We start from the raw sequence: 567,458 nt of genomic DNA on the forward strand, positions 1-567,458 counted from the left end.
AGCGGCCCTCGCAATGCTTCGTTTTAATTAGACAGTCGGATTTGCTCCCGCCGTTTACCCGCTCTTTTTTTAATTTCTTCACGTTGACATTCAGAGCACTGGGCAGAAATCACATTGCGTCAGCACCGACCAGTGGCCCTCGCAATGCTTCGTTTTAATTAGGCAGTCGGATTTCCTCCCGCCGTTTCCCCGCACTTTTTTGAATTTCTTCACATTGACATTCAGAGCACTGGGCAGAAATCACATTGCTTCAGCACCGACCAGGCCCTCGCAATGCTTCGTTTTAATTAGACAGTCGGAGTTACTCCCGCCGTATACCCGCTTTTTTTTAGTTTCTTCACATTGACATTCAGAGCTCTGGGCACAAATGACATTGCGTCAGCACCGACCAGCGGCCCTCGCAATGCTTCGTTTTAATTAGACAGTCGGATTTACTCCCGCCGTTTACCCGCACTTTTTTGAATTTTTTCACGTTGACATTTAGAGCACTGGGCAGAAATCACATTGCGTCAGCACCGACCAGTGGCCCTCGAAATGCTTCGTTTTAATTAGACAGTCGGATTTACTCCCGCCGTTTACCCGCGTTTTTTTTTAGTTTCTTCACATTGACATTCAGAGCTCTGGGAAGAAATCACATTGCGTCAGCACCGACCAGTGGCCCTCGCAATGCTTCGTTTTAATTAGACAGTCGGATTTACTCCCGCCGTTTACGCGCGCTTTTTTGAATTTCTTCACGTTGACATTCAGAGCACTGGGCAGAAATCACATTGCGTCAGCACCGACCAGTGGCCCTCGAAATGCTTCGTTTTAATTAGACAGTCGGATTTACTCCCGCCGTTTACCCGCGTTTTTTTTTAGTTTCTTCACATTGACATTCAGAGCTCTGGGAACAAATCACATTGCGTCAGCACCGACCAGTGGCCCTCGCAATGCTTGTTTTTTATTAGACAGTCGGATTTACTCCCGCCGTTTACCCGCTCTTTTTTTAATTTCTTCACATTGACATTCAGAGCACTGGATGAAATCTTAATGCGTCAGGACCGACCAGCGGCCCTCGCAATGCTTCGTTTCAATTAGACAGTCGGATTTACTCCCTCCGTTTACCCGCGCTTTTTTTAATTTCTTCACGTTGACATTCAGAGCACTGGGCAGAAATCACATTGCGTCAGCACCGACCAGCGGCCCTCGAAATGCTTCGTTTTAATTAGTCGGATTTCCTCCCGCCGTTTACTCGCGCTTTTTTGAATTTCTTGACATTGACATTCAGAGCACTGGATGAAATCTTAATGCGTCAGGACCGACCAGTGGCCCTCGCAATGCTTCGTTTCAATTAGACAGTCGGATTTACTCCCGCCGTTTACCCGCGCTTTTTTTTAATTTCTTCACGTTGACATTCAGAGCACTGGGCAGAAATCACATTGCGTCAGCACGGACAGCAATGCTTCGTTTCAATTAGACAGTAGGATTTACTCCCGCCGTTTACCCGCGCTTTTTTTAATTTCTTCACGTTGACATTCAGAGCCCTGGGCAGAAATCACATTGCGTCAGCACCGACCAGCGGCCCTCGAAATGCTTCGTTTTAATTAGTCGGATTTCCTCCCGCCGTTTACTCGCGCTTTTTTGAATTTCTTGACATTGACATTCAGAGCACTGGATGAAATCTTAATGCGTCAGGACCGACCAGTGGCCCTCGCAATGCTTCGTTTTAATTAGACAGTAGGATTTACTCCCGCCGTTTACCCGCGCTTTTTTTAATTTGTTCACGATGACATTCAGAGCACTGGGCAGAAATCACACTGTGTCAGCACCGACCAGCGGCCCTCGAAATGCTTCGTTTTCATTAGAGAGTCGGATTTACTCCCGCCGTTTACCCGCTCTTTTTTGAATTTCTTCGGGTTGACATTCAGAGCACTGGGCAGAAATCACATTGCGTCAGCACCGACCAGCGGCCCTCGCAATGCTTCGTTTGAATTAGACAGTCGGATTTACTCCCGCCGTTTACCTGCGCTTTTTTTAATTTCTTCACGTTGACATTCAGAGCACTGGGCAGAAATCACATTGCGTCAGCACCGACCAGCGGCCCTCAAAATGCTTCGTTTTAATTAGTCGGATTTCCTCCCGCCGTTTACTCGCGCTTTTTTAATTTCTTCACATTGACATTCAGAGCACTGGGCGGAAATCACATTGCGTCAGCACCGACCAGCGGCCCTCGCAATGCTTCGTTTGAATTAGACAGTCGGATTTACTCCCGCCGTTTACCCGCGCTTTTTTTAATTTCTTCACGTTGACATTCAGAGCACTGGGCAGAAATCACATTGCGTCAGCACCGACCAGCGGCCCTCGAAATGCTTCGTTTTAATTAGTCGGATTTCCTCCCGCCGTTTACTCACGCTTTTTTGAATTTCTTGACATTGACATTCAGAGCACTGGATGAAATCTTAATGCGTCAGGACCGACCAGTGGCCCTCGCAATGCTTCGTTTTAATTAGACAGTCGGATTTACTCCCGCCGTTTACCCGCATTTTTTTTAGTTTCTTCACATTGACATTCAGAGCGCTGGGCAGAATTCACATTGCGTCAGCACCGACCAGCGGCCCTCGCAATGCTTCGTTTTAATTAGACAGTCGGATTTACTCCCGCCGTTTACCCGCGCTTTTTTGAATTTCTTCACGTTGACATTCAGAGCACTGGGCAGAAATCACATTGCGTCAGCACTGACCAGTGGCCCTCGCAATGCTTGTTTTTTATTAGACAGTCGGATTTACTCCCGCCGTTTACCCGCGCATTTTTTTAATTTCTTCACGTTGACGTTCAGAGCACTGGGCAGAAATCACATTGTTTCAGCACCGACCAGAGGCCCTCGCAATGCTTTGTTTTAATTAGACAGTCGGATTTACTCCCGCCGTTTACCCGCGTTTTTTTTAGTTTCTTCACATTGACATTCAGAGCTCTGGGCAGAAATCACATTGCGTCAGCACCGACCAGCGGCCCTCGCAATGCTTCGTTTCAATTAGACAGTCGGATTTACTCCCGCTGTTTACCCAAACTTTTTTGAATTTCTTCACGTTGACATTCAGAGCACTGGGCAGAAATCACATTGCTTCAGCACCGACCAGAGCCCTCGCAATGCTTCGTTTTAATTAGACAGTCGCATTTCCTCCCGCCGTTCCCGTACTTTTTTGAATTTCTTCACGTTGACATTCAGAGCACTGGGCAGAAATCACATTGTTTCAGCACCGACCAGCGGCCCTCGCAATGCTTTGTTTTAATTAGACAGTCGGATTTACTCCCGCCGTTTACCCGCTTTTTTTTAGTTTCTTCACATTGACATTCAGAGCTCTGGGCAGAAATCACATTGCGTCAGCACCGACCAGCGGCCCTCGCAATGCTTCGTTTTAATTAGACAGTCGGATTTACTCCCGCCGTTTTCCCGCGCTTTTTTGAATTTCTTCACGTTGACATTTAGAGCACTGGGCAGAAATCACATTGCGTCAGCACCGACCAGTGGCCCTCGCAATGCTTGTTTTTTATTAGACAGTCGGATTTACTCCCGCCGTTTACCCGCACTTTTTTTAATTTCTTCACGTTGACGTTCAGAGCACTGGGCAGAAATCACATTGCGTCAGCACCGACCAGCGGCCCTCGAAATGCTTCGTTTTAATTAGACAGTCGGATTTACTCCCGCCGTTTACCCACTCTTTTTTTAATTTCTTCACGTTGACATTCAGAGCACTGGGCAGAAATCACATTGCGTCAGCACCGACCAGCGGGCCTCGCAATGCTTCGTTTTAATAAGACAGTCGGATTTCCTCCCGCCGTTCCCGTACTTTTTTGAATTTCTTCACGTTGACATTCAGAGCACTGTGCAGAAATCACATTGTTTCAGCACCGACCAGCGGCCCTCGCAATGCTTCGTTTTAATTAGACAGTCGGATTTACTCCCGCCGTTTACCCGCGCTTTTTTGAATTTCTTCACGTTGACATTCAGAGCACTGGGCAGAAATCACATTGCGTCAGCACCGACCAGTGGCCCTCGCAATGCTTGTTTTTTATTAGACAGTCGGATTTACTCCCGCCGTTTACCCTCGCTTTTTTTAATTTCTTCACGTTGACGTTCAGAGCACTGGGCAGAAATCACATTGTTTCAGCACCGACCAGCAGCCCTCGCAATGCTTTGTTTTAATTAGACAGTCGGATTTACTCCCGCCGTTTACGCGCGTTTTTTTTAGTTTCTTCACATTGACATTCAGAGCTCTGGGCAGAAATCACATTGCGTCAGCACCGACCAGCGGCCCTCGCAATGCTTCGTTTTTGTTAGACAGTCGGATTTACTCCCGCCGTTTACCCGCACTTTTTTGAATTTCTTCACGTTGACATTCAGAGCACTGGGCAGAAATCACATTGCGTCAGCACCGACCAGTGGCCCTCGCAATGCTTGTTTGTTATTAGACAGTCGGATTTACTCCCGCCGTTCACCCGCTCTTTTTTTAATTTCTTCACATTGACATTCAGAGCACTGGGCAGAAATCACATTGCGTCAGCACCGACCAGCGGCCCTCGCAATGCTTCGTTTCAATTAGACAGTCGGATTTACTCCCGCCGTTTACCCGCGCTTTTTTTAATTTCTTCACGTTGACATTCAGAGCACTGGGCAGAAATCACATTGCGTCAGCACCGACCAGCGGCCCTCGAAATGCTTCGATTAAATTAGTCGGATTTCCTCCCGCCATTTACTCGCGCTTTTTTGAATATCTTGACATTGACATTCAGAGCACTAGATGAAATCTTAATGCGCCAGGACCGACCAGTGGCCCTCGCAATGCTTCGTTTCAATTAGACAGTAGGATTTACTCCCGCCGTTTACCCGCGCTTTTTTTTAATTTCTTCACGTTGACATTCAGAGCACTGGGCAGAAATCACATTGCGTCAGCACCGACCAGCGGCCCTCGAAATGCTTCGTTTTAAATAGACAGTCGGATTTACTCCCGCCGTTTACCCGCCTTTTTTTAATTTCTTCACGTTGACATTCAGAGCACTGGGCAGAAATCACATTGCTTCAGCACCGACCAGAGCCCTCGCAATGCTTTGTTTTAATTAGACAGTCGCATTTCCTCCCGCCATTCCCGTACTTTTTTGAATTTCTTCACGTTGACATTCAGAGCACTGGGCAGAAATCACATTGTTTCAGCACCGACCAGCGGCCCTCGCAATGCTTTGTTTTAATTAGACAGTCGGATTTACTCCCGCCCTTTACCCGCGTTTTTTTTTAGTTTCTTCACATTGACATTCAGAGCTCTGGGCAGAAATCACATTGCGTCAGCACCGACCAGCGGCCCTCGCAATGCTTCGTTTTAATTAGACAGTCGTGTTTACTCCCGCCGTTTACCCGCGCTTTTTTGAATTTCTTCACGTTGACATTCAGAGCACTGGGCAGAAATCACATTGCGTCAGCACCGACCAGTGGCTCTCGCAATGCTTGTTTTTTATTAGACAGTCGGATTTACTCCCGCCGTTTACCCGCACTTTTTTTAATTTCTTCACGTTGACGTTCAGAGCCCTGGGCAGAAATCACATTGCGTCAATACCGACCAGCGGCCCTCGAAATGCTTCGTTTTAATTAGACAGTCGGATTTGCTCCCGCCGTTTACCCGCTCTTTTTTTAATTTCTTCACGTTGACATTCAGAGCACTGGGCAGAAATCACATTGCGTCAGCACCGACCAGTGGCCCTCGCAATGCTTCTTTTTAATTAGGCAGTCGGATTTCCTCCCGCCGTTTACCCACACTTTTTTGAATTTCTTCACGTTGACATTCAGAGCACTGGCAGAAATCAGATTGCTTCAGCACCGACCAGAGCCCTCGCAATGCTTCGTTTTAATTAGACAGTCGGATTTACTCCCGCCGTATACCCGCTTTTTTTTAGTTTCTTCACATTGACATTCAGAGCTCTGGGCAGAAATGACATTGCGTCAGCACCGACCAGCGGCCCTCGCAATGCTTCGTTTTAATTAGACAGTCGGATTTACTCCCGCCGTTTACCCGCTCTTTTTTTGAATTTCTTGACATTGACATTCAGAGCACTGGATGAAATCTTAATGCGTCAGGACCGACCAGCGGCCCTCGCAATGCTTCGTTTCAATTAGACAGTCGGATTTACTCCCTCCGTTTACCCGCGCTTTTTTTAATTTCTTCACGTTGACATTCAGAGCACTGGGCAGAAATCACATTGCGTCAGCACCGACCAGCGGCCCTCGAAATGCTTTGTTTTAATTAGTCGGATTTCCTCCCGCCGTTTACTCGCGCTTTTTTGAATTGCTTGACATTGACATTCAGAGCACTGGATGAAATCTTAATGCGTCAGGACCGACCAGTGGCCCTCGCAATGCATCGTTTCAATTAGACAGTCGGATTTACTCCCGCCGTTTACCCGCGCTTTTTTTAATTTCTTCACGTGGACATTCAGAGCACTGGGCAGAAATCACATCTCGTCAGCACCGACCAGTGGCCCTCGCAATGCTTCGTTTTAATTAGGCAGTCGGATTTCCTCCCGCCGTTTACCCGCCCTTTTTTGAATTTCTTCACGTTGACATTCAGAGCACTGGGCAGAAATCACATTGCTTCAGCACCGACCAGAGCCCTCGCAATGCTTCGTTTTAATTAGACAGTCGGATTTACTCCCGCCGTTTACCCGCTTTTTTTTAGTTTCTTCACATTGACATTCAGAGCACTGGGCAGAAATCACATTGCGTCAGCACCGACCAGTGGCCCTCGCAATGCTTGTTTTTTATTAGACAGTCGGATTTACTCCCGCCGTTTACCCGCGATTTTTTTAATTTCTTCACGTTGACATTCAGAGCACTGGGCAGAAATCACATTGCGTCAGCACCGACCAGTGGCCCTCGCAATGCTTCGTTTTAATTAGGCAGTCGGATTTCCTCCCGCCGTTTACCCGCACTTTTTGAATTTCTTCACGTTGACATTCAGAGCACTGGGCAGAAATCATATTACTTCAGCACCGACCAGAGCCCTCGCAATGCTTCGTTTTAATTAGACAGTCGGATTTACTCCCGCCGTTTACCTGCTTTTTTTTAGTTTCTTCACATTGACATTCAGAGCTCTGGGCAAAAATCACATTGCGTCAGCACCGACCAGCGGCCCTCGCAATGCTTCGTTTAAATTAGACAGTCGGATTTACTCCCGCCGTTTACCCGCGCTTTTTTGAATTTCTTCACGTTGACATTCAGAGCACTGGGCAGAAATCACATTGCGTCAGCACCGACCAGTGGCTCTCGAAATGCTTCGTTTTAATTAGACAGTCGGATTTACTCCCGCCGTTTACCCGCGTTTTTTTTTAGTTTCTTCACATTGACATTCAGAGCTCTGGGCAGAAATCACATTGCGTCAGCACCGACCAGCGGCCCTCGCAATGCTTCGTTTTAATTAGACAGTCGGATTTACTCCCGCCGTTTACCCGCGCTTTTTTGAATTTCTTCATGTTGACATTCAGAGCACTGGGCAGAAATCACATTGCGTCAGCACCGACCAGTGGCCCTCGCAATGCTTGTTTTTTATTAGACAGTCGGATTTACTCCCGCCGTTTACCGGCTCTTTTTTTAATTTCTTCACATTGACATTCAGAGCACTGGATGAAATCTTAATGCGTCAGGACCGACCAGCGGCCCTCGCAATGCTTCGTTTCAATTAGACAATCGGATTTACTCCCTCCGTTTACCCGCGCTTTTTTTAATTTCTTCACGTTGACATTCAGAGCACTGGGCAGAAATCACATTGCGTCAGTACCGACCAGCGGCCCTCGAAATGCTTCGTTTTAATTAGTCGGATTTCCTCCCGCCGTTTACTCGCGCTTTTTTGAATTTCTTGACATTGACATTCAGAGCACTGGATGAAATCTTAATGCGTCAGGACCGACCAGTGGCCCTCGCAATGCTTCGTTTCAATTAGACAGTACGTATTACTCCCGCCGTTTACCCGCGCTTTTTTTAATTTCTTCACGTTGACATTCAGAGCACTGGGCAGAAATCACATTGCGTCAGCACCGACCAGCGGCCCTCGAAATGCTTCGTTTTAATTAGACAGTCGGATTTACTCCCGCCGTTTACCCGCTCTTTTTTTAATTTCTTCACGTTGACATTCAGAGCACTGGGCAGAAATCACATTGCGTCAGCACCGACCAGCGGCCGTCGCAATGCTTCGTTTTAATTAGGCAGTCGGATTTCCTCCCGCCGTTTACCCGCACTTTTTTGAATTTGTTCACGTTGACATTCAGAGCACTGGACAGAAATCACATTGCGTCAGCACCGACCAGCGGCCCTCGCAATGTTTCGTTTTAATAGACAGTCAGATTTACTCCTGCCGTTTACCCGCTCTTTTTTTAACTTCTTCACGTTGACATTCAGAGCAGTGGGCAGAAATCACATTGCGTCAGCACCGACCAGCGGCCCTCGCAATGCTTCGTTTTAATAGACAGTCAGATTTACTCCCGCCGTTTACCCGCTCTTTGTTTAATTTCTTCACATTGACATTCAGAGCACTGGGCAGAAATCACATTGCGTCAGCACCGACCAGCGGCCCTCGCAATGCTTCGTTTGAATTAGACAGTCGGATTTACTCCCGCCGTTTACCCGCGCTTTTTTTAATTTCTTCACGTTGACATTCAGAGCACTGGGCAGAAATCACATTGCTTCAGCACCGACCAGAGCCGTTGCAATGCTTCGTTTTAATTAGACAGTCGGATTTCCTCCCGCCGTTCCCGTACTTTTTTTGAATTTCTTCACGTTAACATTCAGAGCACTGGGCAGAAATCACATTGTTTCAGCACCGACCAGCGGCCCTCGCAATGCTTTGTTTTAATTAGACAGTCGGATTTACTCCCGCCGTTTACCCGCTTTTTTTTAGTTTCTTCACATTGACATTCAGAGCACTGGGCAGAAATCACATTGCGTCAGCACCGACCAGTGGTCCTCGCAATGCTTGTTTTTTATTAGACAGTCGGATTTACTCCCGCCGTTTACCCGCGCTTTTTTTAATTTCTTCATGTTGACGTTCAGAGCACTGGGCAGAAATCACATTGTTTCAGTACCGACCAGCGGCCCTCGCAATGCTTTGTTTTAATTAGACAGTCGGATTTACTCCCGCCGTTTACCCGCGTTTTTTTTTAGTTTCTTCACATTGACATTCAGAGCTCTGGGCAGAAATCACATTGCGTCAGCACCGACCAGCGGCCCTCTCAATGCTTCGTTTTAATTAGACAGTCAGATTTACACTAGCCGTTTACCCGCGCTTTTTTTAATTTCTTCACGTTGACATTCAGAGCACTGGGCAGAAATCACATTGCGTCAGCACCGACCAGTGGCCCTCGCAATGCTTGTTTTTTATTAGACAGTCGGATTTACTCCCGCCGTTTACCCGCTCTTTTTTTAATTTCTTTACATTGACATTCAGAGCACTGGATGAAATCTTAATGCGTCAGGACCGACCAGCGGCCCTCGGAATGCTTCGTTTCAATTAGACAGTCGGATTTACTCCCTCCGTTTACCCGCGCTTTTTTTAATTTCTTCACGTTGACATTCAGAGCACTGGGCAGAAATCACATTGCGTCAGCACTGACCAGCGGCCCTCAAAATGCTTCGTTCTAATTAGTCGGATTTCCTCCCGCCGTTTACTCGCGCTTTTTTAATTTCTTCACATTGACATTCAGAGCACTGGGCGGAAATCACATTGCGTCAGAACCGACCAGCGGCCCTCGCAATGCTTCGTTTGAATTAGACAGTCGGATTTACTCCCGCCGTTTACCCGCGCTTTTTTTAATTTCTTCACGTTGACATTCAGAGCACTGGGCAGAAATCACATTGCGTCAGCACCGACCAGCGGCCCTTGAAATGCTTCGTTTTAATTAGTCGGATTTCCTCCCGCCGTTTACTCGCGCTTTTTTGAATTTCTTGACATTGACATTCAGAGCACTGGATGAAATCTTAATGCGTCAGGACCGACCAGTGGCCCTCGCAATGCTTCGTTTTAATTAGACAGTCGGATTTACTCCCGCCGTTTACCCGCGTTTTTTTTAGTTTCTTCAAATTGACATTCAGAGCGCTGGGCAGAATTCACATTGCGTCAGCACCGACCAGCGGCCCTCGCAATGCTTCGTTTTAATTAGACAGTCGGATTTACTCCCGCCGTTTACCCGCGCTTTTTTGAATTTCTTCACGTTGACATTCAGAGCACTGGGCAGAAATCACATTGCGTCAGCACTGACCAGTGGCCCTCGCAATGCTTGTTTTTTATTAGACAGTCGGATTTACTCCCGCCGTTTACCCGCGCATTTTTTTAATTTCTTCACGTTGACGTTCAGAGCACTGGGCAGAAATCACAATGTTTCAGCACCGACCAGAGGCCCTCGCAATGCTTTGTTTTAATTAAACAGTCGGATTTACTCCCGCCGTTTACCCGCGTTTTTTTTAGTTTCTTCACATTGACATTCAGAAATCACATTGCGTCAGCACCGACCAGCGGCCCTCGCAATGCATCGTTTTAGTTAGACAGTCGGATTTACTCCCGCCGTTTACCCGTGCTTTTTTGAATTTCTTCACGTTGACATTCAGAGCACTGGGCAGAAATCACATTGCGTCAGCACCGACCAGCGGCCCTCGCAATGCTTCGTTTCAATTAGACAGTCGGATTTACTCCCGCTGTTTACCCAAACTTTTTTGAATTTCTTCACGTTGACATTCAGAGCACTGGGCAGAAATCACATTGCTTCAGCACCGACCAGAGCCCTCGCAATGCTTCGTTTTAATTAGACAGTCGCATTTCCTCCCGCCGTTCCCGTACTTTTTTGAATTTCTTCACGTTGACATTCAGAGCACTGGGCAGAAATCACATTGTTTCAGCACCGACCAGCGGCCCTCGCAATGCTTTGTTTTAATTAGACAGTCGGATTTACTCCCGCCGTTTACCCGCGTTTTTTTTTAGTTTCTTCACATTGACATTCAGAGCTCTGGGCAGAAATCACATTGCGTCAGCACCGACCAGCGGCCCTCGCAATGCTTCGTTTTAATTAGACAGTCGGATTTACTCCCGCCGTTTACCCACTCTTTTTTTAATTTCTTCACGTTGACATTCAGAGCACTGGGCAGAAATCACATTGCGTCAGCACCGACCAGCGGGCCTCGCAATGCTTCGTTTTAATAAGACAGTCGGATTTCCTCCCGCCGTTCCCGTACTTTTTTGAATGTCTTCACGTTGACATTCAGAGCACTGGGCAGAAATCACATTGCGTCAGCACCGACCAGTGGCCCTCGCAATGCTTGTTTTTTATTAGACAGTCGGATTTACTCCCGCCGTTTACCCTCGCTTTTTTTAATTTCTTCACGTTGACGTTCAGAGCACTGGGCAGAAATCACATTGTTTCAGCACCGACCAGCAGCCCTCGCAATGCTTTGTTTTAATTAGACAGTCGGATTTACTCCCGCCGTTTACGCGCGTTTTTTTTAGTTTCTTCACATTGACATTCAGAGCTCTGGGCAGAAATCACAATGCGTCAGCACCGACCAGCGGCCCTCACAATGCTTCGTTTTTGTTAGACAGTCGGATTTACTCCCGCCGTTTACCCGCGCTTTTTTGAATTTCTTCACGTTGACATTCAGAGCACTGGGCAGAAATCACATTGCGTCAGCACCGACCAGTGGCCCTCGGAATGCTTGTTTGTTATTAGACAGTCGGATTTACTCCCGCCGTTTACCCGCTCTTTTTTTAATTTCTTCACATTGACATTCAGAGCACTGGGCAGAAATCACATTGCGTCAGCACCGACCAGCGGCCCTCGCAATGCTTCGTTTCAATTAGACAGTCGGATTTACTCCCGCCGTTTACCCGCGCTTTTTTTAATTTGTTCACGTTGACATTCAGAGCACTGGGCAGAAATCACATTGCGTCAGCACCGACCAGCGGCCCTCGAAAATGCTTCGATTTAATTAGTCGGATTTCCTCCCGCCATTTACTCGCGCTTTTTTGAATATCTTGACATTGACATTCAGAGCACTAGATGAAATCTTAATGCGCCAGGACCGACCAGTGGCCCTCGCAATGCTTCGTTTCAATTAGACAGTAGGATTTCCTCCCGCCGTTTACCCGCGCTTTTTTTAATTTCTTCACGTTGACATTCAGAGCACTGGGCAGAAATCACATTGCGTCAGCACCGACCAGCGGCCCTCGAAATGCTTCGTTTTAAATAGACAGTCGGATTTACTCCCGCCGTTTACCCGCTCTTTTTTTAATTTCTTCACGTTGACATTCAGAGCACTGGGCAGAAATCACATTGCGTCAGCACCGACCAGCGGCCCTCGCAATGCTTCGTTTTAATTAGGCAGTCGGATTTCCTCCCGCTGTTTACCCGCACTTTTTTGAATTTCTTCACGTTGACATTCAGAGCACTGGGCAGAAATCACATTGCTTCAGCACCGACCAGAGCCCTCGCAATGCTTCGTTTTAATTAGACAGTCGCATTTCCTCCCGCCGTTCCCGTACTTTTTTGAATTTCTTCACGTTGACATTCAGAGCACTGGGCAGAAATCACATTGTTTCAGCACCGACCAGCGGCCCTCGCAATGCTTTGTTTTAATTAGACAGTCGGACTTACTCCCGCCGTTTACCCGCGTTTTTTTTTAGTTTCTTCACATTGACAGTCAGAGCTCTGGGCAGAAATCACATTGCGTCAGCACCGACCAGCGGCCCTCGCAATGCTTCGTTTTAATTAGACAGTCGTGTTTACTCCCGCCGTTTACCCGCGCTTTTTTGAATTTCTTCACGTTGACATTCAGAGCACTGGGCAGAAATCACATTGCGTCAGCACCGACCAGTGGCTCTCGCAATGCTTGTTTTTTATTAGACAGTCGGATTTACTCCCGCCGTTTACCCGCGCTTTTTTTAATTTCTTCACGTTGACGTTCAGAGCACTGGGCAGAAATCACATTGCGTCAATACCGACCAGCGGCCCTCGAAATGCTTCGTTTTAATTAGACAGTCGGATTTGCTCCCGCCGTTTACCCGCTCTTTTTTTAATTTCTTCACGTTGACATTCAGAGCACTGGGCAGAAATCACATTGCGTCAGCACCGACCAGTGGCCCTCGCAATGCTTCGTTTTAATTAGGCAGTCGGATTTCCTCCCGCCGTTTACCCACACTTTTTTGAATTTCTTCACGTTGACATTCAGAGCACTGGGCAGAAATCACATTGCTTCAGCACCGACCAGAGCCCTCGCAATGCTTCGTTTTAATTAGACAGTCGGATTTACTCCCGCCGTATACCCGCTTTTTTTTAGTTTCTTCACATTGACATTCAGAGCTCTGGGCAGAAATGACATTGCGTCAGCACCGACCAGCGGCCCTCGCAATGCTTCGTTTTAATTAGACAGTCGGATTTACTCCCGCCGTTTACCCGCTCTTTTTTGAATTTCTTGACATTGACATTCAGAGCACTGGATGAAATCTTAATGCGTCAGGACCGACCAGCGGCCCTCGCAATGCTTCGTTTCAATTAGACAGTCGGATTTACTCCCTCCGTTTACCCGCGCTTTTTTTAATTTCTTCACGTTGACATTCAGAGCACTGGGCAGAAATCACATTGCGTCAGCACCGACCAGCGGCCCTCGAAATGCTTTGTTTTAATTAGTCGGATTTCCTCCCGCCGTTTACTCGCGCTTTTTTGAATTGCTTGACATTGACATTCAGAGCACTGGATGAAATCTTAATGCGTCAGGACCGACCAGTGGCCCTAGCAATGCTTCGTTTCAATTAGACAGTCGGATTTACTCCCGCCGTTTACCCGCGCTTTTTTTAATTTCTTCACGTGGACATTCAGAGCACTGGGCAGAAATCACATTGCGTCAGCACCGACCAGTGGCCCTCGCAATGCTTCGTTTTAATTAGGCAGTCGGATTTCCTCCCGCCGTTTACCCGCCCTTTTTTGAATTTCTTCACGTTGACATTCAGAGCACTGGGCAGAAATCACATTGCTTCAGCACCGACCAGAGCCCTCGCAATGCTTCGTTTTAATTAGACAGACGGATTTACTCCCACCGTTTACCCGCTTTTTTTTAGTTTCTTCACATTGACATTCAGAGCACTGGGCAGAAATCACATTGCGTCAGCACCGACCAGTGGCCCTCGCAATGCTTGTTTTTTATTAGACAGTCGGATTTACTCCCGCCGTTTACCCGCAATTTTTTTAATTTCTTCACGTTGACATTCAGAGCACTGGGCAGAAATCACATTGCGTCAGCACCGACCAGTGGCCCTCGCAATGCTTCGTTTTAATTAGGCAGTCGGATTTCCTCCCGCCGTTTACCCGCACTTTTTTGAATTTCTTCACGTTGACATTCAGAGCACTGGGCAGAAATCACATTGCTTCAGCACCGACCAGAGCCCTCGCAATGCTTCGTTTTAATTAGACAGTCGGATTTACTCCCGCCGTTTACCCGCTTTTTTTTAGTTTCTTCACATTGACATTCAGAGCTCTGGGCAAAAATCACATTGCGTCAGCACCGACCAGCGGCCCTCGCAATGCTTCGTTTTAATTAGACAGTCGGATTTACTCCCGCCGTTTACCCGCGCTTTTTTTAATTTCTTCACGTTGACATTCAGAGCACTGGGCAGAAATCACATTGCGTCAGCACCGACCAGTGGCCCTCGAAATGCTTCGTTTTAATTAGACAGTCGGATTTACTCCCGCCGTTTACCCGCGTTTTTTTTTAGTTTCTTCACATTGACATTCAGAGCTCTGGGCAGAAATCACATTGCGTCAGCACCGACCAGCGGCCCTCGCAATGCTTCGTTTTAATTAGACAGTCGGATTTACTCCCGCCGTTTACCCGCGCTTTTTTGAATTTCTTCATATTGACATTCAGAGCACTGCGCAGAAATCACATTGCGTCAGCACCGACCAGTGGCCCTCGCAATGCTTGTTTTTTATTAGACAGTCGGATTTACTCCCGCCGTTTACCGGCTCTTTTTTTAATTTCTTCACATTGACATTCAGAGCACTGGATGAAATCTTAATGCGTCAGGACCGACCAGCGGCCCTCGCAATGCTTCGTTTCAATTAGACAGTCGGATTTACTCCCTCCGTTTACCCGCGCTTTTTTTAATTTCTTCACGTTGACATTCAGAGCACTGGGCAGAAATCACATTGCGTCAGCACCGACCAGCGGCCCTCGAAATGCTTCGTTTTAATTAGTCGGATTTCCTCCCACCGTTTACTCGCGCTTTTTTGAATTTCTTGACATTGACATTCAGAGCACTGGATGAAATCTTAATGCGTCAGGACCGACCAGTGGCCCTCGCAATGCTTCGTTTCAATTAGACAGTACGTATTACTCCCGCCGTTTACCCCCGCTTTTTTTAATTTCTTCACGTTGACATTCAGAGCACTGGGCAGAAATCACATTGCGTCAGCACCGACCAGCGGCCCTCGAAATGCTTCGTTTTAATTAGACAGTCGGATTTACTCCCGCCGTTTACCCGCTCTTTTTTTAATTTCTTCACGTTGACATTCAGAGCACTGGGCAGAAATCACATTGCGTCAGCACCGACCAGCGGCCGTCGCAATGCTTCGTTTTAATTAGGCAGTCGGATTTCCTCCCGCCGTTTACCCGCACTTTTTTGAATTTCTTCACGTTGACATTCAGAGCACTGGGCAGAAATCACATTGCGTCAGCACCGACCAGCGGCCCTCGCAATGCTTCGTTTTAATAGACAGTCAGATTTACTCCCGCCGTTTACCCGCTCTTTTTTTAACTTCTTCACGTTGACATTCAGAGCACTGGGCAGAAATCACATTGCGTCAGCACCGACCAGCGGCCCTCGCAATGCTTCGTTTTAATAGACAGTCAGATTTACTCCCGCCGTTTACCCGCTCTTTGTTTAATTTCTTCACATTGACATTCAGAGCACTGGGCAGAAATCACATTGCGTCAGCACCGACCAGCGGCCCTCGCAATGCTTCGTTTGAATTAGACAGTCGGATTTACTCCCGCCGTTTACCCGCGCTTTTTTTAATTTCTTCACGTTGACATTCAGAGCACTGGGCAGAAATCACATTGCTTCAGCACCGACCAGAGCCGTTGCAATGCTTCGTTTTAATTAGACAGTCGGATTTCCTCCCGCCGTTCCCGTACTTTTTTTGAATTTCTTCACGTTAACATTCAGAGCACTGGGCAGAAATCACATTGTTTCAGCACCGACCAGCGGCCCTCGCAATGCTTTCTTTTAATTAGACAGTCGGATTTACTCCCGCCGTTTACCCGCTTTTTTTTAGTTTCTTCACATTGACATTCAGAGCACTGGGCAGAAATCACATTGCGTCAGCACCGACCAGTGGTCCTCGCAATGCTTGTTTTTTATTAGACAGTCCGATTTACTCCCGCCGTTTACCCGCGCTTTTTTTAATTTCTTCATGTTGACGTTCAGAGCACTGGGCAGAAATCACATTGTTTCAGAACCGACCAGCGGCCCTCGCAATGCTTTGTTTTAATTAGACAGTCGGATTTACTCCCGCCGTTTACCCGCGTTTTTTTTTAGTTTCTTCACATTGACATTCAGAGCTCTGGGCAGAAATCACATTGCGTCAGCACCGACCAGCGGCCCTCGCAATGCTTCGTTTTAATTAGACAGTCGGATTTACACTAGCCGTTTACCCGCGCTTTTTTTAATTTCTTCACGTTGACATTCAGAGCACTGGGCAGAAATCACATTGCGTCAGCACCGACCAGTGGCCCTCGCAATGCTTGTTTTTTATTAGACAGTCGGATTTACTCCCGCCGTTTACCCGCTCTTTTTTTAATTTCTTTACATTGACATTCAGAGCACTGGATGAAATCTTAATGCGTCAGGACCGACCAGCGGCCCTCGGAATGCTTCGTTTCAATTAGACAGTCGGATTTACTCCCTCCGTTTACCCGCGCTTTTTTTAATTTCTTCACGTTGACATTCAGAGCACTGGGCAGAAATCGCATTGCGTCAGCACTGACCAGCGGCCCTCGAAATGCTTCGTTTTAATTAGTCGGATTTCCACCCGCCGTTTACTCGCGCTTTTTTGAATTTCTTGACATTGACATTCAGAGCACTGGATGAAATCTTAATGCGTCAGGACCGACCAGTGGCCCTCGCAATGCTTCGTTTCAATTAGACAGTACGATTTACTCCCGCCGTTTACCCGCGCTTTTTTTAATTTCTTCACGTTGACATTCAGAGCTCTGGGCAGAAATCACATTGCGTCAGCACCGACCAGCGGCCCTCGCAATGCTTCGTTTTAATTAGACAGTCGGATTTACTCCCGCCGTTTACCCGCGCTTTTTTGAATTTCTTCACGTTGACATTCAGAGCACTGGGAGAAATCACATTGCGTCAGCACCGACCAGTGGCCCTCGCAATGCTTGTTTTTTATTAGACAGTCGGATTTACTCCCGCCGTTTACCGGCTCTTTTTTTAATTTCTTCACATTGACATTCAGAGCACTGGATGAAATCTTAATGCGTCAGGACCGACAAGCGGCCCTCGCAATGCTTCGTTTCAATTAGACAGTCGGATTTACTCCCTCCGTTTACCCGCGCTTTTTTTAATTTCTTCACGTTGACGTTCAGAGCACTGGGCAGAAATCACATTGCGTCAGCACCGAACAGCGGCCCTCGAAATGCTTCGTTTTAATTAGTCGGATTTCCTCGCGCCGTTTACTCGCGCTTTTTTGAATTTCTTGACATTGACATTCAGAGCACTGGATGAAATCTTAATGCGTCAGGACCGACCAGTGGCCCTCGCAATGCTTCGTTTCAATTAGACAGTACGATTTACTCCCGCCGTTTACCCGCGCTTTTTTTAATTTCTTCACGTTGACATTCACAGCACTGGGCAGAAATCACATTGCGTCAGCACCGACCAGCGGCCCTCGAAATGCTTCGTTTTAATTAGACAGTCGGATTTCCTCCCGCCGTTTACCCGCACTTTTTTTAATTTCTTCACATTGACATTCAGAGCACTAGGCAGAAATCACATTGCGTCAGCACCGACCAGCGGCCCTCGCAATGCTTCGTTTGAATTAGACAGTCGGATTTACTCCCGCCGTTTACCCGCGCTTTTTTTAATTTCTTCACGTTGACATTCAGAGCACTGGGCAGAAATCACATTGCTTCAGCACCGACCAGAGCCCTCGCAATGCTTCGTTTTAATTAGACAGTCGGATTTCCTCCCGCCTTTCCCGTACTTTTTTGAATTTCTTCACGTTAACATTCAGAGCACTGGGCAGAAATCACATTGTTTCAGCACCGACCAGCGGCCCTCGCAATGCTTTGTTTTAATTAGACAGTCGGATTTCCTCCCGCCGTTTACCCGCACTTTTTTTAATTTCTTCACATTGACATTAAGAGCACTGGGCAGAAATCACATTGCGTCAGCACCGACCAGCGGCCCTCGCAATGCTTCGTTTGAATTAGACAGTCGGATTTACTCCCGCCGTTTACCCGCGCTTTTTTTAGTTTCTTCACATTGACATTCAGAGCACTGGGCAGAAATCACATTGCGTCAGCACCGACCAGTGGCCCTCGCAATGCTTATTTTTTATTAGACAGTCCGATTTACTCCCGCCGTTTACCCGCGCTTTTTTTAATTTCTTCATTTTGACGTTCAGAGCACTGGGCAGAAATCACATTGTTTCAGCACCGACCAGCAGCCCTCGCAATGCTTTGTTTTAATTAGACAGTCGGATTTTCTCCCGCCGTTTACCCGCATTTTTTTTTTAGTTTCTTCACATTGACATTCAGAGCTCTGGGCAGAAATCACATTGCGTCAGCACCGACCAGCGGCCCTCGCAATGCTTCGTTTTAATTAGACAGTCGGATTTACACTAGCCGTTTACCCGCGCTTTTTTTAATTTCTTCACGTTGACATTCAGAGCACTGGGCAGAAATCACATTGCGTCAGCACCGACCAGTGGCCCTCGCAATGCTTGTTTTTTATTAGACAGTCGGATTTACTCCCGCCGTTTACCCGCTCTTTTGTTAATTTCTTCACATTGATATTCAGAGCACTGGATGAAATCTTAATGCGTCAGGACCGACCAGCGGCCCTCGGAATGCTTCGTTTCAATTAGACAGTCGGATTTACTCCCTCCGTTTACCCACGCTTTTTTTAATTTCTTCACGTTGACATTCAGAGCACTGGGCAGAAATCACATTGCGTCAGCACCGACCAGCGGCCCTCAAAATGCTTCGTTTTAATTAGTCGGATTTCCTCCCGCCGTTTACTCGCGCTTTTTTGAATTTCTTGACATTGACATTCAGAGCACTGGATGAAATCTTAATGCGTCAGGACCGACCAGTGGCCCTCGCAATGCTTCGTTTCAATTAAACAGTACGATTTACTCCCGCCGTTTACCCGCCCTTTTTTTAATTTCTTCACGTTGACATTCAGAGCACTGGGCAGAAATCACATTGCGTCAGCACCGACCAGCGGCCCTCGAAATGCTTCGTTTTAATTATACAGTCGGATTTACTCCCGCCGTTTACCCGCTCTTTTTTAAATTTCTTCACGTTGACATTCAGAGCACTGGGCAGAAATCACATTGCGTCAGAACCGACCAGCGGCCCTCGCAATGCTTCGTTTTAATAGACAGTCAGATTTACTCCCGCCGTTTACGCGCTCTTTTTTTAATTTCTTCACATTGACATTCAGAGCACTGGGCAGAACTCACATTGCGTCAGCACCGACCAGCGGCCCTCGCAATGCTTCGTTTGAATTAGACAGTCGGATTTACTCCCGCCGTTTACCCGCGCTTTTTTTAATTTCTTCACGTTGACATTCAGAGCACTGGGCAGAAATCACATTGCGTCAGCACCGACCAGCGGCCCTCGAAATGCTTCGTTTTAATTAGTCGGATTTCCTCCCGCCGTTACTCGCGCTTTTTTGAATTTCTTGACATTGACATTCAGAGCACTGGATGAAATCTTAATGCGTCAGGACCGACCAGCGGCCCTCGCAATGCTTCGTTTCAATTAGACAGTCGGATTTACTCCCTCCGTTTACCCGCGCTTTTTTTAGTTTCTTCACGTTGACATTCAGAGCACTGGGCAGAAATCACATTGCGTCAGCACCGACCAGCGGCCCTCGAAATGCTTCGTTTTAATTAGTCGGATTTCCTCCCGCCGTTTACTCGCGCTTTTTTGAATTTCTTGACATTGACATTCAGAGCACTGGATGAAATCTTAATGCGTCAGGACCGACCAGTGGCCCTCGCAATGCTTCGTTTCAATTAGACAGTACGATTTACTCCCGCCGTTTACCCGCGCTTTTTTTAATTTCTTCACGTTGACATTCAGAGCACTGGGCAGAAATCACATTGCGTCAGCACCGACCAGCGGCCCTCGAAATGCTTCGTTTTAATTAGACAGTCGGATTTACTCCCGCCGTTTACCCGCACTTTTTTGAATTTCTTCACGTTGACATTCAGAGCACTGGGCAGAAATCACATTGCGTCAGCACCGACCAGCGGCCCTCGCAATGCTTCGTTTTAATAGACCGTCAGATTTACTCCCGCCGTTTACCTGCTCTTTTTTTAATTTCTTCACGTTGACATTCAGAGCACTGGGCAGAAATCACATTGCGTCAGCACCGACCAGCGGCCCTCGCAATGCTTCGTTTGAATTAGACAGTCGGATTTACTCCCGCCGTTTACCCGCGCTTTTTTTAATTTCTTCACGTTGACATTCAGAGCACTGGGCAGAAATCACATTGCTTCAGCACCGACCAGAGCCCTCGCAATGCTTCGTTTTAATTAGACAGTCGGATTTCCTCCCGCCGTTCCCGTACTTTTTTTAATTTCTTCACGTTAACATTCAGAGCACTGGGCAGAAATCACATTGTTTCAGCACCGACCAGCGGCCCTCGCAATGCTTTGTTTTAATTAGACAGTCGGATTTACTCCCGCCGTTTACCCGCTTTTTTTTAGTTTCTTCACATTGACATTCAGAGCACTGGGCAGAAATCACATTGCGTCAGCACCGACCAGTGGCCCTCGCAATGCTTGTTTTTTATTAGACAGTCGGATTTACTCCCGCCGTTTACCCGCGCTTTTTTTAATTTCTTCATGTTGACGTTCAGAGCACTGGGCAGAAATCACATTGTTTCAGCACCGACCAGCGGCCCTCGCAATGCTTTGTTTTAATTAGACAGTCGGATTTACTCCCGCCGTTTACCCGCACTTTTTTTAATTTCTTCACGTTGACATTCAGAGCACTGGGCAGAAATCACATTGCGTCAGCACCGACCAGCGGCCCTCGCAATGCTTCGTTTTAATAGACAGTCAGATTTACTCCCGCCGTTTACCCGCTCTTTTTTTAACTTCTTCACGTTGACATTCAGAGCACTGGGCAGAAATCACATTGCGTCAGAACCGACCAGCGGCCCTCGCAATGCTTCGTTTTAATAGACAGTCAGATTTACTCCCGCCGTTTAACCGCTCTTTTTTTAATTTCTTCACATTGACATTCAGAGCACTGGGCAGAAATCACATTGCGTCAGCACCGACCAGCGGCCCTCGCAATGCTTCGTTTGAATTAGACAGTCGGATTTACTCCCGCCGTTTACCCGCGCTTTTTTTAATTTCTTCACGTTGACATTCAGAGCATTGGGCAGAAATCACATTGCTTCAGCACCGACCAGAGCCCTCGCAATGCTTCGTTTTAATTAGACAGTCGGATTTCCTCCCGCCGTTCCCGTACTTTTTTTAATTTCTTCACGTTAACATTCCGAGCACTGGGCAGAAATCACATTGTTTCAGCACCGACCAGCGGCCCTCGCAATGCTTTGTTTTAATTAGACAGTCGGATTTACTCCCGCCGTTTACCCGCTTTTTTTTAGTTTCTTCACATTGACATTCAGAGCACTGGGCAGAAATCACATTGCGTCAGCACCGACCAGTGGCCCTCGCAATGCTTGTTTTTTATTAGACAGTCGGATTTACTCCCGCCGTTTATCCGCGCTTTTTTTAATTTCTTCATGTTGACGTTCAGAGCACTGGGCAGAAATCACATTGTTTCAGCACCGACCAGCGGCCCTCGCAATGCTTTGTTTTAATTAGACAGTCGGATTTACTCCCGCCGTTTACCCGCGTTTTTTTTTAGTTTCTTCACATTGACATTCAGAGCTCTGGGCAGAAATCACATTGCGTCAGCACCGACCAGCGGCCCTCGCAATGCTTCGTTTTAATTAAACAGTCGGATTTACACTAGCCGTTTACCCGCGCTTTTTTTAATTTCTTCACGTTGACATTCAGAGCACTGGGCAGAAATCACATTGCGTCAGCACCGACCAGTGGCCCTCGCAATGCTTGTTTTTTATTAGACAGTCGGATTTACTCCCGCCGTTTACCCGCTCTTTTATTAATTTCTTTACATTGACATTCAGAGCACTGGATGAAATCTAATGCGTCAGGACCGACCAGCGGCCCTCGAAATGCTTCGTTTTAATTAGTCGGATTTCCTCCCGCCGTTTACTCGCGCTTTTTTGAATTTCTTGACATTGACATTCAGAGCACTGGATGAAATCTTAATGCGTCAGGACCGACCAGTGGCCCTCGCAATGCTTCGTTTCAATTAGACAGTACGATTTACTCCCGCCGTTTACCCGCGCTTTTTTTAATTTCTTCACGTTGACATTCAGAGCACTGGGCAGAAATCAGATTGCGTCAGCACCGACCAGTGGCCCTCGCAATGCTTCGTTTTAATTAGGCAGTCGGATTTCCTCCCGCCGTTTACCCGCACTTTTTTGAATTTCTTCACGTTGACATTCAGAGCACTGGGCAGAAATCACATTGCTTCAGCACCGACCAGAGCCCTCGCAATGCTTCGTTTTAATTAGACAGTCGGATTTACTCCCGCCGTTTACCCGCTTTTTTTTAGTTTCTTCACATTGACATTCAGAGCACTGGGCAGAAATAACATTGCGTCAGCACCGACTAGTGGCCCTCGCAATGCTTGTTTTTTATTATACAGTCGGATTTACTCCCGCCGTTTACCCGCGCTTTTTTTAATTTCTTCACGTTGACATTCAGAGCACTGGGCAGAAATCACATTGCGTCAGCACCGACCAGTGGCCCTCGCAATGCTTCGTTTTAATAGACAGTCAGATTTACTCCCGCCGTTTACCCGCTCTTTTTTTAACTTCTTCACGTTGACATTCAGAGCACTGGGCAGAAATCACATTGCGTCAGCACCGACCAGCGGCCCTCGCAATGCTTCGTTTTAATAGACAGTCAGATTTACTCCCGCCGTTTAACCGCTCTTTTTTTAATTTCTTCACATAGACATTCAGAGCACTGGGCAGAAATCACATTGCGTCAGCACCGACCAGCGGCCCTCGCAATGCTTCGTTTGAATTAGACAGTCGGATTTACTCCCGCCGTTTACCCGCGCTTTTTTTAATTTCTTCACGTTGACATTCAGAGCACTGGGCAGAAATCACATTGCTTCAGCACCGACCAGAGCCCTCGCAATGCTTCGTTTTAATTAGACAGTCGGATTTCCTCCCGCCGTTCCCGTACTTTTTTGAATTTCTTCACGTTAACATTCAGAGCACTGGGCAGAAATCACATTGTTTCAGCACCGACCAGCGGCCCTCGCAATGCTTTGTTTTAATTAGACAGTCGGATTTACTCCCGCCGTTTACCCGCTTTTTTTTAGTTTCTTCACATTGACATTCAGAGCACTGGGCAGAAATCACATTGCGTCAGCACCGACCAGTGGCCCTCGCAATGCTTGTTTTTTATTAGACAGTCGGATTTACTCCCGCCGTTTATCCGCGCTTTTTTTAATTTCTTCATGTTGACGTTCAGAGCACTGGGCAGAAATCACATTGTTTCAGCACCGACCAGCGGCCCTCGCAATGCTTTGTTTTAATTAGACAGTCGGATTTACTCCCGCCGTTTACCCGCGTTTTTTTTTAGTTTCTTCACATTGACATTCAGAGCTCTGGGCAGAAATCACATTGCGTCAGCACCGACCAGCGGCCCTCGCAATGCTTCGTTTTAATTAAACAGTCGGATTTACACTAGCCGTTTACCCGCGCTTTTTTTAATTTCTTCACGTTGACATTCAGAGCACTGGGCAGAAATCACATTGCTTCAGCACCGACCAGAGCCCTCGCAATGCTTCGTTTTAATTAGACAGTCGGATTTACTCCCGCCGTTTACCCGCTTTTTTTTAGTTTCTTCACATTGACATTCAGAGCTCTGGGCAGAAATCACATTGCGTCAGCACCGACCAGCGGCCCTCGCAATGCTTCGTTTTAATCAGACAGTCGGATTTACTCCCGCCGTTTACCCGCGCTTTTTTGAATTTCTTCACGTTGACATTCAGAGCACAGGGCAGAAATCACATTGCGTCAGCACCGACCAGTGGCCCTCGAAATGCTTCGTTTTAATTAGACAGTCGGATTTACTCCCGCCGTTTACCCGCGTTTTTCTTTAGTTTCTTCACATTGACGTTCAGAGCTCTGGGCAGAAATCACATTGCGTCAGCACCGACCAGCGGCCCTCGCAATGCTTCGTTTTAATTAGACAGTCGGATTTACTCCCGCCGTTTACCCGCGCTTTTTTGAATTTCTTCACGTTGACATTCAGAGCACTGGGAGAAATCACATTGCGTCAGCACCGACCAGTGGCCCTCGCAATGCTTGTTTTTTATTAGACAGTCGGATTTACTCCCGCCGTTTACCGGCTCTTTTTTTTAATTTCTTCACATTGACATTCAGAGCACTGGATGAAATCTTAATGCGTCAGGACCGACCAGCGGCCCTCGCAATGCTTCGTTTCAATTAGACAGTCGGATTTACTCCCTCTGTTTACCCGCGCTTTTTTTAATTTCTTCACGTTGACGTTCAGAGCACTGGGCAGAAATCACATTGCGTCAGCACCGACCAGCGGCCCTCGAAATGCTTCGTTTTAATTAGTTGGATTTCCTCCCGCCGTTTACTCGCGCTTTTTTGAATTTCTTGACATTGACATTCAGAGCACTGGATGAAATCTTAATGCGTCAGGACCGACCAGTGGCCCTCGCAATGCTTCGTTTCAATTAGACAGTCGGATTTACTCCCGCCGTTTACCCGCGCTTTTTTTAATTTCTTCACGTTGACGTTCAGAGCACTGGGCAGAAATCACATTGCGTCAGCACCGACCAGCGGCCCTCGCAATGCTTCGTTTGAATTAGACAGTCGGATTTACTCCCGCCGTTTACCCGCGCTTTTTTTAATTTCTTCACGTTGACATTCAGAGCACTGGGCAGAAATCACATTGCTTCAGCACCGACCAGAGCCCTCGCAATGCTTCGTTTTAATTAGACAGTCGGATTTCCTCCCGCCGTTCCCGTACTTTTTTGAATTTCTTCACGTTAACATTCAGAGCACTGGGCAGAAATCACATTGTTTCAGCACCGACCAGCGGCCCTCGCAATGCTTTGTTTTAATTAGACAGTCGGATTTACTCCCGCCGTTTACCCGCTTTTTTTTAGTTTCTTCACATTGACATTCAGAGCACTGGGCAGAAATCACATTGCGTCAGCACTGACCAGTGGCCCTCGCAATGCTTGTTTTTTATTAGACAGTCGGATTTACTCCCGCCGTTTATCCGCGCTTTTTTTAATTTCTTCATGTTGACGTTCAGAGCACTGGGCAGAAATCACATTGTTTCAGCACCGACCAGCGGCCCTCGCAATGCTTTGTTTTAATTAGACAGTCGGATTTACTCCCGCCGTTTACCCGCGTTTTTTTTTAGTTTCTTCACATTGACATTCAGAGCTCTGGGCAGAAATCACATTGCGTCAGCACCGACCAGCGGCCCTCGCAATGCTTCGTTTTAATTAAACAGTCGGATTTACACTAGCCGTTTACCCGCGCTTTTTTTAATTTCTTCACGTTGACATTCAGAGCACTGGGCAGAAATCACATTGCTTCAGCACCGACCAGAGCCCTCGCAATGTTTCGTTTTAATTAGACAGTCGGATTTACTCCCGCCGTTTACCCGCTTTTTTTTAGTTTCTTCACATTGACATTCAGAGCTCTGGGCAGAAATCACATTGCGTCAGCACCGACCAGCGGCCCTCGCAATGCTTCGTTTTAATCAGACAGTCGGATTTACTCCCGCCGTTTACCCGCGCTTTTTTGAATTTCTTCACGTTGACATTCAGAGCACAGGGCAGAAATCACATTGCGTCAGCACCGACCAGTGGCCCTCGAAATGCTTCGTTTTAATTAGACAGTCGGATTTACTCCCGCCGTTTACCCGCGTTTTTCTTTAGTTTCTTCACATTGACGTTCAGAGCTCTGGGCAGAAATCACATTGCGTCAGCACCGACCAGCGGCCCTCGCAATGCTTCGTTTTAATTAGACAGTCGGATTTACTCCCGCCGTTTACCCGCGCTTTTTTGAATTTCTTCACGTTGACATTCAGAGCACTGGGAGAAATCACATTGCGTCAGCACCGACCAGTGGCCCTCGCAATGCTTGTTTTTTATTAGACAGTCGGATTTACTCCCGCCGTTTACCGGCTCTTTTTTTTAATTTCTTCACATTGACATTCAGAGCACTGGATGAAATCTTAATGCGTCAGGACCGACCAGCGGCCCTCGCAATGCTTCGTTTCAATTAGACAGCCGGATTTACTCCCTCCGTTTACCCGCGCTTTTTTTAATTTCTTCACGTTGACGTTCAGAGCACTGGGCAGAAATCACATTGCGTCAGCACCGACCAGCGGCCCTCGAAATGCTTCGTTTTAATTAGTTGGATTTCCTCCCGCCGTTTACTCGCGCTTTTTTGAATTTCTTGACATTGACATTCAGAGCACTGGATGAAATCTTAATGCGTCAGGACCGACCAGTGGCCCTCGCAATGCTTCGTTTCAATTAGACAGTACGATTTACTCCCGCCGTTTACCCGCGCTTTTTTTAATTTCTTCACGTTGACATTCAGAGCACTGGGCAGAAATCACATTGCGTCAGCACCGACCAGCGGCCCTCTAAATGCTTCGTTTTAATTAGACAGTCGGATTTACTCCCGCCGTTTACCCGCTCTGTTTTTAATTTCTTCACGTTGACATTCAGAGCACTGGGCAGAAATCACATTGCGTCAGCACCGACCAGCGGCCCTCGCAATGCTTCGTTTTAATTAGGCAGTCGGATTTCCTCCCGCCGTTTACCCGCACTTTTTTTAATTTCTTCACATTGACATTCAGAGCACTGGGCAGAAATCACATTGCGTCAGCACCGACCAGCGGCCCTCGCAATGCTTCGTTTGAATTAGACAGTCGGATTTACTCCCGCCGTTTACCCGCGCTTTTTTTAATTTCTTCACGTTGACATTCAGAGCACTGGGCAGAAATCACATTGCTTCAGCACCGACCAGAGCCCTCGCAATGCTTCGTTTTAATTAGACAGTCGGATTTCCTCCCGCCGTTCCCGTACTTTTTTGAATTTCTTCACGTTAACATTCAGAGCACTGGGCAGAAATCACATTGTTTCAGCACCGACCAGCGGCCCTCGCAATGCTTTGTTTTAATTAGACAGTCGGATTTACTCCCGCCGTTTTCCCGCTTTTTTTTATTTTCTTCACATTGACATTCAGAGCACTGGGCAGAAATCACATTGCGTCAGCACCGACCAGTGGCCCTCGCAATGCTTATTTTTTATTAGACAGTCCGATTTACTCCCGCCGTTTACCCGCGCTTTTTTTAATTTCTTCATGTTGACGTTCAGAGCACTGGGCAGAAATCACATTGTTTCAGCACCGACCAGCGGCCCTCGCAATGCTTTGTTTTAATTAGACAGTCGGATTTTCTCCCGCCGTTTACCCGCGTTTTTTTTTAGTTTCTTCACATTGACATTCAGAGCTCTGGGCAGAAATCACATTGCGTCAGCACCGACCAGCGGCCTTCGCAATGCTTCGTTTTAATTAGACAGTCGGATTTACACTAGCCGTTTACCCGCGCTTTTTTTAAGTTTTTCACGTTGACATTCAGAGCACTGGGCTGAAATCACATTGCGTCAGCACCGACCAGTGGCCCTCGCAATGCTTGTTTTTTATTAGACAGTCGGATTTACTCCCGCCGTTTACCCGCTCTAGTTTTAGTTTCTTCACATTGACATTCAGAGCACTGGATGAAATCTTAATGCGTCAGGACCGACCAGCGGCCCTCGGAATGCTTCGTTTCAATTAGACAGTCGGATTTACTCCCTCCGTTTACCCACGCTTTTTTTAATTTCTTCACGTTGACATTCAGAGCACTGGGCAGAAATCACATTGCGTCAGCACCGACCAGCGGCCCTCGAAATGCTTCGTTTTAATTAGTCGGATTTCCTCCCGCCGTTTACTCGCGCTTTTTTGAATTATTTGACATTGACATTCAGAGCACTGGATGAAATCTTAATGCGTCAGGACCGACCAGTGGCCCTCGCAATGCTTCGTTTCAATTAGACAGTACGATTTACTCCCGCCATTTACCCGCGCTTTTTTTAATTTCTTCACGTTGACATTCAGAGCACTGGGCAGAAATCACATTGCGTCAGCACCGACCAGTGGCCCTCGAAATGCTTCGTTTTAATTATACAGTCGGATTTACTCCCGCCGTTTACCCGCTCTTTTTTAAATTTCTTCACGTTGACATTCAGAGCACTGGGCAGAAATCACATTGCGTCAGCACCGACCAGCGGCCCTCGCAATGCTTCGTTTTAATTAGGCAGTCGGATTTCCTCCCGCCGTTTACCCGCACTTTTTTTAATTTCTTCACATTGACATTCAGAGCACTGGGCAGAAATCACATTGCGTCAGCACCGACCAGCGGCCCTCGCAATGCTTCGTTTGAATTAGACAGTCGGATTTACTCCCGCCGTTTACCCGCGCTTTTTTTAATTTCTTCACGTTGACATTCAGAGCACTGGGCAGAAATCACATTGCTTCAGCACCGACCAGAGCCCTCGCAATGCTTCGTTTTAATTAGACAGTCGGATTTCCTCCCGCCGTTCCCGTACTTTTTTGAATTTCTTCACGTTAACATTCAGAGCACTGGGCAGAAATCACATTGTTTCAGCACCGACCAGCGGCCCTCGCCATGCTTTGTTTTAATTAGACAGTCGGATTTACTCCCGCCGTTTTCCCGCTTTTTTTTATTTTCTTCACATTGACATTCAGAGCACTGGGCAGAAATCACATTGCGTCAGCACCGACCAGTGGCCCTCGCAATGCTTATTTTTTATTAGACAGTCCGATTTACTCCCGCCGTTTACCCGCGCTTTTTTTAATTTCTTCATGTTGACGTTCAGAGCACTGGGCAGAAATCACATTGTTTCAGCACCGACCAGCGGCCCTCGCAATGCTTTGTTTTAATTAGACAGTCGGATTTTCTCCCGCCGTTTACCCGCGTTTTTTTTAGTTTCTTCACATTGACATTCAGAGCTCTGGGCAGAAATCACATTGCGTCAGCACCGACCAGCGGCCTTCGCAATGCTTCGTTTTAATTAGACAGTCGGATTTACACTAGCCGTTTTCCCGCGCTTTTTTTAAGTTCTTCACGTTGACATTCAGAGCACTGGGCTGAAATCACATTGCGTCAGCACCGACCAGTGGCCCTCGCAATGCTTGTTTTTTATTAGACAGTCGGATTTACTCCCGCCGTTTACCCGCTCTAGTTTTAGTTTCTTCACATTGACATTCAGAGCACTGGATGAAATCTTAATGCGTCAGGACCGACCAGCGGCCCTCGGAATGCTTCGTTTCAATTAGACAGTCGGATTTACTCCCTCCGTTTACCCACGCTTTTTTTAATTTCTTCACGTTGACATTCAGAGCACTGGGCAGAAATCACATTGCGTCAGCACCGACCAGCGGCCCTCGAAATGCTTCGTTTTAATTAGTCGGATTTCCTCCCGCCGTTTACTCGCGCTTTTTTGAATTATTTGACATTGACATTCAGAGCACTGGATGAAATCTTAATGCGTCAGGACCGACCAGTGGCCCTCGCAATGCTTCGTTTCAATTAGACAGTACGATTTACTCCCGCCATTTACCCGCGCTTTTTTTAATTTCTTCACGTTGACATTCAGAGCACTGGGCAGAAATCACATTGCGTCAGCACCGACCAGTGGCCCTCGAAATGCTTCGTTTTAATTATACAGTCGGATTTACTCCCGCCGTTTACCCGCTCTTTTTTAAATTTCTTCACGTTGACATTCAGAGCACTGGGCAGAAATCACATTGCGTCAGCACCGACCAGCGGCCCTCGCAATGCTTCGTTTTAATAGACAGTCAGATTTACTCCCGCCGTTTACCCGCTCTTTTTTTAATTTCTTCACGTTGACATTCAGAGCACTGGGCAGAAATCACTTTGCGTCAGCACCGACCAGCGGCCCTCGAAATGCTTCGTTTTAATTAGTCGGATTTCCTCCCGCCGTTTACTCGCGCTTTTTTGAATTTCTTGACATTGACATTCAGAGCACTGGATGAAATCTTAATGCCTCAGGACCGACCAGCGGCCCTCGCAATGCTTCGTTTCAATTAGACAGTCGGATTTACTCCCTCCGTTTACCCGCGCTTTTTTTAATTTCTTCACGTTGACATTCAGAGCACTTGGCAGAAATCACATTGCGTCAGCACCGACCAGCGGCCCTCGAAATGCTTCGTTTTAATTAGTCGGATTTCCTCCCGCCGTTTACTCGCGCTTTTTTGAATTTCTTGACATTGACATTCAGAGCACTGGATGAAATCTTAATGCGTCAGGACCGACCAGCGGCCCTCGCAATGCTTCGTTTCAATTAGACAGTCGGATTTACTCCCTCCATTTACCCGCGTTTTTCTTTAGTTTCTTCACATTGACGTTCAGAGCTCTGGGCAGAAATCACATTGCGTCAGCACCGACCAACGGCCCTCGCAATGCTTCGTTTTAATTAGACAGTCGGATTTACTCCCGCCGTTTACCCGCGCTTTTTTGAATTTCTTCACGTTGACATTCAGAGCACTGGGAGAAATCACATTGCGTCAGCACCAAACAGTGGCCCTCGCAATGCTTATTTTTTATTAGACAGTCGGATTTACTCGCGCCGTTTACCGGCTCTTTTTTTTAATTTCTTCACATTGACATTCAGAGCACTGGATGAAATCTTAATGCGTCAGGACCGACCAGCGGCCCTCGCAATGCTTCGTTTCAATTAGACAGTCGGATTTACTCCCTCCGTTTACCCGCGCTTTTTTTAATTTCTTCACGTTGACGTTCAGAGCACTGGGCAGAAATCACATTGCGTCAGCACCGACCAACGGCCCTCGAAATGCTTCGTTTTAATTAGTCGGATTTCCTCCCGCCGTTTACTCGCGCTTTTTTGAATTTCTTGACATTGACATTCAGAGCACTGGATGAAATCTTAATGCGTCAGGACCGACCAGTGGCCCTCGCAATGCTTCGTTTCAATTAGACAGTACGATTTACTCCCGCCGTTTACCCGCGCTTTTTTTAATTTCTTTACGTTGACATTCAGAGCACTGGGCAGAAATCACATTGCGTCAGCACCGACCAGCGGCCCTCTAAATGCTTCGTTTTAATTAGACAGTCGGATTTACTCCCGCCGTTTACCCGCTCTTTTTTTAATTTCTTCACGTTGACATTCAGAGCACTGGGCAGAAATCACATTGCGTCAGCACCGACCAGCGGCCCTCGCAATGCTTCGTTTTAATTAGGCAGTCGGATTTCCTCCCGCCGTTTACCCGCACTTTTTTTAATTTCTTCACATTGACATTCAGAGCACTGGGCAGAAATCACATTGCGTCAGCACCGACCAGCGGCCCTCGCAATGCTTCGTTTGAATTAGACAGTCGGATTTACTCCCGCCGTTTACCCGCGCTTTCTTTAATTTCTTCACGTTGACATTCAGAGCACTGGGCAGAAATCACATTGCTTCAGCACCGACCAGAGCCCTCGCAATGCTTCATTTTAATTAGACAGTCGGATTTCCTCCCGCCGTTCCCGTACTTTTTTGAATTTCTTCACGTTAACATTCAGAGCACTGGGCAGAAATCACATTGTTTCAGCACCGACCAGCGGCCCTCGCAATGCTTTGTTTTAATTAGACAGTCGGATTTACTCCCGCCGTTTTCCCGCTTTTTTTTATTTTCTTCACATTGACATTCAGAGCACTGGGCAGAAATCACATTGCGTCAGCACCGACCAGTGGCCCTCGCAATGCTTATTTTTTATTAGACAGTCCGATTTACTCCCGCCGTTTACCCGCGCTTTTTTTAATTTCTTCATGTTGACGTTCAGAGCACTGGGCAGAAATCACATTGTTTCAGCACCGACCAGCGGCCCTCGCAATGCTTTCTTTTAATTAGACAGTCGGATTTCCTCCCGCCGTTTACCCGCGTTTTTTTTTAGTTTCTTCACATTGACATTCAGAGCTCTGGGCAGAAATCACATTGCGTCAGCACCGACCAGCGGCCCTCGCAATGCTTCGTTTTAATTAGACAGTCGGATTTACTCCCGCCGTTTACCCGCTCTTTTTTTAGTTTCTTCACATTGACATTCAGCGCACTGGATGAAATCTTAATGCGTCAGGACCGAACAGCGGCCCTCGGAATGCTTCGTTTCAATTAGACAGTCGGATTTACTCCCTCCGTTTACCCACGCTTTTTTTAATTTCTTCACGTTGACATTCAGAGCACTGGGCAGAAATCACATTGCGTCAGCACCGACCAGCGGCCCTCGCAATGCTTCGTTTTAATAGACAGTCAGATTTACTCCCGCCGTTTACCCGCTCTTTTTTTAATTTCTTCACATTGACATTCAGAGCACTGGGCAGAACTCACATTGCGTCAGCACCGACCAGCGGCCCTCGCAATGCTTCGTTTGAATTACAGTCGGATTTACTCCCGCCGTTTACCCGCGCTTTTTTTAATTTCTTCACGTTGACATTCAGAGCACTGGGCAGAAATCACATTGCGTCAGCACCGACCAGCGGCCCTCGAAATGCTTCGTTTTAATTAGTCGGATTTCCTCCCGCCGTTTACTCGCGCTTTTTTGAATTTCTTGACATTGACATTCACAGCACTGGATGAAATCTTAATGCGTCAGGACCGACCAGCGGCCCTCGCAATGCTTCGCTTCAATTAGACAGTCGGATTTCCTCCCTCCGTTTACCCGCGCTTTTTTTAATTTCTTCACGTTGACATTCAGAGCACTTGGCAGAAATCACATTGCGTCAGCACCGACCAGCGGCCCTCGAAATGCTTCGTTTTAATTAGTCGGATTTCCTCCCGCCGTTTACTCGCGCTTTTTTGAATTTCTTGACATTGACATTCAGAGCACTGGATGAAATCTTAATGCGGCAGGACCGACCAGTGGCCCTCGTAATGCTTCGTTTCAATTAGACAGTACGATTTACTCCCGCCGTTTACCCGCGCTTTTTTTAATTTCTTCACGTTGACATTCAGAGCACTGGGCAGAAATCACATTGCGTCAGCACCGACCAGCGGCCCTCGAAATGCTTCGTTTTAATTAGACAGTCGGATTTACTCCCGCCGTTTACCCGCTCTTTTTTTAATTTCTTCACGTTGACATTCAGAGCACTGGGCAGAAATCACATTGCGTCAGCACCGACCAGCGGCCCTCGCAATGCTTCGTTTTAATTAGGCAGTCGGATTTCCTCCCGCCGTTTACCCGCACTTTTTTGAATTTCTTCACATTGACATTCAGAGCACTGGATGAAATCTTAATGCGTCAGGACCGACCAGCGGCCCTCGGAATGCTTCGTTTCAATTAGACAGTCGGATTTACTCCCTCCGTTTACCCGCGCTTTTTTTTAATTTCTTCACGTTGACATTCAGAGCACTGGGCAGAAATCACATTGCGTCAGCACCGACCAGCGGCCCTCGAAATGCTTCGTTTTAATTAGTCGGATTTCCTCCCGCCGTTTACTCGCGCTTTTTTGAATTTCTTGACATTGACATTCAGAGCACTGGATGAAATCTTAATGCGTCAGGACCGACCAGTGGCCCTCGCAATTCCTGGTTTCAATTAGACAGTACGATTTACTCCCGCCGTTTACCCGCGCTTTTTTTAATGTCTTCACGTTGACATTCAGAGCACTGGGCAGAAATCACATTGCGTCAGCACCGACCAGCGGCCCTGGAAATGCTTCGTTTTAATTATACACTCGGATTTACTCCCGCCGTTTACCCGCTCTTTTTTTAATTTCTTCACGTTGACATTCAGAGCACTGGGCAGAAATCACATTGCGTCAGCACCGACCAGCGGCCCTCGCAATGCTTCGTTTTAATAGACAGTCAGATTTACTCCCGCCGTTTACCCGCGCTTTTTTTAATTTCTTCACGTTGACATTCAGAGCACTGGGCAGAAATCACATTGCGTCAGCACCGACCAGCGGCCCTCGCAATGCTTCGTTTTAATAGACAGTCAGATTTACTCCCGCCGTTTACCAGCTCTTTTTTTAATTTCTTCACATTGACATTCAGAGCACTGGGCAGAAATCACATTGTTTCAGCACCGACCAGCGGCCCTCGCAATGCTTTGTTTTAATTAGACAGTCGGATTTACTCCCGCCGTTTACCCGCGTTTTTTTTAGTTTCTTCACATTGACATTCAGAGCTCTGGGCAGAAATCACATTGCGTCAGCACCGACCAGCGGCCCTCGCAATGCTTCGTTTTAATTAGACAGTCGGATTTACTCCCGCCGTTTACCCGCGCTTTTTTGAATTTCTTCACGTTGATATTCAGAGCACTGGCAGAAATCACATTGCGTCAGCACCGACCAGTGGCCCTCGCAATGCTTGTTTTTTATTAGACAGTCGGATTTACTCCCGCCGTTTACCCGCGCTTTTTTTAATTTCTTCACGTTGACGTTCAGAGCACTGGGCAGAAATCACATTGCGTCAGCACCGACCAGCGGCCCTCGCAATGCTTTGTTTTAATTAGACAGTCGGATTTACTCCCGCCGTTTACCCGCAGTTTTATAAAATGTCCTTTTTTTTATTTGGGCTATCGTCTTGTTTCCGTTTTTTTCTTTTTTTTGCCTCCGGCTCTGTTGTCGTTTGATGTTGTACAATGTTCTTTGCTGCAAGCTTTTAAAAGACACCTCTGTTTATTTTTCTTCTAGTATATTACGTGATTCAAGATTCCGTTTCTGTAGTGGACACTTTTTATGTACCTCCGACAACAATGCCCTCTGAGCGAATGAAGTAAGCTGAATAAATAAATATTGATAGGGAGAATGTTTCGCCCTAATATCAATAGCCTAGAATAGTCTTCATTGAGCTACATTGTTCTCGATATAATTCGACGGTTAGAGCAACGCTCGCGCCAAAAGATTCAATTTTGTTTTCCTCACTTTTTTTGTCGAACTACGGAAACTCCCTTCGTTTTCTAAAATGCGGAAGCTGTTTACGTTTTCTTATGGACACTCCTTACGTTTTCTCAAATACGAAAGCAGCTTACGTTTTTTCACGTTGGCTTTGTCCGTAACGATAGGGAATTTTTTTAAGTGTACAAAGGCAGAAAGCGGGAGTCAAAACAAGCCGCAAGCGTCTGTGTTGGCGCACTACCGGCGAACCCCGACGGAATGAGAACCGCTTTTAAATTCTCAAGCGGACGGTGTGCCTGTACACTGCGGATTCCCAGGCCCCATCCACCCGGCTGCCAGCCAAGCCTGTTTCAAAGCAACATGCGCCGTTTCGAATATCAACGGCGCTCCCCGCTGGCGCATTCAGCAGCGCTCCTTCATTTCACCGGTCGTGTGGCGATCACAGCCATCTCATATTGTCTACTGCCGCCCAGCGCCAGTCCAGCGCGAAATAAGCACTCTTCACGACAGCCGTGTCCGTAGTCGTTGCCCGCGCGTAACCCTGGTTCGAACATAACGAGGGCAGAGCTACACACGCTTTACGGATAATTAACGGTGGCTGGAGGCGAACGACTCGATCGGCCAGCTAACCACTCGCAGTAAGTTCATTTCACGGGCGGTTATGTTCGAACCGCGTGCGCTTTACCGATAGCAATATTTCAGATATTTCAGATACTTTCTCCTACTCTTCCGAGCGCGGAGAACGGGAGATGGGAAGCTCGGGTGGCTTGCTTAACCAGCTGCAGTGTATCTTTTCTTTTTCCGATTCTGATGAACATACTTCAGCGTCTCCCTGCCAATTACGCTGCTTGCGGAAGCTTGGGCGCATACTTTCGTAATGCGCACCGCTTCCTTTTGGAAAAGATACTGAATGCATGAATAGTGAGGCAATAGTGAGGCAAGTAGCCTGGCTCGCAGTGTATGAAAGTGGAAGTGTGCATTTGTTAGATACGCTGAGCACAGGGAAAGCTTTTAGTTACTTTTATTTCGCGCGCTCAACCACTTCGGAAGTGTTTGTTTCAGAAAAAAACATCTATAGACGCTCCTCCAATCAGCTCTCGCCGTTCTCCCCTTTTGTGACGTCACGAACCGTAGTACCCAAATGCGTATGGGGCATCGTCCTCTGTTTTCACGTTTCCAGCATTTTCTGCTTTATTAAACAGCTGCTAGTTGCGAGAATGGCGTATTTTTTTAGTGTCCATTTAAGCAACAGCATTATTATTATTATTATTTACAGGTACCTTACAGGCCCTTGGTTAGGGCATTGAGTAAGGGGGGCTAACAAAGACATGTACAACAAGTAAATGGGCGAAAGGTGCCAAAAATTAAGCGCGAAACATGAGTAACAAAGAAACAAGAACTAAGCATGCATAAATTGGCATCCTACATCATCACCGAACAACTAAAAAGATGCAGTTCATGGCACACAGCTGTTAGGGAAGTGTACAATATGTGTAACGTAAATTGGCAGAGATTGTGGTATAATATACAGGGAAAGTCATGACAGCGCTTGCAGGAAGTGTGAACAGTTCGTTCAGATAGGTCTAAACAAACAAAAAAATAAAGCACAAAAAATGAGAGGCCAATTCGCTTCACAAAACATAGTTTCACAACACTATAAATGCCATATACATACAAGAACCAAGCAGTGAACATAAAATTATCACCCGAAATGTAAGATTAATTTGTTGCGGAAGGAAACTGGGTTAGTGTCAGATACTAAGTTGTCAGGAAGATCATTCCACGACGTGATGGCTCGAGGCAATGCGGATGCGTTAAAAGAGTTCGTTTTACCGTACATGCGCGAGAAACTAAGCTGGTTGTGTAATCTAGTTGATAAATAGCAGGCTTGTTCAATTGGCAGTCTGGTCATTTTAGTGCTATTGACGTATATATGAAAGAGGCATAAAAGAGAAATGTTGCGGCGAGTGGATAATACTTGAAGTGAATAATCCATTTTAAGTTGTGTTACGCTGCAGAAGAAATTTTAATTACGAGAAATGAATCGGACTGCCCTATTTTGAACTGCCTCGATCATGTTGGTTAAGTAATTTTGGTGGGGGGACCAGATTGGTGAGGCAAATTCGAGTTGAGGAGGAACAAAAGTTTCGTAAGCTAGTTTTCGAACGTTAGCTGGGGAGGAATGTTGGTTACGGCGTAGGTATCCCAGTGATCTCGAGGCGTTTGCACAGATATTAGTGATGTGAGAGGACCATGAAAGATTTTGTGTGAAGTGTACGCCCAAATATTTGTATGTGGAAACATGCGAGAGCAGTTCGTTATTTATACGGTATGAAAAAATGGAGGGGTCGTGCTTACGACTAGATGCACTGAGTGCACAGAGAGAAACAGTAGCACAAAGTGCTTCTGTTTCTCCTGGGCCAGGGCGATTAACACCCTTGCTTTGGTCTATCACTTCGCTGACCTTCAGTGCTTGTGAAGCATAGATCGTATATGAAGCTATTCAGTTCCAAAACTCTCCCTGGGAGTCGAAGTAACGGTATCGCGTCGTATATCTTAAGATCCGAACGTAGACGTCATCAGCAACCTTTCTATTATTATCATAGCTGCGCTGCTATAGCTTTGTACATGACCAATTCATTATGTTCCCAGCCGTTACGCAGCCCGTGGCCGGGTCAGCGTCCTGTGCGGAAAGGGCGACAGGCCTAGCTGTCCGGCGTCCCCCTCCCCGGCTAGTGTTGCCTCCAAAATGAAAGGGGGGCTCGATGGGCAGCGCCGCAAGGGAAACAAATTACTGCGGAATGCGTTAAAATTTTGGCCTGAGTTAATTGCGTGCCGCTAGTCCAAATGTTCTGGGAGATCAAGCGGCTGTGTTAAATGATGCCCCGCTGCGTTTTTTTTCTCAGTGACGTTGCGACACGTAGCGCTAAACGCTGCCCGCCTTTCGGATAGCACTGCAGGGGCCTAGCTGTGCAACATCGCTCACACGGGCGCCTTCCCCGCTTGCAGATGGCTGAGCCACTCTCCCCCGCCGAGGTTGCTTCGTTGCTCCTCAAGGCTTCCTCCCTGCTGGCCGTTCTGCTGCTTGGCGGGCCGCTCGCGTCGCCCAACAATTACCCGCCCGTTGCCAGCGGCCCGTACTGGACGCTCCTGGATGTCACCCACACGGTGAGGACGCGCATTGGACGCCACTTCTAAAACTGTCATGGGAGGCAATTGTTCGAACAAGGGTTTCCCCTGGGCCAAAGTACGCATAAAATTCCTTCGGTGAAAGCTATAATTAGGCGTGCATGCTTGTACGTTAGCAGCGGAGAATTTAGAAGCAAAACTTACATGTTGGTACTAATTAGATCTGCATCGGCTGCATAACAGCTGGAAAACTTGTATCCCGTCGTGTCACAAGCACTGTCTCGCCTAGCTGTTATACACGAAGGGGAAGGGCAATTCCAACAGAAAAGTTTCACTTACCCTAGACAGTCACACCGCGATCCTGTAAGTGGATACTTTTTGGGGGACTTTTGGGGCTGGCGAGTGGGCTCTAGTTATTTATTCATTTATTTATTTATTCACGTCACCTGACAGGTTCCCACAGGGACATTGAGTAAAGGGGCAAGAAAAGCAAGAAGGCAAAACATAAATTGAACGGAAGCAACATGGTATGAAACAATACAATGTGGTAATACAGAAGAGGTTACATGGACGATGTAACTAACAGAAGATGTAACATGTAAGAAGCGTACTGTAGTTAGAATAGTGGCGTCTGATACAAAGGCGTGGAAATGCGACAGGTACACAAGTAAATGGTTCAAAAAGCCAGCGGAAAGCGAGTCCGGACCAAGACGGCATCACCGGCGAACTGCGCGAAAAGCTCGCCAACGTTCCAGAGGCTGTGCCGGGAGGAGTGTCCTTAGAGGATTTCCTGAGTGTTGACGACGATGTTGCCGTCACTGTGAGCCCCTCGAGCGCGCACACTGTCGCCGATGTCATGACAGCTGGTGCTGCTGAAAGCACTGAACAGACTGAGGATGTCACAACGTAAAGCTGTCTGACGCTTTGTGTAGCGCTTTTGCCAGCCGATGTTGTCCGCCAATATTGCTTCGATATTGAAGGACACGGACTTGACCTGGGGAAAACGACGCCTGGTGTAGGCTATACGGTGCTAGCTGGTGCCGCCAAAACGAAAATGAAAACCAAAATCACCCCTTTCTTGCGAAGTAGGCAGTTAAGGCGGAAAGTAGCTTTATTGCATGCAAGAAATGGATTGCTTTGTCTAAGGCAATGTCATATGTTATCTGTTCGTTTCGGTATGTTGGAACAACAGGGGGGGGGGGGGGGGGGTCCCACGTATTACGAACCTGTAACAAAAAAATTCTTTATAGACGGGTTCGCCTATATCGAATTATTAGATATATCTAACTAATCTCGGTGCATATTACGTTTTGCCTATTTTCGTAATTTGTTACTATTTTTCTTATTTTTTAGTTTTTCAGAATTTCCTCTGGCCAACTATCTCCATTTACGTTATTTTAACGATTGAATTTGCAACTTTGTCGAAATCTGCAATATTGCAGAAATGCAGGGCGTTATACGGTACGCCATTTTCCATAATTATGTTTATGTTTTTAGTTCTTCAAAAGTTCGTTCGAATAATTATATTTATTTAAGATACTATAACGATTACGTTTAGAACTTTCGCGACATCTCTATTATTGTGGAAAGTCAGGGCATTACGGAGTTCGACATTTTCCGCAATTTTTTTTAATATTTTTCTTATTAGTTCCTCAGAAATTCGTTCGACCAATTAACTCCATTTACGCTATTAGAACGATTACGCGTGGAACTTTCAAGAAATCTGCATTATTGTGGAAACGTTACGCGTCATCCGTTTTGCCATTTTTTTTGTCATTTTTAAACATTTTTCTCATTTTGGAATTTATCAAAATTTTGTCCGAACAATCATCTTCATTTACGTTATTCTAACGATTACATTTGGAACTTTCGCGAAATGCAGGGCGCTACATGGTTCGCCAATTTCCATTATTATTTTATATTTCTCTTATTTCTTTACTTGTTCAAAATTTCGTTGTACCAATTATCTCCATTTGCGCTACTATAACGATTACAGGTGGAACTTTCGCGATATGTACATTATTGTGGAAATGCAGGGCTTTGCACGTTTCGCCATTTACCGTAGTTCTTTTATTGCTCTTATTTTTTAGTTTTTCAAACTTTTGTGTGACCAGTTATCTCCATTTACGCTATTATAGTGTGCACAGGTGGAACTTCTGCGATATCTGCATTTGTGAAAATGCAGTCCTAGCAGTGGTTGTACTCGGCAAAGAATGCTACGCATTAATAAAACTCGGCTCCAATCCACGCTGTGAAGGGGACTGGAAAGAAAAGCTTTAATCGACACCCACAACAATTGCCCATTGCGACGTCACTTGAATTCACACACGTGGCTCTACAAAGAGCGAAACCAGAGATTCCGCCAGCTGTTACCTGGAATTCTCGGGGTCGGCATCCCGTACGCCGCAGCGTTGGCCCCTGCAGGGCTAGAGCGGCGGGCGCTGTCACTCCAGCCCATCCGCATGTCAGCAGACAGAAAACTGAGTGGAGCGCCTTTCGACGGGTCAGATAGCGGAACCTATAGCCATCCTGATGTGCTAGCTCGGGGCTACACCACCGCGCGACACAAGCGCAGACACCGAAACAATTTGGCATGTGAGCTTAGTTATTCCGATTTATACCGATTGCCACTAGTTAGTTTAGCAAGTTTGAGAATTGTGAGGAAGCTGAGGGAACTCCTATAATCGCTATTTATCATAACCAGTTGCTCGTTTCACCTTTTGCAATACCTCTTAAAACACAACCGAATTGGCAGCGTTTCTCCAGCGGCCAGATGCCTGTACGAGGTCGCTACATTTTATTTTGCCGCCATGCAAACCAATCCTTAGCGTATCTTTGCCGTACGACCACTCAATTCCGTCGGGTCCGGGTTAGCCAGGAGGTGCTGTCGAACAAGTTAATCAAGCCGTGCGAAGGAAGCGAGCAATGGACGCGAAGCTGCGCCAGAACAGGCCCAAAACAACCGTCGCTAAAGCAGGCGACGCAGGCGGCGGACTGGTCCCCGCCGGCGCGCGCCAGCGCGTAGGGAACGCTATGTAGTAGCGCGCGCTCGCTGCGCCATCTGCACTGAGCTCCGTGAGTGAAAACCGCCCTCGCCCTCTTCAGCCACGTTAGGAGTTTCTTGTTCTGCACGCCGCCAAAGAACGGTTGGCTGGAAGAGGTAGAAAGGTTTGCTTTAAAAGGGGGCCAAGAAAGCAAAAAGTAACTACTGATGTTCCCTGAGGAACACCACAAGTTACATGGCAACGGGGGAAAGAAAAGAAATGGGGTTGATGACGCTTTCATTGGAATTGTTAAAACGCGTAAGTGAAATGAGCTTTCACAGGATCGGTTGAATGTTTATTTTGCCTCGATATGAACTTGCACATCGCTATTCATATTTCATCAGTATGACACCGTCACGTGCATAAACATTACACACTGGATTGCACCCGCCGGAGCCCTGCGTAAACCCGAATGAAACCTCACGCGCTCGCAAACCATGCGAACAAAACCAAACGGGTTGCCAGCGGATCGTTTGATGAATTCACGGTCCTCTGAGCGAAGGAGTATGATTTGCGGGGCTGTCTTGTGGGTGTGCTGGGCGAGCGACCACCTGCTGGTGCGTCGCTTTGGCTCATGTGTAACCACTGCGTTCCTGCTGCGTGGAGTGTACGGCAGGCAGTTGCGTTGTGATGAGCTCAGCTGGCGCCAACTGTCGGCGCTCATTAGCATCGTGATGCACTACTTCTCTTTACCTCTCTCAGACTGCAGCACCCTCTAAATGGAGTAGGTTATAGGAAGGATATATGGCACCTGCACGTCCGCTCATAGCGCAGTTAGTAAAGCAACCGGTACCTCCCGTTGCGCCGACGAAGATGGCTCGAATCCTGGCGCAGCCGTGTAAATAGAACTTTTTCTCGCGATGTCATTTCCGTGACGGATATGACGTTTTTACGTCAATCAGATCTTGGTGGATACCGGCATAACGCACCTTCGTGATAAAAAATCTGGTTGATACCTCTTTCATAGGTATCGGTAAAACACGGTATGCAGGCGTAAGTTCGTAGGGCTGCGAACTCACGCCTGTATAAACTTACGAACGCGCCTTATATCGCTCCCTATAACATTCTCCATTCAGATGGTGGTGCTGTCTAGGAGGGGTGAAGCGAAGTAGTGTTCAAGGAAAAACGAGCGCTACAAGCGAGGACAGAAAAAGCGAAGAACGACGAGACAGACGAGCGCATCTGTCTCGTCGTTCTTCGCTTTTTCTGTCCTCGTTTGTAGCGCTCGTTTTTCCTTAAGCAATGAACCAACTAGCCTAACAGCATATTTTAGGGAAGTAGTGTGTCGTGACGCTAACAAGCGCCGATAGTTGGTGCCTGGATAAGGCAGCGTATAGCACCGTACCATTGGAACATGTTCGGAAATAAAAATTGGCCGCGTATCTGCTTCTTTTGTTCCAAATGCCGTCAAAAGACGATAATCTTTATCGGCTTTTGCGAAGTAATAGCCTCCCTTCGCTTTCCCGCTCACCTCTCATGTTGTTCCTCTTGCGTCGCGCTCCTCCCAATGTAAAGACGCCAAAGGTTTGCTTAAATCATTTTAAATTTCCCGCGTTCCACTGCTCCAAACCGGGTGTCTCGATGCGAACGCTGCCGTACGGCGAAGACGCGCGTTAATCGAGGCGGCCTTCTTCAACGTTTATAGAACCGTGTTTCCCTACTCCACGTGCGTTGCAAGCAAGCAAGCAGAACGTGGAACCTATCTAGTGGAACCTTGCGTAACTGTTGCCGGTTGATTTCTTAAAATGGCGCCAGAAGCCATAGTGGCGCGGGCGACAGCAGGCGACGGCGGAGTGAATTCTTTTTCTGCAGTTGATGAAGTACTTAATTTCACAAAAGTCAAGCATGTTTGATTTTGTTGTAAAGGAACACTGCAAATATCACTTCTGTATTGATTTGTTCTCTCATATTTGCGTAATGTCTTGTTGTTCTTCAACAATGTTGACAAGTATGAACATCACACCGGACATAGACGGGTAGATTTAGCTGTGACTATATAAGACTATTGCGCAGGCATTGCTTTGCTTTGGCCGGGTGGCTGAATCGAGTCACAGACAGACAGACGGACAGACAGACATACAGACAGACCAAAATTTCTGGGTTTAAGTAGCCCAAGAAAGACTATTGTCTTTAAAAAAAATCGTTTCCCAGTTGGCAGAGCATTTCCGACTTACGTTGCGGCAAGAATGATCGTGGGCTCGAATGCTGGCGCCGCCGAGTCAATGGGGCTTTTTCTGCCGGCGGCATTTCCGGAACGGATATGACGTCGGTGAGGTCTTGCTGTGCCCCGGCATTAAATACTTTCGTGTGTAATTGATTAACGACTGTAAATTGTTGACTGAGAGAAAAGAAGTCATGGATCCAAGTTAAAGATAGTGAATCTAGATTAAAGGCTGATAATTTTGGTGGGCTACATTTTCAAAGCTTTTTGGGAAATCGAGGAAAATGCAGTCAGCGTGCTGACTGGCGTCTATGCTGAAGTGTGAATCGGTAGTAAATTCCAGTAAGTGTGCGTCACAAAAAAAGTATTTCCTGAATCCGGACTGCTTCGGGGAGAATGAACTATTAGATTCTACATGACTGAAAACATGAGACGCAGTGATATGTTAAAGCGTCTTGAAACAAATACATACGGGGGCCATGGCTATTGGGCGATAATTATCGGGCGAGTGCTTGTTTCCGCTTTAAAACACGGGGGGCACTCTAGAAATCTGCCGGTCTATAATTCTAGAACTCTACAAATCTCGAAATTTGCCAATCTTCCGGTAGCTTCCCTGACTCTAAGTACTGCTTAAATTAAAAGCATATTATCTAACTAGAAATTAATGAGGTGTTTTGCAGTATTTTGGAATTGATGTTATCTATACTGGTGGATGTAAAGGCCATAAGGTTAGCAATGAGCCGTGAAATGCCAACAACCGTAATGGTAGTTGTTTCCGTACAGTGCCAGCCCAGTTCATGTACAAATGGTACGTTGTAATGGTCCTTCCGGGTAATCACGAAAAGGAACACAAGCTGTCCGTCACTGGGGCTTAACTAGCTTCGTGTAGTGAAATGCGATTAGAGTCATGGTCAGGCGCCAAACCTTCTTAGGAGAGGGCAGGTCACTGGAGTAATGCTTTCTTTACCATTGCATATTGCAGTGGCGTAAGTATTGATGAATGATGTGTATTTTATAAACGGCGCATGATTAGCACAGCGTTTTGTTGCCCTATACAAGCGCTTTCTTTCTGTTTCGAAGACTACGCCGTGATCGATTAAACCAGGGGTTCGTCGTGTCGCATGTGATCGTTATCAACGGAACGTAGAGATCGATCAAACTAGCCATATATTTTCTATAGAGTACGCAGGTTTCTTCGATCGGGCGGTCAGTAAATTTCGGCAGAAGTTCCTCACGAAAAAAATATTCTAGATGTGAATTTTTTTAGCAGTAATGAAAGTCGAGCTAGTTGGTACGGTTCAATTACGGTAGCGCTGTTAGAAGAATGAATTTATTTCGCAGAATTTTGCCCTGAGGAAGTCATGAATTCTTTTTGTAACAGAACCGGCATGGGCTAGAGGAATGTGAAGTGATGATAGTTGGAGTTATTTGCGACCACTGAAGCCATCTAGGCAAGATATTGTTTCAACTGTTTCGGCTTTAGAGGTGAAGATCTGATCAAGTATATTTGATTCTCGTGTGGGCTCGTTAACAACCTGGAACAAATTGAAGTCCAAAGTAAGGTTAAGGAAATCAGTTGAGTTGTGACATGATGAAGACAACGAGAGCCAGTCTATATGAGGAAAGTTAAAATCACCTAGACATAATCCGAAGGAAAGCTGCAATGCCACTTCAAGACTCTGATGGAGGTTGTCCGGAGAGTGGCTACCAGACGCCGGGGGGCGGTAGCACCAATCAGCACACTTTTCGTTGAAGTCGTGCATGCTGCCCAGACTATCTCAAGAGACCACCTACCCGTCGTGCCACACCATCTCGGCGATGGATTTTGTAGTTGTTGCAGACAGGAAAAATTTGATTATCGCCAGGGTGGAGCCAAGCTTCAGTCAGGAACACAACATCCGCGTCCTATCTCCTAACGAGGAATAAAGGTATCCGCGTTCTGGCGATAAGCTATGTTAGTAAGAGTTACCGAGAGTCGTGATGCTAATGTAGCGGGGAAGGGTAGGGCGCAATCCTGCCCACACTTCTCTTTTGGCTATCTTTTCAATTCCATGACAGAATCGGTTCTACAGTCATAGATTGTGATATTTGCAGGGTAAAATAGGTAGGCAGTTACTTGACCGTCTAATACCAAAACCGGCGACGAGAGACACCAATCAGCCTTTGTCTTCTCGTTTCGCCCAGCCAGCAAGCTATCTCCCACCCCGCGAATGCGCGCTGTATCGCGCCAGCCGCGGCGGGAAGTGGCTCGAGGGAAAAAAGGAAGCGACAAGCGTTTTCGCTAATGGACATTTATTGCTGGATAATAGTGGTGGACATTAATGTTAGAGGGTTTACGCTATCGCCCTTCGAAGTGAAAATCTTAGCATACGCCGATGATGTCGCTTTATTTTGTACTGACAAGGCCAGCGTGGAGAATGCTCTTGCCATTACACAAGAATTTTGTGAGCTTTCATGTTTAGCCCTGAATTTAGAGAAAAGCTGCGGATTTTGGTAGAGAGAATGGGGAACCACACCTTATTGTTCCGCCGGAATCAATTGCAATAGTGACCTAACGTATTTAGGAGTACCCCTCCCGCAGTTTCGGAATACTGACTTGCATTGGTCACAGCAGGCAGTGAAGGTACAGCGCCAAGTGAATGACTGGCGGGGACGGCAGCGGGCCATCTTTTCCCGTGCTCGAGCGTGTAACACGTTTCTTGTGACCCGACTTCCTTATGTTCTGCAGGTGTTACATTGCTCACGACTTAGGATACAGGCTTTTCAGCGGGTTTTTGCAACCTTCATTTGGTGTTCGCGTAGTGGGCCACTGCGTCGCGATAACCTTTTTCTTCCGGTTGTGCGTAGGGGACTTGGTCTTGTTCATCTTTTTGTTTGGCAGCTTCTTTCTCGTTTATTCTACTTTCGAGATATTCATCATCCTTTTTTTGAAAGCAGTACTGCAAATACGTCTTGCACACTTTCTCCCTGATATTGTGGTGTCTTCGCTGTTTGTGGAAGCAGCCCGAAGCCGGCGAGGTTTCCTCAAAGAAGTGGTTGACACGTTTCGCTTCTTACAGGATCGGTTTAGCCTTGAGTACATATTTACTCCTTCGCGCAATCCTATTTGTGATGCCCTGATTTCTGGCTTTTTCCCATACAATTATATCGTGTTCCGCACTTCCAGTGTCTGTACCAGGATGTCCTCAATAGTGCGTAAAATGTGTGTTCCGCCAGGTGTTAAGACATTTTTCTCACTGGCACGCTCCCTATTGAAAATTGGATGAAAGACCGGGGTCTTTTTATAGCTTGGTCGACAGACTCTTGGCTCTGTTCTCAACCAGAGACAATTGATCACTGTTTTGTAGATTGCAGAGATGCTGTATTTTTGTGGGACATTTTACAGCGAACGCTCAGAGAAGACATGGACATTACGCCTTTCTCTATTCGGTTATTGCCATTCGACTATCCTGGTGAGCCGCCTTATGACATGTTTGTGTTGATTGGTTTGTACAGTCTGTGGCGATGCCGCTTATGTGATAGGCATGCTAAGCCATCAAGATCAACTAAGTCATATTTCCAAGAAACTGTGGCAGTTGTACATAGTGTGTATAGTTCGCTTGACCAATCACCTGACTGGTTCCCTCTTTTGAACGCTTGTGTGTGTTTGCCTGAATTTTGGTGTATATGTGCTTCTCATAACTTCAGTGTATTCTTTTGTTTGCTTGACCATGCATTCCTCGTACTGCCACGTCTGAGCGTTTTCTCTCATGTAATAAAAAAACAGTGGTGGCGTAGACGTAGAGCATCCGCCTTTCGTCCAGAAGGGCCGTGGTTGCAATCCCCGTGCCGGACAATTCCCACGGGATTAAAAAAAATCCGCTTATTGATGGAATTGCAGAATGAGGCTGGTGGTGCGACCTGCCCCCGGGGACCACTGCCGGTGATGCACTCCCACAACAGAGTAGGATTGGCCCCCCTGGTGTAGTAACGGCCACAACCTCCCATGAATACGCCAATTAACCCACGGCCCTCAGCCTCCAATGGCTGCGAAGCAACTGACAACGGCGGTGGTCAGACCTGTGACGGAAGCAGAGGGTGCTAAGAATCCCTGGACCTGGACAGGCCCCCATTGGAATCTGAACGTGGCAACGTTTAACACGAGGACCTTATCTAGCGAACCGAGTCTCGAGGTGGTGTTCGAGGAATTGAAAGGCAATAAATAGGGTGTCATAGGGCTCAGTGAGATTAGGGAGGTGGGTGAAGCCCTTACGGTGCTCAAAAATGGACACGTTCTATGTTACCGTGGTCTAGTGGCCAAAAGAGAACTGGGAGTGCGATTTCTAGTCAATAAAAGCATAGCTGGCAACATAGAAGAATACTAGTGAAACCTCGATATATCGAACACGGGTATATCGAATTATTGCCTATATCAAACACTTTACATATCACGCGGAAAATCACATGCATTTTTAATTTTTTATTTCGAACTGGGACGGACATGAAACGGGTATATCGAACTCCCCCACCCCAGACTGCCCAGACCGCTCGCGCTCTGTTGACAGGCGGCGAGCTATCCCGCGGTACCCTCGAGGATAGCGGTGGCGCGATGGGCGTTCCCGACTGCTGCGCATCGGTTGCACCGAAGCAGAATTGGACGGTGCAAAAGAAGAATGCGAGCTTGAAGAAACCTGGGGCCAGCTAGAGCGCTTTGTTGGTGTTGAGCCACGAAGCATGTGCATTGATGACTTTGTTGGCGGTGACGATGGCATCGGAACGACGGTGGAGTTGACGGATGTGGAGATCTTAGCGGAGGTTACTACTGAGCGCACAAACGAAGACGCTGTTGAGGTTGTACCCGCAAGCGCTGATAGTGCGCCGCTCCCGACTTCGACCGAGGCTTCAGCGGTTTTGGCCCTACCGCACCGCTACTGCAGCGGTATAGAAGGAACCGGCCTGTCGCTTGTGGAACGTTTGGACTACGTTGAGGATGTCGTGTATAACACGCCAGGCTACCCTGCTGCAGTACTTAAAGCCAAAAGAATAAATACTTTGAAGCGCCAAGTGAGTATTTACTGCACAATTCGTTCATTTATTGATTTGTACCAGTTTATGACGCGTTTTTTACATGATTTTATATATCGAATTCTGGTTATATCGAACTATTTCGCGGGAACCGCGCTGTTCGATATATCGAGGTTTCACTGTACAGCATTAACGAAAGGGCACCAGGCCTTGTAATTAGGCTTAAGAAGAGGTACAAACTCAAGGTTGCACAGGTCTACGCGCCCACATCCGGCCACGACCAGTTGAACACTTCTATGAAGATGTGGAATCGCCAATTGCTAAAATAAAACGCAGTTTACCCTAGTTATGGGAGACCTAAATGCTAAAGTAGGCAAGAATCAGGCTTCAGACAAAGTGGTCGGGAACTATGGTCTGGGCTTCGAAATAGCAGTGGGACCTACTAGATGAATTCGCACAACGGAATAATCTACGGATCATGAATACCTTCTTTTGCAAACGGGAGAGCCGGAAGTGGACTTGGAGGAGCCCAAATGGGGAGCATAAAAATGAAATAGACTTTATATTGCTACGGTGTCTTAGCTGAAGAGGCTAAGCAGAGTGCATAGCCTATGTACTAAAGTGGGACATGTGCCAGACCGAAAGAAGATGACGGTAGCACGCTCGGGCTCGAGAAACGAGCTAGACTTAAAAGTAGAACAGGATCTTGCGCCTTGCGTGCGCGGTGCTCTCAGGATTGTAAATACGCTGTGTGAATACCTCTTGTTCCGCTTGACTTCACGTCTTCCTTCACGTACCGTAAGATCCTGGTGGAAGCTGCCAGATATCCCCTCCCTCTCGTCTCAGCTATCTGATCCTAAAGGCGTCGGGATCCTTCATCACGCATCTCCGAAGCAGGCGTCATATTCCTCCTGCCAGCATGGCTCCGCCGAGCGAGGCGTCGACTCCACTGGTCGTCGTTTCGCAGCCCCGCGAGCCCGGTTTCTTCACTAGTACTGACGATGTTGACGTCGAAGATTGGATAAAGCGCTACGAGCGGGTCAGCGCCCACAATCGCTGGGAATCTACTTTCATGCTTGCCAATCTTCTTTTCTGTTTGACAGGTGCGGCGCTCACGTGGTATGAAACCAATGAAGCCAGGTTAACCAGCTGGAACTTCTGTAAAGCCGAACTCGTGAGAATATTCCGCAATCCCATCCAACGTCATTTACGCGCAAAAATGGAACTTGCATTCCGTGGCCAGACATCGACAGAACAGTACGTTTCCTATATTTACGACGTCCTGGCTCTCTGCCGTAAGGTCGACGAGAAAATGACTGAGCAGGACGAGGTCGGGCATGTCCCTAAGGGCATAGCTGACGACGCTTTTCACTTGCTCATGTGTAAGGGCTGCGCTACAGTCGATGCCATCTTAAACGAATGCCGACTGTTCGAGAAAGCGAAGAGTTGCCGCATCACGCAGCAGTTACACCGGTTGCCCAACAGCGCTGCGACTATTTCCTGCGAGCCATCATCCATCCCCTCAGCCATTTTCGTCCGCGACTTCTCACCCCGACTCCCTCGAACACACCGCCCAAAGGATAGTGCGCCGCGAACTGGAAGCCACTGCTCCTGCCGTTACTCTGCCCCATGCGGTAGACAGCCCTGTTCCAGTCATATCGCTGATTCAAGGTGTCGTTGGAGACAAAATTAGCAACGTGGGACTCCACCAAGTATTCTCACTGAGTCCTTCTGCCACCCGCCACAGTTATGCCCCATCTGGACCTCGCTATGTGTCCGGCCCTCCACGCTATCGAAATCCCGCTGACTAGAGAACCGCCGACGATAAGCCCATCTGTTTCACCTGTCGCCGTGTTGGCCATGTCGCTCATCTTCGAGTTTCCAGGAATAACTTCTCTACAGACCGCGGCCGCGGCGGCCGCTTTTCTGATGGAGGCGAAAAGCAAAAATTCCCTCGCACTTCCCCGAGGGGGAGAGTGTGTAAGTGCGAATACCCTCCCGCTCTCCCGCCCGAAGTGGAGAGGAGGCGCCCAACACCCGCAGTCACTGAGCGGAGAGAGGAGGAGGAGAGTAGCGCCCGCCGTTACGGCAAAGGCTACACGAGCGCCCTCACGCGTCGGAATGCGGAGCGCCCGCTACGCGAGCGAGAGCTCTCCCGCCCGAAGTGGAGAGGAGGCGCCCAACACCCGCAGTCTCTGAGCGGAGAGAGGAGGAGGAGAGTAGCGCGCGCCCATCTCCCCCCGTTGCTAGGGAAGACGAGGAGCGCGCGCACCCGCAGCTGTTGCTATGCGGACGACGGCGGCGGACGATTCAGGCTCGCTTAAGAAGTGCATTCGCACTTAAAACGTCCGTGTGTTCGAGGTTTCGGCACAGGTTAAATATCCCCAGGTGGTCAAAATTAATCCGGAGCCCTCCACTACAGCGCGCCTCATCGCGTGCCTTACGCCGGCACGTTAAACCCCACAACGAATCAATAAATCACTTCGACGTGGTCTAAGCGATTTGGCAAACTCGGACGCAACGAACTAATTCGTCAGGAGAAAGATTCGCGTTCACCATGCGTGCATGATTTTATAACTCGTGTTCTATCTGTTTTTTTCGCACATGCTCTTGGGTTGCGGCTACCCAGGCGTTTTCTGCGTAGAAGCGGCGCTGGCTGCTCCTTTCGCCTACGCATGAAACCTACGCTTGAAAATACAACACTGCCATTGAGTCTCAGTAGCGCATGTAAATTTGACCCTCGAAAAGTTAGCGGTTGCAGCCTCACTTTTGTCTTTAAAGGGACACTGAAGACTGAATGAGATTTTAACTGAAACATCATACTTTTCACAGCTCTCACTGCTTTTCTTCGACGAGCGACGATGTGTTACCTGCGGCTTAGTAAATAAAGCTGGCCTTTATGACTCCGGCCTCCCATTTCGTTTTTTCGCTCGACCTCCCATCCCGCCACGAAGTAAGAGCGAGGCACTGGAGCGGCATAGAGAGCAAAAGGTTGGCGCTAGGCGCTCTCACGCTGGCAGCGGTAGCTTGAATATCTCCAAGATATAGCCGATCTCTGGCCGGAGAGACTGGCCCGAACACTCATTGTAGGAGGAGTTTCAGATCTGGCAAGACGTCCGCGGTAAGAACAAGATCGATCCCTCGTCTTCCTCATCGTTTCCCGTCAGCGCTAGGCGCATGGCCGGCATGGGGTCTGTCCTGCGCGGGGCGGGTGTTTGTGCTTCCGCTCTGCCTCCGCGCTTGTCTCCCAGCCCCCCGGATGGGCTAAAAGCTATAGTCTGTGTTCTCTAAACTGGATTAGCTAACGGAAAGTTATAATTTACTAATAATTCCCGTGCTATTCCGGGACTATTTATTGAGGAAAACATTTATAGATGCTTCTCCAATGAGTTCTCGCCTTTCACAACTTTTGTAACATCACAAAATGCAGTAACCAAATGCGTACGGGACGCGACACCTGTTTTTATGTTTTTATACCCCACCTGCCCACACGTACGCAAGAAGAAAAAGTTTTCAGGTCATGATTTTCACTGTAAAGGTTGATTGCTGTGCTGTATGATGGCTCAGCGCATCATTTGTACTCGTACACGAAGCTTCACGTTTTGAAGCGTCAACTCCATACGGGTTGCAGGAGCTTGGTCACCAGGCAGCGAAGAAATAAATTGGATTGGTGTAATGGCGTCCTGGAAACCTGGAAATTCCTGCTGGCGTACTTCTATTGTAACGACAGTTTACCTCCGCTTCACTCAGCATATGCAAAAAAATGGCTTTTTCTTTGTTATGGTAGGACACGCGTGGTTGTGAAAGAGGATACGTTATCGGTGTTGGCACGACTTCTTGAAACGTGAGCATAAAGCCCGAATGAATACCACGCAGGTGCTTCTCCTGGTGTCTGCTGGATTGGCGGGGACAAGAGGCGGCTGGAGTCTGAACCAGGGCGACTTCTCGATATGCGTGAGCGCACCGGTGCTCAGGCAGGCTACATCAGACTTTGCCATGGCCCTTTCCTTGGTAAGTCATCCTTTGCTTCAGTCCAGATAGTATACCTGTTGCCATCCGGAGTGCCACAATATTTGCGTGACAGCGACAAGTCAAATGGGACCTAGAATAAATTGCAGTGACAATTAGCGCAAGGCCAGAACTTGTGACACGCGCTATCGGAACTCGTATTGGAGTCGCTTTAGGGCCCCATTATGGCGTTTTGGTTGCGACCAAGGAAACTGCCAAAACGTCGAAGCCAAATACGAACCCACAAAATAAACTGCGCTTGTAGAGTGCAAAAACAATGTCAAAAACAATGCGAGAACAATGTCCGTCATATTTTTGTAACATTGCAGAAAGTTTTAAAGATTCAGTAAAGAATACGGACGGTAAAACAACACAATCGCGAATCGAGCGCCTCAAGTTTGTTTGCACGTTCTCTGTTCAGTGCTTTGCATTTTATATAATGGCTCCTTACGAATCATCCTTATGTTTACATGTTGAATTCTCAATTGGTCAGCTCTCGTGACCTTCACGCCAAGCGAACAAATCTGTCCTAGCATAAAAAGGGCTAGCATTACAAATCGAAACATTAAAGAAATCAAAGCTCTTCCCGGCGTTTTCCTTGGCGCTCTTGTCTTCCGGCGTTGGTTTCAGTGAGCCTCAATGACTGACTTCAGCGGCTCACTGGTTTCAGTGAGCCTCTTATTCTTGACCAGATTAAGCTGCTAGCACATTAAGGGGCTCTGTTCTGACAGCCTTGGAGCCAAAAGTAGCATACAAAGGTTTCCAATCAGTAGACTGGTCTTTACAGGCTTTAGACGCTCGAGCCACGGTTTGGAGGTTAAAAAAATTGCCCACCTTCCTTATTGAATATGCAAAAACGGAGTACACAGTGAAGTTGGTGGTCTTCACTAGCTTTAACTCGGATTTTTTTAGGTCTGCCCAACTTCATGGTGGGAAAAGCGCTACGACGACGAGGACAAGCAAGTACACCGGACAAAGCGCTACTAGCAACTGAAAATTTATTACGGGAAAAACATTCATATATACATGGAATAAACGCCACCGTCAGAACATCAAATTTACAATCTACCACCCGAAAAGATCAAGGCGCACCAACAACCGAACATTTTATACATATTCAAACCGCACGTGTGATGACAAGAAAAAAACGCAACACCTTTTATCAACCCTGATTCAAAAAGGCATACTCAGTGTCAGACAGCAAGAACGATGGTTGGCTGACATATTCATTCCCTTCTTCCTTTATATGGAAGGCTTCTACTATTTCTCTTGTTAACCGTTTCCTGTGTTTATCAAGAACGAACGTATGTCGCAGTTTTTGGCGGCACTTGTAGTCTCTGCAATGTATGGCTAAATGTGAATACGGTGACCCTTTTATCGAGCTCAGACGTTCGCGAAGGCGTACGTTCAGGCTGCGGCCGGTCTGTCCTACGTATTTCTTTCCATTCCTTGAGGGAATGTTGTATACGTCTTTTTTCCCCTCTACAAACTCCGTGCCGTGTTTCCTACCACATCCCTTCTTCTTTGTTGCTTGCTTTTCTGCCACCCTTTGCACCGCTTTGCAAATTTGCGCCAACTTGTTTAGCGCTGAAAACACCACGCGCACCCCATATCTTGACGCTATCTTCTTTAGGCGATGAGACGTGCCCTGAAAGTACGGAATCACTGCTATCTTCTCGTCGCCGGAATATGCTTCTTTTCCCCTGCTCTGATCGGTGCTCCCTGCACTTTTAACCTGTCGGCGATTCCTCTCGCACGCCAGCAGAACACACTCATCTGAAAACCCGGCCGTTCTTAACCGGTCTAAAACGTTCTCGAAGCCGGTTGCCGGGGGTTCTAGCACGTTGTAACGTGGTCCGCTATGGCAGAGACGTAAAAGGCTCCGACAAAACCATCCAGACCTGCCAGTCATAGAGAACAATCAGCGGCAATTTCGGAAATCCACGCGAGGTGCAACAGCCAGGTCTTCCGGCGAAGGCAGAAGGGCCGCGAGCTCTGCTGTTTCCCGAGCCTTGCAGCACAAGTGCAAGCTGCGGCAACTGAGGCGTGCGATCTCCGTATAGGCTCCAAAAATTCGCCACGGTATCGTCGTTTCCCACTGCCATTCCCAAAGAATTACTGCAATCACGCCGCCCGTAGCATAACAGTACGCGCGATCTTTGCACCCAGCAAGGCATATTATATGACACAACGTCGCTCCCAGTTGTGTCACAATTCAAGACGCAATCGCTACGCAAACTCTGGAAAACCGAATACAACGTATGCGGGGTACGGAAAAGAGCCCTTCCCCTCCCCAAATCCCGGAACTTCAATGAGGGGGACATAATGCGAGATACATAATGAAACTCAGGACACGTGGATCTCGTGCGTCTCGAGATCCGGAGAACGCTTCATGCCCGCACCAGTTGGTCCTCCCGGCTCCCTTTTTACCTTTTGGCTAGCTAAAACAGGTAAGAGCTTTCCTGGCCGCTGAGTATGAAGAGAGGCAAAAAGTGGCTTCAGCACGCATAGCGCACGCTTCCCGCAACCCTCGTTTCGAGCAAAAGAAACGGAGGAAGCGTAGTGAAGCCACCAATGCCTCCAGCTTTCACTGCAGCAACCCCTTCGACCCCGTGGCGAGGGATCGCCTAGAGCGACAACCCAGAATATTGAATGGAGAGAACGCATTTCTTTCCTTATCACTTTCCTCGAGAGTTGAGGGACGCCACGGCACTGAGAAATGCGTGAAACCCGTGCACACACGTCGCGACTTAAGTGCATGATCAAACCCACAAGTTTATACTTGCGAGTACTGTACTCATGAATACTACTCGCGAGTGCATGTAATCGCGAGTACATTAACAGAGAGTACAGTACTCACGGGTACTGCTCATAAATTCGTGTACTCGTGAGTACTCTATTCAAGAGTACATCCAATCACGTCAGTGTTCCTTCGTTCTCGTACTCACATTTTGTGTCTGTGTCTGTACTCATGTCTGTCTGTGTAACCTGTACTAAAAACACACCGGAACACTCGTTGGTGCTTCGCGCTAGAACGTTTCGCGCTTCAGACACGGGACTTGTGCAGCAACGCTGTATGCCTCTACCCCAGATGTCTCATCTCCGTCGGCAAAAACGACAATGTGCCAAGAGTACACCTATAGACTGCATGCTTCCCCCTCCCCCAGGTTTCCCGTTAGTGGATGTGGCCCGAGATTTTTTTGAACGCCAGGGACGTGACTCGAGTGACTGGGGCCCGTCGGGAGAAGTGGGCTAGCGGATAAGTGTATTACTCTGCCTGTTGCACCGATATTACCATAACAGGGGTTCTTGGTATTCGCTTAGCTAAACAGATTTGGAAGGAGGGGCTCGTTTAACGAAACATCCTAAAGTATCGCTTGAGACAGGACGAACGCAAAGGAGACACACACAGCAGCGCCGTCACGTGTGCCTCCTCTACGTTCTTTCTGCCTCAAGCGCTACTTTATGATGTCTCAACGCCAACTAACCAAACGATTTTAGCACTTTTATGTACACGGTAAGTAATTAAACCCTCGAGAAGGCACGCGAAGGCTTTGTTCGTGAACCGACCAGCCTGTTGTTCGCCTCCGACTGTTACTTCTGTTATACAAACCTGTTATTTCCGTCGCCGTGGGTAGCGCTGTGTTGCCAGACAACGCCGATCTTTCCGCTGCACCCTATTTAGTGTGCGCATCGTATCTATTCTCTTAGGTTCTCCTGGCCCTGCTGCTGCGGCGGCGCTGGCGACGATGCCTGCCGCCGTCGGGTTTCGCAGCAATGTTGCTCGGGTTGCTCTTCACGGCTTCTGTGCTAGACGCCTTCACGCAACTGACGAGAGCCGTCAAGATCCAGGTAACTCATCTCAACTTGGTCTCTATTGCGGATGAAAGAAACTCTTCGTATTCAAAGTGCCTATGTTAAATGCGTCATGGTCAAGACTCGCAACCCGTGGCGTCAATGATGCAAGAAATTACAAAAATGGCGGATTTAACGCTTACTATAGGTTTAAGATTGCTAAACCTATTTTTCACTGGCGAAAGAAAGAATATAAACACAGTGTTTTCTAAAAGTTTGGCTTTGCTCGCCGTTTATCTACATCTACTGGATGATTGAATTCATCCTTTGCGTTCATTCAATTCGCGCACATACAGTCCAGCCAGCGTGCATGCCACCAATGGCGAGACAAAGACTGAAGCGCCGGCAAAGCAGCGCTTTTGTGCACATGCATCATGTGTCTAGCAATTTCCCAAGCAGCAGAAATTGCCAATACCAAGCATGGCAAATCATCAGTGGCCAATGTGTCTGAGCTTGGCAATACCTCGGCCGCCATCATTGGCTGGCGCTTGGGAAAGGTGAAAAGCCCACAATTGGCCAAGCTCTGGAAGGCCAATATTGGACAATGCTTGGCAAAGTATGTTGCTATGATATCGCCTATAGGTGGACCCCAGGCTATTTTTATGCACATTTTTGGCTTTGTGGCCAGTCCTTATGACCAATGCCTATTTTATGAGTTGCCTCGCGGCACGATTTCTGCTTTATACATGCCATTGTACAGGAAAATATTTAACGAGTGCGCATTATTTATTTATAGCGCACTCGTTAAATAATTTTTTGTACAATGACATGTATAAAACAGAAATAGGACCGCGAGACACAATAAACAGACTGCATCAACTTTGCGAAGCAATTACGTGACTTGTCAAAAACAATTGAGCAACACAACACGCCGAGTCTCTCTGTGTAGTTTTTTTATTATGCATATCAAATTTACAAGAAACCTTGCTTAACAGTGGCAAGAATACGAACACAAACACGAAAGCAAGCACACACAATGGTCGAGAAAAAAATTTTAAAAAGCGCTCCTCATGAAGCGCGAACCGATTATGCTTTGTTTAACTGCTTGAGATGCCTACAAAACAGAAGCATTCAGGTAAATGAAAACAGGACCATTATCCCCGGTAATTCTCCGACCTGCCAAGATCACGATATGTTGTTCAACAGCACTATTGTAGCATAGGCCAGCTTGGAAAGCTTGTCTCGGCTGCATCCGCCACTTGTCCACGGGAAACACCTTTACGTCGTAGCGCCTGTAATAAGTAACAAAATATTTCACTAAAATGCTAAATGCACGCTGCTTACTAAATACAGCACTTTGCACCAGCCTTACCGTGTGAAAATATGTCCATGCCTAAAGTTCTAGCTTGTTAACACTCGCTATGAAACATAAAACGTACTGCACTATTCATTTCTCAATACTGCGTTATACGGTAGCAGTTACTTGGCTCGTTCTTGAGAAAACAGTCCGGAATTTCACCGAAAATGGGCTTCACTCTTGTTGCAGTCACGCAAGGTAAATAAAGAAGTCCAATACACAAAGCAACACGGCAGCGGTTCCGCGAAATCTTGTTGTGGCTACTGTCCCCCTTAAACATTTAATCGCGACTGAGATGTGCCGTCAACGTTTTATTAGCGTAAGTTTTGTTCGCTAACAACGCGGGACCCAGAGACTACAAGGCAACGCACTACACAATGAGTTCGGAACGCATGAACGTTCAGGTTTTTTTTTGTTTGCAAGGCATCTATGCCAACTTGGAGGTTGAATACAAACCTTGTGACCTTTGAATGCGTTATATTTTGAGGGGTAACAAAACAAAGCCACAAATAAAGTATTAAACTGGTTACGGTGTTGCTGTCACCGTCGCTCACATTGCCTCGTCAGACGCGCCAGATGCGAACAGAACCGACGGAGAAGCCCAGCGGCAGTGTAATTACTTTGTCGCTCGACAATATCTTTACTTTGCTCAAGAAAATAATGAAACGGAAGCTTCATTTATAGCTAGAGTTTGAGTAAGTCAGCTTAGAACATCCGCAACTCTTATACTGCCCACGAGTCTTGCTCCGTGAACCTGCAGTGGGAGCACGGCCGCTTGTTCGGAAAACACAAAGCCGGAAAAAGGATAGCTAGAACTGCCGTCACACAAATGGAAGTACATGTATGTGACCACTTTTTTCTTCGCAAGAACCGACAACGCTAAGCAGCACTCACTGGCGCCAGTTGTTATAAACGACAGCTGAAGTTTCAGCGGGAACGAGCGCGAGCTCTCCCGCACCGCGCAAGAAAAAATGAAATGGTGACTTATGTTTTCAGCGGCGGCCACAGCAGGCAAACGATGTTATTCCACCAGTCAGGTATACTTCACAGAGCCACCGACACGAAAACGCACCTCACAGACACGTACAGGAGTACTACCGCAGTTTCAATGCCACAAAAGAGACGGAGCCGTCGGTGCAACGCGTCCGTCCACCGGCCCCGCCGCGGGTTCAAAGAACGCGCAAAGGCACAACGCTGAAGTAGCTCGACGGTCACCGTTGCGTTAGGACACACAAATGACCCATTCCTACTGAACGTGTAACACTATCTCGCGCTTTTTTGAATACGCTGCACTTAGTTTAAGTGCGCTTGGTTTCATGGCCCGGTGCTGTGGCTCTTTAGGTAACTACTTCTTGCTGCGTTGTGGCCTGTTCACCTGCTCTAACCGTCGCCGTCACGGCCTCGGCAAGCTCAAGGCCAAAATGCGCTTTTATCCGTCAGCTGAAGCTCGGCTTCCGATGAGCCTTCCGTGTGACGTTACTTCCGGTCGCCGTTTGCTTGGCGCTCACTCAATCTTTCAGCCAAGTTACCGATGAGTGGCCGACGGCTCGGAAGCCAAAGGGGACCCATGGGGTTTCCAATCATTGGCAATCGGCCTCGGCTGCTTGGGTTCATCGTTCTTCGTTTGTAGTTCCTGTTAACTCATTCACCCTGGCATTTTTACCTTCGCCAAGTGACGTGGTTCGCTTGCGCTGAACCGAATGCACCGAAGGCCCAGCCGTCACTGGGCGATAAGGCAAAGGCTAAACAGCCAGGTCACCCTCGCAGGGTCACGGGGTTACGCAGCAGTGAAAATCCGAACAAGCAAGAGTGATAAGAATAGGCTTCCTCGGTTCACGCCGTCTCCGCAGTACCAACGTTCTTAGACTACTTAGACTTAGAAGTAGTCTAAGAACGTTGCGCAGTACCGGGTGCAGACCAGGGCTGGGCAGAGATACTTCAAAATGTATTCTGGAATACAGATATCGCGATACATGCGCTGGGCGCCTAAAATACAGACACTAAGATACACGTAAATTAGACTTAACGGGATATTTCTGAGATACTTGCGCAATTTGCAGAAAAAAGTATTCTGGAGTACAGATACAAGATACGGATACAGATACTGAAATACTTGTTTTATTTAGGCGACGTAAGGTCCTAAAAGACATTTACAATACTAACACAAATACAAACTATGTATACATACATGACAGGGTATAACTGAAGTGCAGGTACTTGCAAGCAGTTGTGAACAAATCAAAGAAAAGAACAGCAACTAAGAGTAAATGCAAAAAATGCATAGTAAATGCAAAATTATTAATCGGTTGCTCCTCCCGGATGTTTCCTCTGGAAAATAAATGAAAAACGAGAAAAACGGAATGTATACCGCTTACAAATATTAGCGAGTGAAACGCACAACACCGAAAATAGAAATGTACGAGCCCGTTCAAAGCAAATGTGCCCGCTTACATTCAGATGTATCTTGAAGTTTCACGTCGACGTCCTCGAACCCGAAAGTACTTTTCCCCAAAGCTTGCATTCCGGTTTGAGAGTTGTACCAGTTGACTCGTTTTCCAAGGGTTCAAAGAACGTGCCATCCAGGATAGACCCTGCTTCACGGCCTACACCGGCCGCCATCGTTCGCCACCGACGAAAGCAACGGTCAACACGCCAGTAATCCTCGTTTTCCACAGCCGGCCCTTAAATAAACCATGTCGCCCGATCCGCCCCAGTGCGTAATCACCAAATTAAGTGTCGACGAAATCTCTTGTACATCTACCACGCCGCTTCGTGGAAGTTCACGCCCATTCCGCAGTTCAACGGAACGAAGCATGCGCTTTAGAGGGATCGGGCGCGGGGCGACGTGTGGCTACCGCTATCGCGCGAAACGCCGCACTCACTGACACCACAATGAGCGGCGACGAAGCTCTTTGTAAGTACGCCCTCCCAATTTTTAATATAAAGGGAGCGTCGACCATTTGGTTAATCAGAGCTACAACCAACACATGTGCCTTGAGGTTGAAATTATCTACCCGGCTGCCTAATCGCCGCCGCGTCCGAATTGTCTAGGCTAAACTTGCCGCCCACAGAAGGAAGCCAGGCGGTGTGGCGCCAACCTAAAAAAAAAGCCGACTTCTTATGAGACAAGAAAAGGAATGTAACGAGATACTTTTCGGCGCCGGAGTATCGCGATGTATTCGATACACCGTAAAAGTATTTCACTACCGATATACAAATACATTTTTCAAATGTATTTCGATACTGAAATACAGTTACTCAAAAGTATCTTTGAGATACTATCGCGATATCCTAGTATCGCGATACTGCCCAGCCCTGGTGCAGACAGGTATGCATTGCCGCCGCCATTTTGTGTCACTTGCCGACGCAGCAAGACCTCTTGCTATAATTTTATCTGCAATGCGGTTCGCTCATCAAGTTGTAACCTTTCTATTTATTTCGCGTTGCTGGGTCTTGTGGGAAACGAAATCAACTGAGCTGTTTCATTGTCGAACAGCGCAGGGACGGGACTCAGAGAAGAGGCGACAAACACGGGCTCTGCTCTTAGTACCGTCCCCGCGCTGTTCAACTTCGTGAAATGAACCTACTAGCCCAGTTACAAACCCTGACGGAATCTAGACGAACAACCGTAATTTGTAACGTGAGACTAAAAAGCAACGGATAAACGAAAAATCGCCCGCTATAGAAAAGAGCCGCAACAGATAAATTATTTACATGTCAACGTTCTCTAGAAAAAGTTTGTCCTATTAGAATAATTTATTTCGGTAACTTGCTCTACAGTTTCAGAAGACTTTGCAGAGGGGGCCCTTGTTTGCAGCGATGACGGTTCTCGCGTGCAACACAATAAGTTTCAGCCATGTAGCGCAGAAGACGAGAGACACAGACAAGTATACACACACGGCGCTAACTTCCAACACCTTTATTTACAACGATATCACACATATATAGGCAAGAATCCCGTGACGTCACACACGTGCGTACCTCAGCGCGAACGCAAGTAGGCAATCTCTTTTTCTGATAATTTGAGAGAAGTCGAACTTACACAGGAGCGACAACCTAGTTATCTTTTCCTCCTCAGTGATTTCACATGTACACTTGTCCTTACTCTTACCAGTTATAAAACATTTATCAAGGAATGGTCTGCAACCTGTACATGCGTTACAGTGCATAACCAGTAGTCCATCTTGTTCATTTTTGTTGTTTACATTGCGATTGTTCTCATGAAGGCGATCATTTAGACAACGACCGGTTTGACCAACATACTGTTTACCACAAAAGAGGGGAATCTGGTAGACAACACTACCTATACATTCAACGAACGGGGTTTCGTGTTTCTTTTTACATTTATCAGATATCTGCCGATCACCCTTCTTTATCTTACAAAGCCTATCCAACTTCTCAGGGGCTGAAAATACAACTGGCACTTCTATTCGTTTTGCAATACGTTTCAAATTTTTGAACACAGTGTGTAGGTACGGCATCACTACCATTTTTTTCCTATTTTGACCAGGATCAGCGACACAAGCATGGTCTACAGATTTTAGGTTCCTTAACAAGGCTTCAGCAACAGAGACTTGAAGATGGCCGGCATATCCTGCGAGCGAAAGCCTGTTGCATTGTTGTAGAAGACTATCAGACATCAAGTGCGGACAAGATTTACGAAGGGCATTAAGAAAGCATAAATTGGCAATAGCTCTTTTGACTAATTTAAAATGGGTGGAACTGAAGGGAAGAAGCGGTTTATTACTGCGTGGTTCATACACCCAACAAGTATGCATTGGGTGAAAGATGAGTCTGATATCCAGAAATCTAAGCATATTGTTAGTAGGCATTCCATGCGTTAGAACGAGCGGGTTGGACCTTTGTCTGAGCACGCTGAGTATGTTAGACGTCTGGGATTCAAAGGAAGCCTGGTCACAATCAATAAAAACAAAAAGTCATCCACGCATCTAAACGCTCTCACAACCGCCATTTTATCTAGGGTATCCTTCACGGACGTGTCCGTACCTGTCCATACCTCTCCCCTTCTTTTTGTGTTTGCCTTTTTTTAACGCCATAAATTATTAGGCTAATTTTCAATTTCCGCGTGGCTCCTAGCCGTTCGCTATCAGCCGTGATCATTAGGCGTGCACGGAAATACGTCGCCACTAACACTCGGAAGCTACGACTAAGGCAGCAAGATTCGAGGGCTCCACTGAATGTGTAATGTTGCGCAAGGGTAGCACAAGTTTGGAAAGGAGGACAATGACACAAAGTCAGATACGAAAGAAAGGACACGCGTTTTCAGCAGCTGCTGAGCCTGCGCGGTGAAGTTTGTTCTATGCTCAGTCGGTAGTAGCATACCCGGCATACGCGCTGCCAGCCGTGTCCGCAAATTATGCCATCACAGCAAAATTATAAATTTCCGAAAATTCATTCCCCGCAGCTACACGTGGGCTATGAGACACGCCGTAGGCATGTATCCGAAAGAATTTAGACCACTTTAGGATCCTTAACGTGCGCCGAGATCTCGACACACTGGCCATCTCGTTTTTTACTTTCATCAGAAAAACGGCTTCCGCGCCCGGGAATTGATGAAGTTGAAGTTGGTGAAGTTGAAGTTGAAGTTTATTTTAACATGCTTTAAAAGTGTGTACAAATAATGATACAGAAGGAGGTCCCATAGTTAAAAAATTGTCAAAGGACCTCGTTGAGAAAGTGCGGGAAAGAACAGCGGTAGAGGAGGCAGCCGGTAAACTATACACAAAAAAAATGAGCAGGAACAGGCAGACAGCAATATATATATATATATATATAAATGCCAACTCCTATTTCTATGTTATTTTCAACGAGCCCTTCATTTCCTATTCTGATTCGCTATATATATATATATATATATATATATATATATATATATAATTACCCGATTCTAACGCGCACCCGATTTTCCTGGAAAAAAACCGAAAAAACTTGCACCTCCGATTGTAACGTGCACGGAACTTTGTGAGCAAGAAAAACGAATGCGAGAAACGGGCGATTTATTTCCCGAAGTAATCTCACTCATCTCACTCCTCGTCGCTCTCCGCTGACCACATCATCTCGCCCTCGGTGCCGTCAAGCGCATTCGCGAGGCCAGACTTCTGAACGAACGTTCAACCATGGTCGATGGGATCGTGGCCCACGCCTCGCACGCCCATTCCGCGAGCTTCTTCAGGGGCGCACGCTTCAGCCAACCGCTCGTTTTGAACGCGAGAGAGCCGCTGCTGCCATTGCTGTTATCAAGCGCGCAAGTGGAACGATTTGACGATTTGTGTGAACGCCGATAGAAAAGCCTAGGCGCCTATGCTTTCTGCGTCTGATAAATTGTTGCTAAAAGCATTGGCGTCATCTTGAGATGGTGAGGGCGATGGGTGGGACGAAATTTCCGCTGTTTCGGCAGTTTTGGTTTCGTATCCGATTCTAACGCGCATGTGATTTTCGACCTACTTTACCGGAAAAAAAGTGCGCGTTAGAATCGCGTAAGTACGGTACATCCATTCGTAGCAATACAAACAAATGAACATCAAACCAGGGTGTCGAACCGGACTTTTTTCGGGTTCGGTTCGGGTTCGGGTTCAAGCCTTTCAGGTTCGGTTCGGGTTCGGTTCCAAAGCACCATTCCGCTCCGGTTCGAACCGGTTCAAACGGGTTCAAACGGGTTCGAAGAAAAAAAGCAGGCGTGTTTTTTTCTGTTAATTTTTTTGTGCTCGTTTTTCGTTTCCTTATCAAGGCGTCATAAAAACAAAGTCATAATGAATATTTCTTTGTGCAAATATTTTGCCTTGGACAAATTAAAGCGACCTTGCAACACTTTTTTTTCAACTTTTTTCTAAATGCTTGCAGAAAGTAGTCAACCAACACATCCTGCACTTAGATTAGGGGGTCGCAAAGTGCCTCAGCCAAAAATTACTGCACTCTCCTCATCCGATAACTTAGAAATTTGCTTAAAATATTTTTCTCTCCTTCCCGATCTTGGCGTTCTTCGACCCCTGAATGATATCATTACAGCGGTGTAGCGGCTATTTGCCGGCTTTTTTTAAGTTGCCGAATAGAACGCATTTCATGGCCACTTTAAAAAGAAAGCCACAAAAGCGAAGCAGAAACGGAAGCTGCATCCGCAGCGACGAGCAAATCACGCACTGTTGCTCTGTGCTGGCAATTGCTATAGTTCTCGTAGTGTTTCCAGATGCGCAGAAGAGTGAAAGCGTTTATCGAAAGTGTTTATTTATTTATTTATTTATTTATTTATTTATTTATTTATTTATTTATTTATTTATTTATTTATTTATTTATTTATTTATTTATTTATTTATTTATTTATTTATTGTTCGGTTTAACGCGCCGACGCAACGCAGACGATGAGGCGCGCCGTAGTGAAGGGCTCCGGATTAATTTTGACCACCTGGGTATCTTTAACGTGCGCCGAAATCTCGTACACACGGACGTTTTCGCTTTTCGCGTCCATCAGGAAAGCAGCCGCCGTGGCCGGGAATCTAACCCGCCTCTGTGGGCCCAGCAGCGCAACGCCTTAGCCACTGAGCCACCGCGGCGAGTTTATCTATAAAGTCTTCAATAACTCCTTTAACTGTACATGCTCATTTAACTCCTTATAACTCCTTTAACTGTATTTGCGTCCCCCCCCCTCTCCCCAATTTTAGTTGGCCGCTAAGTTCGGTGGCCCTGCCAGGATCGGTGCGAAACATTGTGCACGGCTGGCGAATAAACACGGACGAGCACAGCTGCTCGCGGTCAGTCACCGTCACCACCAGCTCGCTGCGGGTAGTCACTCGGGTGGAGGGTACTACGACCCTCCCACGTTCACGAATGCGGGCCAAATCGTGACAGATAGGTCAACGATCACAACAATAACTGAAGCGAAACAAAAGGTTCGTTGGAACACTCAAGGCTGCCTATTTGTATTAATGTGAAAGCATTACTCTTTATGGCCACAAGTTTAGCTTTATTAATTTAAGTTCGTTCATTTTCATGATTTAATTTTATTTTATTCTTGGCTCATACCACTGCAATTTTATACACCGCAGTTGTTTTCTTGAGGAAACAAAAAATATGGCAGACGATTACGGTAGCTGCTAATGCGAAATTTGAGCGCAGCGCGAACTGTAGTCTTCTCGGCGACGGCGCATAGCTGCTGTGTCTTAGGAAGTGATCGCGTCCTCAACAAATGCACGACGGCATGCGGTATACTCTGTCGTTATCTCGTAAGGCGCTGCTGCCGGGGATCATGTATCGCGCGGTCTAGAAATTTCGCCCTCCCCTCCCAATTTCCCCATACTTTCGTCCTCCGCTTTCCTGCTCGCTCTATCTTCGGTGGCGTCTTCGTTCTCTCGGTTACAACGAGGCCGACGCTGAGAAGCCACGCGAAACCACAGGAGCGGGCGCTTAAGGGCTGCGCTCTAACGCATGGCTCTTCATAGACACCGCTGTGCCGCCCTGTGATCCCTTCGCTGACCGGTGACGGGCTGCACATCGTCTCCAAATAATGTATCCTCGCCACAGTCTTCTCGAAGGCAAACTTGTACCCTAGCTCCTGGCCAGCTGGCAGCGCCCCGGTGCCCCCAGCGCCTCCCCCATCGGTGAATCCTAACCAGAATCTTCTGGCAATGGGCAGCCTCCCTGCAGGCTGCCTTTTGCTTTGACCTACTAAGCAGACGATCCGTCCGTCCACAATCGTTTTTCGTACCCTTGAGTGTCGCCATGGTGGGGCATTTCGCGTCTCCCCTCCCGCCCCCCGGCAGCTCGTGACGGGCCACCCCACGTCCCCAAATCATGCATCCTCACCAGAATGTTCTGCCAGGCAGGCAGGTAGGCAGGCGGACAGGCGGGCCGGTAGTTTACTGGCAAGCGGGCGGTCTTTTTGGCGGGCAGGAGATCGCATTTTTTTTTTTTTTTGATCGATGAAATGTTACGCACGCACGCACCCCTATTTTCGCACAATGAGGCAAAAATAGCATTGTAAATAAATCCGTTGGTCTGCTACGCTTTTCATCTACCCCAAGTTTCAACGGCGCTTTAGCTTTAACACGAAATTATTAGCAGTGCTAGACGTAGAAAACAGTCCGGCGTCGGCGTTAATTTCCGACTGCCAAGCGTGGCAGGTGGCATTTAGAGCAATTTCCTTCTGCTCATCTTTTATCTGCTAAGAGAGCTGTTGGAAAGAAAGAACGGCTATAAAGGCTCATTGGACGGCGTGTATAGGACGGCACTGGATAGGGAACCACCAGAGATAGGAACTTTCTAATGGCCCTTCAGCGACCGGTGACATCGATTGGGCTCTAGGAAAGATGATAGCCAAGTGAAGTCACAAGCAGCAGTAATGATCACTTGTAGAGAGAGAGAGAGAAAAAAATGAAGTTAAATTAAATCGAGGCAAAGATTCAGAAAGGCGTCCTCATTCCAGGGGCCCGAATCGACAGCCGTTTCCATCAAGAGCAACTGATCTTGAAGGCCGGAGCTGGCCATGGCTGTCTCGCAAATCTCTATGGAAACGTGGAGGTTGGGTGGATCTACGGTAGACTTGTCGCAGCCGCCTACTATGTGTATGATGTTCCCAGGCTCTCCATAGAAGCGACGAAATGGAGAGAGTTGTGTCCCGTCAAACAAGTGGAGTCTGGTGGTGTGTGGGAAGGTGTATGCCCTCAGGGCGCGGCGTAATCTTTCTTGGTTAATCGATAGCGATTTGTGCTGGGAGGAATACGTTCTACAAAAGAGGCTATAGTTCTGAGTAACTTCCTGGTCTGTGGCTGCAGGATGATGCACTCGGGCCGGGCTTCATCGGCGCTGGCTAAGCGGGTCAAATCGCGAGCCACGAGGTTGGTGATCTTGTTTGCCGGAAATGCCAGTATGAGCTGGTGCCCATACATTCGTGACTGTCTCGTTGGTGGTCTCCGATTGATCATTGGAAGTGCTGTAAGATGCAATCGATCGTTGGCAAAGTTGGGCCACGCCTGCTAAGAGTCTGTTATGAGAGTTTTGGCGCCGCTTCCTCAGCTTGAAGGGGGCTGTGTTCGGGGGTTGAGATGCTACACCTGTGGGAGGCTGCACAACGGTAGTACAAAGAAAGAGAAGGTATTGAAGAATGCTAACGGGCGTCTCTTGCATCAAACCAGTTGATCGTTCCTCCCTTTTTTTCTTTCAGTTTAGTTTCTTTCCAACTGTCTCACCTCATATATATACACGTTTTGAAAACCCTTTGATGAATTTGAAATATGCATTAGCTAATTAGTTATTAACTTTAGCGCGATATGTTAATTTTAATATAGAAACAACATAACAGCGCAATACGGGAATAAAGAAAGAACTTTTATAGCGTTCAGGTGTTCGCCACATAACTTTGCGGCTACTTTGTGCTTGACAAAATTTCGTGATTGGTAGAGAAGGAGAATGCTGCAAAATTTCCTAATGCCAAGGACCCCAAAGATATCATGTGTGGTCCGACCGTCTAATCCGCACTAACTGACTCGCTAATTCCTGTAATACAAATTAATCAACACACCAGTCCAACTAATTCACATTAGCTCATTCACTCACCTGACTAATCCACCCCAGTCTACCCGCTAACCCGCATTATTCGACTTTAATCCATCCGCCTTTAAAGTTTAAGGTTGAGCAGACTCAAGATAACATGAAAATTCTTTCAAATATACTTTAAAAGTGGAAATTAGGATCCCCCATTTTTTATACCTCATGTTCTCTTAGAGCATTAACCAAATGACACAACGTCACTGTATACAAGAAGTTAATTTTGAGAACTACGAGTGTTTGTGTCTCAGTGCTGTTTGGATATAACTGCCCATTCAAACTAAAATAAGTGGAATATATGGATTTATTGTTGATGGTGTCCCTGAAGGCCTTCACAAGCGGACAGGGATGCATGCGAATTAACGACACATTAAAAACTTTACACGATTTTAAATACCATGCAGATAGATACCATGAAGAATATTCCACGATATGTTGCCTCGGAATATGCGTTCTAACTTAGGTTATGCTAAATGTGAAAGATAATTGGGAGAGATGGGCAGTACCTAACGCAAGCTAATAGTATATACGGACAACTTTACATTAAATTGAGGGCAATAGTAAGAAGAGAACATGATGGGCCTTGGGAACTGCAGACTATGCAAAATATTTCATGGTTCGGTCTGGCGAGTGGCAAAGGTAGGGTACCGAAATGGAAAACTAGAAATCATATTTTTGAGGCCCCGGAACCGGTTCGGAACGGTTCCTTCGATTCGTTCCGGTTCGGGTTCAGTTCCAAAATGGCGGAAAGAGTACTGTTCCGGTTCAGTTCCGGTTCCGGGCAAAAATTCGGGTTCGGTTCCGGTTTTCGGTTCGGTTCCGGTTCCGGTTCGACACCCTGCATCAAACATTGCATTAAAAAGGATTAGGTCTAAGAACAGAAACACTGCAAAAAATAGAGCTACAGTGGAAACACGTTTATGCGTTATGCCAAGGTAAATAACAGAACACATTTCAATTTGTTTTGGAATAAATGGGGAGAGGGAATTGATTTAAGGGGGTGGGTAGTTCCTTTCATATTGATACTCGGTAGTCCGGTATTTACAGAAGGCGCACTATGACTGACTAAGCGCTGTCCAAGCAAAGGGCCGAACTCCAGGCGCGTCCCTCTAAGTGTCTTCTTCCTCTTCCCTTTTTGATGATGATCCCGACTTGATGGTGATGTCTCGTAACAGAACCACCCTCCCGTAAGTTCTGCTTAGGGCAAAACTGTAGGCTGCGAACGGTAGGGCTTTACACGGCCGACATGGACGATGTCAGTTTTCGGAGGGCGCGATGAGTCAGCCGGAACGACAGGGGTGATTTCATAGTTTACAGCGGTCACTTGGCACAGGAAACGGTAGAGACCGTAGTAACCGTAGTAACATTGTACATGATTACAGTGTTGATTTGGTTCGCGAACTTGTGTCTCAATACTACCCCCAATCTACTGACCCACAATCTACTGACAATGAAGCTACGAAAGTTTCTGGCGCTACTGTTGCCGACAGTCACCTTACAACACTCCCACAAGAGAATTCTACTGATTCTGCCATTGATCCCACTAGTGCAAGCACCTTGCCTCATTTACATCGATCCGCCAGTGTAGTTGAACCATCGTAACGGTTAACTGAGGGAAGTGGTGTCCGATGTTCGTCACGTTCTTTATCGATTGTATTGACTAATATCCGGAGCATTATTAATAAAAGGTGTCACGTGAACGGATGGTGGGGTGGTCTTTACCAGCTCGGAGCAATGGACACAGGGAAGCCGTTGACGTGTTTGACATAACACACATTTAATGTACACTTGAAAAATCCTAACGCAAAGCACTCAATAATTAAACTACACACAAACGATACACACTCACACCTCTAACTAACAATCCCAACATACAATTCAACTCTACATCCGAAAGTCTCTACAATAAAGTTCTGCACCACTCGTCCGAATCAACTAATTCTATCACCCTCTAGGTGATCTCACTAAGCCACAACTCCCTAGTTGTGTCCTATGACTGCGTCCCTATTAGACTGGCCTACCCCGTCGTCGGCGCTGAAGTGTCGCACTCTTGCGTGGCCGCGACTCGGGGGTAGCCGTCCTCGTCTCGCTTCGTCGGTGCCGGCGTTCGATGCGCGCGGTCACTCGTTGGACGGCGTGGGCTCCGCGCGTCCTGACTTCTTTGCTCTGCGGCTACCCCCTGGTGGCCGCCCTCTCTGGAGGTCCTTGATGCCGGCGTTCGACGCGCGCGGTCATCCCTTCGGCGGCATGCTTCCTCGGTGGCGACCCCCTGGTAGCCGCTGCTGCTGGAGGTCTCAGGTAGGCTTGGCACGAACGTCGCCTTTCGGGGCCGTCGAGATGAACGTCGACGGAGCGTGGACGCTGGCCGCTGGTGCCCGACCGATGCCGCTGGGGCCACGAAGACACAGGTTCGTGGTGCACCTAGGATGACGGTGCCGATGCGAAGTCGGCCCACTCCCACCCAGGCTCGGATGGCGTGGTTGATGGCCTGGCCGCGTCCCCCTGGCTCGTTCGTTGAAGCGCACGTGCTCCGGCCGCCTCCTGGATTCTTCGGTTTCTTGCCTCCCCCTTCTCTTTGTGCGCCCCGCTTTTAACCCTCTGGGCTCTCTCGTGGCGCACTCCCATTGGCTTCTGGCTTCTTCCCTGCCCTTATATGGTCATCTCGCCACTTGTCCCATGCGTGGCCTTCCCTGATTGGCCGATCAGTGCGCTGTCACCTTTGCCCATGATTCCTTGGTGCGTCGGCGCTGGCACTTGCTGATTGGCGCGCTCTTGGCGCGCACTTCAAGTGGCCGTTCCTTTGTTCTTTTCTTTCCTGTTTTTCGGGGGTTTGATGCGTCCCCCTCTCAGGGGGTGCCCTGACACATGACAAAAGGGACAGCCTGAGCAGCGTTGTAGACTCATGTGAAGCAGATATCGCCTTAACGGAAACCTGGCTGAACGCACGGATACCTGATTCTACTTCGAATTCATTCAGTCTGTATTGTTTCGATCAGGACGGAAGGCAAGGTGGTGGCACATTGTTGGCGGTTTCGAAACGTTTACAGTCGTTTAGCATAAATATTCTAGCTAGACTTGAGTCAGTTTGGTGTTATGTCTTGGTAAATAATACGAAACACGTGTTTGGCGTGTGTTACCGTCCTCCTAATGGTGACCCCAAATTTGTTGACGACTTGCACGACACAATTAATGATATTAGAACACGATACCCGATTTCCCCCATAACATTGTTAGGCGACTGTAACTACCCTTCAATTGATTGGACGTTCGAGCCACCCCGATGTACCTCATATTCCTCCCAATCTCAGGCATTCCTTGAAGTCTGCGCACTGTTTAACTTAGCGCAAATAGTAGCTAGTCCTACTACAGTAATAACTACTTCTGCAAACATTCTTGACCTTGTTTTAACAACCAATCCCGAACTTATAAACAGCACCTCAGTTTTGCCAGAACTAAGTGACCATTCTCTCTTGCATTTCTACTTGGACGCTAGCAATACCAGGGCCCCCACGAAACGTAAAATCATATTTAACTATAAACGAGCTGATTTTGATATTTTCAACCGCGAACTTTTCGCTCTTTTAGATGAGTATCTACCTGATTTTGAGAAACATTCCGTTCAAGACAATTGGGACGCTTTTTGTTCTACAATGATGGAACTAAGGCGCATGTGCGTTCCAACTAAGACTATGACAGCAAATCCAAAATCGCCATGGTACAATGACTTCCTCAAGAGGCTTTCCAACAAAAAGAAAAGATTGTTTCGTGCAGCCAAACAACATTCATCTGAGGACCGTTGGCATGCTTATCAGAGGGCCGCTGATGCCTACATGCAAGCAGTGCGCGAGGCCAAAACCAAATTTTTTAATGATACGTTTCCATCAATGCTCACGACAAACCCTAACAAGTTTTGGAATATTGTTAATAACAACGACACAAATGAAGTTTCCCTGTCTGATTCCGAAGGAACGGCTGTTTCCCGCCACGATAGTGCTATTTTACTTAATGATGTTTTTGTAAACTTCTGTTCCTTCACTCATTGTAGGTTACCATCCATTTTGTGTTCTAGCTTCCCAACTATGTCACCTATTATTATAAATCCTGCCGGCATTGTTAAGGTTATAGATTCCTTGAAATTGTCTTCTTCGTGTGGTACTAACAGTATTAGTGTGAGACTTCTTAAAGAAACAAAAACGGCTTCATCAATATTTCTATGCAAACTCTCTGAGCAATCACTAAATCAAGGTGCACTTCCAGGTGACTGGCAAACGGCGAAGGTGGTCCCTATTCATAAATCCGGCGTGAAGCATTCACCTTTAAATTACCGCCCCATTTCCCTTACTAGCGTCCCGTGCAAAATATTTGAACATGTAATATTCTCTGAGCTAACGAACTTTCTTGACTCCTATAACTTTTTTACACCTTCCCAGCATGGTTTCAGAAAAATTATTCCTGCGAAACGCAACTAGTTTCTTTAGTTCATTCCTTGCACACTATCACCGACGGTCGATCTCAAGCCGACTGCATTTTTTTAGATTTCGCCAAGGCCTGTGATAAAATTAATCATGATCTTTTGCTAATAAACCTCCGAAGTCTAAACATTGATCAACGTCTGTTAACGTGGATTAAACAATTCCTAAACCATCGTTCTCAGTTCTTATCTGTAAATGGTGTCGAGTCCCCCCTTTCCCCGGTAACGTCAGGTGTGCCCCAAGGCTCAGTCCTTGGTCCTTTGCTCTTTTTAATATATATTAATGACCTGCCGAGCTGTGTATCCTGTTCTGTCCACTTATTCGCAGATGATTGAGTAGTCTACCGTGAAATTTCTGATAGTGCTGACGTCTCCCAGTTACAGTCTGACCTTAACAATATCGCTGAATGGTGTTCCCCGTGGAAGATGGACCTTAACGTAAATGAATGTAAAGTAATGCGCGTGTCCCGTACCAACTCTGCCCCAGCTGATTACCTTCTCAATAATACCAGTTTAACTTCAGTAACCAGTTATAAATATCTCGGTGTATATATCGCATCCGATCTCAGTTGGCAATGCCATATTAATTACATAATTAACAATGCCAACCACTCACTCGGCTACTTAAGGCGGAACTTTTCTAAAGCCCCTCTTGCTACTAAATTAATTTTGTACAAATCCTTGGTTCGCTCAAAGCTAGTGTATATGTCATCTGTCTGGGACTCCGGACTTTCGAAGCTAATACATTCTCTTGAATTAGTACAAAATAACTCTGCACGCTTCATTTTGTCAAACTATCATCGCACTAGTAGTATTAAGTCAATGAAAAAAACTTTGTCCCTCCCTTCCTTGGTCATGCGCAGAAAAATAGCTCGGTTTTGCCTATTCCATAAAATTTACCATCACCAAACCTTCAGCCATCAGTTTATCAGCCGCCCCTTCTACGTTTCGTCTCTCCGCCATCATTGCCACAAAGTCTACGTCACCACATGTAATCATGATTCATTTTTTTTCATTCCTTTGTACCACGTACTGCTTCTGAGTGGAACTGCCTCCCCTCAGATTTGGTCTCAATAGTGGATAACGTATTGTTTCATGCCGACATCACCAATTTTGTTCTTCACCAAGATCTGTGAACTGTACTTATGCTGTTTGTTCGTTGCTTTATTTATTTTTCTCGGTTGCGTGTATTAGAATCCTTATGCCGCTGTATTTGCTTTTTTTTATCCATTCACTGTATATACGGCGCTGGCAGCTCTTGTTTCGCGTTATGGCATGTCAAAGCAGTGTTAACGTATCTCTTCATGTGATTGTATTGATTGCATCGTGCCTTATATTTGCATTTTTGTGTTTCCCACTCCCCTCTGTAATGCGACTGCGCTTGAGGGCGAAATAAATGAAATGAAATGAAATGAAATGAAATGAAACGGGCGAGCAGCTTCTCAGATGCCGTACGTGGCGGCACGAGAGAACCGGCAGCACGAGAGAACCGGGCTCAAAGTGGCGGGTGCTGTGGCGTCGATCGTAACGGCACTTTTGAGAATCCTGGGATGACGTAAGCCTGCTGCGCGCTATCCTGCGGGCAATGGCATATTGGGCATAACCAGAAGGCGGGGTGTTGTGTTCGAGTAACGTGTCCAGGGGCAAGACCGCCTCTCGACCGAAGAGGAGGTAAAAAGGAGAAAATCCGGCGGTATCATGACGGGACAATTTGCATGTGAATGTAATGAAAGGTAAAGCAATGTCCCAATCGCGATGGTCATCCGAAACGTACATGAAAAGCATATCCGTTAGAGTTCTGTTAAGTCGCTCCGTAAAACTGTTGGTCTGCAGATGTTCGTAAATTTTTGTCGTAAAGTTTCGGGTGGTTGCGCAGGAGCGAAGGATGTCGTCGGCTATTCGCGACAGGAAGTTTCGTTCGCGGTCAGTCAATAGCTGACCAGGAGCACCATGATGGAGGATCACCTCGTAGAGGACGAAATCTGCGACCTCGGTAGCGCTGCTGCTTGGAAGGGCCCGTGCGATTGCGTAACGGGTCGCATAATCAGTGGCCACTGCAGTGCACTGATTTCCGGCCGCAGACCGGGGAAAGGGACCAAGCAGGTCTAAGCCAACGCAGAAAAATGGTTCGACCGGTATGTCCAGTAGGTGAAGAGGGCCGGCGGGCGGCGTCGTTGGGGCTTTCCGACGTTTGCACTTGTCGTATGCGCCGACGTAACGGCGAATAGAGCGGTAAAGCCCTCGCCAGAAGAAACGCCGTCGGTCATGGTCTATGTTCTTGAAACTTCTAAATGACCAGCTGTTGGATGGTCGTGCAGTTCCTCCAGGACGCCTAAACGAAGGTGGTCAGGCACAACAGGCAGCAGCTCGGGACCTTCCAGGCGTGCATTCTTACGATAGAGCACACCGTCCTTGAGATGGAAAAATCGTACTGATGGGTCCAAAGGGGCTTCAACGATCTGGCACAAAAATTCATCCGGGCGTTGCTCTTCACCAATTTGGAAGAAAGAGGAAATCGCCAGAACGGATGAAAATGCGTCGAAACACGTAGACCCAGGAGGTTCGACGGGGTAGCGTGACAGACAGTCGGCGTCCTGGTGCAGGCGGCCCGATCTGTAGCCGACTGAATAAGAATACTCCTGGAGGCGGAGAGCCCGACGCCTGACGCCCGAAGCGGCCGGTTGGATCTTTCAGTGATGCTAACCAACAGAGCGCGTGATGATCCGTCACAACAGAAAACGGTCGGCCGTAGAGGTATGGACGAAATTTGCCCACAGCCCACACAAGAGCGAGACACTCCCGTTCTGTGATGGAATAATTTCTTTCTTCTTGAGATAGGAGGCGGGTGGCGTAGGCGATCACGCAATCCTTGCCGGATTGGTACTGAGCCAGGACGGCTCCAGTGCCATGGCCGCTAATGTCAGTCCGGATTTCGGTGGGTGCGGTCACATCAAAGTCTGGTGTGGAGATGCACCAGTGTGGTAAAGGCCTAGGCCTGTTCAGGGCCCCACGCAAAGGTGGTGTCTTTTTTCAGAAGATCGGTTAAAAGACGGGCGATATCAGCAAAGCCTATTATAAAATGGCGGAAATATGAGCAGAGGCCCACAAAACTGCCGACGTCTTTCGATGAGCGGGGCACAGGGAAGTCCGTAACTGCTTTGACCCTTATCGCTATCGGGCTGTACTCCTTGAGCGTCGACGAGGTGGCCCAAAATGGTTAGTTCACGCCTCGCGAAGCGGCACTTCGCTGAGTTGAGCTGCATGTTGGCCTGACGGAAAAAAGCAAGGATTTCACGCAGGTGCTGGAGATGAGTCTCGAATGAGGGAGGAAACACGATGACGTCATCGAGATAGCAGAGGCAAGTTGACCATTTAAATCCGCGCAGGAGAGAGTCCATCATGCGCTCAAAGGTGGCTGACGCGTTGCACAAACCAAACGGCATAACCTTGAACTGATATAGGCCGTCGGGAGTGACGAAAGCGATCTTTTCTCCGTGCAGCTCGTACACTGCAATCTGCCAATAACCTGAGCGAAGGTCTATGGTAAAGACGTATTTCGTCCCATGAAGGCAATCTAGGGCATCGTCGATCCTGAGTAGAAGGTAGACGTCTTTCTTGGTAACCCGGGTCAAGTGGCGGTAGTCCACACAGAAACACTAAGGGCCGTCTTTCCTTTTTACCAACACGATGGGCGAAGCCCACAGACTACGGGATGGTTCAATGATGTTCTTTGCGAGCATTTTTTCAACCTCCTGCTGGATGACTCCTCGTTAGGAAAGAGAAACACGGTACGGGCGGCGATGGATAGGCCTGGCATCCCCTGTATCGATACGGTGTATCACAGTTGTGCTTTGCCCCAAAGGTCTGTCACCCAAGTCGACAACGTCTTCATATGATGACAAAAGGCAGTGCAGTTTGCTTGATTGAGCTTGAGATAGGTCCGGGCTGATCAGGGGTGCAGATTTATCTGGCGAGGTAGGTCGATGGTTGGATCAATGTTGTTGCGTTGGGTCATCGTCTAAAGCATATGCCGAAATTTCAGCTGCCGCTAAATGGGTGAGAGCGGCGACGGTTATACCTTCTGGAAATACTTGAGTATGGATCGAAAAGTTGGGGAGAGGCAAGCAAATGCGATTCTGTTTGATGGTGACCACAGTGTAGGGCAGTGCAACATTTCTCGTCAATAGAACGTCGACGATGGGAGTAGCAAGGTAGTCGCCGTCCGGAATGGCGGTAGACGTAGTGAGGGCGACATAAGTGGCGGCTTGACTCGGTAAGCGAATGTGTTTGGACGAGCACAGGCGTGGCGGGGAGGAATCGCCAGTAGGCGGCAACTCAAGACGGAGGAGGCCTGCAGAGCAATTGATGAGTGCTGCATGCTCCGTCAAGAAATCGCGGCCAAGGATCATGTCGTGAGGACATTTGTCCAAAACAGTGGTACCGTGGCCGGCGATGGTGACGCGACAGGGGCGCGTACCAGCGATCGGCGGTGTCCCACGGTCGGCAACTTGAACATGCCAAAGGGCAGGTGGGAGGGCTTTTCGCAAGCGGGTCCGTAGATTAGCACTCATAACGGAAATATGCGTCCCTGTATCAATCATTGCCCGAACAGGCACGCCATCAACTTTCACGTCGAGCAAATTGTCCCTCGGCGGCAGCATCAAAAGGTGATTTTCGGTCGGGGTCAGGAATGCAGCATCACCTCTGGCAGCAGCACTCGCTAGTTTTCCGAGTCGACGCGTCGGTAGTGGGTCGGCGAAGTAGAGCGGCGGGGCTCCGGAGAGCGAGACTGTCGGTGCTGGGGTGACGGGGAACGGGCAAGTCGTGGGGCGGAGTAGACGGCATCGGCGGCACTGCGTTGGTGGTAGCTGGCAGAAGTGTGGTTCGTCACAGACTGCGGGACACGGTCGTTCCAAGTGTTTCGAGCGGAAGAAAACCAGCGGCTCTGGCAATACCGGGCAACATGACCAACACGACTGCAGTTAAAGCATATGGGCCGGCCATCGGGGGTTCTCCATTGAGCCGGGTGCCTGTAAGACCGTGGCAAACACTCTTGGCGGAAAGGGGTCGGGGACGACTGAGCTGGGCCATAATAATTGCAGGAAGTGGCGTTCGTGGGAAATTGCCGACCGACCGGATGGCTCATGTGGCAGGCTGGCTGCAAGCCCATGCAAGGAATTTCGTCGCGCACAACTGCTTGTATGACGGAGAGTGTCGACAGATGAACGTCAGCGATAGGGTGTTGGCTGGTGACCGGAGTCATAGCCTCTATCTCACGTCGGACGGTACGGGTCAGCGTGTCTGCAGTGGTTTATGTCGGTAATGGGCGCGGTGGCGAACCTGGGCCCACACATGAAGACGTTGCGGCTGTATCGGGAGGGCGTATGAATTTCTTAGTGATTCGAACGCTTTTCGCTTGTTCGGAGCACTTCCACTCATTCAAAATTGAGCTTACAATGGAGCTGTCTTTGCACACAAGAAAATTGAAGGCACCATCGGGTATGCCTTTCAAAATGCGGTCAACTTTATCCTGCTCGGACATGTGGTCGTCAACTTTGTGACAAAGGGCCAGTACATCTAGGATGTAGGCTATACACGGCTCAGTTGACGTCTGCGCTCGCGACGCAAGCTGATTTTTGGCACCGAGCTGGCGACCAGATGACTTGCCAAAGAGCTTAATCAACTCTGCCTTGCAGCTGTCCCAACTAGCAAGAGTTGCTCCGTCGGTATTGTATCACGTCTCCGGTGCACCTTTCAGGTGGAACGAAAGGTTAGCCACCATAAGGGTGGGATCCCAGCGATTGTGGGCACTCACAAGCTCGTAGAGTCTGACCCAGTCCTCCACGTCCATATCGTTGGTGACCTAAAAAAACTGGGTCTCAAGAGTTGCTCACGATGACAAGCGGCGAAGCGGCGCTGGGGGGTGCAGAAGGCGCTGCCATGGTGGTGCCTTGCTGATGATGCCCGCTTCGAAGATCCGTGATCAGGACCTGTGAGCCAGCCGTGTCCAGGTCTCACGGGGCCACGGAAGAGGTGGGTAGAGCAGGACGGGGTCGAAACAGCACTCTCCACCAAATAATACGCGGTAGTCCGGTATTTACAGAAGGCACACTATGATTGACTAAGCGCTGTCCACGCAAGGGTGGTGGTGGTGGCGGCCCGAAAAATGGCGCATACCCACTTAGGGGGATTAGCCAAGAAGAGTTATGTTTTCATTAGAATCAATCGTGCGAGTCAAAATAATGGAGCAGAAGAAAGAATTTGGTCTAGATTAGTGAGAGAGCGAGAGAAAACACAAAAAAAAAAACATGGGACCGAACTCCACGCGAGTCCCTCTCAGCGTCTTCTTCCTTTTCCCTCCATGATGATGGTCCCCACTTGATGGTGATGTCTCGTAACAATATTGAAATGGCGGCGAATACGGCAGTTTGTTTGCCGTAGTTAGACCGAATTTTCTGTAGAATTAGGTTATTGTGTTCTGAAAAGCGGGTTCTGTTGGGGTGAAAAAGTAACGACAGGTCGATCCAGGTGTATAACAATTCATTATTCCTTGCACGAATGAGAAAAATGCAAATTTTTATTTTATACTAGCAGTAGTACCCAGCGATGCCCGGGTGGGCTATTACGGGTGGAGTCGAACGGGTATAACACGTGTTCATTTATATGTTAGTTGTCATAATTGGCTAGTTCACCGTGAAGTGGTATACAGACTCGGAAACTCCGTCGTGCTGTCTATACATGGATTCCAACCGCAGGTGCGTCGTGGTAATCCGAAATGTCTCTGAAACTCGTCTTTTACTCCAACTCCCGCTAAACAAATTGCACCAAGCTAGTGCGCTCAGGCGAGTGAGTGAGTATGTGAAAAACGTTTTATTGAGCCGGTGAAGTGGGTGTGGTTCCCTACTCCAGAAAGCCATGGGATGAGCGGGCAGCGTTCGCTCTGGAGGAAAAAGTGTCGGGATATATAGATCGCTGCTAGTCACCAGGTTCTCTCACAGTTGATGTGTGGGAAGGGTGGCTGGAAGAGAGGGAAAGAGAAAGAAGAGGGAAGAGAGGTATGAGGAAGAGTGCCGGGCTGTAAACAGAACTTACATTCGGCAGGAGGTTGCATGGGGAACTTACGATGTAGGAAGACGGGGGGCGCGATGATATTCTTACCCATGAGGAAGGCTATCTCAGCAGGTATGAAGGATGCTCATCGGTCACAGTTTTAAGATAAGTAACATGGGGACCCTACTGGAGTCGCGGTGTTTTAAAGTCCCAACAGAGGGTGAGCGCTGTGCCATTGCGCTTTTTTCCGGTACGTCTTTCTCTTTTACGTTTATGAAAATTGACAGGGCTCCTACGCGAAGCAGGTGGTTTCAGAAAGCGCGAACAGACGGAGAGCGCTGTGCGAACGCGTGAAAATTCAACTCAATTTTACGTCCAGAGGGGTGTAAATTAAAACAACTCGCTTGCCTTTTTATCCGCATGTTAGGGCAAAATCCTCGAATCGGTTTGTGGCTAATTGCATGGGCAGCATTAGCAACAAAATCTAATTGGATATATCAACTAGCTGTGTGGTTACTGAGGAATGTATAAAAACACAGTTTTCCCAAACTTCCGCTTGCCTCGGTTAGGTTGGTGTTATAGAACAAAGTTGCAGAACAGTGTTTAGATACCTGATTAAGTCACCTATCTCAACAAAAACTGGTTGAATATCTCTAATTACGTGCAATAAAAAAATTATCTAAAAAATCATTTTCACCGCTTTTCACTCTCTCCCTAGTGTAATTTTCTGAATTTTCATCAACGTTGAGTTCCAACCCGTTAAACAGAATGTGCTGATAAAATGTGAAGCCGTGTGAACCAGCACTTTGGCCAGGCATGGACATCACCTGTTGGGCCTTTTCGGCTCGTCAGGCGTGTCATTTGTAAAAAAATATTTGGCCCTTTTACCGGTGTCGCCGTGCGAAATCCCTAAAACCGGTTTTGTGCATTTGTATCAGTAACCTATTTTTGCAAAAATAAATTGGCGGAATGAATCAGTGAAAGATTTTTTGGGGAGTCTTTAGGAACAGCGATTTTATTTCGGAATGCGGAATCACCTCGATAGTGTTGGTTAGCGCGAAATCCTAAAACTACTTTTTAGATATTCTTAAATGGCACACATATCAACAAAAGCCACTTTGATATGTGAACGGGGGAGCGGGATAAACACTAATTTACGAAAACATAATTTCCGCTTTTTCCTCGGTTAGGCGTGCAATTTTCGAAAATCCCGCCGTAGTGAGCGCCTACGCAATGACGGAAATGTATTCTCAAAATTTGAAGTCTCTAGACCTAACAGTTTTGGCTGGGCGTTGATGAGTCAGTCAGTCAGTCGGGTACTTCATCTTATAGGTATAGATTGCCGCAATAGAGTTGCGGGTCACGTATCTGTTTTCAGAGCTAACTGCTCTCTTTGTACGGGCTTCCCCTAACATGAAGTTTTCCGCACGGGCTCGCACTATCGCACCATGATATTTTTCTTGTTCTAAAGCTTGTAACTGGTGTTTCAAAAATTTAATGTCGTCTTTGAGCAATCCAGGTGACTGGTACTCTAGTGCAGAACGCGTCTCCAGGTTTCCTCTCAGCGGGACTTCCTTTTGTCTTTTATAATATTTGAAGGCTTCCGCTCTGGTCCTCTGGCTCGGAGTCGCCAGAAGCCAAGGAGGCTCGAAATCAGAGCGCGAGAGGCAGCGTACCCACCGAATGCATCGGCGATCTCGGAGCAGCTGGAGTTCCTGAATATAGCTCCTCTAGGGGAGCAGAGTTGCGCGTCCATCCGCGCGTTCATCCGGCGAGGAGGAGTGGCGAGGAGCGGCGCGGACAAAACGCGCACGATAGTCGGCTGCTTATCAGCTGACCGGCCGCCGCGGCCGCTGCTTCTGCAACCGCGGATGCTCACTAGAGCAGAACTGACTCAATACGGGGTCTTGTACGCAGCACTGAAAGCGGGCTTTCTTGTCGAACTGGAACCCGCGGAATGTGGCAATCAGACGCGCAACCCTTGCGCTATGGTCCCTAGAAATTGTGCTAGTCTGCCGTCCGCGCGCTTTCTCTATGGGAAGGCGTGTCCGCGCCGCTGATGCACGCACAGCGCTGCGCAGAGGGCGCTGCGAGCAATCGGAGCGCCCGAGCGGCCGGAGCGAGAGCGGCCGGCCGGCCTGTGCCGCGCGCTACTGCCGCGGAGCGTGAGCGCGCATCGGGGTTTGTCGGCCACTTAGAGCGGTGAAATCGAATGGTACGAGGTACATCAGCTCACAATTGAAAGTGCGATAGTACTATAAGACCTTTTAGTTTCATGCCCCGAGTTTTTCGCGAATTGGAGCCTCTTTGCGGCCGCTGAATTTCGCGAGTGAGACCGAAGGATGAAACCGCAGCAACTAGCGTAGCCGTTTCACTACCACTGCTTGAACCATTATTAAAGTGAAGCAAGCTTTCTATGTCTCACTGATGGCCTATATCGCCTCGAAAAAGCACTGCAGGAAAGCCAACTGTCTCTGAAGACGGTGATGTTTGTGAGTAAAGTGAGAGAAAAAAAAACGCTTCCCGTGGTCAGAATCGAAGCTGGCTCCATCGCGTTTTGAAGACGACGTCTATCTCAATGCGCATTTCCAACATGGTCAAAGCAGTTTGGATTTGGAGAGGAGTGCAGCCAGAAAAATTGTCCACTATTCCACTCCGCAACGATCGTTGAACACGAAGCTTTCTTCACGTGAAATCAAATGGCAAAGGGTCGATGTCAAATCCGACGCGATCCTGAGTCCAAAATGCGTTCGAGTCAAAGTGAAAGCTCAATGAGTCAAATTCAAAACTCAGACGACAAGGAATCCCTCACAAGAAGGCTTCGCGTTCAACCATCAATGTTCACATAGTGAAACCCGTTCAAAAAGAGCTCCCTGCGGCACCAGAAGCTGCGTTTGTTCCACATCGAAACTACCGCGGGTCATTCCCGAACGTCATTGACGGTGACAAGCACGCAGACGGCTGGTAGGCTCACAAAAAGAAAAGCGAAAGCTTGAGTAAAATTTTTTGCCAGCAAAAACCTGTTCCTATATACTTTGGGCAGAGTGCGGGGGAAGGGGGGAGGGGGGATAAAGCAAGGTATATATGGTCATGACAGTATAAATCAACCTCAATATTTTTACTCCTTGGTTTCAAACAGCCGCGATTATAATGATTGGCCATAACACAAATATTCTCCCGTTTCGCTTTCCCCGCGTGCGTCTCGCAATTCCCTCGGAGTGTGTGGGTGACCAAAAAGAACCTGTGCAATGAGGAATGCAAGCGAAGTTACTGATTTGCAGCCGGGTGTTATTAAAAATCAGTTTCACGTACCCAATGCTGGCGAATGTTTCAAATCGTGGTATTCACGAAAATTACAGGCACGCAAAAGAGGTTTGCTAGTACCCAAATTTTTGAAAATTTCGAGATAAGCGGAGTGTTTTAAGCGAAATGCGAAAAATGTATGGCCAGATCACTGGAATAATAGCTAGTCCTGGTAACAAACGCTCCAATGTACAGGAACGCTTCCGGAATACAGGCAAAATAATTTGCATAAACAAATTTTTTTTTAGGTATTGCGGAAAAAGAACTGCGTGATGCACGCCTGTTTCGCCTTCGCATCTGGTCCCAAAAAAGTGTTTTCGAGCTTCTCAATGCCGCATCAACTGTAGGTCGCCAACGCTATATTCTATCTTGCTGTGAAGCAGGCAAAGCTAATGTTTTTCTTGTTCCTGTCGTTTTTGGCACTTCTTGAGACCCGTCATCGTCCACATGATCAGAAGCGTCTTCCCCAACTATATCAACAATGTAGGCGTCGGACAGCACTCCGCTAACGGGACATCGGCCGCGCACAGTGCGTACCCCGCGCAAATTGGCCGTTCGCGACGGTGTTCGGCGGGTAATGGGAGCTAAGCTTTAGCCGAGAGCTTATCAGCTGCCTGCAGCGGATGTTGCATTGCGTCTTCTTTGTCAACATTTCGAGATATCCGTGATCCCCAAATGGACGTTTCGAGACAAAGGGTGGAAAATGTCGCCTATGGCAGGTATATGCACGGCAAACAAAGGTTTCGACTTAACCGGTATTTCGAGATATCCGAGTTCGAGTTATGGAGAAATCACTGTATCTGATGACTGAAGGTGATTAAACTTCGTATGCATGTGCACACGTCCTGTTTTTTTATTCGGAATTTACATTTAACAGATTCCCAGTTGACTGGACGTAACTGAGGGGGCCGCGAATACGCGCTTAAGGGCCTCCAGATGCGAAAGGCCAGAAGGCACCGGTTCGAGCTGCTTTATTTACATACATGTACAGGGGACAAGATCTTGGGAAACTTGCAAAGAAAGACGGTTCCAAAGAGCCATACAAAAAAGTGGAGCGCCGACACACCACACACACATTTTCAGGCGCTGACTAATCCATCAGTTAACAACGGCGGGGATATTCACAAAGAACGGTTGTTTGCTTGGTAATGCAGCTGAAGTCCCGCATGATGTTTCCAAGCTCGAAAACGATGCCGTGCCGGCAGTGTTCCCCAAGCTCCCGAGTATGTGCCGAAATCGAAATAGCGTAGCGACACGATTCCGCGGTTTTTAGGAAACTCGATCCTTCATAATACGCGAAAACGTACTCCTGTCACTTCACGCTTCGGTTAAAACTCTTCGTACTGGTAAGAACCAACTTATTTGGCTAATCTGGTTTGTCGACAGAAGCGGATAGGGTTCGAAAAGGGGCAATTAAAATGGGCTGAACCCGCCCAGAAACAGGGCAGAAATACGAAGGCAGCAGCGGCACGGCAAAGCGCCGTTCGCCGCTGCCCATCGCGCCGGCCGGCCACCGCGCTCCGATTGACTGCAGCGCCGCCGCTGCATGCATCACAGAGGAGCCCCCTTCGCGGCCGGCGGACGGCAGACTAGCACATAGTTCTAGGGACCATACTTGCGCTAAGCGATATACAGGAACTCTGGAGCAGCGCGCCTGTAGCGCCACCGTGCAGCCAGCGCCGGAAGCCGCCGGGTAAACAACGGCGTTTTGTGTCACGTGACGCCGTGACACGCTCGCGCCACGCTCTCACTTCGAAGTGAGAGCGGTCGGGGGCGCTCCGAGTAGGAGGCTCACGCTCCGAAAGAACCAACCGAAGGTAGTTTGAGAGCTTTATTCTACCAACCGAAGGCGCGGCCGCTTTTCAGAGCACTCAAGAGCGGTTGTAAACGCCCAACCGAATACGCCATTAATTTCTGCTTTGAAGTTCTCCCACTTTGAGGCACAGTCACATGTATCCTGTTCAAGGTTCCGATTTTTTTTTTCGTTACTCCTTTTGCAAATTCTTCATCCTTCAACAATAAGCTGTTCATTTTCCATAAGTCCCAGTTGGACGTCTTTTTTTTCTTTGCGCTTGCCAACCAAGAACGACACCGGACAATGGTCGCTGAACGACACGGGTGTAACACTATTCTCCGAGCACTCCAGCAGAAGTTCTAACGAAATATATGATCGGTCTAATCTTGTGTGGTTCGTGCCTTGAAAGTGGGTGAACTGTATCTGCTTCTTACATTCCATCGAATCCCCCACATCTTCCAAACCGTAATCTGCCGCTATACCATTCAATGCAATCGTGCTTCTGTCGCGATAAGGAGTACAGTGGCGTGCGATTTGAAGGTAATCGCGCGGGCTTAGACCGATAAATAACGCCCCCGAGCGGAATTTTTCGGTGCGCCTGAGGCCTAGTTTACGCACACTCCTCTCCCTCGGTCGCTGTTCCATCAAGAAGTCATGCATCCCGCGGCTAGTAAACCCCCCGCTCCGCTTTGTGGGGATTTTGTCTGGTTGTAATCACGGGTCGGCTTTCTTCTTGGTGAAATTGTGCGCAGTGATAGCACCCATTCTGCGTGCGCGGTAAGAAAAGAGGAACGGATAACTGTTTTTGCCGCGGGAGTGATGGCTGCCTGAATAAACAGCGACTGAGGGACAGAAGAACACGTAAACAAGGAACCAGGCGCAGTAAAACAAGCCGCGCGGGGGCGTTAACGTCGTGTTCGGCGGACACTGCCGCGGTTACCTTCAAATCGCACGCGACCACGCGACTGTACAACTAGGTTTCTCGCGAGCCGAGCACACAATTAAGATCTCCCACTAACACAAGAACCCGTTCTGTGCCAAGACACGCCCGTAATTCGTCTAAAAACACTTTTCTTTCATCGGCATTTGTCGGCGCGTACTCACGAACAATACGCCATTCTTTTGAGGCTAAAATAAAATCGCAAATAACAAAGCGGCCACATAATCTGGACGTCACGTTTTGCACTACTGCGCCGCTGCTCCGACGTATTAAAATGAGACAACAAGCTACGACGTCCAACTCCCTTTCGCGGATGAGTCTCTACAATTGACTCTGACATTTACGATCAGAAAAACCGCATACATTAAGGGTGGCACAACGCAAATGATGAAATGAACACCGCAGAATGGGAAATGCAGGCAAGTCCTTGTCCTATTACACATGTTACAGGAAAACTGGCCCCGCCCCGTTTTATACCCCTGGACGTTTCGCTTACGGAGGCTTCCCTGCCGCAGGTCCTCTGTCGTATGGCGTGGTGTTGAGCTTTGGCTTGAAGCTTGGGCACCTCAGCATAACATCGCCCACAGTTGCCTTGACGCTGCCGGAGTCGCCAGTGTCCTCCCGCTTGTCGTCCTTACGCGGCGCTTGCGGTGGTTTCTGCGTCGTCCCCGTCGCCGGCGTCCCGCACTTCACGAATTCCGGCGGTGTTCGTCAAACCCGCCCCAACACACGCCTCACTTTTCACGTTCAGCACAGGTGCCGCCGGCGCTGGGTCGTTTTGGGAGGTGGACTGCTAGCTACTCCGCGGGAGCAGCATTTACAAAGGGTCCTCGGGTGCGGTCGCCACCGGCCGCCTCCGCCTCCGCCTTGTCCTCGTCCATTCGATTTTCGGCTGCGTCCTCGTCTCCGACAGGTCCGGTGCCATGTGCATACGTCCGCACGCACTGTGTTACTTCGTGACCGAAGCGGCGGCAGACAGTGCAGCGCGGCACCTTGCAGTCGCGCCTCATATGGCCCGTCCCCGAGCAGCGGAGGCACTGCGGGGCCCTGCCTGGAACGACCACGAGCGCCTGGCCGCCCGCAACCCGGAGCTCGTGCGGCAGGTCGTCGAGCCTCACGCCGGCGTTGAGCCTGAGGGTCAATGACCGCGTCGTCGAAACTTTCTCGTTCATGCCCTTGACGTTCAAGCCCGTAGTGTAGTGCCTAGAATATACTGCCAGTATATTCTAGGCACTATACCCGTAGGGAAGCAGCGCCGCTCGCACCTCGTCGTCCAGCACGGTGTACAGAATCCAGTGCAGTTTCATCCGCACATCCTGGTTCGCCGGATCGATGACGAGGTACCGGCGCTCCTTCACCTTCACGTCGGTGGCCGCGAGCATGCGCTTTACGCCGCCTTCATCCCTGAATGTCAGGACCCATACGTGGTTCATTTGATACGCTCCCAAGGCAAGCACCTCGGGGAGCAGTTCCAAACGAGCCAAAGTGTCCCTGAAATCTTCGACGCGATAAGGCCTCGGGCGAACGTCCGCATAAAAGAAGGTGTTTAAAACAGACCGACCTGTTGGCAGCATGGCAAACTCACGGGTAATCTTCCGATTCATGGCCAAAAAATCTGTTTCAGCGGCCAGGGCGCATTCAGCGCTCCTAAGGAGCCAAGCATCGTGCGTCCGCACACTAGCGCGGACGCAGGATGTCCGCAGCAGGATTCTGCTGCCTCCGTGTGTTTTCCAGAGAGACTTATGCCGGCACCAACGTTGGATGACCTAACTAAAGCAGGGGGACAAGGATTAACGCCGGTCTCTCAGAAATCAAGGAAGGCGTAGATTGCAAGCAGAAAAGAACTAAAACAAAGCCCACTATATAGCGTCTAATCACATAAGTTTTCAAAATATTTTTCAGTATTTCCATGGTTCCATCCCCGCGGCAGGCTTTGCTTTCCAAACGACAGATGGCGCCACATGGCCACGAAAGAATGATGGGCGTGCCTCTTTAGTCAAGCGGCAGAGCCAAACTCACAATCGACAAAAAAAAAAAAGAAAAGCTTGAACCGATTGCCCACTCTGTAAAACGTACAACCGACAGAAGCGCAAAAAAGAAGGAAGAAACTGTAATACTGTTTGAGCCACTGACCATGAGCCGTATGTCGTACAGCCTACCGTACCACAACTTTACCCGCACCGAAGAAAATCTAATGGCGAATTCCATTGGGAGAACAGGAGCAAGTGGAGCAAGCAGCCAGAGCAGCACACGGGAGTAACGGGGACGTGTGTTTTCGTTCCGCGAATGAAACATTTGCGCTGCTCCGGGAGCAGTGAAAAGAGGGGGAGGGCGTGATGTCAAGAGTCATGTGACCAAACTTTTCCCGCTCTCGCTTCCCGGAGCATTTCGCGCGCTCGTAAACAGCATCCGCCGTCTTTTCCAGATACGACTCTACCTTCGGTCGCTGCTCCGGCGGGGTGAACAGGTGCCTTTTCCAGATACGACTCTACCTTCGGTCGCTGCTCCGGCTGGGTGAACAGGTGCTCGAACATAAATTCATGCAATGTCAAATGGTCGTCGTCGTCGCTGCTGCTGCTGCTGTCCGATGATGAGTTTGCGCTTTAATATGTGGTGCTTTCATAATCTAAAAGTAGCAGCATCGTCCAGACGACCCCGCTTAGCTGCTGCCGTACGCACTGAGCGACTATCGCGGCTGCTGGCTTCCGCCATTTTTCCTCCGCCACCCGGGGATCAAACCAGAAATGACGTAAAAGAGGTCATGGGACTTCCTCGACGTTCCCTGTTACTCCGCCGCTGGCGACGGAGCACCGAGAACTGCTCTCGGCTGCTCTCGCCGCCAAAAAAGTGCTCCTCCTCGACCAATGAAACACAACGCCCCTGCTCCTGCCCGACCACTGGAAGACGCCAGAACTCGCGAGAGCACTTTGGGTGCAGTTAGGAGTGCTCCTGTTCACCCAATGGAAAGCGCTATAAGTTCCATCATCAGAACCATGCAATGCAGTTCTCAACCTCGCACTTTTGACCGTGAGACGAACTCACAACCCGTGGACCACCAGGGTAACGAACAGGGTAACCGAAAAACTAAAACACAACATATTGCACCTCTATCCAGAAATGGGAGGCAGCTTTGACCAGCTCGGTACCTAAAGATCAGCGCGAGCTGATGAGAGGGCAAGGGAAGGAGTTGCTGCATCCGACGATTAGGGTTCCAACCTTGAGCTCCCCACCATCTATTTACCCCTTTTCCTGAACGTCGAATATTTCTTCCGTTACAAAGACAGCAAAGCGCAAGGGACACCATCATCAGGACAGCATATAAGGCAGTCCTCAACCTCGCAAGTTTGACCGTGAGACTAACTAGCAAAGGGTGGACCCCCGGTTGAATAGAATGGACATGCATAGATGGGTCTATAAGGAGGGGAAGGTCATACTGTCCATGCAGGGATAAAATAATAATATTCAGGGCCAGGAATACACTCGGGAAGCGCAGGACAAGAGCGGATGAAGGTCAATGGGAGATTCCTTCACCATGCAGTCGTCCTAAATAGGACGTTGGTTATAGTAACGGTGAATGTGTCCTAACGCAAAAAAAATAGCTCAGCTTGCACCGGTGGTTCAAGGCTAGAGAAACAGCAGAGCTGGGGATGGACCTAGGTTGCTTCCCCCTTGGATCCCTCTGTCAGTGTGGGGGACACACTGGAACAGCCTTCTAAAGTAAACTTGGCTTCCCCCCTCAGCACTTAGCCTAGCCTAGCAAGAGTGTTGCGAAACCTAACAAAACTTATCAAAGCGTAGCAAAATGTCGGCAAACTTCGCAACAACGGAAAACGCTAGGTCAACCCCAATTCCGCGGTTTTTTTTTTTTGAAACTGAACACCTCTATCACACTCTTTCAACACCTTGCAGGAGACCAAGCACTTTGGAGTTGGTCACCACCCTCTTAACCAGCGAAATATACTGTTTTTTTTTATTAGATGCAACGCATCTCATGCTCGCCCCTCTGTCCTTCCTGTGTCTGTCCGGCGTTGTCCGCACAGCTGCGCCTCTCCTCCTCTCTTCTCTCCGATAGCGAACACTTTTTCCCAAACAGCTGCGGGTTGGCGCAGCGCGCTCTCACTCCGTTGCTAGACGCCGGTGGGCGGCGCTGCGCTCGGCGCTGCGCGCGCTGCGCATGTGCAGTACTCTTTCTCTCCGCGCTCTCCTCTCCTTCGGGCGCTGTGAATATAAAGCGGCATGCCGCGCTCAGACGGTCTCAGTCGACGGTAGTCCGCGTTACGCTTGCACTCTCTCGCAGTACTCGACGATTGCTTGATGCAATCGTCGAGCCCCTAACTGCACTTTACGGACCACAAGGCACTCATTCTCGTCTGCAATAAAGACCGAACCTGAGCATACGTGTAGTGCATGCTTATTGCATGGTGAAAATGGAAAATTACGCCCACCTCCCCTTCGCGTGAGAATCCCTGCTATAAGCGTAATCAATACGACGGAAAACACCAATGGAACCCCCCATGAGATGCGTTGCATCACACCAGGGTTCCCGGGAGGGGAGGTGGGCGTAATTTTTTCAAAACTTAAAATATATGCTTCACGTGCCAAAGCTAAACTTGCGCAGTGAGGCGCAACGTATGTGCAAACGAGCAATCATTGCATGCGAACAATTTATTTTCTTTTGTACATTTCTGACGAGGTGGAGAGAAGGGTATGAGGAAATCTCTTGTACCTTAGAGTGCAATTGTACATGCATGCATGACGTTAATCAAAAGCTTAACACCTTTTACACACCCTTTAAACACCTTACGATAAACCAAGGGTGTTAAAGTTGTTCAAAACCCTTTTTTCAAAACAAAAAGGGTGTGGAGCTACGAAAAGGGAGTTGGGATTAAAAAAAGGTGTAATGGCCTTGCAACAGCTTTTTTCCACTTATGCTGCACCCTTTATGGCCAAAAAGGGCGTTAAGAAATGGGCTATGTACTCGTCATTTCCCCGAACCAGGACAAGCGGCTCCAATTCAGCATCAAACTCCACATTTGAAGGTAGAGAGATCCCCGAGGTCACGGCCCTCAAACTCCTAGGGCTGCACACACAATCCACTAGACTTGGTCCACACAATCCACTAGACACACTCCACCTTCTAATCATCATCTTGGCACCTACGCTTTTATCATATTCGGTGCCCGTAATCTCTCGTCAGCAGCTTTCGCTCGAGCTGCTTCGTCTTCGTCTAGTCGCCATCTTGTAAAATAGAACACCTTTCCTCTTATTTTTAAACGGTGCCGAAACCAGTGATGAGGGCCCTCCGGCAACTCAGAGTTATCTGAACTTTGACCTATCACAACTCCTTCTGATACGCCAAAGTTCAGATAACTCCGGAGGACCCCTCGATGCGGACAACGAACGTACCGTTGTGATGGAGAGTGACGGTGGTGCTACCGAAAGCCGAACGACACGATGGGACAAGAGAGGACGAAGCACCCTCACCTCCGACTATTGCCCAATGGGTCCAGGCAGAGGTCCCATTAAGGGTGAGTGGAATGTCGCAGAGCATCGCGCTACAAAAGACGTGCTACCTATTGCGCACGAACAGAGTACCATTCCGTCTATGATACACCCGGATGAACTGAAGACCAAAAGAAACAAGAAAGGGTAGTGCTCAAAGATTGTGCCCAGACCCAGGACCAACATTAGTCTTGTCCCTCACGAACAGTGATGTTAGCGATGTGTTGGCAACCTTTCTGCACAAGTTACGAAAAACTGAAATCAGATTGATATTGCTCAACGAAGAAATGGAACCGTTTGTCGACATTGAGCCTATAGACCAGGAATTCGCTACCGACATCGAATACGAAGACGAAATTATTCACGTTATGTGCCGAATATATTACCAATTCAAATGCAGAAAATGTGACGCCCTGAAACAAAGCCAGATCTTCGAGTCATTAAATTTAGCAACATACTTCAGAGACTTTTTGACAATTACAGAACGATTTATGACCCAGATCATTTGAAGAACTCACAAGAAGTCTCTATGACAGAAACTCCGCATGCGTCACAGCTCCTACCGCAAGTATCTTTCTCAAGAGAAAAATAAAGATTTGATTTGATTTGATTTGATTTGATTTGAAGTAGAGCATGATAATATGACAAGTTTTTTTGCTGCACGTGATCATCAGGCAGAAGACGCCTTGCTATCGTGTGCCTTCCAGGCGTCAGCCGACGCGACCATGAGCAAGTCAGAAATCTCATCGAGTCCCTTGACGTCGGCACAAGCTATGTATCGGGAGTGCTTCCAAACTGACATCACGGACGTACCACCTGGAGAACTAACAGGGCAGAATGAGCGACAAGGATTGGTAACTAAAAGGCTATCGATGGGCGAGGCTAAAGAGCGGGGTACGGACCATCATGAGAGAGACCCTAAGAGGATTGCCATTGCGAGCATCCTAAAACACAGCCGAATAGTTTGCCCATGCGCATCACAATGACTGTCCAACCAGGAAAGTACAAATATCCAGATAGAAGCATAAAGGAGCTAAGAAGGTGTTTTCAGGCCGTGATGTATATAAATTGGTTGAATACACATCCGAGTTCAGAGGCGTCGAAGAGCTACTTCGAATTTCCGCCTGGCTGCGTCGTCTGCACTGACTCTACCGAAATGTGCTCCGAAGACGGCCCCTGCTGCAGCTTCGGCTATCTTGTGACGTTCCTCTGTTGCATAGTTTGATGTTTTCGAGGGTCATACATCCAACCTCTATGTTTGCCGTACGATTTGAGATAAAAGTTCGCAGGTAGTTGTACAGTTTCCCGCCTAGGTTTAACTTACTGAAGTTGTGCAGGATGACTGTGTGTCTGACGTTGTAAAAGGCTTTGGCGACGTCAAAACCGACGATGGCTCTAGTATCTTTACTTGCGTTGTCAATGATGTATTCTCTGATTTGGAGCATTACGTCGCAGACCGAAAGCTTAGCCCGGAATCCTATCAGGGAGTCTGGATATTTCGTCCTGGAGCTATCGGCTAAGTCTGGTCTGGACTACGTGTTGCATTAGTTGCCGACACATTATGTGATGGAGATCGGTCTGAGATTTTCGAAGCTTTCCCTGGTATTCTGAGTCCCTCCTCCACTCGAGTGTCCAGTGGCACCGATTTGCCGATTTGGAACCGGTTGGAACCGATTTGCCCATGCATAAGCATTGCGAAATCCCCCCCCCCCCCCCCCCCGCCGAGTGAAGGGAGCAAGTGGGGTGGAGGAGAGACTCACAATACGGCCCTTAGCGTCTTTCTACGTTTCGGAATGAGGGCCAGATTGGCCCTTTTCAATTCCGGAGGAATCTTGTCTCTGTCCCAGCATTTTCGCATGCAAGCGGCAAAGTCACAGATAGACTCCTCGGTGAGATTTTGCAGCATTTTGTTGCTGACTTCGTCTGGCACAGCGGCAGTTTTAGCCCTAAGGCGATATATCTCTGCTCTAACTTCCGCTACTGTAAGCGGGGCATGCAGGGCCTAGTTTGCCGCTACCGCGCATTCGGGAAGAGTTTCATGGGTGGAAGGCCTCAGTTGTCGGTTATGGGCCTCGTCTAGTAACTCTTGCGTGGTTCCTTCGAACTTGTAGACTAAGGTTTGGAGTTGCCGGTGCACCTCCGACCTAGCCTTCTCCGGATCGAGTAGGTGTCTAAATACCACGTTTTTGCGTTTCCGATCTCTTTTTTCATCTCATTGCATGTGTTTGCCCAATTTAGTCTCCTTACTTAAAGGTGCAATCCTCTTACGTAGGTTCCTGTCCCATCCGTTATGTTTGAGTTTCTCCTAAACTTCTTTTTTTTTCCATAAGCCGACGAGGCGACTGTCAGTCGTTTCGATCCCTTTGTCCATATCTGTCTCGCCCGTTGCCGCTGGAGCGGCTTAGAGAAGTTTCTTACTGTATCGGATCGCTTTTCGTCACGTCTCTGCTTGACAGTTCCCAGCTAGTGATTTTGTATTTGCGCCTTTTCAAAACTGGTGTCTCATTGCTGACTACGATCTCTAAGATTTTATGATCACTGCCTATGTCTTCCTCGGCATTTCGCGATGTGGCCTCGACTCCGCCGTGGGTGAGGGTATGGTCGGGTGTCGTGACTGGCGACACCTTGTCGGCTTAAAGGGGTCGGCGATTAGCAGTGGATCGCGGCGCTCGATTGCCTCGCACAGGGTCCTACCTTTGACTAGAGTGCGTTTGTACCCCCCAGCTGGATGTGGGGCATTGAAATCTCCCATGACCACCAAGGAGGAACACTTGGCCAGAGTTTTAAAGACGATAGCCTTTCTTGAGCTACCTAAACGCAGAAATTTTGGTCAGTCTGTATGTCTGTCTGTCTGTCTGTAACTCGATTCAGCCATTCGGCCAAAGTGAAGCGGAATCTCAACAATAGGTTTACATGCCCACAGCCAAATCTGAACGTCTAAGTCCGATGGCAACTTTCATACTAGTCAACATTGTTCAAGACGAACAAAACGTTACTCAAATATGAGGTAGAAAATCAATACATAAGTATTATTTGCGGTGTTTCTTTATTTTAAAAATTCTGGGTGCTTGATTTTTGCGATAGAAAATGAAGTACATCCATTGCTGAAAACAAATTCCCTCTATTGCCTCCTATCGCCCACGCCGCTATGGCTTCTGGCGGCATTTTAAGAAATCAAACGGTAACAGTCGCGAAGGGATCCACTAGATTGGTTCCACGTTCCGCTTGAAACCCGCGTGGAGTAGGGCAACGTGGTTCTATAAAGGCTGTAGTAAGGTGCCTCGATTGACACACGTCTCCGCCGTACGGCAGCGCTGGTGTCGGGTCCCCGGCGTGGAACACTGTAACGCGGTAACTTTAAACTGACCTGAGTAAACCTCTAGCGTATTTGCCTATAGGGAGGAACGAGGCGGGAGAGAAAGAACATAAGAGGTGGGCGTGAAAGAGAAGGGAGGCATTTACTTGGCAGGGGCGCCACACGACAGTCGCAAACGGAGCGGATACGCAGCGAACGGAGCGGATACGCGGCCTTCTGCCTTCTAAGTGACACGGTTTGGGAATGGTATTCGTGAATCCAAAAGAAAACATTTTGGTTGAAATAGGGAACTACCATATCAAACGTGATTGCATCCTTACGATTCGTTGAGTTTTGAACTGGTGCTTTGTATATATAAAAATGCAATTGTGTTTTCAGAGGACGAAGTACTGATGTGTGCATTTTGTAAAATTGGTCTGTCTTTATGTAGCATTAGGATAGTTTCCTCCCATCTCCTCAAACACGACACAAGGTAGGCTTGGGGGTGGGGGTGGGGAATATAGGGCCGCGGCCGACAACCAAACCCTCTACGTATCGCAATGGTCAACCTTAATTAAGCAAATCTGTTGGGCAAGTTGGTGCATTATGATTCAAAAAATAGAGCGCGACTTGGACAACGACGGCAAAGAAGGACGACGGGACAAGCGCTCATCTTGCAACTAACATTTATTAAGGCATCGTCTCATATTTATACATGAATCATCAGGAGCATGCGCGCGCGCACTTCGGTACACTACATATGGAACGCATCAACCAGATAACATGATCAAATTGACGTTTTCAAAAACTCAAACTCACTGGCACGCAAAAACACAGAAGTATGGCTGACGCACTTGTCCGCTTTCTGCTTAATATAAAACGCTTCCAAGAGCTCCCTCGCCACTGTATTATCACGCCTGCCGAGAATTCTAATCTGCTCGAAGAAAGGTCTGCATTTTTTCAAAGGACTGACAGGCCTGCAATCTTGGCAATGCGCGGGTAAATGCGCGCGCGTATCATTGTTAAGAGAAGAACTATGCTGGCGTGCCCGGTCATTCACACATCTGCCCGTCTGACCGATGTAGGCCTCCCCGCATGAAAGCGGCATCTCGTAGACTACCCCGACGTCACAGCGCACAAAGCGCATGGCATGCTTCTTTTCGCACTTCTTCGGTTTGGGCTTGCCGGAAATTTGCGTACACAGGCGGCCAAGTTTTTGTGGAGCAGAAAACACCACTGGCACTTGGTACCGTTCTGCCACTTTCTTCAGGTTGTGCGTAAATCTATGTATATAGGGCAGACCTACAGGCTTCGCCTTAGGTTGTTCTGGCCGCTTCGCACCTACCTGGCCTTTGGCTTTCCGGAGCAAGGCTTTGGCAACACCCACCAAGACATAGCTCGGGTAATCGACCGACAGAAGTCTCTTCAGTTGAGATTCAAAGCTCTCTTGAACAGCATGTGCACAGGATTTCTTCAGTGCAGATTCTAAAACTAGAGACGCTATGGCCCTTTTAACCGTCTTTGAATTAGATGATGAATATGGCAGAAGCTGTTTACGGGCACGCGGGCGATAGACCCAACAAACATGGTCGGATGAAAACTTAAAATTAATATCTAAAAACTGCAGGGTGTCATCACTCGGAACCTCGTGTGTAAATGCAAGGCCTTTCCCATGGCGGCTAAAATTCTGTAAAATCCCTTCTGCGGTTGCAATGCATTCCTTGTCATTTGACGAGGATGTTGTTCCGCGTGTGTTTAGATATATCGACGATTTTTTAGTGGTTTTAAGAAAACAGTGTTCACCTAACTACATTGAATTGCGCACTTCATGCAATCAACGACAAAAATATGAACGGCTTCCTGATGACATAGTTGCACAGACCTCGTGTTTGAGACGACGCCATTGGTGCAGTAAGCCGAACATATCTCTGAGCACACCTCCTTCATGATGGTCAATGCATTGGAAAGGAGAGTCGATTGAAGAAGTACTATTTGAAGAATAAAAGTGGTCTCTAACCTTACTATAATTCTGCTCGAAGTTCTACGCCTTAATATTCATTTCCCAGTCGAAACGGCTAAACAGCGGCGCTCAAATGCTGCATTAGGCAGTACATAAACGTCAGACACTTTTTTTCGGTGGGCCGGCAACTGGCGCCTTACGACACCTTGGCACCGCACCTGCTGGGCCGTGTCCGGCCGACGACAATGAATTGCGCACTTAATGCAATCAACGACAAAAATATGAACGGCTTGCTGATGACAGAAGCTTTATTGCTTTATTCCGTGGTATACACTTAATTCAAAATTTTGTTTTGGATATTTTTAGGCCCAAGTCGTGCCTTGTACTCACGAGTCACGGCCAAAATTTCCAAGCAAACAAGTAAATGCATTCCAAAATATAGATTATATTCTAAGCAAGAGACCGTATATGGTGTATTTTTAAATGTGTGCAGTTAAAATAAACGTCTACAACACTATAACTGAGCGCTGGAAATTTATTTCTTTTTTTAACTTACAGGAGATAAACATGTCAGCAGCAAATATCGACAAGGAAATAATTATCGTTAGTCTTGTTTTGGTGGTGACAACGGCTGGCAATTTCCTGTTTTCGGAGGCGGAAGACTTGGTCCTCAAGAGGCGACCTCCTTCAGGGGTGAGTTGTCACTTTGTTCTACGCGGATGTGGCTCCTTCAAATCATGAATTCCAATTATTTATCGGTGCACAGTGTGTTGGGGATCTTCCGAGGTGGTCCGTAGTCAGCATCTGCGTCATTATTCAGGAAGCATCTCGAGCTGTGACCGGCACGTTGTCGCCTTCTGTTCATATCACAGGTTATAAAAGTTATCAAAACACGCCAATTGGTAAGCGTGCGCAATTGTTAACCTCTAGAAAGCGCACTTGGGCAAGTATCTTTCAGTACAGTTGAGTATCCGGCTCTGACGTGGGCAAAACAAGTTTTTAGTTAATGTAAAAAAAGTGACGGCTGCATCAGACGTAGCCCTGCTAGGTCTGAGTCGTGATTTTGTTTTCACATTTACTTAGCAGTAGCCTTAGGAGTAGCATTACGAAGCAGTATTACTTAGCATAGCGGAACAAATGAACTGTGGAGCCATGCTTGCGACCGATGGAATGCTTAGGATAGTGTTGGAAGCAGTGCTGCGTGCTGCGCACAGCTTCACAGTACGTGCGACAGTGGCACAAGTCGGAAGTATAACTGTCACAGCGTCATTGTTGAGGTATATTGCATGAATCAGTTTTCTCTTTATTACACGAACGCAGATAAGCTTTCCACGGAGAAGCCACATGAGGACATCTGACGCTTGGCTTATTACGTCCAGCCGATTGTTTCTTATTGTTTTTTTTTACTGAAACATTCATACACATAAAACCAAATTAACTTCACTGTGGTTTTTCACATTGGATTTTTGTGGTGCAGTTTCCCTTTCACGCCCTAAATTTACACTTTGTCTCAAGTGAAGGTCGCGTCAACCCTTCTGAAGCGAAATTTGTATTGGTTGACATGCGCCGTCGGTGGCTAGTCAGCTTTGTTAGCTTTGCCGCAAGGCAACGCTAACTTTGTTCACGGGCTCTCGTGACGACGACGATGACTGTGATGATGATGGTGCCCTTGAAGTGTTTGGCGCGTACACACTCGGGTGAAGTGGCCAGAGAGAGTGTTGACTGTCCCTCTTGTTAGAGCCCGTGGGTGCTGACGCGCTCCCAGGGGCGCTGTTCTCGCTCACCGTTCGCAGCTGGCATAGGTGTCACGCCAAAATGGGAGCAAATCAGCGTCTTCACTCGCAGCGTCCCTCTCTTCTAGGGCGGCATGGGTTGGCGGCGCGTGGTTCGCTCCGTGAAAAAGGGGGGAGCCGTTGGAGAATTTAAAGATTCCCGACAATCGCAGAAGAATGACCTACAATAACTCTTACCAAGCATTCGCGTTCACGTACAACTCATCGAAATGAAAGAGTGTTTGTCGATCGATGGTTTTGCGTTTTCATTTATGACACTGCGTTTTGATTTTGGCACAATCGTTGTCGTTTTGCACGCATCCCTCCCCCTTAATGCTTATAACTGAAGCCTAAAACATTTCGCGGGATTGGGCATCACGGTACTGTTTTAAGATGCGGGTCTCCTTGAGCTTGGGGTGGCAATCTTTGCAATTCTTGCAGTGCAAGGCAAGATTGCTCCCTGTTCCTGTGCGCATGTTATATGCGTGCTCACGGAGGCGGTCGTTAACGCACATGCCACTCTGGCCCTCATAGGCCCACCCGCACGAAAGTGGGATCTCGTAAACAATACAGTCCACGCATTTAACACACTTTTTGTTCGTTCTTCGTCGCACACTTGGCCCTGGGTTCCTTTCAGTGTTGTACACGTTCCTCTAAAACAGGAACGAAAGCTCGTTCCTCGTTGCTTCCCAATTTTGAAACGAGTTCCCCTTACAAGTTCCTTTATTGCGAAAGGAACACGTTCCAGTTCCACCTCAAAATATGGAACGTGTCGTTACATTAACGTTAAATTTCATTTTTTAAATTAAAATGTGCTGTCGGATAATCCTGAGGCGAAATACAGTGAGAAATCTAAAACTCACACAGCACTACGCATATTATACGAATAGGAACACCGCTGACAGCAGATTATGTGGAGATAAAAACAATCCGAAGAAACGCTCCCGACGAACTTTTCCCGACGAACTTTTCTAACTCCGATTTTGGTGCTCTTTTAAGAAAGCTGCCGACAACAGTATTTGCAAGTTTATTTTAGTGTCACAGCGCTGCCGGCATGAAACACGTCATCTTTTCTGCATTTTCTGGGCCAACAGAATGTTTGTAAAGGTGCTTTCTTGCGATAGTGGGAGTGCGACTTTTATTTAGAGAAAATTACTTGCAAAATACACCAGAAACATCGGCCGATTTCCTTAGCCTATGTGCATGTGGCAAAAAGAGTTAATCTACATTATAAAGTGTTGTAGTAAATAAAAGGCTCTGACAAAAGATTTAATTAGTTGGCTCAGTAATAGGTGTTTCTCGAACAAGGTATCAACAGAAATATTGAAATGCTCAGTTTATTAAAATAACTGGCGCAAATAAAAATGGCATCAATGTAAATGTGCAACCACTGGAGTAGATTTTTGGGCTCCATAACCCAAGTTACGCGGAAATATAGAATGACTGTTTAAAACAAGTAAGCACGAGAAATTTGTTTGCCGGAAAGCTTGCGCGCCGAAACGTCCGTGCACCCAAATAAATTTCCCTACACCGAACTGCCGAGCACCGAAATGTCCTAGACCCTAGCGGAGAGGGGAGGAGGGGGGGTTGGGGGGGGCGTAGCGTTTAAAGTCAAACCCGGTTACAGCGAACTGCAATATGCGCCACGATTAGTTCGATATATCCAACAGTTCGGTATAGCCGAACTCGCCTATAATGAGTTTATTGTTCAGAATTCGCAATACGCGGGAAACCCCTTGCCATACCCGCATGCAGAAATGAAGAAAATAAAGTATGTCATTACTAGAGACGAGAACTTTAGGCAAAATGCCTTTTTTTTTCTTGAGTCCGTATCAAGCCTATTTACCATATAAGCATGAACTAAGGGAAGGGGAGCATTTAAGAAATAGTTCATTGTGCCTCTAATGCTTATTTTTACTATATGGGTTTTTGAGCGCCTATTTCGACTATATAGGCCCATAGCCCTAAAAATGCCTTTTTGTGTTATAGTATGTGCTTTTTTAGTTTTTCGAGTCGCTGCTCTGCACGGACTGTTCTCGCTTCAGGAACCCACAACAAAATGTTTGTCGCACCCAGTTCGCCAAAAAAAAAATCCGCGAACCATGCCAAAAAAGCCCAGAAATGCAAGCCGTGCACAAGCCACCGCCACCTACACCTCGTCACATCGGCCGAGCTTCCAGAGGTCCGTACGCAGCGAACCACAGCCAACCTTACCCCGACGTCACCCTTGTCCACACGAGCTGTTTTGTTCTATGTCCTTCTGACTCGCTGTGTCGGCGGACCAATGGCGAGAACTTTTGCCCATGTGCCCCCTCCATTGCTAAAGCAATAAAAACCACGGCACCGATGAATCTATGGGATTCAACGGTGCTGTGAAGAGCTGAGCAGGACTGGTTGCTCTACTCTGTCAACGAATAAATACATGCAGTTAAGGTCTTTCTACTGTTTGCAGTTGTGTCTTCAAGCAGCAGTTACTGATTGTGCCTCTTCCACCACATGTCATATTGCTGAGACTTACAAATTCGGCTGAGGGCGGAAATTTACTACAAATACACTCGCCGGTACAACTACCACCATTGCAGACAACAAAAGCGAGACAGGCGAAATTGTTTACACCATACTACACTTGAACGTGACTTGGCACATCTATGTGCTTATTTCACACTCTTAGCAGAAAGCATTTCCGCAGCTGAGAGCTTTTGCGCCACTCTGACTAAGAATGCTAAGCTCATTTCGAAGGTCCAGGACTTACCCGCCACAATCCCCAAAGGGCCGGTTTCTGATAGAGCCATTCCTGTCTGACAATCTGCCATTCCATGTGACATAAAATTCCTGGATTCCCTGTGCTAAAAGAGCTGCCGAATGTTCTGAATGTTCTAAGCGCCAAACGTAAATATACTCGGGCCTTCACCAGACCGCTGGTGAAGGCCCGAGGAACGGACGTGTAGCCTTGTCAGAGGCTTGTTGTCCGTCCCCTGATGGGAACAGCCGGGGCGGCCTTCCGGCGAAAAGGCTGGCATCGTATTTGGCAGCTGGGCCATGTACGCGGCGAGAGCTGCTGCCTCTGGAACCAGTCCACGTTTCAGCAGGCGTGCAGAACGACGCTGATGAATGAGTTCATCAAGCGTGTTTAGTTGGGCTTCTGCATGGAGCTGTGGAATTAGTTTTAGGCGGGGGAGTCCAGTAATAGCGCGCTTGGCGGCCCTGTTAATAGCCTCCAGCCGGTCCCAGTCACCTCGCGTCATGTTCTGGAACTGTGCCTAGTACACGAGCCTTGGCTGCAGGACGGAGCGCACTAAGAAACGAGAAATCGTCCAGCAGTCCCCGCCAGACTTTTGGGAGATTCGGCGAAGAAGGTGGAGCATTTGTCCAGCTTTCTGTCGAGCAGATCGGAGCCACTGAGTGGCTGAACCTGAAGCCGATATCTCCAATCCGAGAACCCGAAGGTGTCAAACAATGGGAATGGAGGGCCCATTCAGCTGCAGTGCAATCGTAGATAACGCAAGGAAGCGACGGCCCCAAGCGTTCGCGACGGGAAGCGCAGCAGTCTTCTCTTGAGAGAGGGTAAGGCCCGCATACTCGCACCATTTCTGGCAGTCTGTTAAGGCTTGCTGGAGGCACTCTGCTTGTCGGAACAGGTCTGGACAGGTCTGACCATACAGTAATGTCATCCGCGTACACGAGGAAATACGTCTTGCATAGTGGAAAGGTGCCAAGCTAGCGGCAACAACACAATGTTAAAAAGTAGCGGAAACAGAACAGAGCCTTGTCGTACGCCGCGTACTTGTGTAAACGAGCCGAAGCTTCCGCCATTGATGCGTATATAAAAATACCGGTGTTGAAGAAACTTCTCCTGACCACGACGCAACCGCAGGTCGCTTCCCGAACGAACGTAATGCGAAAAGAAGGGCAACAAGTACTTCTACGCTGCCGGAAGCAGCCCGTCAACGATAAACTATGGGCGTCGCTCCTCCGACCTCCGCCAGGAGGCTCTGTGCCACCGCCACTTGCCACACGCCCCATGCCGAGGATCGTCGCCAGCTGTGCTGTCACTGCTGAGAAGCCGGACACATCTGACTAGGCCGCCCATGCCGACAGCTACAACTCCCCATTGACTTACCCCACCTGCTGTCTGGAGAATGCTCAGATGAGATCGACGAGTACCTCTCCCACAATGCCAAGCTGAAGCGTGTTTCTACCGTTCGCTGCTAGCCTATCCATATGTATCGCTAAGTCGCTGCAGCAAACCCTGTCAGGCGACATGGCGGAAACTCAAGGCGGCCGCTTCTGGGGGTGAAGTGGCTCCATGGCGAAAAAACACGAGTCCATCGACTTTTCAGGGGCGCCCAGAAGGACAGCAAGCCCCACGGCGAGCCCAGAGCGCGACGCCGCAGAGTGTCCCTGAATCAGTGTAAAACGCCGCCGACGAGATCTGCCTGACTTCTACAGGCCGTCTCCGTAAATGTCGAGGCCCTTGCAGCAGATCGAAGTGGACCTTCTAGGGCCCTTCCCTGTGTCACAAAACTATAACCATGGTCTGTTCTAGCCACAGTACATGACTCGCTGCTTGGTCAGAGACCACCTTTCTTCACAAGAGGACTGTCCACCCGAGAAGCTTTGGTGATAATCTTTGTCTTTGTAAGCTGGCTTTCCCACATTGCTTTTTGTTTGGCGCACGCGTACGTCATGGAATTTGGGATCCTACGCTACGAAGGTTTGCTCAAAGCGAGCAACAACGGCCAAAGCGTTATATGGGAGCGTCCACATGTGGCACGAGGCGAAACGGAAAATGCTCTCGTTTCATTTGCTTTTATGCTTGCTTCCGCATCACGGCTATCGGATAATGCTTTCCGATTCGGTACATGTTAAGAACTGCCTAGATGACCTCGTGTGCCATCTATTACACAGAGGGTACTGTTTTTTCACCTGATTTCAGAAGCAGAAAGATGAAGATACATCATCAGTGTTTGGCCGGCAAGCCTGCGTGGCCATATTTCCGTAAGTGCAACATGTTTTAGCACTACTAAGTGTATAGAAGGGAAGTTAGAATCAAGAGTTCACGCAGGGTTCGCCCACCTGACACAAGAAACGTTACGAAGGCTTCATACGGGCTTTGCAGGGCGGAAACCGAGATGCTTCTCGCCAACAGAATAATACTGCTAACCCTAAAAACTGTAAACGTTACATTTGCAGTGTAGGACGCCTTACAGCTTATAAAACTCCCTGCTTTGTGCTTCTTAAGACACTTCAAATTTTCTTCTTTGCCTGGCTGTCGACTTTGGTACACATCTTTTTTGCACCCTTATCACCCCAAAAAGGTGCAGTATAGGTGTAATAAGTATTTGGAGGCGATTACACCTTTTTTCCGAGGTTCCAACAGGCTAATTTTTAGCCTTAGACCCTTTTTGCGTGGCCAAAACAGTGGGGACCAAATGCAACACCTTCGATTATATGTAGGGTGTAAAGGGTATGAAATGGGTGTTTGTTATTTGATTATAGCGATGATTATTAAAGCCTAGCTTTCCAAACGCCTCCCTCGCCGATTGTGGAAGATTTTCAAGTCCACTGCCGTAGCATCTCCTTACGAAGCAGTGCGGCCCCAATGATATATGGTAAAATTATTGTTACTGCAAAACAGTTGTTATGCAATAATTATACAGCAAACCAATTAGTGGTAAAACCTGGAAATTCCGTTCCTTTACTACTCATGGAATTGTTACGCGAGTCAAGTAGAATGATGACATTATTTGTCCATATTGCATTAATGGTTTGCTCCTGTCAATAAGAATGACTTTTGTTTGAAACGTATACAAAATATTGCCCTGAATGCACACTAAACCCTTCGCATCAGATAATTCTCTCCAAAAGCAGGAAAACGTGTTGGAAGGTGGTCATACCTTTTTTGTTTTAAAGCAAAGCTTTTTACCTCTACAACACAAGGGTTCTTTCGCGACCGTTGGTGTCAACAGAAAACTCCCGCGAACAAATAAAAAATTTACTGGCACCTCCAGGAATCGAACCTGGAACTAATAGAGTAACAAAGCCAGAGCCTGTTGTCTTACCGCTTTAACTACTTTTTTTTTCTTTACTGCACGGAAAACTGCCCTTAATACAGCCTACAAAAGTTATGAGTCATCCAAGAAGATGCACATCACTGCAGCTAGAATAAGCCGTCCGCTAAAACTCTGGCAAGGAGACGCACGCGTCCAACAGATGCAGCCATTCTGGTGGGTCACTTTGCGCCGCATAAATGCTCCGCACCAACGCAGCTTGCTCCCGAAAAATGGACTTCGTTGGGCGAGGGGGTTCCGCGTGCCTGTCCGTCATGCCCACGCGGAGACGGGGAAGACAAGTGGTGCACTCACCAAGCGCATCTACGGGTTTAACCCCTGCATTCTCGGTTAATGCCACGTGATAGCGATTAACGGAAGCTCACACCAACCCACGGCATCTTCCTTTTAGTAATCCAATGTGCTAACGCCTGTGGCTTCCAGTGTTCACGTAAAAACTCTCAGCTCCTTGCCGTCCGCCCTCACGCCAAAGGACACCTCAAGGGACACATTCGAATACTCCTTGATGGCCAGGCCATCACTCCAAGCCCCAACATCAAGATCTTGCCCCAACATCAAGCCCCAACATTTTCAGGCCAACACCAAGGGTGACGTATCCTTGCAGCGCCTCAAACACAGCATCAATAAAGTCATACACGTGATCAGGCGAGAGTTGCCACCAAGAATCGAAGCCTCAAGGTATCCGATACCTTTACAAAGGCGGTTGAGCAAGCCATTGATCTTCCCATGAGTGCGTTCACAGAGGCTGCTTACCACGGGGCTCTAAAACACGGTGGAAGAGCTGATAGCGGGCCATCTTTCTACCCAGTAGCTCCGAATGAGCAGAGCTGCGGCGGTTCGCCGCATCCTTCACCAGATTGGCTGGGCTGCACGGAATGTCACTCCGCTTGATTTACTCCTGTACTTTTGGTGACAACAACTAACGATGCTCCCTTTTGCTTAAAAATATAAACCCCTCACATGACGAGGGTCACCGACAAGCACGGGCTCAAGCGCTCAACACCACCCTCGGTGGGGATCATGCAGACCAATACAGACGCCTGCCAATACAGACGCCTGCCAACATCGAGGGCAGCAGTACGCCATCATCGTGGGTACCTCCAGAACCAACCTCCTTGCTTGTGCCTCAGTCAATACCGAAGACATGACGGCAGCAGAAGAGGCAGCCTTCGCCTTGGCTCGCACTCAACTAGGGGTTCGTAAGGTAGTCACGGATTCCCAACAAGCCTACCGGAATTATCAGTCGGGTTTGGTGCCCCTACATGCACTGCGTGTGCTAAAAACCACTCCCCAATTGGTCGCATTAATCTTATCTGGACACCCGCTCACGCTTCGATGGAGGGCAACGAATACGCCCACCAAGCCTGCAATTCTGCGCCCCGGGATATGGAGCTGCACAAGGACAGTCGCCCGCTTGTGTCGTTTATGGACATAACTCAGCATTATCGCCTTCTGAGACAGACCCTACCTTCGCCTTACCGTTACCTTTCCATAGAACAAACTACCCTAGGGCTCATACGATCCGGCTCCTCCCACACCCGACGCGTCTTCACCTAATGCACCCGAATCTCTACGACGCTGAATGTAAATATTGCTCAGAAGTAGGAACACTGTGCCACATAATCCGGGTGTGCGACTTTAGCCCTCAGCACCCTCCTCTGTTTCCGTCAACTACTGAACAAGAGCAATGGGAGATGCTGCTGTCCAGCCCCTGTCTGCCTACCCAGCTTCAGGTGGTGGACAGAGCATAGGCGGCGCGGACTGAATATGGGCTACAGTGAAGAAGGAACCCCTCCCCTGGGCCGCACTCTGGGCCGTTCAGAAATCTGAATAGAAGTATTTTCTCCTCCTGCTGCTCCTCCGTCTCTGCCGCCGATCTCGTCACCTCCGTCCGCGACGGCAGCGACGGAGAAGTGAGATCTTCTAACACCAGGTTTAAGCTTTAAGTTTATAAAAAAGGACTTTCTACTCATGTGCTACACCCATAGAACTCAACCAACTACCGCATTATTTTAACCTTAATTTAACATTAATGTATTATTTTAACCGCAATAATTTAACCATGACCAATTTAACCTTACCAAGAATATCTCTTTGAAGTAATAGAGGGTTGGGTTTTACTTCTCTCTGGTTTCAGTATTTGTAGAGCGACGTGAGTGAATTTAAGTGAAGTCGTTTGGGTGATCGTTGTGGGTGCCGTTTTCAGCTTTGCTTTGCAATTACATTCACAGGTCTGCCCCCTGAAAGCCAAGACCAGGGGCAGACCATCCGGCATTCCTCATATCCTTGTTGCAGTTGACTTAAAAAGCATTTGACGCAGTCACACACGCGCCATTCTCGAAGAAATAGAGGCCCACTATTTAGTCTGCGGATGTACAGCTACATCGCAAGTTTTATCGAAAATCTCACTCTGGAAATTAATTTCGGGAACCTTTCTCCTACCCAATTTGGTAACATTTTACGCGCACCCCCAAAGCTCCATCATCGCGCCACTATTTTTTTATTATTGTCGTGCAAAAGCTCGTCATAGTAATTCATGATGGGAGCGGCGTCTGCATGACGATGAACGCTGGCATCAACTTGTGGACTGAAAAAGAAGACTACGCCTCCACTGAACTGTCAAGCACAGAACTCTAGGCTCAACCTTGAAGACCTCCTAACAACAACTGGAACGCAACGGTACTGAAAATAGAAGACAGTGCTTCTGAACACGACAAAGTTCACCTTTTTATCGGTGCCCATGAACATTGTGAACCGCAAGATGGCTGGATCAAACATCTCGGCGCTCCAATGAACAGCAAAGGCAACGCCACCACCTGGATTCAAGAACTACGGAAAAACTGGGACGCCACAATACACCTTCTAAAATTAATAGGCAACAAATTTGGAGGGGCCAGCACGCAATTCATTCGGGTTGCAGGTCGTGCAGTTCTTACAACCCGGATGACATACGGCAGCAGCTAACTCGTACTCAGCTGAAGCAACTCACAATCTTGCACCACAAGCTAATCAGATGCATTACCGGTTTTCGAAGACATACCCCCCCTGATCACCTCTATACCTTTGCCGAGCGATCAAATCTCTAAGGGAATACACCAAAAGCGTCGATAAAGACCGTAGGGCACTGAAAATCCAGGGTAGACACCTAACCTATTCTGACGAGACCCGCAAATTCATCATCGAACCTATCCGTACCCATCCGTACTCAATCGGCCACACCTCCACCTTCACCTTGGCTTCGGACCCAACCAATCCCACATAAACCTCTGTCCCGCAATGGACAGCACAGATACTGACACCAAAGAGCCACGCTATCCAGGGTTCTTCGCGGCAGACGCTTCCGACTAGGGCTGTTTCTCTTATAGCCGCGCCGGTGTAAATGGCATACGTACCTGGCTCTGAGCAGCGAAGAACCCAGGATAGCGTGGCTCTTTGGTGTCAGTATCTGCGCTGTACATTGCGGGAACCAGGTTTATGTGGGATTGGTTGGGTCTGAAGCCAAGGTGGAGGTGGTGGTGTGGCCGGATGGGTACGGATGGGTACGGACGGGTTCGATGATGACTTTGCGGGTCTCATCGTAATCGGTTAGGTGTCTACCCTGGATTTTCAGTGCCCTACGGTTTCTTTCGACGCTTTTGGTGTATTCTCTTGAAGATTCGATTGCTCGGTGAAGGTATAGAGGTGCTCAGTCGGGGTATGTCTTCGAAGGCCGGTAATGCATCTGAGTAGCTTGTGGTGCAAGATTGCAAAAAAAAATCGTAGAAAAAATTGGAAACATTCGAGCAAACACTAACCGGAAAGAATCAATATGTATATACGGACAACGCGTACGCAAAACAAGACGTACAAAACCCCATCCCAGCACGCCGCCTGACCCGCACCATTCACAATTAAGTGCAGCGACTGAGCAATCTTCAAAGCATCCCCATCTTCATGGAATGAACCCCTGGATACTAGAATAACCTAGGCAGCGAGGCTGCACATGACCGGGCATCCGCAGCCAATCACCCCCTCCAGAGCACATGTCCCCCGAGTGACCCGTTGCATCGTCCGGATGTCAACGGGGAGAATTTTGGAGAAGAGGAGAAGACGCCATTGCGAAGAGAGGAGAAATAATTAGCCGTACAATTAGGCAACAAAGGCTGAAGAAAAGCACGCTATGACCCGACCACCCATTCTCCTGAATATTCCGCGGGGCCTCCAAGTACTACTCTGCAAAGCACGGACTGCTACGCCATCACACCAGACATAAGAGAGGTGGAAATGGATGCGACATTTTGGCAAAAAATACCGGGCGCCGCCATACCCTCACCACCACCTTTCCGTCCATGCACCCTATGTCACAACAGCAGCCTTAAGCACCTTATATGGGAATTCAGCAAACTGGACAAAGAAAGCTTGAGACACGAACCACACTACGTTGGCACATACTGTGTTACGCCCCTCGAAAACCAAACGGAAGCGTACATGTCCCTTCTGCCTTTCGCGAAAGATTCCAACCTTCTCCAGGGGGCTTGAGATGGTCCGTGAGCTGGGCAGAAAGAAAGACACCAGCAAGCCACCGGTCGGTCCTCCTGGAAAGCTACTATCCCGCAAATGACATTCCATAAGCGGGCGTGTGGAAGGCGCAGGTATGCAACGAACCCATGCCACGTGCGAACATTTTCCTTTCTATTCTCCACTTCCTCTTCCCCAACACGACGCGTTTGACCTGTCCTATATAAATTCATTCATTCATTCATTCGTTCGTTCATTCATTCATTCATTCGTCTTTCACGATCTGCGCCTTTCTGCGCCTTTTCGAACGCGTCGTCTTTTTCTTCGGCGGTAACTTTTTTCGCTTACTATCGTAAAAACCAATCCAATGAGCATTCCTCATTAAATGGATGCGGGGACTGCCGGTTACCTGCATATACTTAGTCTCAAATGTACCTGCAGTTTCCTTTCTGCTAAATAATGGGGACATGTATGAGGAGTTCTACTGGTTCCAGGAGTTTCGAACTCTTAACCGGAAGGCTGAATCGATGGACAAGCGGGGACCTTTTCAAAGCCTGTTTGGGTGCGTGACGGCGCGTTACTGCAGTGGGTGGATAGCGTGACCATGGACGAGCTAGGACGCCAAGCCGGGCCCCTGAAGTGCCCTGCACATAATACATTATGCCGACTAAACACCGTGATGTGCAACCCCCCCACCTCAAATCCTAGCAAATGTTTATTTGTAGCCCTGCATCCCCTTATTTTAAGGAGTACGCCACCCTACATATCTGGATATTATTATCGTTATGATTTCAACAGCTTCTGCGCGATAATTATACAACGCACCAATCAGTGTTAGCCGCCTGAAAATTCTTTTCATGCTAGCATTGATGAGACTAAAGATTGTCGTAAATCCAGCAGAATAGCACTATAATTGCACAGTCTATTATGGCTTACTCGCATCAAGTAAATATAATTTTTTAAGAAGGTATCAAAAAATGAGTACCGTATTTACTCGCAAAATGATCGCACTCGCGTAATGATCGCACACCTGATGTTTGTCATCAAAATTCGATTTTTTTTACTTTCCCGCGCAATGAACGCACCCTGAACTTGTCGCAGCAGTATGCTGTATGTGTGCCAAGTCTAGCTGTTGATGATCGTGCGTACCTTTGTTTCCTTCCCTTTCAAAGCGGACATGGCTACGTTATTGCCGCCGCAGAGTTGCCGATGTTAGCGATATCGGCAAGCGTGCGTTCAATATTGATGAGGAAGTAACTCTCACTAAATCCACATAATGTACTCACAAGACAAAGAAAAAAATGCTCTTAGCTTGCTCCATCCGCCCCATGTCTGTTTTGATGTCCCGCACTGTGACAGTGGCAGCCGCTTATAGGTCGCCTTGTTGCTATCTCGCAGCAAACACTGCATTTTGCGTCACTTTGCAAAGCGGCTGGCGGCGGTGTGCGGAGTTCGTATTGTTTTGTATTTATTATTTTTAATATGGTCATGAGACACATCGTAAAAATTGTGACCCGGAACTTGCTGGCCTTTTCTGTGCTCAAATGTTTTTCGCGAAAAACCTTACCCCGCGTAATGAACGCACTCCTAAATTTGCATCAATTTCTTTGGAAACAAAAGTGCGATCATTACGCTAGTAAATATGGTATTTTGAATACAAACACTAAAAACACATTACAGTGCTCTCCAAAATGCGGGAAAACTGTTGCATGGCTGTCACACATGTTGTTTGTTATGTCAGCACCGTTTTAAAGGCCCAGAAGGATGAACACCCTCTTGAAGGGTGCTGAAAGGGTGTGAATTAGGTGTTTGGTAGTTAACTAAATTTCATGAGCTATTGAACATAATAACCACACCACAAAAATACAAATCCGCATACTGACTTGCATATGCTGAAATTAAAATCCATAATTCTAAAATTAGTGCCAAAATATTTGATTTTTGTGACAAGCCCACCGACTTTAGCAAATGACTTCCCTTTGCTGCCCATAAAAACAAGAGCCGACTTATTTGTAAGGTAAATAAGTATATACTCGCTCTTCGAATGCACCTCGTTGGTTTTCTTGCTCAGTTCATTCGTAGTCCGGGTGTGACTTAGCCGTGTGGAATGCATCCGTATGCCGTGCTGCTCACTCAGCCGATCCTTACTGCCATGCCTAGCGGCGTTGTCGACACCCTTAGTTTAAGGTGTTAAGCAGCCTTACACCCTTATTTTAGGGTGTTCACGAGCACACCCTTTCTTCATCTTTACACCATTTTTTAGTCAGACCACCTTTTAAACATGTGGGACACGGGACAAGATTTTTACACGCTTTTCGGCCAAAAACGTGGTGTCAAATGTTTAGTGCATATAACGGGTGAGTCACAAGCGAACTCAACGCCCGATCGTTTTATCCTGATGTGTAATACTTGAGCCTACCTTTGTGCTGTAGCTGCAGATTTCACCGTTTTCTGGGATCAGTGTGAAGTGGTGGGCAACCGTCTATTCCCAGAATGCTGAGAGATGCGGTGCGAAAGGGGCCAGCGGCGGCTCCGCTCCTTCTCCTGCGCAGAGGACTGCGTTGTGCCGGACTCATCGAAGCAATCACATCACGCCTTCAAGCGCAGTAAGTTGGTCGGGGGTAAAGGGTGCTTTGAGGCCGCGTACAGAACAAAGGTTTCAGCTGCCGGCAAAAATCACTATAGTTTTCGATCCTACTCGGATTTCTGGCGTCATCAGCAACCTGAAACTGTTTTCTTCATGTGGCCCTGACGGCATTAAGTCCAAATTTCTGAAGAATACTAAAGAGTAAATGTCGATTATATTATTATCTGCAGTTTCGCGTTATCGAAACGCCAATTTTTTTGATGACCCAAAGATTGGAAAACAGGCCGGAAAACACCGATCCACAAATCAGGCGACGCAAAACAACGCCTGTAATTATCGTCCAATCTCCCTTGGGTCCTTACAAAATTCTTGAACACGTATTTTTTTCTAATGTTGTTAAGTATCTAAAATCGAATAAGTTTTTCTATCACTCGTTGCACGTTTTCCGCAAAATATGTTTCTGTGAAACACAACTAATCAAGTTTACTAACGATCTGCATGTCTATCTTGATTGAGGTTTTGGGACTGACTGTATATTATTAAATTTTGCCAAAGCATTCGATAAAGTAAATCACCAGGTGCTATTGCGTAAATTAGCCCATTTGAAAATCGATCTACAAGTACTACCGTTTATTGGAGTCTTTCTTGCCAACCGCACTCAGTTGGTATCCGTTAAGCAAGCTGACTCTCCCGAGGTGTCTGTACGTTGAAGAGTACCTCAGTGTTCTCTGATGGGACCTTTATAGTTCCTAATATGAATTGATAAACTGAATTATAAAATTTCTGCTTCAGGTTGCCTTTTCTGCTGACGACTGTGTGCTTTACCGTGAAATTACTAACAGCACTGACATTGTGTCTACAATCCGACCTTAACAACATTATTTCCTGGTGCAACATCTGGCACACGGATCTTGATCTTGACGTTTCTAAATGTAAATCAATGTGAGCTTCGCGTAGCAAAGTACCTAGACCTCATTACTTTCTTTAAGATACCTTACTAGAGTCAATTGAATCCTATAAATATCTCGGTGTACACACAATAATCTGTCTCGGGCGCCCCACATTGAATCTGTAACATCTAATGCTAACCGCATGCTGAAGAAGGTTACCTGAAGGTTACCTGAAAAAAATGTCTCTCTGTCCTCGTCTTCCTATAAAAAGCAACTACCGTAAAATCCCCAGAGATAGCCCACCTAAGATCGAGAGCAAATAGAGTGAAAATATGACGTGGGCTAACTTTCAGTGTGCAGTAAAAAAAGATGAGAAATGTATCGCAGCCAAAGAGAGAACACGCGTTTATTAGCACTGTATTCATTCGTCGTCAAAAACGTCGAACGAACAGTCGCTCTCACTGTCAAACAAAAGGTCGACCACCTCCTCACGCACGGAGTTGGACGCGGTTGGCAGGCAGCAGAAGGACGGATCGCCGAAACGAGCCGCTCATGAAGCTCTGAGTCTTCTTATCCATCGAGGGCTGTTGATATACCGCATCTTTTCAGGTTCCTGTGACCTGTGACCTGTTATCTCAACCTACCCACGCTAGCTAACCTCGTTTCCCCGGGCGTCATCCCCGGCTGAAATGATGCTATTGTCAGGGGTGGGTTATCTTTCGGTGTTTTTGAAAAAAATGGGAAAATTTTGCCAAAAACAGGGGTGCATCTTTCGGTATTTTGCAGGGGTGCATCTTTCGGGGGTGGGGCATCTCTCGGGATTTTACCGTATATCTAACTTACGTTCGTCCTAGGCTTGAATACCATTCATCAGTTTGGCACCCTCCCTGGCTACATAACACTAAGAAAATCGAAGCTGCGCAAAACCTCTCCGCAAGGTTCATACTTTCCAACTATCACCGCACATCCAGTGCTGCTGCCAAGAAATCCAGCCTTGACCTTGCTACTCTTGCCACTCGCCGCAGACTGGCTCGCCTTTGTGTGCTGCACAAAGTGTATCACCACAGCCCGGTACTTAAAACATGTTAGCTAAAACCTCCCTTTTTGGTATATCAACGCCTCTACCATCATTACAAGGTTCATACTCCCCGCCAGAACACCGGGCCTCGCATTCTTTTTTACCACAAACGGGCCGTGATTGGAATATTTTCCCTCCCTTATTAGTCACCATTGCTAACCATGAACGCTTTCCGGAGGCACTCGAAACACTGATGCGTTCATATTCAAAACGCATATTTTTACATGCGAAGCATCTCATGCTGCTGGGCTCTGTCCACCCGGGGCTCTGCAATGCTCGGGGCTGTGGGGCCGCTGCGGTGGCTCAGTGGCTGAGGCGCTGCGCTGCTGAGCACGAGGTCGCGGGTTCGATTCCCGGCCTTGGCGGCAGCTTTTCTGATGGAGGCGAAAAGCAAAAACGCCCGTGTGTACGAGATTTCGGCGCACGTTAAAGAACCCCAGGTGGTCAAAATTAATCCGGAGTCCTCCACTACGGCGCGCCCCATCGCCTGCGTTGCGTCGGCGCGTTAAACCCTGCAATCAATCAATTGTGTCCCTCCCTCCCTCGTCGTTGTCCGCCGTGCGCACCCCCCCTGCGCATGGCCAGGCACCGCTCATGATGATTGTGGCAAGATGCCCCTAGGAATCGGCCAACCAAAGAATCCATCCCTCCCTCGTTGTTGTCGTTCTCCGCCGTCCGCACCCCACTGCGCTGCCTGGCCAGGCACCGTTGATGATGATTTTGGCAGGATACCCCTAGGGTTTGGCCAACCAAAGAATCCATCACGAGATAGCTTCGCGTTCAACCACCGTCATCATCTTCCCGTAGGGGAACCCTGAGTGCCACACCCCCACTGCGCATGTGTGGCCAGGCACCACTGATGATGATTGTGGCAGGAAGACCCTAGGGATTGGCCAACCAAACAATCCACCAGGACACAGCTTCGCGCTCAACAACCATCGTCGTCTTCCCGTTCCTCTCCCACGCCCCTCTCCTCTCCGGCATTCCTCCTCTCCTCTTCGGGATTGCGCAACGAATGGCAACACCTGCGGCTCCGCGCGCGATAATGCGAAGCAGCTTAGGGTTAGAGACGCGACGGTAGCCGCTGCATACTCCGCTGGGGGCGCCACTGTAGCTCCGCGGTATAAATGACGTACGCCCGCGCTCCCCTCCCGTCATTCTCCTCCCGCAACGCCGCGATACAGCTGAAAACTAATGGGCACTTGAGTCGACCCCATGGCTGCTTCGCATACTACTCAGGGTTCCCCCACGGGAAGATGGTGATTTTTTTAGTATTTGTTTGCGGATGTTCTGGTTACCGTTCAATTGTGTATCACATGAAATTTATGTCATTTTTTCTCCCCGGTGCTTTCCATGTGCATTAGGTTGTCATTCTGGTATTTTTTCTCGCGGCGCTTACTTCTTTGATGCTATCTATATTTTGTAAGAATTGCGGTTTATACGCTGTTTCTGAGTGGTTTGTTTTTCATTTGCGCGTTTGCATTTTACTTCTCTCGTAAACCCACTTCCCTCCAATAAGGTAGCGAATTGGGCGAGTTGGAGTACGTTAATATTGGTAAGCGCATACGAAAACCGCACAAGAATAGTAAGGACGACACGAGCGTTGCCTAGCAACTGAACTTTTATTAGAAAAAACACGTGTTATAGAAGCAAAAAAATGAGATTAAAAACCACAAACGACTAAAAAAACTAATGTTCACGGAACCTCTTGAACACCCGACTTGTCTAGGAAGACAACCTCATCATCTGTAAGCGAAATTGACGGATGGATCACACACGTGTCTCCGCTTTTTATAATCTTATAACCTTCGGGTATTTCCCGCGTGACCTGGTTTTTGTTTCTCATCGTCACGACTGTCCGATTAACATGCGGAGCGCAGCCGCAGTGGCGGGACAAGTGCGAGGTTGGCACGCCCTTCAGTGAAGCGGCTTCTTCTCTTAGGCGGATGTTTAAGCACGGTCCCATCTGGCCGATATACTCACCACCTTCAAAAAATTAAATCGAGCGGAAAAGACGAGGACAGAGAAACTCAGTAAACAGGACGAGCATGAGGAAGCAGCAAAATAGAGTACACGACTCCAGAAACGCAGTTTGTGAAACGTTTTTGTGCTTTATGGTGCACTTTTCACCACCACTAGCTGCTCCTCCTTCCAGCAACGTTCTATCAACACCGGCACACATGCACTCCAGATTCTTTCCTGCACGAAAGGCGACATTGACGTCATACTGGCTGGCAATCGTTTTCATCCTGGTCAGAGATTTGTTCTTGCATCCGTCGTTTCAGCAATCGTTGCGACACGGAAGCAAGAGTGAAGCACAGGAAACGTACCACTCCCAATCTGGAAATTCGGGCGCGAAAAGCGTTCGTCCACAACATGAGCACAGGACTCCTTTAGTGCTGAGCTGAGACACGAAGTGGCCAACACGTTTTTGACAACCTTGGAATGCGGAGAATGAAAATTTATCAAGGGTTTTACAGATCGGGGGAATATGACCGCCAAAATGATCCTTCGCAAAGTGCACAGACAAGTCTTGGAATTGTAGCACATAATTTCGCGGAACTTCAGACGTAAAAGTGAGGCATTTGCCCCTTTGTTTGAACATTTTCCAAACGTCGATCACAGATCGGGTAAAATGGGTCCACAAACGCCCAATAGTCATCCACATATCTAAAGACATGTCGTGTGACCCCTTCGAAGTCTGTTTGTAAGGATGTGTCAACTTTTGCCAGAAAAATGTTACTAAGTGCTGGGGCCGCCCAAGATCCGATACATATCAAGTATGCGAGTAAATCAAGGCTTCAAGTATGCAAGTTTGTATCACTCCTGCCTTGGCCACCAAGAGGTGACTAGCAGCGTAGAAATGTGGGCTTGTTGGTAGATAACTTTCAACCATATAGCGCAGAAGACGAGAGACACAGACAAGTGTCTCTCGAGAGACACAGACGCCGTGCGTGTCTACTTGTCTGTGTCGCTCGTCTTTTGCGCTATATGGTTGAAAGGTGACTGGCAGTATGTATTAAATAAATAAATATCACAGACTTTTGCACAAAAAGACCATTCCCGAACGAAACAACTGTCGAGCACAAATAACACCATAATAGCTCCAGAAAGCCTTCAACAGAAATTCCAGCATTGTTTCTGAAAGTAACTTCGTCTTTTTCCTTAAGAATGCCTTTTAACGCAAGTCATCAAGTGCTCGTGGGGCAATGAATAGAACAAGTCCTGTATGTCCACACTGAATCCGTAACACTTTGCTGGGTTGTGCTCGGTCAATACAGTCAACGACTCCTCAGAGTCACGTACAAGGAACGCGTCAACAACGGTTAGTACTTCCAAATGCTTCTGAAAAAACCCAACACAACGTCCTGCCATGAATTACCCTTAGTTACGATGGCTCGGAAGAGAATGTCAGCCTTGTGAGTCTTCGCTATGAAATAAATCTGGAGTTCAACTGCCTTGGCCGATTTCACTTCTGAATGGAAACGCTCCACATTTAAGTCAGCAAGGAGGGCAAGGGCGCGTTTCTTTATACTGGTAGCTTTTTCAGATACAGGCTTGAAGTGTTTCTCCACTGCGTCCATAGCTTTCCTATCTGAGGCATGGCAACAAAGCACCCTTGTTTATCTAAAACAACAGCACGAAGGCCATTGTCGACGAACGGCCATTGTCGACTAGGCCACACATTTTTGGCCCCGAAATCAGCTTATCTACGGTTTTCCCAATTGCAAGCACAGACTGTTTTATGCAATGCAAACTTTCCGATTCTGGTACATGACGTCAGACCTCGCGTACGAGAGCGACCTGTTCGACAGGGGTCAGCCGAGATTCAAAAGAATGTTTCGGGCCTAAACAAAGAGCACGCTCAAAACGCTCAGGTACCTCACTACTCCCAATGAGAACCACGGGCGACTGGTTAGCAGCAGACTTCGGTTTTGAAGGCAGCGTCGGAAACGTAGCCTCCCACAGGAACTCGGCGAGGTCATCTGCAGTCTTTGTCCATTCGGGGAACAGTCGGCATTGTGCACCAGGTCCACCAAGGAGAGCACACCGTACACATAGGCACTCACGGAAGTACGGAAGTGTCGAGCCTAACACCAGCACTCAGAACGCAACAGGCATCACATCCTCCTTGTGTGGCTGGGTGACTGCTGGAGCCATCCACATATGACCTGAACATCCCGAGGGCAAAAAGACCGCTTGGCATTCCAGGAAGCGACGCGTGCCCGGCAGGAGTTGGTGACTCTACAGACCGAGTACAACCCAGCAAAGTGCTAGGAATTCATTGTGGACATACAGGACTTGTTCAATCATTGCCCTACGAGCATTCGATGACTTGCGTTAAAACAACCATTCTTGAGGGATACGACGAAGTTACTTTCAGAAACCATGCTGGAATTTCTGTGGAAGGCTTTCTGGAGCTATTATGGGGTTATTTGTGCTCTAGAGTTGTTTCTTTCGGGAAAGGTCTTTCTGTGCGAAAGTCCGGGGTATGTATCGCATCTTGGGTGGCGCCAGCACTTAGTAACATTTTTCTGGCAAAAGTTGACACAGCCTTACAAATAGACTGCAAAGGGCTCGCCCGACATGTCTTTAGATATGTGGATGACTATTGGGTGTTTGCGGACAGTGTGCATTTTACCCGGTCTATGATCGCCGTTTGGAAAATGTTCAAACAAAGGGACAAAGGCCTCACTTTCACGTCTGAAGTTCCATGAAATGATGTGCTACAATTCCTAGTCTTATCTCTGCACTTTCAGAAGGATCATGTTTGCTGGTCATATTCCAGCCGATCTTTAAAATCCTTTTTATCTGTCGCAACGTTTGCTGCATCCACGGAAGCAAGAACAAATGTCTGACCAGGATACAGCTGCAACGCTTTCAGATAGGCGAAGAAAAATCGCTGTTATTCCGTACTCCATTCTGCACCCCAACGTATCAAAAAGATTGGCAGCCAGTATCACGTTGACGTCATACTGGCTGCATGAAAAGCGACATTGATGTCGTTTTCCGTGCAGGCAAGCTGGCGTGCGTGTGTGTCGGTATTGATAGAAGGTTGCAAGAAGGAGGAGCAGTTAGTGGTAGCGAAAAGTGCACCATAAAGCTCGAAAAAAGTTTTCACCAACTCCGTTTCTGGAGTCGTGTACTCTATTCCGCTGCTTCCCTGTGGTGGCAAGTATATCGTCCAGACGGGACGATGCCTAAACGTCCGCTTAAGCGAACATGCCGCTTCCTTGAAGGACGTGCCGACCTCGCACCTGTCCGGCCACTGCGGCTGCGCTCCGCAGTTTAATCGGACAGTCGTGATGATGAGAAACAAAAGACAGGGCACGTAGGAAATAGCCGAAGCTTATAAGATTATAAAGATCGGAGACACGTGCGTGAGCCATCAGTCAATTTCACTTACAGATGATGAGGTTTTATTCCTAGACAAGTCGGGTGTTTAAGTGGTTGCCTGAAATTAGTTTTTTGTAGTCGTATGTGGTTTTTAATCTCACTTTTTTGCTTCTATACCACGTGTTTTTTCTAATAAAAGTTCAGTTGCCAGGCAGCGTTTATGGCGTCCTTACTCTTCTTGTCGGGTTTTGGCGGCGCTGACCATATGAACCCAATTGTCTCTATAATAGTGTATGGCCTGAGGGTACAATAAATAAATAAATAAATTCTCTGTTAATCAGTTTGAAGTGCGGCTTGGTCCTTTTGTTTTCTGTCTACCCCACCCGCACTGAATGCTCTATAAAAATAGTTCCGAGTTTTCAATCTGTGGGTTCGAGCTAGTCGGTATTCCAGGATCAAAACCTATAAGGGTGAGAAACATTGACGCACACTTTTATATATTTTTAACAGATACCCTATTTATACATTCTTTCGGTACCTAATGAAAGACTTGTATTTTAAAAAGGAAGGCTGGCATGGATACGTCGAACAGATCGGTGTTGTTTTTAGATTGGCTTAAATAATTGCGTATCAACTACCTAGTTCCTGCAAACGCTCGCTTTAAATGTACACACAGTGATAATGCAGTGATGGATCTAAAGTATACCATCGATTACAGGCCAGGCATGGGCCGGAACCCATTAGGTGGCCTGCACATGGCAGGCACAAGTGGCACAAGTCGCCTGCACATGGCAGTATGAGAGCTGCAGGCGGGCTAGGGGCACCGTGACTGCAGTCACGAGATGATGCAAGAGAAAGAAATGGAACATGAAGAATGAAACAACGTTCACGCAGCAGTGAACAAATAATCTACTACTCAAAAGCAGGGCAAACGATAGAGAAGACCACACAAGCAGTGCTCCTCCCTGTGTTGTCATTCTGGTCGTTCCCACTGAATTTCTATCAATTACTGAACGCCTATTGGCTTCACTGTATGAAAATACAAAACTAAGTAACCAAAGTACCGGATGCAGTAAGTAGGAGCGACAGGCTAAAGGAGCGTGCTGCAACGTTCTCACGAATCACACGCACAAACGAACACCTAGCCAACACCGTTTTTTCGCGCTTTAATTGACTGATTGTAGGGTTTAACGCGCCGACGCAACACAGGCGATGAGGCGCGCCGTAGTGGAGGGCTCCGGATTAATTTTGACCATCTGGGGATCTTTATCGTGCGCCGAAATCTCGTACACACGGGCGTTTTCGCTTTTCGCCTCCATCAGGAAAGCGGCCGCCGCAGCTGGGAATTGAACCCGCGACCTCGTGCTCAGCAGCGCAATGCCTTAGCCACTGAGGCACCGCGGCGGGTTTTTTCGCGCTTTAACTTCACGCATGGTACTGGAAGTACATTTTCGTTACAAGATTAACACTAGTTACCACGAAGCACGGTGCCTTAAAAAATCGTAGAGGACACAAAGCGGTGTTATTAACGCCACATCGTCAAACGCCATGGGCGAGATAGGTTCACATGCCAACGAAACAAATGGGTCAGAATGTATTCTGTGATAACGTGTGCTGCATATTTGGACGAGGGACAGGGACAATGAAAAAGACAAAACCATACGATGGTGCGCAAACTAGCAACTGGTTTATTGAAAGCTTTATCATTATTTATAAGCATGGGATGGTGAGTGTACATTATTAGGGTAAACATGAGATCTTCGTGCGCGTGCGCTCATGTGCAATTGAACTTTTCTTTCATCATTTTTATCTGTTTTTCTGTAAGCGCAATTGTGGGCATGCTGATACATTTGTTACGTTCCACAGACAGCACACTGAAAAACTCTTCCGTAAGTACATCCGATGGTATTCCAGATCACAAGCTCATCCAGTTGTCATTAAATGTACGGAAAAAAAGAAAATAACTCATCCTGTCCAAACAATCCCCGATTTTTTGGTTGCAGACGATGAACCCATTCTAGAATGCTTGCATTTTAGTCTTGATGAATTTCAGCTTTGTGGTGACATTTCTTTTATTTTGAACAGATTTAAAACACTCATCACGTCATGTATTTCTTCATATGTTCCATTGCGCAAAAAGAGAATTAGGCACCACAATCCTTGGATCACACGACTGATAATTCAACTAAAGCGCTGAATCACTCGGAAGCGCAAAGGGAGGACACAATATTCTGAACCTCGCACCCTGAAGGACGACCCGCTCGTCAAGTTGTGCAGTGCACGTACTAAGTTTCACAGCCAAACCTTTTCAACATTCCTGATAGAATCGCCGCAGAAATGTTGGCACTTTTTATCAGACACTGAGCGGCAGGCCAAGCAACTCAAAATTAATGGGAACTGTAGACAAAGAGATTGCAAAGGAATTTAATTTCACGTTTTCCTGTGTTTCTCGCAACCTGCATCCATCGGTGCCCAGAACGAAGAATCCTGCTCATCATCAACACACGTTCCAGTTCCCGATGTGGTATTACACCAAAGTATATTCGCACTTCTCTTAAATCTTGATGCGCAGAAATCATGTGGCACTGATGGTATTCCAAACATTTTTCTACAAAGATATTGTGAAATTATGGTGCAGTACCTTTATGTACATTTTTTCTGGCGTCGCTAGAGTGCTTTACCACGTGACTGGTTGACGGCGAAGGTGATTCCTATACCCAAATCAGGCGACCTATTAGGTGCACGAAACTGTACGCCGATTTCCTTTCTGCCGATCCTGCTGCATAATGCCAGACCACATAATAGCAAGCTATATATCGAAGCCTCTTGAAGGTAACTTTTTGTCCAGTACCAGCATGGTTTTAGGTGTAACGTATCTACAATAACACAACTAGTACCTATCAGTCATGACTTTGCAGCTGCAATCGATAATCACCAACAAATCGATGTAATATTCTTTAGATTTGTCAAAGGCATTCGACCGGGTACCGCACAACTTTCTTGTGGCTAGGCTTACAGAAATTGGTTTACCCGACGTTATAGTTCGTTGTATAAAGGCGTACCATGAAAACCATACCCAATTTGTTGAATGTTATGGTAAAAGAACAGATAGTCTACGTGTCTTACCAGGAGTGCCACAGGGCTCAGTGTTCAGACACTTGTTGTTCCTAGTTTACATTAATATTATTGTGAAAGATACTAATGACAGCATGAAGGTCAAATTGTTTTCATATGATTGCGTTGCTTACTCTATTCTCAAGAGTGGTTCTTGTCAGGCTGCATTGAAAGAAAATGTTTGTAAAGTCATGGAGTGGTGCGATAAGAGGGGAATATACAGACACACAGACAATAAACTTTACTATGAATGACGATTAATTTTTCAAAATCAGTTTTGATGATTTTTACAACAAAGAAAACCCTGCTTATTCACGCTGATGTTATAAAAAACTGTGCTTTAGAAGTTGTAACATCTGTCAAATACTTGGGTTTAAAAATTACCAGTAATCTGAAATGGAATATGCATATCGATAATATCTGCAACCAAGCCTTTAAGAAGCTATGCTTCCTGAGAAGAAAACTGAAAAGATTTTGTAATATTAAATTTGAAGCTTATCGCACCTTGATTCGCCCAGTCCTCGTGTACGCTTGAATAGTCTGGGATCCATTTCACGCCAACAATATTACCAAGATTAGGCGTATCCAGCGTCTTCCTGCACGGTCCCTTTTGTCAGATTACAGGACATCGACATCGGTAAACAAAAATGATAACGATTCTCGACTTCCCACCACTTCAACTCTGCCGGCAGGTCGCCCGCGTTAAATTTATCTATCTACAGTAAAATATGCCGTTGTGCTACTTGGTGCATTGCTTAACGAAAACGAGCACTAAAAACCAGGACAGAAAAAACGTAGAACGAACGAAAAACAGCGCATCTGTCTCGTCGTTATTCGCTTTTTCTGTCCTGGTTTTTAGCGCTCGTTTATCTATCTACTGTACGACAACCAAACCAGCCGATCACCCGAAGATTATCTACTTCCCGCACCACAGAGATCATCGAGAATCAACCACTGCAAAACCATACGACCTGTAGTTCGCCCGCCCTAAAATATTTCAGAAGTCTCTTTTTACTAAGACCAGAAACCATCGAACTCTTTGCCCGTATCGAAAAGAGCATTTGAACACGGTGCGTATGAACATGCTTTGTGTAATCACCTTTATAACCCTCTCCTACTTGGGCCGCGATGCTGCCTGTAGTATCTCTAAATAAATAAATAAAATACAGTGCGTGAACGCTGGGAGCACTTGTGACGTCACATGCGCCTAGCGCTCCTCCTCACCAGCCGATATGGTCAATAAATTCCTCCAATGGAGGGCAGGTACCCGTGCAGATGCGCCCAGTGCCGGGCCAGGCTAGGCCGGACCTCGACCGCATATCACGTGAACGAGGGGTCCGCAGGCTCTGTCGATATAGTGAACGGGTACTGTCGCTAACGCGTACAGTGTCGTTTATCCCATATCGGTCGGGGTGCTGCCCGAGAACAGATCTGGTTCCATATTTGCGCTGCAGCATACCTCTGAAGAATTCAATGCACCATTACTAATAGTTACGGTAGCCCATGAAGTTGCCTAGAGTGCAAAGACAAGGAAATCAGGTGTGTTTTTTTTTTAAACAATCATAGAGTGCCACTTCACGTGGTGTGTACGCTGAGGCTAACGGCTATTCTTTCTCCTGTGCAGCCGAACACGTTCTGGAAATAGAAGGACATTTTTGGTGACAATGCTCAGAGTACTCTGGGTGGACGTGTTAAGGATTGCAATGTGCAGCGCGGCGTATTTCGCCTGCCTGTTTGCAAGGATACCGGCAATGGAGTAAGTCACCATCGTCACCGTTATCGCGATCCGATCACCTTGATCTTAACCTCACGCTGACTCAAACAAAACTGTAAGAACTTTGTCTGTATTTCCGCCGGTAAACGAAGGAGGAAAACTGGCATGTGCGCTTATTTTTGTTTATTGGATTTCGAAATATACGGCCTGTATACTTCTACTCCTTGAATGTACTTTTCCCCGTGTAAGCTCTAAATTTCGAACCTGAAGTCATTATACAACTTGAAACGTGTATGCTCCCTAAGTGTTTTCTACGAAGGTGCATGCTCCGTGTACCTACGCCGGGAAAAGTGGTGATTCTTGTGCATAACTGAAAAGGGGCGCTATCTGTTGTACGAGATGTTATTTACGCATAGCAAGTATCGCCCTTTTCGGTTCAATGAAATTGTGGTGTGAGTGGTTCCTATTGGCAGGATGTAAAAAATATGGTTTCTCGCTGTAGGTTTTTCTTTGTAAATTCGGAACACTTTTTGTTGAATTAATATTTTGAAATCAGATGGTCGTTTTTCTTTTCCTTTCTTTTGTTAATGTCAAGCTGTCATGGTTTTTTATGCTAGAGCGATTACAGGATCAATCTGTCCAAACAACACGCGAAGCCATTGAAAATAAATGGCTTCGCGTGTTGCCATGGAACTGGAGAACATTCTTACGTAAAGGACCACTAATCGCCAAATGCCCCCTATATGAATGACCAGTGGCGGCTCCCCGCAAGTATTGGGCGCCTTGTGTAATACCTATGACAGTACTGGCGACACAGCGGACCCCGAGCCCCCTCACTCACGCTGTATCCAACTGTGGCAAGGGGAAGGATAGAAGCCTCTAATGGTGGCAATCGGAACCCTGGACAAGCTTCGAGCGATGGGCTCCTTGTCTGTTTACCAGGGAGAGAGCTCCCATACCTCCCCGGTTACCTCCGACAACATCTGGAATCCGCGCCCATAGAAATAAAAAAACTTGCTTATCTAACATTCGTGAGAATAAAACTTGAATACGTGTCTTCAATCTGGTATCCAGCCCAAGCATATTTGACCACTAACCTAGAATCCATACAAAATCGTGCAGCTCACTTTATCACCTCCAATACTCTTTCGGTACCGGCGTCACATCTTTAAAACAGTCCATTTCCCTTCCGTCACTTGTATCTCGCCGTCATATCGCACGTTTATGCGCCCTTCATGGGGCCTACTATCATCCAAAATCCAGGCACGAATTATTAAAACCATCTCACCGCACGTCAGCGCGCCTAAATCACACCCAGCCCGGGTAAATCACACTTACCCGGTCGAACATCGGCATTTACAAGTTAATTGTTTCCCAATGCAATAACCCTTTGGAATTACCTACCTGACAATATAGTATCGTGCACTGACCACGCATCTTTTCGAAAAAATTTCACGACAATTATCATCATTCCGAACAGCAATGCTGATTCATAATATCATGAGTAGTTGGAATCTGAACAATTGCTCTTGCTTGTCGCTTTCTCTTTCTGTGCTTTTTTTTCTCTTTCTTCCTATAACTGAACATGTGCATTTGGTAATTTGGTATTAGTTTTCAATGATATGCTTTTTTGTTGTTGCTAGTTGTCCGGACTGATTTATGTGAGTCACTATTTTTCTTTTTTTTCTTTTTTTGCCCAGTTGTATATATCTTACACTTCCTCATTGTCTTCCCTATGTGTATTTGTCCCTTCTTATGTAATGCCTTCGGGCCCTTAAGAAACAATTCAATGAAATGAAATGAAGTAAACTCTCAGCAACAAGCAACAAGTCTCCTCACTCAAACCCGCATAGCAGATCTAAACATCAGTGTCACACCCCACCGCAGCCTCAACAGCTCGCAGGTGTGATATCTGAGCCATATTACTAAGCGAAACAGAGGACGACCCTCTGGGAAGCCTCAAGGATGAAGGTGTTACAGCCGTGAGGAGAATCACCATCCGCAGAGACAATGCAGACATGCCAACAAAACACATCATCTTCACTTTCAACCAATCGAAACTTTGAACACATCAACACTGGTTTCATTGTGTGCGGAGTACGCCCCTACATAGCTAACGCGCTCCGCTGCTTTAAGTGCCAGCGGTTCGGGTAGGGTACAAACTCTTGCCGCGGAAAGACCTGTGCAAGATGCGCCACACAGGACCACCTCACTGAGAACTGTAACTCCACCACCTTCACTCTCATAACTGCCGGGAACCGTACTCGGCCTACTTCCAGGCCTGCGAGAAATTTCAACAGGAAACCAAAATAATCAATGCAAAAGTGACAGAGAACATCTCCTTTTTTAAGGCGCGAAAGAGGTTTGCCTCTATCGCTCTGGAGAGGCACGGCGACGCGGCTCGCCGGAGGGCCGAGCGGCGCCAGGTATCGGCAGGGACTCAGTGCCGCGAGTCGGACTTTGCCCCGCCCCGCACCCCGCCGGGCTGTCTGCGCAAGCCCACCGACTGAGTGCTCCGCTTGCTAATTAAGCAGCGGTTGCGGTGACAACCGGGTTTGTTGGGAGTGATGCTGCATCCACCACTTCCCCTCCACTGGGCCAAAGCGTACGTGAGTGCACGGAGGACATGGAGACGAAGGAAGCCGGGGCAGCTCCCGCCGCCACCGCACTGACTGTGCCACCAGTGGCGTTCCTGACGCCCAGACAAGGCGTCATCAAAAGGGTCCAAGGAGACCAATCAGTTGGGTACTCCGAGGACATGGACGTCATACCGTGCCGAATGTGTCGCAGCTCAAGGAACGAGTTGGAACGTTCAAGCTTCCAGGAAAAAGCAAAAAGCACAGAATCCCTGCCCCAAAAGACAACGCATAAACATACACACTCCAGTAGCTTTTACCCCAAATTATGGGAAGAGAAAACAAAACTCAATGGAGCTGTAGTGGCGTTCCTAAAAATCTTGTTGATGTCTACGATACACTGCACTCTAATCAACCCAGTGTCATCGGCCTACAAGAAAGCCATCTAATTAGTGAACAGACAAACTTCCTCAATAGCTACATCGTAATCAGAAAGGACAGGGATGGCTGTACGCACATTTCGGGTGGTGTGGCCAACTTCTGCCTGAAATGCTTAGCATATTATCCCATTAATCTGAACGCTGTCCCTGACACTGTCGCAATTCCCACAATAATATTCAGCAGGTTAATAACGGTATGCTCCCTCTTATGCGAAGGCGCCAAGGCCTAAGACGCCCAGCACACGCGCCGGGATAATCGGGCATACAGCGTAGAGTTTGAAATTTGTTTAATGGTGTCATGCAGACAAACTAAGAGTTGGTTTTATTCGATAGATTTTGTGTTTTTAGTTCCCCCAGCACTCTTCCGGCAGCAAACTATGCTTTCTTCACTAAAAATTAATCAATTTAGGTTAAAATTGATTTTCCTGCGAAATCGTGTGCTTTCACGACGTCTGCAATTACATCACAAGAGCAGGTCTTCAAGCTAAACCTAGTGGGCTGGGAGCCTTGTTACCTTTGTTTTTCATCGTATTCCTACCTGACTTGTTTTTGTTAAGGCACCCAATATCCATTTCGTGAAATATGGTGTTCGCTCGAGAAATATGGTCACGTAAGACACCGCCGCTTACGCAAACCGGCCAGGGTCGTCTCCCCGGCCCCGCGGCTCCGCAGTGTTGTGCAGCTAAAACAATCACGCAGCGCGCAGTACCAACAGCCGTACGCATCGCTCCTTCTATGTTTACGTGTACTTTCGTCACTTACACTGTGTACACTACCATTGTTACTGCAATAAAAAGAATGTGGGCTAAATGTAAGCGACAATACCTCGTTCGGAAAGCTTATAAGCCCTGCGTAATTTGTGTTTGCTCTGGCTGACCTCAGCCAATCACAGAGCTGGCAGATATGATATCGTAGGTTCTGCTGCCAGAAATTGGCTAGTGGGTCCCATGGCCATTCCCTTTTTCCCTAATTATGTAGCTTATTTTAGCGAAGTTTGCGTTAGAAGTGGTGTTAGTGTGATTCTAACGAGGCAATCTTTCTATTCAACCGAACTTGTGTTTTGTCTGCATGACCCCTTTAAGGAAACCACAAAACAAGCATGGCAACCGCAGTATGGATGATGAGGTGCCTGTGAACAATAGGGCACCCCCACCATGTGATGCCGGTAAAGATTATGTTGGCAGGTTATCTTGCACATAAACGCTAGGTAGGACTAATGTCACTAAATAGAGCAATTCGCGCCCAAGACGCCGAGCGCATGCGTCAAGCTTTGCAGGACTTACAATTTCTGCCAGAGAAGCTGAGCGTAGTGTTCGTAGATAAGGTATTAGACTACTGCCACTGAAGCACGCAAGTCAGCAATGGTGGTCATTTTGTAGTTCATCAGTGTTGCGAGATTGACGCATTAAAATTGACGCGTTAACTACCCCCGGGTCGTTTGTTAACAACGCCACCGAAAAGGCAGCAAAACGGCATCATTGGACGCACTTGTACTGCTAAAATGCAGTTATAGTACGCGTTATCTTTGATTCGCATTTGGACCGGCGTCTTTCGCGCGCAGCCGCAGAGCAGGGAGGGCCAGTAAAGCCTACCAGAGTTGACCGACTAAAAGGCATAAACAACGAAATGGTGGCGCCCACGAACCGTCGCAGTGTAAAGCGAAGTGACCCATGACCATGGCAGATAGGCACGGAACAGTAGGAGAAAAGACGGCCGATGCTCTTAGCGATCTGGTGACACTAGCGCAGCGGAAACGACAAGCCGTCCGAGATGACGAGAAACATTTCATACCCTCCTCCATCACCATTTGAAGTGGCTTACCACAGCAATTGCTGCACATCCACTCTCGCCGGGCGGGATGGCGACCTTTTTTTTGGCTTCTGATGGGGCAAGGTATTCTGCCTTTGTGTATTCTATGAGGGAGTGAGTGAGTGAGTGAGTGAGTGAGTAACTTTATTTACACGAGCTTCACGCGCTGATGGTTGGGAGCTCACCCGGTGGGGTCCTCCTCTAGTCCGGAAAGCCCTGGTCCGCGCTGGATGCCCTAGCCCTCTCCTCAAGGCTACGCTGGACTGAGAGGTCGGAGCTGGCCAGCTGGCCCGCCCACTGCTCGTACGTTGGGTGGGAATTTGGGGTACGGGATGGGGTTCTCTGACACTCCCATACCATGTGGTACAGGGTGCCAGGTTGGAGAGAGAAATTACACGTAGCGTAGTGAAGGGTGGGGTACCTGACATGGAGGATAGTGGGGTGAGGATAGGAATTCGTCTGAAGTCGGCGAAAGGCGGTCGCCTCTGCTCAAGGTTTCTGGGGATGGGTTGGCGGGAAGCGTCGTAGTTCGTGACGGTAATGGGCGAGGATGTCCGTGTAGGAATTAAGGGTACCGGGCTTGTGAGAGTGACTTCGCCTTCTTGAGAAACGTCCCGGTGGGTATGAACGCGGGCAGCGGCGTGTGCCGCCTCGTTCCCATCGAAGGACTCGTGTCCGGGGGTCCAGATGATGTGCATTTCCGGGAGCTGGCGCACACTTTGCAGAATTTTAAGGCCGCGGGTGTTGTGCGACCTATAGCAGGAGGTTGCGATAGGCGGCGTGTAAGTCTTCTACTGCCTCAAAAGATGTCGTGGGTACTGTAGGGGCCGTCAGTTCTGCACCTTTGGCGTCGGTGACACACACGGCATGGGCGGGTTGTTAGTGGTATGGAGAGGCATCCGTGTAACGAGTACAGGGAGAGCTGGGGAAGCGTTTTCTTTGGGCTCATATCCGCGCTTCTCGGCGTGCCTTTTTGTAGATGGGGTGCACATTTCCAGGAATGGGTGCGACTTTGATGTACTGTCGGGTGGCTAGAGGGGTGCGTTGCCTCTGTTCGCATTTTGGGGGAGGCCTGTAGCCGAGCCGCGTATGTGTAGCCCTGCCGGTCGGCGTAAGCTTACGTCCCGTGAATTTGGAGGTGCGATGAGCTTCTTCCAGTTCCTTCTATGTATTATGGACGCCGAGCTGTAGAATTTTCTCGTTGCCGTTTTTGGAGGCAGTCTAAGGGCGGCATTGTAGGCTTGGCGTTTGGCGATGTTTAGTTTTTCTTTCTCCGTGGGTTTTCGGGGCCAAATACGGTGTTCCGTACGTAATCCGGATAATGTGGAGGGCGTGAGATGCGCTGGGTGTCAGCTTCTTGTAGCCCAAATCGCTGATGGGAGATCCTGTGGAAGAGGTGAATGAGCTGGTTAAGAGTCTGTTGCAAGGGAAGGATAGTCGGGGCGCCTGAGCCATCTTTTGGTATGTTGAGGCCTAATACGCGTACGTGTGGGACATTGCGAACGGGTTGCTCATTATAGATAAGTTCTGGATCTGGTATAGGATCTGGACGCTTCTTATATGTTCTTTTGCATGGGGTTAGAAGGGCAAGCTGAAAGGCACGGGAGGAAAGCAGTGTGCCTGAATGCATGCCATCTCGCGGTCGGAACATATCTGTGGCATGGAACGCAGCGCCCTTTTTGCTGCCAGTTTGCGGGCAACGTGCTTCCAAAACAACCCGCGCAACGTTCCCTTGGAGGCGTCCCAGCTTGTCAGTTCCTCTCCCTGCGTCTCGAACCAAACGTAAGCCGTACACTGTAGAGAGAGAGCCGTCCACTGTAGACCTCTCACTCAGCCGTCTATGTACGTTACATGTTATCATTACATTTGTCTATGTTATCATTACATTTGTTATCATTTACATAATGATAACAAGTACATTTGCTTCTGTCGCAGAACATTCCAGGTCGCGCGGCTGGGAGACAACTATAAACAAGGACGCGGGCGCGGGATTGGTAGCGGTCAACGGACTTGCCCACTACTACAGTGCCTAGAATATACTGTATATTCTAGGCACCATACCACTACGATGATCCTCGCTGCTTGTAGCACACTCCGCACCTGTCTTTAATTAACGGATTGGAAAGGCTGCAGGAGTAGACTAGCTAAGCCCCCAGCGTTGTGCTTATGTTCCCCGTTCCTAGCCAGTCATAGATATCTGTTCGGCCCTGAGACTTTACAGCCCCGTCACACTATCACGACTATTGCATTATACAGAGAAGTGCCCCACTGACCTCCCGACTGACTGAGTCATCATAACTTCACCGAAACTAGTGGAACCACACACTTCAAATTTCAGGAGTACATTTTTTTAAACTGCAGAGTACTTTAAGCGCCTGCCTTGCCGCCGTATCTCGCTCGCTGGACCCAAATAGAGCAACAGGGCGTCCCGTGGTAACGCTGTCGTACGCGGCGTACTTCAGAGGCTTCGAAAGCCCAGCGGTTTATATCATAATCGTTCGAAACTCGTGAACCACTGGCGCTTGTCGTACATCCCTCCATTGTTTAGCGTAAAGAAATCTATAGGTGCATTTAAGGCATAATTTACGTAACTAACCTGCTGCGCCTGCGTTCAGTTTCGTTGGGATGGTTTTGACGACAGTAAGAGAAAAAAGTGGCTGCGCAAGAAAAAATGGCACTTTCAAAATGTCGCAGAAAGGCTCCACGCGCAAGAAGAAAATGGCGTGTAAGAAATGCCGGAGAAAGGCTTCAGCCGCGCAAGAAAGAATGACGCGTTCGAAATAACGCAAAACAGCTTCAGCATAGGAAATTAAAACCAGCACAAAAAGACGAGAACTCCCACTGGCGCTGTTTCAGGCAGTGGGCGCGCGAGCACTGCGAAGGCGGGAAATTTGAAATGCACGGGATGGTAACAGTGAGCGGATAACGGCGGTACAGCCTATTATGGCGAATCACTGCTTTGCACATCCTACAGCTTTCACATTGAGTGGAACTGATTTAATTTTTTTAATTAGTGCAAAGTAAGCCAGGATTTCTGGAAATTCCCCCAATGATGAAGAAACACGTGGGATTATAGTTTTTGATATTTCGCGATTATATCGCTCGCTCGCTCAGATATCGAAGAAGTTCTTGCTCATATATGTACCCCAGACATATATCAAAAAATTATTCTCGCGGTTTCGCCGTAGCGGCCTTGTACAACGCGAGTCTTTTGAATTTTTTTGAAATTCTACCCTCAACTAAGTTAAAGGGCCTAACAGGTCATATTTCCGCGAGCTATGTATGGGTTGGTTTATTTATTGTTTGTTTTGCTGCCCGATCACGCCCCGTCCTGTTATGTGTGTCCTAAGCGAACCGTGTCTTCCATTCTTTACGTTTATGCCGCACGGACTATCTCATTCAGAAAAGCAGACTGTTTCACCCTAACGTCACTAAGCCCACAATAATCTTCTGTGATCCACAATGTTCTGGATGTAAATCAACGGTTCCGGAATCACTTGCGCCGGAAGATAAAAGCCTGCAGAGCAGACGCAGCGGCATTCGATTCGACGACATTCGCCTGCGCAGGTCACTTTGTTGACCGCTGCTTCGCCGCCTCTGTATTGTTTGGAGTTGTTAGGAGAGCACAAGTTCGTTCCAATAAACTTGTTTCTTTTTCAAGACAACTGCGTCGTCCTTGGCTTCGTGACATCTGGTTGAGGTGTTGAGTACTCAGCCTTTATGCTCCCTACGATATCTGGAAGCCGCCAAGCCAGTCCAACCAGGGAAAGCCGCCGACTGCAGGAATTACTACCCGAGTTCGGTCTTCTGCCAGAAGGGCCCAAGAGAACGAACGCTGCAGCCAACACCATGGTGCGAGAAACAATGTCGCCAATCCTTTTGCAGCAGCCCGGGGAACCGCCATCGTTCCGGGGAGCCCCCGCTGAAGACCCCGAAGAATGGTTGGAGAAGCTGGAGCGCGTCCGCATCTTCAACAGGTGGGACGATGAAGAAACTTTCCGGCATGTCTTCTTTTACCTAGAAGATGCCCCTAGAACTTGGTTCGAGAACCATGACAGCTCTTTGACAGACTGGACTCAATTCTAAGATCTTCACTACCGTGGTGAGAAAAGAGCGAGCTGCGGTTTTGCTTCAAACTCGAACGCAGCACCCCAATGAAGCAGGCGTGATCTTCGTTGAAAAAATGAAGCGACTATTTCACCGTGCGGACCCAGAAATGACCGATGAAAAAAAAACTGAGATTTCTTATGCGAAGAGTAACGCAAGAACTCTTTGCTTGCCTTGTCCGCGACCCCCCTAAAACGGTGGTCGGTTTCGTTTTGGAGCGGCCGCGATGGAGAAGACAATAGAAATTCGAACGAGGCAGTACGACCGCCCTGTCAATGCGCTGTTCTCGAAGACCATCGGTGCCGCAACTGTAAGCTCCGATACATTGCGCGAGACCATCCGAACAGTGGTCAGGGAGGAGCTTCATAAGCCTTTTGTTATTTTCCGATTTCGTTCAGATATACATTGTCCAGGATGAGAGGGCTAAAGGCAACAAGCTGCCTGACTAGGGCCCTGACACCCAAAGTACATTGCGCAGGAGCAATAAGCAGCGAAATCACCAGTTCAATGGCAAGAAAAGCAACACAAGCACGATAATTCAAGCGTTACGAGGCAAGCTAGTAGTTCATTATACAATAAATAGCGACAAATAACGAGGCAGTAAAACAATGACGCATGAAGATGTGCTTTACGTAATCGTAAGCAGATAATTATAACATTTCTAATATTTGTTTTATACATGGCATACAAGTTCAACAACACACACACGCATTTATTAGAACAAAAGAAAAAGTTACAAGAGGACATAAGTGAACCATAGATTTGTTACCGGAAGAGGCTGCACGGTCCGCTTTTTTTAAATTAATTATGAGCGAGTGATAACAAGTACATTTTAACGTAATTTTTACATTTGTAACGGCAATTTTTAACCCAATCGAATATACCAGGATGTTTATTTAGAAAATCGGCTATCAAGTAGGCTAGTGTCTGTGTTCCATAGTTCGTTCGAATGGCTGGTGTCCTAAAACCGCTGTGTCGTAAATCATACCCTACAGACGTAAGTCATCCCCACAGACCTTTGTGACGAAATTTTGGAAGCATGGCTGTACGACAGCCATGGAAGCAGGTCTAGCCTGTACGACACCGTGCTGGAGCTTCTCCGATCCGGTCATTGGACGAATAGTGACTTGACAAAAGCGTCTCTGGCTTGGTCAGGCAAGCAACAGAACACAGGAAGACAACCGCATCGCCGGCAAGTGCGAAGACAAATCCACACTGAAGCTCTACCAGGCTTTTATTTGCGAAACAATACGCGAATAACTTACTACACTAGTTATATTTTAGCCCAGAAGTACTTTAGACAAGTACACAAACTTGAAAGGTGACATTTCGCGTGATTGGAAATGTACCACACAAAAAGAAATGTAAGCGTAAAGGGCGAAACCTGCTCCAGGAAAAACAATTAAATTGAGAAAGTCAGGCGTCTACAAGCCACTTCTCGCGCTGAGAGCTGAGATTTGTGCTCTCGTCATTGCCTTGAGATTTCTGCTTTTTGTAGTGTACTTTAGGTGCCCCCGCTCTCTGAAAGCGACTGCGACCGGTCGAGAGGACATCGGCCTTAATCCGAGACGTGTCTCGAGCGCGCGGCGAAAACTGCTCTACTTTGCACCGCTCGAGCTAGGCGTGCGCTTTCATTCTCGGCCGTTCCGAGGTGCGCTGAGACCCGTCGCAAAGCGAGCGTGCGGCGCTGCCACTCAGCAGGCGCGCATGAGAGTTCTTGCCGAATTCGTTTGCGACACTGTCGGCAAGCGAACACCGCAGGGTGCTTTCGCTCTCCTTTCCGGCTGTCAAGGCCAATTTATGCACGAGCGGCCCGGCCTCAACAGACGGCTCAACCCCAGGCGACACCGAAATGGCTACGAGCTTGGCTGGCCGTTGCTCGACATCGAGTATCTGAGTTGGAGGTGTAACGCTAGCGACTCGCTCAGTGGCGGCGTCGTCGCTAAGCTTAGCTTCCCCGTGAAAACTGTTCGGTGTCTCGACTGCCGGCTCTGCCACAGCGTTGCTCGGTTCGGAACTCGCGTCCGGAGAAACAACCGCCGTTTCAACGGTCTCGTGTTTCCTCCTTTAGCTAACGTCACGGTTTTAGCTTTCCGGCGGAACACCGTTAGCTTGCGAACTGCGCGCGTTCGGTTCGGTAGCCGCTTTCAAGGCCTCCCGTGAACCTGAGCACCCCGAAAACGCCGCTGACACAAAGAGCATGTGTATATTTTTTAATATAGTCACAGCAGTTTATAACGACATGAAGGTGAAAGAAACATTTCTACAAAAATGGCAAAGCACTCTAAACTGCGCGGAATTAAGGTAGGATGTAGGTCGTTAGTAAAAGCGGGCGCAGAGTGAACGCCGCTAATAATTCACAACCATCACCAGAAATGCGAATCCAAGGACGCCAGCACAGCGCTCGAACGACGGCATTTGCGAATGAAGCGCTCTGTATAGACCTTATGCAAAATATGGGGCCCTCTTGCGGGAACCGCGTGCGGTTCTGCCATGTTGGGGGCTTCCCGGATCTCCGGATACCGCTGTGTACATGATATCCCGGGGTTAGCGACGCACACGTCGGCATTTATCGTTGTCCAAGATTTGCTGTCCACAAAGATGATACGAGGACGACCACGTAAATAGCGTACACATTTTTTTTTATTTCTCAATGGAAGCATGACTCGAGCTTTGCGAGAAGTCGCTTGCGGGTGTCGACTTCCCTTCGCGCAGTAATATTATAGCTAGATCGCATGCATAGCCACGGAACGAATAATATGCGCAGGACTACAAAGGTCCCAAAGTGAGCTATTTTTTAGCTCTGTATTTGCCGCGGAGCACTCTTCCCTGCTGGTAGAAGGCGCACTGAATCGGTCAGCTCGTACTTTAGCGTGCGGGTAGAGTTTTGAGTCGGCCGTTCGTGCTTTGCGCGCCCGCGTTTTCTTTTTATTCTGGACATGCGGTAGGCTTTGATGGAAGTACTATGCCTACTTTCGTTTGCCAAACGTTACAGGAAATAAAGGATCCCCTAGAGTTGCAACCTTCACGTAGCGCCATGAGTAGCGCGAGTAACGTACGTAGTAATTCCGTGTATCAGTCATTTACCGCTTGTCGCCTGCTCTTCGACCGTAGCCTATTTTCCCAAGATCAAATTTTTCGCGCGGAATTTTCTAAGCGGTAGTGTACACCCAGTTTTGTTGTCCACGGCGTGAGCAAACGACTCTTAGCGGTCGCCGCGAGGCGCACACTCACGAGCCCTCGGCATTTTCTCGCTCTTTAAGGTTTCACGGTTTTCTTTGCTAAAACCTTTGCGTGTGCTGGGAACGCTCGGCGGTCGCCGCGAGGAACGCGCTCACCAGCGCTCGGCAATTTATTGGTAGTTTAATTATTCATTGCTAATTTATTGGTAATTTATTGTCAATGTTTAACGCGTTACACGCCACACACGTTACGCGCTACACATTACGGCCGTTGCAACAGCTCTGCTGTTAAAAAATCACAGGTATGCAATTTATTTTGTTAAGCGTTTTTTTTTTCTTTTGTAGGTTTCCTCTGCGTCCCAGAGGATCATTAGCGTATAGCTATATCGCGAGTGCCCCCCCCCCTCCCCCATTTCAACCTGAGGACAGCCCGCAAGTTTCGAAGCGTTTCAGTAATGACCTCCTGAGAAACCCGCAAGATGCGAACAAACACGGATGTACTGTCAATGTTTGCGTCCTCAAAGCCCCCCCCCCCCCCGCTCCCCCCCTCCCTCCCCAAAAAAAACGGAGAAGAAACGCGACAGCCTCCAACAGCTTCCCTGCCGGTGCCTCCCTGACTGCTTTTTCGATGCATAATGCGTAATTACGAAGTCACCCGCAAATGTGGGCAACACATAAAGGTCCACAGATCACTCGCCGCTCATTTTGCTGCGCTTAAATCTGAATATAAAGGATCGCCGAGCCGAGAAAGCCCCTCACACGCTCCGTACCAAGCAATCCGGCGACTGCCATCCCCCACATGGTGTCGCGGGCTCGTTTCGTTTTTCTGCCGATAGATGGCGGCACTTTTGCATAAGGTCTATACTGCCGCGAACCGTGCGCAAGCCTTCTGAGCAGTGATTGCACGAACACACTCACGCGAATGCAAGAACAGAACTACCGTAACAGAGCAGTTTGAAATGTCTACGCTCGGTCCTTCCGCGTTCACGAGCTATCTTGAGATGTATAGCATGCCGCACACGTAAACAAAAACCGCGCTGTGCGTATGCGCCAGCGGCATCCACCCCGCAAATATCCACTTGTAGAGAAAAATTTAAAACAAAACACCCTCACTCAGTGCGTGTTGGTAAAACGGGGCTCTATAAATCCTATAAATGCTACCAAAGAGCGATTGCGGCGCAAAAACAAAAGCAAACTCCACGAAAAACTGCAGCGAGTGTCCGGAAACGTTGCGAGGGCGTCTGCTCTGAAGCAGCCAACGAAAATGGCGGCACCACCGCAGAGTTAAAGGGACCGCGGCCCCGTGGGTGAAGGAAAAGACAAAAGAGGAGGGCAGCAGAGAAGGAGGGAGCAGTTGGCGCTATCTGAGTAATTTTAGGGACCTTACACACAGTTAAGGTCTCTTTTAGGGACCTTACACACAGTTAAGGTCCCTGAGGTAGCGCCATCTTTAGATCTCGCCGCCTTTCGCCCTCGCCCGCGCTCCTTTCCTCCTTCGTTTTTTGCCATTTTCTTTTTCACCGGCGAACGCCGCGCGCCATTGGCCAACGACCAGTGACGTAGTACCTCGTCCCCGCGTTGTTTGTTTTTTCTTCTCTTCGCCGCCACTGCCCATTTAAATTCGCCATTTTAGGCTCAGCTGCCTCGGAGCAGGCCTTATCGAAGCCGCCAGCGTATAAGAACCGATAACAACCGAAGAGTCAGCGGTCGTTTCAAACACGTGTTGCGTCGGCGTCACTTTATGTAGCTTCGCGATGCCGAGTTGTTGTGCCTTCGGCTGCTCGAATAAGGTCAGTGCAGTCACGGTCAGCACGGCTGTAGCAAGCTGTAATTTATCAAAGCCCACACATGAATCAATGCTAGCTGTACAGCATAAAAAGGATTCACAATTGCGCTTGTTAGCGCGCTTCTGGCTTTGGAATACAGTAGTTATTATAGAACTGGGCACTACAGCTAATTGTAAGCTGAGCGCATTCTTTAACTGCGCGTTCTTTGTGCCAGCCTTTTCCAGATATACCCGACAGGGCCTTACTCGAAGTAATTGTGAACGCCAATCGCACGAACATTGCTATGCCACGGACGCACTGCCAAAAGTACAGCCGTCATGGGCTAGGCCAACGAGGAGATGCGACAACTTTGACCTTGACAGCAGCCTATAACGACGTGAAGGTGACATATATTTTGAAACAGCGTCAAAGCACCGGAAAGTGCGCGGAATAAAGGTGGCATGAATGTCAGTAGCTAATGCGGGACGCATACTGAGCGCTGCCTAATGATCTACAACTAACGCAAGAAACGCGAACGCAAAAAAGCCAGCGCAGCGCTCGAACTGCCGCGAACCAAGGTCACCACGAACCATGCGCAAGCCCTCTGTGCAGCGCTTGCACGACCACAACTTAATCAAGCAAATGCAAGAACGGAATTACTGTAACAGAGCAATTTGAAACGTCCGCGGTCGATCCTTTCGCGTTCACGAACTATCCTGAGCATGCCCCACACGTAAACAAACACCGCGCTGTCCGTATGCGCCAGCGGTATCCATCCGGCAAATATTCCCTTCTACACAAAAATATACAACAAAACAGCTTCACTTATGCGTATTGGTAATACGGGGCTCTAGAAATACTATGTAACAGAGCAGTTTGAAACGTCCACGTTCGATCATTTCGCATTCACGAACTATCCTGGGCATGCCGCACACGTAAACAAACACCGCGCTGTCCGTATGCGCCCGCGGCATCCACCCCGCAAATATCCCCTTCTAGACAAAAATATACAACAAAGCAGCCTCACTTATTGCGTGTTGGTAAAACGGGGCTCTAGAAATATTAATAATGCTACCAAAGAGCGATTGCGGCGCGAAAACAATAGCAAACTGCACGAAAAACTGCAGCGAGCGGCCCGAAGCGTTGCGAGGGCGTCTGCTCTGAGGAAGCCAACAAACATGGCGGCCCCGCCGCGGAGTTAAAGGGACCGCGGTGCCGCGGGTGAGGGGAGAGAAAAAAGAGGAGGGCAGCGGAGAAGGAGGGAGCAGTTGGCGCTACCTTAGTCATTTTAGGGACCTTACACACAGTTAAGGTCCCTGAAAGAACTAAGGTAGCGCCAACTGCTCCCTCCTTCTCCGCTGCCCTCCTCTTCTTTCTCTCCCCTCACCCGCGGCGCCGCCGTCCCTTTAACTCCGCGGCGGGGCCGCCATATTTGTTGGCCACTTGAGAGCAGACGCCCTCGCTACGCTTCAGGGCGCTCGCTGCAGTTTGCTCTTGTTTTCGCGCCGAAATCGCTCTTTGGTAGCATTTATAGGATTTCTAGAGCCCCGTTTTACCAACAGGCACTGAGTGATAGTGTTTTGTTTTATATTTTTGTCTACAAGGGGATATTTGCGGGGCGGATGCCGCTGGCGCATACGCACAGCGCGGTTTTTGTTTACGTGTGCGGCATTCTGTAACACCTCAGGATAGCTCGTGAATGCGAAAGGATCGAGCGTGGACATTTCAAACTGCTCTGTTACGGTAGTTCCGTTCTTGCATTCGCGTGACTGTGGTCGTGCAATCACTGCACAGAGGTCTTGCGCACGGTTCGCGGCAGTATACAGTGCGCTTCATTCGCAAATGCCGTAGTTCGAGCGCTGCGCTGGTGTCCTTGCACTCGCCTTTCTTGCGATAATTGTGTATCCTCAGCGGCGTTCACTCTGCGCCCGCTTTTACTAACGACCTACAGCCTACCTTAATTACGCGCAGTTTAGAGTGCTTTGCCGTTTTTGTAGAAATGTTTCCTTCACCTTCATGTCGTTATAGGCTGCTGTGAGTAGACTAAAAACATACACATCCTGTTGTGCGTGTGTGCACGTACAGCGACGTGAAAAGCCCCTGCTTCCCCGACTTCGCAGCCGGATACACTAAACTACACTCGCGGCCGTACGTTCATGTGCGAACCTAGTGAAAAACGCAGACTTGTAATTCTGGGAATACGCGCCAGAGAAGACTGCGATCAATCGATCGGGTAAACTGAAATTACAGTCCCTCTAGGTACAAATTATGTAACTAGTTACTGCAGTTAATTAATCATGCAATACGTTTTTTCACCGGGCGCGGTCGTTTACAGCCGTTATTAATGGAGGCACCTGGACAGAATTGTTTTGTGCTGGGATATATTCTGGCAGATTTGTACATTGCACTAACCCAGGGATACACCCGACAGAAATTCGAAAGAGGACCAATGTCACGATGATTATCAAGAGAAAACAATAAATCACAAAAATGAATTGGTGCCAGCAAATAGATATTTTATTGGAACAAACGTCCGTAATGACGTCGTGCGGGTGGCTTGTGCTGCTGACGTGGCTTCCCGTGAGAAAAAATGTTGGGAGTGGCATTTGGGTTTAGTTTTTTTAACGCCAAGCTTCTCCAATATCCGTTGCTCAAATTGATCCGTGAAATAATCCTATTGAGAAGGGAAAAGAAATGTCGCCACCGAGTTTGAGATGCGCCACAAACACTCCGCAAATATAGGCAATAATGCATTGCAGAAGGGAGTTAGTGACTGTTCTACCGTAGCATGGTCAAATTCGTGTTCGCGCATCTGCTCAGTGCCGCGTCCGCTCAACTCGCTACACTAAACCAGTTTAGCAAGCGCTTTGCTGGACAAAAATACGTCTGCTGAAAATAATATAGTCGCCCAGTGTGTTTTGGTTCAAATCGCAATGACTGGATACGCTGCGCCATTGACTACTAAGATGAAGTAAGCGCGCACACTGCAAATGTACGGCATCACGTGTAATGCAAACGTAAGTCGTAATTAACGTTCCTCTGTGCATGCACGGAAGAAAGGGCGTACAGCCGTTACGGTGCGAATATGCATTTGAAGTGCTCATTCAAACGTGCGCGAATTTAATAAAGCGATAACAGAAATTGCGCATCAAACGTACGTCAACGGCGCGGTCACTATATTAGCTGACCTTAAATTGTTTTACCTAGCCGCAATTTTTTTTTTCTCGCAACAGCCTCAATTTGCGCCGCACCGACCAAGCCCATATTACGCAGCAAATCACTCCGATGTCATAACAACGGGATTATAATACCACCCGGGTAGCTAACACACAAAACATAACTTCACGCCAAAAAGAGCGTACACGCACTCGGAACGCACACGATACATGGTCAGACGCAAGCTGCCGTCGGCCAAAACAAGCTGAATTCAGGTGAACAATTCTCGCGTCACGAAACCCTTACGACAACTGACTGAACATGCTACGCCGCTGATATTGATGCTGGAAGTTAAGCGCGCACATGACAAATACACGGCCTCTTATCCAAACCAAAGCTTACGACGGGACGAACTCGGCGCTGCGCGCAATGCCTACTCAGAACAAAGCGTGGACGACGGTCGCGAAGGGAATACGCATTTCTTCGTAAGTGACCGCTCAAGCTCGCGCAGAATTTAACAGAGCAAGAACAAGCATTCAGAAACTTACCTCGCAAAAGCGTAATGGTAGCGTCGGCCTGAAGTATGCCCGTTCAAATCTATGCAACCAAACTTTTCTCCTTTCTGCGTCGCGTTTCCGACGATATTCGCGCTGCCTAAGGCACAACACATCGACACCGAGAAGCAACCTAAAACGACACCGGTGCGACATTTTTTCGAAGCGAGCAGCTAATTCCGGTACTGAAGCACGGTGGCGACGGTGGCTCGGAAGCCAGCAATGGCGTCGCAGCGGCGGCGTTGCGCAATGTCCCAGCCGGCGAGGCATCGGCGAGGCGACCCGGCGGCGGAGCAAAAAAAACAAAACCACGTGACTTTTCCCTTGGCCAATGGCGCGCGGCGTTCGCCGGCGAAAAAGAAAATGGCAAAAAACGAAGTAAGAGAGGAGCGCGGGCGAGGGCGAAAGGTGGCGAGATCTAAAGATGGCGCTACCTTAGTAATTTTAGGGACCTTACACACAGTGTACTTACGCTGCCCTCTGTCGTGAGCCTCTAGAAAAGCCCAATCCTCGCTACATGCCTGAGTCTCGCCGTTCCTCTTAGAGGTGGCGGCACTATCGCTACTTCAGCCCTTCGCAGCGAGCTCAGCTGATTCTTTGCTTGGCAGTTTCTCAAAATTGTACCCCTTTTCGCGTAACAGCTGATCCGATCTGTTCGATAATAGGTACCTGTATTCTGGAAGAAGTTGTGGGGATACTGCCGCCCGCGTGACAAGTTCACCAAACGGACCTCCGATGCTGTCTTGAGCAATCGGCAGGCGCACGTTTCGTGCTTTTACGACCTGCTTCACCCAAACACACTGTCCCGTCAGCTCATCTGGTTCAACGTACGAAGGTGGATCATGTCTACCGTCGCCGTGGAGTCGCGGAGAACTCGGCACGGTTTACCGTTGACCATTAGCTCACGTACGTAGGGCTCTATGAGCTGCCGCTGTCCATATTCTTGCAACTCGCAGCGAAATGTCCCGTCTCGCAGCAGTTGTAGCACGCAGCTTTCCTGCGCGCTTCAAAAGATTTCTTTCTGCGCTGCTCTTCAGCGTCTTCTGCTCTCTTTTCTTTATTGCGGCCAGTTTCCTTATCCACAACAACGACTTCCCTTCCTCCACCGTCTTCCTGGGGAGCTCTGCCTTTAGGCCTTGACTTATCAGGCCTCGGCCTGAACTCTTTTTGGCCGTCTTTCGGCCCCTGCGCACCTCGTGCGACGAACTCGTCGGCTAGCTGAGCCGCCTGATCCACAGTATTTACCCCTGGCCTATCTTGCACCCAGAGTCTGAGGATTTCTTGTAGACGGAGGTAAAACTGCTCAAGACCGAAGCACGCAACTACGTTGTCGTGCTCTCTGAAAGCCTTTGCCTCATTGAGCCACTCTTCAACGTTTGCCCTCAGCTTGTAGGCGAACTCTGAGTGCTACTCGCACTTAACAATGACCGAAGCGCCTCAAAGCCAGCACCAATCCATACATACACCGAAATCTTATCCCACTACAAAAACGACCGCCGTCGCTTCCCGCCACCTCATGCACAACTAACACGCGACGAGGAAACCACTTTCCGGCGCCTCCAAACCAATTCGTATCCCCATAACACCCTACTGAACGCTATGTACCCCACCCAATACCCTGCCACCTGTAACTTTTGCCCTGTTGCAGGCACCCTATACCACGTGGTATGGGAGTGTCAACGGACCCCCACTCTAACCCCAAATCCCAACCCTACATATGAGCAGTGGGTGGAGCAGCTGACCAGCTCCGAGCTCTCGGACCAGCGCCGACTGGTGGAACGGGCCCGGACGGCCAGCCAGCTCCAAGGCATCTTGGAATAAGGATGCCTCTCACTGGGTGGAGGCCCTAAGAACATCCTCCTGCTCATTACTAAAATAAATGTTTGTCTCTCTCTCTCTCTCTCTCTCTCCGCTTCACGGAACTTCTGGCGAAACGCCTCTGCTGAGAGCCTGTACTTACGCAGGAGGCTCGACTTGACTTTCTCGCAGTCCTCCACCTCCTCCTTTGGCAAGCGGGCCATCACGTCGGATGCCTCACCTGGCAAAAGCGTAAGCAGCTTTTGCGGCCATGAGTCTCGGCTAAATTGGGCCCTCTCGCACGTATGCTCGAAGTTGACCAAAAAAAGACCGATGTCTTCTCCTACCTTGTAGGGTCGCATTAGGTCACACATTCGTAACGTAGGTCGCTGAGTCGCCGCGGACTGCATGCTTGGCGCGCTGCTGTCACTCACTAGCCTAGATCGAGATGCCTCGATGTCAAGACGCTTCATTTCCAGCTCATGCTGTCGCTCCTGTTCTCGCCTTTTATCCTCGTGTTCCTGTTTCTGCTTCTAGAGCTCCTGTTCTCGCTTCCTTTCCGCGCGTTCCTCTTCTAGCTTTCTTTCCTCGCGTTCCTGTTTCTGCCTCTCGAGCTCCTGCTGTTCTCGCTTTTTCTCCTCGCGTTCCTCACGCTGGCGCTCAGCCTCAGCCTCTTCAGCCTGACGTTAAGCGGTCTCCCTGCTATTGATTATCTCAATGCACTCAGACAGCTCGTCATCGTCAGCCCTAACAGCGAGTATAGCCTGTATCAGCTCTGGCTTTCTCAGCGCGTCCGTAGCATCCAAGAGCAACTCTTTTGCAAGCTCCAACAACTGCTGTTTTTTCAACGCTTTCAAATTCATGGCCGGTCTAGAGTACTGCTTTCCCCCTGCTCCAAAAATGTTTCGCGCGAATAACACACGCGACAAAAACACATCCCCTACCAGCTATCCGCAGAAGCCTGGTAAAACTCAGTGAAGGCACGTCCCGCACTCACCATTGAACGCCGTGAATTCTGCAAAGTCCGAAGCCGCCTTGACGTCCGTGGTGCTTGATCTCACACCGCTCGCTCTACGTGTTACGAAGTTGCCATCCCACCGCTGCCAACCAGTTGTTGCGACCGGGAGGGCCGACCCGAGCCGAGCTCTGTCGCCTCCGACATACGTTTGGTAGCGAGGTGTGAAGCGAGCGGCCTGCCGCTGTTGCAGCCGTGAAGTCCAGAAGCCGTAGGCTAACGTAACTGTTAACTTCATAGCGAGAGATGAGTCGCAGCCAAATAACAACGGCCCGACGGGCGAGGTCTCGAGCAAAGCGACAGCAATGATTCAGTGGTAAAACAGGAATGGGTTATAGCGCTTGAGCGGGGTCTATGTATTCCCAAAGCGCTAACGGTTGAAACAGCGTTCCCTCTACATTGTTCACACGCCACGAACGTCACACACAACACTCTTTCCAGAGTTCGTGAGCAGTCGGTAGTAGCGGCGCAGGCTAAATCCGAGAGAGGGGAGAGAGGAGGACTCCGCTGTGAACGCGGGGCTTCCGTGTCCTTGGGGCGCGTTGAGACGTGCCTCGCCGCGCCGGCAACCGTCGAAGTTTGAAACGCGCAGAAAACGAAGCGTCTGACCCGGGCTAGTCGAGACGTGAAAACATAAGTCACCGACACGGTGGCGCTTGTTTGACAGGCGCACGCAGTGGCTTCGCCGCACAGCCGAGGAGTGATGAGACGAAGCCCAGCGACGGGCTCAGTCGTAACAACGGCTATCCAGGAAACTACGCAGATGACGCCACTCGAGCTTGTCTACGGAAGGCGGCCGACTACGTTGCTTGACGCCATGCTTCGGCATGTAGAAGATGATTACCCGACGTCCAAGGATACCTTCAGCATGCGGAGGAGGCCCGCCAACTCGCTCGAGTTTGTACAACGGACCAGCAGCTGGTGGATGCCGGGCGCTACAACCTCCGACGCCGAGAAGGCGAGTAGCAGCAAGAGGATGGTGTTTGGGTTTGGACTCCCATCTATCGACGCGGACTAAGTGAGAAGCTTCTGCGACGGTATTTCAGACCTTACCAAATTCTACGACGTGTCGGCTAACTTAACTACGAGCTGATCCCCGATGGTGATTGCGGAACATCACGACGACGCACGCGGCTCGAAGTTGTCCACGTGGTTCGCTTGAAACCTTACTATGCTAGATGACGGACTTTTTTTTGTTTGTTCGGACTGTATTTTATTTTTTCATCGGGTCGATGCACTCTTAGAGGGGGGTAATGCCGCGAACCATGGATGGGTTTGTTTATTGTTTGTCTTACTGCGGGGCTACGCCCGGCTCTGTTATGTTGGTTCCAAAGCGAAGCGCGTCATCCATTCTTTATGTTTATGCCGCACGGGCTATCTCATTCAGATAAGCAGACTGTTTCACCCTAACGTAACTAAGGCCAGAATAATCTTCTTTGATCTACAATGTTCTGGATGTAAATCGATGGTTCCAGAAACACTTGCGCGGAAATATTAAAGCCTGCAGAGCAGACTTCGCGGCATTCGATTCGACGACACTCGCCTGCGCAGGTCACTTTGTTGACCGCTGCTTCGCGGCCTCTGTATTCTTTTGTGTTATTAGGGGAGCACAAGTTCGCTCCTGTAAACTTTTTTCTCCTTCAAGACAACTGTGTCGTCCTTGGCTTCGTGACAATATCAACGCACAGCCAAAGTATGGTTCTTGGTAGGATATGGCCTTGAACTTTCTGGATTACATTATTATCGTGCTGTAAAATCTCAGTGTATCTGTGTGTTTTTTAATTACACCGCTACCACAAAGAGAGAAAAACGGGGAAAGCAATTATTTATAAAAATATCCATTCTCTTCCTAGTCCCTTCGGGCATCGAACGCTCAGATGAAACAGTGCGAACAGGACAGCGGTGTGTGCCTGCCCTTACTTGGCGCTGTTTCATGACATTTCACACGCACTTTATTCCTACTCTAAGACATCGAACGAAGTTTAGTTGAAATAGGTTGCCCATCATCAGCAGAAGCACAGCCATCAGCAGCACCAGCAGCCTGTCCAAGCCCACAGCAAAGCAAATGTCTCTCCTGCGCCCGAAGCTGACGCTGAACACCTGTTGTGGACTTGTTCAGGTCTCAGGTCATAGAAACGGCAGAATCCAACACCTCCGAGGCACAGGGCTCCATCCTGGGAGACCCCCCATCTTAAGCGTTGGATATGGGGACTCCAGTACCGGTCTCTTCTTGGCTTTCTGCGTGCAACTGGTGCAATGTTGTACCTATAAACCTCCCTGTTATGCCGTAGGGCAATCTATCGCACTAAAAAAAATGCCTCTCTCATGGATCTGCAATTATCCCGGTCCTGTGCTAACTGCGACCAATGTACCCCCAAAACGTCTTGATCTCATCTGGCCATCCAGCCTTCTGCCGCCCCCTGCAAAGCTTGCCTTCTCGAGGGGCCCACTCTGTTACCCTTAATGACCTACGGTTATCTTGCCTTCGCATTACATGGCCTGCCCTCGTCCATTTCTTTTTCTCAATTTCTAATAATATGTCCTTAACATGCGTTTCTTACCTGACCCACTCCGCCTTACTGTTACACCAACCATCTTCCGTTCCATTGCTAGCTGAGTCGTCCTGAATTTAAGTTGAACCCTTTTAGTGAGCCTCCAAGTTTTAGCCCGTAGGTGACCAATGGTAAGAGGCAGCTGTCATACATTTTCTTCTTCAGGGAGAGTGGTAGGCTGCCATTCATTATCTGAGAATTCCTGCTGAATGCGCTCCACCCCATTCTTATCCTTCTAATTATCTCTGCCTCTTGGTTGGGATCCGGGGTCACAACTTGGCCTAAGTGGATATATTGGCTTACAACTTCCACTGCCTCACCACCTATCTCAAACCGCAGTGCTTTGCCGAGGTTATTAAGCATTACCTTAGTTTTCTGCATATTATTTTCAGTGCGGTATTGATGCTTTGCAAATCGTCCCCCGAGTTACTTTGCAAGGCAACGTCCTCAGAAAATCTGAGGTTACTGAGGTATTCTTTATTAACCCTTACGCCACCCTGTTCCCATTCAACTGTTCGGAATACATCTTGTAGACAAGCTGTCAATAACATTGGACAGATTGTGCCTGCTTGTTTTTTTTAAATATGCTTAGCGCAAAAACCAAAGACGGTACACAAAAAAGGGACAGTACAAGAGCCAACTTTTAAATTGTATATTTATTTATTAACGTAAATACATTCACCAAAAGGCATTGTTGTAGGGGGGTGTGATACAAAAAAATAAACAGAAAGAATCACAGGCACGGCATAATGAAAACAAGGAAAGTAAATGCACAGAAAAAACAGCGCAAAAAACAGACGACAGCGACACACTAAAAAAACACGTTTCAGATCATGTGACCATGCTGAAGTGCTGCCAGGGCTTCGCATACAGAGATTATAGCGGAAACAGCCGATACATGCAGGTAACAGCAGGGGAAAAAAAAGAGCAAAAACCATTCAAGTCCTGTTGTACTCGTGCGTAAGTGCTGCCAGAGTGCAGCGGAAAACATTTCAGTGGGGGCGGCGACAGCAGTGTCGGGTAGGGAGTTCCACTCTTTAATAGACCGGGAGAAAAATGGCGCTTGGAACGTACATGTACGGAAATAACATGCGGTATTTTTTTGCTGTTGTCCCTTCGTCTAGATACATAGGTTGGCGGATGAAGGTACAGATATCGATCCATTGCCACCTCCTCACACACAATCTGTTTCAAAAATAAAGACATAGAAAAGGTTCGTCGCAGTTTAAAGTGTCCCATGAAATAGATCGTTTAAGGTCTGTAACGTTAATTCTAAAACTGTAAGAGTAAGTAACAAATCGTGCAGCACGATTTTGAATTTCCTCCAGTTTATATATAAGAATCTTCGTATTTGGGTCCCATGCCGCTGCAGCATACTCTAAAATCGAACATACGTTAGAATAGTACAATATTTGTTTGACGTCTTGACGAGCATTATTAAAATTTATTTTAATGAAAACGCTAATTCTAAAACTGTAAGAGTGAGTCACAAATTGTGCAGCACGATTTTGAATTTCCTCCAGTTTATATATAAGAATCTTAGTATTTGGGTCCCATGCCGCTGCAGCATACTCTAAAATCGAACATACGTTAGAATAGTACAATATTTGTTTGACGTCTTGACGAGCATTATTAAAATTTATTTTAATGAAAACGCTAATTCTAAAACTGTAAGAGTGAGTCACAAATCGTGCAGCACGATTTTGAATTTCCTCCAGTTTATATATAAGAATCTTAGTATTTGGGTCCCATGCCGCTACAGCATACTCTAAAATCGAACATGCGTTAGCATAGTACAATATTTGTTTGACGTCTTGACGAGCATTATTAAAATTTATTTTAATGAAAACGCTAATTCTAAAACTGTAAGAGTGAGTAACAAATCGTGCAGCACGATTTTGAATTTCCTCCAGTTTATATATAAGAATCTTAGTATTTGGGTCCCATGCCGCTACAGCATACTCTAAAATCGAACATACGTTAGAATAGCACAATATTTGTTTGACGTCTTGACGAGCATTATTAAAATTTATTTTAATGAAAACGCTAATTCTAAAACTGTAAGAGTGAGTAACAAATCGTGCAGCACGATTTTGAATTTCCTCCAGTTTATATATAAGAATCTTAGTATTTGGGTCCCATGCCGCTACAGCATACTCTAAAATCGAACATACGTTAGAATAGTACACAATTTGTTTGACGTCTTGACGAGCATTATTAAAATTTATTTTAATGAAAACGCTAATTCTAAAACTGTAAGAGTGAGTAACAAATCGTGCAGCACGATTTTGAATTTCCTCCAGTTTATATATAAGAATCTTAGTATTTGGGTCCCATGCCGCTACAGCATACTCTAAAATCGAACATACGTTAGAATAGTACAATATTTGTTTGACGTCTTGACGAGCATTATTAAAATTTATTTTAATGAAAACGCTAATTCTAAAACTGTAAGAGTGAGTCACAAATCGTGCAGCACGATTTTGAATTTCCTCCAGTTTATATATAAGAATCTTAGTATTTGGGTCCCATGCCGCTACAGCATACTCTAAAATCGAACATACGTTAGAATAGCACAATATTTGTTTGACGTCTTGACGAGCCTTATTAAAATTTATTTTAATGAAAACGCTAATTCTAAAACTGTAAGAGTGAGTAACAAATCGTGCAGCACGATTTTGAATTTCCTCCAGTTTATATATAAGAATCTTAGTATTTGGGTCCCATGCCGCTACAGCATACTCTAAAATCGAACATACGTTAGAATAGTACAATATTTGTTTGACGTCTTGACGAGCATTATTAAAATTTATTTTAATGAAAACGCTAATTCTAAAACTGTAAGAGTGAGTAACAAATCGTGCAGCACGATTTTGAATTTCATCCAGTTTATATATAAGAATCTTAGTATTTGGGTCCCATGCCGCTACAGCATACTCTAAAATCGAACATACGTTAGAATAGTACAATATTTGTTTGACGTCTTGACGAGCCTTATTAAAATTTATTTTAATGAAAACGCTAATTCTAAAACTGTAAGAGTGAGTAACAAATTGTGCAGCACGATTTTGAATTTCCTCCAGTTTATATATAAGAATCTTAGTATTTGGGTCCCATGCCGCTACAGCATACTCTAAAATCGAACATACGTTAGAATAGTACAATATTTGTTTGACGTCTTGACGAGCCTTATTAAAATTTATTTTAATGAAAACGCTAATTCTAAAACTGTAAGAGTGAGTAACAAATTGTGCAGCACGATTTTGAATTTCCTCCAGTTTATATATAAGAATCTTAGTATTTGGGTCCCATGCCGCTACAGCATACTCTAAAATCGAACATACGTTAGAATAGTACAATATTTGTTTGACGTCTTGACGAGCCTTATTAAAATTTATTTTAATGAAAACGCTAATTCTAAAACTGTAAGAGTGAGTAACAAATTGTGCAGCACGATTTTGAATTTCCTCCAGTTTATATATAAGAATCTTAGTATTTGGGTCCCATGCCGCTGCAGCATACTCTAAAATCGAACATACGTTAGAATAGTACAATATTTGTTTGACGTCTTGACGAGCCTTATTAAAATTTATTTTAATGAAGTTAAGAACACGTCCAGCTTTTAAGGTGATGACTCAACATGTTTATTCCATGAAAGGTCTGATGAAAAGAACACAGCAAGATAGCGTGATGTACTTTTTCAATTGGAACGCTGCCCAAGTGGTAGTTTTGGATAATGTTAGCGCGCTTTCTGCTTAAGGTAATATGGCTACATTCAGGTTCATGTGCCACTTATGGCCCCAGGCAAGGATTCGGTCAAAATCACACATAAGGGAGGAAGCATCAACGTCATGCTTTATGTCCCTATAAACAACGCAATCATCCGCGTATAACCTTATTTTGGATGCTATGTTCACGGTGATGTCGTCAATGTAGATGAGAACGTGGTCCTAAAACAGATCCTTGCGCGGCACCCCCGAAGGGACAGCCGCGAGATCTGATTCAGAGCCGTTGATAACCACTTTTTGGGAGCGACTCGACAGATAATTTCGCACCCAGCCGAGCACGGAATCAGGAAGGCCAAGGTAGGACATCTTAAGGAGCAATAGAGAGTGGGAGACAGTGTCGAAGGCTTTTTTAAAGTCTAATAAAATGCAGTGAACTTGCTTGCCAGTGTCAAATAAAGAAAAAATATCGTGGCAGAATTCAACCAACTGGGTGACACACGATTAACCCGCACGTAAGCCATGCTGGGCATGGTTGAATAAATTGTTCGCCTCTACGCGGTGAAAAATGGTTGAGTATAACACATGCTCTGATGTTTTGCAACACACTCTAGTTAGGGGTCTGTAATGCTGTGCATGTTCACGGAGACCGGCTTTATGAACTGGAGTGGCACTCGCAGTTTTCCAGTCCCTAAGAAGGTCACTGGAATCAAGAGACAATCTAAACAAAACAACAAGTTATCTAGAATTCACCGAAGAACATGTTTTTAGAACATAGCACGTGATATTGCCTGGTCCAGTGGCAGAGTGTGACTTTAGCTTAGAAAAGAGTTTCAAGGATTACTTCGATATAGTTGGGATCGGGCAAAGCGTGGACGTCAGTGATAGGGGAGGGAAATACTGACTTAAAATAGTCATTGAAATGATTAGCTTTTTAAAATCATAAACTGAACCTTAATCAGCGCCGAAGCCCGTAAATATAGAAACAACTGGAGCATGCGCTGCATGCGCCACAGTAAGATATCACAAGCACGCATATGTGTCGATCAAGCGAAACTCTCGAAAAAAGATATCTCCGAGTTAAAAAGTACCACAGACGTATCACTGATACAGTTATCGCCTTTTTGCTTGACATAAAATGCTTCCAACAGTTCCCATGCTGTCGCATGTCTGTTCCTAACCAGAATCTTAAATTCCCCAGAAGTGGTTCACACTTCCAGGCATCGCGCGGGCAATGCGCGGGCAAATACGCACTTCCTTTATTCTTAATCGACAATTCATTTTCCCGTGCTCAGTCGCTTTTACATCAGCCAACATAGACTTTCCCACATTTAAATGGAATTTGATACACGACGGCCATGCACAGTCCACAAAGGACCTAGCATGCTTCTTGTCGCATCATTGCTTTTTGCGCCCATCTGTGTCTCGTTGTCTGACGCGCTTCCTGACAGCTATTTTACTGCTCTCCTTATGGAGGACGATAGCAGCTGTGGGCCCATGGTGGATATCCTGTAGTATTTTTACGTAGTACTCGTCTACACCCTGATTACGCAATGCCTGAATGACTTCAGAGGTTTCTTCATCCCAGTCGAAAAACACAACAGAAAAATACGACAGAATGATCCTGTGAGGGAATGGGACATTCTGTAGTCTGTAGTAAATCCTGTCCTGTAGTCTGTAGTAAACCCTGTCCTGTAGTCTGTAGTAAATCCTGTCCTGTAGTCTGTAGTAAATCCTGTCCTGTAGTTTGTCGTAAATCCTGTCATGTAGTCTGTAGTAAATCCTGTCCTGTAGTCTGTAGTAAATCCTGTTCTGTAGTCTGTTTTCGTAGTAAATCCTGTCATGTCTCGAATTTCAACTTGTTTTGCATAAGAAATTTACTTCCCTTGATGTTTTTTTTCTATTAAATACCTGAAGTATGTAGGATATGCTTAACAATTTCAATAAAAATATGACCAACAAACATAAGCATTTGGGGGAATTCTTGCCTTTCTGGAACAAGCTTAAAATTGTTTTCAGTGAATAACTGATTTCAGAAAGCTGTACCAAAAGGCAATGTAACTAATGCAGCAAGTGATACATTCATGCATGCAATACAAAAGTTTGATGTTACGCAGATTGCACATGCCTGATGCATGTGCAGTCGCGGAAACTCGTTCACACGCACACTGCAAACGCGGAAACTCGTGGATCCGGCAGCCGCTGGAACGTAACGCTGGAACACGCCGGAGACCACGCGGTCTCCTGCGAATAGCGTGCCCGATGCTCGCGCTAGGCCTTTTTTCTTTAATAGTCATGTAATTACAAACCCATGTAATTACGGATTACAAACCCATGTAATTACGGATAGAAGCTGTTAACAAGAAATGCAGAAGTCCTTCGTTCAGGGACACCTAACTATCGCTACAAAATTTAGCTAGACTCATTTGGGCACTTTTCAGCTGATTTGGCCGTGCTTCTGAAGCAGGGCCAAATCACGTCCCATCATCGCGTTCCGTCAATGACGCTCAATCTGTTCATGAAAGCAAATTTATTCTCCCGGATAGAAAAAAAAAACTATTAAACGAGAATCGACAATAACCGTTCGAAAATTCGTTCCTTATATTAGTTAGGACCATTAAAACACAAGCAAACAAATATTTCTTGAACCTGATTTATTTAAACAGCAAAACGCGAGAGAACGTGAGAGAATTAAAATGTAAAGTCAATATTTAGCTGGAATGCTTGCCTTGGTGAACCTTGATCCGTTGACAATGCATTCGCACAGCAAAACGTGGCAGGGTATCCTGTGGCGAAAACCGCACGTCTCTGTGGTGCTGCACTATCTCGAAGAGTATGCACGCACGATACCTGCCGAAGTCACGCAGGGGTCATTGCAAGTTCAGTCGATTGTCGAAGCACATCGCACGTATTCGAAATCACACTGCCTGCGAAATTCGTCGTATTCACTCGCATCAATGTGCCAATAATCCCAAGCACCACGGTTAGTCGTCGCTAGAGGAGTCCTCACTTCGAGATGCTTGAAATCCGGACCACTGATCTTGCTTTTACCACAGCTTCCGAAGCTTCAAATGTTGCTGCTGATACTTCGCGGAGACATAAGATGCAAGTTTTTACAAAAAAGGTACGCGTAACTTCAGCTAGGCAAAGCGCCGATGTTAAATGTGAACGAGCACTCGGCCACGCAGCCACTGCCAAATTTTGACCGAAAGACGAAAAGCAGGAGGGAACAAAGGAAGGGTAAGGAGGGAACCGGCCGATCACGAGAACTTGTTTCCGCGACCCCTCCCTACCCTTCCCATTTCTTCGTATTGTGGTCTCCCCACCGCGCGAGTGCTGTCGCACGACATGCCTTCAGGGGTGACGATGCTTCCCCGAACTTCTTCCGAAGGGCCGGGCTAGAGCGAAGGCGTGCGTTTTCTTTCTTTCTACATTTCTTTTTTTAACACATCTTGGTAATGCAACCGGTTCACTGGCTCCGTTTCTTTTTTTTTTTTTCGCACATGTAGCGGCACTGGTAAGCTGGTTTTAAAATCTTGTTTTAACTATTTAGGCTTGATTGGACACATGGTTCGCGTTAAAATAAACAAATTGCTCGCTAAAAAAATAAAACAACAGCACGCAGGTTGAAACAATGGGGCTCTCAAGGACACCCCGAAATACATATCAGAATGTGCACTGCAATTATTACACCACGTCTTCAAAAAGCACGTCTTGCTTGTCCTTTATGCGTCCGTTTCGCCGACGGGCTACCCTTATTGCCTCATTGTTTTATCAAAGATTGTCCACAGAACAATATATGCAATTGCAATTCACTCAAAGAAGCCAAGGAATTTCCGAAGTTCTTTATGAATCCATTTCTTTCGTTATGGAGCTACGCTTAGATGTTCCAACATTAGAGTGATTTGTGCTAAGTTGCGTTGTTAATTGTAAATTTGTAGCGAAGGTTTTTTTGTAAACACTGCCAGAATGCTACTGGCAGCAATGCAACAAACGTTCATTACAACAGACGCTTGCAGTGCAATTGAACGAGATGACCGCCACTTGCACGCACTATTGTTTCCGTGCAGCGCACGCTAAAAAAATGGGAATTTGCGGCACCGCACAAGCCGCAAACACCAAGTTTCGCAGCATCTGCGTCAGTCGCGGCGCTCGAATACAACCAGTCCACCCCTTAACCGGCGCGCGGCATTCCCGTGTCCAGCCAAGAAGCGGCACCACACTATCCCGTACTATCAGGTACTATCCTGTTCATGCTATCCCGTTCATCCTGGCTGAAGCCCTGTCCCCAGAGGCAATGTCCTCGTGTTATTCGGTGCTCTCCAGCAACCTCCCCGCGTTGCTGTCGTTCAGTGCGGCGTTTTCTAGTGTTTGCCGTTGTCTCCCGCGTATTCCATCGCTCTCCTAATTCTGGAAAATGCGGTCCCCGCGTTGCTGTTGTCCAGCTCAGCGTTCTGGCGTATTCCATCGTTCTCCTAATGCTGGAAAACGTTTTCCGACAGGGTAAGCAGGAGATTTTGTAGCAATACTGAACGGTCTGTCACGTGACACTTTTGCAATGAATCTAAAATTATCTTTCGCACAATAAAAATATGCAGAGACTACAAAATGGTCTGTCGCACGGCAGATAATAGTAATTACGGAATGCTAGATGTAGCGGCTGAAGGACAGTTTGTGGTGCAACAGGTAATTTGTGTATTGCCTACAGGGTGCTGCACAACAGAAATTTCTGTAGTACAACAGAAATGTCGCATGCGATAGACATTTTGTAGTTTTACTACAAAGGTTTTTGTAGTGGGACTACAGAATGTCTGTCGCATGATAGATATGTGTGTTGTACTGCATGAATTTATGTCGTACGACAGACATTCTGTCGTCATACTACAGAGATTCCTGCGTCACAACAGACCATCCTGCATTCCCAACAGAAATATCAGTTGTGCGACGGAAATGCCTGTCGTACGACAGATTTTCTGTAGTTGTACTACAGAAATTCCTGTCGCACGAGAGACCATCCTGTAGTCTAACAGAAATCCCTGTCGTGCGACAGAAATGTCTGTCGTACGACAAATTTTCTGTACTTGTACTACAGAAATTCCTGTCGCACGACAGATCATCCTGTAGTCTCAACAGAAATCCCTGTCGTGCGACAGAAATTTCTGTTGTGCGACTAAAATTCCTGGTGTGTTTTTCGACTGGGATAGCCAAATGCTTTCGCATAATCTGTGAACGCTATATATAGAAGTTGAGTATAATCCGCGCATCCCTCTCACCTGGTTGATCGTGTGGATATGGTTCATTGTTACGACACACTGCTTGTTCGTGCAGCTGACGTGCAGTTGAATAAAATGTGAGGTGACTTGCGACTGACAGTAACCTGATAGGCCCGTTATTTTTCACGTCCTTCATGTCCCCTTTTTTTATGAATTTGGATGATGTTCGCGTTCTTCCAAGATTCCGGTACACTCGCGGTACTTAAGCATTGCCTATACAGTTGTGGCAGTTTTTCTAGAACAATTTGCCCGCCATCCTTCAAAAGGTCTGCTGTTATCCCAATCCTCACAAAGTGCTTTGCCCCCTTGCAATTTTTTCAAGGCCCACTTTATTTCTATCGTTATGGTGGGATGTCTACCTCCTCTGAATGTCTATCTTCTCGTAAGTTATTATCCTGAATGTCGCAGCTACTGTGCAGATCTTTATAGAACTCCTCGGCTACTATACCAATTTTATCCTTATTTGCGATGACATTCCCTTGTTTGTCATTACGTTTATACATCTCATTTTTCCCCATGCGTACACGCCTTTTCACTGATTACAGACTGCCTCCGTTCTTTACAGAACAGCACGCTGAATCCTCTTCATATTATACCTCCGCATGTCAGCTATCATACGCCTATTGATGAACTTCGCAAGCTCCGCCAGTTTTTTTCTGTAAGCTTGAGTGGATATTGTCACACTTTGCCGCTTCCTAATTAAATATTTTGACTCCTGGGAAATTTTACCAGCATCCTGTCCTGCTATCGTACGTGCGACTTCTTCGCACACTCCCTGATAATGCGTGTAAGATTGTCGCTGGCTTTTCTAATATTTTATTACTAGTAGTTTTTCTAGTACAATTTGCCCGCCATACTTCATGAGGTCTGCTGTTATCTGATCCTCACCACGTGATTTGCCCCCTTTCACTTCTTTCAAAGCCTTTCTTATTTCTTCTGTCGTTATTAATGGGATGTCTATCTCCTCTGAACTACTTTCTCGTTCGGCATTATCCTGGATGTCGCGGCTACGGTACAGATCTCTATAAAACTCCTCGGCTACAATGACTATATTATCCCTATTTGTGATGACATTGCCTTGCTTGTCTGTAAGTGCATACATCTGATTTCTCACCACAACTAAACGCCTCTACTGCTTTCAGGCTGCCTCCATTCTTTACAGCATATTCGATGCTCTCTATATTATACTTCCTTATGCCAGCTGACTTATGCTTATTGATTAACTTCGAAAGCTCCGTTAGTTCTATTCTGTCAGCTGCGGTGGAGATTGTCATGGTTTGGCGTTTCGTAATTAGATCTTTCGTGTCCAGGGAAAGTTTACCAGCATCCTGTCTCGCCATCTGTCTAGACTGCACACACTGTGATATTGTGTAAGATTGTCGCTGGCTTCCTGTGTAGTAAACTCTGCTTGCTTGGTAAGAGCTGAATATCGGTTCTGCAGCGCGATACTGAACTCTTCAACTTAACGTCTTACTGTTAGCTCATTTATCGGCTTCTTACATACTAGCTTGTTACGGTTCCACCTCAAATCTAGCCTAATTCGAGATCTTACTGTACGATCGTAAGTACGCCTTGCCATTACGAGCACTTCCACATCCTGCAGGACGCCAGGGTTACCGCATATTATGATGTCTATTTCATTTTCATGCTCCCCATTTGGGCGTCTACACCTCCACTTGCGGCTCTCCCGCTTGCAGAAGACAGTGTTCATGATGCGTAGATTATTCCGTTGACGAACTCGACTAGTAAGTCCCCCCTGCCATTTCTACAGCCCAAACCATAGTTCCCGACTGCCTTGTCTCCAGCCTGATTCTTGCCTACTTTAGCATTGAAATCTTCCATAACTACGGTATACCGTGTTTTTACTTTAGCCATTGCCGATTCCACATTTTCGTAGAAGCGTTCAGCTAGTTGGTCGTCGCGGTTGGATGTGAACCTCTAGACTCACCTCGCTAGATCCTAACCTTATAAGCCCTAGTGGATCACATTCATGCCCTCTAATTCAACGGACAACACCTCTAGACTTGCCTCGCTAGATAAAGTTCTGGTCTTAAAGGTTTCCTTAGCACCGTCTCTGCCGCGTCACAGGTCTGAAGGCCTTCGTGGTCAGTTGCTTCGGAGCCACTGAAAACTGAGTGTCGAGGGTTAATTGGCGTATTCATGGGAGGTTGGGGCCAATCCTGCTCTGTTGAGGCAGTGCGTAACCCGCAATGATCGCCGGGATCCAGCAACATGGGATCCACCAACACGCGATTTTTTTAATCCGGTGGGAATCATGCGGCACCGGGATTCGAGCCACGGTCCTTCTGCGCGCGAGGCGGATGCTCTGCCTCTACGCCACCGCTCCACCTTGCGCAGAGCAGTTTTTAAAAGCTGTTTCACAAGGTTTCTCAAACACGCACCTTAACGGGAGAGTCAGTATTTTGCGAAAATTGCGGGTTTTTACACATTTCTCAATAACTATTCATACCGTCGATATATCCAATGCGTTTCTGCTTACAAATGCTGTCCATACAGACGTCCGAAAACCAGTTCCAGTCTTACCTTGACATTTAGAAAGCAGTGTTGCGTAGTTACCAGTCCGGAATCGGAATGAATCCGAAATCATTCCAGATTTTCGCGACCCCGGAATGGAATGGGAATGGAATGGCGACAATACTTGAAGGAATGGAATGGGAATTGAATTAAGTGACTTTTGCCCGGAATGGAATGGGAACGGAATTACATGTATTTTCCCAAAATAAAGCACATGTACTTTTCCCTTCTACGCGCGGTTTTTGTCAAAATATGCATAAACACGCAAAAGAACCCACCAGCCCAAGTTCAAACATCAGAAAGCCGGAGCCTTGAATTTAACAACAACACAGTACTGTTAAAGTCGATTGGCTGGTTTCAAGCACGGTATATGTATAAGCAGCTATCCTACTACAATTCTGCCCTTATATACAGCACTGCTACGACATTCGTCGCGATTGTCCGCGTAATAACCGCGGCTCTAAGCCGTTGGTATGCGTGGTGGGGAATTACCGCGGAGGCATCCCCCCTCCCCCCTTCTCTCCCACTGACTGGGCCTTGTGACTTTTTACCTTGGTGGCGCATCCGCTCCGGCTGCGAGCTGTCTCCGCCCCCCCCCCTCCCCCTCAAGTTTTGTTTTTTGCTTCTGGAACCTTCGGCGACTCGCATCCAACCTTCCCGTCAGCGGGACGCTGGCGCAGTGCTTGTGTTCACTGCAAACTTCCACATATCAGCTAACGCCCCATCTCACCTCGCGCTCCCCAGTTCTCCCCCATGAACGTTTGCAATACTGTCCCTCCTTTCTAGACACTTGGACGCCTTTGCCCGAAGAAGCGTCGACGAAGGCCTAAAATATTGGTTCGGGGATCCACCCGAAACAGGAGAGCCCATGAAATAGGAACTGCGGCCACGGCTGCGCCTCCCAGCTCCGACGCGGCGATTAGCGACCGAATAAAGGCCGCGTTCGCTCTGTTCTAGCGAGCGTCTGCAAAATCAGCGAACAGCTCGTGGCACAAACGAAACTCTCACCAGATAGAAGAAGCTCTTATCGACCAGATTTAGGGGAAATCCTCAAGGTGGAGTAAGTTTCTATGAAGGACAGTTTGACATCCACCTGAATGCAGCTATACGGCTACAAAGGAAAGCTATACAGCTTTCTCAGAAACTTCGCAGTTGAAGAAAAATTCGTCCTGGTCCAGGATTCGAGCCCGGGACCCCCGCTTAACCGGAGCAGTCGCTCTACCAACTGAGCTACCCAGGAGGCTAGCAGTTTGTAGCGCGAGAGTGAATTGATCAACAACACAAAGTGAAGGATGGGTGTTAATCGACCAGATTTAGGGGAAATCCCCAAGGTGGAGTAAGTTTCTATGAAGGAAAGTTTGACATCCACCTGAATGCAGCCATACGGCTACAGAGGCAAGCTACAAAAAAGAAGCTCTCCGTCACCTGAACAGTCGCTACTGCAACCGACAAAAATATAATAAATAATTCTCGAGATAGCAAGTAGAGCTTTGATGACGACTTCTGCTTTCCCATGCTGGATGTAAGACTTAAGTAACCGCACACCTGGCGCCTGAAAGGGGGGGGGGGGGGGGGGGGTTCTGGTTGGCACTGCCGCCGCTCCCAATGATTGATTTAGGAGCACGCTCATACTGTAAAAGCTGGGCGATGCTTCCCCCTACGCTTTCTATGCTACCCCCCCCCCCCTCTTCCTCCTAGCTTTTTATGGGAAATAAACACCGATTTCATGGCGCACTGCCGCACACTTGCTCCTGCGCCCAATGGCTCACGTACGCACAATACGTCCGCCAAATTGGCACATTGGAAACAGTTTTTTTTTATATTACCCGTGAAGAAAAAACAAAACAAAACTGCACGCTGCAAGCTTTGTTCCGAAACGGTTCCGACCTATTGGAAAGCGAACGCTAGCCGCTTTCCCTTGCTTTCCCGACTCTCAAGGGCAGTTTTCAGTGTAAATGCGACGTCAGCTGAAGTGGAACGTGTGTTTTCCACGGCATCCCTGATAATGACAGCAAAGCGAAACCGGCTCTCAAACACGTCTTTCGAGCAGCTCATGTTTGTCAAGCGCCACGTATAGGCAGAAGGCAACTGTGTTATTTTGCTTTTTTTGTTTTAAAACTGATTGTTGAAGCAGCCGTCATTTACACTTCGTGTTTTGAGCACTGTAAGGCGAAGCCCCCATTTAGCTCACACCATTTTGTTACGTAATTTTATGAACGAAACGAAAATAAAGCTTTTTTTTTCACCTTACACTGCAGCTTGAGACCTTTATTGCAGCATATAAAATTCACGAGGACATCTAATTGCGATGCTGGGCACGAGGTCACGGGTTCGATTCCGTGCCGCGGTGGCCACTTTTATGATGGAGCAGAAAAGCAAAAACGCCTGTGTGTACGAGATTTCGGTGCATGTTGAAGATCCCCAGGTGGTCAAAATTAATCCGGAGCGCTCCACTACAGCTCGCCTCATCGCCTGAGTCGCGTCGGCGCGTTAAACCCTACAATCATTCAACCAGGGCACCTAAGCACTTTTTCTGGTGTAGGGAGTTCCGCAACACTAGACTGGCCGACTGCCGAACGTGTCCTTCTATTATTATCGTTATCATTTTTCTTTACTTTTTTTTTTCGGTTGATCACCCACACCAGAGGACAGTTGGGGTAACCTACATTGCTACTCCACTGCATGCAACCCCTCAAATTACTTATACAGGCCTCAGTTATACAATGAGTTATACAGGCCTTGGACTCAGTTTTTGCTGAGCCCAAGGTCGCAACGCATTCTCTATGTCCTTCTTTATTTGGCTAGGTTCAAAGGTTGCGTGGTGTAAAAGTGTGAACGATCTCCCGATTTGTAAAAGAAAAAAAAACAAGAAGCAAGTTAGTATACGAACAAGTGCACTATCCCAGTATGCACTAACGAGAGAAAAAAATTATCCCCGCGCATTGGTTCCCACCGAGACACCCATACAAAGGTCGCGTGAACTTTCGATCATGTGCAGTGGATGATACCTGACGCACGTAACTAAGGTTTTCGGCGAGGGCGACATTGCAAGCCTGCACACACGCAAACACAGAAAGTTCTCAACCTATCCATGCTTTTAACGCGCGCTTGACATCCGTGAGAGCTGACGCCCTCTGCGTCCCGTGATCCGTATTTGGTGCAAAGGCAGGACAAGGTGCTGGAGCGATAACTCTTCCAACTGATACCACCAGATCCAGAGGTTCTGTTCCCCGTTAACAAAATTATAGCTCTAACCATACTCACGACCGCTCCATACTCGTGTAAACTACTACGCGTGTAATACGCGTTTAAGGAATATGTCTTCTTAAACCATACTTTTGTCAGTACAAAAATAACATGTCGTCACTTTAGCATTAACACATTCAGGCTTAAACAATATGAAAACACCACAACTCGTAAAGACATGCTGACGATGGGAATACTATAATAACTAACGGGAGAACTGCCCCTGTGGGAATTGGTGGGGTGATCGCACTGCACGAGATCAGCCAAAAAGCCCTTATTCTTTGACCTTGGGGACGTGTTTTGCGTGTTTTAGCAGTTCTTAACGAGTGTAATACCATCAGCTAAATGGTGTGTCCATTGGTAACTTGATAATCACCCGATAAAACGGGGAGGAATTAGAGGAATGGAATTGAACTGGCCGGCCATTCCCGGAATGGGAATGGGCGATATTTTGGCATTCCGAGGAATTGAAAGGAATGGAATTTAGGCGAATTGTCATTCCCCGGAATGGAATTGTAATGGAATCGGGACGCCCATTCCGCAACACTGTTAGAAAGTGAGCAAATCTTTTTAGAATTACGTCCCTCACAATGCTGAACTGAATGCACTTTTCGCGCGTGCGCATAGCTCGCGCGTCACCTGTTGGGTACCGAGCGCGCCGTTTTCTGTGACCGCACTCCTCCCGTTGGAGCCCACGTTTGCTAGTGACCACTGGTTTACCGCGACACCTGCTGAAATAAATCCTCCCGCGCGTATGTATTCGTTTCAGTACAGTAACGCCCTAGAATTTGTTTCGTGATTGTTCCAAGCAGGGTGTCGAACCGGAATTTTTTCGGGTTCGGTTGGGGTTCGGGTTCAAGCCTTTCGGGTTCGGTTCGGGTTCTGTTCCGAAGCACCATTACGTTCCGGTTCCAACCAGTTCGAACCGGTTCAAACGGGTTCAAACGGGTTCGAAGAAAAAAGCAGGCGTGTTTTTTTTTCTGTTAGTTTTTTTGTGCTCGTTTTTCGTTTCCTTATCAATTCGGCATAAAACCAAAGTCATAATGAATGTTTCTTTGTGCAAATATTTTGTCTTGGCCAAAGTAAAGCGACCCTGGAACACTTTTTTCAACTTTTTTCTAAATCTTGAGTGCTTGCAGAAAGTAGTCAACCAACACATCCCGTACTTAGATTAGGGTGTCGCAAAGTGCCTCAGCCAAAAATTACTGCTCTCTCTTTATCAGATAACTTAGAAATTTGCTTTAAATATTTTTCTCTCGTTCCCGGTCTTGGCGTTCTTCGACCGCTGAATGACGTCATTACAGCGGTGTAGCGGCTATTTGCCGGCTAAGGCATTTGATAGCCACTTTAAAAAGAAAGCCAGAAAAGGGAAACAGAAACTGCAGCTGCATCCGCAGCGACGAGCAAATCACGCGCTGTTGTTCCGTGCTGGAAATAGCTGTAGTTTTCGCAGTGCTTCCAGATGCACAGAAGAGTGAAAGCGTTCATAGAAAGTATTGATTGATTGACTGATTTTTTGGTATTTATTTATTTATTTATTTATTTATTTATTTATTTATTTATTTATTTATTTATTTATTTATTGTTGAGTTTAACGCGCCGACGCAACGCAGGCAATGAGGCGCGCCCTAGTGGAAGGCTCCTGATTAATTTTGACCACCTGGGGATCTTTAACGTGCACCGAAATCTCGTGCACACGCGTGTTATTGCTTTTCGCCTCCATCAGAAAAGCGGCCGCCGCGGCCGGGAATAGAACATGCGTCCTTAGGCTTAGCAGCGCAACGCCGTAGCCACTGAGCCACCGCGGCGAGTTTACCTAAAGTGTTCAATAGCTCCTTTAACTGTACAAGCTACAAAACGTTTTCTATGGTAGTGTGACGAGTATGTGCCCCCCCCCCTTCCAATTTTAGTTAGCCGCTAAGTTCCGTGGCCCTGCCAGGCTCGGTGCGAAACATTGTGCACGGCTGGCGAATAAACACCGACGAGCACAGCCGCTTGCGGCGGTCAGTCACCGTCACCACCAGCACGTTGCGAGTAGTCACTCGGGTGGAGGGTACTACGACCCTCCCACGTTCACGAATGCGGGCCAAATCGTGACAGGTCGGTCAACGATTACAACAATAACTGAAGTGAAACAAAAGGTTCGTTGGGACACTTAAAGGGACACTGAAGTCAATTTGTCAAGCTCCCGTTTTTGCTTGCACTGCGTAGACTGGCTCAAATTAGCACACTTTTCATCGTTTATCCGGTTGACAAATCGGTAATTATTTTACAAAGCGCGAAAGAAGAAAAACTACCATGCGCGGTTTGCGGCGGCCGCACCAACTAAGGGTGTGACGTTGAGAGGAGGGGCGCCGTGATTGGACGATGCCCAAGGTTAGCAATCACACAAGTTTCGGTTTCGGTTCTGTAAAACATAACCAATGGCTTTGTTGGATGGGCATTCTCAATATATCAGTAATCATCGTACCGCGCTTCTGCCATGTTGTCGGCTGTAAAATGCACAAGATAAGCCTCCCAGGACGGCTTGTAGTCGTAGCATTCACTAGCCGAGACCTACGCAGTGCATGAACGCCCTCCGCGTACCCGCAGACGCCCAAATGTCATGCGCTTTTCCCCCATATTTGGAGCTTGCCTCCCTCATGCCTGTATCGTAAAAAGCGTGTTCGCACCAGGCCAAGGGTCTGTTCATTCTGGCCTTTGCCCACTGCCTGCAAGCAGTCGGTGCTTATGGCAACAGCACGCCAACGAGAACTCGCTAGCGCGCCAGTGCCAGCCTGCGCGCGTTTTGTGAACTAGTTCGTGTAGCCATGAACGTTGCGGCCCCAAAAAAGGTGAACTCAATATAGAAAACATCGGCGGAAAACAAAAAAGTTAACTTACAAAAAAAAAAGCACGTACCCGCGGGGATTCGAACTCGTGACTCGCAAAACATTTCCGGTGAATTCCGAGCGCCCGAGACCGCTAGGCCACGGAGCGCTTTTTTTTTTTTTTTTTTTCTTTATTGCTAGGCCGACACGAATGCCTTGCTAATATAGGGTATATATTGTACAACCGGTTTACACTTTTATTTAGTTTTGGCATTTCAAGCCGCTTAGGTGACTATTTGTTGTACTGCGATCGTGCAGTAAGCGTCGCCCGAGTTTCCACAGTAGCTCACGTCTAGCAATTGCATTTCGTAGACGGAAAAGCGTTCGCAGATGCGTAGTCGTGCTGCTGACCGCTGTGCTAGTTCGCCCAGCGCAAAAAAGTGCTTCCCGCGCCCTAGTTTTACGCTGTACGGTAAAAATATCAGTTGATTTTATTTGCTTAGTACCTATATTGACTTCGCTGACTCTTCTCCCGCCTTCAAGAGGCCTTATATTTTCCTACTGGCGTACCAGTCAGCGAAGCGTCGCATGTGCAGCGTTTGTGTGAAGCGACCTTGACTTGGAGCTAGATACAGTGTACAAACAAACCAAGTAAAGAAAGGCACATTCTTCCATTCACAAACGTGTCCTGGCTTCGTTTCAACTAAGCGAACGAATTGCGACCAAGCAATTTTTTTTTAACCTCCTTGATTGCGACGACCCGCCGGCGGCCGGCGGACGAAACGCTGGGCCGACTGACTCTGTCGGCCGGGGAGCCGTGCAGTAGCGCAGCCGTGGCGCAGCCAATTGCCAGCTCATCCCCTCCTGACGTCACACGAAAACGCCACAGAAAATGGGCGAGCGTAAAGAGAGGAGGACAGCGTTTTCGAATTAGTTTTTCTACTAAATAAAATCGCGTAAACGCGCCTAGAGTGGTCGAAACATGGCCTGGGGACTCCGGACTACAATTTGCGCTAGTAATCCCGCAATGTTTACATATCACTTCAGTGTCCCTTTAAGGCTGCCTATTTGTATGAATGTGAAAGCATTACTCTTTATGGTTGCAGGTTTAGCTTTATTAATTTAAGTTCGTTCATTTTCATGATTTAATTTTATTTTATTCTTGGCTCATACCACTGCAATTTTTACACCACAGTTGTTTTCTTGAGGAAACAAAAAATATGGCAGTCGGTTACGGTAGTCGCTAATGCGAAATTGGAGCACAGCGCGAACTGTAGTCTTGTCGGCGACGGCGCATAGCTCTGCTGTGTCTTAGGAAGTGATCGTTTCCTCAACAAATGCACGACGGCATGCGGTATACTCTTTCGTTATCTCGTATGGCGTTGCTGCCGTGGAGCATGTCTCGCGCGGTCTGGAAATTTCGCCCTCCCCTCCCACTTTCGCCATACTTTCGTCCTCCGCTTTCCTGCTCGCTCTATCTTAGGTGGCGTCTTCGTTCTCTAGGTTACAACGAGGCCGACGCTGAGAAACTACGCGAAACCACAGGAGCGGGCGCTTAAAAGCTGCGCTCTAACACATCGCTCTTCAGAGCCACCCCTGTGCCGCCCTGTGATGCACTCCCTTCGCCGACCAGTGACGGGCCGTACCTAGTCTCCAAATAATGCGTCCTCGCGACAGTCTTCTCGAAGGCGAACATGTACCCTCCTGGCCAGCTGGCAGCGCCCCGGTGCCTCGAGCGCCTCCCCCATCGGTGCATCCTAACCAGAATCTTCTGGCAATGGGCAGCCTCCCTGCAGCCTGCCTTTTGTTTGCATCGACCTACTAAGCAGACGATCCGTCCGTCCAGAAACGTTTTTTGGTACCTTTGAGTGTTGCCGTGGTGGGGAATTTTGAGTCTCCCCTCCGCCCCCCCCCCCCCTCCCCGGCGGCTCGTGACGGGCCACCCCTCGTCCCCAAATCATGAATCCTCACCAGAATGTTCTGCCTGGCAGGCAGGCAGGCAGGCGGGCGGGCAGGTAGTTTACTGGCAAGCGGGCGAACTCTTTGGCGGGCAGGAGAGCATACGTGCGCACCATCTTTTTTTGGATCCATCAAATGTTACGCACGCACGCTCGCACGCACCCCTATTGTCGCACAATAAGGCAAAACATTTTGCATTTTAAATAAATCGGTTGGTCTGCTACGCTTTTCATCTACCCTAAGTTTCAACGGCGTTTAGCTTTAACACGAAATCATTAGCAGTGCTAGAACTAGAAAACAGTCCGGCGTCGGTGTTAATTTCCGACTGCTAAGCGTGGCAGGTGGCATTTAGAGCAATTTCCTTCTGCTAATCTTTGATCTGCTAACAGAGCTGTTAGAAAGAAAGAACGGCTATAAAGGCTCTTTGGACGGTGTGTATAGGACGGCATTGGATAGGGAACCACCGGAGATAGGAACTTGCTAATGGCCCTTCAGCGACCGGTGACAGTGATTGGGCTCAAGGAAAGATGATAGCCAGTGAAGTCACAAGCAGCAGTAATGATCACTTGTAGAAAGAGAGAGGAAATGAAGTTTAATTAAATCGAGGCAAAGGTGCAGAGAGGCGCCCTCATTCGAGGGGGCCGAATCGACAGCCGTTTCCATCAAGAGCAACTGATCTTCCAGGCCGGAGCTGGCAATGTCTGTCTCCCAAAGCTCTATGGAAACGTGGAGATTGGGTGGATCTACGGTACACTTCTCGCAGTCGCTTACTATGTGTATGAGGTTCCCAGGCTCTCCACAGAAGCGACGGAATGGAGAGAGTTGTGCCCCGTCAAAGAAGTGGAGTCTGGTGGTGTGTGAGAAGGTGTATGCCCGCAGGGCGCGGAATAATCTTTCCTGGTTAATCGGTAGCGATTTGTGCGGGGACGAATACGTTCTACGGAAGAGGATATAGTGCTGAGTAACTTCCTGGTCTGTGACTGCAGGATACATGCACTCGGGCCCGGCTTCATCAGCGCTGGCTAAGCGGGTCAAATCTCGAGCCACGAGGTTGGTGATCTTGTTTGCCGGGGATGCCAGTATTAGCTGGTGCCCATACAATCGTGACAGTCTCGTTGGTGGTATCCGTTTGATCAGTGAAAGTGTTGATAACATGCAATCGATCGTTGGAAAAGTTGGGCCACGCCTGCTAGGAGTCTGTTATGAGAGTTTTGGCGCCGCTACCTCAGCTTGAAGGGGGCTGTGTTCGGGGGTTGAGATGCTACACCTGTGGGAGGCTGCAGAATGGTAGCACAAAGAAAGAGAAGGTATTGAAGAATGCTGTCGGGCGTCTCTTGCATCAAACCAGTTGATCATTCCTCCCTTTTTTTCTTTCAGTTTATTTTCTTTCCAACCGTCTCTCCTCATATATATATATACACGTTTGGAAAACCATTTGATGAATATAAAATATGCATTAGGAAATTAGTTATTAACTTTAGTGCGATAAGTCAATTTTATTATAGAAACAACATAACAGCGCAATACGGGCATAAAAAAGACCTTTTATAGCATTCAGGTGGTCGTCGCATAACTTTGCGGCTACTTTGTGCTTGACAAAATTTCCTGATTGGTCCAGAAGGAGAACGCTGCAAAATTTCCAAATGCCAAGGACCCCAAAGATATCATGTGTGGTCCGACAGTCTAATCCGCCTTACCCTAATTCCTGCCTAACTGACCCGCTGTAATACAAATTAATCCTGTAATACAAATTAATCAACACACCAGCCCAACAAATTCACATTAGCTTATTCACTCATCTAACTAATCCACCCCAGTCTACCCGCTAACCCGCATTAATCGACTTTAATCCATCCGCCTCTTAAGTTTAAGGTTGAGCAGATTCAAGATAGCATGAAAATGCTTTCAAATATACTTTGAAAGTAGAAATTAGGATCACACATTTTTTTATATCTCATGTTCTCTTGGAGCAGTAACCAAAGGACACAGTGGCACTGTATACAAGAAAAAGTGACGTTAAGTTTGAGAACTACGAGTGGTTGTGTCTCAGTGCTGTTTGTATATAACTGCCCATTCAAACTAAAATAAGTGGAAGATACGGATTTATTGTTGATGGTGTCCCTGAAGGCCTTCACAAGCGGACAGAGATGCATGCGAATTAACAGCACATTGAAAACTTTACACGACTTTAAACACCATGCAGATGGAAACCATGAAGAATATTCTATGATATGTTGCCTCGGAATATGCGTTCAAACTTAAGTTATGCTAAATGTAAAAGATACTTGGGAGAGATGGGCAGTACCTAACGCAAACTGATAGTATATACGGACAACTTTACATTAAATTGAGGGCAATAGTTATAAGAGAACATGATGGGCCTAGGAAACTGCAGACTATGCAAAATATTTCATGGTGCTGTCTGGCGACTGGCAAAATATCTTCAGACTCAAGGTAGGGTACCGAAATTGAAAACTAGATATCTTATTTTTGAGGCCCCGGAACCGGTTCGGAACGGTTCCTCCGATTCGTTCCGGTTCGGGTTAAGTTCCAAAATGGCGTAAAAAATACGGTTCCGGTTCAGTTCCGGTTCCGGGCAAAAATTCGGGTTCGGTTCCGGTTTTCGGTTCGGTTCCGGTTCCGGTTCTACACCCTTGTTCCAAGAGAGCATGAGGTCCAGCCTCCGGTACAAGCCCCAGTATTGACAGCATGCAGAAGCGAAAAAAAAATGTTGCATAATTCCGCTGGAAAATATGACGCGGCACAAATGACGCAATAGGCGTTACACATGCCGCGGAAGAGGCGTAGAGAGCAGCCGACACAAAGCCGGTCGCCCGATCACTGCGCGGATTATTGTTGGGCTCGTTCCTTCACTGATGGCACATACCCTTGCGGGGGATTGACCAAGAAAAGGTGCAGGGCCCACCTCATAGTCTTTTGAATTCAACTGCGGTAACTGACGCGGAATTCGGCAATTTAATTGGAGAAGCATTATAGGTAGACGTCATTGTTAGGAGAACAGAATAGGTTAATAACAACCTACTCCATGAGCCCGCAAGGCAAGCGTGCCCCTCGCCCCGTGCCCATGCAAGTCCCGTTTTTTGTCAACACATTACCACAACAACCCATTAGTATATTGGCCCTATGAGCATCCCGGGGTACTATCGCGAGCTTGCTACAAAACGGTGACTAATCCATGACACCTGCTGAGGTGAAACTTCCCGTGCGTATGTAGTCGTTTCAGCAGTTAAAATTTGTTTCTGTATTGTTCAAACAGAATATAAGGAAAAGCCGTTCTCCGCCGCTGAGAGCCCACATGCGACAATTGTAACAGTGTACCACTTCGCTAGGGACTGGTTGTGAGAAGGCACAAATTACCCAATGTGTGTTAAACCTATTGGCCCCCGCGGCAACCTCCGGGTGCTACCGCCATACATTCATATTCATATATTCATATATTCATATATATTGTTACGGCACAATGCATGTGCCACGTAACTATAAAATCGCTTGTAAGCCACAAAAAGAAATTGCGGGTAAACATAACTTTGTTTTTTTTTTCTTTCAAGGTTGCTGATATATGCTGAAAGCGGCACCAACATAACTACAGCGGTGTTGCTTTTCATGGCAACAACGACTATGGAACTCCTCGTTTCCTGTTGCCAGATGGATGTGGCACAAATATTCGGTTCCAGAGCTCGCTCTATGTTCCTAGGGCTCATCTTCAACAAGGTAGGCCCGTCGGGATATACGGAATCAAATTAGACACAATACTACGGGGGTAAAACATGCTCTGCTTAGAAAAGTTACCCCGTTAATGTCTGCAGGGATAGAATATTTCTCCTCTCTCACCGATCTCGTCCCTCTCTCGATAGCACAACCCACGAGAAACGAGCTTTAAGCATCTTCAAAAGCTAGACGGAAGCGTTTGCGTAGTGAGCGCAAACAATGAGCTCGGTAACGAAAATTCGCTTTCCCATCCTTTTTTAAGCGGAGTCATCCACGCATGCTCGGGCGGAAGACGGAAGCGATGATATGATAGCTCGAGTAGTTTCTGGCATTCCCTCTTTGAAACTACAGCAGCGGTAACTAATCGCAGCCATACAAAAAACAAACCAATACGTCAGCTCCCCCTTAGCTGCGTTTCTTTTTCTGTGAAATTTTGTGGGCAAAAAGGAAGATGGTTATTCTGAAACCATGCACCTCATTTTCATCTCCTGAATAAAAACAGTCTCGACGTGGACCAGCCCGATCCACAACATATCAAATTCGCTTAGTTTTAAAAGTAACACTAATGGTAGCAGGAGCGGCATCTAAGGTAGTAATGTTGAAACTCCATCAAGGAAGAAAAACACCATTTTTAAAACCTCAGAACATACGAACACGGCCCAAGAGCATAAATGAAGTTGCTAAGAGGTAGCGCACAGTTTACACAGATAGGGCAAAGAAACACGGCATTTAACCCACCTTTAGTTTGGACATGTTGAGCGAAAATTGAAAGACGACAGCCACAGCGAAAAAGAAACCTGTTGTACACAATAACTCAATGAAAAATTGGAATAGCAGTGTTTGAAACAAGAAATTAAAATATCGCTCTTCAAGCCCTTCAAGCTGAAGATTAAATGACGTGAAATGAAATGAAGATGACGTTCCAAGCGGGAACATTTCGCCGCTTCTCTAGGCTGCGTCGGCTGCACCTCCTGCGGCAGCGGCCTTCCGCACTTTTCACCCCCGTAACCTAGTTCAGTATTTTGTCCCCGCTCGACAAGTAGAAAGTTCGCAGGATTTTTTTTAAATCACAATGTTGAATTTAATTCACTTTTTCCGTGTTCGTATAGGTGGCGCGCCATCTGCCTTCGTCATCGCCACCCTTGGCGACTCCTTCATTGTTTATGCAGAGGAGGAGACATTATATTTTACTCTCACTGCACTCGCTAGGCCAATGCATTCTGACCAGAATGACCATCTGAGGCGGATGAAGACGGATGAAATATTATGCAGCTCCTTTACCGACAAAGAGGAAAATCTGCGGGAAGCGTGGCCGAGCTCTGGCTCGCTGATGTTGCAATCGTAAATAGCTGCCGCCACGTAACCATATACAGGCATCAGGCCCTCGCCACCCCTAAGAATTAGGAATTGCAATTTTGGCCTTGCTGGGTACTTCTGCAAAAGCCCTATAAAAAAGGAAGACTACCGGTAGGTGTTAAGAAATATCAAACTACGTACCAGTCTGTTCCACCGCTGCCCGTTCCTTTTACAAGAAAAGATGCGGCAGCCCTCGCACATTCGAGTGCCTCGAGAACACAGTGGTGCATTTGTACTGACAAGAGACGTCAGTACACGCCTCTGCATATAATTGATCCTAAATGGAGCTTCAAGATGCCTCCTGAGCTCAGCAAGCGGGAGGAAGCGGTATTGCATCGGCCACGTCTCAACGTGGCGTACACACGGCATTTCCTCTGCAAAATTCAGCACGACTCTTCACCACTCTGTCCAACTTGCTATGTAACAGAAGACATCAAACATGTCATCTGTACCTGTCCAAATTTTACAGAGCCAAGGCAGACTCTGCTAACATCTTTGTGTATGCCACACCACGCATGCCTTGAACTAAGGGCAGTTTTGGGCCCTTGGTTGGACCCACGCCAGGCCGTACGGGCTACCAAAGCTCTGTTGGTGTTCTTGCGTAGTACTGGCTTGGAACAAGTGCTGTGACCAACTTAACTTCGAAACTCTGTGTATGTGCTTTCCAAACTCTGTAAATGCGGTTGAACACTCGTGCGCAACACCTCGTTTTTTTATTATTTATTTATTTATTTATTTTAGTTCACAGACCCTTATGTTTTCGTTCATTCATATGGCGTAGCGTGCTAAGCGCTATGGCTCGGCAGGCTGTTACGCCGCTGGCGCTTCCACCTGCGAGTGAGCGAGTGGCGCAACGACCACAGGTTGGAGAGCCTGGCGTCCAGGATAGGCGTTTCCACGGTCGTGGTGATCTCTTGGGTGTACTTTTGGATCGTGGCCTGCTGTCGTCTGGCCCAGTCTTCGTAGGATTCCGCAGACTGTTCGGCATCTTCCTCCTGCTTCCTCTCACTCGTGTGCTTTCTCATCTTATCCCAATCTGTTATCCTCGTCTTGCCGTACACCGCCTTATTCTGAGGCCCGAGGAGATCGATCTTGATGATTTTGTGATCCGAGCCGAGGTCGGCGTTGTCGCACTTCCACCTCGTCTCCAGCGGCCCCGAGCACAACGTGAGATCGGGGGTCGTGTCGTTGGTCGCGCTGTGACCCTTTCGGGATAGCCGGCTCGTTGATGAGGTACAGCTCATGCTTTCCCATGGCTTGGACGAGAGCCTTGCCTCTCTTGGATGCAATTTTATAAGGTGGACGCGCCTCACGCCACATGGGGTTAGGCGTGTTAAAGTCGCTCATGACCAGGAGCGTGCGGCCTTTTGCTAGCCCCATACCGTCCTTCAGTATGGCATCGAAATAGTATTGGTGCTTGGCTCCCGGTCTACAGTAAACGTTCAGTATGAATAGGTTCTTGGTATGCCCAATGTCTCTCGCGTGCACCTCGACCAGCGTGTGGTCGCAGCCGTGCTGCGCCGTGACGTCTTGCGTTGCAGCGACCGTATTATGCACGAGGACGGCGGTGTTCTTTTCGGTCGGGTCAGTATACGTAATGTACCCCGGCATGCAAGGCTTAACTTTTGTCTCTTGTAGCGCTATGACTAGGGGCTGCCGGTGTGCATCCTGGCTCCATATGTGAAGGAGAAGCTCTCTCTCCTTGGTTTTTATGCTTTGGCAGTTCCCCTGATATATAGCGGCCACCTGATCGACGACCCGTGTCCGATTAGATTTGTTGCATTGTTTCGGCTTCATCTTTCTGGTTGATGTCTAATCCTCCCCTTCTCTGGCAATTGCTTCCTTCAGTCGTTCTGCTCGTTCCTTGTTTAACGTTCCGTATTTCTGTTTGACTTCTAGGGCTTTGAGACTAGCCGCAAGGCGATCGTGCTTGGCATCAATCGTAGCTACCCTTTCTTCAAGCCTGCCCAGAGCCACCAAGATGACAGAATCGCCGGGAGTTAGCTGTACCAGTTATTCCTTCTTTTGATCTTGTTGCTATGGAAGTTCCTCGTCCTCCATCGGTTGCACTTCCGATTCCGAGTTCTGCGTCGCTCCGGCGGGTAGCTCGGGAGGCGACCTTCTCGGCAGCTTGCGCGGTCCCTCGCCTACCGGGTTAACTAGCGTTTCTTCGTGTATCGGTGTGTGCTGCGCGGTGTTGTTGTTCGTTGCTTTCTCTTCTTTCCTCATTAGTTCGCGGATCTGCTCATTCTGCCTCTCTATGATTTTCTTTAGCTCGTTCACTCTGGCGTTATCACCGGTCATGTTGTTGTTACAGGGGATAGAGGGTGGGGAATCGGGGGATCGATCTTTGGGAGACCCGCCGGCCCAGCCCACCTTGTTATCGGCGACTCCACGCTGGCCTCCTCCTGGCTCGCCCCACGATCTTGAACGTCCGCGTTCCACGGTCAGCTCCGCGTCACCCCGAAGTCTCAAGATGCTCCGCGCCGACGATGCCGCTCTCCCGGCTGTTTTCGAGCGCTGGTTGCCCAGGGCCGCATGCCTCGAAAGAGAGCGCCCTCGGTGCGTGCTGCTTCCTCCCCTGGCTTGAGGTCCGCGGCTGACGCTCCTCTCCCTCCGGAGTGTTGGAAAGTGCTTGTCCTTCAGGTCCCGTCGTTCTTGTTGTTTCCGCTCCCACTGTCGTTGCCTGACGACGTAAGGCGTGTTGAATGTTTTCCCGCATTCTCTGTCTACGGTGACGTGTCGCCTCCACAAAGCCTGCATCTCGGCTTGCATTTCATCTGGTGTTCGAGGCCCGGGTTGACGGTGCCGCAGGTGAAGCAGATGTTTGCGTTCGGGTTGGGGCAGACGTCGCCCTTGTGTCCGACTTCCGGCACACCTTGCATACGTCGAAGTGTTTTTTTGTAAAGTCCGCAGCGAACGAGGACTGCTCCGTACTTGACGTAGTTCGGCACTTTCGCGCCCTCGAATAGGATGATTACGGCGGTCGACGTGCCGATCCTGTGCACTTGTAGCGCTTGGGGGTTGTACATGTTCACGATGTTCGCGTTGATGTCTTCCTGGGTGTCCGTGATCGATATTCCTTTGATCACACCCTTCACTCTGCCTTCCATGGCCGCTTCGTATGCCATGGAACACTTCATCCTCGAGTATTGCGTCGCTCGTCTCTTGTCCGGCGTGCTCACGACTATGATATTCTGCTCGGGGTTTGGGCAGAATATATCCCCCATAGCCTCCTCTCTCTTGACGCCAGTACCTGCTAACGTTCGAAGTTGGGGCCAGCTGGTTCATTCTGGACACACAAAACAGCGCAAAAACAGTAACTTAATGGGACGGAGGACACGGAAAGCCTCAGGAACTCTATAAAGCCTTAGACAAGAAGAAAGTAGCGGTAGTACCATGTTCAAGAAAGTGGTAAGGAGGGCTGGTCTAAAGTTGTTTTCTGAGGAAGAAACAAGTTGAGTAGTTAATGCCACCAATTAAACGCTGAGTCTCCAAAGAAAGGAAAAACTTGTACCAAGAATCATTCCATAGTGCGCTTTACGGCAACAAAGCATTGTGTATGACCTTTCACTTAATTGCAGTAGCTCGTATATTGGGCGAACCCGAAGATGCGGAAACACGCGAGCACACCGAAGACACGCACAGGAAATGAACTCGCGGTTCAATGCGCATCGTGAGGTCGCTTGCCTCATCTAGAAGACTGCGCCCCCATGAAGTGCAGGGATGCCGGCACGCAGGAGACATAAGAAGCGTTCGAGATTTCTCTAAAGGATGGCAAGAGCGTCAAAGCCTCAAGAGTAAAAGACATCGCGTACTCGAAAAGGCGACGTGTAATACTAAAAACGGCACGATGTGGTTGCGTCTGTCTTATATTTGCGCAATCTCTCTGTTCCGTTTTGCGTGCGACAAAAGTATTTATTTGCAAGCCGCAATAAACATGCTCAGTTCTTTGTTCAGCGCTTGTCTCTCCTTCCTTCAGTCTTAGTCCTCGTGTTTTTGCACTGTTTTGTATTTTCGGAATTCCTACGGAGAGCCTAACCCGGAGACCCACGCCGTAACAAACCCTCCAAAACCGAATTGCCTCCTGCTCTACTGCCACTGCCTCCGATTGCCTCCTGATTACACTAGCGAGATGACACGAGAAAATTTGGTGTAGAAGCTGAATTCGGTGGACAAAAACTGGAGCGATTGGGGTCTACGGGAAGAAAGCCGTAGGCCCGCTATTAGCACGCGATAACAACAATAGCGGTGAATTGACAGGTAGTTCAAGATTTTACCTTTCCTAATAGGACGTTGGACGGTAACTGCATTCCAGGTGACCGTCATGTCAGCCGGGTCGAAGGCGCGCTATCCGGCGGGCCACATCACCTCGATTCTTGGCGTAGACTGCTCGATTCTGAGCACCGCGGCCATAAACGTTCCCACACCTTTGTTTGGTGCAGTCTTTTTGCCCTTCATCTTCTGGATGTTGGCAGCCCGCGCAGGCGTTGCGCCGTCCATGTGCTGCGCCGCTTGGCTTCTCCTGGTTCTCTGCCTGCCATTTCTCAGCTCTTGCATCCAGAGGCGTTTTTGGGTAAGTCTCTCTGGCTCATGCTTGAATGAATGTAGAATTTGATTTTAGGTGTGCTGTTATATTGTGCTTCGCCGGGAAAATTGCTTCTCGTAGTTTCTCCAACATACGGGAGCCGGTTTGAAACTGCATGGGCCTTACCACCCGCAGCTTCCCATAAGATGTTACTTTTGTAGAAAGTATTCGCCTTGTGGCCCACCCGTGTTTCTGCAGCTTCACAATACTTATAAAACTGTAGCAGCGGTAAGGCATGTTTTAAAAAAATAACGTTTTGAGTACTACGCAGTGCTTGTAATGTTTTCCAGTCTGCATCGAACTTTCCAACTTCCTTAACTCGCGCAATACAATTCCTCTACGCTGAACACTCGTGCCATGGCTCTGTCTTGAGTGATATCGAGTGCGAGTCTCGTTGGAAAACAACAGTAACCACACACACCCGATTTAACCAAAATGCTCAACAGTCACCATTCGTTGCATTACAACCACATTACCCAATGCTAAATAAAAAACATAGCAGCGTAATAAGAAGAGGTTGGGTTGAAAACCAGCACACGTTGCCGCTTATGAAAAACTCACCACAAGCAGCTAAAAGGTGAAGCACTAAAAGTACTCAGAAACGTAGTACTCAAAACGTGAGTGTCGAAGTAAAAATTATTGCCATTAATAACGTCATTCAGCACAGTTTTAGTGACACTACTTCGGTAAACAGCGTAATATTTAGGTTTATCGCTTGCTCAGTATGCTGTGCTTCACATTTTCAGTTATGATACCTGGCCAGACGCTGGTTCGCCAAACTAACGACGTTATTACAATTAATCCTATCGCCGCCAAGTTACAAAACCAGAAAAAGGGCTTGTTCTTCAAGGTAAAAAAAAGTTCGTCATCCAACTAATCTGATTGATTATGACGTTTAACGCGCCGACTCTACACAGGCGATGAGGCGCGCTGTAGTAGGGGGGAGGGGGGAGGGTCTCCAGATTAATTTTTACCTCCTGGGGATCTTTAACGTGCGCCGAAATCTCATACACACGGGCGTTTTTGCTTTTCGCCTCCATCAGAAACGCAGCCGCCGAGGCAGGGAATCGAACCCGCATCCTTGGACTCAGCAGCACAACGCCTTGGCCACCGTGGCGGGTCCAAAATAATCTCTCACATGTAGTTGTATTAGTGCTAACGGCCTGCTGAAGGCTTTATAAGCTATTGAACTGACATACACAAATATCGAACCGAGAAAAACACGCATATCTCGCTCGCGTTAGGACTAGAGTTTTCGTGGATACAATTTCTCCTGTCCAGTCGACGAGAATACTGCTATTGTAGAGATTAGAAGAATAAATATGCTTGCTTTCAGTAAAAAAAAAACGCTTTCATATGAATTGCCTTTTCGTATAAATACAGGGGTGCCACCAAGCTACAACAGTGCAATTGGCATTTTTCCTTACCACGCTGGCAGCTCAAATCGAAAAAGAGGCGCTCTGGCAGTTTTATGCGTTTTGTGTAAGAAATAAAACTTGGTACACTATATAGGCACCCATTAGCTCAAACAACGCGTTTACACTTTTATAGCCAAGTGCCGTATTTTAAGAGCTTCAATTTCGTACATGCAGTCAGGCACAGCTCCAATGGTGGAGAGTACACCTCAGCACGTCATATTTCTGGGTGCATATTTTGGGTTATATGTTGGTCATATTTTTGGGTCCTACAACCATCCTGTAGTCATTAAGGGACCCTGCAACACGTTTTTAGCAGTGCAAATAAACCGGCGTGACGTTTAGATTACACTGCCAGGAATACCGGAGCCAAATATCACACGTGTACTTGAAGCGGTGAGCTCGCAAATCGCCGTGAAGGACGCAAGAAAACCAATAGAGCTCTCTTCGCTCTCGCTCTCATTTTGAACCAGTGTAATGCGTCATTACAGCGGTGACTGTAATGGCGTAATTTTGTAACGACTGTAACGACGGTATGGCGTAACGTCACGCTTTATTTCTGGCATTTCCTGTGACAATCCGCCGTCGTCGGCGCTGCGAACCAACCTCTTCTATACCTGAACCTGTACGAAGAATTTTCCCGTTTCTTCTGTTTTAATAAAGCGCGCGGAGTTCGATTGATGACCTCAAGAGTGACGGTGCATCCCTCCTTAATTTGATTTCGTAAATTCACGGAAGAATTGAAGATGAGCGGAGTTCTGAGTTAAGCGAAATCCCGAAAATTTATGGCCAGTTCGGAGTAGTCCCCTGCATAGGGAGCTTTTCTAATAAAGGCAAAATATATCGAAGGAAAAACAAATTTTTATTATTGCGTAAGAAAGAACCGTGGGATTCTCGCCTATTTCGCATTCGCATCTAGTCCAGAAGAGCGTTTTCGAGCTGCTCGACGCATCGCATCAGTTGTTCGTCTCCACTGCTACATTCTGCCTTGTTGCGAAGCCGGCGCAGCATGTTTCTTTATTCTGCCGTCTTAGGCACTTCTGGAGGCTCCACGTCGTCCGCATGATTTGCTCCGTGGTCTGTGACGCCGAAGAAAACAGACGCAAAACCCGGCATCGATTTCAACGAGCGTCGTGTTCTTTTTCGAAAGACAAAACAAAAAGCACAGCACGCGCTGCAGGCTGTACGCACTTTTCTTCTTCCTCGTTCTTTTCCTTGCGTGGCTCATTCGAACCACGTGACAGTTCAGCGCGAGGTTCATATACAATTTACAACATCCCCCGCGCCCGACAAAGCTTCCTTCTTCAACTCCAACGGACACAACAGCTCTACCGGCACACACATTGCACCGAGAGATGTGACTTCCCACACACCGTCCGCCCCTAATAACACTGAACTGTTCCCGCAATTACGCAAGGGTGTTGACTCCGCTATGAATCAGGTGCCGGTGACTGCTATCGGAGATGAGGTATGCACAGCAATGGTAGGCGGGTAGCAATATCAAACACCTCGCATCTTCTGCATCCACATTCTCAAGACGCTTCTTGATCCTCGGGATACCACCAATGGTTTAGACATATGCCAGTCAGGAAAGTAGTAGGCCTTCTCTACGTCTGGCGGTCTTTTGATCGCGAACAGGTGGAGTTTTTTCGCTATTCTAAGAAGATCGGCCCTCAGACGCCCTCCGAGCGGCTCACTCCGACAGCACACCCCAGACTTGTGCGGTGAACCATCATAAATTATGCGAAGTCTTTGCGCAAACGTTTCCCTATTGACCTCTTTGTGTGGTACACAGATGCACAGACTTCTATGCACAGATGCTCGAGAGGAAATGGTTCATTTTCCATGCTTCCGTTATACTCATCCTCGGCATTTTGCTTTTAAGTTTTGTCCCGGGCTCGTCGTTTGCTGAGAGACGCCTGACGAGTCCCCGAAGGCTTGACAGGGCTGCTTTCGAATTCCCAGCCGCGTGAATGAGAGGCAATTTCCAAGCTAAGGTTTCTCCATAGCGCCCATACGGAATAGCTGCAGTGCGCTGGAGTTTCGCGCTGACATTTGAGTCATGCTGCGACATTCCAATTCTGGCGAGGTCCCACGATCTTTGCAATGGGAACGTGACCCCGTCGATTTCGTGGGAGTTGATTGGAAGAACGCGCACTTGGCTGCTCGCTTTGTTGCGTGTACATCTACAACTAGGTAAAGGGCCCTGCAGAGTCTAGCCCATATTTGTGCTAGTGGCGATCAATGCAGGGTTGTCTTCGTCCCACTTGGCTTCTATCGTACTGGACATCAACTTCCAGAGTTGATCAGAACCAATGAGGACACTCATGCCTGCCTCATGATTAATGCCCGGATAAACGACTTTGTCCGTCAGATGTTTTCCTTCCGCAGCCATGGCTTGGAGAAACTGGATATCACTAGGGGGTTGAGCCATTCCTTGGCATATGAAAGGCACGACTATGCCTTCGATGCCCGCCCTAAGGTTGTCGTGCTGACTGCGGAACGTAAACTTCACTGTTCTGTATGGTCGTTTTGGTCCGCTCACACTTGCAAAGGCACTGATGGAGAGTTCCGTCTCGGCGACAGTAGAGAGCTTCAGCTTGGAAGCAACGCTCTCTTTTACGAAGGTTCGCTGGCTCCCATCGTCGATGACTCCGCGCATGTAGCAACAACGCTCCGACACCATCATCCATGCTCGATACGTCTGCAGTAGCAGGTCATTGCTGAGTCCAGGAGCTGAAGCATTCTGTGTGGCGACTCGCATCGTACCATTGAGCTGCTGAGTGTTAGTCGAAGATGGTATGCCCATATTACGACCGTCGCGCATAGATGAAGCGTGTCGTCGTCTGCATGCCTGACATTGGACTCTTCGTCGGCAGTCACGGACGAGATGACCTTTTCCCGTGCACCTGAAGCACCAACCCTCCGATGCAAGCTGCTTGCGCTTCTCTGCCAAGGTCATGTCACTCGTGCAGTCCTCAGTCTTGTGCTGGATGGCGGAGCAGAGAAAACATGGCGAGGAGAAAGAGTTCATCTTGTTCTGAAGAGACGACGCGGCAGGAGTCGGAGTCTGCTTCTTGGAAAGTCGGTTGAAGACTGGAACATTGCCTTCAGATGACTTCGGCCAATTTTTGATGACAGAAGTCTTTTTTCGGCACTCGACCTCGATTCGCAGAAACTTGAGTAGATGGTCGAGTTCATCAGACGAAGCCTGGCTAGTTCCTGTCGCATTCTCCATGCTTTCTTTTTGTAGTACTCTACCACGGTTTTCACGAGGATGGCTTGGTGGGCTAGTTGGTGTAGCATCATAAAAGGTTAACAGCGCACGAAGACTACGGCGCACAAAGACGATCTCTTCCTTGTGTATAGTCGTCTTTGTGCGCTGTTAACCCTTTATGATGTACCACGATGTCGGCTGGGATCACTTTGAGCAGCACCTCGTTTAGCATAGCTGTGAATTAAGACTCCGTGATCCGTAGACCATGCAGTCCCTTCCTTTTCAATTCCACCGTGTCCAAAAGCTTGCGCAAAGCAGGCACGTTGCTAGCTGAGCTGACAGGTTTCAGCATTCGCAACTTCTCCAGGTATTTGTGTTCGATAATTTTAACATTCCCAAACCGTCGCTTGAGAATTTTGAGCGCATCATCAATATAGCAGGAGCCGGTCGCCTGAATTCCAGCAACGGCTTGCGCACCAGATCCGTCCAGAAGGAAGATCAAGTAGTGGAAGCGATCAGCGTTGGACAGTTTCGTGTTATCGTGCACTGAATGCCGAGACATGTCCCAAAAGGGCTGCCATGTGGTCACTGCGCCGTCAAACCGAAGAAGCTCCTACTTATGAAGCGTCGCTCCAAACGCACGTGGAGGAAGTTGGTGTCCGCTGGGAGCTTTTCCCGAAGACGCAGTGCCCGCGGCTGCAGGTGGAACCGAAGACGGAGGCGTTGCATCGGTCTGCAGTACGTAAATGTGGTACTCGAGCAACGCTACCATGCTGTTCGCGGCATCGTCGTACTGCATCACCACGTCGTAGTCGTGGGCTGCTAGATCGTCGGTCAGGTGTGTTTCAAAAAGGGGTTAACAGCGCACAAAGACGACGACCCACAAAGAAGAGATAACAGGACAAGCGCTGAACTACAACTTATTTTTTATTTCGCCATGAAAGACATATAAACAAAGACACATCCAATAACAAGGCGAAAAAAACATGACATAAACACTTACCTCGCGCTCCGCCTTCTACGCTCGTTGCTCCAGGTACTGTTTTTCTTTTTCTGAGAGTGCAACCGATGGCCTGCTGACGCAGTTTTCATCAAGACGTTCAATCTCGAGGGCCTCGATAACCTCTAGCGTATGCCTGTCCTTCCCTCTAGCATTGACTGAGCACTCCCCGAACAGCGGCTCGCAGGCACAATCTTTGCAGTGCGCAGCTAGGTGGCCCGAAACAGCCGTCTTTCCTGCGAGGTTTTTATGCTTCCTCGGCCTATCGTTAAGGCATCTACCCGCCTGGCCGACATAAGTTTTTCCACAATCCAAGGGGAGAGAATAAATAACGACTTAAATAAATAAATAAATAAATAAATAAATAAATAAATAAATAAATAAATAACTGCGCAGACACACGGTGAACTTGCGCATCTTCGGCGACACCGCTGGACGCCTGGACGAGAGTAGTAAAGCTTCGCTTTAAATAAAAGACAACTCCCGGGCCTGTCATATCGGAGGCCGCCTAAGAGACCGGGACGAGCCGAGCCCCCTGTCCGGGAGAGAGCGCGCACCCTTCGTCGCGCAGTCCGCGGTCGAGCTGAGAGGGAACGATTATGCGCCCATTTTCTTCTCGCGTAGCTTCGGGGATAGAGAACGGATTTTTGTAATTCCTGTAGTAGGAAATTGCTCGGATGATGGGCCCTATTTCTAGTAGTCTGTGGGGTGCAATGGGGTGCCCAGGGGCACCCCATTGCTTGCGCACGGCACTTGGTTTGTTGGCTTCTGGGTATGCATACCGCACAGAAATGCTCTTGCTAAAATGGAACATACATTGTGTTGACAGTTTTGCTGGAAATTGCGAGCAGGCATTCACGTTCCCTGTCAAAAAAGGTGGTGCATTTCCTGGAGCTGAACTCACCCCACTCCTTCGGCGCCCTTATTGTTTTCTCGTGCCTTTTTTAAGGCGCTGGTTCTATCTCGGATGCGGTGGACGATTTTGTGATGGAGTTTAAAATAAAAAAAAACGCCCCTGTGTTGGAGATTTATGCACGCGTTAAACATCCCCAGGCGGTCCCAAGTAACCCGTAGCCCTCGACTACGCGGTGGCTCATACCCAGCTGCATCTTGGGCGGGTTAATCTCCCACTCAGTCGTGATTTTGTAGAACTTACCGCGATTCAGTTCTACTTGGCTGTGATCATCACCGTAAAAGAGTGCGTACATATTTTCCTGTTTTCCAATTTGTTTTACTTGACCGAGAACCCTTACACGCGCAGTTTTCTTTGATATTATTTTATTCACGTGTAGCAGTGATTTTCTTTTCGGCCAAATGCCAGCTATTAAAAGGCACTGCGCTCGGTTGAATAAATTTAATAGTGAGTTAGAGCTGCGCCTGTTCGTAATCAATTTCGTAGGTTTCATTGCTTTGCACGGCTTAATATTTTCTTTTTTTCTTAAATAAAAGGAGGGTCGCTCTGCTATTCACGACAAAAGCGCGAGCCCAGCATTGTCATTCAGTGCTTCATAAAAGGGCTTCAGACGCAAATACGCGCAAATAGAGCTAAGCCATTTTCAAGCGCATCGCCTGTAGTATTAGCAGTAAAAATAATTTCGTGAGATGCTTTCCTGTGATGGTGCCGTTTTCTGCTCCTTCGTGCTTTATGCAAGGCCGCCGAGCCGTTATCGCCTCACCAGCTGGTTGTGTGAATTTGTGCTCACCAAGTCCCAGGCTATCCGGGCACGCGACGAACGCCTCAAGGCCACCAGTGACCTTCTATCGACTATCCGGGTGGTAAAGATGTACGCGTGGGAGGAGGCCATGCAAGAGAACGTGCTCTGTGCGCGAGAGACGGAGCTCAAGTGGCTGTTCCGCATCAACTTGCTCGACGCCGTCCTGGATTCCGTGTACAGCTCTACAAGCTCTGTGGTACGTTGCTCTGTACTTTCTTCCTCCGGTGTTCAGGAAAGCTGCTGTTGGGATTGCCGCTGGCTTTTATCCCACGCGGGCACGAGAAATCCACTCGCGGCGGAGGGGGCGAGTACAGCGGATAACGCCAACCGTCCGTGTCCCTCCCACGGGGCCGTCCAGGCAAGAATCGCGCCCAGTTCATGTCACGTTATCTCCGCATGATGCTTCTGCTGGCGTCTCCACCACGGAAATTCACGCCTTGTACGTGTGCGGTTAAGCTGCGGATTTTTCGGTACGGCAGGTATGCCGTACGACAAACTTACCGTCATAGAAGAAAAACAAATAAACGCCTCAATCACGAATAACACCTCAACCTTCCAATTTTTACGCTTACTGAAAAGATCCTCAATTGGGTCTTAATAACGCTATTAAAGACATTAGGGAAGCCACTCCTGTAGCGCAAAGAAGTGGCTGTGAAAAATAAATCTTGCGGGGTATGCAACATAGGTACCCCACGGAAAGGAAGCAACGCCATAATAGGCTTTCCACCGATACCCATAAAAACTTTTCCCAACCGAAATAATTGGATCCGAACCTGCCCAAAAACCGGCAAGAAGCCGGGATGAAACTACTTCGACTAAAATACCAAAACCTGCAAACGCAGCATACATTTACCCCGGGATGTTCGAAAGCCCTGAGGCATCAGTCGTCGCAGTGACAATCTTTTTGACTCCGCAACCTCCCCAACAGACAACAACAGCAACTACGCCGTCGGTGGCGGCCACAGCGGCGCTGGCGTCGCGTTGAGGTTACGTGTGATCGGCGCCGCCGGCTCACTTTGTCGAAAGCCACGAGAGATGCGTGTCCACGCATGTTTCTTGTTTTCTCTAATATTTTTAAGAGTTATGCGTAAGCCAGGAAATAGCCATTTTCTCTAGCGTGAAAAAGATTGCAAAGGTGGCGCGATTGACGCGCGCTTTGCGGCGGGAGCAGTTTTTCCCTACTTTGGGGCATTTCGCACAGCAAGGTGTGACTGTTATTACTGAACGCTGTTTGAAAACAAAATGGGAAGCAGTTGAAAGCAAATTTTACGGGCGTGAGCGAACAAAATATTTAGCAGAAAATCGTGAAATCCGACCAGACGCTACAATGTCGCTCACTTTGACGCCCCTTATCTCTGTATCTGCAATGTTAATATATTATTTATTTATTTATTTATTTATTTATTTATTTATTTATTTATTTATTGACATACTGCTAGCCTGATCGCCAGGCTTTAGGCAGGAGAGGGGGAAAGCGGTACAAGAACATTCACCAAAATAACAGCGAGGAGAAAGACAGGTCGAGTGATTATACAACGGGCAATACTATACAATATCGACATAGCTATACACGCACACTTGTATGCGCGGAAGAGCTAGTTACAAGGCATGGTGATGACAAACTTATGCAAACAATGTAATAGGTAAGCATGCTAAACAAAAGCGCAGAAAAACGCGTTTGTCCCGCGCGTTTGTCCCGCGTTTTTCTGCGCTTTCATTTAGCGTGTCTCCATACCAACTTGCCCACTTGTCGGTGCTCCTAAGTAATAGGCAGGGTCACAACGTACTTGCTGCACAGTAAAACAACAGAGAAACAGATCGCAAGATTTTTACAGCAATACAAATTGTAAAAAACAATTATGGCAGTTCGTTTTTGAACGAGGGAACAGAGTTGGAGTCAACCGTGTTAAACGGTAAAGCATTCCAATCACCTGCTGTGGGCTGGAAAAAAGACTGTTTCCTTGAGCTTTTTTTAGTGGTATGACCGGGTTGAGCGTGGTTGGATCGGTTCAAGGTACCTAGCTCTGGGTATGCCGAGTTTATCATAATATATTAGATAGAATAGTTTTAAAGTATCCCGGTAATATTCAGGGCTGCAGTTTTCCAAGTTTGCTGACTGTAAAAGGCTTGATGGAGATGTGCGCCAGTTATAAGTGTTGAAAATAAACCTAACAGCTTTGTTCTGCACGTTTTCTATCTTATAAACATTAGCTTGTCTGTAGAGATCCCAACCTGCTGCTGCATATTTTAACACAGGCCCGTTATATGTTTTGTATGCTAACAGCTTAATTTCGCGCGTTGATTTTCCGAGAGTTCTTCTAAGGTATCCAAGTTTTTTTCATTGCCTTATTCACAATGTGTGTTATGTGGTCGTTCCACGGGATGTCAGAGGTAAAGACTAGGCCTAAGTATTTCTATGCAGTTACTGCCTTTATACATCGATCATTGACATGTTATCGGAAGTTACAGTCATTGCAGCCGTATTGTCTAAATTTATTGTCATTTGCCACGTTAAGCACCATTCCTGTATTTGGTTTAATGATGAGTTTAAGGTCATTTTGTCGCTGGAAGTTGTGATTTCATGGTATATTGTGCCATCATCCGCAAATACCTTTACTTGTATAGGTATGTTGAAGGCTATATCATTGACAAATACTAGAAAGAGAAGTGGTCCTAAAACTGAACCCGAGGGTATTCCAGACTCTACATCGGCGGGTTTGAAACTCAATTGCTTCTTCAATGCATATTACTTGGCACCTACCTAACAGATACGCTTTAGTGCAAGCGATGAATGAATCATTTTTTAAGATTGATTTTAACTTATAATGAGTTTTGGATGCGACACCCGGTCAAAGGCTTTTTCAAAGCCCAAAAAAAAATTACATCTATTTGAAGTTGCCTGTCCATAGCGAATGCGAGATCATGGGTATTTTCGAGCAGCTGTGTTACCGTAGAAACGTTCCTACGGAAGCCGTGCTGTCGACTGTCGAGTAGCTTACTGTTTTAGAGATAGGGTGATATATGCTTAAATATTATGTTCTAAAACACTCGACACTCGCGCACACTATAGAAATGGACCGATAAGCAGTGGGCAATGATTCATTCGATTTTTTTTTTGGTATCGGGCTAATTTTTGCGTATTTCCAATCATTCAGAAATTCTGCGGGCCAGAGTGATTTCTTAAATATTAAACACAAATATTTAGCACTCCACTCAGCATACCTCACAAAAAAACCATTCGGTATCGCATCTATTCCCGGTGACTTCTTTGCGTCTAGTTTAAGAAGCGAAAATATCCCCTCCTCACTGATGTACACGTCATCGATAGGCAGGCGCCAACACATGAAACAAAATCACAGATGATACCGGTATCGGCGGTAAGCACTGAGCAAAAGTAACGATTGAGTGCTTCACAGATCTGTGTCTTTTCGTTAACAACAACATTTCCAGCCATAATGGTAGGTACCGACTTTTTTTTTACTGGAAAAGTGGCGCCAAAACTTTCCAGAGGAGGAAACGAGATCATTTTTTTTGGGTAAAGCGCTGATAATATTCTTTGGCTTTCTTTATAGAGTGAAACCTCGATATATCGAAGACTGGTATATCGAATCATTGCCTATATCGAACACTTTCTATATCACCCGGAAAATCACACGCATTTTTATTTTTGTATTTCTTACTGGGACGGATATGATGATGATGGGAAAACTTTATTTTGCCCAAACTGGGGGAGGGAAGGGGACGAAAGGGAGCGTTCGACGGTCCTTCTCTGTCAGATGGCGGCCAGGAGCCCGTGAGCCCTAGCGGCTTGGCCAGTTGGAGAAGGTTGCGTTGAGTCTCTTGGTCGGAGCGGAGCAACACGGCCTCCCATTGCTCCTGAGTCCTGATCACTATTGTCTGTGATGTTTGTTGTGGTTTCTCGGGACAGGCCCATATCATGTTCTGCAGGTTGGCTCGTTCGGAGCACCATCTACATTGCTCTTTGTAAAGGTCTGGGTATAGGCGGCTGTAGGCTACGGGGTTGGACTGCAAGAGTTGCCAGGCCACAGAATGCCACCGATTGAGGTAGGGATGCGCCGCCGGGTATTTCAGGCGGCCTAAGCGATAGTGAGCGGCGATGTCCCTATATGTCACAAGCCTGTCCCTGCCCCTCGTATGTAGCGATTGCTCATCAAGATCGAGGCGGTCCCGGTAGCTGAAACCTCGGGCCGCTTCATGAGCGTGCTCATTACCTGGCAAGGACGGATGTGCTGGCGTCCATATAAGAAGGACCTCGCGGAGTTTTGACACAGTAAAGGATTGAAGATGGCGCTGCGCTTGGGGTGAAATTCTACCATTCTCAAAGTTTCTAATGGCTGTTTTCGAATCAGTCACAAATATTTTTGCGGGTGTGGAGGATATGGTAAGTGCAATGGCTGCTTCCTCCGCGGTCTCTTGGTGAATTGTACAGACTGAACCAGAGACAGTTGAATTACCCTGCTGATCCACCGCCACTATGCTCATGGCCGGTCTGTTTCGGTATTTCGCGGTGTCGACGTAGAAACCTTATTTCTCGTCTCGAAGGCGGCGGTGGAGAGCAGCCGCCCTGGCTAGGCGTCGATCAACGTTGTATACCGGGTGCATATTTCGAGGAAGGGGAGATGTACGGATATGCTCCCGCTGTGAGTCAGTAAGCATAATTTTTTCGCCATGCAGGGAGGCGTAAGTAATGTGGAGCTGTTGAAGCATAGTGCGCCCTGTTTCGCGACTGGAGAGTCGTTGAAGTTGTGCTACGCCTCAAGAAGCTCTTCAAGGCTATTATGGATACCCATTGCTTCGAAATGTTCAGTAGATGCGGTGATGGAAATTCCAACCACCTGTTTGTAAGCTTTCCTAATAATGCAGTTAAGTTTATCTTGTCCATCCTAAACAGCGCTTAATAAAACAAGGACGATAAGAAGGGACACAGGACAGACGGATACCAACTAGCCAACTGTCGATTAAGTTTATCTTGTTCAGCTTTTCTGAGAGCCAGAAATGGCGCGACATAAGTAATTCGGCTGATAATAAATGCCTGTGCAAGCCATACGAGGTTTACTTCTTTGAGCCTATAATGTCTATTTGCGATCCGAGAGATGAGGTGACTTATTTGTGTCGCGCTCGGGTGTAGCGATCGAATGGTTTCTGAGTTGGAGCCATCAGCTTGTATTCTGAGGCCTAGTACCCTGATGCACGGGACTCGAGGAATAGTATGCCCTTCTACTTGCAGGTGGATATCTGAGGTAGCTTGAGGGCGTCTGCGCCTGCGAAATAAGGTTGGTAGAGAAGGAGCTCGGACTTCTGCGGAGAAAACGCAAGACCTCGAGGGGTTACGTAATCATGAACGATGTCAGCAGGTTGTTGGAGCGTCTCTTGAATATCGCCATCCCAGCCTCCAGACATCCATAACGTGATATCATCGGCGTATAAGCTATGTTGAAGGCCTGACAAGGAATTGAGCAGCTGAGGAAGTTTTATCATGGCCACGTTGAACAAGAAAGACGACAAAACGGAGCCCTGTGGAGTCCCCCTACTGCCCATCCTAATGTAATTCGTTAGGGCCTCTAACCGAGCTATCATGAAGGTTGCGGAGGATCTTGTTAGTAATGCCGTCAGGCCCAGGCACTGATTATGTGCGAAGACCTTGAATGGCAGCTCGAACCTCTGCTATCGTGATGGCCCTATCTAAGTCAGGATTGAGATTCCCCGTATACTCAGGGAGGGGGTCGGGCATGCTGGGGCTAATATAGCGTGCCTGGATATCACACAATAAATCGCTGTCAGTGTCCTCGAAAGAATGCAACAGTGGTCGTAGGTTGTTACGTTGGATGAGCCTGCTCTTTTCGGGGTCAAGAAGACTTGTAAGGGTGTTCCAGGTCCTCGATACCCCCAATTGGCCATCCATACGATCACAGGTACTGTGCCAGTTTTGTCGCGTGAGGCGGTTAGCATATTCTCCGATTTCCCGGCTGAGGCGAGCAAGCCGTCGACGTAGTGGGCGATTTAGTTTTTCTTTTTGCAGTACTAGATCTAGCCTCCCACATATGGAGGAGCTTAGTGTCTACCTGCTGGAGCTGAGCCTCCTCGGGAATGATCTCGTGGCAGTGTTTACATGGTCATTTAGCTCGGCTATCCAAGTCATGAATGTTCGTGGCATCCGACTCAGCCGCTGCCTGCCGAAGTTGGCGGAAAGTGTCCCAGTTCACGATTCGAAGCTGTTTTCCGAGACGACGGAGCGGACCTGAAGAGATGGTTATAGACAAGATATAATGGTCGCTGCAAAGGTTCTCGTACGTGTTAATATATGCCAGGTGGTATCCCGCATGTTTTTTTTACGAAAGTAAGATCGGGGGTAGACCCGGGTAGTATCGTTCGTGACACTATCGGCTGGATCGGTAAGAAGAGTGAGGCCTAGTTGCTGGGCTTCCTGCCATAAAAGTCTGCCTTTTTTGTAACTCTCTTATAACCCCAAGCAGAGTGCGGGGAGTTGAAATCACCTACTAAAAGCAAGGTCTGTTTTTTGACGATATGTAGTGTTTTACAGAAAAGCTCTGCGAAATTGTGATGCTTACTGGGCTGCTGTAGACATTTAAAATAAATAGACTACCACCCCCCCCCCCCCGCCCCGTTTTCTGTCAGAGAGGAGTTCGAGTAAAACATGTTCGACGGTGTCGACACCGGTATAGTGCTGAATGGCCAGTATATTGCGTTTGACAAGGGTAGTAACCAAAATTTGTTTGATACCGGGGAGGTCGGCGCTGAAAGAGCGATAGCCAGATAGTTTAGCCAGGCTGCCAGACTCTTGGAGTACAATAACATTCGGTTCTGCAGGGGTTAGTGTGTTTAGGTATTGCCGAAGGTTTCCCCGTTTGGGCCAAAACCCTCGACAATTCCACTGCCAGATACAGTATTATTTATAATGTTTAGTCCGCGCCATGATGACTGCCAGTAGGGTCAGGGGTCTTTAGTCCTTCGCTGACGGGGGGCCGGAGATAAGGCTTGAATTTAAGACGACCAGCCCCAGAGGCTTGTCTAGGAAGCATGTATGAGTTCTCTAGAGCCAGAACTTTGTAGTTCAGAGTCGCGTGTTGTTTGGTGAGTGTGTTTGCCAGTGTGAAGATTATACTTTCCAGCTTAGCAAATCGATTTTCGATTTTAGATGCCACTTCTGTGAGACTTTCTTGTTGAGGAGGAGGGCTCAGGAGCAACCCTGCTTTTCGTTTGGTAGGGGGACTGTCTTCCTCCGATGCACAGACTACCGCTATAGATAGAGGCCTAGACTCAACTGAGGTAGGTGCATCTGCTGGAGGGGCGGATTGTTGCGACTGCCCTGTGGAGGGAGTAAAGCGAGCGTGGAGCTGAACATTTTCCGCTTTGAGCCTATTTTCTTCAATGACAGTCTCGAGCAGTTGTTTAATGCGTGTGATCTCCTCCTCTAAGGAGGGACTTGCCCGGAGAGAGAGAGAGAGAAGACTCTTTATTAGAAAAGAAGGCCGAGATGTTTGCCGGAATTGCGACACCGACATGCTACTCGGCGAGGGAAGGGGGAGGGGGAAAGAAAAGGCCCCATAGATTACAGGGCAGAAGAAAGAGGAAGAAAGAGAAGAAATAAAAGAAGACAGAAAAATACCAAGAAAATGACACTCAGTTTGTGAGTAGTAAGATTACAAAGTCTGTCTTCTAAACTCTAAATCACTGCAGCGACGCCAATCTCGTCCATATAGTCGAACAACGCCTCCAGTACTTTCCGTTGAGCTGGTGGAGATGGCCATGGACCAAGAAGTACTTTCAAGGTCATTGGTCCTGGGCTGAGGCGCTCTAGTTTCTGCGCAAGACTGCATCTTGCGTGTATGTATGCAGAGCATTCCAGCAGCAAATGCTTCACGGTTTCCGGTGACCCGCAGTTGTCGCAGTAAGGGTTTGTGGTGACACCAAGTCGAAAAAGGTATGCCTTCGTAAGCGCTGCGTTGAGACGAAGTCGGTGATATAATGTCTCTAATCGGCGCGGAAGTACCTCTGGCAGCCTCATCCTGAGCTCAGGGTCTATGTAGCGTAGGAAGGCATGGTGGTGATCTGGAAGGGACCAGAGGCGGTTCCGTTCCATTGAAACAAGCTCCTTCGCCATAGTTGTGGCATCACGCGTAGTGAAAAACATCTTCCTCACATTGCGCATTTCCAGGCCCCTGCGAGCAGCTTCGTCCGCCTTCTCATTTCCTAAAACACCACAGTGACCGGGAAGCCACTGAAACGTTATACGGTGTCCAGCGTCGTTGGCAAGGTGGTGCAGGTATGTGATGTTGCGAGAGGCATGTTCATGTAGGGTGAAGCAGTCACTGCGTCACAGGGTTTGGAGAGCCGCCTTCGAGTCTGTGAAAACAGTCCATTGCTTTGGTTTCTGGCGTAAAATGTAGCGTATAGCTTCCTTGATCGCGTGAAGCTCGGCGGTCATCGGTGATGTCGCACGCTCGAGGCGATAGGAGAACGTCTGGCCAGTAGAGGGAATAAATATCCCGGAGGAACTGCGCTCAGATGTGCAGGAGCCATCTGTGAAGATGTGGTTTGCGTCAGAGTACAGCCAGCTGATATGCTGAAGTGTTAATTGTAATAGTACGCTTTGAGGCGGAGTGTCATGCCTGTGTTGCATGTGTTTGCACTGTGTTGAGCGGGATGAGAGGCCAGAGTTGCCCAGCTCACCTTTGCCGGTTGCACGGAGGCGTCGACCATGTGACTCGAGCGGGAAGCGGAACGGGAGGCTTCCCGATGTCCTCCCTTACGGCGGGATTTGGAACGAGAGCAGCGCGAGCCGTTACTGTTCTCCGCCGAGGCTCCGTTCTCAGTGCCTGGGTGGAGCGGGCGGAGCCTGAGGAAGGAGCTGGAGCGGCCTCGGTGCTGTTTCTTGTCCACGTCACACCCATGGGCACTGTTGAAAGTTCCTTGCTGGCGATCGGAGACGTCCGATGGATGCTGAGGTCCTCGTTGATCTCGTTGCTGTCGCGACCGTTGGCGCTGTCTGAGCACAAAGGGGTTCCTGTATCTGTGATATTTTTTGTCTCCTGTCGGGTGATCTTTTCCACATATGGCACATTTGATTTCACAGGCATGATTATCGGGAGGATTTGGGAGGGCGCATGTTTTGCAGCACTGTCTGTTAGCGTGCGGACACACTTCCATTCGGTGCCCCACCGTGCTGCAGGTTGCGCACACTTCGTATTTTTTGTTATGCAAGAAACAGCGGTATTCCGCACCACGATAGTAAACAAAGTAAGGGACCCGCTGACCTTCAAAGACGATGATCAGAGAGTTTGTCTTGCCCATTGGATGGGCCTGAAGTAGTGTGGGATTCTTTGAGCACACGAGGCTGCGGGCAATATCCTTAGCGATGTCATAGCTGGGGATGTCATGAATAACTCCCTTGATGATATCTTCGGGGGGAGCAATGTAGGCAGAAGTCGCATAGCAGGCTTTGCCAATGCGGAGTTCCCTGATCTTGTAATACCGTTATGCCCTCACCAAGGCGGGCGTACTCACTATAATACTGTTTTGCTGGGAGTCGGACTGGAGAATATCCGCGAGCCCGAGCCCCCAACTTGCGGCGCAAGAGCCCAACGAGGCTATGCCACTCACCACTTACAAGGACAGCTTAGAATGGTACCGGACCATCCGCCGGACTTTCCCACCACCCTACCCTAATCTGACGAGGCAGGAAGCAGTTATGTTTAGACAACTACAGACTAATGCGCTAATGAATCCGGTGTTACCTAAACACATTTGCCCAGAGGTCTTCCCGTATGATGTGTGTGTGCTGTGCAAGAAGGATAGGGCCACGGCAGCCCATATCCTGTGGGACTGCACAGTATATCCAAGTGAAGCTAGTACAGCCGAGACGTTCCCGCCGCACCTAACAAGTGCGGCTATGAGCAAGGACTACGAAACGCAACATATGGCCGTCCAGCAGGTGTTGGACGCCCTCAAACGTCAGCGCCCCGAAAGTGCTGTCTCCACCGGAGGCGTTGCATGACTAGGTGACTGACAACGAGCGGCAGTCCGACACGACGTAAGGCAGCTTCCAAGGTGCAGGACACATAAAGATGTTTTCTCTCTCTCTCTCTCCGAGACTTGGGAAGATGGGATTTCAGCCGCGCAAAAAAACATTGTTCCAAAATTCAGCGCCACTCGGGGCCATCGCGGGGGTGAATGACGATTTTGATGTCCTCCTTGGGCAGCCGTGGTTGCCTGAGACGTTTAGGGAGTCGGTGAGACTTCTGAACTTGGGGTGAACGCGCGGGCGTACTGCTGCCTGCCACCGAATACCCGGCTGAGTCTTTCGTCGTTGAACCAAGGCGCGACAGGGCGCGGCTATAGCGCCGGCGGTGACTTGTAAGCCAGCCAGCGTCGTCTTCATATTCTTCTGCTGAGATGGTTTCTCCTTCCACCGAGATTCCCTCCATGGCCGTAACCGCCACGCTGAGGCGGGCAGAGGAAGGCGAAGCCTGCTCCGTTGTGGCACGTGCAGCCTCTATGCGCCAACAGTCGCCAGCCGCCGGCGTGGGAAGTGCCGCTGTGAGCCTGGCGTGGTCGAGGGAGGAAGTCGACGGCCGACAAGTGGCCAGAGGGCCGAGCTTGTTGAGAAAGGGCTCCACGGGTAGCTGGTGACTTCCGGAACACGACACGATGAGTTGTAGCTAGGGATATGAGGAATGTGCGCCACTAGAAACGAAAAATTACGGAGCCCATGCGAAAGGTGACTGCTTCATCGCACGCGCTGCACGTGCCTCCTGGGACGGACATGAAATGGGTATATCGAAATCCTCCACCCCAGACCGCTCGCGCTCTGTTGACAGGAGGTGAGTTTTCCCGCAGTACCCTCGAGGATAGCGGTGGCGCTATTGGCGGTGAGATCTTTGAGTGGCGCCCCCTGGCTCTGACGTCGGCTTAGGGATTCACGCCGCTGTCGTCTGCTACGCTCCGCTTGTGAGGGGCAACAGTGCCTGGGATAGAAATCTCCCGCTTCGTTGCTGTAGTGCGTTAAAAAGCGTATTTCTAGCGACTCAGTTATTTTTCCAGCTTCTGACGCATCTGAATAATTTGAAGCTGTATCCCCCACAAGTTCGCAACACACGAAGAGATAGAGAACAACTTTCTTCAGAGTATCGGTCAGAAGATCGTGTGTAACTCGTCCTTTCTTGCTTATTCGCGAGGACAGCGATCAGAGCTTCTCGATAAGTATACAAAATGCGTAGGCTTCCCTGCAGTATTTTTGAGATGCTCCTATGAAGACTCAACAGTCTAATACTACGTACCAAGCAGCGGCCTCTACACGCTCATCGCACAGCAGGAAATAAAGCGGCTTTCTTCTGTTTCTTTCGTTGTTGTCTTGTATCGGATTAATGTTTCTTGCTTTTTTTTCTGCCCAACGCATTAATTTTTCTGCGCCGTCACCAACTTCTTATTAGGAGGTTTCGGGATGTTTGGGAGCCTCACAAAGGTCGTGTGGATATTTCCTTCATTTTGTATGGCATACATTCCCTTCTTCACAAATTGGCTTTCATTACGGCTGCGTGCAAGAAGGTGCATATCCGCAGCGTGCTTTGTTTATTCACATGCAAATACAATGAGAAGGTTTGTGCTACGCCACCGCGATCGCGCCCTAAACAACGTGGTCCACAGTACTCGAAGGCGGCTTTTGTGCTCCGAATTACTATCGGAATTATATCGTTATCATAACGAACTGACTCTCAACTCGAACAATGATGACATGATTACAGTGTTGAAGGCATGATATACTCGCTAACTAACGTAATAAATAGTATACCTGCATATATTACAAGACTCGAAACCAAAGAAGAATTCCAAGTAGCTTTTTATTGCTTTTCAGCCCTTCCAGGCGCGAAGAACAAATCCTATTCTACTCGGGATGGCGTTCTATGATTTGAAGAAAATTACTTTTACTCTCTCGTCCTGGACTGAGGACCCGGCCCACTAACCAGATCGATTTAACTGTTAAACAAAGTTTTCCCCTCCTCGCCTTACTCCTCCTTCTCCTCTTGAGTGCAGTTTTCCTATAACGCATATCCGAATATCGGGAAGATATGGCTGTGAAAAATGTTCCGAAATATCCCTCCAGGTCTTAACAAACATATATGTGTTACTATAAATTTAACGAAGACGTGACTCGTTTTGCTCAATAAACCTCCATACTGGTTAGATTCCTGATATACAATCAGCACGCGCGTATATATACACTCGGTTATTTGGAACTCAACCTACAGTTTTTGCAGTCTATAGTGCATTTCGGCAAACTTTCATGCCTACACAACGTAAAGAGTGGTGTGACAAAACGCGTTCGAGGGTTCGGCAAGGTTGCAAAAAATGTTTTACCTTACATATGATTACCGGGAATCGTGATGCCTTCTGCCAAAGCCGACAGCCCTGAAGGCCTAGAATTTGTTTTGGTCTTCCATTTTCGCTGTTGTCGGTTATTAGCAGCTGACTGTTCCTTTTGTTCGAATGCTTACATGAGAAGCTGACGCCTAGCTCCGACTCTTCCCGCTCCGCACAGGACCGGCTTCGCAAGCAATGGGGTAGCGCCGGCAATGTTTCTCCCGTAGCGGTATCCAAAACTATACTTTAATTGACACCATGAGCTAGTGTATGCGATTTTAAGCCTAATATTATGATAAAAAGTTACCCACACGCCAATTCTGGTGCGGACAAGCATCAGACGTTGACCGAGCGCAACGAAACAGCAGGGAGAGCGATCCTGAGTGAAGCAGACGACAAATGCGAGAATCCCTAAGCTGACGTCATGGAGGCGCGCTTCGCAGCGCCGCCTGTGTTCGCGCTCACCGCCAATAGGCGTTCCCGAATGCTGCGCAGCGGTTGCGCCGATGGCGCTACTTCAACGTAGCGGTGAACGCAGGCCGCTTCCTGGCCAGTTGCCGCACCAACTCGCCCTCGATAGTGCAACCGGTGCAACGATCGGAGTTAGGCCTCTCTCGCCTGTCGTGCGTCGTGGTGTGGTTGATTTCGTGATGGCTGCAAACGTGAAAAAACCTACTACCCTGACTTTTGCCGAAAAGTTGGAGGGAATGCAGCGGGTTAAGAGTGGTTCGACGAGAACTTCTCCAGTTCTTTGCTTTTTTTGTTCGCTGTACAATGTTCTCTGATGACTTCAAGAAAACTTGATATGACAAATATTGACTGTGAAGCACCAGTGTGGGCTGTACCAAGAGATCCAATGATGAGAAAGTCATAATAATTATTTAACTTGGAAAAACATGGTTGGCAGCGGGGGAAACGATATTTCGGTGCGGCCTCTTTTCAGGGGCCGATCAGGTCTTTCAAAAGAGTTCGATTTTTTCATACGGCATAGAAAGGAGCAAGCAAACGGTCTACTTTCTTCCCTCACTTTACCCTGATGCTGACTAAGGTGCCGGAACTCCCTTTCTCGTATACAGACAGGAAACTCATTGGCCGGAGCTTGGCAAGGGCTCCGACGGCGACCGTGCGAGGCTTATACCCTCCACCTCAATACTTACTGCCACGGTTTATAACAGTGAGTGTGGAACTGAGACATTACTTTTTTCACTTCTGGGGAGGAATGAGAGGCAACTCTGACCCGCTGGCCTACTTAAGATGAGCGTGATCTTATTGAGAGGGCAGGGTACAAGTTCCAGCATCCGGGGCTCTGGACTTCGGGTTGCTGTCTTCCCAAACTCTCACTATTTCTTACTGAAGAAAGGTATTCGGTTTCTGTCTCTCACAATATCACGGAATGCGCATATTGAATCACTGACAGTTTGCCGTTCCCTCTGAAACAAACAACATCAAGCAGCCGTAACCTTTCATGCCCACATCTTAAGCCACACCAGCGTAGATGACGTCCGTCTTACCTGTGCCACGGCCATTTAAAAAAGAGGAGGCTAGTTTTGCCCTTTTGTCTGTCTTTCGGCGCTGGATAATCAGAATCGTAAAAGCAGCAACTCCTTTTCTAAATGCTCGTTTGGCGTCAAACTAACGCTCTCGCGTCGTACATCTATGTCGCTGCTGCATTTTTACCTTATTTTATGCATCCACCTGTCACCCGTCTTTTCTTGCCGCCATAAAACGCAACGTCCAAATGACGTAATTATTGAAGCTATTCCTGGACATATTGCCGCGAGCCATGCATTGGAGTTGTTTATTTATGCTTCTGCTTTTACCGCCCGGCTGCACCGGGCATTGTTATCTTAAATTTGTCGCAAGTGAAGCTCATGTTCCATTTTTTTGTCTGATACCGCACGGGTTATCTCATTTGATAGCGGGGATATTTCACCCTAACGCCACTAGCCTAAAATAGTCTTTTTTTATCTGCACTGTTCTCGATTTAAATCGACGGTTTGGCGCTATCGCATCCTGCGTGATCTGAAAGCTTACGCTGTATCTGAAAACATGCTCAACACTATAGAAAGCTACCTGTCTGAGCGAACTTTTCGCGTAAGGGTCGGAGCATCACTTTCTAGAACACAAATTCAAGAAAATGGGGTCCCGCAGGGTGGACTACCGAGTTGTACACTTTTCATTGTCCAAATGAACTCACTCCGAAAGGCACTGCCAACCGTAGTTTTCTACGCAGTCTACGTTGATATTCAAATAAGCTACAAATCTTGTAATCCCTCGATCTGCGAGCGGCAGTTACAGCTGGGTGCTAGCAGAGTCTTTCAATGTTTTACTAATCACGAAACTTCGGCGCTCGTTTCATATAGGGACCGCGCGCGCCGCCACAGGCGCCACCGCCGCACGAAGGTCATCCAGCCGCCGCGCGTGCGGCGTATTGGCCAGCTCTTGGCGTGCAAACGCTTGCTGCTTTTGGTGTCTGCGCGCTGATTAAGTGTGTTTTTGTTTCGTAGTAGTTAGCGATGAATAGTGCAGTCATTGTGTATATCACCTGCCTTCAATGGGGTTTTAGTTTTCGAAGCAAAATACCGTATACTTCGGCCGCGAACGGCAACGGCTTCTGCGTGCTCTGACACAAGCGCTGCGCCGTCGTGTTTACGGATTTTTAAATCTATATTGCTTCTTATCGTAAAGCAAAGCTGTAATTACCACATATACGGTAGCTGTGTAGTCACGGAACGCTGCGGGCCTATCGATAATACAATAAAAAAACTGAAAGAAACCAAGTACGCGTCGTTCAGACTACGCTTAATGAATCCGTTGATTGCTCTGGAATGCACAGAACGCTAAAAGAGATATCCCAATAGTATTGTCGTTTCGATGAGTTGTTACATACTTGAGAACATCTAAAAACGCTGCAGAAACGCGAAGGATCAAAACACGAAGAGATATATGTTGCACCATGTGTCTTTCTGCATCCACGCTTTGCAATACTTGAAAAAACAGGAAGCGAAAAAGATCAATAAAACTGATTTTATCACACGCAACAAAAAATTTCAATGTTACGAAGGGAGACAAAAGAGCGTGGTCCAGCGTACAAAAATTTATTTTTTCGCGCTGCGATGTCCAGCACACGGAGAAAACAGAATATTTCAACGTAGCCAAGAAAGAAGCAAAGTTTTCTGAACGCAGCGAGCTAGCGATCTACTGCACTACAAAAGACTAGAATGAAACACAAACGTCGAAGAAGCAGTCCGCAGCCGTCATTCCCACAGCCGTTTTTCACCCGGTCACGTCACCGTCCCGTCACCGTCTTCCGTCATGGGCGCCGTTCTTCGACCGATTTCTCGCCGAAAACGGTGCGACGGGGACGGGAGGCCGAACTCTGCGTTTCCGTCACGTCAACGTGACGGGACCATGCCCCGCGCTAAACCAGCTAATCAGAAAACAAATTTTTACGGCTAAATTTCGCGAAAAGTGAGCCCAAACCATTTTCCTTACTTTTTAGATTAAAAACTCTCAAGCTAGGCTAAACTGATCACTAGGCAGACGACCCTGTAATCTGACGGAAAGCTCCCGTGTAGATCCAGTCTGAACACTTCTCCGTTCCGTCAACGTCGCTTTTTGTTGACGTGACGGTGCCGTGACGGAGAAGGTGACGGCTGTGTGAATGACGGCTGACGTGCACAGATGAACGTCGATAAAGTGAGTTGCGCGGCGTTTACAATGCATGCATTACTCTCGGAACGTTATTAATTTCAGATCCATGGAAATGGGATCGAGAACATTGTCGAAGAAACAAAAAATCAAGTTAGCGACAAGGTGGCACCCTTTCCATATCAAACAATATTGCCTGACGGGACCTACGACAAACAGAGCAAATGGGCGCTCCGGTTGAAACGCCAGATAAGAAACCAGAATCGGCCACGCGCGGTTACAAAACAAACAAAATGAATCCTCAGGGATAATTCGCGGAAATATGAAAAGTAAAAGCACAAGGACGTCCCAAAGCTTTTTTACACGCGAGCCTGAGCGCAAGGTAATACAAGTTTGCAAACAGGTAATGGAGCACCGCTACAACCTGACTGATATGACAAAAATCCGGCTTTTAGTTAGCTTTGTACAATTCTAGGTCCACGAGATCGATGCTCCCAAAATAGTACATTGCTTTTTCCATTCTCACACACAGTGCATTTCCACACACTGTCGCACATTTATAGTCGAAGCTGAAATCTCCCTTTTCTTGCCTCGGAATGGCGCGCCTCCAATTCTCAGGCAGCTGCCCGTCGCTCGGTCAACAGAACAAGGAAACATTTTCTGTGGTATCGTTGTACAAGGAATGACATCCCGGGACGCAACACATGTTCGGCATCGTCGTTGCACTACTTAAAGGGACACTGAAGTGATATGTAAACATTGCGGGATTACTAGCGCAAATTGTAGTCTGGAGTCCCCAGGCCATGTTTCGACCACTCTAGGCGCGTTTACGCGATTTTATTTAGTAGAAAAACTAATTCAAAAATGCTGTCCTCCTCTCTTTACGCTCGCCCATTTTCTGTGGCGTTTTCGTGTGACGTCAGGAGGGGATGAGCTGGCAATTGGCTGCGCCACAGCTGCGCTACTGCGCGGCTCCCCGGCAGACAGAGTCAGTCGGCCCAGCGTTTCGTCCGCCGGCCGCCGGCGGGTCGTCGCAATCAAGGAGGTTAAAAAAAAATTGCTTGGTCGCAATTCGTTCGCTTAGTTGAAACGAAGCCAGGACACGTTTGTGAATGGAAGAATGTGCCTTTCTTAACTTGGTTTGTTTGTACACTGTATCTAGCTCCAAGTCAAGGTCGCTTCACACAAGCGCTGCACAAGCGCACATGCGACGCTTCGCTGACTGGTACGCCAGTAGGAAAATATAAGGCCTCTTGAAGGCGGGAGAAGAGTCAGCGAAGTCAATATAGGTACTAAGGAAATAAAATCAACTGATATTTTTACCGTACAGCGTAAAACTAGGGCGCGGGAAGCACTTTTTTGCGCTGGGCGAACAAGCACAGCGGTCAGCAGCACGACTACGCATCTGCGAACGCTTTTCCGTCTACGAAATGCAATTGCTAGACGTGAGCTACTGTGGAAACTCGGGCGACGCTTACTGCACGATCGCAGTACAACAAATAGTCACCTAAGCTGCTTGAAATACCAAAACTAAATAAAAGTGTAAACCGGTTGTACAATATATACCTTATATTAACTAGGCCTTCGCGTCCCGCTCCGTGGCTCAGTTGTCTGGGGCGCTAGGTATTTCACCGCAAATGTTTTGCAAGTCACGAGTTCGAATCCCCGTGGGTACGTGCTTTTTTTTTTTGTAAGTTAACTTTTTTGTTTTCCGCCGATGTTTTCTATATTGAGTTCACCTTTTTTTGGGCCGCAACGTTCATGGCTACACGAACTAGTTCACAAAACGCGCGCAGGCTGGCACTGGCGCGCTAGCGAGTTCTCGTTGGCGTGCTGTTGCCATAAGCACCGACTGCTTGCAGGCAGTGGGCACAGGCCAGAATGAACAGACCCTTGGCCTGGTGCGAACACGCTTTTTACGATACAGGCATGAGGGAGGCAAGCTCCAAATATGGGGGAAAAGCCCATGACATTTGGGCGTCTGCGGGTACGCGGAGGGCGTTCATGCACTGCGTAGGTCTCGGCTAGTGAATGCTACGACTACAAGCTGTCCTGGGAGGCTTATCTTGTGCATTTTACAGCCGACAACATGGCAGAAGCGCCGTACGATGAGTACTGAGATATTGAGAATGCCCATCCAACAACGCCATTGGTTATGTTTTACAGAACCGAAACCGAAACCGAAACTTGTGTGATTGCTAACCTTGGGCATCGTCCAATCACGGCGCCCCTCCTCCCAACGTCACAGCCTTAGTTGGTGCGGCCGCCGCAAACCGCGCATGGTAGTTTTTCTTCTTTCGCGCTTTGTAAAATAATTACCGATTTGTCAACCGGATAAACGATGAAAAGTGTGCTAATTTGAGCCAGTCTACGCAGTGCAAGCAAAAACGGGAGCTTGACAAATTCACTTCAGTGTCCCTTTAAGTCGCACCACAAGAGTGCGATATGCCCGTTACATTTTTTTCCCGCACAAAACAAACACAACTCGCCACGGCTCCGCCGTTCGAGCCGGGGCAACGCCGCCCGAGGAGTGACCTCAGTGAGAGGGTGGCGCCACCGCGCGGCGGCCAAACGCAGCATATGAAGCTCTCCCATTCAGTTACGGAGCAGTTTCGTGACCAGTAAAGCATTGAAAGACTCTGGTGCTAGTAAACTTGAGAAGTGGGCTTATGAAAATGGTTTCAAGATTAATCCTCAAAAAGCACATGTGTTTTGTTTTCTCGCAGCGTGAAGCCCGGCATGACCCTGAAGTCCGAATGAATAATGTAGTGGTCCCGTCAAAAATGAACACAACTTACAGCGTATTCTTCTGGACGAAAGGCCCACATTTATCCCCTACATTAAACATCTCAAAATTAAATGCACTAAAACTATCAACGTTATTAAAACACTATCCAACCAATCATATGGCTCAGATAAGACATGCCTGCTCCATCTTTTCAATAGTTTAGTGCGATCGCGCACAGACTACGGCAGTGTGGCGTATGGTTCTGCTTCAAAGACAGCTTTAAAAATGCTCGACCCAGTGTTGCCATTAGGGCTGCGCCTTGCGTCTGGGGCTTTCTGGACAAGCCCCATAGAAAGCCTGTATGTTGAAACCGACCAGTGGTGCTTAGAGCACCAACGCACATACATAGCGCTTTTGTATTGCGTAAGAGCGACGTCGATGAGGAAACATCCGTTCAATGGTATTATTCAAAACAACACATAATATGAAAGGTTATTTTTGAGCCATACGTCACTTCCTTTGCCTTTTTGTTTCCATGTGAGCGCAGAGGCAGAAGACCTTGGTGTCACCCTGTCCGACACCTACAAAACAAACATCATCGAGTTTATTGCACCTTGGAAACTGCTCCCTGTCATCTGCGACATGTCTTTCAAGGAAATAGAAAAAAGACATTCACCCAAGGAACTCATTCTGCAACAGTTTCTACACTTACAATAAAAGTACCCATACACTGCATTTTATACGGATGCCTCAAAGTCTGTCACTGCAGTGGCATGTGGGGCACATGGGCCACACTTTTCCAGGACAAGAACGCTAAACAGGAACACAAGTATATTTACGGCAGAGGCACATGCTATTTTAATAATCGGGGAACACATACCACGAACCGAAGCACAGTAATCCAGTACATTTACAGACTCCTTAAGCGTTGCAACAGCGTTGCGATCAGTCAAAAAAAGTATAAATGCGATATTGAACAAGTTCATTAAAGAAATCATGTCAGCGTTTGCTTTCAAACAGACCATAATAGTGTGATGGGTGCCTGGACACAGCAGAATTCCTGGCAATGAAGTCACTGACCAGAGCGCCGCTGCAGCAGCACTCCGCTGTGAAATCGTGTTCCTCAGCTGTTCTATCTTGACATAAAACCGCTCATTCGTAAGACACTACGAAAACACTGGCAGCAACACTGGGACACACAGATAGAAAACAAACTCCACAGTATAAAACCCCAAATTGGCAGCTACTACACAGAAAAACATCAAAGAACAACGGAAGCGTACATGTGCAGACTACGTATAGGCCATACATATGACACTCAATCCCATCTTCTATATGGAGCCCCACCACCACCATGCAACAGTTTTGGACATCGTCTGTCAGTAATGCATGCTCTCGTTAAATGTCCGCACTTGATTAATTTGATTGATTGTAGGGTTCGACGCGCCGACGCAACGCAGGTGATGAGGCGCGCCGTAGTGGTAGGCTCCGGGTTGATTTTGACCACCTGGGGATCTTTAACTTGCGCCGAAATCTCGTGCACACGGACGTTTTTGCTTTTCGCCTCCACCAGGAAAGCGCCCCCCGCGGCCGGGAACCGAACCCGCGACCTCGCGCTCAGCAGCGAAACGCCTTAGCCTCTGAGCCACCACGGCGGGTATATCCTCACTTCCGCAGTGCGAGAAAGAAGCACTTCCGGGAGCTGTACACTCAGATGATTTCACTTCATCCACCATTGTTTTTACGCGATCAACCCTTCATTCCAGGTTAACGCCTCTTTGCTTACCTTGGAGACATTGGATTTTAAAAGGCATCACATGCCACACATGATAACAAAGCCCCTCAGAGAGGGTAGCTCTGATTGAACAGTCATTCTTACTTTAACCTAATAATCATTTGGCTCACTCCAAAGTTTTTGTTTTAAATTAGGGGCTCTATGCACGCCGCAGTAACCTATCACATGTCTAATTATTTTGCTTAAAATACTACACCAGAAATGAAAAAGCCGTTGTGTTGGCGGTCTTCGGCCTTCGTTGCCCTCGCGCCAGAAAGCAAAGATCATCATCACCAAATCGATGCGGTTCGAGAGACACCCACGCCGAAAGAGAAATGCCCGCAGAGCAGACGCCGCGATATACGTTTTACCCACACTCGCCTGAGCACGTCTCTTTTTTGACTGCTGCTTCGCCACCTGTGAATTCTTTGGGTTGTTAGGGGAGCACGAGGTCGCTCCAATAAACTTGTTTTTTCTTCAAGTCCGCTGCCTCGTCTTTGTCTTGGTGACAATAAAAGCTAGCACACACAAATGCTACAGTGAAAATGTTACGCTAGGTGCAGCTTATTTACCTCCTCGCAAAAGTCAGATACCTTTAAACAGCCCTAAGGTGGGAAGCCGGGCTAGGCGATGCATGCTTACAAAAAAACAGCGCATCGGGCAGGCTGAAAGGAGAATGAAAACGGCAGACACGGGCGCTGTGAGGCATGACAAACCGGCGTTCGCGTTTGTCGTTTTTATCGTCCTGCAGTTTTATTCTGAGCGCTGTTTTAGTGCGCATCAATTTGGTGCCCGGTGCAGTGTTCTGGCGGCGGCGTCGTCGACGGTGATGTTTGCATAACCGAGTGAGTGAACGAGACTCCGAAGGCACAAAGAAAACGTAGGAGGGGCATCTGGCAAAAGAGTGTGAGTGATGTCGGCACGTCCTGCTATGGGGTGATCGCCCAGCGTGTCGCCACGGCTGACCATGTCTAACTGCCTCCCGCTCACACTTTCGCCAGACGCTCTTTTTCTGTCCGTGGCTCAGCCAAACCGCGGGACATTTGCGCGGGGCCCGCCGCGGTGGCTCAGCGGCTAAGGCGTTGTGCTGCTAAGCACGAGGACGCGGGTTTGATTCCCGGCCACGGCGGACGATTTTCTGATGGAGGCGAAAAGCAAAAACGGCCGTGTGTACGAGTGTTCGGCGCACGTTAGAGATCCCCAGGTGGTCGAAATTAACCCGGAGCCCTCCACTACGGCGAGCCTCATCGCCTGCTTCGCGTCGGCGCGTTAAACCCTACCAGACCCTACCAGTTATCAGACATTTGCGCAGGAGGTTCGAACACGATTTGCAACAATATGCTTGGCGGCGGTGACGCGCTGCGACATAACGGCAGAGTAGCGCGCGTCGCCGTGCGTTCGGTGACCACGCGATCACTTCCCGAGAAGCAGCAACTATGCGCCGTAACCGGAAGCCCGCCGCTCGTGCTGCCCACAAATTTTGCATTCGGGAGTATAGTAATCGTCATCTTTTAGTGCGAAGACCAGCGAAGACAATTTTCCTCTCGGCGTCAGCAGGAAACTCCCAGGCTACTAATGGCTAGACAAAAAACTACCTGGGCTACTACTGGCCACACCCAGGCTACACAAACTAGTGGCACCACCAGGGACCGAACTAGGTCCTGAAGGGAGGGACAGAGCCAGAGCCCGTCGTCTTGCCGACTGAGCTACGCCAACACGTGGAGACGGGAAGGCAGACGGTGGTTTGCATTCAGCGTCTGGCTAGGGGGAGGGCGCTTTTTGGAGGCGACATATGAAGCAAGGGTGAGTGGGAGGCAGTGAGAGAGGCGACGCCCTTCTCTTCGCCCTTCGAAAAACCCTGCTCTCCGTTTTCTCTACCGACGCTGGTGCGTTCTGGACGCCGCCCCGCGACTTTCGGAGACTCTGGCAGAGACTCCGCTTTCAGTTTTCCTAGAGCCATATGTGCGAATTCAAATGTCGCAGCATGGGCTGTGTCATTGTGATGATGTGGGCGTCGTTTATAGCTTCGCAATCCCACCACCTTGTCAATTTCTTTTCGAACACTCATAGAGGTAACACACCCTCAGCATTTAATGTGGCACTTGCTGATAACGCAAACGCACAACTCTGATGAACTTCAATTCAATTCAATTCTTTATTTTCCTTTGGGAAGAGTGGGATGTAGCTAAAAGCTGTGAATCCAGCTTGACAGAGGCTCTAGTCGGCGGTGCGACCCTTGTCATAGATAAAACATAATTGAAATACCCATATACAACAAGAACACTCAACATAACCAAAACAATTATTATACATATCGTAAACAGAACTGCATAATACTGTTTCCAGGATAATACAGAATGTTGCTGACAAAATATGAAAGGCATATGCAAATACAGTTGTATGACACACTTTGCTGCTAACCAAAAGATCAGGGGCTTTCTCTGCAACAAACAAGGTATTGAGCATCAGAGTAAAAAATCATTCTGAGAAATCCAAGAAACACACTGATGTCCAATATTACGGTGACCATAGAAATGGCTGCCGCATAATTGAGGGATGGTTGGCCGAATGACATTTAGTATCAGCAAACGCAGATCGTGAAGTTGGTACTTTGGTTACACTAGACCAAGAAGCTGTAAAAGTTTGTGTAGAGTTCTGGAAAGACACAAAAACATGCAGAAAGAAAAAAACGTGGAAGAAAAAACACATTCCAACACTCCGTCACCGCCTGTAGGCGGCGACCGAGAGTGCTCGGGATTGGAACTTTTCATTTCTTTTCCAGCTTACGATAATCCTGTTCGTCACGCTGTCTCTGCTTGAACCAGACGTGGAGCTGACACCGGCGCAGTCATTTTCCTGCGTCTCACTACTCAGCATGACGGACCTGACCATGAACACGTGTGGTCAAGCGATCAGAAATTTTAGTCAGGTAAGTAAGGCAGCATCGTATCCAGCATCCTGTCGTTGCTGCCACCCTTTTAAGTTGTTGCCTTGAACAAGCACTCATAAAAAATCCACTCACGTTCACGGGGCTATTAAAAGGGACCATGGGGACGAAGCACAATTTCGTTTACTTTGAAAGAACTAGCCTTTGGTAACGTACTCAGCTCCATCGCAGGCAAGAGAGAGGTTATTTAACCGAAAAATACCGTTACGAAAACCGAAAATCTCCAAACTTCCACGCGCCAGTGACGCAACACGCGCGAACAATGAAAACATGACAGGAATGATACCACCTGAGGGAACTTCGTACCTCGCCCAGTCATATCTCTCGGCCGATGATGAGGTCGGCGGACTGCAATCACGCCTTCGTGACGCCATTGGGAAATCGCCGGACCGGGAAGTCGCCACGGCTTCTATTGTTTTCTTAATTTCTTGAATGTTTTTAAAAACCTGTGCTACAATTTTCATCACTGACATCGGGAAACGGCAAACTTTTAGATGAACGAAACTTGTATTCTGGCTTTATAGCCCCTTTAACCCCAACCTAAAAGTGGCACTGGCTGCCATACCCAAGCATATGATACTCCTCCCAAAATTATATCAGATCGTGTAAGAGAGCAAAATTGATTGCAGATAAAATGCGTGAGCACAGCTCGTCCCTCGCGCTGGCGATTGAGGCTCGGCTTGGTGTGCACGTCATGGTTCGCCTAGAGAAAGCCGCAACGCCGCGTTTCGCCCCCCCCCCCCCCCCCCGGGTCCTTCGTGGAGCGAACCGACCATGCTTAGCGAGCTGTCCCGTTTGCCGGCTTTCGCCCTTGCTGTGCACCAGTAGCCATCGGGGCCTCCGTCTTGTGCCGCCCGCACTGGCTGCTCGCTCGTTTCGACGACGCGCACGAGCACGGCCGCTGGGAGTGGTCGTGGCGAGCAGGGCTGCCCCCTGTCGCCTCCCTGGCAACGTCACCTGCGTTCCACGGCTCGCTCTGTTGACAGGTCGACACAGCTCTGCGGAGTCACGCAAAACTATTGCGTCATCCTCCATCTATTGCTCACGCAATCGTAGAGCCACTTCTGCAGCTGAATCTACAAAGCATCGAGCGCATTACTACGGGAACGGGTCCAAGCCGGCCGTCTTGCCTTTCTCCGCTTTCTTCCCGATGTATGCATACATTTCCGTCTTGGCAATAAAAACTAGCGAAATACTTCCCATCACTGGCCTCTTTGCCAGTCTCGACAGCTGCCTTTCTTCTCTGCGTTCGTTATTTCCCCAGTCATTCATAAATATGACAAGCTACAGGCATGCCAGGAGCTTGGCTCTCACTGGGTTTGAAAGGCGATCGCGCTTAATGCGTGACATTGTCGGCTTTTTCTCACGTGGTTTGTTTGCCGTCGCTGCAGTAATTTATAACCAGATTAAGGGCAGTATTCCGAGTCCCTCCTCCACTCCATTTGTTCCCTCAACTCGGATGAGGGAAGGATTCCGTAATGGGGGAATCGATTTAAAGGACCTCCTCCCCTGGCGGCTGGAGTGGAGGAAGGACTCAGAATGCCAGGGTAAGTCTGAAAAGTCACTGGAACGGCTCGCGTCGTACGTTCAAAATACTCGCAGCAAGGCATGCTTTGCACCTCGCGGACAACAGCCGGTCGCGATGACGAGGCGCAGTGGCAACTTCCGTTGTCGTTCTTATGTTGAATTCAAGTATAAGTTGTCTCGAAACCGACCCCAATAAAATACAAAACACTCCGCCAAAACAAGGTGACTAAATTTAGGCATAAACATGCAGGGAAGAAAACGTTCCGCGCGCCCCAGCGACATGAGTGCCCGATTGGAGTAAACAAAGCAGAGCCACATATTCATGCAAGGCTTCGAGCAAAAGATCGGCAGGTTCGTAAAGGAGCAAAGAATGACCCAACTCCCCAACGTCTGAAATTATGAAGGTCAAGGCGCTTATATTGCCCCACATTGTCAATGTTCGCTCTCCATTTTTAAGGACAGCAGGAGCCGGGTAAGGATGTTTATGAGCCGGGAGTGATTCCTCCTGCCCGCATCAAATAAAATGTCTCCTGCCAGGTATGCGGCGTCATGTTTTTCTACACATCTGCGTGGTAGAATCGGCGTGAAATTATTTTCCCCAATTTTCCTAGTTAAACTTGCCTGTTGCAATTGGGGGTGCAATAGAATTGATTGATTGATTGTGGGGTTTAACGCGCCGACGCAACGCAGGCGATGAGGCGCGCCGTAGTGGAGGGCTCCGGATTAATTTTGACCACCTGGGGATCTTTAACGTGCGCCGAAACCTCGTACACACGAGCGTTTTTGCTTTTCGCCTCCATCAGAAAAGCGGCCGCCGCGGGGGGTGCAATAGAATCGGACACGGTACATACCGGAGGAAGTTTCGGAGAATACAGCCGCCTGTGTAGCGGAGGCGATAAGGCAATGGACGTGCAAGGTCTGTCCGTACGCTAGCGCGTATTTCGTTCCTCTTTCTTGCCAAAAAATGGCCACCTTCATTAAAAACCCAGCCTTGCAAAATACCTAGGGCTTTCATTGACGAGCCATTCTGCTGGGTTGCCTTCGTGTTTCTGTTTAACGAGAAGGGAACGCTGCAGTCTAGCTCACTACAGAAGGGGTCCGGGAGTTTGTTTGAGTGTGTTACAATGGACCACGTAGCCATTTTTCGGAAAATAAAAAGGAAGTCCAGAAACGCGTGCCCGGGTGAAAGCGGTACCCGCAGACATCGGATAAGTGCGACGCTGTTTTGATTGGCATGGTGTAACGGCTGTATTTGCACGCACCTGTGTCCTTTAGCCAGTGCCGTGCCGCTACCTCGGTCTGAAGGGTACCTGCAGTTTAGTACCTCCAGGGTACCCGCGAATCGGGCGTGTGCGAGCTGTCAGCAGCAGTCCTCCCGCCGCTAGCGGTGGCGTCGAGAGTGCCACAGCGTAGGCAGCTTCCGCAGATGGGTTTCAGTCGTGTGCTGCGGAAAACTTGTAAAATAAAGCCTGTTTCATCAGTACTGCAGCGCCGCATGCATGAAGAGAACTAATGTTGAGCAGGTAACGCTTATAAACTGTAGTAGTGCTGCCGGCGCTCTGGAGACGCCAGGTGCGGGCCGCACGTACGAACGTCACAAAAGCGCTTATTTCGGACTTGCGATGGCAGTATCCCGCAATTATCCTGCTGGTATAGGGCCGACCTGCGTAACATATGCTTGGTACATGGTGAATGGAACAACTGGATATTGAGCACTAATACCTTTTTGGTTTTGTTGTGCAGGCAATGTTGGCCATGAAAAGAATCGCCGATTTCTGCGCTGCCGACCAGCAGCAGGAGCGCAACAGCTGCTCGAACCGCCAGCTGCCGTCCCGAGAAGGTATGCACGAGAACCCGGTGAATCCTGCACGATACGTAGGCTGTGGGTCCGTCTTCGTGTAAGTGTGCCAACAGGCACGCGTGCGCGTATTAGTTTCTATTGCCTATGCGTTGTCGCCGACTCGGTGCCGACTCTCGGGACTTTCGTCGCACCGTCCGCTCTTTGTGCTCTGCGTTGCCCTCAGGCGCGTGATGCTTCTGTTTTCGTCCACTCTTTCCCCATATCTACTGATTAGGCGTGCAGAAGATGGGAATCGAAGGCCTTAGTCTCTGACAAAATTATGCACCGCTCCGCCTAACGACGACGATGGGGGATTCTTTGGTTGTGGTCTGAGTTCTCCGAGCCGCTTCGACCGCGTCCAAATGGAGCCAAGGGTTTCGTAACGCAAGGCATCCAGGCTCGATTCAGGCCGCGGGAAGCGTTTTCTCTCACTTCACCCACGGTCATTCATCATCATCGTCAGAGAAAGTTGGCTTTCCTGCAGGGCGATTTTTGCGCCACAGACGCATCACTGAAAAATCTGAAGCTTCGCTTTAGAATTCACTGCCATTGCAGCGCAAAAACAAGAGACGATTTGAAGGATTTCGCATTAGTAAACATTCACATGTATCCTGACTAGGATGGCACAAGACAAAAAGCAGAGCGTTTCACAAGCCCCAAATCTGCAACCAATTTAATGGCATTGCAGAACAGAAACAACAGACGACTGCAACAATTTTGCATTAGTGAAACAAAGAGAAGCGGCTAATGCTTTCCAACGCAGCTGTAGTTGTGCTACATGGGATAGGTTTCATTGCCGTGTAGCCGCGTGCTTGCCTCTACGCGCGCATAATCGGTAGGGCTGGTGTGTCCTGGTCGGAATAAAAAAGCGTTAGGATCATTCGGGAAAACTTTCTGCTTCTAACGCAGAAATTATAGCTGCGAGCTTCCGCTCACGAAAAGTTGTAACTGCCTATCAAAGTTTTGTGGCCGATTTCAAGGAAAGCGAAGGCAAAACTTCATCTTCGCTTGTACATTTCAGCGCAACTGGACTTATACCCAGTGTTGTACGGAACGGCGTTACAAGGAACGGCGTTCCTGGAACTAGTTCACTTTTGGAGGAACGGAGGAACGCCACCGTTGCACTAAGGGCCGGTGGAACTGTAACGGTAACTTGTTAGGTTTTTGAAGGAACGGCAGTAACGGCGTTCTTGCCGCTACATCGCTAGGATTTGGCTATTTTTGATGCCAAGGCTCGAGTACAAAAATCCACAAGTCGTTACTGCGTTTCTCTTCCTATAAGATGGTCAATTTGCCCGCCCTTCAACCGTACGTGCTTCCTCGAAGGTCAAAGGCAGAAGAATAACCACGCAGCAGACCGCAGCTTGAGCTTCCTTTCATGCTGGTGCAACTTATGCTGCGTTCGACGGGTGAATAGTGTAGCCGTGAAAATGCTTTTCACCTTTCATCTTTTGTCTGGGGAGGCCAGGATGCGCATCTGGCCGTTAGAAGTGTTCCCTGGCGGGGAAATATTGTCTAAGACGGGATCCGGGTCACGGGATGTCCCAGGCCTTCTTTGAACATTTTAGCTTTAATATTGTAATTTCGTGACTTGGCATCATTTTACGTTCGACACTTGTGCTTGCGCTGCAGTGCGTGGAAACGAACGTTAAACCCTGGCGGAGAATTGCTACGTAAAACCCAATTTCTGTAGTAGATGGTAAAAAATAACGTTGGTAATTTGCATCCGTTCAACCTTTTTTTTCAGTTTAACATTCGTGTGAACAACCGTAACACTTTAAGTGGTACCAAAGCTCTTTGCTTTCACTTCAACCAACGGTGCAAGACGCTGCTGCTTTTAGTCCATTCCTCTTCCGCCTCCCCTTACCCAAACACAGCAAAACTTCAGCGAAAAAAAAAAAACAGAAAAACGGGGTCAATTTGGCGCGCGTGAATTTCGTTTTAAATATTTTCTCAATCAATCTCGTCTTCGTAACATCCGGCGTCGGTTCTACTTAAAACTAACCAACCAACAATCGCACTTACGGTGGCGTTACTTTGGGGAGAGGAAGGCTGAGCCCCGCCGGCTACGAGCCCCCTTGGTAGAGAGAGAGGGGTGTCACGTGTGCTTCACCATTTATCTATTTTTTATTTATTTATTTATTTATTTACTCCCAAGGCAATGCATTACAGAGTGGAGTGGTGAAAAAAGTTTTACAGACAACAGAACAAAATGGAGTAACATCAAAACGGGCACGCGTGTAAAGTCATTTTGAAGTTGTTCGTGTCAATGATTGCTGCGATGGAAGCAGGTAGGTGGTACCAATCCGAGCTTGTAGTGGGCACGAATGAGTTAACATGAAGGTTTCTCCGGTTGCTTGGAATTCCAACTTTGAAGTGGTGATCGCTGCGGGATGAAATGTTGAATGGCGGCGAAAATAGCGAGTTACTCAGTGAAGGCATAGAAAGATAAATCTTGTGGAAGAGGCATAGGAGTGAAATTTTGCGGCGATGTGATAAGCTGGGTAGATTCAATGTTGATTTCATGTGAGTTACGCTTGCCATACGGGAGTGATTTGACAAAATGGAGCGTGCGGCGCGATTTTGAATGGATTCTAAGCTGATGATATGAATGTTAACCTGTGGATCCCATACAGATGACGAATATTCGAGCTTAGGCCTCACTAACGTTTTATAAAGAAGTTTTAACTGCATCGGTGCAAGAGAGAAGTTACGTCGTAAATAGGCGAGCGTACAGTTAGCAGTATTTTCAATGCAGGAAAGTTCGTCAGAAATTGTAACACCAAGATATTTGTAAGAGGTAACCTTGCTGAGAGAAGAATTATTCAGTACATAGTCAGAACAAATATCGCAGGTCCGACGTGAAACTCACATAATCTTACGTTTAGAAGTGTTGAGGTTCACTAGCCAAGGATTACACCAAGAAGAAACGTTATCAAGATCAAACTGGAGAGTAAGTTGGTCAGCAGGGTTTTTAATTTCACGGTAGATCACACAGTCATCAGCAAACAACTTTATGTTAGAGGAAATGTTATTAGGTAAGTCAATAATGTAGATCAGGAACAGTAACGGCCCAAAAACTGATCCATGCGGGATGCCAGAAGTTGCGGGTGAGGAAGGGGAGTTGCATTCAGTAGCCGTTACGAATTGGGAGCGATCTGCGAGAAAAAAGTCCACCCTTTTTATAATGTTACAATCTAGATTAGGTTTACTTCATTTCAACAGCAGTAGTTTATGGCATACGGTGTCAAACGCTTTGGCAAAGTCAAGAAAAATACAGTCAACAATAGAAGAAGCGTCAAGAGCATCTCGTCAAGAGAAGAAGCGTGAAGACCATTGGGTCAACTGAACTCGAAAACTTGAAAACGACTGTTGCCGCTCTCGTCACACTAGCCTATTAAATTTTTTGCTCCTTGTAATGGGAGAAAGCGATGTATGCCTGGGGTGTCCATGATATGCGCGACTTGAACAGTGAATTCCCAATGCGGAGACTGAAGGCGAAGAAAGAGCGATTCCTGGAGTGGGGGCACCGTCGGTATGACCGCGACTCGCGGAAGGGCGTAGCCAGCAAACGATAACGGCCATTGTGTTCTCAGCGCTTTTTGGGTGGCTTGTTGTTGCACTTTATGGAGGTTTCGTGGCTCATGGTGAATGTAAAGCTTTTTCCTGTATCATTGCGATGACGCTTCGGAAACCATGAACTCCGCCACGCCTGTAGGGGAAACCCCAAAATAATATTACTGAAAATGAAATCTGGTCGAGATTAAAGCGTACAGGCGGAAGGTGGGGGTGCGGGGGCCGCTAGGACAAAGAATTAAAATGTGGTGAATTTAGGCATGTAAACATAAAACGAAGGTTGGTTTTCCCGAACAGGATGGGTGGAAGTGGTATACCAACCCGTACGCGCTTACTCAGCATTTAGGATATTACAAGCTGCGGCTGTTTTCAAAAAGGCCCGTTCTTCGTCCACGACAATATCCTAGATCAATGTTCGCAAGTTCAGTTTAGCAAGGCAGCCCAGCCTACGTAATGCTCTTCATAAGGTTTTCTGCATTCTGGGGGCTATCTGATGTTTTTTTTGTGTGTTTTGGATATTGAGTGTGGGCATGATTTTATGTAATTTGAGGGTGTGTATTTTACAGAAATACAAAAAAGGCGTTAGACCATCGTAAACTCCGGTTGACTGTCTTAGCTAAAAAAGAGTGAATATAAATTAACATTCTGTCGTAAATGGAAGAAACGTGGGTTTAAGGTAATAAACAAAAATGTATAAATGTAGAATTTGTAAAAATACCTGGCAAAGATCAAACATGACATCAATCAAAAAATAAATTCGCTGCTCCAGATTGCTGTCCATAACCCCGTTAAGCGGAAATAAAAATATAGCGGCTGTCGCAAACAGGCAAGCCCAGGATAATTTGGTGGCCGAAACTTTTCCGCACTGAAATGTCCGTGCACCGAAACACCCGTACACCGATATGTCCGTACACCAAAATGTCTGAAAACTGAAATTTCGGCACCCAAACATCCTGCACCGAAGTGTCCTAGACCCGTCTGGAGTTTTTCCCGTGCTCCCTGAAGAAATTCGCCTAGGAGCGTTTATTTTGATTATTTTTATCTCCAGATAATCTGCAGCCGGTGGTGTTGATATTCGTAAAATATACGTAGTTCGAAGTGAGTTTTAGATTTCTCACTTAATTTCGCCCCATGATTATCCGACACTATATTTTAATTATAAAAACCTAATTGTAACGTTAATGTAACGACGCGTTCCAATTTTCGAATTGGAACTGGAACGCGTTCCTGTCGCAATAAAAGAACTTGTAACGGGAACTCGTTTCAAAATTTTGAAGGAGCGAAGAACGAGCTTTCGTTCCTATTTTAGAGTAACGTGTACAACACTGTTTGTAGGTTACAATATAGGTTATAAGGATTAGAGTCTATGCTCCTCTCCACTCCACACCAAGTTTGGCTGAAAGACATGTTCTTATGATGACATTGCAAACGTCGTTCAGACACATGTTTTGGAGCGAGAATCAAAATTTTAGCTTAAATTGAATAATTTCGAGATAAACCATCGTTTGCTCCAGGACAAGCGTTGAGGGCACTATAGAACACGAAATCTTCGGAATAAAACAAACTTGTATTTTGTCTTCATGACCCATTTAAGCAGCCATCTCGTCGCCTCGCTTAGTAGTCTTTGTCTTCATGCGTTGTGTTCCGTTGAGCTCGGTGCCTGCGCCGTCCTCTTCGCCATCGAAAGTTCCAAGAAAATGAGCATAACATAATAAGCCTTCCTTCCAGCTGTAGCTTCGGCAATTCCACTGGCAACTGTTCCTAGTCTGCCCGGCGGGGACTTCCCATGTTTGAGTTAATGCTCACATCTTCTACCTTTTCTCTCAAGTTGCTTATATGCGGTCAGGTGGTTTCTGATCGAGATCTTGACTTGTTTGATTTCGGCACTTAATTGACGTGAACTTTATTCCGTCATTTGCTTTAAGCTGATGGCTGATTGGCCACTTGTGACTCAGTTGCTGTCTGCTCGTGTTGCAGGTATCGCAGCTGGAGGGTCTGTTTCTTTCGCTTTTTTGAAGTCGCGAACTAGGGGGCGTATACGTTTCATTACCTCGCGCTCTTGTTGTACCTGTTTGATTCTGAAAAGCTCGTTTTCACGGCGAACGCTTGGTTCTCGGTTTGTACTTTTGGCTATAAAGTAGCGGGCGGATCATCGTTGTAGGCTATCAGCTTCAGTTGTTGCCTCTATCGAGTAGACTTGTTTTGCTTTTTTCCCTCTGGAACTGCTGCTGACGTTGCATCTGTGGCTGGCCTCCTGTAGGAGTCAACGCCGGGTACGGACGGTCGCGGGGCTGTTTCTGTCGGGGGTGTTTCCAGCAACGATGGGCACTGTGGCTGCGGCTCCCGGAAGCGATTGACCGCGCCGAAAACTTTTCAGTTGGTTCGGGCACTCCAGGGCCACCATTATCTGGGCTTGTCCGCACACTCCACAGTTGCGCATACACGTAAAGCACACGTGTGCATAGACATAGGCGCGAGCTCTAGGTTGGGCGTGCCTGCCTGGCGTGGGGCAGACAACGGAATGTTGTCCTTGATACTGGGTGCATTGTACTAGCCCTAACGGCGGAACACAGAAGGAACAAAAACACCGGACGAACGCTAGTTCTGCTGTGACGCAGTTACTCTGTTAGTTGTCCTTGCTGCCTACGCACCTGACACATTTGACGGATAGGCCTGTATGAGTAGCAAGCTACTTGCCACAGAAATTGTGGCGCAGCCGAGGCTGCAGCCACGTCTTCTTCTTCATCTTCCCTCACGTACTTATCAGTTTCCTTCGGGACACACAACTCGTGGACTCACGGCCATGAGGCTCCGCCTAGGGTGGAGCGATTGGCGGCATATTGTGCAAGGCTCGCGCCGCCTGATCCGGCAACACAACTAGCCAAGCACGACGCCATAGACCCAGTTCAGCTTGGGCGGCAAGTAACTGGTTGTGAGTAAAAGTGAGTAAAAAACACAAAAGTGCAGAAAAATACAAAAGAATTGAGCACACGTCAGTACAGGTCGAGTACAACGAAGACTCAACACAACTTAAGTACGAGCACACGTCAGTACAGGTCGAGTACAACGAAGACTCAACACAACTTAAGTACGAGCACACGTCAGTACAGATCGAGTACAACGAAAACTCAACACAACTTAAGTACGAGTACAAGTGAGTACATATGAGCTGAGTACTACCAAGCATTGAAGGACTCTGGTACTACTGAGTACGGGTCAAGGGCGAGCATTGTTGAGTGCATATTGGCTTGCGTATAGTTGAGTAAGATTACAAATAACTGTGTGAATAGTGAGTACGAGTGATTTCAGATTGGACAAGGGTATGCTTTAAGTCTGGGTTTGAGGAAGTCTACTAGCAACAGCTTAATATGGGCCAGTTAGTTCTAAATAATTGAAAACGTACAGGCACCAGAACACCGACAAACGAAGAAACTGGCACAAGAGAGAGAAGCAAGCAAATCGGGTGAGGCGTGAATGAAAAAAAAGCTTCGGTCGATTTTGAGTGCGCTCTTCCTGTTTTGCCTACCTGCGGACACTCTGACGTTATTGGCGTTTAGAAACATAAGCTTCTGTGAAACAAGCGTGCGGTGTTTTCCCCTGAAAACTGGAAGGAATCTGCGTTATCTTAAAGTGGCTAGAATTTGTGTCCGACATCAACTCATCATTCTCCTCCACCCTCCAAAACAGTTTGTTGCTAAACTAATATTATGTCTGCCAATGGCGTATTTATGATAAACAAGGGCCGGTATTAACTTCAGCTGTTGTGCCGACAGTAGCCGTGCTACCCTCCCACCTAGTGTAGAAGCATGTCATAATTAAGCTAATGATAAAGCATTTGTTTTTATCGTCGTATATTTGCAGGAGCTGTCGTGATGCGGGAATGCTCATTTTCATGGACCCCTGTTGACGAAACAGCTCAGCTAACTGACATCGACCTCGACATTGCGCCCGGATCACTCGTCGGCGTTGTCGGTTTTGTCGGCAGCGGAAAGTCGTCCCTTCTGGCCGCTATACTGGGAGACTTGCACCGCATCAAAGGCGATTTCAAGTGCACAGTAAGTGGGATAACGCCACGCGTGCGACAGGAGCAAGCCCCCGAGTTTCGCGCCCCTACACAGGGGGGCGTTGGGCGATAGGTGGATCACTGTGTTGTGCCTCGGCGCAGTCTTTCAGCCATCGTCGCACGTTTTCTCTCTGCCTTCTATGAGTCGTATGGGGCACAATGGTCGAAAAGCCACCAGTGAGGAGTGTTATCTTGGTCGTGACCAGGACTGTGCAGTGATGTTTTATGTATTTGAAGCTACATGACCGGATACGTCGCCAACATTGTTTTTAATATGCAAGAGTTTAGCCCTAGAGGAGGTATCATTTCCGTAAACTGTTATTATTTTGGTTCCGCATCACGTTTCTGCGGTGCACACAGTCATGCTTGGGTAAGGGTTATTTCCGACAATACACACATTGAGTGATAACTCAATTGACTCTGTCCCCTTTTCGGGTTCTCTAAAATTGATACAAAATGGCAGGATATTGTATTTTGATGGTTTATGTTTAAATTTTCTACTAGATAAAACTACCATTCTTGGGAGAAATTCATTCCAAACAGTTCTCATAATTTCAAGCTGCAAAATGAGTGCTTATCTACAAAATACACCGTACTTTACATACGCGGATCTGACGACATTGAGAAGTCTTCACATCCCTATGCTATTACTATTTACACATATCTGGAGCGCAAAGCAACAAATATGTACTAACAGGTTAAAGCTACAATATCAGCGCTTCTATAAAAAAAAAACATGCTGAAGGAGAAACAAATCCAGTTAGTCGCGCAGATGAGTTTCCAAATTTCGGGTGAGTTATGCATGCAAGGTATTCATCTTGGACTGATTAAGTAAAGTTTTCCTAAAGGGAATCTGCAACACTTTCGATAAACGCTTTCACTCTATCATTCGCGTATAGAGTCACCGTGAAAGCTGTAGACGGTTTACAGCACGGCACCTTGTAATGCGGCTGTGTTGGCCGTCGTGACATCATTCGCCATGGCTGGCCTTGTCGCTGTGCGGCTCGCAGGTGCCCGTGGGCATACGCGAGCGCCGGCGCGGCTTGACGGGCGAATTTGAGAATTTTTTTCGAGGGTTTCTATGATTTGGAACTTATCATCCGACTAGGTATTGTGTGCGAAACTTCAGAGATTACTTGATCATAAAAAATCCCACACAAATGTCATCTGAGCGCTGCTTTGATCAGCGTCATCCTATGTTCAAACTACCGACGCAAAAGCCGTATCGTGATCTAAGGACGTAAAAAAATGGCGTGTCACGCAGTTTGGTTGGCTGAGACGTGAAATGACATCATTCGTTAAAGTTATTACGACGGTTGCGGCAACAGTCTGCACCCGGCCTCAGTCGCCTAGTTGTCTGTTCACGCGTTTCGCTGAACGTAAAGTTCTCCAGTGGCTTCCGTTTTTAACGCAATAACGTTATTAGACTCTGTTTACAATTTTGCCGTGGCCTGCCGGCCGTCGCTATCAGCCGTGCTCATGAAGCGTCCGCGGAAATACAGGCGGGGACTTGATATTCCGGACCACGCGAGCGCGTGGCAAAAGCAACCGAGGCGCACTCTGGAGGCCTCGAGCCAGTTGTCGAGATTGGCGCGGTGCGCGTGCGTGTCCTTTTTTATTCGCAGGCATGCTGATTTTCTCGCGTCCTGCAGCGGTGTTGCGATGATCACTGAAGAGCCGCAGAGCGACGCCATTCCTTTCATTCCGATGGTGCATTTGCGGCCTAAGCGCCGGCTTTGACGCAAGGGCTCCTGAAAAATGTGTGCGCGGAATGTTTGGTGTTGATTTTTTCTGCTTTATCGTTTATACACGGTGAGGCGAGCGGCTCACAAGCGGCGTCGCCTTATAAAGTGTGTATGAAGCACTATCACAGAGTGCCCCGCTAGCGACAACTAAATGCCAGTGAGATGAATGAAAATGAAAACGTTTCCTCGTCCTAAGCATTGCTTACGCCGAAGAATCGCCAACTTACGCAGATACAAACCTACACATATACCCACAAAAATGAATAAGCAAAGATGTAAGGTAGAAAACGGCCCACATTAACTTACAGCTGAGCTAAATTCGGTAAAAAACCTCTTAGGAGAACCATGGACATGCTCATGGAAGAAATTAATTGTTCTCCCATGAACATGTCCTTGGGTAGCACGAGGTTGCTTAGAAAAGTGTGGTTGTTTGACCGAGTTTGAGTGCTTGACCGAAAGCAATAAATATTCCAGCTACATCGATCCATGGCAGGCATGCCCTGTACAGCTTGTCAACTCAAGATCTGCATGGTCTAATGTAGGGGCACTGGACTACGGGTTCGACACTTCAGGGCTAGCATCACCTTATCTCCCATTTTCTAAAATTTCCCTAAATTGTACTAAACAAAGTTCTTTCTCTTATAAAAAAACTAAAACGTTAAGTCAGGCAATGATGCTTCAGAATAAACACTTTTAATTAAAAACACAGGCACTGCTATCTTCCCGCTCAAACTGGCCCACACCCCGCAGCCGGAAATGGACACGACCACATCTTGAGCCACAGAAGAGTAGATGGCCTATGCCTCTCCTGTGCCGTGGTGATCAAAAACCGTTCCGCGCAGCCTAGCTCTCGTAACTCAACCTCGGGGCTTGGAAAGCATAAATACTAGATGCGGCAAATCCGTTTTAAAACACTCACCCGACGCCGAAGTAGCGCTGTCGTGGCACACATCTCGAGACCTAAAGGTACATGTCACCTTCCACTTTTGGTCATTTGTGCGTAGTCTCTGACATTAGTAAAGCCTAATGGCGGTAGCATTGCACAATATGAGAGAATGTTGCATGTATTAATAATTGCCAAAAGCTTATTTTGGAAGGTTTCCCTTCCCGCCAGTGTACGCTAGAATTGTTGGCTGTGGACGCACGGTTTCATGATTACGAAGGGCCGTGAAACAAAATGAGCCTGCATGGATGCGGACGTTTTTCCGTACCGCTTCACGTGCAATGAAAAAGCTGCAGAGCTCAGCCTTAATTGTCAGCTAACGCGGTCAGCCCACACCTGTTACGGGTTACCAGCTGTTGCCAGTTCCGTGTGCTCCAACTCGCAGCTTTGTAAGCACAGATGTTGGAACTGCAGTATACAGCGCATGCAGTGCATGCAGTGCACGGAAAAAGCGCATATATGTGGCATTTCACGGGAAGCCTGCTCCTGCCCAAATCGCGAGTACTACCACCTAGCGCAAACAGCGAGGTTGTGAACGCTCAAATCGAGTAAGCAAGTTTTTTCCGCACATGGAATTTTGTTCCCGCGCGAGCAAACAATGCTGTAGACGTGCGAATATATTTTTAGTTTTTTTATATGCATTACAAAATGCATTTGGTAACATGTGAGACGGGAACATTTGTGGTCGTCCTTTACTTAAAATCTTTTTATGTAGTAATTTTGTTAGACTTCCTACAGCAAGTTTCATTCATTCCTGCCTGAACGGCTTAACTGCGAAAACCATGCATGCATGCCGCCTATCGAAACCCTACGTAGGATTTATTTAGTAAGGGGTGACCTTCCTTTTTGTGGTCGCCTTCCACTTATGGCGCTGCGTCAGTATTGACTGAAAGCGCAACACATGATACGAATTAACCCTCACAAGGCTTGTGTAAACAGAGGTATTTCTCAATATTTCACAGGTAAGTGTGTCCTCGAGGGTAACTTTCGCAAGGTGCGGGATTCTAGCTGAGCTGAGGGCGCAAACAGAGAACGTACCGTAGGTTCTGAGACAGTTTAACCAATAAACGCAAATGTTTTTACGCTCCTATTTCACACACACGTCCAGTCTACGGAGGTAATCGGAACTGTTAGGAGTGAATGATTCAATTACGCAATAGTGGTGGGGGCGCGCCAGTGCATTCGGATGTTTCCGTACATAGGAACGCTTCCACGAACGTGCTGTTCCATGTCGCACCGACCTATATGAGCTACGACTGTGTGGACAGTATATTATTATCTGGCTATGTTCATATTTTACGCACGACGCACTTCTAAGCGGACTACGGCAGCATACGGAGGAAACTGAAACTCAGGTGCGGTAAAGGCCAGTGCCGCTGCCGCCATTTGGTTTAGTCGGACCTACCTGCTCGCTGTACACCGCGGCCGGACTGGAGGAGCGCCGTTGGCGCGCCCGCCGCGGCCGTGTGTACGCGAGGACTAGAGCGGCAGCGCGCTGTGTTGATAACGCGCGCACGCCGCCGCTCTATCCCGGCCGTGGCAAACCACGGCCTTTCTGATTAGCTGCCGGCGCCGCGCCCCTGCTCCGGCCGTCCCATTCGACGGGTAACCCAACAAAAAGTATAAGCCGGCTCAGTGCAGCGTGTTGTTGGGATACTTGGTGCATCATTTCAAGGGTCGAAAAAAGTGCGCGCTAAAGGAAGAAACGGGAAGGGCCCAGACTTACTACCAGCTTTCTTGAAAAAACGAACACGACTATACACCATCTATTGCACATGCGCACAAAGCCGCCAGTTTTTGCTCTTTTCTTATCGATGCACCATCCTGTTCAAGAACTCAAACTCACTTCTGCAAACGTAACAGATGCCTCGCTAACACAATTTTCATGGTTTTTACGAATAAAAAGGCTTCTACCGAATCACGGGCGACTCGTTCCCGGCTTCTGCTCAGCACTTCTGTTTCATTCAACAGCGGCCGACATGGCCTGTCACAGGCGAAAAAATGGTGTGGAAGGTGCAACCCTGTTCTGTTTTAAAGAAAAGCTTTTTACCTCTACCCCCAAGGGTTCTTTCGCGACCGTTGGTGTCAGCGAACAAATAAAAGAATTTACTGGCACTGCAGGGAATCGAACCTGGAACTAATAGACTAACAAAGCGAGAGCCCGTTGTCTTACCGATTTAGCTATACGAGCCCACGCGAAGACGAGGAAGACAGCGCTGTACTCACCAGGCACATCTACGGGTTTACCCCCTGCGTTCTCGCTGAATGCCACGTGAAAGCGTCACGCGACCACTCACGCCCGTCTAGCGGCCCTGTGCGCACCTTGCTCATGTGCTAAGAGTTGCAAAAATTAAAGGAAGCTCACAACAATGCATGGCATCTCACTTCTAGTACGCCAACGTGCTAAAAGCCTGTGGCCTCCAGTGTTCACGTAAAAAAATCACAGCTCCTTGTCGTCCGCCCTCACGCCAAATCAAGGAATACATTCAAATACTCCTTGATGGCCAGGCCATCACTCCAGGCCCCAGCATCAAGATCCTGGGTCTACATCTCGAGGCTAACACTAAGAGTGACGTCTCCTTGCAGCGCCTCAAAAACAGCATTAATCAAATCATACATATGATCACGCGAGTTGCCACCACGAAGCGAGGCCTAAAGGAATCCGGTACCTTTCGATTAATTGAAGCTTTTGTCCTCTCGAGAGTCACTTACATCAACCCCTTGTCTTCTTCTCAACAAGAAAGACATAGAGATGCTTTATATAATGATTAGAAAGGCGGTCGAGCAGTCCATTGGTCTCTCAATGAGTGCGTCCACACAGAGGCTGCTTAGCACGGGGCTCCATAGAAGAGCTGATAGAAGGCCATCTTTCTAACCGGAAGGTCCGACTCAGAACTGCGGTGGGTAACCGCATGCTTCACCAGATTGGCTGGGCAGCCCAGAATGCCACTCCGTTTGACGTACTCCCAGACTCTTGGCGACTAAAACAAAAGATGCTCCCTTTGCTTAAAAATATGAACCCCTCACATGACGAGGGTCACCGAAAAACACGGGCTCAAGCGCTAAACACCACCCTCGGTGGGGATCATGCAGTTATCTACACAGACGCCTCCAAACATCGAGGGCAGCAATACGCCATCATCGTGGCTACCTCCAGAACCAACCTCCTTGCGTGTAACTCGCTTAGGACCCAAGAAATGACGGCAGCAGAAGAGGCAGCCCTCGCCCTGGCTCTCACTCAACCAGGGGTTCGGAGGGTAGTCACCGATTCCCAGCAAGCCTACTGGAATTACCAGTCATGTTGGGTGTCCTGACCTGCACTGCGCGTGCTAAAAAACCACTCCCCAAACGGTTCTATTCAGCTCATCTGGGCCCCGTCACGCTTCAATGGAGGGCAACAAATACGCCCACCCAACAAGCCTGCGCTTTTACCTCCCGTGCTATGGAGCTGCACGAGGACAGTCACCTGCTTGTTACGTTCACGGAGATAACCCAGCATTATCGCCTTCTGAGACAGACCGTACCTTCGCCTTACCTTGACCTTTCCAGAGAACAACAAACTACCCTAAGGCTCATACAATCCAGCTCCTTCCCACAGCCTACGCGTCTTCACTTAATGCATCAAATTCACTACGACGCTGAATGTAAATTTTGCTCAGAAGTAGGAACACTCCGCCCCGTAATCGGGGTGTGCGACTTTAGCCCTGAACACCATCCTCTCTTTCCGCCAACTACCGAACAAGAGCAATGGGAGATGCTGCTGTCCAGCCCCTCTCTACCTACTCAGATTCAGTGGGTGGACAGAACACAGGCCGCGCGGACTGTATATGGGTCCCACAGAAGAAGGAATCACTCCCCAGGGCTGCACTCTGAGCCGTTCAGAAATCTGAACAGAAGATTTCTTCCTCGTCTTCCTCCTTCTCTGCCGCAAATCTCGTCGCCTCCGTCCGTGGTGCAGAGACGGAGAAGTCAGATTGTCTAACATCGGGTGGGAGCTTTAATTTTATAATAAAAAGTTTCCACTCTTGTGCTACACCAATACAATTCAACCGAACACCGTTCACGCATAATGCATTGATTGAACCTTACCAAGAGTATCTCTTTAAAGTAATAGATGGTGTGGTTAAGTGGATTTCACTTTTCTCTGGTTTTACTATTTCTGGAGCGATGTGAGTGAATTTAAGTGACATCGTATGGGTAATCGTTATGGGTGCCGTTTAAAGCTTTGCTTTCCAACCACATTCACGGGGTGGATTGGCGCGATTTTTTTTCATTGATAGCTGGTGTTCCCTCGAGTGGTCATTGACCCAATGGCCAGTCTGGCCCACGTATACCTCCCCGCACGTGAGCGGTATAGAGTCTACGACTCCCGTAGCACAATGAACAAACTATGTAGCATGCGTCTTTAGGCATGCTGTTGTTCGATCCTTTGAGGATTGTGGGGCACAAGCTAGCCAAGTTGCCAGGGCCAGAAACCACTACCGGCAGTCCGTGCCTGTTAGCTACATTTTCCATGTCGTGCGCCACTGTGTGGACGTATGGTAAGACCACTAGGTTTTTGCGCTGAGGGACGTCACCTTCAAGGCTTCCGCTGCACTTCAGCCTTTGCAACAACGACTCGGCCACCGCTATCAATACAACCAAAGGCAAGCCAGCCGTCAGCAACCTAGACACCTGGGTGACGAAACTTTCATAAATCTTGTGGTGGCAGGACTCCATGAGCGCTCCTTGAAAACAGGCCATGTCAACCGCTCTTTTCACCGTCATTGAGTGTGCGGACTCATGGGGCAACAAACCTTTGCGTACCCTTGGCATGTAAATCCAACAAACATAACGTAAGCTGAAGATTTCAAAACTGGAGTCATCGCTTGGCACTTCTAAAATCTCGTTAACAACGACACGAAAAGAGCAAAACTGGTAAGATCTGGTAAGCATTGATAAGAAAACCGCAAAAACATTGTGTGCATGTGCAATAGATGCTATGTAGTCATGTTCGTTTTAGATGCGAAGCATCTCATGCTCGGAGCTCTGTCCCTCCCTCCCTTGTTGTTGTCCACCGTCCGCACTCTACTGTGCATGCGCGTCTCTTGAGCCCCGTCAGCGTTTGGGCTGACGGCACCGCAGTCCACTATAAAAAGAAATAGTTAGGCGGCGCCCGGTTTCGATCCCACTACTCTCTGCCCGCAACGCGAGGTACGTGGCGCTCTTCCCACTGGGCTACAAACCGAGACGGGAACATTTGCTACGAACCCGCCTTATGTCCTTCACTCATTCAAACTACGTCAAGAAGCTACTGATACAGCGAAGGCACGCGAAGCTGAACGTCAACGGAAACGACGAACTGAAAACTTTAGAGGAGGATGTTGAATTTCCTGCGGGAAAGCTGTGGCGGGAAGCGCCACGTGCCTTGCAGCTCAACCAGATAAGAATACGAAAAGGACGGGCAGCGGGGTTGGAGCGTGAGCACGCAATAAACAAAGACGAGAACCACGTGTTCGATCAGGTAACGCGTGTGTCGGTCTCTTCGCTTTCTTTACATTTCTCTACAGTTCTCTACATTTCTCTGTCTCTGCATGGGGGTTCACACTAGGTTCCCACTCGTGCTCCGATAAATGAAACAACATTCGTTGTTTCCCATTCCCACTAGGTTCCCATTCGTGCTCTCTTGATGCTTCGCATCCTCCTCATGGTTCGCCACGGGAAGATGGTGTAATTTTTTTCTATAAAGCTAGTTGTGAGTTTACGCCCGTCGTGTCCCTTCCTTATTGTCTCGTCTTTTACGCGCAGTTTTTTCGAACCCTTGAAAGCCGGCTGTCTCCGCCATGTGCCACGAGGTCACGGTGTTAGCCGATGGGTCGGCCGCTTGCACCGACTCCCAAGAATTGTTTGACGAAGCTTAGATGGATGGGTGTATTCGCTGCGTTAATTTCTCTTAATTGTCCTGCGGGCGTTAGTTTTGTTGAATTTATAGACTTTACATTAAGGTCATGAAGTCGGTTTGCCGAAGAAGATCTAAAAAACGGAATCGCAGCTAAGGTATGTCAGTGATAAACAAAAGGTTGACCACTGTCTAAAGCTTGGTGCGAGCATACCGAGTGGTGCGCAGCAGGTTTTCGGAGGCTATTTGCAAGTTTCTCATGGGCAGTGATGAAAACGGTTATGATATCATGACGTCACGCAACTGTCGCAGAGAAAGCCCCATAGCGCAAGAAACTGAAATCCGGACAACCACAACACAAACTGACGCTGTAACCGCATGTGAAATGTTTCACCGCATTTACGTTTCCTGTTTGTGTAGAGATGCAGGTGCTCTGAGGTCGTGCATTGGTGATTAAAAGTATTCTGTATGTTTAAAAACGAAATGCCGTTTCACTCCATGAAGTATGACTAGTTGAACTTGGTCCACGCGTACAGGAAGTGATGAAACACACATGTTCATCCTAAACAGCGCTTAGCAACACAACGACGAGGAAGAGGGGACACAAGACCGCGCTGACTCTTAACTAAATCGTTAACTGGAAGAAAACACACATATATACAATAATACTACACCACACGTGTCTCTAAACGTCATCACTACACAGTGGTGAACTAACAATCTTATCGTAGCCCACTCCCGCCCCCCCCCCCAAAACAAAAACCACAACCTAAGGCATCATCTTTGACAGGAAGGCAAATTCCTTATCGTACAATGTAACAGAAGCATGGCTAACGCCCTTCCCTTCACTTTTTCTTATATGAAACGCTTCCACCAACCATCTTGTAAACTCGTCATTGTGGCGCCAAGGGTTACACGTGTCCTTATACAGCATTTTTGTGGACTGTTTTCCTTGTGCGTGTGTGATGAATTTGCTTGCGTGCGTGTGTCATGACTAAAGTTTATTACCAAGATGTCCCATGGGCGTACTAGAGGAGAGTCAAGCAAGCACACAGTGCTCGCCACACATGCAGTGCTTGTGAGTGAGAAACTAAGCGCATTTTTCGTCTTCAATTTAACATACTTTTAATGAAACCTAGATTATATCCTTTTAAAACGGCAGATATACGTACCTCATCAAAAAACCACGGGACGCAAGAGCAGGGGAGGGACAGGACAGCGCCAATTCTCCCTCTTTTGCGCCGTGTTTTTTCGCGGATCTTTAACGATCAATATTGAGCGACTCGGCCAACTCACAGTCCTCTTGGACATACTAAGTGTTACTTCTTTCGCTGAGGTTGGGCCGAACGTGGCTGCTTACAGCGGAGAAGAGCGGCAGCTTATTCGTGCGATCAACAGTGCAACTGTTAATTATCAATACCGAGCGCGATGAAGCTCCGCACAGTTACAAGGTCCGCAGGCAGGGAAACGTATCAGAATATCTAGGATGAACACGAGTTTGTTTAGAACGAACGATTCACAACTCTGCATCTTTCAAACTGAACACCGCGTCGCAAGCGGCGTTCAGCCGCCTGCGGGCAAGCTGTGCTTCGCTCTCTGGGCGCTTCACTACTGCGGTACCACGTGACTGGGCGAGGGCGAAACGGCTGCTGCTTCGCCTACGCTTAATGATCCCCCGAGTTTCGCCATGACTTTGAGCGCGTGCACGTCGGTGCAAGCGACAGAATGAACTATGGATGCGTCCTTCACGTTCGCCAGTACCGTCCATCTGCAGTGTACTGTTACAAATGCCTCCGCCCCGGACATATGAAGGCTTCATGCCCATATACTGCTGCAGAAGTGGCGGAAACAACGACATCACAGTTGACTTGCGGACTTTGCAACACAAACGATTGTCAGATTACCTCTCCACTATGCCCCACCAAGCGGAAGGCAACAGAGCAGATGCGACAACGCCAGACCCTACATCTAGCTACTTCACGGCACCAACACAATGTCACCACAATTGAAGTATCAAATCGTTATGCAGCACTGTCGACCGACCTTACAGAACAACAGTCGTATGAAATTGACGAACCTGACCCACAGTTCAAACCTACTTACAGTGAAGTCACTCCTAGTATGCGTCGCCCGTCACACACCCGTATAGACGCTACTCTGACCGAAGAGACTGAAACACTGGACGCGTTAGATCAACGCCTGGCAACATTGGAGGCCGAAATTCAGCATATCCGGAGAAGACGTGCCGTACTATCTCAGCGACACAACCAGCAGCTCTCACCGACTCCACCTGCCCCACATTCGTCTTTCACGACTTCACCTGCCACACCACCGTCTTTCCCGGTGCACACAAGGGAGACGCCGATGACACCACAGCAGCTCATCATGTTCGTGTCCAAGCAGCTACAGCATTTGGCTTCGGTGATTGCGGCTCACCTCTCGCGATGACTAGCACCGCAGGGCCTACACAACTATCTTCTCTTCCCCAGTGGAACTGTAGGGGCTTAACAGGTAAGCTCGGTGAACTGTATACCGCATGCGCATTGGCCAATTATCTGCATGGGCCCTCCTGCTACAAGAAACAAACTGCGCTCCGCCAATATCGGAGTACGGTGTACATACATCGTCAAGCATTCGGGACCGCCTCGCTGTGCGTCCGGACATCTCCCCTGGCAAAGAAAGTGTCTACGTACTTTCCCATTTGCCACAAGCCTAGGTCCCTCTTCCCACGAGGTACAGCGCTTGGCAACGGTTCGTAACTCGCCTACCCCACGCAGAGGTGATTCTTGTGTCGTATTACGCTCGACCAAGCAGTGATCATGCAAGCCGAATTCGGTTAGGCTGGCTTTCACATATCCGCCACAACTTCCCAGAAGTCCCGATTCTGGATCCTGGGGTTACCCGAGGAACACCTATAGATGTCAGCTGGTTGAAGACGCAATTAGGGGTGCGACCTTTCACTCTAAATACGTTCTTAGCCCCACTCGTCGGCAACCACACCCTCGCGCGCCGTCTCAATCTCCGAACCTCACTTCGTGGCTTGTGCACGGTGCGCCCTCGTGGCACTTGGAGCTCGACCGCTGGGCGATTCATCACCATCCCATTTATATTAGGATTGCTGCAGGACCGGTGCCGCGACTTCGTCGACGCTGCCAGGTCATCGATTGGGATGAGTTCAGATCCCAACTCTCTCCACTCGAACAAGGGACTGATGACACGATTTCTATCCTACAAAGCGCACTGCACACACCAACGCACATCTCTCGGGTAGATGAAGCTCGACCTACGCCTGACCTTCATCTGCACCGATTGTGGGCCGCCCGCCGTCGCGCCGACCTGGCTGCGGCCCGCCAACCGTCATCTGAAAGTGCCAGATCCACCTTAAAGGGACCCTGCAACACTCTTTGAGCAGTGCAAGAAAACCTGCGCGACGTTTAGATTACACTGCCAGGAATACCTGAGCCAAATATCACACGTGCACGTGAAGCGGTGAGCGCGCAAATCGATGTGAAAGACGCGGAAAAACCAACCGCTCTCTCTTCAGTTGTCCTCATTATGCAACCCCTGGCATGGCCTAAGGGACGTCACATAGGCCATGGCTGCCCGATCGGCTGTCACTGGTCAACTTCGCGGCTAGATTCTCCCATTTCCGTCATCGTCAACGATATGTACAAACCTCTTCTATGCCTGAACCTGCAGGCACAGTTTTGCCGTTTCTTTTGTGTTTTGAGTGCGCGCGGAGTTTGAGTGATGAGCTCAATACTTCCCTTTCAACGGGACCACTCGACTACAAACGTTTATTGCTTCAAAAACGCCCTATCAGCCCGAGCGCGCACTTGCGAGCAGGCAAGGCCTGCTTTTTTGTGACACCAGGCCGGAAATAGGCCCCACCGCGTTGCGGAGAAAAGGGAGAGAACTACCCGGCATGTGATATATCGAAGGCCGCCGAAGAGAACGCCGCGAGCCGCCCCCCTCTCCGGGTGAGAGCGCGCAGCTTTCGTCGCATTGCCCGCGGAACGATTATGCGCGATTTCTCATCGCGGGTAGTTTCGTTAATTTTGAACGGATTTTCATAATTCTTGCTGGAGGAGATTTCTGGGACAATAGACTTTATCTCAAAATACATTACTAGAAGTCGATGGCACGAGTTGCAGGGTCCCTTTAATCACCTGACAGCCAAGCGCGACGACATGAACGACGCCTTTCCACGGCTCGCTGGATAAACTGGTGTGCTTCACTCGGTCCCTCAACAAACACAGCCTCGAAATGGCGCACGTTTCAGGCAATAGAACGAGGCCGCAAGCTGCAGAATCCCTTGGACAATGCCTACCTTGCATCGGGTCTCTCCTTGCAAGAATTTGCGGAGAGGCAATGAAGGCTTTTTTCAACAATTACACTCTAAGAAATCGGTGCAGGATGGCTTCACGACAACGCCCCCGAACGACCATTCAGCGTGCTTAAATGTGCGAATTTGGCGAATGACGAGGCTCAGCATGCGAATAGAGTAAAATCTAGGATCTGCGCTGGGACAACTGCGCAAGGCGTGCGTGTGCGCTGTTGTCCCAGCGCAGATCCTATTTTTTTCTTTAATCGCATGCTGGGCCTCGTCATTCGCCAAATTCGCACATTTAAGCACGCTGAGCGGTCGTTCGGGGGCGTTGTCGTGAATCCCAGCTGCACCGATTTCTGAGAGTGTATGACACGCCTTCTCCGCCCTTTGGTGGACCTTCACCCCTTCCCCCTGAGGCAGGCCGACCCCTTACTATGGAAGAGGAAGCTGGTCTTGTTTCCCCTTTCAGCATGGCGGAAATGTTCGCAGCTACCGACTGAGAAGGAACACATAAGGCACCGGCCCCGATGGCATATAGTACGAAGTGTACCAGAACTGCGCAGAGAAGTGCCTTCAGGTCATACTGACAAAAATAAACAAAGCTTGAGCCACTGGGTGCGTACGCACTTTCTAGAAGCACGCAGAAATCATAGGCGTCCCGAAAGCAGGAAAACCATCGGATGGGCTCAGCAATCTACGGCCGATTGTTCTGACATTTACCTTATGCAAGCTGGCTGAGCGTACGCTATCATCAAGGCTCACATGGTGGCTTGAGGGCATGCATCTACCACTCTCAGACAGGCTTGCGGCCCCACATGGGCTCAGAGGACGGCCTTGAAGCATTCTCAAATTCCGTACTCATATGAAGACGCACTTCTATTGGCTCCATTTTCGTACTTGATGTGAAGAAAGCGTACGACAATGTGATCCATCAAGCAATCCTACAGATGCTACACTGGCTTGGGTGCCCGACGCCTGTGGTCTCTATCGACTCATTTTTAACACACCGCACATTTTTCAGGACAGTTTCAGGACAGGCGGTGGCTCCTTTTCAACATGCCGCGGGGTACCACAACACTCGGTCCTGGCACCCATACTGTTCAACCTTGCCCTTCTCCCGCTCGCTTGGACAGTAGGGGCATTGAAAGATCTGAAATGCCTCATCTATGCGGATGACATCACGCTCTGGTGGACACTTCCCCACATTGCGGATGAAGAACAAGCTCTTAAGAGTGCCTTAAATACGGTTGACACGTGGTGTAAACGCGTGGGCCTCATGCTATCCCGAGATAAGACCGTGTTACTCATCGTCGACAATCGAAGGGCTCCACAAAAACTGCTAAACCGACCCATTTTAGTAAACGTTCATGGCGAGCCAGTAACGGAAGTTACTTGTCACCGCGTCGTTGGCCTGGACGTCGTGGCCTCCGACTAAGCTACGCAATGGCTCCGGGAAGCTCGCCGGCGCGCCCTTCAACTGCTACATCTAGTTCGCCGGATTTCCATGAAATCGGGAGGAGCTCGCACAAAGATGGCTCCACTTCTCGTACGTGCAATCCTGCACCCACGTATCACGTACCAGGCTCAGTTTCAGTACATGACAAGGGCGGATTGGGATCGTCTAGAGGCCATCAATAGAGAAGCGCTCAGGACCTGCCTTCCTCGCCTAACGCCCGTCTCTGCAGTACAGGAAGAAGCTGGCCTTAAAACGAGAGATGAGTTGGTTCACCGGCGGCGGCAGGCACGATTTCTTAAAGCGCAGGTGTACACATCTGTGGCTGCTTTAAGGTGGCATATGGGCCTCCAAAGTAACACGCCGCCAGGCCCCTCTTGAGAACCCCCTCTTTGGACCCGAATCCTATGGGTCGGTCAAGCCGTGTTGCGCCGCAACTATCATCCGGTGCTGGCCAAGGTACGTTTTACGTGGACGCAGTATTTCAGGAAGCCATATTACCACAACCGCCATAAACCCAGCCATGCAATTTTGTCAAACCTGCCCCTCAGAGGCCCCAGTCAACACGTGCTGAGCTCAAAGCGATTTCCGACGCCTTGACGACTATAGAGCTGATAAGGCCAGGCCAATCACAACCTGTCAACGTTTTTCCTAATTCAATGCCAGCAGTCCGAGAGCTCCGGGAGGTACTTCATCTAGTGCCCATGACCCAAACCATCCACGCGGAGGCTGCGACTCTTCACTTCAGAGTGAAGATTACTTGTGCCCAGAGGACGTCGACCCCTGGACAGCAACAGGCGGAAGCGGCGACTCGTATACCTCCCACGACGCATTCACTGCCCTTATTTCCAATCGACTCAATGTCAAAGTTGGTCCCCGACAAAGACATTCGACGCTCCACATGTGCCCTTATTCCACCGAGTGGATCAATCCTCCCTTGTGGGCTCACCCGCCGCGAGGAGGTGGCGCTACGAAGGATTCGCGTCTGGGCTGCTCTTACACCAGCTGTCACCCACACCTGGGCCCCGGATCGACGGGCTCTGTTTGGCCGGACATGTCCATTTTGAACCACGTCGGCATCGACCGCAGACATACACCATCTTTTGCGGACTTGCCGTGGCCTCCAACGTTCCCGACAGCAAGCACTAAATAGTGTGTCACTCAAGCGAGGCCGGCCGCCCGACTACAGATGCTGGTTCTTTCGGCCGTATCAACGGAGCCTTTTAGACTTTCTGAGTGAAAACCTCCCGTTTTACGTACATTTAGACACACTGACATTTAAACATGCTGCAGAGCAAACTTTCGCAATTGAAAAAAAAAAACTACCCAGTAGATACAGCTAAATGGCAGGCCACAAAATGTTAAACTAAGGGTGAACACTCACGAAACACTGTGCTCATAGTCTCTTCTGAGGCTCAGCAAAGCAGGCCTTTGAAGCCGTAAACCTGAGCCGTTGCACCGGCCCGCGGGCAAAGGCGGGCACACTCCCCGGGCGGTTGGAGCAGAACTTCTGAATAATATTTTTTAACTGCGGCAATGCTCAGCACAGCTATACGCAGCCGGTTCAACGTGGTATATTGTTTTCTAAGGTAATCGCATGTCAGTAGGCCCGTCAGAACTATTGCAGCGCATGCTCTGTAAAGCTCGCTTAGCCGTAGTGAGTATTATCCTGACACGACTTTAATGACAGCACGAACGATTGGTGCAAAGCATCTGGGATGGACATGTATGATGGCCTATTGGTTCAGCACAGATTGCTTTTTTTTTTTCTTCAGGTATTTTTGCCCACCCTTGAGGTTCGTCTTAGCGCTGGTCTCCTCTTTCAAGCAATAAGGTCTATCTATACGCCTCGAGCGCGGCCTGTAGGGGCGCCACTGAAATCCCTCTAGCGGCCCGTTTCGAAAGCAGCCCAGGAGTCGCCGGCCCGCTCCCCACTGTCACCGTTGCTTTCGGGGCCCGTTCACGACGGAGATTTACCGTTTGTAAGCGCTGGAAATACATATTTATGTGGATCAGTCACTCTGTTCGCAAATGTGGTGTGTTTACGAGAGTGTAAATGTGTGTGACGCGATCTTCGTCTGGTACATACGCTCTGTACAAGCGCCAGGTGTGCGTCAGAGGTCGGCGTCGCGAAACAGGGATATGCATATGGAGATAATTGTGATTCCACTGCCCTGAAATTTACTAACGGTGTCTCCGTAAGCATAATTTTCCCAGATGGCCATGCCATGGCTATACACTACGATGTAAATCAGTTTTGTGCGCTTATATAACCTAGTGGAGCGCTCATACCTGACAGCACGCCAGTTATGCTTGCCAATATCATACCTCAGATATTGATCACTACCCTGGAAATAAATTTCCCGAACATTCTACGAATCAAGTACGATGGATAATCCAAAATTATACCCGGGATCAGCGCACGACAAAAAAAATAATGCTGGGGCGTCTTGTCGTGAGCTCAGCGCCCGCAAACATTCATATATGTTACATATATCCTCCGCGAGCAGGCCGGAGAACGGCTTCTACAGTAATGCCCATTTGCGACTAAACGTTTCTTCGAAGCATAGTCATATGACGCAGGGAGCCTGCAGAATCTAGCACAAACGGACCTTATCAGATATCCCACTCTTCTAACGACACCTTCTATGAGTTTTGAACTTGTATACCTCAAAAAATGCGTTCGCCGAGGGATCAGCTGTTAGGTGAAGTCTAAAAACTAGAGTGACGTGAACGAGTAGCTTGTGTGTGCAATTACTAAAACGTTATTTTCTTGATTTCGCTCCGCAATCGTACAAAACATTACGTAAGCGTCCCCCTCCCCCTCCCCATGTCTCGCGAAACAGCAGTGCTGATTGATTGATTGATTGTGGGGTTTAACGCGCCGACGCAACGCAGGCGATGAGGCGCGCCGTAGTGGAGGGCTCCGGATTAATTTTGACCACCTGGGGATCTTTACCGTGCGCCGAAATCTCGTACACACGGGCGTTTTTCCTTTTCGCCTCCATCAGAAAAGCGGCCGCCGCGGCCGGGAATCGAACCCGCGGCCTCGTGCTCAGCAGCGCAACGCCTTAGCTACTGAGCCACCGCGGCGGGTGAAACAGCAGTGCATTTCGCACACTAGTTGCATCTCGTAAGTCCTACCCGGGTTAAGTTTATACGAACGTCTTTAGCATTTCAGAAGCTGCACTGAGTTGTTGTTTTTTTTTTTTTCTGTACGAGCTATTTTGTTTCTTCCGGGCTTGCAGACCATTAATTTTTCAGTGGTTTAAACCACAGAAAAATTCACTTTTCTTGGTTCTTGCTATAAGGCATGAGTGCACATCTTTCACGACGCAGAGCCTTGGAATATACTTAACATTTTCGCGTGGCTTATATTCTTATAAAAGGCACAAGTTATCAGGTATTGGGTAATCGCATCCCCGATATATATATTTTTCTACGACGCATATATTCGTAATGAGGCCGCATTCGTTGTCCGCGCTACAAAACAAAACACACCTCTCATTGTGCCAGTATCAGGTTTAAACGAGGTGACAATAAAATTCACTTGTGCCGGACGCATTCGAAGGTGACAGCGGTGGTATGCTGCTGCCGTCGCCGACGCCCGTAACAGCTGCCGAGAAGGACGCAGAGCCGCGCTCACGGATTGCTATTGTTGGTGTTTGAGAACCATACCAAGACTCAGGGGCTTTTGAAGTGACCTAAGCGTACTGTTTACTTACAGACGTCACAAAAACAGGTTTTTTAGCACTTGGAAGAGCAAAAAGAAGCGAAAGAGAACGAAAACACTGCATGAGCCCCTATGGGCCGCGCAGCGCTAATCCCGTCAACTCCGCGGAGAAGCGGCGGCAGACAGCGCAACGATCGCAAAGCTCAAGGCGTATAGTACTGATAATAAGGACTGGCGTGGATACGATCAATACTTCAACTCTGGCCATTCAAAGTAAATATTAATCACAGGGTTTAAAGGCGCAATAAAAACGCAGACACTAGAAGAGGAAAAACAACCAAGACAAACGGAGCGCCACTTCCAACTAAACTTTATTAAAGAAACAACCAGCATTTAAGTGTTGTACAAACATGACGTCGCCACTGTTCTCGCTTATTAGGAATTCAATCTCTGTTGCTGAAAGGGCAACAGATGGCTTGCTGATGCACTCTTCACCCGCTTTTTCGATTAAGAACGCTTCCATAATTTCCCTTTCAAGCCTATCGCTAGCCCTGCGCAGAAATCTTGTCTGCTCCGACCTTGGTACAAACTTGCATTGCTTACAGTGGTCAGACATGTGCCCTCCAGCTTTGTTTTTTACAGCCCAATTGTTGTTCCGCGCTCGTTCATTAAAATAGCGACCGGTCTGCCCCATGTAAACTTTCGAGCAACTCACTGGGACTTCGCACACAACATTCTTTGTGCAGTCAGTTTACTGCGTCTCATGCTTCTTCGAGCAGAGCGGGGCCTTCTTTGACATTATGGGGAAAATCTTTGACAGCTTGCCAGGCGCATTAAATACAACATTAACACCGTATCTCTGCGCCACCATCTTTATGCCGTGTGACACACGATGCCAGTAAGGAATGACGCGCACCTTCTTTCTGACGATTTTTTGCTGCTCGCCGTCCCTTTTTTTCTTGGTGCTTCACTTCCTGCAAAGTGACTCGCAAACATCACACAAAACAAAGGACGGAAATACTGCTTGTTTTAAACGTTCAATCTGACATTCAAAGCTAGATTGTACTCCGTGGTAACAGGATCTGTTCAGCGCGGCTCTTATGCAAGTCATGGCTAGCGCTCTTTTTATTAATTTTGAGTGTGCGCAGTCAAAGGGAATGAGTTGCTTGTTGGCACGCGGGTGATACTGCCAGCACACGTGGGAGTCCTCGAACGCAAGTTGCAAATCGAAAAAACGCATTTTGTTTTCGACAGGTATCTCCCACCTAAACTTCAGCGCATCAGACGATCCCCTAAACAAGTCAAGGACTTTCCTCACCGTGCCTTCTGCGTCTTCTACTACAACACAATAACAAGAAAATCATCTACATATCTCATAATTGTGTAGTCACTTTCATCCCCCAGCCTGTCGCTTACACGCTGACCGAAGGCACTCAGATACATGTCCGATAAAATGGGAGCAAGCTCAGGCCGGGTACAAATGCCGCTGCGCTGCACAATAAAACGTTCATCAAACTGAATCACCGTTGATTGCAGATAAAAATCAAGCAGTTCCAAAAAAATAGCACTGTTCACTCCAGTCTCCCCGTTGAACTTGAGCTACAACCTCGGCGCGTTCAGACGAGTCTTACTGAAACTTGCGCAGATTTAGGCGATCATATCCGCCGAAGCATTCTGTGGAACAAAACAATTTTGTGAAGTACTGGGCACTAACCATGTAAGGTTTTTATATCTAACCTGCGCAAACTGCACAACAATACAACTATATCGAAACTCCCCCGCTTTCTTCAGCCGAATTACGACAATTGCGCTAAATTGACAAACAGAGGCAGGAAGACAGACAATGCGCAACTCACGACTATTTATTTGCATGGAAAGAAGTTGCTTTAAATAGGCTTCTGCATGACATAAAACATGAAAGCAGGTAGTGAAATCGATGACAACACCACAATACTCACACCCCGCCTAGCACTTGCTGTCTAAAAACGAAATTCATTGCTAAAAAGTGATAATGATGGTTCACTGATGCACCCTCGCAATTTTTTTGTAATGAAGTAAGCTTCTGAAAGCTGACGTGCCACAGTGTCACGGCTTCTGTCAATGATAATAGTTTCTTTGAGGCGCAGTGTACGACCACACTCACGACAATGAATGGGCAAGTATGATCCAGTGCCTTTCTTGATTGATAAAGCATGTTCCCTGAGGCGATCATTTATGCAACGTCCACTTTACTCAATATTTACCTTGTCTCATGCGAGCGGTATCTGGTAAACAATGCCAACTTTGCATCCCACGTACTTCATGGCGTGCTTCTTACCGCATGGATTAGGCTTCTTTTTTCCGCTGATACGGCTGCACAACCCCCCTAGCTTGCGTGGTGCAGAAAACATAACGGGTACCCGATATTTCGTAGCGACCCGCTTAAGGTTGTGAGCCACTTTACGGGAATATGGCACAACCTCAGGCCTCGTTTTCTTTTCGGATGTGACCTGAGGTCTGAGTACTCCATTAAAAAAAATCGCGAGGGCTGCGTCAGTGAACCGTTATTATCACTTTTTAGCAATGAATTTCGTTTTTTAACTAACAGCAAGCGGTAGGCGGGCTCTGAGTATTGCGATGTTGTCATCGATTTTACTATTATCTGATTTTATGTTTCAGGTCATGTAGAAGCCTAATTACGGCAACTTCTTTGCCTTGAAATAAATAGTTGTGAGTTGCGCATTGTCTGTATTCCTTCCTCTGTTTGCCAATTTAGCCCAATTGTCGTAATTCATAATGCACCAACTAGCCCAACAGCACAATTTGCAGAAGTTTCTTCAACCGAATTTAACTTGCAAGCACTTGCAAGCCCAACTGAAGCGCCGAAGAGGCAGCCGAATAGCCCCTCCCCCCAACTACTTCCAACACCGGCGGAAGTTATGCTTCTATTAGATGCGACTGCATCTCATTCGCTCGCCATGTCCCTGCATCCGGCGTCGGCGTCGTTGTCGGCGTCCGCCCCTCCCCCATTCTCGTCGCCGCGTGAGCTGCGCTCTCCGCCGATCACCCCCTCTTCTCCTCTCCGATAGCGAACACCTCTCTCGAGGGGCATTAGATTGGATTCGATTGGCTTGGATTGGATTGGATTGAATTTGGATTGGATTGGATTAAAGTGGATTGTGTTGGATTGTGTTGCGTCTTAGCCGCGGCAGACGCACTGGCGCCGGCGCGTCCCCTCACCGTTATGCGCGCTATAAAACGCGGTGCCTGCGCCGCTCCGCTCCATCGTTCCAGCGCCGTTCCTCCGCTGTCCAACGCTGCAACGTGAACTCCCTATGCGTCGCATCTACACAGGGGTTCGCGCGAGGGGAGGTGGGAGTTTTTTTAAACTAAACTCCCTTCTCCTGCCACCCTCGTGATACTGTTTGTTCACTTTACTGCAAAACGGATTGCATTAAGGTGGGGCAGTCGGTGCACGATATGGCGCGAAACAGCGCGAAAACACAGGACTACGGAAATCATTCAATTCACACACACGTACGTCGTACCGGTAACTTCACTGCTTTCGAAAATTGTTTACCGTGTCTGTGTTTTCCCTTGCTGCCTCTCCTGTTATTGGTAACAGTAGATGAAATTAAATGCGCCTGCCAGGAGGTAACGCAAAAAGTTCGGCTACGTCATGCTACCGTGAGTAAAGTGAGTATGGTTATGGTGGTTGGAGTTAATGGCATTGTGCACGGTACATCAGTACTTCCGCTATTTTGTTACGGTAGCGCTTGTGAATTGGTTTTGAACTCTCCGGTATACATGGCAATACAAGAAGTGGGTGGTGGTCTCCTGTTGGTAAAGACTTCACGTTCTTCGTTCCCAGGGCCGCATAGCCTTTGTGCCGCAGCTGCCCAATGTGCACAACATGACGATAAGAGACAACATTCTCTACGGCCAGTACATGGACAACGCCAGATACGAACGCGCCATCCGCTGCTGCCAGCTGATGAATGACATCAACAAGCTGCACTCGGGAGACATGACTGAAGTGGGAGAGAAGGTACGGCGGCGAATGATGAACGCTGGAAAGCGTGACTTATACCTGCATGGCAGTGGCAAGGGCAAACGCTCGAAGGGTCTATCAACGTGCTGGGAATTATTCAAACGAAAATAGTTCAATGTAATCGTTACTGTCTTCAGACTCAGCAAAGTGAGACATGTTCCATAAAACGTGTTGTTGGGCGAGTTGGAACATGATTAGGACCACAAGGTTTAGCGCAGTAAAGACAAGGATAACGGACAGTTTGGACGGGTGCTAACTCGTAATTGGCTTTTAGAGAGAAAAAAGGGCCTACTGAGAGGCAGGTGGAAACCACCGTGATGACTGGCACAACGACAAATAGATTTCTCCTTTAACTCAAAAAGAAAAACGTCAGGCTTCCGGGAAGTGTTTTAATTAACACTCCGAACTATTATAAAAACCGGCCCCTCAAGAATACTCTGGAATATTATAAACCGGAAGGACAAGACACTCTGTACCGGTCCTAAGCAATGCGACCGGAGATAAGTTATCACTGGAAGAAAGTGCCGAAGAAATTATTCCGGATTAGTTTTAGTGCACTTTACGGTGTCGCCGCTGTCATGTCACCATAGGTTGGCAGACTGACCCATGAGTGCACACACAACTCCCACTCATCACTCCTGAGCCAGTAGTGAGTGAGCCTCACCGTCGTTTTGGGCTGGCGAGTGTGAGTGCGAGCGAGTGCGAACCCCACGCGCAGTGACCCACGCTCATGCGAACCCCATGCGCAGCGCCACTCGCGGTGAGCCCGTTCACCACTCGCGAGAACGACAGCAACTCGCGGGCAGCCCCGCTCACCGCTCGCAAGTGCACTCGCAATACTGGCGCCATTTTTGGGGCTTCTTACGTTGAGGGCCACCATTGCACCTGTACTCGCTGTTGGCTATTCGTCACAGGAGCCGCTCGCAGTGGTTCGGCATTGCTTTTAGCTTCAGAAATATTTCATCACTGAGATCCTGCTATGGGGCACCCTAGAATGAATTCTCTGGTTTGATTGATTGATTTATTGATTGATTGATTGTAGGCTTTAACACGCCGACGCAACGCAGGAGGGCTCCGGATTAATTTTGGCCACCTGGGGATCTTTAACGTGCGCCGAAATCTCGTACACACGGCCGTTTTTGCTTTTCGCCTCCATCAAAAAAGCGGCCGCCGTAGCCGGGAATTGAACCCGCGACCTCGTGCTCAGCAGCGCAACGCCTTAGCCACTGAGCCACCGCGGCGGGTTGAATTCTCTGGTTGCGTGTTTATTTAGGAATATGATTTGGATGGCCTTCTGACACCGTAATGCACTAATACTGTTCGGTTTCATGACTCATGGAGGATCCCCTGTACACATTCGCTTGCGAGGGGAGACGATGAGTGGGGAGCGCGAGCGCGAATGAGTGCGAATGGTGACGGCGAGCGGTGAGCCTGAGCGCCAGTGAGTGCAACTTTTCACAGTGAGTGGTGAGCATGAACGCGAAGGGGTGTGTGGTGGTGGGCGCGTAGTGAGCGTGAATTCGAGGCAGTGCGAGTGGTGAGGGCGACCGATGAGTGTGAGTGCGAGTGAGTGCGTGAGGAAAAATATATTTTTCTGTGAGCGTGAGTATGAGTGACTGCATGAGGAAACATATATTTTTTGTCAGCGTGAGTGAGTGGTGCCCAGTTCTGCCGAGGTATGCATGTCCCATTGTCTGATTCAGAACGATGTGTGCCGAGCGGAAATTTACCCGTACGGATATTCGTGAGTACAAACGTACAGGGGGGATTAAAAGAAATACGAAGAACGGTGCGCACAGCCTCCGATTCATGCTGAACCGTCTGGCTGCCAGGTCAGTGTACTGCACGCATGCGCACTTCTTCGAGAGCGTTTGAGAGTGTGGCTTACATTGATGGGAGATGCTAGATCAAGACGCGATGCCGGTCGTTTATTATGACGCGCCTGTTGACGCTGCGTCGCCACTGAGCAAGATGATCCTTGAAGGGCATCGTGCTAGCTGTAATCACCCTGCTGCGCGCTTTGCTCCTGAAAGTAGTAGATAACAGGATGCTCAGTGGCGACAGAACGTAAAAAGACGCCTCAAAATAAGTGGCCGGCGTCGCTTCTTTATCAAGTATTTCCCTTAACAGTACACCACACTCGCAAACGCTCTTAAAGAACTACGCATGCGCGCAGTTCACTGACAGTTCAGCCAGGCGCCGCCGCATGCGTCGGAGGCTGTGTGCTTCGTTGTTCGTATTTCTTTAAATACCCCCTGTCCGTATGTCATTATAATCAGGTAATCATCAACGTCATCAGCGAAATCAAAGCGGGGATATTCTTGTACTCTAAACAAAACTTTTTATGGCGAAGGTGTCCCAAGCTCTAAGTTGCTCCTCAGGATTTTTGTTCGTTTTTCCAGAGGTGTTAACCAGAGTGAGATTCGGTAGACAGAGGAAGTAGCTTTGCTGAGCACAATAGAAGCAGGAATATGGTGTAAAAAAGGGGGCAACCTAACCTCCTAGCCCATATATGCAGAAGGTTCAAATTTTAAATGCAGTGTATACCGACTCGCTTGTTTCACACATGTGATTTAAATAAAGCTATAACCTTTGATGATGTACTGCATAGTCACACTTCATTTGAAAGAGCAAATAGCCCTGTGGCCTTTAAACGCGAACACCGTCATCACGACAGAGGGAATAATAGTCAGTCCTTTCGTCCGTTTTCTTTCCGCCCCACTGAACCTGTTAATTGGAAGAAGGAATGTTCAGCACCCTTTCCACCCCTTTTCGCCATGCGTGCACCACTGTCACATTGCCTTTAAAACAGCTTGGAATTCTGTAATGAACATATAAATGAGGGGTCTGAGGGTCAGGTAAGGGTGACATGTACGTGAGGTTAGGTGTGAGGTGAGGTTGAGGTAAGGTCTATGGTGTTTAGCGCATGCTGAAGTGAGTTCGCTTACTCGAACCTCAACGTGGATGGAAGGAAGGAAGGAAGGAAGGGCATGGATGTTAATCAGGATTCTCCCCGGGTGGCTACCCTACTCAGGGGGGAGGGGATAGGGAAATGAAAAGGAAAGAAAAGACAGCGATGCATCTTAAAGGAGATTGATTGATTGAAAATATCTTTATTCAAAAGAAAAGAACAAAGAGGGAGGAAAGAAGGTGGCTATCCCAATTCCGGGATTCCACTGGCCTCCATCGCCGCTATGGCTCTCTCTACCAGCCATCGCTGGCAGGCAGGGTCATCGCTGCGCAGGGTGGCCTCCCACTGCTCCCTTGACGTATTTGTGAGTAGGTGTACTGTTGGTATGTACTGGCATGCCCACACTGTGTGGTACGCGTCCGCCCTCTCCTGGCAGTGCGGGCAAAAAGGTGAATATAACGTGGGGTACCATCAGTGTAATCTAGCCAGTGTGGGTAATGTGTCTGTCTGCAATCTCCTGAGAATGTGCTCTTCTTCATTACTGAGGCTTTTGTCCGGTGGTGGAAATGTTCTTCTGTTGAGTCTCAATATGCTCAAATATTCGGTGAAGGTAACGCTCACCATGTCTAAGGACGGGGCTTGGTACAAGGGGGCCGGGATAAGAAGACCTCGGGCTGTGGCATCTGGGGCCTCATTCCCCTTGTGACCCGTGTGTCCTGGCGTCCATATGATGAGCACTTTTTCCGGTGGGCGTTTACGAAGAATTTGGTGGGTTATTTTGTAGACATTGCCCTGTATAAAGTTTCTGCAGCCCTCTTGCGAGTCAGTTAAAATTATTGCCCTGGGGTTGTAAGCGATAGCTAGGGCGATGGCTGCTTCTTCCCCCTGGGCGGCGATTTTTGTCTTTAAGGTAGCCGAATTTACAACTCTTCCATCCGGCGTCGTAACTGCTGCTACCATCTGGTCCTTTTGAGGTACGGCGGCGCCCACGTATGAAGTGTTCTGGTTGCTGTCCCATAGTCGCCCCAGGTACTCGGCCCTGGCTCTCCTTCTCTCGGCGTTATATATGGGATGCATATTCCTAGGTATTCGACTGATGGTAATTTTGGCTCTCATGTCTGGAGCAAGATCTTCTAGCAGCTCTGGATTCCCGCCGGGCGTGGTGATACGTAATTGCTCCAATAACCACTTCCCATTGGATGTTTGGTTTAACCGCTTAATTTGGGCTATCTTCTGAGCTTCCCACAGTTCCTCCACCGTGTTATGAACCCCGAGCTCTAGAAGTCTGATGGTAGATGTCGAGTTTGGAGTCCCCAGGGCTGTCTTGTATGCTTTTCTAATTTGAATGTTTAGTTTTTCTACCTCGCCCTTGGTGAGTCGGAGGTACGCCGTCCCGTAGATGATACGCGATACAATAAAAGCTTGTACTAGCCTTGTAGCCTCCCGTTCACCAAGTCCATGGCGTTTATTCCTAATTCTTCTTATCATCCTGAGGACTTGTTCTGTTCCTGCCCCGAGTTTTTTTAGTGTAGCCCCATTTCCCATGCCTTGTGGAATGTGTTGTCCCAGTATTTTGATACAGTTGGGTCGAGGGACCAGCTCGCCATTGATGTGAACTTCAATGTTATCGCTTGATCCTCTTCTGGGGTTCTTCAAGATCAATAGAGCAGACTTCTCCGGAACGCATTGCAGACCCCTGCTTTTAGCATAGGCATCAACTACATCGGCGGCCCTCTGCATGCTCTCCTCCACGTCTGCGTCGCTCCCTGTTCTGCACCATACCGTGATATCGCCTGCATATATCGCGTGACGAATCCCGGGAATGCTGTCCAGTGCAGTGGGGAGGTCTCTCATCGCCAAGTTGAAGAGAAGGGACGAGAGAACCGCTCCTTGCGGAGTACCCCTGGAACCAAGAGTTATCGGCTCCGATTTGATGTTCCCCAGGGATATAGTAGCTCTAGACTTAATGGGAGTGTTTGATAATGTGCTTCACAGCAGTATACTCAAGGGATTAACGGACATTGGATGCGGGCAGAAGACTTACCGGTACATCAGAAGCTTTCTCACAACGCGACAAGCTACTATATTAAAGGAGAAAATGAGAGGAAGAAAATCAGAAAAGACACAAGGCGTGAGCATGGAAACTACAAAGGCAGTACAAAGGACGCACACAATACCAGAAAATGGACAAAACTAAGGCGATACACTGATAAAATTGGCTAGCTAAGGGCATTGCACTGTAGTAATGTCTCTACAATCGTTCAGACAGGCCCGTGTCCTTCAAAAAGCGACGTAAGGCTTTTGTAGCCTTTTTGGCCTGTGACGGACAACGCCTATCACACAAAATAGTCTGGGCTGTAAAGGGGTGGTCGTCGAGTCGGCGAAGTGTGGTAGAGAGCTGTTTCCTCGGCGTTATGAATCGGTCCCAATGGCACAGAAGGTGTTCAATAGTCTCGTCGGTGGCGCACACATCCCACGCAGGGCCATGCCAGTGGTGAAGGCAACACCTAGCCACAGGTGACTAAGTAAGGTGACGTCCGATTGTGGAGGTTGATGTCGAGGTGAGGTCAACAGTGGTGAGGTCATTTCTGCATCCCTGCGCACGAATAGCGTTTGCTAAGAAACAGAGGAAGGTTTTCCACTGGACATGGTAGAATTTGGCATGGCGCCACGAGACCATGTAGCCCCGTAAGCTCCATTAAACCGAAAAGACGTCACTCGGGAGTGCACAAAATGGTTGCGGTAAAACAAAAGTGCGCTCGAAAATGACGGCGTGGTCAAGAACGGTCAGGTTTGTCATCGCGCTGCACTTACGGGCTCTGCATGCCCCAATGTGCTTTTTTTCGCAAACCCAGGGCACGAACCTGAGCGGCGGCCAGAAGCAGCGCATCTCCTTGGCTCGAGCCGTGTACAGCGAGAGCGACGTGTACCTGTTGGACGACCCGCTCAGCGCTCTCGATCCCGTCGTTGGCAGCCTTGTTTTCAGGGACGTCATCGGCAAGGAGGGCCTTCTTAAAAACAAGGTGCTGTTTGCCACTGCATTCTCTGTAAGCCTAGTTTTTGAAACAAATGTGATTGTGGTGTTTGAAACCAGGCACGAAGTCTTTAGTGAGCTAACGAAATAGCCTCAGCCGTCTTCGTTGACACTTGAGCTCATAAAATACGGTGTGCGGCACCGCAGGGTGTGCTCAAGCATCGGAGCTGCAGCGGTGTTTCCCTTCAAAAGGACCGTGAAGACAAAATACAACAATGTTCAGTTAGAAGGAACTAACCTTTCGTAAATCACCCAGCATCATTTCAGTCACAAAAGCCGTTGAAAAAATTGTAAAAACGCTTGATACTGAAAAACGTTCCGATTTCGCGGTTCAGTGGTTTGAAGGGGCACTAAAGGGTAGAAAAAATATTTGTTCTACCTGTAGAAAACAGAGCCGTTCCTGCAAATATACGACACAGGACAACAGCAGTTGCTTCTTAACAAGGACAGTGCCAAAACAGGTATCGCACCTGTATTCACTTTCCCGCACCACCATGTGTGACTTCACGAGTCGTGAATGTTGAAACGCGGGAATGGGGCAGCTTACCCAGGTGCATTTCTGAAACACTTGTGAGTAAAAAACTATCCGTAAAAAATCGCATGTGAAACCTAAAAACAAAAGTCCATACCATGACATTAATCCAATACATTTTTGTCTGTTTCTTTCTCTGCACACGAGAAGTTCGGCAAAGTCATCTAATAAACAGCCTGTATGCTATGCTTTAGAAGAACAGCTACGACCCCACCCCTAGACTTGGAGACAACCTTCTGTGGCAATCCAGTCAAGGCTGCAGAGCCGAATCACGCAGTTTCTCAGCGCAGCTGGAAGTAGTTCAACAAAAATAATTGGCTGGGTTCAACCCAATAAATTACCAGATTATGCGAAATAGAGCTATATATTTTTTTTAATTTTCGGACTTTTTTGGTTGCGGCCTTCGCCAATGACGTCGCATAGAACCTCTTTCGAAACAAAAAAACATGGCGTCCTCGTGAACGGCCTTCGATAGCTCGCCGCTTAACCGTCCGCATATGAGTTGAAGGAACCTTGAGAAACAGAAGCTTTCCAAACAAACGAAGCAAGTGGTTTGCAATGTGCGCGACCAAGTGAGGCTGATGCAACCGGGACTCTCCACCGTTTCCGAAATTCGGACGCGTGGTGTATATATGCGCCAACCGGTAGGTACGTCTGAATTCTCAAAGTATTTAAAAGATCAAAGGATAAACAAAAAAGAGTGGTATAAAAACTGCAACAGATATTTTTATTAGTACTCCAAAATGCATGACTAGCACAAGCCGAAATAATGATGATGATGGTTGGATGTTTATAGCGCAAGGCCAACTGGGGCAAAGAGCGCCAAAACAATGGTCATATATGAGGGGTGAAACCTTAAACACTAAGTAAAGTCAGCAAACACAAAAGTAAAATCACAAAACGACAATGGGCATGGCTGGTGTATAGGGCCAGATTTCATTATGCGTGATAGGAAATGAGGTTTAAAAACTTGACGTCTGACAAATACTCAAACACACGTTTCACGGAAACAATGGCATCGTCACCTAGGAAAAACGTTGGATGTAGGGGAATATGTTGTCTGTAGAGTTCTCTGAAGTGTTTGTGTCGAGTTGTGTGAAGTGCCGTGCATGTGATTAGTATGTGCACTACGGATAGGGCCTCACCGCACCTGCTGCACTGGGGTCTAGAAGATCCCGTCAGCAGATACGAGTGCGCTGCATGGGTGTGCCCTATCCGCAGCCTACCCAAGGCGACTTCTGTGGGTCTGTTGCGTGTGTCAGTGGTGTATGGTCCCAAGCGTGGTTTTATAACCTGTAACGTGTTATCTGTCTGTTCACTCCAGTGTGTTTGCCATGTTCTACGCAAGTGTTGTCTTATGTGTGGCTTGAGGTCTGTATATGGTACGGTTGTTATGTCTACAGTGCTCCTGAGTGCAGCAGCAGCGGCCCTCTCGTCTGCCAACTCGTTCCCAGCGATCCCAACGTGTCCTGGGACCCAGCAGCGGAACAGCTGATGCTTCTGCGCACACACAGACATGATAGTGTTAAATACAAGATTAACTATGTGGTTTTTGGGGGGTGTATGCGATGACAGTGCGCGAATAACACTCAAGGAATCTTTGTAGATGATAGACTTCGGAATTTTATTTTCAAGTATGTGCCGTACAATCAATAAAATTCCATATACTTCTGCTGAAAAAATTGTTGTGTGGACGCTCATGGTTCTGGCTGCACTGAATTTCGGACCATGAGCAGCGCAGGAGACCATAGTGGAGGTTTTAGACGCGTCACTGTAAAATACTGCAAGTGGGTATTTAAACTGCAGAGACAGAAAAGTGCTGCAGTATTGCAGCTCGCGGTACCCGATTTTTGTCAAGTTTCATAAAAGAAAGGTCGGAGGACACAGGACGAACTTTCCAAGGAGGTAAAATGTCTGAAAAGGATGATCTGTACACATCTAAAAACGAAGCGCTCAGATCCGAGGCTCGCTCTCTCACTCTAAGTGAAAAGGGCATAGGAACGGATGGGGGATTTACTAAAAGCACAGATGTGGATGTGTTGTTAAAGACAGGATAAAAAGGATGGTTATTCAGCGATGAAATTTTAAAAGCATAAAGTAAGTCCATGTACGTCCGTTGGTTCTCAAGGCTCCACTTATTACACTCGGCATACAGACTCTCAACAGGGCTAGTGCGAAAAGCACCAGACGCAAGCCGTAGCCCCAAGTGTAGCACTGGGTCAAGCATTCGTAACACTGTTTTAGTCGCCGACCCATATACCACACTGCCATAGTCTAAACGAGACCCAACCAAAGCAGTATAGAGCGGTAGTAGGACTTCTTTGTCGGAACCATACGATTGATGGGAGAGAACCTTAGTATATTCATTGTTTTCAGACATTTATGTTTAAGTTGCTTGATGTGTGGAATGAATGCGAGTTTCTGGTCAAACACAACACCTAAGAACTTGTGCTCCTTGTTCACAGGAAGCGACACGCCATTAAGAGTAATGTCTGGGTCCGGATGGACCCCGCGCTTCCTGGAGAACACAACGCAGGAGCTTTTTGCAGGATTCAATTTAAACCCATTCTTGTCTGCCCAGCCGGCAAGCTTCTTGACACCAAGCTGGACTTGACGTTCGCATATTAACATATTACATGATATAAAAGATATTTGCACGTCGTCTACATACATAGAATAAGAGATTGTGGGTGGCAGTGCCTTTCCAAGAGAGTTCATCTTTACTATGAAGAGAGTGCAACTCAACACGCCACCTTGCGGCACGCCATTTTCTTGGACGGGAACCTTTGAAAATGCACAACCAACGCTTACTCTGAACGTTCTCTTTGACAAATAACTAACAAGGGTGTTCAACATATTACCCAAAACACCGAATGACCTGAGGTCACTAAGGATCCCATAACGCCAAGCGGTGTCGTAGGCCTTCTCGAGGTCAAAAAAGACAGTTACGCAATACTGCTTATGCACGAAGGCATCCTTTATATACGATTCAAGAGCTACGAGTTGATCGTTCGTCGATCGCCCAGCCCTGAAGCCTGCCTGGCAGCTCTCGAGAAGACCATTGTACTCGAGGAAGTACACGAGCCTGCGATTGATCATCTTCTCGAGAAGCTTGCACAGGCAGCTCGTCAGGGCTATTGCACGGTAACTTGAGGGGGACGACGGGTCCTTTCCCTTCTTCAACAAAGCCACTACAATGGCCTCCCTCCAAGAGTGTGGAATGTGCCCCGAAAGCCATGTCTTGTTATATGGGTGTAAGAGTGTTAGAAGAGTGTCTGCGTGCAGGTGTTGTATCATTGTGTATGTGATGTTGTCTGGGCCTGGAGCTGAGGATTTACACGTGCTCAAAGCAGTTCTCAGCTCACGCAGTGAAAACTCTTAGTTATAAGAAGATGTTTACCTATTGTTATCTAGTATAGGCTTCTTTTCGGCCGTTTGTTTGTGTTCCATGAAAGTGTTTGTGTAGTGTGCTGAACTAGAAACGTGTTGGAAGTGTTGTGCGAGTGTGTCAGCCTGGACTTCGAGTGTGCCCCCTGTTGTGCTGACCAGAGGCAGGCTGTGTGCTTGTTGTCCTTTGAGTTTGCGTATTCTCGTCCATACTTTCCGTGTGTCTGTGTATGAGTTTATTGATGTTATGAAGGAATGCCAACTCTCTCGTTTTGCCTCACGGCGGACACGTTTTCCTAACGACTTGGCCCGTTTGAACAAAATGAGGTTACCCGACGTGGGGTACCGACGAAGGATACCCCATGCCTTGTTCTGGGCCTCTCGCGCCCGCCTACAGTCCTCATTCAACCACGGCCTCCGCTGGTTGCGCGGGGCAACAGAGGCGTGGGGAATGGACCTTTCGGCGGCGTCGAGGATGTGCGCCGTGAGCAGTTGGGTAGCTTCTTCGACGTGCAGGTGTCCTATGGATGTGTGGTGTAGTTTAGATGTCTCTGTAAATGTATTCCAGTTAGCTCTTGCTTCATTAAACCTTTTATGGGAAGATGGACTGCTCGGGCCTGTACCTATATACGTTAATGAAGTGGGGAAATGGTCACTACCGTATGGGTCCGTGCCCACACCCCACTCAAGACATGGAAAGAGAATTGCAGAACCAATAGCCAAGTCAAGATGTGAGTATGTGTTGTGACCTGTGTTATGGTATGTAGGCTGTTTCTTGTTGAAAAGGCATGCTCCAGAGGATGTTAAAAACTTCTCTATCAGGCGACCTCGGGCATCCGTGCGAGAAGAGCCCCAAAGAGAGTTGTGAGCATTAAGGTCGCCTGTAAGGATGTATGGTTCCGGCAGCTGGCCGACCTGCGCCTCAAAGTCAGAGCTCGAAAGTGCAAGATCAGGAGGGATGTAAATGGAGCATACCGTTATCAACCTATTAAATATTATTGTGCGGCTGGCTACAGCCTCAAGGATAGTGTTCAAGGTGCCAGGGTGGCATGCTAAGGATTTGCGGGTGATTATGGCCACACCGCCAGAAGAGTGTGCGCAGCCAACCCTGTCCTTTCTGTATACCAGGTAATTATTCAAGAAATTTGTGTTCTTGGAATTCAGGTGTGTTTCCTGAACACACATTACAGTTGGCTGATTGGCATGCAGAATCTCATACACGTCGTCAAGATTATTCAGAAGGCCTCTGCAGTTCCATTGAACAATGTTTTCTCTTCCCATTATTATGTGTTCAGAGCTACTGGACTGTGACTATTTATGTAGGGTATTTCGGGGCTTGGACTCTTGGAATGGGTTTTCTGGCCTTCTCTACTGACCTGGACGTCGCAGCCCGTTCCTTTCGTTGCGATGAAAGCCGGAAGGGCTCGACGTCCATGTCGTCATCTGAAGGCAAGGGGGTGCCCAGCGAACTGGGCCCCCTTGACGTGGTACCCTTTCGGGTGTTGTTTGCCTGCGCTGCCAGTGCCGAAGGCGTGGGGAGCACCACAGATGGCACAAGCAGGGAGGTGGGGGAGGGGGTCGCTGCGACTTCCTCCGTCTCCATCTCCCCCGTGCCCTTGCGTGTGCTTTGGGCCGGTGGAGAGGAAGCAGTGGATGCAGTGGCATCCCCAAAAGACGTTGCCACCACAGCCGCTGCTGGGTGAGCGAGCGGTGCAGAGGCTGGTTGGGCTGCCCGGGGCAGCCCTGCGGGGGGGGGGGGGGGGGCCGGGGGGGCGGGTGGCGGGACAAAGTCCGACTCGCAGTACTGGGTCCCCTCCGAAACCAGACGCCGCCCCGCCCCCCGGCGAGCAGCGTCGCAGCGCAGGACCTTAATGTGCCGTCTTTTTTATTTACGAGTACGCCTGGCGCAGCCCAGGGGCTTTTCGATGGCTGTATAATGTCGTCGCTGAGCATGTCATCGACTTGAGTCCGGATGGCTTCCCGCTCGTGCGCGGAGACGCGGTACGGTGACTGTCCGTTAGGTCGGGCTCCATCTTCGGTTATAACTCGTTGTTTCGCTAGGGGTGTCTGACGCAATTTTGAACTCGACGAAAAGCACTCGCTGTAGCGACGCAGCAAATCAAATAATCTGTCCCGATGTTCTTGCGGCATCGCCGGGTTCATTTCGAAAGGATGCGGCAGCTTGGAAGTATCTGCGCGTGCGCATTCAAAGTTGGCGACCGCGATCACTTGACTTGCTTCTTTCGTTTCTTCGAGGAACGCAATTGCAGCGCCCTTGTTTAGATGCTGGTACTCCTAGGTGAAATTGGTGACTAAAATGTTGGATTTGCATTGCTTAAAGCGCGTAATGCCTCTTGCGACGGAGACCCCGCGGTTGAGAAGCAACCTTTGGCCACTCTTTATGATATTTCGATGTCAGGAGCAGCATCCTCACAGTATACGGCGATCATCAAGCTTGCGCGGGGTGGCAGGGTGACGTGATCGTCGGCGATCCTTACAGCAGCACGGTGATCGGGGTTCGGCTGCGGCGTCGTGGAGTGATCGGAGGAAAAAGATATCGACTTGGTCTGCAGATCAAATCCACAACGTGTCCCACTCCACATCCGTCAACACATTTGTGCAGCTGCCATACCGCGAAGTACGCATCCCATTACAACAAAGAACTCCACAAAGCTTGGGTTGATGCGGTTACTAATCTCGAAGCAGTAGGGACCCTGCAACGCGCAACACGGACGCCGCACGCTACACCTGCAAACCTGTCGCCGCCGTCACGATGATGGACCACCAGCGAACCCAACCACAGCTACAAACACTGCTGAAGAAATTCCCGCCGCCCTAGCAGCCACACCAGACTGCGAATACTGCCCCAGCTGGATCACACATCACCCTTCACCCTCAAACTTCGTAAAAGCGCCATGCAGACAAAATACAAGTTTGTTTTATTCGAAATATTTGGTCTTTTAAAGTTTTTTGTGCTTGTTCAGTAACAAACAATGATTTATTCAATGAGAAGTTCACTGAGAAACATTGCGTATGTTCGGCAAACAGGGTCATGCAAGCCAATGTCGCATACGCCGATCAGCCAATGTCGTGTGAGACAATCCCAAAGCACCAGACTGTTGTGCAGCTATACTAAGCATAGTTCGTGCAGCACCAACAGTGCACAGTGGTACTTATTTGTCTACATGTACTTTTGCAACTTCCAACTTTTACGCCACCATTCCTACTTACTGTCACAAAATGAATGCATTGCATCTAAGTGAAAAGAGCTCGTTCTGCGAGCTTATAGGCTCTGCCTAGGTTGCATTTGCTTTTACGCACAGGAATAGATATCTCCTGTGGAAGCTCCCTGTCTTAGGTGTACAAAACCCAAGGCGAGAAGCTGCAGAAATAATGAACACATATTAGATGTGGCGCTGGGCGACACAGTGCGTGTGACGAACCAACGCCTCGCCTCTTTAGAAAGGTCGTAGGAACGACGTCCACCGTCGCTTAACGGCAGCTGAACGTCATGTAACAAGGTCTATGTAGGTACGGTTTACACAGTAGGCAGTAAAGCCAGTGGAGAGCGTCTTTTGGTGTGTGTTTTACCCTGCAAAGGGCTTACATCTGCGCGAAGAGGCGAGTTCTGCGCACAGAGAAGAGCACATTGGCAACCCGTCTGGAAAGCAACGCTCTGGATGCCAATAAAACTTACGTGTATAATTGAAAACGTTTCCTTTCTGCGCGCCAGAGCCCTCTGCAATGATTTAATAAGAATGTGCACGACCATGGCCTCCTGAGTGGAATGCTTCGGAGGCTGTGACTGCACGCAGTGAATACAAGACACGGGATCGAAGAACCAAAGCGATGCGCAGGATTCACCTTTGTAGGTCGCAGTGTGTTTATGTATGCGTCAACGAATGTGTGGTCTGCGACATGGGTTTCGTGCAAACGATCGTTTGCAGTTGGCCACCATAGCAGCGCGGTTTGAAGTCGAAGGCCTACGCCCACTCCTAAGTTGGCAGCCGAATGCCAAGCGGCCTCACACACGGCGCTCTAATAATACGTGAACACAAGTTCATCGCGAGCGCACTCATCACTCTCGCTAACCGAGGTGGCAGAACTGATGCAGAGCGCCCGCGGTCACCGTCGTGCGGGCAATGTCGGCGGCCGCACAGACGCGTTGTTCCAATCATCTCCAGAAGTACTCTCCAGAAGTGCTTCGGGAGCGTCCTCATCACAATCGGTAATCCAACACCTACGCACAAAGCCCGTGGTCACCGCTGCAACGGCAGAAGAGACCACGACCACAAAAGTGCAGCGAAGTAACAGGACCACAGCATCCATCTTTCTCAAACAATGACGTCACATCCGGGAAAAAGAAAAAGTCGCTTTCTTTGTTTTTGGTGTCTAGTTGGCGCATGCATAGGGTCGTCCACCGTTCCTGAATATCAGGTGTTCCGCTGCACACAAGGCCTCGTTTTCAGTCGTTCTGCTCAAATATGAGCGGCGGCCGCTGCCGCGGTAGCGGCCGGAAAGCTGATCGGCAGCCGACCCCTCTCGCAGCCTTCCATGCATGCGTCTTTCGGTCGTCTCGGGCTACGTGACTCGTCTCGCGCCAAGCGAGTTCGCCGCGAACGCCCCCGGCGAACGCCGCGATCGTCGGGCCTCCTGCTGTGAGCGTTGCACGGGACCGAACGACCTTGACCCGTGGTCGGCAATACAGCTACATCAAAGGTTAACCAGGCGAACCCAAGGCTCAACCTGACTAGGCCAAGCTTTTGCTTTGCATATCCAGGGTTAGCTGATCTAAGCCGCAGCCATTTTATAACCGCGCAAGCGCGGAGAGAGAACATCACAGAACGCGCCCGCTGTCGTCGAGCGCACAACCTCCCTCTTTCTCCCTTTTAGAATCGCCGGCACACCGTAACACTGGCAAAGCTACGCTGGCCCGCTCGAAAGCCCTCGAAGCTTCGTCGAAAGCTGAGCGACTGAGGTTTTATTAAAGACGATATCGTGTTTAATAAAACCTCCGTCGCGCAGCCCAAAGAAAGACTATATAGTCTTTCTTTGGGCTATATAGTCTTTCTTTGGCTATAGTCTTTCTTTGGCTACTGAAACCCAGAAATTTCGGTCTGTCTGTCTGTCTGTCTGTCTGTCTGTCTGTCTGTCTGTGACTCGATTCAGCCACCCGGCCAAAGAGAAACGAAGTCTGCGCAATAGTCATATACTCACAGCAGCCAAATCTAAATATATGAGTCCAGTTTATATGTTCATACTTGTCAACATTGTTGAACAAGAGCAAGATATTACGCAAATATAACAGAACATTAGTACACAAGAGATATTTACAATGTTACTTCATAAAAAAATTCATGGATGCTTGATTTTTGCGAAATGAAATACTACAAATCGACTGCAGAAAAAAATTATAAGTAGCTTAGCTCCGCTATGCCAGGATATACGTAGCGTGAGCTAAGGTTCAGCAATCCAGTCCAATTCAGTCCAGTCCAGTCCAGTCCAGTTCAATTCAGTCTAATCCAGTCCAGTCCTGTCCAGTCACTGCTACTCGCGCATGCTCAGCACGGCTGTTCACGAGCAACGCGAAACGGCTATCAAGCGGCTCCGGTGCAGCGTCACACTTGGCTACTGCGCAATTGAGGCGCACACCTGGGCACGCGCCGGCGCCAGTGGGTCTGCCGCGGGTATGACGCAACACAATCCACTTAAATGCAATCCAAATCCAATACAATCCAATACAATCCAAATCCAAGCCAAGCCAAGCAAAGCCAATCCAATCCAATCCGAAGTCCCTCGCGCTTGCGCAGAACGGCCCCTCACGGCACACACGAAACAGCTCAACCTCGGCCAGGGTAGCTTACGCTACAAAAAAAATTAACACTGTCGCCTGCTGTCGCCCGTGCCACTATAGCTTCTGGCGGCATTTTAACAAGTCAAGCGGCAACAGTTACGAAAGGTTCCACTAGATAGGTTCCACGTTTTGCTTGGAACGCACGTGGACTAGGGCAACGCGGTTCTGTAAACGTTGAAGTAGGGCGCCTCGATTCACGCGCGTCTCCGCCGTACGGCAGCGCTAGCATCGAGGCACCCGGCTTGGATCAGTCGAAGAGCGGTAAATTTAAATTCACCTGAGAAAACCTTTGGCGTGTTCACCATGGGAGGAGCGGGACGCAAGAGGAACAACATGAGAGATCAGCGCGAAAGTGAAGGTACTTGGCAAATGTCGACAAAGGCTGTCGTCTTTTGTCGACATTTGCAACAAAAGGAGCAGATACGTGCTAATTTTTTTGTTGTTGTTGCTTTCTTGCCGGGGAGCCAGCAAATGGGCGGAGCCATCGACGCTCCGTACGAGACAGTTCCAGGGTTTTCCCCCGGGGGAATTAAAAGGAAATCGAACGAATAAAACTACTGGGTCACGAGAATCAAGCGCTGCACAATAGTATGAAACAGCTGTACGATACTTTCAGACGCCGTACGCGCGAATTTGTGACATTGACAAATGGCCAAATTGGGCCTGATAGCCGTCCCCGCTCAATTTCTGCTGTGAGAACCACTGCTATATTCGGGATGCCTTTGTGTAGAAATTGGAACGTGGTTAGAAGGAATTGCCTTTATCGTGCGCGGCTGCTACGGAAGAATATACCGTCGCGTACGCTGTTTTCCCTGAAAGCGCGATGCAAAAAAAAAAAAAACTCCACAGGATGATTAAGCGTAATCTGTCTCCAGAACGTTTCTTTTGGATAGGTTTGTTGCCGAGTCTTGTGTCCTGTGGCGGTGCATCAGCCTCACTGCAGCGACTTGGTGCAGAATGGTGCTGTTGCGGCAGTATGCTGCTACGGCACTGCCGCCACAGCAGCTAAAGGCCAACCAAGATTGTGGGCAAGATTTTTTATGCACGCGCGGTTTCTGTGTTCTTTTTTAAAGCAAAGCTTCCTAGTTCTGCCATCCAACAGTTCTTTCGTTGGGTGCGGGATAACAAACTCCCAGCGCGGTGGAGACGGCGGCGGGGGCAGTGGGGGGAGGGAGGGTTTCCCTCACGGAGCACCCTAGAGATGGCGCGGCGAATTTACCAAGCGTCCCCCACGCGGAAGTGCCTGCTCGCCGGCGGCGGCGTCCGCGGTACGGCTTTGTCGTCTGCTTTAGCGACGGGTGTTTGGGGTCTGTTTTGATGCAACTTCGCGTCCATCGCGCGGTGCCTCCGCACGGCTTGATTAACTTGTTCAACAGCACCTCCAGGGTAACCCGGACCCGACGTAATTAAGTTATCCGTACGGCAAAGATACGTCAAGGATTGGTTTGCAGAGCGGAAAAACAAAATGTAGAGACCACTTACAGACAACTGGGCGCTAGAGAAACGCTACCTTTTGCGCACTGCCAGTCACGAATGGTACTGCGTTTTCTAATTTGCTGAATACAAACTCGGTTGTTTTTAACACGTATTACAAAGACGAATGGAGCAACTGGTTCTAATCAATAGCGTTTATAAAAGTTCCGTTGGCTTTCTGGTAATTCTCAAACCTACGAAACTATTTAGTTTAAATCCGTATAAATGGAAATCCCTAATCTCACATGCCGGATTGTTTCGGTTTCTGCGCTTGTGTCGCGCGGTGGTGTAGCCCCAAGCTAGCACATCAGGATGGCGGGGTTAGGCTGTCTCACCCCTTCAAAGACCCTCCTCTCCGTTTTCTTTCTCCCAAATCACGGCCGGGCTACCGCGGCTGCGTCCGCGTCTCTAGCCCGGCCGTGGCCGAAACTGCTGCTGCGTTCAGGACGCCGCCCCCGCGAATTACAGGTAGAATCTGTGTTTTCACTCTTTGTAGTGGTGCCACGTGTGTCATTTCAAGTGTCGTCCTTGGGCAATTGTTGTGGGTGCCGTTTAGAGCATTGCTTTCCAACCACCTTCACAGAACGGATTGGAGACAATTCTATTATACTCGGGCTACGGAATGCTTCGTAAGCCAATTGGAAGTGACTGCGTGCCAAGTATATCTTCGTGTATTTTTTCTAATGATGGACTGTTGGAACACTGCGGGTCAAGTGCCTGTTTGCGTTTATTTTTTCTGATCCTGGCCGCGGCAAAAAACGCGGTGAATCTTTCCTTTTGTGTTATTCTTTCGTCTGTTCCGGCGCTATGAAATGCATGGGACGCTATGGAGTTGGTTAGCGAACGGATGGCTGCGGTCTGCGCTACATGCGGACAAAATTCAGGTGCGCCACTCGGGTGCGTGCTTTGACAACCTGGTCCAATAGCAGTTTCGCGTGCGAAGATCTGTTGTTGAATTGTGGCTTTCGTTTCCTTGCTTCGTCATCCTTTGAACAGAAGTCATTACTACCTCTATTTCAGACGCGCATAATGGTTTGCAACCAAGGTCACTACCTTTACCAAATGGACAAACTGATCGTCGTTGACGGCACGCATATGAGAGCGTACGACAAAGTGCAAGATGTTTTGAGAGACCCAGAACTGCCTCAGACTTTGCGGGCAGCCATTGACAATCCCACGTCCCAACTTTTCAGCAACAGTAGGTAAGAAAATGATGTTTGGTAAATACCTCGCCGTTGACAGGGAGCCTGTTTTAAAAAAAGCACGACCGGTTTTATAGATAGCGGCCTGCCCATCGCCGCCGGAGATAATGGGAGCCGGCGTGCTAAAAGACTGAGGACTGAGACTGCGGGGACTGAGCGCTCCGTGAGATGGGGCTAATTTGAATCCCCAAAATCGCAGCTTCGCTTCGCTCGCGGTGCGGCCGGCGAATCCTCGAATAAAAAGTAGCGGTCGTACCAATCAATGCCGATTGATCGAATCGATAGAATCGTTTCTTTGCTTTGCAAACATTCAACGTATACAAGTAAACTACACTGCTGTCATTACTGCCTGCGTGACTGGCATTCTTTATTTTATAGCATTTTCGATGATGCAGGCGTGCGAAAACTTTGTCGACTTTCCGTTAAGGTCTAGGAAGTTTCTTTTGACGTGGAGCTCGTCTATTCACGTGCAAAAGTAAACAGGGAAGGCTCGGATTTTTATCAACCCTCCAACAGGGCCCATCCGTGCGTGGAAGCGCTTCATTCTTGCCGGGAAATAATGTTTTCCCAGCGAAGGGGCCGCTAATCGACGGCAACCTTTTAAGCGGCTCTGGCGCTTTCACCACAACGGAGCGCTGCCTTCGTCGGGGTAACTCCGCCGGGGTAGCCCAACCAACGGCAAACTCGGGTATGGGAGCCGTCCCGCTAAATGCTAGCGGTGAGGATATCTTTTTGAGCCATGGTACCGAAGCGATCGGGACCCTTACTTTTGGCTAAGCCTGTCGCCGCGCCTTCTGACGCGGCCCGTGGACGAAGGGCGCACTCGAGCTCTCGCCCAGTGGCCGTGCTGCTGCTCAAGTCGACTACAACCTAGAACCCCTGTACCAGACGCATTGCGGGCACTTTTTCAAAATATCTCTATTCATGCTACCGCTACGCCGCCTGCACATAAGCTGAAGGTCTACCAAGACTGCGCGGAAACTTTCTGACGCACAGTGTTTTTCTTGTTGTATACTCGAGCTATGTGTCGTAAGCAATGGGAATCGACCGCGCGTTGAGTCCCGTGTTTTTCTTTTGTTGCACTATATAAACGAGCGCTCGCAAAGTCCTTGTTGTTAATTTCCTCTATTGAATTTTTTCTGTTGAATCGCGCTGAATATTTTAAGGGGGTTTATTCGTTCAGACGTGGGACACGTGGAACGCCATGAAGCGCGTTAGCAAATTGGAGGCAGCTGTGGACACTTTTTTGCGGGTGATATATCCGAGTGGGTGCGCGTTCGCTGGACGCCGGCCGTTTGCGTGCTTTCGCCAGCCTTGCCAAGGACTAATTTCGCGTCAAAAACACTTATTTGAGCGCATCGTCGAGCCCACAGAAAGTGTGCACGTGCCGGAGTGGGAATCGGCAAAGGCTGAGCACAACGGGACTAGAAAACGACAAAGTATCAAAGATGGCAGGCCGAGCAAACGCGTATATAGCGGGGAAATGAGGATGAAAAGCAACGCCAGCCGGTGCTGTGACATTGGAAAGAGCTGAAAAACAAACAACAAACAAGCAGTAACAAATTCGGCCAGCAGAATCGGCGTGCGTGGGCAGGTCGCAGGTCGTGGAAAAAAGTGCGGATGCAGTACATGTGTTCCGTCCATTTCCAATACGAAATACTTGTGCAGCACAAAGTAGCCGGTTACCCTGCATAAGGGATACATCGTAGCTCTGGTTGCCAGTTGTTGCTCGGATGCCTCGATTTCAGAGTTATACATGTTTTTTGTTTCTGTTCGCAGCACCAGCGATGACGAAATGGACCAAAACGACACGGTTGGGCGAATCACCGAAGAAGAACTTGGGGAGAGGAAGAAAGTAAGCAGCATTGGAAGTTTCTGTTGCTTCCCTGCGGTCAGGGGAAGCAGAGTATCTGGCAGACACCGCGCATTTGGACGGTGAAATTCAGGGAAGGTGCAATTCACGGAGCCCACGCCGCTAGGCCCCAATCGCACAGAAAAAAAGGGTCACGGCCATGGCGCAATGTTGAGCGGAAGGAAGCACGGAAACGGCAGAGCAGGTTAAGGGGCGCTGTCGGAAGGCCCCCGACTCGGGAGAACCTGGTGCCCTTTAAACGTGCAAAACCAGCTAACGGGTCATTCCTCGCGAAACGTCCAGGACCCAGAAAACGACCGTCGCCAATTCTCCTCAAAAAAGTTCAGCTAGTTGGCCATTGTATAAGTGAAGTTCCGACAAAGTATTTTGCTCGAAAACGTCATGTGCGCGCTGTTTGAAACTCTGCAAAAAAGCAAAAGGTTGTTGCAGGCAATATCTTTATATTGTGACGCGGCAACGAAGGGGATGTATTTACAGATAGTAATTACAATAATAAGGGAGATAGATAGACAAGGCAGCTGCGATGCCCAAGTACTGCATGCAAACCAACATCAGCGAGCGTCTTCATCTGCCTCCTCCAGCCTCTAGGTCCGCTTATCCCAGAGGGCACCCGCCGTGGTGGTCCCGTGGCTAAGGCGCTGGGCTGCTGAGCACGAGGTCGCAGGTTCGATTCCCGGCCGCGGTGGCCGCTTTTCTGATGGAGGCGAAAAGCAAAAACGCCCGTGTGTACGAGATTTCGGCTCACGTTACAGATCCCCAGCTGGTCAAAATTAATGCGGTGCCCTCCACTATGGCGCGCCTCATCGCCTGCGTTGCGTCGGCGCGTTAAACGTCTCAATCAATCAATTATCCCAGAGGGCGCATAGCCGCAGCGAGGGGTTGGTCACTGGTTCAGTTGACATGACCCCCGGCCGATAGAAGCAACGTCCCGGTGCTGAAGACGGTAAAAGTGGGGGGCTGAACTTAATCGCGGAAGAATTAAGGCTTCAGGTGCGACACATGCGCACGTTGAGAGGCTGGTTGCGCGGTTGACGGCGAGGGAGTGACTAGAAAAATTTAGTACGTCACAGAAGTAACCAAGCGAATGATTCGGTATGGGCCTGTGAAGCGGGACAGCAGTTTTTCAGATGACGTGAAGGTGCCCACAGGAGGACCAGGGAGCCAGGTGGGAATCCCACATCACAGTGGGCCTCGTTGTAGCGACGCTTCTGACTTGCCTCTGACGCCGTTATCTTGGCGCGGGCGATCTCGCCGGCCATATCAGCCTGGGAAATGAGATCACGTGCGTACTCTGTTAGTGGCGTGGTCGAATCGTCAGGCAAGATGGTGTCCAATGGCAGGGCAGGGTAACGACCTAAAAGGAGGACGGAAGGAGAGTAGTTGGCAGTGTCGAGGCGCGACGAATTGTAGACGAAAGTAACATAAGGAAGAGGAACGTCCCAGTCACGATAGTCGGTGGACACCTACATAGCGAACATATCCGTGAGTGTCTTGTTAAATCGTTCCGTGAGCCCATTAGTCTGCGGATGATAGGCCGTGGTGAAGTTGTGCTTGATGCGGCAGGACCGAAGAAGGTCGTCGACGACCTGAGATGAGAAGCACCCAATACACTCCGTGATCAGCTGACGAAGAGCACCGTGATACAGAATGACTGCGTGTAGCAGAAAATGGGCGACGTCCGTGGCGCACCTCGGTGGCACAGGTTGGTGGGAAGGGCACGTGTGATGGCGTAACGCGTGGTGTAATCGGTGGCAGCGGTGATCCACCTGTTATCAGAGCGGAATTAGGGGAAAGGACCGAGAAGGTCCAATCCAACATGGAAGAATGGTTCAGAAGGAACATCAATCGGTTGAAGAGGGCCTGCTGGAAGGGAATGAGGCGTCCTGTGGCGTTGCAAAGGTCACAAGCCGTGACGTACCTTCGCACAGACCGGTGAAACCCGGGCCAAAAAGCGTCGCCGCACACGTTCGTAGGTCCGAGTGGCGCCAAAATGGCCAACAGTTGGCACGTCAGATTTGGGCTAGTTGGTGTTGATAGATCGCTAGGTAACGCTTGAAACGGAACGACAGAAGGACGAGAAACGGGACGAGCGCCGTCGTGTGTGTCTTCTCCGCTGTCGTCCCGTTTCGAGCGCTACTTAACGCTGGTGGAGGATGTCGGGACGGAAATGCTGAGGTACAGTGAGAAGGGCGTCAGGTTCATCCGCCCAGAAGTTGCGGTGAAAGAGGACGCTATTACACAGTGTAAAGGCGTGCAGAGGTGGGTCGGACGGTTCTGCGCTAAGACGGTCTATAACCTGTCGAAGCGATGGGTCGAGTAGTTGGTGCCTATGTAGTGGCTATGTCTTGCCTATGTCGTGCAAGTCGGACATGGCAAATACGCAGGGGTCATCATCATTCCACGTTGGATCAGGCGAATCAACAAGATGACGAGACAAGCAGTTGGCGTCCCGATGCATGCGACAAGACCTGAAGACTCCTGCAGTCTTAACGCCCAGAGGCCGAGTCATCCGGACCGATCTTTTAGCGAAGAAAGCCAAAATCGGGCATGATGGTCGGTGATGGCCACAAAAGATTTACCGTACAAATGGACGGAACTTGCTTACCGCCCAGACGAGTGCGAGGCATTCACGTTCCGTGGTGAAATATTTACGTTCAGCAAGGAACAGAAGCCGGCTGGCGTAGGCTATCACCCTGTCGCGATCCCTGAGTTTCTGAAGCAATACTGCCCCTATCCCGTGCTCACTCCCGTCCGTGCGAACTTCTGTGGGAGCCAACGGATCAAAATGGGCCAAAACTTGGCAACGAGTCAGGCAGTCAACGAGAGCAGCAAACGCTGCGCTCTGCGCATAGCCCCAGGAGAATGAGGTATCGGCCTTAAGGAGATCTGTCAATGGCCGTGCGATCTCAGCAAAATTCTCGATAAAACAGCGAAAGTAATAGCGAAACCAAGCTGCGAACGTCCTTTGCCGAACGCGGTATTGCAAACTTTTCGGGATCAGGTCGCACACCAGCAGCATCGGCTACGTGGCTAAGGATCTTAAGTAGCCGGCCACCGAAATGGCATTTTGAGCAGTTGAGCTGGAGACCGGCGCTGACGACGGAAAACCTCGAGGATGTCTGCAAGACGATGGAGATGAGTTTCAAAACGATGACGTCATCCAAGCAGATGCAGGTCAACCACTTCAAGCCACGTAAGAGGAAGTCGATCATTCTTTCGATGGTAGCCGGCGCGTTGCAGAGACCAAACGGCATGTTCCTTGAATTGGTATACAGCCCGTCGGGCGTCACAAATGCGATGTTTTCGCGGTCCTGGGCATCAACAGCAATTTTCCAATACCCAGACCGAAGGTCAATAGAAGAAATGTACGATTCAGCATGGAGGCAATCTAGGCCGTCATCTGAGGAAGCGGATGAACGCCCTTTTTGGTGACTTTGTTTAAGTGCCGGCAATAAATGCAGAAACACCACGACCCGTCTTTCTTTTTCACCAAAACGACTGGTGACGCCCATGAACTGGAAGAAGGCTCAATTACAATCTTCTTTAGCATTTTATCGACCTCATCTTGAATGATTTTGCGTTCGCCATTCGAGACCCGGTATGGTCGCCTACAGATGGGGCTCGCATTCGCGGTGTTTATGCAGTGGGTTATCAGCGGTCTGTCTCAAAGGGTGATCGTCCAAATCAGGAATGTCTCTGTATGACGAAACCAGGCGATGTAACTCGGGAGCTTCAGATGAAGGAAGGTCCGACTCTATCATTTTTGTGCTGTCACCAGGGGTTGTCCAACGATCCTTGAAATCGTTCGGTGCAACCATGCAGTCGTCAGTGGACACGGCAGAAATTTGGCATTCGTCCACGGGAAAAAGCGTGATCAACGACCTCCGGTCATAGAGAACTTGGGCCGAACAACCGAAATTAAGGAATGGCAGGTTTATTTGGTTGCTGGCGAGGGTGACGACAGTGTAAGTAAGAGCCACGTGGTGTCGGAAACGATGTGAAAACGAGGTGAACCGATGTAGTCGTCGTCCGGAACTGATAGCCAAGGTGACAAAGGGACGTAGGCCATCGTGTTAGGAAGCAAGCAGACATGTTCTGTGGAGCAGAGGTGTTGTCGAGCTTGGTTTCGGCAACAGGATCGGCCGGAAGGTAAAGACAAAGTATGGTGGCACAGCAAATTATGCGCGGCGTTGTCGGTTAGAAAGTCAAGCCCGAGAATGAAGTCATGGGGGCATGCATCGAAGACGGTGAACACGACAGGATTTTGGTGGTAACCAACACCAATCCGAGTGATGCGAGTCCTTCAACGGTGGACGTACAGCCGTCCGTCGGCCACTCTGACGACAGGAGATGGGGCAGGCATCAGGAGCTTACGGAGGCAGCGGCGAAGGTAGGAGCTCATGATGGAGATATTGGCACCGGTATCTATTAGAGCGATCACACGAACACCGTAAACATCAACGTCAAGCAAATTGCGTCTCGTTGTCTTAGTGAACAGAGTATTATCAGGCCGGGTCGTACGTGCAGCATCACCTCCGGGAGCTGAACTGGCTACTTTCCGGGAGAGGTACGTGCGGAAGAAGTCGGCGGCGAAGGGCGGCGAGGCTGCGGCGAACGGAATTGGCGAAGTTGTGGGGAAGGGGAGCGGCAAGAGCGGTTGCTGCCGGAGATTCTGGGAACATATTGGGGTTGAGTAAAAGGAGGGAATTGATGGGGCCGATCGTCTAAGTAGGCGGTGGCCGAAAACCTGGACTGTGGCGGGGATATCCAGCGTTGTCGGGAATAGAGAGTTTTAGCAGAGCGGGCCAGCGGGCAGCGGAACGGAGCGGACGAGCGGAGGCGCCACTGCGCATGCGTCAGTACGCTGATGCGGCCAGCGGCTTTACGACGCTGCGAGCTCGCCCGCTCGTTCGGTCATCCCAGCGCAGCGCGCCAGCGGCCATAGAGTTTCATACTAATGAAACTAGAGGGGACACTGGCGCTGCAATCGTTCAACCCCCATGGAGCTGATTGTGTGACGTAGACTCGTGATTTTCGAACTTGGCTTAACTTGAGGCTTGACGATTGTTATATGTACTAGGCTTCGTACTTTTCCGCTCCGTCAGTTTCGGTTTCGGCGTCGAAAGCGTGGGTGGGTCATTCCGGGGCAGAATTGCTGTTGGCGTTCGATTCCAGCGGCTGCAGTGCGCAAATACTGCACGGCTGGAATGAATGGATACGGGAAGCACTCCGCGCCGGGTGGTGCGCTCCATCCTAGTCACGTTCATGACTACGCTTGCGATTATAACACGACCACGGTAGCGCCGAAGACAAATAAAAATCTTTTATCAGCAGTAAGTATGTGTGCCCAGCCGGTGATTTTTTTTTTAATGTTGCGGGAGCGTCCACCAGCGGGTGGGTCGGCACCTTATCGTGGGAGAAAGCGGCGAAACAAGTGAGGGTATACCGCTTGCATAGGACGATTCCGCCAGTGCAACCGTCGTCTGCTAGGCTGTTCCCGCAAGCACAATACAGCCGACACAGTCCCTTTCCGTTACTAATCAGCTGCGTGTATTCACCGGTGTAACCAAGGCTCACGCGCAATCGCTGTGACCGCCCGCAACCATGGACGCATATGGGGTGTTTGAAGCTGAAGGTAAAAACAATGTAATGAAATGAATACTCTGTATATGACAGGGGAAGAAAATGTACCTCTGAAACGGTAGAATGGCTTTACCTATTGCAACAGAACGTGGCCAAATGATTGCCTGGGGCCTACCAGTACTTTTGGGCCATAAACTATGGCTTACATAGCTATGTACTGGTGAAGCCATGAGGCGATCACCGGCATGCATGCTTGCTATTCAATGAAGTCGCTGTGAGTCTACATTGGTCACAGTGTTCCCCATCCAGTGGCAGGTGTTGCTGTAGCAACTGTTTGCGTTAGTGGAACCCTGACTCAGCGCCTGGAGACAGGCATATTGAGCACAGAGAAAAAGTTGGCGACTGCACTAGGCGAGTACTGTGTGAATTTATTGTGCCAACAGCAAAGTGCAGAATTCCGTTTCACTCATTTATAAAAAAGCCTTCACCACAGTCATACTCTGTAACACTAATAAAAAAAGCACAGCATTGCTTAATACATCAAAAGCAAGAGTGCAAGCTTACCTTGAGGAAGTTGTTTTGAACTTTTGAAGGCTGGTAAACAGCAAACATGCAAACTTTGCAGCGAAAATGAGTGAAGGCGTAAGCATGTCGCATCAATCTATTTATTGTCCCATCCAAGAGCCACTGTGAACATATTGGTACCAGGATTTAGTTTGTAGCTACCTACCAGCATTGCCATTTTCGCAACCAGCATACTGATGTACGCAGGCTGCTTTATGCAGGAATCAACAAAATGGTTACTGTAAGTGGCGAACAAATGCGACGTTAGGTTACGGTAAAAAGATTGCATGAAAGGAACCCTAGAAAAGCTTATAGCTGTAGAGCAGAAGTGTTTCGATCAGCATCTGCCAGCACAGTAGAAGCAGGGCAACAATCTGATCAACGAAAAAAACAAGGGTCTTAAAACAGCGTACACTCGGCATGACAATATACAGCCACAGTGAACAGCAGTGGGTGGATACAATCTGCAACTTGATAACAGCCAGAAGTAGGTGAGGCAGCCTTCTACCCCACTGATCAGAACCTTTTGAGCCATACTGACAGTGCAAGATGGGAAAGGGCAGCTTAACATTTTTCAATCCATTGTTTGGGCAGACATCAATGGTGCATAAACAAAACACTGCAGCCACAACGTATAATGTAAGTTTTAACTGACATTCACGTGGTGAAAGCTGATCCCCTACGTCACACCTTCATGAATATGTTGCTGGAGGAGGTGGCGGCGCCACAAAACGTTTGTGGAAGGTGCACAATAGAACCTGGCTTCAATAGAGATTTACATGGGCAGTGAGGACGTGCCAGCTCTCTCACAGTCATTGGCACCACACACAGTCCTCCTCAGCAGGGTCCCTCAAGTGAATACCACTTTGGAACACAGTGGGCTAAAATACCACGCAGAATACTTCCATTTCATTCTTTCAGTTCAATAAGCACGTACACAAGTCTTCAAATGGCTGCTCATAGTAGTTAAATGAAGTTGGTTTCATGCTGTGCCAAGGCTATCGCAAATGAGGCCACTGCTATAAGTCACATTTATGCATACAATGGATGGTTTCGAACAACTAATTTTCTTGCACCCGAGAAAAATTGTTCGAATCTTGAGTGCCTAACAAACAAGATTCAAAGAACATCTTCCATGCACTACAAGGCACTTTCCTCACCACTTGTTTTTCTCTTTATTGTGCAGCTGAAGGTACAGGTTTGTTTTTACTATTTACATATCGTAGGCTGCAATCAACCTCTCCCCAAGCCCTTTTGCTTTTTCAACGAAGGCCCTTGCTAGAATTTTTGTGTTTTTGGCAGCTTGGCGGCATGCCTGCCTTGTCTTGCGCTGCTGATGACCCATCCAATAATCCTGACTTGGAAACTGGTTGCATGCCTGGTGCAGCTTCTTGTGTTGCCTGCTGGTCTGCTCCTTGCACTGCTGACACAGCTGGGACCTGTATCGAAATGGATGGCATCACTGAAGGTTTTGCAAGGCTTTTTTACAGATATTTAGAGCACAAGTATGTACTCTTAAAATCCAGCACACTAGCATGCTTATTTACAAAAAGGGTTTCAGCAACATAACATATTCAATGACTCTGGTTTTCTCATAAAAACACACAGTTACGATCAGCTGCGCGCTGCCGTGTTGACACTGAAGTCATTACTTAAACCAAAGAGAAGGCACATACAATGAACTCACAGGACGCCAACAATGTATTCAGAGGTCGTGCTTTAACAAGACATGACTTTAGCAGTTGGATTATTCAAGACTGAACAACCACACAAAATGAGTAAATGTTTTGAACTTATTGTGGAACAGCTACGGAACAACGAATGCATGAAGGCAGCTTGTGTATTATGGAAATGGTACCCCAGAGGCACTATTTAGTTGCTATTTAGGCAAGCACCGTCTGATCAGCAACATTTACGCTGTTTGACACCTTCGCACGTAATTTCAAACTGTTCCTGCGCTTCGGCACGCTTGTATAGAGGCACTGGAAAAAATAGAGAGCCTTCAATTTCACACGCGTACCTGGTTATATCTGGGCGTGAGACCTCGGTTAGACAGGTGATGATTGGTACTTGTGGGCGTGTAATGTACACACACAGTGCTTAGATATATCAGTGCGCGTTATTGGTCATCTAATAGAAACATTCTACACGGGAATTTTCACAAAATTAGGAACTCCCGTAAAATGCAGCCTACTGCTCCAGAACGCCCTGCATGCCTGCCGCTCTTATCAAGACGAGGCCGTCTTTTGGAAGGTTAACACGAATGAAGTACGATAATTTTTTGCTGTGTGGCCTGATAAGATACCCTGTTTCCTACGTTTGTCGCTCTCAACATATAAAATTAACATTTGCTCACAGAAACAGCTCTACAGTGCGTCAAGACATCAAGAATACACGAATAGTACAACAAAGAAAGAACCCGATTAACCATCCGGTCAATAAAACATCGTCTGAGTGTTAGCGACGAACAGAGGTGATATGGTCGAGTTCCGTGGTCGAGTTGGCCGTTATGGCTTAGGCACCAAAGCAAACGATCAGCTGTTACTCAGCGTCCTTTCAGGATTTTGTCAGCATGCCGACCGCACGTCGGGTAAGGCGACAACAGTTACACTTATGAGTGGAAATGAACAACAACCGTGTATACTTACTTGGGGTTATATGACGCGTCGCTACTCGTAGTCTTCCAGAACGAAATTTAACACTGTACAGCGGCCCTTCAGCAGACACATACCACCGCCGACTCGCAAGAAAAAAAAAACGAAAAAAAAATACGCTTCGCCGCCGAATCACCGGCTCCGCTAAACTCAGCCGCGTATGCCGTTCACAAATCACTTCCCCTCTTATAAAAGAGTACTTCTAAACCTTAATTAAAACTTAAAGTATAGTACAAGTTGTTTATGTGACTAATAATTTATACTGTAATAAACATTAGTTGTAGCTTTTCAATTTAAAAAATATATTTCGAGTCAAGTCAAGATGTTGGCATAGTCAAGCCAAGTTCGAAAATCACACGTCTATCTGGCATGGCCGCCCTCATGGGGGTTGAAGCAGACGATCAACGGCTCGCATAGACACTAGCGCCAGTGTCCCCTCTAGTGTATATTAGTATGAAACTCTATGCCAGCGGCCCGGCGAGCGAGCGTCGGCATTCAAAATGGCTGCCTGTAGCGCGAGCGGATGTGCGTCGTCATCGCGCACGGACGCAACCGAAATGCGGCAAGTCAAGAAGCCCCGCAGTGCTTCACGGCGTACGAAGACCTGTGCATTTTGCGGGAGGCGGCCGCGACGAGGCCTTTTGGCGACGACCACAAATGGGTTCGCGTCGTCGCCACGGTGAATCGGGCGGTGGGCCGAGAATTGACACTCCGCGGAGTTCAATATTCCTATCAGACTAGTTCAATTTTTAACGGACAGATGGCGCAGTACAACGCTTCGCTGGAGGCGGCAGCCGATCGCTCAGCTAAAACTCTTTTTTTTCGCGCGTCGTTCCGCTGGCGCTGCGCTCTTCCGCTCCGTTCCGCTGGCCGCTGGCCCGCTCTGCTAAAACTCTCTAATAACGGGCGTCGTGACCAACGCGAGAGCACTCGAAGCAGATAGGACTGTCGTCACGGGTTCTCCATTCCGCGGGGTTCCGGCGACGGTAACGAGGTGGTGCGTCATAACGCCATGGGAAGCTATTCCTGGCAATTGAACGCGGAAGGTTCTGGCGGACGTCCGGACAAGGCGTAGCGCACGCAGGGTGGATGCCAAGGTTAGCGGATTCCTCACGGACCACGGCCTGTATAAGCGATATAGTCGGCAGGGTGTGGTCGTGCCAATGGTGGTGTACAGGAGCCGGGGCCATGGGCTCCATTTATCGGCGCACGATCGTGGTCAAAGTGTCAGAATGTGGCATCGGGCCTGGTGCCGTCGGTGAACTGCGAGGCGTTGTGAGGTACGCACACGATGAGGTGGCTGCGGTTAGAGGCAATCGGTGGCTGCTACGCTATACGGCGGCATTTCGCTTTCTCAAATCGGCGCGAAATTCCTTCAGTACCAAGTCCAGTACACATGAGTAGATTGAAAGCATCGTCTGTAGGGAACGAGCCCGTGACAATATCAACAGTGAAACTAGGTATGGTGACAAAACATTTTGCAGAATATTCCTCCAACCGCCTTGCTTCATGTGACATTATAATCAGAGCAATGCATCAACCTTATGCTTTTATTAGCGTTATAATTAAATACGAAAAACTAGTGCACTTTCGATTTTTCCCACACAGTGCAGTAACACGTCAGCCACATTTATTTTGTTTTACCTATTGCGATAGGTCATAGAAAAATATTTTACGATTGTTTCAAAGTAGTTTTAGCAAATCATTGCAAAAGATGTCAAATTAACTTTTTGCCCAAATTTTCACCTCAATTTAGCGCCGAGCCCTTGTAATAACTACATGAGAAAAAGCTCCGTATTGTACCGACATGTTAGCTTGTTATCTGAACAATTTATTTCAGGTAAATTTTCGGGTAAACATTGAAACGAGAACAAACGTTTTCATTTTCACTATTAGCAGCAGGAGTAAGTACTACCAAATCCTGCCTTCTCTAATAGCATGTTCCACAAAAAGCAAACGTTTGTGGACCACAAAAACAGCAATTTTGGGTTATTTCTCTGCCGGAGTATGAAGAGCGGTATTCTTGCAATACTTGAAACATTCTGCAAGATCTCACATGCATACCAGAGGTTGTGGGCTGCTCCCGGTAGAGAAATAACCTAGAAATGCCATTTTCGTGGTCCATAAACTTTCGCTGTACGTTGGCTGTATGTTAGTAGACAAGAACCTCATCCTGAACCTGAACAGAAGAACACCGAGGGCTGCTACTCGGGCACACACACGAAACGCGCTGACATAACTACAGACACCAACCAAAAGAAACTGGTAATATTGTCACGAGAAGACAAAGAAGACGGACGCAGAAACATTGGCCGAGAGGCCCACCACTGGAGAGGCCGGCGCTGCAATCGTTTTGACGTCACTTGTAGGATCACCGTTCCTATCTTGCGGCGTAGTTGGTTTGCAGGGAGTGACACTTCGCTGAGGAAGCGCGTTCTAAAAGTATCTTCGCATACATTTTCGTCGTTTGGAGTTAATTCTCAGTGCGTCAAGCGCACTGAGAACCGCATAAACTGTGGTACATTATCCGCAAATAATATGAGCGTAGTGGTATATGACGTATGTGACCGAAGCGTAAGCAGCGGCTTGTTTCCCCGATCAACAATGTGGGCTAGGATGATCGCCGAGTTAGGTTTCTAGATTTCCCTTATTTACAAGAATTGTAGAAAGCAGGAAATCATGAATCGTTTACTGCTCGCAGAAGCACACGCATCCGGCCCGCCTGCCCGCAAAGCCGACAGTGCGGCTCAAACCGACGCCGGTCGCGGCAGCAACAACTTATCACCGCTTTTTGAAATCACACAAGTCGTCGAAAACAAGTTCCATGTTGGTGAAAGCGGATGTTAGTGAGAAGAAAACTTGTGCTAGGTAGTGTCATCAGCTGTGGTTTCTAAAGCTATGCTCAAATATATCCGGTGGTTAAAGCCGATCGGCCGCGTAGGTTGGTGTCGCCACACCGTTCACGCGCGGTGTGGCGAGTGCCCGAAGGGTGGCAATACCTGCGCGCAAGTATCGGCCGAGGCCGTGGCAGGCATCTTGATCATCGATCGCTTAAACGGTAATCACCGCGGTTACAGAGTTCCACATACTAGAAGGGGGGTGACAGTGCTGTGAAAAGCTGTGTTAGGGACTGTCATTCGCAACTGTAACGATAGCGGCGATGAAATATCTGCCGCGACACCAAGCCTAAAGTTCCCAACATTCTATTACTTGCATCCGAAGCCGGCTGCGAGCTGTAGGAGAAGACCTTCCCGTCGCGTGCGCGCGAGTTCGTTTCGGTTCCCGTAACTTCTTGGGGGCCCCGACGCTCGGTCCTTTTATGCTAAAACTCCCCATTACCCGAAAACATTAACGACGTGTTTCGCCTCGTATACAGCCTCACCTTCTGTGAGCAGTCTCGAGTTTCGAAATTGATGCTTGGTAAATGCCGGCTCACTGTAAACAGACAAAAGCCCACGTTGCAATTATAAATTCCCACGCGAGGCCCTAACAAAAACTAAACATGGCCGAACCCGCTCTAAGCGTTAAAAACTCGCATTCATACCGTTTATACATTGACAAGTTGTCGCGAAAAGTAAACATATAAGCCGTGTAGAATAGGCTCCGGCAGTGATCTTTAACCAAATCCGGGCATAACTATAACAACATTGTAGGGAAAATAGGCACTGATTAAGCCGAACTGAAGACCATAACAACACTTTTAAGCATGTGCGGCGAAGCAATCCAATCACCGTTCTCGCGCAGTCATTCATTTACCGCGCAATGCGAGCAGTACGCGCGGTGAGATCACAAGTGAGCGACACGTTTCCGTCACTGTTACAAGTTGTTTCGTTGCACACACAGTCTCGTAGATGTCCCGTCACTGGTTTTTTATAATGACTTTACTGCGTACTTTTCTTGGCATAAGTTGCACCGTCCTTGGCGTTAGCTGGCTGCGTGCGAGATGTGTGGGTCGCGATAGTAGCAACTACAGTCAAACCCGGCTATAACGAACCCGGATAGAGCGAATTATGCTATATATCGAACAAAAATAATTCAGTCACTCAAATTCACGGGAAACATATTCCTTATAACGAAGTCCACATCCGATATATCGAACTCTGCGCGCCTAAATGTCCGCCGAAATGCATGGTCCCGGAGCGGGGATTGAGATGTAGATTGGCCGCGACCACGGAGCAAGAGTTGCGACTTACACATTGCGCCTCGCACGGAGCGACATGACGCCCGACACTTCCCGTAACTGTTTCCGACGCGCGGGACTCATGACGGAACCCGCGCAGTCAGCGAGCCCGGACCAAGACAGCAGCATCGGTGAACTGTGGGAAGAGCTCCCCCACATTCCCGATGATGTGGCGAGTGAAAGCCGTCCGACGCTTATAGTCAATGTGCTCCGCCAATGCTTCTTAGATTTTGGAGGACGCGGACTCGAACTGGTACAAATAATGTTTCGTGTAGAGAATGCTATGGTTGTTGAAGCCGCCAAAACGAAAGTGGAAACAAAAATCACCGCTTTTTTCTTTGCAAAGTAGGCAGTTTAGGCGGAAAGTAGCTTTAATACTTGCAATAAATGGATTATTTTGGTATGGTAACGGCTACTTTACTGTGTTCGTGTTTGCATGCGGGGATGGTGGAGTTGAGGAGGAGGAGGGGGGCTCACGCGGATTGCGAACTTGGAACGATAAGTTCGTTATAGGCGGGTTCGGCTATATCGAACTATTGGATATATCGAACTAATCGCGGTGCATATTGCAATTCGCTATAAACGTAACGCGGTGGTTTCGTCGGGAATAAGCGAGTCGCTGATTGCTTGCCCGGATTATTCGCCCGCAAACAACTTTTTTACGGTAATGTGCATCAAATCTACAAGGAGGGGGGGGGGGGGACGCTGGCCGCAATAAAAAACACGCTTCCGCATACGCACAGGAAATGTTTTGTAGCAGACGCAACACGACCCGGCTTATTAAATTGACGTCACTCGTAGGTGGCGCCATGGTATGTCCTCGAGGCCAATACCGCTGTTCCCTGGACCATTGTGCATGCAGTCGGCACGGGATCGTTTATTGCCGCCATGTAAACAGTGTAAATAGATCGCTCACCATTTTTAATTATGGTTCGTCTCATTTTTGCCTTACCCCCACGTTTCGGTTTTGCTGCGGAGGTCAGGAGTCATTGGAGATACAGAAAAGGCGTCTCACGCTTACTATAAATAAGGGAACCCTTTCCCCTCTTACACGCCCTGTCTACTTCACGTCTTCATGTGTCCATGAAATCTCCCTCACTGCATTGTCAACAAGTCTTCCGTGGCAAAGCCGAAACGTGTCTTGATTCACGTTTTAGCGGTTTGTTTTATTCAGTGTCCTTCGTTTTTACTGCAGCATGTTTCATCACGAACAGACGGGTTTCCGAAAACTCAATGCAAACGCACCTTCTTAGGGATACACAAAAAAACAGTGCGTGCCAAATGTGGAGGGCAATTATAGTTGACTCCTGTCTTAGTTTCCAACTTGTCTTATGATTCAAAAATACATTTCAAATTTTACCACACGCTTCTGAAAAATTACAACACAAAGCAACTTTTGACAAATGACCCAATGTTCAGTTGTAAAATATTTTGAGGTTATCGTTCTGGCATTTATTTCTCACCCATAATTTTAAATTGCACCCCAGCCTGTACTTCAGGTGCAAGCGCTACGTCCCTACTTAAAAGTGAGGCCCACGACGCTCTAAAGTTTTATAGCCTTTCTTTGGCTTACTGAACACGAAAATTTTTGTCTGTCGATCTGTCTGTCGCTGGGTTGAACTACTTGTCTCTCACCCTTACAAAATGGCCCTGCATCTATTGACTTCGCTGCGAAGGAACTACTGCCACGGCCTATACATGCATACATTATTAAGGGCGAACGTAACCTAAGACATATTTGACACATAATAAGAGTACATAACCGAAAATACGAGCGTTCATTTTATTTAGAGTGTTACTTGGAGTGGCTTTATATTGGAGTTTTATTTTTATTGTTTTATTTGGAATGGTTTTTACAATACGAGATAAAAGACTTCCCGAAAACAGTGTCAAAAACAGTCGAGATAAAGACAAACATAAAAATGAACCATGTTGAATCGTGCTGTACCTGCAGAACAAAAATGCGGCGTGTTTCAACCGATGGTGCTCAAGTTGTATGAGAATGAATAGTTTCTCTTTCGCCTTCCACACTGCCCTGCTTCCAGCTTTTCTGAATTAGGCGCGCATTCTCGAGTGTAAATAAACTCTCTTTTCCCATGTTTCGTCCGCAGACGGCGTGGAAGTTGCTGCGACACCTGCTGCAACTGTCGGGGTGGCCAGCGCTAGTGGGGGTGCTCGTGTTCCTTGGCTCTGCTTTTGCCTACAGCATGCAACAACTGACGATCAAGAAGTGGACGGACGCCTCCAGTGAGAACTCTTCAGAGCAACGACACGCCTGGATGGAAGTCCTGGTGTCCTGGTGCGTCGTGGACGGTATGCAGCTTTTTGTCATCCATTCACTCTAGCTCTTGGACGATACAACGACCTGGACATCTGTTGGCACAACAATATCACGGGTGGCCGTTTCCTGATGCCTCTAGCTGTTTCTCCAGCTCTCCATGCGCCAACAGAACATCACGCGGAAACTTTATGTCTCTCACCAAATTAGCCTTTTCTCCACCATGCTAGGTATTGCTATGCCGTTATGACCGGCTCCTAATAAATACCTCGCAGTCGCGGTATGTGGGTATGTCCTAAGCACAGATGTCATTACAGAATCAGGAAAATTTGTTTTTCGCCCATTCTACCAGGTAGTTATGTGTCGCAGGTGTGGTCGTGGCACGTGGAGTAGCTTCTTTGGACGTTTCAGGTGACTATTCACCTTCCATACTTATTTCACGACAACGCAAGCGGGTGTCGTCGTGCACTGGGTGATGTACACTACACAGGCGCCATGGGAATGTTTGGGTACGTTGCCGTCTATGCAATGGGTTTTCGCTACCACTGTAGCATGCGGACGTTGGGATTCGTCTTATATTGGCCGCCGCAGCCGGTATTGTGCCCGCGCCCTCACGCTCAGCAGAACAACGCCTTAACCACTGAACCAACGCGGCGGGTACCTACGATGCTTCTAACTGCTTTTGCATTTTCAGATAGAGAAAGAAATTTTCCCTTTTGAGATATATAACCCCGCTTTAAAAATTCTTTTTTTTCACATTCAGATTCAGAAAACTACAAAAGTATATTTGCATTGGGACAATTATATAAGAGGCCCCAAGGTTAACAGATCACAGGTTGGACTTGCCTATTTCCGAAGAAACTAAAGGTAAAAACTTTGACGAGTGTTGACTGGTGGACAAGCTGGTATTTAGACATTATTCAAGCACAGCTCACAGCAACAGGACGTAATAAGATAAGAGGACACAGCGCGAACAACTGAAGGTTTTTTTTTGGAAAAGGTACCACCAAAAAAAAAACATTGCAAATTTCTGACGGTATTCCGTCAAACACTGCACTAAGAACACTTGAAGTTCCTGTCTTCTCTCAGTGAAGGCCAGTTAGATGTCAAATTCCTTATCGGACCACAATGTCGAGGAGCTCTTGATGGCAGGGCGCCTTGCCTATCATTATAAGCAGTGCGGTTGCAAACCACTGTATGATCAGTAAAGCGTTATAGGCAATGGTCGTGACAACACCACCAGGCAAATAATCGACGCTTTGTAAATTCATTGGCTCAAGACTACTGCATTAGCAAGCCTCCTGCAGCGCTACCAGAGAGGGAATTACAATATCTGGCTAGCCGTCAGTGAGAGATTAGGCACTTCAAGTGTGCTTGTCATGTTTGTTTTTATGGTACATATGCTCACATCTTGCAAACAAAACTTGGGCTGTTGGTCAGCGTTGTGCCTGCGTCCCTTCAATACGTCCTTTTGGCGGGCGCATTCGCACGAAGAACGTAAAAATTTTGTTTTACGTCGCCCTGAGTAATTGAGAACAAACGCTAGACGGTCGCCTGATCCAAATACGTTCTAGCGCCACCACGCATCATTTGGTTCATGGTTGCCACTAAGCGGGACCAAAGGGATCTTGCTTTTTGTGCAAATGTATGAGCATCTGTGTGCATGGTAAAGTACCTCTACCTGCTTTCGCTGTGTTGCCGGGACCGTGCTCACGCCGTACATACTTGCGCCGAGTCACGCACGAAACTACACTGAGCTCCCCCACTGCGCAGGGCCGGCGCATGGTGGCGTCATGCATACTCTGCCACTGTAATCTCCTGTGTTAGCTCATTATCCTGTGTTCATCCTGTGTTCATTATCCTGAGCTCATTATCGCTCATTATCCTGTGTTAGCTTCGCCCCGTAGCAGGTTCAGTGGCTTCAGAGTACGTGAACAGTTGTGCCTGGCCGTCTTAGTGCTTGAGCACTGCAAGAAAGGTAGAAAGGGCACGAAAATGGTTACGCACAGGGCTTACTTCTGGTAAGTTCCGGCTTGCACGCATATTTATTGAAAACGTCGACTAATCTTTTGCGCTGGCTAAGCAGCGTTCTAAACTCCAGGCACAAGCTAAAAGGAACCGCACCATATTCCAAAGTTCCGTATAATGGAATGGATGTGACTACCATTTCCTTTACTCCACTGTGAATTCCAGCTTAACAATGCGCATGCTGTCTTTATCCGCTACCATGAAAAGGAAGATTCACACGAAAATAGTATGGGGACTACTTTGGTGCGATTTGCCACTCAGGAATACAGCGATGTGGTTAGATTCTCGCTCTGTGCACTTTTCTATGATATTCCAGAGCGTGCACGTTCACGTTTCTCGATCACATTAACGGAAAATCCTCAAGGTGGACTAAGTTTCTGCGAAGGAAGTTGTAGTTTCTATCGCAGAAGTAAACTTAAACCTTCGCAGTTGAATTTTCCGTGGAAGTTCAGCCAGAATGCGCGCCATTTATTTGTTTACATAAAAAGACATCTTTCTTATTTGAAGATATAAAAAAAAAACTGCACTTTTATGCACATGCAACTGAACAGCAAATGTTTCGACGACGCAGGGAGCAATAATTTTTACCATTTCTGTTTCAACTAAGTATCGGTATCCATACACAACAAAGGGCTTTACAAAAGTCGTGTTCAACGTGCACAGCCGCTCATTATGAGCGGTCACAGTGCCTCTATGCGGCCAAACAAGCGTCAAGAGTTGCCGTTAGAAAATATTCATGTTTCCGGAAACAACTGCGTGCTCAATCACAACTCTATGGCTGGTTGAAATTCTTTTAACCCCCGAAATGTTGCGACTCCGCACTATTCCCTTGCTATTTTGGCGATGTGTTACCTTACAAGTGAGATTTTGTGGTCCTTGGATCCGTTAACAAACGTTGTTGACATTGGTGATAGCTGGCTCTCCTTTTAACGAATAGAGCTACCCCTAATGTAAGTGCACCATACATCTACAACTGCACGTCGTCCTGCCAAGTAGCAATATTAAAAATCTTGGCCTAACGTGCACTTCGCAAAATACACCATTGCTCAATCTGAAAAAATGAGCCTTTAATAAGTGACCCAGCCCTATTCCAGTCACGCAAGATGTCTTTTAATCGAAAAAAAATCAAGAATTATTGGGAAATGTTTAAATCTTCCGCTACAGAGCCGTAATGTGGAACAGCACCAAAACATCGTTTGCGAAGTGCGCGTCAGGACTGATGTTGGCAGTGGTCCGCAGCCACCAATCGCACGAACAAGATTTTTAATATTGTTACTAGTCAGGATGACGTCCGGTTGTAGATGTACGGTATATTTACCTTAGGGGCACCGATAATCTTTTGCAGAGAGAGTGCGAGTTGCGCTGTTCGCACGCGGGAATGGTCTCCATTGGCCGGCTGTCATTCGCGCCAGTCTCACTCGGCGCTTTGTGTTGTCGCGTCGTCTGAGATGCGGGAAGCCCTAACTTCGAAATTGTCCCATGACATGACCCTTCCTGGGGAAAAGGCGCCACCCCGTGCTTGCTAGAGAGCGACGTGGTCACTGCTGGGAGTTAAGGGGTTAGGAGAGTACGTCAGTTGTAGAGCTTGACACGTCTGGCATGGGTAAGGTCAGTGTGAGTGCTCGAAGACGAGGCGGAGGGGTAAAGTGGAGACACTTCAAATGTCACAGGGGTAACAATTGGCCGACTACGCGGTATGGGCCAGCGCAGCGCGACAGCAGCTTTTCAAACAGGCCAACACGACGGGGAGGCAACCAGACGAGGACTAGCGAACCCGGTGAATGGCGGTTTTCCTGCACAACTTTGAAGCACAGAGCTCGGCACGAACAAGTTGGCGGGCCAGATCGGCTTGGGCTACGGCGTCACGATCATACACGGGTACCGGCGTACCTGTAGCACGTAGAACAGTGTCCTCAGGCAAGGTGGGCTCTCGGCCGAATAGAAATAAACTGGGGAGTAAACAGCAGCGTCGTGGCGAAAGGAGTTGTAGGTGAAGCTGACGTGCGGGAGAGTAACGTGTCAATCGCGATGGTCGGCGGAAACATACATATAAAGCATATTAGTGAGCGTTTCGTTGAATCGCTCGGTAGGCCATTGATTTGTGAATGATAGGCGGCAGTCAGTTTGTGTTGAATAGAGCAGGAGCGGAGGATGTTCTCACACACAAGAATTAGCGGCCGCGGTCTGTTAGAGGCTGGCTGGGAGCGCCATAAAGTAGTATGATGTCCTTCAACAAGACGTCTGCTACGTCAGTAGCTGAGCTGCAGGGAAGCGCACGAGTGATGACGTGTCACGCAGTCAGTCGCGACGGCAATCCACTTATTTCGGGATATGCGTAAGGGAAAATTGCCCAAAAGATCCAACGCGATGCGGAAGATCGAATCAATCGGCAGGAAGGAACATCTGTTGGTTGTATTGGACCTGCTGGGAGCAGGGCAGGAATTTTCCTGCCGTCTTTCAACTACGACAGCCAGCATTGAGCATGGTGGTCAGTAAGAACGGGGAACAGATGACCATGTAGGTAGGGTATAACTTGTTAACGGCCCGAACGAGTGCAAGGGAATATTCCGTAATGGTATATTTGCGCTCTGCTTAGGGCAGCAGGTGATCGGTGTATATGCAATAGCTCTGCTTGGGCCGGATTGTTCTTGGTCCAAAACGGCGCATATTCCATGGCATACTCGCATCAGGACGGGCTTGCGTAAGAGCAGGGGGGAGGGCAAAATTAACCAAAAATCATTTGTCAGATGCGGGATGAGCGTCCGAAATGCGTTAGCTTGTTCGATTGTGCCGGCGAACGCAGCGTCAATTTTGTCAAGGTCGGTGAGGGGACGGGCGATCTCGGCAAAATTTTGAACGAAGCAACTAAAGTTGGAGCAAAGACCTGCAAAGCTTCGTTGTGCGTGGGGCTGGAAAGTTCTTAAGGGCATTGAATCTTTCCAAGCTCAGGCTGCACACCGGCGGAGTCGACGAGGTGGCGAAGGATAATGATTTGGCGGTGACCAAACTGACACTTGGCGGAACTTGCTTAGCACGCCTAAAAACGCCAAAAACAGCTGAAAGTCGACCAATGTGCGTGTCAAACGGGGTCGAATTACGATGACTTTATCGAGATAACAAACAAGTCGGCCACCTAAGACCATGCAGGAGAGAGTCCAGCATCCTTTGCAATGTTACGAAGAGGGCACTGCAACAGCCAAAAGGCATGACTTTGAGCTGAACATCCCGTCGGGAGTTTAAACGTGGTTTTCTTCCGGTCCTCCGGGTCCACAAGGATTTTCCAGTACACGGAGCGGCGGTCAATGGAGGAAACATATCTGGCACCGTAAAATCAATCGACCGCGTCGGCGATGCACGGGAGTGGATAAACACATCCTTTCTCGTTAAGTTGTGAAAATGGTGGTAGGTTACGCAGGACCGCCACGTCTTGCCTTCCTTTCGCCCTAACACGAGGGGGGTGCCCAAGGGCTGCATGGTGGTTCGACGATGTTCTTGTCAAGAATCTTGTTCCCCTCGCTGTCTATTGTTGAATAGCCTTTACAAAACCATGCGTGTTCATTAGATTGACTAAAACCTAAGGTGGCAAGACGTCTGTTGGGGATTACCTTGGTAAGTACCTTGTAGAGGACTGACAGTAAGCTAATCGGCCTGTAATTTTGCAAGTCCTTCATATCACCTTTCGTATAGATTAGGATGATGTTCGCGTTCTTCTAAGATTCCGGTACACTCGCCAGTTTTTCTAGTACAATTTTCCCGCCATCTTTCTAGAGTTCAGCTGTTATCTGATCCTCACCAGTGATTTCCCACCTTGCATGTCTTTCAAAACCTCCTTTCCTTCTTTACCACTCGTTACTTGTGGGATATCTACCTTTTCTGAACTACTTCTTCGTTCAGTATTACCCTTTGTGTATAATTTTGTTCGGTATTATCCTTTGGCATAATTTTGTGTAGGCGGGCTTGAATTGGTTTTTGAAAAAGTGCATCCTCTCCTTGTGGTACTTCACAGTGGTCTTGCGCATCGTGGGAAGCGTGCTTCTGGCCCTCACAGCAGAGCGGCTTTCCCGGACGCTGCATACGGACATGCTGAGCCATGTGCTCCACAGCCCCGTGTCCTTCTTCGACGGGTCGCCCCGAGGCCGTGTGCTGAACCGGTTTTCGGCAGACATGGAGGTCATGGACGCCCGCACCTTCCTGAGCGGGAAACAGAGCCTGCAGAACACGATGCTCATGTTCGCCAAGATTGCAGTCGTCGGCACGCAGTCCAGCATCACACTGGCTCTCTCGGCCATTGTTACTGTGCTGGCCGCCTTCGGAATGGTGAGCTGTGACAAAGTGACAAATGCGTAGCTAATGCTCCCTGGTGCAGTGCGGGAAGTTGTGTCGAAGCAAGGGGAAAACTTCACGACACCACGCCGGCTGTTGTAGAGCTCAAGCTCTGGCTGCTCTACCACAGTGCTAAAAGAAAGCGCAGAGCCTTTTTTCTACAGTGCTGCTTCCCTTGCACACCTAACGACACTTCTCTCTATTCAGCCTTTCTGGCAATGGGTGAAGCGGCCCGTGCTATGGTTGTCTACGCAGCAGGCCTAGCGTATAGCGCTGGTGTCACGGAGGCAATGAAAAGAAGTCCACTGTGGACGCTGTCGCAGCAAAGTCACCCCAAGACCCCAGAAAAATATGGAAAGCCACAAATCACCTTCATCGTTTGCATCGTCTTTACTATAGCGCCTGAATTATAACACCTGATCTACGATAACACCTTCCTGGCCCTTAAACCTTTGCACCGGAAGCTGCATACCTTAGTTTAAAACTCAGTGGCAAAAAAACCAGATATCTGTCTATGAGTAATGTGAGCAGCACGGAAAGTGGAACCAAGATAACGAAGAAAGAGACGCTACAGAAGCGAACAATTGTTCCAGGCACAAAATTATGATATCCGGCAAGAACAGCTCAGCAGTAAATTTCAAGGCTGTGCGTTCCTTTGAAAGATACTGCAGGTTTTTGGACAATCAGGACGTTTGAATAAAACTATAAAGAAATTATAGGAAGCGGATCGCCATAAACGTAACAAAAAAGCTTCTGGAAAACTGTGGCACTAATCGTTGGAGTGCATGAGAACATACGTAGCATGAGAACATACGTAAGTAAATTAGCGGTTAAATCAGAAGCAATGTTGTGCATGTGTATTCTTTACTTAGAAAACACGTATCAGAGAGCCTGGCGATTTTATAAACGCTAGCGTCTGGAATTTTTAAGCGTACCAGTGAACGCGCTTGACACTTAGGAAGTAACCTCTCAAAGCAAACCTTTTTGGGACAAGTCAGGGAAAAACAATTTAACGACTGGAAGATCATTCTCCAAAGTTCGAGTAATTCTTGTAGCCCCCCTTATACAGGTTTCTCTTTGAGCACACGCAATTGTAGCATGGGTATCACTGCCTTGAACAGGCCACTAGTGGTTGCGCACTTGTTCATACATGTGGGAGGGATGCGTCTCGTCTGAGCATGTAGCGCATGTAGCACTAGGCGTATTTTTGCTAACACTGCAGCCAAAAGCCTAAATGCGAGCAATGCAGCCACCGTATCCCTATTTGGCAAAGCCGCGTGTGCGAAATCGCAGAAAAGAAAGTACTAATTCACACTACGGGGCCTTTGAACCATTGAACAGGGTTATAAAAACCTTTCCGCTACATCGCCCAGGCACTTGGAAACTGGGAAAGGCCGTCTAATAGCACTCTGGTAGAAACGCGATGTAAAAAACCCGCAGCAACCACAGGCTTTACTGCCCCAGGAAGCAGGATTAAATTTGAAAAATTAAAAAAGGAACTTGTTACATGGGCAGAGGTCAAAGTTTGTTGACATAACTAAAGAAGACCTTTTGCAGCAGCGGACACTAAGTTACGGAGGGGAAAGACTCTAAATAAGTTCAGCGCTATGTAAGAAACGCCGTGCATATACCGGGCTTGGAATAAGTCGAAAGCCCGGGTGACCCAGGTGGCATCGCTTACATTTGAATAACTCGACAACCCCTGGGCTCCCAGAAAAGTACAACCACTTTCTAGGACCGCCCGTGGGGTACCTAGACATTTAATCGGTTTTTATGTGGAAAATGAGAAAATAGTTTTTGAACCCTTGTCGTGGTCCTGTTTCCGTAATTTACGACCCAGGGTAGCCTGACTTTCCCGCATCTCTGCTAAAGGGTCACCGCTATTGACGGAACGCACGATAAACAGTTTTTCGGCTTAGAATAGTATTACAAAAGCATGGAAGGACTCTAATACAACTTCACCGGCCTCTTTGGACAGCTGAGCTTCAAACTAGCCATTTTTTTGTAGCTTTACACTTGAGCAAGGCAGTGGATTACCTTTTCCACATCCAGACATCAGTTAATATTGTCACGTAGCCAAAGACGACACAGCTGTCTTGGAGGAAAAACAAGTTTATTGGAACGCATTTGTGCTCCCCTAACAACTTAAAGAATACTCAGGCTGCGAAGCAGCAGTCAACAAAGTAACGCGCGCAGGCGAGCGTCGGTTAATCGAATGGCGCGGTCTCTGCTCTGCGGGCATTTATCTTTTGACGCGGGTGTTTCTCGAACCGTCGATTTACATCCAGAACACTTTAGATAAAAGAAGACCATTGTAGGCTAGTCGCAATAGGACGAAACCTTCCTCCAATCAAATGTGATAACCCGTGCGGTATAAGAAAGGAAGAAAGGAAGAAACATGTGCTTCACTTGGGACACAGATAACGCATCCCGGCGCAGCTCGGAGGGTAGAAGCAAAAGAAATAAACAAATCCAATTCATGATTCGCCTTAGTAACCCCCTCTAAGAGTGCATTGACCCGATGCTAAAAAAACGAGGCCGAACAAACAAAAAATAAAGTCAGTCATCTTGCGTAGTCAGGTTTTAGGTGAACCACGCGGACGCCTTCGCGCCGCGTGCGTCGTCGTGATGTTCCAGAATCACCATCGGGCATCACTTCGTAGGTACGTTGGCCAACACGTCGTAGATTCCGGTAGGGTCCGAAATACCGTCGCAGAAACTTCTCACTGAGTCCACGTCGTCGGATGCGACTCCAGACACACACACAATCCCCTGGGCGGTAGTCGGGGTCTCGGCGTCGGAGGTTGAAGCGTCCGGCATCCACAAGCTGCTGGTTAGTTGTACGTACTCGAGCGAGCTGGCGGGCCTCCTCCGCACGATGAAGGTATCCTTGGACGTCGGCGTTGAGGGCGTCTTGTACTTGCGTCTTGCATGGTGTCTAGCATCGTAGTCGGCTGCCTACGGCTCGAGCCTGTCATCTGCGTAGTTTCCTGGATACCCGTGTCGTACGCAAACGTGACATATGGATGGACTTCGTTCCAAGTCTTATGTTCAACGTCGACGAACATAGACAGCATATCCGCGATCACCTTTTTGAGACGTTCCATTTGTCCGTTCGTTTGGGGATGGTACGCCGACGTTCTTCGCTGGTTCGTGTTGCTGTAGCTGAAGAGTCCTTCCGTAAGCTGCGCAGCAAAAGCCGTCCTGTGGTCCATGATTAGAACTAGGACTTCTGGGGCTCCATGGTGCAGCACAACTTGGTTTGTGAAGAATTTCCCGACTGCTTGTGCAGTACCCGTTGGAAGAGCGGCGGTCTCTGCGTAGCGCGTCATGTAGTATGTCGCTACGACAATCCACTTGTTCCCGGATCGTGACGTAGGGAACATGCCTAGACGGTCCATTCCAATCTGTTGGAAGCGCCTCGATTGGACAGCGATCGGCTGCAGAAGTGCGGCGTGTTTAATCGCCACCGTTTTTCGCAGCTGCTAGTCACGGACTACAGCTCCGGATGTAGTGGGACACACCGGTTGACAGGCGGGGCCAGTAGTACTTCGCCTTAATTTTTTCAATAGGGCAAGCTGTGCCGTGTTGTCGTCGTGGCACCCTTTTTAGATTTCGTCACGAGGGCATGCGGGAATTCAGTTTCAGTTTCAGTTTATTTGTTTGCATCCTTTCGATGCGGTAGGCCCGGGCGAAAAGTGAACTCCTTCACTACGTAACTATGAGGAAGCTGTCATACGCCGCATACGTCTGAACGTTGCTTCTACCAACGTGCCACTGCACCAGGCGCCCAAAGCGTCGTTCCCTATTTTTCAGACTCAGTTTTAGCGCAGACACATCGAGCGTGTAGCGTGCGTGTGTGTGCTGTCGCTTTGATACACGGCGGCTCACCGTGAAGATGATTGCAATTCCGTGCCGATGCACTCTTGAAACTCGGCCATGTCATATGACCATGGCAGTCGCCTGCCGCCAGAACATGGGCTACCAGCATTGTTCTCACTGTGACTGCGGCTTGTACTAAATGTTTACCCTAAATATACTCCGGTACGCGTATTAGGTGTATGTTCCTGCAACTGTTAGTGTTTGCGTGCTCGCTTTTCCACTAGTTTTTGCGTCATCTGTACTTACAAAACAACTGTTTTAACAAGGCAAGGCCGCTGCCACGCTGACGCTTGTACACCGCCCATTTCTAGGCAGATGCGGGTCGTGGAGAAGTATGGTACCACTGACTGCCTTTAATGTGTTCATTTTGTGATTAGGACCCCAAGACTACAACTGCGTTCATTGGGCGAGTTGTGGCCTTCTCCTTTTCCCCTCATCCTTGCTCCCCCCAGGGCCCCAGGGCCTCTCGTTTAATAAAGTGTTTCACTCACTCAATATAGGCGCACTTTGCGCCGCTTAGGGTGGCACATATGATGGTCGTGAATTTGTGGGTGTGCTGTGGGCCATCAAAGTGGAAGATAAGAAGCTTCACGGCTCTTGCAGGCAGCGGAAAAGTCTCCCAATAGCACTGATGTCCAAGGCAGTGAAATCTTCAATACCTATTCCATAGTTTGCGAGTTAATTAAAGAAACTTAGGGCGCTCTTTGATTCCGTGGCAGAGTGAACGTAGCAATCGCTCCCAAGAGCATGTTGGCGCCGCAGGCAGATCCAGGGTAACCGCTCGCCACTTACCCCCGTATTCGGACAGCATACCCAACTTATGCCATAAGGAAGCCTTTCGTAAGTGTCGGAAAAGAACCAGAATGAGAAAAGGCCGCTTTGGGCTTCACAAACCTTCCTTAAGGCGCACTTATCAAAGGCGCGCCTTTTTCAAGGCACGCTAGGCTCCTGCGAACGAGGCTACGCGATGCGCCAATCCGTACACGTGCGGCGCATGAGCGGGACTTGACCTTTGCTCCAATAGGGGAAAACGCTTCTGTGGCGTAAGCTTCGAATCGCTCGGCGCAGCCAGCTCCGTCCGCAGCCGGTACCCGCAGGGAACTTTAGGCTTAACTGCGCGGCAGAATACTGATCGCCGCTTGCGCTACTACCGCGCATGATTATTTATTGCGTGAATTTTCACCACAGCATCACCCCCTTTCTCGCATGCGTAATTTGGTTGTCGCGATTAGTTCCCTTCGGACAAGCGGGAGCAAACTGTAGCTGCACCTGCCGGCGTCGTTCTACAAGCGGAGGCAGCGCCATGGCGCCGGCGGTGGCCGCATCGCGCGCCGGCCGGGCCGCCGGGCCTGTGTGCGGTCAGCGCACGGCCGCGTCAGGGCGGCAGGCGTGTGCGCGGATCGTTGATGCTCGCGGAAAGCGCGTTATTGTTTACAGCTTTATCAATTGTTTCTCGCGTACGACGCGAGAAACAATTGATAAAGCTGTAAACAATAACGCGCTTTCCGCGAGCACGACGCGAGAAATCGAACACCTGAGCCAAGCTGTCGTAGTAGTCTGCAATGTTGGTCCGGAAAAGGCGCACTTAAGGTGGGTCGGGAGCTAACTTTAAGTAGCGCTAACTTTTCTGTCCGATAAGTTCCCGAAAAGGCTCCATTTGCGCATAAGTTCGGATCTTGAAACGCGTTAAGGCGCCGAAAAGTGTCCAAAGGGAAAAGTTCTACTAAAGTTAGGTTTGTCAATACGGGCGTTAGTCTTTGGCGGCTGCGCATGATGACGTCAAACATTCCCAGCGTGCGACGGTGCCTCTTCTCAGGTAAAGAGATGGGAGTGCGCTTCAGCGCAGTAATATCCTTGGGGAACTCTTGGCGGTGCCACCGATGCCTGGTCTATGTGGATCACCCAAGGATGGGCGCACGACGAGCCCGAGGCACGCGCCGTGTCGCGGACAGGGCAGTTCCCTGATTGAGCTTTCAGAACTGCCTCGTACAAGCGACTAAGGAAAACGCACATCATCACCTTAAGTGCGTCAAATCAATTTGTTTTAACTTTGTATTTCTAACACCTGTGGGCCCCTCTTCTACCTTGAATGCTGCGCACTTCGCAGTTGGGACCTTGAAGGCCAGTACCCTGAAGTGCCGTGAGACCGTAGCTATCATTCGTTCACAAAATATTGCATGTGGTTGTACAGATCGTCAGACTTGGGCTTAGGTTTTTTTATCCGAAGTGTGGGATCCTAGTCTATACATACTATTTCACAGCTGGCCTTCTGTCACTATCTCGGAAGATTAGTTACTGCTAGCCAGGCTCAACGCCTGGCTAACAGTACCTTGTCAATAACTCTTTTCTCACGGCGCTCTTGCTCACCTTCACAGGACGTGGCGGTGAAGGCTTCCCACTGTGCCTCGTACGCCAAAAGCATCAGCATGTCCCGCCTACTGCAACACGCGGGCGAGACGCTCGATGCGCTGAGCACTGTGCGTGCGTATGGCGTGGCCGGACGTTTCCGGCGCCACTTTTGCCGGCTGACGGACGACGTGGCACGAGGCTGCAACGCCTTCAGTGCCACATACCGCTTCACGCGCACACTCACCTCTACCGCGGGATTCCTGGTGGTGGTGTGCACGCTGGCGGCCACCATCGCGTCTGCCGGCCCGCGAGGACCGGAGCCCAGCAGCCTCGGGTTGGCGCTTAGCTCCGCCACGTCGGTAAGCCACTGTGACCTATGCTTCTACCTGCCGATCGCACCAAGCACGATGCCCTAGAATTTAATTCCAATTGACCGTATCTTACGCAAAGAAGACTTCCTCAACCGCGCACGTAGATCCGCACTGTCTATCTGCAGTAGTCACTGCAGTGAACATTTCTTCACAAACGGCGGCGCTCCTTCTGCGGCTTTCGTCGCGAGGGCTCGCTGTTGCTCTGGCAGTGTGGCAGTGATCAGGGCGGAGGAGTGACCACTGCTCAACGGAGGCGTCCGGTGGAGAGTGTTGCTTGAGAGCGCAACAATGGTATGTGCCCCGAAAAAAAAATCCCCCGGCGGCTTCCTGGGATGTACCACTCAGTAGCAGTTCCAGAAAGGCTGAGTAACAAAGGCAGCTTATGGTGGCAAATGCGTAGTCTGCACTCTTGTTCCAGATTGAAGGTTGCGCTCCGCTCCACACTTCATAAGTTATCTTCATGGGTGGCCAACTTTGCTGGAAGCTATGGCCAAACAGTGCTAATAAATGGCCGCTCTCCGAACAACTGCTTACTCTATAGCTCAGTACAGGAATGATAACGAATCTGCACCCAGAAGGATTTATACGCACAGGAGGTATTTAACCAAAAGCACCACAGTCTCCTTAACCGCACTTATATTGTTATTGAACCTGCAAGCAGGGGGAACGCGCGGCCTCCTGAAGAAGTGGGCCGAAAATCGTTTCTACCTTTTACGTGCCCCCGCCCCCGTCACCAGCAACAAGGCTGGAATACCCTTCTTCGAGGCACGGGAATTGACGGTGCCCACCCCCGACGCAGGTTCCCGTGTCGCTGCTTACGCTGTGCGTCATGCTGTTCAACGTTCTCCAGATGGTGGTCTCCTTCGAGCGCTGCCTTGAGTACACCGAGCTCCCTCCTGAGGTACGCCGATTGTAAATCGCTACTGCAAATGCCATTAGTCAGGCCAAAGTTCTTTCTGAGAACTGGGTGGGTAAAGCGCAAGCACAATTCACCTCCTGGCATGTTGGATCACTAGGGGTTGGGGTCTTGCCTCTCGCTAATTTTAAGTGGTGCAAATAACCCAATAACTAAAATAATCATTTACCGCAGCCCCTACGGCAGCTACTTGTCCACGCGAACACACGATTAAACTGTTTTCCGTTCAACATTTTGCTGGAAATGTTACTTTCATCGGCATTTGGCAATATACATGTTGACTGTATAGGTGACAATACGTGACAATATTTTGTGACAATACGTGACAATACGTGACAATACGTGACAATATTTTGTAAACTGGAGCTTAAATGGGATTAGTTGGTTTGTAACTTGAACCATAGCAGGCGCTAAGCGGACATGGATGAACCCTGCTTGGGCAATTCTTCGTCCATGTTCTCCTTAGTGCCAGCTAAAGTTCAAGGAGATTTTTTAAATTATGAAAATATGTTTTGTTCTGAGCGCCAGAAACAATGGTGAAAAAAACCTCAAAAATACCGCTCAGGAGTAAAGTCGTTTCTGGCTACCAACATGGAGTGAGAAAATTACTGCGCCCCCAATGCATTCTCTTTAATTAAGGCCCCATGGAATTGAAACGTTTTCAAGAGGTTGTTTTCTGGTTATTACCATTCTTGATTGCTCAGGCCTTGTTTAACGACGTCCAGTGCCCTTATGGTTTTCCCGCGTTTTGAATGAGGCAAAAAAACGAGGCTTTTGACACCAAGTGACGAGCAGCCACACCCCTTTTTTTTTACTTCTCGTAAAACAATCGCTGTCGCTTATATGCATTTCCGCAGCAGGTATATCTATTTGTTAACGGAAACCAATTTCCCAGTGCTTAGCATGTTTTAAAAGTGCAGTCTCCCAACCAGAAGGCATGCGGTGTGATTTACTGAACGTGGGTGACTTTTAGTGAGTGCACGTGTGTGAGGTACACCTTTATTCCTGTTGGTGGTTCTGCACGTTTTTCTTTTTTTAGTTTTCTTTTACGATTGTTAATGGTGCTGAAGTGAAAAAACATGCTTCTATGATGACTATAAGCCCAAGAACAGTTCCGTTTTCAAAGAAGTCGACACGCTCCCCCTACTGCTGATGGTAACGAGACCAAGAACAGTCCTCCACGTTTTCTCCAAACTGGCAGAGAAAATAAGGTACGGTGATGGCGTGCCGTAGCACAGACGGAAAACATGTTCCTCGGAATGGGAATGCTCAAAATTGCCCTTCCATAATGTGCTTCCATTTAACGAAGGCTACAGGGCCATTGGTAACACCCCGAAGGCATTTGGCAGTTGCAGGGACGCAAAATGGTGATTTGGTTGAGAAAGGTGTGATGTCGTCGACACTACCGTAAAAAAAATCGATTTTGTAGAATTGAAATTTGGCGCCCTTCGAAGACCGCCTCATAGTCTCTACAATGGCAGAAAGAGGGCGCCAGGAGGCCGGTAGAAGTAGGAGTTCCTGTATAAACATCCCCCTCGCGAGGGGCACGATCAAATGCAGAGCATTTCCGGGGGCGCACGACGTTAAGTAGTTTGCGTTACGTTAGTGTAGTTGCACTTGTGGCAACTGCTGACGAGAGAGCGCTCGTCAGCAGTAATTTGAATGAGTCAACGATATAAGGCGCGTTCATAGCGTCCCGTTCTGTGTCGGCTTTGTGGCGCAGTCGGTAGAGCACCACGCATATTGCGTTCCGCCCGCAGGGTCGAGGGATCGAAACCTGGCGCCGGATAGTATTTTCTTTTATTTAGTGTAGGGGGAGGGGTGCGGACAAGGACGGTGCGGACTACGACGGGACAACGCGGGTGACATCGTGAGTTACTGAAATGCTCTGCATTTAAAACCCGCCTATAGGCCAAGGTTATATTCGAGGTTTTATGAGGTGCAATTTCTGCCAGGTACTTTATGCACATCTCATGACATTCAGCCCAGATCAACAGTTGCGGTTTCGGTATTGCTGAGCGCTATCATGAGCATCATCGTCATCATAATCATCACCCTGAGAGTTTTTCGTGCTTCCGGAGCACAAAGGTTTTGACCTTGGCATTATGCCCAGGCATGCTTTTACGGGCGAGTCGCCATTGCACCATGCAAACGGCTTAACCCGCTGTCACTGCAGCCACGGTTTGCGTCATGTCGGGAGCCTGAAAGCAGTAGTCGGCGACCTTTTAAGAAAAGCAGCCGTCTAAAATTCTCGAACTCAATTATTAACAACAATTTTGCGCTAGACCCATCACATTTGGTTGCTCCAGTTTCGACAAGGCACACTCGTCATTCTCATGCCCTATGTTTAACTCCGTATTTTGCGCGGACAAATGCATTTAAGTTTTCCTTTTCCTTGAAGGGAGAAGGGAACAACTTGTCCCCTCATTGCCCCCAAGCCTTAGATCTTGATGAGCGAAATGCTTAATTCTGAAAATGTTAACCCCCCCCCCCCCCCCACCTCCCACTGCGACTGTTTCTCGAATACTTTGATTTGATGCTTTCCTTCCACTCGCTATCACCTTACTCAGATGTATTTGCCAAGCTGCGTCACTCATGCACTGATTCTGTGGTTGTATTTGTGCCCCTTCATCTCGGACCTTTCTGGCCTGCAGTAACTAAATAAAAGCAATCCTGGTGCTAATGCTTCGGAGCGCCAGTCTGGCGTGCGCAAGTGCAGCATTCGCGGTTAGCGGACGCAGAAGGAAGCCCTCTTTGCGTCCAGCGGCACAAGAACGAGTTTCCGGGAGCCGAAAAAATGGACGGTTTCCCGACGTTAAACGAGAGCTGACAAACCTCGATCGGGAGCAAGGAGCAGCGGATCTTGCTGTCAAGGAAGATTGCTAGGAGAAAGGCATTCAGCAGGCACACTTCAGGGCAAGTGAATACTGGGTATCTTGTTTTATGCGCCGTGTGGGTTCCCGGTGCGTCGGTGGATCTCAGTATCCCTGAAGCTCCTGTATGAGGTTCGGAGAGCTTAAGGGACTGCTACCGGAATTCTAAAACGGTCCTCTCCAGCGAAGACAATGTGCTCGTGGATCGCTGACGCCTGGGCTTCCTGATGAGCTTCTCTGTCGCGCGTTAAAGAAGAGCTCCATCTCTAACGCACTTGATGCCACGGGTGACAAAATGCAGTGAGAGGACATTTTAGATGCAAAGCATCTCTTATTCGAACCTCCGTCGTCCGGCGTCCGCACCTCTCCTCCTCGTCCCCCTGTCCACGCCAGCTGAGATAACGCCGCTCTCCTCCTCGCCGCTCGGCTCGTCTCGTGCCGGCTCAGAAAGACACCGGCAACACTGTCGCTCCAGGGGCCCTAACCAGCTGTGATAACGCCACTTTCCTCCTCGCCTCTCCTCCTCGCCGCTCGGCTCATCTCGTGCCTCCGATAACAAGGCTGCACAGAGGAGAGCTCGCGACGCCGAACGTATTCGCGAGCGTCGAGCAGCGAATTCCTCGCTTCGAGAACGGGAGGCCGCTTTGAAACGCCATCGGCAAGTAGCTGATCCAGATGGCGTTTGGCAACTTGACAACGCTTCGAAATGCCAGCGTCGAACAGCGGATTCCTCGCTTCGAGAACGAGAAGCCGCAAAACGTTCCCAACTACTCGATAAATAAAGAAGACATTTAAAACGCTACTACACGTGCCTTTGCTCTAACAACCAATTAACACGCCACTACTCCACGGCTTTGCATCCCCTCAGGGTTCCCACGTGGGAAGATGGTGTAATTTTTTTCACAGGGGCGACTGAGAAGCAAGCGTGGCCGACGATGACGAGTGGCTATGCAAGTAAATGTTTTCCGTTACGGCTTCCCGATTTTTATGCGAATTAAAACGTTATTTTTGATGTCTTCTGTCCCCAGACTACACCTCGGAATGTATGCGGGTTTGAGCTATGCGGAGATTTTATAGCACTCTACTAAGCGAGAGGAAGAAGACATACAAAAAAACGGCGGAGGCCAGAAGACATGTAGACAAGCAAAAAAACTCGCTTTGGCGGCGAATAATTGCCTGGTGAGGTTAGAAAAATGGCTCAGTGCAACTTGTATTTTTTAAGAATGAAGTTAACATGTCGGATTTGACCATCAATATCTCGAAATATTTTTTTGGTGCATTTGCCCTTATCATAAGAACTTTTAAAGTCAGAGGTAGATGTTCAGCAAGCACAATGTATACACCAATGCACAGCATCGGAACAAAAGTGGTGTAGTCGTCCGCAGGCTTAGCTCGAGCGTCACAGTCTAGGTTATCGTGGCATAGTTTGAACATTCTATGAAAAACGGTTCAAACCAGTGGGCAGGGATTGAGTGCCGCCTTACACTTCAGAGCAGTGCAAAAGTTGCGACAAGCACCAAGAAAGGAGAAAACGATCCGTGCGGAAAATATTGCTCCAGCTAAGATTCCGTCGTGTGTGGCTTAAGAGAGTGGAAGACTATACACATATACTCAGCAGCTACAGCTAATCTTTCATCAGGTGTTTGTGTTTTCTTTTGAGAAAGCCAAAAAATAACTTGCTGTTGGGAAAAATTGTGATGTTATTCGTTGGATAACATGCCGCCCCTTCACAATAGGTTTAGTACATGTTTCAGTGCAAGAAGACATAACGGCAATTAAAATGAAACAAACCCTAATGTTTTGTCAGTTATTTTGTCAGCAAGTACTGCGCTGCGCGCAGTGGATGCTGCCAAAACAACTCTGAAACGTGGCGCCAAATGCCCGCACCTGTTCCCTTAACGTTGTGGGGGCACGCATAAGAGAAGGGCGCGATTCCCTCCCAACATGGCGGAGGAGTCACATGGAACCCTTTACGTCTCATTTGTCGCGCGGCACGTTTCCAGAATGAGCTGTACTGTCTTTCTTCGTGTGTGGCTTTAGAATATCATTCGTCCTCATATTGAACGACGCTTGGTGAGGGTTTTTAGTAACTAAGATCAAGAGATTTCCTGCTACATGGGTGCTATCTAATCATTTAAGGGGGGCCAGTCAGTGGTGAAGCTTTCTAGGGAACTTGGAAAGGACGTGTCGTTCACACCTGAGCATTGATTTTCAGATCGCAGTACGCTGCTTCGTATATGGCAATACTTTTGGATTTGATCTCGTCGGGCAGAAAAGGAAATTTAGGTGCACAAATCTGTACACTAGAAGCTTGTGCAGAGGGTCATTGCTGTAGCTTGCCTTGAGTACGCTCTGTGAAATAAGTGTCCATTGTCAGGTTAGGGGACACCTTGGAGAAGGAGCTCTTTAAACGAGACTATGGTTTTGTATAACCCTAAACCTCAACAAAGTGCACACAATGAACTGATACAAACTAAAGGGCAACAGGGGCCGCGAGGACGCCGTGCAGAAAAAGGCAGCGAGTTCAAACAGGCGGAAAAGTCACAATCCGGAAACGAAGGAATGGGACACAGCACGTGTGGTTACCGGCACAGGTCGAAGTAGCGTCGAAATGTGCGGGTGAACTGTCGTGGCCGCGGTGGTAGAGCACGCTTCCAGCTGCCGTTGCAGTGTAGCGAACGCAGCTGTCTTGGGGCGTCGCTGTCTTTCACCGATACATGGCGAGACGACGTCCTTGCGCAGGAGACACCATGGAGGTTGTAGTTGTGCAGGACGTCTTGGGGCACAGCACGGGAACGGTCGCCCGACCGCCGCGCATCCCGGTTACACTCCACCCTCTGACCGGTTGTTCTTCTCGGGATCGCTTCTCTTTCGGTTTTTGGCGCTGGTGGTTTCTGATTGGCCGGCTCGTGGGTGTGGGGTGAGTGATCCCGCAAGACGATGATGATGATAGTGCTCTAGTGGTGTTTGTAACGTACCCCGCAGCGCGTCTTGGCTATCGTCGTCGTCTTCATTTATCGTCTTCTTTTATGGTGCTCCTTTTAGTCGATGTAATTCCTTCGGATCCCCCCACTTAAGCATTTTTCCTACGAAAAATGTCTCTTCACAATCCACCAGTACATCACACCAAGCACGCTCTCTGAAACGAAGTCCAGAATATGCATTCCACCTAAATCCTCTTGAAGCACCCTATACCGGAAAACACAAGTTCGAAGAAACTGATCCACGTATATAGATATAGCAACTCACCAGGTGAATTATAACATTTACGAAGGACATGACTATTGAATATACGGACCAGAAGTCGACCATAAAGGCAAGCCGGCAGGTGGCTCATTCCTTTTCCGACAGTGGCTACGGTGCCACTCCCTGCCTCTTATACACACGTCTAGCATAGGAGTGATAAGGCCTAAAGGTGCGCACACACGTGCAATCTCTCTGCCAGACTGTGAGCATGGTGCATGCCGAGCAACATTTATTTTATCGGTTTGTGCACTTCGAAAGCTACCGGTGCGCTTAGAGCTCTATTTGCGGCCCTATAACTGTTCTTAGACTGCCTTTCTCCTACCCCCGGAATTTTCCCCTGACGTGGTGGGCTTTGGTTTCTCTCTTTTCGGAGCTCCGGTTCTCTTTGAGTTTGGGTTTTGACCTTTCGGCCGACCGAGGCATTTCATTGGTAAGTTGCTTCTCGCAGGCCTTGTGCCGAAAACTACCTTTTCGCTCTTTGCTGCTATCTAGGGTTGTAGGACCTCCTTATCTCTGACAGCACTCTTTCTCGCTACGGAACGTCGCTCCAGAGTCAGCATATCCTTCATACTAGCCCTAATGACATCATCAACCTCGAGCCCAGCAGAGCCGGGAACAGATGCATGATGTCGCTGCCAGCGCTTTTCCAAAGGTTTTGCTGTTTCGGTTAGCACGAGGCACCGTCTGACATTTTGCGGTTACGTCAAATTCACGACTGGCTGGCATCTCGTGCCTCTTCAAAAGGCAGCAGAAACTGGTCTGCGCTAGACCTCCGCGTTTAGAAAGTTTAGGCTTTTTCACAGTATCCTCTATCACTTTTTGGATGAGGAGCCTACTTTCGCGTACTCTCAAGCTCCGCGAACTGAAGCCGCAGCTGCGAAGTTTGTTTTTCAATTTTCATACGCTGTCGCACGTGCTGGTCACGCTCGTTGTGTATTGCGATAGTCTCCTTTTTTAGCTCGGCTAGCTCTTTGGCCACCTCGAGCTCGAGAACTGTTTCCTCGCGCCAGAGTTTTTGCTCCTTCACTAATCACTCTCTAAGCTCTTCGCCTCTTTAGCCTAAGCGTTTCCCCAATTCAATTAGCTATCCCGTGTCCATGGAGTGTTTTTGAGGGTATGCTCAAACACCTCAAAGTCGATAAGAGGCATATGCAAAGTCGATAGGAGGCATATGCTCAAAGTCGATAGGAGGCAGCGACGCCTCAAGAGAGCTGCGTTCGCTACGCCACCACCCCGGCAACGACACGTTACTTGGACCTTGGAACCTCGCAACGCCACGACTGCGCCTCTGGGTTGTGAGGTAGGGCAACCCCTTTCCCGCACTGGACCCTTTCTGTGTCCTCGTCATGCATTCCCGGACTCTGACTGCTTCCCGTTTGTTCAAATCTTAGAGTTTTCTATACCGCGTTATCACAGCTCGCCTTCTGTTCTTCGGTTCCCCAGTTTCTTTAGTTTCTCTGTTTATTGTTTGTGTACTTATTTGGGTTTATTCAGAACATAAACATAGACTCGGTAAGTTTCTATCTTGTCATTATTATTGTTGAGAACCTGACACCATATACAGTACACGTGTGCACGCGGAAAAAACACGTGGAAAAAGTTTTGTACTTAGTATTCCGTACATAGGTCGAAAGAGAAATGGCTGGAGCTCTATTTTAAGATCTGAAGGATAGCGACAAACACAATAGCTTATTTCGATACCCACACAAAACACCCTGATGTACCACACGTACACATGGTTTGTTTTGCTTCAACCAAGGTGTTCCACTTGTTGCCTCTACGCTAAAGAAGCTTCCGCAGCTTTCCCGGTGCACACCACAGGCAGCAACCAAGAAGGGCGGATGACCAAAGAAGCATATTCACACCATGTAAATAACTGCTTGGATATGAGTACATGATAACCATTATCATCATCAGCATCATCGTCACCGCATTTATCTGGCGTAGCAAGCAATGCAGTCACATTAGCTCAGCTTACATTACCAATTTCACTGAGATCGTTTGCCCTGTAAAATATAAGTTGTAGGTGGGTGATCTCTCATTCAGATGCACTTAGAACACAGGGCAGTTTGCCTGAATATTGTTACGCGGCGGCAGGACGCAGTAAATGAACCATGGAAGATGCGAGCGATGTATTTTGCCATGAGGGAGTCCGCGCAGCTGGGTCTTCTTCTTCTCCGGACGTTGGGCCGATAGCTCTTTTCTGCTTCCTCCCGTGACAATATTCATAGCTTCTAGCTGAGAGGGCAGTTGTGATTAAAATATAACCACACGTGTTTCACTGCCATACTGAGCCCCATTGTTGTGCCGTGGCCCTGAAATAACCGGGAAAGCGTCGAAAAAAATAATTGTTCTGTGAAAATGACAAACTTCGCGGCGTTTTCGTGGGCACTCGGGGGCTGATCATGCCTGTAAAGACCAGAGGTCCAACTAGCACCTCGCACCATACCTACCGGCTCGTTCCGTCGCACATCGCCATCACTTGTATTTAAAACTACGCAAGAAAAAACGACGAAACGGAAGGCTTGCGAGTATTTTCTTGCTTCCTGAAAACGCAGTATACGTGAGAGTAACAACGGCTCTTCCTTTCATTACCCATTGCTATTAGATTAGATTAGATTAGATGTATGCACTTAAAGACAAGCAAGGCAATGTCATCACAAATAGGGATAAAATAGTCACAGTGGCCGAGGACTTCTATAGGGATCTGTACAGCAGCCGGGACATCCAGGATAATGCCGAACGAGAAAATACTTCAGAGGAGATAGACATCCCACCAGTAACGACAGAAGTAAGAAAGGCTTTGAGAGAAATTAAAGAGAGCAAAGCACCTGGTGAGGATCGGATAACAGCAGACCTCTTGAAGGATGGCGCAGAAATTGTACTTGAAAAACTGGCAAACCTGTGTACGCAATGCCTAGTGACCACAAGTGTACCGGAATCTTGGAAGAACGCCAACGTCATCCTAATACATAAGACAGGTGAAATGAAGGACTTGAAAAATTACAGGCCGATCAGCTTACTGTCAGTTGTTCAAGGTACTTACCAAGGTAATCGCTAACAAAATTTCTGCAACCTTAGATTTCCGTCAACCTAAAGAACAAGCAGAGTTCCGTAAAGGCTATTCAACAATGGACCATATTCACACAATCAATGAGGTGATATAGAAGTGCGCTGAGTATACTGAACTCCTATATATAGCCTTCATAGATTATGCGAAAGCATTTGACTCGGTCTAAACCCTAGCAGTGATTCAGGCATTAGGAAACCAAGGGAGTAGATGAGCATTATGTAAAAATACTAGAATATCTACAATAGGTCCACAGCTACCATCATCCTCCATAGGGAGAGCAGTAAAATACCTATAAGGAAGGGCGGGAGACAAAGAGACACAATCTCTGCAATGTTATTCACAGCATGTATACAAGAAGTATTCAGAACGTTGGATTGGGAACAGGTTGGAGCAAGGGTTAATGGAGAATACCTCAGTAACCTCAGATTTGCTGATGACGTTGCCTTGCTAAGTAACTCGGGAGACGAATTGCAAAGCATGCTTTCCGCCCTGGAAAAACAGAGTAGAACCGTGGGCCTGAAAATTAATATGTAGAAAACCAAAGTAATGATGAATAACCTCGGGACAGCACAGCGGTTTGAGATAGGTGGCGAGGCAGTGGAAGTGGTAAGCGAATACCTAGGCCAAGTTGTGACCCCGGATCCCAACCATGAGGCAGAGATAATTAGAAGGATCAGAATGGGGTGGAGTGCATACGGCAGATATTCTCAGATAATGAATGGCAGCCTACCATTGTCCATGAAGAAGAAAGTGTATGACAGCTGCATCTTACCGGTACTCACCTACGGGGCAGAAACTTGGAGGATGACTAAGAGGGTTCACCTTAAATTGAGAACGACTCAGCGGGCAATGGAACGGATGATGATAGGTGTAACATTAAGGGACAAGAAGAGAGCGGAGTGGGTCAGTGAACGAACGCGTGTTAAGGACATATTAGTAGAAATTAAGAAGATTGCACGTGGGCATGGCGTGGAATGAGAAGGCAAGATAAACGTTGCTCATTAAGGATGACAGAGTGGATCCCAAGCGTAGCGGGGGGCGGTAGAAAGTTAGATGGGCAGTTGAGATCAGGAAGTTTGCAGGGATAAATTTGTCGCAGTTAGCGCAGGACCAGCGTAGTTGGTGATTATTGGAAGATAAATTTGCCCTGCGGTGTGCGTAGATAGGCTGGAGATGATGATGATGATGATGATGAGTGACTTTTACTACAGCTCATCACAATGCTTATCCTGGGAGGGGATCCTTGGTGGAGGGAGTGTTGTCACGCACATAACGAGGTGAATGGCTTCCCGTTATTTCCAACAAAATCTACGAGATGAACGTTTCAAAAGCAGAGACCCACTAGGCCCGGTGCCCTTTTTGATTACGCACTCCCACTTGTGCAGCGCTTTTGAAGAGTCTTTATTCAGCCTGCCCATTATAGCCCAATCTCACTGACACCTTTGGTGCTGTGCAATACCTCTGAAGTTGTGCGGGAATCTCACTTGTTGGAAGGTAACCTTGGAAGAGAGATATCCTGCCAGGCTTTTTGTCATTCGCTCCAGTGAAGAACTCCTGGCTGATGGCTAGGCCATCGCCTCCTGTATTTTTCAGTGCCAAATGCATCATCGCCGCGCGACCACCCAAGCTCCATCCTTCTACATTTGCCAGTCTCCCCCAATCGCTAGCCTTCCCAGTGCTTTAGCCACAGGACCGGCTAATCTCGGCGCGATGCGTGGTAGGAAGCGGCAACGTTGGAAAAACGTGCTGCGCCGCAGAGCTGAGTTTCTAATCCCTGACAAGAGCACCGATGCTTCGTCGATCTTTAACATTATTTGCCTTGGCAACCAAACACCACTCACTCTCGAATTCAGTTATGGTCCGGTGATCCCGGTTAAGCTCGGGGTACTACCTTACGATATGTGGCCAAAAGAGGCGTCTTTGTCGCTCCCACTCTAAAGCGGGCGATGCGTTTGACGTTAAAAAATACAAGAGGCAATGGCTAGGCACTGTGTGTTCTCGCAGGAAGATTACTAATCACTTCGTGTTTTCGCAGGAAGATCTTCCAAGGACGCGGAAAAGGGAATCTGAAGCCCAAGCAACCGACACCCTTTCGAAATGGCCCAGCCAGGGCAAAGTGGAGTTCAATAACTACTCGGCTTCATATCGCCCTGGTGTCCTTCCAGACGTCCTTAATGGGGTCACCTTTCTGGTGAAGCCTGCAGAAAAAGTAGGTGCACAAGGTCAAACCCTTTTCCTTTACACAGTCGCTACACGGTGAAATCAATCTGCTCAGCAGCTACCAGTAAAATTTGTGAAAATAGCTTCATGACAGAATCAACTCCAAAGTTCTTGCTCCACACGCTTCCTGTGTTTTTAGCCATTCTACAACGAATTACGCCCTCAAAACTGCCACACCTTTTAGTAAGCAGCATCCGGCTCCTGGTGCACCTCGCACGAGCCCCGAAAGCTAATCGGCGATCACCAGTCCCCGGAATAATTAACACTGACGTAACTCCCCCAGCGTTCCTCCATTCGATCAGAGATCTCCTCCGCCACTTAGTCGCGCGTCTACTACACGGAACCGCGACACGTACCACTCAACTCCGGGGTCACTTAGGCTGAACTTCCGGAAGCCCTCATTTACAATACCACCCCGGGTATAGAATGCGTCTGTAGAAAACTCATCCGCAACCTAGAAGATAAAGACGAAAATTTCCCCTCACTCCCTTCACCCACAACTGGGAAACAGACATCGCCGCACTTCAAAAGATTCAGGCAGGTATCGCCCTTGCTACCAAGCCACACCAGCCGGTCACCCCTACCAACCTGCGACGAACCTGTGTAGTGAATCATAACGGTAAGGAAAGCTTATCTAACACGTCGTTCTTAACCGTGTACAAAGGTTTCGTGAAGCGATGGACCAAATGCCTAACTCGATGTTCGGGTTCCGCCCGCACCTCTCAGCTCAGGACGAACTACTGCAGCAGAAGAAGGACATATTTGAGGCAGCCAGTCGCACCACACCCAAAGCGATCCTGGCTTTAGACTTGAAGGGTGCGTTCGACAATGTAACGCACGAAGCAATCCTCACAAATCTTGGCAACCTGGGTTGCGACGAAAAGACGTACTCCTTCATCAAGAATTTTCTGTCCGATAGGACTGCGATCATTAAGATTTGCGACATCCAGTCGTCCCCCATAAAGTGTGGCAGTCGTGGTACACCACAAGGGGCAGTGCTATCGCCTCTACTTTTCAACATAGCCATGATAGGCCTTCCCCGATTATTAGAGAAAATCCCCAACATTAAGCATGCCCTGTATGCGGACGATATAACGATCTGGATTGCCAAAGGCTCTCCCGGCGTTAGGCAAGACAGCCTACAAACGGCAGCGGACGTCGTCCGCACCTACGCCAGCCGATGTGGTTTAATTTGTGCCCCGCAGAAGTCGGAACATATAATAGTACAAAAATGCCGCCGGGACATTTCAGACATCAAAATTTGGCTCGACGGCATACTCATCAAACCGAAACCCTCAATCAAGATATCAGGGATGACGTACCAGGAAAACTGCAAAAACACCCTGCTTCACAGCAGGCTTCAAGAAACCACGGCTCAAATTGTTCGGATGCTGCGTAGGGTAGCAAACAGGAGCCATGGACTAAAAGAAAACGACATGGTCCGTCTTGTGCAGGCCTTCGTCGTGTCCAGAATCGTTTACCAGAATCGTTTACCGCATTTTTCTATTGAGGATCTGCCTATTGAGGGTCAGTAGCTCGTGAGCGGGGATCTTAGGCTCTTGACTAAATTTGGGTCCTCTTCCTAGAACAGACTTGAACTGTTTGCGTCTGTTAGGCCGTGCATTGATGTAAACGGCGTGGTCAAGTTCCAGAATTCTTGTGGTATGTCGGTGGACTGCTTTATGCGTTTGTTGGAGTTTCATCTGGACGCAACATTTGTTTCTTTCGAAGGACGCACGTATATTCAGAAACAAGGTATTTGTATCGGGTCATGCGTTGCGCCAGTCTTAGGCAATATTTTTCTTGCTAGTGTCGACCGGGACTTGCTTTTAAGTTTTGACAAGGATGTTGTTCCGCGTGTGTTTAGATATGTCGACGATTTTTTAGTGGTTTTAAGAAAACAATGTTGACCTAACTACATCGCAACCGCAGAAGGGATTTTAGAGAATTATAGCCGCCATGGGAAGGGTCTTGCATTTACGCACGAGGTTCCAAGTGATGACACCCTGCAGTTTTCAGATATTAATTTTAAGTTTTCATCCGACCATGTTTGTTGGGTCTATCGCCCGCGTGCCCGTAAACAGCCTCTGCAATTTTCACCATCTCATTCAAAGACTGTTAAAAGGGCCATAGCGTCTCTGGTCTTAGAATCTGCACTGAAGAGGTCCTGTGCGCATGCTGTTCAAGACAGCTTTGACTCTCAACTGAAGAGACTTCTGTCGGTCGATTACCCGAGCTATGTCTTGGTGGGTGCTGCCAAAGCCTTGCTCCGGAAAGCCAAAGGCCAGGTAGGTGCGAAGCGGCCAGAACAACCTAAGGCGAAGCCTGTAGGTCTGCCCTGTATACATAGATTTACGCACAACCTGAAGAAAGTGGCAGAACGGTGCCAAGTGCCAGTGGTGTTTTCTGCTCCACAAAAACTTGGCCAAGGTAAATATAAATGGCAGCGAAGCTTCGGGTGAAAAGCGGTTCAGAACCTATTGCCAGCGACATCAGCATGGGGGCTTATGGGAGTGGCGATTGAAGCGCGACTAGGTGAGGAGGGAACAAACACTAGTAACGAAAAACCAAGTTTTGTTCAACAATAAAACAACATTTATATTTTACAAACGATATTTATTTCTGAATAACATTTATTTAGGCACAGTATGTAAATAATCTAAGAAAATGCTGTTCATTCTCTTTTTTTTTTTTTTTTTTGTAGCGCCATCTGAAGAATGGCACATGTCATTGCTTTGTGATGCAGTCCTTGTAGTGTTCGGAAAGGCGCTCGTAAAGTTCGTCTGCTAGGAAACGCCCCTCGCGTGTTTTGGTGGTGCGCATTTGCATTCGTTTTTCCTTGTTAATTTGGTGTGCACTTAATTTTTGGTGTGCGTGGAGTTGCGAGGTGCGTTGTATCGTTGGTGACACGTTTAGTACCGTGCCCGGCGGGCACGGTAAACTACGGGACGATGCTGCCAACGGTTGGAGCGGAGCGCTTTCCTCTGTACCTACGGAAACGTTGTGCTGTACAAGGTTGCAACAGCAACTCCCGTACGCCTGGTGTTTTACTGCACCATTTTCCTGTCATTTTAACAGGTAACTCGAAACTATAGTACTGTTAATACGTGCATGAGGGTTGTGTGAGGGGGCATGGTGGTGCTTCGAAAAAAATGGGTCTAAAGCTTTGTTATGTCACAGTTATCTCTTTATTTCACCTCAGGCTGGCTCGGAGCAAGCGGTGTCAATTACTCTAGGACTTCTCGGCATAGTACAACTCGAATATGAACGAGTCGCTTTAATTGTTTATCTCAGTGTCTTCTCTATTGCATTACAACGCTTGCATTGCTCGTTGCTTCCCGCACTTGTATGCGCAAGCATTATTTCCATCGCAGTACTGTGTTGTGCTGCTCCATGCTGCGCTGCTGCCAGATCTTTCCTGCTATGTGCTTTTACATACCGCCGTCGCTTTCGTTTGAATTGATCCATTTTTCCTCTTTTTACTTATCTGTTGCGACACTTGCCTAATAATGCAACCAGGAAATTGCAGGCGTGAATGCTGAGTGAACTTCTGTAGAAACCCATGTCTACTTGATAAGACCGCCGGGACAGCTGCGGTGTGCTCGCTGCACTTCATGAATCGGCATTCCTGCGGCCCGGTTTTCTGCGTCGAGATGCAGTGCCTAGTTCTTTTCTCTTGTTTCGAAGTAGTTCTGCTGTTGGCGCTTTCATTGCTCATAATGGTATGTGTTACGGGTAAAGTTAATTTTTTCGGCGCATAAGGAAAATTATAATGCATGTAGTGCTGACGAACATTTTGTACTTATTGTATTTGTAGTGCACTGTGGTAAATTTGTTTTATGTTTATCCTGGAATAAAATTCAAATGTCTTGATTATATAGCATGACTATGCGTTATTTCTTCTCTTAGAACAGAAGTACACAAACTGAGCAAGCATTATATAACCTTGATCTATACTTAAGGCACGCACGCAACCTGCGTATGTGCTACGCAATTAAACCCAGCAGTGGCGTTGGTAGAAATTGGTATCGGGTTAAGGAGTGGGCACGTTTTTTATATGAAAGGGAAGCCGGGGAGAGTGGTCAAGTGTCATTTTGTGCTCTGTATCTCAGGGCAGAAAAAAATTCCGGTCGGGGGAAGGGTGGGGGGGGGAGGGGGGGTACGTTTGCCACCCACCTCAATCAAAATAAACAACTGATTGCTTTTATACAGCAGTGGAAGGCATGAATACAGAATAAAGGTTCAGATAAGATGCAAGATGTTTTTATAAACACCGAGGCGAATCATACGACAGTATACTAAAGTACATTTCTCTAGTCACGAGTATAAGCTGGCGTTGACTTGAAGCACACACGCCAAGGGCTCGCCAACTTGCGTTAGATGGCAATGGCATGAGCCCTCAGCGATCAGAAGCCTGCTAAGGCTATTTTGAAGTCAAATTCTCCCGCTAATGCCACCAGAATGACGTCACCTTCTGACCGGATCTTGCGTCACATCCTGTTTATTTTTTGTTCCGCCGGAAGTGTTCCCTCCTCACAGAGATGGCGCTATGCCCCATGAGTAGCTTAAGAGCCGCCATTTTCTGAACGTATGGGCTTCTATGGAAGCTTCGCTACCAGTTATATTTACCTTGACTTGGCCGCCTGTGTGCGCAAATTTCCGGCAAGCCCAAACCGAAGAAGTGCGAAAAGAAGCATGCCAAGCGCTTCGTGCCCTGTGACGTCGGGGTAGTCTACGAGATACCGCTTTCATGCGGGGAGGCCTACGTCGGTCAGACGGGCAGATGTGTGAATGACCGGGCACGAGAGCATAGTTCTTCTCTTAACAATGATACGCGCGCGCATTTACCCGCGCATTGCCAAGATTGCAGGCCTGTCAGTCCTTTGGAAAAATGCAGACCTTTCTTTGAGCAGATTAGAATTCTCGGCAGGAGTTATAATGCAGTGGCGAGGGAGCTATTGGAAGCGTTTTATATTAAGCAGAAAGCGGACAAGTGCGTTTAGCCATACTTCTGTGTTTTTGCGTGCCAGCGAGTTTGAGTTTTTGAAAACGTCAATTTGATCATGTTATCTGGTTGATGCGTTCCATATGTAGTGTACCGAAGTGCGCGCGCGCATGCTCCTGATGATTCGTGTATAAATATGAGACGATGCCTCACTAAATGTTAATTACAAGTGAGCGCTTGTGCCGTCGTCCTTCTTTGCCGTCGTTGTCCAAGTCGCGCTCTATTTTTTGAATCATAATGCACCAACTTGCCCAACAGATTTGCTTAATGCAGCGGTATGTCGTACACTACCCCCGATGAGCACTCCATGAATCGCTGTCCGTGCCTCTTAGAGCAAAGCCTCGTGGAAGTTTTTTCAGCATTTACTCTGCTGCACAGACCGCTTAATTTGTTACGGGCGCTGAACACAACATTGACACCCACTCGAGCAGCAACCTTCTTGAGTTTGTGGGAAACCCCATGAATATATGGAACGACAGGCCACTTACTTCGTTCTGTCTCTTCGCGCTCTTCCACTGGTCGGCACTCTTCAAGTCCTATTTTGAAACGGTTGGCACTAGTTTTTCTAATCAGCTACTGAGGTTAACTAAAAGATGCCTGTTTTCCAAGTTACGTTATTGGTCTTGCGGTACAGAAGCTAATTAAGCTGGTAAAGGTTGGCACATGCGCAATGCGGGACGATAGAGCACTTGCGGAGAGGAAATTTTCCGCGGTACTTCCATATGTTCGCAGATTGATCCACGCTTTCAAGAATCTCGCGGGTCGTTTTGGTGTGAGGGTTGTCTTTTCAGCACTAACAGACGGAGCGAAATTTCTGGTTCTGTGTATAGATAATTCAAAGGCTTTTAGTGTGGCGCCGGAAATGGTTGGAAGATAAAGCACGCGTCTCCTTTTGAACCGTGCAAAAAGTGTTTTGTCTACCTTATACCATTTCCATATGGTGATGTGTAATAGGACAGACAAGTAGGTGTATCAATGTTAGGTTGTTTGAACATTAGCGTTCTTTATGAAGAAACACCTACTCGCACGTGGCTGAGCATTGTTCAAAGTGCAAGTGTGATGAGATGTGGAGACACTCATATTATATGTGCACAGGGACAAGTTGACACGCGAGACAATCGAGGCATATATTACAAGAAAAGAGCAACTGTGTTGCATTAGTGTGCATTCGATTCACCTACATGAAAGGCAATTGAATTTTTAAATCGGTCTCTATCGTAAAGATAAAACTTGCATTCACTGCTTTCGTTCGTCACGTTCAGTTCGTCGCCGTCACGTTTGGAAATAACACGAGGGATTGTGACGTGTATATGATGTGTAGTCACGTGGGTTTGAGGTTTTAAATTTAGTATTTAAATGTGTGTCAGTTCTAATAAAAAATCAGTAGCAAGTCAGTGCTCTGGTTTGTCGTCCCCTTTCTTAGCGTCCGTGTGTAAGTGCGCTACCATCAAGATGTTCCAAAGGCTACCAAAGGTATTACGACCGCGGTAGCGAACATGCGGTGCACGGGCGCACGGACGCCGAGGATCTCGCCATCGCTCTGGCGATCTCCCAGGCCGAGTGTCGCTCCGTGCTCAACGACTCAAGAACCGCCGGAAGCAACTTCACCAGGGATCCAGTGTGCGCCGGCCGCCGTCATCGGCAAGACGAAGCTTCAAGACAGAGAAGTCCGCATCAAGTGGTTCCCGGCGCACGTGGGCGACTGCGCAACTACGTCCAAGCACAACGAGACGGCTCACTTCTAAGCGCGTGCACTTACCTTCCGCCCACTGGAGACCGACCGTCCGTGGTGGTTCCAAAGCAAAGACCACCTAGCAAGCTACAGCAAGATCACCAAGGCCTACCGCCTGGCTGGACGGGTAATGTCACTCCTCCACCAAGGACTGAGGCGAGAGGCGGCCGTGTTGCTACGGCAGCTCCAAACCGGATTTGTCCTCGCATGGGCAACGCTGCACATGTTACATCCAAGACTTTATTAGGGTCGCGTGAGCGAAGTGTGTAAAGTGGGTCTGGAAGACCAGTGACACATCTTCTGGGACAGTGTCCGGTGTCCAGAAGAGGCGAAGTTGAGGAAACTTCAAGACGCAGTGCGCACTAAGAGTGTTCAACTCTGGGCCGTCCAACAGGCCTGGGGTGCGTTTGAAAAACGAAGGCCAGGGGACCTGGCAACGGGATGCTTCAGAGCTGTGCAACGTAACAGCAAACGCTAGGTCGACGCCAGGTCCACGTCGCGGCGCTTAATAACCGTCTTTTTGCAGATATCAATAAAGTTATGCAAAATCTCACCAAACTTAACGTAACCTAAACATTCGAGTGCAACGCCCTGAAAACCATAGTTGGCATAACTGGCATAATATCATCATGTAACCATAATTGGTTGACATTGTGGCTTGTTTGAAATAATTTTATGCTTTATCATGTCAACCGCTGTCGACGAATAGAGAAAAATGCCCAGTGTAACTTTCATCGAGCTAGCAAAGCTAGCTCGGTGGACATACTTCGTCGAAAACCAAATTAATATGGTGATATATTACAGTGTTTCTAACACACGGGCGTTGCGCGGTTACAAATTATTTTTTGTAATCCTTTAGATGGCACAGTTATTATAGAAATAGGTCGATAGTTCGAAAGTCGTTTATGTCCCCAGATTTGAGCAAAACAGTTACTGCGGTGTGCGCCATACTTTCCTGAAAACTTTCTGTGTCTCAATCAATTTTCAAAATGTGACAAAGCGTCAGGAGGTAAGCACAAATTTTATCAGGTTGATCTGGAGGCAATGAATATCGCGCTCATCAGAGACATGAGGATTGAAAATTTGTCGGAAACTCGTCTTCTTGCATGCATTGAAGGCGAAAGCCAAGCGTTATCAGATTTCTTTACTGCTACACCGTATGTGCATCTCTTTTTGCGCCTGCGTTCTTGACCTTTCGACGTGCGTAACTCCGGAAGGCAGACTGGCGGCAATTCATATGGAAGCGTCCCCACGTCACAGCTATATATCCTCGGCGTGCACCCTTTCCACGGACAAGCCGACATGTGCACGTGTCAAAACACACGCATCAGGATAACGCTTCTCCTCTGCCAGGATGCAGGTTAGCGCTGTGACCGCGCTTGAATAAAGTTGTCTTCTCTCTCTCTCTCTCTCTCTCTTTGGTGCCCGGCTACTGCCCTGACGCATGTTGAACCACAGCGCAAACGACGAGACAGAGGTCGATAGTTCGGAAGTCGTTTATGTGCCGAGATTTCAACAAAACAGTAACTGCGGTGTGCGCCATACTTTCCTTAAAACCTTCTGTGTATTCTGTGTCGTTTGCGCTTTAGTTCAACATGCAAACACCATCTCGCCCAATTTTTCACGTTACTGCCCTAACGATGTGGGTATAGTGTCAGATTCAGCACACACAAGTTCAAAAGGCGCAACTTGTGCTCAGCGGAGTAGCCGATGTGCGCACTCGGAGTCATGACATTCTTGCAAGAGAGATAATAAAGTAGCAAGAGCAAATCACACGAAATTCGTGTACACCGTAACAATTGATGTCGTGTACAGCCGCCTCCTGTTGCGAGGTTGTTTAAGCGCAGAGAAAGAAAAACTCCCGCCTCCCCTCGCGGGAACCCCTGTGTAGATGCGGCGCATAGGCGGAGCGGCGAAGGGACCGCGTTTTATAGCGCGCATAACGTTGAGGGGACTGCGTAAGCCGGTCCCAGTCGATGACGACGTTGGCGTACTTGTAAAGCGGCGTGGACTCTAGGTGTTTGAGCCAAGCGTGGATGTTGCTTCGCCGGAGAACGGCACACCGGTTATATGCGCAGCGCGCACGAAGGAGAGGAAACCGCGGAAGAGAGAGTACTGCACATGCGTCGGCCCCAGCGCGTCTGCCGCGGCTATGACGCAACGTGCCGCGGCTATGACGCAACACAATCCAACACAATCCACTTTAATCCAATCCAATCCAAATCCAATCCAAGCCAATCCAATCCAATCGAATCCAATCTAATGCCCCTCGCGAGAGAGAGTTCGCTATCGGAGAGGAGAGCGCAGCTGGCGCGGCGAGGAGAATGGGGGAGGGGTGGACAACGCCGACGACGACGACGACGACGCCGGAGGGACAAGGCGAGTGAATCAGATGCTCTGCATCTAAAAGAAAGAATCGTCTTCCTTTCTCAAAAACGTCCTCTGCTAGGTACTGAAATTCTGCGGAATTTGTGTGCGTGTGGGGGGACAATGACCGTGCTGACAACCAAACAAACCATCTAGACAAATTCTTCTGGAGCGAGCGGTGCACGCAACTTCCGCTGCTGTTCCGAGGACTAGCCATTTAATCGGGCCCCTGCAAAAGACAAAAGTGAAGAAAACAGGAAACCACGTAGAGCATGACGAGGTTGTTTTTTGCTTTGCCTTGAGTTTGTTTTTCGTCTGCTTTTGATTTCTAACCTCCTCATCCCATCTTCTTTCCCCTTGGGCTGCGCTTATCTCTTCGGCCTTGTGTGCCACTGCTAATACTCGAGCACCCGTACACATATCAGCGGGACTCTTTGTGTTGACAACGAAAACGCACAGCAAAGTTGCCTCTGTCTGCCGGCACTTCCGTACATGATGTCGCGTAACACCGACGTGCCAACGGTCTCAACCTTCAGGTTGGCGTTGTGGGGCGCACGGGAGCAGGGAAGTCCTCGCTGGTGCTGGCCCTTCTGCGCATGCTCAGGGCTTGCCAGGGCCGCATACTCATCGACGACGTGGACATTGCGGGCGTGCCTCTGCCGGTGCTCCGACGGAGCATCACCGTCATTCCTCAGGTGAGCCGCCACACCCGGGGATGATGGGGCTTCGCGTAGCATTCGCTCCAGGGGTGATGTCGACCCGCCGCCATTGCCCACTGGGTATCGCGAGGATCGCGTGAAGGGAATTCACTGATCATGTCGTGGCCAGGGGTTAGTTGAACCCGAACGGCTGGTAGTTCTCGTAGGTTGGAGGAGGATCAGGATCTGTTAGTACCCGAGTAGACACGGTGGTAGCGTACCAAACAATCCTTTGAGGCAACCGGTTTGTAGAACATGAAAGGATTGATGAGATTAGACCCAGTGACAACGGTGGATTTATTGCCGTGTAGTGAGCGGAGCAGGTGACAAGTTCGTTGTCTGACAGACTTCATTGAATGCTGTTGCAGAAAGATTCCCAGGTCTGATTGGAGACAATGAAGGCGTAATTGGCCACCTGACGAGTAATCTCACTGATCCGGTTTTTAAAGTTTTTATGGTCGCCACTGGCGACGACGGCCTAATATCTAATCACAGCGCGACAGACGAGACAGACAGAAGAATAACCACAGCACGATAGCTGACTTTCAACTGAATTTATCAAAAACCCTCCCAACACACTTATACCAAATTCTAACAACGCCACACGTGGCAAAGGTGCATACAGGGTAAAGAAAACAGCAATTATCTGTTATCGAGTAACTGAACCTCTTTTTCAGTAAGCGTCACTTAGACATTTTTCGTGCCTCTAATAATATGATACGCTTTGACAATCTCTCCATGTATCTGCTTCGGGTGCTTGGTAAAAATATCGGTTTCTCAAACACCGTGTGCGAAATGCACGTGCTGCAGTGTGAGAGAAAATGCGACCGCGGGCGTTCGTTCATGGAGAGCGCATGCTCTCGCAATCTAACATTTGCACGCCTGCCAGTCTGCCCTATGTATGACGATAGATGAATTCAGTACACGATGGCAGTCCGCATAAACGTGTTCGTGCTTCGTGTCACACGACGATTCCTGTCAACGTAGCCATTTTTGTACGGCTGCGCACATTCCCTCCACTGTACCCGAGGCCTTTCCACGCATCCCACAGATGTAGAAGTCGACAGTCGGCTCCTGTGTTTAGGCAGTGTGAGTAATGGTGTTTGTGTAGGTGGATATAGTTTCGTAGATTTCAGTTACCCAGAGTTCCCAATCGTCTGCGATGTGTAGTGTGAAGTCTTGGAAAGCAGCCCAATCTGCAAGGTGACCCGCTGATGGGAACTGCACCAACCTTGAGGCTGTTGAAAAATTACCTCCTCCGTGGCCGTTTTTAGGCGTTCTTTCTTCTTTGCAACCAGCGGTATTACGTTAAAAACCCCAGTTGGCCCTAAGTGGTCAATGCCAATCTGATACTAGCATTACGCTGATCGAGCAGTTTAGGGGAAGCACTCAAGGTGTAGTAAGTTTCTGCGAAGTAAACATTTGACTTCCACGTAAATGCAGCCGTACGGTACAAAGGAAAGCTATACAGCATTCTCAGAAACATTGCAGCCCTGGCCTAATATTACAGCTAGGAACCACCGCCTGTCTAATGTAGCGTCTTTCAACCGAGCCAACCAGCGAACTCTTTGTATACCGCGAGGCTGAATTATTGATAACTTCAAGGAAAGAACAACTATTAAAAGGGCCCTAAAAGGCGTTTTGAGCACACTACATGAACTAGTGCCATCGTTAGGTTGGGAGCGCCGTTTCTGCCAAGTGTAACATTTTTACGTGCAGTGGAAGGCTCATACTTTTGTTGGAAAGTATGTTGTCGTCTTCCCACCCCTTCCTGCGTAGCTTTAGGGGGGGGGGGGGGGGCGCTTGAACTTTGACTAGGAGAACAAGGACGAGAAAGACTACAAAGCTGGACGAAGCGCTCCGTCAAAGTTAAAGCGCCCCCCCGCTCAAGCTACGCAGCACCAACTAGCCCCTGCAGATGCCCTATTAGCCTTCCGGCGTGTTTTTGGGCTCCGCCATCTTCTGTGTACGTCATCGATTCTCCCATGCGTGTCACGAGTCACAAATCTTCAATTGAATGGCTTTATCTCTCACTTTCGGCGAAAAGAAGCGTCGTCTACTCACATAGACGGGTCGCGGAGGCGCCTTTGGTTATTTAGCGCTTCCGGCAGCACGCTTAACGCCATCGTACTCGTCCATAGTTATCTTTTTTGCTATATTATTTCGCTCCTCGTTAAGGCGTGTTGTTATAGGCCGACATTACGATGACACGAAGACGGCGATTCCGACTTCTGAGTTGGTAACCGCCTTGTCACATGACGCCGACGTCGATACGAACACGTCGGCTGATAGAAAGTTCGCATTGTGTGACTGGCTCGCTGACCGAAGACGCCGACGACGACCGATCGACCGAACGGTCGTCGGGAATCGATCGAGAAGCGAAAACTGCACCCCGACAACAATAGTACCGTAATGAATGCGGCTGTGTTCTTTTAGTTCCTAGGGTGTAATAAACATAGTGAGGTCAATGAAGTTCATACAGCTCAACACATGCGATCCGCATTTCGGCTTACGACGCTCCGTCCGTCCGCTCTGGCGACAATTCGCTTCCTGGAGTTGCAAACTGCATATTCGTGTGCGATCAGTATCGCTAGCAGAAAATATAAGCTCATTTAAGAGCAGAAGAGGAGTTACGGAAGGTCCATTAGGTACTAAAAAATCAATATCGACCAAAGTTTTTAGCGTAGAGCGTAAAACAAAAGCACGGCGAAGCACTATTCCCCCATGGCAGAATCGCAGTAGCAGCTGGAACAGTGCTGTTGCCGGAGGTCAGCTGTGTTGGGGGATTTATGGAACCTTACTGTGCAACTGTTGTGCAAGAAATGTTCAGTTAACCATTCACGAATCCTTGAAATCATGTGCAAAACACTGATGTGACACAAACGGATAGTGTAGAGGTTATTTCCGCGCCATCACCGGTTATTTTGTGGCGCAGTGGGCAAATGCCTCGCGCCCGGCTTAAAGCCGCTGGTTTAAATACCTGCAGGGTATTGCTTGTTCTTTTTTTCTGCCTATTGAACGGCATGGTTTGGGGATCGTATTAGTGAATTCTTTGGCTGAACGTTGGAAGTGCCATATCAGACGTGATTACATAGTTGAAATCATAGGCACGACTCGTTGAGTTTTACACCCGTACTCGGTATAGAAAAAGGCAGTTGTGGTTTCGGAGTAAAATTGGCATGTCTTTATATAGCGTCAAGATAGTTTCCTCCCATCCACTTAAACAAGACGAAAAGTAAGCTTGGGGAGGGGTGGGGGGAGATATAGAGCTGCGGCCGGCAACCAAACCCTCCACGTATCGCAACTGATAGCCCTGAGCACGTAAAAAAATGGACGAACAGCCTATATAGAGATAATAGGGACTCCAGACCATCAGGAAAAAAAAGCGAGGGTGGAATAATTGTTTTGTGCAATTATATGCACAGTCCAACGAAGAGGCAGGCGAGCACGGCCCCTAAACTCCCGCTACTCTTCCGAGACCGCTCGTAATATCGCTTACGGTGTAATTGTCTAGCAATTAATAAACACACAGTCGCGTAGGAGCTTCCTGGAAAGCGATGGGGGAGGGAGGAAGAAATTGAATGCACGACACACTGTAAAAGACGTGCCGTGCAACCCTTCCGCTGTTTTTTTTTTGTTTTTTTTTTTTTGCGGTTATAAATGTTTAGAACCGACCGTAATAACCAAATGGAATTTTGCAGCTGCCTGCGTTCGCGCGTGCACGGCGTCACCACAACAAAAAATATAGTCGCTTAAACGAACCCGGAGTGGTCGAAAAATGGTCTACGGACTCCAGACTTGACTTTGTGCAAGTAATTCCACCATTCTTTCGGAATATTTCATTGCCCTTTAAAAAACAAAGCGACCACATTATTAGGTTAAAATAGCGCTGAACTATGTGAAATTGTGGCATTGAAACGACAGTGCTGTATTTATCCTCCTGATCAACTCTCTTCCTGTCGCCTCAGTTTTCTTGAAAGTCTACCGTAGAGAGCGAGAGAAGAAGCATTGTTATTCAAAGTACCTACATTCCGGTGGGGTGGTATTAGGTCGCCAGGGTCTGCGTAGTGTTCAAGTACGTTTGAGCCGATCCGCTACGCACGCTGACGTAGCGCTTCCTGGGCAGCCTAGACGTCCACCGCAGGCGTGGGATGGCATCGAGTGAGGCTGAGAAAACGCCAGGCGAATTGCACTGCGAATGAAGGATGAATGGGCAAGAAGACATACACAGGGCCTGGACGGAAGAGAAGGCGTCGAAGGGGACAGTGTGAGACAGGGCGTGCATGGCGTGCCTAACTAGGGCTGGGCGTGAAAATGAAAGCTGCGGGAAGCGCAGTGCTGAGTCTTCAGGTTGATGCAGGGTTGGTCAGGACATAGGAATTCCTGAGGAATGTACTCGGCTGAGCGTGACAACATCTCGGGAATTTTCACCCCGCCAGTCTGGCGAGTTCGTATCAGGGTGAAATACGTGGTGTGGTTGGAAGCTGACGTGAAAGGAGCGAATATGCAGTGTAGTGAATGTGGAGAGTAGCGAATGTGAAGAGTGCAGTGTATGCGTGAGTCCCGTGGTGAGCACTGAGTACGGCTGCTTGGCAATGGAAGGAAATATGGACTCCCATGGTAGCAAACACGGAGACAGGAAGCTTGATTTATCGCGAGGTCAATGGTGTATTTCTCGAAGGAACTTGAATCGCGATGGAAAAATAAAATAAACCGGGGCAGACCCCGAGGAAGAGAAAAAAGCGTCAGTAAGCAAACGGCGGAGCAAGTGGGCTGTCAACTCTACCTTTTGAGAGGCCATCAACGTGCTGCAGACATGGAAAGCAGTGAGCCGAAACGAAGAAGACCACAAAGACCAATAGCTGGATTAAGATAGACTTTACTGAAGAATGGACTGAGCCGCATGGTTGAATCCCTTGGCAGAAGCTCTTGGTGAACCACGTGGCTGAATCCGAGGTGCTGAATCCAGTTGAATCGGGCTCAATCCAGCTCGAGTGAGGTGCAATAATACGACACGAGATGAGGGATTGTTGGGGTCCGGGAGAAACACTGTTCCCGAGAGCCTTCCCTGCTTAGTATCATTTTTTGCTGTTCTCGTGGGCAGTTGTGACATCTCCAACGAGCCAGGGCGAGCCAGCCTGCCCTATGTAGGACGTGCCGAATTTCACCGGAATTTCGCACACGACTTCTTTTTCACGCACTGCACATACGGGGTAGCATAGTTCTTTGAGCGCCCTAATTTTTAACGCGATAGCGTTATTAGGCTCATTTTTCAATTTTGCCCGGCGCGCTAGCCGTCCGATATCAGCCGTGCTCATCAAGCGTCCAGGGAAGCACGTCCTCCATGCTAACAAGAAACTACAGCTGAGACAGCCAGATACGAGAGCTCACCGTAATCGGGAGTACAGAGCAGCGGCTATTCGAAAGTGGAAAGGAGGACAATAATCCTACGTCCGAGAGAAAAAAAAAAAAAGACACGCGATTTGAGCTGGAACCGCGCCTGCGCCGTGACGTGCGTTTTACGCGCCCTGTGTAGTCGCCTGCTGGGCAGACGCACACTCTAAGAAAAAAAGGGTAGAAAAAAGGAGGAAATCGAGGGTTTTCTCCCCCGGACCAGCGAGATTCTCCCTTTAGCTAATTACACGTAGCGCCCTCTGTACGGCCTCTACGAAACACCGAAATGGGGGACGAAATATTCTCCCCTGTCGTCTGCGATCTGCTGTCGGCGCCGGCGCCGAAAACGAAACCGTTCATCGTTGCACTGTGGCTTGTGGCTTTCGCCGATCGGGCGCATACGACGACTATGACACCTCCCCTGTGATGTGCTGCTTGCTTGTTTTCTCGTTGTCTTTCTTTTTATTATTACCATGTGCCCGCCACGCTAACGCACGGCTCGCCAGCCGTGTGTTTGAAGCACATTCTGTGGGCACCGCTGCATGCTTGCTGTGTGCGACTCGCCTGCGCCCTGTTCAACGTTACCACTGCATTTGTGGACGTTTTATACTGACGCCCAAGGGTAAAAGAGGTCAGCGATGATAGCAAACTGCCCCTTTTTTCGTCAACGAGCACGGACCGCAGCATATTGACGCATCAGTTACCAACAGCAAAAAGCCCCCATTCGGTGAAATTGGCTGAATGGTTGCCAGACCAGCGGTGCGCTCTACGGTAAAATAGCGAAGGCGAGGCAATAACTATCATTACCCAAACATACCTGCCGCACTGTTTCGTGAAACGTTTTTTCTTCTTTGAGCTATTTCACTGCTTCTTACAAAACCTCAAATTAATAAAAGTTTGCAATTGCACGAGTTTTATTTGATGAAATAGCAAAACCCACCTAAGGCTTACGCACTGCCGTAAGGTATCGAAACAAGCAACGATCTCACTGTTCCTACCTGCATTCTCGGCGATCAGGGTTATAAATACTCTGTCGCCGTTTCGATGTTTAGTTGTGGCTTGTGATCATGCGGACATGTGAAAAGTGTACTATATGTTGTGGTGTATTAGGCTTGCGATGTTGCGAGTATTGTGCGTTGGCAGTGCCATTAATGAAGTGTATGTCGCTGTGTTGTGCTTTGTTTCTTCCCAATATGTGCCCGCCCACATGCGGCCTCTGTGATGTTGGCTATAATAATAATATACGTTATCCATAAAGGAAATCAAGGAAACTTTCGCCTTGATGTAAGTGCCCACTGCTGGTGATGCTTAGTAGCTGGCCCCTCCCCCACCCCTACTTTTTTTTTTGCGTCATCTATTGGTCATTTTAAAACGTTTACGGTTGCTTTACTTCGAGCACGCTAGAAGGCGAGCATTGTCGAGGATGCGGCAGCGACGGATACGTTTTTCGTGTTGTCTGCGTTGCCTTTACGATGAGATTTACGATTGCAGACGATCCGCGTTTTGATGCATCGGTTGTAGCAAGGTAAGGCGACTAACAACAACTGGTTGTTCTCAAACGGCCGCATTGGATGCTTGTGATCTCGTGTGCGGTGAACGGCGGAGTTACGAGCCTTTCGGAAATAAAGGCGGCGTTTTGAAAGCAATCGGTATGACTTCTGTGTGTTTACGGCGGCGCGTTCGCTCTGAACGCGTAGGCGGGGCGCGCAGCGAGACGAATGCAAGAAGTCGCGCATATACGATTGGCGACATCGCTTGCTAACCGCAGTTCTAGTGCTCGGTAGGTAATTTCTTTGTTATTTTAAGCGCACAGAACCACGGTAACCTACGTATTTGTACCTCCTCGATCCTCAAACCGATCAGCCCGCTAGGCCTTTCTCGCATGACAAGCCTTGCTTGGGTGACGCTGCCAGGGGAGGAACACTCCTCCATTAGCTCACGAAAGGGGGAAATCTTCCTCCACTCCTAGGGGTAGAAACGCGCTCCTCCCTCTTAAAGGGAGAATCTTTCTACCTCTTAGGGAGAAATATATGATACATTCCTGTTCCACCCTTAAGGGAGAAACTACCACACCCTTTTTTCTTAGAGTGCAGTCTCCAGCCGTGCTGAAACTTACGCCCTCCGCCCGATACACCCCCCCCTCCCATCTGCCCGAAACGCCTCTCGGACGACAAAAAATGATGCCGACACTAACATTGTGTCGCCAAGTTGAAAAGGGGCGAGAGATTTTCGCCAGGCTCCTAAAAACCAAGGAAAGCCTAGATCATAACGAGAAATAAACTAAAACGGGTCCAAATAGGAAATAAAGTATGGCGTCTAATTCCACAAATAAGCAACTTTAGAAATTTTTTGCTGTCATGTCACCCCGGCAAGTTCGGTTCGGCAAAGGATGAGTGGCGCCACGCGGCCAATTAAATAACACCCCTAAAATAGGTCACCATGCATGTGATCCCAGAGAACAGCCACGTAAGAATCCTTGGCATGACCCTACAGAGAATAGGCCTAGCCAATTAGAGAAAAGAGCAGGAACGGAAGAAATGAAAAAACTTGCAAAGGCACTGATCATGAGCCCGATATTTTAGAGCCTGCCGTAAAATAAACTTTCGCGCACTGAAGAAGGCCAAATAAACGCAATCATCATGGCAGTACATAGGGCGGGAATCATCCTCCCAAAAGGACGCAGGATATGGCTGGTTGGGGATGTTTCATATTGAATTGCGCTAAGTATACCAGGACAAATGGGATGCTAACAGGGCTGGAACGAGGCGCCTCGACCCAGTTCTGTTAGTGTCCCATTTGTCTTTGTATATGTAGCGCCATTCAATATGAAACACCCTTTCCCAACATATACGGTCAGAGCAAGGGTATTTGAATTGTGTGTTACAATACCTTTGACGAAACCAGAAAGGCCACTCTACTAGCGCAAAAAGAGCGTCTGGGAGAAACGAAATCGGGACCAGTCATCCCATCGAATATAGGCACACCTCCAGAGAAAGAACGGCTGGATGCCATGACGCTTATGTTATCGATTCAGCGACTTTACATAAAAGCTGCCCTTAACGCAAAAACAGATCCAATTAAATCTAAGGAGAAGTGGCAACCAGAGGTCCCGATCCTTCGAGTAAAGTTCAAAACCCATGGAAACACAGTATAAGTGGACGCCGGGACGTCTTAAGGTACTCCGCACCTAAAATTTTCGCAGTGGACTACCGTGGCAATCGCTGCGACTTCATTACCCTCCCACACACAGGAACGGAAATTGCGGGATCGGAGCTGTCCTCTTGGCGATCCGCCTGTTGGAACTATGGAATGGATGCTTCGACATCATTGCACACGCTCAAAAGTGCATTAGTCTATTCGCTGCAGACACTGTACCTAAGCACTTCAGAAAGATTCCCCAATGCAGAATGACGGAAGTTAACATCCCATTACCACCCGGACACACGGTCTGGAAGGAAAGGAGGCAGCCTACCAAGATCCACGCCAACTCGTATGCCATGCTGCTTGCTGACCACGACTACCGCACTCCCTTGCCCGAGACGTATGGAAAACGTCCTCTCATCCCGTGTCTAGGAACACCAACCCTCACCGTGCCACACGGGGATTCTCGACACCGACGAATCGCAAATTCTGCGCAGGATACGCGCCAACTATGGAACCGCAAATCGTAATGGGCTAAGGGTTTGGTTGACAACGCCCGTCATTAACTTAAAACTGTGCTAATTACCCGTCATATCTAAAGATATGCTGAGGCGTGAACAACTCAAACATTACACACTCCTCTTATATGAACACATGACAGGATGCCCTGCTGAGCTTGTAGCCTCAAAATTAGCGTAAGCTGATTCTTGCGTAACCCTTGCTCACAAAGGCGTGTCTCTCTCTCTCTCAGTGTGTGTGTGCGTGTGCGTGTGCGTGTGTGTGTGTGTGTGTGTGTGCGTGCGTGCGTGCGCGCGCGTGTGTGCGCGCGTGCGCGTGTTATAAGAAAACAAAATGTTCAGTCAGGCCATGATGCTAGGATATCAATATCTTTAAACACTGACACTGTTGTCTTCTCGCTCAAACTGACCAACACCCGCAGCCGCAACTTTTCACGTCCACATCTTAAGCCACATAATGGACCTTTTTCCAGTAGCGATCTGCGTATGCGCGGGCTGCCGGTCCGCCATTCTTGGCAGGCGCCTCGGGCAAAATAAACAAAAGGGCGCCCCTGCAGTTGTCTGCCGAGGTAGCGGCTGCAGGTTTTCTTTTTTTCTCTCTCTTTCGACACCTCGTGGTGAGTTCGTATGTGCACACAATAATGGCTTTCTAAGAGAAGGGGCAAAGACGTTTGAGGCTGACCACGCTGCCAGCACATGGCTGCCAGTGAGGGGGTAAAGAAAATGAAAAGCAAAAACAGAAAAGGGGCGCTTCGAACACTGCAGATTAGTCACGAGAACGTGCGCCTGCTTTCATAACATTCATGTGAAAGGTAGGGGTGACGAGTGAGTGCGGGAGAGACTGCAGGGCCAGCATATTTTGTGCACGAGTTCTCCGAAAGCTTAACATTGTTGGGGGCGTGCCTTGTTGCCATTTTTAGTTCGCCGTGGTGACCGCTAGAGGGACCGGTACTGGAAAAAGGTCCATTGTAGATGCCACTGTGTTTCTCCTCCACGCCGATTAAAAACGTTTGCGGCTAGTTTGGTTCTCGTCACTGAATCTCAGTGCCTGGAAAGCATAAATGGTAAATGTTCCAACTCCGTTCCAAAACGCTCCCTCGACGCCGAAGTATCACACATCGTAAGACCTAAACGTAGATGTCATCCGCAACTTTGTGGAAATGTCGGGGGTTATACGGTTCGCCATTTCGCGTATTTTTTATATTTTTGTTGCGTTATAGTTTTTAAAAAAACTCGACCATTTATCTCCATTTGCGCTATAACGATTACATGTGGAACCTTAGCGAAATCCGCATTATTGCGCAAATTCCGGGCGTTACACAGTTTGCAATTTTCTGTAATGTTTTTATATTTCTCTATTTTTGTTTTTCAAAATTTCGCTGGACCAATTATCACCATTTGCGCTATTTTAACGATTACAGGTGAAACTTCCACGATATCTGCATTTTTGTGGAAATGCAGGGTCCTGGCTGTGGGGGTACTGGGCGAACTATGCTACGCATTAATACATCTGTGATTACGGCAAAGTAAACATCAATGCATTAACAGCGAACTCGAAAAGTTTTATCCTTTCTTTGCCGTGGATGATCTGTTGACCAAAATTGGCTTTTGTTCAAACAAGAAATTTCCGCTGTAACTAATAAACACGTTCCCCTCACATGTATCTGTGATGACTCAGGCAAGCCTTGGTAATCTAATCTTTTACGACAACTATCTCAGAAGAAAAGGTGCATCCCTAGCAAAAATTCTAATAGAAACTTGTATTAGTCTTATACATTTTGCATTAGGTATACAAGACATGTATTAGTCTTATACAAACTTGTATCAGTTTTATAACTTTCATATACAAGTTGTATTAGTCTAATACAAATACACCTATTAGTTTGTATTAGTTTACAAATACAAATAGATCTGATAGACCTGAGTCTAATACGAACTAATAGAGACGTATTGGTTTCAATAAAAACTAAAATACAATAACAATAATAATAACAAAAATAAAACAATAAAAAATAAAAATACAAACGGACCCGCAAAGTGCGATTTCCTGAATTTTTATTTTTCCGGAAATTCACAAGACAAAAGGTTGAAATGATCGCCCTTGAGCAATAATTTTTATTTGGTAAAATGTTATGAAGCGTTTTGTTCACTAATAAATCTCCGTAAATCTCCAACCAAATTATTCTGCAAAATAGGTCAACATTTTCTTTTTTTTTCATTTTCGCTCCAAAAAATGCGCTACATGAAGAGAGCTGATGGGAGCTAGGAGTGCTGCGCCAGCGATAAGCCACCTTACCTGACCTTACCTGCGAGGCTGCAAGAAGAGCAGAGAGAAATCTAACTAAGCCGAAAAAACTGCAACGAAGTCAAGCCAAGCCATGCCAATGGTCTTCATTGGGTAGCCAATATGGCGACAACATCAACGTGCGGCTGGCGTGTGTGTACGTTCGGAAAGAAGACGGTTAGAAGGAAGCGGCTTCTAGCGTTATTTCACATCAGACGCGTGTGCATCGCGTCATCGAGAAGTGTTGGAGATGTGTCTAACGCCCGTATAACTTTGGCAAGTATGAACCAGGCCGCAGCGCGATCCATCATGGACCCGTCACCTCGCGGCTCCGGACATCTTTGCTCTGTCTGGTGTGCTGTGTAACGAACGCCTGACATCGAAGAAAGCGGGTGCATCACGTCATCCAGAAGTGTTGGCGATGTGTCTAGCGCCGGCCTAACATTGACAAATATGATCCGGGCCGCCGCCCGACCCATGTTTGACCCGTCACCCGCCGCTTCGGACTCCTTTGTTCATTCTCAAGGGAATGCCTCACGAAGAAGAAACTCCATTCCAATCGCGTGTTGCGGAAGGGTGAATGCCATTTTGAAGTTGCATCGAAATGGGAATGGTGTTCAATCGGCCATTAATGCGCACGATATGTACCTATGGCTGGACCGTACAGGTTTGACGAGCTCTTCTGATTGCATGCTGCAGCTATTTTGTGGATTCGCATTGCAATTTATTCGTTCATTCTTATTAAGGTTACGAACTTATGTATCATTAAATTATTCAGTCAGATTTTTGTCAGCCAGAGGAATTTGCCTGTGTACTCTGATAATAAAATGTGTTGCCATGTTTATGGACCTACCAGACTAATACACACTGATAGACCTAATAGACTAATACAGACTGATAGACCTAATAGACTAATACAAACTGATAGACCTAATAGACTAATACCGACTGATAGAACTACTAGGCTAATACAAACTGATAGACCTGATAGACTAATAATGACTGATAGGTCTATTAGGTGGCAATATAGGATAGGTGGCAATAAGCATATACGTGTATTAGCATTGGTATCAGAATTTTCGCTATGGTGCCTTTCCCGCGCTCATAAAAACAAATCGGAATCTGCCAAACGATGGATAGCGTACTTTGCTACTTTTCTTCTGCATTCGCTCACGAACGCCATTCTTTTCTTCCTACCCTTCCTGTCGTGGAATTCACACAAATGCTTCTATGATCACAATTTCGGGCGATGGTTTTGCCAAGTAAATAAAGAAACTTAAACTTTCTGGTGCACCAGGCCTGACAGCATCTCCACGAAGCTGCTCAAAGGCCCTTTCTACTGGCATCCTTTTGTCTGATTGGAAAATTAGCAAAGTAACACCGATATTTAAGGCATACAATCGCTCCGATCCCTCTAATTAGCAAACTATCTCACTAACTTGCATACCTTCTAAATTACTGGAACATATCTACTCTTACATCTCGCGCCACCTTGAAGTCAACCTCTTCTTCTACCATAAACAACATAGCTCCCGCCCCGGGCTGTCATGCGAAATCCAGCTCCTCGAATTTAATACTGACCTTCATCAGAACCGATGTCATCTTTTTAGATTTTTTTAAAGCTTTCCATCGCGTTTCTCACCAAAGACTACTATCCAAACTTTCATCTTCGGCTCGATCTGCAAACTCTTTCCTGGACTCAGTCTTTTCTAAACAACCGCAGTCAATTTACCGTTATTCCGGACATCCTTCATCCCGTACTCTAGTGATAATTGGCATTCCACAAGGCTCAGTTCTCGATCCGGCCGCTACTGTTTTTAATCTATATACACGACATTCCATCTGGCATTTCTTCAACGATCCGCATATTCGCCGACGATTGCGTTATTTATCGCCGAATAATCAATAACCAAGACCTACAAAATGATTTAAAAAGAATAGAAAACTAGTGCTCTAGAGAAATTTGGCTAATGACACTCAACTTCTCCAAATATAAATTTATGCATGTAAGGCGTTGTTGGAAAATATGATCTGGTTGAGAAGAAGACATCGAAGCCACAGCACGGGCAGCGAGGCTCGTGATATCATCATCATCTTCCTCAATAGAATTCCGCTAGCCACGAGAAGGTCGCATTACAGCGCTGTCCTCTAACACACGTCTATTTCCTGGTCTTCAACACGCGTAAACGCTCTGGTCTCAAGTACACATACACCTGTCTTTCACCTGTAAAGTCAACCTGCCTTTCACTGGTATAGAATCATACCGATACCTGGGCATTCTGTTAACCACCAATCTAACCTGGTCTGAAAGCACACTGAACCTTCTTGCGGAAGTATCTCAAGCCCTTGGTTACATCAGAAGAAACCTTTCATCATCGCCCCCAACCATCCGCAAAATGGCATAGGAGGCCGTCATCCGAACTGAGCTAGAATACGCATCTGCTATTTGGAACCCTCACCAGTTTGAATTAATCAATGCCATAGAATTCGTTCAAAATCGCGCAGCCCACTTCATCACTTCTAAATATGATTGGCGTATCTCAGCGTCACCGACATTAAAGCGTGCCTTCCTCTCCAACCCCTGGCAATTACACGTGTTATGACTTATATCACCTCCGCACTTCCATCCTGGTCTTACCATCGCGCCACTCCCGCCGTCTGTTCAACTAACGCATTTAATGTCATTCATACCACGTGCCATTGAATAATGGAACCAGCTGCCAGATTCTGTTGTGCGTGAACGCAATCCGGCTAAATTTAAACAATAATTTTATCTCACCTCAGCATTTCTTTTCCAATCATCCCCACGGCTTGCCACCTGCTGCCTTTTCTGTTTTGTTGTCGTATAAATACCGCTATGCACTACGACGATTCTAGCCCCCCCTCACCCCCCCCCCTTGTCTTACCCAACTGGCACCCTTAAAGGGGCCATGCAGACAAAATGCAAATTTGTTTTATTGGAGAGACTTCGTGCTTTGTGGTACCCACAGCGCTTGTCCGGAAGCAAATGACGACAAATTACTGACAATTTAATCAATTTAAGTTAAAATTTTGATTCTCCCACCAAATCGTCTGTTTGATCCTCCCGCCAAATCGTGTGCACTTTCATGTGGGCTGGGGAGCCTTGTTTACCGTTAGTCAACCTAGATGGCACCTCGATATCGTGCAGGGCCGTTTTCTTCCATCGTTTTTGACCGTATTTGTGCCCTTGTTTTGTCCTGGTTTGTTTTAGTTAAGGTGGAAAATATTCGTTTCGTGAAACATCGTGTCCGCTCGACAAATATGGTCATCTAAGACACCGTCGCTCACACCAATCGGCTAGTGTCGTCTGAGACAACACGAAAGCGCCGCAGTGCTGTGCAGCTAAAACAGCATATTGCATCCAGTATCAACAGCAATACGCATTGGTACTTCTATTTTTACGTGTACTTTCGTAACTCCCACTGTTTATCCCACCATTCTTACCGCTATAAAAAATGTGCCTTAATTAAATGGGCCATGTAGACAAAATGCAAGTTTGGTTCATTCAAAAAATTGCCTCGTTATAATCACGCTGACACCATTTTTAACGTAAACTTCACATAAACTCTACAATTAGGATAAAAGGGAATGGTCATGCGACCCACTAGCTCATTTCCCACATCAGAAACTACGATGTCATTCGCGCCAGCTATGCGATTGGCTGAGGCCGGCAAAAGCAAACACAAATTAGGTAGAGCTTATAAGATTACCGAACCAGCTAGTTGCGCTTAAATTTAGGGCACATTTTTATGTCAGCAAGAACGGTGGGACAAACAGTGGAAGTTACGAAAGCACACGTAAACATAGAAGTACCGATACGTACTGCTGTTGGCACTGCGTGCACTATGCTTGGTTTAGATGCGCTGCACTGTGGGGCTTTCGGGGTGTCTCAGATGACACTGGCCGATTGACGCAAGCGACGGTGTCTTACGTGACCATATTTGTCGAGCGAGCACTATGTTTCACGATACGATTATTTTCTCCATCAACAAAAACACAAGCAATCCAAGGGCTGAAAACGGCTTGCCACGGTGTGGTGGCGCCATCTAGGTTGACTCCACACCAAGTTTAACGGAAAGACCTGTTCTTATGATGTCATTGTAAATGTCCTTCAAACAGACGTTTTGGCGCGAGAATCAAAATCTTAGCTTAAATTTATTAATTTCGCAGTGAATAAAGCATTGTTGGCTTTCGGACAAGCGCTGTGGCACTATAAACACGAAATATTTCGAATTTAAACAAACTGGTAATTTGTTTTCATGAACCCTTTAAATGTCAGCGCAAATCAATTGTTCGGCAAACTTATAATGCCTGAAAATTTGCGTTTGCGTTTGCTGGCCTCAGCCAATCGCAGCGCTTTCACATGTGACATCAGAGCTTCTGTTGCGGGAAATGAGCTTGTAGGCCGCATGGTCATTCCATTTTTTTCTGTTTTTAAGCGACGTTTACGTTAGAAGTCGGGTTCAGTATAATACAATATAATGATGACCTTTCTTGCGCGGTCCTCCTGACAGAAGGTGTGCATGTTATAGGCATCTGGCTGTCTATGTTTCTCTGTCTATGCGGACTCTGGTGTTTCCGGATACTTGTCAGCAGTACAAGTTAACGTCAATTAAGCGCCATATATTGCATCTTTGCTTAAACCTAGTTTAAACGGAAACTGTAGAGGTCTACATTATTAATGAATAAATTATCAATGCGCTATATCACATTTCTTTTGTGAAAAATAATTTTAGCGTTAATTTCCAATCTAAAAAGTGCTTATGGAGAACACGTATGTCAAGGAAGCAAAAACATGTTTTTTTTTATTGCATGCAGGCGTGTTACATCGTGCACCTGTTACGGAAATACTAAGGGACACTTTGTTTGCGCTGTGAATTTAAAACCACAAATCTGCTTTCCACGACCCCTTTTCTTTTTTCAGGACCCCAGTTTAGTGAGAGGAACTCTACGGATGAACTTGGACCCTACAAATTCGCACTCTGATCAAGAAATCTGGCAGTGCATTGAGCGAGCCAATCTGGAGACAATGGTTTCAAACAATGCCAAAGGGTTGCTTCTAGAGACAGCAGATGGCGGTGCAAACCTGAGGTAAGTAAGGCCCATAAAATTACTAAGGTAGCGCCAACCGCTCCCTCGTTCTCCGCTGCTGTCCTCTTTTTTTCGCCCTCACCCGCGGCTCCGCACGCCCTTGAACTCGGCGGCGGTGTCGCCATTTTTGTTGGCTGCTTCTCAGAGAAGACGCCCTCGCAACGCTACGGCGAGCTCGCTGGACTTTTTCTTGCAGTTTGTTCTGGTTTTTGTGCCAAACCGCTGTTTGGTGGCATTTATGGGATTTCTAGAGTGTTGTTTTACCAACACGCACTAAGTGAGGTTGTTTTACTTTATATTGTCTACAAGAGGATATTTTTTCGAGGTGGATGCCGCTCACACATACGCACAGCACGGTGTTTGTTTACGTCTGCGGCATGCTTGTACATCTCAAGATGATTCACGAACGCGAAAGGATCGAACGTGAACATTTCGAACTGCCCTGTTATGGTAATTCCTTTCTTGCATTCGCGTGACTGTGGTCGTGCAATCACTGCACAGAGGGCTTGCGCGTGGTTCGTGGCAGTATACACAGCGCTTAATTCGCCAATGCCGTCGTCTGAGCGTTGCGCTGGCGTCCTTGCATTCGCATTTCTTCTAATGGTTGTGAATCATTAGCAGCGTTCAGTCGGCGCCCGCTTTTACTACCGACATACATCCTACCTTAATTCTGCGCAGTTTAGAGTGTCTTGCCGTTTTTGTAGAAATGGTTGTTTTACCTTTTGTTCTTATAGTTTGCTGCGACTAGATTAACAAAAATTAAAATACACACAAGCTGCTGAGCGCGTGTGCACGTACAGCGACGTGAAAAATCGTGGGCTCAAAATCATTATGGATCAAAATCTCGATACACGGACGTTCTCGATTTCCATTTACTTCAGAAAAACGGTCGTGGGGTAGGAAAATAGAGGTCACTTGTGGTCAGCAGCACACGGCCTAGCCAATGAGCAGCTCCTGCGGTCACACTTGTCAAGTATTAACAATTTGCAGGTGTCGCACCTTTTAAACAAATTATGAAATCCCAAAAGTTTGCTGACATCGGGTATGGGGTTGCGCTGTTGCGCAGTGGAGCACTCCTCTAGCCTGATTGCTCCAATAAAGTCACAGCCAGGGAAGGGCAAAGTCGTTTTATATCCCCTGCAAGCTGCCGAGAATGACATTTTGTTTGTTCAGCTTACACTACGGTCGCGCTTCCAGCAGCAACAGGCCATTGCTACATTGGAGCTCATTCATTTTCCCTGTTGTTAGATAAGGCATGATATTGTTCAGTTGTCTGGAGGGGAAAGTGCGCGAGCGGGTACGAAGGTGTCACTGTTTGTGTAAGGACGGGTTCAGACTGTTGCCGCAACTGTCGTGATAACTTTAAAGAATGACGTCATTTCACGTCTCAGCCAACCGAACTGCGTGACATGGCATATTTTACGTCCATAGATCACAATACGGGTTTTGCCTCCATAATGTGAACATAGTTAAACAGTAAAACAGCGCTTTAAACGAGGACAGCGAGAGAAGAAGACACAGACACTAGCGCTGACTATCAACTAAGCAATATTCACTATCAACTGCGGACAGGTCCCAATGGGCATTTTAACGTCCGCGTTTAAATCTCGCACCAGCACAACGGACATGGCATCCATCAGTACGGGCATGAAACATATACGCTTCGAGCTTCGCGATTGCTGCGCCGCCTGCCGCCGCTTCTCCGCGGCATTTGCGCGATGGCCGCTCAGCAGCTGGTAGCGGCTCACTCAGTATTTTGGTTCTCTTTCGCTTCCTTTTGCCTTTCGGCGCCCTAGACAACATGTTATGGTGATGTCTGTAAGCAAATAGTACGTTTAGGGCACTTCAAAAAACAGATGCGTCCTATAGAGCGCTTAAACGCCAACAAGAGCTATCCGGGTACGAGGAGTGCGCGCTTCATCGCCGCTCTTACGGGCATCGGCGACGGCAGCAGCATATCACCACTCGCACCTCCGATTACGTCAGGCGGAAGTGAATTATTTCGTCGCCTCGTTTAGACCTAGTGCTAGCACAGTGAGAGGTTGGTTTTGTTTCGCAACGCGGAAAACGAATGCGCCTTTGTTTCGAATATATACGTCGTAGAAAAATATGATTCGGGGATGTGATTAGGCAATCCCGGACCATAACTTGTGCTTTTTTTGGGAATAGAGGCCACATGAAAATGTTTACTACATTAGAAGGCTTTACGTCCTGAAATATGCGACCATTAACGCTATATAGCAAGAACCAATGTGGGTTAATGAAACCACGAAAAAATAAATGGTCTGCAACTCTAGGAGAAACGAAATAGCTCTTACGGGAATTTTAAAAACCCAGTGTCGCTTACGAAATGCTAAAGAAATTCGTCTAAACTTAAGCCAGGTAGAACTTACCAGACCACTAAGTGCGAAATGCACTGCTATCTCGCACGACAATGGGGGGGGGGGGGGGGGGAGGGGTACGGGAGGGGGACGCCTACTGATCGTCGTGTTCAAATGCGCAGCAAAATCAAGGAAGTAACATTTTAGTAATCACACAAGCTGCGCGTTCACTTCTATTTACTTTTCGACTTTAACGAACAGCTGATCACTCGGCGAAGTATATAAGTAGTCACAAGCGATAAAAGGTGTCGTTCGAAGAGTGTGGTATCTGATAAGGCCCTCTGATTTCACTTTTTTGCTAGACTCTGCAGGTTGCCTAAGTTCATAAGATGTTTCGAGGAAGCGTTTAGTCGCGGAAGCGGATATATAAGCGGAGGATATATGAAGCAGGTGAATGTTTGCGAGTGCTCACCTCGCGACAAGACGACCCAGCAGTATATTCTTTGTCGTGTGCTAATTTCCGCATGTACTTGTGCGTTATCCATCGTACTTATCAGTGTGGCGGAGTTGCCACTCCGGAATCGGAATGGCTCCGGGTTCATTCCACCTTTTGGAGATGCCGGAATGGAATGGGTATGGAATGACGACAACGCTTGGAGGACTGGAATGAGAATGGAATTAGGCGCCTTTTGACCGGAACTGAATGGGAATGGAATGGGGATTTTCAGATAACGGCGTCACCATGGCTGGCTCCTTCCGCCTACTTAAAAATTAGTGTGTGGTGACGACTGCGTCGGTATATCTTAAAGGGAGCACAGGCGACGAAAACGAAAATGCATACCGGCATGTCGAGTGACTGAATCCGCGCAGCCTGCCGCAGCCCGTGTTAAAAGGAACTTTGAGCGCCGCATGCCCGTCTGGCCGGTGGAGCGGTTAGGTCGGCTCTTCTTTCTTCGCAGTCTTTTTGAGGCATTGCTTTCTCCGAGTTGTGTATGTTGACGCGGCAGAATACAGATTCTACGACGCATACGCTATTGTAGCCATGAATTACGGCAAGGAACCGTCAAATTCGGCCACCGTTCGGTCCACTCGCCCAGAGACGGCGGAAGAGGCGGCCATAGCCCTAGCTCTAATACTCGACCCCACCCCCAGCACGATCATTTCTGATTCTAAAACTGCAATTCAAAATTTTTCCACCGAACGAATCTCAAAGCCGCCACTCAAAATTTTGACAGGAAACTCTGCCTGACCCCTAAAGCAACCAGTTCTTCTGACCTGGACGCCCGCGCATTCGGGCCTCGAAGGGAACGAAGCGGCCCCCCACAAACACGCCCGAGGACTCACGATCCGGGCTGGCCCCAGCCTCTATCTCTACCACGGGCGCGATCTGCGCGGGATCGCCTGGTCGCTCTTCACAACATCACTATGCACTACCGCCTCTCCCGCTTGAGCTCTCAGACAGGCACCTTTCCAAATCCCGCACATCCACCCAACTCTGTACCCTACTGCGGCCTGCTGCTTATGTGGCTGTCATGCCACACTATCCCACACCATCTGGGCTTGCCCGAAAAACCCCTTTGCCGAAATACCCTCCGAGGGGAGAGAGAAAGAAAATCTTCATTAGGAAAAGATGGGTTTAGGAGACGGGGTGGCCACCAGGGTGGTGGCGACTAAAGCAGCTCGTTCAACCAAGAGCTCTTGGGTGGCCAGGTCGAAGCTGCACAGCGCCTCCTCCCACTGCTCGCTGCTGGTGATTGGGGGGAAGGGATCTTGAGGGCGTTCCCACATGCAGTTGGTGAGTGATGCATATGCACCACGGTGGGGATATTCAGGAGAGGAGAATTCTGACGGGGGAATGTGATGGAGAAGGGATCTCGATGGGGAGGCTCCCGTTTGAAGAAGTCTCCATGTTCGTACTTTATGTTGTGGAAGAGATGCATGGACTAGTAGGTAGGGACGACGGGAGAGACGCTAGTGCTCTGTGATGTCGTTAGAAGTTATTTGTCTCTGGTGGACTTGACGCCGTGGTGGGGGAAGGGGTTCATGCCAGCGCGGTATGTAAGCTCTCGGGCCGCCATGTGTGCCACCTCATTCCCCTCTAGCTCTGCATGGGCAGGGGCCCAGACGAGTTCCACAGAGATAGTGGGTGGATTTTGCTGAAGAATCTGGAGCGCATCCGATATTACCTCGCGCAAAATTTTGAATGACCAGTTTCGAATCTGAGATTATGATTCTATGTTGTGGCCGACAAGTAAGAGCCAGAGCGATTGTCATCTCTTCCGCCTAGCTGGGGAATCGGTGCGGATGGTTATTGCACTAGCTGGGGTGGAGTGCGGGTGGTTGATAGCTGGCACCGCGCAGGCATTTTGATGCCTGTATTCTGCGGCACCTGTGGAGACGATATCGGGCCGGATGGGCAGCTGTCGGGCGAGTGCTCGAGCCCTTGAGATTCGTCATGGTGCGCTGTAAACCGGATGCATATGTCTGGTCAGAAGCCGAACGATAACATGCTCTCGGGTATCTGTCTGGGTTGAACATGCCTCCTTCACCAGGTTTGAGACAGGGATATTCTGCACCTCAAGTATTTCTCGACCTGGTGTTGGGTGGCGTTCCCGCTGTGAGGAAACCTGCGGTCGATGAGCTCCTCAGCAGTATTGTAGATCCCAAGATTTTTAAGCCGGGCAGTGAAAACATGCTGAGGTAGCTGCAGAGTCGCCCTATATGCTTTCCAAATGAGGCAGTTGATGCCGCGCTACGCAGATTGGACCCGGACCTACAGGTCCGCTTGGTCGCCAGGGCTGCCGAGGTCGTTGATTTATTTTATTTATTTAAACATACTTCAGCCCCTTTGGGGCTATTGCAGGAAAACCGGAAAAACCGGATCATGTTGGATGTTGCTGCTAAACGTCTTGTACATTTTTTTAGTTTTATTTTTGTAGCTTAGAAAAATGTTTTCTGGATGAGGTACTCTCACATTAGGGGGCACAGACCTCGTCAAGCCTGTCTGAATGGCTTTTTGTCTGTGCTCCTGGCATTTGTACCCATGAATATCAAATAAAGATTGATTGATTGATTGATTGATTGATTGATTGATTGATTGATTGATTGATTGATTGATTGATTGATTGATTGATTGATTGATTGATTGATTGATTGATTGATTGATTGATTGATTGATTGATTGATTGATTGATTGATTGATTGAGTGGGGGTAGGTACAAAATATGGATTTGGGAAAACCAGGGTACAGCCATACATGAATAAAATATACAGACTATTTGCCACACTAGCAGTGCAGGATGCAGAATGAACGCGACAGTCAAGAAAACTTATAATGGGCAAGGTCACATGAGTACATATTGATAGAGGATGCATAACATACGAAACACAAGTATACCGTGCGCTCATCAATATGCCCTACAAATAACACGTTTATACGCCTATGCACTGATACACAAAGTTTGCGAAAGCAACAAAACACAAAAAATTATTAACAAGGGATAGATTAGTCATTTTCAAGTGCTTCCAAAAATGTATGTGATTGAAGAGAACGGACGCTGCCTGGCAATGAATTCCATGCTTCTATGGTTCGGGGAAAGAAACTATACTTAAACGTGTTGATGCGTGGGTGATAAGGGGAAATGTTCAGGGCGTTATTGCTTCTTGTTGTCGAAGGCTTGGCCAGGGTGATATATTCGGAAGTGGATAAACGATGCGTAGAATGAACAACGCGGTTAAAACATTTTAGTGAATCGATGTGACGGCAGGCAGACAGAGTTTTTAGGCTAATTGATGGTAGGGCAGCAGTTGGGGAAAAGTTGCGGTCGTATCTGCGGCAGATTAACCGGACGGCTTTCTTTTACACTGCCTCAATGCGGTTAATGTCACACTGTTTATGTGGATTCCATACGTTAGATGCATATTCTAATACCGGACGTATTATTGTGTTATACATTAATAACTTTGTGTGTTGAGGGGCCTGAGGCAGTGTACGTTTCAGGTAGCCAAGTTTTCTTTGTGCTTTGTTAGAAATGAAATCGATATGTTTGGACCAGGACAAATTACTGGTAAAGTAGACGCCTAGATATTTGTAGTGTGGGACCTTTTGTAAGTGCACACCCTTGAAAAAATATGTGAAATCGGACGGTGATGCGCTATGGGTAAACGACATGACTACGGTTTTACTAAAATTGATAGCCATCTGCCATGACTCGCACCATGCACAAAATGCTGAGAATGATTCGTTAAGACGGTGGTGATCTTGTTTTGTTGTGATAGTGTCGCATAAGACGCAATAATCTGCGTAAAAGCGAATCTTCGAGTTGATATTATAAGGCAGGTCGTTTATGTAGAGTATGAATAACAATGGACCAAGTACAGGACCCTGGCAAACACCGGAAGGCACACTGGAAACTGGTGATTCGGATCCGTTATAGTCTACATATTGCGATCGGGTGCTGAGAAAATGCGATATCCAATTGACGACCTTTGTGTTATTTAAAATGGTTCTTAATTTGCAGATTAGTTTTGTGTGAGGCACTATATCGAAAGCTTTTGAAAAATCAATGAATATAGCGCCTGTTTGCTTTCCGTTGTTCAGATTGTTAGCAATGTCGTGCGCAAATTCGGTTAGCTGGGTGATGGTACCGAAGCTTCGACGGAACCCGTGTTGAACGTTGGACAGTATGTTATTTCTTTCCAAATATTCTATTATGTGCTTGTAAATTATATGCTCGAGCAATTTGCTTGAATAAGGTGAAAGGGATATCGGTCTATAATTCACCGGATTTGTATAATGGCAACACTTTTGCTATTTTCCATGAACTCGGGACTGTACTTGTTTCAAGTGATTTATTAAATATGACAATTAGGTAGCGGCATGTCCATAAAGCGTACCGAACAAGAAACATGTTCGGAATTTCATCTGGTCCACTGCATTTCTTTGTGTTGAGGTTCACGATAAGATTTAGGACGCCTTCCTCGCTAACTGTGACATCATCCAAGGATGTGGAAGGGTTACGGCTCACGAACTGTGGACATTGGCCGTTGTCGCGGCTAAACACGGAATGAAAGAAAGTACTGAAGGCACTAGAGATCATAACGAGATCATTGATAATGCCGTTGTTTATTTTAAACGAGTTTGACATTGTGTTTTTAGGCAATATTGATGACCAAAATTTGCGGGGATTAGTTGTTAGCAGGCGTTGTCACTCTACTCCGAAAAAGAAATCCTTGGCGCACTTCATTTTACTACCGAGTTCTTTCTTTCCCTTATCGAATTTGGCTATGCTCTGCGGGCTACTAGTAGATTTGGAACGCCTTACTCGGCGAACGCGACGCGATAAATGAAGAATTTCTCGATTCATCCAGGGAACGTCAACATTTTTCTTTTTTGATTTAGTAGGAACGAAACGTTTGATGCAAGTTTTAACCAGGCTCTCGAATGTGCTGACCAACAGATCAATATTACTATTCATGCTTAGGACTGAAAAGGATTCAAAGGCTTCGGCTAACATGTCGATAATAGAGTTATCATCGGCTTGGTTGAAATCCAAGAAGGAAGTGATAGCAAAGTGCGGTTTTTTTACTGCGCATGATAGAGAAACAAGTACTGCCTTGCGATCGGAGATTCCATCGATAACTTCACAGTGGAAGCCTTTTAAATGCAGAGCATTTCTTAGCCTAGCCTCTTCCTGCGTCGGACGGCGTCCACAGCTCCGCGTCCGCAGCAGGTGCGTCTCTCCTCCTTCCCGCCTCTCTCTCAACAGCAGCTGGCGCGCGCATGCATCGTAGTCAGCCCGTTCGCTCCGTCGCGGTCTCGGCGTAACAGGTGCGTGATAGCAGCGCGGTGGGGCGTGGAAGGGCACGCGCTGCTTGCGCAGCTTGCGCAGGCGCGCTCTCCCCCCCCCCGTACTGCTCTCCCTCTACTGCGCGCGCTGCAAATATAAAGCGGCTAGCGGTCGCTCGTGATTCAGTCACTGCGTTTCTCCTTCCTTCCTTGGTTGACGCTCGCTCCACCCTAACGCGACTTTACTCTCCTCTCTCTACCCCAAACCAACTCCAACGCAACTACGACCCAACTACCCACCCTAACGCGACTTTACGCGGCGTTAACAACCCCCAATGCTCTGCGTTTACTCGTGTTCCCTTCGCGGGAAGGCGCGGGAATTTTTTCGTTAAGATTTGAGCTTAGAAATACCAAGTCTAGTATAGCGTTTATTCGTGTGTTTCCGACCACTATCTGGGATAGCCCAAATGACAACGTTGTGTCTATCAGCGCATTGCAAATATTTGCTTCACGCCCGGAAGCGGTAAGGGAGGACCAGTTAATTCCGGGAATGTTAAAATCTCCCATCAGGACCAGGTTTCGAAAGTCGGATACATGCTCGTTCATGAACTGATTAAGGCTATGCAACCCATCAATGGAAGATCCAGGGGGACGGTAAAAGACACCTAGAGCAATAGAATTCCGATCCATATGAAGCTTGCACCATACAGACTCTACTCCAGATGGGCCCGGAATGACTGTGAATTTTATTTCGGAACGTACGAGCAGTGCGACACCTTCTCCTTTCCCTGTCGAACGATCGGCGCGAATTGCGGCGTAACCGTGAGGGGTGAACTCTGCATCGTAAACACCTTCGTGTAACCACGTCTCTGTGATTCCAACTATGTGAGGCGAATACGAAGAAATAAGGGTAAGCAGATCGGGAAACTTGCTGGCTATGCTTCTGGCGTTAATATTTAGTGCGACTAAATTCGAGGTAGTAGTATTTTGCAGTCAACGGGAAGTTGCGGCAGGTGTTGCTGGAGGGGAAGCATTGGAAGATGCGGATCGTGCAGATGGCGACGAAGAATTATGACTGAGGATCCCTGCGTATCTGTTATTCGTTGACCGGCAGCCACGACCAGTGCGTTAGTAGCGTCATCCCAGTTGTAGCGAACATCATCAACAAATAAGTGGTCAAAGCGCATTTTTACGGAGCAGCCGTTGCTGCGAAAATCAGCGGAAGCTTCCCACAACTTCTTACGAATGGCGCGTACTTTTATCGAAAAATCCTCAGTAACGCTCAAGGTGGAATCATTAAGTGTTCGCATGTCTCTACTTGAAAAAGGCGCTAAAAAATACACAACACGAGCACGAAGAAGGACGGGACGGATGCGCACTAACAACTGATTTATTGGAAAGGAAAAACAGGAGTATAAGTAGGTTGTCAATAAGCCACACACATAAAAAATAAAATCAGCGATAAAAGAACCAACAAGGCCACGGCAGCAGAAAATTCCACACATCATTACTGCGTGTTGTCAAGGAAGCGAAACTCATTCAAAAACAGTGATAGCGAGGGCTCGCTGATACAATCAGCGCGCAATTTTTGGATTAAATAGGCTTCACACAGTTCTCTCGCCACAGTGTCACGACTTTTTCCTACTATCTGCGTATCTTCTAGTCGTGGTGCACATTCCTTGCCACACTCCCGGCAGTGATGGGGCAAGTGCGACCCAGTGCCGTTCTTCATTGAGAGGTCATGCTCACGTAGGCGTTCATTAACGCATCGGCCAGTTTGGCCGATGTAAAATTTTCCGCATGTCAGCGGAATCTTGTAAACGACGCCTACTCGGCAGTGGACGTATTGCACACCGTGCTTCTTTTCGCAACAACTAGTTTTTCTTTTTCCGTTGATGCGTTTGCACAGGCTCGCCAACTTGCATGGCGCTGAGAACACAATCGGCACGTTAAACCTCGAGGCCACTCGCTTCAGATTGTGGGTCACTTTGTGCATATAAGGCACTACCAGGGGTCTCTTTCTCTTTTCACTGTTAACCACAGGATTCAAGTGCCGATGCTTAATCTTCTTGAGTATCGACTCTGATACGACTGACAAAAGTGGGCGAGGATACCCCGCTTCCTCAAGTCGTGACAACTGGGCATCGAAACTTGCTTCCATGCGGTGAACGCATGATTTAACAAGAGCGCCCTCAAGACACAAGATGGCAATCGCTCGCTTCACTGTCTTTGAATGGGCGGACTCAAACGGAAGGAGACCTTTTGTGGCACGAGGGCAGTACATCCAACAAACATGATTTTTTGCTATGCAGAGGTCTAAATCCAAGAATCTAAGCTTCTGCCCTGTCTGAAGTTCATGAGTGAAGCTCAGGCTGCCTCCCACTTCGCGAAAGGACCCCAATACCTGCTCCACGCTTTCGTGGTAGGTTAGCAATTCCTGCTTACTTAAACAAATTAAGTAGTCATCTACGTATCTAAAAATCCTAAGGACCGCGTCTTTGCTCACCTCCTCTTGCAACCTCCGGTCAAAACTAGACAAAAAAATAGTGGATAAAATGGGGGCGACACACGAGCCAATGCAAATTCCCTTTTTTTGCGTGTATAGATCTCCGGAAAACTTCACAACGGTGGCGCTTAAATAGAATTCGAGAAGGGACAAAAAGGCGTCTACGGAGATACCCGTCATATTCTGGAACTTCGTAGCCCCATTCACATCAATGCAATCTTGAACACATAAAAGCAATTCGTCATGTGGAATAGAAGAGAACAAATCCTCAATATCCACTGAAAAAACACTTCCGACCGAGCTGTTATTGTCCAAGTAGGCAATGACTTCAGAAGAATTCTTGACAACAAAAGGATCATCCACTCTTAACATTTGCAAGTGCTTTTGAAGAAACCTACTAAGTTCACGTTGCCAGCACCCGTTTTCACTGACTATGCATCGGAAGGGAATGCCATCCTTATGCGTCTTGGCCGCGAAAAATATAGAAAGGCAGGAATCTTTGCAGTCCTTGATAGACTTTGCTAGTTTTTCGAGTTCTAACACATTGCACTTGGACACCGCTATGTTCTTTACCTTTTGTGGGTTGAGCTTAACAGGGACGAAGTTCTTCTGCACAGCCACCATCGCCTTCTCCGTGAACAAGTCAGTGGGCATAACCACGAAGCCGCCCTCCTTGTCAGAGTTGAGGAGCTGTAGTGCATTGTCTCGGAAGTGTTGGGCAACCGTGTTAAGCGAAGACTGGTGACGTGTTATGCTGCCTGTAGTCGCCTGGAGGAGGACATCCACGCCTTCCAGGAGGCACCGTTGCTGGTCTTCCGCTTCAGCCTTCCCTGCTACGCGTCGGTTGAGGGCTAGTAGTTCATGGGCCACGGTTTTCGGCTCGACGCTGAACTTGGGACCTTTGTTGAGCACCTGGACGACTTCTTGTGGCAACTTTGCATCTCCTGGCACATGGAGGGATGAGGCACTGTGGCACTTGTGTTGTTTCTTCGGAAGTTGGGCCAGCATACATCCCCACAAAAACTCAGTGGTCTGGGTGGCTAGTTTCCTATGCGATCTCAGTGTGCTTGCTCCGAGCCATTCCGGATATTGGCTATGGCAGAAAACACGTAGCCAGTCCTGGTATAGACGCACTTGACGACGAAACTCCGAGCGTAATATTCTGATGATACGCTTGACGTGTCCGAAGGATGGTTGCACCGCGCCAAACAGCGCGGCCACTTCAGCCGGCACAATGGCTTTTCTCAAGCACAGTGAAAGACGTCTTGCCTTGCATTCAGTCCATGCGATGTGGCTTACCAGTAAAGAGGGATCTAGTTGAGGAGAAGAACACGTAAAAGGGCCCACTGTAGAAGAAAGATACTTCAGTAAAGTACGTTGTTGGGCTAGTTGGTGCATGTCTCTACTTGAAAAAGGCGCTAAAAAATACACAACACGAGCACGAAGAAGGACGGGACGGATGCGCACTAACAACTGATTTATTGGAAAGGAAAAACAGGAGTATAAGTAGGTTGTCAAGTAGGTAGTCAGCAGCCTGAGCTTCACTCATGAAGTTCAGACAGGGCAGAAGCTTAGATTCTTGGATTTAGACCTCTGCATAGCAAAAAATCATGTTTGTTGGATGTACTGCCCTCGTGCCACAAAAGGTCTCCTTCCGTTTGAGTCCGCCCATTCAAAGACAGTGAAGCGAGCGATTGCCATCTTGTGTCTTGAGGGCGCTCTTGTTAAATCATGCGTTCACCGCATGGAAGCAAGTTTCGATGCCCAGTTGTCACGACTTGAGGAAGCGGGGTATCCTCGCCCACTTTTGTCAGTCGTATCAGAGTCGATACTCAAGAAGATTAAGCATCGGCACTTGAATCCTGTGGTTAACAGTGAAAAGAGAAAGAGACCCCTGGTAGTGCATTATATGCACAAAGTGACCCACAATCTGAAGCGAGTGGCCTCGAGGTTTAACGTGCCGATTGTGTTCTCAGCGCCATGCAAGTTGGCGAGCCTGTGCAAACGCATCAACGGAAAAAGAAAAACTAGTTGTTGCGAAAAGAAGCACGGTGTGCAATACGTCCACTGCCGAGTAGGCGTCGTTTACAAGATTCCGCTGACATGCGGAAAATTTTACATCGGCCAAACTGGCCGAGCGTTAATGAACGCCTACGTGAGCATGACCTCTCAATGAAGAACGGCACTGGGTCGCACTTGCCCCATCACTGCCGGGAGAGTGGCAAGGAATGTGCACCACGACTAGAAGATACGCAGATAGTAGGAAAAAGTCGTGACACTGTGGCGAGAGAACTGCGTGAAGCCTATTTAATCCAAAAATTCCGCGCTGATTGTATCAGCGAGCCCTCGCTATCACTGTTTTTGAATTAGTTTCGCTTCCTTGACAACACGCAGTAATGATGTGTGGAATTTTCTGCTGCCGTGGCCTTGTTGGTTCTTTTATCGCTGATTTTATTTTTTATGTGTGTGGCTTATTGACAACCTACTTATACTCCTGTTTTTCCTTTCCAATAAATCAGTTGTTAGTGCGCATCCGTCCCGTCCTTCTTCGTGCTCGTGTTGTGTATTTTTTAGCGCCTTTTTCAAGTAGAGACATGCACCAACTAGCCCAACAACGTACTTTACTGAAGTGTTCGCATATTTTTCAGTATCGCTATTTTATCACCAAAATTCATAAACCTAATTATCACAGGGCGGGGGCGCTCTGTGGGGAATTTACCGAGTCTGTGCAGACGTTCGACATGCGGGGATACTATGTTTAATTTTTCGGAAAAGACCTGGAAGACTTTGGCCATAAGGGTTGCATTGTTTTCATTTCTGTCTTCAGGTAATCCATATAAAATGATATTATTGCGCCTGGAACGGTTTTCCAGGTCATCTACTTTGGAGATGAGCTTTCTTACAGTTTGATTGGCTGAGGTGTCTTGGGTACTACAGTTGTGACGCGCAGGTTCTGTTACCTTCGCAACTGACGTAGATTCGAGTACGGCTACCCTTGCCTCAAGTGCCTCAAATCGTGCATTGAATTGCGTCTTGATATCGGCTATGTCTCGAGCAATTTCTTTTTGGCTAGCAAGCAGTTGTTGAAACATCGAAGCTACAGAGGTGCTGTCAGTGCTATCTTGGCCATCTGGTTGCGCGGGAGGGGCCTGCAAGTTGGTGTTAACACCTGTCTTGGAGCGAGTTAGATGGCCCTCCTTCTGGGGACCCGGGTTTTCTTCGACATCACCGCTCCGAATGAGACCGTTAAAACAATACAATGCATTCGAAAACGATGCAGCGAGGTGTGGGGGGCAAAGCAGCAGCAGCAAAAAGCGATCATTAGAACGGACGCAGTACGCATTGTTCAAGTAACATACCTGCGTGAAAGATAGGAAGAGCTTGAGCATGCTGCAGTTGCTGCTGCCACATTGCCCACTGGTAGAGAGTGCCGTGGCCGGGGCCTTTATACCATCGCTTGGTGATGTCACTGGTTGGACAGTCCGAGTTGCTATCATCCAGTCGAGGAACTTGCCAGCCGTCAGTGCACACTTCGACGCAATCGTCTGCGCCATCGTCCGTAAGGGCAACGGGATGGTACTCGTTCGCGCTGCTGTCAAGCTGAACTCGTTCCGCTGGGCGATAAGATGCGATTGTTGTCCAAGGGACTGCTGTTCCGGGCATAGCGGCGGCCATGAAGGTCGGCGCGGCCAGGCAACTCAGGAGCTGCGTGAAAGATAGGAAGAGCTTGAGCATGCTGCAGTTGCTGCTGCCACATTGCCCACATTGCCCACTGGTCCACGCTGTCCACGCCGACAGCCATCAACGCGATCTCACCACTAGCATCGTTTTCACGAATGGGTTTGTTTATTTATTGTTTGTTTTTGCTGCCCGGCCACGCCCGGGTCTGTAATCTGTGTCCCAAGCGAAGCGCGTCTTCCATTCTTTATTTTTAATGCCGCACGGGCTATCTCATTCAGATAAGCAGACTATTTCGCCCTAACGTCACTAGCCCAGAATAATCTTCTTTGATCTGCAATGTTGTGGATGTAAATCGACGGTTCCAGAAACACTCGCGCCGAAAGATAAAAGCCTGCAGAGCAGACGCCGCGGCATTCGAATCGCCGACGCTCGCTCACGCACGTCACTTTGCTGACTACTGCTTCGCCGCGTGTGTATTCTTTGGGTTGTTAGGGGAGCACAAGTTCGCTCCAATAAACGTGTTTTCCTCCAAGCCAACTGCGTCGTCTTTGGCTTCGTGACATCTGGTGAGGGTGCTGGGTACGCACCTTTTATGATGACCTCTGGAATCCGCCAGCCCAGTCCAACTAGAGCCAGCCTCCGACTGCAAGAATTGCCGCCCAAGTTCGGCCTCCTGCAAGAAAGACCCAAGGCAACGACTGCTGCAACCATCACTATGGTGTAAGAACCAACGTCGCCAATCCTGCTGCAGCAGCCCCGGGAACCGCCAACATTCCGAGGAGCCCCCGCTGAGGACCCGGAGAAATGGTTGGAGAAGCTGGAGCGCGTGCGGATCTTCAACAGGTGGGACAATGAAGAAACCTTCCGGCATGTTTTATTTTACTTGGAGGATGCAGCGCGAGCTTGATTCGAGAACCAAGAGAGCACCTTGACCGACTGGACGCAATTCAAAAGCGAGTTTCTTAAGACCTTCACGACCGTGGTGAGAAAAGAACGAGCTGCGCTTTTACTGGAAAGTCGAACGCAACACCCGAACGAAGCAGTCGTAATCTTCGTTGAGGAAATGAAGCGACTATTTCGTCGCGTGGACCCGGATATGACGGAAGAAAAGAAACTGAGGTTTCTGATGCGAGGAGTAAAGCAAGACCTTTTTGCTTGCCTTGTCCACAACCCCCCCAAATCGGTGGCCGAATTCGCGTCCGAGGCGGCCGCCATAGAGAAGACGTTAGAAATTCGCACGAGGCAGTACGACTGTCCCATCAATGCGCTAGTTGCGGACTCGATTGATGCCGGGGCTCTTAGCTCTGACACACTACGTGAGACAATCCGCGCTGTCGTCAGGGAAGAACTGCGGAAACTCTTCCCAATAACGCCGAAACCCCAAGTCACCTCTATGAGCGACGTGATCCGGGAAGAAATTCAACCCTCGTTGCGGACTTCTACGCCTTCCGAAGTATCACGTGAGCCTCAAGCTACGGCTGTTCGACGACCTCGCCCTGCTCAAACCCGTCATAGAAGTCCCGCCGTACCGCCGTCCACTGTCGCCCGCCCGAAAACCTGCAAGCCGAAACCAGGCGCCGAGGAAGACGGACGTATGGCGAACCGCCGACAATCGTCCGCTGTGCTACCACTGCACAGAGGCCGATCACATCTATCGTCGCTTCCCGTACAGGAGACTCGGACTGCGTGGTTTCTCCGTCGACGCCCTACGCCCCCGACCCGGCCAGCGCCCTATTGAGATCGACAAATACCTGTCCAACACCAACCGAGGACCAGCCCGCTTCAACCGATCGCCGTCGCCCTACCCATACCAGTCGCCCAACCACCGTAGCAATGCTGATTTCGCACGTGGAAGGTCCCCCAGCCCACGCGGGGGAAAGTAAAAGCAGCAACTTCTGGAGGTAAAGTTGCACGATCGCGGAAAAATGAAAAACTCTCCACCGACGCAACGACTCGCGGAAGACGATGATTCCCGACATGCCCTCGGGACGACGACCCGATCTAACCCGGATGTGACTCTCGAACACTACGACAACCACACGGCGCGACGCTTACCCGACTTGACCGCACCTTCCGCTGAGAAGACGACAACGACGCACAGTGCCCGACCGTCAACACGCACAAGCCGAGATACGACGCCACGACGCACCCGGAACTCGAAGAAAGCAGCGTCCGACGTTCAACTGTCCACCGACGGCTTTGAAGTAGTCGCCCTCATAGACACGGTAGCCGACTACTCAGTCATGAGCGGACCATTTGCGTCTAAGCTGAAGAAAGTTATGACCAGATAGGGCGGTCCGCACATTCGCACAGCAGGAGGCCACCTCGTGAAGCCAAGTGGAACGTGCACATCGCGCGTCACCATAGACGGCACAACGTACCCTGCGGCATTCGTCATTTTGCCTAACTGCTCCCGTGACGTAATTCTCGGAATGGACTTTTGACGGACAACGGTGACATAATTGATCTACAGGCCAAGTCTATAACATTTTCCTCCGATCACTGCACGACGCCGGAACCCAAACCCGAAAACCGTGCTGCTGTCGGAATCGCCGACGATCATGTCACCCTACCACCCCGCACAAGCTTGATGATCAGCGTCTACTGTGAAGATGCGGTTCCTGACGTCGAGAGTGACCAAAGGTTGCTCCTCGACCGCGGTGTCTCTGTCGCAAGAGGCGTTGCGCGCTTTAAGCAACGCAAATCACAAGTTTTGGTCACTAATTTCAGCGGGGAATACCAGCATTTAAACAGGGGCGCTGCAATTGCGTTACTCTAAGAAACGCAACAAGCAGGTGACATGACCGCAGTCGCCGACTTTGAACGCGCACCCGAAGATACCTTCAAGCTCCCGAATTACTTCGACGTGAATCCGGCGTTACCGCAAGAACAACGGAAGAAATTATTGGGCTTGCTGCGTCGCTACAGCGAGTGTTTTTCGTCGAACTCAAAACTACGTCAGACATCTCTAGCGAAGCACCGAATAATACCCGAAGATGGAGCCTGACTTACCCGAAAGTCACCGTATCGCGTCTCTTCACACGAGCGGGAAGCCATCCGGACCCAAGTCGACGACATGCTCAGCGACGACATTATACAGCCATCGAAAAGCCCCTGGGCTGCGCTGGTCGTACCGGTGAAGAAAAAAGACGGCACATCAAGGTTTTGCGTTGACTACCGGCGACTGAACAAAATCACCAAAAAGGACGTGTACCCCCTGCCACGAATCGACGACGCCCTCGACCACCTCTGCCATGCGAAGTACTTCTCATGGATGAATCTGAAGACCGGCTACTGGCAAATTGAGGTGGAGGAGATAGACCGAGAGAAGACCGCATTTACAACCCCGGACGGCCTATACGAGTTCAAGGTGATGCCGTTTGGGCTATCCACGGTGCCAGCAACGTTTCAGAGTCATGGAAACTGTGCCAGTTGGCCTGAAGTGGCACACCTGCCTCGTACACCTCGACGACGTTGTGGTAATTACCCGGTCTTTCAACGAACACGTTGCAAGGTTGGAGACTGTACTCGAGGCCATTCGCACGTCGGTGTTAACGCTGAAGCCTGAAAAGTGCCGTTTCGCGTACGAGGAGCTCAAGTTTCTGGGCCACGTCGTCAACGCCGCGGGAGTCCTACCTGACCCGGCAAAAACTTCAGCCATTGCCAACTTCCCAAGGCCGAAAGAGAAGAAGGGCGTGCGAAGATTTCTCGTACTGTGCGGATACTACCGGCGCTTCGTCGCAAACTTCGCACGCATTGCAGAGCCACTCACACGCTTGATGAAAGATAGCATCCCTTTTAGCTGGGATAACGACCAAGAAAAAGCATTCTGCGAGCTGCAAAAACGCCTGCATAGCCCGCCCGTGCTCGCTCATTTCGATGAAAACGCCGAAACGGAAATGCACACGGACACCAGTGATATAGGCTTGGGTGCCATCCTCGTCTAAAAACAAAGCGGTTGCGAAAAGGTAATCGCCTATGCAGCCGTGGTCTTTCGAAGGAGGAGAAAAACTACTCTGCCTCTGAAAAAGAGTACCTGGCAATTATATGGGCGATTTCAAAATTACGCCCATACGTGAATGCAAGACCATTCAAGGTTGTGACAGACCACCACGCGCTGTCTGGGCTCGCCAATTTGAAGGACCCCTCTGGCCGTCTTGGGCGGTGGAGCTTGCGCCTGCAGGAGTTCGACGTTACAGTCGTCTATAAATAGGGCAGGAAACACTCCGACGCCGACTGCCTGTCCCGCGCCCCCGTCGACCCACCACCACAATTAAGACTCTGAACAAGACAGCGCATTCTTCGTAATCGTGACGGGGAGCGACCTAGCCGCCCAGCAGCGTGCCGACCCCGACTTACGCGTCATAATCCACTACCTCAAACGATGCAACGTCGCCGTTACTAGGACCTTCAAACGCAGCTTACCAGCATTCAGCGTGAGAAACTCCGTCCTCGTGAAGAAGAATTTCATCCCCGCAACAAGAACGAATTATCTTCTTGTCATCCCCGCAGACCTTCGTGACAAAGTTTTGGAAGCGTGCCCCGACCACCCGTCTTCCGGACATCTCGGCACAGCCCGCCCAATTGGAAAAATCAAGGCGAAGTACTACTGGCCCCGCCTTACATCCGACGTCACCCACTACGTCCGGAGCTGCTGTGACTGCCAGCGACGAAAAACGCCACCGACGAGACCCGCCGGACTTCTGCAGCCGATCGCCGTCCCATCGAGCCCCTTCCAACAGATTGGAATGGACCTACTGGGCCCGTTCCCTACGTCACGATCCGAGAAGAAGTGGGTTCTCGTAGCAACAGACTACATGACGCGCTACGCAGAGACTGCCGCTCTTCCGAGGTGGACTGCACAGGAAGTCGCAAAGTTCTTCATAAGCCAAGTTGTGCTGCGACATGGAGCCCCGGAAGTCCTAATCACGGACCGCGGAACGGCCTTTACTGCGGAGCTGGTGCAAGAACATTACACTACAGCAATACGGATCACAGAAGAACGACGGCGTACCACCCCAAATGAGCGGACTAACGGAACGTCTGAACAAGACAATCGGAGATATGCTGTCAATGTACGTTGACGTTGAACATAAGACTTGGAAGGAAGTGCTTACGTATGTCACATTTGCGTACAACACGGCTATCCAGGAGACTACGCAGCTGACGCCGTTCGAGCTTGTCTACGGAAGACGGCCGCCCACGATGCTTGACGCCATGCTTCCGCATGTAGAAGACGACGCCCTTAACTCCGACGTCCAGGGATACCTTCAGCGTGCGGAAGAGGCCCGCCAGCTCGCTAGAGTTCGTACAACGGACCAGCAGCTCGTGGATGCCGGGCGCTACAACCTCCGACGCCGAGACGCCGAATACCACCCAGGGGATCGTGTTTGGGTTTGGACTCCCATCCGACGACGCGGACTCTGTGAGAAGCTTCTGCGACGGTATTTCAGACCCTACCAGATTCTACGACGTGTCGGCCAACTTACCTACGATGTGATCCCCGATAGTGATTCCGGAACATCACGACAGCGCACGCGGCCCGAAGTCGTCCACGTGGTTCTCTCGAAACCTTACTATGCAAGATAACGGACTTTTTGTTAGTTCGGACTGTCTTTTGTTTTAGCATCGGGTCGATGCACTCTTAGAGCGGGAGTAATGCCGCGAACCATGTATGCGTTTGTTTATTTATTGTTTGTTTTTACTGCCCGGCTACGCCCGGGTCTGTTGTCTGTGTCAAGGGAAGTGCGTCTAGCATTCTTTTTTTTTAAGCCGCACGTGCTATCTCATTCAGATAAGCAGACTGTTTCGTGTTAACGCCACTAGCCCAGAATAATCTTCTCTGATCTACAATGTTCTTGATATAAATCGACGGTTCCAGAAACACTCGCACCGAAAGATGAAAGCCTGCAGAGCAGACGCCACAGCATTCCGATCATCGACGCTCGCCCGCACACGTCACTTTGTTGACTGCTGCTTCGCCGCCTGTGTATTCTTTGTGTTGTTAGGGGAGCACAAGTTCGCTCCAATAAACGTGTTTTCCTTCAAGGCAATTGCGTCGTCTCTGGCTTCGTGACAATATTCCCCCATAGACCGGTTGCTCGATCGAAAAACTCTGAAAAGGTCGCTACACACACGGCGCGTGCGTGCGTGCATGAAAGCGGGCACCGCAAATTAAGTCTCTCTCTCTCTCTCTCTCTCTCTCTGTCTGTCTCTCGCTCTCTCTCTCTCTCTCTCTCAAACTGGGCTTCCATTGTGCCAAATGCTTACTGGAAATTACGAAAAACAAACGGTTATAAAAAGACAAAACACGCGGAGATCATTAAAAAGGAGTACAATAGTACACCTTTATCTCATAAACCACGTAACGGTGTACATTCAGATATTTCGTAGTTTTGTTTACTTAGTACGCCAAAAATCGTCGCATGGGTTCGTTCTTCGTTGCGGTTTGGGTGTTTAAAGCTTGACGGTCGGTTAGACGCAGTTTCAGCGAAAGTTGGACGCATTTTTAGCTTTCACGCTTCTCTCTATTTTCGTTAGGAAGGCACGGTAAATTTTTTCATTGGGTAGGTGTTCGGCACGAGATATGTAACCAACCTGCTACCACCTCCCAACTTCGGTGACAAGTTACACATTTTGCATACTTTTGCAGTTTTCTACCCGTATGATACGTCAGATTCATGTTGCGTTCCTCGGTAACTCGATAGAGCACCTGAGGCAGTTTTTACGTGGAGGAATTAAAGGAATATAATTAAACTACCCGTCCATTCCAGCAGTGGGAATGGGCCAAACTCTATCGTTCCGAGTAATTAAAAGGAATGGAATCACTACAAATTCTAAATCCTCGGAATGGAACTGGAATGGAGTGGCGATGCCCATTCCGCAACACTGGTACTTATTTTGTGAATGTCCGTTGAATTTATGCACAATGGCTTGTTCAGGGTAGTCACTGATCAATATCTGAGATATGAAGCGCAACTGGCGAGCTGTGCTCGGCTAGATTATGTAAGCACATGAAACCGATTTCTGTGGCATGAGTATCTGAACGAATGCTGCTTTCGGAGGTACTGTTAGTAGATTTCAGGGCAGTGGAATTACAATCAGCTTCATTCATATATGGGTATAGCGAACCCGGCCTCTGACAGGCGCCTGGTGCTTTTGCGGACCGAATGTACCACACTAACATCGCGTTAGAAGCATTTACGCTCTCGTAAATACACAACATTTGCGAAAAAAGTGACTGCTCCACAGAAATATGTATTTCAACGCATAAAAACGGGAATTGTAAGTCGCGAATGTGCCGCAAAAGCAACGGCGACAATGGTGAGTGGGCCCGAAACTCCCGCGACTGCTTTCGAATCGGGCCGCTAGAGGGATAAGGTCCCCAAAATTACTAAGGCAGCGCCAACTGCTCCCTCATTCTCCGCTGCCCTCCTCTTTTTTGTTTCCCCTCTCCCGCGGCGCCGCGGTCCCTTTAACTCCGCCGCGGTGCCGCCATTTTTGTTGGCTGCTTCAGAGCAGACGCTCTCGCAACGCTTCGGGCCGCTTGCTGCAGTTTTTCGTGCAGTTTGCTCTTGTTTTTGCGCCGCAATCGCTCTTTGGTAGCATTTATAGGATTTCTATAGAGCCCCGTTTTACCAACACGTACTAGTGAGGGTGTTTTGTTTTATATATTTGTTTACAAGGGGATATTTGCGGGGTGGATGCCGCTGGCGCATACGCACAGCACGGTTTTTGTTTACGTGTGCGGCATGCTGTAACACCTCAGCATAGCTCGTGAATGCGAAAGGATCGAGCGTGGACATTTCAAACTGCTCTGTTACGATAGTTCCGTTCTAGCATTCCGGTGACTGTGTCGTGCAATAACTGCACAGAGGGCTTGCGCACGGTTCGCGGCAGTACACAGAGCGCTTCATTCGCAAATGCCGTCCTTCGACCGCTGCGCTGGCGTCCTTGCATTCGCCTTTGTTGAGATGGTAGTGAATCATTAGGGGCGTTCACTCTGAGTCCGCTTTTACTAACGACCTACATCCTACCTTAATTCTGCGCAGTTTAGAGGGCTTTGCCGTTTTTGTAAAAATGTTTCTTTCGCCTTCATGTTGTTATAGGCTGCTGTGAATAGATTTTAAAAAAATCTACACATACTTTTGTGCGTGTGCGCACGTACCGCGACGTGAAAAGTCTCTGCTTCCCCGTCTTCGCAGTCGGATACACTAAACTGCACTTGCGGCCGTATTTTCGTGTGCGAACTGAGTGAAATCTTCTGCAAATCTTCTGCACAAATCTTCTGCACAGGCACAAAGCTTTATTTGACTCTCAATGCCCTACAGTTGGTCAGACATCCGTGGCAACGCATCGCATTGAAACAGACGGATCCCGTATTATTCGCCACCGCCCATACCTGGTATCCTCATCTGCGCAGAAAATCGTCAGCGACAATGTTGCCGACATGCTACAGCGCAAAATATACGTCCATCTAAGAGTCCTTGGTCATCCCCTGTGGTCTTGCTACAAAAAAAAGACGGGTCTGTTCGATTTTGCATCGACTACCGCGCACTGAATATAATCACGCGGAAGGATCTATATCCAATGCCTCGCATTGATGAGGTCTTGGACTGTCTACAAGGAGCGGAATATTTCTCCAGCCTCGATCTCCGCTCCGGTTATTGGCAGATACCAAAGCACGAGGCCGATAAAGAAAAGACAGCCTTCGCCACCTTTGATGGACTCTACGAGTTCAATGTGGTGCCGTTTAGACTTTGTAACGCTCCTGCAACGTTTGGGCGCAGGATAGACACTATACTCAGGGGAATGGAAGACGTGTCTATGTTACCTGGACAATATTGCTATTTTTTCTTCAAGCATTGCTGAGCACTTGAGACGGCTGGATGAGGTCCTCTCGTGCCACGCCAGTGCGGGCCTTCAGCTAAATACTAAGAAATGCCATTTCGCCAGCCGAAGCATCAACGTCTCAGGACACGTCGTGAGCAACGAGGGTATCCGACCTGACCCAGAGAAGGTGGCTGCTGTCGTCGAGTTCCCACGTCCTCAGCAACAAAGGCTTTGCGTAGTTTTCTTGGCCTGGCGTCTTACTTCCGCCGTTTTGTAGGCAACTCCGCCGCAGTTGTTTCACCGCTCCACAAGCTCCTCCAGTCCGTAACTTCCTTTCAATGGTCGGACGACTGCCAAGAGGCTTTTCAGTAGCTGAAGGCCCCGCTGAGTTCAGGGCCTATACTGTGCCAGTTTGATGAAGCGAGCCCTGTCATTCTTCATACTGACACTAGTGGTCATGGGATCGGTGCGGTTCTCTTGCAGTCAGATCAACAGCGTTGGGAGCGGGTTATTTCATACGCCAGTCGCCCCCTCAGTTCCGCGGAGAACTATAGTATCACCGAGCAGGAGTGTTGCGGTGGTTGGGGCCGTCCACAAGTTTCGACCCTACCTCTACGGCAGACACTTCGCGGTCGTGACGGACGCTATGCTGGTTGCAGACGCTCAAGAATTTAGCAGGATGCCTGGGACGCTGGATACTTCAACTTCACTGTCACATACCGATCCGGGAAGAAGCATCTCGATGCCGACGTCTTTCGCGTTGCCCGCTGCAGCCGCCTGACACTATTTCAACATCGGTGCCACCAGACAAGGTGCTCCCTCTCGCACCTATCAACTGCAGATCGTTTGACCTGTCACGTCTCCCAGAACTTCAAAGACAAGACCTCTACTGCCATACTATAATCGACCGGCTTACCGCCTCAACGCAGCTTCCTAACAGTCGGTCCCGCCATCAAGTTCAGAGCTTCCGACTTCTCAATGGTGCGCTGCATCGTATCAACCATCACGTATCTGGCCACGAACGGGTTCCGGTTGCACCACGCACCATCCAGACGCATATTTTAGAGGCCCTTTACGACGATGCCACAGCGGGTCACCTAGGCTTTGACAGAACATATGATCGGCGTCCGCGGTCGTTTCTTTTGGTGTGGCCTTTCTAACTACGTGGCCCGCTACGGCGCTTCGTGCACTTCGTGTCAGCAGCGCAAACGGTACACATCACCACCTGCCCGACTGTTGCAGCCACTTCCTTGTCCTTCGACGTCATTCTAAACCGTTGGCATATACCTTTACGGACCGTTCCCCTGCAGAGTTTCTGGCTACCGCTGGATTGTAACCGCCGTGGACCATTTAGCACGTTATGCGGAGTGTGCACCCATTTGCTCTGGATGTGCTTCAAAGGTCGCAGATTTCTTCTTGCGTTCCATACTACTGCGTCATGGTGCCCCTCATGTCCTTTTAAGCGATCGGGGCAAGACTTTTTTATCGACTATTGTTGAAGACTTTCTGCGTATACGTCGAACACTGTTCATAAACCTACATCCGCCTATCATCCACTGACAAACGGGTCGACTGAACGATTTCATCGGACTCTCTCTGATATGATTTCAATGTATATACAGCCTAATCATACCAACTGGGACGCAATTCTCCCGTTCGTTACGTTCGACTATAACACTGCAGCTCAAAGAACGACCGGCTATTCTCCATTTTTCATCGTCTACGGCCGCGACCCACCATTCATGCTCGACGCTTCATTTTTATCGGCTCCTGTACCCGCATCAACCCCGCCCGCTCTCTGAGCAGTTCGTCTCCCGCCTCAACCACTGCCGCCGAGCTGCCTGTCTGAATACAGAAACCAGCCAACAGGATCGAAAGTATCGCTACTACACCATTCACCGGGCCGTTCTGTTCCGGCCTGGCGACGAGGGGCTACTTTGGACTCCCACGCGTAGGCCAGGATTATGTGAGAAATTTTTGCTCCACTTCACGGGTCCCTACAGAGTGCTTGAAAAAACCTCCCCAGTGAACTGTCGTGTCGCCCCTACTTGCACCCCGCTGGACCGCTGCTACCGTGGCACAGAAGTCGTGCACGTCTCACGCCTAAAGCAGTTCGTGCGCCGCGCTTCCCCAACACTTGCGGCCGGGCGGCCGCCTCGTCCGGAGGTGGAAATTGATGTGAGCAGTTAGTCGTGCGCCACCCCTTTGGGACATTGACCGCTACCACAGTTACCCAGTGGCCGCTATCCCATACCTCATCTTCCTCTGATAGTCATCCTCATCATCATCTTTCTTCTCGGGGGCTCGTGTTCCTGCCTGGCTGCTGCTACAAGGGCTGCTACGAGGGCTGCTACGCCTAATAAACGTCCTGTAGCGGCTATCCGTGAAGTCCCTTAGAAGACATATCAAATCAGTTTGAGGATTTTTTGGTGGGTCTTCTTTCAGAATGTGTGAGCAGTCCACCCGTATCGCTCGGCTCACGGCTTGCACGGCTGCCTGCGGCTTTTTTGTCCTCCAGTGTGAGCATTTCCTTCCCATTCCTTTTTTTCACCGGCTGCACACATGATTTTCGAACGCGTACAAGCGGCAGCGGGAGTCCCCCGTTGAGATGGCGCGCAATGGGGCACATGACTGTGGTGACCAGAGGAGCAAAGGCGGCGCCAGGGTAGCCACACACTCTTCAGTTCTCGGCTGTGCCGCTCTGCTAAGAATGTCAGCGAAAACTTTTGCCGACATTCCCCGACTAGTGTTCACGCCCCAGAGAGACGACTACGCAAAATGCCCAAGAGGCGCTTCCCCGCTAGAGCGCTACCTTGCACATACACTTGAGTGACTCGCGTTCCATCTTTCCTCCGTGTGCCGCCCGGTGCAGTAAACATTCACGCTCCTCTCTCCCAGCTCATCTCCTGTCGTGCTCAGCTTTTACCACGCTTCATGCTCCTATCTCACAGCTCAGCCTCATGTTTACCAGGAGGCGATGACCCGTTCAGCGTCATCACCTCCTGGTGATTCGCTTGCTGCACCTAAAATGCTAAGCCAACGATAGAAAGCTGAATTTCGTCTTTTTTCCTCTTGCGAACGCAGTGTGGGCCAGCGACAGCTCGTTTGCCTGGTCCGTGCCTTCCTGAGGGGCAACAAGATCCTGGTGCTGGACGAAGCCACTTCGCAGATGGATGGGGACACAGACCGGCTCATACAGGTGGCGCTGAGGAATGTCTTTGCGCACTGCACCCTCTTCACCATCGCGCACCGCATACACACCATCCTGGACTATGACAGGTGAGCACACTTAAGCGAAACACTCGTTGAGATTCCTAGCACCGAGTGAATGAAGGGCGGTGCTGCTATGCGAACTGCCGCTCAAACATTCTCTAAAATTAGCGATGCACATAGCGTGGAATATTGCCGCGTTGACAGCGTTATAACATTTGCGGGTTTGTGTTGACACGACATACGGTGATTAATTTTCGTAAGAACAGTCATCATGGGCTGGGAGCGGGTGATTTCAGGAGGGCTCCTCCTAAAATCATGAACAAAAAAAGTCAAGGACACCAGCGACAAACAAAGAATAAAACGTTCACGTTTCGGCTGCCCCAATAAAAGGGAGAGCACCAATGTTCGCGTTAAGTATGGCACACGACGCTGCCCAGTGTCATGAGCCGTACTGTCATGAGCTCATTTGTGGTCTCCTCACATGGGAGCTGACATTCCTGTCGCCGGCATCCTTTCCTTCTGCTCTCCAACATGCACCTCCCAGACGTGCAAGATGGAAGAAGGTTGGGCCGAGTGTACTTCAAAAAGCTCCACTCTCGGGGGAAACATGCACGGCACACATCGTAGATGCGGCGATGTAGAAGATGCGGAAGACAAGGTCGGTCACATTCTTAAAAGTATCGCCGAAAATCTTTACAACTTCTTGATAGGCAAAAACAACAATACGCCCGATGTAATCTAGCACTGCAGGACACTGGAAGCTTTGAAGGCGCGTCGCGTTGCGACCGAGTTTGGACGCTTTGCCAGTCGCCACTGTCGCTGAAGTTGTCGTGGCCCCGTCAGCCGACTTTGGTGAGATTTGCGTCATATCCTGCGAGAACTCGCAAGAACCCTACGTCCTGATGACGTGCGCAATGGCCGTGTAATCCAAGAGCCTCTGGACTCTTCCGAACCACGAGCACTCGTCTAATTTCAACGTCGCTCAGAGTTCACATCGCCGAGAGTAGGCTCCTTCAACCCTACATTCGCGTTCCGGTACTCAAGCTCGCGTCGCTACCCTCGAGTGTAGCGACGGTCACACGTAGACTTTAATTGGCCGGGCTCTTGGTGGGACCCCGCACAAAATACCAGCGGAGAGTCCAAAGCAGCTCATTTGTTTAACTTCTTTTCTTTCAATAACATCCAGCCTGCCGTCTTGCACCCAAACCCTGCTGGAAACGTACTAGACACTGTTTTCACAAACCTTAACTCTGTTGTTGTCGATCAGTTCCCCGAACCTATTGTGGCCGTTGACGCGTGGCACCCTCCTTTCAGAGCCTCAGCCCACATATGCGTGGCGCACGACAACAGCGTTTCAACTCCCAGACACGACTTTGCTCGCGGAGATTACACATCTCTCTACCATTCGCTCAACAGCGCAGACTGGACCTCTGTATACAACGCGCCCTGTGTGGACGTGGCCGTCCAGGAGCTAACCCAAACTGTTCATTACTTCATGGACCAACACATCCCAAAGCGGGGAATTCGCTCCTCTAAATTTCCATTCTGGTTTAGCCATGAGCTGCAAGGCGCGCTTCGAAGAAAACGTCAATTTCACCGCTTGTTTAAGGCCCACAATGACCCGTCTGCTCTCGCTAGCTTCAGAGAATGGCGCTCCTCAGTGAAAAAGCTCCTTGCCCGGGATAAAAAGATGTTTACGGACTACTCTGAAACATCTCTTACCCACTCCCCTCGGGAGTTTTGGCGGTAAGTCAAATTCCGCACACGTCATGCACGCGAAAGCATAACCCTTCAGGATGGTGACAAGATTGTGTCTGACCCTGAAGGCGTGTGTGAACTTTTCGCACGTCATTTTTCTTCGACATACTCGACCTCTCACGACAGCGGCAGCGAACTGGATTTCGATTCTCACGGTCCTGCCTTGCCAATCCCCAACGTAACCGAAAACGATGTTGTGTCCGCCATCCGCAAACTCCCATCGAAAAAGTCGGCAGGTTGTGACAGCATTCCTTGCTTCATCGTGAAGGGTTGTTGCACTGTTTTACCCCTTTGCTCTGTCACATCATACGTATGTCACTGGTTGAGCAACATTTTCCAACTGACTGGAAAATTGGTTCCATCTTCCCTTTGCACAAATCCGGAAGCGCCACAATCCCAGCAAACTATAGGCCAATCTCTCTTCTGTCTTCATTTTCCAAAGTCCTCGAAAAGGTCTTGCATCGATACCTTTTATCAGCTATGCATCCACTAATTCATTTCAACCAACACGGCTTCATGCCCGGAAGGTCGGTAGATTCAAATCTTGCTTCTTTTCTAAATGACATCGGTCCTCCAGTACTGTCTCGCCAACAGGTAGATACAGTATATTTTGACTGTAGCAAGGCCTTCGACATTGTTAATCACGATCTACTACTTCGCAAATTGTCCGCATACGGTCTTTCCCTTGAGTTCTGGCAGTGGTTCGGCAGCTACTTAAGAGGCAGGTCCAATTGTGTTAGTTACGAAGGCGCTACTTCCAGGCCCTTCCCGATGACCTCAGGGGTACCCCAAGGCTCGACACTGGGCCCTCTCCTTTTTAATATTTTTGTTAATGACATACACCCCGCTATTAAGCACTGTTCGCTGTCCCAGTATGCCGACGATATGAAGCTCTATCGCACTATTTCTTCACCTTACGATCGTGTGCTGCTGCAAAATGACATCAACACAGTTTCTGCATGGTGTGACTGCAACTATTTAAAACTTAACCTCTCGAAAACCATCGTAATATCATACACTCGCAAGTCTTCCCCGCTCACTTTTACGTACTTGCTGCTCGGTGAACCTGTAAAACGCGCTACCGTAGTGCGCGATTTGGGCGTAATGATGGATGCGAAACTGCTCTTTAACGCGCATGTGAACTATCTCACCAACTCCTGTTTCCGCACGCTTGGCTAATTTCCCGCGTGACCAGAGATTTCACCGACCGATCATGCTTTGTTTCACTGTATCGCGCTCTCATTTTGCCCAAGCTCGACTTTCCTAGTGAAATTTGGAATTGTTTAAGCCCTTCGTCCTCCCTTCGACTAGAAAGGATTTAGAAGCGCTTTACTAGAACCGTATTTTCTCGCCACTCACCTATGAGCCGATATGAGCACGGTGGGATTCTGAAGATCTTGAATTTAGATGAGCTATCAGCGAGGCGCTCCAGGCGCGACCTGGCTTTTCTATTTAATTGTATTCACTCGAAGTTCGACTGCCCTTGCCTCGTAAGCTCTGTCCATCTGCGAGTGCCAAGCAGACCACTACGGCCGCATGGATGCTTTGATGTAGACAGATCAATGAGTTTGGCACCAGCCAGCCGGTGCCAGCTCACCTATAACAGTCTGTTTCTATCTCCTATAGACGTTTTTTGCAGCGATTTGGTACTGTTTAAGCGCTCTCTGAAATGTATGATATTTTGAATACGCATGCTGTGCAGAGGTCGCTCCTGCACTTCTCTCCCTGCTCTCGTGTTTCCTCACATACAGCGCTACCTTGCCCATGTTCGTACGTGTTCTCCTCTGCATACTCCAGACACGTCCTCCGAGCCTTTACCGTTCAAAAATGTTTGTGTCTCCTTCGATAACACTACACTTTTGTATATATCTATCTGCACTTCCACATTTACCAATTTTTTATTTATACGCTGCCCATATTTGTACTGTTTGTATTCCTTGTATCCATGCATCTATGTATGTTGCCTGTTCGTATTCTTTGTACCTATGTATGTGGTGCATCACCCGAGAAGGCCCTGTGCTGTTGGTGAGCACTTCAAATAAATAAATAAATAAATAAATAAATAGAGCAGATCCCGTCTGCCACGATTGTGGATACGTTGGACACATCGCCCGTTATTGCCGCTGCCTCCGCCGCCAAACAGCGAGAGTCAAACAAGAACCTCTATTCTCGCACACCACATATGCTCGTGACTTCGGCGGCGACAGACTAGCGCCGTCAGAACTTCCACCTAGGCAGGACACATTGCAGCAATCTGGTCGTAAAAACTCTCCGGCCTCTGACAGTAGTCTCACACCCCCGACTCAGCGCGTGCGCTGGTCTCCATAACGTTGCTCGCCACCGCCGGGAAACTAGCCGGCGTGGCCGATGGCGTGTAGCCGGGGAACAGTGGTCTCCGGAAATACATCTGCCTGTGTTAATATTAAACAGCAAAACGGACGTTATGGTTGATGGACTCCCACAAGTGCTCTAGTGGACACGGGATTGCGGTTTTGTGATGATTTTGGATTTAAAAATTTTACGCCGAAAGGTTACGTTGCATAGAGATCACCCGGTTGCGTTTCGTAGAGTTGTAGGTGAAGTGTTGTGTCCGCTTGGGACCTGCTCTGAAGGTGTGCATCTCTGTGGAAAGGCTTTCAAGACAGACTTGACCACGCTGTCACTTTCCACACACGATGTCATAGTGGGTATTGACTCCCTCAACGAGTCTGGTGATAGTGCTAATTGAGCTAATGGAAAAATCCACCTGCCAGAAATCCACCTTAAATGACGACTTGACTGGAATCGGCGTGCTCTCTTTTGGAAGACTGCGTCGTACCAGCCCTTTTGGCAAGATTTATTGTTATTACTTCGCCCACCATTGGGTCAGGCTCGTTTAAAGCCTTGGTAGAGCCAGTACATGGAAATTGACTCCCTCAACGAATCTGGCGATAGTGCTAATTGCGCGAATGGAGAAATCCACCTGCAAGATGATGTCACCTAAATGACGACTTGACTAGAATCGGCGCGCTCTCTTTTCGAAGACTACGTCATACCACCACTTTTGGCAAGGTTTATTGTTATTACTTCGTCCACTATTCGGTCAGGCTCGTTTGAAGCCTTGGTAGAGCCAGTTCAGGCTCTCCGGCCTCGGCTCTCCGGCTCTCCGGCCTCTGACAGTAGTCTCACACCCCCGACTCAGCGCGTGCGCTGGTTTCCATAACGTTGCTCGCCTCCGCCGGGAAACTAGCCGGCGCGGCTGATGGCGTGTAGCCGAGGAACAGTGGTCTCCGGATGTACCGTTAAGAACCTACTGATTCTACGCTGTATTGTCCTAGTCGTTGATGGCCGTGCCTGGTTGTGGGTGGAAAACTGCCCGAGCGAAACCATCCCAGCGGAGGAAAATTGCCTCGTTCGAGGAATATGCCCCAACCACAATTTCTGCACTGACCGATGCCCAAGTTCAGCATCTTCATCTTGTACCTCAAGAAGCAAAGTTTATTGAAATGATAGATAAATCTCTGCGCCCTGACGAACGCGGACTCCGTTGAGCACGCTTTCCTGGTATTAATGTCTGAAGTGGGGCCAGTTGGTTCATTATGAACTGAAGCAAAACAGCGCGAAAAAACGAAGGACGAGGGAGAACACACACACGAGCGCCGATATATATAGCTCCTGGATATATATATTTCCTGGTATATTGTAGCTTGCTCTCCTTTACTTTTTCCAAACCCCTGCCACGCTATCGATTTCAAAATCCCGGGCGCATCACGTCAACATCACTTTAAATTAACCAATAATTCAAATTAAGCGACTTAAAATTACCGAAAGTCGACTGTGCTGCTTTATCGCTCTGCTGACCTGCTTTTACTTGATGGCAAAAGCGGCTGCCGTTGCTGGGAATCAAACCGCAACTTTGTGCCCAGTAGCGCAGTACGTAATTCAGGCACTCAGCTCCTATTTTGTAGAGATAAATTGGCTTCAAGTGAGACTGTTACGTCCATGCATTCGTAATAATAATCTGCGCAAAGGCAATGATCCCGTTACACACTGGGACCTTCGTACCGAAGGATAACACCAATCTTGAACTTTCCCAATTTCCGGCCAATCATCGAGCTGCTTGGCGAAAGATGCAGCCCATAAAGAACTTCGTGAACGTTGTACACGCAAATAAAACAAACGAGTTAAGTTTGAAGAACACTGCTGCACGGAGTTGTTGGGTTGGTAAGTTGCAAACAATCGTCTTCTCATTCAAAGCGAACGTATTGTTATTGAGTGCGGCTCTTCGATTTACAGTCTCGGACTCACCGCGGATAGTCCACGGGTAGTCTGAGGATTTTCCGAAGCCATAGGGATGCATGGGAAAATCGAACGCCGGACTGCTTCTTGGGGAGTCCGCGCTGAGTCCAAGATTGTAAATCGAAGAGCCCTGGTATTACTTCGATCCACCGAGACGAGTTGTATTAGCCTGAGACTTAGTCTATGCTAAAAATCCATTTTTATTGGCCACTTTTCCTTGCTTGCGGCTTAACCGCTCCAGTACAATCCTGGGGGGCCCGAGAGAGAGTTCTTTAATGACACCGAAGAGGTCATCCCTGCATAATGTTGGCGTTGCTACTTCAGATGGCTGGTGAATTTTTAATGAAAGTTGAATGCTAAAAGAAATAGTACTCATGAAAAGAGATGAAAAAAGAAAGAATAACCATTAAACGAACGCACGCGCACACATTTACAGAACAAAATAGCAAGAGAGGCAGTAAGAAGCTGGAGTCTGGTCCAGAGCCTCTCAGGGAACACACAAGAGCATCACAACCCCGCGCCGCACTGTGTTTATTTGAAAAACAACATGTAAATAAACGCTTGTAAACATGTAATTAATCTAATTAAACGGTTGGAAAGAAATTAGCACTGGACTCTCAAAAACCAACGGATCACTTACTTTATGGATAGGAACAAACTAAAATGTGTTGGAATTGTTAAGGAAACACAGTGAATATCGTATAATTACACGAATTTGCAAACCACTTCCCACGACAAGGTTGTCACCGCAAGCTCCTTTTCGCAAACGATGTATGACGCCACGCGGCCGAACGTTAGCGAAAAACCAAAGCGCCCAGTTCCGCCATCCGGTATGCTGCACAATTGGGACAGTGACAGTGCAACTACCTTCGTGCTGCACGAGCCTAAAACATCCTTCATGCTGCGATTTCGCGCCCGTTGTGATCTTCGCGACGTCGTTCGTGGACCAACACAGAACCGTGCTCAGTGTCCTCACGTGGGGCACAGAAGTGATGTCACCGGGGGGGGATTTTGGCAGGAAAGTTTTCGCTATAGGCTACATGTAGGTGCAGACACACTCAGTTGGTCGGGGTAAACCATCATGAGAAACAAAAGCGAGTGCACTGAGCTGTTATTTCAAGGTTTGTTCGTTGGGGGCTACAGTGTTGAGGACGATGTGTATAGGCTACGCTACAGTTCGATATTGTTCTGTTTGCTGCAAAGTTCTCCGCTGAAGCCCCTGTTTTCAGCCATCCCGAGAGAAGACAGCTCCTTGGATGAAGGAGTGGTTTGAATGCAGCGAGCGAATGTGCACACTCTGCACCACTTACCCGTGCGCCAACGGTGCGCGCGGGAGCGAGCTTCTCAGCTTACAGGAGGAAACATAAAGCTGCGGCTTTTTTCAAACCATTGTGATACTAATAAAGCACGCTGAACGCCGTTATAAATTAGCAAAACTTGAGCGCACGTTTCTGGCCGCGGAGGGCATGTCCGCCTACTTCCAGCGCACGAGGTCGATCTCATTAATTCATACTTTTAACGCAATAGTCGCAAGGCTCATGGGGCGATTTTCCCTGCCGGGCACTATGCGTCCGCGGGAACAAGAGCAGTGCTAATTAAGCGTCCGCTGAAACACGCTATCGCCGGAATTGACGCCAACGCCAACATTAGGTGAACTACAAAAAAAATTGCAAACAATGACCAATAGGGTCTCAAAAACCAATGATGGCCTTGTGTATGAGCAGAAACGACTTAATATATGTCCCAATTAAAAAGATATCCGAAAACGTTCTAATTACGCATATTTTACATGGCTTTTCGGACCTCCTGCAGGCTGGTTGTCGCAGCAAGCTCTTGGGCGAACGATCGCTGGTTTGGTACTTCCTACCACATTACGTCGTTACTAAACTAATTAAGCGGTTGGCAAGAAATTAGCACTGGGCTCTCAAAAAACAACGGAACACTTACTTTATGAATAGGAACAAACTAAAATGTGTTGAAATTATTAAGAGAACACAGTGAATATCGTATAATTACACGAATTTGCGAACCACTTCCCACGGCAAGGTTGTCACCGCAAGCTCCTTTTCGCAAACGATGTATGACGCCGCTCAGCCAAATGTCAGCGAAAAAATTCCCCCGCATTTCCCCGAGGGGGAGAATGTGAAAGTGCGAATGCACGGTTGTCGGCCCGCTTGCGGCGCTTGCGCTCGGCCCCCGCAGCCCACCGCCTCGCCGCCTTCTCTTCCATCTCTTCCATCGGGTTTGTAGTATCACGTGTACACCACGCAGTTATCAAGCCGCTATAACGCCGCTGAGTCGCCAACGCACGCCGCTGACGACGTAGTTTGAATGCGTTAAAGCTATAAGGCGCGTCACTAACACTGATACCACCGTCGCGTCCGTGGCTTGGTCGGTAGAGCGTCGCGCTGCGGCCGCAAAGTCCTCGGATCGAAACCTGGCGCCGGATGCTGTTTCTTTTTTAAATATAGAGGAGCACTGCGGACGCCGCCGCCGCCGCCGGCGGTGGATGGTTTGGGGTCGCTTATAAAGTGCATTCGCACTTAAAACCAAACGCTCAGTTTCGCCGTCCCGTATGCTGCACAATTGGGACAGCGACAGTGCAACTACCTACCTATCCCCCCCCCCCCTCTCCCACGAACAGCTCCGCCTACACAAGCGTAGAGGTGTCTGCCGCGTCGTTTAAAAAGCGTTGCGGATAGTCTCGCTTTCTTATACCCTTGTCACACAGCATATCTAAGGACATTTAGGGCAAATGTCATTTCCTCTTAATGTCATTAATTGGCCGCTACATGAGAATACGGAATCACATTTGAGGCGAAGGACATTTAGCGGCTAACTGAGGCGCGGGAGCTCATTCAGCCGCCAAACGAGTAGCCTCGACAGCAGTTTCACGTCACTATAGAAGACAGTTTAGTAAGAATCCAAAAAAGACTGTTTCTGAAAACTGTTAGAGAACTTATATTTTACCTTACATGTTGTTTTTCAAATAAACAAAGACAAACAAGTAATAAAATCTCGTCCCCATTACGCGCAGTACCCTAATACAGATTTTTTTTTGCGGACTTGTGTCGGCTTTTGATGTCTGTTGATGTCACCTAATCCGGTGATTGTCTTATTTTATTTTTAAAAATAATTCTTTGTTATGTTCTAAAAAATATAATGTATGAAAACACTGTACATGAACTTGAAATATAATTTTGCCGTTGTGGGAACTTGCTAATCCTCGATGCTATCACTCGTGTTTCGCCGTGTAGACCAGCACGGCCAAACCGAATGTTATTAACATCTAGTGTCATCCATTTTGAAAGACATTTGCTGTGTGACAGGGGTATTGATCGCCCACAGTGCTTGGAGAGAATAAATGCTGGAAGCAGGAGGCTGGTTCCAATACTGGTGCTTGAACGACGACGTAACGCGTCGCCCATGTGCAGGATTAAGCACAGATGTTCTGCACCACTTTCGTTCGTCTTTTGACATGGTCCCCGCCTATCGCTACGCACCCATAAACACAAGGGACACTGAACGCAAAATACAAGTTGCTCTGGATCGATAGATTAGCTCACCGAGAACACGGATATACCACGCCTACGCATGACTTTTCTTTTTTGAATAAGTTATAAAATATCGAAAAAACTCCCACCTCTCCTCGCGGGAACCCCTGTGTAGATGCGACGCATAGGGGGTTCACGTTGCAGCGTTGGACAGCGGAGGAACGGCGCTGGAACGATGGAGCGGAGCAGCGCAGGCACAGCGTTTTATAGCGCGCATAACGGTGAGGGGACGCGCCGGCGCCAGTGCGTCTGTCGCGGCTATGACGCAACACAGTCCAACACAATCCACTTTAATCCAAGCCAAGCCAATCCAATCCAATCCAATCCAAGCCACGCCAAGCCCAGCCAAGCCAATCGAATCCAGTCCAATGCCCCTCGCGAGAGAGTGTTCGCTATCGGAGAGGAGAGGGGGTGAGCGGCGGAGAGCGCAGCTGGCGCGGCGAGGAGAATGGGGGAGGGGTGGACGCCGACAACGCCGGATGGATGCAGGGACAAGGCGAGTTAATGAGATGCGTTCGCATCTAAAACATGAAGGAAGAAGCGGAGCCGCCACTGGCAATATCGCGCAACTTGCACCAAAGTGCTTAACCCGTCTTCCATGCGCAACGTCTTTCCTGGTTGCCGCAGCGTGGCGCTTCCAGTAAATACTCGGGGATTAGGCTTTGACTTGTCGAAACCGAAGCAATGGAGTAAAGACAACAAACCAGCGCCTCTGGTTTTTTGTCTTTACTTCGTCCTGTCTTTTGCGCTGTTTTTTCTTTGTTATAGAATATTTCTTTGCAAAGTACGCGACAGTTAAAAGCTGCGTTGACCTAACTTTGACCGGAAGCCTATTTTTTCCAGGCAGTGCTTGTGCGCAAATATTTAATATTGTTAGGGTAATCACACTACCATATGCAAGTTGATGCTTTAGGCAGGACATCACAGGTAGTCTGAATATGTTCTTCGTACTCCACGTTAATCAGGGTACATATTCCTGCTCTATACTCTGGTTGTCCAGTGCGGTAAGCATGCTTTGCAATTCGTCCTCCGAGTTACTTAGCAAGGCAACGTCATCAGCAAATCTGAGGTTACTGAGGTATGCTCCATTAACCCTCCCCCCCCCCCCCCCCCACCTCATCTGCTCCCAATCCAATGTTCCGAATACCACTTGTAAACATGCTGTGAATAAAATTTGAGAGATTGTGTCTCTTGGTCTGACGCCCTTCCTTGTCAGAATTTTGCAGTTCTCCTTATGGAGGACGATGGTAGCTGTGGACCCATTGTAGATATCTTCTGGTATTCTTACGTAATGCTCATCTACACCCTGGTTCCATAATACCTGAATGACTGCTGGTTTCGACCGAGTCAAATGCCCTCCCATAATCTATGAAGGCTATATATAGGGGTTGAGTATACTCCGCGCGTGTCTTTATCACCTGATTAATCGTGTTAATATGGTCCATTGTTAAACAACCTTTACGGAACCCTGATTTTTCCTTAGGTTGACTGTGCCGTAAATTCTGTTAGCGATTACCTTGGTAAGTACCTTGTAGACGACTAACAGCAAGCTGATCGGCCTGTAATTTTCCAAGCCCTTCATGTCACCTTTGTTATGCATTAGGATGATGCTCGCGCTCTTGAAAGATTCCGGTACACTCGCGGTCATTATGCATTGGGCATACAGGTTTGCCAGTTTTTCTAGTACAATTTGCCCGTACTCCTTCATGAGGTCTGCTGTTATCTGATCTTCACCAGGTGCTTTGCTCCCGTTCATTTCTTTCACAGCCTTCCTTACTTCTTCGGTTGTTACTGGTGGGATGCCTATCTCCTCTGAACTACTTCCTCGTTCGGTATTATTCTGAATGTCGCGGCTGCTACACTGATCTCTACAGAACTCCTCGACTACATTTCATCCCTATTTGTGATGACATTGCCTTGCTGCCTTCAAGTGCATACATGTGATTGTTCCCCATCCCGTGGGCCTGATAATTAATATGCAGAAAACTTAAGTCATATTCTCAATATCCTCGGGAGAGCGCAGTGATTTCAGATAGGTGGCAAAACAGTGGAAGTGGTAAGCGAGTATATAGGCCAAGTAGTGACCCCAACCAAGAGTCAGAGATAATTATAAAGATAAGAATACACTTAAATACACCATAAAACACACTTGATCCCGAGCTATGTAAACCCCTCCTTATTGCTTGGTACCTCAACATTGCTCGTTGCGGGCTTGGACAGGATAAGTATAGCAAGTGAATAAATTGCATGCAGAACATTAGTATGGTTTGATAAGCAACATCGACCAGAGGGCAGAGTGAAAGGTCCATCAAGTCACTTTTTTGTATGCCTGTGGTGCCGCCTTGGCACATTTCGAAGGCGTTTTCATTTATTTGCAGGATACTCGTGATGGACGAAGGAAAAGTGCTGGAGTTTGATACTGTGCCGAGGCTACTCTCCGACCCTTCAAGTGCGTTTTATAAGTTAGCCCACGATGCTGGCATCAACGGTGTTCGGGATTCATCTGCGGTCATATCCATGACCTAATAATAAACATAGGTTACGACAAAAAGACGTGGTGTGATCTGTCGCGCCAACTAGACGTGCTTGCAGTAAGCTGTAAATATGTCTGAAACTAAAATATCCAGGCACACTACTGTACTATTGGAATGAGTGCCATTTCAAGCCCCGAAGACAGTATCGGACGCGAAGCTTCCAGGTGAGTGCGCTTACCAGTCAAGACCTGTTAGCAACGCGATGCCACGCGCCTAGACTGTTACCTCGCAGGAGCGGTTCGTCAGAGCCAGAGCGTGATTGATGGTTTGCACTTAATTCAGAAAGTATTTCTACAAGTAGAATCTGCGTTATGTTTAGCTCTGCGGCAAAATTATCTTCGATTTCCTTAACCGTATCAAGTACTCTACGAACATCAGTAACCACAGAGGAAAATTCGCTCAGGTTGAATACTTCAAAACCGAGCGAAAGCACGAGCGAAAGCAAACATTTTGCACATAGTGTTTCGTCGAATTCCGCATCTGTTGGATACTTTGCAGCCTGTCCCCTAGCTTAACGGTGAGTGTATACCTCAGCATAATAATTACAGTGCAATTAAAGGTTAACCAAGTGAAACAAAGACTTAACCAGGCTAAACCTAGCTTTTGATTTTATTATGCAGGGTTAGCTAAGCTAAGCCGCAGCTATTTTGGTTCTCACCTTTTGGAGTGTCACGCGCAACACATGCTGTAACCGCCATTATGGCCTGTATTTATAATAACCGTAAATTCCTGGGAGACCTAAGCTATCAACAGCTGTGTTGCTAGCTAAAACTGAGAAGCGCGAAGCACCCTGTTTAGCGCGTGTTCGGACGTCCAATTATGTTAAAGAAGGATAAAAATTCATTTTCTCTGCGATGTATTATGGTAGTGAAAAGAAGCTCGTCCAACTTGCCATTTTGGTAAAGATGAAAGCGTGGCAGCGGATTATTCCGTTCATATTACGATTGGCCCGGTTGTCGTGCAACGTCACAGTGGTGAATGGGAAGAAGGTTCCGGGAAGCCGTACAAGGTATTTCTCCAAGTTACGAAAACACAACGCAATATATAAAAAGGCTTCAGAAACACCAACAGTCAATAAAGAAATATTGTTATTCTAGTAACATCAAGGTCATTGAGAGCCTTTTGGTCTTGTCCGTAGTTCTTGTTAAATACGCATACAGCGCAGTAAAAACAAGGACGAAAATAGGAACGGAACGAGCGCTAACCTTCAAGAACTTTTGTTTGAAAAAGCCTATCAATCTTGTTTGAGTTGAAAATGACAAAAAAGCACAAAAGAAATATCCCACTCTCCGGTCATGATTTTGAACGGGACAAAGATCCGCGAAAAAAAAAACATACTGCGATATTGCTGCGGGGAAAGAGTGTATTGAGAATGCTTCTACCGCAGGAGTTTTAATGCCGAGGGAGAGGCGGTGATACACTTCCCAAGCTTCGCTATCTCTGCTCGGATTATAATTGAGTTTTTCAGATTATACCACAGAATAGTAATTGATTATAGGAGCAGCAGAGAGCTCAACAAGGGCAGTGCGCCTGCTTGCATGGCCCTGTCAAAAAACGACAGCCTGAACACAAGTTCGCCCAAAATTACGTCGCGTACGTTGATTTTCTCAGCATGTTCGTGCCGATTTAAGCGTTTCTGCGTAGTGTTTTGCATGGTCATCCTTAGCGCGTGTTTCTTGGGATCGGTGTTGATTTTCGTTTTATGCTTATACATTCATTCATACTCGTTTTATCGCATATTTGTGACAAAACAAGTATGTTTCATGGCTATGACAGAGCTAATAACCACCCACAGGGTGATGGCAGATACGGGTTAAGGCTAACTTTTGTGCATACACTTTTTATTCTTCGCAAAATAAAGTCAACGCAACGAAACTGCTCGGGAAATTATTGAGGCGTGGGAGATTGCGCGGTTAGGTGAAATGTGCGTGATCATGGCGTCTATTGCACTGCCTGCAAAGAAACTTACATGTTTAGTAGTTAGCAGGCAACCAGATACACATGTGAAGAGTTCTGAAGTGGTGTCTTTGCACCATTTTCCACCATGGTTTTGTGTTTTTGTATCGCTTTTTATCTTTGTTTGGTTGTTGATAACGTTGGTCGGCGTAACTGCGTGTAAAACATTAAACTTTCTGTTGTGAGCCCTCGCCGTATTTCTGTCCTTCACCCTCTGTGTTTCCGTCTTTTCATGCGGTTTTTCAGTCATGGTATTTCAAGTCCCCCAAGTTTCTAGCCTTACAAGCCATATATATTCTGCTTTTGTCTAGGACTACTGGGAGGCTTGCCAATTTTCAATTTCTTGTTTTCGAACAGGCTACTTAAAAAATATAAGTGCGGTCATAAGTGCGGGAAGCGTGCAGAACGAACACCAACGTTTCAACTTGTCTTTGCCACGTCCGTGCCGAGCAAGCTTTTCTTCGCGCATGGAATCTGCAGGGAATCTTCGCGCTGTACCGCTCCACTAGGAGGGGACGGGCCACGTGGGTTTATTCGTCACCGGCTGATTGCCCATAAAGACTCCTGGATCGGCACGACGGTCACTGGCAGCGGGGGCAGCGTGCAGAACGAACACCAAAGGGGGTCGGGTGTGGATTTGGACTCCAATCCGACGACGCGGACTCAGTGCTTCTGCGACGGTACTTCGGACCCTACCGCATTCTACAACGTGTTGGCCAACTTACCTACGAGGTGATCACCGATGGTGTTTCCGGAACATCACACGACGCACGCGTCCCGAAGTCGTCCACGTTGTCCGCCTAAACGTAACTACTCAAGATAACGAATTTTGTTTGTTTGTTTGTTTGTTCGGACTGTCGCTTTATTTTAGCGTCGGGTAATACTGTGAACCATGGATTGGATTTTCTTATCAGCTTTGTTTTTACCGCCGGGCTGTGTTATCGGTGTACCATGCAAAGCGCGTGTTGCGTTATTTCCTTCTTATTCCTCACTGGTTATCTCGTTTGATAGGCAGAACGTTTCGCCCTAACGTCACTAGCCTATAATGGTCTTCATCGAACTAGAGTGTTCTCGATGTAATTCGACGGTTTGAGAAACACCCGCGCTGAAAAATAAATGCCCGCAGAGCAGGCGCCATGACATTCGATTCACCGACACTTGCTTGCGCACGTCAGTTCGCTGATAATGGTGAGCCTTTTGCACGATGAAGAAATTTATGCCGGCTTGCGAAGGACCACACGTCTAGAGTGTAGACGCACTTGCAAAAAATTGCTGGCGGAAATTTTCAAGGGATTACCGCCATCATACAAGCGCCTGTACTTCAGGCTGCTTTGTACCAACGGATCAGCCCCAGCCATATACGGGTTGCCGAAAGTGCACAAACCAGACGTGCCGCTCCGCCCAATAGTCGACTTTACGAGGTCTCCTCTTTGCTCTCTGTCGAAGTACCTGCACGAAATCGTAGCGCCACTGGTCGGGAAGACGGGGACCTACATCAAGAACACATCGGGCTTTATTACGAAAGCGAAGGCTGTCACTCTGGAGGACAATGATATCCTGGTGTCTTTTGACGTTTTCTCCCTTTTCACAAGCGTTCCGGTTGAACTGGCAATCGAAACTTGCAAGCAACGTCTAAACGAGGATCCATCGCTAGAAAAACGGACCCCTTTTGACGTGACGGAACTATGCCAGCTGCTTCGTTTCTGCCTGGGAAACACTTACTTTAGCTACAACGGTGAATTCTACCAGCAGACTTTCGGGACAGCAATGGGGGCCTCAATATCCGTGACGACGGCAAACCTCGCAATGGAGGCCATAGAATCCAAGGCATTGGATAATTTCCAGCCACGGCCAAAGCTGTTTCTCAGGTATGTGGATGACTGTTTCTGGGTCCTGGACCGGAGGCACGTTCAACGATTCCTGGAGCACCTTAACTGCGTGGAGCCTTGAATTCAATTTACTGTTGAAGAGGAGGCCAGTGGCTCACTTCCTTTTTTGGACGCCATCGTTTCTCGTAGGGCTGAAGGTCTTGCTTTCCGTGTTTACCGGAAACCGACCCATTCTGGAAGGTACCTGGACTTCAAGTCAGCACACCCTATCAGTCACAAGCGGTCAGTTGTCATGGCATTAACAAATCGGGCCAGACGAACCTGCTCCGATGAAGTTGTGCTCCAGAAGGAATTGGCAACAATTGAAAAGGACCTAAAGAAGAACGGCTACCCGCTTTCGTTCGTGAGAAACACGCAGAGAAGAATGGTTCCGGAGCGCCCTCTACTCGAGGAACATGTAACAAGCCAGAACACAGAGAAGCCAAAACGCGCCGTGGTGCCATATGCACCTGGGATCAGTGAGGCCCTGGCAGGTGTTTTCCGAAAGCACAATTTGCAACTGGCGCACGCACCAACAAGCAAGCTGCGCAATGAGCTGGTGAATGTGAAAGACAGGCTTCCGCGTTGCAAATTTCTTGGTGTTGTTTATCAGATCGCTTGCGCCGAATGCCCAGCAGTATACATAGGCGAATCCGGTAATTTTTGCAAACGCATAAAGCAACACCAGTACGACGTGCGAAAGATAACGCCATTGCGGAACACGTAACGAATGCTCAACATGCGATAAACTGGGAAGATTCCAAGATACTGACGATGGAACGCAACATATCTGCACGCTTGAATTTGGAGTCTTTGATTATTCAGACAACTCCGCACACAATCAACAGGACGGACGGCTGCATGAATCCTGACTACGCCAAATCTCTTAAAAGATTACTGGGGGCTATATAATCCGGCGTCTTCCAGTGGCCGTTTTCATTGTGAACAAGGGAGCCGTAGCGCTCCCGAAACGTCAGTTTGTTTTCGACTTGGTCAGTGACCTGTGTTTCTTGTTTTGCTGACTCCTGCTTCGCCCCCTGTGTATTTTTTTAGTTGATAGGGGCGCACAACTTCTCTCCAACAAACTTGTTTTTCCTTCAGGACAACTGCGTCATCTTTGGCTGCGTGACAATATGCATACATTGTCAAAACTTGTAACCGTTGTCAGAAAACCGACCAGGGCTTCCGAGTGCAAAAAGCTTGTCGGGGAAGCCGCGGGGAGTCTCTCCCCGGCTTGTATTGTTTCGAGGTCGGCTAAAACAACAAATGCAGCACAAGTCGATGTCCAAGTGCTGGAGCCGTCGGTATACGTATGCAGTCCCGGGCGTGATATCATGTGAGGTGCTTGCTGAGTGCTGGAACGCTGGTTCGGGATGCTAGGTGAAAGAGTAAGCGGGGCTTAGCTTTACCGAAGTGGAAAAGAGTTGTCACGCGTGAAAACGTCACATACGTGGCCGTTTCCGGCACTGATCCGTAGCGTCTTGCGTTCCAGTAGCGAATCGTGCAGTGCCGACGTCGCTCGACGAAGTCACAAGTTCGGTTCATGCTAGCTCGGCGCGCTCCGAGCTCGTCTCTCGAACGCCCTTGGACACACCGCCGTCCTTCTGGTAGGACGCCCGACAAGACGACTGCTGGCTTTCCAAAGGAGATGGCCCAGGGTTTCCGGTTGTGGACGACCACTGAGACGTGCTACAGGTCTGGGCGCCCTGTCGGCATGCGTTTCGATCGCAACTCCCCCACGGCCTCTCTGTTCTTCCACAACGAATCGCCTTCGCCACCAGCCGCAGTCGCTGGAAGCTCTCGGTGCAGTAGGCGGGGCGAACGACCTTGGTGCCACGTGCCTTGTGTTGTGTTTAAAGAGGATAGTCTTCCTTGGGCTACTTAGACGCGAAAATTTTGGTCTGTGTGTCTGTCTGTCTGTCGGTCTTGAAAGGATAAATTTATTATCAAACAAAATATTTCCTGGTATCAACGATGCAACGCGACAACCAGAAGCAATTAAACATGTGCGGCGCCTGCTACTACAAAACTAACAGAACCTGAAGGCTGGCAGTTACAGAAACTTACAGAAACACACAAACAGTTTCAAGTTGATTGCAGCCAAAAGATTAACATACCAACAATTTAGAGTTTCTTGCAACCAAAATGTTAGCATGCGAGAAAAACAAGGGTACAAAACTAGTCGCTTCAAAAATGCAGCAATATACGGCATAAGCGTAGTGTTAATGTCACAATGAGCACTTTCGCGCAATTTTATCAACAAAATAAACAATCATAGCAACGAAAATTCCTAAGGACACAGGCCTGGAAAACTGGCATGAATAATAACCCTTTTTTTGACACCTCTATTAACTGGGTAGACCAATGTCTGTCTCTGAGTCTGTAACTCGATTCAGCCACCCGGCCAAAGTGAAACAAGTTGCACAATACGTTTTGTACCCACAGCGAAATTTAAACGTGTACAATCGGCAAAAGGCTTGTCTATAACACTCGAACGGCGTACTCCGGACTGCGCGGGAAACACCTAGTGGTAACGCTTGGTTTGAGATGGGTATAATGTGAGCATGCGCGGCCGGTATCAACGCGACGGCTGTGTCCCTCCTCGCTGTGCTCGTCGCCTTGGCTTCCACACCTTGTTTAACCGTAATAAGCGCTGCAAGTCTGCGCTGCCGGGCCAGGAAACAAAAGCGGACATAACCCGCCTTAGTCAGGGTAGTGAAACTTCCTATACTGTGCATGGGGCGCGATATTCGCTCGCAGCGCCGGACAAACCCCTCGTTTTTGGGGGCGGTACTGAAAACATGGCGGCACGTTGCAGACATGCACTGGGAGGCGCCATCTTGATGAGGACTCAAAAGCCCAGCGAAAGGGGGGGGGGGTGATTTAGCGCCAAGTTCCATTGGGGCGCACATGCAAGGTTAATTGAGCGAGTGGAAGATATTCAGACGGCCAGCGCTTGAGCGTGTTCCTGTTGCGCAACCCACCACATTATCAAAAGGGCAATCGTTTCGTTCTGATTGATGACGTTTCGCGCGTCCACTTCTTTTTGCACCACTTGTTCTAAGTACGACGTTGTTTTGGTTTACTGGTACACACAATCTGGACAAGACTAAAGAGCGCAGGTTTTTTTTTTAATTTTATTGCCTAGTACCATTCATACAGTAAAAACACAACTTGGATATTTTACGCGTTTAGTCGCGTACAAAAGTGTATGGCACATGGCCGCATGCTAATAACTAGGTACCCAGCCAGTGCATATCTATCCAGTGCCTTGTCTGTCCAAGGTCCGCGTAGTCTCTTCTGCTGCTGGAATGGGCAGGTCACAGCCGGTAACTGAGGTAGATCTGGAGAGGTGGTAAATGAGCCAGGTCCTGCCATCTCGCACACTGCAGCCAAACGTGAGATCAGGAACATCAACAAGCACGTGTGGATATTTGGGTTAGAATGAATATTAGCTTTATTGCTGCTTTCAGGCGCACTTACGATAGTTTTGAGTAAAAACTGGCATCTGTATTCGAAATAAACGTTATTTGATATATTAGGAAACTTTCTGAAACCTTTCTTCAACTGATTTTGGCTACAAAGACGGCTTGTGACAACACCAATGGTAAAGGCAAATTTTTAATTAAAATCAGCCTTTATTATCAAGAGACGCGGATACGTTTTTTTTTTTAGCAAGGTACGGCGTGACGGGTACGTGACAACCGCTTTAGGCTTCTCAATATAAATGCCCGAAGTATTGTGAACAAGATAAATCAACTCGAAGCCAGCCGATCTTTTGTCACGGAGCCGCACATTGCTGTTATCACAGAAACCTGGCTTCACAGTGCTATACATGATGAGGATGTCGGTCCACCCGCTTATAAAATATTTCGTAGGGACCGTGACACGAGGGCGGGGGTGTTGCTGTCATTATTAAACAAAATATTGACGTCATTCCCTTGACGCAATGTCCGGACTCTGAATGCCTGTGCCTCAAGGTTACTCTTAATGGTCGTCTTTTTATTTTGTATGCCGTTTATAGACCCCCAGACTCGAAACCTGATTTTCTTACAAAAATTCAAAATACATGAAAGAATTCAACCACCACAAACTGATTATCGCGAGTGATTTTAATTTACCGGGCATTGATTGGAAAAGCCTCCGTTCACAACTAATTCTTCAACCGACATTAGTTCACTTTTCGACATTATGCTCGATAACAACCTAGTTCAAGTAGTACAACAGCCTACTCGGGTTACCACTAACTCATGCTCATTACTCGATCTTGTGTTTGTTCATCGTTCTCTTATAGATTACGACCTTGCTGTGGAGCCCGGAATATCCGATCACGAAGTTGTAACGGTATCTTTTAGCTTAGGTGGAAAGAGCTCTCAGGTTGTGCCTTCGCTCAAAAATGTTAAAGATTACTCCCGTGCAAATGACAGAGCTTTAGTTGCACATCTTGAAAATAATCTGTTCGACTTTGGCCATGATGATGTTACATTATTGTGGGACAAGTTTAAGAATATCTGTTTACAACGCATCGACCACTTCATTCCTAGCAAAGTTGATTGATTGTGGGGTTTAACGCGCCGACGCAACGCAGGCGATAGGCGCGCCGTAGTGGAGGGCTCTGGATTAATTTTGACCACCTGGGGATCTTTAACGTGCGCCGAAATCTCGTACACACGGGCGTTTTTGCTTTTCGCCTCCATCAGAAAAGCGGCCGCCGCGGCCGGGAATCGAACCCGCGACCTCGTGCTCAGCAGCGCAACGCCTTAGCCACTGAGCCACCGCGGCGGGTATCCTAGCAAAGTTAAAAAAACTGCGAAGTATACACCATGGATAACCAGGTCGATTATACGTCTGAGAGAGAGAGAGAGAGAGAGAGAGAGAGAGATGAAACGTTTATTATTAGGAAAAAAGGAGGTGGCGCGATTGTCTTAGGGGTGGTTCCCTCCTTCCAGGGCCCCAGACTCTTCTGCTCCTCTCCGGGCTCGAAGAATTAAGTCCTTCTGAATCCCAAAGTCGGAGCTGGCCAGAGCTGCCTCCCATAGCGCGACCGTATTTGTGGGGTTGTTTCCTGAAGGCACATGTGAAACTCAAGGCTAAACGCCTACGTCGCAAATGCAAAACCTCGCCTAAGCTTACCGACATTCGCGCAGCTCTGTCAGATGCAATTAAGCATGCAAAAGGGCACTATTTTAACACTATTTTGACTACCTTCATAAAAGATAACCCACATAAATTCTGGCGTTTCACTGCTGCTCGGAAAAAAAGCGTTAGCCACATCTCGCATAATGGTCACCTCCTCGCCGATCCCAAAGTTACTGCTGACCACTTCAATAACTACTTCCACAGCGTTTTTTCACATTCTTCCCTGCCAGTCGAAAATAAGCACGCTTTGTTTTCCTCCAGTTCCAAGTTATCTCCTATTCTGGTGTCCTGAACATGCTTCTTAGATTGAAAACAAAATCATCCCCTGGTCCCGATGGTATACCTAACGCCTTCCTTCGGCGTTATGCAGAAACCTTGGCTAGTTTTCTCGTTCCTATATTCTAGGCTTCACTTAGATCAGCTACTTTGCCTCCTGACTTCAAGGTAGCCCGTGTTGTTTCCGTTCATAAAAAGGGTGATCCTCTTATCATTCCGACCTATCGGCCAATTTCAATAGTATCTTCAGCCTGTAAACTTCTTGAACATATTGTAGCAACTTGCATCTCTGAATACCTCGACCAGAACAAAATATTGACCCCTTTTCAACACGGATTCCGAAAATGCCTGTCTACAGTCACTCAACTATCCACAGGAATTCACTCCATTGCTTCCACTCTAGATAAGCGCGGCCAGGTTGACGTCATTTTTCTTGATTTAGGTAAGGCCTTCGACTGCGTTGCACATGACAAACTAATTAATAAGCTACGTGTAATAAGGATTCCTCCTTTCCTCGTGGCATGGGTTTCCTGCTATCTCACTAACCGTAAGCAGTATGTGACCACTTTTATGGTGTCCTCACAGTTTCATCTGGTGTTCCACAGGGTAGCGTACTTGGGCCCCTACTTTTCCTTCTCTGTTGTAATGATATTGTTGATGTTGTTGCTGAACCTGTACAAATACGTCTGTTCGCCTATGATTGCATTCTGTTTAATAACATCCACTCTTCAGATCACCAGACAGCCCTAAATTCTTCTCTTAACAATATTCTTTCGTGGTGCACACAATGGGGTATGCAAATTAATTACAAGAAATCGTTTTATCTTAGAATCACCAATAAAACTCATCCCCTAAAGTTGTGCTACATGATTTTCAACAATCCCTTAATTAAGGTATTGTTGAAACACCGAGATACTTATATCCATTAACCTCGAGGTTAATCAATATAAGTATCTCGGTGTTACAATTACTAATAACTTAAGCTGGAATACCCATATCAGGAACATTTGCGCTTCAGCGTTCCGTAAGTTATGTCAACTGAGGCATAAACGTAAAGATGCTCCCTCTCATGTTAAATACCTAGCCTACACAACCCTCATAAGACCTAAATTAGAAAATGCTGCACAGTTTGGGATCCGCACAGCAAAGTTAACATTAGCAATCTCGAGAAAATCCAGAGAAGAGCTATACGTTTCATCTATTTCAAATATAGCCGCCTTCATTCCGTATCTCAACTAATAAACACAAATAACATCCAAACTCTTGAACTAAGGCGCAAATTTTTTCGCTTGAAGTTTCTGTGCCAACTGGTTAATAAAAAGCTGGGAATAGTTTCTATGGGAATCCACTCTCAACCAGATCCCGTCACACCCATGACAAATCTCAAACCCCATTTTTTGGTAGGACTAACATTTCTAAATTTTCATTTTTTCCAAGAACTATTGAAGAATGAAATCCGTCACCCGTTTCTGAACTTTCAACTGTTTGTTCCCTCGAAGCTTATTTTAGCTCAAATGCCGCTGTGCTGAGCTGATGCCTCGCCCTTGTTAAATGCATTGTTTTTTTTTGTTTTTATATTTATATCTTGTATTGTTCCTTACAATTGTGACTCAAGTATTCTTGTATTTTGTACTTTTCTTGTCCACTCCTGCTTGGGCTGTCAAGCCTGCAGTATTGAATAAATAAATAAATAAATAAATAAAATAAATATTGTTCGGTGGCAACGACCCACAATTCCTCCTAATCCAAAATACATTTCTTCACAAAAAAGCAGCCATCCCACACCAGGATCTCTAAACGATTATTCAGCATGTATACTTTCGCGCGCTATGTATTCCTCAGGTATTTCTCCGGCCCTGCAGAAAACCGGTTATAAAAACCTTAATAGAAAACGTGTATTAACTTACTAGCACAGGTTAAGCCTGCATTGTCTAATTCTTTGTCGGCTTATAGCTGTAACTGCGTTCTCGTGAATATGTCGTTCTTGTACTTAAACGTGAAACTCGAAGCACCGAACTCAAGCGTAAATTATAAATTATAAGTGGCGGAATTATAGTTATGATTGTATTATAAACATATGCAGTACTTGCTGAGTTTGTATATTTATTGCTACAAATTGATTCTGCTATATGCCGTGGATTCACGTGAAAACAAAATGCAGAACCCAATTGAAACGCAATAAAATAGTTTACGTAGTCCCTACTTCGTCAACATAATGCTAACAACATTATATGAACCTAGAGACCCGCCCTTCGAGCCAAAAGTGTATGCTAGATGCCTTCCTCCAGCTGTGAAGAAAGATAGGCTGATAATAACGATAAAAATAATACTCATAATAATTATAATAATCACAATAATAATAATAATAATAATAATAATTTTAATAATAATAATCAATCAATCAATCAATCAACCTTTATTTTTGGTGCCCAGGAACAACCCTAGGGTCTTGGTACTGGTACACCATATACAAGCATTCATAAAAACAAACTAAAATCAAGACAACACAACACAGAAAACCATATATATGAAAGAAACAATAAGGTAAAAATAGTTACAGAGATCCCAGAATGCAAAACAGCAAAAAAAAAAGGAAGCCTAGTGTTAGAAGCCATGACACCCGGCCAGCAAAAACGTTGAAGGCACGTGAAAAATTGAAAATACACAAGCAAATACTCAATGAACATGACGGAGATAGATTATACACATAAAACAAAGGTTTTGTAACAAAATGCTAGGAATAATAATCAATCAATCAATAATAATAATAATAATAATCAATCAATCAATCAATCAATCATGTTTATTTACGTGCCCAGGAACAGCCAGAGGCCTGAGTGCTGGCGCACGGGTAGTTACATGAAAACAAAATACAAGAAACATATAGCAAGAAACAAACAAGCGACAAGACACACAAATTGAAGTAGTGAAAATGACAAATAAAGCACAGGCGGAGCCTGGGTACAGGTAAAAAATAAAAAAAGAAGATGCCTATGTTGCTCTGCCTGTCGTAAAGGCCACACGACAGGCAGAGCAACAAAGTTTGACAGTAATACAACAAAAACAACGGAGTGTAGAGACAAATGATAATACGAGCAAATGACAGTAAACAGTTTCAAAAATAGGCAACTATCAGTTGGATAGACACAACCGCAGAGAAACCAAATTCCAGAAAAAAAAGAGCGACAGACATATCATAGGTGTTTAACATACTGTATTCAACAGCGCTGTACGGTAAATTGTAAAGGATTTCTGAAAGATGTCAAGGCGTTCAAAGAAGCGGTTGTAACAATTCTGTATTCTGCGCACAGGAGAATGATTGGAGTTGCGCGCAGCGGTCAAGAATGGGCGATGCGACCTGGTGGGCTTTTGTGGTACACTAAACTCTAAACAGTTAAGCAGGTCTGCGCACGAAAGGTCGCCATGAACAATTTTGTGAAGAAATGTAAGGTCTACACGCATACGTCTGCAGTTCAAGGAAGGGATGGAAGGGACTATGGGTAAGTCAGAATCAGGATGAAAACTGTGATTGTGATGACGGTGCTTAAATATGGATAAAAACTTATTCTGCACACGTTCTATTAATTCACTACTAGATTTGGAGATGCCGTTCCAGGCAACAGAAGCATATTCTAACTGTGGTATACATATTGCATTGTATAGCATTAGAAATGGATCTGGAGAAGAGAATTCCTTTGTAATTCGACACACATTTCCAAGGCTTCGGAGTGCTCGCCGGGTGATGAGCCTAATATGAGGAGAAAAAGAGAGGGTACTGTCGAAAAGCACCCCTAGGTCCCTAATCTCATCAACCCTTTGCAGAGGAGCTCCCTCAATACTGTAGGAAAACAGCAGACGGTGGGTTTTCCGGCTGTAGGTGACAAGCTTTGTTTTAGTGGGGTTTAAAATTAGGCAGTTTTTCCTGCACCAGACCGATAATTCCGACACATCCCTCTGCAAGGCACAGCAGTCCTGAACACCACTAATGTGCCTAAATAGTTTGACATCATCAGCATAGAGAAGAAAAGAAGAGTTTGTTAACACTGTTGAAACATCATTGATAAAGACAGAAAACAATAATGGACCCAGCACGGAACCCTGGGGTACACCACTTGTTGCAGGGTAAACACTAGACTTTTTGTAGTTAACATCTACATAAAAGGACCGGTCAAGGAGATAGTTGGACAACAAGGCAACAAGGCTTGCGTCTACACCGGACTTAGCAAGCTTGTTAATTAATAACTGATGGTTCACCACATCAAACGCCTTACTGAGGTCAAAATAAATAACGTCCAACTGGCCGTTTTCACAAACTGCTGCCGAAGCCTGTGTCATAAAGCTTGCAAGATTTGTGACCGTCGATCGACCCGAGAAAAAGCCGTGCTGATTTGGTATCACAACGTTCTTGACGCAGGCAGCAAGAACTTTGTGCAGAGCTGACTCAAAGAGTTTTGAGGCGACACAAAGGAGTGAGAATAATAATAATAATAATAATCAATCAATCAATCAATCAATCAACCTTTATTATAGTGCCCAGGAACAGCCGAAGCCTTGGTGCTGGCGCACTGAGAAAAAAAAAAGAGAAAATGCCGCATTGAAATACATCAGCGGCTGACACATATAAAATCAGGAAAAAATGTGAGTGAATGAAATACCACAGAGAAAAAATTAAAAGTAGCATCCAAACTACATTATACGAAGTTATTGTACATTGCACAAACACAGCGTACAATGACCATAGCAATCGGCTGAAGCATCAATTACACAAAAACGTATGAAACAAAGTACGGGAAATGTTTGTAACTATTCACATAAACTGATAAGTTATAGAAACATATTTGTTTCTATAACATTTGGTTCGCCCGGGCCAGTTAAACAGATGTATGAAGAGTTGACTACACAAGTATAGCATAGTACATACAACGATTACGCCCGCAGCACTAACATATATGAACATATGAACAACATATGAACACTAACATATATGAGCATATATGAACAACATATATGAACAAATGAGAACAGACTCTGAAAACAACATACACATGCGGAAAATAACTGAAGAACACGAGAACTGTCGAAATGAAGTTAGTGCGCCACGGCTAACAGCCCGGACAAAAACCCCCCAAGGGGACGGCAAAAAATATCAAGTTCCCCTGAGTGAAGGTTATATAGGCGTTGCAGTCTATCAAGAGGAGAACATCTGCTAAGTTGAGCAGCTGTGTGGAAAGGGTGGTTAAGCCTTGTTGTTTTTTTCGGAACACGAAACCCGATTGCTGCAAGCAGTTCCGGGCATGAAATTGTACCATGAAGCAGTTTATATAAGAAAACAAGATCTGAACGGGTTCGCCGGTAACTTAAAGAGACAGTTATCGGGAGAGGCTCAGAGGGAAAACGATGCATAAATATGGATAAAAATTTGGTTTGTACACGCTCTACACGTTGACAATTAGATGTGCAGGTTCCATTCCAAATGACAGAGGCATATTCAAGTTGAGGAATACAAAGTGCCATAAAAAGTTTTAGGAACGAATGAGGAGACTGGAAGTCTCTTGAAAACCTACACACAGCACCAAGCGAGCGGAGCGCCCGCCGAGTCAGTTGAGTGACATGAGGCGAGAAAGTTAAGGCGCTGTCGAAGAGCAGTCCGAGGTCTTTGATCTCGTCGACTCTAGACAGAAAACCGTCATCAATACTGTAGCGAAAGAAAATGGGGTTCGTTTTTCGGGTATAAGACATGACCTTTGTTTTCGCTGGGTTAAGATTTAGTCTGTTATCTGAGCACCAGTTAGCAAAGGAGAATATATCTTGCTGCAGGGCATCACAGTCTTCGATGGACTTTATACGTCTGAAAATTTTGATGTCGTCAGCATAGAGAAGAAAAGAAGACTTTCTAATTGCGGCTGACACGTCATTCACAAAAATGGAGAACAAGAGAGGGCCCAACACGGAGCCTTGGGGCACACCGCTTGTTGATCTATACATAGACGATGTCTGCCCATTAACACTAACGAAACTGAACCGATTGCTTAGATAGCTACCCAGCAACGCCACGAGTGGTGTATCAATGCCCGACTGCAAAAGCTTATCAAGTAACAACGCGTGGCAGACTACATCAAATGCTTTGCTCAGGTCACAGTAGACGACGTCCAACTGGCCTCGCTCAGAAAGTGCAGCGGAGGCCTGCTCCATGAAGCAGGCGAGATTAGTCGTTGTCGACCTTCCTGACATAAAACCATGCTGTTTACTTGTGAGAAACTGCTGTACAGAACTTGACAATACCTTGTGCATCGCTGTCTCAAAAAGCTTGGAGGCAGCACAAAGTAGAGAAACTGCCCTATAGTTTTTTGCATCAGATTTGGTGCCCGATTTGAAGATGGGGCGCACTCGAGAAATTTTCCACTGACGAGGAAATGTGTTTGTGTTTAGACAGTGATTGAATACCGCAGTTAAAACAGGAACAAAAATGCTACTGAATGTTTTTAAAATAGCGGGAGGTATTCCGTCAGGGCCACACGAAAGCGACGGTTTCATGCGCCTTAGACTCTGGAGCACCAACTGCTCGTCCAATTGTACTAAGCTAGGACCCTGTACATTATTTAACATTAGGTTTATCTCGCTGTCATCGCGCTGGCCATATGTAGTACTAAATTGCTGAGCAAAATGGTTTGCAACATCAAGAACTTCTTCCCCAGAGGAATCAACGAGACGGATTTGCTCATGAGAGTTATTTTTACGGGATCGAATATATTTCCAGAATGTTGCAGGCTGGGAATTAACGCTGCTCTCTACAGAATCGAGATAAGAGCGCTGGTCCCGCTCATAAAGACTTTTACACGTTTTACGGTAGGAGCGGAACTCCTCTTTCCATTCATCAAGCCCGGTTTTCTTATATTTTCTGTGGCTGCGGTCTTTTGACTTAAGGGCGGTACGAAGTTCATTAGAGAACCAAAAGGGGTGTTTGGAACGGCATGGTTTACACTTGGGTATAAACTGATTCATGCCACTTTTGACTATTTCAGTGAACCGCTCGACCTGCGCTTCGCAATCTGGGAGTTCCTGAATTTGCAACCAATCGAACGAAGAAAAAAAGTTATACAAACCAATGTAATCACCACGGGCATAACAGTAGGGAGCGAATTCATTATTCTTCAGTGTAGCACTGCAACGCTGAATCGAGACGTGAGCAGACACTAGAAAAGGAGGATGATGCTTGTCGGGCTTGACAAAAGAGATGTCAGACAACGATACACGCGCGCTTTGAATGTCTGAAAAGCAAAGATCCAAGATATGTTGAGAGCTGTTTTCGATATTATTAAGTTGCACCAAGGATGTGAAATCCACGAAGTCTAAAATCATGCTGGATTTTTGCTGTACGTAGAAATTGTAGTGTTGATGGGTAAGATGTTCCCATTGTACACCCGGTGTATTGAAGTCGCCCAGAATGATATGCTGGTGATTCGGGTGTGATGAGCAGACTTCTTCTACAGATGTAAGGAGCTTTTTAAACGACAATATAGGAACATCAGGTGGCATGTAAAACGCCCCTAATAAAAGCTTCTCACCGCCAGTCAGACGAATGTCCAGCCATACAGACTCGGTGTCACCTTCCAGTTCATGACGCCGCATTGATAGAAACGCGCTATCGACCGCAACTAACACCCCCCCTCCCTTTTGTTTCACCCCAGAAAAGTCCCTATCTTTACGGAAAACTTGGTAATTTTTTGGAAAATAATCGTGAGAGCTAATGTCATCAGAAAGCCAGGTTTCAGTAATAACAATAATCGGAAAATTTGAAGAAATCGCATTTGAAAAGAATTCAGTCGCTTTAGTGCGAAGGCCGCGCGCATTCTGATAATAGATTTCCACCTTTTCGCATCTTTTAGTCGTCATTTCGAACATCGGTGGGCCAGAACATGTCGGCATGCAGCTTGCCACGGAAGGGTTTGTAAAGACAGCCCTTGGGCCACAAGAAAGGATCACGGAGACGCTGGAAGGTGACCTCGTCGACAGTCACACAGAAAGAGGAGTACGAGGTATACTTAGTTTTAAGCCGCTGGCAAGCCAGGGGTACGACATCCACAGTTGACAGGTGCTCCGTCAGTTGCTCTGAGGTGGTGAAAGGGGACAGTTTTGATACAAAGATGCGCCGAGAGCGTTTCGAGCGCTCGACCACAGAGATGCGGCACGAATCAGACTACAACACAGGCAATCAAAAGGTAATAAAAATAGCTAGTGCGGACAAGCTCACACTCTTTTGCTGCATTTTGCTGCATACCGTGCAAAGTCATAATGCGAAGCACACGATCGAAACGCATTAAATCAATAACGCACGTATAAACAAACGTGTGTAGCTAATGTCGTCATTGGATTAATTGCCAGATGCTCTGCCGCGCATTTCATGCGTAAATCAAGAGGCAAAAAAGACAATCACAATGTAATAAATATATAGTGCACGTGTATGCGCACTTATAATTTAAAGCTACTGCTGAAACCGCATCCTGCTATGTCGTGCAAGCGTAGAAAAGCAAAACGAGCGGCATGCAGATCGTACCTTTCGTCCGCCGGAATCCAAAAAAAGTTTTTGCCGGCCTGGGGTGAAGAATTTTGACACCACTCAGTTCAGCACGATCTGTGATGACGACGCGAATTCATTCAAGGGCCCGTTTCGATGAAACGAACTTTACGGTGGTAAAAACGGCTTTCGGAACACCATGGATCGTAGCATACCTGTGGGCGCGACAAGAAACGCCCCTTTTCAGCGGTGCGAAGTAGAAAGGTGCGGTTCCCGTTTTCAACTCGTGGTGGCGCTCGTATTTTCGCAGTCTCGAACTGCAACTTTTAAGCTCACTTGCATATTACAAACTCCGTAATTAATATGTAACCTGGTAATAAATATATAATGCAACAACACCGTTCATTTATACTCGTATGTAGTACAGCCCCCAAACGTTAGGATCGCTGCAGTCACGGGACAGAAAAACGGGGCCTTAGTGCGCACTGTGCGAGTTTTTCGTCAGCATTAGCTTTGGCGTACAGCTGTTCATTGCGTTATCGTTCTGCCAATAGCTGCATAAGTACCACGTGCAGCACTATCCGGTTTCTAGACTGGGCTTTGCACGTCACTGCTGTCGGACTAACGCTAAAATGCTTAATGCACTGTGCAAGCAATCAAGGACCGATATCTAGTCACTCTAAAACACCGCAAGTGATGTGTTTTCGTCAATTCTTGTTCGTTGTCTTACATACAGAAAAAAAACTGTCTAAATTGCGTTGGACGCCGCAAAAATGTAGCGTTGCACGTGGTTAAACCGTTCAACCAGGGGAGTGAAACTTCCTATACCTTGTACCTTGCATGGGACGCGAAATTCGCTCGCAGCGCCGGACACACCCCTTCTTTTGGGGGGCGGTACTGGGAGGCGCCATCTTGATGAGGACTCAAAAGCGCAGCGAGGGGGGGGGGGGGTGATTTAGCGCCAAGTTCCATTGGGACGCACATGCAAGGTTAATTGAGCGAGTGGAAGATATTCAGACGGCCTGCGCTTGAGCGTGTTCCTGTTGCGCAACCCACCACATTATCAAAGGGGCAATCGTTTCGTTCTGATTGATGACGTTTCGCGCGTCCACTTCTTTTTGCACCACTTGTTCTAAGTACGACGTTGTTTTGGTTTACTTGTACACACAATCTGGACAAGACTAAAGAGCGCAGGTTTTTTTTTTTTTTTAATTTTATTGCCTAGTACCATTCATACAGTAAAAACATAACTTGGATATTTTACGCGTTTAGTCGCGTACAAAAGTGTATGGCACATGGCCGCATGCTAATAACTAGGTACCCAGCCAGTGCATATCTATCCAGTGCCTTGTCTGTCCAAGGTCCGCGTAGTCTCTTCTGCTGCTGGAATGGGCAGGTCACAGCCGGTAACTGAGGTAGATCTGGAGAGGTGGTAAATGAGCCAGGTCCTGCCATCTCGCACACTGCAGCCAAACGCGCAAGCACGTTTGTACAGTTGGGTTCCAACGAATCCTAGCTTTAATGCTGCTTTCAGGCGCACATAGTTTAAGGTGAAAACAGGCATCTGTATTCGAAATAAACGTTTTCTGATATATTAGGAATTTTTCTTTCTTGAATTGATTTCGGTACAAAGACGACATGTGACAACGCCAATCGTAAAGGGCAATTTTACATTAAGATCAGCCTTTATTATTAAGAGACGCGGATACGTTTTTCTATTTGTGCGATCATAATGTTCGGTGGCAACGACCCGCCTTTTCCACCTAATCCAAAATACATTTCTGCAGACAAAAGCAGCCATCCCACACCAGAATCGCTAAGCAATTATTTATGCACATAGACTTTCGCTCACTATGTATTTCTCAGGTATTTCTCGGGCCCTGCAGTAAACCGATTATAAAAACCTCATTTAAAAACCTCAAAGAAATTACTAGCAAAGGTTAAGTCTGCATTGTATAATTATTTATCGGCTTATAGCTGTAACAGCGTTTTTGTAAATATATCGTTCTTGTACTTAAGGCTGAAGCTCGAAGCACGAAACTGAAGCGGAAATTATAAATTATAAGTGGCGGAATTATAGTTATGATTGTATTATAAACATATACCGTAATTGCTTAGTTTGTGTATTTATTGCTAGAAATTCATTCTTCTATATGCCGTGGAATCACGTGAAGACAAAATGCACGACACAGAATTGAAACGCAATAAAATAGTTTATGTAGTCACTACTTAGTCAAGATAGTGCTAACAACACTATATGAACCTATGGAACCACACTTTGAGCCAAAATAGTATGGGAGATGTTTTCCTCCAGCTGTGGACATAGATAGGCTGTAATAATAACCATTTGCTCTGCCGCGCATTTATTCAAGAGTCAAAGAAGACAAACAGAATGTAATAAATAAATAGTGCACGTGTATGCTCACCTAAATTATAAAGCTACTGCCACTAGTCGGCGACTTTGGCTAGTTTCGGTTTCCGAAATTGTGGCGATCCTAGCGGCACGGTGCTGCGGCGTGGCCCTTCCCTTTCCCTCAGCGTTTCTTTCTTTCCACACCGTCAACGCTTCCGCGCCTCCTCACGCATGCGCAACAGCTCACTGGCGCCGATATTTTTTTTTTCTTTCTCTCGGCACGCACGGCAAGCCCGTTCGGTACGTACGTGAGCGAGCCGGCGTGCGACGGGTTGCGCTAGTTGCCTAAACGCCTCCACGGGCTGAAAGTTTCGCTGCATTATAAAATACGTTCGAATGTATTCTAAATATGGGGCAGCGTAGGAAGGAGCGTTACCACTCCTGCGCAGCTCTGTGGTGCAGCAACACATGGCGGTACAGTTCGGCCAAGTTTCTCGCCTTCTCCAAAGACGACAGGTAAGCAAATTAGCTTTGTACAAGTTATAGTGAATTCCTTAAAAGCCGACCGATTGCACTCTTCTGTTTTCAAAATATTTCGCGCATGTAACGTGACGTTAATAAGACATGTCACTCGTCTTGGAGTGGATAGTAATGTGCAAATATATCCCAGCTGTGCAGGTACGCAAAGTTTAGTAGAAGTAAACGCGTCTTTGGCACGCACACTCTTGCTCGCAAGGTCAATTTGTGGTGGCATTGCTGTTTTTTGATTGCCTTAGTAACTGCTGGAACGTCGATTCAGTATACTTATCAAGGTATTTTTTGTTGTTTCGTGCAGCAGGTATGAGTCTAGGTTTGGGCCCCAAGTCGAGGACGGTTTGCGACTTCATTGGACGCTTCCTCCGGTGACTTTCCTCAATCCATCCAATGTCATCACGACGTACCTGCTCACGAAGAAGGCAAGCTCAACTGTACGCGCTTCTTGCCTTTCACGGCGTATCTACTACCACAGCGATTGGAGGCGTAGAGGTGCTGCGCCCTAAGCATTTTTTCCTCCGCCGTCTTGTTCCAAAACGTATATTTGCGGCGAAACTGCTGCCAAGCGTTGCTTCAGTTCTCCGAAAAATCTGACGTGACACCGCGGTGTTCAATGCAAGTCGATTTTCACATGAAGCAGTGGAAGGCCATACCGAAATACATGCGTTGTCTGCAGCCGCCATTGCCTGCGTTTCGCTCATAAAAAAATAAATAAATAAATAAAACCAAGTTGCATTGCCGGCTTTGCTGTTCAATCTAAACTGCGCGCCCGCGTCTTGTCCTTTTATCGCGAGTGGGTTTGGTGTTCCATAGTTCTGAAGTTAGAATGGTCATGCTGTATCGGACAGGATGAGATAAGAGGCGCTGCCCAGACACGAGCTAGATGGTAGCTTGTAACATCCTGGCCGATATCTGCGGCTTACAACACAGGAAAGATTTTTTTCTGTGTGTCTTCTCCTCCGCCCTCCTCCCCCCCCCCCCCCCCGCTTTCCCTCCCACCCCCGGTAAGCAGTCTGTTAATTCACGCGTCATTAGAAGAAAAGACGGGTGCGTTCGATTTCTGTTCTGTAATCTACGACGTGCACATGGTTGCGCATTGTTTTTGTACGTAGATATAATCCAGCAATGAGTGTCTACAGTGCGGTCATTGTGTCGCAACAGTTTTTTATGGCTGCATTTTGTTGGTGTGAACATGATTTCTCGGAAGTATATGCAGGTTAATGGGCGGGTCAACGCTTTCTTTCGGAGTTTGCGTTAACTCGCCCGAAAGGCAGGGCTTGAAGCATAAGTGTGCGTGCTTTCATTTAACATATAGGTTCCCAATTATTGTGTCTCTGAACTGAAAAGAATTTTTTTAATGTCTAAAGAACATTCCTGTCTCGAGGGTGAGCCCAAGAAATAAGTATGCATTGAGTGGAACTTTCAAGTTCTTTTCTTCTCCCGCCGAGGTGTGCGCGATAAAAAACAAATCTGTGTAAGGACTACAACTTTCGAAGTTCTTTCGTAATCAAGTATGTGTATTCATGGCTGTAACTTTAGCGCAACTTTAGACGGAGACAGATACAAAAAGGGACACGAAGACCTGTATCTGTCTTCGTCTAAAGTTGCGCTAAAGTTACAGCCATGAATTCAGAATACCAACTAGCCCGCCTAACCGTGTTATTGTAAATGTGTATGTAGCACGGTTTTAAATGCAGAGCATTTCAGTAACTCACGATGTCACCCGCGTTGGCGTCCGTAGTCCGAATCGCTCCCCCTACACTATATAAAAAAATAATACGTACAGGCGCCAGGTTTCGATCCCATGATTCTGCGGGCGGGAAGCAAGGTATACGGCGCTCTACCCACTGCGCCACAAAGCCGACACAGAATGGAAGGTTACGGACGCGCCTTATATCCTTGACTCATTCAACCGTCGGCCACATGTGCGCTCTCTCCCCCGCGTCCTCCTCCCCTTCTCTCCGCTCGCAACAACCTCTCTCGCCGCGTTCGGTTCGGGCGCACAACAGGTGGGGACGTGCGCAACACCCTCTCTCGCCGCCTTCGGTTCGCGCGCAAGAACAGGTGGGGGCGCTCGCATCGCGCTCTCTCGCCGCGGTCGGTTCGCGCTTAAACGTTCGCGCGCGCTCCAGTCGCTAACATCTGTGGCGTGATCGTGACGTCAACATCACCCGTTCGTGTGGTAGCGCGATTTCGGCGCTATAACACTCTCTCGCGAGTGGTATAGTGCCTAGAATATTCTAGGCACTATACAAGGGGCATTGGGTTGGATTCGATTGGATTGGTTTGGATTTGGATTGGATTAAAGTGGATTGTGTTGGATTGTGTTGCGTCATAGCCGCGGCAGGGGGTTCGCGGCACGTTTCACCATCGACTTCATCGACAATGTCTACGCTGGAAGACAACAGTTACAACAACAACAACCAATACGTAATCCATACGACTTGCAGGCGCGCGCCCCCGCGGAAATGCTCTGCATTTGATCGTGCCCCTCGCGAGGGGGATGTTTTAAATGCAGAGCATTTTTCGAAACGAGCAGCTAATTGTTACTTTGCTATTTCCTTTTTTTCCTATTGTACAATATGGTGCCTAAATTTGCATGTCATATTTTTGCTTAGTCCAATACTGCGTACATAAAATGTATGTGCAATATATGAGTATAGTACATGTGTTTTCATGACTTCCAATCAAAGACGTCCTCATATGAATTTTGAATAAACGCAAAGCGAAAAGAATGTTTGTGTAACACTCCAATTAATATCTCCACAAAGACAACAATTCGACACCAGAAAACATACTATTACCTACATGTTTTCCTTTGTTCAATTATTAAACACGTTACTGCACACATAACAAACCACGGGCGACGGCCATTTCGAGTCATCGCCGCCGCTCGTACAACTTTTGCGCCTGGTGCCATTGCCGCGCGGGCCATGAGGCAGCGACCGGCAGCAGTCGCGAAAGTTGGGCGCGCGTCGGTTTCAGGGACCGGGGCGCGGCGGCCTGGCCTGACTGCCACGGGAAAAATGACGTCAGCAACCCCCGCGACGTCAGCAAACGCCCTTTCCCCCCTCGCCACTCGTTGCCATGGCGATTAATGCAACGTTTCTCAGAGGCCACGTACTACTAGGGGAGGATTTGGCGCTGCTGGCGCGAATTACGTGGGACCATGGTGGATGCGAGAGAGGCCGCCCCGTGCTACTGCTACAACCCCATCCTGCTGTCTCGTGCAAGCGTAGAACAGCAAAACGAGCAGCATGCAGATCGTACCTTTCGTCCACCGGGATCCAAAAGAATTTCATGCGGCCTGACGTGAAGAATTTTGACACCACTCAGTACAGCACGATCTGTGATGACGGTGCGAATCCATTCATGCGTCTGTTTCGGTTAAATGAACTTTACGTTGGTAAAAACGGCCCTCGGAACACTCCGAAGAAACGCTCCTTTTCAGCGGTACGAAGTAGAAAGGCGCGGTTCCCGTTTAGATGCGACGCTGAGAGCATCTCTTGTGGGCGGCCCTGTCCTTCCTGCGTGCGTCCGTCGTCGTCGTCGTCGTCGGCGGCGGCGTCCGCACTCTCCTCCGCTCACCCCCTCTCCTCTCCGATAGCGAACACTCTCTCGCGAGGGGCATTGGATTGGATTGGATTGGATTGGATTGGATTGGCTTGGCTTGGCTTGGGTTGCATTGGATTTGGATTGGATTGGATTAAAGTGGATTGTGTTGGATTGTGTTGCGTCATAGCCGCGGCAGACGCACTGGCGCCGGCGCGTGCCCAGGTGAGAGCGAACACTCTCTCTCAACATCTGCGGGTGTGCGGCCCAGCGCGCTCTCACTCCGCCGGTGGGCGGCGCTGCGCGCGGTGCTGCGCATGTGCAGTACTCTCTCTCTCTGCGCGGTCTCCTTTCCTTCGGGCGCGCTGCGCATATAACCGGTGTGCCGCTCTCCGGCGGCTTTTGGGTCGACGGTTGCTCTCCGCTGCGCTTGAACCCCCCTCAGCGTCGCATCACACCAGGGTTCCCGCGAGGGGAGGGGAGCGTTATTTTTTTTTTCCGCTCCGGGTGGCACTCGTAATTTCGCAATCTCGAGCTGCAACTTTTAAGTTCGCTTGCATATTAAAAACTCCATAATTAATAAGTAACCTGGTAATAAATATACAAGGCAACAACAACGTTCATTTATGCTCATATGTACTACAGCCCACAAACGTTAGGATCGCTGTAGTCACGGGACAGGAAAACGGCGGAGTTGCATCCCCCTGGTTAAACGCTGACGATGCTGTACTATCAATTGTTTCCCGGCCAGGCAGTGCAGGCAGCGCTTCTACCGGCGAAAGAAGGTAGGGAAGGCAAGACGACATCCACCGCGCTCATGCGGGCCGCGCAGCTCACATTCTACCGGTCTCAAACCAGGCGTTATCACTAGATGTCTCCCGCGCAGTCCAGAGCACGCCGCTCGTGCGTTATAGACAAGCCTTTTGCCGACTGTACGTCCAGTGGCAATGTTTATTCTTGTCAACATTGTTGACTAACAACACAACATTTCGCAATATGAGGCACAGAATTAATACGTAAGAGATAATTGCAGTGTTCCTTCAGAAAAATATCCTCAAATTCTGCATCCGCGGCAAAAAAAAAATCAATCCATTGCCTGCTATTCCCCGCGCCACGATAGCTTCTGGCGGCATCTTATGAAATCAAAAAGCAACAATTACGAAAGGTTCTACTAGATAGGTTCCGCGTTCCGCTTGAAACGCACGTGGAGAAGGGCACGTAGTTCTATAAACTTGAAGTAGGGCGCCTCGATTTACGCGCGTCTCCGCCGTACGGCAGCGCTAGCTTCGTGGCACCCGTCCTGGAGCAGTGGAACGTGGTAAATTTAAACTGACTTGAGCAAACCTTTGGCGTGTTTACCTTGGGATGAGCGCGACGGGAGAGGAACAGCATGAGGTGCGTGGACAGGCGAAGCTTGGCAAATGTCTTGGTACTGTCGCCTTTCGTCGACCTTCGCAGTGAAAGGAGCAACGCAGCCAATTTTTTTCGTCCTTTTCGTCCCAAATGCGCCAATGTACAACGCCATTCCCGTCCTTGGCGGATACTTGCAGGTATATCGCATAACCCGCGCATGTGGGGCATGGCAGGCGAAGCATAGCGGGTCCCTGCGCTGTGACCTGACTGTTCAAGACGAGGAAGCAGACGCAGCTTATTGGCGACCTCGAAATGACTAGCGTAATTCTGAGGGTGGCGAGTCCTGGGCGAGTTGGTGTTGCATTGCAGAAAAATTCATAGCGCATGAGGACGAGGACAGAAACGTCCGCATGCGCTATGAATTTTTCTGAGGTTGACGTCACTACCCTCGCTGCCCGTCCAGTGGCTACACCCGTCTTGTTTCGATTTCGGTTTCTTCCCACCCAGATCACATTCTTAAACAGGCTTCGGCCGGCTACATAACATGGACCTGGTTGGCTTCATATGGTTAGTTCTTTAGGATTACAATGCGCTCGCCGTTGCGTCTGTAGCCTCGAGACGATAAACCACCGTAATTACCTGGTTCTAACGCGCCCCCGATTCTAACGCGCACCCGATTCTAACGCGCACCCGATTTTCCTGGCAAAAAAACGAAAAAACTTGCACCTCCGATTGTAACGCGCACGGAACTTTCTGAGCAAGAAAAACGAATGCGAGAGAAACGGGCGATTTATTTCCCGAAGTAATCTCACTCATCTCACTCCTCGTCGCTCTCCGCTGACCACAACATCGGTGCCGTCAAGCGCGTTCGCGATGACACACTTCTGAACGAGCGTTCAACCATGGTCGATGGGATCGTGGCCCACGCCTCGCAAGCCCATCCCGCGAGCTTCCCCAGAGGCGCACGCTTCAGCCGACCGCTCGTTTTGAACGCGAGAAAGCCGCTGCTGCCATTGCTGTTATCAAGCGCGCAAGTGGAAAGATCTGACGATTTGTGTGAACGCGGATAGAAAAGCCCAGGCGCCTATGCTTCATGCGTCCGAAAAATTGTTGCTAAAAACTTTAGTGCCATCTTGATATGGCGATGGCGATGGGTGGGACGAAATTTCCGCTGTTGCGGCAATTTCGGTTTCGTATCCGATTCTAACGCGCATGCGATTTTTCGACCTATTTTTCCGGAAAAAAAGTTCGCGTTAGAATCGGGTAAGTACGGTAGCTGAATCGGCCGTCTTTTAAAATAACCCTTCAAAACAAATTCACACTCTTAACCAGGGAGGACAAGGGCATTGTAGATATGCTAAACGACAACTTAACAACGGTAGTGATGGAATCAGCTGCAGCAGCTGTGGCACAAGTAGCCTGCAGGAAACAAACTGGAAAACCAACCCTTGGATAATACCAGCGCGAACTCTGACAAAGACGAAGGAGGTGCAACACAAGGGCAGCCGCTGGTCTAACAACAAAATTTTAATATCAACAAGGCTGAATGTAAACACCAGACACAAACAATTAAAGTAATAAAAAATTCGCGCCAATTCACCCACTGAATGTGGTTGGAAAGCAAAGCTGTAAACGGCACCCAGAACGATTACCCATGCGGCGTTACTTGAATTCACTCACGTCGCTCTACAAATAGTGAAACCAGAAGGAAGAGAAATGGACTAAAACACACCATTTATTACTTCAAAGAGAGATCTTGTTAAGGTTAAATCAATGCATGATGCATGAGCGGTGGTTGGTTGAGTTGTATTGGTGTAGCACAAGAGTGGAAACTCTTTTTTTTTTAATTAAAATGAAAGGAAGCTCAAACCAGGGGCGGTATTCTCGAGTTTTGTCCCTTTTGCGTCCCTTTCAAAAGTGTCCCTTTTGGCGAGCCCTGATTGGCTAAAAGCAAACAACCGGAAGTGACGTAACGCAAGCGCGGCAAACCTACTGCCAATCTTCCTCCATGCTGCCAACGTCCACTTCTTAACCGGAAGTACGTCACGATGAAAGGGACGCAAAAGGGACGCTTTCAAAAGGGACAGTTACGAGAATACCGCCCCAGGTGTTAGACGATCTTCTCCGTGACTGCGAGGTGACGACATTTGCGGCCGAGATGGAGGTGGAGAAGGAGAGGAGGAAATACTTCTATTCAGATTTCGGAACGGCCCATGAGTGCGGCCCAGGGGAGTGGTTCCTTCTTCACTGGTGCCCATATGCAAACCGCACCGCTTCTGCTCTGTTCACCAGCTGAAGCTGGGTAGGCAGAGAGAGCTGGACAGCAGGATCTCCCATTGCTGTTGTTGGGTAGTTGAAGGGAAGAGGGGAGGGTGCTCAGGGGTAAAGTCGCCACCCCGATTATGTGGCGCCGGGTATCTTTTTCTGCGCAAAATTTGCATTCAGCGCCCTAGCGATTCGGATGCATTGAGTGAAGATGCGTCAGATGATATGAGCCGTAGGGTGTGGAAAGTTTAGGGTACGGCGAGGGTAGGGTCTTTCTCTGATGGCGATAATGCTGGGCTATGTGCCTGAACGTGACAAGCGGGTGACTGTCCTTGCGCAGCACCATAGCAGGGGGGGGGGGGGTGGGGTAATAACGCAGGCTTGTTGGTGGGCGTATTCGTTTTCGGCGTATCCATAGAAGCGTTAGTGGGTGTCCAGATGAGCTGAATGGAACCGGCAGGGCAGTGTTTTTTTAGCACACACACTGCAGCTCTGGACACTCATCCCGACTAGTAATTCTGCTAGGCTTGTTGGGAATCGGTGACTACCTTGGGAACCCATGGACGAGCGAGAGCCAAGGCGATGGCTGCCTCTTCTGCTGCCGTCATGTCTTGGGTCTTGAGTGAGGCACACGCAAGGAGGTTGGTTGTAATGGTAGCTGCAATGATGGCGCACTGCTGCCCGCGATGTTGGGAGGCGTCTGTGTAGATAACTGTATGATCCCCGCCGAGGGCAGTGCTGAGAGCTTGAACCCGTGCTCTTCGGCGACCCTCGTGGTGTGAGGGGTTGATATTTCTAGGTAAAGGGGGAGCATCTTAGTTCTTGTCGCCAAGAGCAGAGTCATTCAATGCTTTACTGGTCACGAAACTTCGGCTCTCGGTTCATATAGGGACCGCGCGCGCCGCTACAGGCGCCACCTCCGCACGAAGGTCATCCAGCCGCCGCGCGTGCGGCGTATTGGCCAGCTCTTGGCGTGCAAACGCTCGCTGCTTTTGGTGTCTGCGCCCTGATTAACTGCGTTTTTTTTTTCGTAGTAGTTAGCGATGAATAGTCCGGTTATTGTATTAATCACCTGCCTTCAATGAGGTTTTATTTTTCGAAGTAAGTTATCGTAAACTTCGGCCGCGAACGGCAACGGCTTCTGTGTGCTCTGGCACAAGCGCTGCGCCGTCGTGTTTACGGATTTTAAATCTATATTGCTTCTTTTCTTAAAGAAAAGTTGTAAATACCACACATACGGTAGCTGTGTAGTCACGGGCTGCTGCGGGCCTATCGATAATACAATAAAAAAAACTGAAAGAAACCAAGTACGCGTCGTTCAGACTATGCTTAATGAATCCGTTGATTGCTCTGGAATGCACAGAACGCTAAAAGAGATAGCCCAATAGTACTGTCGTTTCGATGAGTGTGTACATACTTTAAAACATCTAAAAACGCTGCAGAAACGCGAAGGATCAAAACACGAAGAAATACAGGGTGTTTCAGCGAACACTTTCAAAAATTCATAAAAATAGGCTCTTCGAGAAAAAAAGAAAGCCTCTTCAGAAGGAGATTGCTAGCTGCGGCGGACGCCAGATAGTATCAAGGGTGTGCACATTAGTTAGGTGGGTAATTAAACTCTACTAATGAACTTCTTAATTAGTGGAGTTTGGTGGTTGTTGTCAATGGTGATTTTGTGGCTCCAGAGAAGGCGATTTCATATCAGTTTTTAAAACAACGAAAAAGTCGGTGTTTAAAGCCCTGTAGCGTGAGGAAACCTGCTGTTGTTTTCCGCTCAAAAACGAAACTCGGCGCTGAAGGAGCGCTAAAAGTCTTGAGCGAACGCAACGTCGGCTGGTGACGTGTTTCAATGAATGTGGCGGCGAATTCGAAATGTAAGTGCAATTTTCCCTAGCTAGGAAGCCTCAGCAAGCAGCCACAGCCGCGAAAGCCCTCCTCGCCCAGCAAACAAACCTTTCCTTTGTGTGATGCGCTTTCTAACACACAGCGATTATAAACGAACAGCAAATAAACCTAACGAAAAAAAAGGAACGGGTGGTGACGTTTCACATCTTGCACATCTGGTAGCCACGTCAGATGTGGTTGAGACAATAAAAAAAGAAAAGCAAAACTGTCGTCAACGCCCACTAGGACTCCCGAAACGGGCGACCGTGTTGTGGGCAATGGCTAGCCTCTTTCTGGCGCCTACCAACGAAACAAAAGATAACGCTAGCCGTGGTATAAGGTGAGCGTTGATCATTGAAAAAATACAAGAGGCGATGGAGTTGATATCAGCTGATTCCCTAGCGTGGGGAATCACCAGAGCCTTTTTGAATTGGGCGACAAAGTCACTGCAATACGTCATCAGCGGATGTTGCGTTTGCACTAGACTTCTGGCGCACCATGTGCGCTGCTTTTCGGTTTCATGGGGGAAAAAAACTTGATTTTTGCGGGCTGCAGGGCTCTACAGAGTGCATTTTTCTTTGCTTTAAAAACTGGTCCGTTATCGTCGTCTCCGTGGCTACAAACTCGCCACTGGCAATAACCGCCAAACTTCGCTAATTAAAAAGTTCATTACAGAGTTTTAGTTAATTAACTATGCAATTCGCATGTTTCTCATAACTGCTGACGTCCGCCGAACCTGATAGCTTGTTCCTCAAGAGAATTCCTATTTTTCTTGAAAAGCCTACCTTCAGGAATTTTTGAAAGTGTTCACTGAAACACCCTGTATATGTTGTACCGTGTGTCCTTCCGCTTGCACGCTTCGCAATCCTTGCAAAAACAGAAAGCGAAAAAAGAACAATGAGAATGATTTTATCACACGCAACCAGAAATTTCAATGTTACGAAGGGAAACAAAAGAGCGTGGTCCAGCGTACAAAAATTTATTTTTTCGCGCTGCGATGTGCAGCACACGGAGAAAATAGAATATTGCCACGTAGCCAAGAACGACGCAAAGCTTTTCTGAACGCAGCGAACTAGCGATCTCCTGCACTACAAAAGACTAGAATGAAACACAAACGTCGAAGAAGCAGTCCGCAGTGTGACGTGAACAGATAAACGTCTATAAAGTGAGTTGCGCGGCGTTTGCTATGCATGCATTACTCTTGGAACGTTATTAATTGCAGATCCATGGAAATGGGATCGAGTACATTGTCGGAGAAACAAAAAATCAAGTGAGCTACAAGGTGGCACCCTTTCTATATCAAACAATATTGCCCGACGGGACGTACGATAAAAAGAGCAAACGGGCGCTTTGGTTGAAACTGCAGATAAGAAACCGGAATCGGCCACGCGCGGTTACAAAACAAACAAAACGAATCTTAAGGGATAATTCGCGGAAATATGAAAAGTAAAACCACAAGGACGTCCCAAAGCTTTTTTACACGCGAGTCTGAGCGCAATGTAATACAAGTTTGCAAACAGGCAATGAAGCACCGCTACAACCTGACTGATATGACACAAATCCGGCCTTAAGTTAGCCTTGTACAATTCTAGGTCCACGATGCTCTCAAAAGGGTACATTCCTTTTTTCATTCTCACACACAGTGCATTTCCACACACTGTCGCACACTTATAATCGAAGCTGAAATCTCCCGTTGCTTGCCTTGGAATGGCGCCCCTCCATTTGTCACACAGCTGCCTGTCGCTCGGTCAAAAGAACAAGGAAACATTTTCTGTGGTATCGTTGTACAAGGAACGACACCCCGGGACGCAACTCATGTTCCACATCGTCGTTGCACTACTTAAGTCACATCACAAGAGCGCGATATGCACGTTACATTTTTTTCCCGCACAAAACAAACACAACTCGTCGCGGCTCAGCCGTTCGAGCCAGCGCAACGCCGCCCGAGGAGTGACCTCAGTGAGAGGGTGGCGCCACCACGCGGCGGCCAAACGCAGCATATGAAGCTCTCCCATTGAGTTACGGAGCAGTTTCGTGACCAGTAAAGCATTGAAGGACTCTGCCAAGAGTCAGGGAGCACATCACGAAGTGACATTCTGTGCTGCCGAGCTAATCTGTTGAAAGATTCGGTGACCCACTGCAGTTCTGCTCAATCGGCGCTCCTAGTTGAAAGATGGCCCCCTATCAGCTCTTCCACCGTGTTGTGGATCCCCATCCTAAGCAGCCTCTCTCTGGACGCACTCTAGCGAGGACCAATAAGCTACGCTTCATCTAGTGGCTCTAGCTGCGCCCATCCGTGCGGCGGCCGCGGCGGAGATGAACAACAGGGCGTAAGTAGCGCCACTCCACTAGCAGCGGCGAAAATTATCCTTGCGACGGCGGTGCTGGGACCGCGCTCGCTGGGCAGGTCCGAAGTATAGTTGGTCGTGCTTAGGTGCTGGCTGCGGTGCGGGAAAGGCAGCCCATGTGCGCATGTCCCAAGATCCCCAGCCGGTGCTGTTCGCTGAATTGGCCCATGGTGAAGCGAGAAAAGTGTTGGCCTCTTCCCTGCTCCAGATAACCGACATTTTGGAGAGGGCAGTGCAAATTCGTGCCCCGTAGGGTACCTGGATACCAGCGCCGCCGTACAGGGTGGTCCCGTGCCGCCGCTATTGGGTCAAAGTGCTCAACGCGTTGTTCTTTTCGTTCTTACAAGACCTAGCAACGGCAAACAGATAAGATGATTCAAACTTAGCGAGTGAACAGCGTTGCGGCGATAAGTTTAGAGCGGTTTTGATACAAAGACTTGCTGCGGCGGCGAGCGAGTGAACCAAAATGGCGTCTCCATCGTATACGTGCCTCCACCCTGTACGGTGGACGCGTGAATCAAGGCACCCTAGGGTGTCGAAGAAATGCACAAAGCATGTAGGAAAAAATACCTCCTTTGCACAAAGCAACTAATGCCTCGGGGTTGCCGACTTTGAACGCGAAGCCGACAACGTCTACAACCCTGAGCCTCCCAGATGTAAACCTGGCGCTTACGCAAGAGAAACAGAAAGCGTTTTTCTTTACGCCCGTACAAAGTCTTTCTAGATATCGAAGATACACCACACGCCCGCCGAATAGCACTGGCTTGCCATGGAAGATAGTGGCCGACTTTCACGACAATCGACTTACCCTCTGCATTCACACCAGCGTGATGCAGGCTTTCCTACGGCATCACACAACCATGGAAAAACCCGTGCGCAGCGTAGCAGGGCTTGTGAAGAAAACAGACGGCACTATAACGTTTTGTGCTGACCTCCGCCGACTACCACGAAGCGTGGGTATTCCGCCACCACTGAAGCCCAGTGTTTCTCACTTTCCCAGGGCTCGTATTTTTTTGCATTTTTTGTTTAAAAAAGTCATTTGTGGCTGCAATAGAGCCACTGAGTTACCAAAGGCTAGTTTTTTAAATGCTAAGCGAGGTTGTACATTGCCTTCAAAGCCCCTTTAAACAACATTGCTCGGGTTCGATTCCCGGCCGCGGCGGCCGCTTTTCTGATGGAGGCGAAAAGCAAAAACGCCCGTGTGTACGAGATTTCGGCGCACGATAAAGATCCCCAGGTGGTCAAAATTAATCCGGAGCCCTCCACTACGGCGCGCCTCATCGCCTGCGTTGCGTCGGCGCGTTAAACCCCACAATCAATCAATCAAAACAACATTGCTTAGCGACCGACTCGTGCGCACGAGCCGCTTGGGCCCAGTTGTCGCGTAACTGGCTCAAATGGGTAAATCGGAAGTAATTTTATTCCGATACACGACAACTGTGAAAAACTTCATGGAAGCTTGCGCTCCCGCGCAAGACTTGTATGGCGAAGCTATGTGTTTACAGGTGAGTATTGCCGGACACGTAGTTTCAGTAGGATTGTTTATTTGCACAGTAGCGGTGCTAGTAATCGTCGTCGTGCACGTCCAAGAGGTCGTCATCGTCTTCGCGGCGAGTGGTGAATGCAAAGTTATCTTCAGCACTGTAGACTTGCCCCAGCTCTTCGTCATCGACGCGGGGCAGCGGTGGCGTGATCTGCAAGTCGTCTCGGGAAGGATTGGCACCCTCGTAGCCATGTCTCCAATTATTCGTAATGGCTTCTAGAGAATGCGGCAGTCTCGGTGACCTGTCCTTTTCATTTTTAGCATTAGCGCGGAGTTTCTTTTTTTTTTTTTTTACATCCGCGGCTCCTCCTATGCCTCGCTCTACGGAAATCTTCGTCAACAAAGCTATTGCTAACGCAGCCCTCACACCCCACACATAGCCTCCTTTATACTTTCTGCCCCACATCATCAGAAAATGGCGGCAGTGACGGCGGACGGGCTGCATCAAGTAACCACGACTCGTGTCGCAATTGTGCAGATTTTCGTCGAACAAGTTTGGAGATAGGCGAACGCGTATCTTCATTCCACGAGCGTCTACCCTGGATGACGTGGAAGCGGCCGCCGGAAACATCTGCGACACCTTCAGCGCCAACGGCCTACATAAGCGCGAGCAGCCAACGGACCCGATCTTTTGGCAGCAGCGGCGGCGGACGGGCTGCATCAAGTAACCACGACTCGTGTCGCAGTTTTGCAGGTTAGTTTGTCAAAAGTGTGAAATTACCTGCAACTGTTTTCGCCCTTCTCCCTGTTCGTCGCTGCTGCCTCTAGTGCAGTTATGCCATGTCTGATAATGTGTGTCCCGCCTGCAACGAACGGTGCGCAAAAGGTGACTCAGTTATCCTGTGTAACGAATGCTCTAGCAGTTGCCATGTAGGATCATGTTGCGATGTGACTGATCGTTCTCTTAGCTCGAAAAAATCGTCCGTTCGAAAACATTGGAACTGTCTGTCGGGAGGGTAAATTAGGCGACACGAGGAGGACACACCCGGTAAGGAGACTATCCTGCCCAGCGTGTCACAACGATTGACTACGGTCATTCGAAAGCTGGACGAACTAATGCCTCTGAAGCAAACCGTAGATGAAATGAAGTTTTCAATTCAAGACATGTCCCTAAAGCTTGACGAGGCTATGCAGCGCCTGGATAGCCAGGAGAAGGGCATAAAATCTTTGAAGAAGCGCGTGGAAAAAATTGAGAACGAAGCAGGGCCCAGAGTGCTTAACGAAGTGCAAGACGCAGTAAGTGACCTGGAGTGGCGGAGCAGGCGCTTAAACTTGGAATTTCACGGTTTACCCGTCACGCCACTGTCATTGACGTTTTCCAGCTTGCTCCTACTGACGTCACCGCAATTAACCGCCTCCCCGCAAAACCAGATAAAATACCGGGAGTGATAGTTCGTTACAACCGCCAGGCTGATCGACACTTATGGCTGAGCAACCGTGCTAAACTAAAGGAAGCAAAAAATGGTGCGTTCATTCTTGAGAGCATAACCAACCGAAACCGAGAACTTCTGAACGCAGCAAAGGAATGGGGCTCTGAAAATGGTTTTCGTTTCGCTTGGCATTAAAACGAAAAAATTCTTATGAAAAAGGATGAAGGTGACCGAATTATTGTGGTGAAGTCAGAGGCCCACATCAGTACCCTGCGCGTATGAATGAACCCGAACATGGTTGTTCCACCCCACAAAGTTCCAGAATTTCGTCAAAATGTTAACCTGGTACGACGGCTTGTCTGAAATATATGAACCAGCCGCGTACTCGCATTTCTTTGTAAACCGAAATGGCAAGCTGGGCGGTGGTGTATCTCTTTTGGTAAACAAATCGCTTTCATGCGAAAATCAAAAGGAATTTACAGTTGTAACGAATGATTATGAGACCGTGGGCCCTATTCTCGACTGCACAAATTGCTGGCAATTCAGGCAATTTTCCGGAAGTCTTTTCTGATTGGCTTTCAATTTTGGTCACTTGCTTCCGGTTGACAAAGCGGTTGTGTGTGCTGTCGTCATTTTGACGTTTCATGTCGTCTACGGACACCAGTTCTAAAGTTTGCCCTATTTCTCGTTACTAAAGGCGCATAATTCTTGGCCGGCAATGAAAAACCAGACTAAATGCAGCGGACATGACAACGTAAGCCTGTCTTTGCTATTCAACAACAATACTGCTTGTAATACACACCCCCTCTGTGATTGGCTGAGAAGGTGTGACGTGATTTAAACAGTTGGCGAAAACGATTACGTCATGCATTGGCAGCTTCAGCCTGCGTAAAAGTGACGTAATGCTACGTAACAGCTCGAAAATGGCGGCTGTTTTTGTCGCAAAGTACAAGTAAAATAGGGCACAATATTGCCCAGGCTTACGGCGCCGCGAAATGTGCGGCAATTTGCAGCAGGCGCAGTTTCGCATGCGCGCTGTTAAAAACATGTTTCCTACCGAAACAAATTATACTTTCAACTGCTTCCAAGTCAGCGATCATGGAACATACAAATACCATGCAGTATTTTGCTTTTATGTTTGGCAATGAAATAAAAATTATTTGTTTGGCGTAACCGCAACATAAGAGGGCAGTACAAGCCTCTCCATGACAAAGAGAACCCAATGCATGGCATTTGTCCATACTTGTCCTAGTAAGCTGTTGGGTCACATGACCGAACTCAAGAGAAAAATAACAATGAAAAGTGACTATTTAGTTCATTACAGCGCTGATTGCAGTCGAGCTTGACGAATGAGTGAATCGGCGACATCGGTGCGCTCCGCGATTAGCAGGCGTAGCGCTTCGCTGCTCTTATGTGTCATAGAAGCGATGGTCGCGGCAGTCTTTTTCTGTGATCACGCCATAAACCTGTAACATAGCAGCTGACGATGGCGTGGCGGCGGTGGCGGCAGGGAAGGTGATAACGCAACAAAGCTTGCATTGAAGCAGAGAGCCCAGCTATGTTAATAAAAGCGATTGAAAGAAATAAATAGATACGATAAAAAATTGTGTCATGTTCTTTAGCTCGACTGCCGCCTGTCGCTCTCTTTTGGATCAACGTTACTCGATCGCCTTGTGGTGTTGGCGCCAAATTTGACCTCCAGAAATGTGCTTTTCTTGTCAGCCTCAGCTACCGTCTTAATTTTTATAGTACATGCCAAGTGTTTTTATATCTTTCTTGCACAATATTTGATACCTTGGTAGCGATCTTTATGAGTGACTCGTCAAATTACACTGCATGTCGTCATAGCTATAGGTGCAGCACGTCACTGATTGCTTACGTCGTGCTTACGCAAAAAAACATGGGCGAAATGCCGGCAAAATAGGGCCCCGTAGCAGCTGTTCTTGGTAGACATATGTTCGTCGGCAGTAGTATTAACTCTATGTTCGTCGGCCTATATCGACCACCTAGTGGATGTTTCCAGACTTTTCACTTCACTTCACTTCACTTCACTTTATTTCCTTAAAGACCCCCGAGGGGGTATTGCATAAGCGGTGGGTTAACAAATAAAGTTTTTTTTTATTGACAGGGGTTTTCATTGCGGAAGATGTGCAGACAGTTGGTCGAAAAATGGTGATGGACAGGAAATGGCCACGGCGTCGTGGGGAAGATCATTCCAGTCGTATGCAGTCCGTAAAAAAAGGACATAGAAAAAGTGGTCGTTCTAATACGTGGACGGGCAACTTGAAGTGGACGACTAGTGCGGTGAGATATGCGGGCTGGTGGAATAATGTAGGGATGACGGAATGGGCTATGAAAAATTTTCTGAAACAGGCTGAGGCTGGAAATGCGACGGCGGACGTCAAGGTTTAAAAGAGCAGATTCTTTTTTGAGGGATGACACACTAATATTATACGAATATGAAGAATGAATGAACCTGGTAGCACGGTTTTGAACTGCCTCAAGTGAGTCGATGAGATATGCTTGGTGTGAGTTCCAGATTGGAGACGCATATTCCAATTTAGAGCGGATAAGGGATTTGTAGGCCTGTAGCTTGACATTCTGGGGGGCGTGGCGAAGGTGACGTTTCAGAAAACCTAAGGATTTGTTTGCAGATGATATAATGTTGGTAACATGCAGACGCCAGTTAAGATCATTGCATAGGGTGACACCGAGATACTTATATGATTGCACGTGTTCGAGGGCGACGTTAGCGATTGCGTAAGGGAACAAAGAGGGGTTGCAACGGCGGTGGAAAGAGGCTGTTTTACATTTGTTGGGGTTAAGTTTCATAAGCCAGGTGTCACATCATTCCTGCACGTGGTTAAGGTCATCTTGAATAGCGGTTTAATCTGTCGGGTTAGTGATTTAGCGATAGATTACACAGTCGTCAGCAAACAAACCGATACTAGAGTAGACATACGAAGCTAGGTCATTAATGTAAATTAAGAAGAGAAGGGGACCGAGGACGGAGCCTTGTGGGACACCTGATGTTACTGGAAGGGGGTTAGAGGGCACTTCATCGAATGAAACAAACTGGGAGCGGTTAGTTAGAAATTCCTCAATCCAAGTTAAAATATCAGGGTGTATATTTAAAGATCTAAGTTTCATTAGGAGTCGCTTCTGGGGTACCTTGTCGAACGCTTTCGAGAAATCCAGAAATATTACGTCAGTCGGTAGGTTAGTATCCAGATTTGTGTGCAGATCCTGGACAAAAATGGCTAATTGGGTTTCGCAAGAGTAACCCTTACGGAACCCGTGCTGGGCAGGATGGAAGAAGTTATTGGCGTCAAGAAAGTGAATGATTTGGGAGTAAATGACGTGTTCCATGATTTTACAGGGTGCGCTTGTAAGAGAGATTGGGCGATAATTTAAGGGGCTGTCTTTGTTACCTGATTTGAAGACCGGAGTGACCTTCCCCACCTTCCAGTCCAGTTATCCAGCTATCTGGATCCAGCTTGCTGGAAGTTTCAACAATAAATAAACTTAAACTCACCATAGGCGGTGATTTCAGCGTAAACATGCTCAAAAACAGCAACAAAAAGCAATCACTGTCCTCCATAATTGCTATGCACGGTTTCGATGTCATTCTTAGAACTGCCACCAGAGTAACTGAAACATCTTGCACACTTGCAGATTTCTTTGTCACCAATAGTGAACTCTCTTTAATTAAGGCTGATGTCATTGCTGTCAATTTAAGTGACCATCTACCTCTGTGTATGCTTATATCTGCTGTGACGTCTCAAAAGAATAACAGTGAAAACGTGGTTTTTCGAGATATGTCGGTAGCGAATTTACAACGGTTCAGAGATATCTTAGCGAGTGTTACATGGGAAAATGTATATTCGAAATCTACCTCAGACGAAGCGTATGATTGTTTCATAGATGAATTTTTCAATGTTTACAAGGCCGCATTTCCTGTTGAAACACTGTACTTAACTAAACACTGCCGAAAGCCTTGGATAAGCAAAGCCATCTTAGACCTAATAAGCTTGAAAAGCCGCTTGTAAAAAAAATTCATTTGCACTAAAGATCTCGCCGCGTTTGGTGAAGTCAAAACCTTGCGTAACAATCTGGTGAAAGTTATTAGAAAAACTAAGATCACATCACATCACATCACTTTAATACCTTAAACACCCCCTGTAGGGGGTATTACATAAGGGGTTGGTTAGAGATAAATGGTCACAGGTCGTCAAATGGAAATGTGCGTGGTGACCTTCTCTTTAAATGTTGATGAACACGTGATGGCCGGAACGTCACAGGGAAGGCCATTCCAGTCCACTGCTACACGGGGAAAAAAAGAGGCAGAAAAAGTAGTAGTGCGAACATGTGGACGGGCAATTTGATACGGGTGGGCAGTGCGGTGAGATATGCGCGTCGGTGGTACGATGTAGGGTGCTTGATTAAGAGGGCTGTAGAAAAACTTGTGTAGCAAACAAAGGCTGGTGATGCGGCGGCGCACTGAAAGATTTTAAAGACCAGTTTCGCGTTTAAGGGATGATATGCTTATGTCATATGAATATGAGGAATGAACGAACCTAGTGGCGCGGTTTTGCACATATTCTAATTCATTGATCAAGTATACCTGGTGCGGACTCCATATGGGAGCCGCATATTCTAGTTTAGTTCGGATTAAAGATTTATAGGCGAGAAGTTTGACGTCCAGTGGGGCATGACGCAGATGGCGCTTTAAGAAACCCAAAGATCGGTTTTCTGATGATATGACGTTCGTGATATGCGTGCGCCATGAAAGATCACTGGTTAAGGTGACGCCTAGGTATTTATAGGATTGAACTTGTTCAAGAGTCGAGTTAGCTATTACGTAAGAAAAATACAAGGGATTACGCTGGCGTTGAAAAGAAACGAGTTTGCATTTAGTGGGATTAAGCTCCATTAACCACAGGTCGCACCATTGCTGTACACGGTTAAGGTCATTTTGGAGCGCAGTTTGATCAGAAGGGTTAGTAATTTTGCGGTATAGAACACAATCGTCGGCAAACATGCGGATGTGAGAAGATACATGCATGGGTAGATCGTTAATATATATTAGAAACAGAAGGGGTCCGAGGACAGACCCTTGGGGGACGCCCGATGTTACCGAGAGGGAGCTAGAATGGTTATTTTTAATATCGACAAACTGGGAACGGTTAGCAAGAAATTCTGAAATCCATGCTAGAATTTTGGGGTGCAGTTTCAACTGGGCAAGTTTTAGTAAGAGGCGTTTGTGTGGTACTTTGTCAAAAGCTTTAGCGAAGTCTAGAAAGATTGCATCAGTCTGGAGGTTGCGGTCAAGACTAGCATGCAAATCATGAGTAAATATCACTAGTTGTGTTTCACAAGATAAAGATTTACGGAAGCCATGTTGGGCAGAATGAAAGAAATTGTTAGCGTCCAGGAAGTGCATTATGTGAGTGTATATGACGTGTTTCATGATTTTGCATGAGACGCTGGTTAGTGAAATGGGACGGTAATTTAGGGGTGACTGTTTGTTACCTGATTTGTGGACCGGAATGACCTTTCCCACTTTCCAGTCATCTGGTAACATTCCTGTTTCAAGCGACAATGAGAACAGCATCGAAAAATACACTGCAATAATTTGTTTAGTGTTTTTTAACAGTTTGGAGTTAATGTTGTCTACGCCAGCCGATGATGAAAGTTTAAGTCTGTCGATAAGGGACGAAATTCCAGCAACAGAAAATTCCACTGGAGCCATTATCGGTAATGTCGTAGTAGGTGGCGAGGGAAGTGGCGAATCTGCTTCTTTAGTGAACACACAGCAGAACGCGATGTTAAATACGTCGGCACAATCAGCGTCGCTAACTTCCTCTCCGTTATGGTCAGTAAGCATTATTTCGCGTGTCGGTTGCAGGTGTATAACTTCCCAGAACTTTCTAGGGTTATTTGTTAGAATTTTAGGCAAGTCAATGCGATAAAACGTCTGTTTTGCACTTCGAATTGCAGCATAATATGCGTCTTCTGCAGCATGGTACTTGTCCCATGCGCACGCAGTACCATTACGTTTCGCAGTACGAAAGAGACGTTTCTTTTTATTTTCTTGCCTTTTTAAACCTTTTGAAAACCATGGTTTATTTTCATTGGCGGGGAAGTTCATCTTGGGGATATATTTATTAGCTAACTCGATTACTTTGTCCCTAAAGACTAACCAGTTACTGTTAAGAGATCGGGAATAGAAATTGGATTCCAACGCAGGCAGGAAATCTCGCAGTTCGTTATTAATTGCTTCATAATCACCCTTATTGTACATATGAATTGTATTGCTGGAAATGTGGCGTGTTTTAGGGATGAAGTTTAGTGTAGTATGAATAACTTTGTGATCACTGATTTCACGTAAGTACGAGATAGATTCTAAGCTTTCGGGGCTGTTTGTTAGTATCAGATCTAAAATATTCGAAGATTCACTAGTTACACGTGTTGGTTCGGATACCAGTTGCGTAAGGTTAAAGTTCAGACAAACATCGACAAATTCTCTTGCTTCGGTATTTCCTGTAATTAGTTGTTTGGTTCAGCCAGTCAATATTCGGGAAATTAAAGTCGCCATAAAGGAGGATATGTGCGGTAGGGTGTTTATTAGTAAGCGTAGATAGCATTTCATTTAATTCGCGGGCGAAATTTGGATCAGTACGAGGGGGCCTGTAGCATACGCCAAGTATTACTGTTTCGGGTGGTGCACGGCACATTACCCACAATATTTCAAGTTGTGAGGCAATGTTGATAAGGGAGCAAGATAGCTTTTTGCTAGTCGCGATGAGTACGCCCCCACCACGTGCGTTCTTACGGTCGTGACGAAAAAGGTTAAAGTGCGGCAAGTCAGCCAGAACCTCTGTATCTGAAATGTCGTCAGTAAGCCACGTTTCGGTCAATATAAGTATACTACTGCCAGATGGTTTTAACAGATTAGACAGGGGCACGCGCTTAGGAAGAAAACTACGGATGTTAGTATAAATTACAGAAAACGAAAGCTTAGCTTTAGTGCTTGTACGTGGCTGTTGGCGCGCTTGCCGACGGCGTACTGATCCCTATGTTTTTTCCTTGACAATTCCTGCTTCGTAGTCGAAAATGTATCGCTTAGAGCCAATGTGCAAAGTTTGAAAACGCAGTGAAAATGGCAGGGATTTGCTCCTAGCGAAAGCAACGAGCTCTTTTCGGGCTATTCGAACAGGGTGTGTGAAATCTTCGCCAATGCTAAATTTTGTACTATTTAGTTTTGGGCCGTTTGAAAGGATGGATTCTTTAGTTTTGAAAGACGAGAGTTTCACTATTATAGGCCGTTTATGGTTATTGGTGTGCCGCCCTAGGCGATGTGCACGCTCTATGTCTTTTGGTTCTATTGTTAGTTGAAGTCTTTCAAGGCAGTGCTGGATAATTATTTCTTCTGACTGAGCGTATGTTTCCTTCGGATTAGTGTCAGGGAGATTGTAGAATATTAGATTGTCACGCCGGGAACGGTTCTCGAGGTCGTCAAGACGCTCGTCATGTCATACACCCGGTGAGTTAGCTCATCGGTATTAGTATTTATTGCATCTACTTCTGCTCGAAGGGTTAGATTTTGCCAGTGATTTTCCAAGACAGCAATGTGATTTCCAAGATCGGTGATAGTCTGATTAGTGGTGGCTATCTCGGATTTAAGACCTTCCATCTCCGATAATATTGTCGACCGGCCCTGTGACAACTTTTTCAGCTCAGCGAGAATATCTGGCCCGGGGTTCATCTCTACATCTCCCGATAGCAATAGCAAGGCACGTATGACATTCACACATTCGGTAACAAGCAAACAGCAGCACTCTAGGCTCGCAGCTGCACCAAACAGTAATTACTTGATTTTTTAGTAGACGTGGGATACGAACTACCAACCTGCATGATCAAGATGAACGGGTTAGCGGCCTGTGTGGTGGCACAGCCGCGAAGCCCATGGTGCGCGCTGGATGGTGGTTGCGGCTTTATAGGCTGCGCACAACGTTTTTAGATTAGGTCATATTAACCAACGTTTTTAGATTAGGTCAGTTTGCAAACTGCGCCTCGAGAGGCGGCACCATTTTGTCGCCGATCCGAGAGGTGGCACTGGCGTTGCGTTGAGATCTAGTTTGGGGAGCGAAGCTCGCCCCGGCCATGTGTTTTCGCTGTACTGTTGGCGCTCGCCTGTTCGTCACGTTTGTATTAACGTATTAGCTCTGTGTTGTCATCGTGCATACATATTTTAGTGGATCTCTGAAGTGTCGGTGCGGTTTGTTGACGTGCTGTGCGCCGGGCTGCCGTTCGGGGTATGCTTTGGAAGCAGCCAAGTCCGTGCAGCGGCATTTCTTCAAAGCGCCGAAGGGTCCTGACGGATTGAAGGAGTGGGAAAGCGCGATTCCGCGGAAAAATTTCAAGGTTACGCCATAAACATACGTTTGTGACATTCATTGTGAGTCTTCAGACATCGTCAACTGTTACGAACACGCCGTGAACGGTCAAACTGTAAGGATACCGTAAGGCAGGCGGACTCTGAGGGACGGCGCGGCGCCCCGTATTTTCCCTGACATACCTGAGCATCTGTCGCCACCAAAGACGGCAAAGTCATGGCGAAAACCGCATAAATGGATGACAGTGGTTCCCACCTATGTTGCGTCCTGCCAAATTGATGGGTCTTTGCGCGAGGAAACTGGCGTAAATGGCGCGAGTGGTGTAGAAAGCGCCGATGTCAGCACGTACGTTGGGAGCTGAGCTGTGGTTCGCAGTTATGCAGGAATTCAGAAAATGTCCGACATTTCAATCGTAGAATGTGAAGGCTTCGCCTAGGTTATCTTCTACAAGCTCGAAGATTCTGGGTGCAATTGTGCTGATTGAGAAGGGCGCAGTAGTGGGGCAAAACGTCGGTTGAAGTTAATTCAAGAGGTTTTCTTGTCCCGCCGTGTAGCTACAGCGATAAAAATGGGAATATTCACCCTCAACTGACAAGGCAGAAGAACGTAGCAACATGTAGCAACATCAGCCCTTGGAACAAATGTTACCTGTTTCCAGACGTTTCATCCCCAACAACTGCCGTGAAAGGGATGAAGTGTGTGTAGCACAACATATTCCCGGTGCTGTCAGATCAGATCCATACCCGGCGCGGTGGACAAGGCGCCGTGCTGCTGGGCGCAAGGACTCGGGTTCGATCCCCGGTCACGGCGGCCGCTATTCTGATAGAGGCGGAAAGCGAAAACACCCGTGTGTTCGAGATTTCAGCATATGTCAAAGATCCCCTACGTGGTCAAAATTAATCGGGAGCCCTCCACTACGGCACGCCTCATCGCCTGTGAAGCGTCGGCGCGTTAAACCTTTTATAAATCAATCGGACTAGTCAAAACTGAGAAGTGTTGCCTATCTGTAGATTGCAAAAAGAAACGTGCAGGAAAAATCAACGCAGAAGACAGCATAACCGATGCTTCAGCGGAAAAACTACCAGGCTGAACGCTTTAAAAAATCGGCATATCAGGGCTACAAGAAGATAAATGAAGGCTAAACGCTTTAAAAAATTGGCATATCAGGGCTACAAGAAGATAAATGAAGGTTAAACGCTTTAAAAAATTGGCATATCAGGACTACAAGAAGATAAATGAAAGTTTCTGTGACCCTAACATATAGTCCATCAGATTTACGAACCAACAAAAAAGAATAGCAGTACGACAAACATTCTCATCCGAGAAAAAACGTTTATTTCTTTTAAGAAACCACATTTATACCTGTCAGAGAAATAAAAAAACATTGGTTTTAAATTGGTTATTTTCTTTGTTAACAGCGAAGCTGTTTAACAAATCGTAATTTTTCGGGTGCGCAGTTAAAATACCAAGAATTTGCTGAGCGCGGGAACGTGAGCGCGTGCACGTGAGCGCGCACGTCAGCACTTGGTTTCCAATCGGCTCACTTGATCAGTTTTGTTGGGGTTGTAAATAGGTTCTTGTGAAAACGTACCTACGGCATTTGCTTCCACAGCATAAATAAAAATGTCGAGGCGTCTTTTCTTGATTCCAAGTAGATGGCTTTCAGTTTCAGAAGTGTAAGACGTGTTCGGGTATGCTTTAAATATTATTGAGCTGTAAAGGATCCCGTACTGGGGAAAATAAATGGAAAAATAAATAAATGGAACGGGAAGCAGCCGAAGACAAGCGGACTGTGCAGTGTTTGCCTTGCCTTTTTTTTTTCTTAAGTACAGCTTGTTTCTCGTTATAATGTCGATAAAAATGTAAAGCTCTTGTCACTAAAGCGTAAGAGTAGAGCGAAGTTGGATTTCGCATGTCAAAGAACATTAACGGTGTGCGGTGGTCGTTCACCGGCGCCTTTCACAGCAAGGAGTAGCAGACGACGCGCTGAGACCGATCTCAACTAAGGTCCCAGGTAGCGCCATCTTTAGATCTCGCCGCCTTTCGCCCTCGCCCGCGCTCCTTTCCTTCTTCGTTTTTTGCCATTTTCTTTTTCGCCGGCGAACTCCGCGCGCCATTGGCCAAGGGAAAAGTCACGTGGTTTTTTTTTTTTTTTTTTGCTCCGCCGCCGGGTCGCCTCGCCGGCTGGGACATTGCGCAACACCGCCGCTGCGACGCCATTGCTGGCTTCCGAGCCACCGAGCTTCAGTACCGGCGTTATCGTAGGCGCCAGCTAATAGCAAAGTAAGAATTAGCTGCTCGTTTCGAAAAAACGTCGCACCGGTGTCGTTTTATGTTGCTTCTCGGTGACGATGTGTTGTGCCTTAGGCAGCGCGAATATCGTCAGGCAGGGCACAAGATTTCGTTATTCCGTCCGGGAAACGCGACGCAGAAAGGAGAAAAGTTTGGTAGCATGATTTGAACAGGCATACTTCAGGCCGACGCTGCCATCACTCTTTAGCGAGGTAAGTTTCTGAATGTTTGTTCTTTCTCTGTTAAATTCTGCGGGAGCTTGAGCGGTCACTTACGAAGAAATGCGTATTCCCTTCGCGACCGTCGTCCACGCTTTGTTCTGAGTAGGCATTGTGCGCAGCGCCGAGTTCGTCCCGTCGTAAGCTTTGCTTTGGATAAGAGGCCGTGTATTTGTCATGTGCGCGCTTAACTTCCAAATGTTTGTTCTTTCTCTGTTAAATTCTGCGCGAGCTTGAGCGGTCACTTACGAAGAAATGCGTATTCCCTTCGCGACCGTCGTCCACGCTTTGTTCTGAGTAGGCTTTGCGCGCAGCGCCGAGTTCGTCCCGTCGTAAGCTTTGCTTTGGATAAGAGGCCGTGTATTTGTCATGTGCGCGCTTAACTTCCAAATGTTTGTTCTTTCTCTGTTAAATTCTGCGCGAGCTTGAGCGGTCACTTACGAAGAAATGCGTATTCCCTTCGCGACCGTCGTCCACGCTTTGTTCTGAGTAGGCTTTGCGCGCAGCGCTGAGTTCGTCCCGTCGTAAGCTTTGCTTTGGATAAGAGGCCGTGTATTTGTCATGTGCGCGCTTAACTTCCAGCATCAATATCAGCGGCGTAGCATGTTCAGTCAGTTGTCGTAAGGTTTCCGTGACGCGAGAATTGTTCACCTGAATTAATGCTTGTTTTGGCCGACGGCAGCTTGCGTCTGACCATATATCGTGTGCGTTCCGAGTGCGTGTACGCTCTTTTTGGCGTGAAGTCATGTTTTGTGTGTTAGCGACCCGGGTGGTATTATAATCCCGTTATGACATTGGAGTGATTTTCTGCGTAATATGGGCTTGGTCGGTGCGGCGCAAATTGAGGCTGTTGCGAGAAAAAAAATTGCGGCTAGGTAAAACAATTTAAGGCCAGCTAATATAGTGACCGCGCCGTGGACGTACGTTTGATTCGCAATTTCTGTTATCGCTTTATTAAATTCGCGCACGTTTGAATGAGCACTTCAAATGCATATTCGCACCGTAACGGCTGTACGCCCTTTTTTCCGTGTATGCACAGAGGAACGTTATTTACAATTTGCGTTTGCATTACACGTGATGCCGTACATTTGCAGTGTGCGCGCCTACTTCATCTTAGTAGTCAATGGCGCAGCGCATCCAGTCATTGCGATTTGAACCAAAACACACTGGGCGACTATATTATTTTCAGCAGACGTATTTTTGTCCAGCAAAGCGCTTGCTAAACGGGTTTAGTGTATCGAGTTGAGCGGACGCGGCACTGAGCAGATGCGCGAACACGAATTTGACCATGCTACGGTAGAACGGTCACTAACGCCCTTCTGCAATGCATTATTGCCTATATTTGCGGAGTGTTTGTGGCGCATCTCAAACTCGGTGGCCACATTTTTTTCCCTTCTCAATAGGATTATTTCACGGATCAATTTGAGCGACGGATATTGGAGAGGCTTGGCGTTAAAAAAACTAAACCCAAATGCCACTCCCAACATTTTTTTTCTCACGGGAAGCCACGTCAGCAGCACAAGCCACCTGCACGGCGTCATTACGGACGTTTGTTCCAATAAAATATCTATTTGGTGGCACCAATTCATTTTTGTGATTTATTGTTTTCTCTTGATAATCATCGTGACATTGGTCCTCTTCTGAATTTCTTTCGGGTGTATCCCTGTGTTAGTGCAATGTACAAATATGCCAGCATATATCCCGGCACAAAACAATTCTGTCCAGGCGCCTCCATTAATAACGGCTGTAAACTACCGCGCCCGGTGAAAAAACGTATTGCATGATTAATTGACTGCAGTAACTAGTTACATAATTTGTACCTAGAGGGACTCGTTCTCTGGTTCGTATGAGAAATAAGAGGCCACAAATCTGTAATTTCAGTTTACCCGATCGATTGATCGCAGTCTTCTCTGGCGCGTATTCCCAGAATTACAAGTCTGCGTTTTTCACTCGGTTCGCACATGAACGTACGGCCGCGAGTGCAGTTTAGTGTATCCGGCTGCGAAGTCGGGGAAGCAGGGGCTTTTCAGGTCGCTGTACGTGTACACACGCACAACAGCATGTGTATCTTTTTAATCTACTCACACGAACCTATAACGACATGAAGGTGAAGGAAACGCGGAATTAAGGTGGATGTAGGTCGTTAGTAAAAGTGGGCGCAGAGTGAACGCCGCTGAGGATTCACAATTATCGCAAGAAAGGCGAGTGCAAGGACGCCAGCGCAGCGCTCGAACTACGGCATTTGCGAATGAAGCGCTCTGTATACTGCCGCGAACCGTGCGCAAGACCTCTGTGCAGTGATTGCACGACCACAGTCACGCGAATGCAAGAACGGAACTACCGTAACAGAGCAGTTTGAAATGTCCACGCTCGATCCTTTCGCATTCACGAGCTATCCTGAGGTGTTACAGAATGCCGCACACGTAAACAAAAACCGCGCTGTGCGTATGCGCCAGCGGCACCCGCCCCGCAAATATCCCCTTGTAGACAAAAATATAAAACAAAACAAAACACTATCACTCAGTGCGTGCTGGTAAAACGGGGCTCTACAAAGCCTATAAATGCTACCAAAGAGCGATTTCGGCGCGAAAACAAGAGCAAACTACAGCGAGCGCCCTGAAGCGTAGCGAGGGCGTCCGCTCTCAAGTGGCCAACAAATATGGTGGCACCGGCACGGAGTTAAAGGGACCGCGGCGCCGCGGGTGAGGGGAAAGAAAAAAGAGGAGGGCAGCGGAGAAGGAGGGAGCAGTTGGCGCTACCTTAGTAATTTTAGGGACCTTAATCTCAACGCTACCGCAGCGCCACCGCCTGGTCGGCGACAGCACCGGCCCGCACCGCGGTGCTTGGAAGGCCGCGCTCTTTGCCAACTGACCTAATCTAAAAACGTTGGCTGCGCAGGAGATGTTGTCGACGGCGATAGGGTGGCTGGATTTATCTCGACGATCCACGGAGGGAGGGGTGGCGCTGCCGAAGGTCCGGAAGCATGGGTGCCAGGGAGGGGGCAAACACAAGGTTCGCCTTCGTTGGTAGCAGGCAGGCAGCTTCCCGGGGTGGCAGACGATACAGCCAGCAAGGCAGGCAGTGGTAGGTCGGCGATGATGCGGGCAAAAACCTGCATGATCAAGATGAACGGGTTAACGGCCTGTGTGGTGGCACAGCCGCGAAGCCCACAGTGCGCGCTGGATGGTGGTTGCGGCTTTATAGGCTGCGCGGGAGATGTTGTCGACGGCGATAGAGTGGCTGGATTTATTGGATTTATCTCGACGATCCACGGAGGGAGGGGTGGCGCTGCCGAAGGTCCGGAAGCATGGGTGCCAGGGAGGGGGCAAACACAAGGTTCGCCTTCGTTGGTAGCAGGCAGGCAACTTCCCGGGGTGGCAGACGATACAGCCAGCAAGGCAGGCAGTAGTAGGTCGTGTAGTAAGATTTCTCACTACAACGACATATTTTCACACTATGTAGGACGCTCTGACCTTACGTGGAAAAAAATAAACTCTATGCTACTGCGTTTCGTAAATAAGAATAAAAACCTGCTCTTCTGCTATGACGGTGAAAAGCTATCCCAAGACAAACTAGCTAACTTGTTTAATGATTTCGGCGTAAGCCAATTTTCTACATCAACAGCCGACGATAACTTAATGGTTGAAGAGTTAACACCAAACCAGAGCTCGATATTTCTTTCACCTACTGATGAGCAAGCAGTTATGTCCGCAATTATCAATCTTAAAAATATCAGCGCTGCAGATGTAGACACACTACAAATAAAGCCGATTAAGTACGCGGCCGACTTGATTGCTCCTCCTTTGACACATATAATCAACTTAATCCTATCCACAGGATCATTCCCGATGAATATGCAAATAGCAAAAGTAATTCTAATTTTTAAAGGAGATGATAAAAACGTTCAAAAACTACAGGCCCATATTGATCTTGCCCCTATTTTTAAAGGTTGCCGAAAAATTGATGCACTCTCGGTTCACTAAACTCTTCACTAAACACTCAATTTTAAACAGCTTTCAACATGCATTTACACAAAAAAATTGCTCAACTGAAACTGCACTACTAAAACAAAACGAAATAATTGTTCATAGCTTCAGATGCCACAGTTTGACTCCAGGGATTTATATAGACTTGTCAAAAGCATTCGACTCAATCAGCCATAGTATCTTGTTTTAAAAAATGCAGTTCTACGGAGTGCATTTGATTTGATTTGACTGCGTCTTACTTTAATTTGATTGCGTCTTACTTAAAAAGCCATAAACAATATGTGTCGCTAAACGAGTTTTCTTCAAAATTAAAAACCATAAGCACAGGTGTCCCTCATGGCAGTATTTTAGGGACGCTGCTTTTCAGTGTGTACATAAACGATCTTCACACACTATTCCAAAAGCCTGAACTTTCGTTAATCTGTAACGCAGACGACACCAGTCTCTTAGTCACAGGAAAGAGTACTAGCGAAATCGAAACAATCTCCAACCGCAGCCTATATCAGCTCTTAAACTGGACAAAACAAAATGCCCTAACAATTAACCTAGTAAAACAAAAGCAATTCTTTTTCGTCCAAAAAATAAAATTGTCACTCCGCCTAAAATAGCACTTGGTACTGAACACATTGAGGTAGTGGAATCTTTTAAAGTCCTAGGGGTTCATCTTTCCTGTAATCTCAGTTGGGATAAGCATGTCTAAGCAAAAATTCCCCGCATTTCCCCGAGGGGAAGAATATGAAAGTGCGAATGCACGAGTTGAATTTGCGCGGTTCGGTAATGTTCGCGAAAGAGAGATCACACACACACACACAACTACAAAGAAAGAAAGATGCATTTATTCACAGACACCTATTTGTGTTGTCGTTGTACTTGATTGCTAGAGCGGATCTCAGCTTTGAAATTTCGTGTCAGTACTCCTTTAAGCGGGTGCATTAGCCCTTCTCACGCCCGATTCTTGGTCAATCCCCCACGTGGGTATGTGCCATGTCAGCGGCCAGGCAGCGCGCGCCCATCTCCCCCCGTTGCCAAGGAAGACGAGGAGATTCCGGGCCAATCCCCCACGTGGGTATGTGCTATGTCAGCGGCCAGGCTGCGCGCGCCCATCTCCACGTGCGCGGACATCGCCGGTGGACGCAGGTTCAGGGTCGCTTAAGAAGTGCATTGCACTTAATAAGTAAAAAGGTTTACCAAACTGTAGGCATAATAAACAAACATAGGTTTGTCTCACCTGAGCGTATAAAACTTTTTCTGTATAATTCTTTAATTCTACCCCATATCAGATACGCTCACTTAGTCTGGGGAAGGACTACTACTATGAAGAATTTGAACACACTTTATCTGTTACAGAAAACAGTTGTGCGAGTCATTGCAAACGTGCCATTTTTTCATCCTACAGCGGAATGATTTCGCCAGTACCATATAATCAAAGCAAATATTTTTTATGATTACCATTTAGCGCGCTCATTTTGCCTGCGAGTGAAGAATAATGATCCATATTTGGCTGGCCTATCTGAGTTAAAGAAGAAAACGGGATTGTATGATACGCGCTTGTACCGATATTACGTAATAATTACGACATGCAATCACACATATTCTTCCACAACTACTCAACAAATTTGAAGCGCAAAACATTCATATTGCTATTTTGTCAAAGAAACGTCTTCACGGTTTGTTTCTTTGATGAGCTCTGATATTTGGTTTCTTTTGTTCAACTGATGTTCGCAACTGCGAAAAAACGAAGTTGCAGAGAGGGATCCTTTTCTTCTGTTTTCTTTTCTTTTGCTATCACGAATAGTAAGATAGCGGTTATCATTATCATTTCGTGTGTGCGAGGACAATTGTGTTCCTCGTTCCGTTTTTTATCTGTATGCTGTATTAGGTCACAGGAATGAGAATGTATACTGTGTGTGAGTATGTATCACTTTACTTTTCTGTTAAAATCTGCGCCGATCATTGCTGCCAGCACTGGGCCAGCCACCTCGTCAAGCTGCTTGAAACAGCAGCTTCTTGTGATTGGCTCATGATCTGTAACAAAAGGAAAATAAATAAAGACGTGATTTGATTTGATTTCAAAAAAAGATCTCCACTTTCTTGCTGCCCCTGCTGTCAAACGTCAGTGTACGCCACCCTTAACCACTTAATCTGGCACTGCGCCGCATTTTCCTTGTGCCGCCCTATACTCACTCATCAACGCTTTGCCACGTGATTCCTCTCAAGACGCCCCCCCTTCGAAGACCCTAATTTTCCCACAGCCCTCGGGGTGTTCGGCCTCGAGAGTGGTCTCTCAAGATTGGTGTAACCCGGGGTCTACACCGCGGTCGTAATAGTTGACTTGACTGCACTCGCACAATCCCAACCCTAGCCTGGCTCTGCTGACGGCAGTGATCTTTTCTATGGCGTTCAGGGACACACCATTTGTGCCATAGAGTTTCATACTAATATATACTAGAGGGAAAAATGTCGTTGCAGTCGCGGGCCGCCGTGGGCGGCACAATAGAGTTTCGTATGAAACTTAATGGGCGGTACTATTGCTGCTAGCGATGTTCCTCGCCTACTTGGCTTAGCTAGCCATACGGCTTCTTTTTTGTCTCTAAGCCAGAATCAACAAAAAAGGGGGACATTTTTTTCTTGTTCATTGCACATGTAGCTTTTAAATTATTACTGACAACTTAATCTTTTTGTACGTTCAATTTTATAATAAAACAAATTTCATGAACCTTCTACAGTAATATTGTTGCTGTTTTGCAGCCAGAGCCAACTTTACAGCCTGTTTCTGAGCCATGCCCAGGACAAGTGGAACGTGCCCGCCGGGTACATGACGGAACGCTTGCCGAAGCGCGGCTCCTCTAACAGTGGCGCCAGATTTCCCTCTAGTATATATTAGTATGAAACTCTACGGTTTGTACTGCTCGGCTACTCCTCCCTGCCTCTTCCTCATCTTCCCTTGTTATGGTCGCATGGCCTTCGCTTTGAAAGAAAGGATTACAACAACAGCATCCGCGGTACCGCTTGACCACAGCGCTGGAGCTCTTTTTCTTTTCGCTGAAGCCTCTGCGCGTGCCAAGGACGCTCGGCGGTCGCCACGAGGCACGCGTTCACGAGCGTTCGGCCTTTCCTTGATATTTTTTTCCTGCACCGGCGAAATTACGGTTTGTAAAACCGCACCGCTCCTGTATTAAATGCTGACGAGCAATCCCATGTTACTGCGAATTTTTTCACGCTCTTTAACAGCGAAGATGCACAAGCTTGTATTTACTTCCGCCGTTGAGGGTTGCCAGACAACTATCATCATCGTCGAAGCGAAGATGGGGCTAGGCCAAGAGGTGTGAGGGAAAGTGGCGAGCAGCCCACGAGCAAGCGCTGGGAGGGCGCGCCTCGAGAAAAAAATGTGGTCAGGGCCTTCACGCCACGAAAGCGGCAACCCCACCACTGGGCCACCACAAATGCCCGAGAGGAACCGGGTTAGCAGCTACGAGGAACAGCCAATTGGAAAGACAAAAAGGTCGTGTTGGCACGCAGTGCGCAGCACTTCCAAGGGAAAAAGGCGTGGCAGGAATTTTCACAAGTATCAGAGACAATTGGGTTAATTTTGAAGCGCAACAAAATTAATAGACCTAGCAACAAATTCAGGCGCCCATTGCGAGCAACAACCACTCCATCTCGCCTTCCCAGGCTGCCTCACTACGAGACCGCACACATGGCATTAGAAGGTTGGAGATAAATGATAAAAGTACGAAGAAAGCGATAGCCTAACCCCCCAAATTAAGCACAGCATAGAACAAATAAAAGACTGCTGCCGCCTGAAACAGAAAGCGCTTCCCGCGGTCGGAATCTAACTGGGGTCCCTTGCCTTGTGAAACCGGCTTCAATGCGATTGCGTTCGTTGCGTCAACTCTCGCGTGCTGTTCTCCACGCCACTTCACGTGCGATCGTGGAGAACTTTCTGGGGCAATCAGGAAATGCACGTGAGGTGCTACGGCCGGGCCTCCGACGCCAGCTCTGCGGTTTTTCGTCAACGCTTGGTGATGCCATCTTTCACCGAAATCCTCCGCCGCGTCACAAACCGGCTCCCAAAGCACACCCGTATCGACACCGTGCTCGAGGAAGCAACTCCACTTCCGTTCCCGGCCACACTAGTCGAAGAGGCTCAACTCCAATTTCAACACAAGCGTTTCAGCGATGGGATCTGCTCATTGGTGAAGCTCCCTGGTGCCTCGATCGGTTCCGCCGTGGGAACGACCAGCACTCGCTCCCGTGCGAAGGAGACCCACTGCTCGCCGAGACAGAGAACAAGAGAACAATGTCCCAAAACTCGCCCAAGAGTTCGATATCTTTACCGATGCCTCCGATGGTGGCTCTGAAGCCCCCAAAGCCTGGGTGTGTCTCGAGCTAGCCGCTCTAAACGGCACAATCGTCCATATGCACTGGCTTGCAAAAGAAGCCGAAGGAGGCATTCGTGATTGAAGGCACGAAGGTATGTCAACCACCCTTGGGCTGCAAACCCTGTCATTAATGAAGACAGTCAACCACCAAGGAGTGCGATTCACGCAAGTGAGCTCCGAAACTAACGCTCGTTTGCGGAACAACTATTTCCCGAAACCCTAAGCAGTGGTGCTTTGAACAACGAAGCCGCAGTGCCCCAGCATCGCAGTGCCCCAGCATCGCAGTGCCCCTCGCCGCAGTCACTGGGTTCCCCAACCGCGCATTCAGTGGGGGAAACTTGGAGAGAGAACAACTACAGCGTTAACATTAAAAGTAGGCGTTTTTATTGCAACTTCAGTTTGTGGCAGCACAACCGCCAAAAGGGTTGCATTAACGACAAAAACTTGAAAACGCACCCCAAACTTTCGTTTCAAGGCACTGTATTTTTTATTTTGTTAGTTTTTTTATACCACTAGCGTAAGACAATAATGACATCGTTTTTGTGGCACAAACCAAGTGCTCAGTCAGCAGGAACCTTCCCTCTAATGTCCATCAATCGCGCCTGGAAGTTTCGGATATGTCTGCTCTTTGCATTGCGAGCCTTCTCCGTCTTGCCCCTCTTTGAAATGCGACGATGTCCTCTCGCTTCAGTCAGGAATCCGCGCCTACAGCGTGAAAATTTCCTTTGATTGTTGAAAGCAGTGCAAGACCAAAAGATTCGCTAACGTACGCTCTCGTACGAGGCTGTTTGCAAGACTAGATAAGAACTCTTCGCTCGAAATCGTCGCTTTCACAATTCTGCTGTGTCCGCGAGGATATACAGACGAAAGCAACGGTGACGTATATAAAACAAAACAGGGCAGCTTGCTTCCGTTGTGGAATGAGCAGCGTGAAACAAAAGACATCATCAATGCTATTTCCAAACTTGTGCGCTCGACGTGTGTCAAATACATGAGGCGAACACTGTATGGTTTTAGATTGCATGCTGCCAATCGTTTAATTCGCTTGATTCAGGCACTGTATGAATTTAGACCTCATTAAGAGGGACATAGTGTAAACAATTACGAGATCCAGAGCTGCGCCGCCGCACGCGGTGAAGGCTTGCGAAGCATGAGGCGGCTTTTCTTCACAACCATGTTCATCGGTTTCTTCGGTTTGTCCGCTTCACTGGATGACAAGCACAATCTTCGAAGCATCTTTCACGAAGTTTTATAAGGTCCTCGCTCCACACGCTTCGCCGACGGCTGTTCGATGCATGACGATGGTGCAAAAAAAAAAAAGCTACAAACGTGCGCATCACTGGTTTCTGCCGACCTGCCGTACTTGGTGGACGCTGTTCGTTTAGCCGTAGGTAGGGTCGTGTGGCTTGTTGCTGCAAAGTAAAACAAACACACGCTTTTATTCAGCAATACATAACCGCAGTACGGGTTTCTTGCCGGCTCAGAGAGCGTTCCGTGAGAAACCTTTCCCCTGGAATTTTTCTTTCAAGCGGGAATTGTTTTTCTGCATATTTTCGTAGAGTTCTAGACTTCAGATACGCAGAATGGAAAATGACACATAGTGCAAATATTCATTGATTTACAGGAATTAAAATTAATTATGGAAATAGGCAATTAAAAATTTTCTTATAGATAAAAAACGGAATTTTTCTTTGTCTTAAAAGCTACGACACCCTGAGCTTACAGGAAAGAAGATTAAAGCTGGTAGTGCAGGGATTTACAGATTTAGACATTTTGAAAAACCGGGATTTCAGTTTCCCTACCCGCCCCGTCGTCAAACCCTGCATCTACTGCACCTGCTTCTTTTTCGTATCGTCCGGCCCGAGAAAGCCCCACAATGGTGATGACAATCGCAAGAGGCAACCTTGACGAACCCTTTCCCACAAAATTAGCAGTTTTAGCTTTGTTCTCAAGGCGATAGAGTGTGGTGTCGTCAAATGACAACACCAGCGCCAAAACAAGTGCCCTTTTGCGCAAGCTCTTTTTAAAATAGATGTGAGAGCCTTTATAAATGACGAAGACACTGGATAAACCAGAAGTACCACTTTGGACGAATACCTACAGTCTTAGCTGCGGCAGCGCCTTACTCGCTTATAGCCTCCTTCAACCTTAGCGTAAAGTAATTCAGTCGCAACTGCTGCATTTTTCTGAAGGTAAAGTGGAACAGTTTTTCAGCACACTTCTTAGATATTCTACGCCAAAGTCGAACCATATGTTCCAGCTAAACGTGTGGACGACCGTACGAGCGCAACTGCCGTCATATACTGCGTTTCGTCTCTGTGCGTGCACTTTTTCTTGTGTGCCATAGCTGAGATTTTTATCCTACAAAATCCTCGCTGCTCCTAACGATGAGTCAATCGACGGGCGTGGCCGACGTCGCCCCGCACTCACCTCATGGCGCACTCCGTGTTGCCGAGGTGCTCGCCCTTGTCCATGGACAGGCAGCCGGCGCCGCCACCGAAGCCGTAACCCTTGGGACCAAACTTGCGGCCGTAGCACTGCTTGCAGAAAAGCTCGCCGCCATGCTCGCTGGCGTTGGTGCTGTCCAGCCTCTTGTGGCAGAGACCTGCGAGGAAGCACGGTGGCGCTGCTTTTCCTGCCTTTATCACCAGCAATGATTTTAAGAGGCATACCTCAGAAGCCTGCGCAAAATCGAGGTTATTTGTGAAGAGTTTACTCAATTCTACTCGTCGCTGTCAGCTAATAAAAGTAATCAATTTAGGGAGCAACAGAAGAAATCTGTGCACTAAGATGGCGATGTCTAGCTTACTAAGCAATATTGCACAAGCAGGGTTGAAACTTTATTCTGATCTAACCAGAGTGTATCACTTGCTCCTCAGACTGCTGCTGTGCTCATCACACCTCTCCAATCATCGCCACTCTTTTCGCCGCCAAACTGCGTCGAACAAAGTTAGCGGCCAGCGGTCACGGGGCTTACCGCAGACGAAGCAGGTCTTGTGCCACTTGGCGCCAGCTGCCAACATCTCCTCAGCGGCATACACCGACTTGCCGCACTTGGGGCACTTGGCCTGCTCGACGGGCTTGAAAGGCATGATGATCTAGGTAGACAGAGAATGAAATCGGGGATTGTTACGACTGTCCAATTCTGCGCAATCTAGCGCGCTCTATAACTGAGTCACTACGCTTGGGCTTCTGTCACCTCCGGCACGCCCGCTCCTGCTTTCTTGGCTTTCCACCCCTCGTCTTTCATGGCAGTAAGGCAGTCCGTTTCTTATGCGGCACACGTATTTCGTGCTTGAAGCAACGGGAACCGTCTTTCCACATATCTACTCATCGGATCTTGCTTCAAAGGCCCTCTTGCGAAGAGTTTTGGGGAAACAAATTTGGCAACAGTACTAACTACCAGCACTCTTCTCTCCTTTATTCAATTCATTAACGCCCCGTCAGTAGACTAAGGCAATCGATATTTTTAGTTCCTTCTGTCAAAAATCACACCCACTCCAAATAACTGACTTCTATAGTCTGAAGTGAAGTTGAAGCTGAACAGGCCAAGACAAGCAGCTCATTTCTCCACATCTACTGCATAGCAAAAGCGACGCTTTCCGTGCGGCTTCGCTGATGATCCGGCAGCTCCGTTCTTTCAAGCAGCGCCACTCTGCGGCGCACCACATCGTCCCACAAATTGCCTCGCCGTTATGGGACCGGACGGTATGTGTACAACGGCCGTGGCTCACATTCTAGAGAGAATTGGGTCACGCCTCACGGGTGAGCAAAGAAAAAACGGCTGCGTCTACTCCTACCCCTGGCGTGCCTCAATAAGAGCGGGAAGTCGGCAGTCAGTTTCGCTCTTCCGCGCGAAGCCTCCTAACGCGCCAAGCCTCCCTGTCAGCACGCACCAACTAGCCCTACAGCAGGTTTAATTGAAGTGCCTGTCTGGCAGAAGGCTGGCAGCCAGAAGCAACAAGCATCTGGAAGACCGGGGAATAGGCGAGGGGAGCCATATAAAGGATGCACGGTCAGAGTAATCCCTCAAAACGGAAACTGTTTACAGCCCATTCGGATGAAGTATTCATGAAGAGTAAATAGAGAATATTGGAGCCATTCGGGACTGTCGAAAACATTCCCGTGTGCACTTGAAAGTGCACTTCTCGTGTGCACGTATCCTTGGGTCAAACATAAATATGAATAAATGAAAAGCAATGTTAACCACACATAGAGAAGGTACTAAAGTGCTTCAATTAGAGGACCTTGGGCCCGCTACCGCTGATGCCAACGACGAGAAAGAAATTCACTCGCCCGGCACGCAACCTCTGGCATTAAAAAAGAATGGTGTACAACCAATTCGGGTTGCTGAGTGTGACGTAGGCATGGAACGAAGGGCGACTGAAGTGCCGCTCACGGACAGCAAATTGGAACAATCTGGTCTCAGCTCAAGAAGCGGCTGGGAATATAATGCGGCAACCAGCATAACGGATTGGCGAGGACAATGACAAGACAATTCGGCTGTGCAGGAAAGGAGGAGAATGAAGAAGAGAAACCTACAAGTGACGGAGCTGGGAAAAACCACAAGCTTTGTTTTGTTGCCAATAATACCTGTAGCGTGCCAAAGCCGTGGGATTGGCTGCAATGTGCTACCACAAGGTGAAGTAAACATTTTCTCTACGAAACTATGCCAAAACAACTTACATGGCTAAACTGTAGGTAAATCTTGCAGCTAATTTCAAGAGGCTTGGAGAGTTACACAAGGCTCGGCAATCCTGGAGGGATGCCAACTTAAAACTTGGCTCGCGCTTGCAGCGGTTGATTAAGCAGTTTATGCGGCTGTTTTTTTTTTTCCTCTCCCTTCCGGCTAAAAGCAGCGTAGCCCATGCCGTTTGCGTGAGTCACGCGCGCCTTCTATTTTTGCAAAAGTTGCCAGGAACGGGATTGGCTGGGCGTCACTACGAATGGCCATGGATCGAATGTACCTAAATCATAGTTCCCCCCAAATGCTGATATTTCTCTTTTTCCATATTACGCCACTTTCTCAAATCGTTCGCACAACGGAATTTTGTTACAGACATGACTACGAGACGCACGCTTACGCCCATCCATTTAAAGCTGCGCACGCCGTCACTACTTTAACACACCCCGTTCCTGCCCGGTTTCTCAAGCATTTGCAACTTTCAAATGCATAGCACATCACTGAGCTGTTGATAGGCTCACAATTCTTTCACAGTATTTTGCTGCTTGTGTTCCTCAACATCAACTCGCTCAACCTTCAGGGCACACGGTCATGCGCGTTTCTTCCACTTAGACCTCATTCGTGACGCCGTGCACAGTGCTCGGTGTGGGCATTTCATAGAGCGGCTGCATCGACTTTCTCTTCTGCTACTCACTGGGTCGGAGGGGCGCCATAGCGTGCATACCACTGTAGTCTCCAACACGAGCCTTCGACTAGCACAGTTTACCAGCAATGCCACCACTCCGGCTGCACTCTCCGTTCCTCCGGCTGGCATCAACGCAGCTCTCGCTGCGCAGTGCACACGTAGGAGGGCCATCGGACGCGCTCATCTTACCGTGACCGTCGGACAGGGGTGCACTCGGCGTGGCGTAACGCCACCCGCTAATCCGGTCTTGCGGTGCGTTCAAATCCAGCAGGGTAATCCGTGCGTCGGCTTACCTCTGTGCTTTACAGCGGCGGTCGGTCGGGCTTCAGGCGGGGGGCGCACAAAGGCAGAGCAGAACCCAGTGAGCGTGTGCTGCGGGCCCGCCGGGTCCTGGCATTTTTCTAACAATTTGCACACGGCACGACGAAGCGCCGCCAGCGACATATAGGGCTAGCGCGGCGCACGCCCTCCCCTGCGCGCTGACATCACCGCCCGGGTCAGGGAGGCGGGCTCAAATTTCTCGCCCCTCGCACTTTGCGCACGACGCGCGCCGCCGTTGCTGCTGCGCCGCCGCCGCCGCCGCCGCCGCCCAAGTTTTGTGTCCGAGGCTCATGACCTCACGGTTTCCAGGCCCCGTTTTAGAACAAGGTCGCTCGTGCTGTTAATTTTGTTGCCCCGCGACAGCTGAATGCTGAACCTGAAGGTGGTGGCCTTGTAGCCAGGGGAGCACCGCTGGGTCACTAATATTGACGCATCGCGCGCCGGTCAGCGCTCGTGTCGTTTCGTCCCGGAATTATGAGTGCTCTTTCGGTATGCTTTCCCAGTCGACCGTCCTCTTCGAAGTTTACTGCGCTTGCGTATACCGAACCAACCTCGTCTCTGTATCGCTCACGTACATTCCGCACATATCCACGCAGTCACGATTAACCAAACCTCGTGTTTCTTTTATTCAGCTACTTATTCACACCCGCCGCGGTGGCTCAGTGGCTAAGGCGTTGCGCTGCTGAGCACGAGGTCGCGGGTTCGATTCCCGGCCGCGGCGGCCGCTTTTCTGATGGAGGCGAAAAGCAAAAACGCCCGTGTGTACGAGATTTCGGCGCACGATAAAGATCCCCAGGTGGTCAAAATTAATCCGGAGCCCTCCACTACGGCGCGCCTCCTCGTCTTCGTTGCGTCGGCGCGTTAAACCCCAGAATCAATCAGCTACTTGTTCACACGCACATAGGCGTGCGCACAGGGGGGGCAGGGGGGGCGGCCGCCCCCCCTAATTATCTGAAGGGGGGCGCCAAATTGGCCCATATTTTGTCAATGTAACACATTAAAGCAAAAATTTCTGCTCAGAAATATTTTGTATGTGTTCCAATTCCATCGCATTGAAATAAAAAATTTATAACCATTCCTCTTTGCACTGCGTTCGGACCGCTAGGCCGTCAGTGGGAAGAGGTCGGGAGTTGCTGTACGAGGGAGGGAGGGGGGGAGGGGGGGGGGCGCAGCGGTAAGACTTTGCCCCCCCTAATCGAGAACTCTGCGCACGCCTATGCACACGCACTACCTGTGCTGATGTCGTACATTTTCGCGGCTACTCCCAAGCGCATTACGGATGGCTACCGTACAAATCTTGTCCTCAATTATCCGAGCCACAATGTCTGAGGCACAAAACATTTTTGCGCGTTCAATCGCCATTAAAAACGGCGTAATTGCGTCGTTTCGCCCAAACATCTCGTGCTCTGCCCGGCTGTTTTGTGTACAATTTTGGAGCGACGTTTTCGGCCAGAGAAAAATGTGGAAGGATGAACCGGCGCAAGCCTGCCGCAAATTCACGCAGATTGCGAACAAACGGTCTCAGGTGAAGCGACCAAAATAGAAGAACTATTGGTTTCTCACGGCATCAACTTAATTCGCATATTCTCTTCCACGTAAAATGCATCTCCTACAACCCACTGCAGATGTTTGCAGAACACAATGATGTAATTTAGTTTCTGTCCCTCTCCCTATCTCCTTTGTTTTCTTGACTAAGGTAAGATTGCACACACACTTATCGCACACAATGCATTCCTTTCGTGCCATCCAATCTGGTCTCACTGAGCCGTCCCACCAGGCCCGAGCACTACATTCTCTGCAGTGCCAGCCAAAGCGCTCGCATATTTCACTAGCAATAAACAGTTTTTGTTACATTATTACTATCCTTATTATTACGCCTTCGCGCTTCATAGACAACGTATCTAATCCACATTCAACCCGTTGCGTATTGTTCTTGGTGACTTCGAGAAACCGAACACGACTTTTCCGGTGTACCACATTGTTACCTCAACATAGTGACTCAGCGGATGATGCTTACGCAGCCATATGGAGATCTCTATTTTTACACTGTGTACGTTTTATTTGTAATTACTGATTATATCGTGCGGGAAGACCTATAGCGTCGATCCACATCTATATGGCCTGGGGATAAGTCAGACGTAACGAAATATTGTACAATCTCACTGTCTCATGTCGCATCAAATATCAGCTGCTTGCTGAGAAATGCTTTCTTTCCTACGGAATAAGCCATTTTTCTAGCGAAGCAAGGGGAACACATCTTACCAGCTTCTTTGTGAGCCCTTCGGAGAGGCCAGATGGACGCCGTCTACATCGAGCTCATTATTACTGGAGCAGGTTAATACTGACCCGCCGGTTATTTTCGGGATGTACCGTTGTACCGTGGTGTTCCTTAGTCCAGTTTTCTGTTCTAATTCGCGACCAAGAAATTACAATTTCGTCCCTATCTATGCATATCTGCACACTAAACATTTTACATCCTTTTTGGCCAAACCTAGTGTAGTATAAGTCGGGAAAGGGTGTCGGGGGCCCATCACACCTTTTTTCTTGAATCTCAGCTCCCTTATTCGTAGCTCTGGACCCTTTTTGTGTGGAAACAGGGTGTTGACGAAATTCAACACCCTTGGTATTTGGTAGGGTGTTGAAATGTAAAAAGGTGTTCAGCTGTTGATCGAATAAGGCCATGCATACATGCACAGCGAAGTACAAGCATCCCCTCATACCCTCTTCCCTACCTGGTGAGAAATGTTCAAAAGCAAAAAAAAAAAACTTCTTCGTTTACAATGATCGCTCGTTGCCATGTACGGTTCGCCTCATGGCCGAAGTTTAGCTTTGGCATGTGAAACGCCAATTTGAACTTTTAAATGGTGAAAAAGACTAAGTGCACACTAAACTTTTTTACACCATTATTGCCTAAAAAAGGTGTAGTTGGGAATAAGGGTGTTGGAAGTCATTACATTCTTTTTAAGGTTTCAACGCCTACTTTTTAGCTTTACACTGTTTTATGTGACGAAAATCCCCTTTCTTTCCAATAAAACTTTAGTTGCCAGTCAGCGTTGCGGGTGTCTAGCCTTCCCTTTGTGCCGTTTAACGAGAGTCCACTGTATACAAAAAATGAAAGTGGCATTAATGGGACATGTTTCGCGCTAGGGGGAAAGTGTGGCTGCTAGTTATGCTGAGAAATGACGCAAATACACTCTGACAATATAAAACAGCATTTTGCCAGTGGCCTGGCGAGCATGATTTAGTGGGCGTCTACCTCCCTCCCTATTCCCCCTCTTCCCCCTCCAGCGACCTTCGGTCCTCCCCTTCCTAATAAAAGAATTTATCATCATCATGCTTGCATTATAGCTTGTGACATACAAGCTCAAACGTTTGCAGAGCAGAAGAAGGACGAAGAAAGAACGAAACAAGACCAGCGCTGACACTCAACTACCTCACTAGGGAAAACACATAGAGCTTATATACGCGTCAAGTTTGATAGAAACAAGCAGAATGCATAAAACTCACGCGACACTTGGCTATCGACGCGGACAGGAATGTTCGCGCAAAACGTTTAGTTCCTTATCCGGCAGGGCCACGGAAGGCGGACTGGCGCAGTTTTCTAGCAGCCTGGCAATTTCAGCAGCTTCAGTAATCTCTCGTACCTCCGTTTTGAGGCGCATTCAGAAGACACGGGTGCGCGCAAATTCCGGAGTGCAACGGGTGCAAGGGTGACGTTCGGGTCACGTTGCAGTCGTGCTCGCGAAGCCTGTTGTCGTGCGCCGGCTGGTCTGACCCGCGTATCGCAATCCAGAAATACACTGCGCCCGGATTACACGGGACAAGACCTGCTTTATCCAGCAGGTGCGAGGTTCCCTCGTGCCTCCAATCGCACTCCCATTTCTTGGGCGCAGAGAACACGACGTTTGCGCGTCCACGGCGACCAATCTTTGTGAGGCGATGGGACGCGTTATGGTATGACGGCTAACTTGTTCTTGTCTTTTTCGATGGCGCTCCCTTCGATTTGCGCTTTGCTCAAATGCTTTTTCAAGCGCTCTGCGACGGACACGACCAGATGGGAAGAACGACAGGTGACCCCATGCTCATTAAGGCTGGCACGCACAGAATGATGGCATGATTCGTTCACGGCACCACCCGAGCACAGCACTGCGCAGACTATCCAAACCTCGCATCCGCTGGCGCTGGTGGTACCAGGCGCTGCCTTAAGCTCACCGTTGGCCTCTAGGCTCTGGCCAGGTTGGGGCTCAGCTGCATGGCTCGCGGATCCGGGATGCGCTGTCACGTGGTCAAGGTCGAAAAAGCATTCCATCTGGCGAAGCCACACCTCCGGGTTCGGAGGGTGTAACGGCGGACAGGAAGGAAAGTTCGCTGAATTAAAGGGCCACTGAAGTGATATGTAAACATCGCGGGATTACTAGCGCAAATTGTAGCCCGGAGTCCCCAGGCCATGTTTCGACCACCCTGGGCGCGTTTACGCGATTTTATTTAGTAGAAAAATTAATTCGAAAATGCTGTCCTCCTCTCTTTACGCTCGCCCATTTTCTGCGGCGTTTTCGTGTGACGTCGAGAGGAGCCGAGCTCGCAACTGGCTGCGCTACTGCACGGCTCCCCGGCCCCGGCCTTCAGACAGTCAGTCGGCCCAGCGTTTCGTCCGCCGGCCGCCGACGGGTCGTCGCAATTCGTTCGCTCAGTTGAAACGAAGCCAGGACATGTTTGTGAATGGAAGAATCTGCCTTTCTTTACTTGGTTGGTTTGTGCACTGTATCTAGCTCCAAGTCAAGGTCGCTTCACACAAGCGCTGCACAAGCGCACATGCGACGCTTCGCTGACTGGTACGCCAGTAGGAAAATATAAGGCCTCTTGAAGGCGGGAGAAGAGTCAGCGAAGTCAATATAGGTACTAAGCAAATAAAATCAACTGATATTTTTACCGTACAGCGTAAAACTAGGGCGTGGGAAACACTTTTTTGCGCTGGGCGAACAAGCACAGCGGTCAGCAGCACGACTACGCATCTGCGAACGCTTTTCCGTCTACGAAATGCAATTGCTAGACGTGAGCTACTGTGGAAACTCGGGTGACGCTTACTGCACGAACGCAATACAACAAATAGTCACCTAAGCTGCTTGAAATGCCAAAACTAAATAAAAGTGTAAACTGCTTGTACAATATATACCCTATAATAGCAAGGCCAGTGCAGTCCGCTCTGTGGCTTAGTGGTCTGGGGCGCTAGGCATGTCACTGCAAGTGTTTTGCAAGTCACGAGTTCGAATCCCAGCGGGTACGTGCTTTTTTTTGTAAGTTAACTTTTTTGTTTTCCGCCGATGTTTTCTATATTGAGTTCACCTTTTTTGGGGGGCCGCAACGTTCATGGCTCCACGAACTAGTTCACAGAACACGCGCAGGCCGGCACTGGCGCGCTAGCGAGTTCTCGTTGGCATGCTGTTGCCATAAGCACCGACTGCTTGCAGGCAGTGGGCACAGGGCAGAATGAACAGACCCTTGGCGTGGTGCGAACACGCTTTTTACGATACAGGCATGAGGGAGGCAAGCTCCAAATATGGGGGAAAAGCGCATGACATTTGGGCGTCTGCGGGTACGCGGAGGGCGTTCATGCACTGCGTAGGTCTCGGCTAGTGAATGCTACGATTCCAAGCCGTCCTGGGAGGCTTATCTTTATGCATTTTTACAGCTGACAACATGGCAGAAGCGCGGTACGATGATTACTGAGTTATTGAGAATGCCCATCCAACAACACCACCGGTTGTATTTTACAGAACCGAAACCGAAACCGAAACTTGTTTGGTTGCTCACCTTGGGCATCGTCCAATCACGGTGCCCGCTCCTCCCAACGTCACAGCTTTAGTTGGTGCGGCCGCCGCAAACCGCGCATGGTAGTTTTTCTTCTTTCGCGCTTTGTAAAATAATTACCGATTTGTCAACCGGATAAACGATGAAAAGTGTGCTAATTTGAGCCAGTCTACGCAGTGCAAGCAAAAACGGGAGCTTGACAAATTCACTTCGGTGTCCCTTTAACTGGAGTGCTGGAATCACCAGGAGTCGAGTGGCTGGGCGCAGCCTGCTTACAGTGGCCGAAGGATGACGGATGATGCTCAGCGAAGCCGGCGGGTGGTGGAAGAAGACGGGGAAGTGACCCGCCGCGGTGGCTGAGGCGGGCGAAGGCGTTGCGCTGCTGAGTACGAGGACGCGCATTCGATTCCCGACCGCGGCCGCCGCTTTGCTGATGGAGGCGAAAAGCAAAAACGCCCGTGTGTTCGAGATTTCGGCACACGTTAAAGATCCCCAGGCGGTCGAAATTAATCCGGAGCCCTCCACTACGGCGCGCCTCATCGCCTCCGTTGCGTCGGAGCGTTAAACCTATACAATCACAGTCAAGACGGGGAAGCGGGCAGGGGCATTACCTCATTTCATTCACTTCCTTCTTGAAGTCCCGAGGGCATCACATAATGGAGGGCAAGTGGCCAGATGCAGCGCAATGTTCAGTATAACACACAAAGAGCAAAAGAGATCATGCAGAAATCAGAATCGAGTCCGTGTAGGCAATTATATAAGGATTACAAACTTAAGGTACGCCCAAATCTAAACTTCTTGACATAAAAACACGAGCTAGTGAAATCATCAAGGACATGCAAGTTGCTCAGACAACTCGTCGGTGGGCTTCGAGCGGAAGATTTCACGGTCAGTGCATGCATGCTCCGGTAGAGCATTCCGCAAGGCTATGCCATGAGGAAAAAAAAAAATTGGGCCCCCCGCACGGGGCACCTTGAGTATTCATGGTGACGGTACTGGCGATACCGCGGACCCCGAGCCCCCAAACATAAGCTGGATCCAACCGTGGCGATGTGTTTATAGGTGGAGGGTTAGAAACCACGAACGGTGGCCGTCGGAGCCCAGGTCAAGCTCCGGCGGATGGGCTCTCTGTCTGTTCACCAGGCAGGGAGCTCCAGGACCTCTCAAGCTATTAGGGTAAGGTTTGAGACGAAAGTACCCCCGTCCCCTACTTTTTTCCAATGCCACATGGATAAATCAAAACCCCCCCGCAAACCCGATCGGTCCCTGAAAAGGGGCCGCACCGATGTTACGTACCCACCCCTTCCAACTCTCACTCTCCCGAAACCTGATAACTATCCCCGATTCTTGATTATCGAATCCCTTGAAAAAGACAAGCCAGTTGCCTCAATGTCCGTTTTTCTGACTACAAAATTCATAGAAGGAATAATAGGTAAACACTACAAAGCCAAAAAGCAAAGAACTGGAGAGTTGCTGGTAGAAGTCACCACCCAGCAACAGGCCACAAGCCTCCTGAGCCAGACCCGTATTGCCGATCTTGGCATCAAGGTCACGCCCCACCGCAGCCTCAACAGCTCACAGGGCGTGATCTCAGAGTCAGATCTGGCAAACGAGACGGAAGCCGATCTTCTAGAAGGCCTGAGAAATCAGGGTGTGACGGCAGTCAGGCGGATAAACATAAGACGAGACAATAAGGAAATACCTACCAGGCACATAATTCTCACTTTCGACCGTGCAACTCTTCCAGACCATATCAATGCAGGATTCATCCGGTGCTCTGTCCGAGCGTACATCCCGAATCCGCGGCGCTGTTACAAGTGCCAGCGGTTCGGGCATGGTACCAACTCGTGTCGGGGCCAACTAACCTGCGCCAAGTGCGCGCAACAAGGTCATCACTCTGATAATTGTCCCTCTAACCAATTGCTTTGTGTGAATTGCAAAGGACCTCACGGCGCGTATTCGCGAGCCTGCGAGACATTCAAAATTGAAAAGAAAATCATCAACGTCAAAGTCACGGAAAACATCACCTTCCCGGAGGCGCGAAAGAGGTTCGCCTCTTTCCCCCTGGGGAGGTACGCCGACGCAGCTCGCCGGGGGGCGGAGCGGCGTCTAGTTTCGGCGGGGACCCAGTACCGCGAGTCGGACTTGGTCCCGCCGCCGCCCCCCCCCCAGGGTTGCCCCAGGCAGCCCAACCAGCCTCTGCACCGCTAGCTCACCCAGCAGCGGCTGTGGAGGCAACAACGTCTGTTGGGGATGCCGCTGCATCCACTGCTTCCTCTCCACCGGCCCAAAGCACATGCAAGGGCACGGAGATGGAGACGGAGGCAGTCGCAGCGACCCCCTCCCCCGCCTCACTGCCTGTGCCACCTGTGGTGCTCCCCACGCCTTCGGCACTGGCAGCGCAGGCAAAGAACACCCGAAAGGGTACCACGCCAAGGGGGCCCAGTCCGCTGGGCACCCCCTTGCCTTCAGATGACGACATGGACGTCGAGCCCTTCCGGCTTCCATCGCAGCGCAAGGAACGGGCTGCGACGTCCAGGTCAGTAGAGAAGGCCAGAAAACCCCTTCCAAGAGTGCAAGCCCCGAAAGACCCTACATAAATAATCACACTCCAGTAGCTCTGAACACATAATAATGGGAAGAGAAAATATTGTTCAATGGAACTGCAGAGGCCTTCTGAATAATCTTGACGACGTTTATGAGATTCTGCATGCCAATCAGCCAAGTATAATGTGTGTCCAGGAAACACATCTGAATTCCAAACACACAAATTTCTTGAAAAGTTACATGGTATACAGGAAAGACAGGGATGGCTGCACACACTCTTCTGGCGGTGTTGCCATAATCACCCGCAAATCCTTAGCATGCCACCCTGTCACCTTGAACACCGTCCTTGAGGCTGTAGCAATACGCTTAATAATATTTAATAGGTTGATAACGGTATGCTCCATATACATTCCTCCTGATGTCTCACTTTCGAGCTCTGACTTCGAGGCGCTGGTTGACCAGCTGCCCGAACCATACATCCTGACAGGCGACCTTAATGCTCACAACACTCTTTGGGGCTCTTCTCGCACGGATGCCCGAGGTCGCCTTATAGAGAAATTCCTTACATCTTCAGGAGCATGCCTTTTCAACAATAAACAGCCTACATACCATAACATAGGACACAACACATACTCATGTCTTGACTTGTCGATTGGCTCCGCAGTTCTCTTTCCTCTTCTCGAGTGGGGTGTGGGCACTGACCCATACGGTAGTGACCACTTCCCCACCTCACTCACATACATAGGTAAAGGCCCATGCAGTCCATCTTCCCATAATAGGTTCAATGAAGCACGAGCTAACTGGAATACATTTACAGAGACATCCAAACTACACCACACATCCATAGGACACCTACACGTCGAAGAGGCTACCCAACTCCTCACGGCGCACATCCTCGACGCCGCCGAAAAGTCCATTCCCCACGCCTCTGGTGCCCCGCGCAACCAGCGGAGGCCGTGGTGGAATGAGGACTGTAGGCGGGCGCGAGAGGCCCAGAACAAGGCGTGGGGTATCCTGCGCAGGTACCCCACGTCGGGAAACCTTTTATTGTTCAAAAGGGCTAAGGCGATGGGAAAACGTGTGCGCCGTGAGGCAAAACGAGAGAGTTGGCGCTCATTCGTAACATCCATAAACTCTTACACTGACTCTCGCAAAGTCTGGACACGAATACGCAAACTAAAAGGACAACAGACACACAGCCTGCCCCTGGTCAGTACAACAGGGGACAAACTGGAAGACCAGGCTAACACACTCGCACAACACTTCCAACACGTGTCCAGTTCAGCACACTACACTAGCACTTTCATGAAGCACAAACAATTGGCTGAAAAGAAGTCTTTACGTGATAATGATAAGTCAACCTCCTCTTATAACTCGGAGTTTTCACTCCATGAGCTGAGGACCGCTCTGAGCACTTGTAAACCCTCAGCTCCAGGCCCAGACAACATCACATATACAATGATACAGCACCTACACTCAGACACTCTTCTAACACTCCTCCACCTATATAACAAGATTTGGCTTTCGGGGCACATTCCTCGCTCTTGGAGGGAGGCCATAGTAGTAGCTATCCTAAAGGAAGGGAAGGACCCTTCCTCTCCATCCAGTTACCGGCCCATTGCTTTGACAAGCTGCCTGTGCAAGCTCCTCGAGAAGATGATAAACCGTAGGCTCGTGTACTTTCTTGAGTACAATGGTCTTCTCGAGGGCTGCCAGGCAGGCTTCCGGGCGGGGCGATGCACAAATGATCAACTGGTTTCTCTAGATGCCTACATAAAGGATGCATTCATTCATAAGCAATACTGTATGACAGTATTTTTTGACATTGAAAAGGCATATGATACAGCATGGCGCTACGGCATTCTTAGAGACCTAAAAGCTTTTGGTATCTCGGGTAACATGCTGAACACTCTTTGTAGTTACATGTCTTCACGAACATTTCGTGTCAGGGTCGGTTCGGCACTTTCAAATGTTCACGTGCAGGAGAATGGCGTGCCTCAAGGAGGCGTATTGAGCTGCACCTTGTTTATAGCTAAGATGAACTCTCTCCGAAAGGCACTGCCGCCAACCATATCCTGCTTGATGTATGTAGATGACGTTCAAATATCTTTCAAATCGTGTAACATATCCATTTGTGAACGTCAGGTCCAGCTTGGGGTAAATAAACTTTCTCGCTGGGCAGATGAAAATGGATTTAAACTTAATCCTTCTAAAAGTACCTGCGTTGTATTCTCAAAAAGGCGGGGCATCCTGCCCGATCCCGACGTAAAACTCTTTGGTGACTCGATTCCAGTAAAAAGAGAACACAAGTTTTTGGGTGTGGTGTTTGACGAGAAACTCTCATTCATACCCCACATAAAACTACTTAAACAAAAATGCCTAAAAACAATGAATATTCTAAAAGTCCTGTCTCACCAATCGTACGGTGCAGACAAACAACTCCTGCTTCGACTTTATGCCGCGTTGGTAGGGTCACGGTTGGACTACGGAAGCGTTGTGTATGGGTCAGCCACAAAAACAGCACTTAAAATGCTCGACCCAGTGCTTCACTTAGGGCTTCGCCTGTCTTGTGGGGCGTTCCGTACCAGTCCTGTCCACAGTCTTTATGCAGAGTGCGACAAATGGTGCTTAGCGTACCAGCGAACTTATGTTGACCTCCTATATGCCTCCAAAATCTCATCAATGAATAACCATCCCTTTAAACCGGTTTTTAATGATACGTCCACAACTAAACTCTTTTTAAACCGCCCATCTATTGCTGTTCCTTTCTCGCAGAGAGTGAGGGACGAGATGACTATTCATGACGTCTCCCTCTTAGACACATTCAAATCATCTCACACTGATCTTGTAGCACCATGGCATCTTCGTCCTGTGGCATGTGACTTGTCTTTCGTACAATACAACAAGAACAGGACACCAAGAAGTGGGATTTTGCAGCATTTCATGCATCTACAGAATAAATACAGGGCTGCAGAGTTTTTCAGCGATGCATCTAAAACGTCCACTGCGGTGTCTTGTGCTGCACATGGGCCTAATTTTGAAGCATGTAAAACAATGAATGTTAATACAAGTATTTTTACAGCAGAGGCATATGCCATATTTCTAGTTGTAAGTCACATAGTTGAACATCATATTCCTACATCCGTCATTTATACAGATTCGTTGAGCGTCGTCCGTGCATTATCATCCGGAAAGTCATCAAAAAACCATGTCATTAATCTTATCTTCAAAACGATTATGGTAGCTTATTCTTCAAACCTTGGGTTGACTGTGTGTTGGGTGCCAGGCCACTCTAAAATTGGCGGTAATGAAGTGGCGGATGAAATGGCCGCCAATGCTGCACTCCGAAACACGGTCGACATGGCAACACTACCTTACACAGACCTCAAGCCACACATTAGACAACAACTCCGTAAAACTTGGCAAGCAGACTGGAGCGAACAGACAGACAACAAACTACACGTAATAAAACCACACTTGGGACAATACATTACTGACTCACACAACAGGCACATTGAAGTTACCTTAGCTAGGTTACGGATAGGCCATACGCATGTAACGCACTCGCACCTGCTCACGGGATCTCCAAGACCCCTGTGTAGCAGGTGTGGGGAGGGCCTATCCGTAGTCCACATACTCATACAATGCAAGGCACTTGACACAACACGACACAAACACTTCAGAGAACTCTACAGACAACATATTCCCCTACACCCATCTCTGTTTCTAGGTGACGATGCCATGGTTTCTGTGAAACGCGTTTTTAAATATTTGTCAGATGTTAAGTTTTTAAACCTCATTTCCTATCATGCGTAATCATATCTGGCCCTATACACCAGCCATCACCATTATCTTTATTGATCTTACTCTGTCCAGTTTACACATTTTATACATAGCTTTTGTGGTAATCACTTGTTTTCATTAAATAACTTCTCTGGCGCTCTTTGCCCTCGTCGGCCTTGCGCCATTAAACACCAACCATCATCATCATCATCAAAAATTGGGCCCCAAAAGCTGATTTAGGCGAGCTCAAGTTGGGTGCGCTGGTTGAAGCGAGGGATGATGGTAGCAGCTGTGAAGAAGACACAGACGGCCGATAATTCGGCGGGATTCAAGCGTTGGCAGGAAGAGGGAGTGTTTTACTGCACTGACGATGGTTCTATGGGAATATTTCGAAGATATGAAGCGGCGCGGTTTTGGATGGACTCTGTCTATTTGTTAGGTAGGCTTGTGATGGACGCCAGATTGATGCTGCTGCTGCATATTCAAGTTTCGGGCGTACTAAAGTGACATAAGCTAATTTTCTTTGCTTCAGCGAATGCGGACTTGGTGTTGCGTCGCAGGTGGCCAAGATATCTGGATGCTGCCCAGAAGATGGTGTCGATATGGCCCGGCATAGCGATGAACCCCGAGATATTCATAAGATGATGCCGAGGCGATGGGAGTGTCATTAGTGGAACAAAGGTAACTGCAAACTGCTCCACGTTCAGCATAGTGATCTGCACTTAGCTATGCTTAGTGGCATGAGCCATTTATCACACCATGCAGCAATGGCGTGAAGGTCGCTTTGAATATTTGAAACATCGCTGGGATTGTTTATGACGGTGTAAATGACGCAATCATCAGCGAAAAGCCGAAGATGGGGTTTTATGTTGCGTGATAGACCGGCGCCTTGCGGTACACAGGAAGTTACTTTGGTGAGGGCTGGAGGTGAACTGATGGAAATTGAAGTTAATCCAGCTGAATAAATTAGCAGGTAGATGAAAAGAGCTTAGCTTGCGAATCGGGTTATTGTGAGGTACGCGATCCAAATCTTTGGCGAAATCGAGAAAAAACGGTATCTACTTGAAGGTTAGTATCCATTAAACGAAGGACGACTCGCGTAAATTCGGCGTATCACAAGAATGATGATTGCGAAAGACCGGGTTGTTGCCGATATAACAAATTAGTTGATTCAACGCGGTTTATGATACTAGAGGCTATAACAAAGTAATTTTCAAGAAATGCACGTCAAAGAGATTGGACGGTAGTTTGCAGGGATTGGCCTGTCGCCTCACTTGAAAACAGGCGAAATGTGGACTTTTTTCCAATCGTCCTGGACGGTTCCTGCTTGAATGGATTGTGTGAAAATTAAAAAAAAGGAAAAGGCTAGAATAATCAAGAGTGTTTTTAAGAAGCTTTGCAGTAATGCCGTCACAGCCAGCGGATGAAGGAGCTTTGAACCTCTTGAGGTTCGAAATTCCGTCAGGGCTGATTTAAAAAGTCGGGAGAGTATGGGCGGAGCAATCGCCAGAACATATTAGCGTTCGGCTTCAAGATTTATAACAAATTTACGGAGAAATATTTTTCTTTGGTTTCAGCCAGTTCCTTAATATACTGATCTGCGTACTGGTGATATTTTTGCCATCAATAAGTAGTGTTTCTTAATTTCGCAGATTTGTACCGGCGCTTTTTTCCTGCTGGGATTTTTCCCGTTTAGCAAACCACGGATTGTGTGGACCCGTTTTAACAAAAACTGTTGGAACGAATTGATTTTTCAGGCTTATAAGTTTATTCCTAAATATTTCCCAGTTGGCATTGACGGTGCGATTTCGGTAGGTATCCAGGAAGTTTTCATAGAATAAGGCTAGATCCCTATTTATTGCGGAGTAGTTTCATCTTTTATGGTCGGTGATCTTTTTATATTCGGGCGATTTTTTTCGTAAATGCAAGGAGAGTCAAATGTGCCAAAAATTGTGATCACTGAAACCAGGTGGCACAGTTACACATCATCGGGGCGGTTCGTGGTGATCGAGCGTGTAGCTCCGTCTAGTGGGGCATGAAATGACTTGATGCAAGTTAAAGTCAAGAGTAAGTTCAATGAATTGGTTAGGTTCAGTTGTTGCGGAGGTATTTGGAATGAAAAGTATGGGCCAATGTGATGCAGGGATAATTAAAATCACCGAACAGGAAGATATGTTCATCAGGAACTTTTTCTTTGACGGTGGTTAAGGCGGGCACGAACAAAGAACAGAACGAATTGTGGCTATCGGGAGGCCGATAACAGTTTTCAAATACAGCGGTTCGGGTGTGATGCCGTGCACATACCCAAGCGAGTTCAAAGCTGTCGTCCACGATATGAAAGGTGAAGATTGGGTAGGGTACAGCAATGGGAACGCCGCCACGCCTGCGGTCCGACCGGTCGCGGTAAAGTTAAGATTAGTAGGCAGTAAACAAAATTTAGGTTAGGAGTACGACAGCAGCACCTATACCTTCGATTAAACCGCGGAGATGATCATGTTTAGGTAATATGTTGCGACAATTTGTGAAGGCCACGTTTAAAGGTTGGCATGATAACGGTCGAGGGCGTGATTAAATCGGGGAAGGAGGCCGTGCGCGGGACGTGAATCTGTGCTAGGCAGTATTTTTGCAAATATTAAGTGCAGAGAACTTTAAGGACTCGCCTTGTCGTCGTAGCTCGCCCCACCGCCTACCGTCGTCATGGCGTCCCACACAAACTGCGAAAAACAAGCGGTTTATATAGTCCCTACCGTTCGAAACTCGTGAACCGCTGGTGCTTGGCCGGTTGCTTAGCGCAAAGAAACCTGCAGATACAACTGAGGCAAAATACGTGTAATTAGGAACGCTGCTGGGTTGGTTTTTACGATAGTGAGCGCGAAAAAGTGGCAGTTCAAAAAAAAAAAATGATGCGATCCAAACCGCGCGGTAAGTTGCCGGCGCGTGCGGAATGAAAAGCAAGCACACAGGAAAGCGCTCCAACTCGCTCGGTTCCAGGCAGGAAGCGGGCAAGCACTGCGAAGGCAGGAAATCATCAATGTGCTTGGCGAACCTGCGTTCAATTCACCACGAGAAGAGTGAGACTGGGCGGCGAAGAGCGTGATGGGTGGTAGCAGTGAGCGGGTAACGGCGCCACAGCCCATTATGGCGATGCACTGCTATGCACTTCCGACAGCTTTCACGTTGAGCGGAACGGCTTTAATTTTTTTTTTTTGGGGGGGGGGGGTCAAAGGGGAGGGATAGTTGTCTGCTAGGCTGTGAACACTTGGGTGTATTCTGTAATGCTATCTGAGACTGAATCATAGAACAAGCAGCGTTTGCCAACCAGAAGTTTGTCAAGTTTCAGTTTAAATGCCCACTTTGCGGGACGGATTTACTTGAGTAGCTTGGAATGGGCCAGGCGAGTGGCAGCAGCAGAATTTTCTCTGATAGCGTAGTTAGTACCTTTCAACTTGGGTCAACAAGATATGACGCCATATTTTGCCTTGAATTCAACAGTAACGGACCGTTTCATGACGACCGAGAAGGCACCGATGCGGTGTGCTCGCTCAATGTTGCTAGAAAACAGCTTGAAGGAAAGCTGGGACGAACGAGATGCTTCATCCTTTTCTTCCTATTGTTGCCAGGTTTCCTTGGATCATAATAAAAAGAATAAAAGGAACATTAGTCATGCGCATGCGGTGATTAACATCGATGTTGGCAGCTTTTTTTAGGGTAGCAAGTCATTGTTTTAGCTGCATTCGTTCCCTTGATTACGATATCTAGCGACTACTGTTATACCTGCATACGTTCCTTTGATTACGATATGTAACGACCAGACAAACCGGTGGTTTAATAAGTCACATAGCAAATTACGTAACGAAAAAAGCGCTTATGCAATGCAAACAAGTAATCCTTCAGCCCGGCTTAAACACCGTACATGTCTCAAAGCTTACTGCTCCATCCTTCCTTCCTCTAAAGATAAATGCTACAATAACGACCTGCTCTCACTACTTAAAACCAATCGGCAGAAATTTTGGCAAGCCATATCCCCCGTATGGCAACAATATTTCCCTGCACGACGCAAACCAGCTACCTCTTTCTGATCATGAATGTTCACTAGAATTTAAGAAATCTACACCAGCCGGCGTTGACAACATCAATTCCAAAATACTTAAGAACACAGCACGCATATCAAGCCTTTTTTTTGTTTCATATATTTCGTCAATCATTGTCATCTGGTGTCCTTCCCGAAGATTGGACGACCGGAAAGATAGTTCCATATTTAAGGCCGGCCACAGAAATTTCCCTGATAACTACCGGCCAATACCACTGACATGCATATGCGGCAAACTACTCGAACACATTACCGTTTCGCATATTTTCTGTCACCTGGAATCAAATCACTTTTTCTTTCCTAATCAGCATGGCTGCAGAAAAACATGAGACACACAGCTATTCGAATTTACAACTGACCCCCATTCAGGCATAAAAAGCAACAAATAAATAGACTGTATTTTCCTTGACTTTTCGAAAGCATTTGACCGTGTAGCCCATAGCCGTTTAATCTCGAAATTATCTGCTCTACGCTTAGATTCTCTAACCTTATCATGGCTGCGTAACTTTCTAACACTTCGCAAACAATTTACAGTCATCAATAATGCTTCATCTTCCTACTGTTACGTAACGTCCGGTCTCCCGCAGGGCAGTGTTCTTGGGACCTCATTGTTTCTCATTTACATTAATGACTTGCCCACTAGCATATTATCTTCCATCCGTCTACTTGCCGATGACTGCATCCTTTGCCGCACCATTCACAGCGCTGATGATCCCCTCCCCTTACAAAATGGTCTTAACCTAATCTACAGTTGGTGTAACAAGTGGCAAATGACCCTTAATATATCCAAGTGCAAAATAATGTGTTTTACCCGCAAAAAAACACATTCTCACTTTTCCTATGTCCTAAAAAATGAACCAATTTCGCGACCATCATCGTACAAATATCTTGGCGTACATCTATCACCCAATCTATCCTGGTCCTTCCATATCACTGCCATCAGTGCGAAAGCATCTCTAACCTCACTCAGGATATCTGCGTAGAAATTGGCGAAAAGCTCCCTCCGACGTTCGCAAGTTAGCCTATTTGACTATTGTGCGCCCACAGCTTGAGTTTGCCTCCCCAATATGGTCCCAATTTGAAAACTACCCAACCACGATGTTGGAGTCTGTGCAAAACAGATCCGCTCGCTTTATTTCAGGAGCTTTTGATCGTAATTCAAGTGTAACAAAAATAAAAGTAGATAATTCACTTGCGCCTCTTGAAAAACGCCGGTCCGTTGCTCTCCTCTGCTTATTTCATAAATATGTTCATAAGAGTAGGCTGTCACCATTACCACTAGTAACACCAGTGCGCATATCAAGACGACTTCATAATCAGTTTAGTTTTTCACGCATTTATGTCACCACACGTGCATTTAATTCATCAGCACTGCCTTGGGCCATTTCCATGTTGAATGATCTTCCAGATACCATTTCTTCCATAGCTGACAATAACAGATTTCGGGAACATGTGTGCCGACATTTTTCATGTTAATGACGCACAACATAACGTTGCAATCTTGAACATTTTGTGCCTTGTTTGTTTTGACTGTGTTTGCTTTTTACTTGGCAAAAGGCTGTTCACTTTTCTATTTGAACGCCATTTTTATATTTTTAAAATGAAATTGTGGAAATCTTTTGTTTTCTTTTTGTGTGGATTACCCCGTGTTGATATGCTTGCATCAGCTCTATTAATACATATAGCGATTCATGTCCTATTGCTTCTCGGTACAACATCGTATTTAACCTTTTCACAGGTAATCATGTCAAAGCACAAGCTCAAATTCACAAGGTGCTGAATTATTTTTTGAGATAGTGTTATAGGGCATGAAAGGCTAGCAATATCATGATCGCAATTTCCGTCTTCAACACTGATCGCGCAGCACCAGATCAGGCATCCATGAACAGGAGTCTACAGTGCGCGTAGCAGAAAATACTGGTTCGGCGAATGAGAGACTGAATGCTGACAGAAATAATTATTCTGCACTCGCTACCTCTTGTTGATCATGGCACAAGTATGGCATGTTATTTCCGGCAAATTATAATATCCGCACAGACTTTTTTCGAAGGAGAGTTTGTATGCTGTGCAATGTTGTGCAACTCAGCAGCAGCAGCTTGCGGCGCAAAGAAGCCCGAATTAAGCATCTATTTTCATCATACAGATTCCTGGCCTGGTTGGATCCGTCATTGGCGTTGTACCTCTCTCAGCCTGCGCGTGGGAGCAGCTGTCCATATCACCAAGACGCAGGAGATCCACTGCGCATCGAGACGTGAACCCAGGAATCGACACCGGCTATGAAAGGAGCAGCAGTGTCGTCGGATTGCCACTCAGCAGCAGCAGCTTGCGGCGCAAAGAAGCCCGGATTAAGCATCTATTTTCATCATACAGGTGCGAAACCTTCGATTTTTTTTTTCCACTTACGTGCCTTTTGCCACCGCCGTTTTTTGCTGCTGCTGCTGATCTGTGCTTGAATTCTGTCATGCCCACTAACGCCGAGCTGTGTAAGCGAGTTGAGCTTCTTGAAAGCGCGTTTTAGGAAAAATTGATTGACGTTGTCGACAAGGTGGCGTCAGCTGTTCGGGAGAGGATTGTCGGTGAAGCATGTTCGGAAGACGCAGACAAGAAAACAGAAATTGAGGAATTCCGTCGTACCCTCTCTTTCATGAATGAAATGGTCGAAAAGCTGAAAAAAGAAAATGACGCCCTCAAAGCAACTAACCAATCCCTTTCTTCACGAAACTCGGCCCTAGAAAAACGACTCTCTGAAATGGAGCAGTATTCGCGCAAGAACAACGTCGAGATAAAGGGCGTCCCGTCAACAAAGGGCGAAAGCTGTGTTGCCATAGTGCAAACTATAGGCGACAAGATCGAATGCCCTGTGAGCGAGAGTGATCTCGACATTGTCCACCGCGTACCATCCAAGGCTGACACACCCCACATCATCGTTCGGTTCTGTTCACGTGCCAAAAAGGCCGAGTTCCTGAGCAAGGCTCGAAAAGCCCGCCTTCAAACAAAAGACCTGGGTATGCACGAAGTTGACCCCCTCCCTGTCTACGTCAATGAGCACCTTACGCCTGAAAACAAAAGGTTGTTCGCAAAAGCACTGAAACTGAAAAAGGAAAACGAATGGCAGTTCCTATGGACTGACGCCTGCTCAATCAAGGCAAGAAAACACGAGGACAGCAAAGTGCTGCGGATTCGTGATGAGGCAGACCTCGGAATATTCACTAACTGAAATAACATGCCTGAAATCGGCAATGGCATACATCGAAACTAATCAACTTCAATCATTGACTTCATCTATCAATTGTGCTGTTGCTCATTTCAACGCACGAAGTCTTCCAAAACATCATGACGAGTTCTATTCCCTTTTAACTTCCATTCCCCATCCATTCGTAGCTATCTGTGTTTCCGAAACGTGGCTGAACGCGTCCGACAAGAACTTGTTCTCGTTTCCATCATATTGTCCTGAATACTGTCACCACACTTCATCCAGTTACGGAGGATCAGCAATATTCGTTTTATCAAGCGTCAAGTACAAGCCAAGGGATGACTTGAATTTAAACGTAATAGATTGTGAGTCCGTATGGGTGGAGTTAGACCGCGGTAGTTTTAGTGTTACTGATAAACACACAATAATAGGTCGTATCTACCGCTCCCCAAGTTCTTCGGTTTCTAATTTTTGCTCCGAACTAGAAAGGATTCTTCATTCAATCTCTCTTGAAAACAAAAACGTGATAATAATGGGCGACATTAACATTAATCTCTTAGATGACACATGTTCGCACGTTAAAGAATACATTAACTGCTTTAACGGGTATGGGTTTGAACAACTGATTAAACAACCAACTCGTTGTGTAAACAATACAGGAACTATTATTGATCATGCCTTAACGAACATACTGTGCCCACCCGATGTTTTCATTATACGCGCAGACATCACCGACCACTACCCTATTGCACTCCGCTTTAATTGCCCTACGTCATATCGTAATAATAGATTTACCAAAACCGTCTTTGACAAAGCGCAATTTTTGGACCTAATAGCTAACTCTGACTGGTCGCCTATAATGTCAATTAAGGACGCCGAGGTAGCGTACACCATGTTTTTATCCATGATTACTGCATGTTTATCCTCCTCTACATCAGTCGTATCATGCCGAAAAAAGTATTCCTCGCCACAGAACCCTTGGTTAACACAATCTTTGCTAAAGAGCATGCGTAAGAAGGATAACCTGTACAGAAAAACGAAAAAACAGCCATTTAATGTTACACTTAAAGCTCGCTACAAAAAATACTGCTACGTGCTTGGCGTTCTGTTGAAAAAAGCCAAACGTGAGTACTACGAGAAACAGATAGCGCTAACTGGTAATAATGTTGGGAAGCAATGGCGCATAATAAATTCTTTCTTGAATAATAACACAAATAAAAGCGCTAATACTGAAATACGTTACAATGAAGGAACTTTTACTAACCCTGCCAATATTGCAGATGCCTTCAGCCGATTCTTTTCTGTTCATCCTAACCTATCAACAACCCTTCGCCTTGATAACTATCGACACATTTCGCAGTCTTTATCTTCCCCACGTCACCAAGCGAAGTGCGCAGCACAATCCTAAATATCAAAAACACTAGTCCTGGTCTCGATAATATTTCATCGTTTCACATCAAAGAAATACTTGACTACATAGTCGATGCTTTCGCGCACATTATAAACTTAGTTTTCAAGACCGTAGTCTTTCCAAAAGAACTAAAAAGGAGTAAAATTGTTCCGGTTTTTAAAAAGGGCAATAATACAATAATAACCAACTACCGCCCGATCTCCATTCTGCCTTTTTTCAGTAAAGTCCTAGAAAAATTAATAGAAAAGCGTCTTTCCAGTTACCTTCAAAAATTTAACCTACTATCCCCGCGACAGTTTGGTTTCCGACCGGGATATTCAACTAACCTTGCTTTAATTGCTTTAACAGACATGATAAAATCCAAAATTGACGAGGGGAAATTTGTTGGGTCGGTATTTATTGATTTCACTAAAGCATTTGATACCATTGAACACAACATACTTTTTCAGAAATTAACATTTTATGGAATTACTGGACCTCCATTACAGTTACTTCGCAGTTTCTTACTTGATCGGGAGCAGACGGTTAGTATATCGGGAGTGCTTTCACCTACAACAGTTAATAACATTGGCGTTCCGCAAGGATCTACTTTGGGGCCAATTTTATTCCTTCTTTATATTAATGATCTTCCCAACTGTTTATCATCCATCAATAATTGCCTCTTATATGCTGATGACACCACTGTTTTCGCTTCTGATGTAAACCTAGATATACTAACCTCACAGCTCAATACTGACCTTAAAAATCCAATCGACTGGTGCGAAGAAAACAAATTATGCATTAATCCACAGAAAACGCATTATACGGTATTCAGCTCCCCTAACAGAGCGCGGTGTACCCTTTCTCCTGTTTATGTTAACACACATGCCATCTACCCATCACAACACTGCAGCTTTTTAGGTGTTGAATTAGACCCGTTCCTCAAATTCACTTTTCACATTAACTCGCTAAAAAACAAGGCTGCATATGGTACCAGGGCACTAATAAAGCCCGCCATTACTTTTCACCACAAACTCTCATCACTCTGTACTACGCCTTCATCCACAGTCACTTCAATTACAGTATGGTGTCCTGGGGATTAACTTACCGCTCTCCTGTAACTCCTCTGCAGCATCTATAAAATCAAGCTGTCCGAATCATCACACGCAGTTCCTACAATGCTCACGTTACACTCCTTTTCTTGCAGCTGAATCTTTTACGCATAGACGAACTCATCAAGTACAACTTGGGAATCACCGCATATCGCTTAATTAAAACTCCTAGTTTCTTCTATGTGATTGGCATCGATCATTTAACTAACCCAAATGTTACGCGGTTTGCACTACAGAATAACCAAAAACCAGAATAACCAAAACCACTACAGAATAATTTGCGCTGCCAAAAGTGCGCACAAATTACGGCTCACAGATTGTGCGATCCGCTATCATAAAATTTTGGAACACTTTACCCGCCACTGTAAAAACTGCGCTATCGCTTCCACGATACGATCATACATATCTGAACAATCAGACGCTATTTAACTTCGTCTCTGTACATTTCGAAGTGTTAGAGTCCTAGGCATTCGTTTACATCGATGTATGCAGTATGTTTTCTATTGAAATGCTTCTCCGCCGTATTCCCAGTGTTCTGCCGTGTTTATGTATATTAAATGTGAGTTTACCGCTAACTATTGTATACAGTATTTTACTGTGACTTTCTCTATTATTTTTCTTGTATAGTTTTTGTTGTATTAATTTACTGCGTTCTCAGAATAACACTGTTCATAGCTTTCGCTACTGCTGATAAGTTTTTTTTTTCTTCTACTCGTTAAATTACAAGGGGTCCCAGTGCCAAACTCTGGGACCCCTTTCTGTATAATATTTTTTCACACATTGTATACTTTGCTACGAATAATAAACTGAAACTGAACTGAACTGAACTGAACTGAATGTAATCGTATGTAATTTTGAGATTCCCAGGGGGAAAGTTCGGCGTCCGGTACGCTGACCCCAAGAATATGCTTTTTCGTGGGCATTGACCTTGCACCGCCCAATTTCGTGGTGGCTAATATATTCTAAACGGGATGACCGGTTGTTCTTTTTAATAGCCATCTCGACCCCACCACACCGTGTTGCTCTATCTTTGCGAAATAATTTCCATAAGGAGAAAACAACCTCAGAAACAAGCCCACCCGCATGCGACGTGGTTTCCGTAATAAGTAAAATGTGTGAATTGGGATTTATTATTAGGCTTTCTAATAGAGTTAGTTTGTTTAGGACGCAGCGAACGTGAAGTGGCACAATTCGCAGGATTTTGGTACGGCGCAGTCATTGCTCGTCTTTTCTTTTCGGCTACGGTTGCGCAGGCGAAACTGGTTTCAGTATTTTTACCCTTCTATTTTGAAGCTTTACCCACACAAACAGCTCTTGTCGTGAGTTGTCATAACTTGTCATAAGTGAACGACACTTTAAGCCTTGTGCCCTCCCTTGTGCTACAGAGTGTCAACGATGCCCTCTTCTTTCGGGCACTGCTTAGAAAACTCCTCGTAAAAATGGATATTCTGGCCCACTATCACCAAAGCAAAATAATATTCCGGGCTGCACATTCCGAGTCATCGTGACAAGAAGTCACCAGTTACCGAAGAAAAGAAACAAACTCCTATCGTCATCGCATCCTTCTTCACGCCATCTATTCCACCATATACCCGGTAACCTGTAATTTCTGTCCTTTACCCGGAACCCTATACCATCAAGTATGGGAGGGCGCACAAATCACAAATCCCCCAACCGTTCCCCCTCTTGCGAGCAGTGGGTGGCCTGCCTGAAAAGTCCAGACCCTGGGACCCAGCGCATACTGGTGAAGAGGGCCTGGACTGCCAGCCAAGGCTAGGGCATCCCGGACTAGGGACACACCCCCCGGGCGGCCGCCCTAACATCAGCACCAGCGCTCGTGAAATAAACATCTAATCCTCCCCCTCCTCCGAAATCGCAATTTTCGTTCCTTTCAATTTGGTGCAGGAAGACAAAATTCTAGTTTTTTGCCCTGCAAAGTCAGACAGTCGAAGAATAACTCGACGGTGGCACTCGTGTTATTTCCCCGCCCGGTAAACCCCCTTTAACAACTTCACTTCTGTGCCTAGCGCCTTCTGGAATACACCTTGTTTAATTCTGGCTTCCAGAGTTTACCAGTGATTGTCTGGTTCTTCAACGATACCGCAAAACACGAGGCTATTGCACCGGCTCCTATTTTCCGAATCAACTTTAGCCGACAGTACCAGAAGTTGGCCGTTCCTGCCGCCACAGGTTTGTTCCCAAATGGCCCCTTCTTGTTCGAGAGTTGCAGGCGACATCTTTGTTTTGGTGTTGTTTCGCAAGGCGAACACTCAGCTTGTCCTGAAACGCGCCCCCCGCCTCTTTGGCCGCGCAGGCTCGCCTACTGCGGGTGCGCAATCTGCGCTAGCGTTCAGAGTGCGCGCACAGATTTCTTATGGTCCTCACGTGCCACAGACATCTTCATCTACGTCGGGAATGTTGACTTGCAAAGATGTGCCTTTCGAAGCAAAGCCGTGCGCCACGATGAGGACACGTGTTCAACCATATTATTCGTGCCCCACCGAGGAGGCACAAAAAACAATGGCGGGTCGCAGACACGCCGAGGGGAGGCCTAGTTGCGCTGCACCAGTGGGCGGGACGGGACGCGCCAAGAAGTGCTATTTTCGGCTGCTGGCACTAGAGCCCCCGATGTGCAACACGCGTGGTGCAGGATCCCGTTATAGCACTACCGCGGGGTAGCTCGAGCACGCGCCGGTGAGCTGTTTCGACGGGTGCGATTTCGCCTTTCCTTGCTTTATTTTCCACTCTACAACATCTCGCACAACTGGACGGGAAATTTCCAGCCTCTCTCGATGTCCTCCGTTGTTATTCTTTTGCGGTACCACCCATGAACATCAAGGTTTATCCTTGTATTCAGCGGCAGAACATCGCGACTTTACAGGCGCTGGCTGAATTTTGCTGCACGCGGCGTAATTGCCCCGCCTTCAGAGTAAAGGACAAACTGCTACCCCTGGAGGGTGCTCGAAAGACGCTCTAAGCGCGGAACATTCACTTAGCACCCCTAAAAATAAATCATTGCGTATTTTTTTCCGCTCGGCGAGGGCTTGAGTCTCAGCAGGTGGTACGGATCAGGGCGGAAGGCGGGCAGGGTGCAGCGCCGGAGAAGGAACTGTTCGGAGTACGAAATTGGGAGCAGTTTAAAGCTGTCAATTGTATCCGAGGGAGAAATAGTGGCCACTGGCTTCTTACTCTCACCGTCATTGTAACACGGCATTTTCCCCCAATTTAAGAAACTCTCGCGTCCCCCGACCCGTGCCTCGGTTTCTTCAATACAATGGCGCCGTGATCAGGACAGCGGAAGGAGCCAGTGCGGAGCGCCGTTGAACGACGGGGTGAGTGACACTGCACTTCTGCTGCCGGCACTGACCGTTTCTTTTTATTCCGTTCCACGAATTATCTCAGTTCTTGCCAAAACTATAACGATTGCATGCGTAAACTCTCCAAATTTGAGCTTGAGCGGTACGTCATCGACATGGAAACATAAATGACGCAGCTGACAGTTTACTAGGAAGCAAAACATTGAGATTAAGGGCATGCCACAGGAACCAAAGGAATCGCTAACAAAAATCGTTCAGACAATAGCAGAAAAAGTTTAGGTGCAGTTGGAACCGTCAGACATAGACGTCGTTCACCGCGTGCCAACAAAAGAGCCGACCAAAACTAACATAATTGTAAGATTTGTGTCGCGGTCGAGGAATAAGTTGCTGCAGACCGCTAAGAAGAAAAGGCTGACGACAAGCGATTTTGGTTTCGCCGATGCCAGTCCAGTATATATTAACGAGCATCTGTGTCCTGAATACAAAGCTCTGCTTCGCAAGGCTATCGCCAAAAAAAAGGAAAAGAAGTGGAAGTTCGCATGGTTGCCGAATCGAAAATACTAGCCAGGAAGACGGAAAATTCCAGCGTAGTTCACATCGCCACACTGACCGACTTAGACAAAATAGTATGAATCATTTCTCTAACCTAAACAGAAAACCGACACAGCTATGGCGAGCGCTGGCTGCGAAACTTTAAGCCTTCTTCATTGTAATGTTAGAAGCCTTAACAAAAATATTGATTCTTTAATAACCTTAGTATCTAGACTTACATTTGATTGCAGTATATGGCAATATCGGAGACATGGTTGAAAGAAAGGGAATTTATTAACATACCAAATTATCATTTTCTGTCGCTACCAAGAAAAACTGACTCAAGAGGCGGTGGTGTTGCACTTTATTTGTCCACTGCAATAACATATAAACAACTGAAGGACATAACGGAAATGCAAAGTGAATATGAGATGTTGTTTGTAGAGCTTAGTACGGAAATTACGATTGGTGTGACCTACAGGCCACCAGGCTCTGGAATTCAGCCTTTTCTAAATCACTTTGAAGACTTATTACAACACTTTGCTACCACGAATAAAAAAGTGATCATATGCGGGCATTTTAACATAAATATAGCAGATCCCTCTAACACTGATTACCTAAACTTACTTTGATTATATGGTTTTCAAAACCACATTACATTCCCTACTAGGGTAACACAAGTGTTCCTCTTCGATCATTGATCACATTCTTTCTAATTTCTGTCCAAGCTCAGTAGAAGCGGGTGTCATTGCTGAAAATGTCGCTGACCGCTATCCTACCTACATTATTGCTCCGAATACTCACCTTTCGAACATTAAGCATACTCCATATCAAGCACAACGATGGGACTATGAAAGAACAAGAACAGTAATACAAGAAAAAAACTTTAACGAAGATCCTGGTAACGAGGATCTCGATAACGATGTTAACCTAATGTACGAATGTTTTTATGCAAACTTACGATCAAGCTGCCTTAAGTCAAACTGCAACTTTCGCAGATCATTGTACCTCTCAACGCCCATCTGTCCCTGGATGACAAATAACATACTTAAAGTGATCAAAAAGAGAGATTGCTGGCTCAATAAAATGAAGCAACACAAAGGCAATGATTATTATAAAGAACAATACAAAATTATGAGTAACTTAACTGTCTCTAATACGAAAACAGAAAAAAGGTTACTACAGTAAACTCATACTCAAAAAATTGGCCGCGTATCTGCTTCTTTCGTTGCAAATGTCGTCAAAAGACGATAGTCTTTATCGACTTTTGCCAAGTAAATGCCTCCCTTCGCTTTACCGCTCACCTCTCATGTTGTTCCTCTTGCGTCGCGCTCCTCCCAAGGTAAAGACACCAAAGGTTTGCTTAAATCATTTTAAATTTCCCGCGTTCCACTGCTCCAAACCGGGTGTGTCGATGCGAACGCTGCCGTACGGCGAAGATACGCGTTAATCGAGGCACCCTACTTCAACGTTTATAGAACCGCGTTTCCCTACTCCACGTGCGTTGCAAGCAGATCAGCATACTCCCTGATTTGAGTATCCTGAATTGTGACCAAGCTACACTTGCTGTGAAATTCAATGACTTCTTTATAAACGTAAGTAGCACCCTAAAAAGTATACACAGTAATGAACCGGCCCCCCTACTACCCCCACCGATTATTAATAGCTTCGCATTCAGAGAGATAACCACCGCAGAAATAATCGCTATGACCAGACGGATGCAGTCAAATAAAGCAATGGGTCATGATGAAATATCAAATTAACATATTGAAAGCTAACATCGACATTTTGTGTCACCCACTAGAACAAATTTTTAATAAATCTTTTTACTCTGGAAGTTACCCCGAGCAGCTAAAAATTGGGAGTGGTGCCTATATTCAAAGGAGAGGACCCCAACTGTGTAGAAAACTACCGTCCTATAGCAGTCTTATCGTGCATTAATATCTTGTTTGAAAAGGTAATAGCGAAGAGGGTAATGGAATTTGTTGAAAAATATGAAATCTTAACAACAAATCAATGAGACCCGCCGCGGTGGCTCAGTGGCTAAGGCGTTACGCTGCTGAGCACGAGGTCGCGGGTGCGATTCCCGGCCGCGGCGGCCGCTTTTCTGATGGAGGCGAAAAGCAAAAACGCCCGTGTGTACGAGATTTCGGTGCACGATAAAGATCCCCAGTAGGTCAAAATTAATCCGGAGCCCTCCACTACGGCGCGCCTCATCGCCTGCGTTGCGTCGGCGCGTTAAACCCTACAATCAATCAAATCAAGGATCCAGATGACTCTTCACCCATTTTCTGTACCTGTTTTTCATGTAATAAACATAGTTCTGATTCTTATTCTGATAGCTGTGCGAATAAATGGCGTTAAAGATAACGAATCAAAGGGTGCGAGGTTTGGACGGTGTGGAGGCTCTTAGGCTGATTTTCGGCTACGTTGTACTACTGCTATGATTTTTTTGCTTCTTTATTTTTATGCTGACGATGCTTCCAAATGAACCGTTTCCAAGCAGCGATCTGCGCATGCGTGGCCTGGCAGTCTGCCATTCTGCCAAGGCGCCCAGGGCGAAATAAACAAACGGGCGCGTCCTCCCATTGCTGCTTGGAGAGCAGTTACTACTTTCGGGCACTGCATAATCTTATACCTACTACGACCGCCTTTATAGATAGCCACCTGCCCATCGCAGCCGGTGGGCAGCGTGCCAAGAAACTGCCGTGTATATAGGACGGCGCGCTCGTCAAGTTGGGCTCAGTTTAATCCAGCTTCGCTTCGCCAGCAGTGGGGCCTTCGACTGATCAACACAAAAAGTAGCGGCCGTACCTATCAATGCCAGTTGCACCGATTACTACCAATAATACCGGACAGCAACGAGAATTCACGGTTAAGAGGGTTCAGCACTTCGGCGCCAACTCAGATTCGCACTTTTTTGCTTAACAGATGGCACCACGTACCGCCCCCAAAAAGCTGCGTCAGGTAGCAGCAATCTAGCAGTGTAAAAACAACCAGGACACCGAAGCACGCTTTATTCTGCCGCACGAAAGAAAATCTAGCTCCGATGACGGCATGCTTCAGCATTGCCCGGACACAAGCGTTCTCTAATATGACGGAAGCGAAGATCGTAGCGAGAATGTCAGATAACCGTACGGCATGACCTGGCCCATATGTTGTTTTATTCTTGCCTATTCGCGTGCTGTCTTTTTTTTTTCTGGCGAACACGAAGTCGGCAACTTGAAAAGAGGGCGAGGAGGGTGTATTTTGCGGTCTGAATGAAAAGCTAGATTCATTTCCTGCGTCCCCCTGATAACGTTCCTGCGTCTAAGAAGGCGAAAAAAATGCCTCTCCCTGTTTCCTAAAACTTTGGTATCACCAGAGTCCTTCAATGTCTTGCTGGTCATGAAACTTCGCCGTCACGCTATGGGAGAGATTCCTACGCTGCCGCGCCGCGGCGCTGGTGTTGATCGGAGGGCAGCCGGGGGCGTGGTTAGAGCGCGTTTGGCAGGGAACGGACCACGGAGTAAGATAAAACAGACGCTCGCCGCCTTATCAGCAGTGCGCTTTAGCTTTACGTGTCGTCGGCCGCTCAAATGCACTTATCATTTTGTGAGTGGCGAAAAAATTTGGTGAGAACGGGCATGCTGCTACTGCGTTCCTGCCTGCCTGTCTGGCTACAGAGCAGCGGCGGCCGCCCCATGCCCTCCGATATGCGGTGGCGCCACTCGCGGTAGCCTTTGTCCCCGTACGAAACTTGGCCGGGAGGCCGGGAGTTTCATGACCAGAGAAGCATTGAGGGACTCTGGTATCACTCTACACCCAAAAATAAAAACACATAAATACGACAGCGCGTATACACAATTCACTTTCGTGCCAGCATTTACAGCGGCGGTTACACGGCTGTGACAGAAGGACATTGCAGCGACCTCGTGGAGCGGCAACGCACGTGTGAGCCTACTGGGCTACAGACACCCTTCAGCATTGGTTGTGAATCCTGCCGATTACGTGACGTTTACGTGATAGAAGCTTGGTTCCCTGCGCTTCTGTCGAAGCCACGTAAGCATGTGACTTCTCGAAGAAGAATTCACTCCCACTTATACGTTGTAATTTCCAGCAAAACCGATTGCGAGTGTTACGCATCAAGAAAATCACACCAACGACAGGCCAGAAACTGGAAAACAGATCTTTTGCGGGCGAGCAAATCACGCTGTCGAGCGTTGTGCTCGCGATAACTACAGCTTAATCAGTGCTTCTATGCGAAGTAGGGCGCCTAAAGTTGGCACCCACCCCGCTTTCAATATGCAAACATACTTGTACTCTGGGCAAATTTCTTGCTAAATATTTTCCACATTAGAGATAACATTTGTCGAATAGTTAAACACCTTCGTTGGAATTTATTACCGCTGTATTGCTTTTGAAAAGTTGTACATTGCTACATGGGATTTGAATTAACAGTACACGATTCTACATTGTATCGACCAGATAATCACCAAACAAAAATAACCGTAGCTTTTCGGTACACACTGTTATGAATGTCTTTGGGCCCTGTCTAAGCGATGCTCACACTGTGATTCGAGCGGAGGTCCTTGTGATCATTGCTGCAACGACTTGTGAGTTCTTATAGAATTTAATTTGGCTAACTGCCCGGTGTTTTCAGCATAAGGAAAACGGTAAACGGGGTCACGAGGGCAGGATCCAGCCATGGTTCTGCTGAGAACGCTCTTTTACGACCTCTTCTTGCCCTATTTAACGATGGTTATTTCTCTCTTAGTTTGTTCGTTTTGTTCTTTTTGATTTGATTTGATTGTAGGGTTTAACGCGCCGACGCAACGCAGGCGATGAGGCGCGCCGTAGTGGAGGGCTCCGGATTAATTTCGACCACCTGGGGATCTTTAACGTGCGCCGAAATCTCGTACACACGGGCATTTTTGCTTTTCGCCTCCATCAGAAAAGCGGCCGCCGCGGCCGGGAATCGAACCCGCGACCTCGTGCTCAGCAGCGCAACGCCTTAGCCACTGAGCCACCGCGGCGGGTGTTTTGTTCTTTTCCGCGAAATGTGTTTGGTGTACCGAAAGATTCTATATAGACTGCTGGGAATCCTACGCAGTGCACTTATATAGGCGCTTTTTCCGTACTGTCGTTTTGTAATAAATATAAAATATTATTTTCACCATAAATATATGAAACGACGAAAACGCATGTAACAAGTGCAATGCGTTGGTCACAGTTAGGTAAATGGTACCATAACGCTGAAGTGATATGCTGTGCATTGAGCTAAATGTAACGAACAGCATTTGATCCCGGTGTACTTAGATAATTGCACATTTTGTTAAATTTTTAATAATACGTCGCCACTTCGTAAATTCAGTAGTGTGTGTTTACATTGCTCTATCGGGAGAGCGATGTAAATATCGCTTGTACTATTTTCCTGCAGTCCATAGGAGAATGCTATGATGCAGCCTTTTCTCTGCAACCTGCAAGTAAAAGAGCCAAAAAGGTGCGGAAGCCCTTGCTGGATCGAGATCTGTATAAACGCATAAAAAAAATTCTATGTTGCGCAATTTTATAAAAACGAAGGATCCCGAAATACGCAAGGCGTACAAAAAGTTTAGAAACAAGCTACAGAGCGATTTAAAGAGAGCGAAAAGAAAGTATTACGAACAGCTATTTTTTCACATACGAGGCCGGCCTAAAAAGATATGGGACACTGTTAACAAATCAATAGCACAGCCGCGATTCACGCATTTAGATGGAGAACTGGTAGGGGGCCATCAGCTAGTCAACTGTATGAATACTCATTTTATTGATGCTGGTGCGCACCTAACACACACTGATAACAGCGGCCGCGACGCGACTGACATTCCGCGATTGTCCAGCTCTATCTTTCTGGAACCTACGAACGATACCGAAGTACGGGACCTTATCGCAAAAATAAATAATTATTCAGCGGCAGAAGTTGACGGGTTTTTATCTAGTGTGATTGAGCGCGTGGCACTAGAAGTAAGGGACGTGTTAGCGTACATTATTATTCTATGTCTGTCCACCGGCGTTTTTCCTGAGGAACTTAAAGGGACAGACAACCGATTTTTGTCGCGTATATGTTCTCTAGCTCACATAAAAGCCAGCGTTTTGCATAGCCCGGTAACCACAAGAAATTTCTAAACAAATTGGCGGAAATAATTTTAATTTGGCAGCAAACTTCCTGAAATCAGGAGGGTGGCGGTTCGTAGTGTCGAAACTTGACACTACAATATGTGTCACGTGACCTGCAAACCTAGCAGCTACTGTAACTGCTGAAACGTTTATTTACGTGTTGAAAACATTTTAACACAAATATTTGTAAAAGGGTAAATTGTATATGTATTCTTAAACATTATTTTGAAATTTCTAAAGACACGCCGCCCGCCATAGCTGGGTTAAGGTGGCTAGAATGAGACTCATAGCACCTTAGCTGGGTGACTCTCAGTGTGGCTAACTGAGCCTCCGTGACCAGAATCAACGGCAGCGTTCAGTAAACAGACCCAGCGAAGGAGCTTTGACGATTCTGCCTGAGTCAGGGGCGTTTTTTTTTTTTTTTGCCAAGATATTTGATTTCAGCTTCCAAATACGCCAGCGGCCGCTTAAAAAAAACGTCGCGCCCGGGGAGAATCGAACTTCCCACCTCCACAACGTGAAGCCAGATTCTACCTATCGTCTATCCCAACAGATGGCGCATTCGGGCAAAATAGACCGTTGCATTAGAAAAAACACATAAAGGAACAGGACAGCCTGCGATACAATTTTTTTTAGCGGGAGACAAGTTTTTAAATATCATTTTTCATTTCGCATGCAGACAAAATTATGTTGCCGAGCTACTCTATGTCATGGTTGCGTTGCCAGCATCATTTTTGGAAGGGACACATACGGCTCATAGAGCTAAAAATTTCGATTTATAAGGTTCTAGGGCCTTATCAGCAAAACCGTTTCTCGATGCCCTTGGGATAGAGAATATATACTCGACAAAAATCGCTTTTCTGTCCCTATAAAGTTGCTAGAGTGACGCCGATTCATAAAGGGGGAGCACACGACAATGTATCAAATTACAGGCCAATATCTCTCCTGACAGTTTTTTCCATGGTATTTGAGGGAGTAATCTATAATAGACTATCGACTTTCTTTCTTATACACAATGTAATTTCGAAGTATCAATGTGGTTTCCAAAAATCTAAATCAACAGAGCAAGCATTACTGTACATTCAAGATAAAATAATTGCAAACATTGAAAACAGGTAGTTCACAATTGGGCTGTTTTTAGACCTTAAAAAGCATTTGATTCGATAAATCAAAATATTTTGCTAAATAAATTGGAGAGATATGGAATACGTGGCATGGCAGGTAACCTTCTAAAAAGCTATTTGACTCAAAGAAAGCGTTTGTTCAACTAAACTCCATTGCATCAGACCTATTAGAGCTAAAACAAGGTGTCCCACAAGGCTCCAAGTTAGGCCCGTTGCTGTTTATAGTTTATGTAAATAACATCATAAATGTAGAAGGTCCGCAAGAACTTCTAATATATGCGGATGACACTAACTTATTCTTCACATCTGATAATAGAATAAAACTTCACTCAATGGTAAATGTTTACTTGGAACAATTATCAAATTGGTTATTAGATAATAAATTGCAACTTAACGTTACAAAGACAACTTACATAATATCTAGGCCGTACAATAAAAATGTCGAGAAAGAAATCCCAATCATGTTAAACGGAACCAAGTTAAACCGAGTGACCGAACCGAAGTTCTTAGGTGTTTGGTTTTCAAGAACAACTTTCGTGGAATACGCATATTGCTCACCTGTCCACCGAATTCTCTAAAAGTATAGGTCTCATATATAGAATCGGCCATTTGATACCACTGTGGTGTAACTGATGAAACTTCATGCGTACAAATTACTGCGTTTATGTGTACACTGTGATCGTTCTGTGAATTTTAGACCTATGCTTTATATAATACATAGGAAATGCAGTAATGACTTTGCTTTGTGCTATTTCTCTATTACGATTGTTCTATTATGCATAAATTTGTGAACAGACGTGTAATCGGGTAATCGGGTACGCTGTAAATCGGGTGGCTGAGGCCCCTGCCAGGCCTCGTCCGCGTTTAGTCTCAGCCTCCCCTTGGTTTTGCGAAGAAATAAAAATCAAATACTCAAATACTCAAATACGATTGCATACAAGTTATGCTTTCGTATAAAGTACGTATTATGCGCAGATACAAGAAAACACATTGGAACATTCGTGTCTCATTTCTACACAAACTGTACAGTCTGCAAAAATAAATAAAAGATGTATGTGCGTGGATTGACACGAATAAAATTTAAAAAATGATAAGAGAAGGTGAACACCGGTGAACGGTCATGGACGACCAATCGTTTATCCATGCTGTAAAGTTTAAAGGGATCAAAATGAGCGACGAACCCTAAACGTAATAAAACTGGATCCAATCTACGTTGTTAAGCTGGTTGGAAAGCGAAGCTTTAAACGACACCCGCAACACTTGCCCATTCGACGTAACTTGAATTCACACACGTGGCTCTACAAAGAGTGAAACCACAGATTCTGCCAGCCGTTACTTGGAATTCGCGGGGGCGGTGTCCCGAACGCATGCAGCCACGGCCGGGCTAGAGTTGTGAAAGACGCCGCCGCCGTAGCCCGGCCGTTCATCACCAGAAAGAAAACGGAGAGGAGCATGTTTCGAAGGGTGAGAGAGCGGAAACTAGCCATGCATATGTGCTAGCTCGGGGCTACACCACCGCACGACACAAGCGTACACACCGAAACAATTCGGCATGTAAGCTTAGTTATCCCCAATTATAGCGATTTAAACTAGTTAATTTAGTAAGTTTGAGAAATGCGAGAAAGCTGAGGGAACTTTTACAATCGCTATTTATCAGTACCAGTGGCTCCTTCCGCCTTTTGTAATACCTTTTTAAACACAACCGAATCGGTATTCATAAATTTAAAAAAACGGAGTTCCATTCGTGGCAATCAGTGCGCAAAACGTAGCGTTTCTCTAGCGGTCAGATGTCTGTATGTGGTTTGTCGATTTTGTTTTCCCCCCTGCAATTCAATCCTTAGCGTATGCTTGCCGTACTACCACTTAATTTCGTCGGTTCCGGGCAACCCAGGTGGCGCCGTCCAACAGGTTAATCAAGGCGTACGAAGGACGCGCACATTGGAGGCGAAGCTGCACCAAAAGAGGCCGCCGTACCGCCGACGCGCCCGCCGGCAGGCAGGCACCTGGGCGCGGGGAACGGGCAAATTCGCCGCGCCATCTACCCCTCCACCCCCGCCTAGTTGGCGGTTTATTGTCCCGCACGCCGCGAAGGAACCGGAGGCTATAGGTAGAAAGCTTTGCTTTAAAACAACGGAAATAAAAACATGGCCATGATAAGTAAAGACTGGGCAAGCATGGATTTAAAAGAAAATGGAGGATGAACAAAGAGGAAAAAGTACAAAAATCGAATTTCCTTCTTTCAAAGACTAAGCTAAACTGCCGAGCGTGGCTTTCATGCCTCTACGCTATATCAATGTATCCTACAGCACACTGCCCATTTCTTTGTCTTGGGGAATGAAAATGGGACTTTGTGAATGAGAATTGTGGTAGACATTTTGGAAGGACACATTTAAACTGCAGAAAAATAAGCTTCATACCGACAGTAAAAATAACTCACTGTTCTGCTTGAAGTACTTTCATTAACTTCAATATGCGGAGACTAATATATTTAATTTAATATCCTTAATTTCCATTAAGGTGTACATTGATTTGATTGATTGTGGGGTTTAACGCGCCGACGCAACGCAGGCGATGAGGCGCGCCGTAGTGGAGGGCTCCGGATTAATTTTGACCACCTGGGGATCTTTAACGTGCGCCGAAATCTCGTACACACGGGCGTTTTTGCTTTTCGCCTCCATCACAGAAGCGGCCGCCGCGGCCGGGAATCGAACCCGCGACCTCGTGCTCAGCAGCGCAATTAAGGTTAACATTACCTCTGCACAGTTACCTCTGTCCCTTTTAGCGACTTCCGCCAGGAATGGATTCAAGTAATTGAAACGTTACATTTTGCAAATTCTAGAAAGGCACATTCAAGGGACACTGAAGTGATATGTAAACATTGCGGGATTACTTGCGCAAATTGTAGTCCGGAGTCCCCAGGCCATGTTTCGACCACCCTGGGCGCGTTTACGCGATTTTATTTAGTAGAAAAATTAATTCGAAAATGCTGTCCTCCTCTCTTTACGCTCGCCCATTTTCTGCGGCGTTTTCGTGTGACGTCGAGAGGAGCCGAGCTCGCAATTGGCTGCGCTACTGCACGGCTCCCCGGCCCCGGCCTTCAGACAGTCAGTCGGCCCAGCGTTTCGTCCGCCGGCCGCCGACGGGTCGTCGCAATTCGTTCGCTCAGTTGAAACGAAGCCAGGACATGTTTGTGAATGGAAGAATCTGCCTTTCTTTACTTGGTTGGTTTGTGCACTGTATCTAGCTCCAAGTCAAGGTCGCTTCACACAAGCGCTGCACAAGCGCACATGCGACGCTTCGCTGACTGGTACGCCAGTAGGAAAATATAAGTCCTCTTGAAGGCGGGAGAAGAGTCAGCGAAGTCAATATAGGTACTAAGGAAATAAAATCAACTGATATTTTTACCGTACAGCGTAAAACTAGGGCGTGGGAAGCACTTTTTTGCGCTGGGCGAACAAGCACAGCGCTCAGCAGCACGACTACGCATCTGCGAACGCTCCGTCTACGAAATGCAATTGCTAGACGTGAGCTACTGTGGAAACTCGGGTGACGCTTACTGCACGAGCGCAATACAACAAATAGTCACCTAAGCTGCTTGAAATGCCAAAACTAAATAAAAGTGTAAACTGCTTGTACAATATATACCCTATATTAGCAATGCCAGTGCAGTCCGCTCTGTGGCTTAGTGGTCTGGGGCGCTAGGCATGTCACTGCAAGTGTTTTGCAAGTCACGAGTTCGAATCCCAGCGGGTACGTGCTTTTTTTTGTAAGTTAACTTTTTTGTTTTCCGCCGATGTTTTCTATATTGAGTTCACCTTTTTTGGGGGGCCGCAACGTTCATGGCTCCACGAACTAGTTCACAGAACGCGCGCAGGCCGGCACTGGCGCGCTAGCGAGTTCTCGTTGGCGTGCTGTTGCCATAAGCACCGACTGCTTGCAGGTAGTGGGCACAGGCCAGAATGAACAGACCCTTGGCCTGGTGCGAACACGCTTTTTACGATACAGGCATGAGGGAGGCAAGCTCCAAATATGGGGGAAAAGCGCATGACATTTGGGCGTCTGCGGGTACGCGGAGGGCGTTCATGCACTGCGTAGGTCTCGGCTAGTGAATGCTGCGATTCCAAGCCGTCCTGGGAGGCTTATCTTTATGCATTTTTACAGCTGACAACATGGCAGAAGCGCGGTACGATGATTACTGAGTTATTGAGAATGCCCATCCAACAACAACACCGGTTGTATTTTACAGAACCGAAACCGAAACCGAAACTTGTTTGGTTGCTCACCTTGGGCATCGTCCAATCACGGTGCCCGCTCCTCCCAACGTCACAGCTTTAGTTGGTGCGGCCGCCGCAAACCGCGCATGGTAGTTTTTCTTCTTTCGCGCTTTGTAGAATAATTACCGATTTGTCAACCGGATAAACGATGAAAAGTGTGCTAATTTGAGCCAGTCTACGCAGTGCAAGCAAAAACGGGAGCTTGACAAATTCACTTCAGTGTCCCTTTCAGATATAGATTGCTACGCAAAGTGCACAATACAATGTTGTAGTACACCTGCTTCAAATTAGCGCACGCGTCGGCGAGTTTACGCATTACTCCGCTAAGGTACGCGTGTGCAGCGCTAGTGGCTGTGTAAGCTGTCTCCGTTCGCACGACTGTTGAAGCTGAAGCTAGAAAAAACTGTCCCCGTAATCTGAACAAACGGGGGCTCTTGAAATGTCTATTGCTTATGCTACGCGAAGGAGAGAGAGAAGAGGGAAGGAGGAGAAGGAGGAGGCAAAACGTTTTTATAATCAAAAAGAAAAGGAAGAGGAGTGGCATCCTTACTTCAGAAAGCCGCAAGAAACTATTTAGCGACTCAAGTCCGAAACCATCCCCTCCAAAACTTCGCCCATCCCAACCTCCAAGAAAAAAAAAAATTACACCAGCTTCCCGTGGGGAACCCTGATGAGGATGCGAAGCATCGTGGCGGTTCCGTGTGGTTCCATTGTGTTGCCGTTATGTTGAGTTATCTGGTTTTTACTAGCGCCAGAGGGAATTCCGTGTCCGGGTCCACACCGGTGGCACAGGCACGCAGGTACTGTTGTGTTACGGTGAGTAGGCGGTGGTTCTCGAGGCGCCGAAACTCGTCCATCATGTTCTTGTCGATGTCGTCTGTGTGGTAGAATCGGTAGTCTCCGTCAGCGTTGGTGAGGTAAAGGTTGTTGACATTGGTGCACCGGCTGAGAGCAATGTACACGCCCTCCTCTTCGCAGCTTTGTCTTCTCCTTCTTCTTCTTCGGCGGTTCCCCTACGGGAAGATGACGACGGTGGTTGAACGCGAAGCTATCTCGTGATGGATTCTTCGGTTGGCCAATCCCTAGGGGCATCCTGCCACAATCAGCATCAGAGGCGCTGCGGACGGGGCTGGTTGAGCTGCAGGGCGCGTGGCGCTTCCCGCCACAGCTTTCCCACGCGAAATTCAACATCCTCCTCTAAAGTTTTCAGTTCGTCTTTTCCGTTGACGTTCAGCTTCGCGTGCCTTTGTTGTATCAGTAGCTTCTTGGCGTAGTTTGAATGAGTCAAGGACATAAGGCGCGTTCGTAGCACTTGCTCCTGTCCCGGATCGGTAGCGTAGTGGTGAAGAGCACCGCGTACCTCCCGTTGCGGCCAGAGTCGTGGGATCGAAACCGGGCGCCGCTAACTATTTCTTTTTTTTATAGTGTAATATCGCGCAGCTGTGGTTGTAAGGAGGAGAGTTGCGCATGCGCAGTGTGAGTGCGGACGCCGACCCGGGACATGACAAGACCATAAGATGCTCCGCATCTAAAAATATTCCTCAAGTTTTCCACCGTGCCGCCGCCATGCAATGAACGACACGCAACAGATGCACCGGCAAGACTTGGGGTGGCATCACTCCGGGCAACCGCTTCGTCTTCGCTAGGGCTCAGAGTTGATGATAAATGACTAAACAGCATTACTACGGAACCAAGCAATCGTTCAGTCAAAAAGCAAAATACGCACCGCTTCGACACACGCCATTGGTCTAAACTTATTCCCCGCACGCCGTAAGGCGTGGAACCCGACTCGCAAAAGATGACGCCGCAATGCATACTTGCTATCAAAGCGGCGGTGGCACCCGCATGAGTGACGGAAATCTTTTTTTCACTCTCCCGCGCGCACGCCGCATCAGCCCGAAAGTTCGGCGATCCGCGCAGTAACATAGCAAGACCACAGCGTGTACGCATTCAGTGGTAGAGCCCAATCAACGCCGCCTGTATTAACATTGCCTGACGCGTCGCGCGTTTTTCAATGGAAAGGGTAGGGACGCTTAGTTCAGTCACTGAACCGCTATGTGGCGCGTGCCGGCGGACATCTCGCCTTACGTCACTGCTCGCGAGTCGCGAACGCTGCACCCACTTCTACGACGTGTGTCTGTCAGCTTGCCTGTTGGGCTTCAAGGGCCGTTTCGCTTACATCTTAGCCGCGACGGGGCGCTAGTTCTGTGGCGCACTGGGGGATCTCGTTCAACCTATCACTGGCTTCATACTTGCTGCATTTTTCCAAAGATAAAGACGGAGGCGGACTGAAATAGTGTAAGAACATACTGATTGTCGGGTAGACATATAGCTAACAGAAAAACGATATTTTCCGATGGGGCAGCCATTATTTTACTGATATTTTTCTTTCTGGAGTATTTAGAGAAGAAAAAATTGCGTGCCCGTTTTTTGTTCAGGCGCTCACTTATACGATTACTTTCCAATAATATCACGTGCTTGTAAATTTCAGAAAATTATAGGAAACAGAAGGATAAGCAGCTGGGATCCCGCCAAGCTGTCCGGGCGCTTCTACAGTACAGTCCTCATTTTATAAGTGCGTACCGATGCGGAGTGCGAACAGCGGGGTCAAAACAATACCTAAATGCGGAGGGGATAGAGGTGGGATGCCCCACTCAGAAAATTTCAGGGCCTGTGATTCGAGTAGATAAGCGCGCAAAGCCCGCATCAGCCTGCGGCAGCGCAAGGGATTTTGCTTTGTGACAAAGGAAGTTTTATCAGTGACAGCCCAAGACAGACAGGCGTAGCGAAAAATAAAAAGGCGTTGGAGCGCCGCCTGGGAAACGCTAAATAAATTGTCATCTATTTTGCATAGTTTCCGAGAAGCGGCGCTGGCCGGCGGACATGAAAGCACGCATGAAGGCTACGGAGCGGGGAAGGGTAGGAGAGAGCAACAGGAGAGTGGCTGTTTGGCCATTTTTCGCTCACGCGTTAGGCAATGTTTATACAGGCGGCGTTGGCCCAATAATGTTTCCTTCTGATAACAAAAGACGGAGCCACCAACAAGGGTGGGAAATTCGACTGCGGGCGTTGTCAGCCTGCAGAACTTTCAGAAAGCCTAGCGCTTAAACTATGGGCCTCAGAATAATTCTACCGGCATGTATGCAATCAGAACAGCCAAAGGGAGGGAATGTTGGGAACAGAATTTCGATATTTCGCGATTTCTTTAATGCGGCGTGCAGAAACACAAGCACCCCGAAAACCTATGTTTTTGCTGATATTTCTTACTCGTTTGTAAAAAATCAAGGACCTAGATGAAAAATCTGTGTGCAACATTCCCCCCGTTTTTGACAGCGGAAAATGTTGTTACTAACCGCATGAGGCTAGGCCAAATATTAGGCGCGCTATGGCTTCTGAAAGTGTCCATGTATTGTCTACGGGAGGCCGCACTGCTGAACCCACTAACCCGTTTCTTTGCTGTGCAAACGCCAAAGTACACAGGTAAACAACACTGCTGCCATTTCCGGCTGCTCGACTAGCATTCTTTATTTTCCAGTATTTTCGATCATTTAAACATGCGGAAACTTCGTCGACATTTGCTTTTACGTCGATGAGCTTTTTTGTCGTTAATCACGTCTAAGCACGTGCAAAAGAGCACGAAGGCTCGAATTCGTTGATTGATTGTAGGGTTTAACGCGCCGACGCAACGCAGGCGATGAGACGTGCCATAGTGGAGGCCTCTGGATTAATTTTGACCACCTGGGGATCTTTAACGTGCGCCAAAATCACGTACACACGGGCGTTTTTGCTTTTTGCGGCTCGAATTCGTATAAACAACCCAACAGGGCCATTCCGCGTGTTGAAGCGCCGTCCGCGGGAAAACGTAATACTTTTCCAGCGACGGTAACTCGTCGACGCTAACTTTTTCAGCGGATGCGGCGCTTTCGCCGCAACTGTGGAAGCTCTGTCGGGGGGGCTTACAAGTCCAAAAAATGGCAAAGTTGGGTATGACAGCTATCCCCAATTAATCCCTGCGGTGAGAACAACAGTTATCTTAGGGGTATCTCTTTGAGCCATGGCAGCCGTACCGAAACCTGGTGGATTGGCTTTAACGTGAGGCTTCCGGTCTTGCTGAGCTGTACGTTAGAAATACCATCGCGTCGACTGAAAGTACGATGCGAAATGTTGCAGATCTTTCAGCATATTCTTTCGCGAAAGCGTTTATTTTGGCTGGGATTTCACCGAGCCTCGTACCTAAATCTACTATAACCTACAAGACTCACTCCAGGTACTCCTTCAAGGATAACTATTCATGCTGCTGCTACACTGCCTCCACAGAAGCTGAAGGACAACCAAGACGGCGCGGGAAATTTCTGACGCCCGCTCGTTTTTAAACACCGGAGCTGTTTAAGCTGGTCCGGTGGCATTCGCAAAAAGTATTCGCCATAAAAAATATACCAAGAAAAAATACCGACCACACGTGTGCTTGCGCCACGTGAGGAGCTCGCAATGAAATACCAAGAGTTCACGTGCGTCTGCGCCTAAAGTGGGGGGCACGTGAGAGCTCGTGCTACACCGGCACCGCGTTCGCAAGGCCGCCAGTTCAGGCGCGTGCGAAGCAGTTCACTTTGGGAGCCTCCGGTCAAAACGACCCGGGTCTGCCAGTCACGGGGAACCTTCAGCAAAAGTTGGGACGAAGGGAGAAGGGCAGCCCGCTCTGGTGTTTCTCTATCCTTGCAGCACTAGCGCAAGCTGCGCCAATTTTTACTACGAAGCAGGGTACGACTAACCCCCCCTTCCCGTTCCCGTTTTCTTTCCGATGAAGCCGATTTACTCGGCGCCGCTCTGAGGCTCCTGCTCGACACCGCCGACCCCGCTTTCACAACCGTTACTCCCCTCGCCACCACCAATTCCTCTTTCCCGAGCTGCGTAATCGGCTGATGACGGCGGTAGCGCCCTTTCAGGCGTCACAAGAGGGACTTACCCGCTTTGAACGTCGACGTGAGCCCATAATTCTTTTTCAGCATGGAAGGCTTTCCGCGCGACATCGCCCGCGTATTTAGCGCCTTAGCACGCGCCCATAACATATTGCCGGTTTATGCCCGCATAGGTTGGGGGTGGAAGCAAGGGCACAACTGGTCTTCATGCCGCTACCGATGACATACATGTTGTGCTGGCGGGAAATTTAAACGTGGAAGTCTCACGGCTCAATGCGACCTGCCATATGTCCTCAATGGTCGAAAGATTTGGGACTGAGATGCCTACGACGCGGGAAGGAAACGAACCGCCACATGTTTGTCCACTAGAATAAAGCTCGAGGTCTTCAAGGTTTTAACCCCCTATGGACAGACGCGTGCCAATCGCTCGGAGGAAGAGCAGCCGGAATCGAAAGAGCGTCTGCCAGAATAGAAGCGCGAATGGGTGGAAGTAGCTGCCGCAGCCGTTTCCGTCGCAAGTTCCCGCTCACTGAGCAGCTCGGTGTCTCTCCCGGACGGACAGCAACGTCGACGTGAGCCAATATTTCTGGTCCAGCTTGAAGGGTTTTCGCAGCGACAATTTTGGCGGTGCCTTTCTCATCAGAGCCCTGGTTGCCAGTTTATCAGGAACGAGTTGGGAGAGGAGGGCGGTAGGGGGGAGGGCGTGTACGCGCAAATATAGGTTTCATTTCCTGACTGATGACATGTCCGTTGTGCTGGCGGGAGGTTACGCAGGATGGAAACGGAAAGCTCCATGTTTGTCCACTAAAATAAATCTCGAGTCCCTCAAAGTTTCATTAGGCTAAGTGCTAATTGCTCGACCGCAAATTGCAAACCAGCGTGTTTTGTTTCGTGCATTTCTTTAAACTGCGTCCGGCTTCGCAGGTCCCCCTTCTTCACAAAGTGGCAGGGCACTAATTTTTTTATATATACTCGTGGTATGCGTCGCAAGCCAATGGGAATCGACCACGTGCGGAGTGTTTCGCACTGTTTTTCCGTTTTCTTTTTTGCATTTTTGATGCCCTTTCTTTGACGCAAAAAGTGCTTCTTCCTGTTCAGTTGTTTCTGGTCCATACCTCAGAATAAAATGTGCGGAATATTAAAGGTGGTCGTATTCTTTGTGGTGTATGCGCGCTATCAGACGCATGGAACGCCAAGAAACGTGTTATCAAAGGGTTAGCAGCTGTGGACACTTATATGCTGACGATAGGTGGGTGCGCGTTCGGGGGACGCTGGTCGGGTGCGTGCTTTCGCCAGCTGTTCCCAAGTAAACACTTCCCGTTAAAAAATCCTTATTTAAGACAACCGATCCGCCCACAGGAGGTATCCACTTCCCCCCAGTGTGATTCGGCAAAGACGCAACAGACAAAAAAAAAGACGAAATAACAACAGTGGCAGGCCGAGAAAACGCGTACACAGCGGAGAAATGGGGATCAAATGCCGCTCAAGCCGTTGCATTGGCGTCGAGAAGAGCTAAAAAATTACTGCCATTCCACTCTGTGAAGGATGACGGGCGAAGCTAGAGGCCGTTTACGGACAGCACGAAACAAAGCAAGCTCGTTTCTACCTTGCGATTGAGCCTACTTCCTAGCCAATTAGCTGCATGATACTTCGAAGGACCCGAGCTTCATTCTACACATGGAGCTCTCCATTTCACTCTTGCGTGGCACGCATCTTGCTATCTGTGTAACACACCAACCCAAACCGCTCGACCACTGAGTACACCGGGCAGGTCGCATTTGGCCGTTTGACGTCCACGTTTAAACCTCCCGTCATCAGTAAGGGAACGACACCGATAGCTGCGCCTGCAAGACCCCTCCCCTCCCAACCCGGGCACGCATAAACCGGCAACCGGTTATGCGCGCGTGCTTAGAAGTGCGACACTGTCGAAAATGACGCTCTGAAAGTTCTTAAAGTTGGACAAGTAATGTTGGCTTGCGTCGGCGTTCCCAGCGGCCAAGGCGCTCTTCATCCGGGAAGGAGTCGCAGCTACTCGGCGGGCTGGAACTTAAGGCGGTAACGGCGGAGCCAGCGGCATTCGGTTGTTTTCGCGCCCACTCGCGCTTCCGTTCGGCCGACGCTTCTTCCCTTCTCGCTATTCCTCTAAGCCAACGACATGCGTCCGTCTTATAGCGGGTTAGTATTTCGAAGGCCTCGCGCTTTATTCAAGCGTACAAACACGTGGCTGTCCGTTTCCCTTCCCCGTCGTAGGCATCTAACTCTCTGTGTAACACACCAATCCAGGGCCAAACCGCTTGATTTCGGAGGACAGCTGAGAAGGCGCTTTGAGCCACGAGAATTTTACGTTTACATCTTCCACCAGAAACAACAGACATGTCGTCGGTAGCGGCAAGAAGCCCACCAGCGCGTGCACGCATAAACCGGCAGCCTGGATATGGGCGTGCTCAGGCGTGAAACACACCACCAAAAATGTGACAGAAAGCCTTTGAAGCTGATGCAGAATCATGGACGCACGCCAGCGTTCCAACCGGGAAAGTGGCTCTTTAACCGGAAGGGATGCGCAGCTAATCGGCAAGGTGGAATTTGGCGGGGCAACGGAGGCAATTGCGGCAGCTGCAGCTGTAGGGTTTAGCCGCCAATTTCTTGGCTTGGCAACACTGGAAACGGCCACAGACATGGCCGCTGCGTCACGGCCATGGCGCGGCTTAGGCCACGGCATGCGCCCGCACGGCGAGCAAAAAAAAAAAGCACCGGCGTGCGTCGTCTGCTCCATTTCAATCCGATTCTCAACGGTGGTGTCAACATAGATGTTATTAATCGCACTCATATTGAACTCGAGGCAATACTTTGCGCTCGTTGAGGTAGAGTTTGTTAACGCGCAACGCAGTCATGTGTTTAGCACGGACAAGTACCGCCATCTCGCGGAGCCCGAGGTAACGAGTGACAGCGCGCTCGCATGGTTGCTTGCATACGCGCCTCGCCAGTGAATACAAGCAACATGTTCGGTGGCGGCGCCTTTCGGTGGTTTTAGCGCCCATTCCCACTTCTGTCAATTTTCCGCAATCATCCAAATTGCGCATGGTGGCGAGCGGGATAGCAGCTCTGAAGGAGGGTTCGGCGGTGGCGAGGAGGAGCCCCGGAGTACGGCAGCGAGTAAATCGGCTACACCAGGACGAAAACTGGGGGGTTAGACATATACTGCTTCGTAGTAAAAAACCACACACGTAATTACAAATTCGTCAAGCGGAATCTTCGAGCATATCTATATCGGCGGCAAGAATCGGCAAACATATCTATCTATAAATCCGGTGGTGCCACTGTCTAGCGCTACATCATTTTACTTATACTCGCTTTCTCCACAGCTCGCGTTACGTACACACGTGTACGTACCCACAAAAAAGCTCACAAAAAAGGGCCAAAAATTACAAATACTAGGAAGCCTGCTCACGTTCCGAGGACATGGCTACAGTGAGGGCATCACTGAGAGGAAAGAAGTCTTACCCGCTGAAGATTAGTCTTGGGCACCGGCTTCATGGCTTCCATGCGACAAAAACGAGGGGGGGGGGTAATTGGACGATGAGGGTGTTTCGTTCACAAGTTTCTTGACAGCGAGATGTTTCCTGCACTGACTGATTATCTTGGTTTCCAAAGCCCTCGCAACACAGGGACGAGGAAATAAATGGAGACGACGCAGCGCTAATTCGCAACTATTGGTTTATAAAAAGACGCACAAATATCACGTGATGCGTTCACTTTGCTCAGGACAAAAAACCACGAAAGCAGCCTTTCAAGGCAATATACAAATCAGAGGCACACGTGGCAGTACAGAGGAAGTGGGTTGGAGAAGCCGAAGCACAAAGTGTCAGAAATCGCTAAATCCGCAATGAGTACCACGGATTATTTCTCAGTTGTGAAAATGGAGGGGACGCTAACACATCGATGGCTGCACCTTCTGTTAACTTTGTTGTGGTTTTGTCCCGATGCCGTGACAGAACTATCGTATTGCAAAAGATGGGTGACCACCTATGTGCGGTCCCATAATTCGTACCTCTGCTTTGATTTTTCAGAGATGTAATGTTCCGGCAGACGTATGTTGCCCTGTTTGGCCTAGGCACACCACAACGGCATCATATTGACAGCACACGTTGCGCAGCAAACAAAAGGTGAGGTATGTTTCAATTGGCACCCTTGCCTTTTTGAACGTTTGGCACTAATAGATAACATTCCGCCTATTTTGCCGCATAACTTGGAAAGTGTGTTATGGTACGAGAACACTACAGTGGCGTCATACTGACTGGCAATATTTTTTATACCGTCTGATGTACATACGGAATGACAGCAGGTTTTTTACACCTTAGACTTCTTTTCTTTGTCCTTTACGCGTTCCCATCATTCTGACTTGGCGCCTTTTGTTACCTTCACAATTATCTTGCGAATGACCGACTGTTCGAATCCCGCCTTATTTGGTCTTTCTTGTTGGCTTCTGAAACTAGCGGATTCTTTATCCAAGCACGATTTTGTGAGGCCTGCCCGCAAACCAATCCTCATTTTAACAATGTTAGAGTACCCGCAATCGAAGAAGTTTAGTACAGGCTTCTTTGAACGCGGAAAGTGGGAACACCAAACATGGTTTTCTTCTCGAAATTGCGTTAAATCCTTTCCTTTGGTGAAATTCTATCAACAGCCGTACTGTTCAACCCACAGCCATCCACAGAGCGACGGAGCTTTCTGCAGCCGCCGACGACCTGCGAGTCCGCCGCACCGGCAGGCGGCCGTCCATGTACCGCTTTTCACGGTTTCCGAACCTCGGCCTTTGCGTACAAACAGGTTTTGCTACGACGGTCGTCAGCGAAAATGCTATTTCTGGACGGCACCTTTTATGTGGTGCCCCATAGTTTCGACCCACTACTGGCGCTTCACGTAGTGTGAGATGGTAAATATTTGTCAGCAGTATGCTTCTTGCTGTACAATAGATCCTGTGAGGCATTTGAGGATTTTAGAAATGTGTTCACTGCAGCTGCAGGCATCGCCTTCTCAAATCCCGACATTTTTTTAACGGACTTTGCGCAGGCACTGATCGCAGGTGTGCAAACTGTGTTGCCAGGTGCCGCGCTTTTTTTTTACTTCCCTAAGCCAGAGTGGCCTCCAAACCGCGTACGGGCAGGATGCCAGTCTTCGGTCGCTTATTAAAAGATGGTAGCACTGTCGTTCATTCCAGTTTCGTACATATAGCGTGCATGGTAGCGTGCGCCAAGAAAGTATATCTGTCAGTGTCCCTGCAACTTTCCATTGAGTAATGGAACCGCTACGGAGCCCGAGGACCAACAACCACACGGAGTCATGGGCGACCCACCCTAACATTTAAAGCTTCATCTTTGCAGTAGCGTGCAAACAGTGGTGCTGTGCAGGCAAAAGGGAACAGAAGGATTTCGGCGAACGTTAAAGATCCCCAGGTGGTCAAAATTAATCCGGAGCACTCCACTACAGCGCGCCTCATCGCCTGCGTTGCGTCGGCGGGTTAAACCCTCAAATTAAATCAAAATATATGTACTATACACAGCACATAGTTTACTGAGCCGTTTCCAGCAGTTTCAGCCGTTGCCAATTAATAATAATAATAATAATAATAATAATCAATCAATCAATCATGTTTATTTACGTGCCCAGGAACAGCCAGAGGCCTGAGTGCTGGCGCACGGATAGTTACATGAAAACAAAATACAAGAAACATAATGCAAGAAACAAACAAGCGACAAGACACACACATATTGCAATAGCGAAAATTACAAAAATAAAGCACAGGCGGATCCTGGGTACAGGTAAAAAAGAAAAAAGAAGATGCCTTTGTGGCTCAGCTTATTGTAATGAATACACAACAAGCAGAGAACAAAGTTTGACAGTAAGACGGCAAGAACAATGACAAGAGTATAGAGACAAATGATAAGACAAGCATGATAAGTAAACAGTTTCAAAAACAGGCAACTATATTGGTTAAACAGAACCGCAGAGAAACCAAATTTCAGCAATAAAAAAAAGAAAAACGAACGATAGAGATATCATAGATGTTTAACATACTGTGTTCAACAACGCAGTACGGTAAATTGTAAAGGAGCTTTGACAGATGTCAAGGCGTTCAGAGAAGCGGTTGTAGCAATTCTGTATTCTGCGCACAGGAGAAAATAATCATAATCAATCAATCAATCAATCAATCAATCAATCAACCTTTATTTTCGGTGCCCAGGAACAACCCTAGGGTCTTGGTACTGGTACACCATAAAAAAAAACACTACAATTAAGACAAAACAACACACAAAAACTATATGTATGACATAAACAATAAAGTAAAAATAGTTACAGAAATCTTAGAAAGCAAAAAAGGAAAAAAAAAGAACAGAAAGTCAAAAAAGAAAAGGCAGGCTTAGTGTTGCAAGCCATGCCACTCGGCCAGCGAAACGTTCAGTAGATGTGAAAAATAGGAACTATACAAGCAAATATTGAATCAACATGACATAGAGTATACGTATGTAACCAAGGTTTTCTAACAACATATTAGGAAGTTCCAAAAAAAAAGGGGGAAAAGCTTCAGCATTACCAACACTGACACTAAAACGTACAAATATTCAAGCAACACAAAACAAGAAAAAGTGAAAAGCAAGCAAGAACAGTTTGCAATAATAACAATAATAATAACAATAATAATAATAATAATAATAATAATAATAATAATAATAATAATAATAATAATAATAATAATAATAATAATAATAATAATAATAATAATAATAATCAATCAATCATGTTTATTTACGTGCCCAGGAACAGCCAGAGGCCTGAGTGCTGGCGCACGGGTAGTTACATGAAAACAAAATACAAGAAACATATAGCAAGAAACAAACAAGCGACAAGACACACACAAATTGAAGTAGTGAAAATGACAGAAATAAAGCACAGGCGGACCCTGGGTGCCTATGAAGATGCCCATGAAGATGCCTATGGTGCTCTGCCTGTCGTAAAGGCCACACGACAGGCAGAACAACAAAGTTTGACAGTAATACAACAAAAACAACGGCAAGAGTGTAGAGACAAATGATAAGACGAACAAATGACAGTAAACAGTTTCAAAAATAGGCAACTATCAGTTGGATAGACACAACCGCAGAGAAAGCAAATTCCAGAAAAAAAAGAACGACAGACATATCATAGACATATCACAGAAAAAAAAGAACGACAGACATATCACATAACGGCTGTGGAGAATGTTGAAACTCCGGGGATTAGATGGCGAGTTAGTACAGTTCCTTATAGCAATCTATAAAGACAATAGAGTGCACCTTACTTGGGAAGGACAGAAATGCGCCCAGCAGGTCAACATCCATCGCGGACTGAAACAGGGATGCCCTTTGAGCTCAATACTGTTCATGCTTTACATGGCAGGGTTAGAAAAGAAACTGGAAGAAAGTCAACTAGGGTTTAGCCTAACCCATATGCTGCAAGGTGAAGTGGTACAACAGCATATTCCGGGAATGTTATACGCAGACGACATTGTTCTTTTAGCTGATAACCAAACCGATATGCAGCGGCTAATAAATATTTGCGGACAGGAAGCCACTGACCTCGGGTTAAATTTCGGTGCAGAAAAATCAGGAATAATGGTTTTCAATGACGCTACCACCGACGTAGTGTCTATCCAGCAAGGCGAATTACCTAGAGTCAAGGAATATAAATATTTGGGAGTGTGGATAAATGAAGGGGATAACTACTTAAGTACTCACGAGGAGCAACTTAAGGTTAAGGGAAAGCGAAACGCAGCTATAATGAAGCATAGAGCTCTGTGGGGGTATAACAAATATGAAGTAGTAAGAGGAATGTGGAAAGGAGTAATGGTTCCGGGTCTCACGTTTGCGAATGCTGTACTCTGCTTAAAATCAGACGTTCTATCACGCCTTGAAGTAAACCAGAGAACGGTAGGACGTCTGGCCTTAGGCGCGCATGGAAAAACAACTAACGAAGCAGTTCAGGGAGATATGGGCTGGGCGTCGTTTGAAGTTAGAGAAGCTCAGAGTAAAATATGCTTTGAGATGAGGTTGAGGGCAATGGATCAACGAAGGTGGGCAGCTAAGGTTTTTAGGTACCTATACTTGAAAAGCGTGGACACGCAGTGGTTAAGAAAGACTAGAAGGCTAACGATGAAATACGGGAAGAACAGTGGGGAATCCAAAACAGCCAAGGTAACCAAAAAAGAGGCAAGGCAGATTGAAACGAATAAATGGAGGGAAAAAATGGAAGCCAAAACGTCGTTAGAGATGTACAGGGCTGAGAAGATGAACATCAGAAATGAAAATTTCTACGATAATTCCCAGGGCAGTGCTTTGCTTTTTGAGGCTAGAGCAGGTTGCCTGCGAACTAAGAATTTTGTGGGGAAGTATTCACAAAATGATGGGGTATGCGTGGTCTGCGGAAAAGAAACAGAAACTATGCGGCACATCGTGCTAGAATGTGAGGGTATCCATCCAAATCCACATGAAGGGAATATTGGGCTTTCAGAAGCCCTAGGATTTAAGGGTATCACAGAGGAAGTTAACTTCAAGGCTGTCGAGGGGACGAAAAGAAGATTAGAATGCTGGTGGACGAAAAGCAGAGAGGGGAATATTGCCTAGGACAGTTATCACCTGTAACAGAAAAAAAAAAGTATTTTGTGCCTAATAAGCTTTTTGTGCCTGCCCTAAGCAGCGCTAGTATTGAACCAAAAGTGTAAAACATAGGTATATTAGTCTTTTTTGGTAAGATGACATGTCATCACCCCGATACAAAGGGGAAACCAATAGAAATCATCATCATCATCATCATGATCATCATCATCATCAGGTGTTTAACATACTGTATTCAACAGCGCTGTACGGTAAATTGTAAAGGATTTCTGAAAGATGTCAAGGCGTTCAAAGAAGCGGTTGTAACAATTCTGTATTCTGCGCACAGGAGAATGATTGGAGTTGCGTGCAGCGGTCAAGAACGGGCGATGCGACCTGGTGGGCCTTTGTGGTACACTAAACGCAGGTCTGCGCAAGAAAGGTCACCATGAACAATTTTGTGAAGAAATGTAAGGTCTGCACGCATACGTCTGCAGTTCAAGGAAGGGATGGAAGGGACTATGGGTAAGTCAGAATCAGGATGAAAACTGCGATTGTGATGACGGTGCTTAAATATGGATAAAAACTTCTTCTGCACACGTTCTATTAATTCACTACTAGATTTGGAGATGCCATTCCAGGCAACAGAAGCATATTCTAACTGTGGTATACATATTGCATTGTATAGCATTAGAAATGGATCTGGAGAAGAGAATTCCTTTGTAATCCGACACACATTTCCAAGACTTCGGAGTGCTCACCGGGTGATGAGCCTAATATGAGGAGAAAAAGAGAGGGTACTGTCGAAAAGCACCCCTAAGTCCCTAATCTCATCAACCGTTTGCAGAGGAGCTCCCTCAATACTGTAGGAAAACAGCAGACGGTGGGTTTTCCGGCTGTAGGTGACAACCTTTGTTTTAGTGGAGTTTAAAATTAGGCAGTTTTTCCTGCACCAGACCGATAATTCCGACACATCCCTCTGCAAGGCACAGCAGTCCTGAACACCGCTAATGTGCCTAAATAGTTTGACATCATCAGCATAGAGAAGAAAAGAAGAGTTAGTTAACACTGTTGACACACCATTGATAAAGACAGAAAACAATAATGGACCCAGCACGGAACCCTGGGGTACACTACTTGTTGCAGGGTCAACACTAGACTTTTTGTAGGTAACATCTACATAAAAGGACCGGTCAAGGAGGTAGTTGGACAACAAGGCAACAAGGCTTGCGTCTACACCGGACTTAGCAAGCTTGTTAATTAATAACTGATGGTTCACCACATCAAACGCCTTACTGAGGTCAAAATAAATAACGTCCAACTGGCCGTTTTCACAAACTGCAGCCGAAGCCTGTGTCATAAAGCTTGCAAGATTTGTGACCGTCGATCGACCCGAGAAAAAGCCGTGCTGATTTGGTATCACAACGTTCTTGACGCAGGCAGCAAGAACTTTGTGCAGAGCTGACTCAAAGAGTTTTGAGGCGACACAAAGGAGTGAGATCGGGCGATAGTTAGAAACGGCTGACTTATCACCAGACTTAAATATCGGAAAAATTCGAGCGATCTTCCATGCACGAGGAAATTTACCTAAAAGTAAGCAGTTATTATAAATGGAAGTTAAGACAGGCACAAAAATGTTGCCGTAAGTCTTCATGAGCGCTGCTGGTATTCCATCTGCACCACAGGAAAATGATGGTTTCATCCGTTGAAGGCTATCATTGACAATTTTTTCATCGAACATAAGTGTGTTAAAATTAGAGTTCATAAACGATAGGCGGTCGTCGTTGCCATCTGGTAGTTGAAAGACAGAATGAAAGTACTGAGCAAAACTGGTGGCAACATCCTCAACCTCTTCACCATCGGAATTAAGCAGGCTAACGTGTTCTTAGACGCCTTAGAACGGCCAATAATAATAATAATAATAATAATTCAAGCTAGTATCCAGTCCGCATAAGCCAGAGTGGCTTGTGTGCAGGGCTGGGCAGTCTCGGCTAATACAAAGAGCCGAAAGAGAAACTCGATGAATAAAAACAATTCTAAAAAAAAGGCAAGCAAAAAAGAACATAAAAGCAAGAAAAAAAAAAGAAAAAAAACAAGCAAGAAAGAAACACACTGCGTTGCATGATGTCAAATCACTAGAAAAGCATAAAGAATAAAAATGTTTGTTTTGGTTCACAAACTGTAATACAAATAAAAGAAGCGCAATCACAATCAAGCACGGTCTAAAACCATTGTCTTATTCAATAGCAGCTTCGCGGACCCACGCCTTCAAGTATTTTTTGGCTTGGGAGGGACAGTTAATGCTTGGGGGGAGGGGGGGCGTCAATTTTATTAAAGTAAAAAGGAATCTGGAACGACCTTGTTTTCTTTCCGTAGCCGGTTAGTACTCGAGGAAGCACAAAACATTGTTTGACTTAGGCACCTTGTTTTTATATTATCAACTTCGAAACGACTGTAAAAGAAATTTCTTAACAATATATCAAAAATTAGTTGTTTTTCACGTGTAGAACATCTCATTCTTTCATAATAATTTCTGTTCGGTCTCCATTATGTCTAGTGCCATACATAATATTGCGCGCTATTTTGTGCAGGATGCTATTAAGAGTATTCAGTTTATAGGAAGATGCATGTCCATAAATAGTTAGACCATAGCTAATGATAGATACTCCTAAGCATTTAAAAACCATTTTTTTTTACAGCGAGGCAACAAACCGATTGAAGCGCATACAAATGAACACATACAACTCGCAAGCGTTTTGCAAGCTGTTCTATATGTAAATTCCAAGATAAAGTTTCATCGAATTGCAAACCTAAATACTTAACATCATGAACAAGATCGACTGGACGGCAGGAGCAATTATGACAGGAGCTAGTATGTAGAAATACAGATGTGGTCTCGACAAAGGTCCGGTAAGGGCTATGAAAACATATCAAATCGGTTTTGGATTTATTCAGAAAAATGTGGTTATTACTCAGCCAGTTCATCAGAAGACAAACATCCTCTTGCATAAGACGAGCACCAACATGATAAGTCGAACACGGTAAAAGAAGAGCAGTATCGTCAGCGTACATGTAGGGTTTGGCATTCAGTGGCAAGGAAGCTAAGTCATTAATATAAATGTTAAATAAAAGTGGCCCCAGAACCGATCCCTGTGGCACACCTGAACGGACACACAGCGTTTCACTCAAGCATTCTCGATACGAACACACTGTACACGATTCGACAAATAGTCTAAGAAAAATGTGGCGTAAGGACTTCTAAACCCGATCTTGGCTAATTTTTCAAGGAGAAGCTTATGGTCAATCGTGTGAAACGCCTTATGGAGGTCTGAAAAGAGCGCAATAACGAGGTTGTTTTTGTCGATCTGACTGCACATATAGTCCTTGAAATCCTCTAATAAGCTGGTCGTGCTAAGTCCACTTCGGAATCCATACTGCGCTGTACTGATTAGGCAATGCGTTTCGCAAAAAGAGGTCATACTTTTTTGTAAGATCTTCTCTATAATACATATTATTGATGACTGTATCAAGATTGGCTGTTGTGGTCTTTTCTAGATCCTTTTTTATGAAGAGGTCTGACAACGCTGACTTTCATACCTTTCGGGATTATGCCAGTGTTTATGGTCTGGTTTATAATATAAAGTAATACACTTTTGAGATGACTGAAGTTCATTATTAAATCCCGCACCCTGACTCTGTCACAACCAGTCGACTTAGCTAGTGGCATTGCACGCATTGTTTGCCATAAATCGAGCTCAGTGACATCAGCTGCCATATAGGCTGAAAAGACGCATGACGAGCTGCTCTGCAAAGAATCTGATTATACAATGTTATTTTTAAGTTCACTAACTGCTTGTGTAAAATGCTCATTAAATTTATTGGCCAAGTCATAACTATCTGAAGAGGGAAAATAGTCTCCAAGATTTGTATCAAGGATTTCTTTGGATGCCTGCCAGATATAACGTTTACGAGGTCCCAAGTTTTCTTTATGTTTCTTCGGCAGCTGGAAAATTGACCCACCTGATAACGTCTCTTAGCCAACCTGATCTTTGCCGTTATTTTATTTCTATTAATTCTGTATTCCTCCTTTAGAAGGCCATCACGGGGGTTAGCACGACACTTTTTTAAGCCTATTTTTTAGAATACACAACTTCATTACCTCACAATCTATCCAAGGAGAGTCAGGATTTCTACGTTTCAGCAACACTTTCCTTTTTGAACACTCATGCATCTTCTGAGATTTCTCAACTGTCAGCTCGCTCCGACGATTCGCAGAAATCTCTCCGCGGAGAAACGGGAATGGTCGGCCACGGGGCTCTTAGCCACTCAACACCTCCGAAGCTGCCGCCCGAAGACGCGCAGAACGACCGCAATTAACGGCCCCGGCCGTGCCGAGAATCCGAGCTGCGCCAACGACGCTCCAGGCTGCCAACGACGACGACAGGCAGACGAACCTGGAAGCGGCGCTAACCGTCGAAAACGGGAGGCTGCGCGACGAACTTCAGTGTCTTCGGAGACAGCTGGCAAGAGGTAGCCACACGGCTCCCACGGCACAGGAGCCAGCAGCTGGCATCGAACGACGCAGCGCGCTCCTTGCTGCTACCGAGGTGCCGCAGGCTACGAGAGCGCCAGCTACAAGCAGCACGCACGGCGCCACGACTAACGAAACGTCCCACGTTCAACAGGACAACGAATCGGACATTTCTCGCACTCTCGCCATGGTGGCGAAAACGCAAGCCCAGCTCGCCGAACTTCTGCTGAGGCCTCCAGCACCCGCCGCTCCGATCCAGATTCACTCTACCAGCGACACGGCCTCTGCGATTCCAGAGTACGACGGGAACGTGCAACGCAACCTGCACGACTGGATCGCACAGGTAGAACGAATCTCGGGACTGGCGCACTGGAGTCCGTCACTGACGCAGGCAACTGCAGCTACCCGCCTCAGGGGCCCAGCGCGAGACTGGAACGCATCGTACGGAACACGCTACGTCAGCTTGGAAACTTGGAAGCACGCTCTCATCGCTCGCTACCATCGACGAATTTCCTCGATCTCCAGTCCAAGCGTCGACTACGGCCGTCCGAGAAGATCGTCGAGTACATGTACTCAAAGAACGCTTTGCTCGACAAGGCTCCATACCCGCTAGCCACGGAGGAACGAGTCTCCCTCATTCTGAGCGGAATCGAAGATAACACCTGAGCGAACCCCCTCGCTGCTCAGCCCTGCAGCAGCGTGGTGGAGCTTATCGACCGTGCGGCACTGCTGGATACGAGGCGTCGCCCGAGGCAGCCACCTACCGACCACAACAAGGTTAAGCCGCAACGAAATACTCACGGGGACAACGCAGCCGTATCACGAGGTGACGGAAGGGGAGACGATACCCTCGAGCCTCAGCGCCCTTCACGTGGTTACAAACCCCCGAATTGCTACAACTGCAACGAGCCAGGACACCCTTCGAGGCAGTGCAGCCGTCCCAAGACTGCAGCAACTATCCGTGCACAAGAACACCGAGCCGGTAGAGCCAACGATCCAAGTGGACGCAGCGCAACGGGAAGGCAAGCCAACTGTTTTCTGAAATCTGCAGGAGGAAGCTTGCCCATTGTGAACGGCTTCGTGAACAATCGCCCCGTTCGCGTTTCCATAGATAGTGGTGCCAACGTGTCCATTTTGAGCGAGAGTGCTGTTGGCCCAGAGATCCGTTCGCACCCCTGGACTACCCCAGACGAGATACAGGTGCTCAATCACACGATCAAGCCGGAACAAGCGGTGGCACTCGACATAGCCGTCGGAACCACACATGTACACGTCTTCCGGACGTGGTCATCACGCCGCTGCCTAACGCCATGGACATGATTCTAGGATCCGACTGGCGCCGCGCCGTGAACGTCGAGGTAACGTTTCACCCCACAAACGACGTTTACACTCGTACAAGTTGGTCCGAGTGCGGGCAACGAAGCCCGCGACAAACGCCGCTTCACTGAAGGAGCTTGCGTGGGAGAAACGCCGATTGCAGCGTTTTCCAACCGCCTTCCCACCGACGAAAGCACGGTCTGCGACAATGGCTTCGCGAAGCTAACTGCGAAAGATCCGGGTCCTGATGGTGACTTCCAGCAACTCGTGGATGAGGCCGTTGACAAGATGGCAAGTGACGCCAGCCCGCGCCAACAAGAGGAGCTTCGCTCAATTTTGCTCCGCCACCACGAGGCCTTCACGTCCAAGAACGACGCACTGGGACTGTTCCCGCACGTAGAGCACAGCATCGAACTCCGAGACGACATCCCCGTAACTTCGAGACCCTACCCGAGGGCAGGCACAAAATTAAGGAGGGGCGTCTCAGCTCGCTCCGAACATTCGCAGAGATCTCTCCGTCGAGAAGCGGGAACGGTCGGCCATGGGGCTGTTAGCCTCTCAACACCTCCGGGGCTGCCGCCCGAAGACGCGCAGAACGACCGCAATTTACGACCACGGCCGCGCCGCGAGGACCCGAGTTTTTCAAGAGTACGAACGCGCCCCTGACTCGGGTGTGTTATGCCCGAGAACAGGGAGACGCCAGACGCAACGCGGGTATTTATGTTCGCTCTCTCTCTTTTACGTGTGTGCGCTGTTCGCCCAGAGAGTCGCCCCACGCCCGAGCAGCGCGTCAGACGTCTTCTTTGAGTGCTCCTCTGTCTATATATGTAATCCCAGTTTTTGCAGTTAATTAAACATCTTTCTAATTTCTCAAACCCCAGCTTCCACTCGAGCCACTACCAAGCTGACACCCAAGACGGTGGGCGGCGGGCACGAACAAGGCACCTCACACGCCTCCTGAAGACCCATCCGCATCAGTGGCGTAGCCAGGGGAGGGCTGACCGGGCTCAAGCCCCCCCCCCCCGAAATTTTTCCGGCCGGCGCCGTGCTGCCTGTTATGCCTGGTACGTCGCCTGTGAACAAAGGGGCATAACCTTCGGACGTGCTACTATTAAAAACATTCCCGACTGAATGCCTGTCCTGACGCATTGGTGCTTACACAAAACGAAGCCCCCAGGTCAGGATAATTGCGGAGGGGTGAAGCTCCAAAAGCGATGGAGCCTTCGGGTAAGCTCAGCCCACGGGACGCCAAAGGCGTGCGTTGTGTCCCTTTGTGTGTGGCATGTCGCCACACAGAGAATAATTGCCCGGCTGAGTCGTTCTCAGCAGAGGAGATTGACTCGTCACCGTATGGCCGGGGAAGCATGGAGTGCGCAAAAAAAGAGGGACCGCCGGTTATTGATGGGTGAAGACTGCCACGATGAACGCCCGAAAGGGAAAAGACGATCTTTGTATGCGTAAGAACCACGTGTAAGCGGTGGTGGTCTGCGTATTGGGCGAAACGTCTGCTTTAGCTAGATAATTGTCGGGGTGGGGGGGGGGGGGGGGGGGGGGTGCAGAGGGCCTTCGTGGGTGAGGCGCACAGCAAAGTATGCCCCTCTTCTGCACGTCACCCCTTCATTCTTTTTCACGTTTCTGTGGAGCTCGGGAGGGTGTTGGCATGGGATAATTGTATGGTCTCAGCTTGCGCGCACTGCATGTTCTCTCCTGAAAGCGGTTTTCCAGACAGACCTCCGCGATAAGGCAGATTCGTTCGGCGGTATTTTTCGCTAACCTAGGAAACTGGGGAACACCCACTTGACAAAAAGGGCGCGCTGCCCCCAAAGCGGGTTTACATGAATGCGACAGCAGCGTATCGCATTGGTTCGTGGAATCCGGCACGGCTTTATTGTAAGCGCGAAGGCGCGACAGTCACCAGCCCTACCACGGGCAGACGGCGGTCGCGACAGTAAGTAATACCCGATGGCTATCTTCAATCTCGGTCACAGCTAAATCCCCTCCATTGCGTCCACGGCTTCTTTTCGCTTGGGCGGCGGCTGCCCAGAGCTGTTTATATTCAGGGGCCTGAGTCACAACAACGCCCACATGAGAGAACGGTGCAAGGGCAGAAGCGCCCTGGCTTTGAGAATCTCACACTCGAAGTGCCATGCAACACACAAAAGATGCCGCAATTGTAAGTCATTTTCTTTCCTTGACCCCTGATTTATCCTTGCGTGATCACTGTAACTTTTATTATTTAAATAATCGCTTCCTAATATTTACACGACGTCACAGTACCTTTATGTCTGCCAGCCAAAAAAATTATATCTCCTTTTATTTCTAATGCATTTTTTGCGTTTGAATTAGTTGTTGTAAGGAGCGCCAGCTATGAACCGGGTATAGGTACCTTTGAAAGAGGGAAAACATAAATTCTACTCGTATAAATGCTTAACTTTCCTATGATGCACCAAGTTGACGAGTGTTACTCAAAGCATATTGGGACAGCGTTAAGTTCATGAAGAGTTACCGCTGTCCATGAAGTACATGAAGAGATATTTGTGTTCGCTGCAGCTTTAGTGGTTTGCTTCATCTGCATTCACGCAACTCAATGTGAGGTAGCCGCTGTCGCATGGTGTGCCCGTTATCGCAACTTTTGTTGCCGCGTTTCATGCCGACGCGCGCATTCACTGCTACACCCAATTTTAAAATCATCATAGCAGTGTGCCCAAGTGAAGGACCTTCGTACTGGTGGCGAAGAAACCAACGTGCCTTTCTAGTAGAATTTTCCTTCACCTCTTTCTGGCCTTTTTTTGAAGTTTTGTGGGCTCTAGAGTATCGTTCTTTCAATGCTCAATCGATTTGGCATAATGAACGAATGTCGTAATTAAAAAAAAAAAAAACAGGCTACAGACCACAGGCCCTCTCAAGAACACCAGTACACTTCCGCCCCCCGCCCCGCATACGGGTGCGTGCTGGAGTGATTTTGCCTGGATCCACTACTGTTATACGTCCTAAAATATCGCATCAAGTAAATTTCGAGCATTACTTAAAGGAGTACTGACACGAAAGTTCTCGCTTTCAGTTTTTATGCTGTAAAGAATACCTATTGGCCCAGTAATTACGAAAATCGAACCGAAAGCCGTCAGCCGCCAACACAGAATTAATTATAGCACGTTTATTGCAACCAATTTCGAATTTGGTCGCCGCGCGGGAAAATGGCCGTTCGAAGGCCAGCCTGCAAGCGGGCCAGCCTTACGTCACGGTCTCGCCCGTGACGTCAGGGACGTTTTTCTTTCCTCCATGCGTTCGCCGCATCGTCTGCTACGATTGCACATGGTCCGCCCTCGCCCGCGCAGTCGACATGTCGTCTGAATCGTCAGACTCGGATGAGTCGCTGCCACCCGACAGACAGAACAACTTTATTTGGCCAGGCGATTAGGCTGGCGATGTCTTCGCCGTCGTCCGTTTTTTAATATCACTGCGGCTCGAACCGGCGCAGACCGTGATAGCAACAGCTTGTCGCCACTCTTCTAATCGATCTGATTGCGAAAAAGAAGTTCCACATGCGAGAAAGTAGTTGTTAGTGTGTTGAAAAATTGTGCTAGGGGTTGTTATCAGCGCTGAATTTAAAAGTGGCGTTCAGATATTTGCCGCGATTGAGCCTACGCTGACCGGCAGCGGAGGTTCGGCGCTCCGACCCAGTATTAACTCTATGTCCGACCCAGCACTGCCGGCACAGCGCTGCGGCGAGCGGCCATAAGATGGCAGGGCTCGCAAGCTTGGACGTTCCCTGTCTTCCCTATAGGCGGCGTAAAAATCGACGCCCCACGTGACCAACCTTGACCAACCTAAAGCGCTGTTTTCGACCATCAAGCCCACCAGACGGCGCAGGCAAAATGTTACTTTTGGTATAGAATACAAAACATTCATTCCGTGACTCAAAGAGCCCACACAGTTCGCTTACAATGTGTTATTTAAAAATACTATTAACAAGTTCCGCATCAAACATCCGTTGAGCAAAAATGTACGCAACTTTTTACGAACAGCCGACTGGTGCACCACCTTGTTTCTGAATTCGCAACCACAAAGCCGCCAATTCAAATTGAAACCGCTGCAACGGCCGACCGTTTCAATGTGCGCGGAGCACCGGTTTCGTGACTGTTATTGCTGTTATGTGCTTTTGCGTCCATCAGTTGTTGAGAGGACTGGCAAAACACGAGAATTGAGTGCTTGTGGAATGACAAATGTGGGAAATTCCGCATCGGAAGGCAGCTGTCGAGGCCAGAATATTCGATTCTTCAAACAGAAGGTGAGTGTTATGCACTCCGCTAGAAAGACGGTGCAAAGGAAACCGTTGTCGCCGTCAATACTTCATTTGTGCCCTTCGTTCGAAATCTTAGCGCAAGTGAACGAGTTATGGCAAAAAAAAAATGTTGTCACGAAAGCGACGTACAATTGCAGCGATCGAAATGAAATGATGTCCTGGCCTCTGTAAACTTGCGGATGTCAATAAACGATTTGTTCTCACTTGCTGCTCACTGTGGTCTGTGCCAGTCGAGGCCATCTGGTCACCTGGCGTAACATCACTTCACTAGCGCGGCGCAAGTAAACACGCGACCAGCGTGCCAGCCAGGAGCCAGCAGGAGCAGCCACGGCCGGACTCGACGCCCCTTTCGCGCGCGGGAGGAGGAGAGTCGAGTCCGGCCGTGGAGCAGCGAGCCGGCGGCCGCCGTGCGAGGGCAGCCATGTTATTAAGGAGCTCAAGCGGCCTGTGCAAAAAGCATCCGCCATGTTTACAAAGCCGTGTTTACAGCGCCATCAAGCGGGCGTACTGGGTAGTTCACGACGCCGCCACTACGCTTTTTCTGGCACTACAGGCAAAGCTAGACCTTTGCTTCTCTAAAATCCTCCCTGTTCTGTGAAGATGGCGCCACCTGCGCGTTAGAATCAAAACAGGCCGCGGCAGATGTCTTGGTCACCGATCGCCGAAACGGAGATTATTGCCAAAATAAAGCTCCATATGCGAAAAAGAGGATGATAGTGTGGTGAAAAATTGTGTAAGGGATTGTCATTCGCATGCAGTTGTACAGATACCAGCGATCAAATAGTCGCCACGATACCAACGATACCAAGCCTAAAGCTCCCAACACCCAAGGTGACCCGTGCAACCCCGAGCCCGCTGGCTTGGGCGACAGTTCTAGCGGCCGCCGCGGCGCACGAACTCAGTCCACGTTTAGCGCTGCATGTCGTCGCGTAGAAAATAATGCATCTTGGCGTCGTCGTCGATTTCGGACAGGCTTCCACGAGCAGTACTTCGCATACCCCGAGCTTGCCATACCACAACCAGGGCGAGCTGGGCGACGCGCACCGCCGCGACGCCGCGGTGCAGGTCGACATCGCGCAGTTTTCGGCACCAGTGCAATGGAATACCATGCGCCGGCCACGAACTGAAGAGCAAAGACGTCGAACACGCAACGTTTACAAGCATTGCTCACACAGCTACGCCCACGTCTCCTGCCCAAACGAATACCATCGACAACAGCAGCGCAGGATATCGTCTCCGGTTCCGAAAACGACTATATGACGTCACCCTGAACCGGCCAGACACGCAGGCCAATGTTTCGTCATGCCGAAAGCGATTTCGCTAGTGCTGCCGATTTGTGAAAGCTCGCGGCCTGGGCAATCAAAATCGATTTTAGATGCGAATCCGGCCTCGGATCGCTGCAAAAATTTCTGTGAGGCATCTGTACAAACTACTGAAGCCAATGATATCATTTTTTAGCCGTCAAAATTTGGAGTCAGTACTCCTTTAGGTAACCGAAATGACCGAGGAATTATCACTGTAAACAACTTTGCAATTTTTTGCCAATGTATTGTGTCGTAGCCTGAAAACAATGCTTCAATTTGAACATCACGGTCGCTGCCAACCAAGCGAGGGCCTTTACTGTACTATTACTGTCTGTTTCGTGCTGAAACACGGTAGCCTGCAGCATTTATGTATGCGGGGCCATGCCATTACGCATGTTTTCTTGGTGCTGCGGGCAACAAAATGCTGACTCATTTCGAGCATCGACCCAAGCCTGAAGGTCATGTTCAGCTTCCCACTGCACCCTGTTTTCTGGTGGACCAAGGAGCGTCACAACATAATAATATATTTTCATTTCCCGAGTCGCTAACGAAAACCGCGAAATTTCTGTGCGTCCTCTAAGGCTGTTTTATCGTTTACCTTTAAAACCGCCAGTGTGTGCTCGGATCAATAATGGCAGCGGACGCGTCCACTAAACAGTATGTCCTTTCATTAATGTTTGAAACCAGAATGGTAGGACCTCATTATAATTCTTTCCTGAGATCTCGCGACAAAATTTCAAATGCAGCAAGGTTTTGCTCAACGTGCATGCCTAACCGCAAGAGTATGGTCAAAGAACGCTGTCTTTGCGTTATTATTTGTTCTTGATAAATTTAAAGTTCATTATTGCATTGAATAGTGAACTTTGCAGTGCTTTGCTCTACCTCATACAGGAGTGGTACTTACACCTAAAGGGGATTGCCGCCCCACAAAAGTTACTGAATAGTACACTCCTTCAGTCAGACTGTAGGGCATTTACGCACGAAGCATTGCAAACTTGACAGAGAATAATGCAGGTATTTCAGAACACCAAGGCCGAGCTTTTTACAGCAGAGTCGACATTTGGGCGTACCGAAACGTTAACCAGATTGGCGATGTTACAAAGCACCAGCTTCTCATATCTGCCTGGCGTCATTAGAAGCTGAGGTGGACTGCATCACAGAAGCCGAAATTTCAACTGACATGGCTTGACAGTACCGATGGCTGAATTATTCCGCTTTGCGTGAGGGCTAATCCTACCATGTTCATGTAATTTTCGCCGTTAACAGCACAGTTTTCGCGCGTGATGTTTGTGTAACGCTTCTTGTATGCATAATTCATAGCCTGTCGTTTTTTTCTGAAGATAAAACCTGCGCTACATGTAACGTAAGTGCATAGACTCGGTGTATTCTGCACAAACTTTGCTCCATTGGCCTTACACTGGAAGATTCTGTACGGGCGCAGAAGGCTTATAAGCAAAACAATTTCTGCATTTAAACATCAACTAAATAAAAAGATCTCATTTTTACGGCCTACGTAATTTTATTGCGGATGTCACAGACACCATACTACACATGTTGAAATAAAGCAAGTAATCACATGAAACTTTGACCATTTAGTGCAATGCGTGCACAATGTGCCCGTGCGTGCAATGTACGTCCCGTATCACGGGCGCAAATTTGCACCCCACGGTCTGCGGATTTTCGCCCAGTTTACAACTTCAGCTGGCACAAATTCAATCATAATCAACACCAATATCATGAGAGAACCTTAAAGGGCCTATTTGAAGACAAAATACAACCTAGTTCAATTTAATAGCACTAGCCTTAGGTAACTCGCACAGCGCCATTCCAATCACAGACGTGTTTTCAACCGAAGCAATGCAACAAATGTCAGAAATTTTCAAACTGCGCGCTGCAGTGAAGTAATATAGGCAGGAGTGATATATATTGGCCAGCATTAAAACGTAGTTATGAGTATGTTAACTGCACGTTAGAATTCAAATGATAAGATCAATGGAGGCCCCTCTACAATCGCGCAATTACGTTCCTTGGCGGTGACTTAGGTCATTGGGCCAATCGTACATACAAGATCCTGTAATGTCATAGTGAAATCGCCGCCGGGAAGCGGGTGGGGATTCGCCACTGCTTCAAATGTTTAATTGACTGATTGATGGATTGTAGGGTTTAACGCGCCGACGCAACGCAGACGATGAGGCGCGCCGTAGTGGAGGGGCTCCTGATTAATTTTGACCACCTGGTGATCTTTAACGTGCGCCGAAATCTTGTACATACGGGCGTTTTTGCTGTTTGCCTCTATCAGAAAAGCGGCCGCCGCGGCCAGGAATCGAACCCGCGTCCTCATGCTCAGCAGCAGAACGCCTAATGTTTAATGTATTATGTCGATTATTCCTTTGATTAGTTTGAGATATAACTGGTATCATTGTTATTGGGACAAGACAGTCTTTTTTAATGAACCCCACATGTATTTTATCTTCATAGCCTTTAAGGGCGCTTGCAAACTCCCGCTCTTTTTTTTTTCTTTCAGTGGGGGGGGGGGGGGGGGGGGGGGGCGGTGTCGAGGACAACATTACCCCCCCCCCCCCCCCCCACCCGAACAAAAATCCTGGCTACGCGCCTGATCCGCATGTCTGGTATACAGACGCCTCCTCATATAAAGGACATACCTAACTTTCCCAATGAGCAGGAAACCGCACGCACCTTGCCGCATGGCAACATCACTTGCCGCATGGCAACATCATCGCACTTGCGGTTGTACGGATCGCTCGAGTTCCTCACCTGGAATCATCGTCACTCACTCTCAGACCGCCCTGCGAAACATTACCAACGGCAGTGCAGCCCTCAAGCGGCTCGCATTCTACGCACCATCCCAGAGATTCCGCGCTCACCTCCCATACGTCTCTTTTGGACCCCGCCCACTCAGGCCTGAGGTGGCTCATAAGCTGGCCTGCGAGCTCACCCACCAGGCGTCAGATTATCCTGCCACTCCTGCTCTCTCAGAACCCCTCCTTAGTTCTCAAGATATCCTGACTCACTACAAGGACACTATATACGCATTTATCCACACCCGCACGCCTCACTCACTCGACAACAAGCGACCGTGTTACGGGAAATCCAGACGAACACCCTCCCTTCCCCCGCATTGTACAGCAGAATATACCTGGACTTGTACAGCCCGCTCTGTCCTTCCTGCGGAGACTGGGCCAACATGCAACGCATACTATTTCAGTGTCCCACTATGCAGGCTAACAATTTTATTAGCGACGAATCAGGCTGGGAGGCCGCGCTGCTCAGCCCATACAAGGACATCGACCGGCTCTCGTGGCTCCGGCGATACGTGCGGGTTCTCCGGTGCTTCAGCGAGACACGCCGCCACATTCGTCGCATTCATGACGCCCCGGTCATAGACGCCGCCGTCGGATCCACGCTGGTCTCGGCTGCCGACCGTCGGAGAAATTATCGGGCCACTAAATAAAATCTCTCTCTCTCTCTCTCTCTCTCTCTCTCTCTCTCTCTCTCTCTCTCTCTCTCTCTCTCTCTCTCTCTCTCTCTCTCTCTCTCTCTCTCCATAGAAGCACATACCCAGATAGGGAGAGATTAGACACCTCCCCGCACGGGGCACATTGAGTAATCTTGGTGACGGTATTGGCGACACCGCGGACCCGAGCCCCCAAACATAAGCTGTATTCAACAGTGACGATGTGTTTATAGGTGTAGGGTGAGAAACCACGAACGATGGCCGTCGAATTCCTGGTCAAGCTCCGGCGGATGGGCTCCTTGTCTGCTTATTAGGCAGGGAGCTCTGGGACCTCTCTCGGTATTAGGGTAACCCGAGCGAAGAAAGTACCCACGTCCCCTGCATATATGGTATTTTCTAACCCTCCCCCCCCCCGCCCCCAAACGTGATCGGTCCCTAAAAAGGAACCGCCCCGAAACTTCTTTTCCCCATTTGCCTTCGATCTCGCTTCAAAAGCCAGATAACTACCCTCGCATTCTGATTCTTGAATCTGAGGCCAAATCGTAGCCGGTTACCTCTCAATCCGTATTTCTTGTTCCGAAATTCCTTGAAGGTATCATTGGCAAAACATACGATGCCAAAAAGGTCAGAACTGGTGAAGTGCTAGTTGAAGTAAAAACTCAGCAGTAATCCACAATCCTCCTGAAAGAAAGCCGCATGGCAGATCTGGAGATCAGGGTCACACCCTACCGCAGCCTCAACAGCTCAGGGTGTGATCTCTGAGGCAGATCTGATTTACGAAACCGATGCCGACCTTGTGGAAGGCTTAAGGGATCAGGGCGTCACGGCTGTGAAGAGCATATCCATACGCCGCGATGACAGATAGCAACTAAACACATTATGCTGACCTTCGATCGATTTACCCCTCCAGAATCCAGAATCACCAGTTATATAGATTGTTCTGTCCGCCCGTACATCCCGAACCCGCGGCGCTGCTTCAAGTGCCAACGGTTCGGGCATGGCACAAACTCTGGCGTGGCCAACTTACCCTGCACTAAGTGCAGCCAGCATGACCATCCTTCAGAAAACTGCAAATCCGAAAGCTTCACCTGTACCAACTGCCAGGGACCCCATCCAGCGTACTCGCGAAAACGTGAAAAGCTTAAAGGGACAGACAACCGATTTTTGTCGCGTGTATGTTCTCTAGCTCATATGAAAACCAGCGTTTTATATAGCCCGGTAACCACAAGCAATTTTTAAACAAACTGGCGGAAATAATTTTAATTTGGCAGCAAACTTCCTGAAATCGGAAGGGTGGCGGTTCGTAGTGTCGAAACTTGACACTACAATATGTGTCCCTGTCACGTGACCTACAAACCTAGCAGCTACTGTAACTGCTGAAACGTTTATTTACGTATTAAAAACCTTTTAACACAAGTATTTGTACAAGCTTAAATAGTATATGCATTTCTAAACATTACTTTGAAAATTCTAAAGACACGCCGCCCGCCGCCGCTGGGTTGGTCTCAGTGTGGCTAACTGAGCCACCATGCCCATATCAACGGCAGCGTTCAGTAAACAGATCCAGCGAAGGAGCTTTGACGATTCTGTCTGAGTCAGGGGCGTTTGTTCTGCCAAAATATTTGATTTCAGTCTCCAAATACGCCAACGGCAGCTTAAAAAAAAAAAACAAAAAAAAAACGTCGCGCCCGGGGAGAATCGAACTTCCCGCCTCCACAACGTGAAGCCAGATTCTACCTATCGTCTATCCCAACAGATGGCGCATTCGTGCAAAATAGACCCTTGCATTAAAAAAACACATAAAGGAACAGGAAAGCCTGCGATTCAAAGTTTTTTAGCTGGGAACAAGTTTTTAAATATCGTTTTTTATTTGGCATACAGAAAAAAGTATGTTGCCGAGCTACTCTATGTCATGGTTGCCAGCATTAGTTTTGGGAGGGACACATACGGCTCGTAGATAAAAAAATTCGATTTAAAAAGTTCTAGAGCGTTATCAGCAAAACCGTTTCTCGTCAAGGTGTCTTACGTGATGCCCTTTCATTTGGGATAGAGATGGGGATGGGGAAGTACGCCGACGAAGCTCGCCGGGGGGCGGAGCGGAGTCTGGTTTCGGCGGGGACCCAGTACCACGAGTCGGACTTGGTCCTGCCCCCGCCCCCGTGGGTTGCCTCAGGTAGCCCAACCCTTCTCCGCAGCGCTCGCTGAGCCAGCAGCGGTTAAGGATGCCGCTGCATCCACGGTTTCTCAGCTCCACCGGCCTCAATCACTCTTTCTCACTCCGCCGGCCCAAAGCACACGCGAGGGCACGGAGGAGATGGAGACGAAGGCCCGCAGCGACCCCCTCCCGCGCCTCACTGCCTGTGCCATCTCTGGGGCTCCCCACGCCCTCGGCACGGGCAGCGCAGGCAAAGAACACCCGAACGAGTACCAAGTCTAAGGTGTCCACACCCCCTTCTTTTCAGATGACGACATGTACATCGAGCCGTTCCGGCTTGCATCACAGCGAAAGGAACGGACTGCGGCGTCCAGGCCAGTTGATAAGGTGAAAAAACTCCTTCCAAGAGTTCAAGCCCCGAAAGACGATACAGGGTGTTGCGACGGTAATTGGAACACTTTAAAAAATTTTCCTGAGCGAACCGTCGCTCTGTTCACGCTCAAACTTGCCACGAAGGTCGCATTTTGTGGTCTATTTTGTTTGATACCGGGAACAACGATGGTACTTACCTGTGTATTCAGAAAATAAATAAAAACGATTTTCGCCTAGGGGAAAATGGCGGCTCATTAGGACGTGCGAGCCAGCGCAAGTTGATGTTGGAACGACGGAACCACCTGCAGAGTGAAACGCATGTTTGGGAATCACGTACGGAGCCAAATGGTGGAGCAGACGATCAGAAAATGCACCTAGAAACGAGCTAACAGACGAGCAGAAAACCCGGTTTTCGGGCTCGCACGTCCAAATCACCGCCATTTTCCCATAGGCGAAAATCGTTTTTATTTATTTTCAGGATAAACACGTAAGTACCTTCGTTGTTCCGGGTGTCATAGACCACAAAATGCGACCTCGTGTGAAGTTTGAGCGCGAACAGAGCCGCGGTTCGCTCAGGAAAAATTTTTAAAGTGTTCCAATTACCGTCGCAACACACTGTACATAAACAGGCACGTATTCCAGTTTAAAAGTACAGGCAACCGATTTTTGTAAAGCATCACTTCAAACACCTTAATCCGAAACGGTTTTGCTGATAGCGCCCTAGAATTTTAAATCGTGATTTTTAGATCTACGAGGTATATGTGTCCTCGGTATGTGTCCTCTCGGTATCTAGGTATGTGCCTCTCGAAAAATAATTCTGGCAACCATGGCATACAGTAGCTCGGCAAAATACTTTTGTCTGTATGCGAAATGAAAAACGATATTTAAAAACTTGTCCCCAGCTACAAAAAGTGTGAATCATGGGCTTTCTATTTCTTTGTTTCTTTAATTCAACAGCCTTTTTTGCACGGATGCACCATCTGTTGGGATAAAGACTAAACTTAAATAATGGGAAGAGAAAATAGCGTGCAATGAAACTGCAGAGGCCTTCTTAAAAATCTTGATCATGTCTATGAGTTACTGAATTTCAATCAACCACGTGTGATGCGTCTCCAAGAAACCCATTTAAACTCGAAACGCACAAATTTCTTGAATAGATATACGGTATTTAGGAAATACAGAAATAGTGGTGGCACATCTTCAGGTGGTGTGGCCATCATTGCCCGAAAATCCTTGGCGTGCCACACCAATTCCGCACCATCCTTGAGGCTGTTGCCATTTGTACAATAATAGTTAATAGGCTAGCAACTATAGAGACAACACATTCCACTACACCCATCGTACTTTTTAGGGGACGACCCCATAATTACCCACAAGGGTAGTTTTAAGTATCTTAGCGATGTCCAGTTTTTACACCTGGTCACTTACCATGCATGTTGACACCCTGGCCTTTTACACCAGTCATCTAAATTGTCTTTTATGGCATTTCACGCACATTTTTTACTACCACTTCGTCCTCATAAAATTAACTTTTCCTTGGCGCTCACTGCCCTTAGTCGGCCTTGCGCCAAAAAAAAAAAACGATCATCATCATCGGAGATTGAACACCTGGGTATGCGGCTATGCTTCGTGCTAGTTTCTGTGCGAGTGACTGTTTTCTCTTCTCTTCTCTGTGCTGGCCGTTTATGGGCCCTGTGAATAAGGGAGCACCCCGTCGGAGGCCGCCTCAACGGTGACTTCAATGGCTCAAATAAAGTTGTTTCTATCTATCTATCTCTCTGCGTTGCTATAGGCCCTTTGCAAAATACTATCAGGCATAGCGGACAAGCGGAAGGCCAGTCGTGCCACATTGCGCGCGGCCATGATGAAGAAAACAGCGTTTGTAGCGGCTGCTCGTCCCAGCGCGCTCACGCATCGCCTAAGCTCGGACTCCACGGACTCGCAGTACTGGGGCACTGGATGATATGGCGTCTGCGTCGCGGGGATTGGTGTTTCCTATCACCGGGTGGGATACCAGCAACCGTGCCGTTTGCAGAGGGGGACGCAGCGGTAGCATTTCGGCTGGCGTACACGCAAATTTTCCCGCCATTTTTTCGTGGGGCTACCATGGTTGCCAGACCAGGACTGCCCTCTGTTGATTAGTCGCAAAATCCGTAAAGACCGCGGATCTGTCAGCCCGCTCTGGTAACAAACCCCTGCGCGCTCGCGCCGCGGGCTCGAGCCCGGGTTTTTTTTTTTTTGCTCCTTCCCCATGGTTGCCAGACCAGGACTGCCCTCCCCTTTACGGACTGCCTTTACGGGCCCCATACGTTTGTAGTACCTCCCGTGGGGACGAAGCGAAAAAAAAAAACCGGGCTCGAGCCCGAGCCCGCGGCGCGAACGCGCAGGGGCTTGTTACCAGAGCGGGCTGACAGATCCGCGGTCTTTACGGATGATGCGACTAATCAACAGAGGGCAGTCCTGGTCTGGCAACCATGGTAGCCCCACGAAAAAAGGGCGGGAAAATTTGCGGGTACGCCAGCCGAAATGGTATACCGACGCAGCAGTGAGTCGGCATGACTCCTGCAGAACTCGTACCCGCATGTGGTGACAAAATCAAAACAGCAAGCAAAAGCTCAGAAACCTATCCGATCAGACTGAACGCCGAGGTGACTACGAGTGGCTCAAAGAGAGCGCCACGCAGCCGCTTTTCCTTTATCATGGCCGACGTTTGCGAATGACATCAAAGTTGTCACCATGATGATGGTGATGGTGATGTGGCTGTGCCCTTTGTAGCGGGTCGCCGCTGCGTTGGATCGCGCGGCGTAGCCAAAGAAAGAAAAGAAAAGAAAAAAAAAGGAAGAAAAAGACGAAAAACTGTCCCTAACACACAAGACATGATGAGCCACTACTACTCAGTCCTCAATGTCGCAAACCTTCCCCGTACTGCTCCGTGCTGCCACTGCCACCCTTGTTTAAGCCGTCTCTCCGTCGCAACGCCGCATGTCGCCACCAGGACTCAAGGCGTCGTTTCGCATTGTCCACCCACGCAGCACCCCCAGCCTCTTCAAAACCGAGAGCTGCTGACAGGGTGTGGCTCTCGGGAGCAGGTGCAACCACAGGGCATTCGAGGACGACGTGGCTGGTGGTCTCTTCTGCAGCTCCACAGGCGGTGCAAGTTGTGTCGAGCCCGGCCGTAAACTTCGCCCGCCACACACGTGTCCGCAGCACGCCGAGACGGGCCTCTTCCAGCAGGCCACTGCCCAGGGAGTTATCAAAAAACTTCTCCCGGCCGATGGTCGTCTTGGTGGCGCTATACAGGTCCAGAGAGGGCTTCGCCTTTGCACCTTCGAGCCACTCCCTCGTCTCCACCTTTGTCACCTGAGCCCGGATCCTGGCCGTCCTCGTGCTCACGGGCTGTGCGGCAGCTGACGCGATAGACTCGGGCGATACCTCATAACGGCGCCGCAGATTCGCCGTCCGTCGGGTCCACCGTGTCGAGATGCCGGAATAGATGGTGTGGATCAGGGCCTGGTGGGCCAGGTTAGTGTCGGGCAACCGGAGAAGTCTGCCTTCGTAGCTCAACTTTGCCACTGCTTCCCGCGCCGTAAATGACGACCAACCCAGGTCCCCCTGGATCCCCTCCACCGGAGTGTTCTTGTGGACGCCCAAGGCCATCCTGCCTGCGTCTCTCTGTCTCCTCTCTAAGAATTCACGCGTTCCTGCAGAGAGGCACAGCGTGGCGTTAGCGTAGGTCAGCCCTGGCACTGCCACCATCTTCCACAAGGCACGTAGCACCTCGTAGCGGTTGAAACCCCAAAGTGCATGCCGGCCCAGAAACCCTTTGTTTCTGGCAGCTTTGGTCTTGATGTGCCGCTCGTGTGTCACCAGGTAGTCCGGTCCTGTGCTCAAGTGCACCCCCAGGTACTTCGCCGCACTCGTCATGTGCACCGTGTCCCCCTGCAGTGCCCATGTCCGCTGATGTACCTGTGCCATGCCCCATACCATCACCATGCACTTAGCTTGACTAAACCGCAGTTGTAGCTTCGCCATCTCTGAGCCACAGATGTCCAGCAGGTGTTGCAACTCTTCTGGCGATTCTGCCATGACGGCGAAGTCATCCGCGTACACCAGGGCTGGGATTCGATGGACCACCTGCTGCCCCTCTACCCGGTGTTCCAGCCGGTAACCGCTCCCCGAAAACTCCAACTGGTGCGTTACCTCTGCCACATACAACATGAACAGAAGTGGGGAGAGAGGACATCCCTGCCGCAGACCGCGTGGTATGTCAACCGGCACCGTAGTCTCGCCACCCCATTCAACTTGTGCCGTGATGTCCTCATACAGTGCCCGGAGTAGGTACAGATCTGACTCGTCCAGGCCATGTTCCCGGAGCAGCTCCCACAGCATCTCACGATTCACCCGATCGTAGGCCTTGGAGATATCCAGGAACGCCACATAGAGCGGGCTCCCGGTCTGCAGGGCAATTTCTATGCACTGCGTAAGGACAAACAAGTTGTCCTCAATGCGTCTGCCGACCCGGAAGCCTGCCTGCAGCTCCCCCAAGACACCTTTGCGTTCGGCCCAGCGCTGCAACCGGCTCTTCACAATCTGCATGGCCATTCGGTACAACACCGGAGTGATGGCTATAGGTCTGCAGTTGTTCAGGTCCATCCTATCCCCGGTGCCTTTATACAAGGGGCGAACCCTACTGCGCTTCCAGTCCCGAGGAATCTCTGCCTCCACTAGGACCCGTGACAGCAAGTCCCCCATTCGCACCCTGGCTTTCGGGCCCAACGCCTTGATGAGACTCATTGGGATGCCGTCCACCCCCAAGGCCGTTCCTGCGTCCACTCTTCGGGTAGCTTGCTTGAATTCGCGGTCCGTCGGTGTCTGTCGCAGGTCGGCTGGCAGAAAGCTGTCGTCGTGGACGGCGGCAGCTCTCCCAGTTGGCTGCGCCACCTGTTCGCTGGGTTTGCTCGGAGGGATCCCTGTGTCCTCGTACCGTTGGAGCGCGCGCAGCCATTCTTCGAGTAGAGGCACGCAAGCCGCTCCCTCTAGTGTCTGTTCGTCCCCTGATGCGCGGAGTCGGCCCTGTGGAGCCGTTCTACTCCCCGATTGAATGTGGCGCCAGAAACGTTGGGGCGCCTGCCTCCCAGCGCGCTGTAAATCGGCCAGAAAACGCTGGTTCAGATCCCTTATTCGAGATTGCACCAGAGCTGCCGCCTCTCGCTTACGCGCTAGAAATTCTGCCCACGCACCCGCTGTGGCTTCATGGTCCGTGTGCTTGCTCAGCCGCCGGTGTAGGCGGCTGGCTTCACGCCGGCGCTTAATGGCCACCGCCACTTCGGCCGTCCACCACGCCTTCACCCGATGCCGGCCTTTCTTCTGTATAGAGCACTGGGCCAGTGCTCCACGGAGCACAGCTATCATCTGTTCATATGTTGTCATTTCATCCACCCTGTCTTCCAGAACAGATGCCATCCTTTCAACGTCACGTTCACTTGGTCGTCGCGGTCCACTTTGAGCAGGCTGTGGGACGGTCTGCTGATGCTGGCCAAAGAAGAGACGAAAACGATTGTGGTCGCTGGCCAGATTGCCTTCCCCGTCCTCGTCTATGACCATCATGTCTAATGACTCATACAGCGTCTCAGACATCAGGCAGTAGTCAATGCATGATGTCCGATCACGCACTGTCCACGTGACTGCCCCTTGGCACTTGTCCGTCAGATTAACCACAACTAGATTCTCTCTCCTCGCCATGTCCAGCAGCAGACTTCCATTCGCGTCCGTGTGACCATCTAGCTCCTCGACGTGGGCATTGAAATCCCCCACTATCAGAACTTCATACTGGCTGCGGAGCTCCTGCATGTCTGCGCTGAGGCAGGCGCTAATTTCCTCGTTCTTCTCACGCCCTGCCCCCGTCCACCAGTACACTGTGGCCAGGGCCACTGGTTTGTCGGCTACCCTGCCCGCTAGCCACATATGTTCCTGGCAGGTAGGCCTCTCTCTTGTCCACTGATGGGGACTCGCACACAGGCATCCTATCCCACCTCCTCGCCTTTCATTAGCCTGCCGGTTGCACCCCTCCCAACGCATGTCAGGATCTGCTGGGGGGACTTCCTCATCTCGAAGGTGTGTTTCCACGACTGCACAAACCGCTAGCCGATGGGTCCGCATCTCCTTCGTAAGCTCGGCCCATTTCGACTCTTTCCTTGCTCCCTGCATGTTGAGGAAACCTAGCTGCAGACCTCTACCCTGTCGCTTTCGCCGTAGGCCTCTGCGTTTGCGCCGTCGGCTGACAAAAGCCCGTGGCAGCATTTTTCCTACGGGGTCGGTCCCCAAATCCTCCAGCTGGGCTACTTCCTCGGGGCGCCCCACTGCCGTGGTCTGCCGTTCATTTGCAGAAAGCTTGCTTCAGTGCCTCTACGATAGACACTTCTAGGTGTCTGGCCGGCCTCTGATCGTGCTGGAAACGTCTGGAGGGGCGCAGCCCTAAAAAAACGCAGAGTCGTCGGCCGAGCCGCTGTCCTAGGACATCTGCCTTGCTTGTATTGTATCCTGTGTCCTGCGTCCCCGATTCTGTCGCTCGGCCGGTGGTAATTAACTCCACTTTCCCTCCCAGTTCCTTGCAGGCCACCCTCATCAAACTGTTCCATTGCTCGCAACGACTGGAGATGCTCTCATCCGGGCCTGACTGTTCAGGCAGAGCCTGGACCACGAAGTGGTACTGCGGTCCTCGCCTCATCCACTCTATCAACTTGGAGTGGAAAGCCTGCACCAATGTGTTGAGGTCCATGTCGGTGCGCCCGATGTCCCTCAGACCGGCCTGAATGACTACCATGGCTTCCGAAACACTCCAGAGGTCTGTAGCCCCATCTACTAGTTCCGCCACCTCGTGGATCGTGGCATCCTGCTGGATCCTGAACTGGACGTGGTCATTCCACCGGGTGGTCCGGAGCACATGGGGTTTTAGGCGTCGGGCACTCTCATCTCCAAACACAAACGCCCACCTGCCCCGTTTCACCTGCTGTGGGGAGCTCTTCTTGCGTGTCGGCTCAGATTGCTCTTGGGGCTGTAGCTCGGGGGCCTCCTCAGTCTCAGCAGGTTGTTTCGGTCTCCGCGCCTTCCGCTGCTTGCTCGACTCCCTCCCCTTGCCTTCATCCCGGAGCTGCATCGGCCGACGCTCTGCGTGTCCGGCTCCCACCTCCTGCCTGCCATCAGAAACTGCCAGCAGTTGAGTGCTCGTGCCGTCCCCGTCCTCCGTCATTGAGAGATGGAGAGCCCCACTGCCAGGGGAAACAGGCTCACCCGCAGCCCCACCAGCATCTGTGGTGTTGGCAGCCGCCACTCCCCCGTGCTTTGCAATTCCAGGCGCTCGGTCACGATCCGTCTTGTGGCCTTCGACTACGCACCTGAGACGTGCCACCTCTGCGTGCAAGGCCTCTCGCTCCCGTCTCTCTGCCATTATCTCGTGCTCGAGGGTCTTCCTCTCTTTCTCCCACGTCGCTGTTTCTATGTCCAAGCGTTTGGTCAGGTTGGCGATAGCCAGCTGCCATTCCTCCACGCCCCGAGCCTCGTGCCGAGCGAAATCTTCTCTTTCTGTGTCTACCCGGGCATCCAGAGCAGCCAGACGGAGGCAGATTGCACAGACGAACGGATCACCTTTTGCCGCCGATGCCAAGTCCTCAAATGGGGTTTCATCTAGGAACACCCACCGGCCGCAGGAGTCGCACCTCACATTCGGATTCCTCTCATCCGCTTCTCCGCTCTTACCGGCCTCGGCCTCGTGCGCGTCTTCATTACTCTGAGTTTCCTCGTTGTCCTGGGTCAACTGTTTAACGCGCTTAGTGAGCGGCTTTCCCGATGTCGGCGTCGTGGGCTGTAGCGGCGTAAGTTCCGCCTGCACCTCGAACTCAAACGTTTCTATATCCTCGCCTGCGTCTCGAAGGGCTTGCGACAACCGCTCGATGAGAGCCGCCTTCACTCCAGTTTTGTCCAGTCCTCTCTTCTCAAGCTCACTGCGCAGGTCGATTACTCGCAGCTCGGATATCGTTTTCTTTGTCGTCAGGCTCTCCGTCGCAGGAACCATATTGGCTCGACGCAGCCGCCAAAGCCGCCTTCACGATGCACACCACCTCAGGAAAAGTCGCCCGCGAAGGGTAACTCGTCAAGACGACAACTGCTCCGAGGCCCTGGTCCCAGGGTGTCGCGTCACTTTAAGCAGAAACGGCACTGTTCTTAACGAACCCTGCCCACGACACGACAAACCACTCCGCCATACAGCAGTCAACCACACACAACCACACACGGCGTTTTGCCCGCACGCGTTGGGGCCGCGCCAGGTGACGAAGCCCTACGTGCAAAACGCACTGGCATGAACTACTTCTCTCAGCTCCACCTCCCCGCACAGACGACGTTCACACACGACGTTCACTCACGCACTAAAAATCAAACGTTGAAAACCAACGCCGTCAACACCGCCATGTGCTCGCGATGCCATGGTCCGAAAAAGCTCGCGTATGTACTATGTTGCCAACTTTTCTTAAAAGGGTCTATAGCTTGCATAGTTCCCCCTAACGTTGATCCGCATTTCTACCTGCACCTTTTTTTTTTTTCAAACTTAATTGAGTCGTGAGAGTGTGTCAAATGTTTAAAAAAGCTTGTACGAAGTAAGGTTACTTTTCAACCTACAAGTCATCTAAAGAAACGGTTGCTACTACGGTTTCGAAACTTTCGGTTGCTTCTATACCTAAATTCAGACATCAAAGACAGACATGCGGCACCAAAGCGGAAACATGGTCCAGAGCTTCGGGATGCGAGTGGCACATGCAGCTAAGCAAGTTCAAGACTATGAGCAGCCAGCGTCGCCCGTTCCCAGATGAGATACCGTGACTTGTCCAGAAATGGCGGTCATACGAGTGTTGGCTCCGAAGCTTTGCCGTTGAAGATCGGGGAACTTGAAGCTTTAGCTCTCAGGGAGATCACGCTTTGCAACGAGAAGTCAGAAAACTGTGCCAACTGGTCTCTGTTATAAGCCCTGCGGTCACTGCGGTACCGCGAAATAGCTCTCCGGGGTCGCGCGGGCCGCGCGGGCATCTCTGAGCCGACAGCAGCGCCGCCGCATCGGGATAAATTTTTGTTGCCTATCCGGCACGCCGATTATACCATGTATTCTAGTTCACTATCTATAGCGCCGATCATTCTAGCCACCATAACCAATGGCTCTCGGGATGCTCATTTTGCTTGACGGTCATTTGAGCCGAATCCTGATGAAAAACTTAGTTGGAGCAGCGTAGCGTTCGCATTTGAGTCGAATGCCAATCGACTGACAATCGAATGACAATCGGAATGAAGACGGCATGGTAATAGGGGTATAATTTTAAAAATTTGATGTCGCGAAGGTCAGGTAAAATTCGTGTGGGTTTCGCCTGCCAAAAACAATGATGGGTGTATGAAATCGTACGAGTGCCAAGTTCAGGAAAGGGCTCAAGAAAGTCAGGGTACGCGCACGCAGTAACCGGGACGCTCCGGAAGTGACTGCATCGTCCGTCGGCCGCAGTCTCGGTCGGACGCTGAGGGCGGTAGTGCGGCGCACACAGGAGCAGCTGGTTCGAATTAAGGGAAGGCAGAAAATAAACTCCGCCCATGTGGTTTATTCCGGGCCGGCTCCCGGTTTCCGGCTAGCACGCAGGACGGGCAAATGAGGCGACCGACAGGAGCAGAGGTGCGCGCCAAAGAGCGCCAAACGGATCATCATTTCCCTTGTGTCAATTAGATCACACAGAGACGCGCGTTTGAGAAGAATGGAAGTGGCCGCCTCTTTCTTCCGCGACAAGGAAGGCCAATGCGTGAAAGTGCTCAAAACTCAGCTCTCTCTTGATTTGTGTAGCTGCCTTTCAAGGAGCCTATTCTTTCAACGGAAGTTCAATAAACCTAATCTCTACCGCCAGCTGACTGCTTGCATCGTATTTATTTATTTATTTATTCATTAATTCATTCCTCACAGGCCAATTGAATTGAAGAGCATCGAGTTAGGTGGTTACATTTCTATAGGAACACGTTGTCATGTAGCGATAGACGATGCAGTCACCAATCGGGCCCGAAACTTGCGCCATCATTGCAAGAGACATCTCCACCGGGAAAAAAATTCGGGAATTCACGTGCCCAAGCCCCGCCCTTAATACGATCCACGCAGTACGACGCCCGTAATACGAGGCACCAAATTAATTTCAACAATCTGGGGATCTGTAAGGTGCACTGAAACCTCGGCCCACCGGCGTTTTTTTTTTTCTTTTCTGCTTCCATGAGGAAAACTGCTGCCGCGGCTGGGAATCGAACTCGCGTCCTTGGGCTCAGTAACGCAATGCCTAGCCCAGAGAGCCACCACGGCGTGTTTTCCACCGTAAATAATGCCGGCCCCAGTATTGGGTCACCAAACTTAAATGGGAGGCAAAGAATTAACGCCAGTCACTCATAAATCAAGGAAAGTATACAATATGAGCAGAAACCAACTGAAATAAAACCCAATGTATAGCGTTTAACACATGAATTCTCCAACTATTTTCGATATTTCCGCGGTTGTTAACGGCGCAAGCCGTGTTTGAGAATCGAAGCAAGGTACCACGGGGCAAAGTTAAAAGTCACCCTGAAAATATGTATGAATATCCTCCCAGAGAGCAGTCACCTAAGACTGCTAGGTGTGCCCTAGAGTGTTTGAGAAACGACGCAAGGCACCACGGGGCAAAGTTAAAAGTCACCCTGAAAATATGTACAGATATCCTCCCAGAGAGCAGTCACGTAAAAATGCTATGCGAGCCCTAGGATGAAAATGCGCACCGGTGTGCACCGGTGAAGTTAATCAAGGATGCTAAGATGGCCATGAAACGAGTGTTGTGTAGCAAAATTTAATGCAATTTTTAAAGGTGTAATAAAGCTATGCACGTCGCTTACAAATGAAGTTCGCGGTATACATTAATTTAAATAAAACAGAATTTATGATGACACCGTTTCTGTGAAACGATATCTGCCACGGTTTCTATATGTGCCCGATTCAGCTGCGTCTCTGTACTCACCAAAACGGCATGTGTAAACTTCTCAAATTTTAGAAAGCGACCGGAGACAGCACAACAAAATTAGAAACATTTCGTTTCTAACTGGGATCACTGACCTCGACATAGAAAAATTCTCGATTAGTGTAAGATTGCCGGAAAATTACTCGGCGTAACGGCGCCGAGTCACATACAACGTACACGCTGATCAGAATACGTACTCAAGAACGGCATTTTCTTTTATCTAGAATTACAATGAGAATTAAGCTTGCTTCTTGCCTTGTCAGATGTCAGTCAGTCGAAGCCGGTAAATGAAAGCAGAACACACAGATGGCCGTGGTCACGGCTTGCGCAGCCGAGCAGACGATCATCACCGAGTACAGCTGGGGTAATCTTTGTTGTTTATTTAGCGAATTCTGGTGCAATTCGCTCGTAATATTAAATAATTTGGTCACACAAACAATAATTCGCACTTTCGCTGTTTTTTTTATTGCCGAGAACATATCGTCTGCGTAAGCGAAGTAGCACATACAACGCAGACGGATTCATGGCCGAGTCGCGCTGAACCGGCGTAACGAGACCATTTAATTTAATCACATGATTTGCTTCAAAAATATTCCACATAGAGAGTGCGTCAAAGCAATGATGAACCAATTACCAGAATTTTGTGTTCATTTTTTAGTTGCAGCTTTTCTAGCCTTAGATGTAACAGCATACAAGTGTGAGATTTTGCTTGGATCTCTGGCAAAGCCTTTTATTCGCGGTGACAAAACTATTGGCATGTCCTAGTCTATGGCCGGACCTTTGATGCTGGATGTGCACCTTAGTTTTTTTTTTTTTTCGCTTTACAGCAATAACCGAGACCCATAGCATACCCTACGGCTGCGCCGATGGTTCCCTGAAATGTGTGTCCGGTTATGTGCGTGTTTGCAGTATCCAGGGAAGCTGCAGAAGTAATTCCAGCCAGTTCATGGCCGATGTGTTACGTGTCCTTGTTTCTCTCTGCGCTGTACACAGTCTTACGACACCCCGGTCATACGCTTTCTCATGGTCCCTTCAAAGTCGTATTATCGGGGTTCCACTGTACATTCCACTTACCAACGTCGCTTCCGCTGCACACAAATGTAATTTCATACTGTTACATTCATAGAGCATCACACTGGGAACAAAGACTGATATGCAACACCCACGTGGTCCAGTCAGAAGTTCCGCAGTTGCAAGTGCACTTACATGGACCGAATACCCTACGTGGAAACATGGCGCAGTGTCCGATACATTTGCAAAAAAACTTTTGCGAATTTGAAAAATACCAATTTTTTTATATTTTATTCTATTTTTGTACATGCAGATTTTGAGTAAGTTCAGTCTGCAGTCCGGCTGTACAAGTGTTGCGCCCATGCGGTTTTAAATGCAGAGCATTTCTTTAACTCACAATGTCATCCGTCCGTTGGCGATCGGCGTCCGCAGCCAGCCAGCACGTGCGCCCCTCCCCCGCTCCTCCTCGCTCTCAACAACAGGTGCGGGAGCGCACAGGCGTGCTCCGGCGCTGAAAGAGGCGTTGCAGCAGCAGGTGCTACCTCCTCTCCCTCTACTGCGCGCGCTACGAATATAAAGCGGGTATCGGCGCGGCTCACTCCATTCTACTTCTGCGCTCTGTTCTGCTTAAAGAAAGAAAAGAATAATAATAAAGATCCAACCGATTGCCCCGCAGAGAGGGTGGGGTGCAAACGATGGCAATAAATAACACGTTACGTACTTACGTCTCTCGTCTCTCTCTCTCTCTCTCGTCTCGCAACCCAACTACCCAATCCCTACGACAACAACTACCACCGCCAACTACCACAACCTACGCCACGTGACTACCCCCAATGCTCTGCATTTACTCGTGTCCCTCGCGCGGGGGCATGCGACGGAGGTTTTTTTTGTTTGCCTTCCCATATGAAAGTTCAACGGAATAAATCCCTCTTCATTCACCTGCTGCACTGTGTGGCAGAATTGCTGCACAATGTTGTCCTTCCTTTTAAACCGAAATGGGGTTGATTTGGCTGCAACAGAGGAGTGCGCCCCAGCTAGGCACGTACTGGCTTGCGGGGACCAAACCAGTTTTGCGTGAATCTGCCACAGGCGGCGCTGGCTGCTGCTGTCCGATGCCTGTGCCCACCGCACCGCCACGGTGGAAATCCCGTTATCTGCCTTTTCCCCCAAGATGCATGACTCGACCAAGCGAAGAGCCCTGAAACCGAGCCCCCTTGAAAGGAGAGGAGCCCCGGTGTGAGAAGCGGCGTTTATTTGCTCAGGGAATGAGCTGGGCCCTGCGCAGGAGCCGGAGGACCTCGTCCGAGTAGCGCTCCGGGTAGCGGCCCATGTGCTGCACGTGCCGCGAGTCCGGGAAGACGCAGAAGCGCACGTCGGTGCCCCGCTGGCGCCAGGCGTTCGCCACGCGCAGGTTGTCCGCCACGGAGCCGACCTGGTCCAGCTCCGAGCTGATCATGAGCGCGGGGCACGTGAGCGGGTTCTGGTGGAAGGCCTGCGAGGAGGCCTTCCAGTGCACCGTCGACACCGGGTAGAGCAGCGCCCGCTGCACCAGGATGGCCCACTCGAGCACCTTCCGCAGCACCCGGCTGCTCGTCAGGGCCGCCGGGAAGCCCCGCACGATGCCGCCGTAGTCCACCGCGCTGTCGTACACCTGGCCGCCACGGCAAAGCACTCTGCTGCTCAAAGCGCCCTGCCACCTCATGTCACGCTGCACTCGCAGTACAAGGAGCAGTTTTTCCGAGTGGCACTAGTTGAGGGCGTCTGACCCCAGTGCGACTTTGGGTCCTATGTTCAGGCCTCACACCAGGCACCCTTGCGAGCCTTACAACACATTTCCTGTGCATCAGTTGCCGACGTTAAAGTGTCAGCTTAGGGCTAATGCTGGGCCATCATGCACCCTCGGATTACCCCTGCCTTCTGCTGCGCGCCATCGTTCAATGCACAAGCAGCTTATATGGTAGGCTTCAGAAATGAGGTTTCACAAGACAAACTTCACACACCGGGCTTTGCAATTATGAGTTTATCGACCAGATTGTAGCTGTACAGTTGCACTGAGGTGGACGTCAAACTTTCATTCGCAACACAGCGCGAAAAAAGACCAAGGACGGGGCGGGACGAGTTTGTTTGTCATCGTCCCGTCCGTGGTTTTTTTTCACGCTGTGTTGCTAATGGATTACCAACTAGCCGGAACCCTCACGCTTTTAGGTCAAACTTTCCTTCACACAATTATGAGTTTATATTTATTTTATATTACTTTTATCTACCATTTACTGTGAACCATTCAAGATCAAGCAGGAAAGGTACAGCAAGTTCTGAAGTACAACAAAGTTACAACAAAATTACTACAACAAGGATACATGAAAAGTACAGCACATTAATCACCATCACACATTGCAACACGTTTTCCACACCATGGGCCGAGTACACACACTGCAAGCCAACACAAAATCAAAGCACCGCACCCTGGCACGCATGACATGCTGACAATAAAATAAAAGAAGGAAGTATTGCGAGAGTCAGAAAAACATTGGAGGCAGAGCTGAGTTTCGGGGGGACATATTCCACTCATTTATTGATTTTGGAAAAAAGTTAATGTGACTTCTTCCAAATAGTATTGGCTTCTCACGAAACCATAGGGTTATGGGGATGTCTAATTTTTGTGGATGTGAAGTCGCAGGTATTCCAATGTACAGGCATTAAGGGCAGTAAAGACAAATGTAAGGGGTTCAAGGAAACAAGCGCTGCTCAGCGGAGAGTCTAAGGTGAGGCTGGAGCGGTGATACCGGACCATTTTTCAGTGAGAGTGTCACATGCTTCACGGCAGCCAGCTCAGCGCACGAAAGACGTCCAGACGCTGCGGAGGCATTTAGTGGTGTTTTGGGGTGTCTGATGCCCAGGCCCACATGGTCGTCTCCGGGAAGTGTCTCCGGGAAACTTGCAATCCTCGTGCCTGAAGGACATCCCAGCAATGCTGTCCCTCCCACCTGCGACAGGGCTGGTGTCTGTGCACTGCCGAGAATTCTGCCCATCTGTTTTGCTCTTCTCTGCTGGATCCTACCGTGTAATTTGCAATTGGTTTGTTTGCCAGTTGCACTGGAACTGCCATCTCGCAGACGGCTCCAGATCTTGGAAGCACAGCCTGTTTACTCCTACCGAGCCGCAATCAGGCTAGTGCGGCAGCATCTGCAAGTGTCCCGGGCCTGGCACGAGTGCCCTGCTCAGGAAGTTGGCGTCTGCACAAATGCCCCACTTTTCTATCTCATTTTCTACTACGGTTCACAGCCGCATACGTACCACACACTTTCCCAGTGAAGATGCGGGTGTTTTGAAGTCCTTCTTGGGCTCCTTAACGGCAGAAATTTTGGCCTGTCTGTCTGTCTATGACTCGATTCATCCACCCAGCCAAAGTGAAACTCCGCAACAGTCGTATATACCCACAGCCAAATCTAAGCGTCTAAGTCCGGTGTCAATGTTCATACTTGTAAACATTGTTGAACAAGAAGACATTACGCAAATGTAAGGCAGAAAATCAATACATAAACGATATATTAAATGCGAATGCATTTATTAGCCGGGTGTTGTCTTGCTCCGTTGGCCGGCGTGCGCCTGCATTCCTCCAGCGCGAGCGCACGTGAGCACGCGCCTCGTAGTTCTGCCTTCGTCATCGTCGTCGTCGTAAATGCGAATGCATTTTATAGTCGGGGGTTGTCGTGCTCCGTCGGCGTGCGCCCACAGGTGTTATCTCTCCGCGCTCCTCCTCACCCCTAGCAACAGCTGTGGCGCGCCTAGCAACCGGAGCAGGTGATAGCTCGGGCGGGAGTAGCGGAGGGCAAGGGGAGAGGACACGCCCGAGGGAACTTGATATCGCACGCCGTTGCCACGTCTCCCGTTCGAGACACGTCTCCGTACAAGGACTTGTACACCCTTGCCTACACCGGAGACGGAGTCTTTGTGGTGACCGTGTACCTTGCGCCCAACCTCGCTCGAGACGCCGTTGCTGCGCAGCTGGACGCGGCTATGGAAAGTGTGCGCGTGCGCTCCAAACCCTCTGACCCCATAGTCTTGGTTGGCGACTTCAACGTTGACGTGCGCAAGAAGAGTGGCAAGTGGCTGGTCGAGTACATGCAGAGCAGGCACTCTATGCATTGTCTCTCTGCCGGCTTCGACACGTGCCCCACTACCATTCACGGGAGTTGCACTGATCTGGTCTTTACGCGAAACTGTGACGCACGTATGCTTCTCAAAGACCCTTTGACCGTGCACTTTAGCGATCACAAGGCAGTGATTGTGGCCGTCAGGTACAATGATAACACAAACAGGTGCTGATGAATAAATGATTACGTTCACACTCTCGTCATTAATTACGCCATTACTCGCAACACACTCATCGGTGCACCCAATGCATTCGCATTTCTGCACGATTCCCTTCGAGGAGGTGTGGGGAAATTTTTTTAGTGTTCCTTTATAAAAAAAAAAAATTACGGATGCTTGATTTCTGCGAAATAAAATACTACATCCACCGCAGAAATCACTCTGTTGCCTGCTGTCGCCCACACAACTATCGCTCCTGGTGGCATTTTAAAAAATCAAGTGCAACAGTTACGAAAGCCTCCTCTAGAAAGGCTCCACTTTCTGCTTGGAACGCACGTGGAGCAGGGCAAGTTGGTTCTATAAATTTAAAGAAAGAAGAAAACGTGGCGCAAACTAGATGTGGACGAAGAAAACAAAATAAGACGTACACAGGCGCCAACTTCCAACTGTTTATTTAAAAAAAAAACCACACGAATTTATACATGACTTATCTAAACTGAAACAACAACAACAACAAGAAATCAACCAAGGTATATCATGCTGGTGACAAAGGCTAAAATGAACAAGTACAACACTGCCGAAAGAATGGCAGCATATCTACTTCAGCCTCAAGAGCAATCAAGACGGTCCAGTAGCGCGTACGTGCATTCCAGGCGCAGACCAAACCGAACAGAGGGAAGGACAGCTGTGCGTGCTGATGCACTTGTCACCTGCTCTCTTGATAAAAACCGCCTCGATCACCTCCCTTTCCGTTTTGTGTCTTGCTCTTCTCAGAAAGGTCGTCTTGTCCAGCAGTGGCTCAGAACCACAGCGCTTGCAGTGGTCTGCAAGGTGCCCACCCATCTCTGGCACGTTCGTTCAGACAACATCCAGTCTGACCAGTGTACACCCTTTTGCAGCACTTCAAGGGGATGCTGTAAATGACGTTGCTAACACACCCGGTGTAGAGCGTTGTGTGCTTCTTTGAGCACGACCCCGGTATCTCATTGGCCATCATAGGGCAAACTTCAGCCAGCTTGCACGGGGCGGAACACACAACGCACACTTTATACCTTCTTGACGTTGTGCGAAAGCCTGTGGGTGTGCAGTATTACGTGCGTTTTCATTTTTTCCTTCTCCTCCTGCACTGTTTTTTATCTTCTGCAGGATGCTTTCACACACACTTGCGATAACGGTGGAAGGAAATCGAGTAGCTTCCAAGCGGGTCATCTGATTGCTAAAACTTGCAATCAGATTGTGCTCGCAAGATTTCGTTAAGGCCAAATTAATAAGGCATGTGGTGGCTATTCCCCTCTTTATCAGCTTGGAATGCGCGCTGTCGTATGGAAGAAGGCTTTTTGTCGTTCTTGTGTAGTACATCCAACACGTGTGGTCCTTTGGGAAGGTGAGTTTGTGGTCCAAAAATTGTATCGAATTCCCCTAAGGCACCTCTCTGGTGAAGTCTAGCCTGCCAGATTCAGATAAAAAGGTATTAGTCACATCTGCCACGGCAATGTCAAGGTTAGAATCGGTCAAGTTTAAAAGCACAAGGTAGTCGTCCACATCTCTAAAAATTCTAGTGAAATTAAAATTAAAATAGGCGATTTTTGTGTCAATGCGCTTGTCAATGTACGCTAGGTGAATGTCACACAAAACTGGGGCAACAGAGGAACCAGTGCAAATACCACCTTTTTGAACATTGATCTCTAAAAAGTGCTCTGTGCTCATGGCAGCATTGTTCTGGAAGTCAACCTAACCCGACGCCTCCATTGTTTCGCGCTCTGTTCTAAACAAGTCCTGCTGGGTTACAGAATAAAACAGATGTTGCACATCAATTGAAAAACCACAAGTTCGGTCGAGCTACGCACCAAGAAAGGGTCCTGCAGGGTAAGCTTGGTTGGAGTGCGCTGAAGACCTCGTTTTGCCAGGATCCTCTCTCAGACACAATCACTCTCGGTGGTCACTCTGGCTTGTGCGTCTTGCCTGTGAAGAAAACGTCCAGGTCGCTCTTCTCAGCCTTGGTGGCAGCCCTTCTGAGTTGCTCCAAATTTCGGTTTTTTTAGCAACCGGAGGAGCACGGCCTATTGCTTCTTTGGTATATCTTGGGAGGGTTTAAAGTTCTTCTGTATCGCCTTGTTAGCCTTAGCATCAAACATTCCTAGCGGCAGTACGACAAACCCCCCTTCCGTGTCTGCTTGAACACTAGTTGACCCTTCATCTTTCAAGCACTTGGCAATCTTTCTAGACGTTTCAGTGGCTGGCCACTTGCAGTGCGCAGAAGGCAGCCGAGCACGTCTGCAGTGGCTTGCTCCCGGTCCTGCTGGCACGTACAGAGGTGCTTTCGTCTCGAGCGACGTCCAACAGGTTTTAGGGAACGGCCCAAAATTCAGCTACGAACCAGAAGGACTCGACCTGAAGCCATGTTCCGAGGTGTAGCGCCTCCGATGTGATGTGCAACATTGATGTGCAACATCTGTTTTATTCTGTACCCCAGCAGTGCTTGTTTAGAGCAGTGCGTGGAACAATAGAGGCGTCAGGTTAGGTTGACTTCCAGAACAATGCTGCCATGAGCACAGAGCATTTTTTGGAGGTTAATGCTCAAAAAGGTGGTATTTGCACTGGTTCCTCTGTTGCCCCGGTTTTGTGTGACATTTACCTAGCGTACATTGACGAGCGCATCGACGCAAAAATCGCCAATTTTAATTTTAAGGTCATTAGAATATTTAAATATGTGGACGACTACCTTGTGCTTTTAAACTTGACTGATTCTAACCTTGACATTGCCGTGGCAGATGTGACTAATACCTTTTTATCTGAATCTGGCGGGCTAGACTTCACCAGAGAGGTGCCTCAGGGGAATTCGATACAATTTCTGGACCGCAAACTCACCTTTGCAAAGGACCACACGTGTTGGATGTACTACCGTATTTTCCGGTGTATAAGTCGCGGTTTTTTCTGAAATTTTCGTTGGTGCGTCTTATCCACCGGTGCGACTTATGTATGGAATAAATCCGGTTCACGGCAGCCGCGCGTGGCCAGCGCACGTTGAGACACAGCTTTATGGTCTAAATGAATCCAAAGCCCACCCATACGGGGTGGGCTTCTCGTAGCCTCTAAATCGCTTCGGGACGTTAAACCAAAGAATTTGCAGCTTTTTCTAGTCAAAAACAATGATAATGGCCTGCGACGACAACCACGCGCAACTTTCGGCTACGCGCAGTAACTACAGTTCAGAATAAATTCAGAGTAACATCAAATTGGGTTGCAAAAACAAAAAGCAGCTTATAAATTATTACAGAGAGTTACTCTGCAGGAGGTAAACATGCTGCTAATTTTTAAAATGACAGCTTGCTGATAAGTTTCGATTTTCGGGCCGCTTCCATTCGCGTCACTTCCGTCCGCCATGACACTTTTGTTACGCTGATTTACAACAGCATGCAAGAGACGCGTAATGTTCGGAGAGGTGGCCTAATGGGTCTCCTACTCTTGGGACTCCATTTCTACAAGAACAGTTGTAGCCGGGTTGATAAAGGCTGGAGTAATCCGGTCCGCGAGTGGTGGCGATGTTGGCGAAGAAGACATCAGTGAGTCGGAGGACGACAGCGATGCGCCGGCGGAACACCCACTTGAAGTTGCTGAATTGTTTATTTGTTAGCGATTCGGAGGAAGACTTCGATGGTTTTGCCTAAACGTCGTCTGTAAGCACATGCCATCTGTGCGTATCTAGTGTCACTAGATAAGGTATAAGAGTAGCGGCACTCAGGCACGCAAGTCAGCAACGGCGGCCGTTTTGGTGTTTATCAGGGTTGCGCCGCTTTTACGGCCTCGCCGCTAACTTCTACCGGGGTGTTTGTTAACAACGCTGCCAAAGATACAGCAAAACGGCATCTTCGTGCGCACTTCTGCTGCTCAAACGCTGCTACAAGCGTTATCTTTGATTCGTAACGTTAGTCGCGCGCAGCCGCAGAGCAGGGAGGACAAGCTAAGTCTTCCACAGTTTACCGACTGAAAATACACAAGCAACAAAATGGCAGCGCCCATGAACCGTCGCATAGTAAACAAGTATCACGTGATACGAACTGACCAATGGTCATGGCGGCGGCACGGAACAATAGGAGAAAAGAGTGGTGATACTCTGTAACCTTATCTAGTGACACTATGCGTATCAATAAACCATTTTCGAGAAGCTCTATCTAGATTTTAGACGGTATATGCACGTGTCTAGCCATCCTTAGCGGGGGATGCGTTCATAGGCGGCGGCCGTCGCAACCATGTACTTTCGCCGCACTTTCTAACGATATGATTCACTATGAGTTTACCTAATTAACAAGTGCGTCTCGTATACCGGTGCGTCTTATACACCGGTGCGACTTATATACGTTTTTTTTTTTTGGAAAAGCTGTCATTTTGAGGGGGGTACGACTTATACAAAGGTGCGACTTATAGACCGGAAAAGACGGTACACAAGAACGACAAAAAGCCTTCTTCCATACGACAGCGCGCATTCCAAGCTGATAAAGAGGGGAATAGCCACCACATGCCTTATTAATTTGGCCTTAACGAAATCTTGCGAGCACAATCTGATTGCAAGTTTTAGCAATCAGATGACCCGCTTGGAAGCTACTCGATTTCCTTCCACCGTTATCGCAAGTGTGTGTGAAAGCATCCTGCAGAAGATAAAAAACAGTGCAGGAGGAGAAGGAAAAAATGAAAACGCACGTAATACTGCACACCCACAGGCTTTCGCACAACGTCAAGAAGGTATAAAGTGTGCGTTGTGTGTTCCGCCCCGTGCAAGCTGGCTGAAGTTTGCCCTATGATGGCCAATGAGATACCGGGGTCGTGCTCAAAGAAGCACACAACGCTCTACACCGGGTGTGTTAGCAACGTCATTTACAGCATCCCCTTGAAGTGCTGCAAAAGGGTGTACACTGGTCAGACTGGATGTTGTCTGAACGAACGTGCCAGAGATGGGTGGGCACCTTGCAGACCACTGCAAGCGCTGTGGTTCTGAGCCACTGCTGGACAAGACGACCTTTCTGAGAAGAGCAAGACACAAAACGGAAAGGGAGGTGATCGAGGCGGTTTTTATCAAGAGAGCAGGTGACAAGTGCATCAGCACGCACAGCTGTCCTTCCCTCTGTTCGGTTTGGTCTGCGCCTGGAATGCACGTACGCGCTACTGGACCGTCTTGATTGCTCTTGAGGCTGAAGTAGATATGCTGCCATTCTTTCGGCAGTGTTGTACTTGTTCATTTTAGCCTTTGTCACCAGCATGATATACCTTGGTTGATTTCTTGTTGTTGTTGTTGTTTCAGTTTAGATAAGTCATGTATAAATTCGTGTGGTTTTTTTTTTAAATAAACAGTTGGAAGTTGGCGCCTGTGTACGTCTTATTTTGTTTTCTTCGTCCACATCTAGTTTGCGCCACGTTTTCTTCTTTCTTTAAATATGTACAAACTAGCTCAGCAACAAGTTTTGTTAACTCGTGGTTCTATAAACGTTGAAGTAGGGCGCCTCGATTCACGTGCAGCACCGCTGGCACCGTGGCACCTGGCCTGGAGCAGTGAATGTGGCGGAGGCATTCACCTGGCAAATGTCGACGAAAGACTACGACATTGGCCTCATGCACAGGAAAAGTAGGGACATGACACTGCCAAACTTGTTGTAGATGCCTCACGAAAATTCAGCACACTGGTGCTACAAAGAAATGAGAGAACAGCTTTCTTAAAACGCGTAAAACATCGTGTGGAACCAGCTAAAGTTTGCAGGGTGCAAGTGCATCCGTGCTGCGTGTCCCCAAAGGAGATTCCCATCTCGCACGCCAGTGCGTTAGCTGTACAGAAACGGCAGCGGGGAAATGAGCCTTCCGAGGGCGGTTTTTGTTTCACAGCCCACCGTCAGCACAATGGCTTCCGAGTGGCCTCAACAAGTAAGCTGTCCCATTGGGCCAGTCGATGCCTGCTGCATCCCGTACACAGTTACGCGCAGTTTCAGTGCTAAGACTGGCAACGCTGTGTCCTTGTGCTTGTACAAGTCTGTGCGATGTCTGGAGATATCCCTGCCACACGCAGCCGGTGTGTGCAAGTCATGTCACTGCTGCATTACAATGGCAATGAGATTTTAGAACCACAAATTCTCGTGCAATTGCCGGGACACAACCAGCCACGCCTACCCGATGCCGGCCACGCTGGCTTTGGTCGGCACTGCCCCGCCGGATCCGTTCCCACTGACACCGGGTCGCCCTGTGCAGCCGTGGCATGGCACGTTCAAGGTGTGGCATCCGGCACTTCCCCGTTATCCCCAGAACGTCGCCAGGCTCTTCTACTGCATTCTTTGGGACCCGAGGGTCGACACATTTTCAACACCCTGCCTGTTTCGCAGGTGGCAAAGAAGAACGAGGGGAAAAAATCCCGGGCCATTACCACTAACGTGAAACCGGGGGAAGGCCAAAGCATGCAGTGTATCAGTGTATACAAGATTGTAAGACTCTCTCCTGCCAAGCGGCGCACACTGATTGGGCACCGAAGAAGCACCGGTGAGAGGAGCAATCGTGCCCTTGCGGGGGCGGTGGCGCCCTCTCTTGTGTTAAACCGGCATTAAGCAGTTTGCACGCCCCACCTGCCCTCGTTTAGGCTAGTGGCAGGGGTCAACGCGAGCGCAGTGTTCAACGAAGGCCCGGCTCCACGTAAGTATGCCTTTTATTGCTGTATACCGCTGTACACCACTTTAAAAAGTACCGCTCTATACCACTTTAATTCCGGCACTAATTAACCGTCTTACGTAGGGGCCAGATCAACGACTGGTCAAAAACTGAAACCGCCAAACGTCTGCCCTTCCAAAGCGAAAACGTGGCCGTGCCTGCTGCAACCAAGAAACACCGCGCCATGCCTCCATAACCCGCATGGTCTTGCCTCTGTAGGAACCGGGCAGCTGGACAGGCGGCGGCACCACGCGGCGCTCCCCTCGTTAGTGGAATGGGCCAGAGCATGGGACTAGGCAGCCTGCCATTGTTTTTGCCGTGTCTGCTTCGGGGCTTTGAATCTTTTGGTGGTGATGTGAGCAGATATGCACGGTGATACGAAGCCTAGACAGGTGTGTTGGGTTCTTAGATTCAATAATGGCTGCGTAAACTTGTCGGACGATTCTAAAATTGGGTATGAGCGCTTTTGGGTATGACCGCTTTTTGCAGTGATCTACGCTTGGCTCCACCCTTTCTGAACGAATAAGACTATTAGTATCTATTTCTTCTAAATGCACTAACGGCTACGTAAACTTATTTGACGCTCCTAAGTTTGGGAATGGCCTACATTGACATGAGCGCATTGCTCTGCACCTGGTTCCGCGCAATCTGAGTAAGAATAAAACCGTTAATATCACTTCTACCACTTCAAATTATATTCACTGGTTGAATTCAATGACTACGGTTTTCACGCCAGCCTTAACGCCAGGATAACTTGATACATGTGCCTTGAAGAGAAAGGCACTTGCGTACGAGATCGATTACCGTGTGGCCGTGGAGACGTTGTGGCTGTTTACTCTTTTATTCTGCAGCCGTGAGCTTTGTGCCTCCGATTTTGGTGAGTGGCACTGTAGCAGCATGGGAGTCCAAGAGCCGAAGCAGAACTCCCACATTTGCAGTGATCGTTTATCAAGGGCCTCACTTATTCAGCCACCCAACAGCCCAAGCCACAAACCATCCCCCCTCCCTTTTCCATTTTACCACCTGCGTGGAATAAAGGCTGGCACCGATAGTTAAGAAATGTGGCAGTGCTAATGCCAGCCTGTGTTTTTTAATGCTTAAGTATTCAGCACAGAGTACCTAAACAATCGTGTAATGCCGTGTGAAAAAACCAAAAACACGTGGCTAGTTTCCTCAAATAGGCGTGCATAAGCCAGAGTCCTCCAGCACAGAAGCATTTCTGACACGCTGGAAGCAGTTAGGATTTGGGGAGGGGTGCATCATAGAGTTTCATACTAATATATACTAGAGGGAAATCTGGCGCTGCATTCGCGTGCCGCCGTGGGCGGCGCCATTGCAGCTAGCGACGTTCCTCGCCTCCTTGGCTTGGTTAGCCACATGGCTTCTTTTTCGCCTTGAAGCCAAAAGGGGTAACATTGTTTTTTTGTTAATCTTCCATGAAGCTTCTAAATAATCCCTGGCAAATTAATATTTATGGAGCTTTTATTTTTTAATAACAGAACAAATTCGATTAATTTTCTGCAGTAATATAGTTGCATTTTTGCAGCCAAAGCCAACTTTTCAGCCTGTTCGTGAGCCATGCCAAGGACAAGTGGAACGTGCCTGCCCGGTACATGACGGCACGCTCCCCGAAGCGCGGCTCCCCTAGACGGTGGCGCCACATTTCCCTCTAGTGTATATTAGTATGAAACTCTATGGGGTGCATGGAAGTGCCAAAATAAACAGCAAAATCATCCAGCCCTCCGTTCAACGACGACGATGGTTGAACGTGAAGCTTTCTTCGCGCGAAATTGAATGGGAAATGGTAAAAGACGCTGCGATCAAAAGACCAAACTGCGCGGTTGTCAGATTCAAAGCTCAAACTATTCAACGTTTAAATCCAGAAGGCAACCAAGTAAACCCGCATGAGAAAGCTTCGCGATGAACTATCAAGGTTAGACAGAAGAGTCCATGATTTTTCAAGCGTAGGTGGCAGCTTGTAAAATGACCGCAGCATTCAGTTCTAAGTACAGGTTTTCGGCATTCTCCGGTCTCTCGTCCTTCAGCCACACAGGAGGAATTGTTTTTTGATAAACCATTAACCAACTGGCCAGCAACCATTGCAACTCGTGTAAAGCAATGGTTTCTCAAGACAAGCAATAACATTCTACTATCATGCAACATTTATTCTGCAAACGATTCCCACTGACTGCGGTAAGCGTATTTCTGTGAAATTAAACACGTTTCTGCCGTAGTTAATGATGTTATGGAAGTGTCGTACATCACAATTTGTTTTGGAGAAAACCTTAGAAGTCCCCCCTCCCCCAACTTTGTCTTTCGCTTGTGCACGATGCCATTTCGTCATCAACTGCCCAAGGCCAGTGCCGCAGCATTCCTGGATCGGCTGCGCACACCGGCCCGGTAGGAGCATTTAGCTGCAATATATTCCTTGATACGCCAAACTGCTCGCAGGCATAGAAAAAATTTGCACAAAGGAACGGGCTTGAGCATTGAGCGTCGTCTGCTATTTGGGTATGGACGCAACTCACACACATGGCATGCCTCGTATAGGTCACCATCACGCTCAAGATTTACCGATCTGAGAAAAAGTCCTTGTGGTTATCTACGCTTTGCAAGCCGAACCGTAGCAGAACGACAGAAAGCCCTGCACAACAATGCTGCGCTGACCGCCACTGGCACTCCACTGGCGAGTGGTTTGCCATGGGCGGCGCTGAAGCGACGGTGGTGCCGTACAACCGCCGCCCGGTCCCTACATCGCAGCTAAGCTAGGCGACAATAACGGACACGAAAATATGCATAGTTTGCTCATATTTTTAACTGCTGGAAATGAATAGCAGAAGAACGTAGGCAGCCAAGAGAGCAGAAATAGCCAGCCAGCAAGCATTGCAAAAGGCCGGTGCAGCCTTCTCATTGACAGGAGTGATCCTGGCAGCAGCTCGTGTCCCTGAATGAAACTTTGGCCCCAGTTTCGTGAGCACAAAAGCATTGACTGACTCTGGCGCAAGTGAGCGGAACCCGATCAATGACCCCGGCTGAGTTGTGAACGTACTGCACACCGTGTTTCTTTTTGGAGCAACTCGTTTTTCTTTTCCTGCTGCACAGGCTCACCAAGATGCACGTTGCACAAAACACAATAGGCACATTAAACTTTAATTTTCTTAATTTTCTGGAGTAGCGGACTGGCAGTGCGAGAGTCACCCGCTTCCTCAAGTTTTGACAACATGACACTGAAACTGTCCTGCATGATGCAAACACATGGTTTGGCGAGAGCACAGTCCAAGTGCAAAACTGCAATCGCTCGCTTCACAGTTTTCAAATGGGTAGACTCAAAGGGAAGCTTGCTGCACCTGGACAGTGCATCCAGAAAACAGGCTTTTCTGATATGAATCTAAGATTCTAACCTTTTCGAAAATCATGCAAGAAGCCCGGGCTGCCTCCCACCTTCGTAAAGAACCCCAAAACCACTTCACACTTTCATGGTAGCTCGCAGAATCCCACTTGCTTAAAGTGATCAGGTCCACGTATAAACACCTTAAGAACTATGTCATTGTTGATGTACACGCACATTAATGGGAAAGAAAAAACAAGCTGCTGTGAAAAGAAAGTTCTTTAAGACGCATGTTGTGCAATATGTTGACAGCCCAGTGGGTGCCATTTACCAGATTCCGCTCACTTCCGGAAAGGTGAAAGACCTCAGACAAAGCGGCCGACGTGTGAATTACTGCCCGAGAGAGCGTGATCTTTCCATGAAGAATGGCCCCAGGTCGCACTTGCCCTGTCAGTGGTTGCCTTCTGCGGCTGGGAGAAACAATCATGACACTGGTGCGTGCACTGCATGAAGCATATAATCATCCAAAAGAACAGTGCAGCCTGTATCAGTGAAGCATCGCTAGCACTGTTTCAAACGAGTATCAGTTCTTAGACAACCTGTCGTAAAGGGAAGTGTTTGTTTTCGTCAGTACCTTTTCAGGCTTCACGTTCTTTACCATTTTTCATTTTTGCGTTGTGTTGTCCTCTCAAGTATATTGCCGCGAACCATGCATTGGGTTTGTTTATTTGTGTTTTGCTTTTGCCGCGCGGCTGTGCCGGTCTGTGTTATCGGTGTTGTGTGTGCCAAGGGAGGCGCGTGTTCCATTCTTTCTGCACCGCATGTGTTATCTCTTCGGATAGGGAGAGCGTTCCAAACTAACGCGAACAGCCTAGAATAACCTTTGCTGATCTACAGTGTTCTGGATACAATTCGACTATTCCAGAAACCCTCGTGCCAAGTGATAAATTCCCGCTGAGCAGATGCCGCGGCATTCGAATCGCCAACACCAGTCTACGCAGGTCACCTTGTTGACTGCTATTTCACCGCCTGTGTTGTTAGGGGAGCACAAGTTCGCTCAAATAAACTTGTTTTTTTCTTCAAGACAGTCTTTGGCTACGTGACAATATCATCCCGTGTCCTGAAGGCTAACTTTTAGGAGAATTGAGGTCACAGGGTTGTGGTGTGATGCCTGCCCCCTGGCCGTGCAGGCAGGGCCTCTGCTGTTCCCGCTCTTTGTTCCACCCAAGCCCTGCCACATGCCAGCAACTGCAACAGTGAAAGGATCGCACGCAGCATGGGACAAGCGCCGGCCAAAACGTAGCACAAACAAAGCCTCTGGCGGCTGCTGTGTATGCCACACTCGTCCGTGCACTTCACCGAGTGCCAAATGCTCCATCCCGCCAGGAACGGGGCACTTCCTGTATGCCGACTGATTCTGCTGCTGTGTGCAGAATGCCCCTTCGGTTGCGACCCACCTGCCTAGATGGAGTTCAAGGAGCGCTCTTCATGCTCTGCTTCAACCACCCCTGTCAATAATCACCTCATAAAACATTGGCTATCAATCGGCCACACCCACTCCATCTTCCCCCTTATTCTGTGTCCTGCCAATTCGTCTCGCAAACACAAGGACGCACATAAAAGGAGAAGCGCACTCACTGGCCACGGCGGCAGACGGGTGCGCTGCTTATCATTTAAGAAAACGCCTCGCGCCTGCACGCACAGCCTCGTTTGCAGGTGTATTTTTTTTACTCCGAGACACTTTTGCCCTGCTGTCGTCTGGTCAGCCTGAAAGATGGATTTTTTTTCCGGGTCTGCTGGTATGTTAACAGTGGAGCTGTTGTACAAGCCACAACTTCACCGTTGCAGTAAAGAATACCAAGAAAATGCCGACTACTCGAGAGTGCATGCCTGGTGGCAACCGCTGAGCTTCCCCGGCACGCGCAGAGGCTCAACTTTCGTGACCGCGCCTCTTCAAAATCGCTCAATTGGAACGATACCTTGGGAGCCCCTTTTCACGGCGTTGCTGAACGAGTAAAGCTACGGGAAGTTAGCTCAGAAGATGCCCTTTCAAAATCAGTTTTGTTCTCATTTTTGCAACAACGCGTGTTTGCACCATCTGGTGTGGAAAAAGGGCGTGGTCACGGCCACCAACGAGGAATGCGTGCCACTCGATTGCTCTGCATCAGCGTCTGATTTTTGTTGTCGGGGCACGAATGGTGAATCAGCAAACGATTTTCAGTCGTCTGGTTTGCACTGTGACAGTAATCAATCAATCAATCAAATCAACTTTATTTGCCTTACAGATGGGTGCAGGGAAAGGAGCAGCCCCAAAAGGCTGCATGTAGCAGCTTGACAGGGCGGCTGCCCGCCATGTGATTGGCAGCAACGGGTCGAACAGATTAAAAATAATCCCTGAAATCGGCTGAAAATGTCAAGCAGTGCCTGTTTGCTCAGCTACTTTATGATTTTAGGCCGTTTTATTGCCTTTGCGCACATTGTTCTAAGTTGTGTCGTAGTTCCACTTTCCACAGGACCATTCGGTTGGGTTTCCGCATCACGAAATTCATATTTGGCACTACTACACAGTTACCCAACTTCAAGCCTACCTGCCATGGCGCCTTGAGCGTCCGCAACTGATCCTCGAATAAAGCATGCCACTCGTGATTTCACCCCACCCTAACCAGATTTCTGCAATAAGAACTTCCGATAAAAAGAACTTCCGAGTCAAAAGATAACACCCAGTCACCTGTTTCTGCGTTGGCAATGAAGAGCACTTCAAACCGGCCTTGCACACTGCCAGCTGTTCGCCTGCCAGTTTTGTTTCCATACGAGGGTATCTCCGGGGGTCTAGTGTTGCTGCTTAGTTGAACTCTCTATTCGGACGGAGCGCCCAATAAGTTTTGCACTGTTTCATTTCAAAAATGTTGAGTGGCGCTGCAATGGAGGAGGCTCATAAAGGTGATCTTTTTTATCGCGCAACAGCTACTCAGCCAAAGTTTGCAGGGCACGATTCTAGCGTGTCGCAGCTCATTCCTGCAAGCAATGCTACAATAGCGAGTCGGAAGATAATAATAAAGAGCAACTTTATGTCTTGATGGATGACAGTGAATGTCAACAAGCATCAACCACAGAGTTCCCTTTTCAACTGCATGCATGTGTTTCCGCATAGCGTGCTTGTCCCACATGCTGTGCTGGCCATAAATGCAAAGTCAGAGATTGACAAGAAGTTTTTACGTTACATGGGGGCGAATTCGTGCCTCTGGTAATGTCAAACCGCCAGACTTCTCCCAGGGAACCACCCGAAATTGCATATTTTGAAATAGAGGTTGGCCTTCACCGCATGGCACGAGCACCATGCGTGCTAACATTTTTTTTTTTATCTCTGACAAACCATTCCGCGGAAGTTCACATTTTTTCAGGGTGTGTTTTTAAAATGTTTCCCAACAAAATGTATATTCTAATTTTTTTTCTACTACCGGTGGTTCGTTATACAATTTTTATCATTTTCTTCGACAACCTGACAAAAATTTTCAATTTGATATCTTTTCTCGCAACTATGATGTACAAAAACATTAAAAAAACTTGTGTTATTGGAAAGACCGTTAAATATCCTGCATTTTGTGTTCCTGTAATTAGTGCATAACCAATTTTTTTAGCAGAAAAAATGTTTTCTTGGACCCCCCCCCCCTAAAAATTGGTCAATTTTCCCACGGTCACGAAAGAGTTGAGCAAAATAAAAATTTAAAAGAAAACTGGCAATAACCTCGAGGAGTGGTAAAACAGTAGACACTCCTGAGCGCGTGCCTCGCAGCAACCACCACGTCCCCGGCCTCGCACAGTGGCTTTAGCAAAAGAAAAAAAAAAAAAAAAAATCTAGCACTGCTGTCAAGCGTGCATTTAAAAAAACACAGCTCAAATCCTAATGCCAAAGATGAAAAGACAGCCTCCTTGGGAGAGGTCACCGGAGTCTCTAGAGGCCATTATGGATAATTGGAGACATGGCTACAATTGTCGTCCTTTGCCACCTCCGCCGCCACCCCTGCATTGAGTCAATGATGAAGAGCTGGTGGATGGAAGTCTGCAATGCGAAGGATGACTTAGCATCCAGCACTCGTCGTGAAGACGGCGACCTCTTTGATGCGCATGCCTGCGATTAACAGAACCGCAACCGACACCAAAGCTTAGCAATGTGCCTGGCAATGCTCACCTGCCACAGCTGTGCCATTCAAGCGTTGCGTGCGAGTGCAGGCTTCCCTAAATTTGCTCGCTCGACCAGGAACCTGAAACATGACCGCCTGCCCCAGCCGACACTGAGTGGGCTGAAAGCTGCTGAAGAGGCAGGCTTCCTTATCACCCGTATTGCCACGGACATGTTTTGAGGCATGTACAATGACAATACGCTACAGCGACCCATCATTGTTCCCATTGGATCTGCTTTCATTTGCGAGCCACTGCTGCGTTGCCGATAGCGAGCGCCACAGGCGACGCGGCAAAGTGAAGGGGAATAGTGCTTTCACAGGCGGAGGGGAGGCATTTGGCAGGCCGCCCCAAAAGAGGGGAGATCGAATGGCCGTGAATGGACAAACAGGGCCGTGTCACGTCAGACCAGCCCAACACGCTTCCCGGCTGTGTTTTCAGCTGCCCCGGGCAGCGTGGAGGCACAGCAACTTCTCCCCTCGTTTAAGGGTTTGTCCACAACTTCCACTGTTCACCCCCAAAACAATGTGCATTAAATTTAAGCCCGAACAGCTTGTTCTGAATACCTGTAATCCCTGCTCAATTTGTGCTGGATTCTGTTGGCCTTGGCGAATCAGTGCGGGAAAGCAGTCGCATGCCTACTCTTCAGAGGCATTTTTCCACCTGAACTGGAGCAGACGAGTGCTACAAGTTAGTAAAAACACAATGCACAGGCAGCAGTGGACTGGCAGTGTGAGCAAAAAAAAAATGCCTCTTCAGTTATCCTCAATATACTACAGCTAATTTCAGCCATGTTCACGTTCAATGTGGGGTCAGTGCTATCCTAACAAGGCAATGACCCAAAAAAGCATGGCCTCCGTTCCCTGGTGCCCATTGGACATTCAAAAAGCAATCCCGGCACTGGTGGAAGGAGATGTGTGAAAAGACAAAGAAGCTACACCCAGGCGGGCCATGGTAGAGGGCTGCGTCCTGGCCGCCCAGCTTCCCCTGAGAGGCAGCTGCCGTGGCTGGAAGGGCCTTCACCCCAACCACGAGTCGATGCGGAAACAAAGCGGGCCAACAGCTGCGGTCCACATGTGCAGCAGGGCACACTGGGCGAGGAAGCCCCCCAGAGTGCACACTCCACGGGTGGGCCACCCCTTCTCGACACCGAGTGCCGGTTTCCGCGTCTCCACCGGACGGCACACCCCATCGGGGCTTCCCATCAGCCACTGCCATGGGCGTCTTGGGGGCGTGAAAATATCACAAGCAACATTCCACAGCATGCACTAGAAGTTTATCAATGCTCATACATCACAAAGAGAAACCACTGCGTTACGTAGCGGCAACCTTTTTTTAAACAGAACGATCCAAGGCAGCAGATTTTGAAACAACTCTGCCTCTCCCGTTCAACTTTTTCCATGGTGCAGTTTAAACAGAACGATCCAAGGCAGCAGTTTTTGAAACAACTACGCCTCTCCTGTTCAACTTTTTCCACGGTGCAGTTGAAGCATGACTAGTCCGGACGGTTGTCGGACGCCCTCAACCGAAGCCACACTTTCACACACGGAACCATGCCAAACGTACGCTCGATCGCGACGTGTGATTGCGGGGAATACGACTGCCATTTGCACAGCGTGGCTGCTATTGGGGTGTACCCCTACTGAAGTCCTTGTTCTGTCACCATGTTCAGCTCCACAGTCCAGGTGGTCAAAATGGCAGTGCTGCTCAAGTGGCTAGCAGAACACAGTTTCCTCGATGACTCTAGGTGACGCACTAAACGCAAGGCAGGGCCCAACTCTAGCCGGGCCCAGCCTCCAGCGGCATTAAGAGCTAGCCTCACAGCCAGGCTCCCCTCGGGGACCGCGTGGCATAAAAGAAGGAATGCCTTGCGACTCCGCGCCCAGCCCATCACTTAGGCTCCCGCAAAACATGGGTCGGCCAAAGAAGCGTGGAGCCTTTGAGGAAGAGAAGAGAAGAAGAGAATTCCATCATGTCGCTGCTCGAGAACATTTGGCCTCAGCCCCCAACACCCAGCCTACGACTGGTGCAAGCAGCACCGATATTTTTCCACTGGTTCATTCTTCACATGCACAGCTTAAGCTCAGCTAACATCACCAGAATTGTGAAAAATCGTGTTCGCTCACTCTCCCGGTGTGAACCCAACAAAAGACTAAGCTTGAAAAGGCGATTTTTGATGAAGCTAACCTCAATATGTGCACCAAGCAAAGGATAAGAATGAACTCATTCCATAATTTACCCAAGCATGTATAATGCAGGCTAACAGGCACACTTCATGAGCTAGGGTTAGGCAGAGCAAGGGCATTTGTCTTTATCTAAAAAAAAACAAGAAATTGGCAATGAATCAGCTTTGGCTCAAAAGCGGGTGTAACCAAACGTTTAAAACGCGAAAGGCTGAAGCTGGACTATTGTGTCCGATGGAGTTTACCTGCGAGAGATGATTTGAGGACGACGAAGCGATGCGTGATGGCGGACGCTTCTCAGGTGTTCGAATTCGGGTGATCGACCAGCTCTGAACATTTTCAGATTTGGGATGGTCGACCAGTTCTGAGAATTTTCGCTTCACCAAACAAGGAGCTACATTAAAATCGGTGTTTCCTTTATGCAGTACATTTTAGCCTTGGCAAAAGCCACAATGAACCAGCTTTGAGCTTGTTTGAAACAGCCCCGCATGCTCACTTTGGCACACGGAGGCTGCGAGGTGCTCTAATAGCTGTACGTTTACAAAAGTGGAGCTGTGCAAACAAAACAGTTCATCACCATGCCAGTCAGCAAATGCTTTCGAGCACACACCCTTGGCTGAGCTGTAGGGTTGCCACCTTTGCCCCCCAAAAATGTCCGTTCAAGGGGAGGGGGCTTGAACTTGCATTGAAAAAAAAATGCTACGCTTTCTGTGCAATGGAACCAAGGTTGTATTTAGAAATGGACATATTTGGAGTGAAACTGGCCGAGGCTTTGTTTATTGCTCTGAACGTGCTGCACTGGAAAGCAGCTGCACAAACTTTGCCCCCGCGGCATCTAAAGCGCAGCGAGGGCCTTTCATCGTGCTGTCCCTCCCTTCCCTTGGTCACCTTGGGGAGCGCACCTGCCCGCGCATCTCTTCGGCAGTTTGCCAACACAGTGGTAGTTGCTGCATTGACGCTCATAATGTGCCCCCCAAAAAATACCCATGGCCGAATGGCCACAAAACCAGCCAGTGGCAGCCGGCTATGGCTACGGACCGCAACCGGCCAGCCGTCTCAGAAACCAGCCGAGCCAATCCAAAGCTAGCCAGGCGGCAACCCCACCGAGGTGCACAATGAGCAGCCCACCCTTCCCGCGCATGTACCCTGCAAGTGACGGAGGCGGCATCTATTGCGTTGACGCTGAGGGGCCCTCTGGCTTTTGGCGTTAAACACGGCAAGGGTTATCGCATTCACCGGAACCTTGTTCCTTGCATGGCTTTGCAGCTGTAGGAAAGCTGTGCCGAAAAAGCCGATGTACTGCACATTCCGACTCCAAGCAGCACGCACAGGAGCCGTTTGAGTGGTTCAGCACCAGCCGATGGGCCAGGGGGGTTGTTAACAAGCAGCCCAGACACAGCCAATCTAGGGATGGACAAGCTAGGCCTCAAACTCATCCAAAGTGCAAACGGTGGTTTTCCCTTTGCCAGGAATAGCATGTGCAGGGTAACAGCACCCAGGGGTGGTCGGCGCTGGAGAAAGCCGCACCCCTCTTCGACTGCGAGGTGGCAATGGGCACAAGTGGAGCAGGAAGGAGCTGAGGGAAAGCCGACCGGGGAAGCGTTTTTGGGGGAAGGAGACGTGCTCGTCTGCAAGCCCACTGGCCCTGGGCCGTCCCCGGCGAGTGCCCCTTGTCTGGCGAGTCGCACAGTCCCCACAAGGGGGGCTGCGCGCACTGGCCGCATGGCTTCGCTAGGCCCGCTCGGGCACTGCAGCCCCTTGCAGGCGCGCCTGTTCGTACCTGTGCCTTGAAGCGGGGCAGCAGCGCGGCGTAGCGGTCCTGCTGCTTGCGCATCTGCACCAGCACCTCCCCGAACTGGTAGCCGCCCACGCTGAAGCCGTGCACCACCAGCCGGCTGTAGTTGGGGTGGCTCAGCAGGAACTCCAGCAGCTTCCGGGCCACCACCTGCCCCCCCCACGGCGTGCCACCACCCGCAATCACAAACACACACGGCACTCGCAGAAGATGCAGAGCCATTGGCAAGGGAATGGGAACAGTGTTCCAAGTGAACCGGGAGTGTACCTGCCTGGCAACGGAATTTTCATCACCAGCCTGTCTACGCCCACTACAGGGCAACGGTCTCTCCCACAGATCTCCAATAATACCGGCCCTGTGCTAACTGCGACCAATTCATCCCCGCATGACGTCGTGATCTCATCGGCCCATCTAACTTTCTGCCGCCCTCTGCCCTGCTTGCCTTCTCTAGGGATCCCCTCTGTCACCCTTCATGACCAACAGTTTTCTTGCCTTCGCATTACATGCCCTGCCCTCGTCCATTTCTCCTTTTTAATTTCTACTAAGATGTCCTTAACACGTGTTTGTTCCCTTACCCACTCCGGTCAGTTGTTGTCCCTTATTGTTACACCTATCATCTTCCGCTCCATTGCCCGCTGAGTCGTTCTCAATTTAAGTTGAACCCTCTTAGTGAGCCTCCAAGTTTCTGCCCCGTAGGTGAGTACCGGTAAGATGCAGTTGCCATACACTTTCCTCTTCAGCGGCAATCGCGGGCTGTATCTGAGAATGCCTGCCAAACGAACTCCACCCCATTCTTATCCTCCAAGTCATCTCAGCCTCACGGCAGAGATCCGGGGTCACAACTTGGCCTAAGTATTTGCTCACTACTTCCACTGCCTCGCCACCTATTTCAAAATGCTATGGTCTCTTGAGGCTACTGAGCATTACTTTAGTTTTCTGCATATTAATTTTCGCGCGCATAACCTCCACCGAAAATGTGAAAATTTCAGGGATAAAGTAGAGGTGCGTATTATACGAGGTATTTTCTCCAGTGCAGCTTCACGGCAATGCGCATTGTGCCGCGAGGCCCCTACAGCAGCAGGAAGGACTAAGCCGCCCTTATCTCTCTGATAGTTCCCGTTTTCCACACACAGCCCAGCAATATAACAACCTGAGCAAGAATATTGGGCAAGCCAGCTACAGTTTTCCGCAAAAGGAAAAGCACTGTGCACGAATAAAGAGTACGAGTGCCAATACTCAACAACACCATTAAAACAGCACTCCATACCATGATGATGATAGGTATGAGTTGAATTTTTTTAATATTAGACGGTTGCTTTCGCCGTCACTGTGGTATATTTTTACATGTTTAATTTAATCTAAAAATTTCCCACCATATACCTTCTTGCTGTATAATAATTGTATGCTGTCTTCATACAAGAATGGTAGGTGGCAACGCCTACCATTCCCTGAATAGATCATTCAGCCTCTCGATGTTTCATTGAACAGACCGCCAAAAGACGCGCACATCGTCTTTTACGCTGAATGGATGGCTCAACAGCGACAGGCTGCGTTCGTAGGCCTGATGTTGCGCTGTCCAAGGCATGGAAGGCGATTCGAGGCGAGATGGTTTTGCAAGGTGGACGAAACTGAAGATGACATTGTGTATGCCAGTGACGACTGCGGCACAAGTGATAGCTCGGGCAGTGACAGTGAGTGATTTTGGCTTAGGCCATGCAGAAAATTTTTTTGCATCAACAAATGTGGCCTGTTATGGTAGCTTTGATCCAGCCCTTTCTTAACAAAATATGCACGCAATATGAGGGGATATTTATTTTTTCCCTCGTGGACTGAAAGTGGGGGTGCGGGCTATATGCAGGGGCAGGTTACACACGCGAAAATACGGTACTTTCTTGTAGTCGACTCAAAAGTGTGCCCATTTCTGGATAGTCAGCTCGGGTGGGCCACAGCCACGGCAGTGCTCCGGATACCCCAATCTTCGCTAGGCACCGCAGGAAAGAAGTGCGCGAGATTCCAGGCGGCGCTGCACGTTTCTGGGCCCCACCGGGTGAGGAACCGACATCTTCCCCTCATTCTCGACCATCATCCCAGCAGTGCAAGGAGTGCAGCGTGTCAGAGTTTCATGCGCCCTCTCTCTTTCCTCGTCAAACTCGACGCACATAAGCGCAGTGTGTTTCCCCCACTGAAGTATTGAAAGCAACATTTGTGCTGTTCCCTTTCCTCCACCTTTCTGTCCTCCTTGTTCTGTGCTCTAAACCTGTCATGCATGATTGTTGGGCGGTTGTCCAATCACAATGCGCACGCAGTTTCAGGTCACTGCTGCAGCTGTTGTGGCTGCCCCCAGGAATGGCACGGGGGCGACCTTTTATTCTTCCTGCCGTCATGAATTCAGCACTGCTTTAGCATCCGGATAAACAACACGAACATTTATTTGAGCCTGCTTATAAAATACGCTCACAAATGCCCTTCAGTGTCCCTTCAAAAGCGTCATTTGGGTCCACATAATGCACCGGGAGGTGTTTCAAAGCTCGGTATTGGTTCGAAACACCTCCAAGCGGTTTTTCTCGAGCAGACGTTGGCTAGTTCATACGGAATTGCACTTTTTGCACTCAAAATCACGTAAACACTTTTCACTTAAGCTTGAGGAAGTCATCTTCACCTGGCACCAAAAGTGGCGAAGGTGGTGACGAAGAACACCTCACTCTGCCATGCCGCCCAAACAATGCCCATTCCTTTGCCATTTCACTGAGCGTTTCCTCTCTTACACGCATTCTTGCTGAGCGCCCCTGCATGACATACAACCTACAGCAGATGGTCAGAAGGGCTCGACCTACGATGACTCTGCTGTTAAAACTACCATCCCCCCGGGGACACGCCAACTAGCGACCTCCAAAATATGAAGCACGCATGAAGCCGCCTGCATCCCGTCAATTTTTTTGCCTATTCTGCTTGTCTTTCTGCATAACTACATGTCAACTTCCATTCCATTCAATGGGGCCTGTATCCGTCATATTTTCTTTTCTTTGTCCCCTTCTAGTTTGCGCCACGTTTTCTTCCTTTACTCAAGCATGTACCAACTAGCTCAGCGACAAGTTTTGGTAAATGCATTCTACACATTCCATCCTCCTTTCACACCCCATGGCAAAACGGAAGAATCAAGAAAAAAGAACTTCCAATGATGCCTGAAAAATACGGCATAACAATAGGGTTGCAACAGCGCTAACACGCCTGGGACAAAAAAAGACGGATGAAACAGGTGCTGACTATCAACTAGGTTTATTTAGAAAAACACCAACACTGATATAGTACACACACATCCGGTCATGCGCAATGACTGGACAGCTCAATAAAACAACTGCAAGCTTTTTGACTGCCCTTATCCACTCAGCAAACCAACCTCCTTATCAGACAGGTATGAAGACGGGTGGCTTATGCAATCCTGCCCCAAACTTTCTCTTGTTTGATTACTGCGTTGATACGAGATCTTGGAGTGGAGTGAATACTGGCTGCAGGGCGTACTTTCCGCCGACAAGAGATTGCCTCCGAGTGTAATCTTCACGCACCTCGCCAACTGTGTCACGTGAACGCAATTACAATTCAAGGGTAGCTGATATGTGACCCTTTCTTGTACTCTATGAGCTGGAGGGGGGACGGCTCATATCAGATTCACTTGCAAAGCTTTCGTTTTTGCTTTTGGTTTCGTACATGCACTCAACAATGGGACACGCTCAGTTCACTTTAATTATCGCAGAAAGAACAACACTTACACCCCTCTGCTGCTATTTCCTTCATAGTGTGTGGCATACCATCAATGCATGGTATCAGTATTATTTCCTTAACCTTCTCAGATTCCAGAAGTGATTTAAAACTTTGAAAAGCCAGCAGTGCCACGCGATGTTCAAGATGGAACACGCCTGGGTGTTGGCTCGTGATCGCTGCTCTTGTTCGAGCTGGGCTTACGTATCCACAATGAATGTAGCAATAATTCACCGAGTCTACGGACCCTTCCCACAGGCGACCATTCGGACATGATCACCCAGCCGGCAGCAGCCGCTATGCTGACGAGGGACCCACAGATACCGGAGTTCGAGCCACATTATCTCACACGATTATTTTCAAGCTTGAGAGTATGTGCTCATGGCACAAGGGCACTGGGGCCAAAGAGTGCGATGTCAGAGTGTGTGGTCTTTTAGTCAGTAAAATACAATTTGGAAGGACATGAGGAGGCTAAAGAATAAATCATTGGCATTTTCTGGCTCAACCACGTTGCAATACAGCCTCTGGGAAACGCTTCCACCAGAGCTCCACAGCGTACTTGGCACAGCCCTGCCCTTTGACAACCTAAGCGCCGCCGTGCGTGCACATTACGGCCCCAGGGATGACGCCGCAGCAGCCTCCCCTGCCGCCAAGGCACTGACAACATACCTGTGCGCCCGAGGCGGGGAAGGCGAGCTGGAGGGGCAGGGTGCGCACGGTGAGCACGTCGAAGCCGAGGCCCAGGTAGAGGTCGTGGTAGCGCTGCAGGTGCTTGTCCCGGGCGTTCATCCAGGCCAGCACCACCGTCAGCGGGTTGTCCCGGCCCCCGCTGCTGCTGCTGCTCACCCCCCGGTGGCCTGCGGGGGGAGCCTCCTCGGCCCAGGGGCCCGCCAGGGGGGGCGCCCCCACCTGCTGCTGCAGGCTGCCCCCCCCGCAGCCCCCGGCCGCCGCCGCCACCACGGGGGGCCGCCGCTCGGATAGCCGCAGCTGCATGTTGGCGCACAGGGTCTGCACGGCCACCGTGCTCACAGGGCTCTGCGAGGGGACAGCAAAGGGCCCAGGTTCACGAAGGAGACAGCTCCGCCCACCCCTCTTCTGCCCGTCCCCCACCAGCGTGGCAGGAGCGCACCCCCCCGTTTGCCACAGCACTGCGGGACTGGGTAATCCTGCATCCCACACGTACAAGGAGCAAAAATGCCGCAAAGGTGGCCCAGCGCCCAGCCATGGCTCCCAAGAAAGCCTCCGCAAAAGCACGCCTTTCCCCGGCCCGTGCTGTCCTTTGGTGCACCCAGCGCCTGTGGGCAGCACGCCTCCTGCCACGATGCACACGCAGACTGCCTCAATGCCCTGGGCGCAGTGGGGTTTGCACCAGGGGTGCACCTAGCCACAAATGTCCCACATGCAGGCAGTGCAAACGTACCCTCACAACACTACTTTCCAGCTAACTGAAACGAATAAAAAATTTCCTACATTTGCCTTGCTTTTGCATTGGGACCATGTGCTCTGGTACTATGTACAGGGTGGCCAGATATGACAGAGCTGACAAGAAATAATCATTCGAAAAGAAGCCAAAAAGCACAGCGAAACGTTTTTAAGCACAAAACAAAAGGAGTTCCAGAAGGTTCTCACTTTGGGAATAAGTTCAATAATGACAATTAAAAAGAACGACTCAAATACAGCTGAGAAAAAAAATGACATTAAATACTTTTATTGCTAGAATACCCAAACTACAAACGAAAGCCCTTTTTTTTTTTTATCACAGTAGGGACCAGGCAGCTGGACAGGTGGCACCACCACTGCACACTCCCCTCGTTACTGAAATGGGCCAGTGCTTTGGCCTACACAACCTTACATTGTTTTTGTCGTGTTTGCTTTGGTGCTTTTAATGTTTAAGTGGTGTTGTGAGAGGATAAGTACAGTGAAATGAAGTCTAAACAGATGGGTTTTTAGATGCACTAACGACTATGTGAACTCACTGGGTGCTTCTACGGTTGGGTATGGGCCTCACTGACAGGGGTGCTCATTGCAGTGCTGTACGTCTGGCTTCACCCATTTTGAGTACGAATAAAATTACTAGTATTAGTATTCAATTCTAGCAGTTTAAATTATCTCCAACGGTTTCAATGGCTGCAGTTTCCAGACCAGTCATAATGGTGGGATCCCTCAATACGTGTGCTTTGAACGCGTTGTACATGGCCACACCTATAAACGCGTTCGATTACCGTGTGGCCGTGGAAACATCGCTGCAGTAACCGTAAGCTTTGTGCCTTCTGTTTCCATGGGGGACAGCATGCGAGCCTGAGGGCTGAAGCACATTTTATCGCGAGTCAAAGCTTCCCTCCTCTCCTCCCCGCCTGTGTGAAATAAAGGCTGGCACCGACAGACAGCCAAGGCGTTGAAAAGTGTGGCAGAGTGTTAACCTCAACCTGTGGTTTTTAATGTGTAAACATTCTTTGAGGCGTACCTCAATGCAAACCGCGTAATGCGTTTTCCTCTAAACCGTGTAATGCCTTGTCAGCACATTTACAGGGGTGAGACAGCTGAACCAGATTTGGGAGCAGTTTTTGGAGCAGTGGAATCTCGATTGTGGAGCAGGAGAACCTTGATTTGGAACAGAAGAACGACATTTATAATGTCACCTTGGGAGTCAAAAACTATAATTTTCGGCAGCTCACGTGGGACAAGTGCAGTTTTTAACCGGTTTTCAATATACAGAACACTGAAACAGCCTTTCAATAAAGTTTTTTTCCACCAGAGTATCACAAGGTACGAACTGCCCTACCTTTTTACATACCATTTTTAAATTTCTAGGCTCTATGCATAGATAGCGTGGAGTGCCGTTGAGAATATCGAATTGAAAAACGAAGCAATCATAAGGCATTTTTATTATCATGTGAATGCCAAAATTGTTGTTTTTGTAATCCCAGATTCGGCTTTACGCACAAGTGTAGAGCCACGGCGAAAGTTGCGCAAATCGAGGCGACAGTCATCGCACCCCACCAGCCCTCCTATTTCAATCCCCAAGGTGCACGTTCAATACGATCGCAATTTGAGTAACGTTGGTATGTTTAGCCGCCTCCCTCTTGGCATTAGATTTCCCTTCAGATAAATGAACCATTATTACTAGCATGAAATAACAGCCTGTCCCGCTATCGGACACTGCGCCTGCCCCGCCACTTCTGCAGCGTCGATCGCACCATTCCCACCGCTTGCAAGCTCGCTGTGAAAGGCAGCAATACCTCAGCATTTTATAACACCACGATGAGTCCAAAATTTCACTTCAAGCACGCACCGGCCTCACACTCAAGGGCGAAACATGGCGAATTCGCGAGCACCACGTTGTTTTTGATGTACAGAGGTTAAAACTGTTAACAACAACGCGCAAACGCCTGGCCTTTGATACGTGCAGCGCAGCCTGCTGATAGCCACCGGCGTGACCTGCGAGATTAGGTCACGGTGCTGCGGCAGTTTGGCATGTGAAAGCTATTGCCAATGCTTCCGTGTTTTGGGTAGAAAAGTTTGACGCCGAAAGTCCCTCACCACGACCGCCGATAAAGCCTATAATAAATGTTATCTCATGCTGAATACAGTGCAGTCTTGTTTTCGACTTTGGTATATAGTTCCGATACAAAAGAAGTGGAATGTGGGTCGGGCACAGCCATTCTAACGTAGGTTGTGCAGGAAAGAAAAAAACATAAGCGTTGGCTCAGAAATTGCCTCAAGACGTTTATCGTTGGCGCGGCGAAGTTTTAGCACGCATGCGCAGGCACCAACTTAACTTATCAGCTGCATCAACTTATGCTTACACCTTCCCTGCATATCCTACGTTAAATGGCCATGCCCAGCCCACATTCAACCTTTTTTTTACACCGGAACCATACCGAAGGCAAAAACGAGACTGCGCTGGTTATCAGCATCAGATAATGTTTAATACAGGCGTTGGCGGTGGGCGTGCCGAGGAACTCTCCGTGTCAAACCTCTCCCCCCAACCCCCCAAAACAAGGAAGAATCGGCAATAGCCTTTGCATGCCTAGCTGCCGCAGCGCCGTCCCCTAATCTCACTGGTCACGCCGGTGGCTATCAGCAGACTGCGCTGCACGTATCGAAAGCCACGCGTTTGTGCGTTGTTGTTAACAGTTTTGACCTCTGTACTCCCGTCTTTTGAGTCCCGCAACAGATGAAACGAGTAAATGTAAACCGAGCCACCCCAACAACTAAAACCAATGTGGAAATCGGCGAACAGCACACTGCCTGAACCACAAGGCTTTGCCCGGCGGCCACGTTGTCACATCTTCACCGCACCAAGATGGCGCCGCCGAGTGATGATGTTCCGGAGATACGGCACTCCAAAAATTGCTGTTTTTTTCATCAACTTCCACAAGTTGTTTGACGCCTCAGTACACGTAAGTATTTTTTCTGCGGGACTTTGGAATGGTTTTCGATGGGAAAACTTTAAAAAGGCACAGAATATAAATGTGCAACCCGACATTGTGACTTTAGAAAGAACTATCTCGAGAAACATTTTTTATGCAGGATGCCACATGGAAAAGTCTATTTGTACTCACCATGTTGCTCAAAAAGATATCCCGAAGACAACTGTGCTTCCCACCGCAGGCATGCCATTTGTTGCGCTTGTAAAATACCCGGACCGAGCTCCTACAAGCGTGGCACTCCAGCAATGGCGAAAATGCCGCAGCCGCTTAAAAGGTTGCCATCAATTAGTGCTCCCTTCGCTGCAAAAACATTGTCTTCGCAAAATGATGACAGCGCCTGTACACACAGAATGGCCCTGTTTATACCAGGCATGAGCCTTCCCTGTGAACTATTGCAGGGTTCGTACAGGCTTCAAAAGCAAAAATTCAAGGGTTTTCAAGGACCAGAAAACACATTTTCAAGGTTCCCATCTAATGTTTTATCTGGGATTATTTATAACTTTTCCAACACAATGCAAAAGTTTTTTATTGCACAATACCTAAGCACATTATTGCACATTTATATAGTTGCTAATGGGTTCGTAAATGCTCCCCCAGCTTTATTTTTTTTATTTCATGGATGGTATTTACAGGTTTTTTTTTTCTTTGGGTTTTTCTGAGGCTGTTTGATTTCAAAACTTAGATCATGTTGCCTGCATCTGCTGTTTTGTCAGCAAGAGCATCAGCTGGAGCTAGTGTTGCTTCAAGGCAGGATGAACTATGTGCACGTCCACCATTTGCACGTAAAAGCAAACGTAGATGGAGCGTATGAGGCACAGACTAGATGGAACATGCAAGATAGAGAACAGAAGCCAGCTTTCATGGGATTGTATCGTGACATGAATTCTATTGAGGAGTGCTGCTCCCAATGCTACCTCGTAATAATGAGAATCCACAACTCGTAATTTCACGCAATAGTACACTGAAACTTGATTGTGACAATGTTCTGTACATTTTTAACACCTAAAATTCACGAAAACCCTTTAAATTCTTGTGAAAAGATAGGGAAATTGGTTCTCTCCGGAAAAATCAAGGGTTTTCAAGGACCCTATAAAAATTCCCGGACTTTCCAGGCCTTGAAATTGACACTTCTAAATTCAAGGGTTTTCAAGGTTTTCAAGGACCTGTGCGAACCCTGTATTGCACTTGTATAGACGAGCTTCACGTGAAAAAGCTCCTCAATGTAACGTGGAAGTCCACAGTGCCCTTGAAAATAAAGAATGCTAGTCGAGCGTATTGAGCAGGTGGATATGCTAGAAGTAGAGACGCTTAGCCGGAAGGGGGGTTCCAACACCCTCAGATTTCTTCCAGGCGGCGTGTAAGCGGCCATAGTGTCCCTTTCGGCAAAGCTCTTCCCGTCTAACAACCCATAACCCCTGTTGTACGGTCAACCTCCAAGGTCGCATGGCATCCGCAGCTACATCGCGGGCAAGGCGCGTGAAAGGGAAGCACGAGGAGTTTTCCAGAACCGCTCTTGGAATAAACTGGTGCTGACTTCTGGGTCGGCCTCCCGCTTGCCGCGTACACCTGAGACCATCCTTAAAACAACCCTCTCCGAAAAACAAGTCTGGCCCTGGGCAGAAATGTGGTTTACGTCTGTATGTTTGCACAGTTGAGAAACGGGTCTAGACTAAACTGTGAAGTCCCGCTGCTGGCCGGCATAACAGGTATTGATCATTCTTAGGTACGACTGCCATTCTGCAAGCAAAGCGAAGCTGGCGAGCTTGGGGATTAGACTTGGCGCCACCTGACGGAGCGCGCCATCCCTCGGTTTTTTGGCACGCTGGCTCCCAATGTCGCCAGCTGAGATGGGCAAGTCGCTACCCATTCAACACCGCCGTGGAAAGGCGCAAGTAACTCAGCCCTGAGTGGTGGCGTCACGATCACAAGACTTCGGGAATTCCCCTTTTGGCAGCCTGTTTCAACGGCGGTGCCCCAGTCATGTGGGATGTGGATCCCCCTTACAGGAGGAATTCGACTGGGCTGCATTAGCTGAACTAATTTTCCAGTGCACCATCGCGATTAGGCCGACGGTGCAGCTGCTGCTTTTCTGCCGAAGCAGACGAAGAGCCAGTGCATGCCTGCCGGTTCCGCACAGTGGTAGCACCCAATTTGTTTTCGTGCTAGGCACCCAGGGCGGTTCATGCACCCGTGGAACGCGACGATCGTCCCGTCGGGCAGAACGCTCTTGTCACGCTGCCCCGCCAAGGCTCCGACGGGAAAATGCGGCCCCAGCATGCAAAGCAGCACGTGATCCCAGCGTGCCCCAGCGGGACTCATCACAGCGCCTCGCACAGACGCGAGGAAAACGAGGAACCGAGCGGCGTTCACCTTGCTCACGGAGCCCTCGAGGCCCCTCTGCTTCCTCGGCCGGCTGGCGAGGCGGCCGATCGCCCGGAGTCCCCGCAGTACCATGTTGTGGAACGGCTGCGCTGTGCTCGCGCCGCCCGGCCTGTCTGGCTGCCCAGAAGCCGCCGCCGCTGACACGCCTGGCGACAGCCCGTTGACTGATGAGCGCGTGACAACAGCAGTGGCGCCACAGTGAACGCTCGCGGCCAGCTGACTCCTTCCCCGTTAGACCAGAGCCTTCTTGCGTTAGACGATCTACTCAGGAAGGGGCGTGCTCTGTGTAGGAAACACGGCTGCCCCTATCCGCACACCTGCCCTTCAGGAGAGGAATTAACCAACCTCTTGGGCGGGTGAGGAGCATCGCTAGGCGGATGTGACGTCACGTTTGCTCGCAGCGTTCCCGCGCGGTATGTTTACATTTTTCCGAGTGCTGCCTACACGGCGTACGTGCCGTAGCGATTCAAGTAGTCGCGTTCGACTTATGCGATCAACGCAAGAATTCATAAACTGGCGATGGTTGTCGCCCTGTCAGTCGTCGTTCAACAGCTCCAGCGTCTTCTGGCACTACAGCTTTGCAGTTATCTGTGGGCGTTCAACTGTCCACCATCGGCCGACCAGGTGTGTTTTTTGGCGGGTTTGCAATCAGTTCGCATATCTCCTACTGCAAAGCGTGCTTTCTGCTCGCGGCAGTTATATTAGCGACGTTTACGAAATTGTTAACGGCGCGTTCTCCCCGTCTTGCATTATTGTTGCTGTTTATGCTGCTCTGTTCGCGTCTGTCGGCGATCGCAAGCTGTTGGCGGTTTGTTGCACGGCGCGGAAACCCGTCTCGCCCGTGGCGCTTCTTTGTCTCTTCTTCAATGTGGCGTCATTACCATCGCTTGTTATCCTTGTGCTAACCTATCTTAATGTTGTAACGAAAATGAACTTGCTATGCGATCTATACGTGAAGTTAGAGCGTGACAGAACGCTGTTGGCAAGGTTTTCGTGTGCGCGTGTGGTTCGTGAGGGCATTGTAACACGCTGCTTTGGCCTGTTGCACCTCTTTCCTGCATCTAGTACTCTTGCTTGCCAGGAGTGCCTGCCAAGGGATGGTTACTTCGTTATGTGTTTTCATATTTAATAGTGAACCACTCAGCGTTCTATAACTGATGCAAATGCAGGCGGAACGACCCCGATAACAACGCAGGGCAGGGGCAGTGCTTGTGTGGTCTTCTCTGTCGTTTTCCCTTCTTTTCAGTCGTCGTGGATTATTTACTGTTGCGTGAACGTTGTTTGATTCTTCACGTTTCATTTTTCTCTTGCAGCATCTCCTGACTGCAGTCACGGTGCCCCTAGCCTGCGTGCAACACTCATCCTGCCATTCTAGTGGGAACTGATGTTCGCAGGCCACTTGTCACGACCCAACGGGTTCCCGCCCTTGCCTGGCTTATAATTGATGGTATACTTCAGATACACTGCTGCGTTCTCTCTCCGCATACATTTAAAGCGAGTGTTTACACTAACACAGCAGTGGATAACCATGAAGACAGCAGCGTGTGTACTGGAAATGCCAGTGAAAACAAAACCAAACGATCTACAGATCTATGCCAGCTTGACCATTACAAATCTTTCAGCGAGTGTCAAAGCAATGGACAGCTGGGGATATCTCGTGCGCTAAATTGTGTTCTTCTTTCTGTTTGTTTTCTATTTGCTGGTATAAATTTACGAATTGATAGTATGAGTAAAGTAGACAGAGAACAAAGTGATTGCGTTGCTCTTAGAAATGCCTTACACGAAATAAAACTGCTTCCTGCGAGTTCGCAGCGGGGAAAAAAGGTTCCGTATAACAAATAATTTGGTGCACCCAAACCCATCTGTGATGAACATATGTCATGCATGGATTATTTAAGGGCATGTTATTAGCTTTGGCAAAACAAGAAAGTGAGCTCTTTCTTGTGCAGAAAACTAGTTTAGTTGTAATTTTGGCTCTTATCTGTCCAGTGTCAACAGGAATAGTAGCCTTGATGTGCGACTTTGCGGACACTTTCCTGTCACCTTCCTTCAATGTCACCACAGTGGTGGTGAAGACTCCTGGGCAGTCGAAATCGCATGATGACAGGCAGTTATATTCTACCACGAGAAGCACCCTCCACAAGCCATGAGGCCTTGCTCTGTTTTCAGCTGGGGCTCCTTTCGTTGCCAAGTGCCTTGGTCTTTTGGGGTAAAGCTCCCAAAACAGGGTGGTCTTGTCCCTGTTGGAATTGTCATGTTGATCATACTTTTCACCCACAGCTTTCCAGTTCATTTCACTTTTCTAACCCAATTCTAATGTTATTAGTGTAGGGAAATCTGGTGTCCAGCAGCTTGCGTTTCAAAGGGAATAGATGTAGCAACTACATCAAGCACTAGCTGATTCTGATGCTTAGTGGACTTTGCTGTGAGCCGCCCAAAGCACCACGAGGGGAAGCAGTGCTGGTCTTATATAGTGTACTACTTGGGAGCTGCAAAATTACAATGCACCTTTTATGCACCTTTTATTACAATGCACCTTTTTTACCTCAATTTTTTATGCTGCAGTGGAAATCATGCGAATACATGTTTGTAAATGTCCATTCCACCAACAAATTCACGGCATGCCTTGACAGTAGGCGCAGTTTTATGCATCTAGATAATCACCTGTACACATTTATCACAGGCCTGCAATTTGCACATGGTCGGATTTAAGCACCCTAACTGTGGCAAGTGTAACCGACCGTAACACACAATGGGCCTCTTCGATTTACAGTCTCGGGCTCACCGCGGACTCCCCGAGAAGCAGTCCAACATTCGATTTTCCCGTGTATCCCTATGGCTTCGGGGAATCCTCGGGCTACCCGCGGGCAGCCCGCGGGGAGCCAGAAGTGGAAAATCGAATAGGCCCAATCTTGAAAACTCTACCTTATCAACGCGAAAGGAATAAGTGGCCCATTGACTAAGAAGCCACTATCCGCTGTACTAGCACAACAGCTCCTAAACCGGCCGGCAGTGCAAAGAGTGGATTGAGTTCAAAACTTTGGGGAGAGTTCAAACCACATGGGAATCAAACCCAGGACATCCCTAGTGCAAGTCCAGCACCACATCCTTGACACCACTATAGCTCAGTGGGTCTAGCTGACTAAAGGTGGACCCAGGGGGCGCATTATGACCTTAAACTGAAAAAAGTCCACAGGTACAAGCAACCCAACATACAGTGAGTTTTAAATTTCTTGGCAATTCGTTAGGCCAGCACATAGCCGTAACATCCCCACTCAGGTGAATTGGCCAGTCACGATGATAGCTGCTGTCAGAAGATCATGGGTGTTTTACCAATTTCCGTTTGTCTTAAAACAATGCTGCTTAAATTACACACTGGCCAACTGCACCTCATCGAGTATATTTTACGTTCCTAGCATTCTGCAGTAGCCTTGTTTAGTGTTAAAGAACTACGTATTTGATCACATGTGAAGACTGCGATTTCTGTTAGAGCATTTTGTGCTTTCAACCTGAATTGGTTGACGCTCGTCAATTCAACACTGGCTGCAAACTTTTATTGTGGTGTAATAAACATAAAACCTGGATAGAGTAAAAATACTGAAGAGTAAATTATGCTAGGCTTATACATTGCACAGCGTAGCTGTAAACATCAAAATTCAACTTTTTAGGTTTCACGAGGAAAAGCTCAGCATAACTTGGGCCAGCTATGAAGGGTAACTGCAGTGTAGGGCTATAGGTTAAGTCAGGCCACCTATAAATCTTTGACATGCTTCGAAATCTTGGCACACAGGCATTTTTTTTGTTCTACCTAAACCAATGCTTTGGACTTTGGCGAAATGTTTTGTACGGGTTAAACTGCACAATGCAATTGCAAATAAGAATTGAACAAACGTCTGTTGTGTCCATTCGAGAATCCAGTGCTTGCCTAATATCGAAAATTGCATCCAGCAATCGATTGAAGAAATGTACTTGTATGTCCAAGAGACAAGCTCAAATAAAAAGTTACCCTACTTCAACTGCATTCCTTGCATATTTATTTATTTGAAAATATTTAGCACGAAAACAACAGAATGGTACAAACACGCAGTGCTGTCACTTTTCGTGCTCTCTCTCTCGTGCTGTGTTGTTTTACCAGTTTATTAATTTTAAAAATATGCCACATTTGCCATTTTAGTTGGTTTTATTTGTTTTGATGTTATGCTGTGTTGCCAACGAAACTTTGTAAATGTCTTCCTAAGAAAAAAATAAGAATACCTAGCATTTGTAAGTGTATGCTTCTTGATGGATAGCAACTCTCACTATTAGAAAGTGAAGCCAAGAAAACACCAAAGTCATCACAAACACTGAAGAATGTTTATTGACATGGCATCACATCACTTGCTGGACAAGCAACAAGGCACCATAATGCTGCTCACACAAGAGTGCGAAGCATGCTCCATGGCTAAAACCACTTGATAAAAATACAAGCAGGCGCTTATCTGCCCCAAGGTGACCCTGAATGAAAATGTGACATGCGCAACACTGGAAATCAACAAAAGTTATTGGGTCAGGCATAAGTGAAAAGTGCGGGCAAAAGTCGAGGGCACTTTCATGTGTTGGATGACGAGACTGCTGGCAAAAGACAGGAAGGATCGAAGGGTGCTAACTCAGTATTGTATGGTTACAAATACGTGCAGATTGCTACTCTCTGGACCAAAAGTGCTTGAAGACCCTGATTTTAAAGCAAAACTTTCTATGTCTCACCAGTGGAATATGCCATGCCAAAAAGGCATTGCAGAAAAGCCAACTTTCTCTGACAATGATAATGATCGTGGGTAAAGAAGTGCAGAAAAAAAAACGCTTCCTGCAGTCAGAAACAAATCAGGACCCTCGCGGTGTGAAACCAACATCTATTCCGTGACACCATTGCAACATGGTCGAAGTAGTTTGAATCTGGATAGCAGTGCATCGAGATGCAAAATTAGACAAAAATGGTGCACCTCACATTCTAATGACGACGACAGTTTGAACGCGACGCTTTCGTCGAGCAAAATCAAGTGGCGAAGTTTCAAAGCCACTGCGATCAAAAGTCCAAACAGCATGCAAGTAAGTGATAGCTCAAACAGGCAACGTCCAAGCTCAGATGACAATCAAGCAAGGAATCCCTCGCGAGAAAACTGAGTTAAACTGAAAGACCATTTCTCCTAGACACCCTTCCCACTAACTTACAACCGAATTCCTTAAATGATCTCTTGCGTCCCTCCTACCCACCTAATTTAGCGGAGGCAGTGTGGGACACACTCCTGCATTTCATATACCGACCCACTATTTTTCCCTTGCTATTTCCCACCCATACCCGTCGTGAACTTTAACTAGTCGCTACTTCTAAGGGGGCCTGATGCACTAGCAAGAGGCCCCCGGGTGTTTTTTTTACATTTCAATAAACGTTAAAAAAAAAGCCATTATTGTCGCAAGACAAAAGCGTGCACGTTTTTTTTCCTTGCAATTACAGCAACTAATGAACACATGACAGAACAAGTAACAGAGAGCAATGATGAAACTGACAACCACAGATTTGCACATAACTGTGGAGAGGAACTCTCTGGATAGGAGACTGAGCAATAGAAGAGCACAGCAGCTGCGGCTGAACCTTCCCACGCAGCTTAACAGAGACGAAGAATACGGCAAATGGACAAAATTAAGGGTTGGGAGTCTTAGTAGCCACTGTACTTTCTTATCGTGTGTGGCTGGATGGTATAGATGAACAGCAACGTGGGAGCTAGAGGACTGCTTGCTGGCGACACTACTACCACCCAGTAGCCTGTACTCCACAGTACACAGTAGGAGGAAACAAACTGGAAGTGGGACTGCGAATTGCCATGATGTTACAAATGAAAAAAGTGCTGCGTGGCTGTCACAAGTCAAGGTCAATCACCCTTAAGGGGAGGTGCCAAAACCCCTTAGAGAGAGGATGAAGACATGACATTTGAATCTAGTGGCTAAAAATGAACCATTCATGTAGCACCCCACCGTAAAAGGGGATTGATCTTCACTCATTTCCTGAAATAAAGTTTAAAAGCAGTTCATCCAGGGCAGTTGCCACCAGCACCCTAGAGTAGTATGGTGGAAACACACCACAATCTTTGCTTTTGGGAGGTCTTTTACCGGGCTGTCTACCAAAAAACTCAAATTCTTTTTTTTCTAAGTGGGCACCCTGGTCTTAAACAAAAAAAAACATGGTTTTTACAGTTAGGACGATAAAAATTGGGTGATGCATGTGGTTTTTCATTGAAATTGTAGATATGAAGTTTGTTTCTGTGTAAAACAACTACATTCAACTTTATTTGGCTTTTATGTTTGATTTTTTGACAGCCTTTATAAAAAAACTGCTGGAGGGGCGCAGCTGAACAAGGTACCGGTGAACTGTGCACAAATCAAGGACTGACTGCCATAAGACTAACATTATCATTATATATGGTCTGTAGCAGAAGTGACAGCTGTTTGAAGTTTGGGCCTGAATGGCAACACCAGTTTTCCTGGTTCCCATTTTCTAGGCCCAAACTTCACATGGCTGTAACTTCTGCTACAGACCATATATAATGATAATGTTAGTCTTATGGCAGTCAGTCCTTGATTTGTGCACAGTTCACCGGTACCTTGTTCAGCTGCGCCCCTCCAGCAATTTTTTTATAAAGGTTGCCGTAAAATCAAACATAAAAATCCAAATAAATGTGAATAGAGTCGTATTACACAGAAACAAATTTCATATCTACAGTTTCAATGAAAAACCACATGCATCCCCCGATTCTTATCATCATAACTGTAAAAATAAAGTTTTTGATCAAAAACTGATGTTCCTTTCTAACTCGAAGCTTTCTGGCCAGCTCCAGCCTCGAAGGTCAGCTGTGCCTGATCAAAAGGACTGTCAACGCGGCTTGAGCTCAAGGCATCCTGGAATGAGGACACCTCTCTGAAGCATTTTGCGCATTTAATTAAAGTTTATTCTCACTCTCTCTCTTGCGACTTGAGTAAAAGTCCAAAATCTAAACTGCTTCGACCGTATCAGAAGGGCGCAGTCTGACACACAATGGTTTCATAATGCAAGGGACACTGGTTCCATTATGACCATGGAAAGCGTTTTTTCTTGAGGTGCATATGCTTTCGCTTATCATCCTCATCGCTTTGTGAAACTCAGTGTGTAAAGTTAGCTTTCCTGCAGTGCATTATGTAGCCACATTGAATGCAATCAGTGAGGTCCTGAAAGCTTCACTTTAACAACAGGAGTTACGTGCTCGTCAAGACCCTCGTCTCACAGCAAACTTCTCTTCACCAGCAGGCACAGGCTACAGCCCAGTCAGCAGGTGCTGCAAAGACATGATGAGAGTATTTAAGCACGAACCTCAAGATGGAAAGGAGGCGGAGCAAAGAGCAAGAAAAATGCATCAGGAGGAGACTGCAAGCTCTGGGATGAGCAAGCTAGGTGTGGTGCTGTCAGGACACTGATGTCGCAACCCAAGCCTGGGAACAAGCGGAGCAATAGCGCGGTTGTTCCAGCCTCCTCTGGAACAGTGATTCAGCTTCTCATGACTACCATCTTAGCGACCATGACTGCTCTAAAAAATTTGTCACAATAGCAGTGAACCTTTCAGAAATACTGGACTGCAACCCAATAGATGGTATTCACTGAAAATTTCAGAGGGAGATTTCTTCACCCGACAACACTGGAAACCACCACGTCTGTGCCTGCGCATTGTGCCCACACCTCGCAGAAAAAAGAAAACCTCGGTGCATATCGTCTGCACCACTTCAGCCCGATTGTCGGCCTTAGTATTAAGAGAAGACCTATTAATTGCACTCAAATTACGTGGTGGTGCTCTCCTTGCCCTCAAGAACTTTGCATCACTGTAGAATGAAACTGCGGCTATGAACGAAAGCGACACGGCATGCCAGAGGCAACGCTGCAGTCGCCTGCGACTACCGATGTTGACACAAGTGTCGTTTAATGCACAGTTGAAAACCAAAACCAAATATTGCTTTCGAAGAAATGCTTTATGCACACGCCAATTTATAGTTATATTCTATATTTATATTAAATGAAGCCAGTGCACGTGATGCCATCTCCCGAGTTGTGCCATGCTTGCACCGCTCACCCCCTTGCTGGTAGCCATGTGCTCGTACCGTGGTCAACCTCAAGTCTTCACCCCTTTCCTTTGAAATCCTTTGTGTGCACGCACAACTCACCACATGCTGTCGAAAAAGAAGAAATAAAAACGTGCATCACTAGAAAGCATAGCTGCTACCCCAGCAACAAGTGGAGGGGGCACCCTTTTGTTTGTTTTGCCCGAGACGACTGCCTAGAATGGCAGATTACCAGCCCGCGCATGTGCAGATTGCTAATAGAAAAAGGTCCATTACCGCAATCTCATGGAGTCCGACGTATCACAGACGCTGCGGCACACACAGGGTCGCCCACTTGTGGGCCACACCAGTGAATACAACCTATGAAGTGCTATACCCACCACCGATATAGCATTATCTAGCTGCAGTCAGCAACACTTTCTTATATGTTTACACGTACTTTCAAGCGTTCGGAGGGTCAAAATGGCTGCTTGTCACTGCTTCTGACCGATCATCCATGGGTCGATCCCATCAATCTGGCTATTCGCGCCAGGGCTGTCAAACTGGCGTGGCAACTTTCTGATCGCGGCGTTAACACGCCACAGTGGTTCGAACACTTGCCCAGTATGAAGGTAGCTATTTCTGTCGTCGTTGGTTTGTCGCATAATGCATGCTTTACTGATGTTTAAATGCAAGACTTGGCAAGCTTCTCTAGCTCGCCCAGAATTTCTCGATACGCAACTCTGAGCTGACGTGTGAGCACGTCTGTTTGTCGTGTGGTTCCTTGTTAATGAGCCAGACCATGCAACTGAACGGTGCGAATGCAGATTTGATGCTTTCAGCGCATTTCACTCCTTTCTTCGATCAACAAGAGGGAAACTGTCAGTAATGCTCGTAGAAAGACGGGGCGAGTCAGAAATGCTGCTTGGACACTTCCTAGTACCGTGTAAATAGTGTACTTAATCTTACCGAGAGCCAAAGCATCATTTTAGGTTGTAGTGAAGCAGACCAGAAAACACCCCTGCCCTTTTTCTTGTCCTTTCTCTTTGAAGCACTCCTTTGTTTATGTATTGAAAACCAATTTGTGCAGCGGCACACTTCATTAGTTATTTGTGTATATGGCTAATTTTTTACATTTTAACATTTATATGTTCTCATTGTAGTATGATACTAATCTTGATCAGTGCATTTTTGAAGCAGAGGTGGTTTTCTTCAGGTGGCAGTTCCTTTTCTCTACAAAAAAGGGCTTGCTGTAAACAGGATCAAACAACAAAAAAGGAAATCTGTTTTAAGTAAGGAGGAAAAAGGTTCACGTCAATTTATAGGGCTGAGACAAAGATTATGGCAGTCACTACACGTGCTGCGGTTCCCGTAGGGCTAACAAGCGATTTGCAAAAAACTGGACAACACTTCCCATGGTGCGGAAACCGAAGATGTACTCCTGCAATTAAAACACGGAATTATCGCTGCCCCTTCAAAGGTAGATAATTGAGCCATTTTGGCACTTGATCTTTAGAAAGCTTTGATCGCGTATCACACCAGGCTATTTTGTGTAACGTTGCCACTTTCACTCCGGGTCGCCGCACATACAACTATATCCGTAACTTCCTTTCGAACCGCACGGCTGTTATTCAGCTCGGTGACCTACAATCCGACACTATCCATTTCCCAACCATTGGCACGCCTCAAGGTGCAGTATTATCCCCACTCCTATTTAACATTGCCCTAATCCACCTTCCCAGTAAGCTCGCCGCGATCCCTCGCTTACTCCACAGCATATGCGCCGATAATATTACGCTGTGGACCACCAGAGGCAGCGACTTTCAAATCGAGGAGGTTCTCTAACAGGGAGCTGACTTAGTTACCGCCGCCGCGCAAGTTGGGCTTGGATGCTCACCTGAAAAATCTGAGCTTTTAATCCTCCCCGCCAAATCAACCGGCAACCCAGCCCAGACACCCACCATTGAGGTCCGCATTGATGGTAGGGATGTTCGCCAAGTGGAAGTCCTGAAAATACTTGGGCTCTGCATACAGCGCAATTTCGCAAACATTAAGTACCTAGCACAGCTAAATTCTCAGGTGAATCAGACGATCGCCCTCATCCACAGGATTGCTGCCCGCAACAAGGGGCTCAAAGAAACGGAGCGTATCCGGCTGATACAGGCATTTGGGCTCAGCCTTCTCACTTACTCCCTCCCGTATCTCTTGCCCTCGCGTACCGAACTCTCTAAAGTCAACTGCCTCATTCGAAAGACCTAAAAAACGGCGCTACAAATCCCTCAGAGCACTACCACTGCCAGACTCGAGAAACTCTGCATTTACAATACTGCGGAGGAACTCATTGAAGCCCACCTTATCGGTCAGCTAAATAGGCTCTCATCCACCCCCACCGGTCACACTCTCCTTGTTACTCTTAACCTTAAAGCCCCTATCCTCTGTGATGACAGGCTCCCGGTACCAGCCGACATTCATGGCTCCCTCACTATCCACCCTTTACCGCGCAATATCACCCTGTTTTCAACAAGCAGCGTAGGGAACTACGAGCACAAGCACTTACAGAGAAATACCCCGTCCACCCCACTACGGTTTACGTGGACGCAGCTTGCTATCGATGGCAGGATGCATACGCTGTCGCAGTAGTAATCAACCATTCCAACACTCCTCCTCTTAAATCCCTAACAGACCGCACCAACTGACCCGCTGAGGCGGAAGAGGCGGCAATAGGTGACCGGTAAAAAGCGCAAATGCTCATGGGTGCATTGTCTGCTCCCGCGGAGTTCTGTTACTTCCGGTTCGAGAGCTCTCCTGGCCTCCCATATGCCGACGGCTTTCACGTGCGCTTGTGCTTGTTGTTTATCTGTTTCCACTGAAAAAAAAAACCGCTCATGCATCGCACATTCAATGTGTAACAACAATGAATTCTACTAGGGGCTTCTCTGAAAGGTTAGCACTCTGTGACAAATAAACAACACGCACACACGCGCGTGAAAGCCGCCGGCGTACGGGAGGCCAGGCGAGATCTCGAACCGGAAGTGGCTGGAGCAGACAACGTACCCATGAGCCTTTGCACCTTTTACCGGTCACCTATCGCGCTAGCCCTTACACATAGGCCACCCCCTATCACTATCATCTCGGATTCGAAAACGGCCATTCGAAATTACGCCAGAGGCATGATCTCGCCCCTGGTGCTCAAAATTCTCCTCAAAAATCCTCCTACCATACAAATAAAGCTGATCTGGACTCCGGCCCACATGGGCGTGGGGGGAAACGAGGCAGCACATAGGGCCGCTCGAGAGCTCACCGTCCAAGCAGGCCCTAGCCTCGAACCCTTTCACGGAGCCCTATCAGCTTGGGACAGTCTCTTGACCTTCCAAGACATTACGGCACATTACCGCCTCTCACGCCGCCAGCTCCCCCCCGCACACCCGGATTTATCCAACAGGGAAGAACAGCTATGGCGACTGGTGCAAACCCATAGCCTCCCATGTCGCTACCACCTGCACCGTATTTATCCTTCCGTCTACCCCTCCACCAACTGCACGGCCTGTGGAGCAGTGGAAACACTGGACCATCTTCTTTGGAACTGTCCCCACAACCCCTACCCTCTCTTAGCAGACGGTGGGCACTGGGCTGAGGCACTGGGCAGGTCCGACCTGTCTACCCAGCGGGTGGTCACGGCGAGGGCTGCTGCGGACACCGGTACAACGGTCACCACGTCCCCTAAGAGGCCTTTAAAGGCTCAATAAAATGTTTGTCCTCCTCCTCCCATGGTGCGGTCACATGCGGTTTTGCACAGATGGCATCTGGCCCCATTTTGTCTGACTGGCAATGAAAACTGCCTGCTTCAAAATAACTAAGACATTTTTTAGCCACATTTATATTCAGGCAGAAAGTGTTGTGCAGCCATTGCATGTAATGTTGCCTAGTATGAAAAATTGGGCTCAATAGGTTTCTGAGGAAAGCTGGTTTCGAGAATTGCATTGTGCCATAGGACAAAACAAAATTAACTATAAATGAAAAACAACACAACAAAAGTCCTGAGTTTTTGTGCATATTTTTGTGCTCCTTTTCTATCATGTTTACAACCAACATGACCATACTGTTAATTACATTGCACCTTTGGTCTCATAGGTCACCCAGAAAGGAAAACAACTGAAGTCGAGGAAGTAGTGTAAGGAAAATTCACTTTATATTGTAAAACAACAACAGTATTAATGTATTCTTGAAAGCGTAAGAAACAACAGCCTCGCCTGGACCTTTTGCAAATGTAAAATAGTTTCTTCTTGTCTTCTTTTTATTTTATGGTGAAGGAATGGGGCTGCTTCTTTTCCTGCAGCTTGTTAAGTTGGCCAATTTTTATGTGATCAGGTATCTAAGCATTCAGGAGTAGACGTGTCCTGATCAGGTATATCTTGAGTCCCGTGTCCTGATCAGGTATATCTTGAGTCCAACTGAGTAAAGCGTATTCTGATTTTTATCATGCTAAGGGTCATATTCCGAATGCTCCCCATGAGCACAAACGAGTTGCAGTGAATGAATGAAGATAGCATGGAATTCTTTTATCAACACGTAAATGCCTAAGACTAGTTCACATACTTGAGCAAATCACAAGCACGGCATAAACTTAATGCGGTTGCCCAGCAATTGGGCAACACGTCACTATTTAAACTAAATGCATATGCTACTCGATAGTTTCCCTCCAGCTTAGAGACTGCCTTTTCCATGTATTTTCTAGTTCATAAATATACCATAGAATGCTTGGCTGCAGCAGCTCTCATAAATTACAAAAGGACAAGAATAAGATGGGCATTGCTTCCACAGATGATCCCTTTGTATCATTCCTGACATGAAATAGCCAAGTGAATCTTTGGACCTTGGTAACAAACTGTTTCAAAGCACAGTGCAAACCGTGATGAACAAACAGCATTGCATCAGGTGCATAGCCTGCGACACTGTGCAGCTGAAAAAAATATCTATGTCTTTCTGCTTCATTTTCCTGTGTCTACATATGCAAAGTGCCTTTATTAACAATAAAAGCAGGGCGGTAGGAGGGGTGTAAAACGTTTAAAGAGCTTACTGCAAAATAATGTGACACGCTTTTTTTAAACATTATGTATGAGCTGCCTCACGTAAGAGGCATTTCTTACAACATTCTTAGCCCTGTATGGCTTTCTCACACAGCTTAGATGTCGTGCGAAAAAGGCAACTTAGTCTAACAGCTCAAGGCGAGGTAGGTGCACCTTCTCCCGTTTGCACTCAAGAGTTTACATGAGAAGGCATTAAGTAATTGCATCATAATCGAGTAAACTGAGGTCACTTCGCACTATGAGGCACAGGGCAGTGTGGTAGACCTCTCACTCAAGGATCTTTAGCGTAAACCAAGACATTGTGTACAGAAGGTTATTTTTTTTGGCTTTATAAATTCAATGCAGCCCCGGCAGCCAAGAATCGAACCCAAGACATTGTACATCCCTGCAGCCATAGGAAACCATATGAGATCTGAGCAATCTGGCACCTGAGAAATCTCATTACGATGAATAAAGCTACCGTGCGATATTACTTAGTGTTTACAAAAACCAAGGATAGACAGCATAGGGGCACTAGATACATCCTTGCTTACACAAAACTCAAAAGTAAAATTAAGAAATATGTATATATATGACGCGGCCATCCGAGGCACGGTATATCTATGGTGTTGACTAACACCATGTACTGTGCCCTGGCCGACCACGTAATTTGTGTTCCTGCCTCCACTGGAAGCTGGAAAGCACTGTAAACGGCCCTGTGGTCAGCCATAACCCATTACACGCCCAAGACTACAGTGCAAACTTTGTCGTGACGGAAACCACGTACGGTGCTGTTTGCACGAAGGTCACACCAGCCCACCTCATAGATTGTGCTATACCGGTAGTGCATATAACAATTTCTGGTGGGACTTCACTAGGTGGTACATATAGCATCATCCATAAATTTTCAACAGTAAAAAAATGAAGGTAGTAATTAAGCAGTGCATGAGCTATCCCTACCTCTTCATTGTTTGACTAGCTACTGAAAGACTTGTATTTGAAAATGTCAGGCTGGAATGGATGCATAGACCAGGTTGGTTTTTTGACATTGGCATAAATAACTAAACTTGATTTTTAGTACACACGCTGCTGTCTTCATGGCTATCAACTACCGTGTTACTGTAAACCCTCGCTTGAAATGTACACGGAGTGAGAACGCACTGGTGGATCTAAAGTATACCATCAAATAGAAGCCAGGAAAAGTCGGGAACCCGTTTGGTTGTGACAAGTGGCCTGCACTAGAATGGCAGTTCCCACTAGAATGGCAGGATGAGTGCTGCAGGCAGGCTAGGGGCACTGTGACTGCAGTCAGGAGATGCTGCAAGAGAAAGAAATGGAACATGAGGAATGAAGCACCGTTGAGGCAGCAGTAATAAACAATCTAGGATGACTAAAAAAGGGGCAAACGAAAGCGAAGACCACACAAGCAGTGCTCTTGCCCGCCCTGCGTTATCCGGGTCGTTCCCGCTGAATTTCCATCGGTTATTGAACGCCGATTGGCCCCACTATTAAAGATGAAAACACATAACGACGTAAGCATTCCTTGGCAGGCACTCCTGGCAGCAAAAGTGCTGGATGCAGCAACGAGTGCAACAGGCTAAAGTAGCGTGTTACAACGCCCTCACAAACCACACGCACACACGAAAACCTTGCCAACAGGGACCTGTCACGCTCCTAACTTCACCAACAGATCGTACTGCAAGTTCATTTTCGTTACAATATTAAGATCGGTTAGCACAAGGCACGTTGTCTAGAAAAAGCGTCGAGGAAAACAAGTGATGTTAATGACGCCACATTAAAGAGACAAGGAAACGTCATGGGCGAGACGGGTTTGCAATGCGAGCGAGTTTCCGCGCCGTGCAACAAACCGTCAACAGCTCGCGATCGCCGACAGACGCGAACGAGCAGCATAAACAGCGACAATAATGCAAGACGGGGAGAACGCGCCGTTAACAATTTCGTAAACGTCGCTAATATAACTGCCGCGAGCAGAAAGCACGCTTTGCAGTAGGAGATATGCGAACTGATTGCAAACCCGCCAAAAAACACTCACCTGGTCGGCCGATGGTGGACAGTTGAACGTTGAACGCCCACAGATAACTGCAAAGCTGTAGTGCCAGAAGACGCTGGAGCTGTTGAACGACGACTGACAGGGCGACAACCATCGCCAGTTTATGAATTCTTGCGTCGACCGCATAAGTCGAACGCGACCACACGCGACTACTTGAATCGCTACGGCACGTACGCCGTGTAGGCAGCACTCGGAAAAATGTAAACATACCGCGCGGGAACGCTGCGAGCAAACGTGACGTCACATCCGCCTAGCGATGCTCCTCACCCGCCCAAAAGGTTGGTTAATTCCTCTCCTGAAGGGCAGGTCTATCCGCACGCCTCGCGCGGATAACTTGATGATGATGATGATCAAAGGCCTCCTCTTTGAATCCTCTCGGCATGCGCCGTCCAGCCTATCAATTTCTTTTTAACTCTGCCCTGCCGCTACCCATGCCTGGGATGACACTTTATCGACAGAGAAGACAGAGAGGTTAACCATCCAATCAACTGCATCCAATTCTTATCAATGATTTCAAATAAATGTGTCAAACTTGCATAATGAACACCTTACGGCTTTCATTCATGAACAACTTTCATTCATGAAATTATTTGTATAAACTTATTATACACTGATACTGAAGTGACCAGGGAGTATATTTGAAGGTGTGTGAACATTCAAAACTTAGAATACTTTGTGAATAGTTTTTGATATTCGATTTGCAGCTTTGTTTCAAATACGTATCTGAAATTTACAAATAGTAGAGCAACGAATGTTTGCTCTTTCGCAAGACTTGCAAGCTTCACTACGTGGTAAGACCTTATGGGTTGGTTTTTCTGCATGACACCGAAGCCGTGGCAGAAGCCTAAGTGCAGAAGCCTTGCACCAAACAAGTGTTCGCTAACTGTGGTGTATATTAGGTCAAGTGCAACACTACGAGAGCAAAATTTGTAATCTAAAATAGGTTTCCTGTAGCACGAGTGAGAAATCAAGTGTCATTGCTGGCTTGTTGGTGAGGTCTCACCAGCAACTAGCATGCCCAGCCTCCTTTCAATGATTGAGGAGGGGGGCGGAACTGCTGCCAATCATATTAGATATACTTAATATGCCTACTGTGTTAACATTATTTTGAAGAACCCATATTTCTCCATGGCAATGTATGCAAAATCCTTGTTGCACTGCTTTGCATGTCGATTTTTTATTTTCTCTGTTACATGAAATTTTTTTATTGTCAAGCACAAGTACCTGAAATGTGTCTAGTTCTGACTGCCTAAGCTGTCTTTTTTATGTAGTTATGTTTAATATACACTATAGAAACACCAAAGCAAAGATAGTGTGGTTTGAAAATATTCAATTCAAGCTTTTACTATTCGTATTCAAAAATATTTTATTCAATTCACAGCCAAGTTTAACTTCTTTTATTCAATTCAGATGCAAAGTTGATAATCACACACCTATAAACATATATACAAAAGGTAAGTTGTCCTCACCTGGAGGCAGTGGAGCAGGCGCAACCACGCGACCCTTCTGGCAAGCACAAAAAGGCAAAGAAGGAGGAGCAGCCAGCCCTTCGATCCTAACAATCAGTCGCAGCATCAAGACGACATGGAAACAGGTATGCTCTCAGATCTCAACTCAGCACAGAACACAGCGCAACATATGATATAAATTAACTTCAAGAAGCCATCATGCGTATCTCTCAGAGCGTAGAAGCAATTCGCAAAGCCAATCAGGAGGATAAACAGAACCAAGCCGCTAGATTTTGCACGTTGCAAGCCAACATAAACGAAGCTCTGCTAACTTACCGCTTGACCCGCCGTGCCGCCCCGTACGCTAAAACCAACTCAGATGTCTGGACACCCAACCCTACTTCTTCTCAAGATGTCCCCTCACAATAAGCAGACCTGACGACAGTCCTACAATGGAACTGCATTGGGTTCAGGGCAAAGATGGGAGAACTTCCGCAATATACCAGAACTTAAGACCCGCAACCAGATAAAGGTAATAGCTCTGCAGGAGATCAATGGCAAAACTCACCTTCCTGGCTACATCACCTACGCAGACCCTTCAGGAAAAGCAACAGCTACCTTAATCAAGAATAACATAGCAGCAACGCAACATCTCACGGCTCAGAAGGGCTGTGAGCACACGTTGATTGAAATTAACTCCCGTGCTACAAGAAAAAAACGCAACCTGTTTATGTTGAACGTGTATTGGCGACCTTCTGCTAAACAGACCGGCCTACGAGACACCATCCAAGAAACCCTAAACCTAACCACGGACCAACCAGTTCTCATCCTTGGGGACTTTAATGCCTCTCATCAGATGTGGGGCTACAAGTACAATTCAAAGCGAGGATGACAGTTAGCCCATATTATAGACCAGAATGGGATTACTTCACTAAACGATCCCCATGTCCCCACCAGACGGCACCAGTATGGCGAGAGACACAACTCCAGACCTCTCACTACTGGCTGGGTTCCTCGACGTAACTTGGGTCAATACGAACACTAATCTTGGCTCAGACCTTGACATCCTTCAAATAACTACTGAAGGACAAAGCTAATACATAGACCCATATCGGCTGGGCCAGACTTGTCAACTGGGACCGATTTAGGGAAGCTCAAGCTGCGAAAGAAATTAATCCGGAATTAATCCTGGGCCACAGAAACAATGCAAGACCTGAAACGGCATAATCAACCGCAACCACATACTCCACTCCATGCTCACGAAACGATGGTAAAAGTGACGACATAACCGAAAGCTACGCAAACGAACAGCGGAGATCAACAAGTAAGCAGCTGAGTATGCTATGTCACTGTGTACAGAGAATTGGATTCAGCCATGCAATGGCCTGCAGGGAACCCTGTCTACCCGAAAGACCTGGACGCTTCTTCGTCACCTCATCGGCCCCTTGACTAGCAAGACGCGAGACCAACCACAACATGGCCCGCACTATCAACAGCCACAGAGGAAGCAGCTTCTACAAAACCTACAGACCAGATATCTCAAAACGGACTGGACCTGCCACCCTGCACCCTGCACCTAACCCAACTCCAGACCAACCTATTGAACTTCATGAACTACAATCAGCCGAAAGCAAGAAAAACAGTGCATCGGGGCCGGACGGCGTCACCTATAAACTAGTTTATAACCTAGGTGACCAAGCTCTCGAAAGTCTACTTCAGCACTTCAACGAATTTTGGGCCACAGGGAAACTCCCCGTCCAGTGGAAGGCAGCGGAAGTAAGATTCATCCCGAAACACCCGGCGAGTCACCTCATATCGGAAACCTGCGACCAATCTCTCTCACATCCTCCGTGGGGAAGATCATGGGACGAATGGAACTCAAGCGCCTGCAAAAGTACCTAGACAAAACCAAACAAATTCCCGACACAATGTTTGGCTTCTGCAAACACCTAAGCACTCAAGATGTTCTTCTGCAACACAAAGAGGAGGTTTTTAACCCAGCCATGCAATGCTCCCCTAGAGCGGTACTAGCTCTGGACTTAAAAAGAGCGTTCGATAACGTTGCCCACGAGACCATCCTCAAGAACCTCAACGACGCAGGGTGTGGTCAGAGGACCAACGACTATATAACCGACTTCCTCTCAGACCGCACAGCAACACTAAAAATTTCTCCCACCTCCCCTCGCGGGAACCCCTGTGTAGATGCGACGCATAGGGGGTTCCGTTGTTGTTTCGGTTAGGTTGATTCTCCTATCGCGTGAAACGTGCCGTGAACCCCCTGCCGCGGCTATGACGCAATGTGGCGCGGCTATGATGCAACACAATCAATTTTAATCCAATCCAATCGAATCCAATCCAATGCCCCTCGCGAGAGAGTGTTCGCTATCGGAGAGGAGAGGGGGTGAGCGGTGGAGAGCACAGCTCGCGCGGCGAGGAGAATGGGGGCGGGGGGGGAGGGGGGGACGGACAACAACTCCGTATGGAGGGACAAAGCGAGTGAATAAGATGCAGTCGCATCTAAAAAAATTACACCATCTTCCCAAAGGGGAACCCTAAGTAGTATGCGAAGCAGGCATGGGGTCGATTCAAGTGCCCATTAGTTTTCGGTTCGCCGTTTCCATGAGGTTGAGGTATGTAGCTACCGTTATATTTACTGTTTGGTTTCCATAGTAACTACCACACTTTTCACTTACCAGAACTACGAAATCGGAAATTGCGTTGACCCCATGGCTGTTTCGCATACTACTCAGGGTTCCCCTACGGGAAGGTGGTGTAATTTTATTGGGGGAGGGTGGGGGTGTTAGAGTGGAGAGGCATTAAAGAGAGAGAGAGAGAGATGTACGTGATATGAGTTTGTCTTTATTTAAGCATTATCATCATCATGTTCAACGTAGGTGACGTCGAGCTGTGGTTGGCGTTCCGCTTTGGTTATGACCGCCTTGTGGTCTGTGAAATGTAAAGTCAAGGGCTGCTGTAGTGGATGAATCCTAAAGTTGCTCAAGATGAGGTCGATGCACGTTCCCCGGATGGTTGTGGGCTGCTTGTAATCACGGCCCGCCGAGACTCCGACGCACACCCCTGCCCACGACGATGAAACGTCGAAGGCACGTGAAGCGTGCTCGTCTCATGCCGGCCCAGGAAGACACCGGCAACACTGTCGCTCCAGGAGCCATAGAAGGGTACGTAAGACACCAACGGGCGTTCAGCAAGCCGAGCATGCGCAGTGGTGGTGTGGACGGCGCAACAACGACAAGGGAGGGACATAGCCCCGACCATGAGATGCTTCGCATCTAATAGCTGACGTCACCTCCAGTCCTGTCATCCTAGGGAGTTGCGGCACGCCTCAAGGATCTGTCTTATCCCCTTTTTTATTAAATATTGCCCTAATTGGTCTTCCTCGGCCAGTATACCTAACCTAAACCATGCCTTCTATGCCGATGATATAAGCCTCTGGACGGGCACGGGCTCGATAGGAGGGATACAGGACACACTACAACAAGCAACAGATGGCGTCAGCCAATATGCGAAAAAGTGCGGCCTCACCTGCTCGCCCAAAAAGTCTGAGCTATTGATTGCGCGGCCTTGTAGGAACAAAAGGAGCCAGAAGACATCTTGGAAGGACATACAATCAAGCCCTGCCAATGCCTCCACATTCAAGCCGATGATCAAAGTAACGTCGCGATCTAACGCCTGACGAAAACCACTGAACAGGTCATTCACATGATATGCAGACTGGCAAATAGACAAGCGGGACTCAAGAAAACAGGCAGCCTTCGCCTTGTTCAGGCATTTGTGCTCTCGAGAATCACTTACATCATACCGCATTTGATTTTAAGCAAGAAAGACGGCGACAAAATTAACACCCTCATACAGAAAGCAACAAAGCACGCCCTAAGCATTCCCATGAGCCCGTCCACCAACAGGCTGCTGAGAATGGGCCTGCACAATATGCTGGACGAGTTGGTGGAAGGCCATCTCTCAAGCCAAAAGTCAATACTAGCCAAGACTCAAGCGGGAAGAAAACTCCTCGAGAAAATAAAGTGGGCTTCCGACACGGCAAACCAAGAATTAGAATTTCCTGACCATGGGAGAGTGCAAGCCACTTTCCATCCTCTACCCAGGAATATGCACCCCGTCCACCACACAGGCCAGCGGGCCGCAAGAGCTAAAGCCTTGAACAGGGTATATGGACAAGACCAAAACACGGTCTATACTGACGCAGCAGCTCTCCCTGGACGAAAGGCCAAGATAGCAGTAGTGATGACCAAGCACGATCTGGTCACAAGTCCTACTGCAAAAACAAGTTGAACGAAAGAAGTGGAAGAATTAGCCATCTCGCAGGCGCTCACGCAGACCACCGCCCATAAAATCATCACGGACTCAAGAAGCGTATCAAGGTTACCAATTGGGATGGATGGCCCCTCTAGCACATCGAATATTGTCAAGTCAATGCCCCAACCGAAAGGTGCAAATTGTGTGGACTGGACGCCTGCCCACTCCTCCATGGAGGGCAACCAATTTGCTCACCAACAGGGCCACGTACTGACCAACCAGGCCCTAGAGAGTACGGTAGAGCCTATCTCACTCACTACATTCCTTGATTGATTGATTGTATAGGGTTTAACGCGCCAACGCAACACAGACGATGAGGCGCGCCGTAGTGGAGGGCTCCGGATTAATTTTGACCACCTGGGGATCTTTTTCGTGCGCCGAAATCTCGTGCACACGGGCGTTTTTGCTTTTCGCCTCCATCAGAAAAGCGGCTGCTGCGAGTGGGAATCGAACCCGCGACCTCGTGCTCAGCAGCGCAACGCCTTAGCCACTGAGCCACCGCGGCGGGTACTCACTACATTCCAAGAGATTACTCAACACCACAGGTTTAGTAGGAGAACGTTCCCACTCCCACATCCAAGCCTCACAAAGGGTCAGGAAATAACTCTGCGATGACTTCTTCAGTCAAATACACATCCTCATCCCACCCAATTTAACCTAATGTACCCAAGCGAATATTCAGCCAGATGCAAATTCTGCCAGCAGCCAGGGACACTCAGGCACATTATTGTAGAATGTAAAGTTACGGCAGGATTGCCGCCGCTAATATTCCCTTCCCCCCACCCCCAAGGGTAGTGGGAGACACTGCTGTCTAGCCCCTCCCTCCCTCAGCTCATCCACGTCCTCATCCCACATCCTCATCCCTCATCAGCTCATCCACGTCGAGAGGGTAGCCATGGTCAAGACCTCCAATGGATTCCCGTGATTAGGGAACCACTCCCGCATGATAAAAGTTGCTCTCTCTCTCTCCTTTTACCAACAAAAAACACTCAGCTGCCATTCCCATCACTGCTGGAGAGAGAAAACTGACAAGCAAAGCCTCATCCCTACCTAATTTCAGTTTTAAGTTGTAGTAGTACTTTTGTGCTGTTTGACAAGCAATAACTTATTTCTGGTAAGATTGCTGAAGACAAGTCCCCAGTCTTGCTAAATACAGAAGAAATGGATTTGAAAGCATTGCACTATATAAGATCTGTTGCTAAAAGTACCAACTAAAGTACAATATTGTCTTGCGGCATGTGACAGCACACGTGAACTGTTCAGCGTCTTTTGAATGCATGGCAGTAGACCAGCTTGGACGTGCCCCAGAAGAGATAATTTTAAAAACGGTAACTTGAGAGGGCTCACACAAAGAAAAATGCTTGGCACCAGGGCTAAGCGCAACTAGTTAACATTTTCTCATTCACTACTTGAGGCCTGGATGTGTATTATTAGGCTTGGTTCCTACATCTGGTAACAACTAGAAACCTTTGTGCTTTGCGCAGCCCTACCTCCCACCGGGCTGCATGTCCTATTATCATCTGGCTTAAGGTTTCAGACCAACGAAGTAATTAGCAGACAGATTATTCAGCATGGTAGTTACTACACCTTCGCAATGGTGAACATTACCTGCCTGCCTCACGACTCCGAACACACAATTATACCTTACGTCGCACAGGTTAACTCCATTCTAAAAACACAGCCCTGTGGTCTACGTAGCAGTCCGGTGCGAAATAAATTATGCGCGCAGAATGGTTTGCAGTGGCTAGCCTGGTTACGATGGGAGTGGTCATGCGTCGTCCTAGTGCCCTGTATCGTTTACATTCCTTTCTAATCCAATACACAATGTACCTAGTTTGAATCTTCAGCCGACCATCACTGTTCAAATACTTTCGTCTTTTCACACACTTTACCAGTAGATTGCAGAAACACGTGCATAGCGTATGCAACCATGGATCGCCGAGATAAACATAATGCTTCTCAGAGCCGACCGTATGCGCGCTATCTGTTCAAGAGCACCTGGGACCTCACAATCGACACGATACTACCGACTCGATAACAACAATCGACATGATATGACAGCACTGAAGGCACGAGCACGGCAGAGAAACAATATTCTTGAGCTAAGTTCTGCTGTGAAACCTTCTTCGTCGTGATACAGTCGAACACGGATATATCGAACACGGGTATATCGAATTATTGTCTATATCGAACTCATAAATTATCCCCTTGAAAATTCTGTGCAAAAGTATAGGAATTCGTACGTTTATATCGAACCGTATTTTTCCCGACATTGGGTATATCGAACTCCGCGCGAGCTGGAAGGTGCTCTTCGGCGGTCGCTGCACCCCTGATTGAGGTTGAGGAGGATGTGGAGGAATGCGCGGGCACGGCGAAGACTGGCTCGCGGAACTAATCCCCCCTACCGGAACGAATTTGCGCTTGCCCAGTCGGGCCCCGCTACCGGCCGCCGTAGCGTTAGCGAACGGAGCCCGGAGCCCGAACGCAGCTCTCTAGGCACACAAGCCCGAACGCTCCGAAAATGTGACAGTGTGAGGTAAGGATGCCCCGACTGCACACGTTCTTTTTTTTTTCCGGCTGCGTACGTTCCCCGGCTTGCCGAAAAAGAATTTTTTTCTCTCTCTCTCTGGGTCTGTCATCCCCCGATGTCGTCTCGGGAAAGGGAGGAGGGAACGAAGGCGCTGACGGCCTCCTCCTTCTTTTGCATTTTGCTGCTGTTGCTGCTGTTTGGCGAGTTGTCCCGCGCCTTTCGGAGATCACTGTTTCTCTCGGAGATGACCATCGCGAGCGCTTTGTTGGAGTCCGTTCAGAGAGCCTTGGAATTGTTACCTTCAAAGTTCTTGTGGTACGTGCGCGCTGTTCTTCTTTTGCGTGCGTGTTGTGCATGGTGTGCGAAGGCGCAGCGTACTGCTGGAATGTTCTAGTTGTGCAGCCTCGAAAAGATCGAGACCAGTGTCTTTAATTTTATTTCCAGGACGAAGAAGCAGGCCATGATCAGCGATTTTTTTTCACGGAATTAAAGCGTCCTGTTGCGTCGTGAGTGCGTAATTAGTTTTCATTCTTGAATGCGACGATCGGTAAGTGATCGTCCGCCATAGGTGAGGTCTCAGAGCCCATATTTTTTATATCGAATTTTTCATATATCGAACTATTTCGCGATCCCCTTGGAGTTCGATATATCCGTGTTCGACTGTAGTATCTTCTCCTGCACGCTCTCCCAACTCACTTGAGCGCTTACACCGAAGTCTTCTCGCAGTCTGCTGTTATTAAAGATTGGAACTGCTTTTCCCCAGCTACGATGAGCCTGCAGGCACTGGACATTGGAAAAGTATCCGACTAGTCTGACTGGCACGTATTTCCCGATAAGCTTGGGCAGTTTATTTCATATGCGAGCACGAAGGCTGCTCTTCTGTGCCGGACATGGCGAAACTTCTAATTCGTGAAAACTTTGTGAAGGTTATTCCCAGATGTTTATGTTGCTGTTAGATTTTTTTTTGCACTTGTGGGTAACGAATTTCACTGGCGAAGGTCATTCAGCAAGCTGAAATTGATCAAAAACCGCTTTGGTCAGTGGTTACAGACAGCTGCCTCAGCGATTTGTCGCTGCTCAGCGTGGGGACAGAGATTCTTAACCTTTTACTTGCCAGTGTTCCAAAATTGGAACACACAAAACCTGATTTTGTATTTCCTTCCCAATATACCGAATTTTCATATTTTTTGTGTTTCGTACTACTGATGTTTGTGGAAAACATCACAATTTTAATTTTTGTTAACAGCCCATTTAGAGGCTTTGAATAAATGTTTACAAAAAGGCATATTTCGTGTTTCTTCGCCACCACAACTGTTGCGACATTTTGCTGGAAAATGTAATGTTGCAATGTGCAAAGCAGAACCAATATATCGGCAGATAGTTAGCGATTACTCTGCGAGTAATATAAAAAATTATAAAGACACTCTAGCTTTCTGTTTCGTAGTTTTGTGCGAACGTTCCTTATTTGGAACATTGGCATTTCATAGAGCCAGAAACACGGAGACCGAGCACCGCACTTCGCGTCAACACCTGTACACATTGCTTCACGTCACTTTTTCTTCTCATTTTCGTGTGTTGGTGGCGCCTTCTAGTCAACACTTGCAGAGGCTTGAATGCTACCTGTCCCACCTTTCCTTGGCATTGTTTTGGAATTCTCTGGCACGTTGAAGGAGCGCCCTTCAACTGCAGCGTCCTCGTGAATGTAAATGGGGAGCGACTTTATAACTAGTGTTCTTTTGTGCTACCACAGTTCTGTACAACACAATTTTCGTTTATAGGTTATGGCACAACGCTTCCCGACTTTGGAGGCTGCAAGTGAACTTTTGTACAGCCTTTGCGACAAGGAGCACGAAGGTGCATCTATATGCCAATTGCTGCCTAATGAAGATGGCAACATTACTGACGAGGAGCACGTGCAGGAAAATGACTTTTCGGAAGTTGTTCCCTAGGATATTTGTGGGTGTGCAGAAGTTATGCAGTGCAGCGATGAAGATGTGTCGCCTACTGAATGTTTGAGTCCTGCGTTACGACGGAAAAAGCCAGTGCGAAGGCAACTGCCCGTAGAAAAAGACCGCAAATCTTCAGTCGTCATTGGGAAAACAAAACCCCCACAGCCGTCGATTAGAACAGACTGGGGCGACCATGTCACGTTCGATAAACTGGTCAGCCAGAAACCTCAGCCGTTTTCCTCAGCTTGCAAACAAGAGCCCATTTGAGTTGTTCAGCAAAATAATTTCTCCAGAACACCTTGGTTTTCTGGCTATGACCGCAATGTGCGCACTCCAAAAGGGGGCAGAGGTACCAGGTACCTGGTACCAGCAACGCAGGGGACATGTGTGCAGTGCAAAAAACAAAACAAAGAACTAACCAGTGCCACAAGTGCCAAACACGGCGTGTGAAATGCTGACCGACTTAGAGAGGATGATTTTTCTAGATAATTGTTTTCACTCTTTACACTTTTCAGGGTCACTCAATTTAAGGAAGATAAAGACTTGTCTTCGGTTACTAAGAGCAAGCGATTCCACTTTGAAGCCACTAAAATTTGTACCAGAGAACTTTTGCGTTTTGTGTATTGGAAACGCCAATGTTCCAAAAATGGAACATTCCCGAAAACGTGCTAAGCCATGTGAATTTGACTATATTTTTTGTCACAGGTAATTTATAAGCCAAATACGAATTATCAACTCCAATTTCAGTTTTTTTAATGTTGCTTCATAGCCTGGCGTTTAAAGGGTTAAAAGCGTCAATGGTGAGGATATCATCAACAAACTAGCGAGAGAAACGGAAATGCTTGTAGAAACGTGCAGAACTTTATCTTTTCTTAAATCGCGAATAAAATCAGAAAGCATGCTAATACGTACACATGCCACATTTCAAGGTTGGATTTCGGTGAAACGCGTGCAAGGTACAGAAAATTGTTTGCTTAGCAATTTAACAGCAAAAGAGCCGTATGCAATATGAATGTTTTTTCTGTTATAAATGTAGATATTGCCTGCAAAAATGTAAATGTGTTCCCTGTTTAAAAGTGAACAATGTTTTATTAGTAAAATATTTGTGAGAGTTTGGTATCGATCTCGTTTTTTATAAGCGCCACTTTTTCTAAAAGATTTAGCTCCCTGTAGGTTGAGAATCTTTTATTAATAAACCACTCAAATTAAATTTCGCGCTCAGTCGGCATATACTGCCTTAGGAGAGCTTAAATTTGTGTTTCTGGATGAAATCACAAAACAGCCAGACGAATTCTAGCTTATTTACTGTAAGGATGGGCGAACAGTTTCTAAAAAAGGACTGCCTGTTCATTTCGGCAGTGCTCAAACACCGCTGGCCAAAGCGTGGGCTGCCGAATACGCCCGGTGACAGAGGAGCTTGGCGGCTTTTGTGCACCCTCTCGGCGATCAGCGGCCCTTAAATCGCCGGCGGGGCCACCCCCTCCCGTACAGAATGCATGCGCTCCGTACACTAGCCAGTATATTCTAGGCACTCTAGCGCTACTTAACCGTGTTTCAGAGTTCCAAGTAACTAGGCCACATTTTTGCACCGACTTGTATTTTGTCTGCATGGCCCATTAGGACTTCTCTAGACCATTGTGAATGAGTTACCGGATTGTGTGGGATGTTTACAAGCCATTTCTTTCATCCTGAAAAATTGTGATAGTAGTCGACGTTTTTAATCTCTCTCGTGCTACCTGGGTAGTATCGTTTCCGAGGCAACATACATAGACCTGGTATGCCTTTATTGGCTGGAACTGTGGCACACATGCAAGGCGGACATCGTAAAAGAGCAGCCAAGCCTGCACAGAGAACGGACCTTTTTCATGGGCAAAAGTGGCGCCCAACGTTTACTATCCATGCCACTGTGCAATACTTTGATTCTTTGCACACTGGAGCTCCAATTGAAGTGAACATTGTGCTATGTCTGATCAAATATTGGTGGGCTGGGGACGGGAGAAGGAGACCCTTTGCAAAAAGGCGGGCCACACTTAAAATTCAACGATGGCAACCAGTGGCCACACTGGCGGCTAACGCCATAATAAAGGAAACGTCGCTCACTAACGCTGTTGCGGCTACGCTGGTTACGCATTTTGGCCCATCGCTTCACCATTCTGCAGCCTCATAAAGAGATTTGTTTGGTTATTCTGTATACACTGCTAGGGTTCTTGTAGCATTATAAGGCACGATGCCCGTGCACTGCTGCGTACCTCTTTGCAAGCGGTATGTTTACGTGCGGTGATGCTAAGCAAAATTTATGTACGACGCGAACGTTTAATGTCTCCCTTAGCTTGGCAATCTCCACGGCAATGCATCTTTTTTATACACGATAGTGAGAGCTTCGTTTACCGTACTGGCCACGACTGTCGCCGTTGTTAGCGGGGGGGCACTTAAACAGTGGAGTTGTTTCGGTGCAGGCGTATTCGAGCCTGCATTCGAGCTTCTCTCTGCCCCTCGCTGATCAATGTTTTGGCATTGTGAATCGCAAACGCACTCGTCTTCGTTTTTTTTTTTTTTGAGAGTTGTTTTGCGGTACGTTTCACGTGCGGATCAAGACTGCCGAAGTTTTAACGCGAACATTCAGGCAGGAGAGTTCTGTCGGCGCAGCCAAAAATTCGAGCAGGGGTGTTTTGACATTTCAACGGCAGTAGAGCGGGAATGCGGTCTAGGAGTCATTTTTTTGTCTTTACATCATGCAAATTCCGTTCTCTCGGGGTGTTAACGGCCCACACCGCGCAACGACCGCACAGTAGTAGAACTGAATGAGAATCCTGCTTTTCTCTAAATCTCGATGCAAGTACGAACCCCCTGACGCAATGCATGGATTGTGCTGCTTATGTAACACAAGTAAAGAAAAAACGCCCGCATGTACGAGATTTCGGCGCACGTTAAAGATCCCCAGGTGGTCGAAATTAATCCGGAGCCTTGCACTACGGTGCACATCATTGCCTGCGATGCGTCGGCACGCTAAACCCCACAATCTATCAATGTGATACAGGTGGAAGATACATCAAGTTTATAACTTGTATAACTTAATTGCATGTGTCCTATCAAGTGTTTCTGTCATACAGTTGAAAAAAACAAAAACAAAAGATGGATCGCAGCAATCAAGAGATGCGGGACAATATTTTGCTGTCTGTGAGGCAA

General features: G+C 48.1%; 3 protein-coding genes, 1 long non-coding RNA gene and 1 pseudogene across 4 annotated transcripts; 2 read left to right on the forward strand and 3 right to left on the reverse strand.

The window, feature by feature from the left end:
• The first annotated feature begins 38,387 nt into the window (after positions 1-38,387).
• Positions 38,388-365,545, forward strand: LOC144176002 (ATP-binding cassette sub-family C member 2-like). Its single transcript, XM_077705088.1, has 26 exons — positions 38,388-38,572; positions 52,619-52,753; positions 56,462-56,602; positions 97,334-97,468; positions 103,484-103,545; positions 111,608-111,721; positions 123,746-123,877; positions 169,907-170,069; positions 175,741-175,998; positions 183,350-183,553; positions 206,692-206,838; positions 210,127-210,223; positions 217,661-217,854; positions 239,735-239,911; positions 245,681-245,848; positions 258,126-258,307; positions 260,087-260,162; positions 275,273-275,474; positions 281,474-281,784; positions 288,048-288,380; positions 289,192-289,293; positions 300,536-300,709; positions 310,361-310,519; positions 326,805-326,971; positions 353,184-353,378; positions 365,281-365,545. The coding sequence occupies exons 1-26, from the start codon at positions 38,414-38,416 to the stop codon at positions 365,426-365,428; spliced, it is 4,335 nt and encodes a 1,444-aa protein (XP_077561214.1). The 5' UTR covers positions 38,388-38,413; the 3' UTR covers positions 365,429-365,545.
• A 41,923-nt stretch (positions 365,546-407,468) lies between these two features.
• LOC144175729 (uncharacterized) lies at positions 407,469-414,711 on the reverse strand (annotated as a pseudogene).
• Positions 414,712-420,030: 5,319 nt separating this feature from the next.
• Positions 420,031-425,490, reverse strand: Mlp60a (Muscle LIM protein at 60A). The gene is made up of 4 exons (XM_077705089.1): positions 425,332-425,490; positions 422,647-422,767; positions 422,100-422,274; positions 420,031-421,081 (listed from the first exon to the last, which is right to left on the reverse strand). Exons 2-4 carry the CDS (start codon positions 422,759-422,761, stop codon positions 421,051-421,053), a joined length of 321 nt encoding a protein of 106 aa, XP_077561215.1. The 5' UTR covers positions 422,762-422,767; positions 425,332-425,490; the 3' UTR covers positions 420,031-421,050.
• Positions 425,491-449,913: 24,423 nt separating this feature from the next.
• On the forward strand, positions 449,914-483,547 carry LOC144176004 (uncharacterized). Its single transcript, XR_013323747.1, has 3 exons — positions 449,914-450,614; positions 471,650-471,745; positions 482,939-483,547. It is a non-coding gene; the product is annotated as an uncharacterized LOC144176004 (long non-coding RNA).
• A 23,419-nt stretch (positions 483,548-506,966) lies between these two features.
• L(2)k09913 (transmembrane protein 53-like lethal (2) k09913) lies at positions 506,967-539,061 on the reverse strand. The gene is made up of 4 exons (XM_077705091.1): positions 538,768-539,061; positions 532,634-532,999; positions 528,194-528,358; positions 506,967-507,382 (listed from the first exon to the last, which is right to left on the reverse strand). Exons 1-4 carry the CDS (start codon positions 538,849-538,851, stop codon positions 506,990-506,992), a joined length of 1,008 nt encoding a protein of 335 aa, XP_077561217.1. The 5' UTR covers positions 538,852-539,061; the 3' UTR covers positions 506,967-506,989.
• Between the last annotated feature and the right edge of the window lie 28,397 nt (positions 539,062-567,458).

Source organism: Haemaphysalis longicornis, unplaced genomic scaffold (assembly GCF_048455015.1).
Source record: "Haemaphysalis longicornis isolate Haplotype H1 unplaced genomic scaffold, Haemaphysalis longicornis Haplotype H1 scaffold_3, whole genome shotgun sequence".
Taxonomy (NCBI): domain Eukaryota; kingdom Metazoa; phylum Arthropoda; class Arachnida; order Ixodida; family Ixodidae; genus Haemaphysalis; species Haemaphysalis longicornis.

Coding starts and splice junctions, on each gene's coding strand:
- LOC144176002 (XM_077705088.1), top strand. CDS start 38,414: ATGGCTGAGCCACTCTCCCCCGCCGAGGTTGCTTCGTTGCTCCTCAAG. Junction 275,475..281,473: donor GTCCTGGTGCGTCGTGGACG/GTATGCAGCTTT, acceptor GGTACTTCACAG/TGGTCTTGCGCATCGTGGGA. Junction 353,379..365,280: donor ACCATCCTGGACTATGACAG/GTGAGCACACTT, acceptor ATTTATTTGCAG/GATACTCGTGATGGACGAAG.
- Mlp60a (XM_077705089.1), bottom strand. CDS start 422,761: ATGCCTTTCAAGCCCGTCGAGCAGGCCAAGTGCCCCAAGTGCGGCAAG. Junction 422,275..422,646: donor CAAGACCTGCTTCGTCTGCG/GTAAGCCCCGTG, acceptor GCTTCCTCGCAG/GTCTCTGCCACAAGAGGCTG. Junction 421,082..422,099: donor AACACGGAGTGCGCCATGAG/GTGAGTGCGGGG, acceptor TTTACTTTGCAG/CAACAAGCCACACGACCCTA.